Consider the following 572,179-nt stretch of genomic DNA (forward strand, 5'->3'; position numbering starts at 1 on the left):
TGCCTCGCCAGCCCAGATCGAGAGTTGGGGAGGTGGCTGGCTTGCGGGTCGTATGTTTGACACCCCTGGTCTAAAGCATCCTCTGGTGCTCTCTGAGAGCTAGCGTGGTGTAGTAGTTAAGAGCGGTGGTTTGCAGCGGTGGAGTCTGATCTGGAGAATCGGGTTTGATCCCCCACTCCTCCACATGAACGGCGGAGGCTAATCTGGTGAACTGGATTTGTTTCCCCTCTCCTACACATGAAGCCAGCTGGGCTAGTCACAACTCTCTCAGCCCCACCTACCTCACATGAACACATGAAGCTGCCTTATACTGAATCACACCCTTGGTCCTTCAAAGTCAGTATTGTCTACTCAGAATGGCAGCAGCTCTCCAGGGTCTCAGGCGGAGGTCTTTCACATCACCTACTTGCCTAGTCCCTTCAACTGAAGATACTGGGGATTGAATCTGGGACCCTCTACATGCCAAGCAGATGCTCTACCACTGAGCCACAGCCCCTGCCCACCTCACATGGTGTCTGTTGTGGGGAGGGGAAGGGAAGGTGATTGTAAGCCGGTTTGATTCTCCTTAAAAGGTAGAGAAAGTCGGCATGTAAAAACCAACTCTTCTTCTTCGCTTTTCCCCCCCACAAATAAGCAACACCCTTTTTTAACGGTAACTAGCATTCATTTGTGAGTTTCCTAGTGCTTATTTTATATGCCCCTCGGTTTCATCGTTGCCTATATTTGTAATGCTTTTTACAAATTGTATTGCCTTTATTTAATACGATCTCACGGAACTCTGTGCCAGGCTGCAGTTTCTTTAAAAGTGGGTTATACATTTTGTAGACGAGAAGCTAAATAAAGAACATTGCCTCCACATTCAGCGTTTTCCTTTTCCTTGTTGAGCTGAGGTCAGCCTACTAGGAGCGAGGGAAGGCACCTGCCTCTAGATGCTTTTTAGGAGGAACTGTGAGGGTTATTTTATTCGCTAGAGCTTTTAATGGGGTGTACGCTGCAGGTGCCCTGGCGTGGGTGTAGGGTTGCCAACCTCCAGGTAGTAGCTGGAGATCTCCTGCTATTACAACTGATTTCCAGCCAATAGAGATCAGTTCACCTGGAGAAAATAGCCGCTTTGGCAATTGGTATCTCTATGGCATTGAAGTCCCTCCCCAACCCCCCCTCCTCAGGCTTCACCCAAAAAAACTCCCACCAGTGGTGAAGAGGGACCTGGCAACCCTATGTGGATGGCCCAGGCTAGCCTGATCTCATTGAATCTCGGAAGCTAAGCAGGGCTGGCCCTGGTAAATATTAGGATGGGAGACCACCAAGGAATTCCAGGGTTGCTATGCAGAGGAAGGCAGCGGCAAACCACCTGTGAATGTCCCTTGCCTTGAAAACACTATGGGGTCGGCAAAAGTCAGCTGTGGGTTGACATACACACACACACACATAGAAGAAGAAGAAGAGTTGATTTTTTATATGCTGACTTTTTCTATCACTTAAGGGAGAATCAAACTGGCCTACAATCACCTTCCCTTCCCCTCCCCACAACAGACACCCTTTGAGGTAGGTGGGGCTGAGAAAGTGTGATTAGCCCAAGGTCACCCAACTAGCTTCATGTGTAGGAGTGGGGAAACGAATCCAGTTCACCAGATAAGCCTCTGCCGCTCATGTGGAGGAGTGGGGAATCAAACCCGGTTCTCCAGATCAGAGTCCACCGCTCTAAACCACCACTCTTAACCACTACACCACGCTAGTACACATAGGCTGCAGGTGTTGGTGAGGGAGGTGGTTATTTTGGATTTAACTGTACTTTGGGTGTTTTAAATTTAGATTTGTAAGCTGTCCTGAGCCACAAAGGAAAGGCAGGGTATAAATGTTTTAAAAAATGAATAACTTTTATGGGAGTTAAAAAGGGTGCCCTCAGAGACACCGCGTCATGAAAGTAAATGTTGGCCCATGAGCCCGGTGTACCCCACTGTGTGTGGTAGAGGGTAGGCACCCACCCCTTCTAAACTTTGTCCAAACTTGCAACCCATTTATAGCCAGCCTCATGTATGCATGGTCAGGATCTTGGTCATCATGCTAAAGCAGGCCTATGTGAGATGTGTCCCACCAAGTCAAACACAGTCTCCCCCCCCCCCTTAGCCCTGTGGAAGATCCTATCATTGTTTCAATAAACATTCTGGTTTTTGCTGCTTGCCTATAGAAGGTTGGTTGGTATCATAAGGATATGTTATGAACTAGCAGCCTATCTTAAAAGGACTTATAAAGTATGGTTATCACATTTGAGCTAATGGTATGAAATAGGCTGATGAAGTTTTGATATGAAACGGACTGATTCCGAACATCCGTAGCTGTATACCACATGAAGTATTGAAGACTTTTGAAAAGAATATGGATACTCACAATTTTGGGTAGTCAAGCAATTGCGCTCTTCTGCACCTATCGAAGCCTGCTGCCTACTTTGTGTATAATATGTGGCAGTTCGATGTGTTTTATATGCCTCCTTTACTTCACCTGATGAAGTGCTGTCTGTAGTGTGAATAATAAATCTCTTATAATTAAATGATATAATTAGATACTTGTCAATAAGGTTCTCCCTTGTTAACTCTTTATCTTGGTATGATATGCTATTTGAGAACTGACTCATAGGCATAATGGTTAATGAGAGCCAGTGTGGTAGAGTGGTTAAGAGCGGTGGTTAGGAGCTGTGGACTCTAATCTGGAGAACCGGGTTTGTAAGTGGTAGAGAAAGTTGACATAAAAAGAACCAACTCTTCTTCTTAAGATTATTGTGTTTCTCACCAATTGACGGTTGTCCTTTTCTTTTTCTTTTCCAGAGGATGAAAGAATGATGTGATGGAGAGAAATATGGGCCATTGGTCAGGTCCTTTGGCCCCTGTGTTCGGCCCTGCCTTCTTGCTCGCTCAGCTTTTTGCCAACGTTTGCCATGGCCTTCAAGGGACAGCCCCACTTGGCTTCCACTTCACACATTCCATGTACAATGCTACAGTGTACGAAAACTCTGCTGCGAGGACCTATCTTAACAGTCAAAGTAGGATGGGTATCACCATGGCAGACCTCTCATGGGATATCAAATACAGGATAGTGTCTGGTGATGAGGAGGGCTTTTTCAAAGCAGAGGAAGTTGTGATAGCTGATTTCTGTTTTCTTAGGATAAGAACTAAAGGTGGGAATTCTGCTATATTAAACAGAGAGATTCAGGACAACTATTTATTGATAGTAAAGGGCTCTGTCCGAGGAGAAGACTTGGAAGCATGGACAAAAGTGAACATACAAGTTTTAGACATGAACGATTTACGGCCGCTATTTTCACCCACCACCTATTCGGTAACAATAGCAGAAAGCACTCCTTTAAGAACTAGCATTGCACAGGTCACAGCGACGGACGCCGACATTGGTTCCAATGGTGAATTCTATTACTACTTCAAAAATAAAGTTGACCTCTTCTCTGTCCATCCGACTAGTGGCGTTATCTCTTTAAGCGGACGGTTAAACTATGATGAGAAAAGCCGGTATGACCTTGAAGTTCTGGCTGTAGACCGTGGAATGAAACTTTATGGTAATAATGGAGTAAGCAGCACTGCCAAACTTTATATTCACATTGATCGTATCAATGAATATGCCCCGACTCTCAGCATAGTAACCCATATTCCCTTCTCTTTGGATAAGGAGCCTACCTACGCAGTTGTTAATGTTGATGATCTCGATGAAGGTGCCAATGGTGAAATTGAATCTGTCACTATTGTTGCTGGAGATCCCTTGGAATACTTTGTTTTGACTAAAGAGGGTAGATGGATGAACGAGTATAAAATCAAAGAGAGAAAGCCCATCGATTGGGACAATTTTCCCTATGGTTGCAACCTCACTCTCCAAGCTAAGGACAAGGGGTCCCCGCAGAAGTTTTCAGCTGTCAAGCTGGTCCATATTGCTGGTCCCAAGAGAGAAAGCAACCCGGCAAAGTTTGAAAAGGAAACGTATGATGTGGCCATCAGTGAATTCTCTCCTCCAGGAGTAGTTGTTGCCATAGTAAAGCTAACCCCAGAACCTCAGGGGGAAGAATATAAATTGTCACCTAGTGAGGATGCTGAGTATTTTAAGATTAATCCCAGGACAGGTTTAATTACTACTGCACACCCTTTAAAAATTGTTGACAAGGAATTTTATGATTTAGAAGTAATAAGTAAAGAAGGGGACTTAAAAGCACATGTCACTGTCAGGATAGAGGACGCCAACGACCACATTCCAGAGTTCGCACAGCCTTCGTACAGCTCCTATGTCAATGAAAGTGTCCCCGTGGGGAGTAGCATTTTGTCAGTTTCTGCATTTGATAAGGACAGGGGAGAAAACGGCTACATCACGTACAGCATTGCTAGTTTAAATTCACTTCCTTTTTCCATCAACCAATTTACTGGGATTATTAGCACGTCTGAAGAATTGGATTTTGAGTCTTCCCCAGAGAGCTACAGGTTTATTGTCAGGGCTTCAGACTGGGGTTCACCTTACCGCCACGAGAGCGAGGTTAATGTCACAATCTACGTAGGCAACGTGAACGATAACAAGCCCTTATTTGAAAAGGTGGCTTGTCAGGGAGTCATTTCATCTGATTTCCCTGTTGGTGGCCACATCACTGCCGTTTCTGCTATTGACATAGATGAGCTGGAACTTGTCAAATACAAAATAATCTCTGGTAATGAACTGGGGTTTTTCTATCTGAACCCAGAATCGGGGGTTCTGCAGCTTAAAAAGTCCTTGGTTAATGCTGGCGTCAAGAACAATAATTTTGGACTCAGAATTACGGCAACTGATGGGGAGAATTTTGCAGACTCCATGTCTGTGAACATTTCAGTGGTTCATGGGAAAGTATCTTCCAAGACCTTCAGTTGCCGAGAGACTAGGGTTGCCCAGAGGCTGGCGGAGAAGTTGCTCAAAAAGGCAAAAGCCAATGTGAAGCTAAATTCAGAAGATGGCTTCTTGGATTTTTATTCTGTGAACAGGCAGGCCCCACACTTTGATAAATCATTTCCTACTGATATATCAGTCAGAGAGGACCTTCCTGTTGGTGCTACCATATTTAGAATCAAGGCCTATGATGCTGATTCTGGCTTTAATGGAAAAGTAGTCTATACCGTATCAGATGGCAATACGGATAGCTGCTTTAATCTTGAAATGGAGACAGGGCTACTTAAGGTCCTTATGCCCATGGACCGTGAGAAAACAGAGCTATATCTCCTTAACATAACCATTTATGATTTAGGAAGCCCTCAGAAAGCCATGTGGAGATTACTTACCATAACTATCGAGGACGCTAATGATAACAGGCCCATATTTTTACAGGAAAGTTACTCGGTTAATATTTTGGAAAGCACAAGTATTGGTACAGAGATTATCCAAGTAGAGGCCAGGGACAGAGACCTGGGACCAAATGGTGCAGTCACTTACTCCATATTGACAGATACACAACAGTTTGTTATCAATAGCTCAACAGGTGTAATGTATGTAGGTGACCATTTAGACAGGGAATCAAAGGCAAATTATACATTAAAGATAGAGGCGAGGGACAGGGCAGATAGTGGGCACCAGAAATTTTCCGTCATTCCTCTAAGGGTGTTTTTGGATGATGTCAATGATTGTTCTCCAGCTTTCATACCACCCAGCTATAGTGTGAAGGTTCTGGAGGATCTACCTGTTGGTACTGTCATTGCTTGGCTTGAAACTCAAGACCCAGATCTTGGTCTGGGAGGACAAGTCCGCTATTCCCTGGTGAATGATTACAATGGGAGATTTGAGATAGACAAGGCCAGTGGAGCTATCCGGCTGAGCAAAGAGCTGGACTATGAGAAGCAACAGTTCTACAACCTGACGGTGCGCGCAAAGGATAAAGGACGCCCGGTTTCGCTATCCTCTGTTTCCTTTGTGGAAGTGGAAGTTGTGGATGTGAATGAAAATCTCTACACCCCTTATTTTTCTGACTTTGCTGTCATTGGATCTGTAAAAGAAAATTCGCGCATTGGAACTAGTGTTTTGCAAGTGATCGCTCGGGATGACGATGTGGGCAGGGACGGTGAGATCCAGTATTCCATCCGGGATGGCAGTGGACTGGGAAGGTTTAATGTTGACGAAGAAACTGGTAAGTTGTTCTTTGTTTTCGTTGCAGCGTGTCATTTCAAAAGACTTGAAATGCCTCACAGCCATGTAGGCCTCAATCCAAATATAATGGCGGGCAGCCATGTCCTCAGCCTGACCCACCTGGCCCGAGTTGTGCCTTCTGTGCAAATACATCCCGTGCTGGATTATGGCATTAAAATTTAGGCAATGGGTAAATGCGTTTCAGGGTTCCTTTAGCGACCTTTGTGCAGATGAAAGTAGGAATTAATATTTATATATATTTTAATCATACCTCAGCCGTGCAGGCAAAATGCCTTTTCCTTGCAACTGCTCTGCCCTCATTGAAAAGCAATGGCGGACTGTCTGTGACTCCATTAGGAGCAGTGTATTATGGAGTGATAACTGTAAATTATTCAGGTCACCACAGTAGACGGTCAGCACACTCTTGACCCCAGTGAAAAAGGGAAGCCAAATAAAGCAAAATTACGAGTGCAAAATTAGATTGTGGATGGGTGGAAAGGACATTATTTTGGTTTGTGTGCATTGTTCTTTGCATTTTGTTTGGTGCTTTTTTTAAATGTAGGAATTTTGGCAGTCTCTGCACAACATTAATTACTGTAGAAACAAGCTTAGCGTAGATATTAGCTAGATGTGTGAACTTTGTGCTCGTATCGTGGTTTTTTTTTAAATGCAGAAGGCATTAAATGTATTCATTTTCCAAAGATGATTAAAAGTCTGTTGGCTTTAAAAGATTTAAATCACCCCCACACTGCCATTATGGAACATTATCAAAATGGGGGTGGAATCCAGGCGTCTGATAAAATTGCAGTTCAACAAGCTGGTTGTTTAAGTATCTAATAGCTGCTGGCATTAATAGGGCAGCTGTGACATTAGATTAAGTGAGGAAATTAGAAAGCATTACTTTGCATTTTTGAGAAATTTCATTAAGAGCTTGCCTTCGCATTAAGGTTTGCCCTGAGACAATGTGGAAGGTGAGAGCGCTTCCTTCCTTCCATCTTGCCCTACATCCAGGGAAGCAAATGCATGTAAATGGTAGATGTCCACATTGTGGAGCTCGGAGGATTGGAAATCTCCGATTAATGTGTTGTTTTTTGGGGCCCAAGGAAAGATTATAGAATCATAGAGTTGGAAGGGACCATACAGGCCACCTAGTCCAACCCCCTGCTCAATGCAGGATCAGCCTAGAGCATCCCTGCAAAGTGCTTGTCCAGCTCAAAGGCTGCCAGTGAGGGGGAGCTCACCACCTCCCTAGGTAGCTGATTCCACTGTTGAACAACTCTTACTGTAAAAATAATAATTCTAATATCCAGTTGGTACCTTTCCTCCCGCAATTTAAACCCATTAAAGTGAGTCCTATCCTCTGCTGCCAACAGAAAGAGCTCCCTGCCCTCCTCTAAGTGATAGCCCTTCAAATCCTTAGAGAGCAATCATGTCCTCTTTTCCAGACAAAACATTCCCAACTCCCTCAGGCTTGCCTCCTAGAGTTTGGTCTCCAGGCCCCGGATCCTCCTCCTCGCTCTCCTCTGCACCAGCTCCATTCAGTCCACATCCTTTTTGAAGTGGAGCCTCCAGAACTGCACACAGTACTCCAGGTGCGGCCTAACCAATGCAGTGTACAGATTGAGATGGGCTCTCTTATCACACCTGAGTGTATCTTGTGTCCATAAGGAGAAGGGGTTGGGGAAGATGCATCTCACAGCACATGGCCCCTGATCTCGATTCCATCCCCCATATCCAGATATTTTAAGTGGTTGATGGGTCTGTCCTCCTCACTACGGAGTCCTTGGGCGTAATACATTAGAATCCGAGGAAGGGCTTTCCCTCCATCTCTAATGGATCCTCTCCCCAGGCTTCTTTTATCTTGAAAGTGCTTATAGAGCCCTTTAAAAGCTTTTCTGGGCTGATGTGTAGGGGATTAAGTTGTGGGGATGCTCATCAACCCTAATCTCCCCTTTGGGATACTAGAAGCGACCAGAGCAAGCCAGTTTGCCCATTTCCCCATCTGCTTCAATTTTTATTTTCTCTTTAACTGGCGCGCAACTGATGTCATCTTTCTGCAGCTTCAAGAGGACAATACACTTTCTGGCTGTATCTTTAGTGATTTTAAAAAAAATAAACTCATAATTTTCTGCATACCTATGGTGTTCTTATAATTATCAGAAGGAGATTGAGACTGGGAAGGGCAGCCATGATGGAGCTAGAAAAAATTCTTAAGTGTAAGGATGTGTCACTGGCCACCAAGATCAAGTTAATTCATACCATTGTATTCCCTGTTACTATGGATGGGTGTGAAAGCTGGACAATGAAGAAAGCTGATAGGAAGAAAGTAGATTCCTTTGAAATGTGGTGTTGGAGGAGAGTGTTAATGGATACCGTGGACTGCCATAAAAACAGATCAGTGGGTTATAGATCAAATCAAGCCTGAACTGACCCTAGAAGCTAAAATGACTAAACTGAGGCTATCGTACTTTGGTCACATTATGAGAAAAGAGTCACTGAAAAAGATAGTCATGCTAGGAAAAGTTGAAGGCAGCAGGAAAAGAGAAAGACCCAACAAGAGATAGATTGACTCTATAAGGGAAGCCACAGTCCTCAGTTTGCAAGACCTGAGCAAGGCTGTTAAGGATAGGACGTTTTGGAGGACATTGATTTATAGGGTCGCCATGAGCAGGAAGCGACGTGATGGCACTTAACACACACATGGTGTTCCCCCAATAATGGAAAATTGTTATTTTGTGTATGGCCCTGTTTGGCTGCCATCTACAGGCACAATGCATCTGATGAAAATGCACTTTGTTCAACTCCTTGGAAGTAAGCGGTGGGTAGACTTCAGCCTAAAGAGGGCTTGTTTAAGGCAGACAAGGTCCTTGTTGCTGCATAGGTATGCAAAATTCTCTGTAGAAGCGAATGATATGTTTTAAATAACTCCCAATCTTGCTACCAATTCAGTTATGAAATCCAAAAAGCCCTGTATATTCTGTACTGAGGAGAATTGTAAAGATTCATGGAGTGGCTGTGCCTATTCCCAGATAATTACACCAGAGACATTACCCCCGTTTAGTTGTATACCAGTTCTGTAGTGTTTGTGGCATAACGGTTAATCTGGCCCTAAGAACAGTTTTTTAAAACATAGCTGTGGTTTATGAGGGTTTGCTGTGGTCGAAGCAGATAATGGGTTTCTTTGTACAAAGGCCTGTCATTTTTCGATTTGGTATTAAAGCACAAAATGAAGAAAAGTCTCTGTTTGGGCTAATTCATGCTGTTTAATCAGATGTCAGGATTCCAAGCTGATGGCGAAAGCCAGACGGCGGTGTAAAAACTCCGGGGTCTGGGTTATAAGGGGGGGAAATAGGCAGCCCAAACAGTTAACTCTATTTGAGCTGCACCGTTGACACTTGAACTGTGCAAAGTCAGTGTAGTTAGGAGATTACTTGTAAAGTTGCCAAATTTGGTTGGCTGGTTCTTAAAATTAAGAAAAGGCGGAGTGGCGTATAAAGATGCCTTATGTAAATTTGTATTTTAATAAGATGTATATTGGTAGTATGTAAGCTATTTTACTTATGGATTAATTGTGTTCTTATTTATATTCTGGTCTATGACTGTTTTAAATAAACTTGACTTGACTAGCAACCGCGGAGTCCAAAGATTTAACTTCAGGTGACAACCCCTTTTAGAGAATTCTCTGAAGATTCCCCCTCACCCCCAGTTGCTCTGTAGTTTGGGAACAAGGCATAGGCGTGGAGGGAATTAAGGCAAACTTCAGCCAAACTAGGTATTATGATCATGTGGAGGAATGGGGAAACCAACCCAGTTCACCAGATTAGAGTCCCCCAGTCATGTGGCGGAGTGGGGAATCAAACCAATCTCTCCAGATTAGAGTCCGCTGCTCATATGGAGGAGTGGGGAATCAAACCCAGTACTCCAGATTAGAGTCTGCCACTCATGTGGAGGAGTGGGGAATCAAGCCCGGGTCTCTAGATGAGAGTCCGCCGCTCCTAACCACTACACCATGCTGGCTCTACTTAACCTACTCCCTGACATCCATGAGGTGGGTCAATCCCATATGGACTAGGTCACATCTCTATGTTTTAGGCTTGAATTGGTTTGGAAGGACATCTGTGACAGTGGTTTTCTTACCATCTACCTGTTGGGCAACTCTTGCCACATCAACTCATCCTCTGCTGAAGGTACCTTGCGCATTGCGGAGGACTCTGGGGCATGTGCAGTTTCTGTGAGGCTTTGGCCAGTCCCACTGTGGTTTACTTGCCTCCCTTTGCAACTGAAGAGTGCACATATCCAATACTTCTTTCCATCTGCACATCTCATGCGGAGTTCAGTCTTGGCAGCATAAGTGTCTTTCGCGGAAGCCTGGCTGCCCTTATTGATCTTCTCACTGAGGAATTCCAGATTCACTTCTGAGGAATCTCCGAATTAACTAAAACTCAGTTTGTAAACCATGGGTCTAAGGTATGCAAAAGGCATTGCGGGGACTTGTGTCTTCAGTGTTTCTCCGTTGTGACTAGAGAAGAAAGAGCCTGTTCTGTTGTGCATAATGGGCAAAAAATGATACTGGATACGGGCCAAAAAGATCTAGAGAAGGCACCGACTTTTCTATCAGCAGAACAGTCCAGATATGTAGCCGCTCCTGCCGCCTACCTCTCCCAGTTAGATGCCAAGCTCTTCCTCGGCGGTTGTGGATGGGAGATACAGAAAGGTTCTCCTGGAAGAGAGGGTCATGTCCCTGTGCTCTAAAGAAAATTGAAAAAAACAGAGCACGGTCTACTGCGCTGTCCACTATATCAAGAGGCTCATTCTAAGTTTATCTCCCTCTGGCTTAGTCGGCATTCCAGCCATACAGGTCAGGAGTACACTAAAATGTTGCTCATAGACAAAAATCCACAGGTTATAGTAGGAACGGCTAAGTTTTGTGCAGCGGCCTATAGAACCCGTCAGACGCTGCTGAGAACATCGGTAGGTCAATAATTTTAAGAGTAGTATATATAAGGATGTGTCACTGGCCACCAAGACTAGATTAATTCATGCCATCGTATTCCCTATTACTACGTATGGGTGTGAAAGCTGGACAGTGAAGAAAGCTGATAGGAAAAAAAAATAGATTCCTTGGTGTTGGAGGAGAGTGTTACGGATTCCGTGGACTGCCAAAAAAACAAATCAGTGGGTTATAGATCAAATCAAGCCTGAACTGACCATAGAAGCTAAAATGACTAAACTGGGGCTATCGTATTTTGGTTTGGTCACATTATGAGAAGACAAGAGTCACTGGAAAAGACAGTCATGCTAGGAAAAGTTGAGGACAGCAGGAAAAGAGGAAGACCCAACAATAGATGGATTGACTCTACAAAGGAAGCCACAGCCTTCAATTTGCAAGATCTGAGCAAGGCTGTCAAAGATAGGACATTTTGGAGGACTTTCATTCATAGGGTCACCATGAGTCGGAAGTGACTTGACGGCACTTAACACACACACAGTATATATAGTTTGCAAAGCGTGTAAACAACGTTTTTTTACTATTTGTATAAACTTGTGGGTAGAGCTTAATACTAAGGGTTTTAGTGGTAAATTGTGAAGAACTGTGCTGGTCTATGACTGTTTTTAATAAAGATGGAAAGACTGCATAAACACTGTTGAATAACCAACCAGCTGTAAAGTCACATGCTCAAATTAACTATTAAAGGGAGAAAAATCTGTATTTCATATATGGCTCCTCCGTCACTACTTAGGAACTGACCTTGGCTATTGGATTGTTTATTGGCATTCAGGAAACTTGTGGAGGGAAGCAAAAAATGCAGAGACAACCTCCGAACAGACAGCAAAACAAGATCAATATTTTTGTAATCTGGGCAGCCCAATCCTGAAGAGGGGGGCAGTTAGGCAGCGGCCAGGAGTGGCGCAGCCACGCTGCCTCCTTCGAGGCTTCCTGGCTGCCACCGAGGGAAAAAGAGCAGTTTAAAATAATAAGAAACAAAAGGGGAGGATGCCCCATTGAATAAAATGAGGCGTTTCCACCAAGTCAAGGTGGTGCAGCCACACCGCCAATCAAGGGGGCGTTCCTGGGGCGAACGGGGTTAGGATCCTGCCCAAAGGCACCTCTGCGCCCTGGAATGCCCTGGGAACTTCTCCCCCATGCCGGCACGGGTGTTCCGGGATTTAGTTCCCAGAGTGGTGGTGGGGGCAGACAACGCTCTGTGGCTCCCGGACACCAGCGTGTTTGCCCCTGCACCGGCGTAGGTGCCATTTTATTCTGTGATAAAGTGGTACCTACGTCAGCTCCTAAGGAGATTCGCCCCTCCCTTCAGGATTGCAACCTTATTTTTATGGTAGGAGAACTGCTGTAACCAGGCTAAAGACCATAATTAAATGCAGCATCTGAAACTCTGAATTTGTGTAATGAGGTGCAGATTCTAAGGAAACCAAGCAATCTGTATCGAAACATCATTCCCCCCCCCCCCCCGATCTGTACTGTAGTTGAGCTGAAATTCCGGATGATCCCTACCTGGAGGGCTGACATCCCTAGAAAAGAAGCTTTTAGATGATACCTGATAGCACTGAATGTGTAAACTGAATGTGAGAGCTAGTGCGGAGAACACTGCTAAGAACAGTGGTTAGGAGTGGTGGAATCTAATTTAGAGAACTGGGTTTGATTCCCCATTCCACATGAGCGGTGGATGCCAATCTGGTGAACCTGTTCATGCTCCACATGAAGCCAGCTGGGTGACCTTGGGCTAGTCACAGTTCTCTCTGTACTCCCTGAGCCCCACCTTCCCTTCAAGGTGCATGTTGCAGGGAAGGGAAAGGAAAGTGATGGTAAGCTGGTTTGATTCTTCCTTAAGTGGTAAAAAAGTTGGCATGTAAAAACCAACTCTTCTTCTCCTCCTCCTCAGAATGATAGTTCAAGCATGGCACCCTTAAGTGAAGTGCTTCTAAACAGGGAAGACTAGTTGCCCAAGTCTGCCGGGCCATTGTTTCTGTCTTTACCTTAATGCTCAAAGCACCAATGTTGTAGCTGTGGATTAGTGGAACCAGTGGACCTCATCAATAAGGCTACATGTGGTGAGAACCCTTTGGGTGACTGCATATGCTAGTGATTCTAACAGTTGGTACAGTTACCTATAGACAGCCTCCTAATCCTAACTCTCTCTTGAGAGCCAGAATGGCGTAGTGGTTAAGAGCAGTGGACGCTAATCTGTAGAACCAGGTTGGTTTCCCCACTCCTACGCATGAAGCCTGCTGGGCGACCTTGGGCTAGTCGCAGTTCTCTCCAAACTCTCTCAGCCTCACCTACCTCACAAGGTGTCTGTCGTGGGGAGAGGAAGAGAAGGCAACTGTAAGCCGGTTTGAGACTCCTTAAAGGTAGGAAAAATCGGGGTATGAAAACCAACTCTTCCACCTCCTACATGGGTGTGTCTCTTTGAATCCATGAGTCCAGAATGAAGCCAGGTGCTGCTGGAAAAAGTATGAGCCAGCAAGCAGGTGGGTGATGCCGAGAGAGAATTGGAAGGGGGATGTCCTTGAGTGACTGCAGCAGCTGTCAGAACCACAAGCTACTACAGTCACCTGGAGGCTTTCTGGCGGGTTCAGTCTTATTTGATACAAGGCAGGAATTCTAAGCATGGTGGTTCCAGGTAGTTTACCTTTCATTACTTTGAAAATGCCAGATTGTGCAACTGTGAGGCAGATTTTATGATAACGATATATTATGTGGACGTACAGTTCCAGTCAAGACAATGAAGTAGAACCTCTTATTACTGGAAGTTCTGTCACCCTTTAAGGACCATGGAAAGTATATGATTTCTTGATATTTTTAAATATGCGGTCTGAAAAATATATTCAGTTAGCCAGCATGGTGTAGTGGTTAAGAGCAGTGGTTTGGAGCAGTGGAGTCTGATGTGGAGAACCTGGTTTGATTCCCCGCTCCTCCGCATGAGCGGCGGAGGCTAATCTTGTGAACTGGATTTGCTTCCCCACTCCTACACATGAAGCCAGCTGGGTGACTTTGGGCTAGTCTCACTCTCTCAGCCCCACCTACCTCACAGGGTGTCTGTTGTGGGGAGGGGAAGAGAAGGCAATTGTAAGCCGCTTTGAGACTCCTTAAAGGTAGAGAAAAGCAAGGTATAAAAACCAACTCCTGTTGTTGTTGTTCTTCTTCTTCATCTTCTTCATCTTCATCATCATCATAGCTTGGGCCAAAATTGATCTCTTTCGATTGCATGGCAGAGTTCAGTCAGCATTCTTAGGATTTAAGTGACAATCTAAGGGTTCTTTTTTATTATACGGCATTTAAATTGTTAACCTACCCGCTGGCTTTGCAGCATTATTTCTCCTTCTTTAAGTGATAAAGGGTTGGAAATTCCATTAAGCGAAGATGGGATTTTAAATGATTACAAATTGGAAGGATTGATCTTCTTTGACTCTGCATAGCAGTTTGGTAACACAATCCTAAATTCTGTAATTTTAACTTCTGGAGTGATTGAAATGCCCTGACAAATGGGTTTTGCGTAAATCCAAATAGAACTTGGAAGGTGAAGGAAAGAAAATACTTGAGCGGTGAGTTGAAATTAACTTGTGCTGAAAATTTGGTACACCAAGAAAGGACAGGGGGGGAATTTGTTCCTGCTACTGTTACATTGCAGAGAGGGAAATGGAATAAATGCATTGCTCAAGACAGCTTGCTTCTCATTTTGGTCCTCCCAAATTCTCTTTGCAGGTACTGGGCATATTTGAGTTGAAGGAAACTTTCATTTATCATTACGGTGTGGAGGGGTTTGATAAATATGCATGTTTGGCTGCTGCTGGGGTAGTGTTTCATTGAAAGGAAAATGGAATAAAAATGGAGAGAGGGAGAACTCTGCAAGCCTACAATTGGTATTTTTAGCTTACCCAATTTTTATGAAAGGATGTCTTATCTATGGACTAGATCTACTGAAGAGTTGCCTGTGCCATTTGAGTTTATATTAAATTCTTGGCTAGTGCAGTGTGAGCTATAAATGGAAGCCCCTGGATTTTGATGTTGTGCTGAACAGTTTTTAATTACCCCAATATACAGGCTTCCCTAGATAGCCAGATGCTACAGAACACCAACTGTGCAGTGCTCCAATTTGCTCCATAAAAAAACAACTGTTAAGTAGTAAAACTAAACAAAAACACACCACAATCATGAAAAAAACCCTGCATTACTGGCATTTTACCAGTGTAGTGTAAGAAGAAGAAGAGTTGGTTTTTTATATGCCGACTTTCTCTACCATTTAAGGAAGAATCAAACCGGCTTACAATCACCTTCCCTCCCCTTCCCCACACAGACACCCTGTGAGGTAGGTGGGGCTGAGAGAGCTGTAAGAGAGTTGTGACTAGCCCAAGGTCACCCAGCTGGCTTCATGTGTAGGAGCGGGGAAACCAACCCGGTTCAACAGATTAGCGTCCGCTGCTCATGCGGAGGAGTGGCGGATCAAACCCGGTTCTCCAGATTAGAGTCCACCTCTCCAAACCACCACTCTGAACCACTATACCACACTGTAAAGGCTCTAGGTGGGGGCTGGAGATCTCCTGGAAATACAGTTGATCTCCAGACTACATAGACCACTTATTTGTTTGTTTGTTTGTTTGTTTATTGCTTAGTTATTTAAAATGTTCATTCCACTTCACCTGGAGAAAATGGTTTCTTTGGAAGGTGGACTGCATGGCTATATACCCCACCGAGGTCCCTCCCCTCCCTAAACACCAATCATCGAGGCTCTTCCCTCAAATCTCTAGGTGTTTCCGAACACAGAGTTAGCAACCCTACTCTTAAGGTGGCAATGGCGGATTCTTCAGGGAGGCAGACAGCAGTCTGGTTAAGGCTTACATACAAACTGTGGTTTGTGACACATAGCTGGTAGACTTAACTGGGTTTGGACCAGAAACTGGAGTAGAAACCACCCATGGGTTATTGGGAATGCAGCCCCAATAAATGGCAAGACACATTGGCAATCGAATGCATGTGGGGGGGAAACCATCTAAACATGGTACAGAAAAACTGCTGCAATGTGAGATTTCTCATGGGAAGACATTCTGTGTTATCAGGTGCCACCACAAAGAAGGTCTTCTATTAACATGGGGCATCTGAAGGAGAACCTCTAAACTTGCTGTATGGATTGGGACAGTTCTTGGAGAAGATCTGAGACTTCTTAGAGCTTTATAGACCCAAACAATAACTTTCCCCCTCCCCAAATACTTGGAAGTTTATTGGGATTTATAGGCTTGGTCCAGATGGCAGATTACAGAAGGCCGGACCAGAACCAACGGGTTAAAATTAAATCAGAAGAGTTTCCATCTAGACATTAGGAAGAATTTTCTAACAGTTAGCGGTTCTTCAGTCGAACAGGCTTCCTCGGGAGGTGGTAAGCTCACCTTCCCTGGAGGTTTTTAAGCAGAGGCTAGATGGCCATCTGTCAGCAATTCTGATTCTATGAACTTGGGCAGTTCATGGGAGGGGGCATCTTGGCCACCTTTTGGGCACTGGGTGTGTGTGGGGGAGGTAGTTGTGAGTTTCCTGCGTTGGACTAGATGACCCTGGTGGTCCCTTCCGATTCTATGATTCTATGTCAGCAGGGCCTCCAATCACAGAGTTCTACTAGGAAGAGGGAGCTAAACTAAAGACCTTGATATCATCAGGACTTGACAGTTAGAGCGGTTCCTCCGTGGAACAGGCTTCCTCGGGAGGTGATGGACCCTCCTTCTTTGGAGGTTTTAAAGCAAAGGCTGGATGGTTATCTGACAGCATCTGTGAACTTAGGCAGATCATGAGAGGGAGGGCAGGAAGGGTTGCATCAGTGTTTGGCTCTCTTGACCTTTTCTTACATGCCCAAGGAAATGCTTATTGCAATTTTGGGATCAGGAAGCAATTATCCTCCAGACCAGTTTGGCCAGGGATCCTGGAGGGTTTTGTTTTTTTGCCATGGAGTAGGGGTCACTTGGAGTGTGTGGGGGAGGTACTTTTGAATGTCCTGCATTGTGCAGGGGGTTGGTCTAGATGACGCAGGAGATCCCTTCCAACTTTATGATTCTGTGAATTATTATACTATAGAACCATTTTTTTAAAAGCCACACTGGGCAGCAAGGAAAAGATTATCATACCCCCCAAAATCTTACAGACAGCATCTATAGGATTTTGAGGCATGATAGTTTCAGGCGGGTGGCCTTGTTATTTGCAGCAGTAGGGCAAGATTAGAGTCTGATACCAATTTAAAGACTAACAAGATTTATACCCTGGAATGTTGTTGGTTTTTAAGGATCTACTGGACTCAAATCTTGGGGTATACTACTCGCTGTAACAATATCCCTCTTTGAGAATAGTTCTTGTCTAGTGACTGTCTGAGGGTATCTGCTCCACTCCAGACTCCTATCTTTTTGGACAACTCCTAGTTTATCTCTCAGTCCCCTGGTCTTGCTACCATAACTAGTGGGGCTTGATAGAACCTGCTGGTTTGGAAAAAAGGCATGAGTCTCGGACCCATTTTTGAATTCTGGGTCTCAGCCCATGTTTCGAAACGGGGAGTAACGACAAGAATGTCTTCAAAAATGTAGTTTTCCTTCAGCGCATTTCTGCATCACGTACGAATCGTTCCTGTCTTCTATCCTGTGATCCACCGAGTCAGACTGTAGATTGGATCTGACCAGGTGTAGGAGAAAAGGCCACAAGAGTGGAGTCCGGCGCCGTGGCTTGCAACAAGAGTAAGCGGCAATTGATGTGTGAGAAGAAGAGGAGAGCATGGCCGTCCGGTGGGGTGTGCCCCAAATTGCCGTTAGAGGAGAGGGCAGCTTTATGACAGCAACAGGTCTGTGAGAAGATTTGCTGTCTTCCCCCCCATGTTTCCCCACCTTTGATACTATTTCATGCAACTGTAAAATAACCCCTTATTTACTAGTGGACCTTAGGATTCTGGTATCTGCACAACCCGGTGTTCTTTCCTTTGGACACTAGCAGTAAACAGGGTTGAGTTGCTAGGGGCAGACACTACTGTGTGCGAGAACATCTCTTTTCCCTTTCTTCCTGACATACTACACTGGAATGAGTCGTTTAGCTCCTTCTGCTGGGCAAGAATAAACCAGTCAATCTGAGCGCAGTTTTCTTCTTCTGTGATTGGGGATTTGCCCTGGACCATTTGTAAAGCTCTGTCTTGGAACGAACGAAAAAGAAAAGAAAAGCTTGACCTGGCGAGTAGCAGAGGTCTGATTCCTGCCATCAAGACCCCTGCCGGTCCCTTTAGTCCAACTACATATTTTAAAAGTGTCGGGAGCTGCGTGCATCGTGTTCCTCAGCAAATAGTTGCAAGGCCAGCAAATCCCATGAGAAGGATGGGTAAAGTAGTTTTTCTTCTCTAATAAGGACAGTACCAAATAAGACTTTTAAAAAAAAAATTGAATCTGCCGATGAGTAAGTTATCTGGCCTTCGCAGATCAAGAAAAAAACCTATAGCTCTTCGGAACGGATGGAATTAGCAAGGTGCGTTATTAAAACATTGATTTATGGAGTCTGTCTCACAAGTGTGTATAACTTATTGGAAAACCGATATCAGGAGGACAAGGTGCACGTAGAGAAACAGATATCTGAGGTTATATAGTCAGTTGGTGTAGTATGACAATGAACGGTGATCAGGGTGGTCCATGGTTTCAGATCAATGCAATTTCTTAACTGTGGTCTCAAGCAAATAACTTTCTGCCTCAGCTTCCTGTTCGTAATACGCTAGACCTTACAGGGCTGCTGTAAGAATTCTCCTAATTATTTATTTACTTCGTTTGTACCCCACTTCCCCCCTCCCCCAAGGGATACTCAAAGTGGTGTATGCGGTGTGGTAGTTAAGAGCCAGCGTGATGTAGTGGTTAAGAGCGGTGGACTCTAATCTGGAAACAGGTTTGATTCCCCATTCCTCCACAGGAAGCCTGCTGGACAACCTGGGTTCTGGTGGACTCTTGACAATTACACAGTGGTTTTGCAGAAGATTATTTGCCTAACAGTTCAACCGCTGGGAAATCACGTGGCTTCAAGAACTTTTGCTGTGCTGTATCTGACGACCAAGTCTCCCCCTTTTAACAAGACAAAGATACTGAAGCCTTAATATAATGCTATAAATTTGTGAACCTCAGAAGCGCATTCTACGGAATGGGACTGGATCCTTTTCTAACAAAGTTTTTTTTTGCTTTGGGCTGCAATTGGTCTTATTTAATTGAAAATGGCTTATTCTGGGAAACCTAGTTTTCAATTTTGAGTGTAGATGCTGCATTATGGCTTCAATATATATAATTAGTTCAGGTTTTCGTGGGCTTTTCAGTCAAGAACAGGGCATTTCAATAGCTAGGGAAATTGTACATCAACATTTGGTAACTAAGAGAAAGCCAGAGGCCCTCTTTGCTGATGTGGGTTCCTTTCTTAATCTGCTTGTCCTGTTTGGGATGTCCCGCTTGGGATGTCCCTCTTGCTGAACTTCCTATTCAATTTAAAACTTATCCATGCATGTTAATAATTAGGAGAGAAACAAGAAGTAATTAATGTGAGTGCACATATATATATATATATATATATACATATATATGTTTGCATATGCTTTCCATCAGAACTTCCAAGAATAGCTTGGTCGTTCTTCAGTTAACTACCACTTAGATTTAAACTATAATTTGTTTCAGGCCTTCTCCCTGTGATAGTACTATGCTGTTTTAACCCAGCAATGCAGTGAATCGGTAGGGTTGCCAGCTCTGGGTTGGAAATACCTGGAGATTTTTGGGGCAGAGCCTGAGTAGAGCAGGGTTTGGGGAGGGACTTCAATACCATAGAGTCCATTTGCCATAGCGGTCATAGCGGGGAGGGAAAGTTGCCAACCTCCAGGTACTAGCTGGAGATCTCCTGCTATCGCAACTGATCTCCATCCGATAGAGATCAGTTCACCTGGAGAAAGTGGCCGCTTTGGCAATTGGACTCTATGGCACTGAAGTCCCTCCCCTCCCCAAACCCCACCCTTCTCAGGCTCCACCCCCAAAACCTCCTTTAAAGAGGTGGCAAAGAGGGACCTGGCAAGTGGCAACCCTACTGCATATGGAAGTTTGTGGAAGCAGACCGTCCTCTTCTTTCCCTCCCTCCAGCAGCTCCCGTGTCCTCAGAATAGCCCCCTTGAACATAATCGAATGCTATATTTGGGAGGGGGAGGTATAACAGGAAATAATGGGAAATTAGGCATCGTGTTCCCTGACCAATTTTGTGTCCTCCTCCCCCCCATATTTTGGACCCAACCCAATGTCTATAAAGCTCTTTGAACGCTTCAAAGCACAGAGCAATGCTAATTATTATTATTATTACCCCGATTTCTATTATCTCTATATTTGCTTAACCCCTACTATTAAGAACCAGCCAAAATCAGAAGGATTTTTTTTTTAATGGCAAAGGTTAAGCAAACACCAAATGATTTTCATCCACTGTAGAACACACACTTTGTAAAAAGCTTTTTAAAAAATTCTTGGCTTTATTTCCAGGTTTTAAGTGTTGTTGCCCGGTGTGGGGGGACCCTTGGCACAGAGGGGAGCACTTCAGAATGAAGCGCTTTGGAAAATAAGGGGGGGGGGAATAAAATACGCAAACTGGTTTTGTTATTATGTTTAAACAAGAAGTTAAATCGCATGAAAACAGAACTGAAGCTAACTGTAGTACAGCGCCTGCTTTGCATACACAAAGTTTTAGAATGAATCCCTGGCCGCTCCTGTAAAAAAGGTAGCCTCAGGTAACAGGTCCAGGAAAGATCTCTCTCTGTCCTTGAAGGCCCACTATCAATGGAAGCAAACCTTAATGAGCAAGACAGACTTCATATTCTCATGAGAGCCAGCGCGGTGTAGTGGTTAGAAGCGGCGGACACTAATCTGGAGAACCGGGTTTGATTCCCCACTCCTCCACATGAGTGGCAGATGCTACTCTGGTGAACTGGATTTGTTTCCCCACTCCTACACCTTGGGCCAGTCACACTTCACTCTGAACTCTCTCAGCCTCACCTATCTCACAAGGTGTCTGTTTTGGAGAAGGGAAGGCGATTGTAAGCAGCTTTGAGACTCCTTAAAGGTAGAGAAAAGCGGGATGTAAAAACAACAACTCAAAAGCGGGATATAAAAAACTCCTCCTCCTCCTCCTCCTCCTCCTCCTTCTTCTTCTTCATGTAACCGCTGCCACCTTGGTGTCCAGCTTGCCAGCTCCTGATTCCATCTGCAGAGCCATGCCCTCTGCCTAGAGATGGTATAAAGACCCTGCAGCCTTGGCGTGAAGATTGCCAGCCAGATTAATTTTGTCTTAGCGAGTATCTTTTGTGGCTGCTGCTGTAAAGTTTTGTTTGCAATTACTGAAGTAAGGTTTTGAAGTCTGAGAGGTATCAAGAAAGGACCGGGGCTAGTTTGAAGTTGGTGGTACTAGATGTAGTAGTGATAGATGTCTTTATGCATTTGGATTTTGAGTGATTGTACCAGGGCCTATCAATAGGTTTGTGCCCTCAGATAGAAGGAGTTGAGCTGGAATCGTGAAATGTGCACGGTATGTTGTCCCATGTCTTGTCAACTAATGTTCCATTTTTTGTCTTTTTGGGTTGAAGCGTTGGTGAATTAGACCTGCCAGAATGACCGAAGAAGGCTACCAAACTTGAATACAGGGCAGTAATAAAATTCCTCTATTTTAAAGGCAAAGGAGCCACAGAGATCTACAAGGAAATGAAAAGTGTTTATGGGAACAATGTCCATCCCTAAGCACTGTAAAAACATGGAAAGGACATCTGAAATGTGGACACATTATTATTTTTTAAAAGATTGTATCTGGCTTTTATTACTTGTAAGCCGCTTTGAGTCCTGAGTTTCAGGGGCAAAGCGGTATATAAGTATTTCAGATAAATAAATGTGATTACCTCTGCGTTGCACTTGTTGCCCATTTGAAGGCTGGGTACATGGAAAGAAGAAGAGTTGGTTTTTATATGCTGACTTTCTCTACCACTTAAGGGAAAATCAAACCGGCTTACAATCACCTTCCCTTCCCCTCCCCACAACAGACACCCTGTGAGGTGGGTGGGGCTGAGACAGCTCTAACAGAGCTGTAACTTGCCCAAGGTCACCCATCTGGCTTCGTGTGTAGGAAGTGGGGAAACGAATCCAGTTCACCAGATTAGCCTCTACCACTCATGTGGAGAAGCAGGGAATCAAATCTGGATCAGACTCCACGTCTCCAAACCACCGCTCTTAACCACTACACCACACTGGCTCACTGGAAAGACTCCTGCCTTTGTGATTCAGCTTCCTGGTGCATTTACAGACCGCCAAGTGTCGTCCTTCTCGAGCCTTTCCGTTGTCAGGTCACCAAAAAGTTGTGTCGTGTGAACCTTTACTCATACCTCAGCCAGTGAGGATGCAAGTGTGCAAGCTGCTACAACCACAGCCGGTAAGGTTTGTGTAAAAGATGCCTAAATATCGGACTAGATCCTGCTCTAATTAGAGAGTTGGGATGGTATCCTTAGAAACAGGTGTCGTGAAGAACTTCAGCCGAGGCGAGAGAAAAGGTATCACTACAGGTGGAAGCTTAATGTCTGCATAAGATTTGCTGGCGTAATTCTCAGATTTTATCTTAATGTTGTCATCATTTGCATACAACTGGGAATTATTAGAGGAGACAGCGTAAAGGTGATGCCGTGCGGGGCTCCACCGTTCCCTCAGCGTTTCCTGTTCTGTTATTCCCTTGGGACAACGCAGCTTCAGTAACAAAATTATCGGAACTGTTTCTCCCTATTTATAAAATACGAACGGTCCTTTCTCTTTCTCGGTGCTCTTGGCTACCTCTTCCTTTCCTTTGCCCCCTCCCCGGCATCATTATGCATGAGTGGAAGGGAGGGGGGAAATCAGGGCGAACAAACCAGCAAACAAGTTTTTTTTTTTTTTTTAGAAAGCTGGTAAATCAAGGATAAATAAGTCATTTATATCACTGGGGGAATATTGCTGTGGAGGCTTGTGAACTCTCAAGGTCTGCATTAAAATGGAGTGGGGGGGAGAAGCCGTGTCAGCTAAAACTGGCTGGAAATACAATATCTGGCTTGCAGCTATAAATTTTGGAATTGGTGGAAGCTTGGAGCGAAATTGTCTCCGTTGCTTTGAGGGTCACAGGGTGTGTTTACCCGGGGAATTCAGGTTGTATTCCGGCAGTGACATGGGCATCCAACATAACCTTGACACCCAGGCCTGGACTGATGAATGGAGATTCCTCCAGCGCAAATGCTATTCTTCTCCTTAGACAGGCCATTCCTTTGTCCCGTGCGGTAGAATTATGGGCCTATAACTTGTGAGAGAGCAGAAGGCTATCCAGCCTTGCCCGTAATGGAGCCCCAGTTAAATTCACTCCCCTTTCTTTGTCTTCCTCATCAGAGAAAATAAAGCGGCAGAGAGCTGAAGTAGAAGACTGGATGGCCGCTTCTTTAGGCAGCTACTTCAGGGTCTTATTTTGGGGACACGTCCTTGTGTTAAAACCGGATTGCAACCCCCCATCCCAACCAAAACCACAGCAAGCAAAAAATAATAAGAATTGTTTAATCATTTTATTTATTTCCATCCTGCTTTTCTTCTAGTGGGGATACAACAGCTTGCAAAGATATAATACAATTTAAACAAATTTCAATCAAACACAGTATAAAAACTGCACGGAGAGCTCTGTATATCTGGGCGACTCCCCTGAAATAGATGGCCCAGGCTAGCCTAATCATGTCAGATATTGGAAGCTAAGCAGGGTCAGCCTTGGTTGGTACTTGGACGGGAAACCACCAAGGATGTCCAGGGTTGCTACGCAGAGACAGGCAATGGCAGACCTCCTCTTGCCTTGAAAACTCCATACGGTCACCATTTGGTGTCTGTTGTGGGGAGGGGAAGGGAAGGTGATTGTAAGCCAGTTTGATTCTGCCTTAAGTGGTAGAGAAAGTCAGCATATAATAACCAACTCTTCTTCTTTCTCATCAACTAGGAAGGTCTGCTCTTGATTCACTGCGGCCCTTTTTTTCTTTTCTTTTTTGCGTTGCTCAAACCTGCCCCACCCAAAATTCAACTGGATTGGTAATTGGCAGCATCTTTCGTACCAGACGCCCTTTTATCGGAAACAACCAGAGGACTCTACATGGAATCTTATTTGTTCACACCATGTAGTCTATCCCTTAGCCAAAATTGACACAAGGGAAATTTTACTGGACAGACCGGAGGGGAAATATTCCAGTTTTTATGTCTCTCCCACATCTCTTTCCACTAAGGCCAGTGTGTGTTTTCTGCAAATTGGGATGTGCCGGCAGATGTCTAGAGAAGGCTATTTGTGAATGCATCCCTGGAGCTTCTTGTATGGCAGAGAGGATATAGATTTCATAATTAAAAGCTGAGTATGTGTTGAAAATTCACAGGGTTGGGAATTGCAAGAGTTTCCTTGAGTCTTACTTAACTTTCCCCATGGCCCAGAAGGGCTTTGAGCCCACGCTGCACACACCACAGTAGCAATTTGCAAACAGTTAATATTCTCTTGTGTAGAGTAGGCAAGCTTCTCGTCAGCTTTTTATCATCACGAAAATCCTCCGTCTGGGAAAAATCTTCCCAGCTGGCTCAGTTGTTTTATGGGTTCCATTTTTGTGTTGTTTAATGTCTCACTTGTCAACAGAGGCTTGATCCAGTCATTGGCTGAAAGTCTAGGTAGAGTAACAGTCCAGAGGAAAATGGCCCAGCCGTCTTATATTTAAAACAAAACAAAACACACACATCCTCTTGGAAAATAGCTTAAGATCCAACCAAATGATGACAAGGTGTTGAGATATCGCAGAGGAAGAGTGTCAAACATGGATATCGTTTTACAAATATACAAGCTTTTTCTATAGATGCCAACCAGATATATCCCAACTGTTTTGGGGGCCATCTTGTTCTCTGGGCATTACTTCATGGACTGAATAAAGCTGTATCTCCTCATGGAGAGGGTGGTCCAGGCAGACTCGGTGATGTTGAGATGTGATGAATGAGCTCCCAAAGTATTTTTTTGGGGGGGGAGTTGATGTCCCTTGATTCGGATCAGGACAAGAGCATAGGGGAAGGGGAGATTTATGTCTCTCCCTCACACTGTTTTCCTAAGGTGAAAGGAACCTTTAGACCTCCTGTTTGTACCATTGAATCCAAACATACTGGCCTGATCCAGATCTACTGTATAGCCATTTTAGATAGGGAAAAGGTAGGGTTGCCTGGTCCCTCTTTGCAACGGGCAGGAGGTTTTTTGGGGTGGAGCTGAGGGGCAGGGTTTGCGGAGGGGAGGGATTTTAATGCCATAGAGTCCAATTGCCAAAGCGGCCATTTTCTCCAGGTGAACTGATCTCTATCGGCTGGAGATCAGTTGTAACAGCAGGATATCTCCAGCTAGTACCTGGGGGTTTGCAACCCTCAGAAATGGCATGGAGGTAGACAGTCTTAACGTCTCTCATGTTTCAATGATCCCGATCTGAATCGGGGCTCTGTGCACCTGCTGGTTCTTTATTTGCCCTAGCTGTTGTGAAGATTACACTAGATATGCTGGCTCATAACTACTGTCAGTTCCCGGAGTAAATAGCAAGTAGACATATGATGTGAAGAAACACACATTCTGCTCCTTCTGGTACACGTCTTGTGTATTCATCTCACTCCCTGAAACTTGACTACATAGCTTCAACTGAACAAACAATATGGGAGAATGCCCGTTGTGTTTTCCTTCATTGGCCAGATCGATATGGATGTCTTGATTTATCCTGCTTAAATACCTCTTGCAGCCACTTTATATTAAAGTGTTGATTTTGTAAGAGTAATTATCTTATTAGTAGAAACCTATGGTCACAAAGTCCTTGTTTTAAATACCGTGCAAGGATATATACTCTTTTTTTTCCCCCTTGATGTGAATTAACATGAGCAAGTAATTTTCATTTCAGGGCTTCAAGCCAGCTTCTTGACGACAAGGATATTAGAGAAGTCGAATTACCAAAGGCCCACACTGTTTGATGTTTCAGCTCTGAGCTGGGAAAGGAATTCTAGCCTAATTTCATTAGCGTGTGCTCAGGAAGAATCAGAAACCACTTTAAATAAACGGGCGATTAAAGGTGTAAAGTGAAACGGAAACAAAATATACATTCGTTTTTAATAAGCGGTTGGTGAATGTGAGCTGAGAAGTTCATGGTTCAGATTTCACCTTCGCCATGGATCTCTTAGGTAGCCTGAGGCAAGCCGTTATTGGCCTCCTTTCCTCATCTGTAGTATGGGGGCAATAAGGTTTTCCTATTTGACAAGCTTAGAACAACCACAAAATAACTTAGTAATATTACCAATTACTGGCCATGAAGTTTTTTTTCCAGGTGGAAAGATCTGCTATGGCTTTAGTAGAATGCCAAGGAACTCAGTTTTGGTAAAGCTTCAAGAGAAGAATGGTGTGGGGAAGCCACTGAGAATCCGTTCTTTTTTATGTATATAAATTTTTTTATTGAAAACTTAAACATTACAAACACATACATATACATACAATCTAGACCACTGGTTCCCAACCAGGGGTCCGCGAGAACTAAATTAAGGTCCGCGAAACAAAGTTATAAACCCATAATAAATTAATATTTTCATTTAAAAGTTCTCTATTATAAAATATATATATTCAAATATTATTCTAAGTTTAATGTTTAACTAACAGTTATGATTAAAGTTTAGTTTCAAATTCTCAGAATTTTTATTTTGAACCTTGGGGTCCCTGCACCGAACAAAAAAGTCCTAGTGGTCCCTGGTCAAAAAAAGGTTGGGAACCACTGGTCTAGACCTTCTTCCAAGGAAATCGGTAAATAATTATAAATGAACCAGTAAATAATCAGGGAACACTCGTTTAAATCATACAGTGGATTTATCTTAATGATGAACTACTCTAAGTTACATATATCATATAAGCATCTTGCTCTTTAACTATACCAATCTTCTAGTTAACCAGAACGCTAAATTCTAAAATTATAAACAGTATCTAATATTGCTACGTCCTGACCTAGATGGCCCAGGCTAGCCTGGTCTCATCAGATCTCAGAAGCTAAGCAGGGTCAGCCCTGGTTAGTATTTGGATGGGAGACCAATAAAGGAAGTCCAGGGTTGCTGTGCAGAGGAAGGCACTGGCAAACCACCTCTGTTAGTCTCTTGCCATGAAAACCCCAAAAAGGGGTCGCGGTAAGTCAGCTGCGACTTGACGGCACTTTACACACACGCACAATATTGCTACACTTGGTTATACTTATCATCCCTACTTTGATTCTACTGTAAATTATTTCTGCACATTTTACTGCCTACTTTCCCCATTTGTTTCCTGTTCAACTATTTTCATCTATCCTCTACACACACTATACTTGGAGTACAAATATCTTATGTTACACTTTCAGATGTGCATGGTCGCAGTAGAACTTCCCTTTCTTTTGAAATTCATCCATCAATCTTCCTTTCAGCAAGTTGGTTAGTTTGGCCATCACAGCAAATTCAGACATTTCCCCCCCCCCCCCCCCGCGTTCTTGAGTGTCGTTCCAATATGGTGTTACTTGGAGCTATTCGCAAGACATAGAATTAATCTATTAGCCAGTATTAGCCAGAAGGTCACCCAGCGACCTTCCATGGCACGAGCATGGATTTGAATCCAGGTCTTCCAAGTACTCACCCAACCTTCTTAACCACTACTCTAAACTGGCTCAGTGCCTTACTTAAGCAGCTTAAGAACAGTATCTTAAATTGATGATGGGAAACTATTAAGAGTAGGAAAGGGCAGACAGGGTGCCTTATTCTTCCCTATCATTTTAGAAATAAACCAGAGTAATTTCTTGGATTTCCTCTTTCTTGGATTTCCCCTTTAAATTAATACAGACTGGGTTCAGATTAGATCCCAAGGCTCAAGTGACATTCCTTACTTTGTGACTGCTTACAATCACCTTCCCTTCCCCTCCCCACAATAGACACCCTGTGAGGTAGGTGGGGCTGAAGAGAGCTCTAAGAGAACTGTGACTAGCCCGAGGTCACCCAGCAGGCTTCATGTGGAGGAGTGGGAAAACCAACCTGGTCCACAAGATCAGAGTCTGCCACTCATGTGGAGGAGTGGGGAATCAAACCTGGTTATCCGGATTAGAGTCCGCCGCTCATGTGGAGGAATGGGGAAACCAACCCAGTTCTCCAGATTAGAGTCCACTGCTTCAAACCACCACTTTTAACCACTACTGGTGGACTAGGATTTGGGAGACCCAGGTTTGAATCCCCACTTTGCCTTGATTGCTTACTTGGTGATCTTGATCTAGTTGCTCTCTCTTAGCCTAATGTACCGCACAGGATGATTGTTGAGAGGATTAACTGGGGGAACGGAGAACAATGCTGTGGCTGCTTTAAGCCCACCTTGGGGTAAAAAGTGGGGCAAAAATAGCCAAATAAATACCTTTTGATATCACTCGCTGTATGGAAAAATAGGGTTGCCATCTTCCAGATGGGGCCTGGAGATCTCCTGAACACATGAAGCTGCCTTATACTGAATCGGACCCCTGGTCCATCAAAGTCGGTATCGTCTACTCAGGCCGGTAGGGTTTCAGGCAGTGGTGTTTCACATAATCTACTTGCCTAGTCCCTTTAACTGGAGATGCTGGGGATTGAACCTGAGACCTTCTGCATGCAAAGCAGAGGCTCTGCCACTGATCCACAGCCCCTCCTGGTATTATAACTGATCTCCAGACGACAGAGATTAATTCCCCTGGAGAAAATAGCAGCGTTGGCAGGTGGACTCCATGGCGTTATTCCCTGCCGAGGTCCTCACCTCGCCAAACTCCACCCTCCCTCAGGCTCCACCCCTTAAAGTCTCCAGGTATTTCCCAACCCAGAGTTGGCAACCCCACCTGTCCAGGCACCACCCACAAAATCTCCAGGGATTTCCCCACTTGAAGGTTGCACCCATACACCGTAATCCTGTTGAATTGCTCTTCCCTTCCAGACGTTCGCTAAGGCTGCTAGTTGAAGGGTGTGAAGGTTATAGAGATGCCTGTAAGGTGTGTTTTGGAAGAGGTATCGCTTTAGGTCTCTCGCAGCCCCATATTTCTGTTATGCTGTATTAAGACTTTCTGGCTTCAACTATGTGTTCTGTGCCGGACCCGTGAACTGGCATAAATGTTTCTCCTAGCTGATATCGGGGTTCATTCTCATGATTGCTGTAGATTAGGAGCAGCATTAATGCTTTCATTTCCACGGTAATTTTGTCTGCAAGCCCTTTTTTATTCTTTCTCTCTCACTCTTCTCCCTCCCCCATTTTTGGGGGGGTTTCAGTGCAGATTCTTTGAAGGTCAGAATTATTTACCAAGCTCTTTCCTGCTTGGCTTTTGTTTGTTTTTTAACAAAAAATTAAACTCAGCTTTCTAGGATTTCAGGATTAGCGAACGCATTTACCCAAACATTAAAAGGTAATTTCCAGGGGATACAGTGATCTTGTTTACACTGTGTATAAAAAGCTTAAAGGGACTTAATTTAATTGTAGTGGAATATTTAGCAATCTTGTGCTTTCTGCTATGAATTCCGTATGCCTCGGCTTTCCATTTAAGGCTCTGTTTTCACGTCCTTCTACCCTTCTGATTAACCAGAGTGCACTTAGACCTTTCCGTAATGCTCAGAAAAGAAATTTTCTCAGGCAATTCAAATGCGGTTCAGCCAAATGTAATGGACAGTGACACCCTGTAATCCCATTTTCTTTATTCTGTGTGCTGTATTAGAAAGTCTCTTCTGCTCTTGTTGACAGAAAATGTGGCTAGGTGCTGAGGGGGTTAGGATGGTAGCTTAGGAGCGTTAATGCCTCGCATTTTAGAGAATTGAAGGTTTAGTATGCTGTGCGCGCACGGTAGCTTATGCTGAGCACTATTTGATTGTCTGATTTGCAATACATCATCTTCCTGAAGAACCAGGAACGTGCAAATTTTTCTCTGTTTCTTTCTCCTTTCTCACACTCTGGCATTGCCTGTTCAGGACTCTTTTGGGCAGGAAGCGATATGCTTCTTTTGCAGTAAAGGTAAAGGTCCCCTGTGCAAGCACTGGGTCACTCCTGACCCATGGGGTGATGTCACATCCCGACATTTACTAGGCAGACTTTGTTTACGGGGTGGTTTGCCAGGGCCTTCCCCAGTCATCTTCCCTTTACCCCCAGCAAGCCGGGTCCTCATTTGACCGACCTTGGAAGGATGGAAGGCTGAGTCAACCTTGAGCCGGCTACCTGAAACCGACTTCCGTTGGGATCGAACTCAGATCGTAGAGCTTTTGACTGCAGTACTGCAGCTTACCACCCTGCGCCACAGGGCTCCTTTTGCAGTGCAAGATATAAAACAACTCGGCACCATCCTCTGTATGACAGCCCTTCAAGTACTTGAAGATGGTTATGATATCACCTCTCAGTCTTCTCCTCTTCAGGCTAAACATGCTCAGCTCCTTCAACCTTTCCCCATAGGCCCTCTACCTCCTCCTCTCACAGCTCAAAATGCCCTTCGCCTCAGAAGAGAAGGCGCCCTCACGGTAAGTAGTCCAGGCTCCGTTCTCCCGACTCCTCACCACCTTTGTTGCCCTCTTCTGGACACGTTCCAGCTTGTCTATATCCTTCTTCAACTGCGGTGCCCAAAACTGAACACAGTACTCTAGGTGAGGTCTAACCAGAGCAGAGTAAAGAGATACCATCACTTCGCATGATCTGGATCTATACTTTGGTTGATACAGCTCAAGATCGAAGTCCAAGAAGGTTTTGTAAGCTGAATCAATCCATCTTGGGTTGGGTCTTTATTTTTTTATGTTGGTGAATTAGATTTTTATTTTGTAACTATACGAATGCAAAAAAACAAAACAAAAAAAATCCTTAACAAACACAGGCAATACAATCCATGCACAAAATCTACAGTATACAAAAACAAGCTTTAACTGGAGGAACATTTATAGTTCTGTTTCCCTTTTGTTATCTTTTCTATGATATGCTATTATGACTTTATAACAGTGAATTTACTGCTTTATAGCATTGAATTTACTGCTTTTTATTCAATCTTTCACTCTCATGCTAAAAGTACTTTAAACTTACATAATAAAACTGACCATTATTGAATCATTCTAACTGCCTTATAATTTTAAGGTCTTTATTTATTGAATCAATCCAGCTCTTTTTCCCTGCTGCCTTCAATTTTTCCTAACATTATATCTCCCTCCCCGTGGCTGGGAGTGGCACAGCCACCCCGCCTCCTTAGAGGCTTCCCGTCCACAAAAAAAGTTTTAAAAAAAGAAAATAGAAAATCCCAAAAAATCTTCCATTGTGTTTAGCAAGGCTACGCCAGCTATTATGCTGGCATAGCAAGGCTGCAGCGAGAAGGTGCGTTCCTGGGGCGAAAGGGGTCTGGAAGCTGACTACTGTCAGCTCCGCCCCGGGAACTCCCCAGGAACACCCCCCATGCCAGCGCAGGCTTTTCCTTCCGGGATTTCCCTGCTGGCACAGCCCCCTGGCTCCCTGGCGCTGGCATACTTGCCCCTGCATCAGTGGCTGTGTCACTTTGCGCCATAGTAAAGTGGCATGGACGCTGGCACAGAATCACGCTGTCTCTTATGAAAAAGAAGAAGAGTTGGTTTTTATATGCCGACTTTCTCTACCACTTAAGGGAGACTTGAACCGGCTTACAATCACCTTCCCTTCCCCTCCCCACAACACACACCCTGTGAGGTAGGTGGGGCTGAGAGAGCTCGAAGAGAGCTGTGACTAGCCTAATGCCACCCAGCTGGCTTCATGTGTAGGAGCGGGGAAACAAATCCAGTTCACCCGATTAACCTCCACCGCTCATTTGGAGGAGCGGGGAATCAAACCCAGTTCTCCAGTTCAGAGTCCACCACTCCAAACCACCGCTCTTAACCACTACACCACGCTCCCTTTCTTGCCCCCCCCCTTCAGGACTGCATGGTTGTTGTCTTTTTCAGTGACTCTGGTCATCTCATAATGTGACCAAAGTATGATAGTTTAGTCATTTTAGCTTCTAAGGAGAGTTCAGACTTGATTTGATCTAGAACCTACTTAGTGTCATTAAACTGAGTTGTGCAAAGTTCCCTAGTCCAAAACAGAGACGTAGCTCTAAGCAGTTCGATACAGATCTCAATCAGATCTTTTATTTGCACATTATCATACACATCCAATTCCCCCCCCCCTTTTTTGTGCAGTATTAGACGTAATAGTCTCAAATTCATTCATTGCCTGTCCTGGACATTTATCTGAACAGTAGATACATAGTTTTTTGCATTAGGGACATAAACTTAGTTGTTTGCGGCATCTCTAGTAAAAAGCAAGAAATAGCTCTCAGCTCGCATATAATCCTGCATTTTATTAAATAACCTTATTGCCATTTGGAGGAGGGTAATTGCATTAATGTACCGTATATTGCACTCATGTTCATTACTCAGTGACAACATGAAGTGGTAACTTGCATATCTAAGAGGGCCATAAAAGATCCCACACTATAGGGCCTGTTTAGATGTTTACAGGTTAAGCACTGGTAAAACTCGTGGGGAGGGAAATCCCACCTTCAGAGTGGCTCCTTCCTTATCTTCCCAACCCTTTCTCACCACGCACCTGGTTTTCAATTCTCTGTCTCTCTTTCCTCCAACATTTCTCTCTCCCCCATTTTCACGCTCCCTCACTCATTTGTCACCTGTTTTCACAACCTTCACTTATTACTTTCTCCCTCTTTCCTTGCTGCTGCCTTTCTACAAAGTGAAGCCTTGCTGGAATTGCCTAGGCCCAGACTCTGCTGCCTTGGTTGACAGGCAACACCATGTTGCTGACTGATCTTGCAAGATCCCAGGCAGCCTCATTCATTTCTGGGTTGTTTTATCCCACATCATTACTTTTATTAAGCTTTGGGACTATTCCCTAGGTTTGCAGACACCCCCCCCCCCTTTATATGCATCCATTGTGTGGATTTTTTGATCCTCAATTTAGGGCTATGTTCTGAATTACATATATTGATCTGAACATGCTCCCTTTCTCCACAGTTGCTATATGTTGTATGCATATGTAGTGTGGTGGTTAAGTATAGTGGTTTGGAGCGGTGGATGCTAATCTGGTGGACCAGGTTGGTTTCCCCACTCCTACACATGAGACCAGCTGGGTGACCTTGGGCTAGTCACAGGTCTCTTCGAGCTCTCTCAGCCCCACCTACCTCACAGTGTGTCTGTTGTGGAGAGGGGAAGGGAAGGTGATTGTAAGCTGGTTTGATTCTTCCTCCTCCTCCTCCTCCTCCTCCTTCTTCTTCTTTTTCTTCTTCAACATGCTGTATGAAGACGCCTATACAGATGGAAGCTAAATCTAATGTTGTAACACCCTCCCCCTTATTAGAGGAACAAGTATGGTGAGATATGGTTCTCTATTCATATGGATGTCTGTGTGGAGTGCCCACACAATGTCTTTAAAAAGTGAGCCACTAGCCTGCATAGCTTTAAAGGCATATGAGGTGATATTCGAAAGCAGTGGTTCCCAAAGTGGGCAGTACCACCCCCTGGGGGGGCGGTGGGATTACCTAGGGGGGCACTTAGAGCCAAGGGGCAGCAGGGGGGTGCTAGAGGTGGGCTCCTTCAACTGTGTTGTTGGATAGGGTAGGAGGCGCTAGGGTTGAGTGTGAAACCAAGAGGGCAGTGGCCCCCAAAAGTTTGGAAACCACTGTATCTAAAGCAGTGGTTCCCAAACTTTTTCTGGGCCACCGCCCCCTTGGTTCCACAAACTCAACCCCAGCGTCTCCGCTATCCTATAAAAAGCATTATGCAAAATAGGGCCTTGCATGACTCACTAAAGAAGATAATAACAATAAAATTTCAAAACAGTAACAATTGCACATCTGTTCAAAATCAAATTAAAACCTTTTAATTGAAATTTATTCAACAAAACTGATGAACTTGATCCAGCGGTAACAGCTCTTCAAAGGCTGGAAAAAAATTCTGATATTTTCCAGCATGGTGCCATAGCTTGATCTATTGTAAATTAGTGAACCACACAGTTGAAGGGGTCCACCTCTAGTGCCCCCCTGCTGCCCTCTTGCCTCTTAGTGACCCCCTAGGTAATCCCACCGCCCCCCAGGGGGGGTAGCCCACTTTGGGAACCACTGACCTAATGGCTCAGGAACTTGCATGTTGTATCTCCATCTGATATGTCATTCCAAAGTGTCAAAGTTCTTGTTAACAAACCACATACCAAAAAACGCAGAGGCGCAAAATAAGTGACAGCTCGCAGGTGTCCCTTTTCCCCTCTTTCATTCTATGATGATTTCCCTGGCTCTTCGTGAATGGCACCTGCCCCGAACTAATAATTCCTCATTTGACATTTAGCCATGAAAACCCCTTAGAATACAGATAGCCAGCATTTGTCCTTGATAAAGTTCAGGCAGATCCTGTTTTGTTAGATAAGAACATTGACCTATCCAAATAATCTTCCTAATATCCAGAAAATTATTCTACTCTGCGTTATATTATCAACACACTGACTGTTATAGTGGTAATAGGATTTGCTATGCATGTTAAAAAAAAAAACTTTTCACACTGGAGTTTTGAATATCACATTGGATCTGTTCAGCAGTACTGCAACAGTAGTCCGGTTAAATAACATATTTTTAAAAAAAGAAATGTAATTCAGTTCCTGAGATCATTTTTGTAATGGTTATTCCCCAAAATGTATTCTACCTGCAGAGAGACTATGTGCTAGGTGTATATTTTTGGGGGAGGGGGAATTCCATTGGTATGCTTTAGGTTTGGTGTGATGTAGTGTTGAAGAGTGGTGGTTTGGAGCGGTGGAGTCTGGTCTGGAGAATCGGGTTTGATTCCCCACTCCTCCACATGAGCGGCGGAGGCTAATCTGGTGAACTGGATTTGTTTACCGGCTCCTCCACACGAAGCCAGCTGGGTGACCTAGGGCAAGTCACAGCTCTGTTAGAGCTCTCTCAGCCCCACCTACCTCACTGGGTTTGTGTTGTGGGGAGGGGAAGGGAAGGTGATTGTAAGCCGGTTTGAGTCTCCCTTTAGTGGTAGAGAAAGTTGGCATATAAAAACCAACTCTTTTTCTTCTTCTGCTTCTTCTTCTGCTTCTGCTTCTTCCCCTCAGTGCGAATTTGGACCAAATTGCAAGGTGGGCCACGTTCATACATATGCATGCACAGGAGTGAGAAGGAGCAAAGAAATATATCGATTGTTGAGATCCACTTGCCCTCTGCCCTAGACCTTGGAAACAACAGGGGTCTGGGCCAGGGGACAAGTGTCTATCCCAACAATGATTGCAGACCTTTCCCCTTTCTCAGTACAAATCAACGGAGTATGGGCATACCCCGTTTTATTGCACTATTGCTTTATTGTGCTTAGCAGATATTGTGTTTTTGAGCGAGTCTATTGGCACCATTTTTCCAACAGCATGTGCTCACTTTGTGTCTCTGAGTTGCATTTTCACAGTTCGCTCCGAACTCTCTCAGCCCCACCTACCTCACAAGGTGTCTCTTGTGAGGAAGAGCAAGGGAAGGTGATTTCAAGCTACGCTGAGACTCCTTGAAGGTAGAGAAAAGTGGGGTATAAAAACCAACTCTTCTTCATCTCCTCTGGGGAGCATTCCGGGAGGGTACGTGAAGTGGGAATACTGCTCTCCGTGGATGGAAATCCTTGTACCCACTGAAAGATTTGTCTGGATCCAGCCAATTGTTTCTAGGAGACAGCAACTGGACCACATTATATTAGGAGACGCGAAAATCACTCTCCTGCACTGAGCTTGTAATTTGGGAGGCACTATGGGATTTAAATATTTAAGGAACAGCTCATTAGGGCCAAGCCAATTTTCTTCTTTTTTTAAAAAATGATAAAAGCTCATGATGTGTGAAAACTGCAATTAGATAAGAAACTTCGTGAAGTGCAGCTAAAAGCCTGGCCTTATGAAGAGTTCAGGGCCGCGGGAGCAACCAGCCGCTACTCTAATTGACTGACTTACGAAAAGGGTAGTTTGTCATACCGCCAGGCCACATCTTCCAGGAACAGAAGTGGGTGAAAGCACCAGCTCAGAAGGTCCAGGGGGCATCCAGGTTAAGTGTACACGTTGGAATAATGGCAGCAATATCTTGGTGGGTCTCTGACGGAGGCTTTCCTACAGGACCCAGCACAAAGCAACTGATCGAAAGACGTGATGGGAGCACACAAAAGTGGCCCGTTAAATTCTACGTAGTTCTGCTATTGCTCCAACACGTCGCTTCTGAATCCTGCTTAACAGCTACAAAAACCACTGAGAACAGAGCAAGACCCAATCCTAAAGGTGGCTCCAGACTAACAGCGCATTCCTGAAATACACTGGTGGCACCAAAGCGCCTAGGAGGCCGACAAAGGCCTCCGCTGGCGCAGGGGCCCACACCACTGGCGCCCGGACGACGCATGCCGATGTGAGTGTCGCCGGCGTGCAAGCCCGGCTGCCGGTCCTCAGCCACCACTATGGCAGCTCTGGGCCCGGCGGCCGCTGCAGCCTCCCGCCAGCTTCCGGCCACCGGCACAGGCCACGGCGGCAAGCCGGGAGGCGTTCCTGGGTTGTTTTTGTTTTTCTAATCTCCCATGCAACCCTATGAGGGTTGCACTGGTTTTTGGTGCCGGGTAGAGGTTTCAGCAGTGCCGCTGGGTTGCCTCCTAAGCCCGGCGCAGGAATTCCTTTCAGGAATGCGCTGCAAATTTTCCAGTGGGAGAATGGGAATTTCCTGCCTCCCTCTTCTGGCTCCAGCCCGCTGATCTCCAAAGAAGAATGCTCGTGGATGCTCTGAGAAACAAAAAGGTGGGTGTCAGTAGTGGGAAGGGGGATTCAGTGGAAATTGCCAATGAAGTCTGTATCCAACCCCCAGGTCTGGTCACACTAGAGAACGTTTACAATCATACGTTCTTTCCATCAGTCTTCCTCTGGCTGTTTGAAATTCTGAAATGGGAGAATGGCTCTTTCTTGTCAACTTGTCCTGATCTCCTAGCACTCATGCACCAAATGGTTTCAAACCTCACAGGGGCAAGTCCAAAGGTAATCCAACAGCCAAGCCCAACAGTTCAACCCAAGGTCCAGACAGAGCAAACAGTTCACAGCAAGGTCGGGAGCAGGTAGACTGTTGCTCGTGAGGAAGAGCAAGGGAAGATGATTTTAAGCCACTTTGAGCCTCAGGAACAGCGCAGGAGGCGAACACGTAGGCCCTTACAGGATCGGAGATGAAGTGCTCGATTGGCAGCTGGGTACCGACCCGGCAGTAAAGAAATAAAGACCACACCCATTGGGTCTTGCTCTGTTCTCAGTGGTTTCTATGATGTTCGGTGAGCTGATTTGAGTTGGAGCACAGGAAAGTTGGAACTTGCCTCTTGCCTCGATCAACCAGGAACAGAGTTAGCACATTGTTGCGTCTCTAAGGACATGCAAAAAAATTTTTGAGTTACATTTCTGCTATATTACCAAATCTTTATTGGCTTCCTTCGAAATTACCCTTATGTTTTATCTGATGTGAAACGTCTAGATTTACATACAGTCTTGCCGCAGGCAGAATTTTCTAACAAAGGATTTGTGACATTCTGTCAACTTCACTCCTAAGGAATCGTATCAAAACTCTGTTGACTTTCCTAGAAATTATTTCACTGCTGTGCTTCAGGAGGGGATCCCAATCTATCATTGCAGAATTTCAGTGGTAAATCTCACTGTTTCCATGTACAGCCAACCAGCTTGGTTACGTTACTCAACGCCAACCTGCAATTATTATCGGGAAATAGAAAACTTCTTTGTTGGGAGAAACAAGGTAGCGATCAGGTGTACAGTTATACACTGTGGTACTATGAAGGGTGATCTGTGGTGGAATTTATTCATCATATAGGCAGGCAATGGCAAACATCTCTTTCCTTGAAAACCCTACGGGATCGTCATAAGTCAGCTGTGACTTGACAACATTTTTCATACAAACAAGAAGAAGAAGAGTTGGTTTTCATATGCTGACTTTCTCTGCCTTTTGTGTGTGGTAAGTGCTGCCAAGTTGCGTCCAACTCATGGCGACCCTATGAATCAGAGTCCTCCAAAACGTCCTATCTTTAACAGCCTTGCTCAGATCTTGCAAACTGAGGGCCGTGGCTTCCTTTATAGAGTCAATTCATCTCTTGTTGGGTCTTCCTCTTTTCCTGCTGCCTTCCACTTTTCCTAGCATGATTGTCTTTTCCAGTGACTCTTCTCATAATATGACCAAAGTACGACAGCCTCAGTTTAGTCATTTTACATTCTAGAGTCTGTTCAGGCTTGATTTGATCTATACCTCAAACCGGCTTACAATCACCTTCCCTTCCCCTCCCCACAACGGACACCCTGTGAGGTAGGTGAGGCTGAGAGAGCTCTAAGAGATCTGTGACTAGCCCAAGGTCACCCAGCTGGCTTCAGGTGTAGGAGTGGGGAAACCAACCCAGTTCACCAAATCAGAGTCCTCTGCTCATGTGGAGGAGTGGGAAATCAAACCCAGTTCTCCAGATTAGAGTCCACCGCTCTTAACCACTACACACGTTGTATATTGGAATTGTGGAAAGGAGACCTGTCACCCACCTGAAGCTATCTTAAAGCTTTCGATGGCTTTTCCTTCTCCATTTTTGGGCATCCTGTCCATTTGACAGCCCTTGCTCTCAATTATTTCTTGCACCTCTAACTCTGCCTGGCCATCTTCTCTTGCTTTAGCTGGAAGACACAGTTCACTGCAAGGTAAATGTAATCAAGTGATGAGAGAATGTAACCATGCTATGAACTAATTTAATGAAGAAATCGCCCAAATGATAAAGTGTGTAATTATGCTAATTTTCATGACACTTGGGGTCACAAATGGATTTCTTCCTCTTGCTCAGCTGACATCAATTAATACCAGTTATAGCTGTCTGTTAAGCTGTAGATTTGGTAATGTATTATATTAAATGGACATTAATTCTTACAGAATTATTATGGAACTCCTGCTGAATTAGTAATAAAAGCCAGGCAAATGCTATGAGGCTTCTGTCCCCCTACTTAGGGCCGTCAGAGTTTGTTAAGAGAGAGAAAAAATTCCATTGTGTAGTTTTTTGTCAATAATACTGTTTTTATGTAGCACACAAGAAAGTGAACAGTCACCATTTTGCACGTTGCGGTGAAAGAAGGCTGGCTATGCGTAGTATGTCCAAAGAGGGGTCACTGGGTGTGGTGTGTATGTGTGGGGGGGGAGGTAGTTGTAAATTTCCTTCATTGTGCAGGGGGTTGGACTAGATGACCCTGGTGGTCCCTTCTAACTCTATGATTCTATGTACACCCAGGAGTTCTAATCAGTTGTAGCTCTTGTGGGTGTGTTTAAGAAGAAGAAGAGTTGTTTTTTATATGCTGACTTTCTCTACCTTTTAAGGAGAATCAAACAGTCTTTCAATCTCCTTCCCTTCCTCTCCCCACAGTAGACACCTTGTGAGGTAGGTAGGGGTGAGAGAGCTCGAAGAGAGCTGTGACTAGCCTGAGGTCACCCAGCTGGCTTCATGTGTAGGAGTGAGGGAACCAGTCCGGCTCACCAGATTAGAGTCCACCGCTCATGTGGAGGAGCGGGGAATCGAACCTGGAACTCCGATTCTCCGGAGCAGGGAATTGAACCTGGTCCACCTCTCCTAACCACTACACCACGCTGGCTGAGTGGATGTCTTGCAGATACTGTAGAAATAATGGCCGACTGTTGGTGGGCTTTGAAAACAGATTTGCTGTGAAGTTTCCCTCAAAACTCATTGATCACAACGCAGTTACAATGTCTATGCAAGATGAGAAACGCCATGTGTGAATGGACATGTCATAATTTGCCGTGTGAGTGTTTTGTAGAGGTTTGCTTCTTTGCTATTTTCTGTTTACCCTGGTGCAAGTTGAGCCTCTCATAGCATTTCCAGTCCACTCAAAAGGCATCTTTTTTTGAAAGAGTTGGCATTTTTTCCCTATGGGTCATGCTTGTGGGTGGTTCAATGTCAAAAGAATATGCAGCTCACACTAGGTGAACCACAGTCCTGTCAACCTCTAAGGACATGTGGAAAGGTGTTTGGAAATTGTCATACGTGATGCATGGGTGCCTAGAGCTTATGAAATGAACGCTGTGCTAATAAATAGAATAGAAGAAGAAGAAGAAGAGTTGGTTTTCATATGCTGACTTTCTCTACCACTTAAGGGAGAATCAACCCGGCTTACAATCACCTTCCTTTCCCCTCCCACAACAGACACCCTGTGAGGTAGGTGGGGCTGAGAGTGTGTGACTAGCCCAAGGTCACCCATCTGGCTTCGTGTGAAGGAGCGGGGAAACAAATCCAGATCACCGGATTAGCCTCTGCCGCTCATGTGGAGGGGTGGAGAATCAAACCCGGTTCTCCAGATCAGAGTCCACCGCTCCAAACCACCGCTCTAAACCACTACACCACACTCTTAACCACTATACCACGCTGGCTCTCCTTCCTCACACCTGGTTAGAAAGGAGAGTGGAACCATACAATGACTGAGGGAAGCCCAGATGCTTACCAGTCCTCCTCATTCTCTAGAGTCTAGTGGAGTCTTTTTCATCTGAATGAGACCAGCCAGTAACAAGCCCAGACTTACAGTGGTCCTGACCACTTTCTAAAAAGCTTTGCTAATGCCAGGAGAAGTACTGGTAGGCAGCGTGATGCCTACGGGCATCATATTGGGGAACCCCGAGCTCATATATTCTAAGTTGCTCTTTTTCAGGTTTCCTCCTTCTTAAATTTCCCGTGGCAGTAGAAAAGAGCAAGAGTCCAGTAGAACCTTAAACACTAACAAAACTTCTGGTAGGGTATGAGCTTTCATGAGTTACAGCTCGCTTCTTCAGATACTGAAGGTGAGCTGTGGCTATGAAAGCTCATATCTCGAGGCACCCAAGGGCAACCACCTCTGTTTGTCTCTTCCCTTGAAAACTCTGCGGGGTCGCCATAAGTCGGCTGCTACTTAACCATTCTTTCCACCACCAGACTTCCCCAAGCCCTGGGAACGAGTGGGACAGAAATCGAATGGACAAACTAACTACATGAAGAAATGGATTTGTGTGGTGAAGGGCCCCTGTTTGCGAATGTGCTGTGAACCAGCTCTGAAATTTACATCTTTGGTAGGAGTGCAGTAGTGGGGTTGTATTGGAAGGCTTTAATAGGGAGTGGACATGTTCATGGAGGAGAGGGCTGTTCATGGCTACTAGTAAAAATGGATACTAGTCATGATGCATTCCTATTCTCTCCAGGATCAGAGGAGCAGGCCTATTATATTAGGTGCTGTGGAACATAGGCAGGACAATGCTGCTGCAGTCGTCTTGTTTGGGGGCTTCCTAGAGGCCCCTGGTTGGCCACTGTGTGAACAGACTTGATGGACTTGATGGACTTTGGTTTGATCCAGCAGGGCCTTCCTTATGTTCTTATGTTCAAGAGGGTGGAATTAAATTGTGGAACTCCTTGCCCCAGGATGTGGTGATGGCGGCCAACTTGGAAGGCTTGAAGAGGGGAGTGGACATGTTCATGGAGGAGAGGGCTATCCATGGCTACTAGTAAAAATGGGTACTAGTCATGTTGCATCCCTATTCTCTCCAGGATCAGAGGAGCATGCCTATTATATTAGGTGCTGGGGAACACAGGCAGGATGGTGCTGCCGCAATCGTCTTGTTTGGGGGCTTCCTAGAGGCCCCTGGTTGGCCACTGTGAGGACAGACTGCTGGACTTGATGGGCCTTGGTCTGATCCAGCCTGGCCTTTCTTATGTTCTTATTTTTGTACCATGCTCTGCTCTTGGACTCCTGAAACGTCTTAGTGCTGTGGGCGTAGGTTGGCTGGAACCGCTTGAAGGAAGCAATCTCTGCGTCAGTATTGAATTGTATAATACATTGTCAAAATCTAATACTCGGTGTTTATAATGTTTATCCCTCATGTTGACACAACAGACAGAGTTTGCAAATATTGTGTCACTCAGCCTAATAGTAAACAGGCTGGTCCCTGTGAAAACAATGGAATCTGCAAAACGGGGCTACCCGCAGATAAGGGTCGGGTTTCTCGGTACTTGGAGGGTCTCAACGGGAACGCAGAGAAAATATGACTGTTAACAAATCAAAAGGAAATGAGCAGGGGGAGGGGAGAGGCAGGAAATTCTCCATAAGAGACAGACTACTGAGAGTAGCTAAGTGCCCCTGAAATGAGTGGGGAGAAGAAATCAGTCTGCTCAAATCTCTGAGAGCTTCAATAATCCCGGAGGGGGGGATTTTGGAAAGTGGGCTGGGTTTTTACAAATTATCCCCCAGTCCAGAGACACCCAACTTGTAAGCAGCTAGCATCTGCCAATATTGTGCAGCCCTGGGTAATCCTTTCACTTTTCCGGGAGACTGTTTCCTATCAAACATTAAGTAGCAGACCCAATATATTTTCAGGATACATGAAGCTGTAGTGTGGAATCACACCACAGTGATGTCTTCTAAAAGAGGCTGCGATTTTACCTGACATTCCACAGGTAAGTCGTTAAATTATTTATCGAAAGCGTTCAAACCTTTTAGGGGGTGGGAAAGGAGGAAAGAAAAAGTGGAGAGCTTGCTGTGCTTCTGCTTTCCCTTTTGTTAAATCCAGCTCTAGCAATGCCAATAGTTCCTCCTCTCAACAGATCTTATCGGGTCTTGATGAATTAAACATTTTTTGGTCTCCTATAAAATATTCTTCTGGCTTTCTCGGCAGTTTATAATCCTCTGGAGGGATGGCTCTTTCCCCATCTTCCCCTGTCCCTCTCTTCCGCCATCCTCCTGTACCAGCTTGAGAGGATGCTGATCCAGGGGGGTGGTTTTGCTAACCGCATCGCTCTGGTTCACCCAGATAAACACACACAGACACATCCGCCCCCCTGTACTTTTCGACACACACAATTCGTTTGCGGGGGGCATCCTACTAGATAAGCCTTATTTTTTAATCCTCCAAAGTCCATTTTTGAACTCAAGTGCCTTGTTTTTGTTGTTTTAAATTTCCATTTCTTATTTCCTGTACTCAAAGGGGGGGGGAGAAAGTGGAGAAAAATCTTGCAAGCATGTTCTGCCAGCCTGCTGAGAGACAGCTTTGTAGCTCCTAGTTAAATATTCTGTTTGTAAGCCTCTGCTACTTAGCAATCTAAGGAGCGTAATACCGGACTCGGGGTAAGTTATATCTCTGCAATGTGCCTGAACTCTACAAGAGCATTTATATCCCTCCAGCTTGGAAAAGTAACTGGGAGCTAGCTGATGAGCAGAAATAATATGCATATCCTGTTATGTGTGCTGTCAAATTACCGCTTTTTAGCTCTCAGTTCTTATATTTATGTATTAAAGGAAACCTTCCATTTTAGAGCATTTGGGGGGGATTAGATCACTGCTCTGTTTTATTACTACATTTCACAGTAGATGGCAGAGTGCAGAATACAGATTAATGCCAGAACCTCTCCCCCCCCCCCCATCCCTTACAGTAAAACAATCAGTTTTTCTTGTCTCTTCCTGCTGGTTGACTTACCGTCAAACCCCCCCCCCCCTCCAAAAGAGGTGAGCTTTGCCTTGTTCCCAGCTTTTCCCTTGGTAGGACTTGACCCACACCCTCTGATTTACCATGTGTGTGTTAAGTGCCCTCAAGTCGCTTCCAACTCATGGCGACCCTATGAATCAATGTCCTCCAAAACGTCCTGTCTTTGACAGCCTTGCTCAGATCTTGCAAATTGAGGGCTGTGGCTTCCTTTATTGAGTCATTGAGTTATTGGCACGATGACAGGAATACACAAAGGGGGTACTAAGTACTAGAGGCCACAAAAAAAGCAGAGAACAATTGTACTTAACTGTAAGGATGGCAGGAACACCGAGATAGTGTCTGTATGCTCCGACCTGGATGGCCCAGGCTGGCCCGATTTCATCAGATCTCGGATGCTAAGTAGGGTCGGCCCTGGTTAGTACCTGGATGGGAGACCGCCAAGTAAGGCTTGGGTTGTTACAGTGAGGCAAGCAACAACAAACCACCTCTATTAGTCTCTTGCTTTGGAAACCCTACAGGGTTGCTGTAAGGTCGGCTGTGACTTGAGGACAGTTTCCACCACCAGCGTCTGAACCCCATTTCTTTGCAAAATCCTGTTCTGCACAACATTCTTCTCCATCTCCAGAGACCTGTTCCCTTAGGAGAGGCCTGTTCTAAGTGGGTTATGATCTAAGTAACATGGTTGGATCACCATGCTTCTTTCTGTGCATTTACACATTGGTGAAAACATAACGTGTTTGGAGGAGAGGGTTAGAGAATCCCTATCTGAGGACCTCCCAGGAGCATGGTTACATCAGGGGTCCTATGGAGCATGCCATGGTCCTCCATATGGCAGAGGGTGCTGCATTTGTTCTTCTCCTTGTTCTATGGGTCGGCTGACATCAGGGGGCATGCTGGCATCACTCTGGCTGCTTCTGGGTATGGCCGATCTGTGGGCTCCTCAGGAGATCTTGCCATGATCTCCAGTACAGTTCTCCTTGAAGTTGGGTATGTTTTGTAATGAGACCCAGTGTGGTGTAGTGGTTAAGAGCAGCGGGCTGTAATCTGGAGAACCAGGTTTGATTCCCCACTCCTCCACATGAGCAGCAGACTCTAATCTGGAGAACTGGGTTCCATTTCCCATTCCTACACATGAAGCCAGCTGGGTGACCTTGGGCTAGTCACTGTTCTCTCCGAACGCTCTCAGCCCCACCTTCCTCACAACGTGTCTGTTGTGGGGAGGGGAAGGTAAGGTGATTGTAAGCCAGTTTTATTCTCCTTAAAAGGTAGAGAAAGTCGGCATATAAAAACCAACTCTTCTTCTTCTTCTTCTTCTTCTTCTTCTTCTTCTTCTTCTTCTTCTTCTTCTTATTCTTATTCTTATTCTTATTCTTATTCTTATTCTTATTCTTCCTTGCATCTGCTGACTGAGCAAGTGCACTGATTAGCCATTCTGGGGTGCTTTCCGACAGTAGCTGATGCTCCAAGCATCCAGGATTTAGGACTGAAGGGTTCATTTCTTGTTCTTCAGGATCTTTTTCTCCCTCCTTTTGCTAAATTATCAAAAAATGAAAGCTTAAACAGCTAATCGGAATAATGGGATGTTGGCAGATGTTTTTTTGGCCCACTCAACTATTTGGGTGGCAAATGGTTTACGCTCAGTCAGAATTGCCAGGTTGCATCCCGGAATATCCCACTACTTTTCACATTAATACCAGTCCTTCTGCCTACTTTCACTCTCTGGTGAAGGCGAAGTTAAATTCCCTTTTCTGTAGCAGATAGGGAGGGAGATATGGGATGATAAATAGAATTCAAATAATGACTTCGGTGTGTGTGTGTGTGAGTGAATTAATTGCCCGCTGATCAATATGCGTTTTTAAAAAAAAGTGGTATAGACTTTTTGTGTGACGTTACCCTCACTTAAAGAACGGAAAACAAAAGTTAAAACTTCAAGAGTGTCTCAAAGTAAAATGGAAATCAGGAGGTACTTTTAGGACTTACCAAGTTTGCTCCAGCATCAGTTTTTGAGAATTAAAAGCTCAGCTTGTCAGTTCCGACCCCCAAAAACTTGTCCTGGAATAAACTTGGTTAGTCTAAAAGGGTGACGCTTGGGTTCTGTGTTATTTTGCTAGAACACAGCTACTGTTTGGAAATCATTATCATGGGAGGTGTCTCAAGGGAGAGAGAGAGAAAGAGGAAAAATAATAACACAATAGACCTGGGTTTGCTTAGAGATGGGTTTGCTTAGAAATACCCTGTATTCCTCCAGTTATTTAGTAGAACACCCTTGAGTCCACTTGGAGAAGAAAATAGCCTTTTTTCTGTATTTGTGCTGGGTTTTTTTAAAAAATAGAACACTGTTTATAACTGGCTGCTTTAAAACAATCTAGTGTTTAATGAGCGATTGATAGTGGACTTTATGGTTTACTCTTTTGTTGTGAGTCCAAATGACAGGAGAAACAGAATATGGCCAGATCAAAATACATTAATAGCATTTATGTGTTTTGAGTTCTCCAAAACTTTTCATTAGGCTGGATGTTTTTTTAAGAAAGGGGTGTGTTTGGGGCGGGGGGAAGAGGCAGATCAGGTCACGGTCCTAATGCCTCTTCTACAGTTCTGTATAAACTGCCACGGCTCTTAGTTTGCAAGGCCTGAGTAAGGTTGTTAACAATGGGAAGTGCCGTCACAGCTGATTTACGGCGACCCTGTAGGGTTTTCAAGGCAAGAGACATTCGGAGGTGATTTGCCATTGCCTGCCTCCACGTGGGCTGAGAGAGTTCTCAGAGAACTGTGACTGGCCCAAGGTCACCCAGCAGGCTTCATGCGAAGGAGTGGGGAATCCAACCCAGTTCTCCAGGTTAGAGTCCGCCGCTCTTAACCACTACACCATGCTGGCTCTCTGATTAATTCTAATCAATTAATAGGGTTGCAACAAGTTGGAAGTGTCTTGACTGTGCACACGCAAACAGACTGCTCGGTAAACGTGAGCAAGAAAGGGGCGTTGGGTAGAGCTAGTCTCTGGCAGCATCTGTGGTATTCTGGGAAACAGGGCAGGCAATGGCAGCCTACAGTTGCAAAGTTAAACGAAAAAGTTTAATCAAGGGGCTCCCTCTAATTCCCTCCCCCATGTATAGCAATGCAAGTCATTTGTGAGATATTGACAATATGGAAGTTGGGGGTGGTAGACACCAACTTGCTTCTAATTTATTAAAATCTCTTTGGCTCCTTGCCTAGAGGCGGCATTAATCAGCACAAGGCTATTTACAAGCTCGAAATAACTAACTTTTCAGTGTAACCCTAAACAGAGTTACACCCTTCTAAATCCATGGATGCTTAGCGGGAGGTTTTTGGGGCAGAGCCTGAAGAGGGTGAGGTTTGGGGAGGGGAGGGACTTCAATGCCATTGAGTTCAATTGCCATAGGGGCCATTTTCTCCAGGGGAACAGAGCTCTGTCGGCTGGAGATCAGTTGTAATAGCAGGAGATCTCCAGCTAGTACCTGGAGGCTGGCAACCCTATTTGATGCCAGTGGACTTAGGAGGGTGTAACCCTGCGTAGGATGGCATTGCCAGTTTGTTAGAAGAGCGCAGATCAGACATCCAGCCTGCTTCGTATTTCTCTGATTTGCAGTCTGATCCTAAGTTAAACACAGATTTCTTCCGGCGAAGGAGAGGTGAGCAGCCATGCCCTTATTTAAACACAGAATAGCCCACCGTCTTGGCTTGGGGGCAGGAGGCTGGGTTGTATTTACATTTGCAAATTATGTGCTCTGCATTCACGCATACGCCTTCCCACTGACTTATGCTTAGCATGAATCCGTGGCAGCGGTTTATACCCTCGCAGAATCTGTCTCAGGCAGATTAACCACGTGCCGACAAATTGAGCCGGCTGCTTGGAAGCTCCCGGAGGAGCTCTTGATTGCCAATTACACTGTTTCTCCTTTCTCTCAAATTGCTAAGAAACAGTAACTCACTTGATTTAAGGTTATTCCCATAGTCTGTACGCTAGGCAACCGCTTTATTATATTTAGGTATGCAGCAGTTCTGCCCTCATAAATCGTGCATTTTTTTTGCCAGCCGTCCTCTTAATGATCCCAGTTTGACTTCCATTTATTCACATTTTTTTTGAGCAGCGTTATCTGTGTACCTGATCGGATCATTCTTCCTGCCTGCCGTGTTGATTAAAAAGAGAAAGAAAGAGCAAACAAAAGCCCACGTTTAAGACCGGGATTCCGTGTTTTAAGACTGGGATTCCGCACATGTGTAAAATGTCTTGATTATTTTCTTTTTAAAACATTAAAACAATTGCGTTGCTGGTGCATGGAAAATCCCTTCCTCCACCTATTTGGAATGCGTGTGTGTGTTAAATGCTGTCAAGTCGCTTCGGACTCATGGCGACCCTATGAATCAATGTCCTCCAAAATGTACAATCCTTAACAGCCTTGCTCAGGTCTTGCAAACTGAGGGCCATGGCTTCCTTTATAGAGTCAATCCATCTCATGTTGGGTCTTGCAGTAGAAATGGCTGGGCCCAATTTCCACAAAGATTTGAATAGTATAATCACCACTTCTCCCGCTGCCCTCGGAGTTGTCAAGAGCCAGTGAAGTGTTGGGGTTTGGAGAAGTAGACTCTAATCTGGAGAACTGGGTTTGATTCCTCACTCTTCCATATGAGCGGCGGATGCTAATCTGGAGAACTGGGTCGGTTTCCCCCCACACACATGCAACCTGCTGGGTGATCTTGGGCTAGTCACAGTTCTCTCAGAACTCTCTCAGCCCCACCTACCTCACAAGGTGCATGTTGTCTCATCAGTAGCATTATCTACTGCTATCTACAGTAGCATTGTCCCTGCTTAGCTTCTGAGAGCTGACATGATTGGGCTAGCCTGGGCAATCCCGGTCAGGGCAGGGGTACGGTAGTCATTTATATATTGGTGTAAGCATTTAAATAAGAGCCCCGTGGCGCAGAGCGGAAAGCTGCAGTACTGCAAGCTCTGCTCATGGCCTGAGTTCGATCCCAACGGAAGCCGGTTTCAGGTAGCCGGCTCAAGGTTGACTCAGCCTTCCATCCTTCCAAGGTCGGTGAAATGAGGACCCAGCTTGCTGGGGGTCAAGGGAAGATGACTGGGGAAGGCACTGGCAAACCACCCCGTAAACAAAATCTGCCTAGTAAACGTTGGGATGTGACAACACCCCATGGGTCAGGAATGACCCCGGTGCTTGCACAGGGGACCTTTACCTTTAAGTGTTTAAATTTTTCCTTAGGCTTGGAAAACCGGCAGAGGGTTAGCTGTGCATTCAAGAATAGCCTGCTCAGATGTACGTTTTCCCAATGTTGGTCTTTCTATTAATCTCTAGTGCATAAGGCTGACACCGGAGCATGTTACAGTATTCACTTTTCTTGACAAAAATCAGTAGAAGAGCTACATAATATGTTGGAATATGTATGTAGGCTAGATTGTGAGTTTGTTAATGTTTACATGATAAAAAAAGTTGACAATTTAAACAGTTTGCGTTATTTAACGGCATCGCACCCAGTATTTGCATTTTCTCAAAGCGCTCCTCCGAAAATATTTTGTGCTGTTAATTTACCGCTTTGAAGTTTTGCTAGTGATTAATCATATAAAACTTATGATCTACGATGTGCCAGATAAAGTCGCTTGATATTAATGATTATAACAGTCCCCCCTAGTGTATGCATTTGTACTTTGTGAAATTTGTTGTTGTTTTTCTCTTTGGTCCGCGTGGGCGTCTCTCTGTGTAGCTGAGGAAGGTTGTTTATCCTGCATATCCATAATGTATCGAGTTTGTTTCTTTGCCTAATGAGCTAGTTAATTTTTACCCTTTGGCTTGACAACTCATATAATTCACTGTAGCTCAGAACTTCACTATGAGAGCCAGCGTGGTGTAGTGGTTAAGAGCGGTGGTTTGGAGCGGTGGACTCTGATGTGCAGAACCGGGTTGGATTCCCCTCTCCTCCACATGAGCAGCGGAGGCTAATCTGGTGAACTGGATTTGTTTCCCCACTCCTACACATGAGGCCAGCTGGGCGACCTTGGGCTAGTTACAGCTCTCTCAGCCCCACCTACCTCACAGGGTGTCTGTTGTAGGGAGGGGAAGGTAAGGTTTGAGTCTTCCTTAAGTGGTAGAGAAAGTCGGCATATAAAAACCAACTCTTTCTTCTTCTTCTTCTTCTTCTTCTTCTTCTTCTTCTTCTTCTTCTTCTTCTTCTTCTTCTTCTTCTTCTTCTTCTTCTTCCACCACGTTGGTGAGTCACAAGGTTATGGACCATCTTGAATGCTCCTTTAGGGCACAGGATCTGTCAGACGGAGCTCCTGTTAATGAGTGAGAGGGGCAAGACAAACTCTAAGCAAGAACAGGGTCTCCTAGAGGCTCAGACCAGGAAGCAAGTCTGACCCAGAAGCCAGGGAGTAGCACCTGACCTCTTCTAGCCTGCTGGTCTAAGGAGGCTTTGTTGTTGGTATGGTCGTCTTCCATGGTGGGTTGGTCTTTTGCTCAGGAATGAGTGAAGACGCAGTGACTCAGGTTGCAAATCCAGTTCACCAGATTAACCTCAGCCACTCATGTGGAGGAGTGGGGAATCAAACCAAACCATCGCACTTAACCACCCCGGAAGCGCCCCCCCCATGCTGGCATGGGCTCCTTGTTTGCCCCCACGCTGGCAGAGGTGCCAGTTTATTCTGTGGCACCTACACTGGCACGGGGTCACGTCAGCTGGGTGACCTTGGGCTAGTCACACTCTTTCAGCCCCACCTACCTGTTGTGGGGAGGGGAAGGGAAGGTGATTGTAAGCCGGTTTGATTCTCCCTTAAGTGGTAGAGAAAGCCGGTTTGATTCTCCCTTAAGTGGTAGAGAAAGATTGTAAGCCAGTTTGATTCTCCCTTAAGTGGTAGAGAAAGCCGGCATATAAAAACCATCCAAGTACTAGCAAGGGCCGACCCTACTTAGCTTCTGAGATCTGTTGAGATCAGGCCATCCATCCATCCATCCATCCATCCATCCATATCCAGCGTGGTGTAGTAGTTTGAGTGTTGTGGAAAGACCACGGAGACCTGGGATCAAATCTCCACTCTGCCATGGATGCTCAGAAGTTGACCTTGGGCCAGTCACTCTCTCAGCCTAACCTACCTCACCAGGTGTATCTGCGTAGTCTGCCATCTACTCCTTGGAAGAAGAGAGGGATTGCAATTCTGATGAGATGGATGTACAAGCGACTGCAGAGGCAACAGCCAACGGTAAAGTTAAGATGTATATCTAATGGAGGCCTAATTAATAGCCTCATGTGCAGCCTCTCCCCCCCCCCCCCCGGAAAAAATGCTTATTAGGAATACTGTAAGATGGGATGCAGCAGTGCTTAGCCATATGCTTGCTGCATTCACCTGGGTGTCACACGGCAGCTTAGGTGATGAGTCCAGCATCTATTCGCCCAAAAATAATTGTTATTCACCTGGGGCGAGAGGCTAAATGCAGGCTGATTATGAAGTTGGAGTCTGTGTATTTGAAGGTGGAGGTGTTAATTATTGGAGGAGGGATAAAAGTATTCTGGTCTCTAACTGTGGGGGGGTGTAATTTTTTGTAGAAAGGGGGGGACTAAAGTTAGAAGACTGTGTGGCAATTTTCAAATGCAGTAGCAGAAGCACCATTTTTAAACATCCAGCTCTTTGGACTCTCCCTGTGCCTTGAGGTGCTTGTTTCGTTCACAGCGGATGACGGATGCCCTTGACAGCCCTGTCCAATTGGGGATTCTGTGTGCTTCTGTCGGTGAAGTGATTTTGACAGCCTCAAACTGTGGGTTGACACTGCACCACAAGCAGGGGAGTAAATGTGGTCTATCTAATACATTTCATTAAAATGTTTTTAAAAAGAGTTTATATATATATATAAACATCTAGATGCGTTCTTTTCTCATTGAATGGCTGGGACGCTCATGGTCTCCATATTGTGAGGGTTTCACCAGCAGACAGAACGCTCAAACTTGGTTCCCAATAAGGAGGCTTCCTCTTAATTTGTGTGTGTGTGTATTTGTGACGTTTCTGTACTGTTGATAAGCAACCTTGCGTTTTCAGGGCATTCTTCCTCAAAAATGGATAAGCAAGGGTTGTTTTTTTGCAAGGGTTATCCAACTGGTAACTTTGCGTGTTAATGTGGACTGTCGCAAAAGTAGTGGAGTGTTCCCCTTTCATTGAAAGGCACTGCAGTTTACTTATTTTTATTTATTTTGTTGAATTAGTCTTATATCCCGCCCTCCCCAACAAAGCTGGGCTTGGTAAAGGTAGTCCCCTGTGCAAGCACCGGTCATTACTGACCCATGAGGTGATGTCACATCCCGACGTTTACTAGGCAGACTATGTTTATGGGGTGGTTTGCCATTGCCTTCCCCAGTCATCTACACTTTACCCCCAGCAAGCTGGGTACTCATTTTACCTACCTCGGAAGGATGGAAGGCGGAGTCAACCTTGAGCCAACTTCTGTCGGGATCGAACTCGGGTCATGAGCAGAGCTTTTAAGTACAGTACTGCAGCTTACCACTCTGTGCCCCAGGGCACTCTCTCTCACTCTCTCTCTCTCTCTCTCTCTCTCTCCACACATACATACACACACACACACATCCCCTTCCCTTAAATAAGAGGCAAAAAGGGAAATAGTAGCACATTGCAGAAGATTTTAAGAAGAGCACCTCTAGATAAGAACAAATGCCCACCTAGTCCCGCATGTGCTTCTCTCTGGGACCACGGTACACTGCCTCTGTACATGGAGGTCTCATTCAGCCAACATGGATAATGGACATTGGTGGATCTCTCTTCCATGAATTTGTCTGATCCCTTTCTGATGCCATCTAGGCTAGTGTGGTGGTGGTGGTGGAAAGTGCTGTCAAGTCAAGTCACAGCCAATTTATGGCGACCCCATAGGTTTTCAACACAAGAGATGTCCAGAAGTGGTTTGCCATTGCCTTCCTCTGTGTAGCAACCCTAGACTTCCTTGGTGATCTCCCATCCAAGTATTAACCAGGGCCGACCCTGCTCAGCTTCCAATATCTGATGGGATCAGGCTAGTGTGACCATCACTAAATCTTTTGTTGTTGTTCCTTGCTTCAAATACTGACCAGTTTGGTAGTGCACAGTGTACCCTTTTCAAATATTAACTGGTTTGCAGTTGTTTAAGGGTTGTTACCTGTTGTCCGTTAGTGCTGTTCAGGCTGACTAGCTGTTGTGCATGGTACCAGTCGAGCGATCAGGCATATTCCTCCCTTCAACCAGGGGTCGTGGCTCAGTGATAGAACATCTGCTTTGAATGCTGAATGTCTCAGATTCAATCCTTGGCAACTCCAGTAAAAAGGATCAGTTAATGTGTGTGTGTGTGTGTGTTAAGTGCCGTCAAGTCGCTTCCAACTCATGGCGACCCTATGAATCAATGTCCTCCAAAACATCCTATCTTTAACAGCCTTGCTCAGGTCTTGCAAACTGAGGGCTGTGGCTTCCTTTATTGAGTCAATCCATCTTGGTTCTTCCTCTTTTCCTGCTGCCTTCCACTTTTCCTAGCATGATTGACTTTTCCAGTGACTCTTGTCTTTTCATAATGTGACCAAAGTACGACAGCCTCAGTTTAGTCATTTTAGCTTCTAGGGTCAGTTCAGGCTTGATTTGATCTATAACCCACTGATTTGTTGTTGTTGTTTTGGCAGTCCAGGGTATCCATAACCCTTTCCTCCAATGCCACATTTCAAAGGATCAGTTAGTAAGTGATGTGAAAAACCACTACCTGAGATCCAGGACAGCAGCTGCTTGTCAGAATAGACAATATTTGCCTTGATAGACCAACAGAGCATTCCTGAGCCTCGAGAGCGAAAACCCTTAGGAGGCCAGGAAGGCGCTGCGCCGGCGCCCGGGTTACTTACACTGGCGTTAGTGGCCCCAGTGCTGGTGTGGAAGGCTGGACGTCGGGAGCTGCCATGGCAGCACCGCCCTGGAACAACAGTGGGGCCTTCTGCCAGCATCCCACCAGCATAAAGGCCTGTGCTGGTGTTCCAGGGGGCGTCCCGGCGTCCCGGGAGGCATTCCCGGGGCGTTCTGGGGGAGGAGCTGCCATTAGGCAGCCTCCTGTCCCCGTTCGCCCTGGGTACGCTGGTGGCGAGAAGAGCGAGTCTGCACCTGCTTTTTAGCAGGCACAACTTCACTTTTCTCTATGGGGCAAAAAGCCTCATTTAAAATTTAAAAAGCCTTTAAAAGGCTCTTCTTCTTTTTTTAGTTTTTGGCGCCAGGGAAATGGGTTAGGAGACGCCGCAGTGGCGCCTCCTCCCCACCGACCCCAAACGCCGAAATCTCAGGAATGCACAGCAAGGGTCCGACTCAGTAGAATGCAGCTTCCTGTATTCATTAAGTAGCTTCCTCTTGCGTTTGGTTCAGGTTATTTCTTAGTGTACGTTGCTTAAAATTTGAATGGATTTCCTATGCGCAAGCTTTTGTACAACAAATCAGCATCTGTCTTTTTCTCCTTGTGTTTCTGCTATTACTTTTCTGGAAGCAAAAGAAATAGTAACACAATCTTTATATGCATGTCGATGAGTCACCCAGATTACCAGGCAAGTCTGAAAATAGGCCACTTTATGTCTCTCGCGTGAAACTTCCAGCCTGCTTTCTACTTCTTAATAGTAGCCAGAAGGCCAGCACAAAATAAGCCAGAACACATCTTGGGCAGGACACAGGGGTGCAGAGATTTTTCTTTACAGATTGGATTGAGGAAAGAAAAGTTTGTAGTGGCAGCCAGGAGTGCAGGCATGCTTACAGAAAGCAAGCTGCCCCCAAGGGGTCATGGGAGTGGGGAAATCCCACCACGTCCCCGAGATCTCCCCTCTCCAGCATTCTGCAAGCTTTCGGAGGCTAAGAAGGCCAATTTCCAGTCTCCCCTTCTCCATTTTATGGACTGCCAATTGCTCTCAGTGTTTCATACCTCCTGAAGCCAGTGCAATCCTAAGTAGACCTTTCTTTTTCGGGGGGAGGAAGGTTAATGTGCAAGGTTTTCTGCATACCTGGGGAGGCTTCCTATGTAGAAACCCCGTAATTTCTCTGTGGGTGACTCCATTGTGCAAGTATTGTGTGGTGTAGTGGTTAGGAGCGGTTGACTCTAATCTGGAGAACCTGGTTTGATTCCCCACTCCTCCACATGAGCGGCGGACTCTAATCTGGTGAACCGGGTTGGTTTCCCCACTCCTACACATGAAGCCAGTTGGGTGACCTTGGGCTAGTCACTCTGTCTCAGCCCCACCTACCTCACAGTAGGGGAGAGGAAGGGGAAGGTGATTGTAAGCCAGTTTGATTCTTCCTTAAGTGGTAGAGAAAGTCGGCATATAAAAACAAACTCCTCCTCCTCCTCCTCCTCCTCCTCCTCCTCCTCCTCCTCCTCTTCTTCTTCTTCTTCTTCTTCTTCTTCTTCTTCTTCTTTTGTGATCATAATGGGTTCCAGATAGAAGGAGCAATTTAGTCCTCTCCCACTCTCTTTGTGTATTTGTAGAAATGCTTATTTCAAATCGATGTCCAGATTTATAAAGCCCCATTCTAATCAGGACTCTTGCCGAGTCGTTATTTACTGATGATGTCCTTCAGAGAAACGGTCCTGTGTTAAGTACTTAATCACTCTCCTGTTATATCCTGCTCCAAGAGAGCTTCTGAATGCTCGGCCAAGTAGGAAGGAAATCAATGGGCCGATGTTGACGTAGAAGCACAACGCTTCGTCAAGCCAGTTGACAGGAGTAGCTTTGCCCTGTAGCAGATGCCGCTAGGCAAATTTCTGATCATTTAGTCGAAAATTAATATCGAATGGAATGGCTGCTGCTAATCAGAATCCATAATAAAATCTGTCTGTATTTTAGTTATTCCAAGGCAGGCGAGCCTGTTGCTGAATAAACTGAGAGGGCCTCTTCAGATGACCATTTTGTTGTGTTGCAGTCCCAGAAGTTACTGGTTTGATTGCAGAGGGCGACAGGCCTGCTTTGTTGATTGATGGGCATGGGGTACGTGTGTCATAAATGAAATATCTTTTCAACATACCAGTCTCACTTCAGGACACCCAATGCAGCAGTCATGTGAAAAGGTCAATGGCAGGGGAAAAAATGTGTCTGCGAGGCCAAAGATAAAACCTTGCCTAAAACACTCAGTAATAAAACCTGATAAACTCTTCTTCTTAAGTACGTACTTATGCCGTCAAGTCAAAACCGACTTACAGTGACCCCAGCAAGGGGTTTTCAAGGAAAGTGAGAAGCAGAGGTGGTTTGCCATTGCCTTCCTCTGCAGAGCCTTTCTTGGTGTTCTTCCTGCCCTAGGACATGGCGATGGCTGCCAGCTTGGGAGGCTTTAAGAGGGGAGTGGATATGTTCATGGAGGAGACGGCTATTCATGGATACTAGCCGTGATGTGTTCCTACTCTCTACAGTATCAGAGGAGCATGCCTATTATATTAGGTGCCTTGGACCACAGGCAGGATGATGCTTTTTTTCAAAGAGAACAAATCAAGTTTTGCTGGTGAAGCAGAATTCTCATTGCAGTCTCAAGCATATTTATTTGGAAATCCATCCCATAGTGGGGCTTTCTCATGAGTAAATGTTGTAAGGTCGTCTTCTTTGTGGGCTTCCTAGAGGCACCTGGTTGGCTGGGTGGAACATCTAAGAGAGAGACCTGCTCTTCACTCAGATCCTTCCACCTTTCTTCTTTTATATAAAGCCACTTTGGGTCCCTAATGTGGAAGAAAGTGGGATACAAATCAATAAAATGCCCTTCCTCTTGAGTCTTGCCTGGGCCCTGCCCTACTGTCTTTCAGGCACCAGGCCAAAACATTTCTTTTCACGCAGACTTTTAATTAAAGGTGGTTGGTGCTTCAAAATTGTTTTCACAGTCTGCTTCTAACCTGCGGACCATATTACAAGAATTGTTTTATGCCGCTAATTTATTATGCTGTTTTTATGTTCTGGCAGGGAATTTTACTGGTGTGTCAATGTTAACCGTCATGATTTAATGCTGTTGAATGGTTTCATCCTGTTTGATTTTTGTAAGCCACCTCGGGCGCGACCAGTGGAAAGGCGGTTTATACATTTCCCCTATTAAATAAATAAATGACCAAACCTTTAGAAGGAAAATGTTTTCTTCTTCTTTTTTGTTTTTGAGGATTGCGGCGGCTGCATTTGAGAAGAACATTTTACTCGCTGTATCAGCTGTCCCGTATTCTGGCCCCAAACCTACCTCAACGGCAGGTCTACTGGGAAGCTTTCCTAAAAGAGACCAGATTTGTCGAGTGTAACGCATAGTAAGGTGCAGCAGAACGGAACTAAATAGAGAACAAATCCCAATTGTTCTGTGAGGAAGAGAAGCCCCGGGAGAGTTTGCATGTTAGACACGCACGTGGCGAGTCAGATGCCATCCCTGGCCTGTTTTCTTTTTCCCCGTCCCTCGTCCCCTGAGATGTGTGTAAAAGAAGGAATTACGGATCCTTGTGCTGTTTTTAAATATGGGGGTGGTGGAGAAATAATCACAATATAGTTTATTTGTGCCTGTCGCACAGGATAAATGGTCCCTCGGATGACGTAGCTCACTGATATAGGATTGAGGACTCCCCGCTCCCCCAAAAGCCAGTTGTAAAGATAAGTTTGGATGTGGAATATATTTTAAGGGAGAAAAAAAAGATATTGCAAATATAGAAATATGGCTCTGTGGGAGGGACTACCATCTGCTCTTCTGTCACGGCTGGAATGTGTTGCCCTTTGAATGGAAAGGGGGGTGCAGCACAGTTGACTGAAATCCAGGAAGCCAGGGCTGTTACTGGTTAATGGTGCATTGAATATTTGTGCCATTCTGCCCCCCAAAATGATGTATTTGGTGTGACGGATGCTTGTCCACAACAGGCAGCAGGATTGCAACATCCTCCTAGAATTTGCAAATTAAAAAAGAAAAGAAAAGAGAATCTACCAGGTCAATTCCAAATGGGCTGCTGCACCATTAAACTGGTGATTAGAAGCTGAGATAGTTTCAAACGTCTCATTCCCCGCTGCTTTGAGCCAGTGTGGTGTAGTGATTAAGAGCAGTGGTTTGGAGCGGATCTGGATCTGATCTGGAGAACCGGGTTTGATTCCCCATTCCTCCACATGAGCGGCGGAGGCTAATCTGGTGAACTGGATTTGTTTTCCCGCTCCTCCGCATGAAGCCAGCTGGGTGACCTTGGGCAAGTCATGCTCTCTCAACCCCACCCACCTCACAGGGTGTCTATTGTGGGGAGAGGAAGGGAAGGTGATTGTAAGCCGGTTTGGGTCTTTCTTAAGTGGTAGAGAAAGTCGGCATATAAAAACCAACTCTTCTTCTCTTCTTCTTTGCTTGCAGAATCTCTGTTTTAATTTAGCTTCTCCCTTGCGCGAGTTGAATTTGTGATTCTTTAGTCTGCACCATTTTTAGCTTACTCCACGCTTAATTTTCCCCCCTGTAAAATATCTATGAAATCATCACTGGAAAATGGGGGGGAATATTGACTAAAATGTTTTAAGAAAGTGAAACGGTAAGTAACAAGATAGAGAACATTCGCTCATCCCAGCTTGAAGGATGATTTTGTATTACTATAAAGTGGTTCTGTTCCACATAAAAAGACAGAAGTGGGTTTTTAAGCTGAGACTTAAATTTTGTCGGTATTTCTATATTCTTCATTGCAAGCCTTTAATCTTTTCCATATCCCACATTATTTCTTTTCCCCAATTGAAAGACACCTGATCTCTTTTGACTATATAGTCCTGCTATCTCAGTAAGGAATTAATAATACTGTAAAAAAACTTCAGTGGGTTTTGGGATGTGAAAAGGGGAGAAATTCCCCAGAGCAGTATCCTTATAAGGAAAAGGAGCTGGTCAGGAAGATAACACAGTGAAATGTAAGACTTCTAGAACAGGGTCTCCCAATCTTCATGCTTAACGCTTGAGAGAGTCTGTTTTATAGAATGATTATTATAGCATCATAGAGTTGGAAGGGGCCAACTAGTCCAACCCCCTGCTCAATGCAGGATCAGCCTAGAGCAGCGGTTCTCAACCTGGGGCCATATGCCCCCCCGGGGGGGGCAGGATATTCCAAGGGGGCCACAGGTGAAAATTGCATAAATGGGGGGGGGACCACAGCACGAGACTGGGGGGCCACAGAGGGAAGTGAGAAGTGAAGAAAACAGAGAAGTGACCAAGAAAAGAAAAGAAAACAGAAAACTGAGAAGTGAAGAAAATAGAAAACAGAGAAGTAGAGTGAACAGAAAAGGGACCGTGCTTCCCAGTGGATAGATCGCCACGCGCACTCTGCGGCAACATCGCTCCCACTTCCTTCTCCCTCCCACTTCCGCACTCCACCGCTGTGCGCTCCAAGCCGTCCGCATCTCGTTTGTCACGGGCAAGGTGCGTGGCTGCAGCAGTGTCAGTGTGTGGGGTGCTGTTCCTTCACAACTTCCTTCATTGCACTTCTATGCATCGTTTGCAACTGTGGATTTTCGTATCGCTGTAATCTTGTGCAACGGTGGTAGGGGCTTTGTTCTCCCTTGTATGTGAACATTGTTGTTTATTAGCGTGTTGTATTAGCTTTTTGTGGGGTTTTTTTTTTGTAAATTTCAGTTTCCCAGTAAGAACTGCATGTGTGCATTTTGTGTGACTGATTATGCTTCTTTGTTCCTTGGCTATTTACAAGCAAAACATTTAAATAGCTGCCTTTCTACCGGTAGGACAGGGGGGCCACAGGAAGGAAACAAGGTAGGAAGGGGGCCACGGTCAGAAAAAGGTTGAGAACCACTGGCCTAGAGCATCCCTGACAAGTGCTTGTCCAGCCTCTGCTTAAAGACTGCAAGCAAGGGAGGGGAATCGGTTCTTGTAGGCTATCCGGGCTGTGTGACCGTGGTCTTGGTATTTTCTTTCCTGACCTTTCGCCAGCAGCTGTGGCAGGCAAGGGAGGGGAAGCTCACCACCTCCCTAGGTGGCTGATTCCATTGTCGAACAACTCCTACTGTAAAAAAAAAAAATTGTCCCTAATATCCAGCCGGTACCTTTCCGCTTGCAATTTAAACCCATTATTGCAAGTCCTATCCTCTGCTGCCAACAGGAACAGCTCCCTGCCCTCTTCTAAGTGACAGCCCTTGAAATACTTAAAGAGAGCAGTCATGTCCCCCCTCATTCTCCTCTTCTCCAGACTAAACATTCCCAACTCCCTCAGCCTGTCCTCGTAGGGCTTGGTTTATTATATTTAGTTTCTATTTATATATTGCTTCTCTCCTTAATCAGAACCCAATGTGGCTTATCACAATACTCTCCCTCCTCCACCTTATCCTCGGCACCCTCCTCTATATGACAGCCCTTCAAGTATTTGAAGATGGTTATCATATCCCCTCTCAGTCTTCTCCTCTTCAGGTTGAACATACCCAGCTCCTTCAACCTTTCCTCATAGGACTTGGTCTCCAGACCTCTCTGGTCAATTTTGACCAGTGGTTCACATGGGTGGCGTCAGCGTGCGGTTACAGCGGGACATGAACAAGGAGGCGGCTTCCCCTGTTCCCCAGGCCTGGGACAGCCTTCAAACATCAGATTCGGCTGATTGTGCAAATCGGCCCTCTGTTCAAAAAGTGAGAATACAATTGTCGCCTTTAAACTTCAAAAGAAAGGGAAGATTTCAGCTGGCAGAAGATGCCCCCGAAGGTAACCTTTCCCTCTCCTACAACATGCGGCTTCAAAAGCATAGCTTGGGATCCCCCCCCCCTTTTTTTTTGGGGTGGGTAAAAGGTTATCTTTTCAACTACAAAGTCGGGGAAACATCATTTCTCTTTCTCTAAATTAAAGTTTTAGATTCTTCAGACAGCTTTGGGTAAATAGGCTAGTGGGATTCGTCTTTAATCTTTGGTTTATTATTACTGCGAGGTCAAAGCAGGGAGCCGGCTCTTCTGAAGGGTATATCTGGGAGGGGGGGTAATATCTGAAAGGCTTTGCAAGGCTGATAATAGGAGGAAAGCCAAGAGGAGCATTCGCTGCATTTTCACATCAAAGTGGATGCGATAGGAGTGACCTGTTTGCATTTTCAGTGTGACCTCCTACCTCCCTCTCTCCCTCCATTCTTTCCCTTCCACAGCTGGAACTTATTCTCATGTTTTGCTTTGCATAGGGCATAACGGATGACATTTGACAGTAGGGGAACTGAGTTCAAATTCTGCTCCCTTACCAAGTTCACTCGGTGGCCTCCCAGCTTATTTTCTCAGGAACAACCTACTACCAGTTGAGCATTTTTTTCCAGTCTCGTAGATTTTGATTGGAAGAGTAGGTTTATGCACACGCTTAATTCTCCCATTCTTTAAACTAAATGGGGTGGGGTGGGGGGAGAAAGCTTGTCAGTGGGATCAACCAGAATTGCGACAACCAGAAATTCTTCATGTTCAGGGATGCGTCTGGGAGAAAGCCATGTGGGCTGTGGCTCAGGAAAAGAGCCTCTGCTTTGCATGAAGAAGGTTCCAGGTTCAATCCCTGGCATCTCCAGTTAAAGGATCTGGGAGTAAGGTGATGTGAAAGGCCTCTGACTGAGATCTTGGAGAGCCACTGCCGGTCTGAGTAGACAATACTTTGATGGACCAATAGTCTGATTCAGTATAAGGCAGATTCATGTGTGCATGTGAGTGTAGTAATACTCTCTGGGCGAGAGTGAAACCGGCTTCCTTCCCACCCATTGGAAACAAACTGCTGAAAAGATCCTGCAGGGCCTTTACCAGAACTGCCCCAATACCGTGGAATGGTGTGCTAAAAAAGTTAATGCCTCCTCTTCTATACTCACTTGTAGAAGGGACTATAAGAAACATCCTTTTCAGTGGGGCCTTTGGATTGGCTCACCAGTCTTTTATCCAAGTGTCTCAAAGAGCTAATGTTATGTAACGGTTAGAGTGTCAGAGTAGGATCTGGGAGACCCAGGTTCGAATCCCCACTCTGCCATGGAAACTTTCTGGGTGAGAGGGTTCTGAGAGAACTGTGACTGGCCCAAGGTCACCCAGCCAGCTTCATGTGGAGGAATGGGGAATCGAATCTGGATCTCCAAATTAGAGCCTGACGCTGTTAACCATCGCACCACGAGATCTGACAAGATTCGGCTAGCCTGGGCCATCCAGGTCAGGGCATGAAATATTACATATTCTACCTATAAGGGAGCCAGTGCTTAACACGGTATAATAACTAATTCTACTCAGTATATATTCCCAATAATAACGTGCTTCTATGTACTTATTCCAGATCCATTCTTTCTCACGTTCTCATTCCCAATATGTGTGTGGCCTGGGCAACCTAGGCTGTTTTCTAACTGGATCCAGTTTATTTCTGTTTAAAATTAATGACATCATGCCATATTGAAAAAAAGCAACATCTGGGCCACATCTCCGCTGGTCATTCCGAAGCCCCATCTTTGCCATCTTAGAGAAAGGAGTAATATTTATCTTCTGCTAACATTTCGGGAAGAGATTTTTTGAAATTTTCAAATAAAAATACATCAAAGGTTCATTCCTGAAATGTGACTAACTTTTTTAAAACCAGCACTACGCTTTTCATTGGAGGTGGGTTTTTTGGGGGGTATTTTTTTGGAATTTCACTAATTGACATCTATTGATGATCACTTGCCTGGCCATGCTGTAAATAGATCCATAACCAAGCTTTACCTAAGATGTGGACTAAACAGCCAGTCAATATAAATATAAAATTGCAGAACCGGATTGGATGGGATCTGAGAGATCTGTTCCACTGGTGGCAGTTTCCACTGGCACAAGGAAACTTCCGCCAATACAAGAAGCTCTTGTATCAGCGACTCTTGTATCAGTGGAGGAAATTACTGGAGGAAATTGCCTCAGTTAGCAGAACGGAGCTACAGGATCCAGTCTGTTATATGCAACACAGAGCTGCTGTTGAAAATAGTATCCCCGGGTCAAGATCTGCCCCTCCATAACATGTTAAAAACGCCTACCACGTTTTAATATAATCATGGGCGTTTCCCTCCTCGCATAACTGGCTACATAAAGAGCCAGCATGGTATAGTGGTTAAGAGCGGTGGACTCTAATCTGGGTTTGTTTCCCCACTCCCGACACATGAAGCTTTTTATTTTTTAAATGGGGTTAGGACAATGGGTAGGACAAATTTCACATTCCCATCTTCAAGTCTTTCCTAATGGCTGAATGTCATTCGAATATCGATTGTTCGAAATTTGTCCTACCCATTATTATACTAAAAGAAATAATTCACTGTTGTGTACACAGCACACTGAGGAAGGCTCCATGAAACAACAATTGTTTCTAGATCACCGTCTGTGCAGTGGACTTGTGGTGTGTGGATGTTTACCATTCTATATGGAGGTCTTCTCGAATTGGAAGTAACCATCGTTGTTTTGAACATCCAGATTACACTTTGCTTTGGAAGACTCTTTCATGGACTTTATATGGACTGTACACTCAATAATTATCCCATGATTTGCTGAGTTTTCACTCTTTAACACATGTATATGGTATGCAAGAATTGGGTTTATATAGTGTAAGTAATACAATTGTGGTGAATTTATTACATGGTTGGCATCCTGTACTTTTTTTCTTTTTCAGTGCTTTGAATAGTACAGAGGTATTGATGTTTTTGTTTTTTGTAGAGATGGAGGTTCTACAGAGAACCTCCCATAACTGGCCCCGTTTCTTGTTTCTTACTATAGAGAATTTAGAAGTGGGATTCCTAACATTTCGCAGCACAGACCAAACTCCATTAGCAAGTTTTGGCCAACTGAGACAATTCTAAGAGGCTGATGTGTTTTGGAAGGTTGACAGGATATTCGCTGTAGGTCCCTCGGGCCTCCAAAAGCTATGAAATGATTACGTAAAATTATTAATGCCATTGTTGCTGGTCTGGTTTTTTTTATATTTGTCTGTTAATGCTAAATACGCATCAGTTGAAAGATATGGGAAATTGATTTATTCAGTCATGGGCTTTGGACAAAGAGTTCAACACTTTTTATTAGTTTGGGCAGATCTGCAATAACTTGAAACAAAAAGCTTGATAAGAATCCAGCCGAATATTTCACATGAATAGCATGCTGATACTATTACGAAAATTATGACAAATGCCTGGTCTGCGACCATAACGTTATAGATCTGGTTGTCGCCAAGTAGATAAATATATATCCCTTTTATGTAAATTAGATGGTTATGGATTTGTAACTAGTTTATTAGAAATGCAGTTAAAAGCTTACATTCTCAGCAGAAAGATTTAATGCATAGCACAAGATTTTGCCAGCAATAAATCAGGAGCAGTATTAATAAAGAATACTGGGATAAATATAGCAAACACTATAACAACCTCATTCTTCAGTAAAGGAATATAGTTTTGGAAGCGAGTCAATAGAATAACCGCCAACATAACATCATTACAATGCTTTTATTTGCTAAATGCAAACACATGGAGGGTTTTTATATATGTAAAATTAGAGTATTTCCACGATGCCATATCAACTGTGAAGTAAGTAATTATTTAGCCTGGTGTTTCCAAAACTATATTCTGGGGGTAGTCTGGTGTATGTGTAATTCTGTGATTCCTACCGTAGTGCCCATGGGTGCCATGACACCTGCCAGTGGGTGTCCTAGTGCGTATTTCCTTCATCCCCAGAGCATCTCTTACCCAAAGCAAAGAGCCAATCCAGAAGAAGAAGAAGAGTTGGTTTTTATATGCCGGCTTTCTCTACCACTTAAGGGAGACTCAGACCGGCTTACAATCACCTTCCCTTCCCCTCCCCACAACAGACACCCTGTGAGGTAGGTGGGGCTGAGAGAATGTGACTTGCCCAAGGTCACCCAGCTGGCTTCATGTGTAGGAGTGGGGAAACGGATCTAGTTCATCAGATTATCCTCCGCCGCTCATGTGGAGGAGTGGGGAATCAAACCCGGTTCTCCAGATCAGACTCCACTGCTCCAAACCACCGCTCTTAACCACTACGCCATGTTGGCTCCCAATCCAGGCCTTCCTCCGCATCATTGGAGCAAGAGAATCCAGAAACAGCTGACTTCATAGTATAGCACTGGGACTATAATTTGTGGAGAGAGGGCTTAAACCGCTCCCCCCAATTTGTTTCCTGGCCTGAAATGGCTTGCGGTGATTCTCTTTTCCCTCTGGGGAAACCATGTCTGTTGATGGGTGGTATCTAACTTTCCCCATTGTGGTCAATAGCAGAGGGGAGACTTATGGTGCATTGCTAAGGAGAGTTACTCCGGTCTAAACCCATTCATTTCAGTGGGCTTAGACTGGAGTAACTCTTCTTAGGAATGAACTGTTAAGCACCCTCCCTTCGCATGCTTCCACCTCAACTGGAATTGGCTCCCTGGGAACTGAGTTCTGGATCATGGAACTCACAGCACAGGTCTGATTGCAAGGAGAACATACTGCCTAGTTAGACCCTAAGACACATATGCTAAGGTAGCACAGAGTACAACAGTTTCTAGTTCTTTCTAGTGTTGGCAATATTGCCACTTTTTTCTTGTAGAAAATCGAGGCATTTATATATTCCAAATTGCATGGCAAATAGCACAGCTTTATATGCTAATGGATTTATAAATGACACATTTTGTGTTGTTAAAGTAGGGCTGCTAAGCCCTCAGTGGGGGCGGGGAATCTCTCGTCCCTAACTCCCGTTGCCCGGCGCTACGTCGCTTCCGGCAAAAACCTGGAAGTAATACAGAGTAGCTTGAGGTACCCAGTGTCGCTTCCAGGGTTTTTTTTTATTAGAAGAGACATCACTCTGTAGCCAGCATTGTGGCCCCCCATGTCTCCATCCACATCTCCACCCACATGATATGAAAATAAGTATGTCATACGTCATCTGCCCCTCGAAAAATTCTGCTTTCCCCCCGACTAGAATGAGGTTTGAAAGTCTATGGTACAACAGTCCTTTTAAAGAAAGGAGGGAGGAGCCGTGGCTCAGTGGCAGTGCATCCGCTTGGCATGCAGAAGGTCCCAGGTTCAATCCCCGGCATCTCCAGTTAAAGGGACTAGGCAAGGTAGGTGATGTGAAAGACCTCCGCCTGAGACCCTGGAGAGCTGCTGCCAATGTGAGTAGACAATACTGACTTTGATGGACCCAATGGGTCTGATTCAGTATAAGGCAGCATCATGTGTTCAAGAACCCTCTCTTGTCATGAAAAGCTCTTGTCATGAAAATCTCTGGATTACCATGGAATAGGTGGTTTCAGAGGGTAGTCATTTTGGTCTGCAGGAGAACAGCTAGAGCCTAGTCCAGTACCACCTTAGAGACTAATTATCTGACAAAGGGAGCTTTGACTCTCAATAGCTTATGCCCCCAAAACCTTATTGGTCTCTAGGGTGCTACTGGAATCTAGCACAGGCTCATTGCTCTCTCTCAGCCAAATCAACCTCGCAGTGGTGTTGTGAGGAGCCAGTTGGGTCAGGAGGAACCATACACATTTGGATCAAGAGGAACCATACACTGCCAGTGTGGTGGAGTGGTTAAGAGCAGAGGACTCTAATCTGGAGAACTGGGTCTGATTCCCTACTCATCCACATGAGCGGCGGACTCTAATCTGGTGAACCGGGTGGGTTTCCCCACTCCTCCACATGAAGCCAGCTGGGTGACCTTGGGCTAGTCACAGTTCTCTCCAAACTCTCTCAGCCCCACCTACCTCACAAGGTGTCTGGTGTGGAGAGAGGAAGGGAAGGTGATTGTAAGCCGGTTTGAGACTCCTTAAAGGCAGAGAAAATCGGGGTATAAAAACCAACTCTTCTTCTCCTCCTCTTCCTCTTCTTCCTTCTGGGAGGAAGGACAGGATAAAAATCTCTGTAAACAAATGAACAAACAAAATAGTGATTGTTATTGACGCTAAGCAGGTCTGTGTGTAATCAGTGGCTTCACGCATTGCACCTTGAATTCCATGATGGAAAGAATACAGGATATAAATGTAAAGAATAAGCATGAAAATATTGCATAGTTGACAGTGGGGGGAGATGCTATACATCATTTCAAAGCAACAATTGAATCTGCAGCATAGGACAACACTCATTTCATTTTTAAAAAAAAATAAAGTTTTACTTTGGGAAAGTTAGATACATTTCACAGAGGGGTCGAAGGCCCTTTTTGACTATGAACCGTCTTCATCAGCTGAGGTAATTGCATAAATCAGAACAGGTGATCCCATTTAGAATGGCTGTTTTCATTCTACCCTCTGGCCACTGGCCACCCGCTCCTTTTTGCTCCACAAATTTTTTTATCAAGAGTAAAAAAGACTGCTTTAAATTATTTGTGGCGTTCAGCCTTTCACCCTAATCCGGCAATCTCTTCCAGGTTTAGGAACCCTTTGGCATGCATGGAGCGCTCTCTTTCCTTTTGAAGGTCATTTACTTCCGTTGAGAACGCAGATCCGCCCGTGAGCTCTTTTGCGTGCGCAAATTTAGTCTCGTTATTTTTAAGGTTTTTTTTTTGCAATCCTCTTGAGAAACTCTGCTCACCACCAGGAGTTTTACTGCTTCTAATGCACAAATGGGCTGAATCCCCTCCTTCCCCATTTCATCATGATCTGAATTAGGCCTTATGGTCACATCTGATTTATCCCTAAGAAGCAGGAGGAATATGAGGCTGGGTCATTCAAAGGCCTTTCTACCACATGGCTGGATCAATGCACACAGCGGACTTGAAGAAGAAGAGGAGTTGATTTTTATATGCCAAGATTTCTCTACCACTTAAGGGTGACTCAAACCAGCTAACAATCACCTTCCCTTCCCCTCCCCACAACAGACCCCCTGTGAGGTAGGTGGGGCGGAGAGAGCTGTGACTAGCCCAAGGTCACCCAGCTGGCTTCATGTGTAGGAGTGGGGAAACAAATCCAGTTCACCAGATTAGCCTCCGCTGCTCAAGTGGAGGAGTAGAAAATCAAACCCGGTTCTCCGGATCAGAGTCCACCGCTCCAAACCACCGCTCTTAACCACTACACCACACTGGCTTGGTCAGACTTTGCTTTCTGGAGCACTTCTTGCTCCAGTGAAGTAGAGGAAAGCCAGGTCTGGTTCTTTGCTTTGGGGAAGGAGACAGTAGGAACCAGGAAGCACATTCGCGGGCGCCAACTTTGGACCCCACATTGGGGATGACTTACTATATCTGTTCAGCACTTTGGCCATGAGTGAGGGCTATTATGATGAAAAGTGCCATCAAGTGACAGCTGACTTATGGCAGCCCTGTAGGGTTTTCAAGGCAAGAGACATTTGGAGCTGGTTTGCCATGGCCTGACTCCACCTGGGCTGAAAGAGTTCTGAGAGAACTGTGACTGGCCCAAGGTCACCCAGCAGGCTTCATGTGGAGGAGTGGGGGAATCAAACATGGTTCTCCAGATTAGAATCTGCCGCTCTTAACCACTGCACTCCACTGGCTCTTCTCCTTTTGAACAAGTAGTCACTTCTGCATGTTTTATAGATCTCACGGGTTTACCGCAGAGGGGAGGAGGCGTCCCACCTTCCCTTCCTCCCCTCTTGGTCACACCCCATTTTCCATTGCTGCTTTCTCTTTGCTCTCTGTTGTTGCCTCTTTCTCTCTCTTTCTTGGTGTTCAGAGGAACGGGACAGAGAGTGTCCAAAGTGAAAAAGTGTGAGGGTCGAATGGGTATCTTTTTGGTCTTAAAAATTTTGTAACTACGAATGTATTAATAAGTAAATATAGATACTTTTTTGAATTATCTTTTGTTATATTTTTTGCATTATTTTTATTGTATTTGTTTGTTTTGTTTTATGTTTTATGTTATAAAAATTAATAAATAAAAAAGGTGAAAAGTGTCTGTGGTTCCTTCTCTGTCCCAAGCAACTGTAGCTGCTACTGTGGATCAGCTGGTGGGGATGGATTGGAGGTAAAATTACCTCCGACACCCCATCAGCTGATGGTATAGCAAGAGTTTTGGAGACCCGGGGTGGTAAGAGAAAGCAGCAATGGGAGGGGGCAGAGATCCTTCCCACCACCGTCCCCCTCCTTGGAGCCAGCATGGTGTAGTGGTTAAGAGCGGTGGTTTGGAGTGGCGGAGTCTGATCTGGAGAACCGGGTTCGATTCCCCACTCCTCCACGTGAGCGGCGGGGGCTACTCTGGTGAATTGGATCTGTTTTCCCACTCCTACACACGAAGCCAGCTGGGAGACCTTTCGGCAAGTCACACTCTCTCAGCCCCACCTACCTCACAGGGTGTCTGTTGTGGGGAGGGGAAGGAAAGGTGATTGCAAGCCGGTTTGAGTCTCCCTTAAGTGGTAGAGAAAGTCGGCATATATAAACCAACTCTTCTCCTGTTGAACTGCTGCTGCCGCCATACTGTAGCGTTTCTAGGCAGCCCCCATAACGGCAGTTGAGTTTTTAAAAATTGTTTTGACCCCCCTATTTTTTTTCTTATATTTTTATGCAAACTTGAGGGCGGTTCCTCTGGATTGTTGAGGGGAATCCTCCATCTCTATACATGGCCCCATTTTGTGGATCTATCGATCCACATTCTAGGGACATGTTCTTAATTAGATATATTGCTAAAATGTAAGGAGCAGGGCATACCTCATAACAGTTTCATGTATGTCAGTTGTCATTGGTTTTGGTTTGCCTCATTTTTACTGATGATTTTTATTGTGCTTCTTTAATGCCATTTTACACTATTATTTTGTCAATTATATGTACAGGGTGTGTGCCGTTTTTATATATGCATGTTTTAAATGCCATTTGTATCTAATTTATCCTAATTCAAGGCACAGTTAATTATGGGCTGGGTACTATGGAAAATTTATACTAACAGAAAAGGGGGGAGGGTTCACTGAATTTGCCCTTCCTGCTGCAGACGCCCAACTGCCCCTTCTTCTAATCCTGGGCATCCACTGTCTCCGAGGAGCAGCATTGGGGGGAGACTTTGGGCGGCAGGGGAAGTGAGGGATTTCTGCTCCATTGAGGGAAATCCCTTCTATCACTGGAAATTTACTCGGGATACATACAGATATACATGCATACATATATACATACATATACACTAGGGTTTCCAACCTCCAGGTACTAGCTGGAGATCTCCTGCTATTACAACTGATCTCCAGGCGACAGAGCTCAGTTCCCCTGGAGAAAATGGCTGCTTTGGCAATTGGACTGTATGGCATTGAAGTCCCTCCCCAAACCCCGCCCTCCGCAGGCTACCCCAAAAAAACCTCCTGCAGGTGGCAAAGAGAGACCTGGCAACCCTAATCCACACATACATGTATATAAATTTTGAAGGCATGTAGGTTTGTTTCTCACACAAGAGAACCAAAATCAAAATAGGGATATTCATGTTGGAAGAGCAAACTTGCAAAATTCCACCCCATCCTTACACAGGTATGTATGTTAGACTTTGGTTTGCAGGGCTCGTATAGAACATGCGTTAAGTAAATGTGCTTTGTTTAATGAACAAGACCCAATGACTTCTTAAAAATATATGATTCTTGAAAAAAAGGTTTTTGTCTTAATTCCAGGCATACCAGCATGGCTTCAGGACAACATCATTGGTTCAACAGGCAAATAAAAATCCAACGCTTGCACTGAAGAAGTCTGATAAAAATTATCCCTCCTCTCACCAGCCTATTTTCTATGGGCCTGTTACCCCCCCCCCCAATAAGACTTTTGGCAAGTGTTCAACATTTTGTTCTGGTGCCAACAAATGCGAACTCCTTTCCAGTCTGTATGCCTTTAATTAAGCACTTGGTCTCTTTTATTCCCCCTGTCCCTGTGATGTGTAGTAGAGCAGGTGAAGTGAAGTTTCCCACAGGTTACAATTCAGCAGTAGGAATAGTGCTGGAGAGCTCTTCTTTCACACAGCTCACTTGATCCTAAGTGGTAAAGAGATGTTGAGCTGAGAACATTGTGACCATTTTCTACACCGTTTTTTGTTTTTTGTTTTTAAAAAAAAGAAAATTGATGTCCTCTTGTGGACGTAGCAGGAAGTGTTTATATTTCAGCATTTCTCTTTTTGTTTGTTTTCTTTTTTCCCCTTTGTTTTCTTGCTCTCAAGTTGCAGTAGACATATGGCAACTCCATAGGGCTTTCAAGGTATGAGAGGAACAGAGATTTGCCATTGCCTGCCTCTTCATAGCGACCCTGGACTTCCTTGGTGGTCTCCCATCCAAATACTGACCAGGGCCAACCCTGCTTAGCTGCCGAGATCTAAGTCTAGCCAGAGCTATTTACTGTGTTAAGTTCTCAAGAACACTATAAGGAAATGCCATTGCTTCCTGCAGAAAACCTGCCAGGGTGTGAATAACACAGTGGCTACCCAGTGAGAAACTGAGGACTGGTCACTGATGTCAGGCACGTACATGTGTATCTGTCAAGTTGTTGGCATGTCACGTAATTACTCCAGTTGCCATGTCACATGGTTACACCAGGGGAGAGGCAGTGGCTCAGTGGTAGAACATCTGTTTGGCATGCAGAAGGTCCCAGGTTCAATCCCTGACACCTCCAGTTAAAGGCACTAGGCAAGTAGGTGATGTGAAAGACCTCTTCCTGAGGCCCTGGAGAGCTGCTGCTCATCTGAGTAGACAATACTGATTTTGATGTACGGGTATGATTCAGTATAAGGCAGCTTCATATGTTCATTCAGTATTTGGAGTGTTGCACTAGGATCTGGAAGAGTTGGATTCAAGCCCTCATTGAGGCATGAAACTTCACTGGATAGCTTTGGCCAAGTCCTTCTCTGTCTGCCTAATCTGCTTCACAGGATTGTACGGAGAAACTATTCCATCAAGCTGCTCCAAGAGGGCAGCATTCACCTCCTCACCCTGATCAGGTGATCTGTAGCCAACTCTAACCACTGTACTATCTGTCCTTTCTTCCCTTATCCTTACCCAGATACTTTCCGCAGGGCTGTCACCTGTCTCCTCCAGTATTTCCGGACAAGCAAACCCTCTCCTCCTACAGTGCCTCTCTGCCTTCTTTCCAACCCTTTCGGTTTTTCTTGAATAACTCACATCCATCTACCACTACATTCCAGTCATGGGAATCATCCCACCAAGTCTCTATAATGCCTACTAGATCATATCCCTTTGTCTGCATTAGAAGTTCGAGCTCTGCCTTCTTTTTGCAGAGACACTTTTTACATGGACACGTGAAGCCTCACACCTTTGTCTGCATTTGACCTGGCCCTCCCAGGTGGGCCTCTGTTTATTTGCTCTCCTTCATTGAAATCCCCATGTGGGCCGTCTCCTTCTCCTTGGTCTTTTTTGCATGGTCGTTTCACTCGCTGTCACCCCTCTGATGACTTCGGGGCTTTGTTTGGATTATGCATGTCGTTTCCGAAGGTCAGAGGTCGGTCTTCCCCTGCATTCCCCCGTGTTTTGCCCGCATTTTGAGGGAACTATTTTATCTTGAATTTGAAAACGCAGGGAAAACATGGGGAAATGCAGGGGGAGAGCGAGGCGACCTCCGATGGTCGGAAATGGCATGCATAATCCAGACAAAGACCTGGAGTCATCAGAGGGGTGACAGTGAGTGGACCAGCCGGGCATTAAAGATCCTTGTGCTGAATGTACCAGGAGGCTTCCAGAGCATAGGAATCGTGGCCCCTGTCCTTTTTTACTCTAAATTGCTTTCCCCCCCCTTTATTTTTAAGCCATTATGTTACAGCCGTTAAGTGTGTAAATATAATAAGTGGTTCTTTAGATGAAAAATGGCAGAAAATATCTTAAAGCAAAATAAACAGCAGGACGCTTCCTTCACAGGGTTAGGCTCACCAAACTGCTGCGGCTTGTGTGCCACAAATTACCGCCCTTCGTTTCATCCTCATCAGTCGTTCTTCCTTCCCACCCCACTATCTCTCTTGCCCCAGTCGATAAATGCATATTCATCTATATTTAAGCGGTTTTATCTGTTGATTCTTCCCTTAACCCTACACGGCAGATTAATGGCATCCAGGTAAATAAAGAAGTAAACATCTAAGAGATGTGCAAGCCCATCCGAAATGGTAAACTGATGCATTAGCTTTTCTAGAACGGCAGTATTCCTATTTTTTGTATTGATCCCAGATCAGCTGGTTTTGTTTTTCTGCTTTTTTTTTTAATGCAACACAACATGCCATCAAGCATTATTTTCTTAGGCACCGTCTGAACCTTTTTTTTTTTACTGTGGGGTGGGGGAGGGGAAGGGAGGCTATTTGACTGTAGACTGCCTGGAGGATTTGCATGCTTAATTCCCAAGAGCAGGATTCTCTGAAGAGCTCAGTGGAGAGAATCTGGGTTGACAGGCAGGCAGAGCAGGAGAAACAAGGAGGGTTTTTGAATGGACTGTATTGCAGACCGCCTAGGCCTGGAAACAATTAACAGCAAGCAGGGCCTCTCCAATTCTCTCCTGGGCAGCAGAGGAAATTTTAGGTCCCAAGACAAATGAAGCCAGGGTAAGCAATTAGGAATAATGCTCTGGCGGACAGATTGCCCAGCGAGAGATGTCAAACCGACCAATGAACCCTAATTGGTTTCTTCCAATGGCCTTCTCTTTCCTGAGATATTTGTCCGGGGCAGCCACAAAACCCTGCCGACAAGTTATAATGCCTGATGCCGACAAGTCCGCATGGGTGGTCAGACTGAGTGGAGTTGCCCCACCTACAACAGTGCCCTCAGTGGAGCAACACTTTTAAGACCAACAAAAATGTTATGCTGGGGAGGCAAGAACAGTTTTCCCCTTCAACTTTGCTTGGGCCCAGGGGTTTCATTTACTGGCAAGGTTCGTAGGGACCATGTCACTCCAATTTTGGTCTGTGTACACTTCCCCCCAGAGAGCCCTGGGGCGCAGAGTGGTAACCTGCAGTACTGCAGTCAAAAGCTCTGCTCACGACCTGAGTTCGATCCCAACAGAAGTCGGTTTCAGGTAGCCGGCTCAAGGTTGACTCAGCCTTCCATCCTTCCAAGATCGGTGAAATGAGTACCCAGCATGCTGGGGGTAAAGTGTAGAGGCACTGGCAAAACACCCTGTAGACACAGTCTGCCTAGTAAACGTCGGGATGTGACATCACCCCATGGGTCAGGAAAGACCCGGTGCTTGCACAGGGGTCTAACTTTACCTTTTACACTCCCCCCCAATTTGTTCCTGGGCCTTATTCAAGGTGCTGGCGCTGGCCTTTAAAGCCCTATATTGTTCAGGGCCAATATTCTTTAAGGGCATAAGAACATATGAAAAGTCAAGCTGGATCAGACCAGTGGACCCTTTAGTCCAGCATCCTATCTCAAACAGTAGCCAACCAGTTTCTGTGAAGGGTCAACAGCAGGGCATAAAGTAGGGTCCCAAAAACCTCCTGCCCCAAAAACCTCCCGCTGGTGGGGAAGAGGGACCTGGCAACCCTAGCCACTGTTCTGATCCAGCAGGGCTCTTAAGTGTGGGTCGAATATAGTATGTTCTTCAAGGCTATCTGTGGGCTTTATAACTATGCAGAGATTTGAACGTGAATTTTCTCTGCCCAAGATTGCAAGTTGCTTCTCTGCCTTGCGGTGCATTATCATTTCATTAGTATTCATTTATTTATAACACCGCCACCCCCCTTCTCTTAAAAGAGTATTCAAAGAGGCTTACCGTTAATGAAGACAATACAAATCAACCCTGAAGTAGCATAAAACATCAAGAAATAACAATTAGGTTGTACAAACATTACTCCGGTGACAAACAGACTTCCTATTAAGTGCTTCAAAGGGAGATGCATCTGAAATTAAAACAAAACACATTTGCAGATTAACAGAGAGAAGCACAAGCAGGGCTTCGTGATTTGCAATTGGTCGGACGTTTAATTGGAAACAGTTCCCTTTCTAAACTAAGGGGAGAAAATTGTAAAATCAAATGTTGTGACATTCCAAAATATTGTGAAGGACTAATTATTAACATTTGAATCCAATGTGTTAGTATTTAAATGTCAGCTGAGACTAAACACGGTGGCAGCTCCAGGAGGACAGACAATGAAGATGTAGTCGCAGAGGGAAAAGTAACAGGGACAAAGAAGTTCATCTTCTACAGTACTATATGGAGTAGAAATTCAGCCATCAAGGCTGTATAGGTTTAGATTATATATGATTAGGATGGAGAGGGATTAGGGGAGATTAGGGCATGGTGGGGAAAGAAGAAGAGTCACCATAAATTGGAAGTGACTTCACATACACACTCTTCTTCTTCTTCTTTTTTAATTGTGCAGAAAAATTCAGAATAAATATGGAGGACAGAAATACACTATGCCTACAGCGAAGAGTTTGATGGCAGTGCTGGGGTTGGGGTGTTTGGCACGTGATCCACCTCAGGCCAGAGCCTCTGAGCCCCTCCTGGAAGATCGCCCTGGAGGCATTTCAGCTATCACAGGGAATTCTCTCGCCAGGACTTGGGAGATTGTCTTGCACTGGCTTGTGGGGTGATCTCTCATTTCCTGGGAGGAGGTGAGGGAGCCACACTCGGTAGCTTCCCAGGTGCCTCTTTGAACAGAGAAAGGGAGATCATTAGAGGGACCTCTGGGGCAATCTCACATCCTAGTAGAGAGATGGTGCTGCCGCCCCCCCTTTAGTCGGCCTCACTAGTTCCATTAACTCCAGGGAGGGAGGTACACATGAAGCTGCCTTATACTGAATCAGACCCTTGGTCCATCAAAGTTAGTATTGTCTACTCAGACTGGCAGCAGCTCTCCAGGGTCTCAGGCAGAGGTCTTTCACATCACCTACTTGCCTAGTCCCTTTAACGGGAGATGCCGGGGATTGAACCTAGGACCTTCTGCCCACCAAGCAGATGCTTTAGCACTGAGCCACAGCCCCTCCCCTGGAGGTAGGTAGGTAGGTTGCACGTGAGTGAAGAAGACTAATGAAATGGAAGAAGATGAGGCTTGGTGGAGTGTTTAGTTGGGGGGCGGGGCTCTTCCTTCCCAAAATCTGGAGCCAGCCCTGTTTACTGGTGTGGGATGCCTGCATCTGCTGTTTAACTCACATTTAAGTTCTATTGTAATGAGCAGATGTAAAAAAAAAAAAAAAGCCAAATTCCCTTATCATGGATAAATAAACAAATAAATCAACTGCAGATTAAGGGCAAATTCACCCGTTTGGGGTTTTTGTTGTTGTTGTTGTTGTTGTTTTTGGCTGCTTCCTTCCATCTTTCTGGCAACACAAAGCAGCTGGAAACCCCTTTTGGCTGGCAGTGTGCCGATTCCGTTTGTAGCAAGGGCTTAGGTCACTTTTTGTATTCTCAAAATACTTCTTCCATAGCCTCCTTTTGGCAAGGACACTGGCCGCATGATGTAATAGTTCCCTTTCTGGTTTTTACAGAAGCAAAGCCACCGAAAAAAAAGTTTGTTTTGCCAACTTTCCTGTAAGTGCCTCTTTGTCTTCGCTTTAGTCCTGTTTTAAAATAAACAGAAAGCTGGATATTTTTGGGAACTTGAAAAGAGAGATAATATATCAAAAGCCACAGGTTTTTTTTTTAACTATTGTCATTGGGTTGTTAAGGTCTCAATGCTGTTTTATGTGCTCCCTTCTTTTCCAAGTGATGGTAAGTTCCAGAGGCAATGCTAACAAGGTTTGGTTTCCTTTTGGATGATACAGAGTGCTGGTGACAGTTGGGATCTTAGTAATGTTTTCTTGATTTTAGGGCTGTGCAAAAATTTGTTTTGGTAAATTTTGGGTTTGGGTTTATTGGGGCCAAATTTTTCGGTAAACCCGAAATAAACTGAATCCCCATACCGGTAAATATGGGAATTCGGCTTGTTTTTGGGTTTCCCCAAAAAATTCAGCCATTAGAGTCCATAGGGAATTTTCACGGCTCCTGGGGGGCATGTTTTGCAGGTAGGGCCCCCAAATTTGCAGCATAGCTACAAGGGACTCTTCCTTGCCTGAACCGCCAAGTTTACCCCATCCTTCTCCATAGAGAATAAATAGTGAAGTGGCATGGTCAGAATCTCTATTGTGAATTTCTCTATGTATCTCTATGGAGGAGCCCGTCAAACTTTCCCACTATTGAAAGCAATGGTGGGAAAGTTGACGGGGCTCCTCCATAGAGATACATAGTGAAATTCACAATAGAGATTCTGACCACGGCCACTTCACTATTTATTCGCTATGGAGGAGGATGAGTCAACCCCTTCCAGACCCCATAACTCCGGACCCCCGGACCCAATCTTCACCAAACTTGGCGGTTCAGGCAATAAGAGTTCCTTGTAGCTACGCTGCAAATTTGGTGGCTCTTCCTCAAAAAATGCTCCCCCAGGAGATTCGCAAAGCCTGGGGAAAGCCGAACCTGGAAAAGCCGAATAATTACACATTTTGGGGGGGATTTTAAATTTGGCTTTGCTTTCTTCCCAGGCTTTGCCATTCGGTAAACCCAAAATTTACCAAAATGGCTTTTTCTGTCCCCCCCCCCACCGTTTGGGTTTATCAATATGCACAGCCCTACTTGATTTACAATATACTTGCAGTGCATCGTGGAATAAAATGGACACTCCTTGTACAAGCAGCAGATTTCCAGAGAGCCATTTCTAAAGTATCCTCCATTGTTAATTCTGCATCCTTATTTCTAGCCAGCTGCAAATAAAAATTCCCCCGGTTTGTGCTCCTTTGACTTCCTCATTTCAGATTGCAGTGTGGCCTCTAACTGTTTTCCTGCCCTATTCCCAAAGGTGTTCTCCAATCTTTTATGGGTATCACATTTCTAAAGCTCCAGAGATATATATTCAGCTATCAAGAGATCATCTCCTGTCATTACCTTCCTTTTATGAGACATCAGCTGATTGTCTTGGGCTATGAGCCAGTCACGAGCCTTATTAAAGGAATGTTCAACCATCAGCTATAGTGTGTGTGTGTGTGTGAAGTCACTTCTGACTTATGGTGACTCTATAATGACCTCCAAAATATCCTATTGTTAACAGCTAGTATCTTTAAAGTAAACATATCCCTTAAAAAAATTCTGCTCATAGCCACTCTTGGGAAATAGGTGTGTTATGGAGATCAAACGTAAGAAACACGTTCAAGACCGTAAATATTAAAACATTGTAATGATGCCATATATCAAATCTAAATATTATTTGAAACCTCTAATACTTCTGAACTTTGTTATAAAGCATTTATGTAATTTTCATGTTGATCATTGCTTAGAATTTTTTTTTTGGGTTGTGAGCTGTTTGATTGTTTTGTGAACTGCCTGGCAGATGTATTTGTATATCATGCAGATGGTTTTAAAATTAAAAAAGTCCCACCACCTTAAAACAAACAAACATTTAAAACTAGAAAAGGCTAGGTGGGGCATTTGCCTAAGCTGCAGCTCCCTGGCATGAGAACTACCCTGGCTGCCAAGCCTGCCTAGTTTCAAGGAAGATCTGAGTGTGCAAAACACTGCATGGATAGTTTTTCAGACATACCCATCTTCACCTTGAAATCAGGCCTAGTTTGGTATATGCCGGGAATTTTGTTTTCAGTTTGGGAAAGCATTAAACCAGGGGTGTCGAACTCATTTGTTACGAAGGCCAGATATGACATAAATGTCACTTGGCTGGACCTGGCCATGTGTACCATAAAATTTAATGCCAGGTACTGGAGAGACAAACTTTATAGAAGACACTTAATTATATTAATTGGCCTTTATTTTTTACTTACTATACAAACATGCTTAAAATAAAAACACTCTTACAATATTTTCTTTTATTTAACAGTGTTTGATAATTGACACTTTGGAAGCGGGGCTGCCCGGCTGGTGAGCCCGCAGTGGGCTTGCCAGCCCAGTTCAGGACAGGGTGTGTGTGGCTGCATTGGCTGGCTCGCGGGCCAGATAAGAGCCCTCAAGGGGCCGGATCCGGGGCCCAGCCCTTATGTTTGACACTCCTGCATTAAACATTCGATTCCCTCCCTTGTTCTCTGCAATGGTACTAAGGTTACCAGCCCGGCACCTGCAGATGCTGGAAGATTTTGGGGGTGGTGCCTGGGAGGCTGGAGATTCAGAGGTATACAACTTCACTTCTGGATGGCGCTCTAGGAATTTACTCAGTCTCTGTGGTAAGAACTATACCATAGAGACGGGAAATTCCTTGAGTGTCATGGAGGATGTGTAATCCCCTTCCGGGCAGGGGATTGGAATCTTAACTGTGGAGATTGAGGAAATTCCTAGAGCATCATCAATGCTATCCCCTCCGCCAATTTTTCCTCCCACTCCTCAGATTATCAAGGGTTGGGGATTGAGGGCAAGGTCTACAGATTTCCCTTTGTCCCCAGGCAAATAGCAAGCCTGTGTGGTACAGTCCCACAAAAGATCAGCATGGGGAGATCAGTAGGGTTCATTTTGAGAGACTCGTGGCTGGGAGGTCCTAGACTCGTGGCTGGGAGGTGGAGGTCCTAGCTGATGTCAGGAATAAACTTTCTCTGCCTGAGACCCTGGAGAACCGTTGACAATGCTGAGCTGGTTGGACCAGAGCAACAGTGTGCTTTCCTATGGAGAGTTACTCCAGTTACTCCAATGGGCTTATCCTGGAGTAACTCACTTTAGGATTGCACTGTTAGTAGAATTCAGCTTTATATGCTTATATATAAAGCTCATATTGGAAAAGTTAATTCCTGTTCCCTCCCTTCCACTGCAGCGCCAACCCAAATAATTTTATTTATGCATTTTTGTGTGATAGTTGTACGGTGCCATTCCGTTTAAAAATGCTCAATGCAGCTTATTTTAAAAACAAGGAACAATGCAACGAAAAGTTTAGAAGCATAACAAAACTATTGAACCAAGACTTTTGTGAGAACAGGTTGTTATTGCTTTTTTTAAAAAAAACCTTCTGGAATAAAAACATGTTTTTACCGGGCACCGAAACACAAAAGGTAGGGAGTTCGAGAGAATAGGGGCAGCTACTGAAATAGATATTGTACAGATCCCCTATGGACTGCATTGCTGATACTCTTTTTTTTTTTTTTTTTTTTTTACATTTCTTTGGGGAGGTGCATTTATAGATCTCCCAGTGGTTTTTTTGGACTCGAACAGATGTAAAAATCGAAGGGCAGCTGTGTCGTTGGGGTCCTCGCACTTCAGAGGAATGAAAGAGAGAAAGAAGAGAAAGGAAAGAAAGGAAGACCAATTAGGCGGGCTGGGAGCGAGTGGTCTTTGAGGGTCTGAAAAGATCAAAAAATACCTAATTGGTTTAAACGTCCAATATGGTTTGATTGCGGACTACTTTACTTTCTTGAGTAATTTTCCCTGACAGCCTGTAATGCATTCTGTTAAAACCTATCAGTACTTTCCAGCAGACTGACTCTCGCAAGGCTTTGATAGTATTCAGGGTTTTGGCAACTGTCATTTGGAGCTCCACCGAGTCTGGAAGGAACAGAGGGAGGGTCCCCCCCTTTTTTTTTTGGTCTACAAAGCCAGTAAAATTCAGGCAGAGTATCAGTAAGAGCTTATACTGCCCCCCTTTCTATTTCTCTTGATGGCTCATCTCCTCCTGCTGATAGTTTCATCCAGAGGTTTCACAAAGCCCGTAGCTTCTGATCGAGCTAGGAGGGGAGCCCACGGTGTGGAAAGAAAGTCCTCTGGTTCGGAGAAAAGTGTTCACTGTGCTTCTGAGGACTACTTCAAACATCCCACCATGTCTGCCTGGAGATTAGCATGCGAGCTGCATAGAGAGCAGCACTTCCCAAACTTTAGAGGCACAGTTTTGTGTGTGCGTGTGTGTCCTGGATTAAAGTCAGAACACGCTTTACCCTTAACACTAAAAAAGAAATCAGAATATGTATTTTCTCCATCACCTCTCAGAATAAAGTGTGGGCAGCGGTAGTTGAACTACTGTTACCTCCGGTGCTAAGCCCAGGCCCCCTTTATATAGTCATGGGATTGAGGTTTCAGAACAATGATGGTATTTCTGCAACAACACCCCTTTCTTGTCAGCTGAAGCTCTAACTAGGGTTGCCAACCTCCAGGTACTAGCTGGAGATCTCCTGCTATTACAACTGATCTCCAGCCGATAGAGATCAGTTCACCTGGAGAAAATAGCCGCTTTGGCCATTGGACTACTGTGGCATTGAAGTCCCTCGCCAAAAACTTGTTGCCGGTGGCAAAGAGGGACCTGGCAACCCTAGCCTGGGGCGTGGGGTATCCTGCTATACCTGGCCACCCTAAAACCAAGTCAAACTGTAGAGTTGCCAACCTCCAGGTACTAGCTGGAGATCAATTCAACTGGAGAAAATTGCTTTGGCAATTGGACTGTATGGCATTGATATCCCTCCCCTCCCCAAACCCCGCCCTCCCCAAAAACCTCCCACAGGCTGCGAAGAGGGACCTGGCAACCCTAGATGTACTCCATGTCGGTCTGCTTCTTGCTTCTCCACTTCTGCTTAGATAGCGGAGCTCATTACAACATGAAAGCACATCGAACAGACAGCCATTATGGGGCACAGTATAAAATAGGAGGCTTATCGCACCCAGTCCAGGGAACGTTTCTGAACCCTTTATAACATGGAACATTCCTTCCCCCCCGCACCACATTTTCCCGTTTCGGTCATGAAACCGTTTTGGAAGCATATAAAGCCTGCAATATCCTAAATCAGTTTTATGACGATTTAAAAACTTTCCCCGTTCCCATAACGTTCTAGCCTTGGGTGCGATAACTCTCAGACGCTTTGAGGACCCTTCCCTCTGCCCACACCCACTTTTCCCAGCTGCCTCTGACTCCTCCCCTCCTGGTCACACCTCACCTCCCCCTCTGGTCAATCTTGTGGTCACTCCTCTTTTATTTGCTTGCGTCCTCCATTTTTTTTAATCGCCATCTGTTTTTGCTATCGTTGGGTCAAAGGGAGACTTGTTCGTTGAGACGAAGGGGACGGGGTGGAAGAGAGCAGGCTACGGGATCCCAGATGGGGCAATTTCAGCTGTGCACGCTCCTTTCAGGAGTGCACTCCCCTGATCACATTGGGGAATTGTCTGCTCTCTACCTAGCCTCAACGGGAATTTCATGTTTTTGGAAGGGGGAAAACCCTTTCTTAACCTCCAAACCACCACAGCGAGCATTCCTGGCAGCCTCTGGTAATTGGAGAAATAAAACTGTATGTTTGCAAGCTTCCCCCCTTTTATTTAAACCATGATAACTTCTAGTGCACCCCCCCCCCAATCTCTAGGCAGAAGGACTTTCCCTATTCTGCTTTTGGGTCCCGATTGATTGCAAGACCCCTCTGTTTTCCCAACCACCCAACTTCTAGGGCACACTCCCCCCCTCCCCATTAGTTTCACTAGTCGGTTACAATGCAATCTGATTAGAAAGTTCTGTGTGTGGTTTGTGTCCGCGAGAGAACTAGAGGCATCGGGGGGGAACGTGAGCCCATTGTCCTATTGCCCTGTTGCACCGACGATCCCGTGCAGGCGCACCAAAATGCAGAGGGGGGGAGGTGGAGGGGAACCCAAGCAACGTCATGATTACGTGTTGCTTCCTCCACGCACCCCTCTCTCTTGTGTGCACACTATTTTATTCGAGGTGCGCTCTGAAAGCAGACGTTTCAGAGACGTTAGAACGGGCAGGAGTGCGGGAGGGGAAATTGGAACTCGCATCCAGGACAACCGCTTTTAAGGTATTTTCCACACGTTTCCTGGACTGGGTGCTATAAGCCTTTCGATTTGTTATTTTCCCTTGGCATTGTAGGGTCTCCGACATGCTCAGCAGTCTGTTGTTGTTGTTTTCCGATGGCAGCTGTTAACCTGTCTATTCCTTGACTCCAACCTCTGTCTAGATATTTGCTGCTTCTAGATTGTACAAGCCCGGATTTATATTAGGGAACTGCCTTCAATGAGCGTTGGGAGGTAGATGTGCTTTGTCATATCTTTTTGCCCTTCCAAGAGGTGAGGAAAGGGGCACAAACATTGAAGCTTTGGCTGCAGTAAAGAGGGTGTAGATAATTAAACAGTTTCCTAGGTCTGTTGACGTGTTTTTATTTTGCAGCAAATGAGTGATGGTCTTCAAAGAGAGCTGTCACGGGGGAAATCAACGACCCGCTGAAGCATGGCAGCGATCCCTTACATTGTCATGTTTTGAAGCCCGTCCAGGGCTAATACAGAGGTGCCGCTGGGCAGAGTTAATTTGGCGACTGTCAGAAGGAGAAGCGTCCTCTCCGTGTCCCCGCGCTCCACGTGTGACATGTTATCGTGTCCATTTTAGATTCTGAAATGTTCACACAGATTGTGTGACAAATCCCATGTTTAGGGGCACGCGCCACCCATGGCTCCATAACTGTGAACAGGTCTGTCAGCATGGTATGGAGAGAGTGGACAGGGAGAAGCTTTTCTCCCTCTCTCATAATACTAGAATCCGGGGTCATCTGCTGAAGCTGGAGGGTGAGAGATTCAAAACAGATACCAGGAAGTATTCCTTCACACAAGGCATAGTTCAATTGTGGAACTCCCTGCCCCAGGATGTGGTGATGGCTGCCACCTTGGAAAGCTTTAAGAGGGGAGTGGACATGTTCATGGAGGAGATGGCTATTCATGGATACTAGTAATGATGCATACCTATTCTCTCCAGGATCAGAGGAGCATGCCTATTATATTAGGTGCTTTGGAACATGGTCAGGACAATGCTGCTGCAGTTGTCTTCTTTGTGGGCTTCCTAGAGGCACCTGGTTGGCCACTGTGTGAACAGACTGCTGGACTTGATGGGCCTTGGTCTGATCCAGCATGGCCTTTCTTATGTTCTTACAATTGGAGACCTTATCAACTCCACTGGGGAGTTCTCTGTGTGATCTGCAGTATAGCTGTCGCACCCCAATAGGGATGCCAGGTTGGAATTGAAGATTACATTTTATCTCCAGACTACAGAGATAATTTCACCTGGAGAAAAGGATTGCTTTAGAGCAGAGGTGTCAAAATAAAGTCCATGGACTGGATCCGGCCCCTTGAGAGCTCTTATCTGGCCTGCGAGCCAGCTGAGGCGGCCACCCCCTCCAGTCCCGATCTTGGCTGGCAAGGCATGGCTTGGCCTGACCAGGTGACATTTATGTCATATCCAGCCCTTGTCACAAATGAGTTCGACAGCCCTGCTTTAGAGGGTGGACTCTATGGCATTGTACTCCACTGAGGTCCCTGTCCTCCCCAGGCTCCATCCCAAATCTTTAGGAGTTTCCAAACCTGGGGGGACCTGGCAACCCTACACCCCAACTAAATTATGGAACCATCTTCACGGGTGGATAGTAATGCCTTTAATAGGGCAAAGTAGTGACTGCTGCTGTTTGCGTCAGCTTCAGCCTTTCCACATTTCGTGGTTGTTCTGGGTTTTTTAAAAATTATTAATTAAAAGATACATATCCTTCCCTTCCAGTGAAGCTGTTCTGTTATTGGCACTGGACTCTCATGTTGATCCATGCCAGCTAATACTCAAGCTGTGGCATTCTGTACTAGTTGCAGTTTCCAAATAGCCTTCAAAGGTAGCCCCACATACTCTGCATTAACAGTAGTCTAACATTGGCTTAAAAGAGCAAATCAGACACCCCCCTAGAACAGGGGTCCCCATCCTTTTTGAGCCTGTGAGCACCTTTGGAATTTTGAAAAGGGGTGGTGATAGGGTTGCCAACCTCCAGGTACTAGTTGGAGATCTCTCACTACTAAAACTGTTCTCCAGGTGACAGAGATCAGTTCCCCTGGAGAAAATGGCCGCTTTGGCAATTGGACTCTATGGCATTGAAGTCCCTCCCCTGTCTAAACCCCAGGCTCAAAGCACGTGTTTAAAGATGAATAATTCAATATTAACTTGACTATAATAGTAGTTTAACCATCAAATGCAGGCGCTCTCAAGATAGTTCCTTTCCTATCTGCTTTCCTGCATAGATCATAACCGCTGAACCATCTTTTTTGGAAGCGCTTCTGTATAGTCAGATGTGCATTGTCTGTCCTGGCCTGCTCGTTATGAAACTGAAATATCCTACGGTGCAAATGACCTACTCTAAAAGGACAATGCTGTTTCAAGCTCCGTTAATGAGAAGTCCATGGCATACATACGATAAGCTTCGTCATCCTTTTGTCTGCGGATCATAGACCCTGCATTTTAATTTAGTATACATAATGCTTTCTTAATGAGTTCCAGTGGATAACCATTGAAACATGCCGTTGCAGCTGCCGATGTGATTACGGGAGAGGGTCCATTATTTGATTTACGTGATAGTCCGTTATGGTAACTAATATCTGCGGACAGCGTACAATAGACCGGGGGAAGGGTGGAGAACCCCTCCACCCCTCCATTTAGGCTTTGGCGGCAAACGAATAAGATGCTAAATCAATTTATTTTGCCTTATGTATGCAAGCTGCTAATTGAAATCTAGTGGAATTACAGCGGATGTTGAAATTCTTGAGGCGCTGCAGTTTGCTTTGTTTCTGGCGAGTTCAAGCAGAGCCAACAATGCAAGGAGGTTAGAATTCTCCCCCCCCACACACACACACAAATGCAAATTACTTTTCTGTTTCGGTGCACAGAAGCGTTATTACTGTACAGGCCTCAAAATAGAAGCAGATGGAAGAGATAAAACAACACAAACAGATGGAAAGAAGTTGCAAAACTATAGCAAAAATAATGTTTCTCTTATGTTTGGGGGAGGCTTTTTTAGGGGGGGGCATGTTTCTTTTATTTTGTCCTCATTTGGCAGGAGAGTTTTAACAGAGAAAACCAAAACCCAGCCCACAACAGGCCTTGTAGCAATGCCACCTTGAGGCCTGCATATTCAGTTCACGAGTTCCTTTTGGATGTCCAGGGTTCTGCATTTCCATGCTGAAGTAGAAGCACTTAAAACGTTCGTATTCTCCCCTTCCGGTCATCGTCCCTTTAGTAGCAGATAGAGTGTTGGACCAGGATCTGGGAGATACAGGATAGAATAGGGGTGTGCATATTGATATGCCAAACCGAAAAAACTCGAAAAATACTTTTTCGGTATCGGGGGGCGTGTTGTACCGAAAAAATGGCGGCAATTAAAGAGAGCCGAAAAGTGGATCCCTCAATAATGCCGAATAAATTTGGCCCCGCTGCCATTTTTAATCGTCTCTCCCTCTTCCCTCCCTTCCCTGCTGCTGGCTGGGTCCGCCACTGGCTTTGGAGCTGGTGGGACGAAAAACTGAAGCCTTCAATTCCTTCCCACCCCAGTCAAACTCCACGTAGAGTTCTGCTGGGGAAGGGGGACACAGAACTGAGGGCTGGGCTCACTCTGAACCCAGCCTCCAGGTCCGCACCCTCTATTTTTCAGGTTCAGGTTTTTATCCTGAAAATGTTAGATTTTTCAAAATATTTCTGGGTCTATTAAACCCAAACCTGAAAAATACCAAAAAAATTGATGCACACCCCTAGGTTAGAATCCCCACTCTACCATAGAAGCTTGCTGGGTGCTCTTGAGCCAGTCAATCTCTCTCTCAGCTAGGGATGCCATCCTCCAGTTGGGACCTGGGGATCTCCTGGAATTGCAGTTCATCTCCAGACTACTGAGGTCAGTTCCCCTAGAGAAAATGGATGATTTGGAGGGTAGACTCCATGGCATTGTGCCCTACTGAGGTCCCTGTCCTCCCCAGGCTCCATCCCCAAATCTCCAAGAGTTTCTCAACTCAGATCTGGCAAACCTACCCTCCCATCACCCTCACCCATCAGTTCCCCTAGAGAAAATGGATGATTTGGAGGGTAGACTCCACGGCATTGTGCCCTACTGAGGTCCCTGTCCTCCCCGGGCTCCATCCCCAAATCTCCAAGAGTTTCTCAACTCAGATCTGGCAAACCTACCCTCCCATCACCCTCACCCATCAGTGGCCAGGGTGGGACCTGGCAGCCTACTCTCAACCCAACCTACCTGAGAAGTGGTTTGCCATTGCCTGCTTCTGCATGGGCTGAGAGCTCTGCAGGCTTCACGTGGAGGAGTGGGGAATCGAACCTGGTTCTCCAGATGAGACTCCGCCACTCTTAACCACTACACCGCACTTAGATGTTTTCGTATTGCGAGCCATCACCATGACAATAGGGCTACATTAGCATTGTAGACTCCCCTATATTCTTGGTATCCGATTGCCTTGGCAACTGTAACCTGGTTGATATCCAAATATGTCTTTGGGCAGCTTTTTTCAGCCACTCAGTGTAATCCTGACCCACTAAAAGAATTGAAGATGGAGCCCAGAGGCATACTTTTATTCCCTATGCCAAGTGCAGGCCAGCTTGATAGTGCTTATATTGTGGAGTGCCTACTTTTTCCAACACTCAGTGCAGCGATTTTTATTTTATCTCTGTTTATTTACAAGATTTACAGGCCCTCTTTCAGCAGTTATTTTCGGGGTTTTATTAGAACATAAAATAAAAGATAAAAACCGTGCAACTGAATAACAATAAAAGATTAAATAAAAACAGTTGCCCTTCCCCCCCCCCAAGATCCACGGTACATATATAAAACCTGCAGTTTATTTTGGATGTTTACGTGCTACTGGACTCAAATCTAACTGTTCTCTGCGGACCAACACAGCTACCTTCTCAAATTTGCAAAATTGCAACTCTGAGAGATGACAATTAGGGACATTTGCATTTTCTTTAATGGTCACTCTCTGGAAAGTAGAAATTGGTGTCTGGTGTACAGTCCTGAGAATCATCAGTTTTTGAAATACAATTGCCAGATAATATCACCCCGTCATTTCCAGTGGTTCTTCGTTCTTATCAATATCTACCCATATGGTGAAATCATAACCTCTGAAAGCAAACACTTCACCTTTGGGGGTTGCCTCTTATTAAAAAAAGAGATAATATAAATAGCTTACATTTTGTTTAACAACCATGGTTGCCAAAACAACTAAATGTACACATCAGATTAGAAGTTTAGAAAACGTGATGCCGTCTGCGTAGGTTTCCAGTTGATAGAGGTTGAAGTGAGTACAGTTGGTTCCTGTGTGGTGTAGTGGTTGAAATTGTCGGACTGTAATCTGGAGAACTGGGTTTGATTCCCCCACTCCTCCACTTGACGGCAGACTCTAATCTGTTGAAATGGGTTTATTTCCCCACTCCTACACATGAAGCCTGCTGGGTGACCTTGGCCCATTCACTAGGGTTGACAGCTCCGGGTTGGGAAATACCTGGAGATTTTTGGGGCGGAGCCTAATCAGGGAGGGGTTTGGGGAGGGGAGGGGCTTCAATGCCATAGAGTCACAGGGGCCATTTTCTCCAGGCAAACTGATTTCTGTCGCCTGGAGATCAGTTGCAATAGCACGATCTCCAGCTAATACTTGGAGGTTGGTTTAAATGTGTATATGAAGAAAACTCCTCTACGCAGAGATAATAGCTGCTGGCTTTTCTTGATTTTGTGGCTTTTGGCCTGCAAAGAAACTGTATATCAGCTTTAATGCTAATATATAATGTGCTTTTAGCTAATGCAGGGTTGGGGAACCTTTGTTCTGCCAAGGGCCATTTGGATATTTACAACATCATTTGCGGGCCCTACAAAATTATCAAATTAAAAAGTAGCCTGCTATATTTGGTCAAACATTTAGCCAAAAGACACAACCGGAAATGGCTCTGAGTGTCTGCCACATAGAGTGACTCGCTTTTGAGCTCTGCTGTCCCAAGCTGGGCCCAAGAGATTCAGGCAGGGCAGCATCCTTCTGAGCTAGAGATCTGCCAGGACCCATGAAGGGCCATACCAAATGATTTTGCAGGCCTTATACGGCCCCCGGGCCTGAGGTTCCCCACCCCTAAGTTAATGGATCAATATTAACACAGTTTAAACTGACAAACCATAAACCATTTTTCCCCTGATGGAGACTAATATATTGGGGGGGGGGGGCGGAATCCCACCTCATTTGAGCAAATGGAACATCCTGAGTTCCTGAATAATTGCTATTTATTGTTTACAAAGGTAATTAGGGAAAGATTGCCTCACATTAACAGCAGTGGAAACTAGAGCTCTTTATCGCCCTTGTTTATAAAGCAGCCCACTTTGCTCTTATTTGTCTACCCGCATTATTTTGTTGTCCGCGTTGCCATCTGTCTTCCCAGAGCAAAACAAAGAGGATGGAAAGAACCCATAGGGTACGGCTGGAGATAATGACGGCGCATCTCATAAGAGAGCTGGAGGTGTACTAATTGCCAGGATCCATGTGTTCCAGAAGTCCTCCCAGGGTTCTTCAAGTCTTAGGAAAAACACAGCAAATCCTTTAGAAAGTTCTCTTGTTGAAAGGGAAAAAAAGGTTCCCTGCTAAATATAGCAGGACCCGATCTCCAAAGGCCTGGTCCCTACAAAAAGCTTTCCCCGCAAAGAGAACAAATCAAGTGTTGCTGGGGAATTCTGTGGACCGTGAAGCAGACTTCTCATTGCAGTCCCAAGCGTATTTATTGGGAAGTCCATCCTGCTGACACCAGTGGGGCTTTCTCATGAGTAAATGTGGTAAGGAGTTGGTTATTTGTCGGTAAAATGGGTGCGTAGCTGCTTTCAAGATGGTGGGCTGCGTTGTCAGAAGGCAAAGCAGGGTGTAGGGCTGCTAACCTCCATGTACTAGCTGGAGATCTGCTATTACAACTGATCTCCAGCCCATAGAGATCAGTTCACCTGGAGAAAATGGCCATTTTGGCAAGTGGACTCTATGGCATTGAAGTCCCTCCCCTCCCCAAACCCCCCTCCTCAGGCTCCGCCCCCAAAACCTCCCGCCGGTGGCGAAGAGGGACCTGGCAACCCTAGCATGGTCACATGGTTCAAAAGCGCATCACAGAGGATTATGGCTCCAGTCTACGAGAGCTCAAGGGGGAGTGCTGTCCTCTCAGTCTCCTACAGACCTTATAGGAAGGGGCCATAACATAAGCCTATAGTATGAACAGTGTGTTGTAGAGGCTAAGAGCGGTGGTTTGGAGTGGTGCACTCTAATCTGGAGAACCAGGTTTGATTCCGCACTCCTTTACATGAGCAGCGGATGCTAATCTGGTGAACTGGGTTGGTTTCCCCACCCCTACACATAAGGGCAGCTGGGTGTCCTTGGGCTAGTCATAGCTCTCTTAGAGCTCTCTCAGCCCCACCTACCTCACAGGGTGCCTGTTGTGGGGAGGGGAAGGTGATTGTAAGCCAGTTTGATTCTTTCTTAAGTGGCAGAGAAAGTCAACGTACAAAAACCAACACTCTTCTTCTTCTGCTGCTGCTGCTTCTGCTTCTTGGCTCAGGAGGGAAAGCAACATGGTATAGCCCTATCTTATTAGATCCCAGAAACTAAGCAGGGTTGGTACTTGGATAGGACACTACCAAGGAAAACTTTCACACAAGGATGCAATGGCAAACCACCTCCACTTCTCGCCTTGAAAGGCCCTTGCTGGTGTCACCATAATTTGGTTGTGACCTGACAGTACGTTCGTAGAATGGGCTCAGTAGTAGGGTTGCCAACTCCAGGTAGTGACATTCCTGGATATTTGGGTGGGGGTGGAGTCTGGGAAGGGACCTCAGTGGGGTATAATTAGGGTTGCCAGGTCGCTTTTTGCCACGGGCAGGAGGTTTTTGGGGCGGAGTCTAAGGAAGCAGGGTTTGGGGAGGGGAGGGACTTCAGTGCCATCAAATCCAATGGCCAAAGCGGCCATTTTCTCCAGGTGAACAGATCTCTGTCGCCTGGAGATCAGTTGTAATAGCAGAACTCCAGCCATCATCTGGAGGTTGGCAACCCTAGGTATAATAGTCCACCCTGCAAAGCAGCCATTTTTCTCCAGGCAAACTGATCTCTGTTGCCTGGAGATGAGCTGTAATTCGGGGAGATCGCCAGCCCCCACCTGGAGGTTGGCAACCCTGCTCAGAAGTCACTCTGCACTAGCTGGTCCTGAATCTGCTAAAAAAAATTGTTTCTGTGCCAACTGAGATCGAGACAGCATTGAGTTCATATTGGGTGACATAAAATACCTATCTCTGGTAATGCGTTTATAATGGTTCATTTATATCTGCAAGTTATCCTTGGATGCTGCAGTTAAACCATTCAATTATAGAAGTCACACAACGACAAATACGATAATATCCAGAACACAGTGTATCCTGAGCACGCACATTGCCGGAAGGCGCTCACAGAGCAAATGCATCAAGCTGACCCTTGGCAAGTGATAACACCGAGTGCAAACTATATGTCCTTGGTAGCGTTAATCTCCGCACAGTTCTCCCCCACTCCTCATCCTGATGGGGATAATTAAGAACTTAAGAAAGGCCATGCTGGATCAGACCAAGGTCCATCAAGGCCAGCAGTCTGTTCACACAGTGGCCAACCAGGTGCCTCTAGGAAGCCCACAAAAGAGACAACCACAGCAGCATTGTCCTGCCTGTGTTCCACAGCACCCAATATGATAGACATGCTCCTCTGATCCTGGAGAGAATAGGTATGTATCATGACTTCACTTTGACTAGTAGCCATGGATAGCCCTCTCCTCCATGAACATTTCTTCTCCCATCTTAAAGCCTTCCAAGTTGGCAGTCATCGCCACATTGTAATGACATCATGATTCTGTTGGCCAACTGGTTGGTTGGTGGAAGAGGGTCTTTGGAAGAGAATAGTCCTGCCTGTACCTGCCAGGGATACGGCTCTAAGACTGGGAAAGTGGGGAAGAAGAAGAGTTGGTTTTTATATGCCGACTTTCTGTACCACTTAAGGCAGAATCACACCGACTTACCATCACCTTCCCTTCCCACAGCAGACACCCTGTGAGGTAGGTGGGGCTGAGAGAGTTCGGGAGAGAACTGTGACTAGCCCAAGGTCACCCAGCTGGCTTCATGTGTAGGAGTGGGGAAACCAACCCGATTCACCGGATTAGTGTATGCTGCTCATGTGGAGGAGTGGGGAATCAAACGCTGTTCTCCAGATTAGAGTCCACCGCTCCAAACCACCGCTCTTAACCACTACACCATGCTGCCCTGTACCAAGGGCTTTGGTAAACTATATTTCCTTACCACATATTATTTCCTACACAACACAACTTATTTCCTACACAACAACTAGGGGGAAACAATGAAACATGCCAATGATATGAAACTACTTGGCTTAACACTTGAGAAGATAATAATGTGGTAAGGAAATATAGTTTCTCAAAGCCCTTGGTACAGAGCAGGAGAGAAATGGGATTATTGTTGGCTTCTGTTTTAAAGTAATTTATGTGTGGGCGTGGCTGTAGTTTGCATCCGGGATCCAAAAGAATGGAAGAGGGGATTTAATTCTGCATGTCCTGCTCAACTTTCACTAATCAAAACAGTTCTCAATGCTGATATTCTTAGTTTTTAAAACAGCGATCTCCCCCCCCCTCCATTTAAGATGCTGAAAATAGTGTGTGTGTGGGGGTCCCAGTTTCAGTTAGCAAACAACGAAGTAGGGCTTGAAGAGTTGAACCCCCTCTTCTCTTCCTGCGCATCCCCAAATCTAAATTGTACGTGAGCACAATTTACCATTTTAGAGGCTGAAGGAGATCTGTGTCCTCTGTCTCGTCTGGATTGGCCTTGAGGTCACAGCAAACTGTGTCAATTATAACTTTTTCTCCTTCGAAATTTGTACAGATGGTCAGTCCTTTACCTCACTGTAAAGCAATGAAGTATGTGTGGTTCTGTCTTCTTCCTTCTGTTGGTTTTAAAACATAAGGGCCCAGAGCTGTAGAATATGCCGGCGTTCTGATAATGGGTCTTGGAGAGGCAGATGGTCCTAGGCAGGGTTTTCATCAGCCGGGTAGGAAAAAACACATTTTCCAAACTATAAAGATTTTATGAACTGAGGGACTTAATACACAGAGCTTTCTTTCTTTCTTTCTTTCTTTCTTTCCTTTCTTTCTTTCCTTTCTTTCTTTCTTTCTTTCTTTCTTTCTTTCTTTCTTTCTTTCTTTCTTCCTTCCTTCCTTCCTTCCTTCCTTCCTTCCTTCCTTCCTTCCTTCCTTCCTTCCTTCCTTCCTTCCTTCCTTCCTTCCTTCCTTCCTTCCTTCCTTCCTTCCGTTGAAGTTCATTTTTATTGAAGCTTTGTTTTAGCTTGTCTGGGTCTACTTTCTTCCTTGCTACGGGGTGCAGACCTCTGGTATCAATACCTTATGTTGCCTCAAGCTGTTGCGGCAGAATTTATTGGACATGCCTTCCAGTCATGGGCAAGTTCTTGCTGAAATTATAAACTTCTGTCTGGGCTTCAGGCTGCAGATGGAGATTTGTGTGATGGAATGTACCTTCATAATCCCCTCTCCATAAACCCCCCCCACCTCAAATATTTGAAGTCGGGAAGAGTTTTAGCCTAGCTTCTCTCCGCCATATTATTTTTCTGTACGTACCTATCATTGTGGTACAAAGGAGCCTTCCAGCAAGGGAGCCTGCACAGTCTAAAGCAGTGGTTCCCAAAGTACCACCCCCAGGGGGGCAGTGGGATTACCTAGGGGGGCACTAAGAGACAAGGGGGAAGCAGGGCGGTGCTGGAGGTGGGCCCCTTCAACTGTGTTGGATAGGGTACGGGGTGCTGGGGTTGAGTTTGTGGAACCAAGGGGATGGTGGCCCAAAAAGTTTGGGAACCACTGGTCTAAAGCAACATACCCCAGTCACAAGTTCAAAATCTCAGTGATAGCTAGGCCTACATCTGAGGTCTTCAGCCTAGTAGCTTCTGAAGCTATATGGTTATATTTGTCATTGCAAGCTGAACAAGTATCACAAAATCAACACTCACTTTTCTTTCTACATGGACACCACACATTCACGTGAAGCTCCCTTATACTGAATCAGACCATCCGTTAATCAAGGTCAGTACTGCCTACTCAGACTGGCAGCAGCTTTCTGGGGTCTCAGTAGGGTTGCCAACCCTAGGGTACTAGCTGGAGAGCTCTTGCTATTATAACTGATCTCCAGCCAATAGAGATCAGTTCCCCTGGAGAAAATGGCCACTTTGGCAATTGGACTCTGTATCATTGAACTCCCTCCGCTCTCCAAACCCCACCCTCTTCAGGCTCCGTCCCCAAAACCTCCCGCCAGTGGCGAAGAGGGACCTGGCAACCCTAGGTCTCAGGCATAGGTCTTTCACATCACCCTGTCTTTTCAACTGGAAATGCCAGGGTCCTTCTGCATGCCAAGGCAGCTGTAAGAAACATACCTATTAATCTCCCGCGAACATTATCCTAAACTCCATTGCTTTAGAGAGCCTTTGAAAAATTATGAGGTTGAGAAATCCCCCCCCCCCCAACTCTGGAAGGCTATTCCATGAGGATGGGGCCACCTCCAAGAATGCCTCGTGAACAGATTTGAGGCAGATCTATTTATGGACCAGCAGATACATAAACATAGTCATTGCAGGATTTTGGTGGATTTGATGCACAGTACAGTACAGATACCCATGATCTGTTGTTTCACCGGTTAATTACCAGGGGTGTTTGCTCTGTACTGGTTTGTCATTGGGAACAAATGCCCTTTCCACTTAATGGCAAACCAACAGTGCAGTCCTAAACAGAGTTATACCCTTCTAGGTCAGTTTGTGTGTGTTAAGTGCCGTCAAGTTGCTTCTGACTCATGTCGACCCTATGAATCAGTGTCCTCCAAAACAACCTATCTTTAACAGCCTTGCTCAGGTCTTACAAACTGAGGGCTGTGGCTTCTTTTATGGAGTCAGTCCATCTCTTGTTGGGTCTTCCTCTTTTCCTGCTGCCTTCGACTTTTCCTAGCACGATTGTCTTTTCCAGTGACTCTTGTCTTCTCATAATGTGACCAAAGTACGACAGCCTCAGTTTAGTCAATTTAGCTTCTAGGGTCAGTTCAGGCTTGATATGATCTATAACCCACTGATTTGTTTTTGGGTGGCCCATGGTATCCGTAACACTCTCCTCCAACACTACATTTCAAAGGAATCTACTTTCCTCCTATCAGCTTTCTTCGTTGTCCAGCTAACTTGATATGATCTATAAGCCACTGATTTGTTTTTGGGTGGCCCACGGTATCCGTAACACTCTCCTCCAACACCACATTTCAAAGGAATCTACTTTCCTCCTATCAGCTTTCTTCGTTGTCCAGCTAACTTCAGGTCAGTTTACTTCAGTGGATTTAGAAGGGTACGACTCTTCTTAGGATTCCACTCTAGGTATCTTTTTTTTTTTTTGCAGTGCAATTTATCATGAATATAATTATGAGAGGATAAGGGAAGCTATCATGTTATTATGGATGTATTGTAAAGGCTATATTCTTAAATTTATACTGATATGTACTTCATTTTGTTTTGACAGCATGGTGTAGTGGTTAAGAGCGGTGGTCTGGAGTGGTGGAGTCTGATCTGGAGAACCGGGTTTGATTCCCCACTCCTCCACATGAGGGGCGGAGGCTAATCTGGTGAACTGAATTGGTTTCCCCACTCCTACACTCGAAGCCAGCTGGGAGACCTTGGGCTAATCACGGCTCTCTCTCAGCCCCACCTGCCTCACAGGGTGTCCGTTGTGGGAAGGGAAAGGGAAGGTGATCGTAAGCTGGTTTGATTCGTCCTTAAGTGGTGGAGAAAGTCAGCATATAAAAACCAAGTCGTCTTCTTCTTCTACAAGATTGCTATTGGCACACTGAAGAAGGGTTTTTCCAAAACGGTGGAATATCTAGATGACCGTATGTGCTATGCTTAACAATTTATTCCGTTAAGCTGGAATCACGCTCATGTGAAGGACTATCAGGAGCTTGTGACTTGCTGTGAAGGTGCTGTGAAGTGGACTTTCGACTTTGCAAATAGTATACTTTAAGGAAGAAGCTGTTCTTGGATTTTTGTATATTATGTTGTTACACTTTTTGGGTTTTCACAATCATGTATGCTTATGTTATGATTATGTGAGATAAACGTTATAGTGTTATCTATATATAGCATCATTAGTGTGTTTTACCTATACTGATTTTGTGAAACAAATTATTCCGAGCACATTCACCTTCTGAGCGAATTGACAGCTCAGGAAGCCCTCGACCACCATATGCTCATGTATTAATAACAGTTTATAAGAATGTGAATTTTGCCTAAGGGAGAGATCCGACAACTCCAGGGTCATGTAACCTAATAGGATGCAGCTTCTTATTCTGAGTGTAACTGAATTTAAATACCTCAAAGCAAACATAAGGGGATTCTTAACTCTTGCTCTTATTAGTTTTTAATAAATAATCTGTAATTGAAAGAAATATACCCATTAAAAAACCTATCCTTCTGAAGTGAGTGTGCACAGCTCCTGCAAGGAAACACAGCCAAGAAAGGGATAAACAAATACAATATTTCAGATTTATGTTTTTTACTTGCTTGAGCAGAAGGCTTTAAAAAAATCATTTACTATGCTGTTCAATTTCCGTAATTATTTTTTTTTCTTTAAGTCTAATAGTAGTTTTGAGCACTGCTTTGTGTGTAATTTGGCTGGGCAAGCACAGTTGCCAGATACGTATCGGTTCCCAGACAGTTAGCCAGGTGCATTAAGATAGTAGCCCACATATTCTCAGCACGGGATCCCGGCCAAATGGATCTCATTAGCCATGTATCATGGTCCAACAGGGACGTGAGACATTCTCTTTTTTCTGCTCAGGGCTGCAAGCTCGTGGTGAGTTGCCAGATATATGGAGGGCCACAATACCAAGGCTGGAGGGTGCTTTTGTTCGAGTGGGTCCCATTGTTCACGTTCGCTATAAAATGAGCCTCTCTGTCATCCCAGCAGTCCGAGGGTTTTCTTGAGCTCTGTGGGCTGAGAATCCTCCATTTCTCATTTGGCCTCTGCTTTACTTTTCCAGTTGACTAGAATTCCCGTCCTTCAGCTTTCCAGACTTGGATCCAGTTGAAAATCTCCACTGGGAGAAGTCTTTCCATCAGCCAAGTGCAGTTTCTCTACTTTTTCCTTCCTGTCGCGGCCCCAAATGCTGCTGCTAGATGACAGAGGACCCCAGGAACGGTATTGGGGGGGGGTTGTCCAGAGGTCTGTCAGTGGAGGGGAGCGTCGGTGAAATCCAACTATAATCTCACATTAAGAATGGCTGTGAGGTTTTACATGGCTACAGCCCAGATCTAAGGCAGCACGTTCTATAATCAGAGTATGTTGCGGCAGGCTCTGATTGTGGAAGGGCGTACTATGAGTGGTTTATTTTATACTGTTTTGTACCTTGCCAGGCCTTTCTCTTGTCTAGCTTGGGTGGGAGTGGGGGGTGGCAAAGTCACAGCAAAGGACTTTTCCTTATGGCCAGTGTGGTGTAGTGGTTAAGAGTGGTGGTTTGGAGCAGTGGCGTCTGATCTGGAGAACCGGGTTTGATTCCCCACTCCTCCACATGAGCGGCGGAGGCTAATCTGGTGAACTGGAGTTGTTTCCCCACTCCTCCACATGAAGCCAGCTGGGTGACCTTGAGCTTGCCACAGTTCTCTTAGAGCTCTCTCAGCCCCACTTATCTCACAGGGTGTCTGTTGTGGGGAGAAGAGAAGGTGATTGTAAGCCAGTTTGATCCTTAAGTGGTAGAGAAAGTCAGCATATAAAAACCAACTCTTCTTCTTCTTCTACTACTACAACTACTACTACTACTACTACTGCTTGCTGGGGGGGTAAACTGTAGACGACTGGGGAAAGCAATGGCAAACCACCCCATAAACATTGTCCGCCTAGTAAACATCGTGATGGGACAACACCTCACGGGTCAGTAATGACCCGATGCTTGCACAGGAGACTACCTTTACCTAATAATGTAGTTATAAAAATTCTTATTCATCAAATTTTGTCATTGCCTTTCTGCCAGGCCAGACCGAGTGGTGAGCGATGCCAAAATTTATAAAGACATGAACTCTAATCTTGTAATACCCATTTGGGGGATTTTAGAGCAATTTTGCCAGTAGTGGTTCAGACTTCCTTGACTATAGTATTGTGTTTTGTTTCCTTTTTTCTTCCTTTTTTTGACATCAGTTCCCTGGATAACGTTGCATACGTCAATGAGTCATTGCTTCTGGACCAGAAATAGAGCTATCATCCTTATTCCAGAAGCTGTAAGCTGACAGCCAATTTATATGCTTTTATAGATGAGTTGAAAAGGGTCTCAGCTCAGAATAGTCTTTTCTTTTCACAATCATCCTGGCTGTCCCAATATTGTGGCAATGAAAGCTTAATGGGAGAGCGACGAGGCACAATGAACTCTTGACTTCCTTGGAAAATTGCATTTAATACTGGAGCCACCAGGTAAATTTTATAGAGACAAAAAATCCAAATCTGGTGATGATTCCTTAAGTCGGGTGTCCCGCACCTAATTCTTCCTAGTACTTTTGTTTCCAGTAGTATATATGAAGCTCTCTAGAACCAGGCCATTAGTCTACCTGGCTCAATGTTGTCCTCTCTAGCAAGCTGTGACTCTCCAGGAGTTTGGATAAGGGTATTTCCAGCCAACGTGGTGTAGTGGTTAGGAGGGGTGGTTAGGAGCAGTGGACTCTAATCTGGGGAACCAGGTTTGATTCCCTACTGTCAGATAGGATTTCTGGCAACACGGGCTAGACAATATGATCCTTCCGTGCACTCCCCCCCTCCCTCCTGTTTTGCATACGAACCACTAGCTCTGGTCAGAGATCTACACTTGTATGGAGACCCGCCCGTGTAAATCTTCCATCAGATACCGGGTCTCGCTCACAATGCCAGGAACTCCACCAGCCTCACCTCTGATTGCCCTTAAGTACCCGGTACTTGACCCACTGAAGTCGTTACCAGGAGAAATAAATCTATTGTTTCCCTTGTATTGCTGTAACCATTGTGTCCGTTCTATAAATATAGCAAATTCCCAATGATCTGCATTCTAACCTTCTTAATCTTGCTGAAACCACTGACTTCCAGAATAAAATCTTTGAATCACTGCTCTGTCTGGATTCGAGCTTCTATTGCCTGAGATGCCGTGGGTTTACTGAAACCGTGACATTAGTGGGTCAAGTACCGGGTACTTAAGGGCAATCAGAGGTGAGGCTGGTGGAGTTCCTGGCATTGTGAGCGAGACCTGGTATCTGATGGAAGATTTACACGGGCGGGTCTCCATACAAGTGTAGATCTCTGACCAGAGCTAGTGGTTCGTGTGCAAAACAGGAGGGAGGGGGGGAGTGCACGGAAGGATCATATTGTCTAGCCCGTGTTGCCAGAAATCCTATCTGACACCTACTCCTTCACATGAGCAGCGGACTCTAATCTGGTATACCCAGTTGGATCCTTTTTGCACACACTACTGCTGACAAGTCTCCCCCATCCTATAATTATGCATTTGATTTTTCCTACCTAAATGCAGAACTTTACATTTGTCTCTGTTGAAATGCATTTTATTAGTTTAAGCCCAATTCTCCAGCCTGTCAGGATCATCCTGTATCCTGGCTCTGTCTTCTACCATATTTGCTACCACTCCCAATTTAGTATTGCCTGCAAATTTAAGAAGCATCCCCTCTATTCCTTCATCCAAATCATTTATAAAGATGTTGAACAACACAGGGCCCAGGACAGATCCCTGAGGCACTCCACTAGTCACTCCTCTCCAAGAGTATGAGGAAGCATTAACAATCACTCTTTGGGTGTGATCTGTCAACCAGTTACAGATCCACCTAAAAGTAATAGGATCTAAACCACATTTTTCCAATTTGCCAACAAGAATATTATGTGGAACCTTATCAAAAGCCTTACTGAAATCAAGATAAACTATGTCTACAGCATTCCCCTGATTTGTGGCATCCTTATTTTAACCTTATGTAGTGCAGTACATTACTAAGACTGTATTTTCTCCTCTTTAACCTGCCTAAATGTGTTTCTTCTACTGGGGACTATGGCACATAGACATTTAATGACACGATTGTATGGATTATAATATATTCATATAGGTTGTGGGTAGGACCAGTTTTCAAACTGATGATCATCATTACCTAATCATGTGTGAAGCCAGCCCATAATGAACAGTTGCACAAAAGCACTGGATTTTCATCAAAAGCAATTACAATTAACTCCCACAAAACACATTGGTCGATGCCAAGTCGGATGCCGGACGTGCCAAGGAATATTATGGCTTTCCTAACGGTATTCAAGATTCTAATTAAGAACAGAGATATAAAAAGTAGTTGGGTTAGCAAAGGTAATATCGCTGGAGGGATTCTCTAGAGAAACCCTGGCATCTTTCCTGCCTGTGTTTGTGGAATCTGTTTTCTCCCCACCTCAGCAAAGATGCACTGAAATTGAACGGGGGGATGTGTTCCTCCAACCACTCATACTGCTGAAGTCTCCTTAAATTCAGCTTTGTACAGTGGGACTCACCCTTTACACATACACACTGAGAAGTTCATATATGGAAACTGCAGAGACCTGGGTGTTCCAACTATGAACGAATTAAGGCAGCATAGTATAGTGGTAAGAGTATCAGGGGAGCCAGCATGGTGCAGTGGTTAAGGGCCTAGGACCTGGGAAACCCAGGTTCAGATCCCCACTTGCTCCATGGTAGCTTGCAGGATGACCTTGGGCCAGTCACACACTCTCAGCCCTGACCCGGGCTAGTATTTGGATGGGAGACCTCCAAGAAATACCAGGGTTGTGACATGGAGGCAGGCAATGGCAAACCTCCTCCGAATGTCTCTTGCCTTGAAAACCCTCTGGGGTCTATGACTTGATGGCAAAAAAATATACAAAGAATATCAAACTAAGATTTGTGAGATGTAGGGTTGCCAACCTCCAGGTACTAGCTGGAGAATTCCTGCTATTACAACTGATCTCCAGCCGATAGAGATCAGTTCCTCTGGAGAAAATGGCCGCTTTGGCAATTGGACTCTATGGCATTGAAGTCCCTCCCCTCCCCAAACCACGCCCTCCTCAGGCTCCAACCCCAAAATCTCCAGGTATTTCCCAACCCGGAGTTGGCTACCCTAGTGGGAGGTTAGGTTCGGATTCCCATTCTGGTATGAAGTTGGCTGGGTGACCGTGGGCTAGTCACTCTCTCTCAGCCTCACCTACTTGACCGGTTTGTTGAGGGGTTGAAATGGAGGATTTCAGAATGATGTATGCTGCCTAGACTTCCTTCTAAGAAGGGCAGGAGAAAAATGGACAAAATAAACAGATAATACATACATAAATGTGTTAGATTCGAGTCCAATAGCACCTTAGAGACCAACCACATTTTTGAGGTATGAGCAGTCAAAAGTCAAAGCTCCCTTCATCAGATGCCTTATGAAAGTTCATACCCCGAAAATCTTGTTGGTTTCTAAGGTGCTACTGGGCTCGGATCTGGTTCTTCTTCTGCAGACCAACGCAGCTACCCACCAGAAACTATAAATATGGAAATTTACAAAGATGGTAGGGTACCCAAAAGACAGGTGAACTAAAATTAAATTAAACAATAAAATATATTTATTACAAAGCAAATGCATACAACTTGGTTGATAGTGATATGCACACTTTGTAATTCCAGCCCATTCCAGAAAGAAATAATTAAACTGCATTCCTTGAATGGGTGCTTTTACAATTCAAAGCACATTTTAGTAACATTCTGTTAGCATAGTCCACTTGGAATATATCTTATAATACATGCCCAGGCTGATATAAAATCATTCTATTTGTCTATGATACTTTATGTGTGTGTAATATGTTTTACTAGACCACTGAAGAAGGCCTGGGAGCTGAAACACATTTGGCATGTGGTTTTGGATTATCAACCCTGAATCTGTTGCCATAAGGACTTGTTTTAATATATGCATTTGCTTTGTAATAAATTTTCATTGTTTAAATTAATTTTAGTTCACTCAACCTTTGGGTAACCATCTTTGTTTGTTAGGTGGGGTCTTGTTCCCCTCTGTTTGGTCCAATTTACAAGGAAGGTCCATTCTTAGCCCGGAGTTCACAAAAAGGATAAGAAATGGTATTTTCATTTTGTAAAATTAGTGGAAATGTCTTACACCCCTCTATGGTTATGCAGGGCAGAATTCTGAATATACCATACCCAGACAGGACCTGTCCTTGCTCTTCTGGCTCTATTGATTCATTAGCTCATGCCTTCTTGGAATGCCGCTTCTATGAGGAACTTCAATCACGTTATCTCCCCTTTTAGCATATAAATCCAATGCCTCTGTGTCTGACATAATGCCTTTTTTATTAAGTGACAGGGATCCCAAGGCTACATTGTCAGTGGCAAGATTTATCTCAGTCCTTATATCCCTCAAACATTAGATTTACGCTGCTCAAGATCAATGGATCGAGGAGCTTTTAAGGGATAAAGGAAAGGATAAAGGGAAAGAATTGTCTTACATGAATTGTGTTCCATTCTCTTCATTTGTTTCTCTGTTTCTTTATTGATTAAATTTCTATCGCATTATCAATGCTGGCGGCATTTTACAGAGTAACAGAAACAAAAGACAAGATGCTAGCTTTGGAGAACTCACAATCCAAATTTAGATGGAGTGGGTCACGGTAAAGGTGAAGGAGGCTGATGGAAGCAAGAGAAAAGGGGAGAAATATATGCGCAAAAGCAACTAAATGCACTTAGGCTTAGCATGTGGCGGGAGATGAAAACCACTGCACATATTTCCCACCTTAGCCATTGTTGGCTTCAATTACGGACAGATTTGCTGTCTGTCTCGCTTCCCCCTATCCTATAGTGATCTCATTCCCCCTCTCGTTGCTTTCATTATAGCCTCCTGGCTACAAAATCCTTAATTATTGGGAAATCCTCCCGGGATACCCCCTTCATCCCTCTTCGCCTCAGACCGTGACAAGCCCACCTTTGTTAGCCCCGTGTTTTCCGCGTTATTTACGATAGCTGGTCAGAAGTCCCGGCTCACTTATTTGGACGGCGCTCCAGCCTTTGTGAAAGCTGATCTCCAGAAATGAGTGAACGGAGTAATTAAAGGCAGCCATATGTTGCACAACAGACACATCAGGATTCAGGTGTGATGTTGCGCAGAACGCAACAACTGTTACTGGGAGCTGCCAGATGCAACTTGAGGAGCCAGGAATACAAGCTAGAGGGGGGGAAATCGTGTTAATTTACCTCTAGGTAATCGAGGAGAATGGGGGAAGAAAAGACCGCGTCGCACCCAAGGCCTTCTGTGTAGCATCATCATCATAATGTAATAAAATAAAAGCCGCCACAGGACTTGTTTTCAATGACAAGTAAATGGATTCTCTCACGATAATCTGTTATATTCAGAACATACGTGTTGGTGTAATGGTGACATTTGGACCGTAATTCCTGTGAGGGAAATCCCAGAGAAAATGAGGGCTCCAATTGCCCGTGACAGCAGCAGGATGCATCTGTGAAAACTAGGTCTGCCCCCAATAAGCGGAGTTTGAAGGGTTTGAAGTTAAGAGTCAAGGGGGGGGAAAGAGTCCAAGATGCGAGACGTGAGCTCTTCTTCCCCTAGGGTCTTGCATAGAATAGAATCATAGAGTTGAAAGGGACCACGAGGGTCATCTACTCCAATTCCGTGCACAATGCAGGAAATTCCAAACTACCTCCCCCCCATACCCCTAGTGACCCCTACTCCATGCCCAGAAGATGGCCAAGGTGCCCTCCCTCTCATGATCTGCCTAAGGTCATAGAATAGCATTGCTGACAGATGGCCATCTAGCCTCTTCTTAAAAACCTTCAGGGAAGGAGAGTTTACCATCTCCCAAGGAAGCCTGTTCCACTGAGGAACAGCCTTCATACTGTCTTTCCCCCAGTTTCACATTTCCCTCATTCAGGGTCCATTTACACCAGTGGTTCCCAAAGTGGGCAGTACCACCCCTGGGGGTTGGTGGGATTACCTAGGGGGGCACTAAGAGGCAAGTGGGAAGCAGGGGGAGCTAGAGGTGGGCCCCTTCAACTGTATAGTTCACTAATTTACAATAGATCAAGTTTTGCCACTATGCTGGCAAATTTGGTGGAAACTACCAGAATTTTCCAGACTTTGAAGAGCTGGTTCAAGTTCATCAGTTTTGTTGAATAAATTTCAACAAAAAGGTTTTAATTTGATTTTGAATAGCTGTGCAATTAATTGTTACTATTTTGAAATTTTATCGTTATCTTCTTTAGTGAGTCATGCAAACCCCTATTTGGAATAATGCTTTTAATAGGCTAGGGGGCACTGGGGTTGAGTTTGTGGAACCAAGGGGGCAGTGGCCCGAACTGTTTGGGAACCACTGATCTACATGTTACAAAGTCCTTGTGTTTGTTGGGGAATGTCACAAGAACTTCGTATCACACGCGTGATGGGAGTTTTGTGTCTCCCAGACGCACACCCATTCTTCCGTTTGCGACCATGATACGCAGGAAGAAGCAGCAGTATCCTCCCGCCCCCTGCTGTTTTTGCATCCTCGGATTGTCCCTTGGAGCTGCTGTTGGCTCAATTGTAAAAACGACAGGTATGGTGAGTGGTTTAATCCTTGAATATAAGGTAGGGAAGAATTGAAGTTCTCCCTTCCCTTTAAGCCTTCAGATTCATTACTAAAAGTCAAACCTGTGAAGGTTGATGATTCTGAAGCTTCAAGCAAAAGTCTCTGGAGCTGGGACCAAATTTTTGGGATGCGGAAGAGGATACCAGTGTGTTTCTTCTTCCTAGAATGCACCTACAACAATTCAAGTAGAATCTGTGAGCCTATCAGCACTGAACATCAAGGCTGGCATGACAAGAGTCTTAAGATCTGGGCCTGGAAAATCTGCTTCCCCCCTGCTTTGTTCTAATTTTTGTAATGTCTGACTGATGAAGAGTTCTGATGAACTTGAAAACTTGCACAATGTTTTGGGTCATTTAGGTTGGACCCAATAAAAAAGTATTGCATGGATTTTGTTTCTTTTGTCTGGATTTTGCATGGGCCAACGTGTTCACAGTGTTTTGGGGGCAACATAAAGATTGTCAGTCAGTCAAGTTTGATCTGCCTATCATGATTCGCTTCATGAATCGCTCCCTTCCTTCTGGGAGCTAAGGGCATGGCATATAATTATTCCCTTCTCCAATTTATCGTGTGACCTAGGTTAAGAACATAAGAAAGGCCATGCTGGATCAGACCAAGGTCCATCAAGTCCAGCAGTGTGTTCACACAGTGGCCAACCAGGTGCCTCTTGGAAGCCCACAAATAAGAATCATAGAGTTGGAAGGGGCCATACAGGCCATCTAGTTCACTGGTTCCCAACCAGGGGTCCATGGACCCCCAGGGGTCCGCGAGAACTAAATTAAGGTCCGCGAAACAAAGTTACAAACCCATAATAAATTAATATTTTCAATTAAAAGTTTTCTATTATAAAAATACATTCAAATAGTATTCTAAGTTTAATGTTTAACTAACAGTTATGATTAAAGTTTATTTTCAAATTGTCGGAATTTTTATTTTGAACCTTGGGGTCCCTGCACCGAACAAAAAAGTCCTAGTGGTCCCTGGTCAAAAAAAGGTTGGGAACCACTGATCTAGTTCAACTCCCTGCTCTATGCAGGACCAGCTTAGAGCATCCCTGACAAGTATTTGTCCAGCCTCTGCTTAAAGACTGCCAGTGAGGAGGAGCTCACCACCTCCCTAGGTAGCTGATTCCACTATCGAACAACTCTTACTGTAAACATTTTTTCTCCTATTATCCAGCCGGTACCTTTCCTCCCTCAAGATAACTGCAGCAGCATTGTACTGCCTGTGTTCCAAAACACCTAATATAACAGGCCTGCTCCTCTGATTCTGGAGAGAATAGGTATGCATCATGACTAGAATCCATTTTTACTAGTAGATACTAATAATGATGCATGGTTAGTATCCCTGCGTATTGTGGTCGCAAAATGAAAAAATTAAGCGAAGATGTGTGATTGGCTCAAGGTCACCTGTTTATTTTCATGATAGAGCACAGATCTACATGCACATCTCAAACGGGGCGGCTGACCAGTCCTTGTGTAACTATTTGCACTACATGGTCTTCAGCATAGCCCCCTACCCTTTCTTGGTCAACAGAGAAGTGCCTGTTGTTATTTCTGTACTTTAGATTCTCACTTCCATAGCATATCACATGAAGCTGCCTTATATTGGGTCAGGTCACTGGTTTATCAAGGTCACTATTGTTTACTCTGGGTCAGGTCACCAGAGTCTCAGATGGCCAATCTTTTTCACTGGAGGTGCCAGGGATTGAACCTGGGACCTTGTGCACGCAGAACAGGTGTTCTACCTTTGAGTCACTGCTTTTCCAATCCCATTTCTAGCCACTAACCTCAGGGACAAGAGCAGATTGATGGTTGGTTGTTGATTGCCCTGAATGATTATTACATTTTATGAAATTGCTTTTAAAATTAAGGCAGAGGTTTCATTCAACATGTTTTCGGATAGGCATTTTTTAAAAAAATGATTATGCACTAATCCCTTTAGGTCCCTGCTCATTTGAGTAACCATCAAAATGGGACTTTTCTATCCAAAGGTGATGCTCTTATCTATGAATTGGTTATTCAGGGAAGGTACTCTTTAATTAGTTTGCAGCATAAGTTATTACAACCGGATTTCCCACCAGTGGATTTTTGCTGTTGAGTTTAGAAAGTGTACTTTTTGAAAAATTGTGTACAGATCCTGTATTCCAGGTCTGTTGAAGAGTCTTTTTTTTTTTTTTTACTAATTAACGATGACAACAAGCTGCTGGAAAACCATATTATGTTGCATAAATCCTGGAAACCGTCATAAAAAAGTAGATGATGAATGTAACTGGTGATTGATGCCTGAATCACCACACAAGTGGTTTGTGTAACTGAGCATAAGGCAGCTCCATATATCTCAAGCATGTCCTGGGGAACAATAACAAACAAAACTTAGTCCTAACATGATGGATGGCGAAGGAATGGATGGATGATCGGACAGGGAAGATGGAACTTCCGTGATCTCAGTCAGGAGGGCACTCATGACTCCGTCTGGGGTTTAAGTCCCAGATGCCGGCACATCAGTGACACCAACAGTGCTCAGGTGTGGTTTGTCATATCCTATGCCAGGGGTTCCCAACGTGGTGCTTGTGGGCACCATGGCATCCACCAACACCTTTACTGACACCCAGCAAGTGTTTTTAGGAAGTGGGTAGGGCTTATGCCCAGCAAGGCTTCTGATTGGCTACTGGAGATTTGATTGGCTATGCAGATTTTTTAAAATGTTGCTTTGGCTGCAGCTGACACTACAGCACAAGGATCTGCACTGTGTTACTGAAGTTAAGCTGTGGCAATAATTTCGTGGCAGGCTTACAGTGCTTCTCTATGGAGAAAGGGGCAACCCCTTCAAGACCCCATAAAGTTGGAACCCCTGACTCAATCTTCACCAAACGTCAGGGTCCATGCAAGGAGAGCCCCTTGAAACTACCCTGAAAACTTTGGAACTTTACCTCCAAAAATGCCCCCACAGGAGCTTTGGAAAAAATCCCTATAGACTATAATGGACCTAAATTTTTCAGTAAACCCGAAAATAAATCCGAATATTCCTTTAACACTATGGGTATTCGGCTTATTTCAGCTTTAGATTAAAAAAACAGGCTCAATAAACCTGAACGTGAAATTTACTGGGTTTTTTTTTTTTTTTTTTTTTTGCACACCCCTAATGCACACCCTTAATATATGCCATGGCAGGAAAGTAAGGAAGTATTTTTTTCCAATACACAGTTGGCACAGTTGGCAAGGATTGTGTAAGGAAAAGAACATTGTGTAGATCAGAGGTCTGCAACACGGTGCCTATGGGTACCATGGCGCTCACTGACACCTTTTCTAGCTCTCGCCAAGTGTTTTTAGAAAGTGAGTGGGGCCATGTAGGGCTTTTGCTCAGCAAGCCTTCTGATTGACTACTGGAGAGGGGAGGGGCTGTGGTTCCATGGTAGAGCATCTGATTGGCATGCAGAAGGTCCCAGGTTCAATCCCCAGCATCTCCAGTTAAAAGGACCGGGCAGTAGGTGTGCCTGCAGGTTCAAAAAGATTGGGGACCCCGGTGTAGACTGTGGAAATTGCAATTATACGCTATGTTGTTGTTGTGGGGTATGTGATCCAACTATCCCACCCAAGCTTATAGAATATCTGTTTAGGTAAGCATGTATACCACACCCTTTAGCGAAGCCCAGTGTAGAAAGCAACAGCTTGGCACAGATTCTCTTAAGGTGATGTCCAGTTCACTACAACATAGCAAGAATCTCACTTTGACTGGGCCCCTATTCTGTAGCGTTCTTAGAATAATGATGAATGCAGTTCTCTTCTGTCTCAGTAAATTATTTACCCACATTTATTTAAAAAAAAAATACAAGCCCCTCTTTGGATCCTCTCAAACATTATTCTGCTTGAGAGACCAGGAAAATGTTTACACAACATCAGTCTAAATTTGACAGTTGTAAAGCCCATTCGAAAAATAACTTCGGAGCAATTCATTATTGCTTTAATTAAATGACAAAACGTCAGGATGGGCTAGGAGAGAAAAATGATAATTTACCAACTCTTGCTTTGGGACCTTCACAGGAGAGCTTTGTTGCCACCAGGTAAGAGATGGTTCAATAAGTTGCTTTCCCTCTCACCTCTCTGGTGCGACTTCCTTTCCAGATGGTTTCACAGCAGCGCAATCTGAATGAGATTTCTACCCCGTTGGCCCTCTGCTGTTATTTCTCTCGATCGATCTCTTCTAATCAATACTTAATTGTGTTTTTCCCCTTGCCCATTTATTGACTAAGTTTTCTTTTCCACCTTTCCACAAAGTTATATTTGTAGTTATTTCAGCTGCTTGTTATGCTATTTTCTGTTTCATTCTACCTCTAAATTAAATATTGTAGCCAAAGCAATGAAGACCCTCACAGTACTTCGAGATTAACAAATGTATCACGGCATAAGCCCTTGTAAACCAAAGCCCACCTCATCACAGGGGGCTCCAGCTCACGACAGGTGATGCATATTGGGACCAAAAAAAATCCCAACTTCTGAACTTGGAAAGAGGGGAAAAGATCTTGGGGTTGTAGTGGATAGCTTAATGAAAGTGTCAACCCCGTGTGCTGCAGCGGTGAAAAAGGCAAACTCTATGTTAGGGATTATTAGGAAAAGGACTGAAAAGAAAAAGGGCAATATTATAATGCCCCTGTATGGATCTATGGTGTGCCCTCATTTGGAGTGCAGTTCTGGTCACCATATTTGAAAAATGACATTGCTGAGCTGAGAAAAGTACAGAAAAGGGCAACCAAGATGATTTGGGGGTTGGAGCACCTTCCCTTTGAGGAAAGGCTGAAGAGTCAGGGTCTTTTCAGTTTAAGGAAGAAGAAAAGTTGGTTTTTATATGCTGACTTTCTCAACCACTTAAGGAAGACTCAAACCGGCTTACAATCACATTCCTTTCCCCTCCCCACAACAGTCACCCTGTGAGGTAGGTGGGGCTGAGGGAGTGTGACTAGCCCAAGGTCACCCAGCTGGCTTCATGTGTAGGAGTGGGGAAACCAATCCAGTTCTCCAGATTAGCCTCCCCCACTCATGTGGAGGAGTGGGGAAGCAAACCCGGTTCTCCAGATCAAAGAGACAAGTAAGGGAGACAAGTAAGAGAGATAAGTGAGGGAGGATATGATAGAGGTTTGTAAAATTAGGCACTGGTTAGAGAACTGACAAAGATAACTTTTTCTCCCTCTCCTGACATACTAGAACTCGAAGGGATCCAGTGAAGCTGATGGGCAGTAGATTCAGGACAGACAAAAGTAAATACTTCTTTACACAACTAGTCATTAAAATGTGGAATTTCGCAGGGGACCCCTCAGCCTGTATGCCCTGTGGTTGGCCTTCTAGAGTGGTTGACCACTGTGTGAGACAGGATGCTGGACTAGGTTTGATCCAGTAGGGTCCTTCTTAAGTTCTTATGAACTTAATGATCCAGCAGGGTTCTTCTTAAGTTGTTATGCTGCAATAAATGAGTTAGTCTTTGAAGGCACCACAAGACGCTTAATTGTTTTAGTTGCGGAAGACTAATCCCCCTAGAATCCACTTCAAATAATGCAGTTCTAGTTAGAGAAGATACTGGATTGTGTGAGTATTTGGGGTCAATTTGAAAAATGGAGTTTCTTTTATGGTTTATTCCGAAAAAGGAGCGGTACTCTTTCCCCCTACTAAACAAATCAATAGAAAAATTGACATTTAAATGACCTTTTTTGTACATAAATAGCTTAAAGTCTGTCTTTTGCATTTTTATGCAACCATTCTTCATAAACACCTGAAGCTGCTTTATACTGAGTCAGACCATTAGTGTGTCAAAACCAGTATTGTCTACCCTGACTGGCAGCAGCTGGTCTTTAAAATGGTACTGGTGTCCTCTTGGTAACAACGAGGATGCCGTCTTGTCTAGTTTAGCCCTCTGATATACCGCCTTTGCATGGATCCTTGTGTGTGTTTTAATCCAGGCTGAGATCCAAGCACCCAGTAAGCTTCCGTAAGGCTGTTATACCAGGTTCTGTCATTGAGTTCCGTCATAATTACAATGTATGGTTTTGAGCATGTGCCGAGTGCTTTAAGAAAACCCACTGGCCTACTGACATGGGCAAAGGATTTCATACCAGAATTCAACCCTTCCAAGAATGCTCAAGGCCCTTCACCTCACCATTCTAAAAATAAGGTTTGCATATTTGCTATATAGTATGTTTTAAAATAGCACTGACCCCCAAATGCACCACATTGTGCTCATGTCACAAACCCGGTTTCTGAACCATTTGCAACCCTAATAATCATTTGTAGTTGTGTCGCTGCTCAAAGAAAATACTGTTAGATTGGCGAATAGCAAATTGCAGAGATTGTGCTCCGTTTGCAAATGGCTTTAACATAGTGGTTTAATATTGCCACTCTGCAGGAATGCCTGATTATCTTTATCTATTAATGTAAAAAAAAAAACCTCACAATTATTTATAGCAGAATTAAAAATAAAGCATCTGTTGTGTCGCAGGGAAATAAAACGAATAAGCCACCTGTGTGTACTTGTTATACTTCACGTACTTACTGTCTCTTTTCACCACCTAATCGTTTAACATTTCTGTTAATAATGCTCCATTTCTTTGCCTGCTCACCATGAAGTGGAGAGAGATTACCCACCGGCCAGTTCTACCACATCGTTGCATAGCGCTGCGGCACATTTGCTTATCCCATTTAGTAAATCTTGCCCTATTTTGCATGTGGGACCCCGGCACAATTGTTGGGGGCATGTTTACGCAGTCGCTCGGTTAAGCTTGCTGGTTAATGATGTGTGAGATCTTTGCACTGATCTTATGTTCCGGAGTGTTCCCCCGTGCCAAAGTTTGTAATCTACGAGTAGGGGTATGTGTGCATGTGTGTGTCTGTGTGTGTTTGTTTTGTCTCCTTTGGCTTGTTTTGGCTGCCTGTTGTAAGGATTAGCAGATGTTTCAGTTAATTCACGATGCTCGGTGCCACCTAATAGAACTGGCACTTTAATTGCCTGGCACCAGATGCTTGATGGGTAGCGCGCATGTTAAAAGAACATTCATGCCATGAATGCCAATGTTCTTTAGAGTGCCGTAGCTGGCAGTAGCAAGTCTTATGCACAGCAGTGGCTTGCACCACCCAAAATGGGTTGTGATCAAAGCTCTATCCCAGCCCTGGCCCAAGCCTCACAAGCTACCTTCTCCCACACAACCCCCACCCCCGTACCCCTTCCACTTTAACAGACCCTCTAGGAATATAATATCAGAGGGTAGCCATGTTGGTCTGTATTGAAACAGTTAGATTCGTGTTCAGTAGCACCTGAGAGGCCATCTAACAACCATCAAGATAGTTTCCGGTGGAGCAACAAACTTTCTGACTTTGCACTGGTGGCCAGATTAACGCACCTGATTAACATGAAATCAATAGATGAATTTGCGTTGAAATGGCAGCCTTTCTATGATTATTTACCTACGTGATAAGTAAACAATTTAAAAACTAATAAATTAATGATTTATTACAAGAAAATGTTCAGTGAGATAAGAACATAAGAAAGGCCATGCTGGGTCAAACCAAGGTCCATCAAGTCCAGCAGTCTGTTCACACCGTGGCCAACCAGGGGCCTCTAGGAAGCCCACAAACAAGAGCACTGCAGCAGCATTGTCCTGCCTGTGCTCCACGGCACCTGATATATTCGGCATGCTCCTCTGATCCTGAGAGAGAATAGATTTAAGATGTTTAAATGCTCAGCATAAATTATAGAAGTTCTGGTATTAGGTTTTTTTTAAAAAAGTTCAGTCTATGCTTAGGCTTGGAGAATGAAATATGTTTGATTGAGTTTTAGGATGTTTAAATGTTTAGGATGAATGGCCAGAGTTATGGTAATAACCTTTTTAAAGTTTAGGTCATGCCAAGGCTCAGAGGACGAAATACGTTTTACCTTTTTTCCCTTTATCTTTTTTCTTTCCTGTATCCTTTTATATAAAAAAATAAAAATAATTTTTTAAAAGATAGTTTCTGGTGTTTGTCTGTAGTAGGAGAGCAAGATTTGAGTCCAGTAGGTACCTTAAAGAACAACAAGATCTCCAGGGTGTAGGGGTTAAGAGCGGCAGACTCTGATCTGGAGAACCGGGTTCGATTCCCCGCTCCTCCACATGAAGCCTGCTGGGAGACCTTAATCCAGTCACAGTTCTCTCCAAACTCTCTCAGTCCCACCTAGGGTTGCCAGCTCCAGGTTGAGAATACGTCAGTGGAGCATAATGTCATAGAGTCCACCTAACAAGGCAGCCATTTTCTCCAGGTGAACGGATGTGGGTCACCTGGAGATAAGTTGTAATAGCAGGATATCTCCAGCCACCACGTGGAGGTTGGCAACCCCAGCCCCACCTACCTCACAAGGTGTGAGGAGGGGAAGGGAAGGCGATTGTAAGCTGCTTTGAGACTCCTTAAAGGTAGAGAAAAGCAGAGTATAAAAACCAACTCCTCTTTTCTGACATATTGAACGTAGTTAGGTTGGTGAAATACTTATCAGAGGCTGAGTCATCCCCAAGATTTGTAAGGGGGAATCAATTGAGAGGAAGTAAACAAGTACTCCTGAAAAGTGGGGTGACGCGTTTGGAATAGGCTTCTACACTTCCTGGCCAGCAGGAGTGAGACTTGCTTTCACAAAACAAATAAGCCCTATGCACTGAGTAGGGTTGCCAGGTCCCTCTTTGCCACTGGCGGGAGGTTTTTTGGGGCAGAGCCTGAGAAAAGTGGGGTTTGGGGAGGAGAGGGACTTCAATGCCATAGAGTCCAATTGGCAAAGCGGCCCTTTTCTCCAGGTGAACTGATCTTTATCGACTGGAGATCAGTTGTAATAGCAGGAGATCTCCAGCTAACACCTGGAGGTTGGCAACCATAGCACTGAGCCATGGGCACTTCTCAGGGTGGAGGAAGGGAGCCTGCATGATCCGCACATCCCAAGAACCATCCCAAGCAAAATAAAAGAGGGTTACTTGTGGAGACTCTCTTGTGCTTTGAAGGAGATCCCAGGAAACGTGTGACTGTAGAATTGCCTCCTTTCCTAGTTGAGGTGGCCCCTGGGAGACTAGTCCACCATGTTTCTGACATAGATTATCCTGCTGAAATCAGAATTATAAGAAGATTTCTAGGCTTGTTTTATCCCAAAGATCATCATCCATTTCTCAGTGACTTGTTATTGGTATATGTTGGAAAGGCAAATTATTTTGTAAAGAAAAGGTTTTTTAAAAAAAGACCCACAAATATATCTAGAATTGTTGCTCTGGGCTTCTCCCAACGAATCTCTCTGGAAAAGAGTCTGTTCTTCTTGCAGGTTGTATCAGGAGCTCAGTGCTGGGCAAGAGGACACATCACATCTCAATTAAGAACCGAAGATAAATGTAGTGTGGTAAATGGAGGTCACAGGGTTACCCTCACTGAATGGGAGGACTGGAAATGGAAATTGGAAAACAATCCAGGGCATCTTAAGAGATAAGAATGAGGGAAACTTGATTAAAAGAATAGATCCTGTTTTTGACCTCAAGGTAGTTTCCCACTTTTAACAAAATGGCACCGCCAGGCTGACAGAATTGCATTTTTGGAAACAAACTGTTAGGCAAAGTGTGTGGGAGTTTGCTCATCTTGAAACCGATTTCACAAACGCGCACGCATTATGGTGAAAAATCAGGAAGGAGCAGGCTGCCTGGTGGCCCCTTTTCACGTTCCTCCTCTGCCACCCCTCGTCCTGCATTGCTATCTTCAGGTCAAAAATAATTCTAGTGTTGGATTATTGTTACTGTTTTTTTAGTGTACCACACAAACAGAATCACAGATCGTGAAACACAGTTATGCATGTTAAGTTGTGGACTTTCCTTTTGGCCTTTTCCCTTTGGTTTGGTTTTGTGCTATGTATATACGAAACTAAGCAGCCTCGTAGCCCCATCTGGCTCATCCTTATCAGAGTTCGGAAGCTAAGCAGGGTTGGCCATGGTTAGTACTTGGATGGGAGGCCACCAAGGAAGACTGGGGTTGCTATACAGAGGCAGACAATGGCAAACCATCTCTGCTCATCTCTGGCCTTGAAAACCTCATAATCTTGGGGTTGCCATGGGTCTGTGTGACTTAACAGTACAGTTATAATGTGTACAAAAAACAGTTTATTAAGAACATAAGAAAGGCCATGCTAGATCAGACCAAGGTCCATCAAGCCCAGCAGTCTGTTCACACAGTGGCCAACCGGGTGCCTCTAGGAAGCCCACAGGCAAGACGACTGCAGCTGCATTATCCTGCCTGTTCTCCACAGCACCTAATATAATAGGCCTGCTCCTCTGATCCTGGAGAGAATAGGTCTGCATCATGACTAGTATCCATTTTGACTAGTAGCCATGGATAGCCCTCTCCTCCATGAACATGTCCATTTCCCTCTTAACGCCTTCCAGGTTGGCAGCCATCACCACATCCTGGGGCAGGGAGTTCCACATTTGACACTCAAACAATAGCCCTGTGTAACCAGCCTCTCTTTGGGAGTCTTGCATGGTCATGTTGAACACATGAACCCGCCTTATCCTGAATCAGACAATTGGTCCATCAGACTGGCAGCGGCTCTCCAGAGTCTCAGGTAGAGAAGAAGAAGAAGAAGAGTTAGTTTTTATATGCTGACTTTCTCTGCCATTTAAGGGAGAATCAAACCAGCCTACAATCACCTTCCCTTCCCCTCCCCACAACAGACACCCTGTGAGGTTGGTGGGGCTGAGAGAGTGTGACTAGCCCAAGGTCACCCAGCTGGCTTCGTGTGGAGGAGTGGGGAAACCAACCTGGTTCACCTGATTAGCCTCCGCTGCTCATGTGGAGGAGTGGGGGAATCAGTGTCCACCGCTCCAAACCATGGCTCTTAACCACTACGCCACGCTGGCTCTCAGGTTTTTCACATTTTAGAGGTTTTTCACATTGGTGGTGGAAAGTGCTGTAAGGTCACAGCTGACTCATGGCAAGCCCTTAGGGTTTTCAAAGCAAGAGACATTCAGAAGAGACATTAATTGGCTGCCTCTGCGTCACCCCTCTGGTATTCCTTGGAAGTCTCCCATCCAAAATACTTGCCAGGCTCAAGGCTGAGAGTGTGTAACTGGCCCAAGGTCACCCAGCAAGTTTCCATGGCAGAGTGGGGATTCGAACCTGGGTTTCCCAGATCCTAGTCCAACACCTTAACCACGCTGGCTCTCCTGCTACTTCCCCCCCTCCCAACTGGGATGTTGGGGATTGAACCCGGGACCTTCTGCATGCCAAGCAGATCCCCTGCCCCTGAGCTACAGCCACTTTGCTTGAGCCACGGCCACCTTTTGTTCTCCTTATGCTCCCTTTATGTTCTTCTTCAAAGACTGAGTGTTGAATAATAAGAGCGGTAAGCATCATTCTCCCTGCATCAAGTTAGTGATGCAGATTTGGCTCCTGGATTGCTGATGTTGATATTTTTTTTGCATTAAATGGAGACTACTTGCATATTTTTAGAACAGCTGTCCTGGCTAGGGCTAGGAAGAGTTTATTGTTCTGTGGGTTTTTCTGTCTTCCCAAAAGAGCGACGCTTTCTGTTTGGGATAATGTTTCCCGAAACCAGATTTCTGCAGCATTGTAGCACACTGTACACTCTTAGGACTTTATTATGTGGAATGATACCCATTGGAAAGCCACACAATGCGGATTCAAATGGTTGTTTCACATCACACGAGCACTTAGTTTGATCATGCATCATTCTTCATTCAAAAATTATTCAGGCTCATCCAGTACTAAATTACTGTTTTACTTTGCATCACATTAAGAGATCACGTTAAGAGAGGGAAGATCACACATAAGGCTTAACTGCACAACAGCTTGTGTAGCACAACCAACACTTTTCTCTCTCTCTCCCACGTATCTGATGGAAGTAGGCACAGATCTGGGATGCTTGTTCAAAGCAATGGTATTAATAACTTCCTTGTGGATTAGTCCTTCAACCCCAGCCGTGTACAGTAAATAACCTGTGAGCCAGTGAGTCCACCAAGCTTCCCAGTTAGGGTTGCCGGGTCCCTCTTCGCCACCGGTGGGAGGTTTTGGGGCGGAGCCTGAGGAGGGAGGGGTTTGAGGAGGGGAGGGACTTCAATGCCATAGAGCCCAATTGCCAAAGCCCCCATTTTCTCCAGGTGAATTGATCTCTATTGGCTGGAGATCAGTTGTAATAGCAGGAGATCTCCAGCTAGTAACTGGAGGTTGGCAACCCTAGGTCTGATCCAGGAGGGTTCTTCTTATGTTCTTATGACAGTTTATGCCTGGAGGCTGGCAACCCTATTCCCAGTAGCATTTTGCGCAATTATATGAGGTGAGGAAGGATACAATGGCAACCTTTGTGACATCAGTGATTCATAGACTTGTACTTCCATATATCTGTGAGAGCCAGTGTGCCGTCGTGGTTAAGAGCGGTGGACTCTAATCTGGATAACTGGGTTTGATTCCCCACTCCTCCACATGAAGCCAGCTGGGTAACCTTGGGCTAGTCACAGTTCTCTCTGAACTCTCTCAGCCCCACCTACCTCACAAGATGCCTGTTATGGGGAGAGGAAGGAAAGGCGATTGTAAGCCGCTTTGAGACTCCTTAAAGGCAGAGAAAAGTGGGGTATAAAAACCAACTCCTCGTCCTCGTCCTTCTTCTTCTTCTTCTTCTTCTTCTTTAGAATTATGTACCGATCCATACAATTCCAAAGTGGCCGTTTCGGATCATTTATAAAGGTCTACGTACCCATGTATTAGGGATTAGGATCTGCAAATCAGTGACAAATAGTACGATGGGTTATTGGTTAAATCGGGGCACAGTGTAACAATGGGAATGGGACATATTTAAGGACTGTAGGTGTTCTGGATGAGTGTGACCAGTGGTTACAAGGGACTTCCCACGTTCTTCATGGGACTGTTCTAGTTTGGGCCAGTAAATATGTGGTGCTTGTTTTGAGAGCAGAAAATCTGATATTTGTGGTATCGCTAATCCTAGTTAAACTAAAGTGAGATGGAAGATCCCGGCTTTACATGAAGCAGAATGTGGATCAGTGCTACCCAATATCTCCATCATTAAAAAGCTTCATTGGCACAGTGCCAAGGACCTTAAGGGTGTTTTGAATGTTCTTATAAATATGCATAGGGTTTTAATCAATGATAAATAGACTCTACTGTTAGGTTTTTCACCCCTGCATACAGACATTTTTAGAGTATTCTTAGCATGCGTAAGTACGTTAGCGATCAAATATAAGGTGGAGTTTTGGAATAGATGGAGGACATTTTGTCTAGATGGCCAATTTTAGATGCACTATTGGGGGAAATAAGAGAGGGAAGATCACACATTTTATGAAATTTAGATGTGGATTTCTTAATGTGCAAGCAGCTTATTTTGTATGTAGCATAATTTCCTAAAGCATAATTACCCCCTACAAATGCAGGTATAATTTGCATTTTTTTCCCTCACAGGCAAGCCTCTAGTATAGTTCTGTCTACCAAGTGTTTGCAGATCGTTTTATACGAAGTGTTTGCAAATTGTGTTGTATTCAGGTGGTTTGGGTCTTACAGCCCATTCCTGAGGTTGGGGGCTGAATGGGCATAGGAGGCGGCGTGACCCCTACACCAGCATCCGTGCCACTTGTGCTGTGCAAATTAGCACAGACACTGGCATAGGGGTACTTACGCCAGTCCTCCTGGACTGCGGTGGCAGCACGACCCTCATTCCGGGGGCAGAGCTGCCATTAGGCAGCTTGCTAACCATTTTGATGGTGCTGCATTGCTGTTCTCCATGGGACTTCCCCCCATTTTCCAAATTTTCTAAGAAAATAGCCCTTTTTTCCTCCCAGAGCAGCCGCAAAACCTCTGTAGAGGCGCTACGGCGCCGCCACACCGTCCCCCGCGGCTTTGAGGAATGGGCTGTTTGAATGAAATCCTTATGCGTACAAAGTGCTGTCAAGTTGCAGCTGACTTATGGCGATGCAGTAGGGTTTTCCAGCCAAGAGATGGTCAGAGGTGGTTTTAGGGCTGTCAAAAAAAAAAAAAAAATTCGGTACAGTTCGGATTCGGCCGAATTTGGCCCTTGTGGGTTCGGTACGTGCCGAAGTCCGAACTCCCCCACTTCGGATCCGTTCAATTCGGCGGGAATTCAAAGTTCGGAAAGAAATTCGGCCGAATAAAGCCATTAAAAACACAACCGTGCCTTTCCGCGGCTCTGGGGGGGGGCATTTTTGGGCTTAGAGGTCCCAAACTTTTGGCAGAACTTCAAAGGACGTTTATTGAAAGCCTCCCCAAGTTTTGTAAAGATTGGGTCAGGGGGGGCTGAGATATGGGCCCTGAAAGGGGTCCCCCCACCCTTAATGTTGTGCATCTCTCAGCAGAGCTTGCCGCCCACGCACAAAGCTCCCAGCCCCGACACAACAGCGGAGAAATTAGCAAAACAACTGCAAACACAACCTTGTTAAACAACACCTTTGCAACACACAACTGAAACCTCCCCCCTCAAACCAGGGAGCGAGAGACTCGAGGGGGAACACACCCCAGGCAGAACCGACGAAAGCCCCCTTTGGCTTCCCCCCCACCCACAGAAACTGCTCCCTCCCCACACACACACAGACTCTGCTTTCCCCCACACACACACACATACACAGGAGAAAAATTATAGATTAAAGCCCCCAAAGGGGTCTTACTGTGGCTGTCTTCTGTTCCATCAGGCACGGAACGTTTTGCTCTGGAGAGGAGATGCACACAGGATCGGATCGGCTGCCCCATTCATCCCAATAGGGGAAAGGGAAAAGGGGGGAGCCCATATCTCGGGACCCCCTGACCCAATGTTCACAAAACTTGGGGGGTATCTTAAGAACACTGGTCTGAAACTCTGCTCAAAGTTTGGGATCTGCACCCCCAAAAATGCGCCCCCTGCAGCCATGGAAAGAGAAAAGGGGGGGAGGCAATATTTCTGCCCCCACTGAACCCCATCTTTACAAAACTTGGGTAGTATCTTAAGAATAATTCACTGAAGCTATGCTAAAAGTTTGGGGGCTATATCCCCAAAAAAGCGCCCCCTGCAGCCACATAAATGGGAAAAGGGGGGAGGGAAAAGGGGGAGAGCCCATATCTCGAGACCCCCTGACCCAATGTTTACAAAACTTGGGGGGTATCTTAAGAACACTGGTCTGAAACTCCGCTCAAAGTTTGGGATCTGTACCCCCAAAAATGCACCCCCTGCAGCCATGGAAAGAAAAAGGGGGGGAGCCCATATCTCGGTACCCCCTGACCCAATGTTTACAAATCTTGGGGGGTACCTTAAGAAGCTTCATCTGAAGTTCCAGTGAAAGTTTTGTGTGTGCACCCCAAAAAATGTGCCCCCTGCAGCCACAGAAAGGAGCGAATGTGCACAAGCACCCCACACACACACACGAGGATTTCGCTCTCTCTCTCTCTCTCTCCCTGGCTGGGCCGCACATCAGCTGATTCCTCCAGTACTCAATCCTGACTGATTGGCCAGAAGAAGACCCAGCTTGCCCACCGATTGGCCGGGGGAGGAGAATGCTGCTTACTGACGGTTATGCTGCTTACTGACGGCCGAATTGGCCGAATTTATTCACGAACTCCCGAACTCGCTGAATTCGGCCCCCCCGGTTGCCCGCCAGTTTTGAGTTCGGATCTGTCCGAACAGAAAAGCACCGAATCAGGGGAAATTCGGTTGATTTTCAGTTCGGACCGAACCGAATTGACAGCCCTAGGTGGTTTGCCATTGCCTGTCTCCGTGTCACGACCCTGGTATTCCTTGGAGGTCTCTCATCAAAATACTTGCCAGTCCCTTGGTTTGAATCTAGCATGGTTTTATTTTTGTTTATATTTTGTTTAAGCATTTATATTCTTTCTTTTATTAAAAAAATAGTTATGGTCACTTGCATAAAAACTGCAAAAAATAATCACAAGTCAAGAGCCAGCATAGTGTGGTGGTTAAAACCGGTGGACTCTAATCTGGAGAACTGGATTTGATCCCCCACTCCTCCACATGAGCGGCAGACACTGATCTGGTGAACCGGGTTGGTTTCCCCACTCCTACACATGAAGCCTGCTGGATGACCTTGGAAGTCACCGTTGTCTTCAAGCTCTCTCAGTCCCACCTACCTCACAAGGTGTCTGTTGTGGGGAGAGGAAGGGAAAGAGATTGTAAACTGGTCTCCATAAGAGGTAGAGAAAGTCATCATATAAAAACCAACTCTTCTTCTTCTCCTTCAGTTTAAAAATACGTAACTCAACAAGAACAAAATATCTAGAAAGTAGCTGTTTACAGTAGATGGAGTATTTTTAAAAAGTCTGGTAAAGAAGTTCTTTTAACCTTGAATCTGAAAGATGTCAATAAAGCTCCCAGCACTTGTTGGGGAAATTTTAAAATTGTTTTCTGGTTTATGACCCCAGAAGAATTTTACACATAGGGTTTTGGCCCAGGTTCCATGAACATCCTGTTGTAATCTGTGATCAGGACTGCCATTAGCGTCAGCACTCTTCTCAAACCTCACAGAAGACTTCAGGCTGTCCAGAGAAGTGTTCGCTGGATAGTACAGTAAAAAAAACACACACTCTATTAGCTCTTGCCCAAGAGCCAAATCTTTCTCCTGTGAACGACAAATTGATGTACTTAAAACTCTTTAGCTAGCATAGGCAACTAAATCCAACTTTATTTTCCATTTTGCCCTGCAGTTTCTTTCGCTAATATCTCTCTATTATTCACTCCCAGCCTATCTCTTTCAAAATGTTTCATCCCTGAATTTTAATGATGGATTAGGATGGCACAAAAAATAAAGCGTGGTGAGATTATGCAGTTGAACTTGCTGGCTTTAGAAGTATGACTTGGCATGGATTATCAACTGTATGCTTAACGGTATCTATACCGGTCGATAATCGCTATGACGGTTTTGACAGCAAGTAGGACTGGAGAGGTTAGATTCGTGCCGCTATCTTCGGTGCACATTTCATTGGAGTCAATCTGCAGTGTAACCTCCAATTTCGGTATGAGCAGGGAATAGGTCTTAAATTGCTTTGGACTGTGAACTGAAACGAGCGCTTCAGCTAAGCTTCCAAAGTCTGCTTGGCAAAATTCTTGAACTTGAAGTCCTCCTTTGTAGGAATTAGTGTACCTCTCATGTGTAGATTGTCATGCATGATAACATACATACTGGGTACATGCCGTAGGCATGCATGGGAAATCTGTAGACAATTGTACAGTGCTGGAAGAGTTAGTATCCCAACCAGACTAGTGTAATCTCATCAGATCTCAGAAGCTAAGCAGACTCAGTCAGCCCTACCTAGTGAGTACTTGGATGGGAGACCACCAGCGAAGTCAAGGGTTGTTACACAGAGGCAGGCAATGGCAAACCATCTCTGTTGGTATGTTGCCTCGAAAACCCCATGAGGGGTCATCATAAGTTGTCTGTGACTTGACGGCAGTTTCCTCCACCAAGAATGTTAGCAAAAGATGGAGGATGATGATAAGGGTGGGAAACTGTAAGAAAACTAGGAGAAAAAACAGTGAGGAAGGATACATATAACCAGTCTCCTGAACTAAAGAAAGCTGATGTTCACATAATGATTTGATGATATTTCTGGCTGCTGGTATCTAATATCTTGCAATGGCCTCAAAAAGTTTATTTGTATATTCTTTGTGAACACTTTCCTATTAGAAATCTCTTTTTTCCCTATCTGTTTTTCCCCCAGTAGCCTGAATCTTTCTGCGTTTCTTCTTACAGGAGTTATATACACTGCAGATGTCCTAGATCGAGAGACAACCCAGTCTTACTGGCTAACCATGTACGCAACAGATCGAGGTGTAGTCCCCCTTTACACCACCATTGAAGTCTACATAGAAGTCGAAGATGTGAATGACAACGCCCCGTTAACTTCGGAACCCATTTACTACCCATCAGTTCTGGAAAACTCCCCCAAGGATGTATCAGTTATCCAAATCCAGGCTCAGGATCCCGATTCCAGCCCAAATGAGAAGATGAGCTATCGGATTACCAGTGGGAACCCCCAGAATTTCTTCATCATCAATCCAAAAACAGGTAAGGGGATACCTTTACATCTGCTATCAGAAAATGTTGTTTTGTATGCATTGTTGACAGGTTTTGTTTGCAAATGCCGTTCTGCTTTCTACAGCATCCTGTAAGATCCGATGAAGGCTTAACGCCGGCTCTCTGCTAACCATAGTTTGCAAACTGGGAGCCAGACTTAGTAAGAGGAAGATGTCTTACCTTGGCCATGTCTTACCTTGGCCATGAATTTCACCTCCCTTTCTTGTCAACTTTAACCAGGAGTTATCCCTACATCTACATCGCAGTTAGCATGTTCTTGGTAATTGGGATTCAAACCAAGAATTTGAAGTGTGTTTGGGAACAGTGGTCAGGAAGAGCTGAACCCTGGTTAAAACTATCAAAAGAGTGGGAATTTGACCATAAAGGTGCAGTTTGCGTCAGAAACACACAGATCTGAAGCAATCTCTCTATTTGCAAACCGTGGCTTTTCAGGAATTAATGCTATATCTGTATTTGGTCTTCCTGATCTTACTACTCTTCATTGCATATGGTCACCCTTTAATGAGATTTGAAGTAGGTAACAGTGTTAAAATTAGGTCCTTGTACGTAAAGGTGTACATTTTTTTCTACTCATTAGTTATAGAATTGATACCGCTACACTGGCGGTGATCTTTGTTACAGTTGGGCTAACTAACCTTCCCATTTAATCCAGGATCTGAAACTCTGCTTGGAAATGGCTCCTTATACTGTACTGAATTCCACATCCGTTTGTGTGGCTCTGTGTTTGTGTGTTCATGTTTTCTTTATGTTTTAAATATTAAATTTATTTTATAAATACTTGCCTGTATTTTAAACACTGTTTTGATTGTTTGATGCCGTGGGAGCTCTCAGTTGGCTGGAAAGGTGGTATACAAATGTTTTAAATAAATAAAATTCCCCCAGCAACCTTATTAAATTTCCCAAGCCCCTTCCATCCTCCTCAGGTGTGCCTGATTTCTCCGGGTCATTTAGATTTGTTTTGCCCCATCTGCTAGTATGACGACCAGTATTTTTGAGAAAGAGGGTTGCTCTATTTCATTAAATGGTTTTGCCCTATTTCCTTGAAGGAGTCATAACCTAATGGTATCTGGAAGTTTTTTTTTCCATGCAGTACTATAATTTGTTTTTGCCTGTTCACTAACCTGGAAAACTTTTTAAAATGCTATAAACCCGAGGAGCAGACTTTGAGGCACAACAAACGTGCCTGCAGTGAACTGATATTCAGAAATCCTGGCAAGTTTCAAGTGAGTTTGCTGAAAAGCAGTATCCTTAAACCAGTGAATAGGATACTGAACGCAGAGGGGCTCCGTGAGATAGATCACACTTGAAATGGCCTTATTGTGCAAAAGGCATTAACCATAGTCTCTGTGATCGAATTTACGATGTTAAAACAATCATGGCATTTTATGGAAGGTAGTTCATACAAACACACATTTCCAAGTGAAAAATATGAGTAGATTCCCAACGTGTTGCCTCACGTTGCCTCCTTTATTGCTTCTGCATTAAGATGTCACCAGGACTCTCATATATGTTCCTGCAGTTCCTTGGATTCCTTCTTAATTATCCGTGCCTCATATGTACATTTGAAGCTGCCTTATACCGAATCAGACATTGGTCCACCAGGGTTGTTACTGTCTACTCAGACTGGCGGTGGATCGCCAAAGTCTGAGGCAGAGGTCTTTCACATGACCTATACTACCTGGTCCTTTCAACTGGAGATGCCAAGGATTAAACCAGAGACCTTCTGCATGCCAAGCAGATGCTCCACCACTGAGCCACGACCTTTTCCCAGTTTGTTCTTTGAGATCCTTCAATTTTGTGTCTTCCCGTGATCAAAAGCTAGACTGTAAGCACCCTAGGGCTCTACCATTTAAGGAAGAATCAAACCAGCTTACAATCATCTTTCCTTCCCCTCCCCACAACAGACACCCTGTGAGGCAGGTGGGGCTGAGAAAGAGTGACAAGCCCAAGGTCACACAGCTGGCTTCAGGTGGAGGAGTGGGGAAACCAACCCGACTCACAAGATTAGCCTCCGCCACTCATGTGGAGGAGTGGGGAATCAAACCCAGTTCTCTAGATCAGAGTCCACTGCTCTTAACCACTACACCATGCTGGTGTCACCATGTCAGCAGTGACTTGAAGGGGGAAAAAAAATGAGAACATTGCTCAAACTATCACATATCTCTCTAATGATCACACTCCAAGGAGTTCTGAGCAGCATACACGGCTTCCCCCTTCTGTGTTGTCTCAAACAACAGCCATGTGGGTAAGTAAAGCTGAACAAGGCAGCCTGACCCAGCATCCCGCACGAGCTTCAAAGCTAAGTGGAAATATCTTCCCACCATTGGTTCGACACACTTACTATTGCATCACACTGGCTCTTGAGCTGCAGGTTGCTCCAATGGCCAGAACCGGATTGTATGACGTATGCGTAGCCACCGCTGAAAACAGCAGTCTTGCGTCTTCCTCTTCTTCTCTGCTCCCCTGGTAATGTGTACCCATACAGAATGTGTGCCATCATTGCTTTGTCTGTCTCCACAAGCAGCAGCCAGTGAAGTGCATTGTGGCACTGAGAAACTTGCAACAAGATGATGTCCTACATTTCATATTACTGTATGTTATGGAGAGGATAGAAGGAAGAGGAGAACTGGGGCTGCTTCTTTCTGCAGCAGTCCCATGAACACATGAAGCTGCCTTACACTCAACCAGACCCTTGGTCCATCAAAGTCAGTATTGTCTACTCAGACTATCAGCGGCTCTCCAGGATCTCAGGCAGAGGTCTTTCACATTACCTACTTGCCTGGATCCTTTAACTGGAGATGCCGGGGATTGAACCTGGGACCTTCTGCATGCCAAGCAGATGTTTTACCACTGAGCCACAGCCCCTCCCCATGTGCTCTGTGACGTCAAGGTCTTGTTTCTGCAGCACAGATTTTTGCTAAGCTGTTGTGCTTCCGAGACAGCGTGGTGTAGTGGTTAAGGTGTCGGACCAGGATCTGGAAAACCCAGATTCGAATCCCCACTCTGCCATGGAATCCCCACTCTGCTTGGGCCAGTCACACACTCTCAGCCTCAACCCAGGCAAGTATTTTGGATGGGAGACCTCCAAGGAATACCAGGGACGTGACGCAGAGGCAGGCAATGGCAAACCCCTCCAAATATCTCTTGCCTTGAAAACCCTACGGGGTTGCTATAAGTCAGCTGTGACTTGACAGCAAAAACACACACATTATGCCTCTAAACATAACTATACTGGGGACTACAGTCCAGATTCTCTGGTGGTTTGCTGCAATCACTAGGCTTGAGTTCTCTAATGGTTCCTGTAATATGCCAAAATTCTGAAAACTGTCAAAACGTGATCCATAGCAAGCTATTACCTTGAAGCCTAGCAACTACTAAAAAGGTATAGTTAGGGGCAGGGAATGGTGGAAGAAGATAAATACAACAGAAAATTGAGTTATGTACATTAGAACAGATTGATTGGGGCTATAAATTTTGAGTTTTATTTCTCATACATGGGTGTTAATTCCACTGCAAAGCATAGAGATAATTTACTACACTGATTTATTACTTTTTTGTGCTCGGAGGGAAGCAATGAATTTTAATTCAAACCATTAGAGTCTTTTTAAAACATATATATACAGCTGACTACAAACTGGTGTACCGGACCCGCTAGAGAAACCAACCACATTCTAATTATGAATAATAAGGAAATGTCAAGGTTAGTTTTCGTATTACTGCAGGGGAAAATAACAGGTTTTAAAACCAGAGAATCTTTTTGCTGTTTATTTGATAATGGATTTCTCTATTGTTGTGAACTGTCTCAGGCACGTGCCAGTGAGGAACAATGTGCAGATATTTTAGAGAGGCCAGAATATTGTAAGTTAACTGAAACTCAATCCAGATAAGAAATAGACAGTGACCCCCTAGGGGGTATCTGATGGGCCAGAGAATATGTGAATGCTCTATGCTTCATGGGGGTCACTGTACCCCCAGTTAAGGTACACGGTTTGCAAATTCCTAGACCTGATTCTGTTAGTTGATGCTGAGGTAGTGTCTTCAGCCAAAAGTTGGTTTCAGGTAGCTGGCCCAAGATTGACTCAGCCTTCCATCCTTCCGAGGTTGGTAAAATGAATACCCAGCTTGCTGGGGGTAAAGGGAAGATGACTGGGGAAGGCACTGGCAAACCACCCTGTAAACCAAGTCTGCCTAGTAAACGTTGGGATGTGACATCACCCCGTGGGTCAGGAATGACCCGGTACTTGCACAGGGGACCTTTACCTTTTTTATAACCCTTATATCGGAGGCTCTCCCCTAGAGTTAGTGTAGTGCTCAGATTGCCTAATGTAGCATCATAATATATTATCATTACAATGTGCTCTCCCTGGATATGATTAACTGCAGCATGAATATAATGTATAAACCAAGATATAGAGCATCACAGAGATAGAGACAGACAAGCTCACATTTCTGCCATTTTTAATCTTCTTTAGTTTGGTTCAGCACAGGCAACCTTCCCACACAAATTTTACATTCATCTTATTGACAGAAATGTTGGTCGACTCACCTAATCTCAAATGCACTGGGTTCATCAATATTAATGTTTGCAAAGATTGATATAGGGTTAATGAATCTTCATGATTAATTTCCTAGCTCCATTTGCACGAGCACCGGTAAAAAAAACCTCTTGTATTCCTCCTTTGTTTGATGGCTTTGATCCCACTGTTTACTTCGGAGAAGGTACGCCAACGTGAAGCTGCGCAATAGACATGTATTAGGCCACAATAAAGATGGCTGTACCGTGTGGGTGGTACCGAGAATGGCAATTGCACATCTATTATTATTTGGTAGAATCTGCATTTTGTTGTGACCTTGGCGGCATTCTGTGTTTCGCTGGATTTGGCAGCCAGTGACGTGGAGTGGATGTTGGGAAATGCAGAACATCACGTTAAATGAGACAGCTCGCGTGGTGTAGTGGTGAAGAGCGGTGGTTTGGAGCGGTAGAGTCTGATCTAGAGAACTGGGTTTGATTCCCCACTCCTCCACATGAGCAGCGGAGGCTAATCTGGTGAACTGGGTTTCTTTCCCCACTCCTATACACAAAGCCAGCTGGGTGACCTTGGGCAAGTTACAGCTCTCTTAGAGCTCTCTCAGCCCCACCTACCTCACAGGGTGTCTGTTGTGGGGAGGGGAAGGGAAGGTGATTGTAAGCCGGTTTGAGTCTCCCTTAAGTGGTAGAGAAAGTCGGCATATAAAAACCAACTCTTCTTCTTCTTCTTCTTCTTCTTAAGTTGTGTTGGAACTTAGATGTGTAGTGGTTAGCCACTTCTGGCAGCTTTCATTTCTTCGACGTGACTCCAAAAATGGGCGAAACAAATGAGGTTATTTCCTTATTCGCCTGCTTATAAATCCTTCCAATGAAACTTTCTTCCGGTACTTTCGCGTTTTTTTTCTGCTACAAAAGACTGTGAGACCTGGAAATAACCTTTGTGGAAAGCTGTCTCCCTTCATGTCTGGAGAGCTGAGCCATGGTTTATGTGGCTTCAGGGATATCCCTTTATTTGCTGAAGTACACATGGAAAGTGTGAAGTGAGACACCTCAAAAGAGTAGGCGTACCCTCCTGAGCTGCACTTATACGGAGTCGTATTTTATCCCATTCCTCCTCCAAGGGAGTTAGGATATTTATTTGTCCCGTTTCTTCCCAAAGGGACCCCAAACAGCTTATAACAATAAAGTCAATATATAATACAATAAACATGTAAACAAACAGATTAACCAATTGCATTTTGTGCTACTTCTGAGCCAGCATGGTGTAGTGGTTAAGAACAGCGGGTTCTAATTGGGAGAACCGGGTTCGATTCCCCACTCCTCCACATGAAGCTGCTGGGTGACCTTGGGCCAGTCACAGCTCTCTCAGAACTCTCTCAGCCCCACCCGAAGCGCCTGTTGTGGGGAGAGGAAAGGATTGTGATTGTAAGCCACTTTGAGACTTCTTAAAGGCAGAGAAAGAGCCGGGCATGAAAACCAACTCTGCTTCTTCTTCTGCGTCCAGTGGGCCGCCTTAGCCAAAGCTGCAGGGCACTTGCCACAGGGGACTAGCCCTTTGGCTCGGGCCCTTAGACTTGCGCCCAAGGGCCCACACCTCCGGCCTTGCCCAGTTTTCATGACTGGGGCTGGAAATAGGAAAAAGCAAGCACGAGCTTCTGATAGCGCAGCTGGCAGTCACGTCCTTCCGAAACTGCTCTCCCTGCCCACAGAGACGTGGAGAAGGGAGCCTGGCTCAGTGGTAGAGCTTCAGCTGTACACACAGATTGCCTCAGCTTCAGTCTCTGGCATCTCCATTTAAAAGGATCAATAGGAAGTGATGTGAGAAACCTTGCAGAGCTGCTGCCATTTAGAATAGGGTAATACTAAACTGGAAAATATTCTGAAGTGTAAGGATGTGTCACTGGCCACCAAGACTAGATTAATTCATGCCATCGTATTCCCTGTTACTATGTATGGGTGTGAAAGCTGGACAGTGAAGAAAGCTGATAGGAAGAAAATAGATTCCTTTGAAATGTGATGTTGGAGGAGAGTGTTACGGATACAGTGGACTCCCCCCAAAAAACAAATCAGTGGGTTATAGATCAAATCAAGCCTGGACTGACACTAGAAGCTAAAATGACTAAACTGGGGCTATCGTATTTTGGTTTGGTCACATTATGAGAAGACAAGAGTCACTGGAAAAGACAATCGTGCTAGGAAAAGTTGAGGACAGCAGAAAAAGAGGAAGACCCAACAAGAGATGGATTGACTCAATAAAGGAAGCCACAGCCTTCAATTTGCAAGATCTGAGCAAGGCTGTCAAAGATAGGAGATTTTGCAGAACTTTCATTCATAGGGTCACCATGAGTCGGAAGCGACTTGACGGCACTTAACACACACACACAATACTAACCTTGATAGATCAGTGGTGTAAGGCAGCTTCATGGGACTATACTTAGGGTTTTCAGGTCTCCCGCTGGCATACACACACACTGCTCAAAAGACTGGCGGGGCGGGGGGGAGGTAATGAAGGGGGGTAAATGCCATTGCATTAACACCATGATGTCATTTCTGGCCCATACCCAGAAGTGACATCATGCCACTCCATGAGTCAGCTGAAACTCTAGTTGGACATCATTTTCAGGCCAAACCCGGAAGTGACATCATGCTTCTCTAGAATTCAGGATTCTGCTGACTCCTAGAGCAGCATGATGTCACTTCCGGGTTTGACCTGGAAATGCCATCAGGCCATTGACAAGACAGCGCCACACCCCATGTCCCCAACCCCTCCAGTCTTCTACTGGGTGCCAGCCACTGGTTGGCGACGCTAAGAGGGCTAATCTTTATACCAGCAGGCAGGAAATCTCTGTGGCTCCAAGGGCCTCAGAATGCCACACTCCTTTCTCCCTTCCTCCATTTTATCTTCCTCCTCCCAACAACATCCCTGTGAAGTAAGTTAGGTGTAGAGAGATAGACTCGCTCAGGGTTGCCAAGTGAGTCTCGCTTTCCCTAGGTTCATCCCTGAGTCTGGTCATGTGGCCTTGGATTTTTGTACTTCCAAGGTGGGCTGGATTCAGCAAAGGTTGGAAAAAGAGGGCTGAAGCTCCCCATCCCTGCTGTTTTCCTGACCTGAAATGGCCCTGGGGATACACTCTTTGCCCTGTTGGGGAAACTTAGTATGCATTGATAGGCAATGTCTTTTATGTGGTTGCAGAAGGCTTCTGGTAGGGTTGCCAGGCCCCCCTTCGCCACTGGCGGGAGGTTTTTGGGGCGGAGCCTGAGGAGGGTGGCTTTTGAGGAGGGGAGGGACTTCAATGCCATAGAGTCCAATTGCCAAAGCGGCCATTTTCTCCAGGGGAACTGATCTCTATCGGCTGGAGGTCAGTTGTCATAGCAGGAGATCTCCAGCTAGTACCTGGAGGTTATAGTTAGTAAACTGGAGGAGAAAGGAACGTATGCTGAAAATAGTTAAGACTGTATGGAGAGGCAGCACATGGCTCGAAAGAAATTAAACTAAATTGAAAAATCAGAACCAAAGCTCTAACTTTAGTGACAATAGTGTAATAATCCAAGAATGTACAAACATCGTAATTTTGGTTTGTTTGTACATTCTTGGATTATTACACTATTGTCACTAAAGTTAGAGCTTTGGTTCTGATTTTTCAATTTAGTTTAATTTCTTTTGAGCCACGTGCTGCCTCTCCATACAGTACCTGGAGGTTGGCAACCCTAGCTTCTGGGGAAAGGGAAAGATAGAGGAAAGATCTGCCTGTGAGCACAGCCACAGGATCCAACTGGCTAGCTCTGGTATTTCCTAAATGAATGTAAATACTGTGTTGAATTATCAGATTATTTTCTAGCTTTTCTTGCTGTTTATATTTTAAAACCTCTTCCACGTATTTTGGAGAGAACGAGCAGATTCCTTTGCTTGAGATTCTGGATGCCTCCGTGCTTTATAATATGTCTGGGCGGCACTGCGTATGCTGTTCAATGTTTAATCAAGCCTCCTCTTGCTGGTCATTTTATGTGCCTGATAAATACGTTTTTAAGAGATTCTTATGCAAGCCTTTTGAGCCATGACACGCGACAATCTTTTCTTGATCAGTGCATGCCCATCTCAGTACAATCCAGTTTCAGAGACTCAGAATCACACTAATTTAAAACTATGTGCCTGTTGTGGGGAGGGGAAGGCGATTGTAAGCCAGTTTGAGACTCGGTAGAGAAAATTGGGGTATAAAAAACAACGTTCTTCTTTGGCCAGTCATATCAGGGCTTTAAGGATTAGACCAGCATGTTCAATTGGACCCAGAAACCAGCTTAGAGCCAAGGAGGTCATTGTAAGATTGCTGTTGCATGCGAATCAGCGCCTTGCTGCATTGGCTGGATGTGTCTTTCGACACGTAAAAGTGATGCACACCCACCATCCAGAGTACCAGTCACAGTTGTACGTGATTAGTTTCTGCAACTGGAACAAAGTCGGAGCTCAGTATCAACCATAAAAGTGTGCCATTTATTTCTGCAAAAAAAAACACAACCCAAATAGGGATGAGTAAGATTGATAAGATTGCCCATGCATTCTTTATGCATATTATGTGTGTTTATGTGTGAGTGTAAATTCCAAAACTATATTTTCCTGCAATAGAAAAGTAATGAAAACCCCTTCGTGAGCGAGCTAAGCCACACTTCTGTATTTCAAACCAAGCATTCCCCCTGCTAGGGCCTGAGGAAACTTCGTCTCTTTTTGCTGCCACAGTGATTTCAAAACTAGGTCAGGTCAGGAAGCGGCTCCCAGTCGATCACAAAGCTGGTCCAAGGGCCTGAGAGATCACTGAACAGAGGGAACATTTGCAGTAATGTGACTTCTCAGTTCTTCTTGGCTTCCTCTGTGAGACCTCTGGCTATTTATCTTGTGAAATTCACTATCAGACTTTGTGGGAAGGGATACTCAGTTGGCTTGTTTGTTGGTTTGTTTTTGCCATCACTTCACAGCTGATTTATAGCGACCCTGTGGGGATTTCAAGGCAAGAGGTGGTTTACTATTGCCTGCCTCTGTGGAGCAACCCTGGACTTCCTTGGTGGTCTCCCGTCCAAATACTGACCAGGGCTGACCCTGCGTAGCCTCCGAGATCTGACAAGATCGGGCTAGCTAGGTTATCTGACACTCAGGCAGCGTCCTCATCTGACGCTAGAGAAGGCCTTGTAGGGAATTTGCAAGCACATCTGGATGGCCAAAGCATGCTGACCTAGACCAGGGCTTCTTAAATGTTTTCCACTCGCAACCCCTTTTTGCCTAAGTAATTTCTATACAATCCCAGGTATATAAGTATATAAAATAGGTACATAAATCAAACATGTACTGATAATAAATCATAAAAAGATTTATACTGTTGCCAATTTTTTTGTGATGCTCACATTCAATTACGCAACCCCATATGGGGTTGCGACCCAGAGTTTAAGAAGCTTTGATCTAGACTGACCTTTGGCTGGGTCCATCAAGGCAAATGCTCAGATGCTTCTGGACATGTCCTATTATAGGTCCTATAACTCCTGCCGCTGGGAAGTGGTTACAAGAATATTGTTGAAGTATATAAAATGATACTATTGGTGCTTCCTGGATCAGGTACAGATTCAGTTCATTTTGGGAGAAAAGTTTCAAGAGCGGGTATTTCGCTGTTACTTCGCTCCTCGAGCTGTAGTTTTGATTAATGGATATAAATCTTTGTTTGAACTTGGAAAATGAGTTAGGCAGGGCTGTCCCTTGTCTCCATGTCTCTTTAATATGCCTATTGAAACTCTGGCTATTAGGTAGGAAGGAAGGAAGGAAGGAAGGAAGGAAGGAAGGAAGGAAGGAAGAAAGAAAGAAAGAAAGAAAGAAAGAAAGAAAGAAAGAAAGAAAGAAAGAAAGAAAGAAAGAAAGAAAGAAAGAAAGAAAGAAAGAAAGAAAGAGAAAGAAAGACTATTCTGAGCATAACAAAGAAAGGCTATTCTGAGCATAACAAAGAAAGATAAAAGCAGTGGAAATTTAAGCCAAAGCAGTTAAAATGCCCCAAATTCAAAATACCCACCAGGAAAGTGTCATTTTAATTTGGTTCCTAAACACGAACAAGGAAGGAGCCAGGCAGGCTTTGCTTGGAGTGGAATTCTGTAGTTTTTGCGCCGCGAGGAAAAGTGCTGTCAGCCATCTAACAGATTACCTACAAAGTGGGCACATGGAAACAGAGTCTCTAAAGAGGGTCTTAGTACCTCTGAGTAGATTTATATGGGATCAGATGGTCCTGAAGGTTGAGTCACTTCTGGCCTTCAGAGATCAAATTAGGACTTAACAGTGGGCCCAGAAACTATGCCATCTCTCCCTGTTGTTCATATGAGATCTTTACCATAGTCCGATGCTGTAAAGCCATTAGCGACAGCCATAGTAGGTGCTTTCCTCGTTCATGAAGGACCAAACATTCCTTTCCCAGTTCATCCTAGTGATGCTGGCTAATGCCTTCCTCTTTATCTTGACTGTCACTCCAGCTCTCTTTTATTCATTGCTTTTCGAGACACTTTGATTAGCTAGAGTTGCTCCAGCCGTCAGTCACATTTTGATGCATAGCCTCCCCATTTCAGGGTCCCCTACTGATAGCTGAAGAAAGTCATTAGGACTGTTATAGGCACTTCTGTTCAGTCAATATTAGCCTGAAAGTTCTCAAGGACAGGAACGTAATTGAGAGATGCTTGGCCCAAAGACTGGTGTTACGCAAGTCTGTCAAACTTCAGACGTTGGCTGCTCTCTTTGTCCTCCACCAAACCAAAGGCGCGCGCGCACACACACACACACACACGGTCCTGTACAGTGTGGTTTACTGCATTCTTGGGAATCCCCACTGTGCTTGCTGTCTGAGGCCTGCATGCTAACAAAACCAAGAGTCTTACTGAGCTCTGATGGACCTTGATGGATGCCCACTGAGCTCTGGTTGACTGGACGAATCACAAATTGTACTAACCTGGTCTAAGAGCTACTTAAAGTCAATTTTAGAAAAAAAAAGAAAGAGGTTTGTGTCTTACATTTGTTACAGTTGTGTTGAATAAATAATAATTTGTGTGTGCGTGTGTATAACATCATTAAGGGGGTCGTCCTACATTCATAGGGTTGGCATAGGATTGCACTGGGACACACACACACCCCAATATGTTAGCAATACAGGGCCCCATTTAGGGTTGCCAGGTCCCTCTTTGCCACCAGTGGGAGGTTTTTGGGGCGGAGCCTGAGGAGGGCGGGGTTTGGGGATGGGAGGGATTTCAATGCCGTAGAGTCCAATTGCCAAAGCGGCCATTTTCTACAGATGAACTGGTCTCTATTGGCTGGAGGTCAGTTGTAATAGCAGGAGATCTCCAGCTTGAACCTTACCTGCTGTGGGCTGTAGAACGTTCCTCCCCTTCGGGAGTTTCCTGGATTTCTTCGCTGAGCTCTTGGACTCATTTGTTTAGCTTGTGGACTAGACTTTCACATACCGGTAGTTTAAATAGTGGTAGTTTATTAGGTTTGTATAGTAGAATTGTTAAGGTGTTATATTTTGTCATTATTTTGATATAGTAAATGCACATATAGCACTGGTTCCCAACCAGGAGTCCGTGGACCCCCAGGGGTCCGTGAGAACTAAATTAAGGTCCGCGAAACAAAGTTATAAACCCATAATAAATTAATATTTTCAATTAATAGTTCTCTATTATAAAAATATATTTTCAAATATTATTCTAAGCATAATGTTTAACTAACAGTTATGATTAAAGTTTATTTTCAAATACTCTGAATTTTTATTTTGAACCTTGGGGTCCCTGCACTGAACAAAAAAGTCCTTGTGGTCCCTGGTCAAAAAAAGGTTGGGAACCACTGACGTATAGCAACAATTGAGCCTTCATGCTGTTTCTTTAAATACAGAGTACCTGGAGGTTGGCCACCCTATGTTGAATAAATAATAATTTGTGTGTGTGGTGTGTATGACATTGTTAAGGGGGTCATCTTACATTCAGGGTTGTCTTCCTTTCAAGAAAATACAGTATATACCTTGCAGTAGCACAGAAAGTGGCCATGAGCCATAGAGAGAGAGAGAGATGAATGGGGAGTATTGGTAGATAAGGGGGGGGGAGGAGCAAAACAAAGAGGGAACAGCCAGGTTGAGAGTGGGGGGAGGGAGACCTCCGGTGGCAACAGCAGGGCCTACACTGGTGGCAGCTAAGCCTGCCCCTCCCCCTCTTTCCGACAGCTAGATAAGAAATAACAAATCTCAATTCTTTACATTATCTGTTTTGGTTACAAAAAAAAAAAAAAAAAAAAAAAACCAGTTAAAAATCACGTTAATGTGGTAAATGCAAAGAGAACAATACCACCTTTAAAAGAAGCCTTATCCTACTACAACAGTGACATTTTTAGCAGCTGTACCCCATCGGTAGTTTTATGCAGAAGAACAGCAGGCCAAAGATTATTGCCAGATGTGCATCCCTTTGGTGAGGGGCTATTTTGCCCTTAATTAATCGCTTTTAACACCTGTTGCATCTCATCTTTCTAACCTTGGATAGATGTGCAAAGCACCTTGTAAAAATTGAGCTAGATTATTATTTAAAAACACACACACACACACACACACAAGCCTGGTGAAGCATCTATACTGGGCGTCATTTGACCCCAATGGGATGCTGTCTGGAAATTTTGATGTGCTGGAATGTGATTGGTCAGTTGACCATATTAATAAATTTGATTTGACCTCAAAGGGATGTGACAGGTTAATAGCGTCTGGATACATAGATTTTATGTACTGAAGTAATCTTGGAAGTGCTCTGTTGGTGACAACATTTTTAATTACACTGGGATCCTACTGTTCTTCCAAGCTGCCTGAAATGGCTTTTAGCATCACCAGAAACCTTTGAGGGAGGTTAAGGCCTGAGACAGTGGTTTTCTATGGGCCTTTCTCAGTAGGGTTGCCAGGTCCCTCTTCTCCACCAGCGGGAGGTTTTTGGGGGCAGAGCCTGAGGAGGGTGGGGTTTGGGGAGGGGAGGGACTTCAATGCCATAGAGTCCAATGGCCAAAGCAACCATTTTCTCCAGGCGACCTGATCTCTATCAGGTGGGGATCAGTTGTAATAGCAGGAGATCTCCAACCACCACCTAGAAGTTGGTACCTTGTACCAACCTTGTACCAACCTTTGGAGTTTGTTTTCAATTTGTATACTTTGGACTGTATCAGTGCATGAGGCAATGCTTTTGTGTTTTGTGTTACAATAATTTTGAATACAATTTTGAAATAGTGCATCCACGTTGATTGTGAGCCTTCGTGCTGCTATTTTTACAACCACCTAGAAGTTGGCAACCCTACTTCTGAGGGGGGTTCCTCCTCACATCTAAACCCAGTGCTCTATGCACGACAACCTTTGGCCTTCAGTTTGTAAGCCGTGACCCAAACTGGGTCATAACTCGTCTAAAGTGGATTGTGCCAGCTGTGGTATAGCTACGTTTTGAAGAGAAAGAACAAGAGAAGGAAGAAAATGAATAAAGAACAAAAGAGGAGAGAGACTGAAAGGGAAGAAAGAAAAGGGACAGGATACCATGCTCTTCCTCTTCGTTTGTTTCCTAGGTTTGCTTTCTTAGCAATGCAATCTTGTGCGGAGTTACTTCAGTCTAAGCACACTGAAATCAGTGCCCTTAGACTGGAGTAACTCTACACAGGATTGCGTGGGTAGTGTATGGGGTTGTGCGTTTCCGGAGAGCACTTCCCCCTTCCGTCTTTTTTTGCGCAGTAGTTTTTTAAGTGCTATAGGAATATTTATTATTGACCCAATACTAATAAAATATTGATGAAAATAGTATATGACCCATTTAATGCAGACTGGAGGTAAAGACATATCCTGTGTCTGGAAAGGATGAAAATCCCTGCAGGACACCCCACCAGCTCTCTGGCAGGAGAGAAGGCTGGAGTAAGGTCTGTATTCAGCTGCATGACCACATTTATATATGCACAAAATACATGTTTGTGTGAGCAAGAAGCTTGCACGTTCCGAGACAAGTGCCCACAACTCTCCATGGAAATCTGCTTCAGATTTTGCGAAAGCTGGGTTTCAAATTATTAGACAATTTCTCCCAAATTTCTCATAGCCAAGTCTCACTTCCTTCTTACACCTTTTGAAATGTCAGAGAATAATGCATTCTGCCAATTGAATTACTAATCGATATTTAAATGATGAGTTTAAATAGTTCTGCCATGTTTCTGTATCAGGTGTAATTAAATTGTTAATAGCCCATTCCTGCGAATTGGGCCAAAACTCTTTAGGTGGCGGCGTGACCTCGCGGCGAGACCAGTCCTGCCAGCGGCGAGACCAGTTCTGTCGGCCGGTGAGCGTTGCGGAACCGCGCCTCGCCCCTCTGCCAGCGCGGCCTGTCTGTGGCGTTGGCAACGGCGTAGAGAGGCTGCACCAGCGCAGGGGGGCACTCCGGGGGCAGGGCGGGGGGAGGAGCCGCTGGTTACGCGGCTTCCTACCCCCTTTCGGCCACTTCTGCCGGTGCTGGGAATGGCGGTGCTGCACCTGCTTTTTAGCAGGCGCAGCCTCCCTGTTCCCTATGAGGCGAAAGGCCCCAGTTAAACAAAAATAAGCCGCAAAACGGCTTCTTTTGGTTTAATTGCGTACAGGAATCGGCTTAGGACAGTGGTTGGCAAACCGCGGCTCGCGAGCCGCATGTGGCTCTTAGGCCCTTTAAGTGCGGCTCTGGAAAGCTCCCTCCTCCTCCTCCTCCTCCCCCCTTTCCCTCCCCTCACAGCGCGGCCGGGTTTTGCACGTGGCGCTCGAGGGCCGGCGGCGGCAGCCAATCAGCAGGTGGGATTTTTCGCACTGGTTTTGGCTGGCGGAGGAGGCCGAGGCGCTGCGGACGGGCGGACGGCACGCCAGCCGGGGAGGGAAGAAAGGAAGGAGCCCAGGCGGCGGCGGCGAGGAAGAGGAGGACGTCGGGGCTCGGGGGGCGAAGCCATGTTTGATTCATTTGTACTCTCTTTTTGGGATTTGTACTCTCTACATGATTTGCCACTCAGATGCACATTTTCCCCATCCAGATTCTCAAAACTCTGCATGGGGGGTTATTGGCCATTTATGAATGGGAGGTTTTGCCTTAAATTTGCCACTCAGATGCACATTTTCCCCATCCAGATTCTCAAAACTCTGCATGGGCCATTTATGAATGGGAGGTTTTGCCTTGGATTTGCCACTCAGATGCACATTTTCCCCATCCAGATTCTCAAAACTCTGCATGGGGGGTTATTGGCCATTTATGAATGGGAGGTTTTGCCTTGGATTTGCCACTCAGATGCACATTTTCCCCATCCAGATTCTCAAAACTCAACAATAAGCCCCCCTGCAGAGTTTTGAGAATGCAGATGGGGAAAATGTGCATCTAGAGAGCGGCAAATCCAAGGCAAAACCTCCCGTGCATGAATGGTTGTTAAAAGGCGTTTTGGCTCTCAAAAGAAATCTCAATCTTTGTACTGTTGATATTTGGCTCTGTTGACTAATGAGTTTGCCGACCACTGGCTTAGGAAGAGGCACCGCTGCGCCTCTTCCCCGCCGTCCCCGTACTCCTCAACTCAGGAATGGGCTGTAAGTCACTCCTGATCTTCCATGCAACAACATCACTGGAACTAAGAAGAAATTGGAGGGAGGGGGAGAAACACCGAGGAATTCTGATGGTTTCCATTGAATTAACTGCTTACTACACGCTAAGCAGTTCTCTCATATCACTCTAGTGTGGCTTCACGTCACAAACCATTTGGAAGTTACTTGAATTACAAACCATATGTTTTGCATGGATGCCTGACTCCGAAAAGAGATTGGGGTGGGGCACAAGACCCAAATTCCAGAGACGAAAAAAGAGGAAAACCTGAAAAAGATCTCCTCAAATAATTTTTTTACATGTCCCAGTGTCTTCATCGGGCAGCTTCACCAGTATGGTTACTCACCTTGAAGAGGTCGTTCTTCAAAAATGTTGGGCTGTATTAAAAACTTGTTTTAAGGTACATTTTCAGATCCCCCCTCATTTTGTCTCTTATACGGATGTTCTTCCCACCCATCTAACCTTGAACTCTTTCCATTGAGATTCATACTGACATGACATCGATGCGCATCTCATCATTTTATAAGTAACATCTATACCGATTTGCAGGATGCAGATTTTAATGTTGCTGTTGATGCAATGTGAAATAATCTTGGCTCACAGGCAACTCTCAGGCCAATACTAATAAGACGTGGCCTAGTTTAAAAAACTCTGCAGTCCCTTCCTGTCTCTTCTGCGAATCTTCTTTAAGTAGTGTTGCCTGTTTTGAAATGTTTTCGTGTGTAAACTTTGGCTTGACATTAAAACATGGAAACCATCTTACTAGCTACCTTTCCAGAGACGGGCCCGCCTTGATCTGGTTTTATGCCTACTTTTTAGCTCTCTTGGGGTTATTTTTAAAAAAAACTCCAAGCACTGAGTCTGATAGTGCCAGAAAGTGTGGGCACGTGTGAAGCAGAGGTAGAGCCTCTGCTTTGCATGCAGAAGGTCCCAGGTTCAATCCCTGGCATCTCCAGTTAAAGAGACTAGGCAAGTAGGTGATGTGAAAGACCCCTGCCTGAGACCCCAGAGAACCGCTGCTGGTCTGAGTAGGCAATACGGACTTTGATGGACCAAGGGTCTGATTCAGTATAAGGCAGCTTCATGTGTTCAAAAATTAGGGTTGCCAGCTCCAGGTTGGGAAATACCAGGAGATTTTTGGGGCAGAGCCTGAGGAGGGCATGGTTTGGGAGGGGAGGGACTTCAATGCCATATAGTCCAATTGCCAAAGCTGCCATTTTCTCCATGTGAACTGATCTCTATCGGCTGGAGATCAGTTGTAGTAGCAGGAGATCTCCAGCCACCACCTGGAGGTTAGGAAATCAGTACAGGGGCGACAAAAATGTACAATAACAATAACTGTTAAGTGCAACCACTATTTATCCTGTAGTGTCTAAATACAACTATACATCTAAACATACAGTGTTATGTACAAGCATACCAAGATAACAAGCACAACCAAACAAGTCCACATGGATGGTGACACAGACAATAACAAAAATATTCACAAAAATGCAAGGTCTTTTGCAAGGTGCTGCATTCTTCTATAAGTCCCATGCAGGTAAGTGTGCAATTCTAGCAGAATTACCAATTTTAGAGGATTAACTTGATGGAGGATACGGCCGTTTCAAATTCTTATGGGTAGAATTCTTCATCAGTCCTTCATATAGATTCCTCTTATATTGCACATCTTATAGAAGAATGCAGCACCTTGCAATAGACCTTGCATTTTTGTGAATATTTTTGTTATTGTCTGTGTCACCATCCATGTGGACTTGTTTGGTTGTGCTTGTTATCTTGGTATGCTTGTACATAACACTGTATGTTTAGATGTATAGTTGTATTTAGACACTACAGGATAAATAGTGGTTGCACTTAACAGTTATTGTTATTGTACTTTTTTGTTGCCCCTGTACTGATTTCCTAATCTCCTGATAGTAGTACAGTGGTGTCTTTTTCTCCTACCACCTGGAGGTTGGCAACCCTATCAGAAACATCCCCAGTTAGCTACCATTCTGAGATAATGTTGGTTTTCCTTGGCGGCCAAAAGGGTTCTGGCTTGTACCTCCAGTCACTGTATGATTGCTTCATGATTATCTTTGCAAAACCAATTCTCTCTCCACCCACCCTGTCTCTTCAAAGCCCTTATTGCTGAAACGCTGTTTGTGTGTTGTGTGATAAATATACTGAAAGTGTGTATGCTGTATCTATGGTATATGTGGATTTATTTTTCCTCTGCTCTGCTTCCTCTCTATCTCACTCTTCCATGCCTTGGTGCAAAATTTGCTTGTTCCCTCTGGCTCAGCCAGCAGCGAGAGACCTGGCTTACTTTTGCCTCCCCCCCCCAAAAAAAAACCCCCCTGCATGCTGGCCTATTTTTGACAGATCAGCAGTAAGAGAATAAAGCAAGCGCTCTGGTTTCATGACAGAAATGTTTCCTGCCGGTTTCCCCAGCCAAGGAGATGGGTTAAGTTCCAGAACTGATGTGGCAGTTATATCTAAAACAGAATTATATTTTCTCCGTAACCCAGTGAAACTTTGGCATTAAATACACAAAAGCCTGATTTTTTAAATTCGTTTGTAAACTAAGAGTAGCGTTTCAACTAAACACACTTGAAATCCAACCTGCAACATTTAAAAGTTAATACAATCTTAAACAAGGCAATGCAAAACGGAATATATATACTGTATATATATATACACACACACACACACACACACACACATACATACATACATACATACATATACATATGTGTATGTATGTATATATGTATGTATGTATATATATATATGTATGTGTGTGTGTGTGTGTGTATAGATATAGATTTACACACACACACACACAGAAGAAATGGGAGAGCTTTTTTGAATATGCCAATTGGAAAGTCTAGTTGATATATAATAGAGACAGAATACAATAGGATGTTTTGAATAATATATAGATTTAAGAAATTCAGAGTATAAACATAGATAAAAGCAATAACTGTTAATTCAAAGTAGAATACATGTTAACCATTAAAGATTAAGCACATCAAGGGAACATCATAATAACAGAGTAATGTTTAAAATATATATTGACCCCAGAAGTAAGGGTAAACTGTGTGGATGGAAGTGTATGTATACGTTTGCCTGTTATCAATTTTTCTGAAAATGCTAATAAAATATATTTTAAAAAAACAACAGAAAGAACTGCTTTAATTTTAGAATTCTCCAATACAGTTGGAGATATATTAAAAAGAGAAGGCTTTTTGAAACAAGTGAATTTTCATTTATTGGCAGGGCCAAATCACAGGGCGCCGTCTTCTCTAGGAAGCGAAGCCTGCGATTTGGGTACTAACCCAGAGAAATCTCTGCTTCATGTTCTCATCCATTTTAACTGTATAAATGAGGGGATTAAGAGCATTGATGATTTAGTGGATAGGGAAGGAGTAGTGATGAATGAACTTAGCTCAGTATTTATGACCTTTCTTAGAGAACCCTTTGGGGAAAAACAAGAGCTCATCTTTTTCCCCCCTGAGAATCCTCTGTAAGCTCGTAATTTATGTTGTGCTACCAGTTTTAAGTGTGACACTTGGTTTGTGATGCAGTGAATGTTACAAAGGGTGAAAACGCATGGTCGCTTTATCCTCCTTTAATCCCTGTTTTAACCAGGATCGAACACACATTAAGCCAAACGCATGCGTCTGATCCTGGCTGAATCCTGGCTGAAACAGGGATTAAAGGAGGATAAAGTGACCATGCATATAGTGTAACTAGCAGCCCAGTCTTGGCGGGGGGGAGCCACGCCGCAGCCAGGGATGGGGCTAGGATTGCCAGGTCCCTCTTCGCCACCGGCGAGAGGTTTTGGGGGCGGAGGCTGAAGAGGGTGGGGTTTGGGGAGGGACTTCAACGCCATGGAGTCCAGTTGCCAAAGTGGCCATTTTCTCCAAGTGAACTGATCTCTATCGGCTGGAGATCAGTTGTAATAGCAGGACATCTCCATCTAGCAGCTGGAGGTTGGCAACCCTACCTGTGAGGTAGGTTAGGCTGAGTGTGTGATTGGCCCAAGGTCACCCAGTGAGCTTCCTTGGTAGAGTGGGGATTTGAACCTGGGTCTGACACTCTTAACACCTACACAACACTGGTTGTCATAACCCTGCATAATCATGAAAAGATGGATAGTTGTAATGTCAATGGAGAAGATCCTAACTTGGACCTGTTTAATTGCAGACCCTTGTTTTCATATATTCAGGATCTGACCCTTTACAGTAGACGTGCTCAGCAATGGTTATACCATAGCAGGTTTGATTTTGTTTTCAGAAGAGGAAAAGCTGCCTTTTATATAATATTTTATATGGTTTTCTATACCCTGAGACATTTATTTGACTCCTTAGAATATTTTAATATTTAATCATTATTCAAGCATATATAACCACGGAAATCTACAGCATGGGGTAAACAGATGGATTAGCAATTGTGCATGTAATTAGAAATAACCCTTGAAATACAAAAAAAAAGCGTTTAAATATTCAGCATCCTTTATGAGCAAAATTTTTAAAAAATTATCTTGATAGGAACCACTGATGCACAGTAATAAAATGAATAAGAATCTTTCTGCAAGCCTGTCATTCAGTGCACTTTTGACATATAATATTAATGTTAAATAAATTGCAACTGGAATTAGCACGTGAAGGGTTTTTAATGGAATTTGGAAAAAAAATAAAAGTAAAGCCAGCGGAGCAAAATTTGCTGTAAGTTCACATCTTTGCTGACTTCTGTCAGATAGCTAGGGATGAGCGAACGTTTCCTGCTTCATTTCTTTTTATATTAAACTTATATTTTTTTTGTTGTTGGTTTCTGTTTCTCGGCTCGGCTCCACCAGAGTATTTCTGTGGGCGGAAGGATAAGCTCCCACGGAGAATGGCTTTCTCATCTGTACCTCTGAATGCCCTCCCACCCTGGCGAACAGCATTTCGGGGGTGTATTTCAAGCTGCAGAGGTGGGGAGAGGCGAGAAAGTCATGCTGCGTGGGCAGAAAATTCTTCTGCTCGCAGGAAGAAAAAAGAACTCTGGTGGATATAAGCCTCTGTTTTTTCCCTATAGGTTCCATAGATATTGTATACACATATATGGTTTTCATAACATTTATGTGCTTATCTGTGATTATTGGCTTAATTCAGTACTTATATCCCTCCTAGAAACAGGGGGACCAAACCACACAAATATAGGCGTATTGGTTAAAGCCACCAACTAACTATATTACAAGGGCGGGGGGAGTCGGCATACCTGTAAAGTTACCTAGCCACACAGTAGTCTAACAAAAATCTCTCTGAATTTAATAAGAGTATCTTCTAAAAATCAGCAGGGAGGGAGTTTTCTGTACCTCTTTTGGCAGTAACCATTAGTAATATATAACTTCATTTATATCTTATCTTTCTCCCCAATGGGTACCCAAATGGCTTACATCAAGTCTTGAGTAATGCTGCATACCTGTGCCCCAACGTGAGTTACTGGCATCACAGAGAATATCCCTTATCTATCAAAGGTCCCAGGAAAGCTCTAGGAGAGATTCATGCTTCCTATGACAAACTTAATACCTGTGGGGTGGTGTTTTGTCTTTTTTGTTGCCTGGCCACCTGCTGTCTAGGTCACAGTTTTTGATGGCCATAACTTTATTCCAGTTCTTGTGGGAAAGGGCGTTCCCACACTGGGGTGGCTGAGAGAGCCATCTATCTTTGGCCATATCCCTCGGCCCTCCCCTTCCCTCTCCAGTACAGAGGATTGTGCGGGCAGTATTCTCCCTGGTGTCCACAGCATTCCCACTCTGGGAGCTAGCCACTTTGGCAATTGGACTCTATGGTGGGGAGAAGAAGAAGAAGAAGAGTCGGTTTTTACATGCCGATGTTCTCTACCACTTAAGGAAGAATCGAACCAGCGTACAATCACCTCCCCTTCCCCTCCCCTCAACAGACATCTGTGAGGTAGGTGGGGCTCACAGAGTGTGACTGGCCCAAGGTCACCCAGCTGGCTTCTTGTGTTGGAGTCGGGAAACAAATTCCAGTTCGCCAGATCAGCCTCCGCCGCTCATGTGGAGGAGTGGGGAATCAAACCCGGTTCTCCAGGTCAGAGTCCACCGTTCCAAACCACCGCACCACTCTGGCATTGAAGTCAGCTGTAAGCTGCTTTGGTTTTGCATTATTACCAATTATTGTTCATACAGCAGATTGTATCTTTCTGGTGATCTAATTGCTAATAGTCACAGTTCTCTCTGAACTCTCTCAGCCCACACGGTGGCAGGCGATGGCAAACCACCTCTGAACGTCTCTTGCCTTGAAAACCCTATAGCAGGGGTGTCCAAACCTTTTTCAAAGAGAGCCAGATTTGATGAAGTGAACATGGGTGAGGGCCGACCATTTTGCCTGACATTCTTAATTAAATTAATTAAATGCAAATTAACTATTTTATGCAAAGTTTATTGCAAACGGCAAGTGTCGCCCCCTCGGTCGGGGATGCAAAGCACAGGCACAGCCCCCACGCGCCCCCTTTTCTCTCTCTGCAAAACAGGCTGGGGGGCCGTATTAAACCAGACTGGGCCGGACTTTGGCATGATTGCCCTATAGGGTCGACATAAGTCAGCTGTGACTTGACAGCAGGCACACAAACGCAACTGCTAATATTGGTGGGATTTGGGAAGTTCGAATCCACACTTTGCCAAACGGCTGGCTCCCGTTTTTTTTTTCGTAATGGGAATCTCCCTCCACCACCACCACCACCACCTCCTCCCAAGCTCCCTTGTTCGGTGTCCAAGTCTGCTGTCAACACCCTCTTGACTTTTCAGAAGTGACTTAGTAGAAGCTAAAGCGGGAAGCTTTCCCAGGGTAGAACTTCAGAACCCGTGCGCAAAATCCGAGCTTAACACGCCGCCCTTGGGGGACACACATCAAAGGAGGCGATAAAATGTGTTGTAGATTTAAAAGTCGTTTGTCTTTGTACTTTTTAATTGTCAGGGATTTGAACGTCGCCGCTCATTCCATTTCCCCCCTCGCATAAGAACAAAACTGCGACTGCACCATGTGGACCTGATTATAAATGACATTTTAAAATAACCACAGTTGTACTAATAACGTTTTGGATTATTAGGAGCTGGCGCTGGGCCGCACAGGAGCCCCCAACCTTTTGTCCAGATTTCTGAGCGCTTGAGGAACATACACAACCAAGGTGTACAAATGCATGAGAGGGCAGGCAGGAAGGGTTGTGTCAGTGTTGGGCTTTTGTGGCCCTTTCTTAACATGCCCAGGGAAATGCAATGAAGTGGAGTGGAGTGCAGGACAGAAGTAATGGGTGTCAAAGGATGGGAAATTCTCCACTGTTCCCCCAACCCCAACCCCCGGTTGGACAGTTGACAGGTGGTCGGGACAGTTGTCCTGGTGTAACTTCTTTATGCTGATACTCCCCCACCCCACCCCCAAAATTTGGGATGCTCATGTGCTTTGTTTGCCTCTGTAAAAGAATTTTGTGACTCAGTTGAAAACTCAAAATAGGACAGGCATGTTTTCTCTTCAAACATAGGAAATCTGTCTGGAGCTGCAACAACCCTGTGAGGTAATTCAGGCTGAGAGCAGGTGACCAGCCAAGATCTCCTGCTATTACAACTGATCTCCAGCAGATAGAGATCAGTTCAGCTGAAGAAAATGGCCACTTTGGCCATTGGACTCTATGGCCTTGAAGTCCCTCCCGTCCCCAAACCCCACCCTCCTCAGGGTCCGCCCCCAAAATTTCCAGGTATTTCCCAACCTGGAGCTGGCAACCCTACCATCGCCTCACGGAGCCTCGATGGGAGAAAGGAAAGGTGCCGCCCCAGCGTGGTGTAGTGGTTAAGAGCGGTGGTTTGGAGCAGTGGACTCTGATCTGGAGAACCGGGTTTGATTCCCCACTCCTCACCGTGAGTGGCGGAGGCTGATCTGGTGAACTGGATTTGTTTACCCACTCCTACAGCTGGGTGACCTTGGGCTAGTCACAGCTCTCTCAGCCTCACAGGGTGTCACAGGGTGTCTGTTGTGGGGAGGGGAAGGGAAGGTGATTGTAAGCTGGTTTGATTCTTCCTTAAGTGGTAGAGAAAGTTGGCATATAAAAAACAACCCTTCTTCCTCCTCTCCCCCCCTTCCTCCTCATCACATTGGCAGAGAGAAATCAATCCGATGAGGATCTTGCTGGACTCGTCCCATGCCCTGGCAGTTTCCGCTTACCAGCTCACCTTTGGCTCACTTGTTAAAGAGCAAAAGGGCCCTTAAAGGGCTAAAGGGGAAGGGTGGCCTCTTTAAATCAGAACAAGGAAAGTTTGTCATGCTCAAAAAGCTGGGCGCGAACTCCCCCCTCCACCCCAATGCAAAGGCTGTTTGACCTGGCAAGAAAATCGCCACATGGAAGCAGCCCTGTCGAGCAGAAAACCCCATCCTCTCCCATTCCCTTTGTTTTACATTTTCCCTTACCCCAATATTTTGGGGTATATATTTTTGGCTCAGTACCGTCTTGTTCCAAAGCTTTGGGATCCAGCTGGGAAGGAGGAAACAATCTTGATACCGAAGGTGTGTAGTGGGTAGCAATACCGTCTGCGCTCTTAGCTGCATGCAAAAAACTTCTTCGGCAGTTGATTATCATATTCCAGCAATTAAACACCTTTAACCTTTCTTTGACTGTGTTTTTGTTCATTTAATGAAACTGAAAAAAGAGGAGAAGATATCATTCAGGAGAATGTTAAACATACATAAAGGATGCTGTCGAGTACATCTTATTAGATTTATGTAGCGAGTTCAATTATTATTTTCAACATGCCCTTCATATGTTAAGTGTCTCAAGAAGACTTCCGGAGCTGAAAACATCATTCTCAAACTGCCTAGGCAGCCCGAGATTCATTAATTGATTGAAGCGTGTGCTGATGGAGAGGTCAGAGATCGCAATGTTATTAATTATGCTTCAGGTGGAGGGGGGTAGCCCTGGAAGAAGGTGGTTTTGCCTTCCTTGAATAGTGAAAGTACTTAAGGAGGGTTCGGTTGGAAACCAAATGCTCTGTAGTCTGTAGGGTTGCCAACTTCCAGGTACTCCAGATCTAACACAGATCAACCATACAAAGTATAGCCAAACAACAAACTGTATTATACAATAACGTTGACAAACACATACAAAAAGTCCTATTTCTAAAGCATAAAGACACAGAGTCACAATAGGTTTCCAAAATTCACTGTCCTAAAGACAGACAAAGAGGCCAACAGATACCAATTCTAAGTTTTCTTCTTCTTTCAGGTGTGGATTCCAGGTAAGTATTACTCAGTCCCAAAGCAGGGGATCAAAAGTGAAGAGGAAGACGGCCATTTCAGTTCTTCATCAGTTCCACTTCACCAACCTTATATCCCATTTCTTATTTCATATTAAAGAATCCATATCCAAGAATCCTTCATAGGGTTCCTTCCCAGGATACCAACAATTTTATTTCTTAACAGTCTTCCAACAGGTTCCTTCTCAGGATACCATTCTGTGTTAGATTTGGAGCAACTGCATTTATACACAGAGGGGTCTAATTTGGCTTACTAACCTCCAATTGCTAGCTGGAGATATCCTGCTATTACAACCGATCTCCAGGCAACAGAGATCAGTTCCCCCGGAGAAAATGGCCGCTTTGGCAATTGGAGTCTATGGCGTTGAAGACCCTCCCCTCTACAAACCCCACCCTCCTCAGGCTCCACCCCAAAAACCTCCCGCCGGTGGCGAAGAGGGACCTGGCAATCCTAGTAGTCCTCCTGTTGACTTGTAATCTCCAGATACGTGCTGACATATCTATGTTTTTATATTTTAAAATTGTTTTCAGGTATAGTATGTGGATCAGAAATGTAAAGGCCCGGGGGGAAATAGGGGGTGGGAGCAACAGGATTTTCCAAGGCCTTCCCCTTAATTTTGCCAGTGAAATAGTAGCGTTGCCTCAGTGGTAGAGCACCGGCTTCAGTCCCCAGCAACTCCAGTTCAAAGGATCAGCGACAGGGTTTGAAAGACGTCTGCCTGAAACCCTGGAAAGCCACTACCAGCCAGAGTAAACCAGTAGCCCGATTTGGTAGAACACAGCTTCATGTGCGTGTTGAAAAAAAGGGATTTACTCCTAGTCCTTAATACTGTCTTCTGTCAGGCTGGGAGCAAACATTGGTGCTAGAAAGTGCCATCAAGTCGCAGCCAACTTATGTTGCCCGCTTGTGGGGTTTACAAGCAAGAGGTGTTTTGCCATCACTTTCCTCTGCGTAGCAACCCTTGCTGGTTTCCCATCCAAGTACTAACCAGGGGCGACCGTACCTAGCTGCTGAGATCTTGCAATATCAGGTTTGCTTGGGGCACGTCAGGGAAGGGAAGGACAGAGGCAAACTCAAGGGCTGATTTCTCCCCCTCAAAAGTTTGTTGGAATCTGTTCCCTCACCTCAATTTTGGAGCCTTTCTGCTCTCACCATCTCTTTCATTGCGGTTGGTATATTGTGATTGTTAATAATGTGAATTGGTTTTTGGCATCTTGGTGAGCACATGGGTGTGCGGCAGGGGATTGAAATAGTCATTGTTCTGACCACTTCTTGCCTTAAGCATTCTATAAGGAAAGCCGGTCCCGTGGAGCAGACACTTTTAAAAACGGCACCATGTGGACAGACTGCCCTCTGTGTTGCAAGCATCTTGCCTGCAGTGACCTGTCGTTCAGAGAAACGAACCGTGGTTATGGTGTCATGGTTAGAGCTTATCCACACTGCAAACAACTCCAGCAGACTGATTTGCCACTTGGAGGCATCTTTCACAGAGTGCATTTGAATAGATGAATGTATAAAAAAAAAAAATCTTGGCAACGTACCTAGATTTATTGGAACTCCTTTGGCTTCCCTTGAAATTCCTCGCCCACTTTTTCTGCTAAGGCAGAACCTGCAAATTCATTTTGAATTTTACCCGAGGTGAAAGCAAAGCTGTTGTGTAGCAAGTTGGAGCCTGGTCCTAAGTAAGTCAATATTGTCTACTCTGGCTTGCTGTAGCCCTAGCCTTGCCAACCTCAAGGTACTAGCTGGAGATCTCCTGCTATTACAACTGATCTCCAGCCAATAGAGATCAATTCACCTGGAGAATATGTCCGTTTTGACAATTGGACTCTATGGCATTGAAGTCCCTCCCCTTCCCAAACCCCACCCTCCTCAGGTTCCTCCCCCAAAACCTCCCACCGGTGGTGAAGAGGGACCTGAAATCCTAAGTAACCCTTCAAGATCTAAGGCCAAGTGCTTTCCTTGTCCTGCTACTCAAGAGCCTTTTAAAAACTGGAGAACCTGGTATTTATTTTATTACACTTTTATTGTCCCTGGGGCCTTCTCCATACAAGTCATGTGTTCTACTGCTGAGCTATGGTACGGCTAAAGAGGGATCAGTAGATGCAGACTGGTTTGACAGTATATGTTTTGGTCATGCCTAAAGATCTGAGCAGGCCTAAGATAATGCCCTTCCACGGACATCACAGTCAGTGATCCACCTGGCTCAAGACTAGGTTGGCAACAGATCATCAGATTCCCAAGACAAGATTTCCCCCAGTCTTTCTATCTGCAGGCCTTTATCTCAAGATGGCAGGTATCGAAGATGATATAAGGTATGCTAAGCACATGTTCCATCACAGTGCTGTCTTCTTTGTTCTTTAGTGGTGAGGTGTTCAAGAACCTTTTAATTAGGTGACTGAATTAGTCACCTGCAATCTTAACTGTGTTCTCTGGATAGTTTGTTCCTCCTTGCGTCCACTTACGTGTGATTATGTAGAGGAGGGAGACCAACCCGCGGGCCTAGCATTATTATATTTGAAAATATGCCATTCAGATTTTAGCAGATACTTTTATCCTTCAGGGAACAGCAATTAAACCTTGGGTTAAACATGAGTCTGCCATGATTAATGACCGGAAACGACATGGGACTTGAGTCTTAGAACAGATAGCTTTGCCATTCATTATCTTGGTTTGTAGTTTCTTGTCCTGATCACAACTCCTAATTATGACAGTGCTGTGGAGCTGCAACCTTTGTCTATCTACTTGTCCGTTTTCCATCTGGGGAAAGAAGTCATCCATGGCTTGGATCCAACCGGAAGGTTTCTCCAGACTTCTATCCATGGAGCGCAACTTCTCCACTTTCCCCTCCCCCTTCAACAAAAAGATCCCCCCCCCCCCAAATGCTACTTCTCAGAGATGGGGCCCTCCAGGAACAGCATGAGTGGGGAGCTGGAGAGTTGCCATGGGAGGGGGGAATTGGTGAAAATCACGCCCACTGCAACTATGGAAATTCTCTGGTGGACCAAAATCTGTATCCGTAGAACTCAATTTTAGCTGGCCTTAAAGCCAGAATATCCTGTTGACTTGTACTATAATTAGGTTTGCGAACAGATGCTGAATGTGAAGGGAGACCGTGATGTGGTTTTGAGCCTGCAAATCTAGGTTTTTAAGCAGTTCCCTTCCTTCCTGTTTGCTGCCCATAAGGACAGCTACTGTGTTGGACAAGAACGGAATTAAATGGCATCTTGCAGAGTCTGTTTCTTTTCCTCTCCTGCTCTTTTTTAAAAACCCTCCGGATAAAAGTGAAATTGAAAAGAATCTTATCAGCTTCATTATTCTGCTGCTTGGGAAAACTGGGAGCTCAAGTTGCCTTAGGCGTCGGAGTCCTTCAGAATACATTATTACGAGGTGCTTAGATACTGAATATGTGTGTGCATATGCAAGAGAAAAAAATACGTTCTCTTATGCATAAGATGCCAGTCATATACTCATGAGTAATACCTGCTGAAATCAGGAGCAAAGGGGATCTCTGGCATTGCTTTTATGTAGTGGTGAAGCATTTGCACCAGCGATTCACCCTTCTGCTCATTTCTTGCCTTGAAAATCCCTTGGTCCTAGTGTCGCCATAAGTTGGTTACAACTTGATGGCACACTATTATTATTAGGTGAAACAGTCTTCATATATGAGAGTCAGTGTGGTGTAGTGGTTAAGGACGTCAGACTAGAATCTAGGGAACCCTGGTTTGAATCCCCACACGTGCCAGGGAAGCTCACAGGGTGACTTTGGGCCAGTTACATTCTCTCAACCTAACCTACCTCACAGTGTTGTGGTGAGGGCACAACGGGGGCAAGGAGAATAATGTAAGCTACTTTGGGTCTCTGTTAAGGGAGAAAGGCAGAGCATAAATGAATTAAATGTAGAAGAGGAGTTGGTTTTTATATGCCGACTTGCTCTACCACTTAAGGAAGAATCAAACCGGCTTGCAATCACCTTCCTTTCCCCTCCCCACAACAGACACTCTTTGAGGTAGGTGGGGCTGAGAGAGTATAAGTAGCCCAAGGTCACCCAGCTGGCTTCATGTGCAGGTGTGGGGAAACAAATCTAGTTCACCAGATTAGCCTCCGCCGCTCATGTGGAGGAGTGGGGAATCAAACCCGGTTCTCCAGATCAGAGTCCACCGCTCCAAACCACCGCTCTTAACCACTACACCATGCTAACTCTCATACAATCATACAATCCCTCTCATGAATCATACGTTCCCTCCTTCGTTCTGAACCTTGTGGAAAATAGTGCTCAAGTTCTTAAGTGCATGTAAATTACTTTGGATCAGACCAATTGAAGTAATTGTCCGGTGAGTTTCCTTTTCCAAAGGCAGCATCTGCCCCAGACACTTGAGTATATGCCATATCAAACATTTGTCTCACACCAGATCCACCATCCATCAGCAGCAGATTCAGACATTCCCTGTGTTCCCCTCCCTCCAGTAATCCCTTGTGATGCTGGTAAAGATTGACCACCTTCTCTCTTCCCTGAAAGTGCAACTCTGCTTGATGGCAGAGGGAGAAGGGACTATTTCTCCCCCTTCCCCTTCCTCACTGCAGCCTCCTGACCTGCATGGCTTTTTTCGCCACACAAGTCCCGAGACTGCCAGAATTTTCCTTATGTAAATCAAAAGGAAAGAAACAACACGGAAAAATCAGCATCCAGAAACACCGTATCCTAATGGATAGATAGATCAAAGCCACTGCCTTTTATGTACCACATGGAAACTGAAAGCTTGGTCTGCGTAGGAGAGGAGCAACCTCCTTTTCTCTGCAGCCAAATCTGACAGCTTGCTCTGGAGAAGAGAAAGGGGAATCAGCTCTGCTTCCCTCATCGGCTGTGAGACGGCTTCTGATGGCTTCAAGGAGCTTGTTCTTGCGAATACCCACAAACAGGTCACAAACTTCCAGACAGCTTTGGATGCCTGATTGTCACCAGCTGTGAATGCCCCTTCCATGAGGTCGATCACCTTCCTCTCAGACATCGTGCCTTCCATATTGGAGCTCCTTAGGCCTCAGAACTGGGGAAGGTAGGACCCCAGCTGAGCACTGCAGGATCAGATGAGCATGCCTATTATATTAGGTGCTGTGGAACACAGGCAGGACGATGCTGCTGCAGTCGTCTTGTTTGGGGGCTTCCTAGAGGCACCTGGTTGGTCCACTGTGTGAACAGACTGCTGGACTTGATGGACCTTGGTCTGATCCAGCAGGGCCTTTCTTATATTCTTTTGTTCCTTTTCTCCCATGGACCAGCACTCTGCCTCACTCTCTGCCACTGTGCTGCTTCCTCCCTCCTCGGCCTATCTGTGAAGCCTTTCATTTCCCTCTCTGGTCTTCCTCCTGCCTCCTCTGTCCTTGAGGAGCCAGTCATCCACTTAACAGCCCCTACACCTGGGTCTGGCCTGGCATCACCTGTTTCCCTGGTCCAGGTGTTCGTTCTCAGTCATTTGCTGGCTGGCTCATGAAGATTCCCTTGTCTGCCTTAGGCAGGCAGCCTGCTTGCTGGTGCCTTTGTCTCCCTCTGTGGGCTGTGAACCAGGTAAGTATCCCAACTCTGGGGCCTCGGTTGAGGTGACCAAGTCTGGACATGGACTCATGTCTGGACACTGGTGAACAGGAAAGAAGAAGAGATGGTTTTATATGCCAATTTCTCTACCTTTCAAGGAGAATCAAACCGACTTACAATCGCCTTCCTCTCCCCACAACAGACACCTTGTGAGGTAGGTGAGGCTGAGAGAGTTCAGAGAGAACTGTGACTAGTCCAAGGTCACCCTGCTGGCTTCATGTAGAGGAGTGGGGAAACCAACCACAATTACCAGATTAGAGTCCGCTACTCATGTGGAGGAGTGAGGAATCAAACCCTGGTTCTCCAGATTAGAGTCCACCGCTCAACCACTACACCACGCTGGCCTGTGAAAACTTAACTGGCCTGTGTTTGAGCATCCCTTAGGGACAGAGGCAGAGCATTTTCATACGTTCATGAATCTACCAAATGGGAGCTGAATGAACAGTGGGGCTATGTCCCGCTCAAGGCTGACCAGGAGTCGAGGTTTCTCAGCTGAAGCCAACAGTGTGTGGTGGAGGTTGTTCCAGCCGAGGCCTTAAATGCTCTTTCAAGGAGGTGGAGATACAGGCCCCACCCTTCCAGGGGCAGGCTGCCAGTAGTTCAAGGTGCCGCTCCTGGTTACGGCAGCAAGTGCTGCAATGGGGCTGAGGTGGTTCAGGGCTTGGACAATCTTGAGGGGTTGGTGGAGGAGAGACCTCTGGTTTGGCATCAGGTTCTGTGGTGGAGTGTTCAGGGTCCAAGCCTGAATCAGAAGGCAGGGCTAAATCCCAGGGTGAGCAGGCTGACTCAGAGGCTTAGGGCTCCTCCTGAACATTAGAGAGGGCTCCTGGAGTTATCTAAACTGCTTCCCTCTGTGGTGGTGTCAGGTGCCCAGATGCCTCCTCCTTTGAGTCTTTGGCCTCTTCACCTGATGAGGAGGAGTCTGTACTCTGGTCTGTGACAGACTATAAATGGTTCTCGCTGGGCAGGTGCTGAACCAATTGCTTGTGTCAGCGCAGATCCCCACCACCCAATTCTGCTGATTGGGAGTGGTGGTAGGGTTATATTTTATGGAGAAGTTGTTAAGTGAAGGAAGTAGGCCATTCGTATTTATAAGGTGGTACAAATTTGTGTTCACTTAAAAATGATAATAATCTGTCTAATAAATCAGCAAGGGGTGGGGGTTGAGGTGCCCTATTAGATGTTCTTCTAGTTACGTCAAAACTATCTGCGATCAGCCGGCACTCAGCTGGGAGATGGTTTAGGTCACCTGGCCTTGGGGTTGTGCGGTGATTTTGTCCGTCAGCAGAATCAGCACCATGATATGAGGAAAGTGCCTATTCCATGGGGGAGAAATATACAATCCGCTTTGCCCGTGTTGTTCAGTCAACTATACATTCGCCCAGTTGTATGGGAGCTGCCGAAAGAGAAGTGACACATATACAGCTGGGAGAACATCTGAACATCTGTTTATGGTAAAGCTGTTAAAGTTTTCAATGAGGCAGCCTCTGTAAGACGAGGGGAAATGCGCAAGTTGAGCCGACAGCTTTGCCCGAGGCTTCAAAAACTGCTCCTCAGGCAAGAGAATTCCAGAAGCACAAAACCATTTCATGTGGGAAAGTAGACCTGCACTACGTTTGTGTGTGCTTATTCTTCTTCTGTCCTGTCAGTGGAATGGCAAAGCGTTGCTGGGGATAAGGTGAGGTAAGCTAGCGATCATTTGTCTCTTGAGAGAACAGAAACAGAGATGACTCCACCCAAACATCCTTGTCATAGTGAATTCCATTTTGGAAGAGAAGGTTGAGGAACATGGGGTGTGAGGGACGAATTTTGAGCTACTGGCTGACGTTGAGGTTTGGTATTGGAGAAAACGTTATGAAAGCTTAGCATGCTGTTTAATTTATTTATTTATTTTGCAGACTGACAGAATTATAGACTCATAGAGTTGGAAGGGGCCATACAGGCCATCTGGTCCAACTCCCTGCTTGGTGTAGAGCCAGCATGGTGTAGTGGTTAAGAGCGGTGGACTCTGATCTGGAGAACCGGGTTTGATTCCCCACTCCTCCGCATGAGCGGTGGATGCTAATCTGGTGAACTGGATTGGTTTCCCCACTCCTACACACGAAGCCAGCCGGGTGACCTTGGGCTAGTCACAGCTCTGTTAGAGCTATCTCAGCCCCACCCACCTTACAGGGTGTCTGTTGTGAGGAGGGGAAGGGAAGATGATTGTAAGCCGGTTTGAGTCTCCCTTAAGTGGTAGAGAAAGTCGGAATATAAAAACCAACTCTTCTTCTTAATGCAGGATCAGCCTAGAGTATCCCTGACAAGTGCTTGTCCAGCCTCTGCTTAAAGACTGCCAGTGAGGGGGAGTTCACCACCTCCCTAGGTAGCTGAGATCCATGATCTTTGCCACATCCTGTTTGACCTTTAAGCATGCCTCCAGAACGGTCCTCAAAGTTCATGTCAATCATAGCCTTCAAGGGGCAGTGCATCTGTAGATGTGCTGGGTCAGAAATTACTTCCTCCGTGTGACTGTGACTCTTGCCATTTTTACCTGGAATTTTGTGTCAGTGGAAGAGGGATGAGATTTGGCCAGGTTGCTCCAGTGCCCCGTTCTGTGCCCCATTTGGCTTGTGGGTCTCTCCCAATCCTTAGAGAAAAGTTCCAGGACAAACAGCTGGGTGCTTGGAGAAGGGGAAGACAAAGAACAAAGTTCCTCCGATTCCTGAATTCTTCCTCTGTCTCTGACCTGGCGCAAATGTTTGGAATTCATTACACGTGGAGATTATCGACTATTTTTAATGAAGTCTAAGAACCCTTACTCTTATGGGAGTTTCTGTAATTTTGAGTCTTGGAAAGAACTATGTATTTTCTCATTGACCTGATGATAAAAATAGCATAAGTTTATTGGAGTTTGAAGTTCTCGCATTGTTTGGTTCTTATGTTAAAGGTGACTAAACCGCAAAGGTGAAATAAACCAAGGAATTTTCTGACGTCCGACCACCGAATGTACAATCGCTTACTTTCTTCTTTGAAGATAAAAAACAAGAATGATAGCAGCACAGGCACTCGAGATAAATTTGCTGTTGGATGCAGTTCAGCAAACTATATTAGCTTCACGCCTTGAGTGCTCACGGACTCAGATGTCACCTTTTCAAAAAAAAAAGAACAACTATTGGAAATGTAGTCAGTGTGCGTCTGATTAATGCAGGTATTTCTGCAGAAATTGGAAAGCCAGAAGGGGGTTAATAATGTTTTTGAGAGTTTTGCTACTGAATTAATTTGCCTATGTTAGATGTAAAAAAGAAACCATTCTTGCGTCCATCACGCATAAAAGCCATACATCAAATAGTACCTCGAGACCACTTCTTTTTTTAATTCATTTCATTACTGCAAAAACAGGCTCTGCCAATTCTCTATCCCGTTTTCCAGTCTGCAAAGAGACCTTTCAGTTATTTTTTCCCCCCCGGGGACCCTGCTGGGGATGTGTTTGTGCAACTTACCAACGGCAGTGACTGTACTCTCATATGAAGAGGGGAGGGGCTGTGGCTTAGTGGTAGAACATCCGCTTAGCATGCAGAAGGACCCAGGTTCAATTCCCGGCATTTCCAGTTAAAGGGACTAGGCAGGTAGGTGATGTGAAAACACCTCTGTCCACCTCTTGCCTTGAAAACCCTATGGGGTTTTCCTTAAGTCAGCTGCGACTTGATGGCACTTTCCACCACCACTCTCAGATCCTAGTCCAACACTCTAACCACTACACTGGGCTGTCCCTCATGAATTACACTCACTTGCATCACATGAACACATGAAGCAGCCTTACACTGAATCAGACCCTTGGTCCATCAAAGTCAGTATTTTCTACTCAGACTGGCAGTGGTTCTCCAGGGTCTCTGGCAGAGGTCTTTCACATCACCTACTTGCCTAGTCCCTTTAACTGGAGATGTCGGGGACAACCTAGGACCTTTTGCATGCCAAGCAGATGCTCTGCCACTGAGCCACTGTGGTATCTGCACGCAGCCATTTACACTTGAGTAACATTATGCCCCCTCGATCTAGATCTGCATGCTGTTCCTCTAGCCGCAGCAGATTTTCTTATTGAGATGCACTTTATTAAGTTGTGTGTGATTTTCATCGTCTGGAATAAACTCAACATTTGTGAGAATTCGTTAGTTAGATACATATTTAGAAGAAATTATTATCAATGCCAACAATAATTCAAAATGAGTATTATTTGTAAGATATTTTAAGGCACATGTTTTGATTAACAAAAATACCATATGTTCTGCAAAGCCGTGTGTTCATAGCAGCAGAGTCTTGTAGCAAACTTAAAAATAAAGTAGTGGACAATTTCCCCCCCCCCCCTTTGGTTGCAAACTGAGCTTGTGTCGGTGTATCTAGGAGGAGGTTAAAAATCAGAAAGCAGCATTAAATCTAGCTCGTGTCTGTCCCATTACATTACCAGTTGGAGAACAAGCTCGTTGAAGACTACATGCGTTGGGCCAGGATCTGGGCCAACACAAATGATCAGGGGACTAGAACCACTGCCCTATTAGGAGTGGTTAAAACGCTTAGGACTGTTTAGCTTGGAAAGAAGGCAGTTAAGGAGAGATATGACAGAGGTCTATGAAATTATGCATGGCGTGGAGGGAGTGGACAGGGAGAAGCTTTTCTCCCTCTCTCATAATACCAGAACGTAGGGTCATCAGCTGAAGGTGGAGGGTGAGAGATTCAAAACAGATAAAAGGAAGTATTTCTTCACAGAACACATAGTTAAATTGTGGAACTCCCTGCCCCAGGATGTGGGGATGGCTGCCAAATTGGATGGCTTTAAGAGGGGAGTGGACATGTTCATGGGGGAGAGGGGTATCCATGGCTACTAGTAAAAATGGCTACTAGTCATGATGCATACCTATTCTATCCAGGATCAGGGGAGCATGCCTATTATATTAGGTGCTTTGGAACACAGGCAGGATAATGCTGCTGCGGTTGTCTTGTTTGTGGGCTTCCTAGAGGCACCTGGTTGGCCTCTGTGTGAACAGACTGCTGGACTTGATGGGCCTTGGTCTGATCCAGAGTGGCTTTTCTTGTCTTCTTATGCTTGTATGAGTGATGGTTGTGTCCTCTTCCACCAAGCAGCCAGCTATGGGAGGGGTGAACATATAGTGGCGAAGGAGGAAGGGGACACTTGCCCAGACATCCAGATCAGCCAAATCCACCCTGGCAATCAGTGGGGTGACAGATGTTACATCCACATCATCGTTACATCCATATGTGCTATCAAATTTACCTTCTGCGACGGCAACCTGCACCATAATGGCTCACGCTTCTCCAGCACATTGTGTGATTCAACTTACACCTGAAAACTTGGAAATCCCTGTTTGCCATTGAGGCAATAGGACTAAATCCCCTGAGGTCAGTAGTGGAAGAAAAAGGGGAATAAAACCCAACCTAAAAACAGAAGCTGGGTTGGGTGAAAAAAAAAATATATAGGTCTATGTGTAAATATTGAAAGTATAATTTATTAGAAGCGCTATGTAAAATTTAAAATTCTTTAAAAGCATCAAAATAGCACAATAGCATATCCTGAGGTTGATGACTGTAACCACATACCAAACGTGTTTCGGCCTATGGGGCCTTCATCAGTGGTTAATTAAAACCTTTTCTTAAGCCTGCACACATACACAGAAATACAATAATGAATACAAATACAAACAGTTCAAACCTAACTAGGCATGTGTATATGTTGTAATTTCTATTACTCTAACATCTGGTATAATAGGTTCTTGTTGTAATACTGGTTAGTATAAGTCTCTCATATATTCTGTGTGCAGGTGTCAACCTAGTAAAGCAGTCAACTTACACCTGGCCATATACCAAGGCAGATGTTTCTCCAGCTGAGCGGGCAGTGCCCCTCGGCAGCTGCTAACTGAGAAGCCCTTTGCCCAACCTTGGCTGCTCAGAGCTCAGTTGTGACTGAGCCCTGCCCCTGAAATTAAGAACAGGCGCATCACTCTTCTTCAGCCCTTGCAGATGCGCTTGACGATTTGGGGCCGGAGCCAAATCTTCTTGAATGGCACAAAATACAGCACGGGAGAGGGTCATCTTTTTGCTTAGGCCAGATTTCAAGCCAGCATGATTGACGGCGAGTCTTCTGCCCTCACTGGGGCCACAGCACCAGGGGTCTTGCTTCGGGGAAAGAATGCAGAAAGCATGACACATGCTCGCCACTTAGACCCACCGAGCCTGCTGCTTGCGCAAGATTGATTTGCTGTATTTATGCATCCTTGCATGACAAATCGCTCTTGATACAGGAGCTGACAGAAATGTGAATGACCCCCAGTTACCCTGCGTTTTCCAGAGTCTTATCTTTATTACAGAGGCAAGAGTCACTTAGAGGTGGCAGAAAAAAAGCAAGACCACACCTTCAGGCATCCTCTTGGATATGTTCAGTTTAAAATCTCAGTCGAATTCCATAATTGTGCCTGGGATCTAGCCGGGCTAAAATGAGAATGATGATATCAAGAGAAATAAGCCTGCTTTGTCACACTTTAGGACAGCATTTCTCAACCTTTTTACCCTTACATAACCCTTAAAATAATATTCATGTCTCAGGGAACTCACACATATGATTTACATATGATTAGCCTATTCATCACTATTTCTTGTGGAACCCCTAGCGATTTCTCGCGGAACCCCAGGGTTCTGGGGAACCCTGGTTGAGAAACTCTGCTTTAGGGTGATGCTGTAGTGTGGGCACACAATGGAATGAGGGAGGCTCTATGATGCTGAAGAGGTGGAGCTATGTAGGTAAGAACTGACTCCCATTAAGTTCTATGGAACAAGGAAAACAGAATGCCCTCTACAACAGTGGGAGTGGGGGAGCATGCCACTCATTACAAACTACAGATTGATTTGATTCAAGATAGCTTTAGCGACTTCTTCCCATATCTGTGATAGTCTGGAGTGTATTCGTTTAGTTTCTCCAGCACAACTCAGTGGTAGCCATTCTTTACTATAGAGAAAAATTACCACTGGAGATCCAAGACAGGTGAGTGCAAGCTGTGTTCTGCCTTATACAGAACATAACATGAGAACATAAGAAAGGCCATGCTGGATCAGACCAAAGTCCATCAGGTCCAGCAGTCTGTTCATACAGTGGCCAACCAGGTGCCTCTAGGAAGCCCACAAACAAGACGACTGCAGCAGCACCATCCTGTCTGTGCTCCACAGCACCTAACATAATAGGCCTCCTCCTCTCATCCTGGAGAGAATAGGTATACATCATGACTAGCCTTTTGGTAGTAAACCATAAGGAGGGGCCATGGCTCAGCGGTAGAGCATCTGCTTGGCATGCAGAAGGTCCCAGGTTCAATCCCTGGCATCTCTAGTTAAAGGGACTAGGCAAGTAGGTGATGCAAAAGACCTCTGCCTGAGACCCTGGAGAGCCTTGGGAAGGGGGTGTGGCTCAGTGGTAGAGCCTCTGCTTGGCATGCAGAAGATTCCAGGTTCAATCCCCGGCATCTCCAGTTAAAGGGACCAGGCAAGTAGGTGATGTGAAAGACCTCAGCCCTGAGACCCTGGGGAGGCGCTGCCGGTCTGAGTAAACAATGTTGACTTGATGGACCAAGGGCCTGATTCAATATAAGGCAACTTCATGTGTGAGTTGTTGAAAAGTGGTAGACTACTCTAGTTTATCCAGTTTCAGACGGCAGCCCTGTTGTTCTACAGTAGAACAGCTAGACAACAAAGGGATCATACCTCAAAAATCTTGTTGGTCTCTACTGGACTCGAACCTAGCTGTTCTAGTATATCCACAAATGGGCATATATTTTTTTAAAAATGGAAATATGAGATGGAGGGTAGACAAAGTCAGTATTTCAGGGCTTTTCAGCTCATCTTAAAAAATGATAATTCCTGAAGCTTTCGAGATCACCGGGAAAGTTCTGAGGAATTCAATTTAACACACCCGCCAACTTTAATAAAATATTGATCCTCCACACGTGAATGCGTCTGATGATTTTGGCTGCGGAAAAATATTAACAGTTTTTTGTAAACGTTCATGCAAATTGCCTCCTCCCTACACAAACACTTTCAGAAATGTACTACTGTAAGATGTAATGGCGAAGCTGCAGGATCCTACACATTGGACGCAGGGCTCCTTAGTGTGAATTTAAAACCAACACCACCCCCAGACTCTAGGCCAGGGATCCCCAATGTGGTACCCACCAAGTGTTTTTAAAATATCTTGCTTTAGCAGCAGCTGCCACCACAGCATAAGGATCTGCACTGTATTGCTTAAGCTGTGGCAAAATCGTTTTGTGGCCGGCTCCGCCTCCTGCAGCAGCCATTTTGTTGCTGTGCCCACCATGCCATGTCAGAATTCCAGATGTGCCCACAGGCTCAAAAAAGGTTGGGTACCTCTGCTCTAGGCGTTATACTGTGATATGAAGTTTGGGGATCGTGGGGCAGCAGTGCCACCTAAAAGAGGTCCTGTTTCATTAGGGTTGTCAACCTCCAGGTAGCAGCTGGAGATCTCCCACTATTATAACTGATCTCGAGCAGAACCTGCAAATTCACTTTTGGAAACTGTTGTGTAGCAAGTCGGATTCTGGTTCTAAGTAAGTCAATATTGCTATAGCCCTAGGGTTGACAACCTCAAGGTACCAGCTGGAGGTCTCCTGTTATTACAACTGATCTCCAGCCGATAGAGATCAGTTCCCCTGGGGGAAATGGCCACTTTGGCAGTTGGACTCAATGGCGTTGAAGCCCCTCCCCAAACCCCATCCTCTCAGGCTCTGCCCCAAAAACCTCCTGCCTGCGGCAGAGAGGGACCTGGCAACCCTATGCTTCATGCACCTTAAGAGGTATGATTGTGGCTCTCTCTGAAGTTTCTCCCATGCAGCTAGAGGATTCTGGATATGTTTTCGGCTGCTGGACCTTTTGTCCCTATATGATACATGTGTCACTCAACAAATCGGTTGTGCTTGGTTTTTAGTGTCAGGAATATTCAGATTGATCCTGAGAGATACCTAAACCAGGATCTGAAATCAAGGACACTGGACAGAAGCCTCGATCCCGTGGTGACTCAGACTCACAGGCAGGGGTTGACCGGTTCTTCCAGCTCTATATTTCTGTGTTTCTATGTTTTGAACCCAGGTTTCTCGGATCCTAGCTCAGCACTCTAACACACTGGCTGCCTTTTTTTTTTTTTTTAAGGAAATCTGAAGAGGTGAGCTATGATTCACGAAAGCTCATACCCTGCCGGAAATTTTGCTAGACTTCAAGGTGCTACTGGACTCCTGCTCTTTTCTTCTTCCTTGTCCTGAGCTGGATGGCCCAAGATTGCCCAATCTCGTCAAATCTCGATAGCTAAGCAGGGTCCGCCTTGGTTATTCCACCAAGGTTAGTCCACTTGGGAGACCACCAAGGAAGTCCAGGGGTTGCTACACAGAGGCAGGCAATGGCACACCATCTCTGGTCATCTCTTGGCTTGAAAACCTTACGGGGTCGCCATAGGTTGGCTGTGACTTGATGGCACTTTGCACCACCGTTTCCTCCTTCCCGTTGCTTCTCTGTTCATACCGACCCCCTCCCAAAGCAGCTTTCCTTTTAAAAACAGGTTGTCGGGGCATTATTACCCACATTTCTGCGGGAAGTAATTCTGTGGGTAATTCTCTCGCCTTACCAAGGATAGAACCGTTGTAAGCGTTCCTCTTGCTTTATCTATGCTTCAAAAGGGCTTTAGCCACACAGTTGGGGAGGAGGAGCCAAGAGCTACAAATCAGGAAAGTTCAGAAATGCAGGTTGATGAGAGGAGGAGCCGGCGCGTACAAATGATAAAGCGGAGTTCAAAAATGCAGGAGGTGGGAAAGAGAGTCTGCTTTTCAAGCCAGAGATCCTTAATAAGGCCCTGGGTAGGAGAGCTGATAAGAAGGGTGCTGCTCTCGATGCTGCCGTTTGGAAAATGACCACCTGCTGGGGCCAAAGAGGAAAGAAAATCCCCTCTGATGTATGGCATTATATCCTTGAGAACACAATAGAGGTTTTATGCCTCTTTTAGGAAGCATCCAGTGCTGGCCATTGTTAGAGGCATAATAGCAAATTGTGGCAGAAGGACCTCTTTTCTCTTTTTTCCCCCCTTTTCATTTATTTAAAACCTGTTCATCTCTTAAGGACCAGACAGGGGGGGTCACAAAGGCCATCGTTTATGAAACAGGAAGCAATTACCTTTGAAAAGATCTTCAATAAACCTCTTTGGACGCGGGTCTCCCAAAATGTGTGCTCTACGTTTCTTTGTCCCACCTCGCTCCTTTTCATGATAGATTTGCCAGACAAGCTGTCACCTTCTTAGAATGTGGTGGGCGATGTTGTAATTTACAGAAGCGGTCGAATGGGATTTAGTAAAGCTCGGCGCACGTCACGTATCTGAGGCTTTCTCGCCCTTTCTTGGGTCTCCATCTTGTACCTTCCCTTCGTCTCCCTCCCCTTCACTACTGTAAGTGGAAATGCTCGCAAGAGAAAGTTAGCCCAGAGGTTTCGAAAGCGATTCTTCCCTTGCCGCAAATCCAGGGCAATGTCATTCACTCTAATCATAGATCGCAAGCGGAGAGTAAAATGCGGTAATGGTCAGACATGTTATTATCCTAGGAACCGTATGTTTAGATGGTGATATAAATTCACCGAGCGTTAGTGCGAATGTGAGACTTCGCGCACTCAAGTGCATACATAAAAGGAGAGATAAAGATCAGTGGTTGTTTCATAATGTTCTCGGGGGGTGGGGGTGTTCCTTTCAGTTCCTCACCTGGACTTCAATTTTACATTTGAACCTTTCCATCCTAAGGGATGGAACCCTCCATTCCATGGTGCAGTGCGGCTGATCAAAAGAAATGGAGAGGAAAGAAAACATGAATAATTTTTGCTTTCTCTCCTTATACTTCTCGTTTGCAAAGGGACGTCAAGTCACAGAGGAGGGGCTGTGGCTCAGTGGTAGAGCATCTGCTTGGCATACAGAAGGTCCCAGGTTCAATCCCCGGCATCTCCAGTTAAAGGGACTAGGCAAGTAGGTGATGTGAAAGGCCTCCGCCTAAGCCCCTGGAGAGCAGTTGCCGGTCTGAGTAGACAATACTGACCTTGATGGACCAAGGGGTCTGATTCAGTATAAGGCAGTTTCATGTGTTCATGTGTTCGCAGCTGATTTATGGGGACCCAGTAGGGTTTTCAAAGCAAGAGACTAACAGAGGTGGTGTGGAGCCTGAGGAGGGCGGGGTTTGGGGAGGGGAGGGACTTCAATGCCATAGAGTCCAGTTGCCAAAGCGGCCATTTTCTCCAGGGGAACTGATCTCTATCGGTTGGAGATCAGTTGTAATAGCCGGAGATCCCCAGCTACTACCTGGAGGTTGGCAACCCTATTTATAATATATGTATGATTCAGTTTGGTGACACCCCCCCCCCCCAAAACTGTTTTTTTGTTTCAGCCGGTACATAATCTTAGCAGATGAAACTATCAATCTGAGGCTGAAACACTATTATTGAGTTGTTTGAGAGCACCCCTAATTCATACTAACTTCCTCCCTCTGTGCTGTCTTGGAACACGGCGAGCAGCTCTTAACATGATCATTATCGGTCATGCTCATACCTGATGGTTGCTGCAGGACAGCTAGACGTCTAACACTTCCCTAATTTCTCTCCCTTGTGCCTGCATTGGGAAGGTTTCTCAAAATCACAGGACGGGTAAAATGGCTGACAAAAATAAGACATCTTCTTCCTTGGCTTAAAGAGCTGTTGGTCTCATCTCTTTGCCCACTAGCATTGTGTGTTTGTTAAGTGCCGTCAAGTCACTTAAGATGACCTTATGAATGGATGACCACCCAAATGTTCTATTGTTAACAGTTTTGCTCAGGCTTGCAAGCTGAGGGCTGTAGCTTCCTTCCATCTCACGTTGGGTCTTCCTCTTTTCCTGCTGCCTTCAACTTTTCCTAGCATTATTGTCTTTTCCAGTGACTCCGATCTTTTCATAATGTGACCAAAGTGTGATAGCCTCAGTTTAGTCATTTTAGCTTTTAGCGAGAGTTCAGACTTGGTTTGATCTAGAACCCACGTATTTCTCTTTTGGGCAGTCCAGGGCATCCGTAAAACTCTCCTCCAACACCACGTTTCAAACTAATTCCTTCCTTCCTGTCTGATGTCTTCATTGTCCAACTTTCACACTCATACATAGTACCGTAATGGGGAATACTGTGGCATGAACCATCTTGATCGTGGTTGCCAGTGACACATCCCTTACACTTAAAAATCTTTTCTAGCTCCTTCATGGCTGCCCTTCCCAATCTCAATCTCCTGATTTCTTGGGTGCAGATTCCCTTTTGGTTGGTGCTGGAGCCAAGGAATAGAAAATACTGAACAATTTCTGTTTCTTCATTGTCAGCCTTAAAGTTGAGTAATTCCCTAGCAGTATTTTGAAGAAGAAGAGAGTTCCCCCTTCGGGGAAAATGACAATAATTTGTTTGAGGAATGTTTTAGAAGGCTTCAGGTTTAAAAGGTTTATCCTTCTCTCGTATATCAAAAGATGGCCTATTTGTGTCTTTTTTTATGAGCCTCTGCTGAATCTTTGTGAAAGGCTGTACTTTTCAGTTCGCTTCTTCAAACGTCTGTTGGGGAGGTCGAGAGGAGTCATTCTGTCAGCTTCTGTTTGCATTTCACTCAGGTGGCCTGTCCTATCTAACAATTTAGAAGGGGTCCTGTTAAGTGATGCCTTTTAAACTCGTGCAGTTAACAGATGCTGAAGTACAGGCAGAATAATTCAATTCAACGTTTATATCTCCAAGTAACAGAAAATGATCCGTTGGCTTTTACAAATTTGCCCTCTCCCAAGTGTACTATAGGAGCCCCGTGGCACAGAGTGGTAAGCTGCAGTACTGCAGTCCAAGCTCTGCTCACGACCTGAGTTCGATCCAGATGGAAGTTGCTTTCAGGTAGACTGCTCAAGGTTGACTCAGCCCTCCATCCTTCCGAGGTCGGTGAAATGAGGACCCAGCTTGCTGGGGGTAAAGGGAAGATGACTGGGGAGGGCACTGGCAAACCACCCCGTAAAACAAAGTCTGCCTAGTAAACGTCGGGATGTGACGTCACCCCATGGGACAGGAATGACCCGGTGCTTGCACAGGGGACTACCTTTACCAAGTGTACTATCGTAGTTCACTGACCCCCTGCCCCTCCTAGTTTTAGTTGAATATAGGCTCTGGGTTTATTTTCAGTCAAAGCAGCACTTTGACATGGATTTTGTTGTCCTAATGCAATTATTTCCCATGTGAGTGAGTGAGGTTTGCTCGAAGCTGCACTGCATTATGGGATATGTATTAAATGTAAGCTGTTGTGGTTTGGTACAAAAGGTATTTAACGGAAAATGTCACACAGCTCTGTCTGAAGTCTCTCAGCCCCACCTATCTCAAAAGGTGCCTGTTGTGGGGAGGGGAAGACGATTGTAAGCCAGTTTGGAGGCCCCAAAGGTAGAGAAAAGTGGGGTATAAAAACCAACTCTTCTTCTTCTAGTATAGGTAGGTCTTGGCTGCAAAGTCCAGTGGTTTGTCTGAATATGTATGTGCATCACTAACACAAAGGAGGAACCCCATCATATTTGTCCATAGGCACTTGCCCAATCAGGATAGAATAGGATAGTTGCTTTTAGTGCAGATACATTCCTTTTGTTCCAACAGTACAACAATGCAGTAGCTACTGGAGTGTTCTCCAAAGCTTCTTCAGTTTGTCTTTCAACAAGAAAGACTCTAATGGTTCGCTTCAAAGAGGAGAGGCAGCAATTGTCATGTCTGCTCATTTGATAGATTCTGACAAAGTAAAGTATGAATTCATTTTCAGCACTGAAGTCGAGTCTGTTCGAAGCCACCCCCAGCAAGGATGCCTGCTTTACAATAATATTTATCGTTGCGGGAGCCTGCGAGCCACCCAGAAACGTCCTGTAGTGACTCGTTAAATCGGAGCTTTGAGTTGGTGCCTTTTTTTCCATGCTTGTCACCAAAGTTGTGTTGCGGCAGCCCCAGTGTGCTGTAGCCAGCGTGGTGTAGTGGTTAAGAGCGGTGGTTTGGAGGTGTGGCGTCTGATCTGGAGAACCGGGTTTGATTCCCCACTCCTCCACATGAGCGGCGGAGGCTAATCTGGTGAATTGGATTGGTTTCCCCACTCCTGCACACGAAGCCAGCTGGGTGACCTTGGGCAAGTAACAGCTCTGTTAGAGCTCTCTCAGCCCCACCTACCTCACAAGGTGTCTGTTGTGGGGAGGGGAAGGGAAGGGGATTGTAAGCCAGTTTGAGTCTCCCTTAAGTGGTAGAGAAAGTCGGCATATAAAAACCAACTCTTCTTCTTCTTCTTCTTCTTCTTCTTCCTGAATAGTCCTGAGAGCCTGCATGTTCTAGCATGGGGGTCCCCAATATGTTGCCCGTCAACACCTCTCCTGGTGCCCACCAGGTGTTCTTAGAATGTGGGTGGGTGCAGGTGGGGCTTCTCCCCGGCAGAGCTTCTGATTGGACATTGGAGATCTGTGGAAATCAAAGTAACATTAGTTTGGAGGCAGCTACCACTACTTGGTTTTACTCTCTTTCATCATAGAATCATAGAGTTGGGAGGGGCCATACAGGCCATCTAGTCCAACCCCCAGCTCAATGCAGGATCAGCCTAGGCCCTACCTAGAGCTTCCCTGACAAGTGATTGTCCAGCCTTTGCTTAAAGTAAGGTTGCCAAGCTCCAGGTACTAGCTGGAGATCTCCTGCTGTTACAACTGATCTCCAGCCGATAGTGTTCAGTTCACCTGGAGAAAATGGCCGCTTTGGCAATTGGACTCAATGGCATTTAAGTCCCTCCCCAAACCCCGCCCTCCTCATGCTCCTCCCCAAAAACCTCCCGCCGGTGGTGAAGAGGGACCTGGCAACCCTAGCTTAAAGACTGCCAATGAGGGGGAGCTCATCACCTCCCTAGGTAGCTGATTCCACTGTGAACAACTCTTACTCTAAAAAACAATTCCTAATATCCAGCCGGTACCTTTCCACCTGCAATTTAAACCCATTATTGTGAGTCCTATCCTCTCCTGCCAACAGTTACCTGCCCTCCTCTAAGGGACAGCCCTTCAAATACTTCAAGAGAGCAATCATGTCCCCCCTCAACCTCCTCTTTTGCAGACTGAGCATTCCCAACTCCCTCAGCCTTTCCTCAGCTTTTGCCAGTGTATTTTTAAAAATTACTCCTCTTGTCCCTTGCACTTGGACTTCCTTTGTGTGTGGCCATGCCTCTCATGGCAGCCAATATATGACTACCACCGCCTTCCATGGCGGTCATTTTGTGGTTGTGCCCGCCCTCTTTTGTTTGAACTCCAAATGTGCCCACGGGCTCAAAAAGGTTGGGGACCTCTGTTCTAGTAGGTGGCATATATATGAAGCCAACATTATGCTGTAAACCTCACATGAACACATGAAGCTGCCTTCTACTGAATCAGACCCTTGGTCCATCGAAGTCAGTATTGCCTACTCAGACTGGCAGCGGCTCTCCAAGTTCTCAGGCAGAGGTCTTTCACATCACCTACTTGCCTAGTCCCTTTGACTGGCAATGCCGGGGATTGAAACTGGGACCTTCTGCATGCCAAGCAGATGCTGTACCGCTGAGCCATGCCCCTCTAGGTTTCTATCAGGGCCAGGCTGGGGCATGTGCTTCTGGAACCAGAGCCAGGCCTGGAACAGGTATTCTGCTTTCCAGGGTGCCTGAAGACTGGGAACTGGTGCTGAGAACTGAAGAACAGTGGGCAGATGGTATTGCTCAGTTGACCAGGGGTCAGGGCTGTTGGTATTTATTCCAAACCTGGCCAGACTAGTGAATTTAAACAGGCAATTGATGTTACTTTACTTTTTTTGTACCTGAAGAGAATCCTTTCATATCTGAGCGCTAGAGGTTCCTCTTTTAAGTCTCAGGTTCCCAGACTGACTGCCTTTGATTTTATTACAAATGCATAAACTGATGACTGCAAAGTTCAGCGTTCAGAGAAAAGGCACCAGACTTTGTTCCGGAGCTTGGAAAAAAATCATTTTAGTGTTTCTCAGCCATTCCGAACATACTCTAGTTTCCACCCCCTTCTCCAAATCTGCCAGTTGGTTGAACAGGTGTGTATGTAGATGGATTTATATAGGATATTTATTTGCGGCTTCAAATGTGGTTCTGGGTGGCCTCCTGAACATCTGTGGACAGGGGGTACTCTCTATCGGCATTAGGACCCCAGAACAGGGTGTTTCTCGTTCTCTCTGAAAGCCTCACAAAGGGAAAGTATCCTTAGAACAGAGTGGCAGCTGGCCCTGGTTATTTTTCCCCTCTTTCTTCTTTTGCCCAAATCAGGTTGGGATGATGGGACAGCCGTGGAGATACAGTACTCCCGTTGGCCTTTTATGCATGGCTGTTTCCCTCACCCATCACCCTTCCAGCGTGGCGTAGTGGTTAAGAGCGGTGGTTTGGAGCGGTGGACTCTGATCTGGAGAACCAGCTTTGATTCACATGAGCTGCGGAAGCTAATCCGCTGAACTGGATTTGTTTCCCCACTCCTACACATGAAGCCAGCTGGGTGACCTTGGGCTAGTCACAGCTCTCTTAGAGCTCTCTCAGCCCCACCTACCTCACAGGGTGTCTGTTGTGGGGAGGGAAGGTGATTGTAAGCCGGTTTGAGTCTCCCTTAAGTGGTAGAGAAAGTCGGCATATAAAAACCAACTCTTCTTCTCCTTCTCCTCCTCCTCATCCTCCTCGGGGCAGATTTGTAACAAGGCGTGTTTCTACTTCTCTAGCAAGCAGTTAATAGATTAAAAATACAGCCCATACCCAACTTGCTATTATTAGCTCTGTCATGCTAGATTTATTCTGTTCCATGGGCTGTGTCAGCTATTAACTGCCATTCTTTCGCTCCTGGTGAACCATGCATTACGGCAGCTCCTGTTCTGGGCACCTCTCTTCTTATCAGTGCATATGTCATCACAGCATATGTCATTTATCTAATTTTTCACCGCTCAGTCACCAGGCGAATCCTTCCTTTCTGCACACGAGAGACACTGGGAAGAAGAGAATATTTTTGCAAAATTCAGACTTGTGTTGAAGGGAAAGAAAACATGACAAGTGTCAAAGCCTACATGTTTTTGCTGCAGGCTGTACCATTGTTAGACTCACTGTCTTGACTAAGACCAACATCTTGATCTATAGTGAAATCCTAAACAGAGTTATGCTCCACTCAAGTCCATGTTAGAAGAAGAAGAAGAGTTGGTTTTTATATGCCGACTTTCTCTACCACTTAAGGAAGAATCAAACCGGCTTACGATCACCTTCCCTTCCCCTCCCCACAACAGGCGCCTTGTGAGGTAGGTGGGGCCGAGAGAGTGTGACTAGCCCAAGGCCACCCAGCTGGCTTCGTGTGGAGGAGTGGAGGAAACAAATCCAGTTCACCAAATTAGCGTCCGCTGCTCATGTGGAGGAGTGGGGAATCAAACCCGGTTCTCCGGATCTGAGTCCACAGCTCCAAACCACCGCTCTTAATCACTACACCATGCTGGCTCTCTCTCTCTGCTTAGGATTGCAGATTGGTAACCTTTCTACAGGAAACTTGTGTGTCTGATTTTGTTGTCTCCTAAAGAGTCTGTTGTTCAGAGTTGCCAATAAATCAGTTTATTGTACAGTGTTTGGGTAACATTTTGAAGCCCCGTCGAACACCTTACACGAAAAGCAAACATAGGCGTGGTGCACCGGAAAGGGGTTCCATCTGATTTTCAGATGAACAAAATTTCCGTTTAGATTTGAAAGGATGACCCCATAAGTGTGCGTCCACCGCACGTCATGCAAAATAAACAGGCACAGTATTCCAGCTGCATTTTTCAGGAAGATTTTCAAAAGCAAGACTTAGCGGTAGGAACCCACTTGAAAGTCAGCTGGAATATTGTGCCTCTGAAGCTTTTTAAAAAGACTCCCCTTTGGTCCCCTGTGCTTTGAAGAAATTACCGTCTTTTTCCCCCCTTTGCGCTTCATCTCTTTCCACTCCTTTGTTTACCGCACACCAAAACTCACCCTCCTCTGCTTCTAAAAACTGCAATAAGTTGCTGCTGGGACAAATTTGAATTCTCAAGGGCGGCCTTATGGCTACAGGTGGAGATTAAGCAGGAGGGACAGATGATTTCCTGAGCAGCGATAATCAATTTTTCATGCTAAATTCCTTAGTAAGGGAAAACAGAGGCAGGGGGAGGGAACTGAGGAAAACCAAGCTAGGAAATGTGACCGTTCAGCAGAATTTTGTAGACTGGGGTTTCTCAGAGGTATCGCTTCTTTAAAAATGTGGGCAGCAAATCACCTGCAGCATTAAATATTTCATTATGTGTAGTATATTATCAGTTCGGAAAATGAGGTTCCAGCGCAGTATATCATTACTGTTCAGGAACTGGAGCATTTTAAATGAAAGGCAGCCAGTTCTCCCACGGGGGTCTGCTCTAATGGCAGGAGACGGAAAGAGCCGCCAAGTAATAGCTCGAGCGGTTACAATAGAGGACAAGGTCTTTTATCTGGTTGAGCGAAGGAGGGGGTTTCTGGAGGGGCAACGTGGAAGCAGGACAAGCTGTGCTGGCCAAAATCTCTTCTTCTGCTCAGCTACTGAAGGTAGGAGGCTCCCCGAGAGCCATCAGGAATCTCTCCAAGTCAGTCAGTTGCCAGGAGCCAAGCCTCTTAATGGGGCTTGCAACCACAGCAGAGGTTGCAATAGGGTTGCCAGGTCCCTCTTCCCCACCGGCGGGAGGTTTTTGGGGCGGAGCCTGAGGAGGGCAGGGGGGTTTGGAGAGGGACTTCAATGCCATAGAGTCCAATTGCCAAAGCGGCCATTTTCTCAGGTGAACTGATCTCTATCGGCTGGAGATCAGTTGTAATAGCAGGAGATCTCCAGCTAGTACCTGGAGGTTGGCAACCCTAGGTCGCAATATTCTTTCAGTCTAAGTCTCAAGATATGGTTGGGACAAAATAGTGAGGTCACCGAAGCCTTTTCCATTCCTGAATCATATAAATCTCAATCAGAACAAGATAGCTGATTGAGTATATGATCTGCCCCATTTGTGGGGATTGTGATGTTCCGGGACAGCCCCATGGCAGCTATGGAGACTATCAGGGATATGGAGTCTATTAGCTATCAGGGATGCTCTAGGCCAGTGGTTCCCAAACCTTTTGAGCCATGGAGCATTTTTCAGGAGAGAAATTAATCACGGAGCACTAATTTTCATCTAGCACCTATATACTAAACCGAATGACAGTAGTGTTTTTCTTTCCAGTCTCTTCATGGAGCACTAGGAGATGTTTCGTGGAGCACTTGGTGCTCCGTAGAGCACAGTTTGGGAACCGCTGCTCTAGGCTGATCCTGCATTAAGCAGGGGGTTGGACTAGATGGCCTGTAAGGCCCCTTCTAACTCTATGATTCTGTGAGACTAATTGTGGCATACACGCCAGTGTCTCAAAGAAATAAGACCCTTTGGGACTTTAACATCAGCATGAGTCCGCTTCCAGCTCAATCCCATAAGGCTATGGGATGGGTAATATCCTCAGTCTTATGGTGAATGTTAGACTAGGTGGACCTTTGTCTGTCCCAGCAAGGCACTTACGTCCTTAAGGAGGAGTTAAATTGAATCACTTAATGCAGGGATTCCCAGGCTTTTTGAGCCTTTGGGCACCTTTGGGTGGTGGGTGCAGCCACAAAATGACTGCTGTGGGAGGTGGAGCCAACCACAAAGTGGCTGCCGCAGGAGGTGGAGCCACACACAGAGAGGAAGCTCAGGTGCAGAGGAGAAGAGAGATAATTAAAAATACACTGGGAAAGCTTTCATACCAAGCCAGCGTGGTGTAGTGGTTAAGAGCGGTGGTTTGGAGCGGTGGACTCTGATCTGGAGAACCGGGTTTGATTCCCCACTGCTCCACATGAGCGGTGGAGGCTAATCTGGTGAACTGGATTTGTTTCTCCACTCCTACACACGAAGCCAGCTGGTTGACCTTGGGCAAGTCACAGCTCTCTCAGCCCCCCACCTACCTCCCAGGGTGTCTGTTGTGGGGAGGGGAATGGAAGGTGATTGTAAGCCGGTTTGATTCTCCCTTAAGTAGTAGAGAAAGTCGGCATATAAAAACCAACTCTTCTTCTTCTTCAAGTCCAAGGCAAGATAAGACTTGAACTTGGGTTTCCTAGAACTGCACCATCTCTCCATTCTGTGGACCGGATCGGCCTTCTCAACTGGACACAGGTCTGCTGCCCTATCTAAGATATAGAACACCACAATACTTGCTACATGTAATGTCATTGTCACCATGTGAGTTTTGCCTCCAACCCACATCATTGGCTGTCCCTGGTCATGGCAAAGAACCTGACAAGATGGGTCGATAAAGCATATTTTCTCTGAAGGGAGAAAGCTCAAAAACCGCTGTGCTCGGCAAATATTAACTGGACGGTGATGAAACAGTTCCAAAGAAAAGAAGGGATTGCTCTCTTGTCTTGTTCCAGCTGTTTGTAAAACTGTTGTTCATCTGCTCGCTGAAAGGGCAAGGAGAGCATGTAGGATGAACTGTGATACGAGCACACACACATCGTGACTTTAAAAACACTGGTACAATCTGAGCCGACAAAGGTTCTTCGAAACTCCTAGGAATCCAGTCAGCCTTTCATTGCATTTTTGTATCAGTGCTTTTCCAGCTCCCATTTAAAATCAGGGCAATACTGTGTTGTGTTTTCAGTTTTACACCTTTATTTCCCTTCCCCGCAAGGAACAGATCACATTGAAGAAGGCTCTGCATCTCCTCTCTCTCTCTCTCTCTCTCTCTCTCTCACACACACACACACACACACACACACACACACACACACACACACACACATATTTATTCATGTGCAAATCCTTCCAGGCCACGGTTGGGACAAGTTGGTTAACTCCTTTCATCCTCTCCCTGCTTTCATTTATGCTTTAACAGGGATACTGGAGGCTGCTGATAAGGATATTTATGCTACCCACTTGCCAGAGCTCAAAATGCATTGGAGCACATGATCTGAGGGAGGGGAAAGGAGATTGTGGTGATGGGGGAGGAGACCAAGAAAAAGGATAAATTGCCAATGCACAAATGATTACAGAATGAGATTTTTTTGTTGGTGATGTTTTGGTGCTGTTGTTGTTAACAAATATTATAAATACTTGGTAAGATGCAATGTAATAGGGAGGGGCTGTGGCTCAGTGGTAGAGCATCTGCTCGGCATGCAGAAGGTCCCAGGTTCAGTCCCTGGAATCTCCAGTTAAAGGGACTGGGCAAGTAAAGGTAGTCCCCTGTGCAAGCACCGGGTCATTCCTGACCCATGGGGGAACGTCACATCCTGACATTTACTAGGCAGACTTTGTTTACGGGGTGGTTTGCCAGTGCCTTCCCCAGTCATCTTCCCTTTACCCCCAGCAAGCCGGGTACTCATTTTACCGCCCTCGGAAGGATGGAAGGCTGAGTTCTAAAACACATGGTCACTTAGCCCAGTTCCAGCCCAGTTTCATCCCCGTTCCACCCAGGATCGAATGAACCCGCATTACCTGGAATGAGCAGGGACTAAACTGTGTGCAAATGGATCCATGTAAACAGAAAATGCGGGTTCCTGCTGAGTAAGCCCCCACCCCACCCCAGCTCCTGGTGATTGGTCCTTTCGAATTGACTAATGGAGGCTTCCCCACCCCGCTTGTAATTTTAAAAGCATTTTAAGAACAAAAAAAACAAAAAAACGGAGCTACCTGAAAGAGGGGGGCATGGAATCCAAGCCTCGTTTAAAAAAAAGACTTTCTTTTTCTCAGAAAAAGCTCCGAAGTAGCAGCAGGCAGGAAACAGTTGAATACCTGCCGCTTCAAACACTGCTTCGCGATGGACTGTGAGAGATGCCAATTTCCCCCTGTTTCTGTTTCTGTTTCTCCCAGAAGAGGAATGGGAAAAAGGCGGGTTCATTTCGCTTCGATACAGGGCTGAAAGAAGAGTAAGTAAGGTATCGTCCGTTTGCGAAGATTTGATCCTGGGTGAAACTGGGAGGGAACTGGGCTGGAAATGGCTGGAACTGGGCTAAGTGACCATGCGTTTTAGACCTGAGTCAACCTTGAGCCAGCTACCTGAACCCGTGATTCGCCATTTCCCTCTGTGTCACAACCCTTGTCTTCTTCAGTGAACACATGAAGCTGCCTTATAATGAATCAGACCCTTGGTCCATCAAAGTCAGTATTGTCTACTCAGACCAGCAGCAGCTCTCCAGGGTCTCAGGCAGAAGTCTTTCACATCACCTCCTTGCCTATTCCCTTTAACTGGAGATGCCGGGGATTGAACCTGGGACCTTCTGCATGCCAAGCAGATGTTCTACCACTGAGCCATCGTCTCCCGTTCAAGTACTAACAAGGGCCAATCCTGCTTAGCTTCTGAGATCTAATGAGATCTGGCTAGCCTGGGCCATCCAGGTCAGGTCACTCAATGTCAACAGTAAAATTAATTTTTTCCCACTATGAAACTCACCAAGCAGGAAAAGAATGTAAAATGTCCCTGGCTGGAAAATGTGCTAGGTGTAGAGAGTGTTTGAGAAGCTTTTTTAAAATGCTAATGAAGTCAGTGAGGTACAAAAAATAATTACACTTAAGGACAGAAAATAAATCATATTTGGGGACCTTTTCACCAGTTTCACAAGTGCTTCAGGGCACCCAATACTTCTAGAAAAGCTTTCGCAGGGGAGATGATATGCATTTCGTCATATGAGCAAGTCTACAGCTCTTAGCAGAAGTAGGCACAAAGGATCAATGGTCCTCCCCATGATATGAAAGACAACAAGGAATTTAAAATCTTTGAATTGGAAAGTTAGCTTAGGCAAGTTTTGCCTCATTGAATCTGGGATTTTTGTTGTTTTATTTTATGAATGGCAAGGCTCAATTTGTCAATTGTGTGTGTGTGTTAAGTGCCGTCAAGTCACTTCCAATTCATTGCAACCCTATGAATCAATGTCCTCCAAAACGTCCTATCTCTAACAGCCTTGCTCAGGTCTTGCTAACTGAGGGCCGTGGCTACCTTTATTGAGTCAATCCATCTCTTGCTGGGTCTTCCTCTTTTCCTGCTGCCCTCAACTTTTCCTAGCACGATTGTCTTTTCCAGTGACTCTTGTCGTCTCATGATGTGACCAAAATACGATAGCCTCAGTTTAGTCATTTTAGCTTCTAGGGTCAGTTCAGGCTTGATTTGATCTCTAACCCACTGATTTGGTGGGGGGGGGGGGTTGGCAGTCCACGGTATCAATTAGTCGAACAATAAGAGCCAGTTTTAATTGGTGGAGGGTTTAATGCAAATGTGTTTTTTTTCTCACAAATTGTTTTAGTCGTGATGTGGGACAGTGTGAGGACACCTGGAAATGGCTGAGTACAGGGAGGGCGCACACGAGGGGAAGGAGTATATGATCTCGAGTCTTAAGGTTCAACAATGGGTGGACGTTTGTTGGAACCAAACCCGAATTCTGGGGAGCTGCTGTATGGGAAGCGGTTTACTAATGTTACAGTGGGGGAATAAACTGTAAAATGATCTTGCTGCGTTGGTATTTGCCTCCCTATTTTTTTATGCCCCACCTTTCTCCTCGGTGAGCACCCAAGGTGGCTTACAGCATTCCCCTCTCCTCCATTTTATCCTCACAACAACCCTGTGAGGAATGTTCGGCTGATAGCGTGTGACTGGCCCAAGGTCACCGAGTGAGCTTCCGTGGTACGAATGGGGTTTCCAACCTGGGTCTTTCAGATATTAGTCCAACTCTCTTAACCCCTGCACCACACTGGCTCTGAGAAACACATGACAGGCAACATAGGATTGCCAACTCTGGGTTGGGAAATTCCTGGAGATCGGAATGCAGAACCTGGGCAGTTCAGGCTTTGGGGAGGTGATGGGCTTCAATGGGGTATATTGCCTTAGATTGCATCCTCTAAAGTAGGCGCTTTCTCCATGGAATCTGTTCTTTGTTGCCTGGAGATCAGTTGTAATTCCAAGAGATCTCCAGCCTCCCAGCTGGAGTTTGGCAACCCTAAGTGCGTTGTGTGACAAAATGAGGGTTTTTGCTAAACTGCAATCAATTTCGGTTGAAAGTATTCGTTTTTGAAGAACGAGGTTGGAACTAAAGATTGGTCATTGCTTGGCTTGCCTTGATAATCAATAATCCTTTTGGGTGTCAGATGTGGTTCTCTCACCCAACTTTTTTTAAAGTATGCTAATAAACCAGTTTCTTGTAAGAGAACAAGGAGAGGGGAAACATGAATTTTGACAAGCTGTATTTTCTTAATTGAGGATTTGTTCCAAAATCTCTGTACATAAGCACCAAACATGTATTTATCTCCCCAGGGTGGGAGAATTGGATGAATCCCGCTGCTTTCTGTAGAAGATCTGGAAACCACAAACAATTTTCTCCCTAGGCCAAAAAAATAAAATTGCAAAGCCACTTTGCAAAATACTACTGTTTAAAGCAGGGCTGTCGAACTTGATTGTTACAAGGGCCGGATATGGCATAAATGTCACTTGGTTGGGCCGGGCCATGCCTTACCAGCCCAGATCAAGAGTCTGGGGGAATATCTGCTTGGCATGCAGAAGGTCCCAGGTTCAGTCCCCGGCATCTGCAGTTAAACGGGCTAGGCAAGTAGGTAATGTGAAAGACCTCAGCCTGAGACCCTGGAGAGCCGCTGCCGGTCTGAGTAGACAATCCTGACTTCGATGGACCGAGGGTCTGATTCAGTATAAGGCAGCTTCATGTGTTCAGTATGTGTTCAGTACAATTGTGTTCAGTAGATTAAAGTAGGGCTACCTTGAAGATCTTTGCAACAAAGATAAACTTTGCAGGAAGACAATCAGGGAAGCATTTTTTCTGGATTGCTGTTCAGGTCTTTTCCTTTGCGCACGTCCATTCTTCTACTAGATTGGCTGCAAGTGAGAAAAGTATCGTTCAAATGCACAATCATCTGAAGGTTCAGTTTAATGTTTTCTGATTTGTAGCACAGCCAGGGTAGTAACAGTGATGAGGAGATTCTGTTGCTCAGAAAGTTGTAATTATTATTTTTTTCCTGAGCAGTGAAAAGTGATTAACTTATAACATTGTCATCTCCACTTATCTCGCTTTTGGACAGATTTTGATTAAATTTTCCATTAAGCGAGTTCACCAGTGCACGCTACCACACTGCCGTAGCCTAGCGTGTCACAATCATTTTGGTCATGTGATCTCCTTCTGCGCCAAGGGCAGGAAACCAATAGAACCGGCGTGCTTTGCTTAATTATTTGCACCACTTCATTTTCGTACCCCCATCGTCGGGCTATATGTTGCCTATTGGGGCGGATTCGAAAGTTAATTAGACCGAGCGCTGCCTCTTATCTCGTAACAAAATTGCCAGCCGCTTCTTATCTTGTGAGCAATTACGACTCTGAGCATATGAGAATTTATAACGTGGCTGCCTGCCAGTTCGGCTGTTATACAGAAATACAGAATGGCGTTACCTTTCTCTTATTTACTGCCAGATGGGCTGGATGATGAATCGCTTCCTTACGTCTTGACCCCCTTTCTGAAGGCTTCTGTATGTGTTTGTATCTTCCAGCTGTCCTACCTCCATTTGAGCTTGTGTGCCCAGCCCTCAAACGTACATTCGGCGATAATTAACGATGCATAACTATTACCCCTTGACCTGTGGTATAGTGGAGGTGTTCAAAGTCACTTGAAAGGACCTTGTGTTACTGAAATTCTTTCAATACCCTCAAAATTCCATGTGTGTTAAGAAGAAGAGTTGTTTTTTATACCCCGATCTTCTCTGCCTTTTAAGGAGGGGCTGTGGCTCAGTGGTACAGCATCCGCTTGGCATGCAGAAGGTCCCAGGCTCAATTCCTTGCATCTCCAGTTAAAGAGTCTGGCAGTAGGTGATGTGATAGATCTCTGCCTGGGACCATGGACAGCCACAGTCAGTCTCAGTAGACAATACTGGTGGGAGGGGCTGTGGCTCAGTGGTAGAGCATCTGCTTGGCATGCAGAAGGTCCCAGCTTCAATCCGCGGCATCTCCAGTTGAAGGGACTAGGCAAGGAGGTGATGTGCAAGACCCCTGCCTGAGAACTTGGAGAGCCGCTGCCGGTCTGAGTAGACAATACTGACTTCGATGGACCAAAGGTCTGATTCGGTATAAGGCAGCTTCACGTGTGTTCGTGTGTATGTGTGACTCAAACCGGCTTACAGTTGCCCTCCCTCCCTCTCCCCACAACAGACACCTTGTGGGTTAGGTGGGGCTGAGAGAGTTCTCAGAGAACTGTGACGAACTCAAGGTCACCCAGCTGGCTTCATGCGTAGGAGTGGGGAAACCAAACCCGGTTCACCAGATTAGAGTCCATCACTCTTAACCAATACACTCTCTTGAATGGAACCTTGAAATCCCGTTCATATTTCACTGTGGGTAAAATCCAGTGGCAAACTAGGGACATGTGCGACTATCACTGGCAATTCTGCTAGTCTTATTAATAATCATTTCTTCCCTCAAAATTCCTCTGAAGTTGTCCTTGGAAGAGGGTCCACGTACAGGAAGCCTCCTCTCTTCAACAAGGCTCACCTGTTACCCTCTCTCATTGATGACCCTCATGAGTCTCACTTTGCTCTCTCCTCTCACAAATCTTCTCAAGTGCAATCCTTTACTTTTCCTCATCGGCCAGAATGCCATAGAGTCCAATTGCCCAAGTGGCCATTTTCTCCAGGTGAACTGATCTCTATCGGCTGGAGATCAATTGTAATAGCGGGAGATCTCCAGCTAGTACCTGGAGGTTGGCAGGCCTAGTTATGAATCGTCTTTAATCAGTCTGGTAACAGAGCTCTTTTTCTGAAATGTATTTAATGTAGCTCCCTATCAGTCTAAATATACAAAGATTCAAGTAATGATGTTTTGGGGATAAAATCTTTTAAGTGGAGCTTTAAGCAATGACATTAAGATGACACTCAGAATGAGAGGGTGGTATTATATTGGAAACAAGGGAATAATTCTCCGTTAACTCTTGTTTGGAAAGCACTTTAAGCTCAAGAGCCATCTCTTTTTTTAGCTGAGGTATTATTTCCCCGCACTTTTAAAAATTTAAGCGCAGCTACTTTATGCCAATCTCCATAAGAATTTTTTTTTTTTGGCAAAGCATCCCGAAGAACAATCCTTAAAATGTGCGACTACAAATTGTTAACCAAAAGAAAAAAAACTTTAAAAATTTAAAAGACTTAATTGCAGTTTAGACTTCAGATTTATTTGAAAAGGGGATAATGATAGTAATTACCCAGTTTGAGTTTTGGAGAAGGCTAATTAGATCCCCCACACATTTGTATGCACAAAGCAAACCGTAAATACAAAAGACCATCTGGTCCTTATCAGCTTACAACACCAACACTGTCTGTAATTATTTTTCCCCTATACTGTTTTGATGTTGACATTTAATGCCGAAATACACCTGTCCTCGGTAAGGGACTAACCTGCCATGCAGGAAAGCTCTGATGGGGGAATACCTTTCTAAAAGGAAAAAAAGAAAGCCCACGTCCTCTCACTCTCCGCATGCCGCAAAGGACTCTGCCTGTTTTATCAGAATTTAGAAGTGTTATGTGATCATTTTCCTTTGTCGGATGTGGGGGGGGGGATTCCCTTTCTTAAGAGAGTGTTACAGTTCAACAAGACCTTCACAGCACCCCTCTTTGTAAAAGCCTGCCGAACTCCGTTTCCACTGCTGTTGTGTTTTTTTAAAGTAAAATTGGAGCGTGGATGGCGCCTCGTCTTCTGGTCCCGCTGTATAGGTGAGCCAGCTTCTCCCGTATGCTAATCCTGACTGGAACAACTTGCTCATTTTATCCATATGGCCTACGGAGCATCAAGGTCTTTGGGATAACTAGGCTGGAGCTGCGATCCAACACACAGTCCTTGAGGAGGAGTGTAAATGGAAGTAGTGGCGGTCACTTCCAAGTACCTGTGCTTAAGGTTTTGTTCCTCTGTGGCCCTCTAAGAACACCTTTTCTTTCCATTACTCCATCACCCATCCTTTCTGAAAAGGGTGGGATGGGTGGTGAGTCTTTGCTTTCCCCCTAGTTATTGATCTGTTCACTGAGACAATGATCAATTGTGAAGGAGTCACTCTGGGACAACTGGATTCAGTCTCTCGTTTGTTTAGCTGTTGATGAAGAAGAAGAATAGAATCACAGAATCGAATCATAGTGTTGGAAGGTACCACAGGGTCATCTAGTCCAACTCCTTGCACAACGCAGGAAATTCACAACTACCTGATGAGGGTGAGTGGGTGTCACAAGCCCAGAAAATGAAAGCTGGAAAAAAATGCCAAGTTGGAAAAATCTGTGAAAAGATCAGTATGGTCAACACCTATGTTTCTTTCTGGAGGTTGGGAGCCTGTGTTTAGTATAATACACATACCCGGAGATCTTCTTAATTGGAAAATGTAAATGATGGCTGTTGATTAATGGCATTTCTCCCTCTCCGGAGCTAGACAAGGGAAGGAGAAGGTGGTGTCGTTGTCAGTCTGATTACTGAGCTGATCACAGACTGACAGCATTATCTGATGTGCTATACTGTGAAACGTTAAGTGATGCTTCGGTATGTCAATCACTTCTATATGAGGCTAGTTCATGCGTTCAGTTGCTGAAACGGTAGAGTCTTCATTTTGAGCGTACCTGACTTGGAATTCAGATCAGTCTGGTTTACTGTACTGTATTTTTATTCTGCTTCCTGTTGATCAGTCCATAGCAAGTGTGCCTTCTTCATGCTTGATTTCTGTCCTCATAGGAGAGACTAGAAGATATGGCATTACTCTCTCTTGTAACCCATCAGACCACTTGTTTCAGTATGATGTTCTCTATCCAGCAAGCCTTCCCGAGCCTTTCTACCTGAGATCCTTTAACTAGAGATTCCAAGGATCAAACCTGTGGTGTTATTGCAAAGGATGTTCTCCACCACTGGTTCTGCTAAGTTATAATTACATACCAGTTAGTAGCACTTCTCTGTTATGAATCCTGAATGAATCCTGAATGCTGAAGATAGTGGTTAACTAGCAGTTATGGGTTGGATCCTGCCAGGTTTTCACTCAATCTCACCAAATACCCCTAAATCCTTACTGTAACTCCCGTCCCAAATGGCTTTTTCCATGCCGGTGTCACGGTCCTTGGCATAGCCTTTTGGGTGGTCAAAGGGGGACCCCTTCTTACCTTTTTAATCACTTGAAAAGATGTAGAAGAAGAAGAGTTGATTTTTATATGCTGACTTTCTCTACCACTTAAGGAAGAATCAAACCAGCTTACAATCACCTTCCCTTCTCCGAGTTGATTGGATCTAACCCTATATGTGATGCAGATCAGCAGTCTTCAACCTTTACAGACCCTGGTCCCCACCTTTAGACCCTAAGGTGGCAGCAGGTATCTGCTGAGCTGCAAGCACATGTGTGAAGAAACAATGAGTTAGTCTTTGAGAGAAGGGAGTGGGTAGAGCTAAGGAGCTCACTCTCTCTGTTATGAAGAAAGGAATGGTTTTCTGATTTTGGTAACCTGCGTGTTCAGTATCTGTGTTTGACTCTGGGAACCTGAGGGTTCAGATTTGCCTAGGCTGGTATGAAACAAATCCTGTGGAGTGACATGCAGAGATTGGGAGGAAAAGGACCCTTTCTCAGGTCACTGGAAGGGAAAAGGCTCTAGGAACGAGATATTCCAAATACAGGGTGTTGTTTAGGAATTACTACCACAGATGTGGGGTAGATCTATAGTGAAAACTGGAAGAGAGATTTGAGGAGAAATCTCCATACCTCTGTGTTTCTCAGGGGAAGAGAGATTGCATGGTCTCCAACTTCCCCATTAGCTAGGCAGCAGAGTCTGACTAGAAACACCTATAAGAAGTTCTGGGAACTGAACTGAAATTGTGAACTGAATTTAAGAATTGTAATACTGTACCATGTAAGCCATCTGAGATCTATGCCTTCTCTGAAGTGAAACTTATAAAAATAGCTCTGGTTCTATGCTTTTCCTAGCTATAGTTTCTCCTCCAAATCCATCCCTTGTATAGTGTTTGATAAATCTCTGTTCTCTGTTTGTCAACTTGAAAAGGCCTCTGGTGTCTCATTTCTTCTGAGGTAAAATATGTAAAAGGGGACTACAAAGGAGAACAATTAAAACTCCAAATACACATTCTGGCAAACAAGCAAGCTCTCTTTCCCTCAGCGTACCCAAGAGGGATTGTGATAACATGACATTAGCATCATTTGACTGGAGTTGCCACGTCACTTCCAGCAGCATAACCAGAAGTGACCTCAATGAATTATGCAATGTTATTTCCATGTTCCTAGCCAGGTGTGACGTTGTGGTATTGATTGATGCTCTACCCCCTATTCTCCCCCACCTGCTGCTTCATTGAGCACCAGCAGGGGGAATGGAGTTCCAGCAGGGGACCCCCCACACACACTTCTTGCAGGTTTTTGGCAACCCTACATTTGACAGGAAGAGGCGCCAGAATCTCTGAGCTTGCCTAAAAAGGAATCCTCTGTCTCCATCAATAACAGTGCAATCCTGTGGTCAGTTACTCCAGTCTAAGTCCACTGAAGTTAATGTATTTAGCCTGGAGTGACTTTCCATTGACTTCAAAGGACATACACTGGAGTAACTCACCAGAGGATTGTACTGTTAGTGATCTTCCCTCACTGTCCTGCTGCTTAGCATGCATGGAAAGATAGGTCGGGAGTGTGGCATTCCTTCCTCTCTACTCATATGCCTTTGTCTTTCCAAACCACAACAAAAAATAGCAGATCTGTATGTTCTTGTGACCCAGCTGGCAAGTTTCTCTGACTCACCTGATGGTCACATCCCACAGTTTGAAAACTATTGATCTAGAAGAAGAAGAGTTGGTTTTTATACCCCACTTTTCTCTCCCTTTAAGGAGTCTCAAAGCAGCTTCCCTTCCCATCTCCACAACAGGCACCTTGTGAGATAGGTGGGGCTGAGAGAGTTCTGAGAGAACTGTGACTAGCCCAAGGTCACCCAGCAGGCTTCATGAGGAGGAGTGGGGAAACCAACCCAGTTCACCAGATTAGCATCTGCCACTCATGTGGAGGAGCAGAGAATCAAACCAGGTTCTCCAGATTAGAGTCCACCGCTCATGTGGAAGAGTGGGGAATCAAACCCGGTTGGCTTTCAAGATTCTCTTGGTCTTGTATGTTAAAAATACTGTCTGAATTCCCCTGCCATTAAAAAAAGAAAGAAAAGAAACTGGGAAAGAGTCATGGCTCGGCAGCGGCATCTCTCCAAGGTCTCAGACACAGGCCTTTCTCAGCTCTGCACCCAAGATTCTTGCCGCTGGAGTTGCTGAGAATTGAACCTGGTACTTCACATGTACAAAAGATGTGCCCTTGAACTGGACCATGGGTTATCCCAAACTGCTACTCCAACATATCTTGGGGCAGAAAACATGCACACTTTCTCGGTTTTTCCCCACTAGACGTTCCAGTTATTGAACCGGAACTAATAAGATTATTCTCTCCCCCACCCCTCCTGGTAGAAATCCACGCCAGCCTTTTGCTTCTGGCTTGCCGGCTCCTCACAGCTTGCTATTAATACGTTTACAATGTCTGCGCATGATGTGCCAGGAGGTATTATTTTGAATGGGAGCGAGCGTGATGACAGGCCCGATAAGTGGCACGCTTAACCTGCGAGGTGACCGAGAAGAGAATTTTCCTGTTACTGCAGCTTTGTTACACTTTTTGGACGGAGGAGAGAAATTGCAAAGAAAGATGCTCTTTCTTCTGAAAGCTCCTGTGTACCTTTGCCAGGAACACCACATTTGTGTGTTTGTGGGTGTGTTTTAAAATTTCTTTCAATATTTGAAAGCCAATATAGATGTGGGTTTCTGTACAGTTTGATTTTTTATAGTGAAATTGTGCACCAGAGCTATCCAAATTTTACCGCCTGATAATTGAAGCAAATTTTGCATGTTTTCTGCTTTTGTGATTTGCTGTTCCATTATTTACTATTTTTGTGGTTTTGCAGGAGGCATGGAGCTTTAGGTAGTCCCCTGTGCAAGCACCGGGTCATTCCTGACCCATGGGGTGAAGTCACATCCTGACGTTTACTAGGCAGATTTTGTTTACGGGGTGGTTTGCCAGGGCCTTCCCCAGTCATCTTCCCTTTACCCCCAGCAAGCTGGGTCTTCATTTCACCGACCTCGGATGGATGGAAGGCTGAGTCAACCTTGAGCTGGCTACCGGAAACCGACTTCCATTGGGATCGAACTCAAGTCGTGAGCAGAGCTTGGACTGCAGTACTGCAGCTTACCACTCTGCGCCACGGGCACATCATGCACAGACATTGCTCTTCCATGATTTACTATTTTTGTGGTTTTGCAGGAGGCATGGAGCTTTAGCAAGCATGAAAGCCCCATCCCAGCCATGGAGGGATATTGTTCAGCTGCTGTGGCCTCTTGAGATTATAGCTGGTGGTACCCACACTTTTGAGCAACACATTGGAAGCATAAGAACTAGAAACCTGTTCTTTGCTGAGGCAAAATGAGAGATGTCCAGGAACTATCTTTTTTCCTACCTATCTTTTTTGGAATTATCTTTTTAGGAACTATCTCCTACCTATCTTTTTTGGTGCTGGCCTTCCTCCAGGCAATTCAGAACAGTGCACATGGCTCTCCCCTTCATCAGTTTCACCCTCACGACAGCCCTATGAGATAGGCTAGGTCTGAAAGACAGCCCAAAGGAACCCGGAAACAGCAGCAGCCTATGATTTTCTTGCTTTTCCACCCAGTGATATAAAAGCATATCATGTGATATGAACGTCCTTTGAGCTTGGTGTAGTGGTTAAGAGCGGTGGTTGGACCGGTGGACTCTGATCTGGAGAAGCGGGTTTGATTCCCCGCTCCTCCACATGAGCGGCGGAGGCTAACCTGGTGAACTGAATTTGTTTCCCCACTCCTCCACATGAAGCCAGCTGGGTGACCTTGGGCTAGTCACAGCTCTGTTAGAGCTCTCTCAGCCCCACCTACCTCACAGGGTGTCTGTTGTGGGGAGGGGAAGGGAAGGTGATTTTAAGCCGGTTTGAGTCTCCCTTTAAGTGGTAGAGAAAGTTGGCATATAAAAACCAACTCTTCTTCTTATATAAAAGCATATCATGTGATATGGTGGTAGAAAGTGCCATCGAGTCGCAGCCAACCGGTTTTCAAGGCAAAGGACAAACACAGGTGGTTTGCTGTTGCCTGCCTCTTCGTAGCGACTCTGGACTTCCTTAGTGGTCTTACAGGAGAGCGGAGAAGAAAGAGACGTGTGGCCGCCATCTTCAGCAGTAGCCATGGTTCTCCTGTAATTTCCATCCTTCAGAATCCGATAAATTAAAAATAATTTATGTGGGTTTTGAAGACACAAATAGCTGAGTCTGTAGCATGAATTTAGTCCTAATCAGAAGCACAGATGCATGTCTTTCATTACAAGTATTCCTAGTGATTAAAAATCCGATGATACAGCCAATAAAACTTTGCAAAAAAAAACTTTGTAATTGCTGGATGAAAACTGGGTTATGTGCTCTTTCTCACACACTCTCTTCTTCTTTCTCTCTCTTTTAAACTGGAGAAAGAATGAATAATAGGGCCCCAGTGTGTTCTGGTCTAGGCAGTTTTGTGGACTCGCTAAGTAATTTGTCATGTTTCATTTCATCTCCCTGAAAGTTTAATGCCTTCAGCGTGCCAAAGCGCTCCTGCCATTTGTTCCAGGTTTCCAGCTAGCCGATAAAGCTGTAGTCTGTGCTGGGAATATCAGGAGGGTTGAGCAGAACAACATTTGGATACAGTCAGAACAGGCAGTACTGACCTTGATGGAACAAGGGTCTGATTCAGTATAAGGCAGTGTCATGTGTGCAAACAGCCCATTCCTGAGAATGGGGCTGAAAGTAGATAGGAGGCGTCGTGACCTCGGTGCCAGCATAAATGCGAGTACTCACGCGATTACACGCATACAACCCGGCGGCAAGGTGCTGGCAACGGCGTGGAAAGGCCACGCCGGTGCAGGGGGGCGTTCCGGGGGCAGGCTGGGGGGAGGAGCTGCTGCTGGGTCTGCTTCCTACCCCCTTCCGGCCACTTGCGCCGGTGGCCGGAACAGTGTTGCTGCGCCTGCTGTTTTCAATGGGGCGAAAAGCCCCAGTTTAACAAAAAAAGGCACGAAACGGCTTTTTTTTTTTGTTTAACGGCGTCGGGGGAAATGGCTTAGGAAGAGGTGCTGCTGCTCCTCTTCCCTGCCGTCCCCGTACGCCTCAGCTCAGGAGTGGACTGAAAGTGTCTCAAGTCACTTCCAACTTATGGCGACCCTATGAATTAATGGCCTCTCCAACGTCCTGTTGTTAACAGCCATGCTTAGGTCTTGCAAACTGAAGTCCTTAAAGACTTTTGTTCCAGCTCAAGCTTCCACAGCCTTAGAGCCCACTTGGCTGTTTACTTTGCTTTGCTCTACCTTTAGGAGTCTTGAAGCAGCTTAAAACTGCTGATATCACACTTCGCTTGGAATACTGTGTACAGTTCTGGTCACCGCACCTAAAAGGGGATATTGTAGAGCTTGAGAAGGTGCAGAAAAGAGCAACCAAAATGATCAGGAGACTAGAGCAACTGCCCTATGGGGAGCGGTTAAAACACTTAGGACTGTTTAGCTTGGAAAGAAGGCGGCTAAGGGGAGGCATGATAGAGGCCTATAAAATGATGCATGGTTTGGAGAGAGTGGACAGGGAGAAGCTTTTCTCCCTCTCTCACAATACTAGAACACAGGGTCATCTGCTGAAGCTGGAGGGTGAGAGATTCCAAATACATCAAAGGAGGTATTTCTTCATACAACGCATAGTTAAATTGTGGAACTCCCTGCCCCAGGATGTGGTGATGGCTGCCAACTTGGAAGGCTTTAAGAGGGGAGTGGACATGTTCGTGGAGGAGAGGGCTATTCATGGCTGCTAGTAAAAACGGATACTAGTCATAGAATCATAGAGTTGGAAGGTACCACCAGGGTCATCTAGTCCAACCCCCTGCACAATGCAGGAAATTCACAACTACCTCCCCCACCCCACCCCCAGTGACCAGAAGATGGTCCAAGATGCCTTCCCTCTCATCAGCTGCCTAAGGTCACAGAATCAGCATTGCTGACAGATGGCCATCTAACCTCTTCTTAAAAACCTCCAGGGAAGGAGAACTTACCACCTCCCGAGGAAGCCTGTTCCACTGAGCAACTACTTGAATCTGATTCTCCAGATTAGAGTCTGCCACTCTTAACCACTACACCACTCTGTCTCTGATGCTTCTGAAGAAGTTGGCTCTGGTCAGCACAAGTTGTGAAAGACCTCTGCCTGAGACCCTGGCGAGCTGCAGCCAGTCTGAGTAGACAATACTGACCTTGATGGACCAAGGGTCTGATTCAATATAAGGCAGCTGCATGTGTTCATTGTGAAGGGCCATGTCTCAGTGGCAGAGCATCTGCTTGGCAAGTAGATGATATGAAAGACCCCTGCCTGAGACCCTGGTGAGCCGCAGCTGATCTGAGTAGACAATACTGACTTTGATGGACCAAGGGTAGAAGGCAACTTCATGTGTTCATTGGGAGGCGCCATGGCTCAGTGGCAGAGCATCTGCTTGGCATGCAGAAGGTCCCAGATTCAATCCCCGGCATCTCCAGTTAAAGGGACTAGGCAAGTGGGTGATGTGAAAGGCCACCGCATGAGACCCTGGAGAGCCGCTGCTGGTCTGAGTAGACAATACTAACTTTGATGGACCGAGCGTCCGATTCAGTATAAGGCGGCTTCATGTTTTCAGATATATCCAGAAATATTAAATAACCGAGTGCTCTGTCCAAGGAGATCCGTAAGTAGCCCCAAATCTCTTTTTAAAAACTGTAGCCAGTCCTCTTGGGCTCGTCCCCTGTGAACCTTGGCTGTCAAGTCCTGGCAGTGGAACCCTTCCCCAACGAAGGGACCGGCACTGCTTCAAGAGGCAAACACCCTCCCAAAGAGAAAGGCCTGAGCAACAGAGGGGTGATGTCATCCCTGGCAACAGATGGCCAAACGCCTCCCCTCCCGGCTTTCCGAGCATTGCTCAAGTGTCCGTGCCTGTGAATGTAAGCGGCAATAAGGCTGCCACTGGGTTAACTGCCACTTTTATCTGCCGTCCTTTTATGCTGTCTCAGCACTTTCCCCATGGAAACGTCATTTGCTGAATTGCGGGCTGGCGCTCTCTCGCTCCTCTCCGTCCTCTCCCCACCACCACCACCCTTTGTGTTTCTTCCTTTTCTTTTGGCTCTTCAGCCTCGGAGACAATATATAAAAGTGGTCACAAGCAACTTCTGGCTCTTTTAGGGCCTGACACAAAGCAAATTGGAAACAAAGGAGAATAAAAAACCGAAAAGGACGGGGTGTTGCGTCAACGGGCTTCCTGTCAGAACCAGTTGGAGCCGCAGTTGTTTTCTAAAGGCCCCGGAGAGCACCGTTGAGTTGTTACGGGTCAGTTGCCTGTTGCAAAACATCAGCTCCTTCAAAATGGCTCTGTTAATTCCCTTCAGAAAAGACTTTGGGGGGGTGGGGGACTGTGATGCAAAGCTCTCAAGACAAACGCTCTGCCTCTTGAAATGAGGCGCATGCGGAGGGGTGTACTGTATTTGTGTGTATGTGTGTGTATGTTCTGCGCAGCGTAGGCAAGTTCAGGCCTCAAGATTGTGCGCCGCCGTGCATAAGTGCCGTTAAGGCGGTAGTCGGTCGTCACACCAAATCGTTATGGTTGCCAACCTCCAGGTGGTTATGCCAATAACTCACTCTACTGTAAATAGTAATGATGCAAATAAAACAGTAGTAGGCAAAATTGAATGAGACAATAGGCAATGGATAGCAGGCAGCAAAACAGCCAAGGCTGTAACTATATTACAAAGAAATTAATATACAAATGAAGCTAAGCAACAAGGGTTACAAAGCAAGAAAATAACAACGTCAAGAAAAAAATCAGCTGGAGTTGCTGATAATGAATGCAAAAAAGTTCATGTAAGACATAGAGTCATATTTTAGTCAATATCAATGTCAATGTGTCTTCAGGCACATTGTAATTTCTTTGTAATATAGTTACAGCCTTGGCTGTTTTGCTGCCTGCTATCCATTGCCTATTGTCTCATTCAATTTTGCCTACTACTGTTTTATTAATCTCCAGGTAGTGGCTGAAGCTCTCCTGCTATTGCAACGGATCTCCAGCCGATAGAGATCAGTTCACCTGGAGAAAATGGCTGCTTTGGCAATGAAGTCCCTCCCGTAACCCCACCCTCCTCAGACTCCGTCCCAAAAATTTCACAACCCTGCGCTGGCAACCCTACAAATCATGGTTCATGCTGACTTTAACTTAAAACCCCTACAATAGTTTCAACTTCTAAAGCTGCGTTCAGACATGGCAGGAAACCATGGTTTGTTCTAACTATGGTTAGTTTGTGAAACCAGGACTCGTCTAGAAGACTGTTACTCAGATTCTGGTTTGCCTCAGCAAATGCTGGTCAGACACCTCCATAGTTGGGGTATGTGCAGGGCCAGGAGGTATGTGGTACAAGCTAGGATTAAACCAGGGTGTCCGTATCTCACGAAGCCATAGTTATGACTAATTGTGGTTAATCCGCCAATTTCAAACCATGGTTTCAGATCCTGATATGATCGGACAGACTAACCAACCATAATAAGTGGAATGGCCTGTATTCGTTCAGGTGAAAAGGGCCGTCATGTCGCAGCCGACTTACGGAAACCTTGTGGGGTTTTCAAGGCAAGGGACGAACAGAGGACGTTTTCCCGTGCCTGCCTCTGTGGTCTCTCCCATCCAACTACTAACCAAAGTTGACCCTGCTTAGCTTCCAAGATCTGACAAGATAGGTCTAGTCTGGGCCATCCAGGTCACTGTGTAACTCAACTGCCCCTCTGGAATTTGTGTTTTTTTGGGCGGGGGGGATAGCTGTTTCTTTTGCATGGTTTACAACTACTTGTTACATTTTCCTGAAGAAAAGATAGATTGAAATACAGTACAGTCATGGAAGAACTTTATATGCATTCTTTCTGATTAATATATTTACAACTGATTACAGGACTCCAAATTAATTTGCTGTCCCCCGGAGCCTCATGAATGATTGAATAAAAGTTGAGTCTGTTCAGTGAATCTCCCAGTGTTGCAGGTTCTTACCTCTGTAAGGGCTGTATTCAATAGTAGCAGTTTTGTATAATTGTGCAATATATATTATTACATATAATATATATGCTCTGAGCAAAATCTACCAGGGAAGCTTCTGTGCTCTGAAGCAGCTTCTATTCATGTCATCCGGGCTGGTGCAGGATAACTTTGGTAATGATAGCAATAGGAAATAATAGTAATAATAAAAATAATGTGTGTTTGTATGGACCATAAATGCTTGGCAGAGGTTTTTTTTTTAAGTATGTAAATACAGGTGAATGGGGGGAGGATCTTTAAATTCATAGGCTGTACCAGAATCCTCCACCAATAGGGCCCAGTACAGAATGTGAATTCAAACTCCCCACATCCCTGTGAATATATGGCATGTGCCATCAAGCCGCAACAGACTTATGACAACCCCAGCAAGGGGTCTTCAAGGCAAGTGAGGAGCAGAGGTGGTTTGCCATTGCCCTCCTCTGCTGAGCTTTCCTTGGTGGTCTCTCATTCAAGTACCAGCCCTGCTTACCTTCCAGTATCAGACAAGATCCAGCTATACTATGCCGCCTTCCCTCCCAAGGCGTCATGTGTACCTGATTCTATATATGCCACTGTGCTTTCTTACTGTGCGTTCCTGAGGTTGGGGAACAATTCCTCTTAGGAGGCTGCGTAAGTGCATCTAATCACGGCACAAGACGCACTTACCCTGGCAGCGAGGGCTTTTCCGTTGGCAGCTGAGCGCCGTGGAGCTGTGCGGCACTCCTCCGCCGGCGCAGTCTCCCTGTGGCGCAGACCACGGAGGAGACTAGTGGTGCCGGCGTGGGGGGACGATCCCAGGGCATTCCTGGGGCGGGGCAGGGGAGGAGCCACTGGTAGGCAGGTTCCTCTCCCCTTTTACCCCATTACGCCAGCACCGAGAACAGTGTTGCTGCGCCTACTTTTTAGCAGGCACAGCCTCACTGTTCTCTATGGGGCGAAAGGCCCCGTTCAACAAAAAAAACCCTGCAAAAAAGGCTTTGTTTTTGTTTTCCATCATATGCCGAACGGTTTTAGGAGGAGGCTCGCCTGAGCCTTCTGCCCGTCATTCCCGTACGCCGAATCTCGGGAAAGCACGGTTAGACAGAAACAGAATAAAAAATGTAACAAAAGGGATGAGGAAGGTGAGGCGGAATGTAATCTCTGTTCATGTGTGAGCATCCATGGTCTCTCTGGTTTATGTCAGCCTGGACAAGCTTGAATTGAACCCCTTTGTAATTCACCTGATCCAGCTTTTCAAGAAAACTCAGAGATTCTCGCATGCAGGTTCAGGCAGTAAATTAGCAGATCGTACCTCGAGTCTGATTTGGCACTGATTATTTAATACTCATGCTATTTCTGAGACTAGTCAGTGTGTGGATGCTTGCTCACTTGGAAGCAGGTCCCACAGAGTTTAGTGGGGCCTATTGCCAATTAAGTGTGCATAAGACCACAGCCTCAAAGTACTAGAAGAGGCACAATTTTCTGGGCACTTTTGCAGGTTCATATACAGGTAACCCATTCATCTACTTCAGTGGTTCCCAAACTTTTCGGGCCACCACCCCCTTGGTTCCACAAACTCAACCCCTACCCTATCCAACAACACAGTTGAAGGGGTCCACCTCTAGAACCCCCCTGCTGCCCCCTTGCCTCTTAGTGCCTCCCTAGGTAATCCCATCGCCCCCCAGGGGGTGGTACTGCCCACTTTGGGAACCACTGATCTAATGTCATCTGTTTGTTTTCATTTGTAGCCCGCCTTTCTTATTGGTACTCAAGGCAGATACTGTTCTGAGATCTTGGATGACTGAAAGTCAATACAAATATAACCAGGTGCAGGTAAAAGGGTTAGGGGAAGGAACCTGAGCGTAGACATGCACACACATCAGTTGCTGGACCGCTACAAGTTCCCCTCAAGCTGTGGGATCTTGTACTCTTCTCAGTAATACTAGAGCTGATGTTCAGATTCTCTGTCTAACAGTGAAGCAGAGGAGCTGTCCAGCATGGGTAAAAGGGGCCAGACAACGCAGGAGAATTGTTGCTAGAACTGGAGGCAAGGTAGAATAAGCTGGTCAGAAATAGGTGTTGAGTCTGCCAGGTCCAGGCATCTATTGGAAGGTTTAATAGTTGATTCTGCAGCTACACACACATCCCACTGGTGCTGGAAAGTGCCATCAAGTTGAAGCCAACTTATGGCTACCATGTAGGGTTTTTCAAGGCAAAGAGAAAAACAGAAGTGGTTTGCCATTGCTTGCCCCTGCATAGTATCTGTGAACTTCCTAGCTGGTCTCTCATCCAAGGACTAACCAGGGCTTCCAAGAGCTAGACAAGATCAAGCAAGGCTGGTCCATCTAGGATTGGTGCACTGGTTGGGCCAATACCCTTTCATCAGAAGTGGTTGGGCCAATACCCTTTCATCAGAAGTGGTTGGGCCAATACCCTTTCATCAGAACTGGTGCTAAGAGCAGGTCAAGCACTGACTTTGGCTTGTGTTCCTCATTATCTTTCTTCCCGCAGATCCTATACTGGGGAGTGGGCAGGATAAATCAAAGCACAGGGTATTGTTTGTGCTTTCACCGTATCCCAGGATTTGATTGGTGCATCTTCTCTGGCTGGTGTCTTCATCAGTGGTTGTTGACTTCTCATGGCACCTGCACCTAATGAGATGAAGAAGAAGAAGAAGAGTTGGTTTTTATATGCCAACTTTCTCTACCACTTAAGGAAGTATAAAACTGGCTTACAATCACCTTCCCTTCCCCTCCCCACAACAGACACTCTGTGAGGTAGGTGGGGCTGAGAGAGCTGTAAGAGAGCTGTGACTAGCCCAAGGTCACCCAGCAGGCTTCATGTGCAGGAGTGGGGAAACCAACCCAGTTCACCAGATTAGCCTCCGCTGTTCATGTGGAGGAGTGGGGAATCAAACCCGGATCTCCAGATCAGAGTCCACCGCTCCAAACCATCGCTCTTAACCACTACACCATGCTGGCTATTAAAAAAAAGTCCTTCTCACAGCTGAGTTGTTGGGATCCTGGCTAGGATGCAAAGAGTCTGGTGGCCAGGACAACCCTTCAAGGATGTCCCTTGTGAGACAGCTTTTGCAGGGTGGATGGACATGACAGCCCCCCCACCATGAGTTCCCTCTGCCCGTTCTTCTCTCTCCCTCTCTGGTCCTGCATACAAGAAAGGTATAAAGTTATTCTGATTTACTTAGTGACAAAAAAATTCTCCATTGAAACCGGAGCTGTTTCTCTCTTTCTGTACTGCTACCATTGGCCTCATTGTGAATGTGAAATTTGTAGATAATGAAAATGGAGTGTGTACAGTGTGATGGAAACAGTAGCAGCAGTGTTAATGAGTGCATGTTTGCAAATCCTCTGAATATTTTAACAAGTGGAGTGGGGAGAGTTGCCAAACAGATTTCAGTCAAAATACCCATGTCTCGTAAATGTTATTTTTAATGGACAGAGATCTTGGTTGTTATTTGGTCCATATTTTGACTGAGTTTGGCATGCTAATATGAAATAACGAAAATCAGCATAGGAAGCCAAAATATAATGAAGTCTCCTATTTCTAACAGTATTTTACACATACAACAAAGAAAATAACGATGGACCTATAACACACAACTTGCTAAAATAATACAAAGTCCAAACAAATCAAGGGATCCACCCCAATCCGTCTTGGGTACATTCGGTGATCAGCAAGCTGATAGCTGCTTTGTCACACATCATTTATATATTGATATGATGAGCTCTTATATGGCAGATTCTACGTTATACTGAAGAAGTTGGATGACGAAACAGTACCGGTACTTGTTTCTAGAAGACCGTCAGATCACCTTGTGAAGTGGCAAGTCTGATCAAAGATGGATTGGGACCCAAGACGGATTGGGGTGGATCCCTTGATTCGTTTGGACTTTGTTTTGTTTTAGCAAGTTTTGCATTATAGGACCATTGCTATTCTCTTTGTTGTATGTGTAAAATACTGTTAGAAATAGGAGACTTCATTATATTTTGGATTCCTGTGCTGATTTTTGTTATTGTGTTAATTTAGCATAGAGGTGTTCTTTTCATATTAATATGGAATAACGTGCATGTCGTGGATGAAACTATTTGTTTGTACAGTAAGATGCAGTCTGTCTGAAGCTTTAAAAAAAACTACTACCTATTAATTTTTACAGGAATCCACCATAACTTAAAGGCACTCCTGCTGGAGAAGGGTTGATAGTGAAATCCAGCCCCCCTTTCCTTCCTGGTGCGCTGTCAATTCTGGTTGTTTTCTTCTAAATCAGTTTTACTACTGGGAGTGATACAGGTTGAGAAGACAAGTTATTGGAGCAACGGTACACAGGAAGAAGAAGAAGGAGTTGGTTTTTATATGCTGACTTTCTCTACCACTTAAGGAAGAATCAAACCGGCTTATAATCACCTTCCCTTCCCCACAACAAACACCCTGTGAGGGAGGTGGGGCTAAGAGAGCTCTAAAAGCTGTGACTAGCCCCAGGTCACCCAGCTGGCTTCATGTGCAGGAATGGGGAAACAAATCCAGCTCACCAGATTAGCCTCCACCACTCATGTGGAGGAGTGGGGAATCAAACCCAGTTCTCCAGATCAGAGTCCACCGCTCCAAACCACCGTTCTTAACCACTACACCACCCTTGCTCTCTTAACCACTACACCACGCCAGAAGATAGGGCAGGGAAGCATTCCCAATCTACTTAAAAGGGTGCCCCCAGCTTTTTTTGGGGGGGGGGATCTCCCTCACACTTCCTGAGTGAATAAAATGTATTCCATCCTTTGCCACATATCATTTGGCCCTTGAAGTTTGCATGTTTGGGCTGTGACGGGGCTTCTGAGTGTCTCGTCGTTCGGCTCATCATAGCTTTTGCTAAACAAATACACAGCGTCTCTGCCGTTCTCTTTACGTTTTAAAATTTGATCAGATGTCACCAGAACAAAGGGAGTCTGGAGTGAGCTTTTGCTCTTGCTTATTCTAATAGAAGGGAAAGAAATGTTCCGCTCACTGCAGGCTTCTAATAACTGCTGACTTGCAACGGAAGCACAAATAATTTGGAGCATCTGAGACTGCAGATATAAGTGCAGTCTGACATGCTACACTTTTAATTGGGTGTTGCAGCGTTTGAAAGAAGTTCAGCAGTCTTTAAAATGACAAGAGCTATGCCAGAAAGATGAATTATGCTGAGGTTTATTTCCTGCTGTGAGACCCTCGGGATTGATTCAGATGCTTCAGAGGAGCTCAGAGGGAAAAACAGAGGTAGAGGAAACCAAACTGGCCCAAAATTTCCTTTTCCAGGTATCTACCCCCCAATCCCTAAAATCTCCAAACAATTTCCTTTTTTTCCCTTCCAGGTAAAGGTATTCCAACCCTTATCGGTCAGTTTGGCTTCCTCTTCCTCTGTAAACTGATAAGGGTCTCAGGCAAAAGCCTTTTACATCACTCGCTACCTGATTCTTTGGACTGGAAATGCCAGGGATTGAACCTAGGACCTCCTGCATGCCGAGCAGATGCTCCACCACCGAGCCATGGCCCTTCCCCAATCACTGTGTCACTAGAGCATTGATAACCAGATCCTGGTCATTTATGCATGGGAGTTTTACCTGAGGTTCGTTGCTCGCTGGACCCACACTTTCCTTTTGGGAATCTATGCACCAGCAGTCTCCAAGCTCAAACCAAGTCCCCGCCCCTTTAAATGCTGCTTTGTAATTGGCTTACTTTTGTAGTGCTTACTGTGAGAGAAAATCCACCCCCCAAAACCCAATTGCCAAATGAAAAAGCATTGTAAGAAGAAAAAACTGAGCAATCTGAAAGAGGAGGAGAAATCCAAGCCTCATTTTTAAAAAGCCTTTCTTCTGCTCAGAAAGAGCGCTGAGGAAACAGGAAGCATTTGAATCCCCGCCTCTTTACACGCTGCTTTGTAATTGGCTGGATGCTTTCTGAGATAGAAACCAAGCTTGGTCCCGCAAGTTGCTTTATGCATGAGGATTTCACCTGGGCTGAGCTCAGGGGAGAGTGAAGAATCAGGTTAACAGAGAAATGCAAAGTCCTGGGATTTGTGAGGGCTGGCATCTGTAATGGACCGAAAACTCATGCATAACTCCAAGGAACAACCAAGACAGACCGGGGCGAACGTGAGTGAAAGTACCCCTGCATAAACGACCCCTGTTGATCAAGGAATGGCCACAGTCGAAGTTGGCAGTCGAAGTTGGGCAAAGGTACTACATGCCATAGCGAAGGACCAAGCACCTCTGCGAGCACTTGAAGCTGCGATTGTTTGCTGGATTCTGTATGAGCCTACAGTTAATAGCCTTGTTCAACAGTTGATCAATTAAAGCAATGTTAGATTAAATCACAGCATTTAGACTTAAGTGATTTGTGATTCTGGTTGTCAGTAACCCATGGAAGGGCATAGCAAGCAGAAGAAAATAGAATTAGGTTTTTAAAAACACTTCCTTTACAAATTAAGGTCAAGTAAACCAGGGGGTGGCGGTTAATGCTCGTTGTGTCATTCAAAGCCGTTCCTTAAGGCGGATAGAACATAATTCTCATTTCAGGGCCTGCCTGAAAGAGACCCCCAGCAGGGCGCATGTGGCTGTCGTTTATTTCTCGTGCACATGATAGCTGGAAACTGCACATGATAGCTGGAAACTGCAAGGAGAGACTTTAGACATGGGAAATGGGATCAATTTGACCACTGTGCGAAAACCGTTCATTACTTAGGGGGAAAGCTGTAAAAAGAAAGCCCGCCGAAATCTTTTCAGCTTCTTCCCAGCACTCCGCCAGCTATTCTGCTAGGAAACTTCCTCCGGGAGGTCGGATCTGCCGTTTATTGACATGCAAATGTATACTCTGAGTGTACCACTTTGCTTTAGAATGGCTGTATCCGGTAGTGCAGATTTCTAGACAGGGTAGAAATCACTTAGGCTACTTATGCAACTGTTTATATATTTCTTGTCATAGTGGCACCACTAAGCTCTTTCCTTTTTAAAAAAGCACAAGTACAGCTCAGCTTTTACTCATGCAAACTTATAAAAAGCTCTGCTGGATCAGGCCAGCGTCCATCAAAGTTCAGAATCCTCTTTTCAGCCGCGGCCAGCTGGATGTCTCACGGTGCTCCCAAGCTGTGAATGAAGCTGTACTGTCTGAGAGTGAGGCAGTGCGAGCCAGCGTGGTGTAGTGGTTAAGAGCAGTGGACTCTAATCTGGAGAACTGGGTTCGATTCCCTGCTCCTCCACATGAGCGGCAGAGTCTAATCTGGAGAACTGGGTTTGATTCCCCCACTCCTCCAAATCAGCGGCAGACTCTAATCTGGTGAACCGGGTTGGTTTCCCCACTCCTCCACGTGAAGCCAGCTGGGTGACCTTGGGCTAGTCACAGTTCTCTCTGAACTCTCTCAGCCCCACGTACCTCACAGGGTGTTGTGGGGAAAGGACGGGAAGGAGATTGTAAGCCAGTTTGATTCTCCTTAAAAAGATAAGAGAAAATTGGCATATAAAAGCCAACTTTTCTTCTTCTTCAATGGGTAAGCCTCAGTCCAATGATCCTGGCCTGTAAACTGTTGATGGACGTGTTCTCCATAACTCTGTGGCCAGTTTTCCTATTGAAAACTACTCCTTAGGTTGGCTGATCTTGGATCATGATAAAGGAAACGGAATGGAAAACCTGTGGTGTGCCTTTGGGATTCTGACACAAGGTGGTGGGTGCAACCACAAAATGGCTGCCATTGGAGGCGGAGACAACCACAAAATGGCTGCTGCAGGAGGTGGAGCCACACACGCACGGAGGAAACCCAAGTGCAGGGAAGAAGAGGGTTAATTCAAAAATACACTGGGGAAGACAAGGGGGGAGAATAAAACAAAACTGTGGTAGCAGCTGCCACAGAAACAATGTTGTTTTAATCAGCATAGCCAATCAGATCTGTTGGGTATTAAGTGGCGAGCTTTGTTGCATGTCAGACAGTCACGGGTTAATGTTAATTCACTAAGTGGTCAGCACAGTATCCATTGCAGACCTGTTTGCTTGTCACGTACACAAACAATCTGCATTTTACTGCTTTCGTACTTTCCTTCGTTTAGAAGTGAAAGCAGTACCAGTTCGAGTCTCAATACCAGCCTGGAAGGATGGAGAGGCAATCTTGTCCTTTAAGAATGCCTACTCAAGAGTAAGCTTAGCACCTGCCAGAGGCTTCTGGCAAGATCAGGAAACTTACAACGTAGAAAGGTTTATTTGTTTTATTCCCAGTGAACCCTACCCTTTGAGTTAATATAGTAAAGATTGTTTTTTGTTACTAAGACAGACGACTTTGTGTCTTTTGTGCGTGTGCGTGACTCACTTTCCTTTCAATAAGCCATGATCAACGATCCTATCCCTCTAAATGGTAGCAGTATTAATTAATAAGTCAGTTCCAGAACTTATCAAGATCTTCTGTAGCAAATCAGAAGCATTGCTGGGCAAGAGGCCCGTCTAGCTCTACCCTCTATCTAAAAATGCCTGGTGAGCACCAAGGAAGGTGTTGGTGGGGCCCCCATTGGTGGAAGCTGGAATTAGAAATTGGGATTTGAAGCAGGGTTGCAAACTATGGTTTGTGATATGATTTGGTGCGACATCTCTGTTGACAAATGACCATTCCTGGGTAAGGGCATTTGAAGATGGAAGAAGCCAGTGGACAAATGGCTCCAGCCATTCGGGGTTTTGTGGAGGAGAGGGGAGAACTGAAACCATGGTTTGAACGCTAAGCTGAGATGTAACGCTAAACTGAGATTGGATGAGCGAATCCGGCCCACCACAACGGGGAGAGGAGGAAACGGGCACGTTCATTTTTGACAGCTGTTAGACAAGAATCTTCTGTTTTTAGCATCTAGATACCGAACCAAATCTTGCAGCTGTTGCTTCTCAGGGGCTGGGTAATCCACCCCTCCCCTGGAATTGATAAAAGAGAATTTCGCGGCATTGCCCCACAACGACCTGCACATATGTTTTGCAAAAGAAAAGACAGGCGACTCTCTACATTCCCTCGCCCATATTAATATGGAATCACCCTCACAGAACAATCGTTCTGCAGTTCATTGGAAGTACAGAATACTTGATTATCGCGCGGCTTGTTTTTCTGCCCCTTTGCCTCTCTGAGCGCCAGAGCTACCACTTCCCCACCCCAATAACGTGGCACGAGTTGGCTTTCTGCTAAAGGGCCAAACCAATTAGCATAAATTATACCCAGAGGCTTCCCAAGTTTTACCCAGTTTCCCCTGGCATTTATGTGTGGAAAAATTGAAGAAAATTGTATAATGATCATGTGCGCTGGATACCAAACTAGCCAGCAGTTAGATAAGTATTTATAGCTGCTGCTGCAAGTACTAATTACATGCTAATTACAAGCAGACTAGAATACCGTAATTTTCGCTGAAATTGAGAGAGCGACACAGTTGTTAAAATCCATGCGGAGGCTCCATATTAACAATTAGCTGTTTAAGAGACACTGAATTTCGTCTAAAGAGGCAGACAAAAAGGACACAAATTTTGTTTTATGCCGATTTATGTTTTCATTTGTCTTTAAATGGGGACATTTTGAAACCTTTTTAGCTGTGGAGCAGAAATAAACTTCTGCTGATTGAGCAAACTGCTGTTTCGCGAAATCGTCCCATTGTTCGGTTGTGCCATTAGTTGGAAGTCGGCTGGACTGCTTTAGTTTGGGAACTGCTCGTTTATCATGTGTGGTTCAGAGTGAGTGGTGGACACACTGTAGATGGGAGTTTTGTTCTAGTGATTCCCCTCTGCCAAGTAGGGAAGTTCTGTCAAAAGAAGAAGAGTTGGTTTTTATATGCCGACTTTCTCTACCACTTAAGGAAGAACCAAACCGGCTTACAATCACCTTCCCTTCCCCTCCCCACAACAGACACCCTGTGAGGTAGGTAAGGCTGAGAGAGTGTGACTAGCCCAAGGTCACCCAGCTGGCTTCATGTGGAAGAGTGGGGAAACAAATCCAGTTCATCGGATTAGCCTCTGCCTCTCATGTGGAGGAGTGGGGAATCAAACCCGGTTCTCCAGATCAGTGTACAAGGCCGTGAAGGGCTTTGTATGTGATAGCCAATACCTTAAATTGAGCCCAGTAATGAATGGGCAGACGATGGAGTGTCTGCAGAATGGGAGTGGTAGGCATGGTCCGTCTAGCTCCCGATAATATCCAAGCTGCAGCATTCTGGACCAGCTGGAGTTTCTGAATTGACTTTGAGGGGAGACCAATGTTTAGTGCATTACAGTAGTCTAGACTCAATGTTACTGTGGAGTATCAAAGTAAGGGACAATCTTATGCACTAGGCTGAGTTGGTAGATAGTGTGTGTGTGTGTGTGTGTTTTGCAGCTGCATTAATGTGCTTCTCCAGTAATAAAGCTGGATCCAGTATAACCCCAAGGCTTTTAACTGAGTCTGCAAGGGTCAACTAAACTCCATCAGAAGTGGGGAGAACTATGTCCTTCAAGACCTCACCAACCATCATTACCAACTGTTTTGCCTTCTATGCATGGAAATCCCAGTGCTAATTGGTAGCACAGGAATCCTGTGTCCATTGGCACAATAAATCTGGGTTTTCAATCATCTAGCCGAGTGTAGGCCCACCCAGATTCTGTCCACTTCTACCACCATCCTGGCTTCTTGTAGCGCCTGGTTGATCACCTGTGCCCCAAATGCTCAGCTCCTCAACCTTTATCCTGATTTGTTTTCCCCTACGTAACCCATCATCCAAGATGGAGTCATTTGCCATTCGATTCTCTCCTGTTATGTCTCCCCTTCATTATGAGTCTTGCATAAAAAGACCTTTTGCTAGATACAGTACATCTGGGAGGTGCAATTATATAGTGGTTTGATTTATACCCAATCTTAATATATTCATTGCAAGGCACTTTGTTGCATTAGAAAAATAAAGAGCTTGTGTCGTTTCATTTTTAGCGTTCTTTGGGGAGGAACAAATATATCTTCGGCCTTTGCTGGCAGTTCAGTTGCTGTTGGATACGTGTTACAAATTTTGTAAATAAGATAATTTATGCTCTCTTCAACTCTCCATAGGTCCATAAAAGCATTGACTGGAATAGACCAAATCTGGATCGTTTGCCCACATTCCAGTAACTGCAGCTAACCTGAGGCTATGAATGGGAATGCAAAAAATCCTAAATCCTGAAGCAGTCAGCCAGCTCAGATATAAAGCCACAACATGGTTCAGTGTTGCATGAGTGAGCCATGGTTTTATTACGGTTTCCAGTTCTGCTTGTGGGCAAACCGTGGTTTGCACATACCAAACAGAGAGGCTGGTAACTGGAGCCAAGGGAGGGGGGAAAGAGAGCATGTGCGCCTGAGGATCATTTATATAACACCAAACCACAATTTACAGCCCAATCCTGAGGGAGGCTTCCCAGCTACACAGAGAATAAAAAAGCCTTTTTAAAAATGAAAATGTGGGGGATGCCCCCATTGAAAACAGCGGGCCGGCAACACCAAAAAAGTTGTTGTAGCCCCGCCGCAGCAGCCCCTGAAAATGCACCCCTGCTGGCGTCCCCATTCTCTTCCAGGATTTAGTTCCCGGAGAGGCTGCGCCAGTGGGGGAGCCCCATGCAGCTCTGCAGCACCCAGGCACCAGCAGAAATGCCTCCCACGCCAGCGTAAGTGTCCCTTATACCGTGATAAGTGGGCCCTTACGCTGGCACGGGGTCCCACTGCCTCCAAACGACTCCCCACCCCCGGAATGTGCTCCTAGTGTTATATCTGGATTGAATCTGTGCCTGCATTAGAAACGAGCTGATCGAGTCCCTTCCCTCCCCAAACCCCGCTCTCCTCAGGCTCTGCCCCAAAAACCTCCTGCCGGTGGTGAAGAGTTTATGCCGGTGGAATGGCTTCTACCCAAGAATCCTGGGAATTGTAATTTGGTGAGGGAGTTGTTCTCCTGCCTCACAGAACTTGTTCCCATCGACCCTGATAGCTGAATTTAATTTTGTAGTGTGGATATACTCTTTGTGCTATGGTACGTTCCCTTCTTTTTGTACCATAGTTTTGAAACACCAGGGAAACGGTCACTGTAGCTTAGCCAGTACTACAGGTACCACAAAATGTCTCTGAGACCGTTCATTTTCTGTGCCTTATTAAAGCAAGTAATGATTCATTGAGGAACACTTTATCTGTCACGATAGGAAGGACCCTAGGGGGATGTGAATTCCACATGATGAAACCTTTCCAGTTCTGCAGCAGTTCCATCTCTGGTACCACACAGCAGTCTGTGTAGGTCATGTCCTTCTCAAAACTGGCAGAGTTTGTCTTCACTCCTCAAAGCACCCAATCAGTGGTAGTCTTGTTTCAAGATTTGGATTTTTTTTCTCTGAGCAAGGTTGTGAAACAGTTGTGCAACCCACAATCGTACAGAAATTTCCAATTATAATGTTCCTTTGTACTTAAGGCAAGGAAGTTCCTTCCGAATGTTGCTGTTTAAAGGCTGGCTTAGGTATAGGGTTGTCAGCTCTGGGTTGGGAAATACTTGGATATTTTGGGGGCAGAGCCTGAGTACGGCGGGGCTTGGAGAGGGGAGGGACTTCAGTGCCATAGAGTCCAATTGCCAAAGCGGCCATTTTGTCCAGGGGAACTGATCTCTATCGGCTGGAGATCAGTTGTAATAGCGGGAGATCTCCAGCCACCACCTGGACGTTAACAACCCTACCTAGGTACTACACAGCTCTCTCATAACCAAGCCTTGGGCATCCTTAAACCTTGCCCTTTAGGGCTGAATTTAGAGGTTACAAAGCTGCTTTGTAGTTTTTTATTCAATTATGAGATGTATGGAGTATTCCAGAACCAAAGTGCAATGAAAAAAATAAAGGTACTTTATGGTTTTTAACAACAAAGGTAATACGGCACATCAGGGATTTGTGTACTTGTTCTACCTTGCCCAGAGAATGTCACTGTTAGAAAAAATGTCAGGTCGCATGGCCCCAACTCATGTGCCTATAGCTTGGCCTTTGTCGGATATGTAGCATAATGGTTAATTCGATCCTTATATGAATAGTTCTTGTGTTTGTTTTTATTTATCTTCATCTTCCATATATCTAATTCTAAAGCATGGCCCTGTCTGTGGATGCTTAAATCCAGAGATTGGAGCCATGAACAGAAAAGACAAATCTTTCTACAAATCTGAGAAAAGCCCCAGGTTTCCCGAAAAATCTGAATTCTTTAAAAAATAAAAATGGGTGGTTAATCCCCCCCCCAAAAAAAACCATTATAGTAGCAGCACTAGAATCTTTAAAAAATGAATGCAAGATCTCAGCCGCAACAGTATTGCCAGTCTTCAAACCTTGGTTTCTATAAGTAAAATGCACCGGGGTGTGTGTGCTTTCCAGGGCTGTTTTGGCCTTTGAGGAGGACTCCTCAGGGCCAGGCAGAGCAGCTACCACTGGCAGACCTGGCTGCTCACTACTATTCAGCAGTAAAGTTTCAGACTAGGATCTGGATGGCCTAGGTTCAAATCCCCACTCTACCATGGAAGATTGCCGGATGACCTTGGGCCAAACACTATCTCACAACTTAATGTGCCTCACAGGGTTGCTATGAGAATAAAATGAAGGAGAGAAGAATGATGAAAGTTGCTTTCATTGGGAGAGAAACATGGGGGATAAATGAAGCAAATAAGTAATAAAGTTGAAGGCTGGGGGGGCAGATAAAAGGTGGGTGGAAAGCAGAAAAGGGAGCTGTGAAAGGGGAAAGAATTAGAGGGCTGCTAGGAGGAGAGAAAGATGAAATAATGTGGGGAAAGGGAAACGGGGAAATGATGCCCCCCTGCAAGTCTTTGTGGGTTCCCTGCTTTTGTATGTGTGTGCATTATGTATAAACTTTCATTTCTCTCCTAGCTTTTACATTTTACAAGTTCCTTTATGAGAACTGAGTAACTGGTGGTACCAATGAGATGTGCTACTGAATAAAATCTACCAAAAAAAAAAAAAAAGGTTAATTCCAACCAAAGTTAGAAATAAATATCAGTTCTGGCTGAAGAAGGTTCTGCTTAAGAATTGAATTCTGGCAATAAAGCCAAACTGATTATCTGATAGAGGGGGGAACGTGTGTGGAGGAAATAAATGGAACTTAATGATCCTAGTTCAGCAATCCCTTTAAAAAGGAAAACCCTCCACAGAAAGCATAAGCTAACAAACTGCATTATTTCTATTTTCATTTATCTCAGAGAGAGGTCATTTCACTCACATTCTCCTGTCAACAGTAACAACAAAGGAATAAAAATGAAAGTTAAAAAAATTGCACATTTGGCCTTGGAATTATTGTTATTATTTCATAGTTAACGAATTCCCATTCATTCCAGATAAAAATGCGTCCTCGTTCAAACTGCATGCTTACAGGGGTAATTATATTAAATGATGTGTTTATTTATATCTCCAAGTCACATTTAAGTTATTTTCTGTGATTTTTTTTTTTACTTGTGTTTCATTATATCAATTTCTAATTCACTGTGCTAGCTAGATAAATACGCTGTTAGTGTTTAAAAGACATCTTATTCGCAGTAGGTAATAAAATTGCTCTGTATTATTGTGGTGCCTTTCTACATGCCTGCTGTCAGGAAGACTAGAGACTGGCATGCAGAGCTGAAAAGACCTCTGATGTATTAGGCTAAATAAGACTTTTCCAGGCTTTGATCACGACTCTCCTTTAACTAAGAAGAAAAGAAGGAAATGCTGTTTAGCATTTTAAAAAAACACTGAGAAATAAGTAAAGCTATTAATTGATTTTTAGTTGAATGGGCAATTTGAACCTATATCATAACTGAGGCAGGGGTCCCCAATCTTTTTGAGCCTGCAGTACCCTGACAACTGGTGAGAGGTTTAGGGAGGTGGGTTCGGGGGCAGCTATCGGCATCCCCTGCATGATGACATCATTTCCGGTTTATGTGGAAGTGCCAACATCACACTGGGGGGATGCACTAGCACTTGCCAAAATACTCTATGGTTTTCATAGAGCTTTTAGGGAAAGTGCTAGATGCTGGTGTGATGCTGGTGCTTCTGCATAAACCAGAAGTGATGACATCGCGCCAGCCTGCTTCCACCTGCCATCAGCTGAGTGTTGGCGGGCAGCAGAACAAATCAGTGGGCAATTGCCTGCCATTACTGCATAGTTGGGAACCCTAGCCTGTGGACACGGTTGGTATTCTGACACTGTGTGGTGGTAAAAGGTAAAGGTCCCCTGTGCAAGCACCGGGTCATTCCTGACCCATGGGGTGACGTCACATCCCAACGTTTCCAAGGCAGACTTTGTTTGCAGGGTGGTTTGCCAGTGCCTTCCCCAGTCATCTTCCCTTGACCCCCAGCAAGCTGGGTACTCATTTCACCGACCTCGGAAGGATGGAAGGCTGAGTCAACCTCGAGCCGGCTACCTGAAACCGACTTCCGTCGGGATCGAACTCAGGTCGTGAGCAGAGCTTGGACTGCAGTACTGCAGCTTACCACTCTGCGCCACGGGGCTCCTTCTGTGTGGTGGGCACATCCACAAAATGGCTGCCACATAGGTTCCAGCTCTGAGTTGGGAAATACCTGGAGATTTGGGGGTTCGAGCCTGGGGAGGGGAGGGTGTGGGGAGGGACCTCAGTGGGGTATCATGCCATAGAATCAACCTTCAGAATTGGCCATTTTCTCCAGGGAAACTCATCTCTGTCATCTGGAGATCAATTGTATTAAGCGGGAGATCACCCGGTGCCACCTGGAGGTTGGCAACCTCACTGCCATAATAAGCAGAGTCAACTACAAAATGGCTGCTACAAGAGGCGGAGCCAACCACAAAAATCTCAGGGCGTGAGGTCATGTATAACTCTAATAGTAACTCTTCAACATTTCAGGCAGAGGCTGTGTTTAACAGGATGCCTTTTAAAATGAACTTATTGTTTTCAAATATTTCCTTATTGTTTTAAAATATTTCCTTGCATACACACAGCTTACCTGGGGAGGGGAAGTAAAACATGGTAGGCCATGACGTGTATGAAATTGGAAGTTGCTTGTGGAGTTGGAACAAGTGGGGAAGGAACAGACTCTTATTTGTCAAGGACAGTGGTTAAATGGCAGATCATCTGCTTTCCATGAAGAAGGTCCCGACTTCAGTCCCCAGCATCTCCCATTAAGAGGATCTTGTAGTAGGTGATGTGAAAGACCTCTGCCTGAGCCTCTGGAGAGCCGCTGCTGGTCAGAGTGGACAATATTAGCCTTGATGGACCAGTGGTCTGACTCAGTAGAAGGCAGCTTCATGTGCTGAATCTCACTATCCCAGGACTTGGGTGGTAGGTTTTTGGGGTGGAACTTGAGGAGGGCGGGGTTTGGGGAGGGACGTCAATGCCACAGAGTCCAATTGCCATAGCCAGCATTTTCTCCGGGGGAACTGATCTCTATCAGCTGGAGATCAGTTGTAATAGCAAGAGATCTCCAGCTACTACCTGGAGGTTGGCAACCCTATTGGGCAGCCAACTCTGGGTTGGGAAATACCTGGAGATTTGGGAGTGGAGCCTGGGAGAAGAGGAACCGAGCGGTGTACATCGCCATAGAGTCCACCCTCCAAAGCAGCCATTTTCTCCAGGGGAGCAAACATCTGTAGTCTGGAGACGAGCAGTAATTCTGGAAGATCTCCAGGCCTCACCTTAAGGTTGGCAGCCCAATCCATTATTTATTCTTGTAGTAAGTGCTTTGGGCATTATGTCTGAACTACACTATTTTTGAAGCGTACACCTGAAAATGTAAATTGTGAATGTGACAGAAAGTTAAGATTTGCCCCCAATTAGTGTAAAGCCAAGTCTTTGGATACTAGTCACAGTCAGCAGTGAAGACAGAAAAGTAGTAGATTTTTCTGCTCATTGCAACATGTCGTGAAAGACAGAAGCAAGCTTTAGTTTGACCTCTTTAATTGCAGTTAAAGGAAAAATGAAAGTTAAAATTGCTTTAATGAGTCAGTAAGGACTACAAATCAAGGAAGCTCATGTACTATATTATGTTCTTTTTTTAAGCACCGCATTGAGGCTGTGAATTGGTGGAAGGACAGTAGTTAAAAGAAAAGATACAGAGATATTTGTTTTAAATATACAAGTCATAAGTGTCAAAAATATATATATACAAGCCGTAATTGCCTTGAAAGGCCAGGGTTAAAACTTCCATGTGGAATCCAGGTTTGCAGGGAAAGCTCAAACCATGGTTTGACAGTTTGTATTTAATGGCAAGTGTGGTTTGTCACCCTTTTGAATGGAAATGTTTAATGAGTTGCCTTTGCACTGTATTATGGGGGGGAAGGGAGGTTTTCCCAGGCTCATCCTCATGGTGAAAAAATATTGTTTGCCATTACACATGAACCATGGCTGCAAACATTGTTACAAAAATAATTACTGAAATAATCAGTAACTATTAATTATCGTTAGGAATGTTTTTCAGATTGATTGCGGGTAGAGCACCCACTTGTGAAGGATTCCCGCAGGAATCTCTGTTTCATTCCCCATCACCTACTCCCGCTCTCTATGTGAATGCCAAGAGGCCATCATCTCCCTGATGTAGGGTTGCCAGCTCCAGGTTGGGAAATACCTGGAGGTTTTTGCGAGTGGAGCCTGAGGAGGCCTGAGTTTGGAGAGGGGAGGGACTTCAATGCCATATCCAATTGCCAAAGCGGCCATTTTCTCAAGGGTAACTGATCTCTGTCACCTGGAGATCAGTTGTAATAGCGAGAGATCTCCAGCCACTACCTGGAGGTTGGCTGATGGCCTGAATCCCAGATGTCCATGGCCTGAATCCTATGCTGATGGCCTGAATCCCAGATGTCCATCTGTCCGTCCGCCTCTGTGTCATGCAAATTATTCACATAGATGGGGGGAGACAAAGAAAATCCTCCATGAGAAGGTACCACATCACATGAACACATGAAGCTGCCTTATACTGAATCAGACCCTTGGTACATCAAATTCAGTATTGTCTACTCAGACCGGCAGCTGCTCTCCAGGTTCTCAGGCAAAGGCCTTTCACATCACCTACTTGCCTAGTCCCTTTAACTGGAGATGCTGGGGATTGAACCTGGGACCTTCTGCATGCCAAGCAGATGCTCTACCACTGAGCCACAGCCTCTTTGAAAAGAAACAATCATGAAAGTGAGATGTTCACAAATACCTTCTGCAGAAAATTCTCAAAGTATTGGTCCTCAAAGGACGGGGAGAGACCATGCATGGCACCAGTTCTGCAGAACGTGTGGCCATCAAATCCCCATCTATGCTTCCTATTTGGGGCTACAAAATCCAAGTGAATAAGCAGAATACCTGACAGGCACTTCACTTACATTCCACTTTTATTCGTATCAAGGAACTCAAGGCAATATTCATGGGCTTCCCAAGCCAGGCCTAGATTTACTAAGCAAGACAGCTGGACTGTGTTCCCTGGAACCACAGATAGCTTAAGCCTTTGGAGTTAACATTGGATCAAGGGGTTATGGTCATATAATGTACTTCCTGGGGCCTTCCTCCCGACATTCTAATGTAATCCCTATGGGAAGATTGCACCCAAATGCATTTTAACTGTATAAATAAAATACAGCTGCGGTGGATAACTGTTAGACTTTTTAGATTTTAGATCTTAGTCCTGTCATTGCCTAAAAGAGGACAAGAACTCTGTGTACGATTCATGTACTGCTTAATTTTTTCCCCTTTTCAGCCTTTCCTTCGTACAATCATAGGAGAGCTTGTAGAATCATAGAGTTGGAAGGGACCACCTGGGTCATCTAGTCCAACCCCCTGCACAATGTACTCTTCTGACAGTTACTGAAAAGCAAACGTTCTCCTCTTTCTTACAGGTCTCATAACCACAACGTCAAGAAAACTGGATCGAGAACAGCAGGCAGAACATTTTCTTGAGGTAAGATGAGAGAAGAAATATGCTCTGAAATGCAATTTTATAACAATAGTTTTGAAATCAGCGACAAAAATAAACCGGTTGCACTAAATGCATTTTTTTCAAAGAGTATCCTAGTTATCTGTCTCTGCTGAGGAACTTCCAAATTCACTTCACGTTTTGGTTTTATCAGAATTGGATAACGTTCTGGAGATGGTTGTTCATCATCCTTGGAGAAACGCTTCTACTCTTCCCCAAAATCTTCCATTTTCCCTTGAAGTTCTTCAGATTGTTTCATTTAGGGACGAATGTTCGCATTCACTTTGGATTTCCCTTCTAGCAAAATATTTGTTGGGCGATCTTTCTGCTTACGGTAAGCTTATTGCAGGTGGGGCCAAAGGAGAAAAAATGTGGGTCGTGCTGTGTTCGGCACACGGTATGGTTTCAGATCTGTTCCTTCTTGCCTCAGTGGTGCCATTCACCCTACTAAGGAAAAACAGCCAACTGAAATTAGTTTGGAATGGAAATGTGTGTACTAATGAGAAGTTTGGGGACCTGTATTCCTTTTTTACTGCCTTGGGCACACGAACAGGACAAAACAGACTGAATTCTCGTTAAAATAAAAAAAAATGTCATATATTTCAATGGAGAAGGGATGGAAGAGTAAATCATTTATTACCATTTAGGCTTTAGTTATCTGAATTAGATTGATTCATGTTCCTCTAATGGGGAAACTCGTACCTAGCGTTCTGAGGTAATGGGATGAAGAGGAACACAAAACCCTGCTGTGGCAGTCTGTTTGAACACTGAGTAATCAGGGAGAAAGATTTAATATCCTACTGCTTTGGGATCTTCGAGACTAGAAGAAGCCAAATTATAGACTGGCAGGTGCAAAAGATTAGAGGCCCAGATAGGCCATTCTCTGATGTTAATAATGCATTAACATTTGCCTGTTTGGCAGTACGTTTCTCAATGCCAAAAACAAACAGACTGTTGACAGTTCGGCGCAAAGTTGTCTGGAAGGGGAGCGTTCCTTTTATGACACTTGCTTAGCGTTTTATGAAATGGTTAGCTCTTAATGTGGTTAATTAACCTCCCGGGGGAACTCTTAATTGCCAATATAGCCATGGTCTTCCCGTCATCCCACTTCAGCCTTCCGGATTTATTTCCATACTCTTCCTCCCATTAGAGTCTGACTGACATAAAAAGAGAATAAAATTGGCTCCCTGTGAAAAGCTATCTGACGGGAGGTTGACCTAAAACCTCCTGTTTTCCGCTTTCCTGGTGAGTGTACAAGCATGGGAGAGGGGAAGAGGGACAGAAGCATTGATGGGCCCCTGTGAGGACCGAGGTCTTTTAATTATTTCTTGAAATAAGCCTGCCCTCAGTTCCACTAATTTTGACTGTGACACATAATGCCCTTAAAGGTCTTTCTTTACCCTTTTCATAACCAATCAATGCAAACTTGAATAATATGAAAGCATTGGCGCTCCGTAAGCAAAGGAGAATGGCAAATTTGCCTTTTTTTCCCAGCTTTAACACGCTGAGGTGAACTTTCTGAGTTGAACTTTCTGTTATGACTTCATGATCACTTTCCTGGGTAGTTACAGCCAATGTATTTATGAAGATAGGATCCTGGGGAGTTGTTGTTTTTCTTAAATCATAAGAGGACCTGTCACTTTATTCTTGGAATCACTAGGTTTGCACCAAATCACGCCTCTACATGCTTCCTGACAGTCTGAAAAAGTTCTCAAAGGTTGATGATGCAAGATTTCATTTCTTTCTCAGCAATAGATGCTTTTGCTGTTTGTTGGAAGGGCTTTGTAGCTGTTGATTATCCATTTACCCTGCCATTCCTCCAAAGGGTTCAGAGCTCATGTTTCTCTCCTTCTCCCTCTTATCCTCATATCAACCCCTGGAAGGTAGTTTAGGCTGAAGGTAGTTTAGCTGGCCTAAGGTTTACTAGTAAGCTTCATGGCTGAGAAAGGATATGAAGCCAGAGGCTCCTTGGTCCCAGCGCAGCAGTCTAACCACTATGCCATGCTGGCTCTCTCTTGGTGGTGGTTGTAAGCCACTTAGGAAGAAAGAGAAGCATGATTTCATTTATCAAATAATTTCAACAAAATTCTACTAAAGTTTGTCTCCCTTAGTCTCTGAAGTAGTTCATAACACTTAGCATTTTATGGCCCTGATCTGGATGGCTCAAGCTAGCCTGATCTTGTCAGGTCTTGGAAGCTAAGCAGAGTCAGCCCTGAATAGTACTTGGATGGGAGGCCACCAAGAAAGTCCAGGGTCACTCACAGAGACAGGCAATGGCAGGCAGTGGACGAGTAACCTCTGCTCATCTCTTGCCTTGAAAACTCTGTTGGGTCGCCATAAGTCAGCTGCTACTTGATGGCATTTTATCACTTTTTTAGGGTTTAGAACGCTTGATATACATTACTGTGGTAATCCTCACAATCCTCAAGAAGCACTACTATCATTATCCCGATATTGCACATGGTTGGGGGGAGGGGGTCATAGTAACGTACCTAATGCATCTGTAATGGCATCTGCACCAGAGACATGTTAGCACTCATCTCCCAATCCTGAACAATGCTTTACAATAAATCTTAACCCCCTACCTCCAAAGTCACTCTTTTCTGTAGTGTCGGCTTTTTTTTTTAACACAATGGAGGGCTTTATTTAATACAGTGGTAAAGTCCTGCTATGTAACTGCTTCAATAATGGAAATAGAAGAAGAAGAAGAGTTGGTTTTTATATGCCAACCTTTTCTACCACTTAAGGAAGAATCAAACCGACTTACAATCTCTTTCCCTTCCCCTCCCCACAACAGACACCCTGTGAGGTAGGTGGAGCTGAGAGAGCTCTAAGAAAACTGTGACTAGCCCAAGGTCACCCAGCTGGCTTTGTGTAGAGGAGTGGGGAAACCCACCCGGTTCACCAGATTAGCGTCTTCCGCTCATGTGGAGGAGTGGGGAATCAAACCCGGTTCTCCAGATTAGAGTCCATCACTCCAAACCACAGCTCTTAACCACTTCACCACCCTGGTCATCCAGTTTCAGGAGTCCCTTTATGAACCTTCACATGGTAGCAGCCTTGGATGTTATACTATAAATCTGCCTGCTTGACGCTTACATTTTCCTCTACCAGGTGCCTGTTAGATTTATCAGATCACAGACTGTAGCTTTTTTTTCTCCGCCTAGGAATGGTGCAGGATTAAATTGGAGGGAAATTACTCGAACATTACATTACTTTATAACCTTCAGCAACCCACATGCCGTTTCTCTGATGATTCCACAGAAATACCTTAAAATGATCAGTGCCTGGGATGGAGGTGGTTCTTTAAACATTAGGAGTGGTAAAAAGAAATGACATTCAGGTGGGCTACCTTCTTGTGGGAACAGATAAATGAAAATAACTACCTCCTATAAAGTGAGCGATGATTGCAGTATCCAGGAAACCTGTACTTCTCTCTTTGAAATGCTGGGCCAGCCTAGCAATTATAGCAAGTCTGTCTTTTATGGTTGCCGAGTCAGGTGTGTGTGAGAGAGCAAACGAAAGACGGTTATTTTTCCCTTTCCTTTTTTAGAGAAAGTTCCCATTGTATTGCCATTAATCTGCAACAAGATGTACGAACAAAACAAAATAAGTAGGAACAATGTCAAAAATTGGGATGGTTGCTCGTAAGGAGTCTTCCGTTCTTCAAGCAGCAGGGGATGTTCAGAACATTTGCTTGTTCTTATCTTCTGCTTAGAGGGCATTGAATGGATGGTGGACTTGTTTTTTTTGTTTTTTTTGTGAAGGGAAGGGAATTCTTTAGTGTGGAAGAAAAAATGAATAATAAAATAATAATAATAATGATGAATAATGCTGGCCAGCGTCCTATCAGTCCACTAAGCCAAGTTTGAAGCCTTCCCCCAAACCTAAGGAGCCTTTCTCCAGCTTAAATGGCTCTTTCTCCAAAAGGAAATGTTGGCGGGGAGTCTAGGCTGGAGAAAGGTCTTCCAGCTTAAGAAAGGATGGTGGAGGTGCCGTCAAGTTGCAGCTGACCTATGGTGACCCCGTAGGGTTTTCAAGGCAAGAGATGAACTGAATTGGTTAGCCATTGCCTTCCTCTGCATAGCAACCCTGGACTTCCTTGGTGGTCTCCCATCCAAGTATTGACCTGGGTCAACCCTGCTTAGCTTCCAAGACCTGACAAGATTGGGCTAGCCTGGGCCATCCAGGTCAGGGCTAAGGAAGGATACCAGCCATTATAATTAGGAACATGTCAAATATTTGCATTCAGTCCAGAAGTATTGCTTGAGGGAATATGTAAAGTCCTTCCCCGTAAACATACCCAGGTCCCCCCTCACAGTATCTCTTTCCAGCTCCATTCTTTGTTGTCAGCTTCTTGCCTGTTTATTCATAATGCAGTCCAAGCAGTGTGGATAAAAAGCAATTATTTTTTAATAGACTTTTAAAATTTAAATCAGATTTTTAAAATTTAAATTGTTTTTTTAAGTAAAATGCTTTTTGAGGAAATATCTGCCTAAAGATAGTTTTCTGTTTAAGATACATTATAGTCCAAAGGTTATTTATCATGAAATAAGGATTGGTTTTTAATTATATCACATGAGGCTGTATATTGATGCAATATTTATATTTTGGGGTAAATGAATTCCATTAATCCATTTACAATGTCATGCTCTTCCAGAGGTATCTGTAAGATTATTTTGGGCAGTTTTACTATCTAGAAGATATTATCACAGATGCTTGGTTTTGCAGTTCTCAAAACTGTGAAGTATTGTCTGCAGAGATAAAACGCCTCTTCTTCAAAGCAAAAATGTTATAAAATAAACATACAGAGTTGAGAAAAAGACCTCAATCCCATTGCTCCTTTGCAAATCTATGTACACAGAACCAACTTACCTTTTAAGTGCTAAATTTCAAGAAGTTGTTACCCCTCCCCCTCCCAGGCATCTGTTCAAAATTAGGGGCCTTTACATAACAAGCAAACACTTTCATCCATTTTTTATGATATTTTGGGAAGGTACCCTCTCCTTATTTCTACCTAATACATGCTTATCCTGCTTTGCCTCCAAGCTCAGATAGCATCCATGATAGCTTGCTTAGTGGACCAAACCATACCCATAGTTCCCAATCAAGTGTGAGAATCCATGTATAGACACCACTGCCAAATTCCAGGTGATCTGCTATTACAACTGGTCTTCAGGCGACAAAGATCAGTTCCCCTAGAGAAAATGACCACTTTGGAAGGTGGACTGTATGGCATTATACTCCATTGAAGTCCCTCCCCTCTCCAAACCCTGCCCTACTCAGGCTCCACCCCCCAAAATCTCCCAAGTATTTCCCAACCTGGAACTGGCAGCCCTTCTTCCACATATTGCATATCTAATGCTTTGCTGAAGTGGAGCATAAATAAAGGGGATGCAATAATAGTTTTACATCATGTCATTGCATTTTAAATTTTAAGCTTGTACATTTTACCAAAATATGACCAGACCAGGGTCCTGAGATATTTAAAGAAGAAGAGTTGGTTTTTATATGCCAACTTTCTCTACCACTTAAGGGAGAATCAAACTGGCTTGCAATCTCCTTCTCTTCCCCTCCCCACAACAGACACCCTGTGAGGTAGGTGAGGCTGAGAGAACTCTAAGAGAGCTGTGACTAGCCCAAGGTCACCCAGCTGGCTTCATGTGTAGGAGTGGAGAAACCAACCCGGTTCTCCAGATCAGAGTCCACCACTCCAAACCAACGCTCTTAACCACTACACCACGCTGGCTTAAAAGGCATTTTAAGCAGAATTAAATAGGTACATGGGGCTGCCACTGAAAATGGCAGCCACTTATCAAGTGCCACTGTTGCTTCTGTAACCTGTACACAACTGGTCTTGGGTCCTGATGTCATTATATTGTGCATTTCCCCACCCCACTGCATCCGCTTCATTAACTGCTGCTGATAGGGCAGAGGGAACACACACAGCGATGACACCAGGATAACAAAATCAGTTTTGCAGTGTGCAACCAAGAAGGAGGGGCGGAACATGGCACAGAGCTGCAGTTTTCTGCCAATAAATGTAGACTCTCATGCTAGACAAGCAACAGTCTGATCCTCTGTAACTGCACCCCCTGTAAGCATTTTCCCCAACAAACCTATCCCGGGTGCCTCTTTCTCCCTGCATATTTGCTGCTGGTTCGTATATTGAAATTGGTTGTCTGGTTTTGTTCAGCTAGCAAATGGAGTGACAGCTGCCTAATACATATGCTGAAAGAGAATCTCCCTCTGACGTGGATATACAAGCTCCTTCCTCCCCTCCACCAGCTTGCTGTAGGGAGGCAATATAAAGCATGGCTGTTCCGCTCTGCCAATATCCATGTGCAGTTTGATGGAACTCAAATGTTTAATCCAGTTACAGCTCATTGACTTGCGCGCCGGTGCATAAAAAAGAAAAATAGATCCCGAGCCTTTGTTTGCAGTCCCATAGCTAAGAGGTTTTTGGAATGCAGTATAGCCAACGTGGGCTTGTCCATGCCGTCCTGGGAAGGCATCTAGCATTCAAAAGCCCATTTTGTGCCTGATGAGCATAGATTTTTGAGAATCTCTTGCCTTAGGCACTTTCTCGCTCTCTGTTAAAAGGATGCTGGCTGGTAATAGAAGAAAGATTTGTGTTCTAATTTACGGTGTTCCATTTTCATTGCATTATTTTTATGTATTTGTTTCCTAAGCAATGTTGTTAGATATGTACACATTATATATTAGCAGCAGCAGTTCTCATAGCGCAAAGTAGGCTTCCCTAAGGAGCATAATTTCCTTCCCGTCCCCATGGGTCCCCCAATCTAGGAATTCTTGAGTGGATCAAAGTGACTTAAGGTAACCTTACTACACCCTACATACACCCACATGCCTTAAAGCAGTGTTCTTCAGTGTATGGATTGAGACCCTCAGATGGTTCATGGAGCCCTATTTGTTGTGCTGAAAACCTCTACAGAGTTGTGTGTGTGTGGAGGGGGTATGCTGCTGCCTTTAGGAAATGCCTTTTTTTTTTTTGTCGTCAAGTCACAGCTGACTTATAGTGACCCCATAGGGTTTTCAAGGCAAGAGATGTTCAGAGGTGGTTTGCCATTGCCTGCCTCCATGTCACAACTCTGGTATTCCTTGGAGGTCTCCCATCCACATACTTGCCAGGGTCAATGCTGAGAGTGTGTGACCTGCCCAAGGTCACCCAGCAAGCTTCCATGGCAGAGTGTGGATTCGAACTTGGGTTTCCAGATCCTAGTCCGACACCTTAAAGACTATACCACGCTGGCTCTCACGGGTTAATACCCCCAATTTAAAATTACAGAAACATATTCTGAATCCCTATGTGGCCCCATCGTGTAGATTTTACGATCTGTACTCTGGACCCAAGTTTAGAATTAGAAATATATGATGTGATTGACAACCACAGTCTCCTGACATCACCATAAGCTATGTAGCATCAAAAATACAGAGGGCTCTAGTCAACTTTGGGAGCTTGCTTCTTTGTAATGCCTACTCTGGGTATTTAGCTTTTGTAGGCTTCTGTTGTATTCTAAAATATTTGTAAAAACCTTAAACCCTGTATAGTTGGGGCCTGATTTTCTTGTAAGCAGTTCAGAAGATGAAACTATCAGTGTGTTTTGACATTGTGGAGACCTTTCCGTTTGTCTTATAAATGTACACAAAGCGCTGGTATGTTAATTTTATTTTGCTTATGTCTTAACTGTGTTGCAGAAAAACTGTTCTGAATCCCCTGCAGTTTAATCTTGAAATACTCATTCTCTGGTTATGTTGAATTTGCTGTCCACAGGACAAAAATACATGCAGATGTGGCTGCACAGACCACGTCGGGCCTACATTCTACTGGAGCTTCCCAATGCTTATGGCAAGCCCAGATTGTTGGGAGAGGGGGTCACTTGACCCAAGTTTACCCTTAATTGCATAGTGGTTTCATTTCTGGGAAATACAGAAGTAATTTCAGAGAACTTCTGTTTAAGTAAATTAATGTTTGAGCCATAAGAAGCAATTTTCTCTTCATCTGGTGTCCTCTCGGGGAGACGTTAAGCCTCAGGCAGAACTTTGTTTTGAGCCCCAATCACTTTCATGCGACGTAGAAGGATTGGCTAGTTGTCTTATCTTTTGACAAATGTGGGCACCTTTATTGTAGATATGCTTAGACACATTGTTTAGATTTCAAAGCAATCGGCCATCTGTCCGGTGGTGTGTGTCCTGAATGCCAGCAGACCTGAGGGACAGATGTGGGTAGCATAGACAAATGGCAGTTTGAGGGTCAATACCGGGCTGTTCCAAGTCTGGGTCCAGTCAATATCAGAAGCAAAATCCAAATTCCGAGTAAAGGTCCATTCCAAAAGTCCATTCCAAGGTCAAAGCCACAAGAGTATCCATAGGGTAACAAGTTGTTCCCACACTGGCTTGCATGCAAGTGCCTGCTTAAATAGGCCTAGGGTGAACCAGCTGTTGCTTGTTCTTCTGACTCAGCATTCCCTGCTGGGTGAAGCTCATTAGCCTCATTAATGTCAGCAGGAAGTGCTCTTTGCTGGGCCTTCAGTCTAGCACTCCTTCTATGCGCATGCAGGAGCGCTCTGAACCTTTGGCGCCTCTGCTCCAGTGGCTTTGCGGGGCTCTCGGGTGACACTACCTGTGGCTGGCCCTCTGACACAGGTGAGTCTCCTGCTCTGAGCAGTTGTAGGCACTGGGGGAATTCATCTGTCTGTGGCTGCTCAGCCTGATGCTGAGGCTGCTCAGTTCTGCCGTTCAACAGCCTGATGCTTCAAGGTGCTCTTTGTCTGAGGAAGCCTCAGCAGGCACCCCCATGACAGCGTGTGTGTTATTTGCCATCAAGTCACTTCCAACTTACGGTGACCCTGTGATTTAAAGACCTCCAGAAAGTCCTATTGTTAACAGGCTTGCTCATGTTTTGCAAACTGAGGGTCGTGGCTTCCTTGTTTGAGTCAATCCGTCTCATGTTGGGTCTTCCTCTTTTCCTGCTGCCTTTAGCTTTCCCCAGCGTTATTGTCTTTTCCAGTGAGTTTTGTCTTCCCATGATGATCCACCTCTAGGAAATCACATAAATATAAAGGAGCAAGCATGCACCGTTCATAAAATAGCAAGAAGCTTCAGGTATTAATAACTCAAAATCAAGAAAGGCAATGGATCTGACTCATATATAGAGTAGTTCCCAAGGTGGGGTTGCCAACCTCCAGGTAATTAGCACAGGAGCGAGATAATTTTTTAACAACGTGCAAAAATAGTTTTATAAGCTACTAACTGACAAAAAAACAACAACATCGAAGTGAACAAACATGACCTACAACATAACAAAGTGACAAGTGATCAAGTGCAAATAGAGACGACAAGTTCTAAAGAGTCTCTTGAAAGAGACAATGAATGTCAGGAAATTTCAAGAAGTCTTGCCGAAGCCAAAATCTTGATGAGGATACGGCCGTTTCAAATTCTTAATTGGTAATTCTTCATCAGTCCTTCCTAGTACAGTGGTGCCCATTTTCTCCCCAACCTCCAGGTAATAGCTGGGGATCTCGTGCTATTACAACTGATCTCCAGCCAATAGAGATCAGTTCACCTGGAGAAAATGGCCACTTTGGCAACTGGGCTCTATCGCAATGAAGTCCCACCCCAAACCCTGCTCTCCTCAGGCTCTGCTCCAAAAATCTCCAGTATTTCCCAACCCAGAGCTGGCAACCCTATCCCAAGGGGAGTCCACACAAATTGTAGAGTTCGAAGGGACCATCCAGTCCAACCCCCTGCTCAGTGCAGGATCAGCCTAAAGCATCCCTGACAAGTGTTCGCTTCTTGAAGACTGCCAGTGGCGGGGAGCTCACCACCTCCCTAGACAGCTGATTCCACTGCTGAACCACTCTCACTGAAAAAAAATGTCCTAATGTCCAACTGGTACCTTTCCTCCCTTAATTTATACCCACTTTTGCGAGTCCTATGGCTCCCTGCCCTCCTCTAAGTGAATGTCTTTCAAATACTTAGAAAGAGCACTCATGCCCTGTCCCCCCAACCTCTTCTTTTCCAGACCGAACATTCCCAAGTCCCTTAACCTTTCCTCGTAGGGCTTGATCTCCAGGCCCCGATCACCCTCGCCACTCTCCTCTGCACATGGCATTTGTCCATGCCACTACGTGGAGATGCAGAGCAGGGGAAAATGCACACACACTGTGTGAACTGGCTCTTTGTGTGCCGCTCCTCGCGTTATTCATGTGTTATATAAAAATCTTGGCTGTGCAGTCTGGCTGCTGTTACAATTGTCTGTACCAATAAGTAGGCTCATGGCTTGTCGCGCTGCTCCTAATTGATAGGATCCAACAAGATGAAGGATTGTCAGCTGCATCACCGAGAGCTCTGCTGTTTCATTTTCAGGCCCGGTAGCTCTCTTTGCATGCGGCTCGAACGGCTGAGATTGTGCAAAATGGTTTAATGGCATGGTTGCGGATACCGCTGCCTTCCTTCACCCCTCCTTCAATTACCACAGCTTTGGTGGCTCCCAACTATCCCATTATTTCAAGAAGGCTGCTAGAGAAGCAGGGCTGTTTGAGGACAGCAGGAACGCCAGAGGAAAAGGCCTGTAGTTAGTGACTTTAACACAAACGTCTGCTCGGACTGATCTGACTGTAAACAAAGACACCAGTCTGTTGTACATAAGAACATAAGAAAGGCTATGCTGGATCAGACCAAGGTCCATCAAGTCTAGCCGTCTGTTCACACAGTGGCCAACCAGGTTCCTCTAGGAAGCCCACAAACAAGGCAACTGCAGCAGCATCCTTCCTACCTGTGTTTCACAGCACCTAATATAATAGGCATGCTCCTCTGAGACTGGAAAGAATAGGTATGCGTCATGATTAGTATCCATTTTGACTAGTAGCCATGGATAGCCCTCTCCTCCATGAACACGTCCACTCTTCTCTTAAAGCCTTCCAAGTTGGCAGCCATTACCACATCCTGGGGCAGGGAGTTCCACCATTTAACTATGCATTTGCTATGCAGTATATTGAAGGCTCTCTACAGGCAGAGGATTGAAAATTGAATGACAGTGCCTTCACCATTCATGACACAAACATTGGTTTTCATGGCCTTTTTGTTTCTGGTAGGGTTGCCAGCTCCAGGTTGAGAAATACCTGGTGGTTTTGGGGGTGGAGCATGAGGAGGGTGGGATTAGAAGAGGGGAGGGACTTCAATGCCATAGAGTCCAATTGCCAAAGCGGCCACTTTCTCCAGGGGAACTGATCTCTGTTGCCTGGAGATCAGTTGTAATAGTGGGAGATCTGCAGCCACCACCTGGGGGTTTGCAGCCCTAGTTTCTGGTCAGACAAAAAATAAGGCAGAGATAGGGTTACCAGGCTCCTGAGGGTTCTTGGAGATCTTCCAGAATTACAGCTGATCTCCAGATAACAGAGATCCGTTCCCCTGAACAAAATTGCAGCTTTGGAGGATGGAACCTATGGCATTATACCCCACTGAGGTCCCTCCCCAAACCCTCCCCTCCCCAGGTTCCACCCCCAAATCCTCCACCCCCACCCTCCACCCCCTAGAGGGTGGAGCCTGAGGAGGGCGGGGTTTGGGGAGGAGAGGGAGTTCAATGCCATTGAGTACAGTTGCCTAAGCGGCCATTTTCTCCAGGTGAACTGATCTCTACCTAGGGTTGCCAACCTCCAGGAAGTAACAGGAGATCTCCTGCTATTACAACTGATCTCCAGCCGATAGAGTTCAGTTCACCTGGAGAAAATGGCCGCTTTGGCAATTGGACTCTATGGTATTGAAGTCCCCTCCCCGCCCTCTGCAATTTTCACCCCAAAAACCTCCTTCCGGTGGCAAAGAGGAATCTGACAACCCTATCTCTATCGGCTGGAGATCAGCTGTAATAGCGGGAGATCTCCAGCTACTGCCTGGAGATTGGCAACCCTAGGTAGGGGTGGGCAGTAGAATAGAACATCTAAATAATAAAAGTGTATGATTTTCACTCAGGAAAAAGTTAATCAAATATGGACATGGGTCTAAAATACAAAATTAAAAAGGTAAAGGTCCCCTGTGCAAGCACCAGGTGATTCCTGACCCAAGGGGTGATGTCACAACCCGACGATTACTAGGCAGACTTTATTTATGGGGTTTGCCTCTGTGTCACAACCCTTGTCTTCTTCGGTGAACACATGAACACATGAAGCTGCCTTATAATGAAGCTGGGTGCTCGTTTTACCGACCTCGGAAGGATGGAAGGCTGAGTCAACCTTGAGCCGGCTACCTGAAACCAACTTCCGTCGGGATCGAACTCAGGTCGTGAGCAGAGCTTTTGACTGCAGTACTGCAGCTTACCACTCTGCGCCACGGGGCTCCTAAAATACAAAATTACAGAATATAATACTGCTATAGACATCAATTATACAAGCTCAAACTTGCCACTGTGAAGCATCTGATAACTTTAACTGGAGATGGCAGGTATTGAACTTGGGATGTTCTATACCCACTCAGAACATGCTGTTCAAGTGAGCTGGGGCCCCTCTGTGAGAGTTAGGGTTGCCAGCTCCATGTTGGGAAATACCTAGAGATTTTTGGGGCGGAGTCGGAGGAGGGTGGGGTTTGGGGATAGGAGGGACTTCAATGCCATAGAGGCCAATGGCCAAAGCTGCTGGAGATCTCTATCGGCTGGAGATCAGTTGTAATAGCGGGAGATCAGCTACTACCTGGAGGTTGGCAACCCTAGTGAGATTGCACCTCCAATATTGCACCGAGGAAAAGAGGGATATTCTTGTTCATTTAAAACATCTCTCATCTCACATTCATGATCACAGCAGGTTGTACACTGCCCAGAGAGCCAGGGTTATGCAATGATTAGAAGGTCAGGCTCAGCCTGAGGAGACCTGACAAACTGGGTGACCCCAGGCCAGTTATTCTTAGCCTAACCTACCCGTAAGAGTTGTTGTGAGGATAAACTGGAGGAGGGGAGAATCGTGTATGTCTTACAGTAAGAAGGGTACGATAAAAGCGTACAAAATAAAAGCCTCCCTCTTTAATACGCGCTAATGAATGTCTCTTGCCTTGAAAACTTTACGGGGTTGCCATAACTCACCTGTGACTTGACGGCAAAAAAGAGTGCATTTATAACGGTCTCCTGTCATTGAACAGACATCATAGGGAATGGAGCTAGAATGTGAAAAATGGCAGTCTAGTTAGAGCCAGCGTGGCATCGTGGTTAAGAGCGGCGGACTCTAATCTGGAGAGCCGGGTTTGATTCCCCGCTCGCCCACATGAAGCCTGCTGGGTGACCTTGAGACAGTCACAGTTCTCTCGAAACTCAGCCCACGGGGAGGCAGGCAATGACAAACCACCTCTGAACTTCTCTTGCCTTGAAAACCCTACAGGGTCACCATAAGTCAGCTGTGACTTGACGGCACACATACACACAGTTAAGCCTGGGTTTAATTATGATTAAACCCTGGGGTTAAGTTTCAGGAAAGTAGATTTCAGTTGAACATGAGGAGAAAATTCCAGATGGTAAGGGGAGTTCCTCTATAGGACTGTAGGGAGGGGCTGTGGTTCAGTGGTAGAGCATCTGCTTGGCATTCAGAAGGTCCCAGGTTCAATCCCCGGCATCTCCAGGTAAAGGGTCTAGGCAAGTGGTGCTGTGATAGACCCCTGCCTGAGACCCTGGAGAGCCGCTGCTGGTCTGAGTAGACAATACTGACTTTGATGGACCAAGGAAAGACCTCTGCCTGAGACCCTGGAGTGCCGCTGCCGGTCTGAGTAGACAAGACTGACTTTGATGGACCATGGGTCTGATTCAGTATAAGGCAGTTTCATGTGTGTTCATGTGTGTTCAAGGCTCTGATTCAGTATAAGGCAGCTTCATGTGTACACGTCCAGAGAACTTCAAGCCGGGTCTGGGTAGCCATTGGTTAGGCATGCTCTAGCTCTAAATGTCCTGCATCCAGCAGGAACTTGGAGTAGATGGCCTGTAACTCTAGTGTACGCGCTAGCAGGTGTTTTTAGAAGCACCTCCTTAAAAATAGGGGCAATGACTTACAAGGGACAGGAATCAGAAAACAGGAGTTGTTCTTGGTCAATAGGGACTGTTGACGCAGGTATGAGATGGTCTATGAAATTGGGGTTGTAGTGGGGGGAGACTGTTTCTGAACAATGAGGTAAGAAGATAAAACATTGTGTGTGTGTATAAAATGGATGGTGGTGGTGGAAAGTGATGTCAAATCGCAGCCAACTTATGGCGACCCCTTATGGGGTTTTCAAGGCAAGGGACTAACACGGGTGGTAAGATGATGATGATGATGAGTTGGTTTTTATATGCCAACTTTCTCTACCACTTGAGGAAGAATCAAACCGGCTTTCAATCGCCTTCCCTTCCCCTCCCCACGTCAGACATCCTGTGAGGTAGGCAGAGCTGTGAGAGCTCTAAGAGAGCTGCGACTTGCCCAAGGTCACCCAACTGGCTTCATGTGGAGGAGTGGGGAATCAAACCCGGTTCTCCAGATTAAAGTCCACCACTCCTAACCACTATACCACGCTGGTTTGCAATTGCCTTCCTCGGCATAGCAACCGTAGTATTCCTTGGTGGCCTCCCATCCAAATACTAACCAGGGTTTGACCCCACTTAGCTTCTGAGATCGGGCTATACCATGGTGCCTTCCCTCCTAAGATAAGACATTAAAAAGCAGGAATAAACCAAAACAGGATTTCATAGAACAAGACATGGCGAAATAAGTTGCCCATACAAAATTCAAGATTTGCTTGAGCTTTGTTGTTTTGTAGCACTAATTCCCGGCTGGTTTCTGCATGGGGAACAACAACACAGAAGGTGCATTTCTCCAGCCAAGCAGGTGATCAGTGCTCCAGGGCTGCTCCCGTTGTGAGGAGTGGAGAAAGAGCAGCAAAGACTTCAGTGGGATTGGCCTGCCACCTAGGTTGCCAGCCTCTAGGTGTGGGCTGGAGATCTCCTGGTATTACAGCTGATTTCCAGAAGATAGAGATCAGTTCCCCTGGAGAAAATGACCACTTTGGAGGATGAACTCTATGGCATTATACCCCACTGAGGCCCCTCCCCTTCCTAAACTCTGCCCTCCCAAGGCGTCACCCCCAAATCTCCAGGTATTTCCCAAGCAGGAATTGACAACCCATCTCCTACCTCATTCCTTTCGTAGCGGCAGCTGCAAAGAAACCAGTTACGCCCCGCCATATTGGAAAGTGTTCCCCAACTGCATTCCAATGTGGTGACGGCTTCCAACTTGGAAGGCTTTAAGAGGGGAGTGGGCATGTTCATGGAAGAGAGGAATATTCATGGCTACTAGTTAAAATGGATAATAATCATGATGCATACCTATTATCTCCAGGATCAGAGGAGCATGCATATTATATTAGGTGCTGTGGAACACAGGCAGGTTGGTGCTGCTGCAGTGGTCTTGTTTGGGGGCTTCCTAGAGGCACCTGGTTGGCCACTGTGCGAACAGACGGCTGGACTTGATGGGCCTTGGCCTGATCCAGCAGGGCTTTTCTTACGTTCTCCTGTTATTCTGCCCATTGTTGATTAGGTAGTACAGTGTAAGATTTCTTTGCCCGTTTCCCATCTGTCAAAGAGGTTTAACAGAAGCAAGCGGAGGCAAAGCAAGCACTTGTTACATTTTAATTTAAAATTAATCAACCTATCCGTCGCCTTGTTCTAGCAACAGTTAATTGAATATTTCACAGGCAAATGTAATTAATTTACTCTAAATACGGAAAGTGGGATATTCTCCTGGCCTGTATCAAATAGGAATGGCGGAGCTAGCAGAATGTTATTTTGGGGTTGTTGCTTTATGCTTTTAGCAGTTGACGAGATCTGGAACTCTCTGTTATGCCTTGTAGTCTACGGCTCTGTTTTCTTTCGACTGATATACCCAGAGATTAGTTAGGGTTCATGGATTTTTTTTACTCTGCCGCATGCTTCTTAAGCTCTATGGCGCTGCCGTTTTTGCACCCGCCCGCCAGGCACAAATAAGGTTGATACAACAGTCTCCTGCTTTTTATTGCACGTCCCCCTAAGGCATTTGCCATGCTCTGTGCCTTCCCAGAGAGAGAGGCATCCGTAAGGGCCTTCTGATTTATTAAATCACTGTGTTTCCCTCAATCCCCCCCCCCAATAAATGTTCCAGTGTTTCAAAGATTCATAAGCAGCAGGGTCTCTTTCGCTGCTTGCCTTTATAAGCTTTCCGTGTTTTCTGAAGTGTATCTTTAGCACTGCGTTATGGTATTTTTATAACATTTAAGGTCCCTAAGCGTCGGCTGCGGACTCTTAATTTGCTAATGCTGCACTGTTTTCATTTATGTAATACAGGCACTGTGGGCTTTTTTTCTGTTGCTGCAATAGCTACCCAGGGCATGGGCTGACCCAGCAAGCCAGGCCATTAGAGTGGCCAGGTCCCTATTCGCCACTGGTAGGAAATTTGGGGGGCAGAGCCTGAGGAGAGCAAGATTTGGGGAGGGGAGGGACTTCAGTGCCATAGAGTCCAATTGCCAAAGCGGCTATTTTCTCCAGGGGAACTGATCTCTATCGGCTGGAGATCAGTTGTAATAGCAGGAGATCCCAAAGTATAAATCCAAAACGTTCTCCCTTTTCCTTAGAAGTCTCTGCTGTAGAACAGGCGTTGCTGGCACTTTTTCAACAATCCAGAAGCAAAGGTCCATATCTGTGTGAGCGAAGGTCAGAAAGGGCTGCACAAGTGGCACTGTCAACTTCTTTGTTCAGATACAGCTCCTGTGCTCACATATGCACATCTTGCATACGCAACAAGACCGATTGAGATGCGTTTATGTGAGCACAGCAGCTGCATCAGAACAAAGAAGTTGACAGCGCCACTCAAACAGCACATTCTTGTTTTCTATTTTGTTTCAGTATAATGGGGTGCAGAAAAAAGAAAAGGGAAAAAGGGAAAGCCAAAAAAGGTATATCCATATCTGTGTCCGAGCTTCAATATAATACATACACATTTCTTCATCAATGGAACTAAGACTACAGGTTTTTAATACTGATTACTTATTTAGCAACCTTCATATTTACAAACTAAAAAAAAAACCCAGAAAAGTTTGAAGCACGTGAGTAGTGGTCATAAAATAGCTACTTCAATTTAATACATACGCATTTCTTCTTCAGTTGAACTAAGACTACAGGTTTCTGATATTAATTACTGATTTAACAATTTACAATTGTTCACTGATCTCCTTGGAAAAAGTTTTAATCTTTAAGTGTATGTGTGTGTTTAAGTGTTTGTAATGCTTAAATGGTCAATTAAAATATATTTTAAAGAAACAATCTCCCTATTTACGCACTAAGGAGCAAAAAAGTTTGAAGCGTGTGAAGAATGATCATATAAAGGCTGCCATTTTATCTTGAAGTCATCTATTGAATTCATTTTCATCATCATGTGTTAATTTGGACGTCAAAGCAAAGTCAAATAATTTATTCATCCACTCGTACAGCCCTTTCTGACCTTCGCTCACACAGATAAGGACCTTCGCTTCTGGACTGTTTAATAATAGGAGATCTCCAGCTGGTACCTGGAAGTTGGCAACACTACAGGCCATGGATAACAAGACTTGTGTGTGTGTGTGTCTTTGTGTGTGTGTTGAAGGACACTGCTTTCTGTCCTGTTGGAATATCTCCTTGACCAACTGGTATCCTCCTTACCCATCCAGCAAAAATGGGCCTGGATACACAGGGTCTAAATCGCTATTGAGCTGCAAATACAGATAGTGGAAATTTAGGGTCCTGCTGACATTGTTCTCCCTCCAGTTTAACAAATAGTGTATCATTTCAACAAAAAAATGTCTGCTCTGCACTGGCAGCCATGGAAGCCAGGCTCCAGAACTGTCATAATTTGTAACTGGGTACCAATAAAATATATATATCGGAAGCCCTCTGAATCACACTGGGATTGTGTGTAATAAATATGAGAGCCTTCAATTTTATCTTTCCTTGAACTCATTTTTCAAAGGCAGGAGAAGCCCAAAGACTGCTTCATTCGGGGGCGGGGGGAGGTCTCAAAAAATAAAATAAGATCAGGTACATATTCAGAGTTATAGAAACTCCTTAAAGGTGGAGAAAATCGGGATATAAAAACCAGCTCTTCTTCTTCTTGCCATCAGGACAATGATAACCTAAGGTTGTTGATGTCTGCAGAGTTGCTACATTTCACTCCTATGTTATTTGGCTGCTTATAAATAGGGATTTTCGTACTGTAATAACCAACTGATTCTGACAGTAGAGTATTACTTACTTTGTCATCGTAGACCTAATACTTCAGGTATTCACCAGGGCATAACTTAAGAAGGAAAAGTAACCAAAGCTCTAACACATCAAGTGCAGTGAAGTCTACCCTAAAAAAGCAATTTCTTTCTCCTAGCCTGAGGAATTCAAGATGCCCAGAAACAGAGGAATATTATGAACCATAATATCATTTTCTAACCTGTCACATTACCAAGATAGTTTGTAAGATAGCCCATTATTCTTCCCCTCCCCCCTTCCTTCCGTCCTTCCTGAAAAATGTGCTTATTCTCAACACCCCTGTGGGAAAGAGTAGACGAAGACATCCAAAAGAATAACAATACCAGTATTGAATTAATGTGTCCCTTCCTTTGGAAACGGTCAGGAGAAAAGTAATACAATAATATTTCTAATAGAAGGCTCATCCTAGCCATGCTTCTAGGGTTGCCAACCTGGAGATCTCCTGCTATTACAACTGATCTCTAGCTGATAGAGAACAGTTCACCTGGAGGAAATGGCCACTTTGGCAATTGGCCTCTATGGCATTGGAGTCCCTCCCCTCCCCATACCCCGCCCTTCGCAGGCTCTGCCCCAAAACCTCCCGCCGGTGGTGAAGAGGAACCTGGCAACCCTACATGGTTCCCATTTGATTCCCCATTCCTTTACATGTACAATCTGTTATGTATGTACATAGTTAGGCCGATATGCAGAGGGAAACTTAGGAGCTTGAGTCCCCGACGAAGGATCCTAAGCCTGCACGCGCCATTGGCCCTAAACTGGCACGCGCCATTGGTGACCTGGGGTTGTTCCCCCCCTATCATGGATCGGGGGGGAGTGGCCGCAGGCAGCCAGGGGGGCATATAAGCGGGGCCGGTTTACACAGTTCTTCAGTTCTGTTCTGTTCTACAATAAACGCGTTGTTGTTGGAACTCCATCTCCATCTCGCCCTGCCTTACCTTACTCTCATCCATCCTCCAAGCTTGCCTTCCTTACATCATGCAGACACAGGAACCCCTTTTGATACCTGTGGCCCTTTTTGCATTATGAGGATGTCTGGTCAAGTTTTTATCCTGCCTGTCCTACAAAAACTTTGTGGGGCAGTCATGGTTCTCCATGTCTTGCTTGCATCGGTAGGACATCATGCTATCGGTGAGTAGTAACAATAATTCACCTTTGGCTGGAAAAGCTGCACTCAAACCACGCCTTATTTTGCCCTAGATAACACTGTAAGCTGCTAATGGAAGATAGTGGGTTCTTGTTAGTGTGCTCTTCTTGGCCAGCTCTAACACCGAAGGCATGGAGAAAGCCAGACATCATTGCTGGTCTCCAGCTCTGGAACACCCTTAGCAATTCTGGGAAGGAAGCTTTCTTTGTTTTACTATTAAGAAATGAGATCCGCTATCTGCCAGTATATGTGCACATAGGTGTGTTAAACCCATGAGATAATTGTGCTTCTATGGTTTCTTCCTGCTCCCAATGCCCTTCCATAAAGTTGTTCACTTCTCCTCCATTAGTCGGCCTCCTGAGCCATTTTGGCTCAAGAACGCTCCTTTTTTGTTGTTGTATCTCCCGTGCAACCCTATAAGAGTTGCACTTTTTTTTGCACCGGGTAGAGGTTTCAGTGGTGCCGAAATCTCCTTAGGAGGCAACGCCGCTGTGTTGCCTCCTAAGCCAGGCGCAGGCATTAATCTCAGGAATGCGCTGTATGTCTGTTTCTGGTGATTTTATTGTATATATTACCACATATGACATTTGCCAACAGTCATGAATTTTTGAGAAAGACAAGGTATAAATATGTATTTATGCATGTATGTATACACATACATTTTTATAAATGGTTTACTAATACAATAAAAAAATTCACCTCCTGAATTGTCTTGTTCACACAGGACATTCCAGTTATGAGTGATATAGGCTTGCTAAGCCCCTAAGGTTGCCAGGTTCCTCTTTGCCACCGGCAGGAGGTTTTTGGGTTGGAGAAGAGGAAGAAGAAGAAGAGTTGGTTTTTATATGCCGACTTTCTCTTCTACTTAAGGGAGAATCAAACTGGCTTACAATCCCCTCCCCACAACAGACACCCTGTAAGGTAGGTGAGGTTGAGAGAGTGTGACTTGCCCAAGGTCACCCAGCTGGCTTCGTGTGTAGGAGTGGGGAAACAAATCCAGTTCACCAGATTAGCCTCCACTGCAGATTAGCCTGAGGAGGGCAGGGTTTGGGGAGGGGATGGACTTCGATGCCAAAGCGTCCAATGGCCGAAGCATCCATTTTCTCCAGGGGAACTGATCTCTATCAGCTGGAGATCAGTTGTAATAGCAGGAGATCTCCTGGAGCACGAAACTGGGGAAGCACTGGTATTTGGGCAAAACTCTAAGGTTAAAGCATACATTTTTGCCCAAAGGCCAGAGCATTCCCTGCATCACCCAGTGATGCAGTGATGTCACTTCCAGGCACACAGAAAGTAATGGCAGTGTGTTGCCAGCAATGTCATTACATCGCTAGTGTGGCTCCCTGACACCTTTAAGCCCTTCCCCCTCTCGCTGGTTGCCAGGACTTGTGTGGCAACTTCAACTACGTGGGGATGCAGTCATAAGAACATAAGAAAAGCTCTGCTGGATCAGACCAACATCCATCAAGTCCAGCAGTCTGTTCACACAGTGGCCAACCAGGTGCCTCTAGGAAGCCCACAACCAGGACAACTGCAGCAGCATTGTCCTGCCTGTGTTCCACAGCACCTAATATAATTGGCACGCTCCTCTGATCCTGGAGAGAATAGGCATGCATCATGACTAGCATCCATTTTGACTAGTAGCCATGAATAGCCCTCTCCATGAACATGTCCACTCCCCTCTTAAAGACTTCCAAGTTGACAGCCATCGCCACATCCTGGGGCAAGGAGTTCCACAATTTAACTATGCACCCTCCACTTCATTGTCATTACAGCCCTGTAAGTTAGGTTAGGCTGATTGACCCATGGTCATCAAAGAGCTTTCCAGCTGAGTGGTGATGTGAACCCAAGTTTCCCTGGTGTGGTGTCACAAGATAACTGTTATACCACACTCTCTGTCCCTTGCTAGAACCCGGGGTCATCTGCTGAAGCTGGAGGGTGAGAGATTCAAAACAGATAAAAGGAAGCATTTCTTCACACAACTCCTCCCTGCACCAGGATGTGGTGATGGCTGCCAACTCGGAAGGCTTGAAGAGGGGAATGGACATGTTCGTGGAGGAGAGGGCTATCCATGGCTACAAACCATATACATTATTAATGCAATAATAATGTTACAGTTCCTGGGGCAGCCGTGGGGTTTTTTTTTTAAGGACACCAACCATGTCCTAGAGGGCTGTATAGTATCCTTAGTGTTAATCTAGCTGATGCCAAGCAATACCGTATTGCAGAAGCACCTTGCAGTGTGTGTATATGCTTTGTATATGCTGCATCTCCCCACTAACACCACTGTGAGATTTCTTTCGTTCTTTGGAGTGAAGGTAATTTTTGTTTGTTTGTTTGTTTGTTTTTTGCTGGTTGCTTCTTTCCACTGAGCAGCATGGTACCTGCCGGAGCTTCCAAGTTCCGCTGTTGGTCCCTTTGGTCCCCTCATTCAATGCTCCACTCAAACATCACGTGGAAGCAAATCGACTTACCTACTTCTGCAGTTGCCCAGGGTGACCGAGACACCTGCAGTGTTGCCCGTAGTCTTTCCCCACGGCACCTGCATGGCTGATTTCAGCGACCTCCTGCCTTCGCCTTTATCTCTTGCTTCCTCTCCGTAAGGACTCAACAGCCATTTCCCTGTTCCCCTCTGAATTGCTGCTCAGCGATTTCTTCCTACCCAATCCTGTTGCTCTTCTTAAGTGGACGCTGCTGAGTCTTCCTCAGAGAGACAGTAAAGCTGTCATTGTAAAGAAGAGATATGGGGACGGCTATGGATTCTTTCCTGCTGTGTAAGAGCAGCAGAACTCAGAACAGGATTTTGATCCGGTGCCATTGCTCCCAAAAGACAGTTCAGTGACCGAATCCTTCAAAAACAAAAATGCTGTGTGTTTTAATTCTTCTGATTGCATGGGCCTTACTTCCAAATGAGGCTGCAGTCTCTACTGAACTCAGTGGGACCTTTTCCACACATATGTCTCTTGGCAAGCTTCCCCGCGGGAAGTTTATAAACCGCGGCTTCGAGGTGGCCAATGTCCTTCCCCGCCCAAGTGTTTTGCTGCGAAACTTATAGGCTTGGCTGTGCTGCATGTCATCCGCCACCTCTCCAAACTGTGCTGCTTTTCTCAGGAGGAGTTACAGCCGCCCCCTTTTAAAAAACCTTTTTATTTAGAGTTACAACGCGATTGGCTTTTGACTCAGAAGTGGGTTCTACTGATTTCAGTAAGAATTACTCCTGAGTAAGTGAGCGTGGGTTTGTAGTCATACACACTACAGCTCCACCCCAGTGCGTGCTTACTTGAGAGTAAGTCTCATTAAATTAAGTGGTGTTTGTCAGTTTTGCAAAACTCACAAGCTGTGTGAATAAAAGGCCTATCAAAGAGTTCCAAGACAAATGGAAAGCATATTATTTATAAGTAAAAAGAAGGTAAAGGTCCCCTGTGCAAGCACCCGGGTCATTCCTGACCCATGGGGTGACGTCACATCCCAACGTTTAGTAGGCAGATTTTGTTTACGGGGTGGTTTGCCAGTGCCTTCCCCAGTCATCTTCCCTTTACCCCCAGCAAACTGGGTACTCATTTCACCAACCTCGGAAGGATGGAAGGCTGAGTCAACCTTGAGCCGGCTACCTGAAACCAACTTCCGTCGGGATTGAACTCAGGTCGTGAGCAGAGCTTTTGACTGCAGTACTGCAGCTTACCACTCTGCGCCACGGAGCTCTTATATTACTTATATTGTCCCTAAAAGTGGGGAATAGAAAAGGAGTATATTGATATGATATGCAATTTTGAAAAACTCATTGATATATTGTATTGAATATTGTTAAAATATGGTGGGGAAACACCAATTTTTAAATATTGGGAATAATTACTAGAGATATAAAACAACAACTAACTTTTAGTAGAAATATAATATAACATTTAACATCATGTCTTCTTAGCGATATTATTATAATTCATTTCAATATACTGGTGAATATAAATATTGTGCTTAATTAAAGAATTTTAAGAATTTAGATAAAAATATTAGGATAATCATTAATTAATGCTATAGATTATCTTATTACATATTGTTTGTATTTAACATTATTGATATATCTTTCTTTTTCTTTGGTTTAATTGTATTGACTGTCTTATTGGTAAAGGATACCATGGTTTCATTCCTTTTTTTGTAGCAATCTTGATAAGTTTTGTTCATGTTCTGTTTTTCTTCTCATAAAATACAAAAAAGAATAAACTTGAAAAAATCAGTGGTGCTTACTTCTGAGTACACACGCTAAGAATTGGTAGAGCAGGTAGAGATCTCCATTCCTATGTAAAACTGTATGGTTTTACATAGGTTTGCAAAATAACCAGTTTGCAAAATAACCAGGCTTTTCACAAATATGCAAAAAAGAGGATAGGCAACAATAGTGAAGAGTGTTTGTGGGGAGGGGTATTTCTCTGTGTTTCTGAAGAGCAAGGCGTCTGCAAAACCCTTGCTCTTGGCAGGAACGTCGCTCAAGGTCCCTCGGACAATTCCATAAATTTGGGCCTGCCTGACTGAAAGGGAGGAGATTACAATTCTATAGCAATCACCATAAATTGAAGGAAACTTTGAAGGAAGGTGTTTAGTTCCCGCTGGCTCTGGAGATTGGAATCAAGCAAGTTTCGTGAATAGCAAATGAGGAGTCAGATGAGCCTGCGAGAGGATGGTAATGTGATGAGCTTTGTACTCCTGCACGTACTTCTCAGCAGGTGCGGGGACGCTGAGAGGCGTCAGGCTGGGAGACACTTTGTCCCCCGAAGCGCGCAGACAAGAGGTTTTGAACAACTATTATCCGCCGAAGTGGAGTCAGTCAAAGTTAGAGAAGAACGTCTCCTCGTATCGATACTCGACGTGAAAGCTTCTTGGGCCCCCGTAGCAGGAGGCGGCGCAGGCAGCTAAATGCAGGTGGAAGGCTTTGGGGTTTTTTAGTTGCATTCTGAAAATGGTTCGTAGACACCTCCTGAGTAAAAACCTAACCCTTTGTTGCTTGCAAAGAAGTTGCTAGTTAACGTTCGACTTTGGAGCATGAAGAGAATGGAACTCTTTTCCCTCTGGAGGACCACAAGATTTATTTCTCTCATATGCAGAAGGGAATACGGCGCTAAGGAGGCATATTGAGAACGCAGATGGGGTAGTAAATACAAAGCAAGAAGTTAATTCGTGGAAAAAATCAATGGAGGGTCGCTACTGGGTGCAGCCTGAGGAGAAACGATACCGTGTGGCTCATTTTGACATTTTGCTTTGCTTCATGCCTGACTTGAGAGCAATCACTTGGTATCTATTTTTACTAATTTTTGGATTGTTTCCCATTGATTTGAAAGGGCAAGTTTCAATTTGTTGTATTTTTTTTTTTTAAAAAAAATCTCTTCAGAATCAGATGAAATTTGAAGGGACGGAAGACCTCCATGACGGAACAGTGGAGGGGATCCAGCAGAAAATTTCTGCTAATGGAAGAAGGTGTCAAAATGAAACTTATTCAGGCATAGAAATGTTATTATTAATAGAAATGTTACTTATTATCAATAGAAATATTAATTAGGAACTCTCTAAAACCTTCATTCACTCCAAAACGAACATTCACTCCAAGAACCTTGGGTCAGCTGCTTATCGCATCGGGCTGTTTTAAGGATAACGTTGAGGAAGGGAGAATGGTCTGTGTCCCTGTGAGCTACTTAGAGGAAGAAAGTTTGAGTTTTACTGGGAAAATATATCAGCAGGGTTGTGCAGTTCCAGAGGAGTCCACAGAAATCATGGATCAACATGCTAAGGGTGTCCTCTCTTTGCTGGGTGAAGAGGGCTGTCCTTCGAAATGTATGATGCATTGACTATTTTACGGAGCATTCTTTTCAATATATTTTGCATTTCATAAGAAACTGGATTTTGGGCTCATTTTCCCCATCAATTCGCAGCTGACTCATGACGACCCCTCATGAGGTTTTCAAGACAAGAGATGTTCAGAGATGGTTTGCCCTCTGCCTAGCAACCCTGGACTTCCTTGGTGTTCTCCCATTCAAATACCTATCACAGCTGATCCTGCTTAACTTCCAAGATATGATGAGATCAGGCTAGCCTGGGCCATCCAGGTCAGGGTGGGGAGAAAATTTGCTATCAAGTCGCAGCTGGCTTATGGCCACCCTGTTGCAGGGTTTTCAAGGCCTCCCTGTTGCGACCCTGGTATTCTTAATGGTCTCCCATCTAAATACTGACCAGAACTGGCCCTGCTTAGCTTCCAAGATCTGACAAGATTGGGCTAGCCTCAGCTATCCAGGTCAATAGATACAGGGTGATGAAGGGAAACATAACTTTGTAAATGTGCATATCTTGGTTTGCCTTTGCTGTTTCTTTTATTCTTTTTCTCGCTTTGGTGCTACCTTTCTATCATTTATGCTTCAAACATCTTGAACAATATTAGTCTGCAGCAGCAGTTTCTCTCTGCAGACTAATTCTGACTTGCAGGTGTGGAATCACATCCTTCAAAATCTTGAAGTTCATTCATTTTCAAATGATGCCGCTACCTCAGCACACTCCTGATTAATAAGGACAATTTGAAAAGAGATGAGAATTGCAAGAAATTTCCTTCTTCCCCTGACAGAAAACTGCTGAGTGTTTCCTGTCCCCCACCCCCGGTGGGTGGACCTTATGTGGCTTACCAGCTCTGCCTTGCATACAGTATTACGCTTTGTGAAGGATTTGAAGCTAATAGACGCCCTCACATGAAAGCTTTAGGAAATAACCTCTTGTAAAAATCCCAAATCAGTCACTGCTGAGAATAGTCTTACACTGTAGCGGTAAAGTAGGAATCCCCCAAAGATCTGTGTAAACCTTTCAGCCCATTCCTGAGCCTAAAGGACAAAAGTCCTTTCGAGGCCAGGAAGGGGCTGTGCTGGCGTTCGGCCCCCCTGCGCTAGCACCTGTGCCACTTACGCCACCCAGAGTGGCACAGATGCCAGCGAGGAGGCCCGGACGTCGTCATCCTGGTGCTGCCATATCAGCACCGCTCAAGAACGCTGGCACAGCTTTACGCAGCCCTTCCCCTCAGGAATGGGCTGTTTGTTTCGTTATTAAGGTCTAAAGACCTGGTTGACAGCTAGTTTCCAGAGCGAAGATGGGCCAAAGCTGTAACCCCTGCCCCCATCATGGCCTGACTGGTAAAGGGGGACTGGCCAGAAGATGCCCCAGAGCATGACAGGTTTGGCTTAGAGGTCTCCAGTTGCTGATCCCTAGCCTCAAGGGTTGCTTAATCATTAAGTGTGTTCTAGATCAAATCAAGCCTGAACTCTCCCTAGAAGCTAAAATGACTAAATTGAGTCTGTTGTCCTTTGGTCACATTATGGGAAGACAGGAGTCACTGGGAAAGACAATAATGCTAGGAAAAGTTGAAGGCAGCTGGGAAAGAGGAAGATTCAACTTGAGATGGATTGACTCTATAAAGGAAGCCACGGACCTCTGTCTGCAAGACCTGAGCAAGGCTGTTAACGATGGGACGTTTTGGAGGACATGGATTCATAGGGTCGCCATGAGTCGGAAGCGACTTGACAGCACTTCATACACACGCACACCCTTCTTCCAGACACCCATTTCTCTGTACAGAGGGAATTTTCCTGTGTTGAGCAACATTCCTGAGCACACATCTGCAGTCCAATATGGTATAGTCTAGAGATACATGGATACCGAGGCAAATCTGTGGTTGAATAGGCTGTGACATTTTTAAAGTTAAAAAGGAGCCTCCGGGGTTTTGGTTTGGACCAGGCGTTGGCTGTTCCTTGGCACTTTCCTTGGCACATATTTCCAGTTGGACCCCCACTCCTCAATGCTATTAGCATTAATAAGGAAAGAAATACAGATACCTGTATTATATAACTTTGTTCTTTATCGGGGCTAATAAGATCTCAGAAGGGCCAATTTCTGCCAGGAAAGCATAGCAGAAGGAAAATTTCAGACACGCACAAGTATGCATACCATACCAGGGCCCTCATCTACAATATGGAGGGATGTGCATATATATTATATTCAAAGAATCAAAAAACCAAAAAATGTGTCAGTGTGCATTTTTTTATTACGTTCTGAAAAGATCTCTGTCTATTTACTTGGAATCTGACAGCTTATTAATTGCACAACTCTGTTGCGTGGCTGCAGGTAATGTGGAAGGGCCAGTACTGTAGCTAGAGGAAAAGATCTTGCTGGGTGCTATAATTCCAAATAACTGGTCATTGGAATGTGGCTAGCAGGGAAGGGAAGGGGTTAAACTGTCTACTGGACTGCAGCCTTAAGTGGAACGGCTCATAATTTAATGGTTAGGTATCATAGAAATAAATAATGCAAGATCAGACAGCTACTGGGAGATAAAAAGTAATGTGTATCCTTAAAAAAAATCCATATATATTTCAACATTATCCTCCCCATTTCGACGATAACTTTTAGAACATTAGAGCAGTGAGGCAGAAATGGATTTTTGCTGGCTTGAAAGGTAGTTTGGATTCTGCTTTTGCAAATAGCTGCTAACACGCCAGTTCCCACAGTGGCAGAATTGTATGGTTTCGAGCCAAGATCTTGCATTTTTCTCAGTCTAGCAGTGCTGACCTCCGATTTCACATTGATTACTTTCTTGGTTTACTGCTGCATAGTTATTTAGCTCTTTTTTTAAAAAAAAATCCATTCAAAATACAAACCACTATCATCATGTTTAGAAATATCCCTGCAACGTTTGGAATATATATTCATTTATTTAGGTTAGTAAGCCTCCACATTTGAACAGAATCATTTAGTCAAATGTACTGAGGATCAGACTGTTGATTATGTCAGAGGTGCATGTTCATATCTTCCAACATGTATTTTAATATTACAGACGTGATTGGTACTAGGGTTGCAGAGCCAGAATGAAGGGTTTATAACAGTTTGCAGGAGAGGAGACTGTTATGAAAATAGCATGAGGAATGTTCAGACCCACCCCATGATCCAGCTCCATGGGCTTGGTCCAAATCATTCACACCCTGTGTGTGTGTGTTAAGTGCCATCAAGTCGCTTCTGACTCATGGCGACCCTATGAATCAATGTCCTCCAAAACGTCCTATCCTTAACAGCCTTGCTCAGGTCTTCCAAACTAAGGGCTGTGGCTTCCTTTATAGAGTCAGTCCATCTCTTATTGGGTCTTCCTCTTTCCCAGCTGCCCTCAACTTTTCCTAGCATGACTGTCTTTTCCAGTGACTCTTGTCTTCTCATAACATGACCAAAGTATGGTAGCCTCACACCCTGTAGCTGCTTTTAATATTAATATTATTAATATTAAACGTGCACCAGGAAATCCAAGCACACCCTTATTATCTGAACTTACTTCATAGACAGTTGGTATCCAGGAAATCTTTTGGTGAATCTCAGATTCCAATAGGAGGAAAGTATCTCTGACTATCAAGAGAAACGTAATTCCCTTCAAATTACTGAACTGTCTTCACACCAAAGAAGCAACAGCTTTGGTAGGATAAAAGCACAGGCCATCCAGGGGTTTCAGTTTGTCTAAGCATCAGCCTCTCCACCATTCCATTTAAATTAGCAGCGCATGTTTCCAAAAGCATACAGCTTCCAAACACGTACAAGTTGCTAGGGGGGAAGATATCGAACAGGCAGCAATGGCCTACGGCCAGTGAAGTAGGAGATGTTGATGATAGGGTTCTTTAGGCAGGCAGAACAGTTTTTGGCATAGGAAAGTGTTTTAAGGGCAAGTGATGGGGAGCTTGGATGATTAGGGAGCCTCTCAACAACCGGAGGCAGCAAACTGGAGAGAGACTGGACACGAGAAGAGATTTTGGCAGGCAAGATGGGGAAAGGGTTGCACATTAGGACCGGATAACTAGGAATATTTTTAGAAGTCAACTGCTAGTCCTGCTCAGGACTGCCAAATCTTGCAATAAACAATTCTCGACAGCAAATGGGTGAATCATCCCTTCGAGGCCTAGGACCCGATATCAAATATTTCGGCACTAATCTAGCCAAAGGTACAAATGACTACAAGATGACTAGTAAGAACTATGTACCATGGCGAATGAGGCTGTTTTTCTGATCCAGAAAGACTGGGTTGGATCCAGAGTGGAGAGGAACATAAGAACATAAGGAAAGCCATGCTGGATCAGACCAAGGCCCATCAAGTCCAGCAGTCTGTTCACACAGTGGCCAACCAGGTGCCTCTAGGAAGCCCACAAACAAGACAACTGCAGCAGTATTATCCTGCCTATGTTCTAATATAATTGGCATGCTCCTCTGATACCTGGAGAGAATAGGTATGCATCATGACTAGTATACCTTTTGACTAGTAGCCATGAATAGCCCTCTCCTCCATGAACATGTCCACTCCCCTCTTAAAGCCTTCCAAGTTGGCAGCCATCACCCCATCCTGGGGAAGGGAGTTCCACAATTTAACTATGCGTTGTGCAAAGGAATACTTCCTTTAATTTGTTTTGAATCTGTCACCCTCCAGCTTCAGCAGATGACCCCCCCCCCCCGGCGTTCTGGTATTGTAAGAGAGGGAGAAAAGCATCTCCCTGTCTACCCTCTCCATACCATGCATAATTTTATAGATCTATATCATGTCAAACATGTACTTAGCACAGTTCTACTTGTGCAAACAGTAGCACAATAGCACCAGCAACATATACTTTAATATAATATTTAATTAAATATCAATATGCATATGGGTCAATGGCCGTTGGAACAATTGGCCTTTTCCCAGCCATTGGAATGATTATCACTTACTTAATCTTCTGTCTAGAAATGAAGATCACATCTCACTGGCGGTTGCCGAATATATCTTGGCTGCACTAAAAATCCGAGCTACTGTGGATAACACAGTGCCTAGTTAAATATCCTGTGATTCTGTAGCTATCTTAACTGCAATTTTAACTTGCTATCTTAAAATGTGTATTTAATATTAGTTTTCTCAAAGCGGCGAATGGTCCTTTTTAATGTATTTTATTATTATTGTTATATTATTTTGTCTAAAAGCCTATGGGCTATATAGACTTCCTTGAATGAATTAAATGAATAATGTGGGACAATGGAATGTACAACAGACAGTTCACATGATTTCACTTAATTTGTTTTCGAAATAGAATCGGAAGAAATGCCACATGCTGTGGCTTGTGCACATGGAAAAGATGGCGGAGATACAGTCACTTTCCTTTAGCACAAGCAGATATCAAGGAGTAAATTTAGAGCTTCTGCTTATATAAGGACTGTTGTGCATGTAGAAATACGCCATGGGATCCAACACACTGTTTTTATGTAACTTAATGTTACATTTCTTTTGATCTGCCTACCATGTAGGAGCATAACATAACAAGAGCCCTGGTGGGTCAGACCAGTGGTCTATGTAGTCCAGCATCCTATCTCACACAGTGGCCAACCAGTTCCTCTGGAGGTCCAGAGTGGTGTAGTGGTTAAGAGTGGTGGTTTGGAACGGTGGACTCTGATTTGGAGAACCGGGTTTGATTCCCCACTCCTCCACATGAGCGGTAGATGCTAATCTGGTGAACTGAATTGGTTTCCCCACTCCTGCACACAAAGCCAGCTGGGTGACCTTGGGCAAGTTACAGCTCTTTTAGAGCTCTCTCAGCCCCACGTACCTCACAAGTGGTCTGTTGTGGGGAAGGGAAGGGAAGGTGATTGTAAGCCAGTTTTGAGTCTCCTTTAAGTGGTAGAGAAAATCGGCATATAAAAACCAACTTCTTCTTCAACAACAAAGCCCTGAGGCTGAGGTCTTCTCCTGATGTTGCCTCCTTGCAATGATATTCAAAGGTTCACTGCCTCTGAACTTGGAGGTTCCCTTTTAGTCACCATGGATAGTAACCATTGATAGAGCTATCCTACATTTTGAGCCATTCCTCACACAATATGTTTTGCCTGATTCTCACCTCTTGATGTTATCATGTCTCCCCTCCAGGTTACAGTAACAGATGGAGGTGTCTCCCCCAGGCAGTCTACAGTCTGGTTGGTAGTTCAGGTTCTGGATGAAAACGACAACAAGCCCCAGTTCCCCGAGAAAGTCTATCAGATCAAGTTGCCTGAAAGAGACCGCAAGAAGAGAGGGGAGCCCATCTACCGAGCCTTCGCCTTTGACAAGGATGATGGTCCTAATGCGGAAATCTCCTACAGCATTGTGGATGGGAACGACGACGGGAAGTTTTTCATTGACCCAAAGACTGGAATGGTGTCTTCCAGGAAGCAGTTCACAGCTGGGAGCTATGATATATTAACCGTAAGCATTTGGTATTGGGAGGAAACAAGAGATGAAGTTCATTTGGGGTGGGGGCTGAGATTTTTGGTTGGCTCTGCCTCCTGCGGCAGCCATTTTGTGATTGGGTCCACCATCCTGTGACAGAATTCCAAAGGTGCTCTCACACTCAAAAAGGTTAGGGACCCCTTCTCTAGAGACTACAAGTCCTCCTTGTCCCTGGGATGGAACTTACCTCCTAGTCCCTGGGATGGAACCGAGTATAATACGATGGTTTTTTTCTTTAAAAAATTGGTCCAAAATTTGGGGTCATCTTATACACAGAAGCCTGGCCTGAAGACGTTGCTGCTGGCCCCGCCCATCAGCTGTCAGGCTGGGTGGGGGGCAACCAGTTTGAGTGCCGGATGCCGGCAGGCCTGGGCCACCGGCTTCTTGCTCGCTCTCTTCCCCACCCGTCAGCTGTTGGGCGGGGAAGAGAACAAGCTGCAAAAGAGGCCAGTTGCCCTGGCTGGCCGGCGTCCGGCATTCAAACCAGTCGCCACCCACCCTGCCCGACAATAGGGGTCGTCTTATACACGGGGGCGTCTTATAGACAGAAAAATATGGTATTTGATTCCAAGAATTTGAGGGGAGGGGTGGAAAATTTGGTCCCAGCATTCATCCAGCACTGTGTCTCTCTGTCATCTGGGTCTCTTTTAAGACAGCAGTGGCGGCCATGATCCCTGGATGCCAATGGCCCCGAGCTCTTATCAGCTCCTTCCTTCTCTTTCCCTGCTTCCTAGTGAGTCATATTTGAAGTCCTCTATCACCTTTAAAGACGAACAAGTCTGCCATGGCACACGTTTTCAGAGGCAAGGACCTGCTTTGTCGTCAGTCTCAAATTTACAGCTGGATTTCCGCTCGCCTATTCACTCAGCGGACTCGAGGAATCCCCATGCCGCTTGAACAGCTATCCTCGTCTGTTTGTCATATATAGGGGAAAGAATTTTTATAGCCTGTCTCTTAAATGAGCATAAAGAGGACTTGGCAGGCGCCTCATAACACTGAACATGAATTGGAGTCCGTTTTTACTGGAACGATTTTCTGTGGGCTTGGCAACAGTTAGACGGAGGAGGAAGTGAAATGAATGGTAAACAGACAAGTATCGAGTGGGCACAGGTATCTGTCGGTGTGCCACGCAGATCGATAGTTTCCCTCCCCCAAATCCCATCTTGCTTAAAAGACTCATCAGTGATTTCCAAGTTGAGAACAAACATTGCAAGCAGGGGCTTTATCACAGCTCACACTGGGAAGCAAGAGAGCTCTCTCTTTCTCTTCTACCCCTGGTTCAATGGACAACAGCACGCTTTCAACACAGAGTGGAGGGTGACTCTGCCCCACAGGCTCAATTCCTGCTGCTGAGGTTCCCCCATATGAATATCCAAACTCCAAAGCTGCCTATCTCAAATTGCAGTTTCTCTAGAGAGAATAATACCTGTTAAGAAGAGTGGGCAAGGTTCCCCCCCCCCAAAAAAAAAAAACATTTTTCAGGGGCTAGTGTACAGCAACAATTAAAAAAAAATGAACTAATGGCCTAATTGCATTATACGTTGCCCAGTGATTTTCTCTAGCTTTAAGGAGTCTCAAAGGGGCTTACAATCACCTTCCCTTCCCCTCCCCACAACAGACACCTCATGAGTTAGGTGACGCTGAGAGAGTTCCGAGAGAACTGTGACTAGCCCAAGGTCACCCAGCTGGCTTCATGTGTAGGAGTGGGGAAACAAACCCAGTTCACCAGATTAGAGTCTGCCGCTCATGTGTGGGAGTGGGGAATCAAACCCGGTTCTCCAGATTAATGTCTACTGCTGTTAACCACTACACCAGGCAGGAAGTATGCTAATATTTCCTTCTGAATCCTTTCCAGATAAAAGCCGTTGACAATGGCAGGCCGCAGAAATCTTCGACCGCACGCCTGCACATTGAGTGGATTAAGAAACCGTCACCATCACCGATCCCGCTGACTTTCGACGAGCCCTTCTACAACTTCACCGTCATGGAAAGCGACCGAGTGACTGAAATCGTCGGTGTGGTCTCCGTGCAGCCGGCCAACATCCCTCTGTGGTTTGACATTGTCGGTAAGCGAAGCCATAAGGAAATAAGCTGCCACGGGACTGTGTGGTTTGTGAGAAGCAGAAAACTAACAAGGCATCAGCTTCCCGTGATTGAAACTGCATTTGCTGAAAAGAAAAATGGCTTTTTAATATACTACTATACTACCCCTCACACTTTGGTTTTGATGCCTTAGCTAAGCTGTATGGCTGGATTTGTTTCTTTCTCTTCCATAATATGTGATTGACTCGCGATCCTAATGTTGTCTGTCATTTAAAATCTCTGGCCGTAGTTTGCTAATCTCATTTCTAAATGTATTTTGATGGTTAACTTAGATCGGCTGTCCCTCATTTCTCTCTCTCTTTCTCTTTTCTCTTCATGCTTTTTTGTTTGTTTCTTTTGCATTCTGTTATCTTGTTTCGTTGTGGTTTTTTTCTGCTTCCGACTGCTCCGCTTCAAGGTGGCAAGCATGCGCGAGAGATGTTCTATATCCTACAGACAGCTTGTGGGCAGAACTGTTCGACAGAAGGTACCTTCAGTGCAAAAGACGTTTGCTACAGTACACTTTTCTAAATTGCTTTTCTTTTTTGGTTTGTTTTGGTATTATTAATTTTTTTAGTGTTCTCTGAAGCCAATTGTATTTGCGTCTTTTCTAGCTGCTTGGGGCACACGACATGGACTTTGTGCATCCGTTTCTCAGCATTCTGCATATCCACACCTAATTATTGCCTTCCTCTTGGATCCTCAAAAGCTTAACCCCTCAAAGTCTCATTCAGAACAACCTTGCAAATATGTCAATGAAAGTTACTAGCCTGTAGATCAGGCTTGTCCAAACTGCGGCCCCCAGGCCGCAAGCGGCCTAGGACAGCTATGCATGCGGCCCAGCACAAAATCGTAAACTTACTTAAAACATTATGAATCAGCTATCGTTAGTGTTAGTGTATTATATGTGCGGCCCAAGACAATTCTTCTTCTTCCAGTGTGGCCCAGGGAAGCCAAAAGATTGGATACCCCTGCTGTAGATGTTGGTACTAACCTGGGGGGGAGGGGCACATCAAAGGCCCTTTCCGTAGACTCACAAACAAGTTCCCAGACCATATTTTCCTTTATTGGTGGCGCATGCAATCCAATGGCCCGTGGTTAACTTCACCTGGGAGCTTGGCTGCTGCTTTGGCCTCTTCCCTCAGGGGCACACATACAGGTGGGTCCATATCCCCTGCGAGCTGACCATCCTGCTTGTTCCCATGGCAGTGCATCTGTCTTCCTCCTGTCAAGCTCCACCTGTCCTTCTTTCTCCTTCCTTCCCCGTCCTCTGCCTTCTGAGTCACTTCCCTTACCTCTTCTCCTTCGGTCTCTTTCTTCCTTTGCTTTTATCTCCAGGTGGGTAATTGTTACATGCCTCAGGTGCTCAGAAATGTGGTTGGATAGAACCCTGATTTAAAGTGTCAGCGTCACTTCAAAAAAGGCAGAGAGAAGAGATCAGTAGGGGAAAAGCAGAAGTCCAGTTGCAAGGGGAAGAGCCCCTTGGCGCAGAGTGGTAAGCTGCAGCCAAAATTCTGCTCACAATCTGATTTCGATCCCGCCGGAAGTCGGTTTCAGGTAGCCGGCTCAAGGTTGATTCAGTCTTCCATCCTTCCAAGGTCAGTAAAATGAGCACCCAGCTTGCTGGGGGTAAAGTGTAGACGAGGGGCGTCCAGTCTGTTGGCTTCCCTGGGCCACATTGGAAGAAGAAGAATTGTCTTGGGTAGATTAGCAGGTGTGGTACAGCGGAAAGTTTCTGCTTTGAAACTGGTTTGCCTTTCCTTAGATCTTTCTGATTATTGTGGGAGTTGCAAGCCATCAAGTGGCTTTACTGTTGCAGCTGATAGTACTACAATTGTCTCCCCTTGAATGCCTGCTGAATCAGGGAAATAAGTTTGCCTTCCAGGTGGGTGTTCTCTGCGTATTGTCTGGGCGTCAGACTAGCTGAGTTAGGAAAAAGGAAGCTGGAGAGGAGGGAAGTACGAAATCAGGATGCTTCCCCACGTCAGCTTTCTCCCTAGATCGCTGTGCTTTTACAGACCACCAATAAGCTTATGTTAGCTGTACCGGTAGGGCAGCCATAAATGCCTAGCAGGATCAACCCACAGGAAAGTAGCAGCTGTCACGCAGAACCAATGACAGCCGCCTGGGAGTGCTGAACTCCTGGGATAATGGTGCTCTCTCTTTTATTATTTATTAAGCGCTTTTAAAATTCTACTAAGCACCTTTAAGAATGAAGAAAACAGACTACTCTGTAAGAATGGCTTATAATCGAATAGGCATAATGCAGAAGGAATACGCAAGGGAAGAGCAAAACATGCCAATTTCCAGAATTCAGTAGTGTTCTCTTTGCCTAATGACAGCCGCAAGATGGAAGGGCCACTAATAGAGTCTCTTTTATGAACTACTTCCTAATTCACTTCCCAGTTTGGCACAAAAGTAATTTGAGAAGCTGATATCTGGAAGCCTCTCTGAGGAGTAAGAGAATTACAGTCCACATGTGCATGGAGCTTCAGAGTAAACAAGTAGTCTGCTCCATGTGGTCATCTGTTCATCTAGAACAGGGGTCCCCAACATGGTGCTTGTGGGTGCCAAGGTACCTGCCAACGTCTCACCTGGCGTCAACCATGTTTTCAGAAAGTGGGTGGGGCCAGGTGAGGCTGTTACCTAGCATGGCTTCGTTACTTTCTTCACACCTGCACTAGAACTTTCTCTGGGGCGGGATCCGCCTCCTATGGCAGCCATTTTGTGGTTGACTCCTCCACATGAGTGGTGGAGGCTAATCTGGTGAACTGGATTTGTTTCCCCACTCGTACACGTGAAGTGAGCTGGGTGACCTTGGGATAGTCACAGCTCTCAGACCCATCTACCTCCCTTCTATCTGTTGTGGGGAGGGGAAGGGAAGGTGATTGTAAGCTGGTTCGATTCTTCCTTAAGTGGTAGAGAACATCGGCATAAAAAAACCAATTCTTCTTCTTCTAATCTGGTGAACCGGGTTGGTTTCCCCACTCTTACACATGAATCCTGCTGGATGACCTTGGGCAAGTCACAGTGCTCTGCGAACTCTCAGCCCCACCTACCTCACAAGGAGTCTGTTGTGGGGAGAGGAAGGAAAAGCAGTTGTAAGCCACTTTGAGACTCCTTGAACGTAGAGAAAAACGGGGTATAAAAACCAGCTTTTCTTCTTCTTCTCTTTGTAGCGACCCTGGACTTAGTTGGTGGTCTCCCATCCAAATACTAACCAGGGTCCCCTCTGCTTAGCTTCCGAGATCTGATGAGATTGGGCTATCTGGGGCCATACATTGAATGCTGGGGTTGTGTCCTGTTCCCTCCTAGAGAATAATAGGGAACGCAAGGGAAAAAACAATAGCATCTATCAAAAAGAAATTCTCTTTGTGTTTTGAGTTATTGTCCTGGCATACTAGACCGCCTGTGAAACACAACACAGCTGAAACCCGTTCTCAGAGCCTCGTCTGCCAGTTGCCACAGCTCATCCAGCCAAGAAATATTATCATATGCTGACTTTTTGGTCTCTGCGAAATAGGCTTCCCACAAACCATTGCCCGTCAATTGCCAGAATGGGAAACAAGCTTGCATGATTCTAGAATGAGCATAACGCCGTCACCAGGGGTCCGCGACGCGCTCTCCACCATTCCTGTGGCGAGCATGCTGTTTTTCCTGGTGAGCCCATTTGTGGTGAGTCCAGAGTGAGCGATAGGCATGAACTTGTCTGTAGCTTCATGCTAGGCTCTGAAGATTTCCCCCTGCACAGCTGCGGAGAAAAATCTCCTTCCTTCTCTCTACAATTCCAATAGACTTTCTGAGGAAGCCCAATGTTTCTGAGCGCCTTTAAAGCTCAACGCAGTCCTGCTCACTTGTCACAGTGAACATACATACATCCTGCATGTATGTACGTACACCTGCTCGTAAGACAGAGCCAACCTGCGTTCAGTTCAGAGCCAGCGTGGTGCAGTGGTTAAGAGCGGTGGTTCGGAGCAGCGGAATCTGATCTGGAGAACCGGGTTTGATTCCCCACTCCTCCACATGAACGGCGGAGGCTAATCTGGTGAACTGAATTTGTTTGCCCACTCCTACACATGAAGCCAGCTAGTCATAGCTCTCTCAGCTCCGCCTACCTCACAGGGTGGCTGTTGTGGGGAGGGGAAGGGAAGGGGATTGTAAGCCGGTTTGATTCTCCCTTAAGTGGTAGGGAAAGTTGGCCTATAAAAACCAACTCTTCTTCTCCTCCTCCTCTTCCTTCTTCTCCTTCTCCTTCTTCTTCTCCTTCTTCTTCTTCTTCTTCTTCTTAAATGAAACTGGAGACCAGTACCTGGATAAATACAGGGCTTCAATCACACATTCAGCTGTACGTGCATTGAATGTATCACAAGAATTACTCAATGCACATATAAAGAAAAATCAAGTTATGCACTGTATGGATTTTGTGTGCATTCACTGTAACTTGTGAACGGGGTGCTGTGTTTGTGTGTAAAGCAAGGGTCCCCAACCTTTCTGAGCCTGCGGGCACATTTGGAATTCTAACACAGCATGGTGAGGCACTGCAACAAAATGGGTGCCACCAAAAGGCTGCCACAGGAGCCGTAGCCAGCCACAAAACGATTGCCACAGCTTGACTTCGGTGCCACAGTGTGGATCCTTGTGCTGTGGTGACAGCTGCTACCAAAACAACGTTTTTAAAAAAAATCTGCACAGTGAATCAAATTCCCAGTAGTCAGTCAGAAGCCTTGCTGGGCAAAAGCCCTACCTGGTTCCACCCACTTCCTAAAAAGACTTGGCGGGTGCCAGAAAAGGTATTGGTGGGTTCCTTGGTGCTCACGGGCGCCATGGTGGGGACCCCTGGTGTAGGATGTACATGCACACACTCTTCTCCAAAGACCAGGAGACGGGTAGGGGCCAGCTGACTAGGCTTAGAATCATAGAGTTGGAAGGGACCACCAGGGTTGTCTAGTCCAACCCCCTGCACAATGCAGGAAATTCACAACAACCTCCCCCCCCCCCACACCCCCAGCAACCCCTACTCCATATCCAAAAGATGGCCAAGATGCCCTCCCTCTCATGATCTGTCTAATGCTTGGATGCTGCAGCTTCAGAGGTGTGCCAAAGTCCAGTATGAGAGTAGGACGAGATCCACTCCCTTGAAAGCCTGGGAGACTTGACTTTATGGATTCATCTTTACAGTCAAACTGATCTTTGGAGGGGCAGGGGCAGGTTCGGTAGCAACCCCTGATTTTGGCTGGGTACCAAAACTAGCTGACATTTGTGCACGCTGACAAAACTTTTCCTCTTGTTTCTCTCTCGCAGTAATTCTTCTTTCATTGTGTGTCCAAAATTTCTGCTGCTCCCTGGAGGGAAGCTATTGTGCTTTTATGGCCTGAGTCTTTATTGTTTGTAGTTCTCTTTTGAAAGCATTCATCTAAAGAAGGATTATTTGAGGTGTAGCAAGATTTACCTCCTTTTACAGTCCAGAGGAGGAAGTGGGGAGACTCCAGAGGGGAAAAGAAGAAAGCAAATCAATGGTTCTTTTTTTCACATATTAATTTGTCCTACCTTACACACATTTAAATTCCTCTTGCCTGCCTGGCATTAAGCTGGACGACAAAGAAATCGTTGGAACAAAAGGGTAGAAGGAGTCCATTGTTAGGCCCTTTCATCCTTGGGCTGCCTTCTTGACTGCAGGAAATGAGATGGTACAGGAACCTTTAAAAAAAATAAGATGGCTAATCTTTTATTTTTGAAAATCTGGATCAGGAAATTAACTGATCCTCATAACCCAATCTTTCAATGAGACAAACATGCTCATAACCTCACAATCCAGCGTGTGTCATTTATGCCCAAGGAAAAAGACCTTGAGATGTTAACCTTCTCTCACCTTCCACATCATAGAATCATAGAGTTGGAAAGGACCACCAGAGTCATCTAGTCCAACCCCCTGCACAATGCAGGAATTTCACAACTACCTCCCCCACACACACCCAGTGACCCCTACTCCATGCCCAAAAGATGGCCAAGATTCCCTCCCTCTCATGATCTGCCTAAGGTCGTAGAATCAGCATTGCTGGCCATCTAGCCTCTGCTTATCATTGTTTCATCCTCTAAAACAGTGGTTGCCAACCTTTTTCAGAAGGTAGACTGTGGAGCAGAGAATCTGGTAGAGACTGAGAGGTCAACTTTAATGTTTCCCTCCAGTCACAGCTTCTCCTCTTCAAACTAGTACCAAGCCACTCCTCTTCCCCTCCCAGAAAAAGTGGCATTGCCCCTCCCAGCCTGCTCTTAGCCACCAGTGGCAAACAGTGGGGAAAGTGACACAGAGCATTCCTGACCTTTAAGGGCAAAAGCCCTTAGGAAGCCAGGATGGCGCTGCGCTGGCATTGGGGCCCTCCACACCAGTGTATGGGCTACTTACGCCGGTGTTAGTGGCCCCAGCGCCAGCGTGGAGGCCCAGACGCCGGTCTGCAACACCCCAGAACGCCGGTGGGGCCTTCCGCCCGCATCCCACTGGCATAAAGGCCCACAACAGCGTTCCGGGGGGCGTTCCGGGATGCATTCCCAGGGTGTTCCAGGGGGAGGAGCTGCCATTAGGCAGCCTCCTCTCCCCTTTCAGCCCCGGATGCCGGCGCTGAGAATGGCATTGCTGCGCCGGCTTTTTTGCAGATGCAGCCTCGCTATTCTCTTTGGGGCTTTTTGCCTTATTTTACATGAAAAAAGCCGTTTAAAGGTTTTTTCCTGATTTCAATGTGCGGGGAACTTCTTAGGCACCACGGCGCTCCTCCTCCCCGCCGTCCCCGCACACCAAAAGCTCAGTAATGGGATCTTATAGATGTTGTTCTGAAAGCTGGTCAGACAGATGGTGATAAGGTGCTCATGAATGCCAGTACATGGAGAAGAAGCTGCCCTTTGCAGGATTTCCAGGTGCCGTTACCACAACTACCGTATTGTTAAATAAATATTTTTTTGTAAGAAGAAGAAGAAATAGTAGTGAGGTATATGTATGTGGTATGTACCCTTTACATACATTATTCATTAGACTCTGTCTGGGCTGCCCGCCTTTCCACCCCCTAGTTCTAATGCTCATTTTATAAGCAAGAGAAGGAGCATTTGGAAGGGTAGTCTCATAATATCTTTCCATTCTCCTTCCTTTTGACTTAAAAGCACAACTTTTCTTAGAAGTGTAATTTTCTGATTGCTCATTAAAACTGCTACCAAGTAAGTAATGTAATAGTCTCCCTCCCGCCCCGGGTTGCCAGTAAAAAAAATATTCCTTAAAAAAAATCTGCCTGTCCCAAAGCTACCCTCATTTCATCACAAATTTCTGCATTAAAAGATCTGCAAATTTTGTCTTCAAACAGATTTTTTCCCCCTCGAGTGGATTGAGAGACGGTCTATTTTTTTTTCCTCCTGTAGAAAGGGAGGGGAGAGCTTGGCTTCAAACAAATAATGAAAAGCATATAATCCAATAGAAATGTTTTAATACCTTGGTATCTTCAGAACTTTAATTAAATGTCAAGAACAATTATGTGTCCGCGTACAATTAAATGGTGTTAAGTGTATAGTACAGCTGAGACGAGAGAAGTCACTTAGGCATGAAGAGAAGGGTGTAGGGAATAGATTTGCTTTTGGCATGAAATCACATTAGCATCAGGTTCACAGTTCAGCATTCGGTTTTGGGGAGAGGAAAATACAAGGAGTATGTTTGGTACTAAGTAGCATCTTCCAAGGATAGGAACGAGGCCATGATTTACTGGTAGAGCATCTGCTTCTCATTCCTAGATCTCCACGTTCAAACCCTAGCCTCTCAGTTGAAAAAAATAGCAGGAGAATCAACAGAGGCGTACCATCCAAATCACAAGATGTCATAATCCCGTCATACACTGCATTGGTCAGGCCGCACCTGGAGTATCATGTGCAGTTCTAGAGGCCTCACTTCAAAAAGGATGTGGACAGAATCGAGCAGGTGCAGAGGAGAGCGACGAGGATGATCAGGGGCCTGGAGAGGGAGTTGGGAATGTTTAGTCTGGAGAAAAGAAGGTTGAGGGGAGACATGATTTTCAGAGGAGGGAGCTGTTCCTGTTGTCAGCAGAGGATAGGACATGCAATAATGGGTCCTGGCTAGTGAAAAAGGAGAGGCTCAATTTCTTTTTCCTTAAATTTCAGTAGAGTTTTTGAGTGGCCTTTACAGGTACAGTGAGCTTTCTCTTAATCATCACTCAGAAAACACCCAAACATGATAACTACTAGCATCAGTGGTGCTTAGAATCGTATGTGTGTATGTTAAGTGCTGTCGCTTCCGACTCGTGGCGACCCTATGAATCAATGTCCTCCAAAACGTCCTGTCCTTAACAGCCTTGCTCAGATCTTGAAAATTAAGGGCCGTGGCTTCCTTTAGACAATCCATCTCTTGTTGGGTCTTCCTCTTTTCCTACTGCCTTCAACTTTTCCTAGCATGATTGACTTTTCCAGTGACTCCTACTGTATACACACAATGAAGCACTTGTTCCTTTGAACAGTGGCGTTTCTTAATGTATTGACCGGTTCTGTGCTGTAACTCTACGTGCATAAATACATCAAGTCACAACCAACTCATGGGAGAGGCAAGGGGCTTTCAAGGCAAGTGAAAAGCAAATGTGGCTTGCTTTTACCTTCCTATGCAGAATCTGCCTTTGGTGGTCTCTCATCTAAGTACCGACCCTGCGTAGCTTCCGAGACATGACAAGATTGGGTTGTTGCCTTCCCTCCTGCTATAACTCTGTAGCCTCATGTGATTTATGGCTTTCTCATTCCATATGAGAAGATTCACAAAATCGGTACTTTCAATAAAAGATCACTGATGTAGGAGTATTTAATTTAGCCCAGGTGCAAAATAGAGGCAGGGAGCTTGGGTTCAAATGTTAAAAAGATGATAATTTCCTACTGGTTGGTTTCAAGTCCTTCCTAAGAGGCTTATAATTGGAGCCATACTGCCCAATATTGCCGACTAGCAAAATGCAGCTCATTATATAGCAGCCAAGTGAGTCAAGAGAGCTTCCATACTGCAAGGATCGCTAGGCAGTTCTTCGCACTGAACTGCATGGCGCATAAATAGACCCAACACTCAACTTGTGGGATCCTTGTTAGTGAAGACTGGAATACAGGTTTTATCCTCCCCGCACCATACAGTGTTCTGCAACCATTTCCTTTGATGGGAAAAAATGAAGTGTTGTGCTTGAATGTGAGGGGTAAACCCACTCTGTGCCTACACAGTGAAACCAGCCCATATTTGTGTGTCCCCTCCCCTTGTCATCAGCATGGCCTTATTCGAATTTTGTTCTTGGTCACACTACTCTGCTCTGGTTGGACCTCACCTAGAGTATTGTAGTAGAAAAGAGTAAGAGTCCAGTAGCACCTTAAAGACTAACAAAAATATTTTCTGCCAGGGTATGAGCTTTCGTGAGCCACAGCTCACTTCTTCAGAAAGCTCATACCCTGCCAGAAAATATTTTTGTTAGTCTTTAAGGTGCTACTGGACTCTTACTCTTTTCTACTACTTCAGACAGTCTAACACTGCTACCCACTGTGAATTATCTAGAATATTGTGTTCAGTTTTGGGCACCGCAATTTAAGAAGGAGGTAAACAAGCTGGAGCGTGTCCAGAGGAGGGCAACAAAGATGGTGAGGGGTCTGCAGACCAAGTCCTATGAGGAAAGGTTGAAGGAGCTGGGTATGTTTAGCCTGAAGAGAATACTGAGAGGCGATATGATAACCATCTTCAAGTACTTGAAGGGCTGTCATATGGAGCATGGTGCGGAGTTATTTTCTGTTGCCCCAGAAGGTCGGACCAGAACCAACGGGTTGAAATTAAATCAAAAGAGTTTCTGTCTACACATTAGGAAGAATTTTCTAACAGTGAGAGCGGTTCCTCAGTGGAACAGGCTTCCTCAGGAGGTGGTAAGTGCTCCTTCCCTGGAGGGTTTTAAGCAGAAGCTAGATGGCCATCTGTCAGCAATGCTGATTGTATGACCTTAGGCAGATGATGAGAGGGAGGGCAACTTGGCCATCTTCTGGGCATCACTGGGGGTGGGGGGGGAGGTAGTTGTGAATTTCTTGCATTGTGCAGGGGGTAGGACTAGATGACCCTGGTGGTCCCTTCCAATTCTATGATTCTAAGAACCATGGGCACTGGCTTGAAACGGATAGGTGAACCCCCACGTTTTCCCCCTTCCTTAGTTGAAGTACTGACATTGCTTTGAAAGCAGTGCCAGGAGCCCTTCTGTAGCTCTTGAGTTCCAAGGAAGCATCACACAAACAATGCGGACATCTTGCTCCCAAATGAATTTGTAACAAAGGAGAGATGTCCTTGTTCACTCTAACAAGAGGATAAGTCTGTACAGGTTAATAGCTTTGTAAACCCCCTTTTAAGGAATCAATTATGCCTCACTTGGATGCTCTGCAGACTCTTTTGTATGTCGTGCAAGTTGTTCTTTCTTCCCCCACCCCCTTTTATGACATCTGTTTTACAATATACAAGTGGTGCTGGAAAGGGAAAAAAATGAACTTAACACAAAGATTGGTAAACGTGCAGTGCTTTTCATGTGCAGTGCTTCTCTGTAAATTACCATACCTTGGCCTGTACATGTTGCTGGCTTTGTGTGTGTGTGTGTGTTTTAAAGGGGGACCATTCCAGAGATTTAATTGTACCTTTTGTTGTAACAACTAGGCGGGAATTTTGATAGCTCTTTCGATGCGGATAAAGGCGTTGGGACCATTGTCATCGCAAAGCCCTTAGACGCGGAGCAGAGATCGGTATACAACATGACTGTGGAGGTCACCGATGGAACAAATGTGGCAGGCACTCAGGTACGGTAATATGGCTTCCCTGCTCCAAACACATTGGCTTTTATATGGGAGTTTGGAATTATATTGTCTGTGTTGAATCAAGAGTTCTGTCATATAGAGGATGGTGCTAAGTTGTTTTCTGTTGCCCAAGAAGGCCAGACCAGAACCAACGGGTTGAAATTAAATCAAAAGAGTTTCCGTCTAGACATTAGGAAGAATTTTCTAACAGAGCAGTTCCTCAGTGGAACAGGCTTCCTCAGGAGGTGGTAAGCTCTCCTTCCATGGAGGTTTTTAAGAAGAGGTTAGATGGCCATCTGTCAGCAGTGCTGATTCTATTACCTTAGGCAGATGATGAGAGGGAGGGCATCTTGGCCATCTTCTGGTCACTAGGGGTGTGGGGGGGGGGGAGGTAGTTGTGAATTAACTGCATTGTGCAGGGGGTTGGACTAGATGACCCTGGTGGTCCCTTCCAATTCTATGAATCTAAGAGTGCTCTTCAAGGGTCTCGGGCAATTCATACATTACAGGGTTTTTGAGGTGCAAACATACAGCGATAATTCACAAATTCTAAACTGAGGCTTATTAGCATGCAACAAAAGAACTGTTAGCGTGCCTTGGGAAATGACTTAGTTCAATGATTAAGGGGACCTGAGAGGCAAGAGTACCTGCCCACCAAGTATACGGACACAGGGAGAAAAGACAAGACCACCAAAAAGGCCTACGAGTCAAATCATTGCTCCATTCAGCTTGGTATTGTCAGCTCCCCAACTCCAGGTGAACCCTACCTCCAGAGGCACTGATTGGCTGCTGTGTGAGACAGGATGCTGGACTAGATGGACTGCTGGTCTGGTCCAGCAGGGCTCTTCTTATGTTCTTCTTATGTTTGCACCACGGGTATTGTTGTTGTGGGGATTTTTGTGTTTTGTTTGCAAACTTACTTCCCATATTTCTCATATTTTGAAATTGCTGTTGGATTGTACATACCGTTGGCCACTTTCCTATTTGCAGGGAATATTTAAAAGCTACCCCTCCCCCCTTGATCACTGCAGTTAGCTCCTGAGGGAAAAATTCATGCATTCAGGCACCTCAACAAGTGGATTTTGCCAGAAGAGCCAGTTGCAGATTTGGAGAGGTATTTTAAATAATGGAAGCTTGGGAGGAAAGGGTTAAAGGCTTTCTTTCCTTTCCCCTGATCTTCGGGACCGCCTCTCCTGGTAATACCCCCGCGAAGGACCCTAAGATCATCCAATGAGAATCTGCTGTTGGTCCCTGACCCTGAGAGCATGCGGCTGTCCTCAGCTAGAGCTGTTGTTACCCCCCCTGAGCCAGCTTGCTGGGGAGAGCGAAAAATTAAATAAATAAAATAAAGCAGCTGTCTGGGACTGCAAATTAGCATTTTAAAAAATGCAGACGACACAAGGGATCAGATCTTTCCCTTCTAGTCTGGATTTGCCCTGAACAGGGAATTAAGTTCTCCCCAGATTTACCCCAACCTCTACACCGCATTGGAGAACAGCGCTCACAAATTATAAGCTCCCACTGCCAGCGTGGTATAGTGGTTAAGAGTGGTGGTTTGGAGTGGTGGAGTCTGATCCAGAGAACCAGGTTGGCTTCCCCACTCCTACACACGAAGCCAGCTGGGTGACCTTGGGCCAGTCACAGTTCTATTAAGAGCTCTCTCAGCCCCACCTACCTCACGGGGTGTCTGTTGTGGGGAGGGGAAGATTGTAAGCCGGTTTGATTCTCCCTTAAGTGGTAGAGAAAGTTGGCATATGAAAACCAACTCTTCTTCTCTTTCCAATGCAGAGGTGGTACCTGTCTTTCCCAGCCCTGTCTGTATGCTATCAAGCATGTAAAGCATCTTTTTGTTTCCCAGAAATGATGAAGTGTGAATCTCAATGCCTTTTTACTATATTCATATTTTTTTAAACGTAGCGGGTAAAATAATCCATTTCGCTTTCTGAAATGTTTTTCAAATGGCCATATGCTGCGATAAAACACTGTCCTAAGGAAGTATCAATAACAGATCTCTTGATGATCTTTAAATGGCTCATTCTCCATCTCAACAGGATTGAGCTCCCCCTCCCCCCCGTTTTTGCCCGTGATCCATAAAAGCACCTGCGGTTGTAATGACAGTTGCCAAAAAAAAGGGTGATAATTTTGAAAGGAGTGGGTGGCAGTATGAAATCATCCTACGAGTCAGTTGGCTTGCCTGAAAAGCCTTAAATTCCCCTCTTGAAACACAGCTTGGTTTTACCACCAAGCAACTGAGCTCCAACCCGTGAATTAAGCTGCATTTCATTTGATTCCAGAGCATCTACTTGTCCTTTAATTTCTTTTTTATCCTGCATTGTGTCCGCTGGGCCGTTGAAGGTAGTAAAAGACATGGTGAAACCACTAGAGATATTTTGTTTCAGTGTCCGGATCAGAAGTGTGGATCTGCTGAACAGCTTTACTCTCTTCAACAATAACCCCGGTACCCCTTTATTGCAAGTTTCCCCCTCCCCACTTCCATAACAACCATTAGGGATTCCTTTCCACCAACGTATTGTGAACTGATACCTTAGTAGAGGGAATCGACCGTCTAAACTTCACACAGGGCTTATGTTACTTATTTGTCTACTTCAGTGGCAACCCACTGTAGAAGGTAAGGGAGGTAGGGTTGCCAGCTCTATGTTCAGAAATATCTGGAGATTTTGGGGGCGGAGCCTGAGGAGGGCAGGGTTTGGGGAAGGGAGGGACTTCAATGCCATAGAGTCCAATTGCCAAAGCAGCCATTTTCTCCAGGTGAACTGGTCTCTATTGGCTGGAGATCAGTTGCAATAGCAGGAGATCTCCAGCTAGTACCTAGGGGTTGGTAACCCTATGGGGAGGGCTGGTAGACATCAAAGGTTTAGTGAAGGGCAGGTTTTATTAGCAGCCCTATTTAGATCTTGAAGGCCTACGTCTAGAAGTCTGCGTTTTATCGTTTGGAAAGCTTCTATATCAGAAAGCATGAGTAAGGAATCAAAATTAAGGCAAATAGATTTGATTTTGCTTTCATTGTGTGAGAGCCAATTGGAAGCGTACGACTCCATGAGGATATGATGAATAAGGGAAGAGGAGTCCTTAAGGTGGAAGCGTAGCCAGAATTTAAAGGTCGTAAGCCACGCTCTTGTTTCAAGTAGCATTTGGCTGGTTTCCTTCTTTAAGTTCGAGGATGGGTTAGTGGGAGAGATGTCAAGTAAAAAACAACAACTTGCTACAACATGACTTCCTAAGCGAGTATTTTGAAAGATTACGTTTGTGTTAATCAACTGTCCGGGGCCTTCATGCTCTGTTTGTGGCCAGGCAACCGCCACCGATGCTTCAACGCCAGCAGCAATCCATCTTAATGCAGCTTCGCTGGGGCTCCAGGCGGGACAGTGGCAGAGGCAGGGAGAATGTTGATTTACTTGATTTATCATTGGAGTGCGAATATGAAGGTACCTGTCAGATTGATTAACTTCAACAAAGACTGAGCCAGGAGGACCCAGCCAGCAAGGGGGCTGTGTGTGTGTTTTGTTTTTTCTCCGCTCAATTCATCACTGCTTGAGGCTATGCAGTAATTTACGGAAGGCTGGATTTGTACGCACCTTTTTTGTAAAAATAATAATCGCGTCGGCGTGTACCTTTTCCTCCCCCGAAAATGCTGGATAACAGGGCACTTTTGTTCAAATGTGACGAAAGGCTTGTTCGCACAAAGAAAATTCGGCTCTTGACCCCACACCTACTGTTGTTGACACACCCAGTGTAAAGCCTGCACACAGAAGAAGAAGAGTTGGTTTTTATATGCCGACTTTCTCTACCTTTTAAGAAGAATCAAACTGGTTTACAATTTCCTTCCCTTGCTCTCCCCACAACAGGCACCTTGTGATGTAGGAGAGGCTGAGAGAGAGTTCAGAGAGTACTGTAACTAGCCCAAGGTCACCCAGCTGGCTTCATGTGGAGGAGTGGGGAAACCAACCTGGTTCCCCAGATTAGAGTCCATCACTCATGTGTAGGAGTGGGGAATCAAACTTGGTTTTCCAGATTAGAGTCCACCTTTCTTAACCACTATACTATCCTGGCTCTCAAGTTGGATTGTGTAGCTCAGTTGTGCATTGACCCATTCCCATGTTGCAGGTTCAAACTAGGCCAATGCATCTATAAAGTCCCTATATGAACTTTTGGGATGAATATTATGAATTTAAACTAGGAAACCTCTTCTTGATGATAATCAGGATTTTATTTCCATTAGGCATGATATAGTATTGCTGATTCAAGGATTTCACAACCCATGGGTGCTGGGGGAGGGTTGTGAAGTCCTTATCTCCAGAGGAACTGATCTCTGAAGTCTGGAGAACTCCAGGTCCCACTTAGAGGTTGGAAATCCTAATACCATGCACATGCCACCATTAGGGTTGCCAACCTCCAGGTACTAGCTGCAGATCTCCTGCTATTACAACTGATCTCCAGCTGATAGAAAGCAGTTCACCTGGAGAAAATGGCCGCTTTGGCAATTGGACTCTGTGGCATTGAAGCCCCTCCCTTCCCCAAACCCCGCCCTCCTCAGGCTCCGCCCCAAAAATCTCCAGGTATTTCCCAACCCGGAGCTGGCAACCCTAGCCACCGTGAACACTGTATAAAATAAATGTGATAATGAATCATAAAAGCAATATTAAATCCCTTCCAAAACAAATCTTTCAATAGATTGCACTACTACACCATGGCTTGACCAAGAAATTGCCCAAGATGAGTGCTTGGCACTCAGCTAGCTTAAATTCAAATGTAGTTGGACCTAAATGAAAGATATTTTTGATGGACCACTTTGGGTTCAGCGTTGGGAAAGGCTTGCCTGCGCTGGATTTTTAGCTGCTTTGATTTAATTGTATTCCTTCTGGTCTTTTCAGTTGCAGATTTTTTTTTCCTCCAAAGGCAACATCTTTTTTAACGCTCCAAGTGTTACTTTGCCTAATTTATAAGCTTAAAGGACTCAAAGAGCCTTTATTTCACATTGTTTTAACTGTGGGAAATAGGAAGTGAGCAGGGAGAAGGGAATCATTTATACTGAGGTGGCGCCTCCTGACTGTAAATAGGGCCGCTTAGGCTATTTCTCAGAAACACCAGATAAGGCGGGGCCTTGACTGCACTACATGCGATTGCAGGTTTCCGTTGGGAAGGGATTCCTACAGCTGGGGTTGGCGCCAGTGGAACGGGGTGTGATTTTTGCCAGTTTCCCTGTCCCTCTGCAGACCTCATTCTATTCCTGAGGGTCCCCTTTCTCCCAAGAGCAGCATTTCAGGGGGCATTTGGGGCAACTGGAGGAAAGAGGAAGCAAGGAAGTCCCATTCCACTGTTGGAAATCACTTTCATCAGTGGAGATTTTCCATAGAAAACTTGCATCTCAGGGTGAAGTCTCTCCTAGAGCGCTTCCCTCTGCCTTGAGGTTTTCCGTGTGCAAGACTTTTTAAAAATAGAGTTGCATTCAGCACCCACCTGCAGTCTTAAGACCTGCAATCTTAACTTTCGGCACCCAAATTAAGCATGCCTCAAGAAGTGAAGGGGCGGTGGGTTAGGGTTGCTAGGTCCCCCCTCTCCTCCAACGGGAGGCTTTTGGGGCAGAGCTGAAAGAGGTTTGAGTGGTAAAAGGCCCCTTGCGATACATTTACACCCAGAAGTGCCGCATCGCAAGGGACCCTTTACGGTGGAAGGGCCCTTGCTATTCAGCGCTTCCAGGTGTAAACCAAAAGGGACGTGCCGTGTTGTGCAAGCGCGCATGCACGTTTGCCTGCCAACCCTCAGCTGGTCGATGGGCAGGGGGGTAGATTGGCAGGGGTTTGCCCGCCACCACCGGGCACTTGGCAACCCTACAGTGGGTAGAAAGGGCCATCAAGGCACAGCCGAGTTATGGTGACCCCAGCAAGGGGCTTTCAAGGCAAGTGAGAAGCAGAGGTGGTTTGCCATAAGTGCACATATACAACATAGAAATTATACTTCTGGAGTTGGACCCAAAGTATGTCAATGTGGGAGGTATCAGTGGGGCACTGAACTTGGGCACCCCATCTCTGGCCAAATGAGAATAATGCAAGGAGACCAGACCAGTCCAGCCATAGAACGTTCTTTGAAGCAATTTTTTTTAAGGCAGTCAAGTCACAACTGACTTAAGGCGACCTCGTAGAGTTTTCAAGGTTATTGCCTGCCTCTGCATCACAACCCTGGTATTCCTTGGAGGTCTCCCATCCAAATACTAGCCAGGGCTGACCCTGCTTACCTTCTGAGATCTGACAAGATCAGGCTTGCCTGGAGTTATCCAGGTCAAGCTTTTGCAGCAATAGGACAGAGCTAATCATATGATACTTGCCCAAAGCATCCAGATCATGATTACTTTCTGGTTCAAGTGACAAGATAACTCTGTTGCTATTGCCGGTTAAATGATTGGCCACTGTGTGAGAGGATGCTGGACAAGATGGGCCACTGGTCTGACCCAGCAGGGCTCTTCTTACGTTCTTTGCTCCTTGCATTCTATGTTAAACTTTACCACCCCAAGTGGGCTTGCCACCCCAAGATTGACTTCTCCCTTGCCATCACCACCCAGCCAGAGCTGAGTCTGAAACTGCTTTTTTAGAGAGATCTTCCTCCAAGTACTATGGATTTTATGCCATCTTCAATCTCAGACACCTTGCCATTGTGTAGAGTAGATCTCATGTTCTTCAGTGAGTTTTGATAAATGAGGCAATACTACAGTGGCTAGTCTTGCATAAACTGCATGACGGAGGAATTCTGCAACACAAAGTAATTTTCAGAGCACATTGGTACTTGGCAGAACACAAGTATTCATTTCCCCCCTGACATTTTCTCAAACATCTGTATGCAAGAACAGAACTAGGGTGAAAAGTTCAGCTGTATTGCAGCAGCACAAATATCTAGTCATCAACAGCCCCTGTGCTCCCAGTCCCACAATCCACAACAACAGTCTGCAACTATTGGGCCTTCAGCCCACCACAACATCCCTACACAAAGATCTGAAGCCTTCCTCCAGCTTAAGGAGCCTTCAGACAACCAAAGTGGCTCTTCTTCCAACAGAAGAGCGATTGTGCAGGGGGTCGGACTAGATGACCCTGGTGGTCCCTTCCAACTTTATGATTCTATGATTTAAGTTGGAGGGAGGCTCTTTAGACCAGAGGAAGACTCCTTAAGCTGGAGGGAGTTCCTGTAGCCTGCGGTAGGATACCATCCAATATTTTGAGATGTGGTGGTATAAAGAAGAAGAAGAGTTGGTTTTTATAACCCAACCTTGGTGGTTTCCCATCTAACCAAGGACAACCCCAATTAGTTTCCGATATCTGGCAAGACCAGACTAGCCTCGGGCATCCAAGTCAGATCTGAGGATGTGGGAGACCCAGGTTCAAATCCCCACTCTGCCAAGAAAGCTCATTGGGTGACCTTGGGCTTGGCAATTCTCTCTCAGCCTGAGCAACCTCACAGGGTGGTGGTTACGAAGATAAAATGGAGGCACGGGAAACCATCTTGGAAGCTTGTTTGGGTCCCCGTTAGCTTCGAAGATCCGATGAGATCGAGCTAGCCGGAGCCAGATCAGGCAGTAGAGGATGTGAGATACCTCTGCTGAGACCCTGGAGAACTACTGCTTCAGAAAGTAAACAGGACAGGCCTTGATAGATGACTGTAAGGCAGCTTCATGTATGTTAACCGATTCCTTCATTTCCCATGGATTTGTCTGCTGTCCTTTTAAAGCTATCTAAGGTAGCAGCCGTTGCCGTGTCTGGGGGCAGCACATATCATAAAGACAGCTCCAGAGCACTTTACAAATTGTTGGTCTTGCCAAGTGCACAAGCTCCCTTCGGGATGTGTTGTAGTCTATTGAAAGCATTATTCCTCTTCTGAGACCTCGTGGTCCTGAGATGATGTGTGAAAAGGTGCTTATGTTTCCGACCGATATTTTGCCTGGTGGAGTGGTAATATTAGATGGTACATTACGCTGCAGATTCTGGAAACAGTTTGGCACCAAATTATACAAATTGAATACAGACTAGGTTTTTTTTTCTTTCTCCGTAGACCTATAATTAATCTTCTTGATCTGGATTTTTTTTCTTTCTTCTTTCCTGCAGGGCCATTTTCATGGAATTAGCACTAAATTCCTGTAAAAATAGGAGCTATAGGCCATTTAAAAAATTTAAGGCCTTTTGCATCAGAGACGTGGGCCTATAACTGCAGAATAGGAAAGTATTTGGAGAGTTATGTCAAGTTACAAAGAAAATTAATAGACTCTCAGGGCTCAGTTTGGTGTGTGTTAACATCTATATGCGCAGTGGTGCTTATGAGTTCTTCCATTCTTGAAGCAGCCTTCCTCACGTCCAGATGAGGTCCTACCTCGGGGAACTTCAGAAGCAGTGTGTTAGATCCATTGTCCTAATGATGGCATGTTCCCCTTATGAATGGAAACCTCCCCTTGGTACAAGAGGCTCCTTCCATCAGAGGGAGACAGCACTGTTAACGCAGTGGGTACCCAGACTAGAGGAATGGTGATACAATTTGACCTTCCCCCTCGCACTCACCCCCCCTCAGTGTAGAGCAGTTAAACTAGAATCCCAGAGATACGCACCTGAACTCTCATTAAGAGAGAGAATTCATTTATTTGTTTAGCCATAGGCCGTTGCAAAATACCCTTAGATATGTACAAAAAGCTTAAAAAGGGATAAAATTGCATCAATATACATTGCCTGGATAAAATCTATTTCATACAGAATCTCTATTAAAACTAATATCGCACTCATTTGCTTTCCTATACAAAAATTTTCTTAATAGCTTCAAGAGCTCCAGTCTTCCTGGCCGCAGTGGCAAACTGAGACATTCTGAGGGTGATGTGTAAATCAGAGCCAGAAAGTTTTTTTAAAAAAATTATCAATTTCAGAACAAACATTTACTCCCTTCAAAATTCCATCCGAGAATTTGGCTCTAGGCTCACTATACAACGGATATGACAGCACATAATGAAAAATGTCCTCCTGTGATAAAGATCCACAGATACATGTGCAATGTTCCTTTGGGATTTTATTATACCGCCCTGTCAGAAAGGCTGAAGGCATGGTCTGAAATCTTAGGGAGGTGAAAGCCACCCTAAGGATCTGAAATGTGAGGTTAACCACATCTCATGAAGCTGCCTTATATTGAATCTGACCATTGGTCCATCAAGGTCTGTATTGGTAGTAGCTCTCCAGAGCCTCTTGTGGATGTCTTTCCCATGACTTACTACATGTTTTTTTAAAAACTGGAGATGCTGGGGATTGAACCTAGGACCTTTTGCATGTCGAGCAGATGCTCTACCACTGAGCCAAGGCCCCTCCCAAGTTCAAGTTTCTACTTAGACATAAAGGTCAGTTGGTGACTTGGGCTACCCACATTCTCTCAGCCCAGCCTGTTCCACAGGACTGTTGCAAGGAGAAAATGGGGAAGGGAGAATAATCTAAGCCATCCCGAGTTTCATGGAGAAAGGGCAAGATAAAAACAAACCAGATAGGCCATACCAGAATATGCAGCGTAATGTACCTTCTAATATTGGTAGGATGGTAGGATACCATCTCAGAGTATTATTATGGCACAGGAGATCCCCAAATTAATTGTATCTGCAAATTAATTGCATCCCCAAATTAATTGTATTTTATCATTCCATATAAGCCTACTTGAGGATCCTTCTGAAGAGAAAGGTGAAGTAGAAATCAAATAAACAAATGTGTCCGGTAAGAATAAAGTCACACACACAACGTCCTGGAAACATACACATTTCTTATGATATAGTAACCCAAATTCCTAAATGTGCACTTCATTTTCAGTGATTGTACAATTCAGCGTTTTTTTTGTTCCAGGAGGGGTTGCAGTAAGAGTACACCAATGGGCATTAACTAAACCAAAGCCGTAATAAGTAACAGATATTTATCACCGTTAGCTCAATGGATTGAACCGGATATCTGTCCCTCCGCTGTACGCTTGCCTCGCCCCTCAACAAATCCGGGTACCGCTTGCTTCTCTCGGCATTCTGAGCCCCCGCCAAGTCTCACAAATTGACTCCTCCCCAAGGCAACTCCAACTTCCTAAACAACATATAACAGTCTTCGCTTACAGAGAATTTTATTGCTACTGCCTTCAACTGTTCCCAGGTCGGGTCATTACGGGCTATTTTGGGGGGATTGTTTATGCATTTTCTGGTAAAGCATTCAACAAACGTCTCGCTAACATCACGGAAAGCTAATGTTTCATGCCTCTCTGAGGGCAACCTCTTTTCATAAAACAGTGTTATAATAGCATATAAGTAAATCTTTCCCTCCATTAACAGCACAAAATGTGGGTGTAAGAGATTGGGCTCAAGCAGAGCCCCTGTAAACACATTCTGGTATTCATCCTTCCACCCCACACACAAACATTCAGATTTTTAATGTGCGGAGAGGGTTTTTTATTACCTTCACCCTTCCTCTGGGTTTTTACAGAGCCCACGCTCAACATGCACTCAATAAACCTACTTAGGGGAAACAGCTGCAGGCTGCCAGTAGCTTTCCTCTGCTTTAAAATGGCTGCCGCGGATGTTGAAAGCCACCACGCGTGATTCCGTTGATGGCTTCCAGAACGTCCAGCGTATAATAGTACAAACAGCCATTACTTTGCACATATGCTATGGCAATTGCTTCATTGCTTAACACTCGGTAGACCTCTTGCGTGCTTAGTGTTGCCGTGTTGAATTGAGAAGAGAGGTCTAGGTATGTTCTCCAGACCATACCCCCAAGGGCGAGTTGCTGGATCATAAAGTGTGGGGCGAACTAGATTTGGCAAAGGACCAGGTTCCTCCACTACCTTTTCTGCCAATCATAACAACGAATCCCTTGCCTGTTGGAAAGGGGAGGGTATTTATAATAGACTAGACTAGAAGGAGGGTATTTATAATAGACTAGACTAGACTAAAAAAGGCAAATGCAATCTTGAGCTGCATTAACAGCAGTATAGTGTACAGATCACATGAATTGCTTTGCTCTGCTCTGGTTAGACCTCACCTAGAATATTGTGTTCAGTTTTGGGCACCACAATTTAAGAAAGATGTAGACAAGCTGGAACTTGTCCAGAGGAGGGCAACAAAGATGGTGAGGGGTCTGGAGACCAAGTCCTATGAAGAAATCTCTTCCTCAGATTTAAACGAAACCTTTGCAGATTTAAATGAAACCATTAGTCCAAGTCCTGCCGTCCAACACAATTGAGAACATAGACGACTTGGCCATGATGTTCCCCGAAAATCGTGGTTCCAGTCGTTCTGAGTCTAACCTGTTTCACAGGGAGGTTGTGAGGAGAAAACTGGTGAGCCCATGTACATCTTCTAAAACGCCACATGTGCTTAAAATGTCGTGATTTTGCCATGTATCATTTTGGAGTGAAGAAGAAGAGTTGGTTTTTATATGCTGACTTTCTCTAGCACTTAAGGGAGACTCAAACCGGCTTACAATCACCTTTCCTTCCCCTCCCCACAACAGACACCCTGTGAGGAAGGTGGGGCTGAGAGAGTGTGACTAGGTCAAGGTCACCCAGCTGGCTTTGTGTATAGGAGTGGGGAAATAAATCCAGTTCACCAGATTAGTCTCCGCCACTCCAAACCACCGCTCTTAACCACTACACCACACTGGCTCACACTGAATTGACATCTCCCTTTTCTTATCCTTCTCCCCCCCCCCACCTTATCCCCCACCACCTTATCCATCTCCCTTTTCTTATCCTTCTCCCCCACCTCTCTTTAACTGCAGGTGCTAATAAAAGTGTTGGACAATAACGATAACGGTCCAGAATTTTCCCATCCAAGTTACGACGTGACCATCTCCGAAGATATCCTCCTGGACACCGAGATACTGCAAGTGGAAGCCATCGACAGAGACGAGAAACACAAGCTCAGTTACATCATCCACAGCAGCATAGACTCAGTCAGCCTGAGGAAGTTCAGAATGGATCCCAATACGGGAGTGCTGTACACCGCCGAGCGTTTAGACCACGAAGCTCAAGATAAGCACATCCTGAATGTAATGGTAAGAGTGGAATATTAACTCTGGGCTCTGGCGCCGCGGGCGCCTTTTGTAGGTGCCTGTATTCCCTGGTCCTCTGATAAGCAAATAGGTTTTGAAATTTCTCAAGTAAGTTGTAATTAATTTTCTTCCTTGTGCTCTGGACCATTTATTTATTTATACGTTCATTAATTTATTGCTGCGGCTTTGTGAGGCGTACCACAAAAGGCAATTAAAAAAAAAATCTTGCAAAATGGTTTTTGCCATCTTGAGGGAGAACATGGGAGAAATGTTACAATCTCTCCATGCCCAATTCTTTCTTCTTTTTTTATCTGAGGTGATTTTTTAAAAGAGTTTTTAAAAGGAGAAGTTTTAAAGTACTTCGGGAAGCCGCTAAACAAGGCGATTATCTCTTTTTTGCCGCGCTCAGCTCTTCGAAGCAAAGTGGACTGGTTTATTGTGTACTCCTGCAAGGGAGAGATACTAGTTTGTGTGCCTAAATTACAGAGCAGAAATTGTCCTGCTGTGAAGTGGATGTTGCATGTTAGGGACTAGGAATCACATTTTTTTTTGTCTGTTCAAAACTGGTCTTAAATTTCATCTAGGGTGAGGAAGCTCCTGAGAAATTGCTCAAAAGCCTTTCCACTTTCTTCAGAGTTTCTTCCATGCCTTGCTCAAGTGGGAACCCACGGATTCTTCCGAAATTGGCCTTTAGGTGAAATCTTTTATGTCGCGTAAACATCACTCTTGTGTCTCCCATCCAGGTTCGTGACCAAGAGTTTCCTTATCGACGGAACTTGGCCAGGGTCATTGTCAATGTGGAGGATTCCAACGATCACAGCCCCTATTTTACCAGCCCTTTGTATGAAGCCTCCGTGTTTGAGTCAGCGGCCCTCGGATCTGCAGTTTTGCAGGTCACTGCACTGGACAAAGACAAAGGAGAAAACGCAGAGCTGATCTACTTTATAGAATCAGGTTAGCATGCGGAGACTAAAATGCCTGCAGTAGGATACCATAAAAGACATTGTATTGATGTAATTCCCTCATAGAGTTAGAAGCCAGACAAGCATAATCCCCAAAAAGGCATAAAAACATAAGAAAGTCCCTGCTGGATCAGACCAAGGCCCATCAAGTCCAGCAGTCTGTTCACACAGTGGCCAATCAGGTGCCTCTAGGAAGCCACTAACAAGACGAGTGCAGCAGCACCATCCTGCCTGTGTTCCACCGCACCCAAAATAATAGGCATGCTCCTCTGATACTAGAGAGAATAGGTAAGCAGCATGACTAGTATCCATGAATACCCCTCTCCTCCATGAATATGTCCACTCCACTCTTAAAGCCCTCCAAGCTGGCAGCCATCACCACATCCTGGGGCAGGGAGTTCCACAATTTAACTATTCGTTGTGTGAAAAAATACTTCCTTTTATCTGTTTTGAATCTCCTCACCCTCCAGCTTTAGCAGATGACTCCGTGTTCTAGTATTATGGGAGAGGGTGTTCTAGTATTACAGAAGTGTGCTCAAATCCCATAAAAATCAATGAGGTTTAAGTGCCTAATTTGACGTGATATTGGCTACTGCAGGCTGCTTCTTAGCTGCATTGTACTCCTTTCACTTAAAAAAACCTACAGAACCAACTGGCTAAAAAATTATGTACCCCTGGTAAGAAAATAATATTCATATTCAGGGGTACATAATTTATGGTCAGTTGGTTATAGTGATGGTGTATGTGTTTATTGTCATCAGCATATGAATGTTAGGAGATGAAAGGAAACTGATGAAGTCACACGACGAAATGGAAGATTTCTTCTAGAAGGCCGTTTTTCATCTTGAGAATTTTTTGCCTTTGAGTCTTCAAGGACTTTATATTATCTGCATAATTTATTACCAATTGATGTTACCTTAGCTATTGAATGCTGAATACTTACCTGTGAATTTGTGAACTCACTTTTGAGTTTATGTAGGACTCATTTCTAGCAAATGTTAAGGATTTGTTTAAAATTTGATATTACAATTTAACATATCACCTTGATTACAGCATGGGAGAAATGCTTCCAGGCAGAAAATTAGCATCTGTAATGAGAAAAGAATCCTATGTCCCTATTCAGCCTGAGGGGGGGGTCCAATGTTCTGAATTTGTGAATGAACTAAAAGTTCAGCTATCTCATGTTGTAATCTCCCTTTGAAGCTTCTCTGTTTGAGGGTGAGGAAAGGGTTAAGCATCCCCTTCCTGCTGATTTTCCACCATAAACCCGGCTGTTTCCCTGTTGCTCTGCAAATGATCGATGAGAGAACTCAGATTCCGGATCTGCCACCAAACATCTAGTTCAGCCCTATGGTGACTGGATGCCCAGGTGCAGTGGCATAAATTCAACATTGGGAGGGGGGAAGTATTACAGCTCCAGTAATGAAGGAGGAGAGATGGGGCCATGACCAAGAAGTGGAACAGCGTGAGCCTTCTGTCCAGGCCGATTGCGCAAAATATTGAAACCCGTTAATGAGACTTTATCTCCCCATGACTGCCCCTGGTTTCTTTTTCATCTCTCTCAATGCCTGCAATTTGAGGCTTCAGGCTTCTGTTTCAGATAAAGCTGCAAATGCCCACTGTTTCATTATCCACCCGTGCTTCTAGTTGCAGCAGAATACAGTTTTTGCAAGGTTTTCGTTCCTGTGATCCATGAAAGAATGTGCAGTGAGGATGTTAATTTTAACTGATGGATTCAGCTTACCGGTATATACAAGGTTCCTCACTTTGCAGGAAATTCAGCTAGGGCAGCCACAGCACTGAAAAACAGAAAGGAATAATCTCATGCTTTAATAACATTTGAGAGAGGGCCCATCTGTGACTCTGAAGGACAACTCACAGATGTTCCATTTCAAAAAAATACCTCACAGGTGATAGAGAGGCCATGTTGACTCACATGTAAGGTGTTTCCAACATGGGCCATGGGTGAACCAGTTCTCTGTCACCCATGAACTCAGTCCTTAATGTGAAGGAGCACTGGATGCAGAGCTACATATCATGAGCAACACAGGACTGCTGGTGAAAATGGAAAGCCTGTGTTGAGTTCTCCTTTTTTTCCTCTATAACATAGTTACAGTCACACTGCACACAGGGTTGTGCTGTGGGGACAAAGAAACACACTGCATGATGATCACAGTATGTGGGATAAGTTTTGTCACCCTTTATAGATGGTGAAGAATTCAACATAATGCTGCAGTTTTCAGCAGCAGTTCTGTGTTTCTTGTAACTGTGATCCCATCTTCATTGTATGTTTTTGATGGTTTTGTTCTTTGTTTACCCAAGAATACCTCATAGAAGTACATTTATGTCCTCTCCAAACACTGATTCATCTTGATTTGTCCATATCCATTCAGATCAATAAACTGCCATGAGTTTCTGGTCTCTGTTTCCTGGACTATTATCATGTGTGTGTGTGTGTAAAAACCTCCCATATTAATACTTCACATACTGTCCAGTTGAGGCATTGAATCAGCATTTTTATAAGGTTCATAATGATCCTCGTGTCTCAGTGGTAGAGCATCTGCTTGGCATGCAGAAGGTCCCAGGTTCAATCACCAGCATCTCCAGTTAAAGGGACTAGCAAGTAGGTGATGTGAAAGACCTCTGCCTGAGACCCTGGAGAGCTGCTGCCGGTCTGAGTAGACAATACTGACTTTGATGGGCCAAGGGTCTGATTCAGTATAAGGCAGCTTCATGTGTTCATGTGTTCACACTGAAGAATTTAGTGGCTAGTTTTTCGTACTTTTACTATATTCCCTAATCCTAAACTGGTTAACTTGAATTTAAGTTCTGTTACTGTCAGTGGAAATGACCTTTGCAGTAAAGCTGTGCAGAATCACAGCCTTCGTTACATAATTCTTTGACAAGTAAGTTCCAGAGTTCAGCTATTGTTTTCTGCATATGCTCTGGGGAGTCATCGCTGTTTGAAGTTGATGGCACAGCACCAAGCCTACTACACAAGAATTGGCTTACAGTTTTGCTTTGTGCCTGCCCTATGAAACTGAAACTGTTGTGACTTCTCTCCAACAAGCACTGGGAATTTTAGCTCTGCGAGCAGAGTTGGGGTGCCTAACACAATTCTCAGAACTCTCTTAAAGCTTCAGTTTCCATGGTTCTTCGGGGAAAGCCTTGGCTTTTGAATGTGTTTAGAAACTGACTTGTGACATCTATCACTGATAGAACTTTTTAACAGTTTTCCATGTAGCTAGTTGGGGTTTTTTTTTTTTTTTTTTTTTTTTTTTTTTTTGAAAACCTGGATCATAGAATTCCTGCCATATATTTATGTGGATTAATATACTGCTTGTGGTTGGGTCTTAAAAGAGTTTATTCAAATCTATAGTTATCTATCCTATGAGGAGTGGTTAAAACGCTTAGGGCTGTTTTGCTTGGAAAGAAGGCAGTTAAGGGGAGACATGATAGAGGTCTATAAAATTATGCATGGTATGGAGGGAGTGGACAGGGAGAAGCTTTTCTCTCTCATAATACTAGAATGTGAGGTCACCCCCTGAAGCTGGAGGGTGAGAGATTCGAAACAGATAACAGGAAGCATTTCTTCACACAACGCATAATTAAATTGTAGAACTCCCTGCCCCAGGATGTGGTGATGGCTGCCAACTTGGAAGGCTTTAAGAGGGGAGTGGACATGTTCATGTAGGAGAAGGCTATCCATGGCTACTAGTCATGATGCATACCTATTCTCTCCAGGATCAGAGGAGCATGCCTGTTAGGTGCTGTGGAGCACAGGCAGGACAATGCTGCTGCAGTCGACTTGTTTGTGGGCTTCCTAGAGGCACCTGGTTGGCCACTGTGTGAACATATTGCTGGACTTGATGGGCCTTGGTCTGATCCAGCATGGCTGTTCTTATGTTCTTATGTTCTTATTTACTGTATCTATGCAGATATTCCACTCACCCTTCAGAAAATTCCAAGCCCCTTGTATGGGGATACTAGACAATTTCCTTTCCAGGCACTAGTTGGACCAAATACTAGTTAGCTGTGCTTCACATGAAGCTGCCTTATACTGAACCAGACCCTTGGTCCATCAAAGTCAGTATTATCTACTCAGACTGGCAGTGGCTCTCCAGGGTCTCAGGCAGAAGTCTTTCCCATCACCTACTTCCTGGTCCTTTTTTTTTACTGGAGGTGCTGGGGATCGAACCTGGGAACTTCTGCATGCAAAGCAGAGGCTCTTCCACTGAACCACAGCCAATCCTTCAAGTCATATATTGTGGCCCACCAAATGCATAGTAAAGTTCCTAGTTTCTCAGCCTCCCTAAGAACTGCAAAAATGGGAGGTGAGGTTGACATTTTCCTTGAGGTCTACAATGTGTGGCTGGTGAGCTGTTTTCAATTTAGTCGATCACAAATTATACATCATATGTCCTTGGACCATTTTGTGGACCCCCACATTAAAGTTTTATTGCATTTTTAAATGTCACCTTTAATGGGTCTTCCTGTTTTGCTGTTTCAGGGAACACTGGAAATACGTTCAGGATTGACCCAGTTCTTGGCATCATCACAGTGCTGAAAGAACCAGATTTGACCACGATGGGCCAGTTTGTTTTATCAGTCAAGGTGACTGACCAGGGTTCCCCACCATTATCAGCCACGGCGATCGTCCGCATATCTGTGACTATGTCAGACAATTCCCACCCCAAATTCTCACACAAGGAATGGCAAGCTGAAGTGAACGAAAACGTGGACTTTGGGACTTCGGTCATCATGGTCTCTGCAATCAGCCAGTCCACACTAGTTTATGAGGTCAAGGACGGTAATATCGATGGAGCCTTTGTCATAAACCCCTACTCAGGAGTCATCACTACTCAAAAGCCACTTGATTATGAGCGCACTTCTTCTTACCAGCTCACTGTGCAAGCCATGAACATGGCAGGAATGGCATCAAATGTCACCGTGAACATCCAAATTGTGGATGAAAATGACAACCCTCCCATCTTTCTCTTCTCGCAGTACAAGGGCACCATCAGTGAAGCTGCTCCTATAAACAGCATCGTCCGGAGTTTAGGAAATAATCCCCTTGTGATACGAGCCACCGACGCTGACAGCAATCAGAATGCTTTGTTGGTTTATCAGATTGTTGAGTCCACCGCTAAGAAGTATTTCACGGTAGACTCCAGCACGGGTGCCATTAGAACCATCGCTGATTTAGATCACGAAACTATCGCCCACTTCCATTTCCATGTCCACGTGCGAGACAGTGGCAATCCACAGCTTACTGCCGAAAGTCCAGTCGAAGTTACTATTGATGTAACAGATGTCAATGATAACCCTCCGGTTTTCAGTCAAGCTATGTTTGAGACCATCTTACTTCTACCCACTTACGTTGGGGTCGAGGTTCTCAAAGTCAAGGCTGCCGACCCAGATTCGGAAGTCCCGCCTGAAATGACTTACAGCCTGATTGAAGGTAACATGGAACACTTTGTAATTGATTCTACTTCTGGTGTACTGACTATAAGAAACAACAGCCTTTCCAAAGATCATTATATGCTCATAGCAAAAGTGTCTGATGGGAAATTCTATAGTACTGCTGTAGTGACCATCATGGTCAAAGAAGCCATGGACAGTGGTCTCCACTTTACCCAAAGCCTTTATTCTACATCCATCTCAGAAAACAGCACCAATATCACACAGGTGGCAGTGGTCAATGCTGTTGGAAGCCGCCTTAATGAGCCCTTGAAATACAGCATATTGAACCCAGGGAACAAATTCAAGATCAAACCCACCTTGGGTGTCATTCAAACTACCGGCATCCCGTTTGACAGAGAAGAACAGGAATTGTACGAGCTGGTGGTAGAGGCTAGCCGTGAACTGGACCAGCTACGGGTTGCCAGGGTGGTTGTCAGAGTTCACATTGAAGACATCAATGACAATGCTCCCGTGTTTATCGGGCTTCCATATTATGCTGCCGTGCAAGTTGAGGCTGACCCAGGCACCCTGATATACCGAGTCACTGCCATTGATAAAGATAAGGGTGCAAACGGCGATGTATCTTACCTGCTGAAGGAGGACTACGGGCACTTCGAAATCGACTGGCATACTGGCAGTGTCACCTTAAAAGCAGTCTTTAACTCCGATTTATCTAACATAGAGTATTTAATTATTGTCGTCGCTAAAGATGGAGGCAATCCGTCACTGTCTGCTTCTGTAGAATTACCTATTACCATAGTCAACAAAGCGATGCCTGTTTTTGACAAGCCCTTCTACACGGCCTCTGTAAATGAAGATGTGGAAATGCATACCCCAGTCCTGAGCATCAACGCGACCAGTCCAGAAGGCCAAGGGATCATTTACATCATTGTGGACGGAGATCCATATAATCAGTTCAACATTGATTTTGATACTGGAGTCCTCAGCGTCATCAGCCCATTAGACTATGAAGTCAACCCCATTTTCAAGCTCACGGTGAGAGCCAGCGATGCCCTCACTGGTGCCCGAGCCGAGGTCACTGTGGACTTAATTATTAATGACGTCAACGACAACGCTCCCATTTTTGACCACTTCGCATATAATGCCACCTTGACAGAAGCATCTTTGATTGGCACGCCCGTCCTGCACGTTGTTGCCACGGATGCAGATTCAGAGAACAACAAAATCATCCAATATCAAATAGTCCAGGACACTTTCAACAGCACAGATTATTTTCATATCGATGGCACAAGTGGGCTGATCCTAACAGCCCGCTTACTGGACCATGAAGTGCTGCAGCAGTGCAGTTTGAAAGTCAGGGCAACAGATAACGGATTCCCACCTCTGAGCAGTGAAGTTCTCGTCAGCATTTCTGTGACTGACATGAATGACAACCCTCCAGTCTTCAACCAGTTGATATATGAATCATATGTCAGTGAGCTCGCTCCACGGGGTCATTTTGTGACTTGCGTCCAAGCCTCTGATGCAGACAGCTCTGATTTCGACCGGTTGGAGTACAGTATCTTGTCTGGGAATGACCGCACAAGTTTTGTAATGGACAGTAAGAGTGGAGTGATCACCCTGTCAAACCATCGGAAGCAGAGGATGGAGTCAATGTACAGTTTGAATGTCTCTGTCTCTGACGGGTTGTTCACAAGCACAGCCCAGGTTCATATATACATTCTCGGAGCTAATTTATACAGCCCTGTCTTCACACAGAGTATTTACGTGGCAGAGGTTCGAGAAAATGCTCCCCCTGGAACCAAAGTAATCCACGTAAAAGCAACTGATGGAGATTCAGGCATATATGGGCAAATAAGCTACTCAATTATGAATGATTTTGCCAAGGATCGTTTTTTAATTGATAACAACGGACAGATAATTACCACTGAGAAACTTGATCGGGAGATTCCTTTAGAAGGCGATATCACCATATCTTTGAGAGCCCACGATGGAGGGGGGAGAGTGACCTTCTGTACTGTGCGTGTCATTGTGGGGGATGAGAACGACAATGCTCCCCAGTTTATGACGGTGGAATACAGGGCAAGTGTCAAAGCAGATGTTGGGAGAGGTCACCTGGTCACTCAAGTGCAAGCAGTTGACTTGGACGACGGTGCAAATGCACGAATCGCCTATTCTTTGTACAGCGAAGCCTCGGTTTCCGTTGCAGACCTGCTGGAAATTGATCCCGACAACGGATGGATGGTCACCAAGGGGAATTTTAACCAGCTAAAAAACACAGTGCTCTCCTGCTTTGTCAAAGCTGTCGATGGGGGCATTCCCGTAAGGCATTCCCTTATCCCCGTGTACATTCATGTGTTACCTCCTGAAACAATCTTGCCTTCATTTTCCCAACCGCAGTATTCCTTCACAGTATCAGAAGACACGCTGATAGGTAGCACTATTGATGTTCTGCACGTTTTGCCTAATGAAGGTGCCACGTATAGCACAGTGAACGGTGAACTGCCTGAAAACAACAAGGACGGTGTTTTCCTCATCGAGCGAGACACAGGCATCATAAAACTAGACAAAAGACTCGACCATGAGGCAACTCCTGTCTTTCACTTTAAAGCTGCAGCAACTATACAGCTAGGCAAAGTGGACATAGTGTTAACTGTGGATGTGGACATTAAAATTTTGGACGTCAATGACAACAAACCTGTGTTTGACACAGCCAGCTACGAGGCCATCATAATGGAAGGGATGCCAATAGGGACAAAGCTTCTCCAGGTCAAAGCAGCCGATGCGGATTGGGGGGCCAACGGTCAAGTGACATATTCTCTCTTAGCAGAATCGGAGGCTGACAAAATCACAGAGACTTTCGCCATTGATAGCAACAGTGGCTGGATCAGCACATTGAAAGACCTGGACCATGAGGCAGACCCAACGTTCACCTTCACAGTGGTGGCTGCAGACCTGGGAGAAACCCTGTCCCTCTCATCCGCCACTTTGATCTCTGTCACGGTGACAGACATCAATGATAATGCTCCTGCATTTGACCATGAGATATACCATGGGTCTGTGAAAGAGAGTGACTCTCCGGGTGAAGTCGTTGCCGTTTTGAGCACTTGGGACGAGGACACATCTGATGTCAATCGTCAAGTTAGCTACCATATTACAGGTAAGATGCTTGTCAAGGGTGGAGGTCCAATAGAGGTGAATGGTCTTGGCAGGTGTGGGAGCAGATGAATGGTCTTGGCAGGTGTGGGAGCTGGCAGATAGTTGGGCAGGTAAGCAGGTAAATGAGCAGGGGAGAGCTGAAAGGAAAGAAGGAGGGCAGAGAAGTAGGTAAGTGCAGACTGAGAATAAGAAGAGTTGGTTTTTATACCCCAATTTTCTCTACCTTTAAGGAGTCTCAAACTGGCTTACAATGACCTTCCCTTCCTCTCCCCACAACAACCACCTGGTGAGGTAGGTGGGGCTGAGAGAGTTCAAAGAAAACTGTGACTAGCTCAAAGTCACCTAGCAGGCTTCATGTGGAGGAGTGGAGAAACCAACATGATTCTCCAGATTAGAGTCCACTGCTCATGTCGAAGAGTGGGGAATCCAGTGTGGTTCTCCAGACTGCCGCTCATGGGGAGGAGTGGGGAATCAAACCCAGTTCTCCAGTTTAGAGTCCTCCGCTCCTAACCACAGCACTATTCTGGCTCTTTACATTCTCAGACTGAGGAACCAGTCCAGAGTCCTAGGTGAAATGCCATGGGCCCACTGTTTGAGCCAGTGCTTTACTGCCCTGTAGCCATCTTCGTAGGTATGTTTGATCCACAGAAGAGAGTAGGACGGCAGTTCCCTTGTTTGGCAACATGCAACAAGTTAGGCGCTTTGAGCCATCTGCCACAGTCCTTGGTTCAAAACCCGTAGTGTCTCATGGTGCAGAACCTACTTTTAGTTCTGAGCTTCCGTTATATGATTCCCCCCGCCCCTGCCCCTTAGCATCCCAAGCAGCAGAAAGAAACAGAGGGGAAACTGACAGAAAAATGTATAGGTCTTTTTATAATTTGCTAGATATGACACTTCACACTGTGTTATTATATCACGGTCTGTAACACTTTGTGATTGATGGGTCGGCGTAGAAAGGATTGCAGCATTGTACACCAGGCAAAGAAAATGAGCAACATTCATTCTTCACGATTGTGGGGGGAGCCGCTAGTTTATAACTGCCTTGTTTTACTTAATTAAAAGCATCCTTTCAATTTCTCAGTCGAAAATCTCATTGAAAACACTCATTTTAGATGCAGAGTTGATTCTGGAGCATGCTGTAAACAGATAAATAATGATAATAATAATAATACTGCACACTGTGTGTACAAATAGCTAGTGGGCAGTTCTGCTCATGATAGATTTACTTTCTTCCCCTTGAGCTGATAACTGATCTTAGGGTTGTGTTGCATATTAAAATTGAAGAAGAGGAATGGGTTTTTATATGCCGATTTTCGCTACCTTTTAATGGAGAATCAAACCAGCTTACAATCTCCTTCCCTTCCTCTCCCCACAACAGACACCTGGTGAGGTAGGTGGAGCTGAGAGAGTTCAGAGAGAACTGTGACTGGCCCAAGGTCACCCAGCTGGCTTCATGTGTAGGGGTGGGGAAACCAACCCAGTTCACCAGATTAGAGTCCGCCACTGATGTGGAGGAGAGGGGAATCAAACCCTGTTCTCCAGATTAGAGTCCACCGCTCTTAACCACTACACCACACAGTCCAACTGTGACACACCAGGCTGGACCCAACCTACCCGCTACATATTGTGGCCTATCAGATGCTTCTTTTTCCAGGTCCAGGCAGGCAGGAACGTGAAGAGATGGATCAAAACCCTGCCTGGCTACTGTATCTGACTGGTGGCCAAGCTTGGCTTTGTCTCTCCCATCTAGTGTAAGCTTGAAAGGCACAGGGCCTGTTGTGGCAAGCTATCTGGTGCCGCTCCTCTGGAAAGAAAGTCAGTCTGGTGGGGTAGATAGAATGGCGAGAGATGCAAATGTGTATCCCTGCTCGGCCATCAAAGTAATTGGGTAGTCTTGAACCTGTGCAGTTTCTTTCTGAGTCTGTTTAGCCCTGAACTGTCTGCTCTTCACAGGAAGCAATTCCCCAAAGTCTCAGTTCTTTCCTAATAGTTAAGATTCACTTTTGAACTAGAGATAGAATCACAGAGGTGTAAGGGACCACCAGGGTCATCTAGTCCAACCCCCTGCACAATGCACAGAATTCACAACTACCTTCCTCCTGCACCCCCAGTGACACCTACTCCATGCCCAGAAGATGGCCAAGATGCCCTCCCTCTCATCATCTGCCTAAGGTCATAGAATCAGCATTGCTGACAGATGGCCCTCTAGCCTCTTCTTAAAAACCTCCAGGGAAGGAGAGCTCACCACCTCCCAAGGAAGCCTGATCCACTGAGGAACCATTCGAATTGTTAGAAAATTCATCCTAATGTCTAGACGGAAACTCTTTTGATTTAATTTCAACCCGTTGTTTCTGGTCCAACCTTCTGGGGCAACAGAAAACAACTTGGCACCCTCCTCTATATGTCAGCTTTTCAAGATGGTTATCATATCACTTCTCAGTCTTTTCCTCTTCAGGCTAAACATACCTAGAGATACTAAGGACTGAACCTAATACAGAATCCTCACATGCTGCCTAAAGGAGTTTTAAGCCTCTCACACTTAGGCCATTTATGCGTGCCTGTTTCCTCGCGGTCACCCCACCGACTTCTTCGGGGGTTTTCTTATGCTTGCGTTTACCGACCATCAGAGGTTGCCTTGCTCTCCCCGTGCGCTTCCGCCCATTTTGCTCGTGTTTTCTGGATTTGTGTGTGACCAGCACCCAGAAAACATGGGGGAAATGTGCGGAAGCGCAGGGATAGAGCGAGGCAACCTCCAATGGTTGGGAAATGCAAGCGTAATCAAAGCAAAGCCCCGGAGAAGTCGGCGGGGTGACCGCAAGGAAACAGCCATGCATCAATGGCCTTACTGTGCACATGTGAAAGAATGGAATTTGGTATGAAATACACTTCTCTTCGGTTTCTGCATCATTTGATGCCCATACAGGAAGGCTGGCTTATAGTCATCTTCCTGCGGTTCATATGTTACCTCGGAAGCAGAGGTGTTCTGTTTGTTGCTCATTTTTCCTCCCACAGAGCATAATGCTTTGGGAAAGGCTTTTAAAACATTTTAACCTCTCCTAATCTCACTGCATCATAGGCCAGCGTCTGAGGGAAGCAACTGGGGGAAAGTCTTCTTCTGCATAGGGTGGAGGGGGAGGATTTTTAAGTATTCATAACGTGCCTTTCTCCTGAGCATCTCCAGACCGAAATGGGGAAAGTATTCTGTTGTTCATGACAGCAATTATGTGTTAAGTGAAGCAAGAGAAAACTTAGCTCCTGCTGCTGCAGATACCAGCAAAATGCAATCATTTATTTGGAAAGAAGGCCAGCTCTGCATATTAGAGTCAATACAGGAAAAATTAGGGTTATACCTTAAGAACATAAGAGCATCTGTGCTGGATCCAACCAGTGGGCCATCTAATTCAGCATCCTGTCTCACACAGTGCCCAACCACTTGCTATACCGGTAGTGGTTAGGAGCGGTAGACTCTAATCCGGAGAAGCGGGTTTGATTCCCCACTCCTCCACATGAGCGGCGGACTCTAATCTGGTGAACTGGATTGGTTTCCCCACTCCTCCACATGAAACCAGCTGGGAGACCTTGGGCTATTCACAATTCCTTCTGAACTCTCTCAGCCCCACCTACCTCACAAGGTGTTTGTGTGGGGAGAGGAAGGGAAGGAGATTGTAAGCCGGTTTGAGTCTCCTTTAAAAAGGTAGAGAAAGTCTGCATATAGAAACCAATTCTTTTATGGAAGTCCAACAACAGGGCATAGAGGCCAAGGCCTTTCCCTGATGTTGCCTCCTGCAACTGGTAATCAGAGGTTTACTGCCTCTGAACATGGAGGTTCCCTTTAGTCATAACGGATAATAGCCACTAACAAACGTATCCTACACCTCAGCGAGCACAGAAATGTGTAGAAATCATAAACACTTGTTCAGCCATGTCTGAGAACTCTGACCCAATCTAATTTCCCAAGAACGCAAAAGACAACATTTAAAGATATGTTTCTTTAGTGTTTATTTCATAGGGGGATATCTATTCACCCCTGCCATCTCGAAATGGACCCACGAGGCAGGTTTTTATGTGCATGCAAGGCCACGCTTTCGATGAAGGAAATCTCGGTATTAACACAGGTGTTTCCTGCAGTAATGTATGGAACTGCTCTGAGTCCCACTGAAGTCAGCGGGACTTGGTTCCAAGCAAACAGATGCAGGATTTGGCTCCGAGTCTCGTTTAGGTCGGGGAGTCTGCAATTTTGGTGGCGCAGCCGGCTCCCTTTCTCATTGCTGCTGATGAATTCAAATTTTCAAACATCTGTGTCATGTAGTATGTCAACAACCTTAAAGCACCGTCAGGCATGGATTTGCTACAGTGCATGTTCAAAGTGGTTCCGTCTTCCAGGGAGTTAATTCATGTGGAATTTTTTTTTTTTTTTTTTGGAGAAGCAAAACTTTATTCAGCGTGAACGTAAAATCTTCCACACCCGTTATTCTTTCCATGCAATTAACATTTAATTTTCCGACTGGAGGGAGGGAAGGTCAGGTTGTGGCGAGAGCATTGACTTTTGAGGGCCAGGAGTTCTGGGCCTCAGTTTCTCACCCTGCCATGAATGCAGGATAATAATATCCAGTGTCTTACAGTGTTTGGCATATGTGAGTTGAATGTAGGGTTGCCAAACTCCGGGTTCTAGCTGGAGATCTCCCTCTGTTACAACTGACTTACAGGCAACAGAGATCAGTTCGTCTGGAGAAAATGGCCTCTGTGGCCATTGAACTCTATGGCACTGAAGTCCCTCCCCTCCCCAAACCCCTCCCTCCCCAGGCTCCGTCCTGAAAACCTCCCGCCGGTGGCGAAGAGGGACCTGGCAACCCTAGTTGAACAGGAATTGGAGGAAGTGAGGGCTACTCTGAAAACAGAAGCTTTTTCTTTGAGAGTTCACACTTGAAGGGACTGCTTACTCTAGGGAAGCCAGCCTCCAAGTGGGACATGGGGAATCCCCTGGAATTACAGCTCATCTCCAGACTACAGAGATCAGTTCCCCTGGAGAAAATGGGTGCTTTGGAGGGTGGGCTCTATGGCATTATACCCCGCTGAGGTCCCTGTCCTCCCCAGGCTCCATCCCCAAATCTTCACATATTTCCCAAACTGGATCTGGCAACAGTAACCCTCCCTCTCCCCATTTCTTGCTGGTGGCCAGGGGGGACACCTGCCAACCTGCAATGCTGATTCTATGACCTTAGGCAGATCATGAGAGGGAGGGCATCTTGGCCATCTTCTGGGCATGGAGTAGGGGTCACTGGGGTGTGTGGGAGAGGTAGTTGTGAATTTCCTGCATTGTGCAGTGGGTTGGACTAGAGGACCATAGTGGTCCCTACCAACTCTATGATTCTAACCCTACTCCCATACCATCCTGGCCGCCAGTTAATATCTGCCTCCTTAGCCCTGTTTTAGTGCATACATAATCTTCCTATTGGTTTCACCTCAATTTGCAGCCTACCCCATGAATGCCATCGATATCAAGAATAACAAAGCCATATTTTCCTTAGGGAAAGCTAAGCAATATGAAGGTACTCAATTGTCTATTGAAATATATGTTGGAGAAAGTAGCAGCATGGTCATGTCACTATATTTCTTTTCTAAGACAATCAGACATTCTGAAGGTCTTGCTGAATTTTTAAAAAGTTTAACTTGCAGGGGTTTTTTCGCCGGTGGACTATCCGGGCCACAGATTGCCCCCAAATGAGGTCATTGCGCAGACTTGAGTATCCCACCGGGATCGATTCAATTGTTTGGCTTCCCTTTGCCAAAGCTGGCCTGTCGTTTTCAGACTGTAAATGCATGAACCATTTGCTTAACAAAGTCTGAGTGAGGAAACAGATCATTGAATTAAAAGGCGAGTGAGGAGGGATAATTAATGAGAATGGAGAGTTTAATATCTGTTCTCCAAGGAGAGTAACAATTACATACAAGATGTGGACAATCCGTCTTGAGGAGGGGACATCGTATATCTATTCCCGAATTTGGCCCCAGAGCTTGGATCTAAAAATGTACACAATAGGACAGGTTTGGAAAGCACAGATGTTTCTACAAACCTGAGGGAACCAATTTGCAGAAAAATCCCAAAACGAAGGCAAGAAAAAACGGAGGGGGGCGGGTTGAATGGAGAAGCACACATGCACACAGATTGCAAGTTAAAAAAAAGAATTCCAACTAACATCTCATGAGATTATTGTCAGCATTATGCAATAAACCTAAGTACCAATCCCATAAACAGGGCATTTTTAAAGGGCGGGGGGCTGAACCACAGGGTGAAACAGCAGCTGCCTTGGGGTAAAAAGCAGAGACGGGAGGACAGGAAAGAAAACACCAACCAGACGGGGAGGGGAGAAAAAGCAGCCACAGAAGGGTGGGGGAATGAGCAGCAGAGAAGATAACTCCATAGATCACTGCTTTTTATCATCGTAAGTTATGCCTATATGGAGCCAGTGTGGTGTAGTGGTTAAGAGCGGTGGTTTGGAACGGTGGACTCTAATCTAGAAAACTGGGTTTGATTCCCCACTCCTCCCCATGAGTGGCGGAGGCTCATCTGGTGAACTGGGTTTGTTTCCCCACTCCTCCACGTGCAGCCAGCTGGGTGACCTTGGGCCAGTCACAGTTCTCTCAGAGCTCTCTCAGCCCCACCTACCTCGCAGGGTGTCTGTTGTGGGGAGGGGAAGGGAGGGTGATTGTAATCTGGTTAGATTCTTCCTTAAGTGGTAGAGAAAGTCGGCATATAAAAACCAACTCTTCTTCTTCTTCTGTTTCTGCACCCAACCTCCGTTGCTTTTTTTCCACCTGCCTCCAATTCTGCCTACTCAGGCAATGGCATCAGGTTGGAGTCCCTCATCGTAGAACATTCCTCTGAACCCAACCTGTGCATAGTAAACAGCCGTGTCAAGGAGAAGAGTTTGAGCCTAGGCTGTGCCCTAACATGATAGCGTTCTGTTGGAGGATTAATTTCTCATAAGGGATCATTCCATCATATGAGCCCCTACCTGCTGTCTCATATGATACCACCCAGGCCCAAGTCTATATTACCTGAGGGCCTGATGGCATAGTACACGGTTTCTGGGCCCTTAGGGTTGCCAACCTCCAGGTGGTATGAGGAATCAAAGTTATGCACTTGTTAAGAGCTCAATATTCAGAGGAAGAGCCTCACCTCAACAATATCCCAAGGATATAAATACAGAGCAAGGACTTGTTAATACACAGTAAGAATACAAAAAGGTGAGTATATGTACAAGAATAAGTCAGGTGTACAAAGGTAAACAGTCCAGAATGGTAATGTCCAAATAAAGCACGGAACAAATTTCAATCGCAATGGGCTTCCAGTAAAATCCCCATTTCAGAGCTTTCGTCAAGCTTCAAGAAGTACCACGTGCCAGTATCACCTGTAATAAAATGCATGCCTACATAATATCCAAACAAATTTCCAAAACACCACTTAGTTTATAATAAATTAATTACAGTTCTTTAAAATATTATGCTTACAAAAATATATATATTTCGTCTTACATACCAAAATTGGAAAGAGACGTTTATTCTGCCATTCTGTCTAAGAGGCTTGATTAGCGTCTAAAATGAGCCTAGCTCAATCTCTCTTACTTGTAGCCCGATTTTGAATACCAATTCCCTTATGGCTAAATCTCCAGATATTTCCCAACCTGGAGCTGGCAACCATATTAACAGATGGTTTCCCAATAGTCCGCCCAGCATGGAAGGGCTAGCACGTAACCAGCATTGCCTCATGTAGCAACCAGTAGAAGACCCAATCCACAGTTAAGAAGAGTTGGTTTTTAATACCTTGCGTTTCTCTACCTTTAAGGAGTTTCAAAGTGGCTTACAATCACCTTTCCCCCCCCCGCTCACAACAGGCACCTTGTGAGGTAGGTGGGGCTGAGAGAGTTCTGAGAGAACTGTGACTAGCCCAGGATCACCCAACAGCCTTCATGCAGAGGACTGGGGAATCGAACCCGGTTCCGAGTAGAGACGGAAAGTCCCAGCAGACATTTGTTTTCCCAGTGAATCAGATTTTAAAGTAAAAATACTGCACAAAAAATTAATTTATTTTTCTTTTGGTTTGTTTTATGTGTGCTTTGCTAAAGTGTGCTTAAAATATTTGAGATCTCCGTTCCCCCTTCATCTCCTTAAACTCAAATTAGTTTTGTAACATTCGCTGAGAGGGCGGTTGGGTGGGGGATGTTATTCAAACACCGAATAAACAGAACAAAAAAACAAAAAAAACAGAAACAGATTTTTTTTTTAGCCTTCAGGCCTTCTGCGAATGTTGTTTTCAGAGGTAATGCTTGGATCTTGTAATGCCCAAACAGAATGTAAAAAGAAAACTGCCGGCAGATTTTAAAGAATCCATTAATATGTACAGCCAGGACGGTTCCGTTTTAAAAAGCTACAGTTGAAAATGAATTAATTAGAATACCCTTGGGAAACAGAACCAGCTTGGCTACACTGATGGAAAATTTAATTTATCAATGCAGAATGAGGTCTGCGGGAGGACACCGTTTAAAAAGAAAAAAGATCTCGGGAGTGACACCTTTACTATGCAAACCTTATTCCACTGTTTATATCTCATTATTAGTATTTAGGGTTGCCAACCTCCAGGTATTAGCTGGAGATCTCCCGCTATCACAACTGATCTCAAGCCGATAGAGATCAGTTCACCTGGAGAAAATGGCCGCTTTGGCAATTGGACTCTATGGCATTGAAGTCCCTCCAATCCCCAAACCCTGCCCTCCTCAGACTCCTCCCCAAAAACCACCAGTGGCGAAGAGGGACCTGGCAACCCTATTAGTATTACATCTTCTCAAATTCAGTTCAGCCATTCAGGATAGGGTTGCCAGGTCCCTCTTTGCTACAGGTGGGAGGTTTTTGGGGCGGAGCCTGGGGAGGGCGGGGTTTGGGGAAGGGAGGGACTTCAATGCCATAGAGTCCAATGGCCAAAGCGTCATTTTCCTCCAGGGGAACTGATCTCTATCGGCTGTAGATCAGTTGTAATAGCGGGAGATCTCCAGCTAGTACCTGGAGGTTGGCAACCCTAATTCAGGAACAGCTAATGGCACCCCTCAGAATTCAGAGGGGTCACTTGTTTCATGGCACCAGCCCCCAGTGTTGGACTCTGCCCTTTCAAAATGGCAGTGAGACTTATTCTGCCTGTGAGGAAGGACCCTGCACCATTCTTAAAAGAAAGGTTGGGCCCCTTGGGGTCAGGCCTACCTTTGTGATTAGGGTTCCCAGGTCCCTCTTCGCCACCGGGGTTTGGGGAGGGACTTCAATGCCCTAGAGTTCAATGGCCAAAGCGGCCATTTTCTCCGGAGAACTATTGGCTGGAGATCAGTTGTCATAGCAGAAGATCTCCAGCTAGTCCCTGGAGGTTGGCAACCCTATGCCAGCTCCGAGTTGGGAAATACCTGGAGATTTTTGGGGTGGAGCCTGAGGAGGCGGGGTTTGGGGAGGGGAGGGACTTCAGTGCCATAGAGTCCAATTGCCAAAGTGGCCATTTTCTCTGTTGGCTGGAGATCAGTTGTAATAGCAGGAGATCTCCAACTACTACCTGGAGGCTGACAACCCTACTTGTGATTCATAGGGTTGCCAACTGTGGGAAGGGAAATTCCTGTAGATTTGAGAGCAGAGCCTGAGGAAAGTAGAGTTTGAGGAGGGAAGGGAGCAGGGATGTGATGTCATAGAGTCCACCCTCAGAAGCTGCCATTTTCTCAGAGGAATTGGTCTCTCCAGGGGAGAGGTTATGGGAGCTCTCAGGAAAGGAAAAGAGGAAATAGACCTTGTGGGTTTCCTGCTCGTATATGACTAAAAGACAGAGTGGAGAACCCAGACACAACCTATATAAACCACGATGTATGAATCAGCCCTCAGGGACAGGCTGTTTGGGTACCAGCTATCATTTTTTATTTTATCTGGCTAGTTGGCAGAAGGTGAAATGTGAGTACACTATGGTGAAAAATTTTTTAAAGGCTCTCCCAAGATTTAATGGTCGAGAATGAGGACCATTATTCTGGTTATGCTGTGTTCTTGTAGAAGAAGAGCTGGTTTTCATACTCCACTTTTCTCTACTGCAAGGAGTCTCAAAGCGGCTTACAGTCGCCTTCCTCTCTCCACAACAGGCACCTTGTGAGGTAGGTGGGGTTGAGAGAGTTCGGAGAGAACTGTGACGAGTCCAAGGTCACCCAGCAGGCTTCTTGTGTGGGAGTGGGGAAACCAAACCGGTTCGCCAGATTAGAGTCCGCCACTCATGTGGAGGAGTGGGGAATCAAACCCGGTTCTCCAGATTAAATTCCACCGCTCTTAACCACTGCACCACACTGACTCTCAAAGGTATTCTAAACATACACTTAAAAATGTAATGTGTGGATTCAATGGACACATGTGTTGGCTGAGGAATATTTTTCTGGGAGACCTGATTCTTCTCCTGCCTCGTGAGGCAGCACCGACTGAGACACCAGAAGTGTCTTTGGAGCAGTGGTTCCCAACCTTTTTTTGACCAGGGACCACTAGGACTTTTTTGTTCGGTGCAGGGACCCCAAGGTTCAAAATAAAAATTCCAAGAATTTGAAAATAAACTTTAATCATAACTCTTAGTTAAACGTTAAACTTAGAATAATATTTGAATATATATTTTATAATAGAGAACTTTTAATTGAAAATATTAATTTATTATGGGTTTATAACTTTGTTTAGCGGACCTTAATTTAGTTCTCACCGACCCCTGGGGGTCCATGGACCCCTGGTTGGGAACCAGTGCTTTGGAGTGATGTGTAAGATATCCTCATGGTTGAATTCAAGCATTTGTAAAAGTTCCCACCACTATGTAAGAATAATATCAGAAGCCCATGTGGAAAGCCAGATGTCCGCAAGATGCTGATAATCACGGATGGTCATGCAAAAGGTGATCACAGTATGGGGCAGGCAGGCAAACATAACATTTTAAGTGAAGGCATAAATAATCACTGCAAACATTAACAACCAGGACTGTTTTGGCACAGCGTTTAATTCCCTCTGTCCCCTGGTGTGTGAAATGGCCTTATATTCCTCTCAGAAGACGGCTGGGGAGAAGAATTGTCACCATGCAGTTAAATGGTGTAGAAAAGCAATATTGCCTGCTTCGGTGTCACGGTTTCACTGTAACAGAAAGCCAATTGGCTTCCTCCCCTCTCTTCCTCGCTGGTTTTCCCCTCTGGTTTAAATTTGATCTAATTGTTGGTCTTATCTTTAAGCTGCTCCTTAAACGACCTCTCGTTAGGTCTCCTTAAGGTTGGCGCATCCTCGCGCGTTATGCAGGCTGCGCACCCACGCTGCCCGAACGACAACCCGTAATGAATGCAAAAAAACAACGCTGCGGTGTGATAAAGCTTTCATTAAAGGATTCCTTAATGGAACCTGCTGCACTCCCTTGATTGCATAATCAACGGCTAATGAAATTGTCTTGGTAACAAGAGCGACGGGGCTGTCGTACATCCTCTCTTGAGACCAAAGCGGGAAGACGATTGTCTCGTTGCAAGGAGGGGAGGCCATTGATTGTTCACAGTTTGCGTTTGATTGCCCATAAGGGGAGATAAACAAGGAGATCGTCTCCAGCGTGCCTTAAAACACTTCTGTCGTCTTGGGAGGGTACCGTTTTGACTCTCACGCAGGAGAGGCAGGTGCTTCAGGCCGTTGTCGGTGTCGTCTCGGGAGAGAGATGACCCCGTTTGGCCAAACAACTGTTGGCAAGCTAACACGAAGTCATCTGTAACATTTTGCAAGTGCTGGAAGGATTGTGTGAAAGTGGGAAGGGGCAGAAGGAGAACGTGAGGCCAGCCAAAATGGTCTAGAGAAGCACAGTCTTTTCAGGAACTGTTTTAAAAAATCGAAAGGAAATGTGTCAGCATTGCTCAGTTGTAGCCTGGGGCAGATGTAATGTTGCTCATTACATAAGAAAGGCCCTGCTGGATCAGACCAAGGCCCCTCAAGTCCAGCAGTCTGTTCACACAGTGGCCAACCAGGTGCCTCTAGGAAGCCCCCAAACAAGACGACTGCAGCAGCACCGTCCTGCCTGTGTTCCACCGCACCCAAAATAATAGGCATGCTCCTCTGATACTAGAGAGAATAGGTATGCAGCATGACTAGTATCCATTCTAACTAACAGCCATGAATACCCCTCTCCTCCATGAATATGTCCACTCCCCTCTTAAAGCCCTCCATTTTCCTAACTATGGTATGGCATGACTGGGTTAAAGCCCTACATGGCTTGGGATCAGGGTCACCTGAAGGACCGTCTTCTCCCATATATTCCTGCTTGGGAATTAAGATGAACACATGAAGCTGCCTTATGCTGAATCAGACTCTTGGTCCATCAAAGTCAGTATTGTCTACTCAGACCGGCAGCAGCTCTCCAGGGTCTCAGGCAGAGGTCTTTGACATCACCTACCTGCCTAGTCCCTTTAACTGGAGAAGCCAGGGATTGAACCTGGGACCTTCTGCATGCCAAGCAGTTGCTGTACCACTGAGCCCCGGCCCCTCCTGACAGTGAGAAGCCCTCCTGACTGCCCTAGCCATCAAAGAAACTTGTTTGATGGAGACACAAGAGAGGGGGACTTTTCAGTGGCGGCCCCACGATTACAGATTGTGTTTTTCATGTAATCTATTGTACATATTTTATTAATATTAAGCTGCCTTGAGCTCTGTAAGAAAGAAAGGCCAGTAGTAAATATTGTAAATAAATACATAAATAAAATAAGAGGCCAAGACTGTCCTACAGATTTCATATACTCCTCCCTCTTCCCCTCATGAAAATAAGATCCCACACTTTCCTTTTCTGAGCTAGCTATAATTAGTGTGTGAGATTAGTATTACTATGGCTTTAATGCTAGCCATAATTAGCTACAAAATATAGAACAGTGTTTGCATACTCTGGTTTGAGCTAGCCATGGTTAGCATGAAGATTGGTAAACAGGGAATCCTAACTATAGTTCGCTTCAAGGAAGGGGGTAGACTGCACATGAAGCAGGAGGAAGCATGCAAGCTTGTGGTACCTTCATGATCCACTAACCTAGTTGAGGAAATTGGTGCGGTTTCTGCCCATTGTTTGTCAAACAAGATATCCAAAAATGGGCACGATGAGTTGACAGAAAGTATCTAAAAATGTTTTTGCACATGAAGTTAAAAAAAACCTTTTCCCACTGAAGCTTTGTTTATAGTTGATATTGTAAGATGCTTAAAATTGTGTTCAGCCCTTTCATGCCCACTGTGAACCTCAACCTACAACTCTTTTTGATTTTTTTTTTTAAATATAAATGTCCATCTTTCACCTCTCTTTGTAGAACATTTGCAAAAGATAGACAGGGCTCTTTCTTGGAAATCTGTTGATTTATTTGTCAATTTATAGGCCTTTCCTATGTTCAAAGTTCTTTACAAAATAGTAAGAGCGATCGTAGTGGGACTTCAAGTGAAGAAATAGTTCTTGAGTGAATATGGAAACGCCTCCAAAACTTTGCTATTGTCTCTTTCCTGCTCTTTCTGTAGGAGGGAACCCTAAAGGAAAGTTTGCTCTTGGCCTGGTTCAGAACGAATGGAAGGTTTACGTCAAGAGGTCACTAGATCGAGAAGAGCAGGACATCTATCTTCTGAACATTACAGCCACCGATGGGCTGTTCGTAACTCAGACTGCAGTAGAAGTGATAGTCACAGATGTTAACGACAACAGCCCTGTCTGTGATCAGGTTAGCTGGCAAAGCGTATTCATATATTTTTTATTGGGTTGCTAAATTCCCGTCCCACCTTTTCTCACTGGCACACTCAGAACAGCTAATAGAATTATCATTACGGGTGGGGGGGGATCAATAGTTCAGCACAATATTGTGTGTGTGTAAAGTGCCATCAAGTCGCAGTTGACTTATGGTGACCCCAGCAAGGGGCTTTCAAGGCAAGTGAAAAGCAGAGATGGTTTGCCATTCCCTTCCTCTGGAGAGTCCTCCTTGGAGGTCTCTTTTCCAAGTACGGACCCTGCTTAGCTTCTGAGATCTGACGAGATTGGGCTATACCATACTGCCTTCCCTCCCTCAATACAACATCATTTATTTATTTATTTATTTATTTATTTCACTTATACTCCACCATATCCCCAATAGGAACCCAGAGTGGCTTATGTTGTTCTCCTGGCCTCCATTGTACCCCCACAAGAACCCTGGCTATGAGAATGACCATATGACATTGACAGGTGATTCTTGGTGCTGGATTGTGGCCCCTCTAGTTGGTCTGAGTCAGTTAAAGGTCTTTTGGTAGTAGCAATCACATTAGAAACTTTTCGTCAGCTTCTCTTTCTGTGGTGGCAGATTTCTAAAGCAGCAACAGTGACAGCAAATGGATGGCTGGGTTTGCCCTTACATCTGCTGCTGTACCCCATCCTCTGTTATATCTGGGTGCTTGCATATAAGTGACGCCGTTCAAACATTTGCATGTGCTTTTCCAGATTCTATTAAATCTTAATGGTGGAATGCAGCTGAAATTTTCGTCCTTTGTGTTTGCAAGTTCCAATTTCAGCTGAGAACTGAGCTCACCTAACAGTAACCGTGAGGGACTATGTTTGCGACTTTTCTAAAGAAAAAATACAATTCCCTTCTCGACTGCTGTTACTTTCTGACATTTTTCTCTCCTCAGGTTACATACATGGCAGTATTTCCTGAAGACATCCCACCAAATAAAGTCATCCTTAAATTCGGCGCCAAAGACGCAGACATTGGATCCAGCGGTGAAATTCGGTATTCGCTGTATGGCTCTGGGAATAGCAAGTTCTTCCTAGATCCGGAAACTGGTAAGATCACAAGGACTTACTCACAGCAGTACATTCTCAGTGGAACGACAACTGACTCTGTACGGTGTCATGTATCCTACAGGAGTTCAGTGTTGAATTATTTCTGTAACATAGAAATAATTTATTGCTAGTTTTCAGAAGACCCATGCGAGAGGTAACATGAATGGTTCTGGACTGGAGCGTAGCTACGTCTTTCTTCCAAGAAAAATGAAAAGTCCAGGATAGTGCTCTTTTCAAGGCAGTGTCCTCCACACTTCTGTAGTAAGTTGAGGAGAAAATGAGGTAGCCATCAGAGGGGGTGAAGGAAAGAAGAAGAAGAGTTGGTTTTTATACCCTGCTTTACTCTACCAGAAAGTGTCTCAGAGCAGCTTACAATCACCTTCCCTCCCCCCAACAGGCACCTTGTGAGGTAGGTGAGGCTAAGAGAATTCTGAAAGATGTGGCCGCACTGGTCCACACTATATTAACCTTGAGGTTTGACTAGTTAATGATCTACATTGGGGGAAGGGCCGTCGCTCAGTGGTAGAGCATCTGCTTGGCATGCAGAGGGTCCCAGGTTCAATCCCCGGCATCTCCAGTTAAAGGGGCTAGGCAAGTATGTGATGTGAAAGACCCCTGCCTGAGACCCTGGAGAGCCGCTGCCGATCTGAGTAGACAATACTGACTTTGATGGACCAAGGATCTGATTCAGTATAAGGCAGCTTCATGTGTTCATGTGTACAAGGTTGCCCTTGATGACCACTCATAAACTACAGTTGGTTCAGCATGCAGCAGCCCAATCGGGATCCAGTGCTTGCTGTTATCACTCTGATTATGATTTTTTTTAATTTCCCACCCCTCGATTCAATGCAAGGTATCTTTAAAGCTGTCCCTAACCTAAGGCCTTACATACCTTTCACCATATGCACCTGTGTAGCCGCTCTGGTCTTTCCAAAATCATCATCTTCTTATTCCCTCCTGTAAGCAAGTGAGAAAAACCACAACTCTCCCACAGGCTTGCTTAGAGGCAGCCTTCCTGAAGCTCTCTTGTTGAATCTTGAATTTTAACAGGAGTAACAGTTCTGGGTTTTCTGGCCTCCCGTTTATATACGTATTGTTGTTTACTGTTTAATCTTTTGCTGTTACTCACTTTGGGTCCCCCTTTCAGGCAAACAAGCAAGATTATAAATGACTTCAAAAAATAAATCAGTGTATTTGGTGCTCATCTGCCCTTAACATTCCCTCCCTCCTCGAGCATTTTCAGTCCTCCACAGGCTGTTTTTTAAAGATTTTTCTATAGGGTTTATTCTTCTTTATCCATGACGAGTCCCCTGAGTAGGCAAAGACCTTGTCTATTGGGCCTGGTTTTGCTACTTCCGTTGCCCACACAGATGGATAATAATTTGTTACACTTCATTATGTCTCCCTCCCCCCTTTTCCCATTTAATATGTTTTAGGGGAACTGAAAACTTCAGCCCCGCTAGACCGTGAGAAGATCCCTGTTTACAACCTAATCGCAAGGGCAAGTGATGGGGGAGGCAGATTCTGTCAGTCCGAAATTCGTCTTATTCTGGAGGATGTCAACGATAATCCCCCTGCCTTTTCCTCCGATCACTACACGGCGTGCATCTATGAGAACACGGCCACTAAAGCTCTGCTAACAAGAGTCCAAGCCAATGACCCTGATGTTGGTAAGTGGATAAGTCTGCTAAGAGTCCTAACTATGAATGCTTCTTAAGAAGCTGGAAGTGGGCAGGATCCATTCTTGCCTTCCCTTTCCCCTTCCTTTTTCCTTCTAATTTCCATCTTCCTTTTTCCTTCTAATTTCCCTCTAATTTCTTACTGAAATAGAGTCTCGTGGTGCAGAGTGGAAAGCTACAGTACTGCAGTCAAAAGCTCTGCTCACGACCTGAGTTTGATCCCGACGGAAGTCGGTTTCAGGTAGTCGGCTCACGGCTGACTCAGCCTTCCATTCTTTTGAGGTCGGTAAAATGAGCACCCAGCTTGCTGGGGGTATAGACGACTGGGGTAGGCAATGACAAACCACCCAATAAGCAAAGTCTGCCTAGTAAACGTTGGGATGTAACGTCACCCCATGGTTCATGACCCGGTGCTTGCACAGGGGACTACCTTTACCTTTTTCTTACTGAAACAAGGGTGACTTACAAAACTTGGAATTCAGATTGTCCAAGCCCAGTGAGGAATGTGAAACTAATAAAAGCAAATGTGCTTCATATTTTGAACTCTTCGCTTCCAGAATAATAATGACAGCTACATTCAGACATCACCCTAAACTAGAATTAAATTTAAGCTTGACACAATGGGCATGAGCGTGGGTTTTTTGTCATACCAACAAGCCTTTTGTTCTCCATCCTCCCCTTCCTGTCTTGTACCAAGTGTGAAAATAAACTACTATTGCCCATGAGGTTGTAATGCAGGCATCTGGACAAGCTGGAGGATTTTTGCTTTCTATAAACTGGGTTTCTAAGCCAGGTGTCAGCTGTGGTTTAGAAGGCCAGCTCGTGGGGGTCAAACAAATTCCAGTTCACCGAGGCCTGCATTCAGACGTTGCAGACACTTTGAGTGAAAAGATAAGGAGAGGTAAGGAGGACTTCCAGAGGAACTAGTTGGCCACTGTATGAGACAGGATGCTGGACTAGATGGACCACTGGTCTGATACAGCAAGACTCTTATGTTCTTATGACAGAACGAACAAACCTCATTCATGGCCATCATAGCCATCCGGAGTTTAATTCCAGTTTAGTGTGACATCTGTGTAAAGCTAGTATGACTTAAAAAAAACACCTATTATTTAATTTCATCTGAAATGTAGCTCTCAAATTCAGACTTTCTTAAATTTTAAAATGCAAATAAGATGCAAAACGTAATTGCTATGTTTTACTATTGTCCTCTCTTTCTGATCCCACATTTCACGTTGGTGTCAGAATGAAACAGTTATGCCCATGGGCTAGGGAAAAAGCTAGCATCAGCGGCTTTTATGGTAATGATTAGTAATACAGACATGAATTGCAGCTTTCATCCCATAATTTTCGACCTGCCGAGCTGCAATTCTCCATGCTGATTAGCTATTAGGGTCAAACACCAGCAACGCCAGATGCTAGTAATGAAACATGACAGTATTGATATGCAGATATTAAAAGAGATCTCTCTTGATTCAGCACTCTGTTAATACAGCCATAAATCTTTCCCTACCAAAGACATGAAGCTGTCACCCACTCCTACAATTTGCAAACATGCCCTGTACTTAGTTTTATTATCTGCTTTAAAGGGTTATGTTTATTACAGAACAGTGGGAAGGGAGCCGAATTGGGAGACAGTTGGCAGATTTGAGCGATTAGTTTTGAAAAGTTAATGTTTTTTTTTTTTTTTTTTTAAAGCCTGAAGTGTAGAGATCAGGGGAAAATACTTTTCTGGCTTTCCCATGGGGGGTGTTTATCTGGCCAAAGATACATAAACCACCCTAGCTAATGCTGCTCCATGAAGCCTCAGCAAAATCAACTCATACGTGACTTTCCATACCTTTTCTCCTGTGTAGAAAGAAAAAATAATTTTTTGTTTGTTGGATTTGTATCCTGCCCCCTCTTCCAGCCAAAACCAGGCTCAGAGCAGCTCACAATCATTAAAATATCATAACATACATACCTGCCCAACTCGTGAGATGCATGTCAAATTCCCTGATCCGATTGGAAACTGGTATGATGAGGGTAGAGGCAAAGGTCTGCTTATCCTCTCTCTATATATGGCTTAGGATGAATCTTAATCCTAGGGGTCTTTTGCCACTGGTACTGAGTGACTCCTTTAGGTCAAGATGGATCATCGCTATAGGGGATAAACTAAATAGTTTGGGACTTGTTCCATCAGCACTTTTTTTTCATAACATACGATAAAAACGTAAAAAATATCAACATCAAATATGAATTCCAGTATAAAAACAACAGTTCAAATTAACATTGATAAAGCGCTCAGTATTTGGCAATAGGGCCAGAATTTAGAATTTATTAATACGGTCGATTGACCAATCCTCTGTCAGTACATCAAATTGTCCAAACCCAACAGTGCTGTACAGCAGTATTGCAAATTGCCTATACAAATGAAAATACAAGATCAATAAAAACAACCCATCGTTAAAATTACCACATTGTTATAAAATTATAGAGAATTTAACAGTCTTTCTTGAGCAAAGCTCTGCGTATCTTAATAGCAGCAGTGCAGAACTTGGCAGTGTGAAACGAAAGCTGTGGAATTTCTGCCAACAGGAGCTTTTTTGCCACGAACTCAGCTGACTTCAGGCAATTGACCAAGCAAGGGGGAAAGAAGCTTAGAGTGGACTTCGCAGTAGAATGGTCAACAAATCAATACGTGTTCAATGGTTTCGATGTCCCCTGTCCCTCATGGGCAGAGCCTTTCTGATCTAGGGATCTTCTTATATTTCCCTGGCAATAGGGCTGGAACCAGCCTGGAAAGAGCAGTCTGGGTCCCATGTTGAATGATCGAATAATTATGAAACATAGCAGGGGAAGGTCAGGAGGCCAGCTCAGATGGAACCGTTGCTGCCTTTCCTATAATTATGAAGAGACCTAAAGTACTTATTCAGACCAGCAGATTGTTGGTATGTCGAGGGCAGTATTATATGCTTTAACTGGCAGCGGTTCTCCAGTAGAGGCTTTTAATAACACCTCCGAACTGATCCCTTTAAAGGGGAGATGATGGGGATCGAACCTGGAACCTTCTTTGCACAAAGCAAATGCTCTACCACTGAGCCTTGGCTTCTCCCACATAAGCAAAAGTGGCACAGCAAAGATACAGGTTTATGGCCTCCATGAGAATTAGGCCCCTATGTGAGCAGGACAAGGATCCCAAACCTCGCCCTTTAACCATTATGATTTTGGAGCGTGACGGGATAATTAGCAGGTACCCAGTCTAAGTTAAACTGATTTGAACATTGCTATGTTGGATGGGTGCCCAGTGTGATGCCTATGGAAAGCAGATAAGCAGGACATGAGGTCAACAGCCATCCCATGTGGCTTGTCCATTGTGGCAACTGGAGGTGCAGCTCTCTTTCTCTCTCTCTCAACACCAAGAGAAAATACTCCAAGTTTCAAACCATCTCAGACTAGTATGGTGCACTCAAAGGGTGGCGTCCCACAGATCCCATTTCTCTACAGTGCAAGGAGCCTTCCACTGACTCAAGAAGCAACTCTTGACTGCATTAGAGGAATGACAGCGCAGGATCTGACCCAAGCTTCCTTATGAGCTCATTCCTAGGGGGGAGCAAAGTCGATTGGCGGCGACGTGACCCCACACCAGCGTATGTGCCCACTTATCACAGTATAAGGGGCACTTATACTGGCACGGGGGGCGTTCCCATGGGCGCCTGGGCGCTGCAGAGCTGCTCAGGGTTTCCCCGCCAGCGCAGCCTCTCCAGGAACTAAATCCCAGAACAGAACAGCAGTGCCAGCGTGGGGGGGAGTTCTACAGTGTTCCCAGAGGTGGAGGTGACTTTAGTCAGCTTCCTAACCCCTTCCAGCCCGGGAATGCCCCTCGCTGCTGCTGCGGGGCTACGACACCTTTTTTGATGTCGTAGCCCCGCTATTCTAAATAGGGGCATTTCCCCCATTTTTGCCTTTTTCTTTTAAAAAGGGCTTTTTTATTCTCCATGGTGGCCGGGGAGCCTCTGAGGAGGAGGCGTGGCTGCGCTGCTCCCAGCCACCATGGATCCATCCCCCCCCCAAGGAATGGGCTGCCCATCTCAGACCAGTATTGATGGGTATCCCTTACAGCAAGCCCATACTGAAAAGAAGCCAAAATGAATCCTTCCAAATCCTCAATGACCAGTAAAAATTGGAGCTACCCCAGATTTATGACTTACCATATTGGGGTCATTGGGAACTGCTGCTGTACAAATAAATAATAGTATTGACGAATGATAGAACCGTCATTAAAATGAGCCTTTCATTAGTAATGGATTTTGAATGGCTGGAAATCTATCCTAGGTGTATCAAATTAGCGAATAATGAAATCATCATTTAAATGCCACATACTTTAATGACCGTGGAATGTCAAAAATATATCCTAGGTGTAACAGCACAGTAAATGGTAACATCATCATTTAAATACCATTTAATCCATAATGACTTTCTCTAGGCTTGATGATATTGTCTTGGGTGTATCTTGGAGAAGTGTTTAAGGGGGAAAAAATCTCAGTTCCTCGGAGAATCGCCTGATCTTTCGTAATGCAATTAGAAGAAGGCTCCGCGTTTTCTTCTTGCGGCGGCTCTTTATAAATGTGGCGGCAGGAGAGGGAGTCCCCCAGCTCCCTCTGGTGTGGCTATTGTACTACGTCAAGCCGAAAACAAATGCAGTTTGCTTGGCTTTTGATCAGTCTTTTTAACGACGTTTCTCTGCCATCATTTTAAAAAAAAAACCTCTGAAGTAATGTCACAAATTTTTGAAATTAACTGATCATGCCTGGAAGGGAGATCAGTAGTTCTGGCATGTCTGATTAATGTCAGGCTTGTAGCTTCTGCTTTCAAACAACAGGGCCACAGATACTGCAAATTGCCACAAAGAGCAGGGAATCGCTGGCTTCAAAGCATTGTTGTGTTTGCTGCAACAGTCTTTGTTCACCGTTCCCACCACTGGGCTGCGCAAATGAAAACAATACAGGAACGTACATGGATTCATTTTGGCATTTGTGCTTAATTAGGTTTCGAGTAGTTGTCCCACTGCAGTGGAAGGAGAGTTGGCAACTGGAGTGCGCTCTCCATTTAGTCCTAGAGTGAACTTCATCGAATGAAATTAGAATTTAGCAGCTGGCCTAGGTAGGTCCTCCATCGATTTAACAGACCTCTCAACTCCTGGATGTTGTAATCAACGGACGAGGCATCTAGATGAAGGACAGCCAATGAAGATAACCTTTGAAATAAGGGTTCTTATGGCAATTAGGTTTCCAACTATGGTAGTTCCACACCAGAAGTATCTCAAGAAAGTCTGAGTCCAAACAATACCACTTACCATGTTCCTGGTTGTGCGGTGTTGCCCAGCATGGGTACTTATAGGGTTGCCAGGTCCTTCTTCACCACCAGCAGGAGGTTTTTGGGGTGGAGCCTGAGGAGGGCGGGGTTTTGGGATGGGAGGGACTTCAATGCCATTGAGTCCAATTGCCAAAGTGGCAAACGCGTTATGAGATGTACTTTTGATGTGTTGTAACGAAAAGATATGTTACTTATGCAAACTACGCCACTGATTTACGCTTCGGGCGTTGTTGGATGCACCTTTGGCGTACTGTGAAAGATTTTTGCTTATTGGTGTTATATTGGCTTCTTGAAACTATGAACTGGATTCTTTCATTGTATATATTGATACACAGTAGGAGTGTGTGTTTGTTTCTATTGGGGTTTGTTGTACAGCACTTCGTGAGTTTTTTGCATGTTGTAATTATTTTAGTTCACTATAGTAAAACTCATATTGCTTTATAGTGAAAATTGTGAGCCACGTGCTGTTTTTTTGTCTCAGCTTTACTTAGTGCAGCATAGGGTGTTTATTGTTTAGTACCTGGAGGTTGGCAACCCTAGGTACTTGGCATGTGGGGTGTTTTCTGCCAACATTAATAAGCATTGCCTAGTGTTAAAAAAACCTTTTTTGTTCCAGATCCCCCCCTTTCCCCTGATTCTCTGGTGGCTTCTTATCCCATAAGTCATTGGTAAGATTTTTACAGAAAGTTGTAAATGGCAGCATTTTAGAAGGAGAACCACAGACAGATTCCATTCCATTAGTTGGTTTGGAATCAGAACTTTGTGATGGAAGATACCAAAAGCCTTGCTCACCGTGAGCATAATCTAAATACCTAGAGTGCCATGTTAAAAATACCATGTGAAATCATCACAGAATTCTTGAGGTGGATTACTGATTGGATTACCAGTTCAACATGCCAAATGTGCAAGGTATTTCTTGAGAGCCAGCGTGTTGTAGTGGTTAAGAGCGGTGGTTTGGAGCAGTGGATTCTTATCTGCAGAACCGGGTTTGATTCCCCACTCCTCCACATGAGTGGCGGAGGCTAATCTGGTGAACTGGATTTGTTTCCCCACTCCTACCCACAAAGCCAGCTGGGTGACCTTGGGCTAGTCACACCCTCTCAGCCCCACCCACCTCACAGGGTGTTTGTTGTGGGGAGGGGAAGGGAAGGTGATTGTAAGCTGGTTTGACTTTCCCTTAAGTGGTAGAGAAAGTCTGCATATAAAAACCAACTCTTCTTCTTCTTCTACGTCACGTGAAAATGGAAATCTCCCCATGATCAGCATATCATTTAGACTAGCCTGAACAGGCACCTTCTAGCATGAGAGTTTGTTAGCTTTGCTACCTGTGTTGGTCCTTCTCTGTCCATTTGGGGTAATTTGTGGAGATCCTGAGTGCCTGCAAAGTCAGTCACTCGTAATTGATACGAGTGTAAATTAGTCGCACCCCAGTGAGTTCATTAGTCGCACCTTTTGTTTGGCTCAAGACATCTTGGCCATTGACTTGTGCATTCCGCTTGTCTTCCTCCCTCCCGCTGAGTTTGTAATTAAAACGTTAATAGCTGTTGTCAGAATGGGCTCACAACATTTTGGCGCCTGAGGCACCAGATCTCACCCTTCCCTAATTGCAGTGCAAAATAATGAACTAAACAACTGACAGTTTGCTGCTCTTCTATAGTACCCCACAACCTACGGCCTGGGGCAGGCCTCCTCATCCTGCCTAGTGGTGAGGCCAGCTCTGACCACAATAACCTAGCTGGTTATCTAACTTCTATTGCCTCGGCCTCAATATCAGGGGTCACTGCAGATCAGCCTCTCAACCCAAATGGTTACGTAAGCTTCTAGGCCAAGATAGAGCAAACTGTCATCCAGGTGAGAGGGCCAGAGACAAGCGACTTGGAGGTGGATAGAAAGTGCCATCAAGTCACAGCCACCTTATGGCATTCCTGTCAGGTTTTCAAGGCAAGAGACGAGGAAAGGTGGATTGCCATTGCCTGCCTCTGTATAGTGACCCTAGACTTCCTCGGTGGTCTCCCGTCTAAGTACTAACCAGGGATAATGTGGCTTGGCTTCCAGGATCTTACGAGATTGGGCAACCTAGGCCAAGGGTTTCAAACTGATTTGTTACAAGTGCTGAATATGATATAAATGTCACTTGGTAGGGCCAGACCATGTGTACCATAAAATTTTATGCCAGGTACCAGAGATACAAGAGCCACTCTGTAAGACTCTTGTAAGTCTCTTGTATCAGAGTCACTCTGTACGAGAAGATGAGTCAGTGGAAAAGACAATCATGCTAGGAAAAGTTGAAGGCAGCAAGAAAAGAGGAAGACCCAACAAGAGATGGGTTGACTCTATAAAGGAAGCCACGGCACTCAGTTTGCAAGACCTGTCCAAGGCTGTTAAAGATAGGACATTTTGGAGGACATTGTTTCATATGGTCGCCGTGAGTCGGAAGTGACTTGACGGCACTTAACACACACACCAGAGATACAAACTTTATAAAAGACACAAGCAAAGTCAATCAATTATATATATATATATATATATATAACTTTCTTTTTTACTTAAAATACAAACATGCATAAAACAATAACGCTCTTACAGTATTTAATTTGATTTAACAGTCTTTGATCATTGACCCCTTGGGACTGGGGAGATTGCTGTCTTGGCTGGTGAGCTTGTAGTGGGATAAATTAATTAACGAGAAAACAGTGCTTTCTTTTCTCACCCACCCCCAGGTGTGAATAGGAAGATTGTCTATTCCCTCGCTGACTCTTCAGAAGGCTTTTTCTCTGTGGACAAGGCTTCAGGGATCATAATTTTGGAACATCCACTGGACAGAGAACTCCAGCCTTCCTACAACATCACCATTAAAGCCTCTGACCAGGGCACTGTGCAGACCCTGTCTGCATTTGCCACCGTTACAATTACAGTTCTGGACATTAACGACAATCCTCCGGTCTTTGAAAGAAGAGATTATCTCGTCACGGTGCCTGAGGACACCTCACCCAGCGCTGAGATTCTTTCTGTCTTTGCCACAAGCAAAGATATTGGTACCAATGCAGAGATCACCTACCTCATCCGGTCTGGGAATGAAAAGGCGAAATTCAGGATCAATTCAACAACAGGTATGTAAAACTATGTCCATACAAACAGAAAGTGTTCATCTGCTTGTTCACACCGTGTGCCCTCAAACCTCAGAGAGCTAACAGGAGTTTTAAAAATTCATAAGATATAGGTTCCAGTTCAGAAAACTTCAGGAACAGCACAACATACCTGTTAGATATGCCAGTGTTGTTATCCTGCAGTTACTTCAGGTGAGAGATAGGGGTGTGCATGAATTTCTTTCGGTATTTTTCGGATTCAAGTTTATTAAACCCTGAAATTTTTGGGTTAATAAACCTGACCCCGAAAAATACCGAACCCAAAATCCATGCCATCCAGACTCCGGAGAAGGCAGGCGGTGTGGATATGTGTCACGACCCTGGAAAATACCGAACCCAAAATCCATGCTGCCTACCTTCTCCGGACTCCGGAGACGGCTGGCGGCATGGATGTGTGTCAGATCCCTGCCGCCCCCTTCTCCTGAGTCCAGAGAAGGCAGGCAGCGCAGATTTGAAAGAATCTTTTCAGGTTTTTTTTTAAATTCAGCATATTGATATGCTCACCCCTAGTGAGAGATGGATCATGGTCTATAGGCATTTGGAATAGGTCTCATTTCAAATGTGGATATACCGTGAACCATCTGTCACCGTCCAAGATAACAGCAGAATGACAACACTGTCATTCTCTGTAGAATTGTACAGGTCCATGGTCGGAAGTATTTACTGTATCTTTATCCCTTCGTTCCTTCAAGGAACTGAGAATGGTGAATTTAGGCCTATTCACCTTTCCCTTTTATCATCACAGAAACTCTGTTGGGTGGGGTACAGTAGTCTCAGAAAGACCAACAACGTATCAGTGGACTTAATGGAGAAGTACATAATATAAAGCTAGATGGATGTATAGTAGCAGGCCATTTTAAGTGTTCAGGACCTCACCGGTCATTATAAGGATGACTCACTTTCTCCTCTCCCTAGTTCCTGGTCTCCAGGGCTTCCTAGAACATGATTGGCAGCTATGAGTACGACCTTTGGGGGCCCAAGGCCCCCATGGAAAGTCCATGCCTGGCTTCCATCCCCACATTCCCCAGCACCATCCCTTTATTGCCTCAGGCATTCCCCTCCTTCCTGCAAAGCCAGTACCAACCTGGTGGTAGTGGAAAGTACCATTAAGTCACAGCTGACTTATGGTGACCCAGTAGGGTTTTCAAGGCAAGAGATGTTCAGAGGTGGTTTGCCATTGCCTGCCTCTGTGTGGGCTGAGAGAATTCTAAGAGAACCGTCTAGACATTAGGAAGAATTTTCTAACCTTTAGAGCAATTCCTCAGTGGAACAGGCTTCCTCAGGAGGCTGTAAGCTCTCCTTCCCTGGAGGTTTTTAAGAAGTGGTTAGATGGCCATCTGTCAGCAATGCTGATTCTATGACCTTAAGCAGATGATGAGAGGGAGGGCATCTTGGCCATCTTCTGGGCATGGAGTAGGGGTCACTGGGGGTGTAGGGGGGTAGTTGTGAATGTCCTGCGTAGTGCAGGGGGCTGGACTAGATGACCCTGGTGGTCCCTTCCAACTCTATGATTCTATGGCTGGCCCAAGTTTACCCAGCAGGCTTCATGTAGGGGAGTGGAGAATCAAACCTGGTTCTCCAGATTAGAGTCCACTGCTCTTAACCACTACACCACACTGGCTCTATAGTACCAACCTAGTCTTTGACAAAGTGCTAAAACTCTTGGAATTGCTATTGGCATAAATTTTGCTTATCTATAATAGTCTGTTACTTAATGTTATTCTCCATGCGTATGTCATTAGGCTGATTTACCAATCCTTGCATTCATGTATCTGGAAAACTACAGTTCATTCTGACTCATGCATGCAGGCTTGTCCGTCAGTCTTTGAGTTTATCGTTACCAATCCAGAGCCTGCCTATATATTTGTATTCCTGGACACAACTTCATCTCTGAAATATTCAGATACATTAAACATTAAGTCCATATAGATATCACTGTTTCAGCTTCCCTTATTATGATGGCCTTTGCAATATCCCAGTTTTTGAAATCTGGTGAGCTATCAGCAACTTTATCATACCCACCAAGTTTGGAACTCCCTCAAGTTGAACAGCAAAAATGCACACGGATTTACCACCTAATCCTATATTGAAATCGGCAGATTGCAGTGGCTTAAACAGACCAGAAAATGCATTCAGAAAGGCTGTCAAGTTTTCATCCTCTGCTGCTCCTAACCAACACTTACTTTCCTGCATTTCCTTTCCTTGTGGCAGCTTCTGTACAATTTAAGTTTGAGGATGGATTTCTTACACCTCCCCTCCACACCCAGCAAAATGGCTCCCTTCTCTCCATTTTTCCCTACCACAGAGAAGGAAAATGAGAAATTGCCGTAGGCCCAAAGCATCCTTTAGAGTGCCCGAGGCAACATCTTTTGGTAGGCTCACAAAAAAAGTACTCATCTGTAAAACAGATGAACAAATATTACCTTTTTTATTTCCTTTAATATTTATGTTTTGTCAACATTTTCAGCTCTTTGCTTTTGGCTTTGTTTTTGTAGATTCATTTCCAGGCATGTTGTATGATTTTTTTATGCCCAGTTGGAAAGATAAAAACCTACCTCCCTTAAATCAATGGATTGAAGTTCTTAGAACTCTATCAGTATTTGAATGCATGGCATATAGACGGCAATTGTGCATGGACTTATTGTTAGATATTTGGAAACCATTTATAGAAACTTATGTATAGATCCACTGCTATATTTTTGTCTACCTGATGTATATCTTTTTTTTAAGTTTTTTTCCCCATTGGTTTTTTTAATGTTTTTTAAATTAAAAAAATGAAAAGGAAAACAAGCATCCTCGAATATCACCCTGTGAACTTGATGGCTTACCAGGGATTTTAAGCTGGATCCCACCCCACCCCCAGGCCTAGTTTAACATGCTGTGCTATTGTTGTGGCTACCAGATATGACAAGAGGGGGAAAGTAAAGACCCAACCTAAAACCAAAGCTGGGCACCCAAAGGCTGGGTGGAAAAAGACACAGTTATATATAGAAATATATTTCTTTTAAGGCACTGATATCTATATTAAAACATTATTAAAAACATTTAAAATTATATTAAAAGAAATCACAAATGGCAACTGATACAGGTTGATAAACTAAAGCTGCAATCCAGACACGTTTCAGTTCCCTGGCCTTCATCAGTGGTCTAATAACATCACTTACAGTGCACACCAATACATATTACAACATGTATACCAGTGTTATAGCGAAGTAATAATAACAACCCAAGGATGTATGTAGGGATGTATTCCAATTTGTGCCCAAGATATTCTATAAAATTTATAAAATTAAAGAGCCCACGGCCATGGAATACTTTCTGTTTGTTCTTTTCTGGCCTGTGTTAGCCTTCTATACAAGGTGTGCATACCAGTCTCACCAAATATGTATGGTTGTGGCTGCCAGATATAACAGAGAGGAGGAAAAGAGAAGAGTTCAGTCTTTCTTCAGACCTCTGATCTTCTACCCAGAGAGGCCCTGTTTTTTTTTTTTTTCCCAAAAATGATTGGCCTAGAATGATGCGTTAGTCTTCTTCTCTGCTACTCTGGGTGGCTGTCCCTCCTCTCGGTTTCCTTCTTTCCCCCGCTTAATAAAACTCATTTCTTAGGCGAAAGGTTTTTTTATTTTAAAATACTACTCAAGTACACTTTTCAAGGTTTATGGTTTGGGAGAGCTGTAATGACATCAGCACATCAACACCTCCAGAAGAAGAGGGTAGGGGAAATAATGGTGTTAAGGCTGTATTTTACAATGAAAGCGAGAAGATAAATCATTAAGAAAGCCGCAGTGACGTTTAATCACCAAAGAGGACGAAAAGGGCATTTATTATGCATTAACATGTGACAGCTCCCTTATCAAGAGCTTGGTAGCAGGAGCTGAAAATTTCAAACCATCCTGTAATTATGTAAAATGCTCGATCAAGGCTTTAAAAGAAAATCTTTTTCTCTGTGGACCGCTGACAAATGAATATTTTGTGCTGGTAGATGTCTGCACGCATAGCATTTGTTGCGAGGGGCGGGGGAGCATATGCTCATGGAGGAGATCTAAAGGTAAAGGTAGTCCCCTGTGCAAGCACCGGGTCATTACTGAACCGTGGGGTAATGTCACATCCTGACATTTACTAGGCAGACTATGTTTACAGGGTGGTTTGCCATTGCCTTCTCCAGTCATCTACACTTTATCCCCAGCAAGCTGGGTACTCATTTTACCGACCTCAGAAGGATGGAGAGCCGAGTCAACCTTGAGCCGGCTACCTGAAACCGACTTCCGTCGAGATCGAACTCAGGTCGTGAGCAGAGCTTGGACTGCAGTACTGCAGCTTACCACTCTGCCACGGGGCTCTTGGAGGAGATCTAGATGTCTCAAAACTACACATCCTTTGCTGAGGGGTATGGGGTAGGGTTAGGCTAGCAATGGCCCACTGCCTATCCACATGGCTAGCAATCATCTCACTCCAGCTATTTTGGAGTCACTTCCAAATTGGGCTGTAAGTAGGGATGCCAGCCTCCAGGTGGGACATGGGGATCCCCCGGAATCCCTCTGGCCATGTAGAATGTCTCTTGGCGATCATCTATAAAGAATTTTGGTGCCCTTGTATTTTTCCTGTATTAAAACCCCAGTTTCCATTTTCAAGGGTCCGTATCTGTAGTCGAAGCTCTGGACTATGAATCGTGTAAGGATTTCTACCTAGTTGTCGAAGCCAAAGACGGGGGCAGCCCGGCGTTAAGTGCAGTGACAACAGTGAATATCAATGTGACAGACATTAATGACAATGCACCGAGGTTCAGCCAAGAAGTCTATAGTGCCGTCATCAGTGAGGATGCCTCCGTCGGTGATTCGGTGATCACGGTGAGTAGTGTCAAGGAGTTCCAGCCCTCAGTGCCTAGCTCCGAGGAGTGGGAAGCTCCTATCTGGGTCAGAATGCAAACAACCTTGCCACTTGCAGGGCACCTTGCCAGCCTCCGCCAGGCAAAGGGACCCAACTAGGCAAATAGCCAAGAGTTGCTGCTCACACAAGACGCTTCACTCAGAGAGCTTCCCCTCTGAGCTTAGCGGGTAGATCCTTCAAAAGGATTACACTTAGCAGAGCCTAAGGGCAAAGCTTCTGCCAGCTATTTAGCACCACAATAGCAAACTCGCCCTGCAAGGTAGAGACCCCGCAGGGGGAGGTTTCACCTTCAAAAATGTTTTAGGTTTTGGTAGGTGGTTTCACACTCACACACACACAAGGCACTTAGATTTAGGCTTGGAATCCCAAAGGCAAAAGACACAGCCAATTAAAAGGCTAATGATTTATTTTATAAGATTATTCTGGTTACAGAAAATAAAAGGTTTCATGGAGTGTTAAGCAAGAAAATAATAAAATAGTTTAGCATAGCTTAACTTACACATTTAGGTTTTAAGGTTCCAAAGATTGGCAAGGCTTCTCAAAGCAATGTTCAAATAGTTACCAGTTTCAAGAGTTCTTTCAGCATACAAGAGTTTCAAAACGTTGTCCAAAGGTATCTCCAAAAGGTCAGTTTGACCAGAGTTTCCCCCTCAAGGGCCAAAATCAAATGGGCTCTGATGCCACCAGCAGAGCTCTCCTGCTGTACCCCAAAGCATGCATAATTCGGCTTAGAACTGATCTGCCTTTATGGCCATGTTCCCAATGGCGTGAGCTCAAGAGCCAATGAGAACATGAAAGTAATTGGTGGTTAATTAATTGCTTGGTCAGAATGCTGACTCACTAATTGACGCATTCAGGTGGTGAAGCCTGCAGAACTCCTTGCACCTGAATGTTGTCACAAACATTAAGATAGTGGCTGACAGATTAGTTACCGTGACAACGCACGGCCTTGCATTCCAAAAGGGGAGAGAAGGCCTTAGGCTTAAAAAGAACCAGCTGGGGCCTATCTTGCTCCCTCCACCAAAGCAGTTTTCAAAAGGGAACATTTTTACTGTTTCAATTTCACAAAAATCATAGGCGTCTAGCCTGAACCAAGAAAATCATGAAACCCAAGTAATTGAGGGACCTTGACAAGTAGTAGAGCCTTCACCAGGGGAGTATACCAGATATGTGCAGCTGCCTCTATCATACCACGAAGCAGAATCTGAAGCCCTTTTTCAGCCTACAGAGACTTTCTTCAACTTAGAATAGGGTTGCCAGGTCCCTCTTCACCACCAACAGGAGGCATTTGGGGCAGAGCCTGAGGAGGGCGGGATTTGGGGAGGGGAGGGTCTTCAATGCCATAGAGTCCAATTGCCAAAGCAGCCATTTTCTCCAGGTGAACTGATCTCTATCAGCTGGAGATCAGTTGCAGTAGCAGGAGATCTCCAGCTAGTACCTGGAGTTTGGCAACCCTAACTTAGAACCATGGAATCATAGAGATGGTCCAACACCCTCCCTGCTCAATGCAGGATCATCCTAGAGCATCCATGATTGGTATTTGTCCAGCCGCTGCTTGAAGATTGCCAGAGAAGGGGAACTCACCACCTCCCTAGGCAGCTGATTCCACTGCTGAACTACTCCTACTGTAAAAAATGTCTTCCTAGTGTCCAGCCAATACCTTTCTGCTTGTAATTTATACACATTATTGTGAGTCCTGTCCTCTGCTGCCAACAGGAACAACTCCCTGCCCTCCTCTAAGAAACAGCCTTTCAAATACTTAAAGAGAGCAATCATGTCTCCTACCCCCTCAACCTCCTCCTCTCCAGACTAAACATTTCCAAGTCCCTCAGCCTTTCCTCATAGGGCTTGGTCTCCAGGCCCCTGATCATCCTCGTCACTCTCCTCTGCATACATCTCTGTCCACATCCTGTTTAACTTAAGGTGTGGTGTTTATTTATTTACTTCATTTATACTGCACTTTTCTCCCCAGCGGGGACTGAAAATGGTTTACAGCATTCTCCCCTTCTCCCCTTCGCCGTTTTAGCCTCACCACAACCCTGTGAGGTAGTGTGGCGGGCTACCCAGAAGCGAACTGCCTGACAGGGCATTACAGACCCTTGGTCCCAACAGCAAGACTCACCTCAGTGGAGCAGAGCGGGACCAGGGGCAGAAAGATGCAGTCAGGATAGCCTCAGCAACCGGGCAGCCTGGGAAATCTTGCCCAGGGAAGCTCAAAGGGTGTGGAGACAGTGAGCGAGACTGGGTGTGAGAACAGTGGCTCTCTAGGCCCAGGTATTTTGAGGCAGGGCATGTCTACTGCCCAGAAAGTGGCACCTCAACCAGGATCCCCTGGTTGTGTAAAGTGCCATCAAGTCACAGCTGACTTACGGCAACCCCCTAGGATTTTCAAGGCAAGAGCTGTTCAGAGATGGCTTGCCATTGCCTGCCTCCACCTGGGCTGAGAGAGTTCTGAGAGAACTGTGACTGGCCCAAGGTCGCCCAGCAGGCTTCATACGGAGGAGTGGGACATCGAAGCCGGTTCTCCAGATTAGAGTCCGCTGCTTTTAACCACCAGAAACAAAATCCAGCTTCCGCTGTAGTCATACTAAGAAAAATACATGTTCTTTTGTGTGTTTTACTGATGAAGTTTAATAAAGTGTTTCACTGGGACTGGGTGGTAGGAATGTTTTTGCATTCATCTGCCTCCCTAACTTTCTGTTTCTCTTCGAATCCTCCGAAGTTGATAGCTGAAGACCTGGACAGTCCTCCCAATGGCCAGATTCATTTTTCTATCATCAATGGAGATCGGGACAATGAATTTTCAATTGATCCCAGCTTAGGACTGATAAAGGTTAAAAAGAGATTGGACCGAGAGCGGGTAAGACCACGTCGGGTTGATTTGCTTCTCTCCCTTGTTAGAAAACAGTCCCATCCTTGACATTACCTTAGCTGGCGTGAATGCTGACATACCACTTTTATATTGTATAATTAGCATAAGAAAACAATCTGGCATTCCTGGATCCTGTTTTTGTTTGGCCCGGTGTGTGTAGATGCTATTTGGAAACATTTAACAAACTCCAACACATTTTTGGTGTTTGAAAGCTCAGAGGTGGCAGGTTTGCAGAAAAATGACACAAAATTTACTCCCTGTATTCAACATAAGCAGCATACACGCCTCAGCATGGTGTAGTGGTTAAGAGCAGTGGTTTGGAGCAGTGGACTCTGCCCGAGACCCTGGAGAGCTGCTGCTGGTCTGAGTAGACAATACTGACTTTGATGGACCCAGAGTCTGATTCAGTATAAGGCAGCTTCATGTGTTCATGTGAAGCATTAAAACGGGCATTGTCCACCTGAATAAAAAAACCTAGTATGCCCCCATAGAAATCAGCGTATGAACACAGTATACCGAACACTTTTTAAAAATTGCATTGTTTTATTAAACTTGGAAGACAGAACTAAATCTTACATGATATCTCCAGACAAACAAGAGAATGTTAAGGGCATTAAATGAAACAGACAAACATGTACCAAAAAACTTAAGTTGGTGAAACAGCTCTGTTTGCCTCAAGGCCGCAAAAGAAAACATCCTCTCTGTATTAACGTGACAGCAGGATAAAGCCATCAATATTTGGAATCACCATCGCAAACAGTTTCCCAGCAGAATGCCGGAGAAGCAGAGGCTGTGCGGATTTATTGCCATCTGTAGACTGCAGGAGAAAAAACTTAAGCGAGAATTAGGCACATTCGAATAAGCAGGGCAATCACCAAACATTAGAGGAAGCTCATGTTCTATTGATCTGGATGGAATTTGAGGCTGCAGTCCTATCTACCTGGAAGTAAAGCCGAAAGCACACATTACAAAGAATCAGGCAGGGGACTGCCAGCCCTCCTTATTCTAGTAATACCTAGTTGAAGGGGAGAGGGAGTAACAATCGGTCATCTCAGTAGCATTCCTGTCCACTACCCAGTTCATTGGCTGATACATGGTGCTTGTGATTACAAAGTCACATTACCCAGGAAGTATAGGTCAGGTTAAGGTTGACAATGAGGAAATTGAAATTGTTGAAGACTTTCTATTCCTTGGTTCCAACATCAACAGACAGGGAGACTGCAGCCAAGAAATCAGAAGGAGATTGAGACTGGGAAGGGCAGCCATGAAGGAGCTAGAAAAGATTCTGAAGTGTAAGGATGTGTCACTGGCCACCAAGATCAAGATAATTCATGCCATCGTATTCCCTCTTACTACGTATGGGTGTGAAAGCTGGGCAATAAAGAAAGCTGATAGGAAGTAGATTCCTTTGAAATGTGGTGTTGGAGGAGAGTGTTATGGATAACCTGGAATGCCAAAAAAACAAATCAGTGGGTTCTAGATGAAATCAAGCCTGAACTGACCCTAGAAGCTAAAATGACTAAACTAAGGCGTCGTATTTTGGTCACATTATGAGAAGACAGTCACTGGAAAAGTTGAGGGCAGCAGGAAAAGAGGAAGACCCAACGAGAGACGGATTGACTCAATAAAGGAAGCCACGGCCCTTAGTTTGCAAGATCTGAGCAAGGCTGTCAAAGACAGAACATTTTGGAGGACTTTGATTCATAGGGTCGCCGTGAGTCGGAAGCGACTTGACGTCACTTAACACACACACATAGGCCAGCAGGGCACAGCCTTCCCCAATAGCAGTTGCCTACCAGCCAGGGGCTAGAATATTTTTCATCCTGGCAAATAAATACCGAGTGCCCAGATGGTGGTGGAAAGCACCATCAAGTGACAGCCAATTGTTAAGAAGAAGAGTTGTTTTTTATATGCCGACTTTCTCTGCCGCTTAAGGAAAAATCAGACCGGCTTACAATCATCTTCCCTCCCCCTCCCCACAACAGACACCCCATGAGGTCGGTGGGGCCCCCTGAGAGAGTGTGACTAGCCCAAAGTCACCCAGCTGGCTTCATGTGTAGGAACGGGGCAACAAACCCAGTTCAACAGATTAGCGTCTGCCGCTCATGTGGAGGAGTGGGGAATCAAACCCAGTTCTCTAGATCAGAGTCCACTGCTCCAAACCACCGCTCTTAACCACTATACCATGCTGGCTCTCTGAGGGCCAAATAAGAGCTCTCAAGGGACTGGATCCAGCCTACGGGTCTTATGTTTGACACCCCTGCCATAGGGTTTTCAAGGCAAGGGATGTTCAGAGGTGATTTGCCATTGCCTGCCTCTGTTTAGCGACCCTGGAATTCCTTGGTGGTCTCCCATCCAAGTACTAACCAGGGCTGACTCTGCTTAAGCTTCCAAGATATGACGAGATTGGGGTAGCCTGGGACATCCAGGTCAGGGCGAGACCAGAGATCCACTGTGTGGCTGTAGCTGCTTAGGAGATTGGATTTAAGGGTTGTGGTTTCACTGAAGCACCAGAAGTGATGGCCAGGTTACTATCAGTGGGTGAACTTTTCAACTGTTTTCAACTGTTTTAGGTCCTTTGGGGTCTATTCTGATAATTCAGTTATACTTGTAATGCCATAAGGTTATAACCAGCATCTGTGGAGCTTAGAAGTGTTTCTTGCGGTTGACGCTGCATTTCCTATGCAAAGCGCTGAAGGTGTTTATTATTTTTTAAGTGTCCCATTATCTGCGGCTCTGATCGTCCAGTGTAGTAATTTTAATGCCAGGGAGCCATTACGATTATGAATTGCCTTATAAAAAACGGAGCCTGAGACACATTGTGGAAATAAATGGGGAAACAGTGTTATACAAAAGGCCAGGGAGAGTAACAAGACCAGATGCCTTTTCTTAAAATACAGTGTGTGAGGCCTGAATCTGTACATACATTGGCACAAGATGGCAAAGTCCTGAACTGGTGGTGTGGACTGTAGCACTTCAGACAACAAGTGGGAGAGAGGACGCCATTTTTTTCCTCCCCTTAAAAAACCCTGCAAGAAGAAATCTAGTTTATTGATGTGAAAGGTTCTTTCTAGGATTGGGCAAAATGTTCACCCACAAATATTTTAGTGCTTTGGGGGGGGGAGAATGTTTTGAGGGAGGGGTGGTCACTGTTTTTAACAGTTATCAGAAGGCCGTTTGCTGCCTGATTGTGGCTTGACTTGAAATAAACCTGCATTTGTTCCTGGAAATATGGCCATTTATGCCAGGCTGTTTCCCCGTGGTCATCCCCAATTACTGCTTCAGGGCTTCCTTTTGATTATGCATGTCTTTCCCGACACTAAGAAGTAACCTTGCGCTCCCCGCACGTTTCTGCATGTTTTGCCCGCGTTTTCCGGATTTCGGTTAAAACAGCACCCAAAAAACACGGGCAAAACACGCGGGGAGAGCGAGACAACCTCTGACGGTCTAGAAAGGCATGCATAATCAAAAGGCAGCCCCAGAGCAGTCGGCGGGGTGACCGTGAGGGGAACAGCCCTGCATAAATGGCTCTATGATACCTACCAGTCAGATTCACCTAGTTAAACATCGCAGTGTTGTGTAGCCAATCATATCTGGCTATTTAACTGTGCCGCAAAGCCATTTCAGAGCAAGAGCGATACTTTTACCTTGTTTTCACAGTCTTTCCAACTGAAGAATCATAGCTGACCAAATGTTTCGGGAATGTTTCCCCACCGTTTGCAGCTAAACTTTCATTTTAGTCCAACTCTCTTCCTGCTGTGCTCGTTTTCTACTTGAAGTGAGACTACACAGAGAGCCTGAAAGTAAAATCCTTAATGGTTTGATCCATTCTGCTCCAGCAGGGCTCTTCCAGTTTTCCTGCACTGTCCATGTATACACAGATTGTAAAAGGTCCAAGGATTTGGAACCTTTTTTGAGGATGGTTTAAGATTTTTTTTACCCTTTGCAGGTGTCCGGGTATTCATTAGTCATTCAAGCAAGAGACAGCGGCGTTCTTTCTTTGTCGGCATCTGTAACGGTCAACGTCGACATTTCAGACGTGAACGATAACAGCCCCACATTTACCCCTGCCAACTACACAGCTGTGATTCAAGTAAGTTTATCCCCAGCATACTCCCCCCCCCCCAATATTAACCTGACCTTTAAAATACGAAGATGTTGGTGTTTTGGTGACTGTTGATGATTTATCAGCCAACCGTTTTTTGAATCGTCTCTTTTTATTCAAGGAAAGGATAAGGATGTTGTTCTTAAATTCAGTAACATGTTCAGTATTCGCAGAGATAACCCAGCACAGAACAAAGGCTATAGGATTTGCTCTTGATCAAACAAATTGTTCGGGAATCGTTTCTGCTTTCAGAAGTTAAATTGCGGAACTCCCTGCCCCAGGATGTGGTGATGGCTGCCAACTTGGAAGGCTTTAAGAGGGGAGTGGACATGTTCATGGAGGAGAGAGCTATCCATGGCCACTAGTAAAAATGAAGACTAGTCATGATGCATACCTCTTCTCTCTAGGATCAGAGGAGCTTGCCCATTGTATTAGGTGCTGCGGAACACAGGCAGGATAATGCTGCTGCAGTCGTCTTGTTTGTGGGCTTCCTAGAGGCACCTGGTTGGTGAACAGACTGCTGGACTTGATCGACCTTGGTCTCATCCAACATGGCTTTTCTTATGTTCTAAAGTGGCAACTGTAGCTGTGTCCTGCATTCTTAAGGGATGATGACTGCTATCCTGTGCATACTTACTCAGGAGTAAATCCAGCTTGCTCGGAATAGGGCTTCAGGGCTAAGAGGTGGTCATGTCCATGTAGGAAACGAACGCTACTTCCGAGCCTTTAGACAGTGCTTTAAAGCATTCAAGACATCGCCCTTTATATTGCCTCATTAATCCTTACAGCAGACTTGCTAGGTAGGGCAATGTTGTTCTCCTCATCTTGCACATCGGTGTGTGGAGGCTGAGAAGCGGGGGCTTCCCTATGGCCAGCTTTGTGAGTTTGTGGCTCTGGTAAGTGTTGCAGGGGACTTGCATGGCACACTCTCATGTGGCCCGGCCCTAAGTATGTTCATCCAGCAAAATCAATGGGGCTTAGTCCCGAGTAAGTGTGCATTGGATTGCTACCTGAGTTTCTGCACTGCACTAGATATCAGACTGCGTGACTGCTGTGTATTCTGGATGGGCACAAAATGCTTCAGCGAAACAGGGTTCGAATTTGTCCCCGTCTGCGACATGACCCTCCAGAGTGGTGCGAAACTCCCCTCCGGGCTTGACTTGGTGTTGTTTAGGCATTCCTTCTCCTTAGTGTTCAGCTTGGAAAACCGCAGAATTTATTTATTTATTTATTGTTTCAGTTTAATACCCCACTCTCCCCAGCCAAGACCAGGCTCAGAGCAGCTTACAGGAGAGTAATAACCCATTCAATCAATAAAGCCATTAAAACAGCATTTAAAATAGCCCTAAAGTTATAAAAACCAAATATCCTAAAACTATTTAGGCGCCTCTAAGTGTAAAAAATGGGAGCCCCGTGGCACAGAGTGTTAAGCTGCTGTACTGCAGTCAAAAGCTCTGCTCACAACCTGAGTTCAATCCCAACGGAAGTCGGTTTCAGGTAGCCGGCTCAAGGTTGACTCAGCCTTCCATCCTTCCGAGGTCGGTCAAATGAGTACCCAGCTTGCTGGGGGTAAAGGGAAGATGACTGGGGAAGGCACTGGCAAACCACCCCGCAAACAAAGTCTGCCTTGGAAACGTCGGGATGTGACGTCACCCCATGGGTCAGGAATGACCCGGTGCTTGCACAGGGGACCTTTACCTTTTTAAGTGTAAAAAGGTATAACTAGGTGAGCAGATGGACTAAGATACAGCAACAGTGAGGGTTGGGAGGCCAGCAATCATATATAGGAAATCTTAGCCGGCCTCAACCATAAGCCTGGTGGAATAGCTCTGTTTTACAGGCCCTGCAGAACTCTTTAAGATCCCGCAGGACCCTGGTCTCACTCGAGAGGCTATTCCACCAGGCGGGGGCCAGGGCCAAAAAAGCCCTGGCCCTGGTTGAGGCCAGCCGGACATTCCTCGGGCCGGGGACCACCAAAAGATTGGTATTAGTTGAACAAAGAGTCTTCCGGGGAACATACCAGGAGATATATAAATCTGACAGAAAGCTCACAGAGAGAAGTAAGGGCTGATCTGCCTGTTGGAAAGACTTATTTTCTCTGCGTACATTTGCATATCTGGGCTTTCCATCCACGTTGAAGGGTAACGCACATCTAATGTGCTCTGCCGGTCTAGGGCCACCCTGATCTGGTTGGCCCAGGCTAGCCTGATCTCGTCAGCTCTCATAAGCTAAGCAGAGTCATCCCTGGTGAGTTCTTGGATGGGAAACCACCAAGGACATTCAGGGTTGCTATGCAGAGGCAGGCAATGGCAAACCACCTCTGAATGCCTCTTGCCTGGAAGACCCTACAGGGTTGCTTTCAGTCGGCTTCGACTCGACAGCACTTTCCCGCACCATGCTGAGACCTAAGCTGGGGGGGGGGGGGCTCTCCACACTGAATAGTAAGGTTCTCCCTGAGAGTAGGGGAAATGCAGCCCTAATTCATATTTGTGTGTGCAAAAGTGCCATCAAGTCGTGGCCAACTTGTAGCGACCCCCTGGTGGGGTTTTCGAGGCACGTGATTAAGCAGAGGTGGTTTCCCATTGCCTTCCTCTGCAGAGTCTTCCTTGGTGGTCTCCCTCCCAAGTACTGACCCTGCTTAGCTTCTGAGATTTGACGAGATCAGGCTCTACTATACCATTCCACTTCCCTAGTTCATGTTTAAAGGTAATGGTAATCCCCTGAGCAAGCACCGGGTCATTACTGACCCATGGGGTGACATCACTTCCCGGTGCTTACTAGGCAGACTTTGTTTATGGGGTGGTTTGCCAGTGCCTTCCCCAGTCATCTACCCTTTACCCCCAGCAAGCTGGGTACTCGTTTTACCGACCTCGGAAGGATGGAAGGCTAAGTCAACCTTGAGTTGGCTACCAACTTCCGTCAGGATTGAACTCAGGTTGTGAGCAGAGCTTTTGACTGCAGTACTGCAGCTTACCACTCTGTGCCACAGGGCTCTTTAATTCATGTCTACCTGTCTCTTTTTCTGAACGATAGTGTGAACAAATCCTTTCTTGTTGTATGAACTCATAAAGTTGACACGCATCCTGCAGTCACCGGCTCTTCTTAGGCAGCATTCGAACACCAAAACTGAAGCAGAACAGGGTGGAAATTCTGCCAAGAACAATATCTTCTGTTACAGAAACGTCATGTTCTTACATATTCTAGGCAGGAAATGTGGTTTTTCTCAGTGGCGTGCCAAGATGTGCAATTAAAATCTTCTTTTTTTGCATCCACATTGTGCGTCTGCACAAAGGAAAACAAACCGGTGGGAACGAGCATTTTGCAGCTGGTGGTGACAGACAAAGACTCCCTACACAACGGGCCCCCTTTCACCTTCTCCATCTTGGCGGGCAACGAAGAGGAGGATTTCACATTAGACCAACAAGGCGTCTTGCGTTCAGCAGTGGTCTTCAAGCTCATGGTAGCGACCGAATATGTGCTCTGCGTTCAGGTACTGTGTTATTTTTACCCACCTCTGCAAGGAGTGGCCGGAAATCATTCTTGTATTGGAGAATTGTCTTGCCAATATACCTACACTACTTATTTCTAATCATATATTTCTCTGCATTCTTTTATACTGTGGGCAACCCTTACTCGCAACTCTGAATGCTGTACAGATGATCAGATAACCAGCTGCCTTCCAAAATCATTTGCATGAAATGGAGTTTTGGAAGTAGCTGACATTAACGCTGTAAGATTTTTTTTTTCATTTTTGCATACAGATGGATAAGAACACAGAAAAAGACTACCACTATAGCAAGGGAAAATTTGTAAATCTTGTCTAATCTGAATACCACCCACTTTTCTTCCCAGTGGGGATTCAGATCAGTGTACAGCATCATTCTTCTCTCCTCCATTTTATCATCACAACAGTAACCCTGCGAGGTAGGTTAGGCTGAGAGCGACTGGTCCAGGGTCACCCCTGAGATCCGTTGGCAGAATGAGGATTTGAACCTGAGTTTCCCAGATCCTAGTCTGACACTCTAATCCAGGGGTGTCAAACACATTTGTTACGAGGGCCAGATATGACGTATCTGTCACTTGGTCGGGCCGGGCCATGCCTCGCCAGCCCAGATCGGTTGAATTCCGGTCTTCCCATTGTTGCTTAGGATCTCACTGTTTCTCACATCCGAATGTTTTCAACTTTATATTTGAGATTGGAGGGTTGGGCCCTAAGAACTGCAAGCAAAGCTCCACTTGTGAAACCGATCCTTCCCACCTTCTAAAGCAGGGTTGACCAAGCTTTTTGAGCCTGTGGGCACCTTTTGAATTCTGACACACAGGGCCCAACCACAAAATGGCTGCCATGAGAGGCAGAGCCAGTCACAAAATGGCTACCGTGGGAGGCAGAGCCAGTCACAAAATGGCTGCCGTGGGAGACAGAGCCAGTCACAAAATGGCTGCCACAGGAGGTGGAGACACACACATGCACACAAAGGAAGCCCATGTGCAAGGAAGTGAAGGGGTAATTAAAAAAAAATACACTGGGAAAGAGGAACATGTGAGAGGATAAAACCAACACTGGCGGCCGCTGCCGCCAAAACGTTATTTTAATCTGCACAGACAATCAGATCTCCAGTGGCCAATCAGAAGCCCTGCTGGAAAGAGTCCCACCTGGCCCCACCCACATTCGAAAAACACTTGACGGGCACCAGGAAAAGTGTTGGCGGGCGCCATGGTGCCCACGGGTGCCACTTTGGGGACTGCACTACAGCTTTTAGGTACTAAAAAATGTCCTGAAGTCCCCGTCAGCAACGGTGGGAAAGGAGGAGCTGCAACTTGAATAGGACAATCCACAAAAAACTCAGATCCCTCCTTGTGCAGAAGTCCTTTCCATTCACATAAGGGCATCTTAGGAATCCAGAGTTTAAAGAATGGAGACTCTGAAATGCTCAGAGGGATGCTAAGTTAATGTTGGGCCAATAAGAACATAAGATCATAATATAAGAACATAAGAAAGGCCCTGCTGGATCAGACCAAGGCCCATCAAGTCCAGCAGTCTGTTCACACAGTGGCCAACCAGGTGCCTCCAGGAAGCCCCCAAACAAGATGACTGCAGCAGCACCATCCTGCCTGTGTTCTAATTCCAAAATAATAGGCATGCTTCTCTGATACTAGAGAGAATAGGTATGCAGCATGACTAGTATCCATTCTAACTAATAGCCATGAATACCCCTCTCCTCCATGAATACGTCCACTCCCCTCTTAAAGCCCTCCATGCAGGCAGCCATCACCACATCCTGGGGCAGGGAGTTCCACAATTTAACTATGTGTTGTGTGAAAAAATACTTCCTTTTATCTGTTTTGAATCTCTCACTCTCCAGCTTTATCAGATGACCCCGTGTTCTAGTATTATGGGAGAGGGAGAAAAGCTTTTCCCTGGCCACTCTCTCCAAACCATGCATAATTTTATAGACCTCTATCATGTCTCCCCTCAGCCGCCTTCTTTCCAAGCTAAACAGCCCTAAGCGTCTTAACCGCTCCCCATAGGACAGTTGCTCTAGTCCCCTAATCATTTTGGTTGCTCCTTTCTGCACCTTCTCAAGCTCTGTAATATCCTTTTTTAGGTGTGGTGACCAGAACTGTACACCGTATTCCAAGTGTGGTCTCACCATAGATTTGTACAAAGGCAGTATGATATCAGCAGTTTTACTTTCTATTCCTCGTCTAATTATGGGCAGCATAGAATTTGCCTTTTTTACAGCAGCCGCACACTGGGTTGACATCTTCATTGAGCTATCCACTACCACCCCAAGTTCCCTTTCTTGGTCTGTCGCTGCCAGCACAAGAACCCATCAGTGTATATGTGAAGTTGGGATTTTTTGTCCCAATATGCATCACTTTACACTTGCTCACATTGAATCTCATTTGCCATTTTAATGCGCATTCTTCCAGTATGCAGAGATCCTTCTGGAGCTCTTCCCAGTCCGGTGTTGTTTTAACAACCCTAAATAATTTTGTCTTATCTGCTAACTTGGCTACTTCACTGTTTAACCCCAACTCCAGGTCATTGATGAACAGGTTGAAAAGCACCGGTCCCAACACAGATCCCTGAGGCACCCCACTGCTCACATCCCGCCATTGGGAGAACTGACCATTGATTCCTACTCTCTGCTTCCTATTTTTCAGCCAGCTCTCAATCCATAAGAGGGCTTGTCCTCTTATCCCATGACTATGAAGTTTACTTAGCCATCTTTGGTGGGGGACTTTGTCAAAAGCTTTTTGGAAATCCAAATACACAATATCCACAGGCTCATTCCTGTCCACATGCTTATTGACGCTATCAAAAAACTCTAATAGGTTAGTGAGACAGGACCTACCCTTACAGAAGCCATGTTGGGTTTTGCCCAGTAGACCTTGCCCTTCTATATGCTTGACAAGTCTATCTTTAATAATGCTTTCCACTAATTTACCCGGAACAGACGTTAAGCTAACTGGCCTGTAATTTCCTGGGTCCCCCCTGGAACCTTTTTTATAAATGGGTGTTACATTTGCCATTCTCCAGTCCTCTGGTACAGAGGCTGATTGAAGGGACATATTACATATCTTTGTTAGAAGGTATTTAAAGCAAAGTCGTTTTTCTCCCTAAAACAAATCTCTTGTATATTTCATTAGGCAAAGGATTCTGGGAAGCCTCAGCAGTCATCCCAGACCTACATACAGATCCGAGTGATTGACGAAAGCATCCACAAGCCAACAGCCATTCCTCTGGAGATCTTTATCATCACCATGGAGGACGACTTCCCCGGTGGCGTGATTGGGAAGATCCACGCGACGGACCAGGATATGTACGACATCCTCACGTATGGCCTAAAGCCGGAGCAGAAGAGTTTGTTCAAGGTCAACCACCATGATGGGAAGATCATCGCTCTCGGAGGGTTGGATAGCGGGAAGTACGTCCTGAACGTGTCCGTGAGCGACGGGCGGTTCCAGGTGCCCATGGACGTGACGGTCCACGTGGAGCAGCTGGTGCAAGAAATGCTGCAGAACACGGTCACCATCCGCTTCGAGAACATCTCCCCCGAGGATTTTGTAGGGCTCCACATGCACGGGTTCAGGCGCACCTTGCGCAACGCCGTCCTCACCCAGAAGCAAGACAGCCTGCACATCATCAGCATTCAGCCCGTAGCCGGCACCGCTCAGCTTGACATGCTGTTTGCCGTTCAGTTGCACGCCGGCGGTTTCTATAAGCCAGCCTACTTGATCCAGAAGCTCACCAATGCAAGGCGACACTTGGAAAATGTCATTCGCATCTCCGCCATCCTGGAAAAGAACTGCTCGGGGATGGACTGTCAGGAACAGCACTGCGAGCAAAGCCTGTCCATCGATTCCCATTCTCTGATGACCTACAGCACGGCGCGGATTAGTTTTGTGTGTCCCCGCTTCTACCGAAACGTGCGCTGCTCTTGCGACGGTGAGTGGTACACCCCACCCCCCGCCACCAGGCCATGCCTTAGAGCATGGGGTTTTTTTTATTGCTCTGATGCCAATCAGCTGAGACAGTTCAATTCAGTTGGTTAAGAGGACTTTTGGAAAACCGAGCGGCTGAGAGAATTGATTTCTCGTGCTCGGCAGGAACGGGTCGGTGTTTATTGACGGCAAATGGGAGGTGAGGAACTTTGACCCCTCGGAACAAAGCCGGAGACAGGTTGGCCAAAGAGGTCTATAAACCCTGTGCGTGGGTTATAGGGTTTCCATCCAAATGTTTGGGGGCCTGAAAAGGATGAAAAGGATGGCTATGTAAGGACAGCCCCAACCCACATTCAGCATTTTCTGATGGAGAGTGACATTTGACCCAAGTGATAAAGTTAAAAGGCCCCTTCTCAGCCTTGCTCTCTCAGGCCCTTCTCTTTTTTTCCAGGAGAAAGGGAAGCTACTAAAGTATTTCATTAAGTAATTGGGAGCAGAGGGGAGTCCCTGACCTTTTTCAGCCTACATGCCACTCTGAGGCTGTAGCAGGGTGTTTTTTTGTTTCTTAATTGACCGCCTTGGGAACGTTTCCTTCCTACTGTTTCAAAGTTCTTAGGAGACCTGCACATCTGCTTTCTCATAGCTTCAGGCGCCATCTACGTGCCTGAGGTACATGCTGCTTTTTAGAGCTGACATCTGAATAGGGGGAAGCAGCGTGTGGCAAACTCCCACAGTCCGCTCGGGATCATCTTTCGTTGTTTGTTATTTCCATGTTGTATTTTAGAAGAAGAAGAGTTGGGTTTGATACCCCACTTTTCTCTACCTGTAAGGAGTCTCAAAGCAGCTTACAATCGCCTTCCCTTCCTCTCCCCACAACAGGCACCTTGTGAAGTAGGTGGGGCCGAGATAGTTCAGAGAGAACTGTGACTAGCACAAGGTCACCCAGCAGGCTTCATGTGGAGGAACAGGGAAACCAACCCGGTTCTCCAGATTAGAATCCACCACTCTTAACCACTACACAAACAATAGAACATGTTCTGCTGCAATGTCCTTTCTACAACGACATAAGATCGCAGTACATTCTCCCCGTATTGTCATCCTTTCCTGGGAGATGGGAAGAAGCTAAAGTTTCCCTTCTCTTAGCAGACTTCTCTCGGGAGATAACCTCTCAATTAGCTAAATTTTGCCTCCAGTCTAGTGGAACTTGTAAACGGCTGATTGAAAACATTTCCCCATAGAAGATCTTTCCTCCTCTTCTTCAAATCATCCCTTCCAGAACCATCAACTTTTATTATTTTAACCTAACTTTGATTTTTATTCAGAGCTGATATTGTATCGAAATAAAAATTTGATTGATTGATTGATAACCACCACACCACGCTGACTCTCTTGCATCATTCTGTGGTGTGAGAATGCCAGGGATGGCTCTGCAAATAGTTGCTGCTGCATTCGCCATGGGGTTGCAGTGCTCATGCACATGGGGACACTCCACTTGAGCTATCCTGTTTTCCTTCAGTTCTGAATAATAGTGCTGACCTTACAGCGAATGAGGCAGCAGCCCTGCCCTTTTCCCTGCACACATACAGTGCTTTCTGCCCATTGTAGCCTCCCAGGGATTTTGATTGTGGCCGCTGGGGGGTTATTCTTCTCTCCCCCCAGTGTTCAAATTATATTGCTGCTGCCCTCTACCTTGAACACATGAAGCTGCCTTATACTGAATCAGACCCTTGGTCCATTAAAGTCAATATTGTCTACTCAGGCCAATATTGTCTACACACGCCATGTCACAACCCCGCCTTCCCGGTTGCCACAGCTCTCAAGTGCCTCCCCCGTGGCCTCAGCCAGACAGGGGAGGGGACTCTGGCCCACCCAGACCCTCTTCTGCTCCTCTACAGTCTGGCTTGTCCTCATTGGCTCTCCTCCTCCTTCCTTTTAAACAGGCAGCGACCTTCCTGCTGTTGCATGAGAGCTCCCTGGTGGAGTAAGGAGTCCGGCCTGCCCACCCAGCAATTGGGAGGACGAGCTTGAGAAGAAATAAATCCATGAACACTTACTGCATATTCACTGGCCAAAGTAGAAGCAAGAACTGCATATTCTTGAAATATGTATCTTACAAGGAAGGCTATTCCCCCTGGCAGATGCCATGGTTATTTACAATTTATGTGTGCCAGCTGTGCAGAGTTTTTACCTAGTTTACCTTGATTAGCAAACTGAGTTATCAAAACACAAAACAGGCCGAAAGACAGGAAAGCAAGGACTAGGGAGTCTCCGAGGGTTTAGAAGTTTGTTTCAGCTTGGATCGCTGCCAGAAAAATGTGGTGCTTTGGCCCAGATCTTTAGACTGCAATCCATAAAGTTTCATTTTCAAGCCGTCTGGATTAATCCTGTCGACGTTAATGAAATTGTTCAGACCCGTAGATGCCCAACCAGATGTCCCAAGCAATAAGAGAAGAGTACCAGGGAATTTTTTCCTCCTTTCTGGTAATGTAAACACTCGCAAGGAGGTTATTTTCCCGTGCGGAACCCCCTGCGCTGGACGTAGCGTATGTTAATAAAACCCCAAGTAATTAAATCCTACAAGATTTGGAAATGATTTTCGCTGGCAATATTCCTTTTCCACAAGGAGGCAAGCGGCACTACACAAACCACTCTTCCTTGTTCAAATGTATGTCCATGCATTTCAGGAATTATATTTCACGTAGGCAGTGACTTGAGGAGGGGAGGGGCTGTGGCTCAGAGGTGGAGCATAGGTCCCAGGTTCAATCCCCGGCATCTCCTGTTAAAGGGACTAGGCAAGTAGGTGATGTGAAAGACCTCTGCCTGAGACCCTGGAGAGCCGGTGCCGATCTGAGTAGACAATACTGACTTTGATAGACCAGGAGTCTGATTCAGTATAAGGCAGCATCATGTGTTCATTGGGAGGGGCCGGGGCTCAGTGGTAGAGCATCTGCTTGGCATGCAGAAGGTCCCAGGTTCAATCCCCGGCATCTCCAGTTAAAGGAACTAGGCTAGTAGGTGATGTGAAAGACCTCTACCTGAAACCCTGGAGAGCCACTGCCGGTCTGAGTACTGACTTTGATGGACCAAGGGTCTGATTCAGGAAAGGCAGCTTCATGTGTTGATACGGAGTTGGGCCATTGGCCTGCCCGTCTATTCAAGCAGGCAGCAGCTGTCCAAGCCACGAGGCAAGAGATATTTCCCAACACTGCTGCCTGCTGTTCTTTCAGTGGAGATGCCAGGGATTGAACCAGGGACTTTCTCGGTTCAAAGTATGTGCTCTACCACCACCTGACTTTTAGGGCCAAGCTACACGTGACATCTGCTACAAGATTGGTTGGGGCTTCCCTACCCAACAGACGTGACATTGGAGAACTAGCATTTCCAAACACTTAGGAAAATGGGACAGTGGGGGAAGGCTGAAGCCCCTCCTCCCCCTACACCATGCTCCCAAGAGGAATCAGGCCCCTGAGTGCTCAGGAACCTTCTTAGTTTCCCAACATTATGTCTGTCCGTAAGTCTGGTCAGAGAACCCCGACTTGACTTGTGGCAGGTGTCACCTCAGTTTCTCCCTTAGTTATTTCACCAGCATGGTGAAGTGGTGAAGAGCAGCCGACTCTAATCTGGTGAACCGGGTTTGTTCCCCCACTCCTCCGCATGAAGCCTGCTGGGTGACCTTGGGCTAGTCACAGTTCTCTCCGAACTCTCTCAGCCCCACCTGCCTCACAAGGTGTCAGTTGCAGGGAGAGGAAGGGAAGGCGATTGTTGGCTGCTTTGAGACTCCTTAACAGTAGAGAAAAGCAAGGTATAAAAGCCAACTCTTCTTCTACCTCTACTCCGTTCTTCCAACTTGAAACTCAAGGTGGATTATCTGGTTACCCATCCAGGCACCGACCAGAATCAGACCCATTTAGCTGCCATGTGTCTTCAGACAGGTTTTGGAAATGCCATCTTTCCCCCCACCTTGCAGCGATGGAAACTCTGCTGGTTGAAATTAATGATTGGTCACATGTCGGTCACAATTAATGTGAACAGGAAACTCTGTTGATAATTTTCTTCTGTTGCAATGTAGAGGGGACTGTTGTTGAAAAGTCTCAAAAGGTAACAAATCGGCTTGTCTTTATATCAAGGATTTGACCAGTTGCCAAATTTGGCATCTGCCATAAAACCCCAGGGCATGCAAACCATGGGTTGCTAACTGGGCACCATCCTCAGGAAAGCAGATGTCTTCCTCTTCCCTTTTCCCCTTCTAACAAATTCTCTCCTCTCTTCTCCTTATCAAACATGTTTACCATTTATACCTGCACCAATGCTAGCCATGGTGCATGCTAACCAGGTTTGCAGACAAATCCTTGTTTTGTGACAGAAGTGTGATTATAATAAACCATAGTGTATCTTATGCTATGTAATGCTAAACTATTGGCTCAGTTCGCACATCATGTGAAACCATGGTTTACTTAAACTGTGGTTAGTGTGATTGCCTGAATACAGGCCACTCATGAGAGCATGCCTGCTGGATCAGACCAATGATCCGCTTAGCACGGAACTAACCATGGTTAGGTAGAGTCCATTGAAAACAAAACCCAAAGTTGGTTTATTAATTACAGTCAATCTTAACCATGGTTTCATGTGATATATGAACACAGACATCCTGGTTTACTCCTGGCTTGTTCTCCGGCTACACCCTCCCAGGTTACAGAAAGAAACTAGCATTTGTCAAGGCAAACCAATATTTGAGTGATCTGTGAATGAAATCTTGGTTTCACAGACTGCCCATAGGCAAAATTTGTCATGAGTCCAGGCCTTGACGGTACTGAGTAATTTGTTGCATCCAACAGAGGTAGGGGGCTCACTCAGAAGAGTGTAGAAAGCAGCATATGTTTCCCGAGGCTGATTCATTTATTTGCAAATCACAGTTTACAAGGAGCCAACGTTTTGGCTTCCCCAAGCCACACTGTGCTGATTCATCCTCTTTAAACCATTCTCAAATAGCTTTCTGCACCACATTGGGAAACTTTAGAGTGCTTTCAGCTGACATGGGTAGAAGAACAGGCATCTCCAGAAAGCAGTTTTGAGAGCCACAGTTAGAAGAGAACATGCATGTTGGCGGTGCAGGAATAAAGAATCTTTAATGCGACATTGATTTAACCATTCAAGAATTTGGCTGACACTGTTGTGCAGCGCATAGTATCGTTTAAATGCCAGTTGTCACAAGTCAGCATTAGTGCTGACACACTTGTCACCCTGTAGCATGACAGCGGCTGGTTTCCCAATCAACAACAGCAACAATAAAAAGAGGAAGTCGGGTTCCATACTTCAGATCGCTGGCCTTATTTTTTTTCCTGAATGACACTTTGAAGGAAGTCATCAGCAGCCTGAGCTTCTGCCACAATACCAGTCATCCAATAATAAGCATCCAGTTTTGAAAAAGTGCTTTCATTTCCCACTGGTAGGCTGAAGTGTAAGGATGTGTCACTGGCCACCGAAATTAAGTCAATTCATGCCATCGTATTCCCTATTACTATGTATGGGTGTGAAAACTGAACAATGAGGAAAGCTGATAGGAAGAAAATAGATTCCTTTGAAAAGTGGTGTTGGAGGAGAGTGCTACAGATACCCTGGAACACCAAAAAAACAAATCAGTGGGTTCTAGATGAAATCAAGCCTGAACTGACCCTAGAAGCTAAAATGACTACACAGAGGCTGTCATATTTTGGTCACATTATGAGAAGACAAGAGTCACCGGAAAAGAGAGTCATGCTAGGAAAAGTTGAGGGCAGCAGGAAAAGAGGAAGACCCAACAAGAGATGAATTGACTCTCTAAAAGAAGCCACGGCCCTCAGTTTGCAAGATCTGAGCAAGGCTGTCAAAGATAGGATGTTTTGGAGGACATTGATTCATATGGTCGCAATGAGTCGGAAGCGACTCGGCGGCACTTCACAAACACAACACAGGCTGTATCTGGGGAGGGAAGGCGGCATGGTATAGCCCAATCTCATCAGATCTTGGAAGCTAAGCAGGGTCATTTTTTGGAAGGGAGACCTCCAAGGAAGACTCTGCAGTGGAAGGCAATGGCAAACCCCCTCTGCTTCTCACTTGCCTTGAAAGCCCTTTGCTGGGGTTGCCATAAGTTGGCTGCAACTTGATGGCATTTTTTACACACACACACACACACACCCGCTGTATCTGCATAGATGATAGGCTCAGCTCTTTGTAATGGCTCTGTCGTCAGGGTTGTGAGTTGCCTGACACCACTGTGTGTGTTCGGGGTTAAGGTGAGGTGTCTCAGTTCAGATATTCAGCCATTGCACTGCACTGACTCTGACGCAGCAAGGAGTATTGGCCCAGCTGTACACTGCCTCTCCTAAATCAGGGACAGTGTGCTATGAGTTGGTAGCCACACCACGTCTAACATCATGTACTGTGGTGGTTGTAGTACTTGTGTGTACATCAGCATTCACCCCATGTATAACTGGTCGATGAGAATGTCCAATTCAGATGTGCACTGGTGTATATCCACCGTGTAAGTTTTTAAAAGATGGAGGCATCGATCCATGCCGCCAGGCAACCTTTGCCTACCCTGCTCAGTTCTGATATGTTTTCGGTTCTTGGGATCACATCCTGCAGCAGTTAAATGCCTTGATTAGGGCTGATTGACACTTTGGTACGTTACCATCTTGAATACAGAGTGATTCTCTAGTGGCAGTCTGTGTGAACTTCCTCTCTACACCTTTTTCAAGGAAAACATGAGAGCTCAGCAGGAGACAGTACTGGAGAAGCTTCAATGAGCTGATTAAGGGTTTCATAAAATCATAGAGTTGAAAGGGACCACCAAGGTCATCTAGTCCAACCCTCTGCACAATGCAGGAAATTCACAACTACCTCCCCCCCCAATACACACCCTCAGTGACCCCTACTCCACTCTCAGAAGACGGCCAAGATGCCCTCCCTCTCATCATCTGCCTAAGGTCATAGAATCAGCATTGCTGACAGATGGCCATCTAGCCTCTGCTTAAACACCTCCAGGGAAGGAGAGCTCACCACCTCCCACGGAAGCCTGTTCCACTAAGGAATCATTTTAACAGTTAGAAAATTCTTCCTAATGTCTAGACGGAAACTTTTGATTTAATTTCAACCCGTTGGTTCTGGTCCGACCTTCTGGGGCAACAGAAAACAACTCGGCACCTTCCTCTTTATGGAAGCCCTTCAAGTACTTGAAGATGGTTATCATATCCCCTCTCAGTCTTCTCCTCTTCAGGGTAAACATACCCAGCTCCTTCAACCTTTCCTCATAGGACTTAGTTTCTTCAAGGCATGTCACCCTCTGGCAAAGTACACATAAGAACGTAAGAAAAGCCATGCTCTATCAGGCCAAGGCCCATCAAGTCCAGCTGTCTGTTCACACAGCATACAGCCAGGTGGCCAACACCCACTATCCCATCTCATGCTGCCACAGTGCTTCTGAGCTGAGCGCCTGTGGATGCAGCTTGGGCTCAGCCAGGGGTGGTGGTGGTCCAGGAGATGATTGCTGTTTCTCATGGGACCAGCAGCCAGGAACACATGAACACATGAAACTGCCTTATATTGAATCAGACCCTTGGTCCATCAAAGTCAGTATTGTCTACTCAGACTGGCAACGGCTCTCCGGGGTCTCAGGTAGAGGTCTTTCACATCACCTACTTGTCTGGTCCCTTTAGCTGGAGATGCTGGGGATTGAACCTGGGACCTTCTGCATGCCAAGCAGAGTCTCCACCACTGAGCTTCAGCACCTCCCTAAATGGAGCCCCTGTGGCACCTCCCCAAATGGAGCCCCCAATTGCTTGGGTCTCTTGGCCAGAGAAATGGCCCTGCATTGGTTCCACTTTGAAAACCAGGACAGGCAGTGCAGAACTCAAAAACATAGGGAAGAAATTGGGATGCAGAACATTTCAGACACATTCCCACTCCCAGTGCTTAGAAGAGCACTCTTGGGCCTCTTGGTTTCTTCTCAGCTTTCCTGTGTGTGTGTGTCTTAAGTGCCATCTAGTCGCTTCTGACTCATGGCGACCCTGTGAATCAATGTCCTCCAAAACGTCCTATCTTTAACAGCCTTGCTCAGGTCTTGCAAATTGAGGGCTGTGGCTTCCTTTATAGAGTCAATCCATCTCTTGTTGGGTCTGCCTCTTTTCCTGCTGCCTTCAACTTTTCCTAGCATGATTGTCTTCTCCAGTGACTCTTCTCATAATGTGACCAAAGTACAACAGCCTCTGTTTAGTCATTTTAGCTTCTAGGGTCAGTTCAGGCTTGATTTCATCTAGAACCCACTGATTTGTGGGTTTGTTTGTTTTTTGTTTTTTTTTGTAGGCATTCCAGGGTATCCATAACTCTCTCCTCCAGCACCACATTTCAAAGGAATCTACTTTCTTCCTATCAGCTTTCTTCATTGTCCAGCTTTCACATCCATACATAGTAATAAGGAATACGATGGCATGAGTTAACTTGATCTTGGTTGTCAGTGACACAGCTTTCCTAGAGAGCCCCAAATTATCATTTAATGTATGCATGTTTAATTTAATTCTGGGAGAAGCGAAGAAAAAGAGGAAAAACTGCTGGACTTAGAGGAGATACCCGAGCTGGGGCTATAAATCCTTAAAGTTGGATAACATGCCTATGAGTTCCTTAGTGGCTTTAAGTCTCTGCAGTAGTGAAATCACCCTGGAAATGCATGTTAGCCAGGAGCAACACTATAAGACATGATTTGTAGCTGGGGGGCCTTCCAAGTACAAAGGCAGGCATAAAGAACTGTCTCCAGAGCTTCAGTATTTCAAAAGTTTTGTGACAGCGATAAAATTCACCAACAGGATCATGAATGAAAAAGTTGAAATGCCCGTGGTTTATCTGCCAGGACCGTTCTTGTACTTTGATAGGAATCCTGGCTTGCATTAAATGCTGGCTTTGTGCATGCACTGGGCTGGCTTTCTGTAGTGAAAGCAGTATCATACTATTGGCAAAATGGGGCAGAACCATTCAATTCCCTGCCAAAATTCCTTGGGACGATTTTTTTAAAGTGATCTCACAATTATGGTTCCTTTGGGCGAAAACGCATGGTCGCTTTAGCCTCCTTTATTCCCTGTTTCAGCCAGGATTCAGCCTGGATCGAACGCATGTTCGGCAAAATGCATGTGTTCGGTCCTGGCTGAATCCTGGCTGAAACAGGGAATAAAGGAGGCTAAAGCGACCATGCATTTTAGCCCTTTGTTGGAAATGTAAGAACCGTGGGTTCTTTAGTGTATATGTGGTGGAATTGCCACTTGTTAGAGATTATGGGAGTCATATTCATAAGGAAATAAGTAAAAGATTAAGTTTTTATTCAGTTTCAGTTTTGAAGTGTTTAGATTTTAATCTTATCTTACCTGAGCTGCAGTTATGACTTTTGGGATAGCTAATTGTAGCAACCAGGAGGCTTTTAGCTCAAAAGTGGAAATAGAAAAGTTTGCCAAAGATCGAGATCTTGTTACATAAGAGATCTGGGTATGTCATGTTAATAGGTAAGAATATTTAAACCAATAGAATTAACAAAGACACAAGGACAGACAGACAGCGTGGTGTAGTGGTTAAGAGCGGTGGTTTGGAGTGGTGGACTCTAATCTGGAGAACCGGGTTTGATTCCCCATTCTTCCACGTGAGCGGCGGACCCCAATCTGGTGAACCGGGTTGGTTTCCCCACTCCTACACATGAAGCCAGTCGGGTGACTTTGGGCTAGTCACATCTCTCTCAGAGCTCTCTCAGTCCCGCCTACCTCACTGGGTGTCTGTTGTGGGGAAGGGAAGGTGATTGTAAGCTGGTTTGATTCTTCCTTAAGTGGTAGAGGAAGTCGGCATATAAAAACGTACTCTTCTCCTTCTTCTTCTTCTTCTTCTTCTTCTTCTTCTTCTTCTTCTTCTTCTTCTTCTTCTTCTTCTTCTTCTAGTCCATCGCCAATTTCCTTTTATTGTGTTTTGGAACAAGATGTTCCTTCCGGAATTGGAAAGAAGGAAATTCTAAACATGATATAGATTAATATATGTAGCATTTGTATATAGTTAATAGATTTCGGTATTTGATGTATTCATGTATAAGAGACATCTTTCTTACTTTCCCCCTAGTTTTCTAATTTAAAAAAAAACCCACAGTTCTGGTTCCTGAGCCATAGGAGGAGGAGGAAGAGTTGGGTTTTATATCCCGATTTTCTCTACCTTTAAGAAGACTCTAACAGGTTTACAATTACCTTCCCTTCCTCTCCCCACAACAGACACCTTGTGAGGTAGGTGAGGCTGAGAGAGTTTAGACTAGAGGGAACTGTGACTAGCCCAAGGTCACCCAGCAGGTTTCATGTGTAGGAGTGGGGAATCAAACCTGGTTCTTCAGATTAGAGTCCACCATTCCTTACACCATCCTGGCTTCCAGTCGGGGAGGAAGAAGAATTGGTTTTTATATGTGGACTTTTTTTTTAAATAATTTTTATTTTATTAATTGGTGAAAAAAAGAAAAAGTGGTATTTAAACAATATACTATAAAAAAGAAATTACAACCAAAATACGGAAAAGAAAAAAAAGAAAAATGGAAAGAAAAAAGAAAAACAATTGTTGTTTCTTTTTGATACATTATTTTGGTTACATTATTAAAACATACACTGAAACAACAAAAAGAAAACATACTCACAGAAAATAACAATAATAAGAATGAGAATACATCTTTAAGATTAATAGACCCTTCCCCCCCCCTGTGATTATGTTCCCACCCCCCTCCCCCATTGTGACTTCCGGAGAAGTATCCCCTAGCTTTATATTATCCACTATACATTTTATTTCCCGTCTTCATAACAATTCATTTACAACTCTTTCACAATCCTTGTGAAGTCAATCTTTGTTGAGTTAGTCCAATGCACAAAGGCCTTTTGCCAATCTTTTTTGAAGTCTTCTACATCTATATGTCGACTTTCTCTACCACTTAAGGCAGAATCAAACCAGATTACAATCACCTTCCCTTCCCCTCCCCACAACAGACACCCTGTGAGGTAGGTGAGGCTGAGAGAGCATGACTGGCCCAAGGTCACCCAGCTGGCTTCACGTGTAGGAGTGGGGAAACAATCCAGTTCACCAGATTAGCCTCCACAGCTCATGTGGAGGAGTGGGGAATCAAACCTGGTTCTCCAGATCAGACTCCACCGCTCCAAACCACCACTCTTAACCACTATACCACGCTGGAAGCTTCCTGAAACAGTTTGCCTGTACTGATGTATGGTGGTCTGCGTGATATTTGCTTTTCATCTTCCCAACCTGGGACTCATGGAGCAACCCATGAGCGTGAGCTTGACTAACTAAGGTCCTGTCCTGGATTTCAAAAACAGCAGAGGTGTCAGTCACCTAGGAGGCCACAACTCAACAGGGTCTGCAATCTGTGTTTGGCATCCCAGGTCACAAGTTCTACAGGCCCGTCAAATTAAATTATTAGCTTTTCCCCAAGCGCCCACTGGACTTCAGAGAAGGACTTCCTCTGCATAGACTCCGAATGAGCCGAAACATGGCAAAGATTGATTGCAAGGCTGCCTATTGATTTTATTGCTCGGTGTCACAAGATTTTCACCAGGGGTTAAAAGGTTGTGAAAACACGCAGCCGGCTTGTTCCGAAAATCTCAGCAGGGTTGTCTTCCCACAAGCTTATGTATATTCATGAGTTCCGGAGCTTTTTGGCCCGAGCGACATGTCTATCTGTCAGCCACAGAGAGGCTTGTTGAAAATTATCGCCAGACATGACATAAAATTTAATTGTGCTCTGAGAACAAATGCACTGTGCATACAGATCTGGAGAGCAGTTCTCATGCTAGGGGGAAGAATCCGATGGTACGGTGAAGAACTTCCATAGAAGATGCATTATGTGTCCTGTTTTAACTATAGACATATTTTTTAAATACACTGTTAAGTTGCTGCTGTGAAATTCTCTATCCGTGTCCTTCTGAAAGACAAACACACAGACAACTAGAGCAAGGATATACTTCCCTCCTGGGGCCATGTGAGGGTGGAGTTCTGTGACTGGAATAGTCAATGTATCATGTGGCCCCGAAAGCAGCTATGGGAATCGTGATCTGGATTAGGGTTGGGGCACTGGGAAAGCGGGGTTAATTCTTCCCCTTGTTCCATTTCTCAAGTCAAAAATGGCTCCCCAGGCTGCTCTAAACTCCTGTATGGGAAAAAAAAGAAACATAACTCTATCATACCTTTCCTTTTTCCTTATGGCACATAAAGAAGCTGGAGGGCGAGCATTTTTATTCGGCATGGAGAGAAAAGTTAAATGCACACACCTTTCCCCATTTCTGTGGCCCTAACCCAGATCACACACATGTAAATAGTTGCTTGTGGGGGGACCAAATTACATATCTGGCCTTAAAATCCAATATCACACATAGCTTGACCCTTGGAAGACACCCCATGGTTTTACCCCAGGATAATCCCAAAACGTACCCTTTTGTTACATGTATTGTATTTCCTGGAGTTTGTTTCCTGCCCACAAATCAGAATGCTAAACCAACATTAAACTGTGGTTGAGAAACCTGGCTTGCGGGAAGGAAACGAGGTTAACAACCCAATTTTGTGGGAAGGAAAGAGAGTCCAGTTTGGTTAAGGGCCAGCACTCGGATGTCATGGCAAATTAGAGTTGATTCAAGGGTTCCAAAACTCGGATGCCTTCCGTCACACTCGGCATGCCAGTAGAGGAGGGTATGAGAAAGCAAGTACAGGAAACAAGCCAGGTTTGCGCCCGTCATGAATAAACAACAGGTTCTTGTGACTATCTTTCTCACACCAGAATCCAAGTTCACCCAATGACTGTCACGAGAAAGTATTGCATAGATCTCGAATAGATCACAGGGTATCATGATTCCCAATGGCATAGATGCCGTTTGCTTCAATAAGTCGATGGGGGATAGCTTGGGGTTAGCCCCACATGGTCAGAGACACTGTACCTCTTATTGCCATGTGCTGTGGACAGAAATCGGCAAGGAATGCCCTTGATATGAGCATTGCAGAGGTACTAGATGCAAAGCACTGGACCTTTGGATTGATTTGGGAGGGGCTGTGGCTCAGTGGTAGAGCATCTGCTTGGCATGCAGAAGGTCCCAGTTTCAATCCCCAGCATCTCCAGTTAAACGGACTAGGGCAAGTAGGTGACCTCTGCTTGAGACCTTGGAGAGCCACTGCTGGTCTGAGTACACAGTACTGACTTTGATGGACCAAGAGACTGATTCAGTATAAGGCAGCTTCATGTGTTCAGTCCAAGGAAGATAATCCTTCTGATAAAGTTCAGTAAGTAGGATTGCCCTCCATGAAGATAGTTTCAGGAGGGTAGCCATGTCTGTGAGTCTGCAGTAAAGGAGCTAGATTGAACTCCACTAGCCCCTTAGGGACCAACAAGATTTTTGGGGTATAAGGTTTCGAGAGTCAAATCTCCTTTCTTCAGATATAAAGGGAGTTTTGACTCTCGAAAGCTTATACCTTGAAAATCTCGTTGATCTTTAAGGTGCTACTGGACTCAAATCTAGTCTAGATGATATCGGATGGGATCTTAGGTCATTTATGCAGGGGTACTTTCACTCACGTTCGCCCCAGGTCTGAATCAGTTGTTCCTTGGAGTTATGCATGAGTTTTCCATCCATTAGAGATGACCCCGTGCCCAGCCTTTGCAATGTCCGGGTCTCCCCATTCCTCTGTTAACCTGACTCTTCCATCTTCCCTGAGCAAATCCTGGGTGAAATCCCCATGCAGAAGGCAAAGTGCAGGACACTCAAGCTTGGTTTTGCTCACAGCCAATTACAAAGCAGCATGGACAGAGGCAGGGATTCAAATACTTCCTTGGAGCTCTTTCTGAGCAGAACAAAGACTTTTTAAAACCAAGGCTTGGATTTCTCCCCTCCCCCTTTCCTTTCAGATTGTTCCATTTTTGTTGTTGTTGTTGTTCTTAAAATGCTTTTTTATGTGGCAGTTGGAGTGGGGTGGGAAATTTCTCTCACGCACTACAAGTAAGCCAATTACAAAGCAACATTTAAAGGGGTGGGACTTGATTTGAGCTTGCAGACTGCTGATACATAGGCCATTTATGCACGAGAGGTTTTGCCTTGGATTTGCCACTCTCTAGATGCAGTTTTGCCATCCGAATTCTCAACATTAAAAAATAGCCCCCAATGCAGAGTTTTGAGAATTCGGATGGGGAAAATGTGCATCTAGAGAGCAGCAAATCCAACACAAAACCTCCCATACATAAATGGCCCTAGATTCCCAACAAGAAAGTGTGGGTCAGGTAAAACTCCCATGCATAAATGACCATACAGAGCTTTTTGCATCAGCAGAAGTCTCCTTGTGCCAGAGAAAGGAGCCTCCATTAGGGGAACAGATTGGCAGGATCAAACCCATTGTTTATTTCCTTGCTGTGAAGACCTTTCACAAGCTGATTTCCCTAGATCAAACTTCTGTTTATAAGCTTGAGAGCAGGTCAAACTCCTTGGCCTGCCGCCCAATCCCATCTCCGAATGGCCATCTATCAAAAGCAGTTGCTGACCAAGGCCTTATATTGTTACGAGGTACATTTCGGATGAATGATGTATAGCTCAGCACCACGAAGACCCTGCGCGCAGTTCTAAAGAAGCATAAAGCCGGCCCCGATGTGAGGCTTTAGAGTTTGGTCATATATTCCGGTTATTGTGTGTCTAGCACTGCAATTTGTTCATAAGTTTTCCACGCATCATTTTGCACAGCAGTGGTAAAGCGGGGCTACGAGTTCTTTGCTGCTTCTGAAACTTGGCAAGCGAGCCTTTGAAAAAGCAAAGGGGGGGGGGCTCGAGGATATTAACTTGACCACAGTGCTCCATGCATCGAGTGCAAGCATCTGTTGTTGCTGCTGTTTTTGCAGGCAGACACCGTCCGCCCTCAAAACCTACAGTAGTAATTTTTCCCGTTTCCAGGGGGAAAGACCTTACGGGGCAAGCTCATTCAAGCCGCACATGGAGCCTGCTCGTGTTTACCTTCTACAGTAGTGTCCTGGGACTCGCTGTTTGTGATAACTGCAAGGGGGTTGCTTTCATGCAGGTTCGGTGCTTCATTTATATACTTGTAGATGAACCTCACAAGCCAAATAAAGAAATAAATTACACGGTCAGAGGATGTTGGCGGAGGGAGGTTATTCACGAATACAGGCAACTTTTATTCAGTATCACGTAGTTCTTGTTCGGAGGTAGGGTTGCCAGGTCCCTCTTCGCCAATGGCGGGAGGTTTTGGGAGCGGAGCCTGAGGAGGGCGGGGTTTGGGGAGGGGAGGGACTTCAATGCCATAGAGTCCAATTGCCAAAGCGGCCATTTTCTCCAGGCGAACTGATCTCTATTAGCTGGAGCTCAATTGTAATAGCAGGAGAGCTCCAGCTAGTACCTGGAGGCTGGCAACTATATTCGGAGGGTAATACTAGATGAGACACTGGGAGATCCATTACCATATCTTCCCAAGAGTTTTAAGAAGATTACGAGAAGCTGCATAATGAGTCAACTAGATTCGAGTCCAGTAGTAACTTAGAGACCAACAAGATTTTTGGGATATGAACTTTTGAGAGTCAAAAGCTTCTCTCATCAGCTTTGACTCTCAAAAGCCCATACCCTGTCGAACTCATGTGTTACGAGGGCCAGATATGACATGAATGTCATATGGTTGGGCTGGGCCATGTGTATCAGCCCAGATCGGCCATGTGTACCAGTCTGCTGTGGGCTCGCCAGCCCAGATCAGGACTGGGGGGCAGCTGCCTCGGCTGGTGAGCCCAGCTTGTACATTGCCCTCCCCAGCAGCCCTCAATTCGGGGGAGGGCAATCCAAGGCTGGGCTGGAGCCCCCGCCTTCCAATTCGCACAGCCTGGCAAGTGGCATAGATTGGAAGGCCCCCGCAGACCAGAATCAGGAGTGGGGGGTGGCTGCCTCAGCTTATGGGCCAGATAACAGTGTTCAAAGGGCCGGATTCGGCCCGTGGGCCTTATCTTTACACCTACCTCGATGGGCTGCCCATGTCTCTTTTTTTCTTCAAAGGCTAACAACAGTGTGCAAAGGCTAGTTTTTATAGTGAAACCACAAGGAGGAGGAAGTCAACCCCCATCTCCAAACCCAGCGTTGTGTAATGGTTAAGAGCGGCGGTTTGGAGCGGTGGACTCTGATCTGGAGAACCGGGTTTGATTCCCCACTCCTCCACATGAGCGGCGGAGGCTAATCTGGTGAAAGGCTAACAACAGTGTGCAAAGGCCAGTTTTTATAGTGAAACCACAAGGAGGAGGAAGTCAACCCCCCATCTCCAAACCCAGCGTTGTGTAATGGTTAAGAGCGGTGGTTTGGAGCGGTGGACTCTGATCTGGAGAACCGGGTTTGATTCCCCACTCCTCCACATGAGCGGCGGAGGCTAATCTGGTGAAAGGCTAACAACAGTGTGCAAAGGCCAGTTTTTATAGTGAAACCACAAGGAGGAGGAAGTCAACCCCCCATCTCCAAACCCAGCGTTGTGTAATGGTTAAGAGCGGTGGTTTGGAGCGGTGGACTGATCTGGAGTACCGGGTTTGATTCCCCACACCTCCACATGAGCGGCGGAGGCTAATCTGGTGAACTGGATTTGTTTCCCCACTCCTACACGTGAAGCCAGCTGGGTGACCTTGGGCTAGTCACGCTCTCTGAGCCCCACCTACCTTACAGGGTGTCTTGTTGGGAGGGGAAGGGAAGGTGATTGTAAGCCGGTTTGATTCTTCCTTAAGTGGTAGAGAAAGTTGGCCTATAAAAACCAACTCTTCCTCTTCGTCTTCCCTCCTCCCAACAGCCTTGATCTGCCTCAGCCCATATGTAACTTTTTTCAGCATCTTATAATGGCTACAGATACATATTTTGTTAACACCGTAAATTTGGAATGTGTGGAGGGAGGTTTATTCTTCCTGCTGCTTCCTTTGCCTCCCTTAGTTTCTCGTTCCCCTTGGGGTTCTGGATGCAAGTCAACAGAAGCAGAGGGACGTCTCGCTTGGGTAGCCTGTTTGTCTTTCTAAATTTGCACTTAAAATGCATGAGCGTGCCCAGGAGTGCCACAGAAGCAGCAAGATGGGTCAGATTTGTCCCTCGTGGACTAACATTTCCTTTGATTTCCTTTTGCTTAACAACCTGGGAAGATTGATGCCATACGTTTTAAAGGCTCTTGTCAGATGTTGTGAAGTCTTTCTGTGGGCGAATAGTGGTTTCCTTTTAAAAAACAAACAAACCAAGACTAGCTTGGCCTAAAAATGTTGGTAACACTGTACTGAGACGAACAAAAACTGTTGGGGTTGGTGATCCTTTGGTTGCATGAGCATATGAAGCTGCCTTATACTGAATCTGACCGTTGAACCATCAACATCAGTATTGTCTACTCAGGAGGGCAGCGGCTCCTTGGGGTCTCAGGCAGAAGTCTTTCACATCACCTACCTCCCAGTCCTTTTAACTGGAGATGCCAGGGATTGAACTGAGGATCTTGTGCATGCCAAGCAGAGCCACTGAGCCACAGCCCCTCCCCTATATAGAGCTATGTTGCCCTTCTCTGAATTGTAGAGGTTGGAAATATTTTCATCATCCTCAATGGGTCTTAGAAGGAGTCAAACTGAAACAGAGGCCCAAATTGCTTTCTGTAGTAGTATTAATGGAAACTCAATCAAGGAAGCCAAGGTCCTCACGTTGCAAGACCTGAGCAAGCCCCCCCCCCCATGTATTTTGTTTGTGAGGCTCATAAAGGAGTTTGGACAAACTGCTGGGGAGAAAGGGAAGGCAGGGAACGATATCCTCTGTCATCGCCTTCCCTGAACTCCTCTGGTGACACAACCCAACGACAGCCGAGTGTTGGGGGCTTCTCCAAGACGGGAATCTTGATGCAATGATCCGACTGCTGCCGACACCCCAAGAAATAAAGTAAACCTTAGTTCCTCCCTGTCTAGAATACAAAAAAAGGAAGATCCCTGGTGCAGCATACTCCTGGGGGAACTTCTGCTTTCTGTGATTGGGATTGTTTCCTTCTTTATCTCAAACAGGAGGGTTGTGTCCTGGTTCCAGTGATCCTTGTACCGACAAGCCCTGCCCTGGAGATATGCAGTGCGTGGGCTACGAAATCAACCGAAGGCCTTTCATCTGCCAGTGCCCTCCTGGGAAGCTCGGGGAGTGCTCAGGTACTTGTTATCATTAGGGCTGCCAGGTTGCTCTTCGCAATTGATCTCTTCGCAACCAATTGCCAAAGCGGCCATTTTCTCCAGGGGGACTGATCTCTGTTGGCTGGAGATCAATTGTAATAACAGGAGATTTCCAGCTAGTAATTGGAGGTTGGCAATCCTAGTTGTCATATTAGACAGAAAACAGATGGTGGCTCCATTTCTCCTTGTCCTCCTCTTTACCTTCTCTCTTTCAATCTTCTGAAGACAAGAGCGAAAGTTTGAGAGAGACCCTTTTCTCTGTTTGTGTTACATTTGGGGAAGCGCAGTCTGATAATCCCTCAATTTTTTTGTTAAACATTTTTATTTTGTAATCTTTAAGATATAAACGGGCATACAATAGAAAAACAACAGAAAAACAAAGAAAAAACAACACAATGCAAACATTCAAACAATATACCAAAACAGATTTTGAAAGGGTGAATATATAGCATTTTGATTTCATACTGAATTTTCCTTTAAGATATGCTATGCTATGCTAACTTTAAAATATTATACAAGCTACCTTCTACATGATCATTTATCTCCTAATGTATATGCTTTGTTTTTTCATAATAAGCTACACCTGTGTTAGAGCATATTAATCCACATATATCCTTTAGCCAACTACCAATCTAGTTTTATATGACATTTTTTTATTTCTAAATACTGTCTTCGATGTAGTTGCATTATTCTCTTATGCATATTTTCAATCAAACCTTGTGATTAAATATATTGTAGCTAAACATATTCATTTCTATTTATACCAACTTCCTTAATCCCTCAATTTGATGATCATCCAGCGTGGTAAAGGTCTTCTTGATATAGTGTCATTGAAACCCCCCAGAAAATTCAACAGACATTAGTATTTCTTCTTTTATTTAAAGCACTGTTGAACAGCTGAGATGGAATCTTGTTGTTAGGTTTGGATCTGGGCCTATAAGCACAAAGTCCCTGAACCAGAGAGGTTGCAGATGTATTGCCTTTGGGTAAAGTCAGTGTGGGGCAGTAGAAGAAGAAGAAGAAGAAGAAGAAGAAGAAGAAGAGTTGGTTTTTATATGCCGATTTTCTCTACCACTTAAGTCAGAATCAAATTGGCTTACAATCACCTTCCCTTCCCCACAACAGACACCCTGTGAGGTAGGTGAGGCTCAGAGAGCGTGCCTAGCCCAAGGTCGCCCAGATGGCTTCGTGTGTAGGAGTGGGGAAACAAATCCAGTTCACCAGATTAGCCTCCGCCACTCATGTGGAGGAGTGGGAAATCAAACCCGGTTCTCCAAATCAGAGTCCACTGCTCCAAACCACTGCTCTTAACCACTACACCAAGTAGACAGAGGGCCCAGAAAAACTGGAGTTCAGATCACTGCTGGCTAACCTACCACAGAGGGATTTTTGTGAGGATATATCAGGGTTATCAGTAAGCAGTAGCTCAGGATCTGTCACATTTTTGTAAACCCATACCACTTCCTCCAAGGAGCTCAAGGCAACATTCGTGGTTCTCTGTTCTTGCGCTTTATCCTCACAACAACCGTGTGAGGTAGGTTAGGCCAAAGTCTACAGCCTCCCAGAAAGCTGCATACTTAGTCGGGATTTGAACCCGGGTCTCCCTGGCCTGTCCAACACTAACTACTACACCACACTGTCTTTCAAGCAGTAGCTCAGCCTGCACTAAATGTCATTGCAGCCAGGCCAGGGGACCCTATTGGCCTGCTTGCATCCCCTAGTCCTTGCTGGAAAGAAAGCTGCAGTTCATCCTCCGGTAGTGCAGCATGCAGAGTGTGGGGCAGCAGTTCCTCAGCTGGCGAGCTCCAAGGAGTTGAGTGCCAGAGTCTGTGGTTCAGCACCCCTCCAGAGCATTACACAGTCCTGCATAAGCTGGGACCTTGTACTGGGGCCTAAGAATCCTCCTAATTGCACTGCCTGCCTGGGGTGCAAAAAAGAAGAAGAAAAGTTGGTTTTTATACCCCAACTTTCTCCACCTTTAAGGAGTCTCAAACCAGCTTACAATCGCCTTCCCTTCCCCTCCCCACAACAGGCACCTTGTGAGGCAGGTGGGGCTGAGAGAGTTCGGAGAGAACTGTGACTAGCCCAAGGTCACCCAGCTGGCTTCATGGGGAGGAGTGGGGAAACCAACCGGGTTCACCAGATTAGCATCCTCCACTCTTAACCAGCATGGTGTAGTGGTTAAGAACGGTGGTTCAGAGCGGTGGACTTTAATCTGGAGAACCAGGTTTGATTCCCCGCTCCTCCACATGAGCGGCAGACGCTAATCTGGTGAACTGGGTTGGTTTCCCCACTCCTACACATGAAGCCAGCTGGGTGACCTTGGGCTAGTCACAGCTCTCTTAGAGCTCTCTCAGCCCTACCTACCTCACAGGGTATCTGTTGCGGGGAGGGGAAAGGATTGTAAGGGATCATACCCTGCCAGAAATTTTGTTAGTCTTAAAGGTTTTATTGGACTCTTGTTCTTTTCTACTGCTACAGACAGGCTAGCATGGCTACCCATCATGATATTCCGTTATCTGCCACAATTCATCTGATTTGATACACAGCAATAATTCGGATCGAGGAACAAATTTCTCCCCTTATTAGCGAATTAATCTTCTTTTAACATAAGGTGCATACTGTAGAATACAGCAGAGACGGGTTTTTAATCAGTCGAAGATGGGCTCCATTTGTAGCGTTGTTCCTTATCGGCCTTGTTAACCAAGCATGTTACTTAATTAAGTTTTTTTCCCTTGGTGCCAGCAGGATAATCTCCTGTGTCTTATTTCAAAATGTAGAAGTAAAAGGTTGTGTCTTTTCTCCAAATGGTTATTTCAGGACACACTTCCCTTAGCTTTGCCGGGAACAGTTACATCAAATACCGGGTTTCTGAAAATAGCAAGAAGGAGGAATTCAAGTTGGCCCTGCGTCTGCGGACTCTGCAGAGCAATGGGATTATCATGTACACCCGAGCAAATCCCTGTATAATTCTGAAGGTAATTAAAATAAGTTTATCTTTTCCCGCAGTTATTTTTCTTGATTATATGCTTTCCTCTCGTCGGGCCCTTGCTATCGGGAATGCGGTTTCCGTTTTAGCTTGGGATGCAGAAAGTCAAGCGTGCTTCGTTCTGAGGATAATGAGGAAAGAAAATCGCCATTTCAGCAACAATGAGGGAAGAAACTCATTGTTCCTGATATCAGTATTTCTATTAAAATAAGCTCCAGCGGCTATTTTGTGCAACAGAGAGACTGGGTAAATTATATATTGGCAAGATCTGCTTAAATGGCCTTTGGCTAAAGAGGTTTGTACGACTTTGGTCTGTTGTTATCCTAAAACGGGGATTGCAGCCCTGTTAATTCCCCTGGACCTCTCAGCGATACCATCGATCATGGTATGCTCCTGGACCACTTTTGGGGGCTCGGACTGGGAGGCACTGTTCTGTGGTGGTTTTGATCCTACCTTGAAGGTAGATTTCAGAGTGCGGGGCTGGGGAGACTACAGGTCTGCCCCTTAGCCTCTGCTTAGGAGGTCCCACAAGGTTCTGTCTTGCCCCCTATGCTTTTCAACAGCTGTGTAAAGCTGCTGGAAAGGGTCATTTGAAGAATTGGGCTGAGCTGCCACCAGTATATGGATGACACTCACCTCTGTCTTGCACTTCCCACAAGTCCAAGGGAAGATAGACAAGTGGCAACCCAAGAAAGGGCCTTTTCGGTTCTGATAAGAAAGGGCCTTATCGGTTCTGAGGCTAGACATGTGGCAACCCAAGAAAGGCCTTATTGGTTCTGGTAACAAAACTCCCTCACAAGGGAGATTCGTCTGTTTCCCTCTATCGTTGTCTTCTGACAATAGGTGAAGACTTTTTTGTTTTGTTTTGCGTACCCAACAATGGTTACTGGCCTTGGTTCTATCATGTGTTGTGTATTATACAGTATGTCTTTATTGAATTGTTTAAATATATTCTTATGGCGACCCCATAGGGTTTTCAAAGCAAAAGACATTCGGAGATGGTTTGCCATTGCCTGCCTACATGTCACAACCCTGATATTCCTTGGAGGTCTCCCATCCAGGATCAGGGCTGAGAGTGTGTGACTGGCCCAAGATCACCCTGCAAGCTTCCATGGCACGAGTGGGGTTTTGTATCTGGGTTTCCCAGGTCCTAGTCCAATATCTTAGCTACTACACCACGCTGGCTTTCAAATATATACACATTGAACTGTTTATGTGTGTGTATATATATATATGGCAGCATAGAAATATGGCAGCATAGAAACCCTAGCCACAGACAATGTATTGGTATCTGCGTACTTGGGAGTCTCCCCAGATAAACAGAAAGAAATATTCTTTTATATCCTCTTTTTTTTTTTTTTTTTTTTTTTTTTTGTAAGCACTCTATGCCCTGTTCAGGACTAAGCACGTTCAGAGGCCTGTACACACACAATCTCCTTTATTGACATAAAATCGATACACAGGGTGACTACATAATAACATAAAATAGTTGCAGTAGTGCATTGCTGACAAGGTTAGAACATAGATACATAAAAGGATGCTAAAATTAGTAGAAACCCTCTAATTAACTTGTTGGCGAACTTTCACAGCAAATCTCAGAAATTTTGCCACTTTCTCCAGTGTTGCAGGAGAGACAGAGGCCTGTAGAGTAGGCCGGGAATGTTGAGGACATTTGGTCATCAGTTAAAAGGAAAAGGAAAAAGAAGCGGAAGTTTGTAAGAGTTTATTGAATCCTGGGGTGGAAGTTGTGGGTCAGGAGGAAATTTCCCCACTGGATCCCGGCGCGAGTTATGATTCCACATGGGGCCCTCACTTATGATCATTACTCTGTAAGTAATCTACTTTCTGAAATTGAGGCCAGCAATCGCATTCTTGAGCAACAAGAGAAGGACCTTTTTCGGGCCATCCGCAAGAACAGGGCCATAAAGCAAATATGACAGGTCTCCCCAGCTATTCCAGAACCGCAGATACTAAATCTAAAATTGTTAGGGTATGTTTTGATAGCTTCCCTCAAGAACTGTGGAGGGTATTATGTTCAGTATAAGAAGGGTAAGTTAATTACATGGTGCGAAGCGAGTGATGTCAGCTCTCAGGCCCACGTCTTGACTTAAACTTGGCATAAGGAGGACCAGCCTTGAAACTGGCCAGAAGGAGCAAGACATAAACATGTATTACCCTTCTTTTGAATTCAAGTTGGCTGCGGCTGCCCTGGAATTGGAAAAATAATCCCAACGCAGAAAAACAAAACAACACACCATAAAATTGGTTCATCTACCTAACTCTCTGCAGCTGTAATTTTCAGACTGAATTGGCTCTGCTCTAATAAACTGATATTTTGGAACCCTGTTATTAGCCATAAAGAATAACTTAATCCAATAATTAAATGAGTAGAGTTAGACCTTCTGTTGAAAAGGTAATATGCTCGTCTCGCAGCCCTCAAGAATATTTTAAGTGTAGACCTCAGAGTCTCAAGCTTGGTACGCCAAATACTGTTCTCTTTAGCATATCAAGGAGACGTCTACTTGTCAGCTTCCTTTGTAAAGAGACATTTTTCTCATGCAGCGTTTTGGAAATGAACAGTTCCCCAATAGCTGCTCTGCGCCCTGTCCTTGCCAGGAAATAGAGCAGGGATACAAATTGAATAAAATAAATATACCGTATTTTTCGCTCCATTAGACGCACCGGACCATAAGACGCCCCCCCCAGCTGGCCGTCGAGGCAGGGAACGCTGGCTCGCGTTGTTCTGCCGCGCCCAGCCAGTCTGTGCGCCCCCCCGCCTCCCAGCTGGCCGTCGGGGCGGGGAATGCCGGCTCGCGTTCTGGCGCGCCCAGCCGCTCTGTGCGCCCCCCGCCTCCCAGCTGGCCGTTGGGGCGGAGAAAGCCGGCTCGCGTCATTCTGGCGGGCGGGGCGCACAGAGCTGGGCGCGCCAGAACGACGCGAGCCAGCGTTCCCCGCCCCGAAGGCCAGCTGGGAGGCGGGCGGGCCCGCTCTGTGCGGCCCCCCCGCCTCCCAGCTGGCCGTTGGGGCGGGAAACGACGGCTCGCATTGTTCTGGCGCGCGGGGCGCACAGAGCTGGGTGCGCCAGAACGACGTAAGCTGGAGTTCCCTGCCCTGACGGCCAGCTGGGAGGCAGGGGGGCGCACAGAGCGGGCCCGCCCGCCTCCCAGCTGGCCGTCGGGATGGGGAACGCCTGCTTGCGTGGTTCTGGCGCGCCCAGCCGGCTCTGTGCGCCCCGCCCGCCTTCCTTCCAAGCTAGAATGTGCGTCTTATGGACTGGGCTAGGGTCCATAAGACGCACATTCACTCCATAAGACGCACCCACATTTCCCCTCACTTTTGAGGAGGAAAAAAGTGTGTCTTATGGAGCGAAAAATACGGTATATATTCTGAAGTGGTATGGGCCCATTGAAGGATGATCATGACATGCCAGGCTGCATGATTGAATTCCTTTGTAGATTTTTGACATGGCCCCAGAATTCTTTGGTGCTTCTTCGCTGGAAATGTGTGCGTAAATGTCAGCTTTATTGGCTCTCTGAAGGATGAGTGATCCTCATCAAGGAAGTGTCAGACCCAAGAATCACTTGGAGTTATGTTAGGTGGAAAAGTCTTAAGGCACAAGGTTAGATTCTGGCAACCAGCGAGTGTCAAGAAGAGCCCCGTGGTACAGAGTGGTAAGCTGCAGTACTGCAGTCGAAGCTCTGCTTATGACCTGAGTTCGATCCCCCAACGGAAGTCGGTTTCAGGTAGGCGGCTCAAGGTTGACTCAGCCTTCCATCCTTCTGAGGTCGGTAAAATGAGTGCCCAGCTTGCTGAGGGTAAAGTGTACACGACTGGGGAAGGCACTGGCAAACTCTCCTGTAAACATAATCTGCCTAGTAAACATCATGATGTGATGTCAGCCCATGGGTCAGTAATGGCCCAGTGCTCTCACAGGGGACTTCCTTTACCTTTACCTGTGTGTGTTAAGTGCCATCAAGTCGCTTCCAGCTCATGGCGACCCTATGAATGAAAGTCCTCCAAAATGTCCTGTCTTTGACAGCCTAGCTCAGATCTTGCAAATTGAAGGCTGTGGCTTCCTTTACCTTTACCTAGCAAGTATAAAAATTGAATATGAACTGTGAATATTGAACAAGACATTGGGGAACTATGATCAGATGATAGGTTACTATAAGAATATGGGGCTCACTCTTTTACTAGCAGGCGGGGGGTGCAAATTGGATTAGGTCTAAAATGCTGTTGGGTACTCATATACTTTCCCTTTTGGGACACACATCACCCCTGAGAATAATTTACATCAGGCAAACAGCATGGGGAGAGGATGAGTCAGCCCTCTCGACTCTTAGCACCGTGGTCCTGATTGGTCCCCTCCATACAGCTCAGGGTGGTAGACATGGTTCTCCCATCCTCCATCTTGCCCTTATAGTAACCCTATGAGGTACGTTTGGCTGACAGTAAGTGGGACCCCCCCCCCCCCGGTTACCCAGTGAGCTTTATCACTGAGCTGGGGCTTCAACTTGGGTGTCCCGGATCCCAGTCTATCCATTGCTGTTGCTGGGGTTTATCATTTCAGACTGATGAGGGCATACCAAATGTTTGAAAACTCCCTCCCTCATCAAAAATATTCCTTCAGATACAAAACTAAGCCTTGTGGGGGAGACCTTCCTTCCTGATACACGATTCTCTTTGCGCCTGAGCGTTCACACTTTCCGTGTCCCACCTTCAGTCTGAAATGATAAGCAGAGACAAACTTGCACAAAGGAAATGCAAGCAAACAATTAGAGATGCAAAAAAAGGATTTTGAAGGGCACATTGTTAAACACATCAAGACTAACGATAAGAAATTATTTAAGTACTTTAGCAGCAGTTACTGTAGAACACAGGCTGTAGGTGTCTAGGGCTTCCTAGAAGCACCTGGTTGTCCACTATGTGAACGGACTGCTGGACTTAACGGGCCTTGGTCTTCCTTACATTTTTTCTTACGTTCATATGCTCTTATGACCCAGCAGTAGATACACCAGTTCATCTGTTTTAGCTCTTAGGCCCAAAGTAGACACCATGGGGATTGGGTAAGAGCAGTATAGTGTGCTTGGCTCTCCTACTGAAACATCCATGAAAACTCTGTAGTCTTGGGACTGGGTAAGAGCAGGGTACCTTCCATGACTCTCCTCGTGGAAACAGCCATGAAAACCCTGAAACCACATGGTCTCAGAACCCTGGAGCTTGATCATTCAGGCCAGGGCAACAGAAGGCTCTGATTTCAAACAGGGAGTTGGAAATATGTACTTGATTAATTAAAAATATCTCTAGAACTGTATCTTTACCCTTGGCAGTGCTTGGCAATGTGTGTGTGGCTTTATTCAGTAGAACAGTACCCATTTGTGTGGGGCGGCCATATGTTTCCTCAGTCCAGACTTGCCTGGAACTTCCATCGCTTCAAGCAGCAAGGAGCTTTGGATGTGATCCCAGGTGTGACAGGAACTGGAGAAAGTAATATTTTAATTAAATCTACGGTTTTCGCTCAAACGAATCCGAAATGTAATCCCACTAACTAAATATTCCCCGAGATGGATGGGTAGGCACCGTTCTGTATTCAGGGGCTGTGACTTCAGATGGACTTTGCAAGCCCAGGGAGGTCCCCGAAGGACCATTTGATCGTTTTATTGCCAGTGTTGATATGCAGAATTGGAAGGTAGCCAAGCACCTTAGGTAGGCTAATCTTCCGAAATGATATATGATGCCCGTTCATCTCGTTTGCTTATTTGGTGAAGCAATCAAAGCATGCCAATTTGTATAACCCCTTGGAGTTTTCTGCCTAGCTTCCTGCCTGGTCAGTTTAATGAGGTTTTGTGTACATTGCATTTTTATCTCTGGTGCCAGTCCGCACCCCTGGGGGTCCCCCAAAACTCTGGCGCCAGAACAATGTAATGAACAGAGAGGGGGGTGGTTAGATGGTGCTGGAAGCATTTCCCACCCTCCTGCTTCGCCCACTCACGGCATCAAGATGGATTCACGTTCCTCCTGGGTTTCCCCCAGCTTTTCCCCAGCCAGAGGGGTGTAATTAGGGTTGCCAGGTCCCTCTTTGCCACCGGCAGGAGGTTTTTTGGGACGGAGCCTGAGGATGGTGGGGTTTGGGGAGGGGAGAATATCGATTCTATAGGTTTTCAGAAAAACCAGTACTCTTTCTCAAAATAGGGCCTAAGATCTTCGCCCAGTCCTCATTATAATTACACCTAAAAAGGACATGCTCCAATGTTTCCGGTTATCCACTACTACAGGGACGGAGCCTTTGTGAGGAGAGGAAAGAAAGGAGATTGTAAGTCAGTTTGATTCCAAAGGGAACAAATCCATTGTTTAAATATATTTTTTATTTCATCCATTGTGGTGTCTTGCATTAAGAAGCGCAGGAGGAAGGCCTGTTTGCCCCATAGCTGTGCCGCGGTGAGGGGCAGCCCTGGAAGCTCCACAGAGCCTCTTTTCTAGACCATATTGCTGTAACTGCAGGCATCTCCAAGCAGACATATGTTTTTGAAGTTAATCTTGCTTTGTTTTATTTGTTTTCTTTTCTTTCTCCTTTTTATTATTTCATAACATTAGCTGACCCTCGTATTCTAGGATACCAGCCAAAGAGAACGGCTCAGCGAACTGTTCACATTTATAGAAACCACACCTAACGTTCTTACGACTTGTAACAAGTCGCTACATTTTAAAAGGGGTTTTTTCCCTACAACAATTAACTAATTTGTTTTTGTAATTAGTCTCAGTATCAAGTCTGGTTCTGTTCTCAAGGAAGTGAATGCTTTCAAAATATTTTCAGAGGGTAGCCATTTTGGTCTGTGGTGGAACAGCTTGATTCGAGTCCACACCTTAGAAACCAACAAGATTTTCAGGGTATAAGCTTTTGAGAGTCCCTTCATCTTTCAAAATATTGTAATGTCTAACTAATATTTGAAGAAGAAGAGTTGGTTTTTGTATGCTGACTTTCTCTAACACTTAAGGAAGAATCAAACCGGCTTACAATCACCTTCCCTTCCCCTCCCCGCAACAGACACCTTGTGTAGGGTTGCCAGGTCCCTCTTCGCCACTGGCGGGAGGTTTTAGGAGTGGAGCCTGAGGAGGGCGGGGTTTGGGGAGGGGGGACTTCAATGCCATAGAGTCCAATTGCCAAAGCGGCCGTTTTCTCCAGGTGAACTGATCTCTATCGGCAGGAGATCAGTTGTAATAGCAGGAGATCTCCAGCTACTACCTGGAGGTTTAAATAACAATAGCACGAAGGCTCAATTTGAAAATCAGTCATACAGTTATTTATTAACGACAATTTCTGCAGTGCTTAACACAAAATACAAATTGCAAAATACATCACAAAAAGAATCACATCAATATCTCAAAGGAGCAAGTCCATTGCAACCCATAGAAGAAGCTATGAGCCAAATCAAAGGTAAGTAGAAACCATAACGAAGAAGTGGTGAGCTTCCTTTCAGTTCCACTATTCCAAAAACGTGGGGTTGCTGCTCTGGTGGTGGGTGGGGCTGAGAGAGCTGTAACTAGCCCAAGGTCACCCAGCTGGCTTCCTGTGTAGGAGTAGGAAAACCAATCTGGTTCACCAGATTAGAGTCCATGTGGAAGAGTGAGGAATCAAACCCGGTTCTCCATATTAAGAGACCACCACTCTTAACCACTATAGCACACTGGCTAATCAAATCTTTCTGTACCATCAAATGTCCAACCCTCACAATGTGCCCCAGCGAGTACAGCAAAGAAGGAAACAGGGTCTGGAAATGGTGAATTAAATGGTAGGTGACACAAGGGATAACAGAAAGGGACTGTAGAACACAGGAGGAAATATGACCCCCTGACACACACTCCAAGAACGATCTACATCGAACACTTACCTGCCTCTGCCTCTTGGGTTAGATCCAGAATAAATTGGCAATTTACACCAATCCCCTCTTCCCGCTGCAGACCCCCCTATGTCATACCTTGGAGGGGCTGTGGCTCAGTGGTAGAACATCTGCTTGGCATGCAGAAAGTCCCAGGTTCAATCCTCGGATTCTCCAGTTAAAGGGACTAGGCAAGTAGGTGATGTGAAAGACCCCTGCCTGAGACCCTGGAGAGCTGCTGCCGGTCTGAGTAGACAATACTGACTGATGGACAAAGGGTCTGATTCAGTATAAGGCAGCTTCGTGTGTTCATGTGTTCATTCTTCAGGGTCTGTATCCCCCGTGAGCAGCATTTCGTGAAAATCAGTGGGCTGGAGTGGGAGGGGTATGGAAGGAAAGTTCCATTCTGCTGATAGAAAATGTAGTCTGGATGCAGCCCCCTAACTGTCAGCTAGAGCAAATGCCTCTTCAGAAGCCAGACTTCCTCCAGAGTAGAGGCTGTCAGCAGTGCTTATAGGCCTGCCCTACTTGTCCACTCTGTGCCCCGATGGATGGGAACCGAGACCCCCAGCTCCACAAGGGATCACTTCTCTTACACTTGCAAAGGAAAAAAAATCACAAATTCATGTTTCTCCCGTGCCCTCAATATACTGGCTATTTAATTAATCACTTCCAGGAGCACAATTACACTGAAGCAGCACAGAAAATAGTAATTAAAAAGTCCCACACTTGCAAGTGAAATAAGTTCATGTTTCTCCCCAACCCCCACCCCTTTTTATAAATGTTCTTTTAATTAAACACTTCCTGATCTCATTTCCTTTTGCAGCAACTGTGTAAAAATAACAGGGAAGAAGCCACATTGTGGGACATTTAAAAATGTCAGTACCATCAGGAAATAGAGGGACACAACCCACCAGTCATCCTGTCCCACAATCCTCCTGTCCATAGTATCAGTAACATTTTTTGCCAGTCCATACAGGAAAGGCTAGGTGCTGCAGTCCCATTCGGAACCAAAACTGTTGTCCCAAACCAGCTCTGAAAAAGACAGAAGGAAACATGGGAAGTATCAAATCATAGCGTTGGAAGGGGCCATCCAGGCCATCTAGTCCAACCCCTTGCTCAATCAGCCTAGAGCATCCCTGAAAAGTGTTTGTACAGCCACTGCGTGAAGACTGCCAGTGAGGGGGAGCTCAGTACCTCCTGGGAGCCAGTGTGGTGTAATAGTTAACAGCGGTGGACTCTAATCAGAACTGGGTTTGATTCCCCACTCCTCTACATGAAGCCTGCCAGGTGACCTTGGGCCAGTCACAGTTCTCCCAGAACTCTCTCAGCCCCCCGCCCCCGGCACCTCACAAGGTGTCTGTTATGGGGAGGGGAAGGGAAGGCTATCGTAAGCCGCATTGAGACTCCTTAAGGTAGAGAAAAGTGGGGTATAAAAACCAAGTCTTCTTCTTCTCCCTAGGGAGCCAATTCCACTGCTGTACTACTCTTACCATAAAAACAGTTTCCCCTTATATCCAGCTGGTACCTTTCTGCCCATAATGCATACCCATTATTGTGAGTCCTATCCTCTGCTGCCAACAGGAATCGCTTCCTGCCCTCCTTTATGTGACAACCCCTCAAATACTTAAAGAAAGCAATCATGTTTCCCCTCAACCTCCTCTTTTGCAGACTGAACATTCCCAGGTCCCTCAACCTTTCCTAGTAGGGCTTGGTCTTCTGGAATTGATTCCTTTTGCCAGTGATATCGTTGGTGTTCTCAGAGCACAAATGCATGGACAAATGGTGTCCAGACAAAATGGCCAATGCTGGAGCAACCCATCATACTGCCTTCACCAATTAGGGGAGGGGCTGTGGCTCAGTTTGTAGAACATCTGCTTAGCATGCAGAAGGTCCCAGGTTCAATCCCTGGCATCTCCAGTTAAAGGGACTAGGCAGGTAGGTGATGTGAAAGACATCCACCTGAGACCCAGGAGAGCCACTGCCGGTCTGAGTAGACAATACTGACTTCGATGGACCAAGGGTCTGATTCAGTATAAGGCAGCTTCATGTGTTCATGTGTTCAATTATTTACAAATTCTTACAGGTCTCCTCTCTACATCTCCAGCTGGCTTTTTTGGCCCAGCTTGGAGATCTCCACAGCTACCCACACCTAAACCTGCTCCAGGATTGTCATGACTCTACATTATTTTAAGCTCCTAAAATCTTACTAAGTACTCTGTCACAAGTAAAAGGGAATGGCGGCTAGAATGGTTTGCAATCTATTGGATGTGGCACGACAGGAAGAGACGGGAACAAAGAGGGAAATAAGAAAATACACAGGGTTCTGGTAGAATGGGCACTGATTTGATTCTTTACATAAAGGGCTCGCCCTATTTTATGGGTAGGGTTGCCAGGCCAAACCTGGTAACCAGTGGGAAGATTTGGGGCGGGGACATGGGGAGGCATGCAACATTGGCTGCATTTCTACGTCACTTCTTGGAAAAACCTGTAAGTGATGTAGAGTAGCTCTAGGAATCGCCAGGAAATCTGTGGGAAAACAATAGTGTCTCTGGCAATTCCTTGAACTACCTATGTCATTTCCAGGGTTTTCCCCAGAAGTGACGTAGGGATGCAGCTAACATTACCCCAACCAGAGGACTGGCAAGCCTGTTTACAGGTGAGCTATGTTTCCTTTTTTGGTCATCTTGAGAAGGCAAGAGTCACTGGAAAAGACAATAATGCTAAGAAAAGTGGAAGGCAGCAGGAAAAGAGGAAGACCCAACGAGATGGATTGACTCAATCAAGGAAGTCACTGCCCTCAGTTTGCAAGACCTGAGCAAGGCTGTTAAGGATAGGACATTTTGGAGGACATTGATTCATAGGGTTGCCGTGAGTCAGAAGTGATTTGACGGCACTTAGCAGACACACGCATGTTTCCTTATCCGCGTACTTTATACTCTTCTTTCCAGCAGCCCTCAGATAACTGAGATCAGCCTCAGTCTTCTACTTGGGAACCTAGGGTCTAGTACAGCCATTTTTAAGTGGGCATTGCAAGTCCTGTGATGCAGGACCAAGAACGTGCCCCTACTCTGCACCCCATGCATAACCTGTGACCCATCCTCTCTACAAAGAAATCTGTGGAAAAGACCTTTGGAAAAGACGCAAATCATTTAGTTGAAGAGCCCATGTAACAGATGTTTGTTTCGGTGCTTGGTTTCTCAGGCCTCTTTTCTTCTTTTACAGTATTCCCCCCATACATCCTGAACACACTTCAATGGTTTTAGAAGGGTGTAACTTTGTTTAGGATGCCTCGGTCTGTTGCCTAGGTTTCAAGATGGTTGTCACCTGCTATCCTCATCTATACACTAAAGCGTTACAAAATACTCCTAGTGGGGGCCAGTGCAGTATGTAATGAAATGCCTCTGTAACATCCAGTAGAATATAATGGGAAATTAAAGACAACAATCCTCAGTGTAACAGTGATAAACTTTCAGTGGTAAGGTGGGGTGGGGTGTCCCTTAACTTTAGGTTGTAAAACCTAAAGTGGGGGGAAATGTGGAGGAAGCAAAAGCCAGAAAGAACAGGAATAAAGAACTATAAATCCTATTTTAGCACTAACATCTGCTGTATTATTTCTGATATATATGCTGTGTAACTATATTTGTAAATGCGTCTTTGGCACTTCATTTAGACAGACTGAAAAGCATATTATCCCTGCAGTGAAATGTATACGATGCACCTTTCAGCGTATAATAGATTTTGGGTGGGGAACGAAATGCATATCATATGCAGGGAAATAGGCTCTATATGAAAAATTCTGTCCACAAGAATTCCTTCTACTCGATCTCAAAATTCACGCCTCTCCCTCTGCTTTTGCATTTAAATTGGTAGGCCCAGCATTCCACCGTGTCTCTCCGAGCTGCCGTTTTCGAGCTAGCAATCTCAGTCTCTCTTCCCCGCCCTCGTTTTTGCAGTCCCAGCAAAAATAGAATGCGCCTATTGACCCCTGTTTGTTTGTGCGGCAACAGACTAACACGCCCGCTGCTCTGGAAATTCGGGATCACGTAGGACTCCCATACATGGCTGGTGAGCGGTGTTCAGCTTGATGTGACCGAAGTTTCGCGGGCCTGCTTTAGACAGCGCCTACAGGTTCTGGGTCCTTTTTCTCGCATTCTAAATTAATTTAGAAAGTGCCAACTCAAGCTATTCGCAGGATCTCAGCTTGCAAAAGATTCCTCTTGGGCTCAGACCTTAAGGGTCTAGAATATAATTGTGTAAAGGCAAGCGTAGAGTCCCATATGTAAAGACAACGTGATGCAGGGTGAATACAGCCTTACTGTTATGAACGATTGCACAGCATTTTTATACTTTTTAACCTATCAAAAAAGTATTAAATATTACTTTGGCTAGGAACAAGGAAGCTATGATTTTTGTCCCAAGCATTGAAAAATCATGAAAAAAGAATCCAACATTAAAATGGAAACAAAATAGTCATGAAATTCGCTCTGACCTGGATGGCCCCAGATAGCCTGATCTTATCAGGTCTCGAAAGCTGAGCTAAGATCCAGGAGATCCCTAGTTCAAATCATATCTCTGCCAGGTGAGCTTAGGTAAATCGCTCTGTCTCAGACTTAGACCCCCATCTGCAATATGGTAATAATATTGGCCTACTTTAATGGGCTATTGTATGTATTACTGTGATAATGTATGTGAAGTCCATTGAGCTCACCAAGTGTTGTATACACGGCTAAGCATTATTATCCATCATTCATCATGGGAATTAATCTTTTGGAAGCTAAGCGGGGTCAGCCCTGGTTAGTACTTGGAGAAGTGGACTCTGATCTGGAGAAACGGGTTTGATTCCCCACTCCTACACATGAGTGGTGGAGGCTAATCTGGTGAACTGGATTTGTTTCCCCTCTCCTCCACATGAGGAGTGACCTTGGGCTAGTCACAGCTCTTAGAGCTTTCTCAGCCTCGCCTACCTCATAAGGTGACTGTTGTGAGGAGGGGAAGGGAAGGTGATTCTGAGCCGGTTTGATTCTTCCTTAAGTGGCAGAGAAAGTCGACATATAAAACCCAGCTCTTTTTCTTCTTGGATGGGAGACTACCAAGGAAGTCTAGGGTTGTTACGCAGAGGCAGGCAGTGGAAGACCACGTTCATCTCTTGGCTTGAAAATCATGCAGGGGTCACCATAATTCAGCTGCAACTTGCCTGCACTTTCCTCCATCACCATAAATCCACACCAGGCAGCTACACACATATTGACTGATACAAAACCTCTACGCTTGGCTGGAGTTGAGTTACACATGAAATGCAACTGCTGCCTTTCTGTGATTAAGTAACAGTGGGGCATGTGTAAGTATTGATGCTGGTGAAGTTGCTTGATAGTTTTTTCTACAGAGCTCTGGCATAAATGCAAGGATTCTGCTGCAAATGTTGACTTGCTAGGGTTTTCCCTTTGCAGATCGTGGACGGCAAGCTGTGGTTCCAGCTGGACTGCGGTACCGGCCCGGGTATCCTGGGAATTTCCGGCAGGGCTGTCAATGATGGGAGCTGGCACTCGGTCTTCCTCGAGCTGAATCGGAACTTCACCAGCCTGTCTCTGGACGACAGTTACGTGGAACGACGCAAGGCCCCGCTCTACTTCCAGACGCTGAGCACCGACAGCTCAGTTTACTTCGGCGCCCAGGTACAAGTGGATAACGTCCGCGGCCTGACAGACAAGAGGACCACGCAGGTCTTGAGCGGTTTTCAGGGCTGCCTGGATTCCGTCATCCTGAACAACAACGAGCTGCCGCTGCAAAACAAGCGCAGCACCTTTGCCGAAGTGGTCGGCCTGACGGAGCTGAAGCTCGGCTGCGTGCTGTATCCCGATGCCTGCGAGAGGAGCCCCTGCCAGAACGGAGGGACTTGCACAAGTGTGCCATCTGGTGGTGAATATCTTGCATTCAACATTCTGTTTTCTTTTTCTGGGAGAGGGCTTGGTGTGGTTTGGGGGTTCTGGTGCAGGGAGTCTTTTGAAGAAAGATTTCTAGCACCAGACTTCAGAAGATGGTAGAACTGTCCCATGCCTCCCCATAGCATTTCTTGGATTGAACCCACAACACTACCAGTTTAGTAATTTTACCCCCATTTGTCCGCTATGTTTGGGTTCATTGGCCTGGATTTTTCAAGTGAACCTGAAATAATCTGAATACCCATACTGATAAATGGGTATCCGGCTTTATTTCCGGGTTTCCTGGAAAAATTTGGGTCCATTATAGTATATATGGAATTTTTTTAGGAGCTTGGGAGAGAGGTGTTTTTTAAGGTAGAGTCACCAAATTTTCATGATAGCTGCAAGTGACTCTCCTTGCATGAACCACGAAGTTTGGTAAAGTTTGGGACGGGGCTCCAATTTTATGGGCCCCTGAAGGGGTTGCCCCCTTTCTCCATAGAAAAGCAAGGTAAAGTTTACAGTGCTTTTGTATGGAGGAGGGGGTCAGCCCCTTCAGGGGCCCATACAATTAAACCCCAAAGTGGCGATCAGCATTACCCTGGGCATGTAAGAAAGGGCCACGAGAACCAAACACTGACTCGTTTCTTCCTGCCCTCCCTCTCATGATCTGCCAAGGTTCACAGAATCAACATTGCTGTTAGATGGCCCTCTTGGCCTTTGCTTAAAAACCTCCAAAGAAGGAGGCCCAGGCCTGAAGAAAAATGCCCTGCCCCTTTAATAAAAGCTTAATGAGTTAAAATGAACAGTGGAAGCTTTTCATGGCAGGAATGTAAATAACTTCACCTGGTAAGTAACATCCTATTAAGCCCCTATTAAAGGGGCAGGACATTTTTTCTCCAGGCCTGTTGGAACCCAGCTGGTAAACCCAATTCGCAGTTCTGTGAGAACAGTGTCAGGATTAAGCCAGAAAATCCATGTATTTATTTAGAACCATCGTTAAGATAAACTATGGCTAATTAACCAACTTCAGGATATAATAACCAAAGTATCCTGTTGGATCAGGCCAGGGGTTCTTCCAGTCCAACAGCCTGTCTCACACGGTGGCCAACCAGTTACTCTAGAGGACAGCAACAGAAAATAGAGGCTGAGGCCTTCCCCTGATTTTGTCTCCTAGCATTGGCATTCAGAGGTATCAGTTCCTGGTTCAACATTTCCTAACAGGTGATAGTTAGTAGAGTGGCCCGCGTTCAGAGGATCACCCTATAATACAATTAAACCACAGTTCTGTGTGATATCTGAGCCAAGCCTCACTCTCTACAACCATCACCATCTGTGCAGTTCTGCCTCATTTGGGCCAGAGAATCCTTCGGTGGTCTGAACGTTCACATTTACTGCTTCTCAATTTAATTTCGTTTTACTGCGAGTCAGCCCAAGAGTAAGTCGGCCAAACTGAAAAACGGCGCCCACGCAGCTGAAGGAGCATTGGCGTATTAAATGTCTAGACCGCAGGCTGGGCGTTGAGAATCCGATAGGCAGTACCTGGGCGCATTTCAGCCCTAACCTGTGAGTTTAAGCATTCTTTATCTGCAAACGGGAGGTTAAGAAAAGAGAGCACGTGGAAGGCAGCAAGGAGGGGAAGGGTAATAATTCAAAAGATGGAGAGGCTTTCGAGAAAATTGCTAAACGAGATTATTTATGTCCCCTCCCCCAGGGGGGGAAGGATGAAACGAGTGCCGAACTTTAACTTGGACTTTGTATAACAAATTAGGTCAAGCATTCCCCGCATGAATAGAGGGAAGGAGGAAAGACTTCCCTCATTCTATTGATTTCGCTGGCATCTCTTTACACTGTTGCTCAGCAAACAGCGCGATGTGCAAATTGAAACCTTTCTAACAAATCACTTTAGGATAATGTCCCCCTTCCTCCCGTCCTCCCTCCCTCCCTCCCCAGGGTTGGGGATTTGCCATTTACATTGGCTGCCGGGAGGAAAGGGCTATATACATTCATCTCCAAATGATGGGTCCATTTTATTAGGAGAGGCATATAAACCGCTCGCGTCAGGCCAGCTTGCTGCGGCATTTTGCACTCCAAAGCTGCTTAGGTCTCCGTACGCTGCCGCTGCCATCGGAAAGCACACACCCCGAGGGGATAGTTCAGCTCTCTCTCGTTAGGAAATCTATTTGCTCGAGTTCTTTTTTTCCCACTGTCTCAGCAGTATATGTAAATAAAGGATTGTTATGGTGCCATAATTTTAAAGCAATGGGCCCTAACTATACATCAGCCGATCTATAAAGCAATCCGCTGTGACATCGCCAGGGCCGCTCTCTCCTTCTTCTCATCCCCCTCTCTCCCCCAAGGCAAAATAATTTAGTTAGGCCAAACAATCCTCCGTGTACAAAAGAAGAGAGCATCTATAATTAAATCAGATTCAATGGGATGCCTCGTGCTATGTCAGATTGCAGCACAGCGTTCGAGACTGGCGGGCAGTCGCGTTTGCTGGCAGGGGTTCTGGCCGCAGCCTAGGGTTGGTAACCTCAGGGTGGCGGCTGGAGATCTCCTGCTGTTACAACTGATCTCCAGCCGATAGAGAGCAGTTCCCCTGGAGAAAAATGGCCACTTTGATAATTGGACTCTATGGCACTGAAGTCCCTCCCCTCCCCATACCCCGCCCTCCTCAGGCTCCACCCCAAAAACCTCCCACCAGTGGCGAAGAGGGACCTACTGCAGCCGCAATGGAATGGAACTTGGGGCCCTTAGTCCATGTTGCACGACCATCGGAAACACTTTATACTTTGCTTTGCTCCCCGATGAGAAGGCAAAGAGGCTTACAATATCAGTATCTCCTCCTCCATTGTATACTCACAATGACCCTTTGAAGTACATTAGGCTAAGAATGTGTGGCTGGTCCAAGGTCACCCAGAGAGCTTCTGTGGCCGAATAGGGATTTGAGCTCCTCTCTCCCAGATCTTAGTCTGACACTAACCACCACACCAAGTTATTTCTGCTGCTGAGAGTGTACTTTGACTCGAGCATGGTTAATTTGTGGAACTCCCTGCCCCAGGATGTGGTGGTGGCTGCCAACTTGGAGTGCTTTAAGAGGGGAGTGGACATGTTCATGAAGGAGAGTGCTATCCATGGTTACTAGTCAAAATGGATACTAGTCATGATGCATACCTGTTCTCTCCAGGATCAGAGGAGCATGCCTATTATATTAGGGGCTATGGAACACAGGCAGGATGCTGCTGCTGCAATCGTCTTACTTGTGGGCTTCCTGGAGGCCCCGGGTTGGCCACTGTGTGAACAGACTGCTGGACTTGGTGGGCCTTGGTCTGATCCAGCCTGGCCTTTCTTATGTTCTTAAATCACAGCCACTTCAGGTTGCCTAATGAGGGAAAACAGATCTCTGGAAACTATTATTACTCACCCTTTACTTTTTAAAATGTATATCAGATATATAGTCCCAAACTGTGCAATGTCTGATTCAACCTGAAATAAAATGTAGGAAGCAAAATTCTTAGCTGGTTCTACCTCCAAAGAGAAGCTACCGATTCCTTTTATGAAAACAAAACAGTGTCGTCGCATTTAGTGATTTGAACAAAACAGGCTGTTATCTGAGTTCTCTGATTATGGATCTAAGACTTTAATGTCTTAGAGGAGAGAGGAGAGACTGAGATTGAGGAGAGCCAGTGTGGTGTAGCGGTTAAGAGTGTCAAACTTGTATCTGGGAGACCCCGGTTCGAATCCATACTTGTGCCATAGAATCTCTCTGCGTCGCCTTGGGCCAGTCATACTCGTTCAGCCTAACCTACCTCACAAGGTTGTTGTGAGGATAAAATGAAGAAGAATGATGTCAGCCTCTTTGGGTTCCCATTGAGAGAAAAGACGGGGCGTGGTATAGTGCTTAAGAGCAGTGGTTTGGAGCGGTGGACTTTAATCTGGACAACTGGGTTTGATTCCCTGCTCCTCCACATGAGTGGCGGACGCTAATCTGGTGAACTGGGTTGGTTTCCCCACTCCTCCACATGGACTGGTCACAGCTCTCTTAGAGCTCTCTCAGCCCCACCTACCTCACAAGGTGCCTGTTGTGGGGAGGGGAAGGGAAGGAGATTGTAAGCCGGTTTGATTCTCCCTTAAGTGGTAGAGAAGGTTGGCATATAAAAACCAACTCTTCTTCTTCTAATTAAAAAGTAAAATAATAAGTCAACCTAATGCTCCTGCTAGGATCAGTCGTGTAGTGCCTCATTGGGGCTGGCGGTTATGGCTGAACTGAGCTGGCAACTTGTGTCTGTGGAACGACGCTGGCTAGCAGAATAAGATGCAGATTCTTAAAACCAGCGAGTTTCAAAGCCAGCCACTAGAGGGAAATGAAGACCCACGCAAAGGTGGTCTACCTACAGTCCATGCTGACCTTCCAGGCTGAGGCTGTTCTGCTTGGAGATTTTTATCGGCCAGTCATCTCTGACATTTTCCTTCTCCCCCCTCCCCTCCTACCGCTTTTCCTAGGTTACCAGTGCAGTTGCCTGTCTCAGTTCACAGGCCGCAACTGCGAGTCAGAGATCACCGCCTGCTTTCCGAATCCTTGCCGCAACGGAGGGTCGTGCGATCCCATCAGCAGCGCCTTCATCTGCAGTTGCAAGAACGGGTTGACAGGAGTGACGTAAGTAAGCCTGTACTGCCTGGAGCATGAAGAACCCCTGTGCTTCAGAGAGCCATACATTGAGCACGCTGTAGGTCATGTACAAGGGTACAGATTTACCCTCTCTCATTCCGGTGAAATACCTTGCGCCGTTCTCTGAGAAGGTCACTTTGGACTGCCAATCAGGGCTCCAGGACCATTGGCCTGACTCAGTATAAGCGCCACGTATTCTTCTCTTCTTATGAGATCATTTTCATTATGGAGGTAGTGACCATGGCTTAGTGGTAGCACAACTGCTCGGTATGCAGAAGGCCCCAGGTTCAATCCCCAGTGTCTCCAGTTGGAAGAATCGGGTAATAGGTGACGTGAAAGGCCACAACCGCTGCCAATCAGAATAGACAGTACTGACCTCAATAGGACAAAGGTCTGACTCAGGATAAGGCAGATTTCTTATTTAAAAATAAGCAAAACAAAGGGATTTGGGTGCCATGTTAAGCACTGAAATCTCTTATCCACCTCTCTTTTTCCCCCTCCAGGTGTGAAGAAGATATTAATGAATGTGAGAGAGAGGAGTGTGAAAATGGTGGCTCTTGCGTCAATGTCTTTGGCTCGTTTTTGTGTAACTGCACTCCTGGGTATGTGGGCCAGCACTGTGGGCTGAGGCCAGTGGTGGTCCCCAACATCCAGGCCGGACATTCTTACGTGGGCAAAGAAGAGCTGATCGGCATCGCTGTGGTCCTTTTCGTCATCTTTGTGCTGGTAGTCCTCTTCGTCGTGTTCCGCAAGAAAGTCTTCCGGAAGAACTATTCCCGTAACAATATCACCTTGGTCCAAGACCCGGCCACAGCCGCACTGCTTCACAAAAGCAACGGGATTCAGTTTAAAAACATGAGGAACAGCGGGGATGGTCGCAACATCTACCAAGAGGTGGGGCCCCCTCAGGTCCCCGTGAGGCCGATGGCCTACACCCCTTGCTTTCAAAGTGACTCCAGAAATAACCTGGACAAGATAGTGGACGGGCTCGGGGTGGAGCATCAGGAGATGACAACTTTCCATCCAGAGTCTCCCCGGATCCTGACCGCGAGGCGGGGGGTTGTGGTGTGCAGCGTGGCTCCCAACCTACCGGCTGTGTCTCCGTGCCGCTCGGATTGTGACTCCATCAGGAAGACCTGGGAAAACGGCACTGAAGGTGAGTACTGGCATGGGGGATACAGGGGATTCCTTTTCTTCCCTTCGTTGTTTCCTTCCACATTTTATATATTTTTGCAGGGCCATCTTAACAGCATTATAGGCCCTCAGGCAAAGCAGTGCACTGGGCCCCCAACCCACACAACACTCACAGGAATAAAAATGTAAATGGTCAATAAAATTAAAGATATGTTTATTGATACTTCCAACAAAATCAATGTTTAAACGTTTAAAAACAAGACTAATCAACACAAAACACTCAAAACATTATGTTTGATTTCTCCTCAAAGGGTTATTCATCTGGAAAAAATAATGTAAGTCTGCTTGCGACAAGGCCTAAATATTTAAACATTCTGCTTCCATAACGAACAAGTCCTTTCTCACATTATAGTTCAGCATTTATTCTTAATCCAAACCCAAATTAACATTAATATTGTGCATTATCTTTAGTAAAACACATACTAAATATGCATTTTCCAATAACAAATATTTATAGTTTAGTATAGTATTTATTTATTCATTGACAGGAAGTCACAACATACATTGATTAGCATGGGGCCCCTATGCTCATGGGGCCCCCGCGCCACTGCCCATGTGTTAAAACGACCCTGAGTATTTGCCCCACATCACAATACCCATGAATACCACCACATTGGCCCTTCCATTACCCCCCATGGTTGATGAGTATTTGCCGCAGTAAACATGTAATGCCTGGAACTCTTACTTCGTTGTTTTCCATCATGATGATCACTTGCAAACACTTTGGGTCGCGTTACTCACTTGCATAATTGAAGCCGCTTGATTGACAGGTGTCTTGATGTGCAGATTTGGTAATTACTTCCCAGCTAAGTAAATTACCGTTCCAGCCAAGTGAAGTGAAAATGAGTGTGCACCTCGCATTTTACAGCTGAAATAGAGATCAGTCTACCCACCCTACCCAGTGTCGTTTCTCGTCTATATGCAGGCAAAGAAGTTGATGACGCTGAAGAAGTTACCTGTTTCTCAGGAAGTAATAAAGGCAGCAATTCTGAAGTTCAGTCGCTCAGCTCTTACCAGTCGGACTCCGGTGACGATAATGGTAAGAGCATCGTTATCGTATGATTTGCCACAACTGTAAATTTGGGCTTCATTTTCATCAGTCGTGCGGCTAGAGAACTATGCCAAAGGGGATGGATTCACTAGGAGAGTTCATGGAAGGTGTTGATGGAGCAGATCTTTCCCCACCTTTTCTCAAACAGCCTGCCATTTGTTCCGAAACTCTGAGGATCAGAAGAGCCTCGTAAGCAAAATGTTAACGTACCATAGGATAGGGCGCTGCATTGATGAGGGGAAATTACATCAGTGGAACAGTAAGATGTGGTTTTTTTCAGGTCCCCCCTCATTGCTGCAGCCCATTGTCCTGCAGCACATTTTGCTTGTGAGGCTCCCAATCGCAGAAACATAGAGCTGGAGGGGACCTCAAGTGTCACCTAGTCCAATCCCTTGCACAATGCAGGAAATTCACAACTATCTCCCCCCCCCACTCCACCTGCTCTATGCCCAGAGGAAGGCAAAAAACCTCTAGGATCCCTGGCCAATCTGGCCTGGAGGAAACTTCCTTCCTGACCCCAAAGTGGCGATCAGCATTACCCTGGGCATGTAAGAGTTTTAGGAGAAATGGTAGGATACCTTCAGAATGTAAGGCAGGGAACGATAAATTCCATCTAAGTAAATTGCTGTTCCAGCCATGCGAAGTGAAAGCGTGTATTCAATCTGGTGGATTCAGCCCTATGTCCTGCTCCACAGTGCAAGGTGGATATTCCTGGACAAGATGTTAGCAGGGTGAAGTTAAGTTATCATTGATGGCTGAATACTTAGTTGAAAGGAATCAAGAACTTGAAAGACATTTGACACCAGTGGTTCCTAAGCCTTTTTGAATCGAAAAGAGCCCTTCGGCTTTGCGTATTCTGTATGGACCGCCACATTTTTCTTAACCAAATGGTCACCGTGCGGGAGGATGCTTGAAAGTCTTCCTAATTGAAAACTTCAAAAAAACGTTCTAAAGAAATCGATCTCTGGGGTTGCTTTGTGTTTGCTTCCTTTTAATGTTGGGTAGAATCATTTTTGTGTGTGAGATGGGATCCAAAAACAAAGGACTGTAAACGGGTATTGCAATTGAGGAAAATGTAGTTCTTCCCCGAAGAGGACAGGTTGCTTTGGCAAACAGTATCCCCAAGATGCAGAGGGGGGTAAGTTGCACAGGAGAATCTGGGGGAAAGAGGACACTGAACCCCTTCTTCACTGCCCTAGCCTTTCGTGCTAGTTCTTCCCCGAGACTATTTTTCTCCCAGTTAGGCTAGCTTCTGGTCACAAGCGGAAGCCAATGAAACTGGCCTGTGGGTGGAGCTAATGCAGTGATGTCACATGTTCTTTTCTTCCTGACCTCCATGTTACCAGGGATGGGCAGGGTAAGGAAGGGAACAAACCCATCTAAATCAACATCCCATTACATGTTGTTCAGGTCTCAGAACAGTTTAGATGTGACTTGGCTCCTCTCCAAGGCAGTGAATGTCAAACCTTTTGAAGAGCCAGCGTGGTGTAGTGGTTCAGAATGGTGGTTCGGAGCAGTGGACTCCTGGGGGAAACCCAGGAGATGCATGAATGCATCCTAGGGGTGCCAACCTCCAGGTACTAGCAGGAGATCTCCTGCTATTACAACTGATCTCTAGCTGATAGAGGTCAGTTCCCCTGGAGAAAATGGCCGCTATGGCAATTGGACTCTTTGGCATTGAAGTCCCTCCCCTCCCCAAACCCCGCCCTCCTCAGGCTCCATCCCAAAACTTCTCCCTGGTGGCAAAGAAGGACCTGGCAACCCTATCACCATAGCATGAACAGGTCCACAGAACACAGGCAAGCAAAAGGAAGGAACGTGGCAGCTCCGTCCCTGCTGCCGGGAGGCGAGAGGCCTAGGCCTCAGGAGTGTGAGCCGCCCAATCTACTTGCGAGAAAGTCAAAGACCACTTGTGGTAGTAGTTTGACAACTACTGATCTAAGGAATCGCTCAGAGCAATTATCTCTGAGACACTCTTTGTGTGACACTTTCTTCGGGACATGGAGTAGTCCGGAATGGGGATGATGTGTGTAAGGCTACTTTACCTCAAAATGGTCTCACTAGGAGACGTGGCAAAACAACGGATCAAGGGGCCACTCCTCTTCTGCAATGAAATGAAACCCAATTGTTAAACCAAAGCCATTTGATAATGGTTTTTTAATTATGACTGGTGAACCTGGTCATTTCCCCAAGGGCTTTATCCCATGGGCAGTAAATAATCAGTAAAAGGCTTCTCCCTGCAAAAAAAAAGAAAAGAAAAAAAGACTGAAGGCAAAAGACTTTCACACTATCTCAGATTCTTACGATTGCCGAAAAGATAATGATCCCTCCGAGTATAGCAGACTGCCTCTAGAGGCCTTTAAACGAGGATTAATTAGAGATTAGTGTCAGGTAGACAAGATACTGTCCTGGTTAATTGAATCTGCTGGACAATCCTGCCCGAATTTATGAGCTGATATTCATCATGGCATATGAGCTTTGTGAAAGTGCTGGCTTTGAATGTATCACCATTTGCTTTTCTGTTGCGGGAGAAAAAATTGTATGGGATTATCTGAAATTGAAATGTCTTTCAAGCTGCATAATTCATTGGGGCTGCCTTCCTTCCACCCGTTCCTTCCACCCGGCAAATCTGTCTCTGAGAATATAGTATTGGTAACCTTACAATGTTGTGTGCTATAAATACTAACATAAAGCTATCCTTCCCTTTATTTCTGCTTTCCTTTTTCCACAAGCTTCCATAGTGACTGTCATACAGCTTGTCAACAATGTAGTTGACACTATAGAAAACGAAGGTATTTAATCTTTTTCCATTATTTCTCGTCGCGTTGTCGTGTATTGTTTGCCCACGCACAAAAGACCGCAGCAGAATCTCATCGACTCGTGCTCGTTAGCCAAACCACGCCAAATGATTTACAACACAAGCAAGGTCATGAAAGAAAGGGAAAAAATATGGCGTCAAGTGCCTGAGCAAGGAATCAAAACACTTATTTTTATTATTTCAGTTGATGGCTAAGGGTCAATTCAGATAATTGGGCTCCCCCTACCCCCACTCCTGGTGCGCAGTGACTTTTGTAGTCATTCAATAGAGAGTAGGTGATCCAGAGGAAATATCATGTTTACCCAAAAGGAAGACAACTCTGAATGAAGATGACCACCCCCTGAAAATAGGTTATACCAGGGGTGTCAAACTCAACTGTTACAAGGGATGGATATAACATAAATGTCACTTGGTCAGGCCGGGCCATGCCTCGCCAGCCCAGATCGAGAGTGTGGGGCAGTGGGGTGGGGGGCTGCCTCGGCTGACTTGGATATGAGCTCTCAAGGGGCCAGATCCAGCCTGCGGGCCTTATGTTTGACATCCTTGGGTTATACACTAAAATATTTGTATTACCTTACATAATTCTAACTAGTATGTGGATTTAAGACAACCCCAAATTTTTCTGGATGACACTCCTGGGGGAAAACACCTAGAGTAAGTGTTCAGAGGAGGTTCCAACAAAAATGGATTCAGCAAGGCGCAATAGTGTCAACAACTAACTTGGCGGTGGAAAGTGCCCTCAAGTTGTTGCCTTCTTACGATGACCCCATAATGTTTTCAAGGCAAGAGACAAACTGAGGTGGTTTGCCCTGGCCTGCCTCTGCGTAGCAACCCTAGCCTAACTTACCCAATGCAAAATGACGCAGTGGTTAATAATTAATATACAGAGTAGGAGCTGATCTCAGATGTGTTATGGTTCACACACATAATCTTAGTAATGCAGTTTCTTAAAGAATCACCAGTAAAATGTGTCATGCCATAAGCTTTTGTGAACCAGAGTCCTCCTCGTTGTTTACTACATTTTTATCCTGCCCATCCAACCAAGGAGCTCACGTGTTGGTCTCTCCTCCTGCATTTCACCCTCACAACAACCCAGGCAGGTGAGTGAGGCTGAGAGAGACTGATCATCACTCCAAGACCAGTTCGCAAACTTTGTGATAGAGCGGGATTTGAACATGGGTCCCGCACATCCTAGCCCAACATGCTAACTACTACACCAAGGGTCCCCAATGTGGTGCCTCTGGGTGCCATGGCACCCGCCAACATGTTTCCTAGTGCCTGCCAAGAGTTTTCAGATGGTGGTTGGGGCCAGGTGGGGCTTTTGCCCATCAGGATTTCTGATTGGCCATTGAAGATTTGATTGGCTGTGAAGATTTTTAAAGACATTGCTTTGTGTGCAGCTGCCACCACAGCACAACAATCTTCACTGTGTGACTGACGGTAAGCTGCTACCACCATTTTGTGCCTGGCTCCACCTCTTGGGGCAGCCATTTTGTGGAAACCATTTTGTGTCAGAATGCCAAAGGTGCCCACAGGCTCAATAAGATTGGGGAACCCTGTACTACACCAAGAAGTTTATTGGTCAAGGATTACACCAATAACCGTTACAACAACGCTGTCAGGTAGATCAACAGGATTATCTCCCAACATGCAGATTGAGGGTGAGGTGGAGAGACGGTGGCTTACATAAGGCCACTTACAGTATATTCCTGTGCAGAGTTGCTCCAGTCTAACTATTTGCACTGCTTAGCCAGGTCCAACAGTGGCCACCACACAACTCACCCGAACAACTTGCTATATCACACAACTTTTGCAACTCGTCCAGACTTTTCATGGTGGCGGCTGCCAAGGAAACGAAGGAGGGAAAGCTGAGAGCCAGTGTGCTGTAGTGGTTAGAGTGTCAGATTAGGATCTGGTAGACAAGGTTCCAATCCCCACTCTGCCAGATCTGACGAAGGGAGCGTTGACTCGAAAGCTTACATCCCGAAAATCTCGTTGGTCTCTAAAGGTGCTAGTGGACTCGAATCTAGCCATTCTACTGCAGACCAACATGGCTACCATCTGAAATGTGCTTGACCACTTGAGTCCGGCCCTTCTGGGAAAGTTTTAAAGAGATTTTTGTTTGCAGTTGGGAATTCTGACGTCACATGAACCTTGCTTGTGTTGTTCTTGCTTCAAAAACCGACAAGGAAAGGAACTGGCTTCATTTTTGTGTGGTGGTCAAGCTTGGTGAGATTCTGCTGCGTCATGTAAAGATAAACGGGGCTTAGTTGTACATTCACACATTCAGTATAATAATACCACCCTGAGTGGGGCGTGAGCATGAAATTGAGCAAACCAGAAGAATTCCTGGTGTCTGATCCTTATCATTTGAGTCAGCTTGTTTTCATTTTTCATTTTTCGTTTTTGTTTTGGAATAGTCAGGGCCGGTTCAGACGGTGCTGCCTGTGCAGCGACCACTGGATACTGTAAAGAAGTATCTTCCTTCTGCTCATCACTTTGCTAGTTTAGTTTCCACTGAACATCTGTCACTGCCATGAGAACAGCTGCGTGCCAAGAGAGAGGGGTGCAGGATATTACCTCCATAAACCTAATCTGTGGTCTCCTGTACAGGGCTAAAGGGGGACTGAGATGAGGTGTAAGGGATCATTGCATAAATTCAACATTGCAAGTTTCAGGGTCCCACCAGTACAGTGGAACCATCCAGGAGGTTATTCTGGTGTAGACACTCAGGATGGTGCAGAGATAGTGAAGCAATTGCACTAAGTACATGTACGTGTCGTACAAATGACATATTACGAGAGAGATTCAGGGTGGTACTGAATATCATACATGCCCAGCTCGAACTCAGGCTAAAATCTCATGTTCCGTATGGCCCAGAGTGACTTCTGGAGCCAGTGTCCTGTGCTGACCTGTTCCAAATCTGCCCAAATATTTAGCAGTATTTAGTGCAGCCCTACTTAACGACTCGCTCAAAAAGACCAATATTCATTGCAAGGCGCTTGGTACCAAGCAGATCGCAAGGTGCTAGCTACTCTGCTAATTCACACCAGTTCACAACTTTGTGTGTCCTCAGAACTTTGCAGATGACCGTAGATATTTTGATATTTCCTCGGAAAGACATATCAAAGAGGAAGTCTTATTGAAAAAAATCAAACGGTACCGTCAATTTCGTCTTACCACTGGTCTTTACCATTAAAAATAAAACAAAAAGCTAGTTCCTAGTCCTCAAAATCTATAACCATACAGACCATATGTGTGTATGTAAAGTTCCGTCAAGCCACAGCCGACTTATGGCAACCCCATAGGGTTTTCAAGACGAGAGACTGACAGAGGTGGTTTGTCATTGCGTTCCTCTGCACAACAACCCTGGCATTCCTTGGAGGCTGCCCATCCAAATACTAGCCAGGGCTGACCCTGCTTAGCTTCTGCGATCTGACGAGATCAGGCTAGCCTGGGCCGTCCAGGTCAGGGCATACAGACCATACATCCCTAAAAATAAACTCAGAGAAACTTCTGGATCTGCTGTATATAAAAAAAAAAATTTCTGCTCGGTTTGCTGGCTTTTGTAATTGGCGTCTGTCCGGTGGCAGCAGCTTCATGGGCAGACATTAGCAGTCTGGCTTGGGCATGGATCTGGCACTTCCATGGATGGAAGGTTTTCTGCCTGCAGAGCGTGACTTTCTTTCCTCCATCTTCGTGCTGTAGCCCACCCACCCCCCAGTGCTGCTCCTGGTGGTTCTCTCTTCCCCTTCAGAGCAACATTTTAGGGGGCATTTTGGACCAAAGTGAAAGGAGAAAGACATGTTCCACGGGCAGAAGTCTGTCCACCCACAGACACAGTGTGCTGGTTCCAAGCCTACGCTTGGCTCTTTGGCTTAACAAGCCTCCCCTGTTGATTTCTCATCGGTGGAAAATGGTCAGCAAGAGCCAGCTTTTTCATCTTGGTCAGCAATTTGTCAGTTTTTTTTTAAAAAAAAATTGGTTGGTAAAGTTAGTATTCCTTTTTTTTTCGTGACTGTAATCTGCGGGGTTTTGGTTTTTGTTCCTGCATTTTGGGAGAAGCAGGACAACTTCCCAGTGAGATGACAGATTTTTTTTTCAGTTCAGTTTGAGGTACAACATTTTTTTTCTCGTAATCATAAGGATGAGCGCTGCAATCGACTGGTTTCATCTCAGCTACATCTGTCAGCAGTTCGTCCTGGTACGCCGGAGGAAACTAGTTCTGGTAGCCCCGCTGCACCTGAAGATTGCACAGGAACTATTCCACTTTACAGTTCCAGATATAGTTCAACGAGAGCACAATTTCTCTGGGCATTGAAAACTATTTCAGCTTTTGCTTTTGAGCTGTCTTGTGAACATGTTGGGGAAACTTTCAAGTTTATGTTTCCAAATGCAGTGCCCCCAGATTTTTCCTTCTCAAGGACAAAGGCACGGTATCTAACAACAGATCTGCTGGCCCCATACCTCAGAAAACAGTTGCCGAAGGATTTTAATGGTGCATATTATGCCTTGTGCTATGATGAAACCACCAGCGCAGCATCTTACAAAGAATTACAGGTAGTTATTAGATACTGGTCACTAACCAAAAACACGATTGTGACCAGGCACCTCCAGACTTTTTTATGGGATCGGCAACAGCTAAAGTTATTAACAGTAAACTTGATGAAGCTTTGGATTCGGCACAGCTTCCTCAGTCAAAACTGCTAATGCTAAGTAATGATGGGCCAAATGGCAACAAGACTGTGACTAAACTCATGGGTGAGAGACAGCCTCTGGTAGATATTGGCACTTGTAACATTCACATAGACCATAATGCATTCCATAGGGGCATGGAAGAACTAGGAGACGATGCATCAAATTTAATTTTCCTTCTTCATGGTTGTGTTTTTTTATGGGTGGCCATCACGATGGGAGAAGTTCACAAAAATTCAAAGAGATCTCGGTATCCCAAACCATCTTTTTTTGAAACATGAACACATGAAGCTGCCTTATACTGAATCAGACCCTCAGTCCATCAGAGTCAGTATTGTCTACTCAGACCGGCAGCGGCTCTCCAGGGTCTCAGGTCTTTCACATCACCTACCTGCCTAGTACCTTTAACTGGAGATGCCGGGGATTGAACCTGGGACCTTTGGCATGCCAAGCAGATGCTCTACCACTGAGCCACAGCCCCTCCCCAGCATGTTTCTTCCAGATGGTTATCACTAGAGAGTGCTGCCACGAGACTGATTGAACAGTGACCAGCACTTTGGAAGTACTTTAAGGACTTTGTTCCTAAGAGTAAAAGTGATTCGGTGAACTCTTCTACAAAGTATAGAAACATAATTAATCAGTGAAAGTAGAATCTGTGATGCACTGAAAAAAATGTTCTGAAAAGGATCAGGCACTCTTTTTAATGGGAGCAAAAAAAAACAAACCCATTTCATAGCAGGCTGCAAACACCTTTTATTTCAGTCATCTTTGGTCAAGCCTATCCTCAAAGATCTTCAATGTTTTGCTCCAGCGCAGTGAGTCAAAGAAAGAACCCACAATGATATAATGAAAGTAGCAGCAGCACTCCCAATGGACATGATTGCTGATGAATGGAAACTTCTTAGATTCAAAGATGAAACTGCCAGTGAAACTTGTCGCATAGATACATACTGGAATCAGTTCTTTGAAAAGACAAAACCATCTGGGGATCCAAAGTACCCACTGGTTACCAAGGTGGTGAAAGCATCATTATCATTGTTGCATGGTAGAAAGGGGTTTTTCAAAATCTGGACGCATTTTGACCGATGAAAGGGCCAGCATGTCAGAGAGAACTTTGAATGCACACCCGCTGGTCAAAGAAACTTTATATCATGTATATGAAAACAAGGTATATCATGTTGATATCACACAGGAGCTTGTACAGATGGAGAGAGCAGCTCGTGTTCATTACAAGCAATATTGTGATGAACAGCATACCATTAAAGAGTAGTAGCAAAAAGAAAAAAGAAAAGTAGCAAAAGAGAAATAGCAAAAAGAAAAAGAAATTAAAGAGAAGAAGGGAAAAATTAGCAGTTTTTCTTTCTTTCTTCGATCTATCGGATCTTTAGGGGGCTCGGATTGCTTCCCTCTGGCTGGCTCTGGTTCTACGGGGAGTCACTGAGCACCTATTGTATTAGATTTTGAATTAATATTTTAATAGGACTGAATTTGCGGGATTTTATTGTATGTACTATTGTTTTAATTGATGTAACCAGCTCTGAGCCCAGCCCTGGCCAGGGATGGAGGGCAGGCTAGAAGCCCAAATATAAATAAATTAATTAAAAAACTAAAAAGGCAGAGGAGTTAGAAAGGTTTAAGAAGATAGTGAAAAGGATAGTATACAAGAGGAGGAAGCAAAACTGGAAAAAGCAGAGACAAGAACCGAGCGAGAAGAGGATGACTGCTCGAATGTTGCTAAGTGATGCAACCAAATGCATAAAGGGGGCTGCTGATAAAAAGGACATAGTGGGATGCCGCACGGCACAGCTTATGCGAGAAGGAGTGGAGAAAGCAATGGAAGAAGAGGGCAAGAAAAAATGCATGCAGATGCAGCGCAGAAAACTGTTAAGAAACAGAAGCGTTCATGGATAACTTCTTTCTTCAGCAAAAAAACAAAGATAAAGTAGAAGTAAAGACAAGTCTTTGAGTCATTATGTTTTCTCATAATGATTATTTCATGTATGATTTTTAATGAGTTTTGCTGTTTTGTTATCTGCAGTACGCTATTATTTTTTTAAGGGCATCTTTTTCCCCTTAAAGTTTTTAGTGCAATAATGAAAACATTGTTCTATCTTCATTTTTTTTTAATTCAATAAAAAAGTGTGTGATGGCTGGCTATGGGGATGGTGGAAGCCAAATAATTTTTTTTTTAAAATGAAGTCCCAGTTTTACTTTTAAAATGCTAATTTATCGATAGGCTGAAATTAAATTGGTCAGTAATTTGTCAGTATTTGGTTATTTTTTTGGAGTGTTGTTCAGTAAAGTCAGTAATTTTGACCCTTTGACTAGTTTCCACCCCTGATTTCTGCACTGAAGCTTCTGTCATGGGGATAGGAGAAACACTGCCCATTCTTTTCCCATGATAACCTACTTTAATGATAATGCTTATTTAGCCCACGGGCCTTGAGCGACGTCACTCTAGACACAACAGAAATAAGAAATTTAAATAACCAACCAGTTACCAAATTTGAGATCCTTTTGATTTAATTACGTGACCCCCCCCCAAAAAAAAAAATTGGCCACAGCCATTGTGACTCCTAAATCCATGTCTGCCAAGAGTTTCTTAACCTTGTCTGACGTTAGCAACCCCTCACTATCATAAAAAAGAGGAGTAATCCACACGTCCCGAATACTGCAAAAGTTACCACATTCCAGAAAGCAATGCTTCAAAGTTTCTATCTGTCCAGATGTCTGCAAAGTCACAAAGTTTATCAGAATATGGTGCCCTTTGTGTTCAACCTTGCATTACTCAGGAAGGAATATTTTCCTGTATTGAGGAACAGTTTAAAAAACCTAAATATGGTAAAGGCATCATTCAGTAAGACAAACCCAAATATGAAGGGGGGAGCATACCCTACAGGCTCTCTTTGTGGTGCTAATAAAATCCAACATATACAGACATTTGTTCACCGCAGAGCACGCTGCTGAGCTTCCCAAACCCCATAATACTTTTGCCTTAGGCGTGGACTCGTCATGTTTCCTTTGGGTGGCCCCATTGACCACGTTTCTATTCTGTTCCGTTCAGGTTGTTATACCGTGCCCCTCACCGTGGTATCTGAGCGTACTTGGGCCCAGATTTGTTTGAACCGGCCCTGAGAATGGTAGATTTTTATTTTTTCTGTTTCAAAACTGAGCAAGAGAGAAAATAAACTGTTCTTTGCAGTTTAAAACAGAAATGTCTAGATGTTTGTGTTAGAACTGTGTGCGTGAGTCAGTTGTGCATGTTTGAAGTGAGAAAAAGTATATGTTCCTAACAATAGATGTAATGCAATTTTTGTCTATATTTGTCTTAGAAAATGTAGCTCCCCCCCCTCCCCGTTGATGTTAAAACTAAAGTGTTGCTTAATACTTTGACCCTGGTTTGTTTTAGAACCAGATACTACAGTGTAAGATATGTCTGCAGTTCCGGGAGGGTAGCCATGTTAGACCGTAATCCTAAGGACCTTTTCCTGGGAGTATGCCCCACTGAATAACATTGAACTTACTTCCAAGTAGCCCTGCTTAGGATTGCTCCTTTAGTCTACTGGAGCCAAATTAACAAAGAGACGGCTGGTCTAGGATTGTAATAAAATTGATTGTAATTAACGAAGAGTCACCAGACACCTTCAAGTAACCAGTTTATTGTGGCACAAGGTTTAATGGTTATGCCTCAGTGAACTCGTTTGGTTTTAAGTTGTCTCACGACTCTTGGTTACTTTCTACAATTTGTCTGTTTAACCCTGTACTGGTTTCAAACTTGAGAATTTCCAGTGTCGCTCTTTTTCACTTTATATTTGACAGTTACTGGTATCGATCAAGGACAGAGCTACAACAGAGGTGAATTTTCTGTCTGCCGCGACGAGTGGGAGAGGGTTGCCTTGGGGACCAGCTCGATTTTGTTTTGTTTTTAACATTTTACTAATCTGCTTTGTTTGGCCTCCACTTCGGGGATCAGTCCGTTCCCGGATTCTGCATGTTTAAGCATGTTACAGTGCATATTTTGATGGCCTTTGATGGAAAAAAAACATCATTTTTTTTAATTTCAGGAATCAGCTGTTTTTTTCTCATACCTGACATTATGTGCCTGTGTAATTACTTTTCTCCCCAGATCCAGGTTGGAGCACGGCAGTGACAGCATGCTAGCTGTTATTAATGTGTTTATTTATTTAACTGATGGATGGATTTCCACATCCTTCCACCTTACTTTAGGTTTTTAGCATTTTTTAATTTCTTGCTTCCTTTATTTTCTAATGGCATCTGCCAACGTGAAATATTTGTGTCGTGTCATGTTGTGTCGTATTGTGGTCATTGTTACATAAGACTGCTTCTACCAACTATGGCCAGAGCATGGTTGGCCAGTGTTTGGGGGTGGGAACAACACAGCATTGTGGTGCATGCTAATTATTTGCATATGCAGCTGAGATTGGCTGAGCCCTCACCCCACCCCCCAGGGATTTGCTTCCTAGCAGGTGCATGCCGTAGATTTCATTTCCGCTAAGAGTTCTGTTCTCCCTCCGGGTTCATTGTGTGTTTGCTTCCTTCCACAGCTTATCACTGGGACACCTCTGACTGGATGCCGAGCGCTCGCTTATCTGACATTGAGGAAGTGCCCAATTATGAGACAGCAGATGGCAGCTCGGTGCATCACGGGAGCACGAGAGAACTGGAAACAGATTATTACCTTGGTGGTTACGATATTGACAGTGACTACCCACCGCCACACGAGGAGGAGTTTTTAAACCAGGACCAGTTACCGCCTCCTCTCCCGGAGGACTACCCAGACCACTACGAAGCACTTCCCCCCTCGCAGCCAATCTCCATGGCCAGCACACTTAGCCCGGATTGTCGGCGACGGCCACAGTTCCACCCGAGCCAGTACCTCCCTCCGCATCAGTTTCCCAGTGAAATGGACAACGGCGGCTCTCAGACTGGGAATGAATTTAGTACTTTTGGTGTTGGCCCGGGACCAAGTACGGAAAACATTAATGCAACAAAGAAGCCCTTGTCCTTACACAATTCCCTGGACGCGTCCTCGTCTGATGTTTCGGTGGGCTGCGGCTTTGATGACTCGGAGGTCGCCATGAGCGACTACGAAAGCATCGAAGAGCTCTGTCTGGATCACCATCACATGCACATTCCCTTTGTGGAGACCCATCACCAGACTCAAGTGTGAAGGAACTGGTTTTGTTGATGTTGTTGTTATTGTTGTTTGGTCCCATTCATAGCATAACTGTTAAGAACAAATTTTTTTTGCTAAGAAAATAGATTTCTCTCAATATATATATATATATTGGGCCAGGCAGAAATATAACATAACCCATTTTTAACCCTGTCAAGAAATTGGTACTGTACATGCACGTACAAAGAGGCGAAAGGTCTTCCCAGAGAATGGTTCCCTGGTATCAAAATTCAAGTCCTTGGTGTGGTCATCTTCCTGTTTATTGCAAGGTGGAGAGGTTCCCCAGGAGGATAACATTCAGCACAGGACCAAGCTTTCGTTCTCCTCGTTTTGTCCAGTATTATATTATTAAAAGTGTTACGAGGCTAAAGCACTTGCAGTATTAAGATATGAATAGTCCCCATCCATATATTGCTGCATATGCTAAACTTCATCCATATAGTGAATGAAAGGAAACCCAGTTGGCAAAGCTGAGTAATTCTCTTTAAAAAAAATTCCCATCCAATTTCAAAGTTACTAGTCTATAAGCACATTCCTTTCTGTAACGCTCTAAAGCAGTGGTTCCCAAATTTTTTGGGCCACCACCCCCTTGGTTCCACAAACTCAACCCCAGCGCCCCCCACCCTATCCAACAACACAGTTGAAGGGGCCCACCTCTAGCACCCCCCTTGCCTCTTAGTGCCCCCTTAGGTAATCCCACTGCCCTCCAGGGGGTGGTACTGCTCACTTTGGGAACCACTGCTCTAGAGATAGCAAACGAATTACAACGACTTTGTTCAAAGGCTTTGACCGCACCTCCAGCTCCCAAAAATGAAAGGCCGGAGAGGTATAAGGGGACCTTATTAAACACGGGGGAAAGCCCGTGTCCGAATTCCCCACCTCTCACTGGTGTAGAAACTGCAATGGGACAATCGCCGCAGGCCCTCACTTGGATGGGTTAGGTCGTGGTACATTAGCACAGACCCCCCACCCCCACCCCCGCACATTGCTCTGCTGATCACAGGCTGAGTGGTAGATGAGTCAATGTAGATCTGCTGCCAAGCAGCTGTTTAATGGTAGCCAGTGCCCTGGTGTGATGAAATGGGGCAGGGGGAAAAGATGGCTCATGTTTTTCTTTCAGCTCTTATGAGTGAGCAGACATTACTAGGGAACAGGGCTCTCCTTTAGCTGGACAGAAGAGGGGATTTTGACAAAAATAGCCCCACGAAGGTATGCACAGCTGCATCCGTCAAAATCCCCCCTTCCTACACTGTGGCTGAAGGATATCTTTTCATCTTCTGCAATGACCACTGGAGGCTGGCACATGGAATTTCAGCACACGTTGTTTGCACTCTCTTCAGGGCTTCTGTTTATCTCCGCTGAGAAACTGATCCGACATCCCTGAATTGGTGTGTGTAAAAGTCAAAAATGTCCGAACACTTTTATTTAATTGGGGCTTGATTGGGGGGATATAGAATCTTTGGCTTTAGCAATGTTTTGCATTGATACCCATGTGCCATTTAAACACAACAGAAAATATTTGGGTGGGTGGGTATGTATTTATATACATGCATACATATACACACACATTGCTTTAAAGTACTGGTACAGTATTCATATTCTACCTATAAGCAAGCGAAGAGCCAGATTTAAGTCCAGCAGCGCCTTACAGACCAATATGATTTTCAGGGTATATGCTCTCAAAACCTAACCCTCCGTTCATCAGACAAAGGGAACTTTGATTCTTGAAAGCTTATATCCTGAAAATCTTATTATCTCTGAGGTGCTACTGGATTCAATCTAGAGTTCTACTGCAAACCAACATGGCTACCATCCTGAATCTACATATGAGCCGGGGGAGGGGGGGTCACATTCAGTAATACAGAGGGTTTATTTATAGAGAAACAGAGAGGGAGACATCTTTGCTTCCTGGGTAACACTCAGCCAGCCAGAAAGTGTTCTGAATAAGTAAATTATTACCCTTGGAGAGTACTCATGGATGAATAGATGACCTACCCGATTTCTCATGCCCTTGCATTATCCCGGTTCTCTGTCAACAAAACTTTAAATGAACGTTTCCAGCGCATACAATCCCTTGAGTGAGAGATTTCCTTGACTGCCAACCGTTTCTGGTTTCGTTGAGCTAATCAACAACCTGGTTTTTCAGCTGAGGAAGATATTGGTTGATCATTTGCTGACTCAACAAAGCAAAATGAATAAAAAATAAGAATAACAAAGCCCAGCAATGACCAGGTAACACTTTTAATAGCAAAGGGAGTCTGAAACCTGCATAATTCATTGGTAATTTATGGTTTACTGTCCCCATCCCCACCTCCAGCACGGAGAGTGGTTACAAAGGTTTGTGTGGATATTTTCAACGCTTCCCTGGCAAGTATTTAGGTTAGAATTCGGAGACATGTTAGAAACGAGTTTCACTCATACCGAATATACTGCTTGTATGAATATTTTGGAGCATACTGGCCCACCCATACCGCCTGTTCAACTCAGTGATGTAGTTTCTCTTTCCACACACATCCCCTTTGCGAATACAACAGGCATCTGTTTATAGCATGTCGGTGATTTGTGTACTTCTTCCATCCCTCAGCTGCCCCTCCCGTGCCCCTCTCAGTGTTTTCTGCAGGGGGATCAGAAAAAAATATATACTTGAATTTTGCATCTCCCAGTTGTGAAGGAAATGAAGGATAGGTTTACCTTCCAAAATTCTAAACAGTTCTTCCAAATGAGGTGAAGTTGGTGAACGTAGCACTGCATTTCTCAAAGAAGTGGACCCTGTGGAGAGAGGACTAGATGGTTTGTGGGTTAGCCCAATGGAAGGGCAAACCCTCCTTTTTCTTCTTTTCTTTTAGATAGGGACGTAGATGGGTAATGAGGTCTCGTGATTCCTTTAACCATTTGTCACAGCTTCTTCGCAGGTTCACAATATGCATCGGCTTTGCTTCCAGCAGATCCAGATAGAATTGCACATTTTAAAGTCCTGAGCCATGGTTCAACCCAACCAGCGAGCTCTAGATTTTGTCCCCCACAAATAATAATGACCTAATTCTTGCAGGCTTCCACTTGCAAAGAGGATCACTCATGCTTTCTTGGGCTTATTTTATTATTATTATTATTATTTCAAAGACACATCAGTGATGACACCCAGGGAAATAATTGGAAACTTGGGGATCCAAATGTGTAAGAAAGTGGCTAACCAATGCTATTTTGTACATTTTCTCTGTTTTCTATTTGTCTTCCACCTACCAGCCCCAAATGCTGCTTAAGCTAGGCCACCTAAACGTACGGGAGCTCTTCGAAGGAGGCACCTTGTATTTCTTCCTGCATACCCTATGCTGCCCCTCTTCTTCCTAAGACCTATGGCACCTTGGACCATCTTGCCAGATCTTGCCTACATTCTACCCTTTGTTTCGATGAGTCCCTCCTCCATTCTTGCCTATCACCAGTAGTGTCCTCCAAAGTTTTAATACCCAAACAATTGTCCAACTCCTCCAAGGGAGAGGATGGCTATACTAACCTCAAAAATAATTATGTCTAAATTATCATCCTTAATTGCTTCACTTTTCTGCATTTTTCTTTGAGGCCTACTTCTCATCAAAGTAGTAAAGCTGTATCTTGGATTCCCTTACTTCAGACTGCAGATGGGAGTTCCTCTATACAAAAATAACAAATCATTATCTTTATGTTCTACCCAAGCCTTTTCGTTGACATCATAGTTTTATTCATACCGGGATTTTTGTTTTGTGTGAAGGAGCAGTTCAGTCACATGGGTCCCCACATGCATTCTGGGTGAGGCCCAGGTGCACATATACCTCCTCGGTGAGAAATTACCATATTTTGGCCCCTCGCTTGGCATGAAAACTTGATCAACTAGTCTAAAAACACAGGCCATGATTTGAAAAGAGAGCAAGCATACAGGATTCAGCATAGTAATAAATGCACAGGTTGTGTTTCTTTCCATAGGCCTACGCACTTTTGTGCCTATGCACTTGTGTTCTGGGTTACAGCTACTGTTAGAAGGAAAAGAGCAATGCCGAGGTACTTTCTCAGAATAAGAATTAATGTCTACATCAAGTCTGTATTTGATTTTGTTGGATTTATTGACCTGAAGGTACACCCCAGTGAAGATTAAATTCCACTGAAATCAAGGGAATATGACTTCTCCCATGACTTGGCCATTCCATTATGTTCCATTATGCGGAACAAGGCGATGAACTGAGATGGTCGAATTCTGGACCATATCACTTCTGGCTGGAGATGGATGGGTTATGGAGGGTGAGTGTTCCCCCACATTAAAAAAAAAAAAAGCTCTCCACAGCTGGATAGACTGCACAGTAAACTACCCAATCCTTTTATCATGGTAGTTTACAATGTGGAAGACATTTGCTAATGTGAGGGAACATTCAAAAAGTCAACCTTTCCATGTGAAATGGAACAGTCCAGAGTGTTGGTTCCTCAGATTTCTACCTCTTCGTGTTCCTATGCGCTTGGATCCTACAGAAAATTCCCACTATCAGGAAGGAGGGTGCTTTTTTGCTAGCACTCCCAGCATCAGACCTTTGATTCCCCTCCATGCTGTTCCTGGGTGTCCTCTGTCTCCCCAGTATTTGGCAACCCCCCAAGAGAGTTTGGGGAGAAGGGAAAACCTTCTCAATGTTGTGCCAATTCACATCATCACTTCCAGCCCCCCAAAATAATGAATGAATGTTAGAATTTCACCATGGTGTGATGACATAACTTCAGGTTTTTCACCAGAAGTGACATCATATGTCAGCGCAACATCGAGGAGCACCCTTAATTCCCCCCACACCAGTCTGTTAAGCTGGGCATGAGGGAGGTAAGGCCAACCCACTCCACTAATGGAAATCCCCTTTGCCGGCAGGGATTTTCCGTGGGAGCCATCCAACTAATACAAAGGCTTTTTAACACTTTCATTGCTTTCTATGGAGCTTAGGCCTACTTCTCAGTAAGGTGAACGGCTACCTTCCAGAGGTCCACATTTCTGTCCTAAGCCAGGTGCCTACATTCATAATCCCACCAAGTTCTTTTTCCCGGTCTATTCTCAAAATTCTATTCTAGTCACTGTTAAACACAATTGAAACGAGAGGCTCAGGTGAGCATAAGTGTGCTGTATTGGGAGCCATGTCTTTCAATCATGGCGTCAGGAAGTTTTTGCCAACTACCTAAGACTGCGAAACTAGCCAGGGGTTGCTAAAGAGGAGTCTTCCAGAAACTGATTGGTGGGACATTCGTTGAATTGCTGAAAGAACTTTTTTTAAAAATGCTTTTTTCATGATAATGCACAATTGGTGGTGTTTGTTTTTGGCCTATTTGCATGCTTCATATGAAATCCCACATACCTTTAATGGAGCCCCCACTGTAAGGTCATCCATTGAAGACCCTTAATTTACACTTGAAATTTTCAAGGCTATGCATCAAACAGAAAGGCACTGAAATGTTTTACATGGGAGAAGGGAGAGTGTCATGCAAATACATTAATTTCATTGTGTACATTTTTTTTTTTTTTGAAAAGCAATAATTTACAAATTTACTACAAGGCCATAACCAGGCTTCGATAGTGTTTAGGATATGTTTGAACTGGAGGGTGGAAATTGGAATCCTCGGTAGTATAACTCAATCCTGTCCATGAAGACCTGGGGTGTACGTGAACAATTTTACAAGCCCATCTTAACTGCGTCGGGGAGGTTCATTTGGGAAATGTAAGAAGGTTCTCTGGACAGCACTGTATAAGAAGGATAGTCGTCTTGTAAATTTTACCTGTCTTAAGCAGGCTGGTTTGTAAAAGATGTACGTTTTTGGTGTTTAAAAGAGAAAACAAAATTTATAAAATAATGTATATAATAATTTTGAAATTACTGGGCTTTTGTAGATAATTCAATGCCAATCAGGTTGCTTTTAATTTCCTTGTCAGTGGTCATTTTGTGTATTCTGCAGAAAATAATCCATGTCAAGGTATTGGGGAAATCAGCAAATGGCGAATAGAGTTGAAAATGGTACTTTTTAATCGCTTCAGAGCGTACTGCTAATTTTTCCTTTGGATCGACTATTTTTAACCATTTGTTTTCTCTAAGGGACTGTTTCCTAATTACTTTGGTTTTCCAAATGAATGGCCTGTATCCTACCACGCCGCTAAGCCAAGTTTGAAGCCTTCCTCCTATAACAGAGCCGCCCTGAGCAGAGTTATACCCTTTTGTAGTCCGTTATAGCCAGTCGGGTTAGAAAGGTATAACTCTGCATAGGATCACTTCACTCTAAGGGACTCTTCTTCCATTGGAAGAGCCATTTAAATTGGCGAAGGCTCCTTATATTGGATGAAAGCTCCTTAGGCCGGAGGAACTTCTTCCAGCCTAAGGTAGGATACTACCCAATGTGTTTTTGCACAACTCCTATGGATTTATAACGTCATTTCAAGTAGACATTCAGGGGGTTCAGTCATTATTCCAACCACACAACAACAACCTTATGCAAAAAGGAGGGTTGTCACCTCAAATGGATCTGGTCCCTCGTCGGCAGAAGCATCAGTCTTTTATATTTGCTGTTGGCAGTATTGTCTTGTGTTATTTTGGTATAAAAATTGAAAACAAGCAAAAAAAAATATGTACAGGTTTGTAACTACCAAAATTTGCTAAGTTGATCGTTAAAACCAGTTTTTGAGTAAAAAAAAAATGTCGACTTTTTATTGACTTCTTCCATTGGGGTAATTCCTTGCTTTGTGGTATAGGGTTGTCACCGTAGCCTTTTGCTTTGTGCCACATTGACAGCTCAGGTCTTGGGAGGTGCCCACTGTGTGGGCCATTGTGAATCATCCTTTCTATTTGTCTCAAAAAGCCACTTTCAATTTTGCTAACTTCTTCATGGTCTCCTGCACATCACACTGATGTGTTTTGTGCCTGCAAAGAAGCCAGTCTCAGAAACTTCTAGAGCTACAAAAAGGTACAAAAATCCCTCCCCTCGCTCAGAGATTCCTCCCCCTACTGAATGCACATTGTGGTCATTTATGCATGGGAGTTTACCTGAGGTTCGTTGCTTGTTGGACCCACACCTTCCTGTTGGGAATCTATGTACCAGCAGTCTCCAAGCTCAAATCAAGTCCCCGCCCCTTTAAATGCTGCTTTGTAATTGGCTTACTTGTGCTTACTGTGAGAGAAAATTCCTCCCCAAACCCAATGGTCACATAAAAAAGCATTTTAAGAACGACATAAAAAATGGAGCAATCTGAGGGGCGGGGGAGAAACCCAAGCCTTGGTTTTAAAAAGATTTTATTCTGCTCAGAAAGAGTTCGCAGGAAGCAGGAAGTATTTCAATGCCTGCCTCTGGACATGCTGCTTTGTAATTGGCTGTGAGCGAAGCCAAGCTTGAGTGCGCCGCACTTTGCCTTATGCATGGGAATTTCACCTGGGCTTTGTCAAGGAAGATGGAAGAATCGTGTTAACAGGAATGGGAAGTCCCGGGATTTGTGAGGGCTGGCAGTGAGGTCATCTCTGATGGATGGAAAACTCATGCATAACTCCAAGGAACAACCGAGAAACGTGAGAGGAAGTACCCATGCATAAACGACCTAAGACTCTGTGCTGGGGGAGGGAATTTTCATGCTTTTTTGCAACTTGACGTTTTCGAGATCAGATTCTGCACAGGCTTCTTGAATTTGTGAGCTTTTCTTTTTAAAGCAAAAAACAAAATGTTCATACACTTGTATTATAGGTGTAAACTTCGGAGGTGGCAGGGCACAACCACCTCTCCTGAAATTTTCTTGCGGAAAATATACCCCCCCCCCAGCTAGCTGCCAGACAACACTAGATTATTCTGGTGCATGATTCCAAGGGTGGGGGTCTCCTGGGTGGCCTTTCCCCAGTTCGGGGAGAGGACTTCTGGGCTACAATGGCTAGAAACTTTGGCCATTAACACATGCCTAGAATGTCATTGGTTTGTCCCTCTCATGTCCCACACTTTTCTATCCCAAGATCAAAAAAATGAATGCATGAGAGGGACAAACAAAAAGTCAGGCAGCAGGGAGAAGAAGGTGCCGTCAACCCCGCAGCGAGCACACGCGCACCCCGCACACTCCAACCCCAGCAGGCAAGGGCTGGCTTACATCTTCCTCCTCACACTCTGCCTCGCCTGATACTAGAAGCGGGGCCAGGAGGTGTCAGCTTGCAATGGGCGTGAGCTCCCCCCCCGGCTGGGAGGAGTGGGAGGGGAAAGTGGAATGGGCCAGAAGGGAGGGGAGTCAGCCCCCGTGCTGAAATGCACAGGGAAGCAATCGCAATTGCAGCGATTCTTTCTATAAATTCGAGACAACATAGAAAACCAGGGGAAGTATTGCACCAGAAGTGGGGAGACCACCATGCATTTACAAAACGGAGATTCACTACGTTCACGGGAAAATTGCAAGACAAAACAGCCATGCATTTTCAACCATAGTGTCTCCTAACATCACCACATATTTCTTGTTGATAGAGCATTCACATGTTCAACTGCCAGTCATCAAGAGCACAGAAGTGAAGGGATGTTTTGCATGTGTGAACTCAGTCCTCAACTTCTCCTTAAGGTAAAAATGATTCCTATAGAGCTGATCAGCTGAGACAAAGTTGGGGACCTCTTCCCAAAGGACAAAGCTTACTATGGTCAAAGCTACCTGAGTGAGCAGCCAGCAGATTTTCTGTGAAGGTGGTGGCAGCTATGCGGGGGGCGGGGGGGCGGGGAGGACACAAGCTGTGATTAAAGTATTGGCAGCATGTAAGCTTTTGTGCTCCTAAAGGTCCCTTATCTGGGAGCCTGCTACATCGAGGCTGTAATTATTTATGTGGTTAAATAGAAATAGTGTTTTCATAGATATTTGGCTAGACAGACAAGACACAGATGGAGATGAACAACCAATGTTTAATTTAACAGAGGGAAGGCAGCATAGTATAGCCTCAGCAGATCTCAGAAGCTAAGCAGGGTTGGCCCTGGTTAGTATTTGGATGGGAGATCTCCAAGGAATTCCAGGGTCTCCATGCAGAGGAAGGCAATGGCAAATCACCTCTATCAGTCTCTTGCCTTGAAAACCCCATAAGGGATCACCATAAGTCGGCTGCAACCTGACAGCCCTTTACACACACACACAAACACAGACAGGTATTTGAAAGGGTAAATGTTTTGTGTGGATTGCTTCCATATATAAAGTAGAACGGTTTTTCAACTTCACCCCCCCCCCCATAGGTTACAAAATTTCCCCCAAAAAAGAGCAATTTCTTTGTAGCTGAGCCTCAAGTAACATAAACCCTGTGGGGAAACTTGATTCTCCTTTCTTTTGACAGGTTATCTCAGCTTACAGAGTTTCACTGGAACGTATTTCCATAACAGGCCAGATCCTCTCCAGGTTCAAGGTTGCTTTTTTAACATACAGAGCCCTTGTTAGGAATGTTGGGCCCATAACAAGGTGCTTATTTGTCTCATTAAAACAAGTTTTCTTCCCTAAGCCCACCTCGCACCCTAACTAAACACCAAATAAAAACCTGGCTAAACTGATGCTCTTATCCAGAGACGCAAAATCCCGTCTAAAGAAAAATATATTCCTCCCCCTTCTTAAGCTGAGGCTGGCTCAGCCCCTCCCATCCAATGGAGCTCCATGGGCTCTGATCGGCTGGTTTTGGATCTGCGTGAGGCCAAAATCACAAGGATTGGTTCAGAGTCCTGGAGGAGAGGCGGGACATTGGGGGATGATGGCCACTGAAGCCTGGCCATGAGAACACTGATTTTTAAAAACGTGTAAGATACATACATACGTATGCACCGTCACGTCACAGCAGACTTACGGCAACCCCAGCAAGGAACTTTAAAGACAAGTGAGAAGAAGAGGTGGTTTGCCAGCCATTGCCTTCCTTTGCCGAGTCTTTCTTGGTGATTTCCATCCCAAGTATGAACCCTGCTTAGCTTACAAGATCCGATGAGCTAGGGCTATAGCATGACACCTACCCCATGTGTGAGATACTGCAAGAACAAATATTTTTTTATTTTCTAGGGTAGGAAGCAGACAAGGGAAGAAAGGGTATAGGTCAGGGGTGTCAAACATACGGCCCACGGGCTGGATCCGGTCCCTTGAGAGCTTTTATCCAGCCTGAGAGCCAGCCAAGGCAGCCACCCACCCCACTTTCAATCTGGGCTGGCAAGGCATGGCCCGGCCCCACCAAGTGACATTTATGTCATATCCGGCCCCCGTAGCAAATGAGTTCGATGCCCCTGGTATAGGTCTTAATTAATCTAACAATTACCACAACTTGGTCAGGGACCCAGATTTATTTTTTTAAGCAAAAGCTCAAACATTATTTCATTGGGCTCTCACTTCCCAGAGAGCTTTCTTGAGACAGTCATCTGGATTTGTTTTTGTTCTACGATGATTCATTTCCTGTGTCCTCTCTGCACTGGCGGTGCCTTGTGCCCCTTGTCATCTTTGTGGGAGTGGAACTGGGCATTTCATTCCTGCCTTACAAACATGCCGCATCGTCCTCCTCCTCCTTACCCTGACAGATGTCCTTGGGGCTCCACCTATTGAGAAGCCGCAAAGAAACAACAGCAGCCTCCTCCGTCCAAGATATGTTCCACCAGCCAGCCCACATCTTTCTGCTCTACATTCCCCCTTCACTTTTCAGTGGGCAGTTTGAGTCAGCCTCACCTGTTGTATTTACCATGTGGTATTTGTTTCCTTTTCATTGATGTCACTGATCTAAATCAATTAGTCAAATGAATAAGAACATAAGAAAGGCCCTGCTGGATCAGACCAAGGCCCATCAAGTCCAGCAGTCTGTTCACATAGTGGCCAACCAGAAGCCTCTAGGAAGCCCACAAACAAGATGACTGCAGCAGCACCATCCTGCCTGTGTTCCACAGCACCTGATATAATTGGCACGCTCCTCTGATCCTGGAGAGAATAGGCATGCATCATGACTAGTATCCATTTTGACTAGTAGCCATGAATACCCCTCTCCTCCATGAACATTTCCACTCCTCTCTTCAAGCCTTCCAAGTTGGCAGCCATCACCACATCCTGGGGCAGGGAGTTGCACAATTTAACTATGTGTTGTGTGAAGAAATCTGGGCTTTTATCTGCTTTGAAACTCTCACCCTCCAGCTTCAGCAGATTACCCGGTGTTCTAATCTTATGAGAGAGGGAGAAAAGCCTGTTGCTGGGGTTGCCCTAACTCGGTTGCAACTTGCCGGCGCACTCAGGAATTGACCCTAGATATCTGTGTACCAGAGCTGGACATCACGGTGAGCTTTCTGGTTTTCCTTCAGCCCAAGCTGAATCCATGTTCTCCCTCCCGATGCCTAATTTTTGAAATGATGCTTATTTTCAAATCATGCCCTGGAAACTATTCTCTGCAATCGAAAATTATTTTAAAAGGTTGTGCTTAGGGATACTTGAACACCTGCTGGTTCGGCTCATGTCCTGTTCGCCAATTGCAAATGAGAGCTGGTTTTTCAACAGGTTTGTCTGTTCATTGACCTATTCATGGCTGTTTGCAAGTTGCTTGACCATATTGCATCTTAACAGCGCACCACAGAACAATCAGCTTTCCCCACAGGCGGACACAGCCCGATTAAGTTCTATTTACCCTCCTTCTGGCTGTGCCGCTGTTCTGCTCGGCAGGTAATTGTTCAGCAGGTATATCACAAATGATATAAATCAGTCATAAATAAAACACTGTATTGTGTTGTTTTTAATCCCACCTTTTGGTGTTCTTAGCGATTTAGTAGTAGTTCTTAGCGATTTAGAGCAGTTTCATGCATGTGCAGTTTTACAAAATCTGTTCGGTGAGGAGTTGAGTCATTTGGTGTCAAACCAAACAGACCTGGTGATTGGCTCCCATCTGGTCATCACAGGCAAACAAGTTAAGTTTGACTGTCAAACACAAACTGTGAAATCCACAACATGCCTAGTTGTGGCTGCTCAGAGCCAATTCAAACATAGAAACAAGCACACAGATCCATCCTTCTTGGATTCTACAGTTTTAGGGTGCAAGTGTGTGGCTGTATGTTCAAATGCTCCTCGTGGAAGGAGGGGAGACACACACATGAAGCTGCCTTATACTGAATCGGACCCTTAGTCCATCACAGTCAGTATTGTCTACTCAGACCGGCAGCAGCTCTCCAGGGTCTCCGGCAGAGGTCTTTCGCATCATCTACTTACCTAGTCCCTTTAACTGGAGATGCCGGGGATTGAACCTGGGACCTTCTGCATGCCATGCAGATGCTCTACCACTGAGCCCATGGCCCCTCTACCACTGAGCCCATGGCCAGACCTCCATAAACACAAAAAGGTGGTATGTTGAGGTGTAGGCAATGCTACATCCTTTTTTCTTGAGATGCAAGCTTTCCAAAGGCAGCGTGCTTTTGAACATGAAATCTTCTGTTTGCACAGGTGGGATTGCCACATGCTCAGTCCCCTTTGTTTGTAGGTTGCACCACACTGCAGCATGGGATCCACTCTGCCCCACCCTGAAGACCTGGGGCACTTTCACACAGCCCAAATAATGCCCTTTCAATCCACTTTCAATGCACTTTGAAGGTGGATTTTACTGTGTGAACTGGCAAAATCCACTTGCAAATTATCGTTAAGGTGCAGTGAAAGTGGATTGAAAGTGCATTGTTTGGGCTGTGTGAAAGTGCCCTTGATTTGGCAATACATTTCAGCTTGTATCAATTAGGCCAGGGGTGTCAAACATAAGGCTTGCGGGCTGAATCCGGCCCTTTGAGAACTCTTATCTGACCTGCGAGCCATTCGAGGCAGCCCCCTCCCACTCTTGATCTGGGCTGGTGAGGCGTGGCCCTGCCCGACCAAGTGACATTTATGTCATATCCGGCCCCCGTAACAATTGAGTTTGGCACCCCTGAATTAGACAAGTTCAGTGATAGTTCAGTCTTTTGGAAGAACTTCAGAGCCACAGCATTTTCCAGCAAAAATATCTGGGAGACATGGATTCAGATCTCAGCTCCAGGATGTGACCCTGGACAACTTTTCTTCAACATCTGTAAAATGGAAACAATGATCTCCTATCTCATTTATTTATTTGTGTGGTTTTTTTAATTAGATTTTTATCCCGGTCCCTCCCTGGCCAAGGTCAGGTTCGGGGCAGCTTACAGCCATCATAATTGTAAAACAATACATTGCGATACATAATAAATTATTGATAAAACCTCTAAAAATCCCCACTTCATATGTTCTAAGATCCAAGGCGCCAATCAGCACATTAACACACTCTTCGGTCAGGAGAAGGAGGTGGATGGACAGTAGGTTTGCCAACCTCCAAGTACTAGCTGCCGCTGGAGATCTCCCACTATTACAACTGCTCTCCAGCCAATAGAGATCAGTTCACCTGGAGAAAATGGTTGCTTTGGCAATTGGACTCTATGGCATTGAAGTCCCTCCCCTCCCCAAACCCTGCCCTCCTCAGGCTCAACCCCAAAAACCTTTCCTGGTGGCAAAGAGGGACCTGGCAACCCTAGTGGGCAGGATGGAATAGGAGCAGGGAGGCAAATCTTGATGGTAACCACGGTTGTCCTCAACCATAGGCCTAGCGAAACATCTCCATCTTGCAGGCCCTGTGGAATTGAGCTAAGTCCCGCAGGGCTTGGGTCTCCTTTGACAGAGAGTTCCACCAGGCCGGGGCGAGATCCAAGAAAGACATGACCCTGGTCAAGGACAGCCGGACACGTCTCAGGCTGGGGACCACCAACAAGTTGTTATTAGATGAGCGTAATACTCTCTGAGGGGTGTATCTGGTGAGGCAGTCTCTCAGGTACAATGGTCCCAAACTGTTAGGGCCTTGAAGGTCAGTACCAAACCCCTGAATTTGATTCAGTATTCAACCTGGAGCCAGTGCAGCTGGAGGTGCACTGGTTGGATATGTGATTTGCAAGGGGTCCCTGTAAGGACCCTCGCCACTGCATTCTAGACCAGTTGGAAGTTTCTGAAGCAGGCCCAAGGGCAGCCCTGCATAGAACGAGTTACAGGGAGGGGCTGTGGCTCAGTGGTAGAGCCTCTGCTTGGCATGCAGAATGTCCCAGGTTCAATCCCTGGCATCTCCAGTTAAAGGCAGGTAGGTGATGTGAAATAGCTCAGCCTGAGACCCTGGAGAGCCACTGCCAGTCTGAGTAGACAGTACTGACTTTGATGGACCAAAGATCTGATTCAGTAGAAGGCAGCTTCATGTATTCATGTGTGCCCTGAAAATATGACTCTGAAAATACTTCAGATACGACTTTCCAAATGAAACAGCGTCATGTCAAGGTAAAACTGCAGCCCTAGTACTTGGGTAAGCTGCAACCTGACTAAAAACTGGGTAGACTTTGATGTTAGCAGTCCAGATGGCAAAGTATTAACTCCATAGAAACAATTGAAAACTCCACTGGATAGGTACGGGCACCTCCTTTGGACCTCCTGACCCAAACTTTACCAAACTTAGGGCTTGTAAGGACAGTCACCTGCAGCTATGCTGTAAATTTGGTGCCTCTACCTTGAAAAACAGCCCCCCAGAGCCCCCACAAAAACCCCATATTTAATGGAGCCAAAAAATTTCTGATATCTGAAAAAAGCTGAAAAACCACATTTACCAATATGGGTATTTGGCTTTGGTTTTGTTTTTCCCCCCGAAAATTTTCAGGTCCAATAAACTTAAATCCGACAAATATTGGAAAAAATGGTGCACACCCCTAATTTTTTCTCCCCAGTTCAGAAATGGTTCTTTTTATTCATCATCATTCTGAACTTCACACACAGCTGTATGCACAAGGAGTACATTGTATGTGGCTGGGGGAACAAAACAGTACTGACCTTTCTGGAAGTGCAAATATACAATGTTAGCAGCATATCTCTGGATCAAATATTGGCCTTGTAATTACTTTTGTGTTTGCAAGTGTGACTGATAAGCTGCAATCGATCGGGAGTAGTTCAGTTAATAATGAAATCACTCCACTGCTGTGAAATTGCTTGGCACACCGCTGTTTTGTAACAGGAGTCAGGTAATTATGTTTAACCAGCTAAACCATATACAGCGGAAAAGGAAGAATCCCTTCCTTTGAAACTGAGTAGAGGGGTAGACACTTCTGTCCCAAGGAGACCAGATCTCAAGCCTAAATTCTGCCATGAATGGAAACAGGAAGTGTGACTCATTTGAACGTCCTGTTTCTATGCTGGTTAAAATGGCCATAGCTGTTCTGAGATGATGAAGGAAGAGGGATTGGATGCTTTAAAGAGAAAGATGGATGAAATTATTGGCTGAGCATAGTTCGGGTCAAAAACAAGCCAGATAAAACAATCCGAGCAGCAACTCTTTGTGGTATGGCAATATAGGGTGATCCAGTGCGGTACCCAGGGGTTTGTATTAGGTTTGGGACAATCCAGATTCAAAACAGTTTAAGGAAAGAGTAAGTAGATTTGTGAAGGAAGAGAAATGGAGCTGGAGTTTAGAAACTTCAAGAGGATAATGTGGTTTTGGCTGGGCAAAAGAAGTACCACAGGATGGCAGTGTTGGGTAAGACATTGTCACAGCTACAAAATACCAAATGAGGTTTTGTGTGTTTTTTTTAAAGCAGCCTTCTGTTTGCTGATGTGGGCAGAGATTACTTCAAAGCATACAGAAACCCAGTCCAAAACAAAGCATCAATGCCACAGTTAAATTAGTAGCAGTAATATTTTTGGGGGAGATAAAAAAAGAGAACAATTGAGAGCGGGGGTGAGAAAAACGGAGTCAAATATGACCGTCACGGAGACTACAAAACAAGCAGAGCAGAAGTTCTATCACAGGACCTAACTAGTAAGTTTCTGGTGGGTTTCCTTGGGTCAGATTCACACATCATTGGATATCGTGCTGTTATAATGCTTCCTCTCCTAGATGTTTCTGTTCAGACAGGAAAATAGAAGAGCTGAATCATTACGTCAGTCCAATACCCAACAATATGTGGATCCAGGGTTAGTGGTGGGACTGTAGTAAGGAATGCCATACTAGGTGTCCAGCCTCTTATTGAAGATCTCCAGCCAACCAGGGATGCAATCCTCCAACAGCTACCTGGCAGTTGCAGCGCATTCCTGAGATGCGCTGGTGGCCGGGAACAAAGGCCTTTGGAGGTCGGCGAAGGCCTGCGCCGGCGCAAGGGCCCACAGCGCCGGCATCCGGGTGGTGCACGCCCGTGTTTGTGGCCCCAGGGATGGTGTGCAGGGCCGGACGCTGGTCGACGGATGCTGCCGCGGCAGCACCGGGCCCAAACGCCGACGGAGCCTGTCGCCGGCATCCTGATGCTGGCAAAGGCTGTGTCATTGTCCCGGGAGGGGTTTCCGCGGCGTCACAGCACTGACCGGGGGGGGGGGGCAGCAATGTTAGGAAGCCTCCTGAGCTGTTTCGACTTGGGAATGGCCTCTTTTTTTTGGCCTTTTAGGTGGTGTATCTCCCATGCAACCCTACGAGGGTTGCACGGATTTTTTGTGATAGGCAGAGGTTTCGGCGGGGCTGAAACCTCCTTAGGAGGCAGCACCGCTGTGTTGCCTCCTAAGCCCTGCACAGGCATTCCAGTCAGCCTTGTTGAATAAGATGGGGAAGCTTTTCTTCTGAGCAAACATGCATAGGACTGCTCAGTAGCTAGCTGGTTCCATCGTCACACTGAACGGGGTATCCAGCACTCAATTTACAGAGAGTTCACGCTGGACCAGTCACCCAGACCCAACTTACAGAGTGCCCAGAGATACAATCCAAGCCAGTTATGGCCTCTAAAGAGATTGATCATGATGGGTAGCCATGTTAGTCTGTCACTAGCAGTAGAAAAGAGTAGGAGTCCAGTAGCACCTTAAAGACTAACAAAATTTCTGGCAGGGTACAAACTATCTGAAGAAGTGGCTCACGAAAGCTCATACCCTACCAGAGATTTTGTTAGTCTTTAAGGTGCTACTGGACTCCTACTCTTTTCTACTGTATGGTCTCTAAAATATACATTCTCCACCCAAAAACCCATACATCTGACATAACAGGCATATCACATTTAAAAAAACAATACCTTCCATGGTCATATTTAGAATGATAGAATCATAGAGTTGGAAGGGACCTCCAGGGTCATCTAGTCTAACTCCCTTCACTATGCAGGAAATTCACAACTGCCTTCCCCCACACACACACACACACAGTGACCCCTACTCCATGCCCAGAAGATGGCAAAAATAATAATAATAAAGCCTCCAGGATACCTGGCCAATCTGGCCTGGAGGAAAATTGCTTCCTGACCCCAAAGTGGTGATCGGTATTTCACGAAGCTGCCTTATACTGAATGAGACCCTGGGTCCATCAAAGTCAGTATTGTCTGCTCAGCTCTCCAGGGTCTCAGGCAGAGGTCTTTCACATCACCTACTTGCCCAGTCCCTTTAACGGGAGATGCCGGGGATTGAACCTGGGACCTTCTGCATGCCAAGCAGATGCTCCACCACTGAGCCACAGCCCCTCCCCAAAGCTCATATTGAAATGAATATTGTTCTTCTTTGATACACACATGAAGCTGCCTTATGCTGAATCAGACCCTTGCGACCCTTATGCTGAATACTGACTCTTCAAAGTCAGTATTGTCTACTTAGACCGACAGCAGCTCCCCAGGGTCTCAGGCAGGGGTCTTTCACATCACCTACTTGCCCAGTCCCTTTAACTGGAGATGCAGGGAATTGAACCTGGGACCTTCTGCATGCCAAGCAGAGGCTCTACTGCTGAGCCACGGCCCCTCCCCAGCATGTAAGAGAGGGCCACTGACACAACCCTTCCTGCCCTCCCTCTCATGATCTGTCTATAAGTAATAATAATAATCCCAAGAATCAACAGAGCTGTAAACAACATTTATGATGTGATCCATATTGTATGGCTCAGCTGGATGGAGAAGGTGCGGGGAGGAAAGTGGTCCTCTGCGTAGACAGGGAAACACAATTGCCCACTAGACCTTGAGGAGTAAGAGGAAAATGACTAAAATGCTCCGAGGGCCTCATTCCTCTCTTCTTCTGGAGAGGTCATGCTGGGGTGGAATGAACTTTGTGGAGACGGAGTCAAATGCTGCCAACTTGAGTTTCCGACTGAGTCATCATGTGAAGCCCAAGAATATGCCTGTTTGGTAGTCCCTGAATCATAAGGTTGGCACACATTTCTAAGCCGTCTAAGGCTACCTACGCCAGAAGCCGCTTCAGGTGCATCTTGAGCAAGGCCAGGTTGTGGCGCTCTAGAACCCTGAATGCAGACAGCTGGAGGTTCTTCTATATTTATTCTGTATTTAGAGGATTGTAATGATGCCTCTCCAGAGACCTGCTCGAGGAAGCTCGAGTCAAAGAAAAACCATGAAAACAACAACAACAAAATGATCAGCAATAAAACAAGTCGTAAAAACAAGACAGTGGCATTGAGACAACAGATGAGAACATTCAAAGGATTAAAATGTATTCATCAAACAATCCTTAGACTAGACACAGACCATAAAAATGGCTCCTATACACGAGTTTCTACGGTGCATGCATGTTATAGTATATGGTATTTTTGATTACAGGCGCCCCGTGGCGCAGAGTGGTAAAGCTGCAGTACTGCAGTCAAAAGCTCTACTCAAGACCTGAGTTCGATCCCTACAGAAGTTGGTTTCAGGTAGCCGGCTCAAGGTTGACTCAGCCTTCCATCCTTCCGAGGTCAGTAAAATGAATACCCGGCTTGCTGGGGGTAAAGGGAAGATGACTGGGGAAGGCCCTGACAAACCACCCCGTAAACAAAGTCTGCCTAGTAAATGTCGGGATGTGACGTCGCCCCATGGGTCAGGAATGACCCGGTGCTTGTACAGGGGACCCTTACCTTTACTTTTTATTTTTGATTACACATATGATATTTTTACATATGGTGTGTACCATTTATGTGTGCAGTATAAGTAGAATGTTAATTGATGGGTGCACAAGAAATTTTGAAAAATACATATTTTTTACAGGTAGAATTCAGCGCAAGGGAATCGGGGGGTGGGGGAGAGAGATTAAAACTCAAGGGTTATTCATTAAATCAACATAGGAATTTTTGGGTTGAAACAACCCTGAACAGGGCCAGGTTGTGCATTGGAATTGTGTGACTAATTCACTCGTCGCTGCTTAAGGATAGATGGACTCACGTTCTAGCAGTATCTGAAGAAGTGAGCTGTGGCTCACAAAAGCTCATACCGTGCCAGAAATTTTGTTAGTCTTTAAGGTGCTACTGAGACCCATGGCGCAGAGTGGTAAGCTGCAGTACCGCAGCCAAAAGCTCTGCTCATGACCTGAGTTCGATCGCAACAGAAGTCGGTTTCAGGTAGCAGTGACATCACCCCATGGGTCAGGAATGACCTGGTGCTTGCACAGGGGACTACCTTTATCTTTTTACATAAGGTGCTACTGGACTCTTGCGCCTTTTATGCATGGGAGGTTTCGCCTTGGATTTGCTGCTCTCTGGGTGCACATTTTCCCCATCCAAATTCTCAAAACTCAACAATAAGCCCCCATGCAGAATTATGAGAATTCAGATGGGGAAAACGTGCACCAAGCAAGCGGCAAATCCAAGTAAAAAAAAAACCCATGCATAAAAGGCCTTGGTTTTTTCTATCCTTACTTCAAAATCTTTCAATGCATTACAATATACTGTAGATGGTTCCTATACCGAAAATTAAGTCATAATACATTTGTTTCTGAACTATCTCTTATCTGACTTTCTACGAATCGCATAGGGGAGAGTTCCAGCTGACGCCTAACACCAGATCTAGTATCAGAACATAATATCCATGGCTTTTACCTCGCAGCGAATGAAGTGCAGGGAGGATAAAGCCGAGAAAGGCAACTGGTAATAAATCATGCAGTGAGTTGAACAGGAATCTCATTAACTTCAGTAAAATAGAAACCCTGCTACACCCATGACAGATGCTTATAGAAAAGTAAAATCCCCTGCCAGGAAGCTGACAGTCTGGGGTGATGGCAGTGGTTTGATTTAGAAAACCAGCAGGAGAAAGTTTTCCCCACCGAACCTTATAGACCTGCTTTGAAATGCTGTCATTTTTGTCCAAACCGCCATTTTGTGGCTGGCTCCACCTGCTGAGCCACCATTTTGCGAGTGGCGGCACCCAACGATCTTTTTTTTTATTTATTTATTTTCTTTATATCATTAGGGATACAGGAAAGGAAAAGGGGAAAGGGGTAAATGTTAACATAATAAAAACAAAACAGTATTGTAAAATGATTTCTAAATAAAATATAGTTACAAAATGGCTTTGATTTGTTGTTCTTGCTTCTAAATAATCTCTGGTATTTTAAAGGTTCTTATTCTTTTTTTATCAATTAACTAAGTAAAAAAGTTTAAAACAAGATTAGTTATAATATTTTAACATCCATTATTCGTGATAATTGGACTTCATATATACATAAAAAGATGCCCACTTCTCCTGGAATTGTTCGGTGGATTCACTAAATTTAGGATTTAGTTCATGAGTCATTTTTGCCATGGCTGCGTATTCTAAAAGTTTTTCTTTCCAATCATCAATATCGGGTATGTGGATTTGTTTCCATGTCCTTGCTAGGATTGTTCTGGCAGCTGTTGTAGCATATTTGAAGACGTCATGCAGTTTTTGTGGTAGGCTTGACGGTACTATACTGAGTAAATATGATTTTGGGTCAAGTGTAAATTTCGTATCTACCATCAATTGTAGTTCGCGGTGAACTCTTTTCCAGTATATTTGTAGCTTAGGACAAGTCCACCAAACATGGAAATAAGAACCGTCTGACTCTTGACATTTCCAACATGCACCTTTTTTCCCTGGAGTTACTGCACCCAACGATCTTGAAAAAAATATTAAGTTGCTCCCAGACACGTGAAGTTTGTCCTCCCATTGCTCGAAAGCATTCTGCACATTGGAGATATGATATAAATACATGCTGGTTCGTTGCTGCGAAATTAATCAGGAGTCCAGCGGCACCTTGAAAGACTAACAAAAAAATTATTCCATTGCAAGCTTTTACCGGCTGGAGATCTGTTCAGCAGATGCATGTACATGTGTTAGACAGATACCTTTCTAATTCATGTACCGGATGAATTGAGCTCTGACTCACGAAAGCTGGTTTTGCTGGACTCCTGTTTTATATAGATAAAGATTAGTAGTAGTAGTTACAGTTACAGAACGTTGATAGGAGGAAAGTAGATTCTTTTGAAATGTGGTGTTGGAGGAGAGGGTTACGGATACATTGGACTGCCAAACAAACAAATCAGTGGGTTCTAGATCAAGTCTGCACTGACCCTAGAAGCTAAAACTGAGGCTGTCGTACTTTGGTCACATTGTGAGAAGACAAGAGTCACTGGGTTGCCAAGTGTGGGTTGGGAAATTCCTGAAGATTTGGGGGCGGAACCTAGGGAGGGTGGAGTTTGGAGATCTCCTGCTATTACAGCTGATCTCCAGCTGATCTCCAGACTACAAGGATCTGTTCCCCCAAAGGAAATGGCAGAAATACCAAGAGATTTTGGAGATGGAGCCTGAGGAGGGCGGCATTGGGAGAGGGGAGGGACTTCAATGCCGTAGAGTCCAATTGCCAAAGCAGCCATTTTCTCCAGAGGAACTGATTTCTGTCTCCTGGAGATCAGTTGTAGTAGCAGGAGATCTCGAGCCACCACCTGGGGGTTGGCAACCTTAGCTATCCAGGCAGGGGAGTGGGGGTCATATCATGTGCATGTTTATTTCAAGTCAATGGACTGAATAATCATTGCTTGAGGAGTTTCAGGGCTGTCAGAAACAGAGTTATCCCTTCCAAAATCCTTTGAGATCAATGCACATACAAGGGTATAACTCTGCTCAGGATCGCACTGTAAGAGGCGCTTTCTAATTCCTTAAGGGTTGTCAAGCCCTTAACTCCTTCTGTGGGATCACTTATACCATGTAGAAGGGAATCGCTTTTGTGGTCCTGGCCCCGGCCTGGTGGAACGCTCTCTCTGATGAGTAGGGTTGCCAGATCCCTCTTCGCCACCGGTGGGAGGTTTTTGGGGTGGAGCCTGAGGAGCATGGGGTTTGGGGAGGGACTTCAATGCCATAGAGCCCAATTGCCAAAGCCGCCATTTTCTCCAGGTGAACTGATCTCTATCAGCTGGAGATCAGTTGTAATAGCAAGAGATCTCCAGCTAGGGCCTACAGATTTGCAACCCTACTGATGAGACTACGGCCCTGTGGGATGTAAAGCAGTTCTGCAGGGCCTGTAAGTCCAAAATGTTCCGCCAGGCCTATGGCTGAGGGCAACAACAGTTTCCATCATTGCTGGCCGCCCTCCCTCGCCCCTTTTTTGTTTTTATATTCTGTTAGACCATTTGAATAAGGGACGCTGACTGCATTTTCTGGGCTGGCCGGGATCCTGTGGGCCGAAAATTCGAGCGGCTGTGTTTTAGCTCCAGAATTATTGGTTTCAATCTGTATTGAAGTCAACTTGTATTTTATATTGTTTATGATATTTTTATTGATGTTAGCTGCCCTGAGCCTGGCTTCGGCTGGGATAAAGGGTGAGATATCAGTCTCAAAAATAAATAAAATAAATCAACTTCAAGTTCCATCACTAGCAAAACTTGCAGCAAACAAACATCGGAGAGGGCAAAGCAACCGGATATCAACTGCTGATAAGCGGCAACACCCTCCTGCTGAGTTGCTCCTCAGAAGAAATTTCTGTTTGCCTTTCGATTTTGTGGGAAACATCTTCGAGGAATCGAGTGGGAATTTTTTTATTTTTTTTTGCTTTGATGGTCTTTGTGTTAAAGCTCCATCTGAAGATGATGAAGGAGAAAAACTCCATAGGCACCGGGAAAATTCCTGTCGGAGTTTCTTTTCAGGCGTGCCTCCTGCCATGGTCCTAAACATTCTCCTTGCATCAATAAATCAGAAATCCACATTTGGGGGCCATTTTTCTGCCTTCCCTCATCACCGTTATTCACAGCCTCAGGGTTCTTTGTCACACTGGCTTCCAACTGTCCTGGAGCGTCAAAACAAAAGAGATTTTTAAAAAACCTTGTGACCAAGTTTTTTTAAAGGATTATTTAAGCTGTGCACACACAGATTCAGGCACTCTAAATCTGACATCTCTTCCTTGCTAGCAAAAAGGAAGGAAGCATATAATGTGGGGTGCCTACACCCCTGAATTCTACAGCAAATGGAAACAACACTCATCCCATCAAAACCGGAATCCCAGAACAAGAAGACTTTAATTCAGTAATTGAAATGTATTATGCATATACGTGTCATTTAAATCATTCTGGCTATGGCAGTTTCAGCCCCTTTTTATGAAACGCAGAATGAAATAGAAACATGGAATCATAGAGTTGGAAGGGACCACCAGGGTCATCTAGTCCAACCCCCTGCACAATGCAGGAAATTCACAACTACCTCCCCACTCCCCCAGCGACCCCTGCTCTATGCCCAGAGGAAGGTGAAAAACCTCCAGGATCCCTAGTCATTCTGGCCTGGTGGAAAATTCCTTCCTGACCCCAAAGTGGCGATCAGCATTACTCTCAGCATATAAGAAAGGGCCATGAGAGCCCAGCACTGACTCATCTCTTCCTACTTTCTCTCTCATGACCTGCCTAAAATCGCAGACTCAGCCTTGCTGACAGATGGCTGTCTAGACTCTGCTTGAAAACCTCGAAAGAAGGCGAGCCCACCACCTCCTAAGGAATCCTGTTCCACTGAGGAACCGCCCTGTCAGGAAGTTCTTCCTAAACGATGGCGCTGAAGACAAAAAAGGATGACCTTGTATTCTCCTTCCCTGATTCCCACAATGGCTAGGGTTGGCCAGTGAATTTGATGTCGTGATGTCATCACATTGTCTGTAGCTGGTGGAGGAGGAGAAGGGCACAGTGTGATGACAACATGACCAGAGGGGGCATAAACATCACTCGGCAGCCAGTGGACCACTTTCGACCATCGTGACCACTTTTAAACTGAGCCGTGGATCTTCCACCTAACCTCCATCTGACACACACGCACAAACACACAATGAAGGTGCCTTATACTGAATCAGACCATCGGCCCATCAGGTTCAGTATCATCTAGTCAGACTGGCAGGGTCTCAGGTGGTGGTCTTTCACATCACCTACCAGGTGATGCCTGGGATTGAACCTGGCACTTTCTGAATGCCAAGCAGATGCTCAATCACTGAGCCACAGCTCCTCAAATGATGCTGGAGAGATTAAGACTCCCATAAGGCTGTGCAAGCACACCCATGCTCTAAATCATCTTGATAATGCAGATTTGGACACCGAATGGTAATACTTAAAACACACACACTCAGTGTTTATTTATAAATAACTGACTAATTGATTTTCTTGGTCTTTATTTAAATGATAGGCTGATGAACAACATACGGCAATGACAGGTCTGTGGGGAAGGAACGAGGACTATGAGGTGTGAGAAGAAGAGTTGGTTTTTATATGCCGACTTTCTCTACCACTTAAGGAAGAATCAAACCGGCTTGCAATCATCTTCCCTTCCCCTCCCCACAACAGACACCCTGTGTGGTAGGTGGGGCTGAGAGAGCTGTGACTAGCCCAAGGTCACCCAGCTGGCCTTATGTGTAGGAGTGGGGAAACCAACCCGGCTCACCAGATTAGAGTCCACCAAACGACCTCTCTTAACCACGCATGGATGTGAAATACTCCCTATTCCACTGGAGTGTACGTTCTAATTACACAAAAATATAACCCTCAAAACAGGCTTCTTCCACTCACGAATAGCCAAACTGCTCAACAAAATATTGGCTCCCTGCTTGGGACCAATGAGGAGAACGTGAGCTGAACTGGTGGGTGTTTGAGCATCCTCACTTGTTACACACACACACACACCCCAATCTTTGTCATTGCTCAGGTCGAAGAGGAGTGCCACCACCTTTGGGGGCTGGTCTTGCTCTCAACCCAAGCCCAACATTGCTGCCTTCCAGATCTGAGCCCCTGTGTCTCCTCTGGTGCTTAGCCTACTCCCATGTCAGGCACTGCTCACGGTCTAGGAGAATCTCTTTTCATATCCATTCGGTCGTCCTCTGTTCAGGTCATTCTCATTTTTTCTCCTCATGAACACATGAAGCTGCCTTATACTGAATCAGACCCTTGGACCATCAAAGTCAGTATTGTCTGCTCAGACTGGCAGTGGCTCTCCAAGGTCTCAGGCAGGGGTCTATTCACATCACCTACTCGCCTAGTCCCTTTAATTGGAGATGTTGGAGATTGAACCTGGGACCTTCTGCATGCCAAGCAGATGCTCTACCACTGAGCCACAGCCCCTCCCACATTTTGCCAGCTGATAATCATTGAATTGATCCTGTCCCTCTTTTAAGAAAATGCACTGAAACTCATTGCTTTCACTGAACCCGTGTCTAATTTTTTGGGACCTTTACCTCCTCCAGGTTAGTTAGGGTTGGCTTGGTGTCTAAATTAGACAGGAAGTCTATGGGAAAGAGTCGGCCCATTTGCAATTATCATTATTATTTGTTCTCAATAAATTGCTAGAAAACGCTGCCTTTTGGAAATGCAGAAAGTTTGAGCTTTCCAACCATGCGCTCCTTTTAAAACTCTTAGCATTGTCTTTGAGTGCGGCTGTAGCTTTGAAATAGTTCAGAATTGCTCCTGGAGTTCAAAGCCGTGATTTGCATCTGGAACTCTGGGTTCATTCGAGGGCCTGTCTTCCTCTCCTTGCCTCCCTCTGTATTCTGTCTGTGATCCTTCCGCACTCCTCTTGGGGCGATCCTTGAAGCTAATGTGGATTGATTCCACTCCCTCCCCCATTTCTTCTTTTGTTTCAGAAGCTTTTGTTGAGTTTGCTTGGATGCTGGAGAGGGGGGGCAATCCATGGCGTCCTCATTACACATTCCATTGGAGATTGTTTGTTCTGATGGAGCTGACAGCCGAGAGCAGAACTGCAGCAGAAAACTTACTCAGTAACCTACCACCTTTCCAAGTTTTAAAAAAACAACACATGAGGTGGATCCTACAACTAGGGTTACCAGTTTCCAGGTAGTGGCTGGAGAACTTCTGGAATTACAACTGGTCTCCAGGTTACAGAGATCCGTTACCCTGGAGAAAATGGCTGCTTTGGAAGGTGGACTCTATGGCATTATCACCTACTGAGGTCCCTCCCCTCCCCAAACCCCACCGTCCCCAGGCTCCACCCCAGAATCTACAGGTATTTAGCAGGAGGGTGTTGCCGCTTATCAGCAGCTGATATCCGGTTGCTTTGCCCTCTCCGATGTTTGTTTGCTGCAAGTTTTGCTAGCGATGGAACTTGAAGTTTATTTATTTTATTTATTTTTCAGACTGATATCTCACCCTTTATCCCAGCCGAAGCCAGGCTCAGGGCAGCTAACATCAATAAAAATATCATAAACAATATAAAATACAAGTTGACTTCAATACAGATTATTTAAAACCAATAATTCTGGAGCTAAAACATAGCCACTCGAATTTTCGGCCCACAGGATCCTGGCCAGCCCAGAAAATGCAGTCATCAATAAAAATATTATAAACAATATAAAATACAAGTTGACTTCAATACAGATTAAAACCAAGTGATCTGTTAATGTGTGAAATCCAAAGCTAATCTGCTTGGCTATTGTGGACTGTAGTCTTTGTTAGTCTGGAGGTTTTCAGGACAGGAAGCCAAGCCTTATTCATTCTTAAACTCTCTTCTTTTCTGTTAAAGTTGTGCTGATGTTTATGAATTTCAATGGCTTCTCTGTGCAATCTGACAAAATAGTTGGTAGAATTGTCCAGTCTTTCAGTGTCTTGGAATAAGACCCTGTGTCTTGTTTGTGTCAGTCCATGTTCAGCCACTGCTGATTTCTCAGGTTGGCCAAGTCTGCAGTATCTTTCATGTTCTTTTATCCTTGTTTGTGTGCTGCGTTTTGTGGTCCCGATGTAAACCTGTCCACAACTGCAAGGTATACGATATACTCCTGCAGAGGTGAGGGGATCTCTTTTGTCTTTTGCATTCAAATTCAAATTTATTAATACAGTCAACTGACCAATCACCTGCCAACACATCAAAAATTCCAGACTCAATAGTTTTGCACCGCAGAATCACATATAAAGATAAAAGATCAATAAAAGCAAACCACTTGTTGTAAGTTGAGAGCATTTGGTTTTTGTTTAACTTTCTTTAAAACGAAACTTGATATTTTGTAAAGCTGGCCTTATTGGTGAGTACAATTTACCCCAGAAATGAACCCGAGGCTGGAGAGAAAACCCTTGAGGAAAGGGAAGCTCTCTGTCTTATTATTAAATGAACTGCACCTTGCTTGCCTGGAATCTGATGGGGCTGTGGTCAGCATTCAAGGCCACGGCTTGAGGTTGTGGGTTCATACAATGGTTTTTATCCCCTCTGCCCTATTCGCCACAGCCCGCTGGCCCATGCTGGCCCAATCCCCTTAGAAATCAACTTTCCTTGGGGCTGAAAATGAGTGTTGTGGGGAAGAGGCAGTAGAGAAGATCTGCAACTTTCAGTTTCTCTTATTGATGGATTGGTGGATCCAGCCCCACTGGGTTATAAGGGGTAGAATTGGGATTAGAAGCCTTCCGTTGAATTTGCTACTAGTTCCTGAAGCTTACTGGGTGAACTTGGTCCAATCACGGTTTCTCCGGCTAGCCTACCTCACAGGGTTGTTGTGAAGATACAGCTGGGTAGAGGATTATATTCTCTTCCTTGGAAGAAATGCTAGAACACCAACATGACAATAAAATGCAGACACTTTTCTGCTGGAAATTCTTTTATGCATGGCTGTTTCACTCGCCGTCACCCCTCCAGCAGTTTTGGGTCTTTGTTTGGATTGTGCATGCCGTTTCCGACCGTCAGAGGTTGCCTCACTCTCCCCCTGCCTTTCCCTACATTTTGCCCACGTTTTGAGGGACCTGTTTTATGTCGAATTTGAAATCATGGGCAAAATGCAGGGCAACACAGGGAGAGAGCAAAGTGACCTCTGACAGTCGGAAACAGCATGCATAATAAATACAAAGACCTGAAGTCATTGGAGGGGTGACGGCGAGGGACACAGCCATGCATAAAAGGCCTATGACCACTCCAGTCTGTTTTACTGACCTTCGCTTACTTCCTCTAATTTAAAAAAAAGCCCTAAATATAGGGGTCTTCATCATGACCCAAACGAGGTTAATTGCCAGTTGACCCTCTTGGAGCCAGCGTGATATAGTGGTTAAATGCAGTGGTTTGGAGCGGTGGACTCTGATCTGGAGAACCGGGTTTGGTTCCCAACTCCTCCACATGAGCGGCAGAGGCTGATCTGGTGAACTGGATTTGTTTCCCCGCTCCTACACATGAAGCCAGCTGGGAGACCTTGGGCTAGTCACAGTTCTCTTAGAGCTCTCTCAGCCCCACCTACCTCACAGGGTGTCTGTTGTGGGGAGGGGAAGGGAAGGTGATTGTAAGCCAGTTTGATTCTTCCTTAAGTGGTAGAGAAAGTCAGCATACAAAAACCAACTCTTCTTTTTGGAAATCAGTTTGCTAAACCCACCATTCTGTGTCATCAGAAAACCAACTTTTCTGCAATGGAACATAAAAGAAACGTCAGCAAGAAAGAACAAGACCAGCTGATTTTTGTCTTAAAAAAATCAGCCCAGCAGAGGATGTGTTTTTGGCTGCGTTAAGTTACAGCAAAAGGTGACATTCAGCTCCATGTAAAAAGCCTCCCAGGAAGGTTTGGTCTCTTGCCCGGCTGTTGAGATTACTCGCCAATATTCTCTGGTTCTTGGCTCCACACCAACCACCAGGAGTCCCTGATGCCCTTCAGCATGGGAGAGAGAGCTGACAAGCGAGGAAATCCCTATAATAGGATTATTTTTTTCTGAAGAAAGGCCTGTCACTTTAAAAAACATATTTTATTTTTTACTCTTGGAGACTTGGGCTGCTAAAAACGCAGTGTTGGCTGCCTTGAGTGTTGTGTCCTGCCTCCTTCTGACAATCCCTAGCAAACTTCAGAGAACTTCATTTGTGCAGATGCTCACGTGCTGCGTATTTTGATACACGACGCACATGTCTTTTTTACAAGTGCTAGACGACACATTGCAATCCATACACAGTTAATTCCATAGATATCCAAATGTGTATCCAATGCATACTTGTCTCTTCCCCAAAGAAATATGGGACACTTCCATGGGAAGTGAGAGGAAGGGTTTGTGGAAACAGTGAGGGAAAATGTGACTTCAATTGTACATGGTACAACTCAGGTAAAAACCCTGAGGCATCAATTTAGAAGATGAAGGGGTAACCCTGAGATAGGAGACCTCGGTGCCTTCAGGGACCTGGGACAGGTACTCCTTGAGGCATGCCACTATCCTTGGCCTATAGATAGGTTGCAAGGTCCCTCTTCACCACTGGCAGGAGGTTTTTGGGTGAAGCCTGAGGAGCGTGGGGTTTGGGGAGGGGAGGGACTTCAATGCCATAGAGTCCAATTGCCAAAGTGGCCAGGCGAACTGATCTCTATCGGCTGGAGATCAGTTGTAATAGCAGGAGATCTCCAGCTAGAACCTGAAGGTTGGCAACTCTATCTATAGACCTTGTGTCTTGGGGGATTGGATATGGCGCACCTCCCTAAAGCACTAAAGAAGACTTGGCAAGTAGGAGCATGAGCTGTACCCAAGTGACAACTCAAGGCTCCCAGCCAGGATGGCCTCGCCTGTAAGATCAGGAATGCACAAAACAGAGGAAGCTTGACTCTTCTTCATCCAGCATGGTGTAGCCAGCATGGTGTAGTGGTAGACTCTAATCTGGAGAACCAGGTTTGATTCCCCACTCCTCCACATGAAGCCTGCTGGGTGACCTTGGGCCACTCACAGTTCTCTCCGAACTCTCTCAGTCCCACCTACCTCACAAGGTGTCTGTTGTGAGGAGAAGAAGAGGATGAGTTGGTTTTTATATGCTGACTTTCTCTACCACTTAAGGGAGACTCAAACCGGCTTACAATCACCTTCCCTTCCCCTACCCACAACAGACACCCTGTGAGGTAGGTGGGGCTGAGAGATCTCTAACAGAGCTGTAACTTGCCCAAGGTCACCCAGCTGGCTTCGTGTGTAGGAGTGGAGAAACCAACCCGGTTCACCAGATGAGCCTCCGCCGCTCATGTGGAGGAGTTGGGAATCAGACCCGGTTCTCCAGATCAGAGTCCACCGCTCCACACCACCACTCTTAACCACTACACGATTGTAGTGGTTTACCACTAGGCGATTGTAAGCCACTTTGAATCTCCTTAAAAGGTAAAGAAAGGCGGGGTATAAAAACCAACTCTTCTTCTTCATCCCACAAATTACCGTACCTACACTGCTCTGGGGTGTTTGGCCTGTGTGTGCTGCAGATCCCTCCTGAGCAATGAACATAAAGTTGGCCCAGCTTTGGTGTTGGCTCCCTTTATTCCGTGTCCACGGACAAACAGTCTTTGTTGTAATTCCCTCTGTTGGTCAGGATAACTATCTATTCTGACCGACCCCGTGAACAACTCTGTCCAAAACAACTAGCACAGCCAGTGCTAAACATGAGTGGCAAACGTGCGAAAGAAAGAAGGAATCTAGTCTGCACACTGTGCGAAAACACCATGAAGATTGTCAGGAGCTTTTTCTAAAATTGTGGCGAGTATGTTCCTTTGGCTCATGCGCCATTGAGCAAGGGAATGACACAGCACCAAACGCGCCAGAAAAGGAGAATGAAGGTCGTCCTTCCCAAGTGGGACAATCGTTCTTTCAGAGGACGTCTTTTCTTGACATTCTAGTCCATCGCCACCTGTTCTGTATGCTGTCGAGCCAATGTTGAGAGTGGAGCATTGGGCCAAGATTCAGGGTAGCTAAAGGACAGGCGGAACAGTCAGCAGTCGGAAAAACAGCGACCTGAAAAAAATGGGATGGGTTAATAAAGAAGTGGGACTGACAAAGAAGCACATTCAGGTCATAACTGCTGGAGAGTTTAATGGAAAGAAGAAGAGGAAGAAGAAGAGTTGGTTTGTATATGCCGACTTTCTCTACCACTTAAGAGAGAATCAAACCAGCTTACAATCACCTTCCCTTTCCCTCCCCACAACAGACACCCTCAGGTGGGGCTGAGAGAGCGGTGACTAGCCCAAGGTCACCCAGCTGGCTTCATGTGGCGGAGTGGGGAAACAAATCCAGTTCACCAGATTAGTGTCCGCGGCTCATGTGGAGGAGAGGGGAATCAGACCCGGTTCTCCAGATCAGAGTCCACCGCTCTCAACCACTACACCACAATGGGAGGACAGTGGGCAAAAAGCCAAGGAAGTATCCAATTGACTGGTCTCGACCTAAGAGGGCCCCTGATGTACTTTTAAGTGTTTCATAGAAGGGAGAATTCTGACAAAGCTCTCTTCGAGTATCATGATAGTTGTATGGCCCGACCATCCACAGAAGACTGAAAGCCACAAAAGTGTAGAGTGTGAGTGTTTGTATGCATTGATTTGATTTGAACTAATCAGCTTATTCATAGACCGGGCTTCAAGATTCCATTAAAAATGGTTTTTTCCTGCATTTCATTAACAATCCTTCTAATTGCACCCCCCCCCAATCTCAGCTGGAGACAAAACACTTTAGAGAAGTGGAATGTACTGCAGGCTTTTGTTTCTTTTAAATGAGAAAGCACCAGGCATTTCTCGTGTCTTTTAAATATTTGTTTTATATACCAATTCAGACAGGACACAGTGGAGGCAAATGCAGGCCCTTGAAGCAGACAGCATAGCTGCTAGTCCGGCTCTTAATTCCCAGATTGCAATTTGTTGTTGCACCTTCCAGCTTCAACCCCACTCCAGCTTCAAACTCATGGCTTTCTCTCACATCCAGACTGCCTTCTTTTCTCACCCCCTCCTCTGTACAAGCTCGTATCAGACTTCACCCCATGCAAGTGAATTGCTCATTCAGGAAACCATTCATAGACACAATGAAATGTTAACGTTTTTCCAGCCAGCTCCCTGACGGCTCACTCACAGTCATAAAACCAGCCACTCTCAAACGAATACGTCCTTTTGAAAGTCACCTGAACTCTCTTGCCTATTCCCTTTTGAAACCCTAGCTATGAGTTTTGACATTCCTTTATTGCCTGGGCCTTTAGCCTCCATGGGAGCCTAAGGGATTTTAGATAGGGTTGCCAACCCCCAGGTAATAGCAGAAGATCTCCTGCTATTACAACTGATCTCCAGCCGATAGAGATCGGTTCACCTGGAGAAAATGACCGCTTTGGCAATTGGACTCTATAGCATTGAAGTCCCTCCCCTCCCCAAAACCCACCCTCCTCAGGCTCCGCCCCCAAAACCTCCCGCCGATAGCAAAGAGGGACCTGGCAATCCTAACTTTAGATGGCCACTCGCATTTCAATGAGAGGTGAGTGGAGATTTTCACAGCCCCTTAAGGCTCTGGTGAACTGGCCACATATGGCGAAAGAGGAACTATGTTCTCTCTGTGGCACTTAAGAGCAGCGGGGCATTCTGGGATCGAAACTAGGGAAGTGGAGCGGCCAAATCTCCAGCCAACAGAGGCTCCTTTCAGCACCGTTCGCCAGCAGATGCTTGCTAGAATGGCCAGTGAGCATATCTAATCGCAACCAAGGGAAAAATCGGGGCATAAATTGACTAATCTCCTGGGTGGGCTTCCGCTCTGTAGCTGGCAGCAGAAGCAAGATACAGCAGGTGCTTCAGTTAGAAGCTCCCTTGGACAGATCTGTCCATTAATAGAGTTATTCAGCCACAAGATTAAGACGGCAAGGACATCTAATCCAACATGTAATGAGGCAGTCTCCTTCATGCCTACTAGATCAAGCAACACCGTTCAGTTTTGAGATGTCCATGAAGAGGGATTGTGGTGAACTATACCAGAGGAAGAGCCAAGGTGTATTATTATTTTTTGCTGTTCATCTGAATGGAAGTAGATAGCTATAAACTCACAGTATTTTCCCTGAAGAAATCATCCAACTCTGCTGAACTGCTATTAGCTGTAGTTGGGGGGAAAATGCCAGCATTCCTCTTGCACACCACAGTACCAATCCAGATCGCGTCTCCCGTGGCTGCATTTCAGGGTTTAATATATCTTGCAAAAGCTGGTCATGGATTTCCAACATGACATATTCAAACCCTCAGTCAGGGTGTGTGTGTGTGTAAGGGGCTGTGGCTCAGTGGTTGAGCATCTGCTTGGCATAGAGAAAGCCCCAGGTTCAATCCCTGGCATTTCCAGTTAAAGGGACTAGGCAGGTAGGTGATGTGAAAGACCCCTGCCTGAGACCCTGGAGAGCCGCTGCCGGTCTGAGTAGACAATAATGACTTTGATGGACCAAGGGTCTGATTCAGTAGAAGGCAGCTTCATGTGTTCAATGTGCCATCACGTTGCAGCTGACTTATGGTAGCTCTGTAGGGTTTTCAAGGGAAGAGACATTCAGAGGTGGTTTGCCGTTGTCTTCCTCTGCTTGGCAACCTTGGTTTTCCCTGGTGGTCTCCCATCCAAACACTCACCAGAGCTGACCATGGTTAGCTTCCAAGGTCTGAGGAGATTAAGCTAGCCTGGGCCATCCAGGTCAGGGTAGTAACAAGATAATTTTGACTTTCTCAGTTTCTCTGTTCAGACCAGGGCTTTTTTTGCGATGATAGCCCAGGTTAACCTGGTTTTATCAGATTTCAGACGGTAAGCACGGTCAGCCGTGGTTAGCACTTGGGTGGGAGACCACCACCAAGGAAGTCAAGAGCTGCTATGCAGGGATATGCAATGGCAAACCACCTCTGCCCCTCTCTTGGCAGTCGCTATAAATCAGCTGCAACTTGATGATTAGGGGGGGGAAAAAACTCACCAGTACTGAGTACTGGCACCTTGTTTCATGGTCTCCCAAGTCCTGATCTTCATGCTCCACTAAGTCAGAGAAAGAGAGAATAGGTCCTCAGTGGGGATCTGTACAGGGAGGGGGAACTGGTAGATATTAGCTCATCATTACATATGAGTACTCAAATATTTTTTAAACAAACAAAAAAACACAGCTTTAGACTATCACACTCTAACTGAATTCTAGGTCCTTCTGAGCAATGCAAATCCAGGCCTCAAATACAAAATTTGGAATACATTTGGCAAATATACCAATTTTTCATATGAGAATATGGGAACAGAAACAACATTCATTTTAACTTTGTTATGGACTTTTCTTAAAACAAGAAAATGCAAGGGATTTTTTTTTTCATTTTAAAGGAAGCACTAAAGATTTTTTTGCCCTGCCTGTTGAAATAGGTTGAGTTTTTTTCCCTCTTGGAAATCAGCCCATGATGTTTCATAAAACATGCTTCCGCTCAGTTGCCCTCTGAGAAATACTCATTTTAAATTAGCAAACCAGACCAGCTACCAGGAAAAGATACTGTGAGCAGCAGGAGACAGCTTGTGGATATCAACGATTTGGACACCGGCAGACTTTCAGCAAGTGGTAATACTAAAGACACAATGAATAGTGCATATTTGACTGCAGCAGCCCAAACATATATAACCTTGGCTATAATTCCAATCATTTTGGTTCCATGGACATGCCAAAATATCAGGGAGAAAGTATTTAGGAGCAAGAAAAACCACACAAACCGACTCTTCTTCTTACCACCCCACTATATATATGTTTTTTAAATCATAAATTACCATCTGGTAGAAAATATCAGAAAACTAGCTTTTTTCAAGTCAAACTAAAATGCAACTTCATCTGTTCCCATCAGATTTTCCTATCTTGTTTCAGAATGTGGTCATTTTTGAATTCACTTCATGTTTTTCACAAGGCAATTTTAACCTTATCAAGGGAGAAATGTCATGTTGTTATGATACTTGCTCTTCAAGAAATTACTGGTTGGGTCCAGACTAAATTTTCCAGTGGCAAAATGGGGAGGGGCTGTGGCTTAGTGGTAGATCATCTGCTTGGCATGCCAATGGTCCCAGGTTCAATCCCTGGCATCTCCAGTTAAAGGGACCAGGCAAGTAGGTGATGTGCAAGACCTCTGCCTGAGACCTTGGAGAGCTGCTGCCAGTCTGAGCAGACAATACTGACTTTGATGGTCCAAGGGTCTGATTCAGTATAAGGCAGTTTCATGTGTTCAGTTTCCTGCCTCCTCCCCCTCCCACTGCAGCCCACTGATCTCCATGGAAGGCTGCTGCAAAGGGATAGGAGAATTATATGGGGGAGGAATTATATGTGGAAGGTATAGAATTGCCAGCCCTGTGCCTGGCAGTCCCGGGTCCTTTGGGGGCAGTGTCTTCTGGGCGATGATCTGGAAGTGACATCACAGCATCAAGAGATGCTCTAAGAATCCTCCCATCTCTATGGTAAAAACCATAGAGATTTGGGAAATTCCTAGAGAGTTGATCAAATGCTGACATCACCCCCCCCCCCATTTTTCTCCCACTGCTCTATTGAGCAAGTGTGGAGGAATGGAGGGTGGGGAAAGGAATTTGTACACTGAGACAGGAGAAATAGTAAGGATGTTGTGTAACTACTGCACCAATAGATTGGAAATAGAAAGGAAAAATCTGGCATTAATTGCTTGACTATATTTCACATTTACATATAGTTTATTTTCTGTTTTTTCTTCTTCATTTTGTGTGTGAGAGAGCCAGCGTGGTATAGTGGTTAAGAGTGGTGGTTTGGAGTGGTGGACTCTGATATGGAGAACTGGCTTTGATTCCCCATTCCTCCACACGAGCGGCGGAGGCTAATCTGGTGAACCGGATTTGTTTCCCCACTCCTACATATGAAGTCTGCTGGGTGACCTTGGGCTAGTCCCTCTCTCAGTCCCACCTACCTCACAGGGTGTCTGTGAGGTGTCTGTGAGGTGATTGTAAACCGGTTTAATTCTTCCTTAAGTGGTGGAGAAAGTCGGCATATAAAACCAACTCTTCTTCTTCTAATCAACAGTCCATTCCCTCTTCACTTGCAACTAAGGTACAGGTGGTGACTGACAATCTCCTGGGATTACAACTGATCTCCAGGCTACAGAGATCAGTTCCCCTGGAAAAATTGGCAGCTTTGGAAGGTGGATTCTATGGCATTATACCCCACTGAAGTCCCTCCCCTCCCCAAACCCCATCCTTCTCAGGCTCCACCACAAAAATCTCCAGGTATTTCCCAACCTGGAGCTGGCAACCCTAATGGTATAGTTCCTACTGGTGTGTGGAACTATGTGACCTTTCCATACCCCACCCCATGAAGCTGGGATCTGTTATCAATGGTCTTGAGCTTTGGGCCATTTTAATAAGGGGCAAGTCCAGAGTCAGGACCACATGCATTCATCCTTTCAAATGTCACCCCTTCTATTATCTGTCTTTCTTCGGTCATTTAGATATTTTGCCCGAGCAAAAATGTCTCAAGTCTCCGTTTAGACCCACATTGGTGGCTACCTAAGGATGTACAAATTGTCCCCTCCCCAAATCTTAAAGAAAATGCGGTGATAATTCAGGGACATGTGAATCTTGCCCCTCCCCTAGGGAAATCTGAAACGTCTTTTTTTAGATTTAGATCGAAACGATCAAATGCCTCAAATGTTTGGCCTAAGTTGGAACTTCAAGGTTTGCTTTGAATTTTCATTTTGGCAATATTAAAGGTTGACATCCTCCAGAGTTGGAGACAAGCCAATAATAACATCGCTTCATCTGCCTGTCTCATTTGAACTCGGTGCATGCATGATGGTGTCTGGGTAATTATGCAGATTAGATGCAAAACGGTGACACCTGGATAGCTGTAATCTGAAGTGTTCACAACAGTCACCTCAACTATTTAAGCTGTACATGATTACGCTAAAGATAACAACTTCCCAGCAATTTGGTTCCGGCCCTGACATAAAACAGGCCCCATCTATTCAAGCCACCCCACATTGCTTTTTGGAATCATGAACTTTTTAGTACCTCTGCCTCTAATATAATGTTTATGAATTTTAAAAGCTCCAATAGCTTTTGAAGGTCTCCTTACGCACCCCTGTTAAAAGCTTCAAGGTTACAATCCCTGTGAAAAGTGCAAATTACTTTTTCCATCAACGGTTTAAATCAGCTTCCCCTTATTTCCCGGGGCACTTATGTGAAGTGAGAGATTTCTCTCACACAGGCTGCTTTTCCTCATACCTGAGCATAAGAACATCATAAGAGCCGTAATGGATCAGATGGATGGACCACCTCATCGAGCATCCTAATTCTCACAGTGGCCAACCTGATGCCTCCAAGCATTACACAGAGGTCCAAACCTCCCCTGCTGTTGTATTCAGAAGCTGACTGCTTCTGAACATTGGAACAGACGTTTTGCCATCATGGCTAACGGCCATTGGTGGTGGTGGTGGTGGTAGAGGAGGAGGAGGAGGAAGAAGAAGAAGAAGAAGAAGAGTTGGTTTTCATATGCCAACTTTCTCTACCACCTAAGGAAGAATCAAACTGACTTACAATCACCTTCCCTTGCCCTCCCCACAACAGAAACCCTGTGAGGTAGGTGGGGCTGAGAGAGCTCTAAGAGAGCTGTGACTAGCCCAAGGTCACCCAGCTGACTTTTTTGTGAGGAAACCAAGCTGATTCAAAAGATTAGTGCCCGCCGTTTCAAACCACCACTCTTAACCACTACATCACATTGGTTCTCTGAATATGCCTTATCTTTTAAAACCACCTAAAATAGTAAGTACCCTGACCTGGATAGCCCCAGGCTAGCCTGATCTCATCTGATCTCAGAAGCTAAGCAAGGCTGGCCCTGGTTAGTATTTGGATGGGCAACCTCCAAGAGTTTCCAGAGTCATGACGTGGAGGCAGGCAATGGCAAGCCACCTCTGAACATCTCTTGCCTTGAAAACCATAAGTCAGCTGTGACCTGATGGCATACAAAAAAATAGCAGGTAGTCAGCTGCCGCCCAAAGCAGGTAACACCAACCAAGGGACATGACATCAGTTGGGCTGCCAAGGACTTGTGCAGTTGTTTGTGTGCCTTCTTCTCTGCATAAACTACAGGTACTCAGAGCCACATGTGGAAAGTCATTGGAATACAACAGTGTCATGCAGAGGTTTGGGTTCAGACGTGAGGGGCTCAGGCTTGAACCTCCATGGTTTCCTAGTTTGTATTGTAATAGTGGGAGATCTCCAGGTGCCACCTGGCAGTTGGCAATCCTAAATTGTCAGGAAAACTAGAGCTGGCGGGGGGAGGGAAGCAAGCTGGGAGGATGGTAAAGAAAAGAGGGATACCTAGTGTTGCCAACAGGCTTGGAGAAAAAGGTCCTGGAGGAGGAGAAGGAGGAGGAGGAGGAGGAGGAGAAGGAGAGTTGTTTTTTCTCTACCACTTAAGGAAGAATCAAACTGGCTTAAGGAGAAGGAGGAGAAGGAGAAGGAGGAGAGGGAGAAAGAGAAGGAGAAGAAGAAAATTTTATATGCCAACTTTCTCTACCACTTAAGGAAAAATCAAACCGGCTTTCGATCTCTTCCCCTACCCCCCCCCAACAGAAACCCTGTGAGGTAGGTGGGGCTGAGAGAGCTCTAAGAGAGCTGTGACTAGCCCAGGGTCACCCAGCTGCCTTGATGTGTAGGAGTGGGGAAACCAACCTGGTTCACCAGATTAGCGTCCGCTGCTCGTGGAGGAGTGGGGAATCAACCCCGGTTCTCCAGAGCAGCGCCCACCGCTCCAAACCACCGCTCTTAACCACTACACCACGCTGGCCTTTTAATAGAGACTTAATGTGTGGAAGTGGGGAGCTGAAGCTTTTCAGGGCGTGAAGGCATCTCCTGACAAATGACATCAAGCTTCTATTAAAGGGGAAGGTCTGTTTGCTCCAGCCCTGTTGGTGTCCCTAAGAGACCAAGGAGATGCACACAAGCGATGCTAATCTGACCTGGAAGCTCTTACAGAAAAAGCCAGGTGAGGTCAACCCAATGGGTTGCCAGGTGCTGAGGCCTGCTGAGAGCTAGGAGGACAAGACGGAGCTACCCATCCAACCACAAGAGAGCGTCGGTGCACAAGACTATGAGGTTCCCTTGCAATAGATCTGGAAGGCACTTTTCAGGTCGGTTTTGGAAAAGCATGCTACCATTTCCCGCCATCTGACGGATGCCTGCATTGTTTAGGAGGTAGGGAGTTAAGAGGGGGGTGCTAGGACCACCTGTAACACCAGCCATTGCAAGTGCCAGCTGAGTTTTTAATATTGGGTGACCATAAATTCTTGCCCTGACCTGGATGGCCCAGGCTAGCCTGATCTTGTCAGATCTCAGAAGCTAAGCAGGGTCGGCCCTGGCTAGTATTTGGATGGGAGACCACCAAGGAATACCAGGGTTGCTGTGCAGAGGAAGGCACTGGCAAACCACCTCTGTTAGTCTCTTGCCATGAAAACCCCAAAAGGGGTCACCATAAGTCGGCTGCGACTTGAAGGCACTTTACACACACGCATAAATTCTTGGATGTTGGGCGATGCTGGAAAGCATCCAGTTGCTTGATGGGGGGATCCAGCCGGGCTTTTACTTATGTTTTATTGAAGCCGCCACAGGTTTGACAGTGCCATCCTAACCAGAGTCAAAATCTCTTCTAAGCCCATTGAAGTCAATGGCCTTAGAAGGGTGTATCTTAATTTAGAACTGAACAGTAACATCACTGTTAAAACTAAACTTCTGGGAGCCAGCATGGTGTAGTGGTTAAGAGCGGTGGTTTGGAACGGTGGACTCTGATCTGGAGAACCGGGTTTGATTCCCCCACTCCTCCACATGAGTGGCAGAGGCTAATCTGGTGAACTGGGTTGGTTTCCCCACTCCTACACATGAAGCCAGCTGGGTGACCTTGGGCTAGTCACAGCTCTCTCAGACCCACCTACCTCACAGGGTGTCTGTTGTGGCGAGAGGAAGGGAAGTTGATTGTAAGCTGGTTAGATTCTTCCTTAAGTGGGAGAGAAAGTTGGCCAATAAAAACCAACTCTTCTTCTTCTGCATGGTTTGCATCTGAGATCTTGGCAGGCAGGCCTTCAGTGTAGAACCTTAGACTTCACAAAATGCATTTCATTCGTTCTGAATCATCCATTTTTTCCAGCAAATTCAGTGGGAACAACCTAGGAGCAGAAGGAAAAATAAAAAATAAAGTTCACTCCAAGTTCTTGTACAGAAAATTGCTCTTCTAAGTGCATGGGATTCATGTTTCCTATGAAACGTATAAACAATGCTTGCTTATATGAAGTACATTTTAAAGGCACGTTTTAAAATATACATATTTCTTATGTACCCATCTGATCTGTTCTCCCTTATTTCCACTTGGGCTTTGAAATTCTAGAGCAGAATATAGCTCGTGGAAGAGACTAGATGCACCGCTTGCCACGGTCTATTGTGAATTGGTTGACAGCTCCAGAGAGAAAGGACTGTTACTCATCAAGCCAGACGCTTAAATCTTTGGATTCTGAATTAACATTCTAGTCAGAGCGCGGTTACCTTATCAGTCAAGCGCTGGTGCACCGCTCTTGGATAGTTGTATGGTGCTGAGTCACGCTTCTTAATATTTTATATGTATTATCTGATTTTGTTGGTTTTTAGCTTGTTTGTTATGATGTTATTTAAGTGTTGTGAGTTGCCACAAGACCCTCTGGGTGAGTGGTGACTAAAAAAACCTAATAAATAAATCTTTCACAGTCACTCAACATTGCTGCTAGGCAACTCTACACACAGTATTGGGCGGCTATAATTTAAACTGTGGTAGCTTAGACCCTTATGCCCTGACCTGGATGGCCCAGACGAGCCTGATCTCATCAGATCTCAGAAGCTAAGCAGGGTCAGCCCTGCTTAGTATTTGGATGGGAGACCACCAAGGAAGTCCAGGGTTGCTGTGCAGAGGAAGGCACTGGCAAACCACCTCTGTTAGTCTCTTGCCATGAAAACCTCAAAAGGGGTCGCCCTAAGTCGGCTGCGACTTGAAGGCACTTTACACACACACACACACAGCTTAGACCCTTAAAGGTAATATCTGGTATGATGTTAATGTATCGATGTCTCTAATTCTCAATGTGGCCCCATCTGTGGATACTTAAATCCAGAGCATGGGGCTATGAACAGACAAGACAGATCTTTCGACAAAATTGAGAAAAAGCCCCAAGTTTGCAACAACAAAAAATCTGAAATCTTAAAAAAAAAAGTAATCTGGGGGTAATACCCCCCAAATAATAGAAACAGTGCCTGTAGCTTTAAAAAATAGATGTTTTCTGAGAGCTCAGTGGCCATTGTTGAGGTTGCAAGGCAAACTGAACAACACTGTCAACCTTCAAGCTTTGGTTTCTGTTAGTAAAAGGTGGGGGGGCAGGGCTGTTCCCAAGGGTATTTTGGTCTCCTCCTCCACTCCTTTTCCCCTGACTCCTGCCTTGGTGGAAGAATTTATCAGAGCCAGGCCCAGCAGCAACTACCTGGCAACTTGCGACCATGCAATTCGCACAACTCACCCAGATGAACCGGTGGCTATGACTTGCTAACACACAACTCTCCCAAGATCACACAACTTGTACAACTTGGCCAGGCCCAGCAATGGCCACCACACAGCTCACCTCAATAGGGTTCCCAGTCTCCCAGCAGGAGCGAGGGATCTTCTACTCTCGCCTCTACTTTCCCACCACCACTCAGAGCAGTGGGAGATTTTCTTTAAAATGGCTTTCAGACCAAGGAAAACTTCCAAGGAAAAAACAGACCAAGGAAAAATTTTCCAGGAAAAACTGGGCCTGGCAACCCTGAGCAACCCTGGGCAACCCGCCCTCCTCAGGCTCCGCCCCCAAACCTTCCGCCTGTGACGAAGAGGGACCTGGAAACCTGCGCCACCGGTGGAAGGTTTGGGGGCGGAGCCTGAGGAGGGCAGGGTTTGGGGGAGGGACTTCAATCCCATTCAGTCCAATTGGCCAAGCAGCCATTTTCTCCAGGGGAACTGATCTCTGTCGGCTGGAGATCAGTTGTAATAGCAGGAGATCTCCAGCTAGTACCTGGAGGTTGGCAACCCTACCTGAGCTTCTTGCTATTGCATGCCTTTTGCAACTTGGTGAGCGTTTTCCCAGGGAGACGCTGCCAGGGGGAGGGATGAAAGCTAACAGCCAGTGTGGTGTAGTGGTTAGAGTGCCAGGCTAAGATTTGGGAGATCTAGGTTCAAATCCCCACTTTGCCATGGAAGCTTGCTGGGTAGCCTTGGGGCAGTCACCTACTCTTAACATAACCTCATCAGGTTGTTGTGAGGGCAAAATGGAGGAGAGGAGAACGATATAAGCTCCTTTGGACCCTCATTGGGGAGAAAGGTGGGGTATAAATTTAATAAATGAATAACATATAAAGCTGATAACGGTGGGGGCAGGTGAAAGATACTTTGGTTGGTCAATGGGAAGGAGAGAAGGAAGCACTCTGACCATGACAGAGTGCTTGGCATGCAGAAGGTCCCAGGTTCAATCCCCAGCATCTCCAGTTAAAGGGACTAGGCAAGTGGGTGATGAGAAAGACCTCTGCCTGAGACCCTGGAGAGCCGCTGCCGGTCTGAGTAGACAATACTGACTTTGATGGACCAAGGCTCTGATTCAGTATAAGGCAGCTTCATGTGTTGACACTTGAATGGTGTGCTTTCATGTAGGAAATTTCTGTGCTGCTTCTCCAAAGACCTGCTCAAGGCAGGTTACAAAGTAAAACATGATAAAAGCATATCAAAAAAGCGACATAAAAACCACTAAATCAACATGCCATCAAAACCAGCTTATAACCTTTCACAAACAAAAATAACCTTTGTACGATAGTCTTCAGGCATGAAGAAGAGGGTAGACACCATCTGAAAAGATCAAACCCCTTAGTTAAAAGCCAAAGAAATGTTTTGGCTTGGTACCTAAAAGAAAGGAGGGTAAACACCAGGTGCGCCTCAAGGGGGAAGTATTCCAGAGGCGAGGGGCCACCAGTGAAAAAGCCCTGTTTGCTGGTTGCCACCCTCTTCCCCTCTGCAGGTGGGTGCAAAGAGCAGGGCTTGAGAGAAGGAGAGTTAAGTGGAGAGCTAAATTGTGTGGAAGGAGGCTTGCCAAAAACTTGAGTATGATCAGCAGGTGAACTGAGCTTGCTCCATCTCCCTCAAGCACCCCGACAAGGAGAGGTTATGCCTGTCCTATGTAATCACTTTCATAGATGACCTTCCGTTTTTAAAAATTTCATTGTTTTGACAGACTCTTGGGGGTCTGACGCTAGACAACAAGGTTGTATCGTGGCAGAAGAAGAAGAGAAAATGTCAATAGATTTTATCGGGTTTCAGATGCCACCTCTCCAATGAGGCAGACTGGAAATCTCCCCAAGGGAAATCTCTGGTGAGTCATTTTGATGGCCTTTGAGACGTTTAACCGGACAGGTGCTCCTGCGCTCAAGAATGATGCATCTGTCTACTGCCCCCGTAACCTTTCCCCTTCAAGATCTGCACACGCTTAAGCAAGAAGGCTCAGAGACGAACGCGCCAGAACAGCGAGCTTCCGTGGAATAACACACGTTCCCTGAGTTGCTGGGAGAGTTCACGAACCTCTTAAGACATGGTTCGCAGGAGAAGAGAAGTCCTTCCTTTCACTTTTGCATCTCATGCACGATACAGAGGGTTTATCGACTGGCCCATCTGGACGAATGGATTGATTCTTCATTGCAATGTAAAACGCCAATGAATCATAGAATCATAGAGTTGGAAGGGAACACCAGGGTCATCTAGTCCAACCCCCTGACCAATGCAGGAAATTCACAACTACCTCCCCCACTCACCCCCAGTCACCCCTACTCCATGCCCAGAAGATGCCCAAGATGCCCTCCCTCTCATCATCTGCCTAAGGTCATAGAATCAGCATTGCTGACAGATGGCCATCTAGCCTCTGCTTAAAGACCTCCAGGGAAGGAGCAGTTACCACCTCCTGAGGAAGCCTGTTCCAGTGAGGAACTGCTCTAACTGTTAGAAAATTCTTCCTAATGTATAGATGGAAATTCTTTTGATTTAATTTCAACACGTTGGTTCTGGTCTGACCTTCTTGGGCAACAGAAAACAACTCGGCACCCTCCTCTATATGACAGCCCTTCAAGTATTTGAAGATGGTTATCGTATCCCCTCTCAGTCTTCTCCTCTTCAGGCTAAACATACCCAGCTCCTTCAACCTTTCCTCATAGGACTTGATTACTTTGCTCAGAAAAACAAGCCAGCCATTATTCATTTTTTAGTTCATATTGAGAGGGGGGAGGTTCAGGGACTCATGAAACAAGTCACCCAACAAGCTTCCAGGGCAGTGTGGAGACTTGAACCTGGTTCTTCCAGATCCTCGTCCGATACTTGACCTTTATCTACAGGGACTTTGTTGTGCCTGCCCTCCAGATATACCGTTGGCATGGCTTTAAAATATAGTTGTGGGGAGGCTTTCCTTCATGGGCAGCATGTGACAGCGAGCCAGAGTGGTGTAGTGGTTAACAGCTGTGGTTAGGAGCAAAGGACTCTAATCTGGAGAACTGGGTTTGATTCCCCACTCCTCCACATGAGTAGCAGACTCTCATCTGGTGAACCAGGTTGGTTTCCCCACTCCTACACATGAAGCCAGCTGGGTGACCTTGGGCTGGTCACAGTTCTCTTTGAGCTCTCTCAGCCCCACCTACCTCACAGGGTGTCTGTTGTGGGGAGGGGAAGGTGACTGTAAGCTGGTTTGATTCTTCCTTAAGTGGTAGAGAAAGTCAGCATATAAAAACCAATTCTTCTTCTTCTTTCAGGATCCTTTTTAAAAAAAGGTAAGAAAAATGAGGGGAAATATATCAAAAACACATTAATAAAGCCATATTGCGCAAAAGTCTCAAGGCAGAATGTATGACCCAGATGTACGTCTACCACTTTCTCAAGCAGGGTTTCGCATTGTCTCTAGCAAGGCAGCTCCTTCCCCTTGGCTTCCACAGCATATGCAATCCCCTCCACAGGCTTTTCCGCTCAGACCAGCACACCAGAGATGTTTTAAGGCAACTTTCCCAGACATATTGAAGGCCTCACCATGCTTTCAACAGCACCTCCATTATCTTTTCCCAACACCTGCTGCTTCCTTTGACACCAAATCCAGCCAATCCCTTAAAATTACCCTCAAGTGCATCCCCTTCCCTCCCTTCCAGCACTGAATCTTGAAACACACAGAGCTGATCATCCAGATACCGTTGTGGGAAACGCGGCGCACACCGGGGCAGCTTGCATTCACCGGCTTCTCTCCCGCTGTTCCACTCTGCAATGCTGGAAGCCTGACGAGTCTTCATCCGATAGAAGCAACTGCAGGAAAGCTCCAATGGTGGGATGAAGCCACTTTGAAAGACATCTCTCCCGCTCCCCCTCTGCGCATGGAGCAACCGCGACAACAAAGAGCCCACAGCATACATTTTTTAAAAGCTTTGGCAGAGGCGAAAGGAAAGCAAAATCCTATTTTAACCTCTGAGCGGCGAAAGGAACCAATCTCGGGATGCCAGCCTCGTGGAGAGGGTAATAGCCGCGTACTTCAATCTCGAAATGTTCTTTTGAACTAAGCTGTAACTTGCTGCCAGCTTCCACCCACTGGCTGACATCAGTTTCAAAGTCTTCCCATGTGGGCTTTCCAGCAACTTACTTTGACAGATGCTCCTTAAAGAAGGAATCCAAGCAGACTTGAATAAACAGGCGATTCGTTTGCCAAGGGAGGTCATTGTCAAAATCCTTTGGGGGTTTTCATCATTTAGTTGGACCCTTTGGGATAAGAATGGGACAGTCAAGAACATAATGAATCTGACCAATGGTCTATTTACACTGCAATCCTATGCACAGTCACTCCAGCCTAAGCTCACTGAATCTATGGGCTGGATCCCACGGAACATTTCCACTCCCGTAAGAGCTCTCTTGCAAGCGGAAACACAAGAAAGTAATTGCGAGAAGCCCTTGCGTGAAACCAACTTGACCATGTTCCGTATCCAACCCAATGGGCTTAGAGGTGTGTTAGTCTGCACAGGACCGCACTACTAGCCTACTACTGTCCACTCAAAGTAAGAATCAATCTTCAAGGTCTCCAAGACATTTCTCTGCCCTGCTGCTAGCTGAAATCCTGGAACTGAAGGTGTCCTGTGGGACATAAGAACATAAGACCATAAGAAAGGCCCTGCTGGATCAGACCAAGGCCCATCAAGTCCAGCAGTCTATTCACACAGTGGCCAACCATTTTGCTTCCTACATTTTATTTGAGGTTGAATCAGACATTGCACAGTTTGAGACTATATATTTGATGTAGATTTGAAAATGTAAAGGGTGAGCAATAATGGATGTCAAACTAGAGTTTCCGGAGATCTGTTTTCCCTCATTAGGCAACCTGAAGTGGCTGTGATTTAAGAACATAAGAAAAGTCATGCTGGATCAGACCAAGCCCCACTAAGTCCAGCAGTCTGTTCACACAGTGGCCAACCAGGTGCCTCTAGGAAGCCCACAAACAAGACGACTGCGGCAGCATTCTCCTGCCTGTGTTCCACAGCACCTAATATAATGGGCATGCTCCACTGATCCTGGAGAGAATAGGGATGCATCATGGCTAGTATCCATTTTGACTAGTAACCATGAATAACCCTTTCCTCCATGAAAATGTCCACTCCCCTCTTAAATCCTTCCAAGTTGGCAGCCATCACCACATCCTGGGGCAGGGAGTTCCACAATTTAACTATGTAGCTGTGGGGGGACCCTTTAATTTGAATGAGGGCAGCCAATACAAGCCATGCTTTACAGGGGCCCCACCCACTTTCTGAAAAGCTCAGCAGGCACTGTGAGATGTATTAGTGGGCAGCATGGTGCCAAAAGGCACCCTGTTGGGGAATCTTGCCCCCATCATTCTCTCCCAAAGCTGCCATTGGCCTTGCAGGGGAAAATAAATCAGAATTTTATGGTACTTGTGTGTTTCCTCCATGAAGGAAATAGCTGCTTTGGTGAAGGTGAAACCCCCTCCCCTCTGTAGCACTGCCACCCTGATCAACTTTTAATGTTAAAAGGGGGTGTCCAGTCACCCCTTCTTCTCCTACCATCTCATCTATCTTGATCCAAAAATTTAGGGAATCCATTTTCTGGCCTTTGCTGCCACAGGAGAAAGTGGTGTTCCTTATCTTAGATGGCCTTAAAGGGAGAGGAGACAAATTCTATCAACTATGGTTAGCCACAGCTAAATGGAACCTCCAGTTTCAGAGGTAGTGTACCTCTGATTACCCCTGAAGAGCCAGCATTGTGAAGTGGTTAAGAGCGATGGTTTGGAGCAGTGGACTCTGCTCTGGAGAACTGGGTTTGATTCCCCACTCCTCCCCATGAGCGGCGGAGGCTAATCTGGCGAACTGGATTTGTTTCCCCGCTCCTACACACGAAGCCAGCTGGGTGACCTTGGGCAAGTCGCAGCTCTGTTGGAGCTCTCTTCAGCCCCACCTACTTCACAGGGTGTCTGTTCTGAGGAGAGGAAAGGTGATTCTAAGCCGGTTTGAGTCTCCTTCAAGCGGTAGAGAAAGTCGGCATATAAAAACCAACTCTTCTTCTTCCGTTGCTGAAGGGCAAACAGTGGGGAAGCCTTCTTGGCCAATTTTGGAAATAAGATGTTGGCGTCAACAGAGATTTCGTCTGATTCCAGTAGGATTCTTGTACCATAGATTGTCTGGGAAAGTTTATAATGCCAAAGATGGCATTTCCCTTAAGGATGCTCAGGCAAGAATCCACCTGTCACCTTATTTCCCTCCTCGAAGTCTTACAGGTGCTATTTTTTAAATGCTTTAAGATAAATGTGACTTTTTTTAAAAAAAGCAATAAAAAAATTATATAAAAAAAGATAAATGTGACTGAAGGTGGCTTAATAGCCTGCAAACAAGCCACCCCCACCACCACCCCCAGTCCTCTTTGCCCTCCTGTAAACGCGTACCTCCTTCCCCTTTCCACCACTGAGGAATTGGCGTGTCCTGCCCAGGAGGGGCAGGACGCGTCCCCACGTGCGCTTCCCCCCTCCGCAGTTCCCCTCCGGCCTCTTCGTCTGAGGCTGGCCTGGGGGGGGGGCCACCGTCCGCTTTCTCGCGGGGAGACCCCCGCCCAAGAGCCAGGCGGAGGGGGCGCGGCCCCTGGGAGGGGCGGAGCTCCGCGCAAAGAGCCTCCCCTCCTTCCCCCGGCAGGAGCAGGAGAGGGAGGCGATTGCAAGGGTCGCCCCGCCCCCCTCGCCCTGGAGCCCCGCCCCCTTTTTCTTGCATGCCCCCCCCAGAGCAATTCCTCCCCCCAACACCACCCCCATCACTACCCCCAGTTGCAAAGCCGGGAGAAGGGGCTGCATCGCTCCCGCAGCGCCCCTTCCGATGCTGGCCCGGGCGAGCGGGGCAGGGGGCGGGCGGGGGGCTCCGCGATGCTGGAGAATGGGTCGCTGCGGAGCTGCTGCGGGCCGGGGGGCTTCGCTGCCCCCCCGAGAGGGGAGCCCCCCGGGGCTGCGGCGGCCGGCAGCGCGGCGGGCGGTGCAAGCGACCCGCGGCCGGGCTGGGTGGTGCCGGCGCTGTCCAGCGTGCTGATCTTCACCACCGTGGTGGACGTCTTGGGCAACCTGCTGGTGGTCGTCTCGGTGCTCAAGAACCGCAAGCTCAGGAACCCCGGTGGGTGCCAGCGAGGGGTCGGCTGAGAAGTCCGGGGGGGGGGGGCTTCCTCCAAGGAAGGGGTCCGCCGGATCGTCGCCTGGCGGGTCTGGTTGGACTTGGTTGGTCTGGGGCATGCCGGTGGTGGGTGGTCGGGGAGCCGGGGCTGGGAGACCCGCGATCGTGCCCCCGCCGGTATGGGATTCCCCATTCCCCGCCACTGCCCCAGATCTTCACGCAACCCATTGTTAAACGGCGGGACTCCCTGCCCCAGGATGTGGGGATGGCTGCCAACGTGGGAGGCTTTAAGAGGGGAGTGGACATGTTCATGGAGGAGAGGGCTATCCATGGCTACTAGTCAAAATGGATAGTAGTCATGGTGCATACCTATTCTCGAAGGCTTTCACGGTCAGAGTTCATTGGTTCTTGTAGGTTATCCGGGCTGTGTAACCGTGGTCTTGGTATTTTCTTTCCTGACGTTTTGCCAACAGCTGTGGCAGGCATCTTCAGAGGAGTAACACTGAATGAGAGACACTGTCCTTCAGTGTTACTCCTCTGAAGGTGCCTGCCACAGCTGCTGGCGAAACGTCAGGAAAGAAAATACCATGACCACGGTCACACAGCCCGGATAACCTACAAGAACCATACCTATTCTCTCCAGGATCAGAGGAGCATGCCTGTTATATTAGGTGCTGAGGAACACAGGCAGGATGGTGCTGCTGCAGTCGTCTTGTTTGGGGGCTTCCTAGAGGCACCTGGTTGGCCACTGTGTGAACAGACTGCTGGACTTGATGGACCTGGGTCTGATCCAGCATGGCCTTTCTTATGTTCTTATCTTTGTCATCTGGTACCATGGAAGCTCACTGTCTGACCTTGGGCCAGCTGCCTTCTTTCAGCCTAACCTACCTTGCAGGGTTGCTGTGAAGATAAAATGGAGAAGAAGAGAACAATGTAAACTGCCTTGGGTCCCCATTGGGGAGAAAGGCATGGCATAAATGAATTAAATGTACAATGGGAAGAGCTCACAAAAAGGATGCTCTGAAAAAAACCTTCTGGGCTACCTAACCATGCAAGCTGTTCCACTTCATGAGAGGGAGAGCATCTTGGGCATCTTCTGGGAATGAAGTATAGGTCACTGGGGGTGGGGGTGGGGAGGTAGTTGTGAATATCCTGCCTTAGTCAGGGGGTTGGACTAGATGACCCTGGTGGTCCCTTCCAACTCTATGATTCTATGATTCACGTCTTTGCTTAAAACCATCACATGACATGCCCCAGGTGGGTAATCTCCAAAAATGCGAGGCTCTCAGGTTCAAGCATGTTTGGAAATCATAACCCCTGCTTCATGGGACATTAAACCTCATTCAAGGTGTCTGGGATTTCAGCTATTCAGTACAGATTAAACACACTCAGTCCATACTCAACAGAATCTTCTGTTCTATTATTGCTTCCTCTGTTTAGGGCTGAATTGAAAGCATGTTTTGGGGCTGAGTCACGGAAAGCTTTGCCAAGACCCTCCTCCACCAAATCCTAAACAGATTTTCCCAAATATGCTGGGAACCTCCATTCAGCCTTGAATTTTTTCCCAACTCATGACTGAAATCCACTCACACCCCACCTATTTTTCTCTTGCCAAATGTTTTGCATCCCCCCCCCAATTCCACTGCACCTTAACTTCTAGACTGCTTCAGATCTGGGTACCAGCCTATGTAAGAGAGCCAGCACAGTGTAGTGGTTAGAAGCAGTGGTTTGGAGCGGTGGACTCTGATCTGGAGACCCGGGTTTGATTCCCCGCTCCTCCCCACGAGCGGCCAAGGCTATTCCAGTGAACTGGATTAGTTTCCCCACTCCTGAAGCCAGCTGGGTGACCTTGGGCTAGTCACACTCTCTCAGCCCCACCTACCTCACAGGGTGTCTGTTGTGGGGAGGGGAAGGGAAGGTGATTGTAAGCCAGTTTGATTCTTCCCTAAGTGGTGGAGAAAGTCAGCATATAAAAACCAACTTCTTCTTATTTTTGTGCTGTCAAGTCACAGCTGCCTTATGGCAACCCCATAGGGTTTCCAAGGCAGGAGATGTTCGGAGGTGGTTTGCCATTGCCTGCCTCCACTTCACAACCCTGAGTTTCCTTGGAGGTCGCCCATCCAAATACTAATCAACTCAGCTTAGCTTCTGAGATCTGATGAGATCAGGTAACCTGAGGCTGTCCAAGTCAAGGCACCAGCCTATGTAGTTAGCCCCGAAACCAACAAGTCATTCTGTGGAATTCCTAGATTCTGCTCCGGCACACACTGAATTCTAATTCTTAAACTGCAAGCTATGCAAATCCTACCAGCTTTGAAATTATCTAGTTACATGCCAACACATCAGTTTATTTTCACACCTATGCTATGTGTTATAAAAATGGCTCCCACAACCCTTACTCCGTCGCTTGGTCCAGATCCATCTTTGTAGACGAGATCATGTTGTGTTATTGTCTCCCTTAATGCACCATCTAGATCGCAACTTACTCTTTTGGACAGCGGGAGATGAGAAGGGGGGCACAGATTTACAGAAATACAAATGTACTCAGAAATAAATCCCACTGAGTTAAATAGGACTTACTCCTAGGTACGTTTGTATTGTGGCGTGGTTTTAATTAGAATTATGTTCTCGCTGTTACTAATAAAACAAAGTTCCTTTTGTTTGGAGATGAGTTAGACCTACAAGGAGAGCCAGTGTGGTGTAGTGGTTAAGAGTGGTGGTTTGGAGGACTCTGATCTGGTGAACTGGATTTGTTTCCCCACTTCTCCACATAAAGCCAGCTGGGTGACCTTGGGCTAGTCACAGCTCTCTTAGAGCTCTCAGCCCCACCTACCTCACAGGGTGTCTGTTGTGAGGAGGGAAAGGGAAGGTGATTGTAAGCCAGTTTGATTCTTCCTTAAGTGGTGGAGAAAGTCTGCATATAAAAACCAACTCTTCTTGTTTTTCTACAAAACGTTTTCTCATTTTATCCTTCCTGCAATTTCCTAAGATGCCTTCAAGAATCATTTATCAAGAAATGTGTCCCATAGATTTCCATAGCTCTGACCTTCCAGGCTGGCAGCTCAGGATGGCAGCTCGCTTCTGCTTATATCTAGGATTGTCACACAGGTTCATAAAATGCTTCCTCTTAGGTATTACAAGTTCTTTCTCTCTGTGATCAGTGAATGGAAAACTTGGACGGAGGAACAGCAGGGTATGATCCAGCAGAAGTTATGATGAGCTGAATGCACGAAGCTGTCTTGTACTGAGTCAGGCCATTAGACTGTCCAGGTCAGCTTTGTCTACTCTGACTGGCAGCAGCTTTCCAGCATTTCAGGTGGAGGTCTTTCACATTACTGGATCCTTTTACCTGGAGATGCTGGGAATTGAGCCCGGGACCTTCTGCATGCAAAGTAGATGCTCTATCACTGAACCATGGTCCCTTCTTGAAGTAAAAGGGACCATGTGACACTTAAACATGTGAGAGCCAATGAGGTATAATGGTTAAGAGAGGTGGACTCTAATCTGGAGAACTGGGTTTGATTTCCCACTCCTCCACATGAGCAGCAGACTCTAATCTGGAGAACTGGGTTGGTTCCCTCTCACCTACACATGAACCCAGCTGGGTGAACTTGGGCCAGTCACAGTTCTCTTTGAACTCTCTCACCCTCACCTACATCACAAGGTGTCTGTTGTGGGGAGGGGAAGGGAAGGAGATTGTAAGATGATTTGATTCTCCTTAAAAAAGTAGAGAAAACCGGCATATAAAAACCAACTCTTCCTCTTCTTTATGTGTTTCACACACCATTGATACCACTTGGTCTTCAAAGTGTTTGTTTGGCATCAGAAGTGCATGCTGGAACAAAAAAAGATCCTAACTTTAAATATATGCTGATGGAGTCTGAACCGATAGTGGCCGAAAGCCGGAGGGATCGTGGGGATGTAGTAGACCGGTCAATGCAAATGTTAACTCAGCCTGTGACAGCAACCCAATGAAACTGATAGGCAATAGATTGAGACCCGGGCAATAGATTCGGGAAGTCCTGCACTCTGAGAGTAATTAAATTGTGTAATATTTTGCCAGAGGGCACAGTGATGGCCATTTGCCTTTAAAAGGGGATTAGAGTGATTCATGAAGGAGGGGTCAATCAATAGCTACTAGCTTTGGTGACTAAAGAGAACTCTGTAGTTAGAAGAAGCAGCAAATTCCTGAATACCAGTGTGAGGAAGCAACCTCCGAGGAAGGCCTTGGCCTCCATATCGTTTGTTGGCCCTCCAGGGTTAGCTGTTGTGAGAAACAAGATGTTGGACTAGTTGGACCACTGGTCTAATCCACCTGCTGTTTTCATCACACCCAACATAGATTCTAAACTGTGATTAAGTTTAGTTTGTTGAGCCTAAATTGCTGGAGTACCAACATGTCTTGGATTTCAAGCAGCCAGTGTGGTGGTGTAGTGGCTAAGAGCGGTGGTTTGGGGCAGTGGACTCTAATCTGGTTAACCAGGTTGGTTTCTCCACTCCTACACATGAAGCCATCTGGGTGACCTCGGGCTAGTCACAGTTCTCTTAGAGCTCTCTCAGCCCCACCTACCTCACAGGGTGTCTGTTGTAGAGAGGGGAAGGGAAGGTGATTGTATGCTGGTTTGATTCTGCCTTAAGTGGTAGAGAAAGTTGGCATATAAAAACCAACTCTTTTTCTTCTTTCAGACTTGTCTCAGTAGCCAAAAAAACTGCACTGACAATAAGGTTTGAACTCCTGATCTGGCCTTGTTTGAGTTGTGTCTTTGCAAGATGTTGGTTGTCTTGTTTGTGGTGGGATTAAGTAAGAGAGTCCTTTGTAGTTTGTTTGTTTCTTTGGTCCTTGCTGAAACTGCCAGCAATTCATTTTTAGTAGCTGTTTGCCAAATTCTTCCTCCGCAGGGTGATCTTTTAATAGCACTCTCTCAGAAGAAATGCATGCATTTCAGCACCTGGTATGTGGACAGCTCCAGCCCACTTTCAACGACTTCAGGGCTTTGCCTTGATTATGCATGCATTTTCCGATCGTCAGAGGTTGCCTCGGTCTCCTCTCGTGTTTCCGCACATTTTGCCCGCATTTTCTGGATATGTGTTTGGCTTGCATCCAGAAAACCCAGGCAAAACACATGGAAATGAGCGGGGAGAGCGAGATGACCTCTGACGGTCAGAAAATGCATGCATAATCAAGGCATATCCCTCAAGTAGTTGGAGGGTGACCACAAGGAAACAGCCATGCATAAATGGCCAAAGAACCGCAGGTATGGATTCTCTCCAGTTGCAGGACTTTGAGAAGTGGATTCGATTGGGATCTGCTTTCTTTTAAAGAACTCTAGGTCCTAAACAGGAATGTGTTTTGTTTTTCCGTCATTGTGCATCAACTTTGCTTTGTGAATGTTGACTTTGTGCTTGGCAAGGGTGACTTGGCACAGAGGATGTTCAACACTTGCATCTGTGGAGATGATGCTTGTGAAGTTCAGAGTTTCGGAGTGGATTAGAAGCCTTCTGGGTGACCTTGGGCCAGTCACAGTTCTCTCAGAACACTCTCAGCCCACGCGGAGGCAGGCTATGGCAAGCCACCTCCAAACATCTCCGAACATCTAACAGTTAGCACACCACATTGTGCATATGTACAGTGCTGTCAACCTGCTACTGACTTATGGCCAGCAACCCTGTACAGTTTTCAAGGCAAGATATGAATGGAGGTGGTTTTAACATTGCTTCCTCTGCATTGCAACCCTGGTATTCCTTGGTGGTCTCCCATCCAAGTACTAACCAGGGCTGACTCTGCTTAGCTTCTGAGGTCTGATGAGCCCAGGCTAAGCTGGACTATTCAGGCTTCTGAGGTGGTACTAAATAAACAAATCTCTTCAGGGGGGGGAATCACACAAACCTTCTCCCCTGGGTCAGTGACCTTAGGAATCGTTTCCCAAATTTTAGCAATGGATTCTTCTGAGATCGTACCATACTGATAAGATGTTGTTCAGCTGAAGCAGTACCCATAAAATTGGACAAGACCAAACATCTACCTGGCAAGGTCTCTTTCCTCTGCTTCCACAAAAAACCTCTGGTGCTCAAAAATTAGTTTGCTCATGAGTTGTCTGTACTTAATTGCACCAGTGAGAGCCAGCATGGTGTAGTAGTTAAGAGCAGTGGTTTGGAGCAGTGTACTCTAATCTGGAGAACCGGGTTTGATTCCCCACTCCTCCACATGAGTGACAGACTCTCATCTGGTGAACCAGGTTGGTTTCCCCACTCCTACACATGAAGCCAGCTGGGTGACCTTGGGCTGGTCACAGTTCTCTTAGAGCTCTCTCAGTCCCACCTACCTCACAGGATGTCTGTTGTGTGGCGAGGTAGGGAAGGTGATTGTAAGCTGGTTTGATTCTTCCTTAAGAGGTAGAGAAAGTTAGCATATAAAAGCCAACTGTTCTTCTTCGTCAGTGTGCTACTACTACATAGAGCTTATGATCAAGTTACATGAATCATTTGGCATGGATTGAAATCTTGATCCAGGAGCTGTTAACAATTAGTAGGCCAGAAGTGGAGAAACCCAACCTCAGGGCAGAAACTAGTACATTTTCTTACAGCTTTCCTAAAGGCATCACAATTGGCTGTGTGTGTGTGTGTGTGTGTGTGTGTGTGTGTGTGTGTGTGTGTGTAAAGTGCTATCAAGTTACAGCCAACTTATGGCGACCCCAGCAAAGGGCTTTCAAGGCAAGTGAAGAGCATAGGTGGTTTGCCATTGCCTTCCTCTGCAGAGTCTTCCTTCAGGTCTCCTTTCCAAGGACGGACGCTGCTTAGCTTCTGAGATCTGAGAAGATCGGGCTATACCATGGTGCCTTTCCTCCAACATGATTGGCTAGGTCTCATCCAAAGTGAATTTATAAGGAGCCAATGGTTATTTGGCCTGTTTTTGCTGAAGGGGGGCTGAATCATCTGCTCTCTCCCCTCTCTCCAGCCTTTGACGTTCCACAGAACTTGAAGCTGCCACTCTTAGGAGAAGAACAAAAGGAGGAAGAGGGAATGAAGAAAATACACACACACACAAAGATTCTCAGTGGAGACAGTGTGTGAGTCGAGAGGAGGGAGAATGATGATTAGTATTCCTCAAAGCACTATTTTGATTTTGGAAATTAATTGCATAGCAGTTTGTTTAGTCATAAATTGCTGAGCAACTTAGGACTTTTGTTTCAGAAAGGAGTAATGAGGGCCAATGAGGTGCAGTTGGATTAAACAGTTCAATTAAGACATGGAAAGAGAGGGGTTTTTTTTGTTTTGTGTTTTGCCTTCTTCCCTCCCGCCTGAGAGATTCCCTGTAGCATCTTGGTGGCCACTGTTGTCAGAGAATGATGGACGTGAAGGACCTTGCATCTGATACAACAGGCATCTCCTTGTGTTTTTATGTTTCATATGCATTGTGGTTGCACGTCTCTCCAGCATGGTATAGTGGTTAAGAGCGGTGGTTTGGAGTGGTGGACTCTGATCTGGAGAACCGGGTTTGATTCCCCGCTCCTCCACGTGAGCAGTGGAGGCTAATCTGGTGAACTGGATTTGTTTCCCCACTTCCTACACACGAAGCCAGCTGGGTGACCTTGGGCTAGTCACAGCTCTGTTAGAGCTCTGTCAGCCCCACCTACCTCACAGGGTGTCTGTTGTGGGGAGGGGAAGGTGATTGTAAGCCGGTTTGATTCTTCCTTAAGTGGTAGAGAAAGCATATAAAAACCAACTTTTGTTCTTCTCATTATGGCATATGTGAAATGATCTTCCACTCCCTCTTCTTCACTCTCCACCCCCCAAGAATACTCAAAAAGCAGTGGGGAAGATTGCCTGTGTGAGAGACGGCTTGCCCCCCGTGTTCCCTTTTCCCTTCCTGCAGTACAGGGTTGCATGCCACCACTCATGCTCCGCCCTTCCTCTCTGAGGTGCAGGTAGAGGCTGTGTGTGTGTTTGTGTGTGTGTGTGTGCTGCTTCTGGTCTATGCATGGATAAGTGGACAGGCGCCCTGGGTGAGATCTTTGAACACAGTCTGAGATCTTTGGAAGGAAAAATACAATTTCAATTCACTAGACCATTGGAAACTAGATCAAAACACGCCAGGGTGGTAGAAAGGGCCGTCAAGTCACAACTGACTTATGGTGATCCTGAAGGGTTTTTAAGGCAAGAGGCAGACAGAGGGGGTTTGCCATTGCCTGGCCCTACCCCACGGCCCTGCTATTCCTTGGTAGTCTGCCATCTAAATACTAGTCAGAGACAACCCTGCTTAGCTTCTAAGATCTGACAAGATCAGTTAGCCTAGGCCAGGGGTGTCAAACATAAGGCCCGAGGGCCAGATCTTGCCCCTTGAGAGCTCTTATCTGGCCCAAGAGCCAGCCGAGGCAGCCACCCACAACTCCATTCTTGATCTGGGCTGGTGAGGTATGTCCCAGCCCGACCAAGTGGCATTTCTGTCATGTCCGGCCCTTGTAACAATTGAGTTTGACACCCCTGGCCTAGGCTATCCAAGGTGTAACAGAACTAAAAAGAAAGAAAGAAAATGGTGAGGCTCAGTAAATTGAACAGGTCACTGTTGAGATCTTGGAATTCCCTCCCAAAGAAGGGACGCAAGCCCGCAGGAACATGAACATAAGAAAGTAAGAAAAGTCATGTAGGATGAGACCAAGGCCCATCAAGTCCAGCAGTCTGTTCACACAGTGGCCAACCAGGCGCCTCTAGGAAGCCCTCAAACAAGACGACTGCAGCAGCACCATCCTGCCTGCATTCCACAGCACCTAATATAATAGGCATGCTCCTCTGATCCTGGAGAGAATAGGGATGCATCATGACTAGTATTCATTTTGACTGGTGGCCATGGATAGCCCTCTCCTCCATGAACATGTCCACTCACCTCTTAAAGCCTTCCAAGTTGGCAGCCATCACCACATCCTGGGGCAGGGAGCTCCACAATTTAACTATGCATTGTGTGAAGAAATACTTCCTTTCATCTGTGTTGAATCTCTCACCCTCCAGCTTCAGCAGATGACCCCGTGTTCTGGTATTATGAGAGAGGGAGAAAATCTTCGCCCTGTCCACTCTCTCCATACCATGCATAATTTTATGGACCTCTATCGTATCTCCCCTTAACCACCTTCTTTCCAAGCTTTGAAACAGGGGCTGATCATAGCAGAAACTTTGAAACAGGGGCTGGTCATAGCAGACTTCACGCCATTTCTTCCACATTCCCATGTTCTTGGCTTGCGGCATTCTTTCAAGTGTGTCAGACCTTTTCATTCTTCCTCCCTCAGCTGAGAAGGTTTCATGGTGACCCATCCTGAAATTGGGTTTGAGTCCCCATGTGTGCTGCCTTTCGCCTTTCTCCAATCGTATCAAGGTGCACCCCCCAAAAAAAACTTCTATGGCATAGCTCAGGATATCCAAATAGGCACCTGTGGTCGTTTATGCATGGGAGTTTTACCTGAGGTTCGTTGCTCACTGAACTCACACTTTCCTGTTGGGAATCTCTGCACCAGCAGTCTCCAAGCTCAAATCAAGTCCCCCGCCCCTTTAAATGCTGCTTTGTAATTGGCTTACTTGTAGTGTTTACTGTGAGATAAAATCCACCCCCAAACCCAACTGCCACATAAAAAAGCATTTTAAGAACAACATAAAAAATGGAGCAATCTAAAAAAAGGGAGGGGGGAGAAATCCAAGCCTCGGTTTTAAAAATATTTTCTTCTGCTCAGAAAGCGCTCCAAGGAAACAGGAAGCAGGAAGTATTTCAATCCCTGCCTCTGGACATGCTGCTTTGTATTTGGCTGTGAGACAAACCAAGCTCGCGTGTCCCGCACTTTGCCTTATGCATGGGGATTTCAGCAGGGCTTTGCTCAGGGAAGACGGAAGAGTCGGGTTAACAGAGGAATGGGAAGACCCGAACATTGTGAGGGCTGGCAGCGAGGTCACCTCTAATGGACAGAAAACTCATGCTGAACTCCAAGGAACAACCGAGACAGACCCGGGGCGAACGTGAGTGAAGATACCCATGCATAAACGACCTATCTTGCCCTTTCCTGGCAGGTGGGCAAATGGTCATCTCCATCCTGTCTATTTGTGTCAAGCAAAACTCACTTCTTCTCATTCTGAAATCCAAGGCGTGTGTTGCTTCATTCCCAGGGAAGAATGTTTTCTCTGAGATGGTGGCCTCCAAGAGTGTTAAACCGGGTATCCTGCATCCGCTCATCACAACAGCATATAGTTAACAGTGCAAGGTATTTTTTGGGGGGGTCTTACATTTCTGACAGCTTCCCCCCGCCATTGCATTTCTTAATTGGCATGAATCAGCTGAGCTTTTCTGGTTACAAAAATGCACCTAACCTCTTTTGCAACCTGTGGACGAGATCTTGGGAAACCGTGTCGGCTTGGGGAGCGATTGGCGCTTTCATTACGACTAATTCTGAAGAAGGGATGATTTTGCCCAAGCGAGGGCTCAATCAAAAGTTCAGTCAAGGGTGAGAGAAACAAGTGAGTGTTTCCAATCTTCCTCTCCCTTTGAGACAGGTATGGAATGCAGACAGAAATTGTATCTGTAGGTGTTTCATGGCTGTAATGATGTTTGGCACGAACAAATAATAACAAAACAACAGGGACCTGAAGCGACTTGCAGCATCATTCTCCCCTCTTCCATTTTGTCCTCACAACAGCAACCCTGTGAGGTAGGTTAGGCCAAGAGAGCACAACTGACCCAAGGTCACCTTGCAAGTTTCCATGGCAGAGTGTGGACTCGAACCTGTGACTCATGAACACATGAAGCTGCCTTATATTGAATCAGACCCATGGTCCATCAAAGTCAGTATTGTCTGCTCAGACCAGCAGCAGCAATCCGGGGTCTCAGGCAGAGATCTTTCACATCACCTACTTGACTAGTCCCTTTAACTGGAGATGCCAGGGATTGAACCTGGGACCTTCTGCATGCCAAGCAGATGCTCTACCACTGAGCCACAGCCCCTCCCCAGATCCTAGTCTGAGGATCTAACCACTTCACCAGGCTGTGCATCCACCTTGCCTTGGGGACTTTGGCTTCATAGCTATTGGGTCATTTTCATTGCTATCTATCAATTTTGTTTTTGTTCAGCTCTTCTTCCTAAGGAGCTCAAGGCAGTAAATGGGGTTCTCCCCTCCTCCCCATTATTTTCACAACAACCTGTAGAATAAATTGGGTGGGGGAAGAGAGTGACTGTCCTATAGTTATGCAGTGAACGTCATAGCAGAGCAGGGATTTGAACCTGGGTCTTTCCAGTCCAACTACAACATCCCAACCACTACCATACTGGCTATGAGTCTTTGTGTGTGTTAAGTGCCGTCAAGTCGCTTCCGACTCAGGGCGACCCTATGAATCAATGTCCTCCAAAACGTCCCATCCTTAACAGCCTTGCTCATGACTTGCAAATTGATAGCCATGGCTTCCTTTATAGACTCAATTCATCTCTTGTTGGGCCTTCCTCTTTTGCTGTTGCCTTCCACTTTTTCTAGCATGATTGTCTTTTCCAGCGACTTTAAAGGGGGGCAGTGTATCTTGTTTTCTCCTTTTTGTTGCAAGTGTTGCAATTGAAGTCACCTTCTATTAAATCAGACCGTTGTTCCATCAAAGGCAATATTGTCTACTCAGCAGCTCTCCAGGGTCTCAGGAAGAGGTATTTCATATCACCTACCATCTGATGCTTACTGAAGATGCCAAGGATTGAACCTGAGACCTTCTGCATGCCAAACAGATGGTCTACCACTGAGCCACAGCCCCTCCCAATTATAGTTCAGTTGCTGGACATTTATCTTTGACAAGGATCTTGGGTTGTTGTTGTTTTTTGCTGATAGTAATGAAGCCTTCCTGGGGAAGGATCACAATGCTAATTGAGACTTACCTCCTTTCTTCTCCTGGTTGCTAGTGTCTGGTGGCTGGTAGGCAGAGTTTTGCAAGCTGGGAGAAACTAATTTGCCATAATCTTTCAATCACCACCTGCAGTCTCCATAAAAACTCTTTTACCATTCCTTCTAGACTGGCACTATAAATCATGTGTGCTGTGACCTTGAACCATTTTGTGATGGACAGGTTTGGGACAGTAGTAATGAAATAATATTTCAGAGTAAACACATTCTTAAAATTGCAGGGGAGGGGGAAAATGAGAACGATGGACCAGAAATGCAACTCTCTTCAAGCAAGAAGAGGTTTGCCTGAGTGGTAGAGCACATGCTTTGCATACAGAGGGTTGCAGGTTCAAACCCTGATGGTGTCACTATTAAATGGCTTTCAGGGAGCAGGGGTTGAGAAAGACTCCTTTTTTGCCTGGGACCATGGAGATCTGCGGCCCATCAATAATGAGTTAGGAGGACCGATGCCCTAAGACAATTCTTGTTGCTCTTTTTGAATCAGAGAAACGTATGGAGAACAGGTTTATCAATTGCTGTTAGCTTAATGGAACTTCCATGTTCAATGGAGCTATACCATTATCTATCAATCACATTTTTTTTATCTCATTCTGGGTCCAAACAGACTGGTAGGGTGCCCACAAAGGAGTAGCTGTGTTAGTCTGCTGTGGCGAAATAAAACAAAAGTCCAGGGGCGACTGAAAGACTAACAACACCTGCAGATTGAGCATCCCTGGACTGAAAACCCGAAATGCTCCAAAATCCGAAACTTTTTGATCACCGACATGACACCACAAGTGGAAAATTCCACACCTCCTGTTGTTCAATGTACACAAACTTTGTTTTCATCGATAAAGTTATTTTAAATATTGCATAAAATTACCTTTGAACGATGTGTATAAGGTGTATATAAAACATAAATAAATTTTGTGTTTAGACTTGGGTCCCATCCCCAAGATAGCTCATTATGTATTTGCAAACATTCCAAAATCTGAAAACCCATTTACATCCCACAGTCTTCTTGCCTAGTGGGAGTTTGGTTAGTTTCCAAGTATTATTTCTCTGTAGTGAGTCTAATTCTTCTTGGATTGCGTTCAGCCATCTTGACCGCTCCCCATCGGGCAACTTTTGCAGTTCGTCCCAACTTGAGTGCTCCACGTGGCTGTCCATTCCAGTGAAAAGACTCAGTTTCTTTGCTGGTATTCCTTTTGTAGTCCCGCTCCTCCACGTGAAGCCAGCTGGGTGACCTTGGGCTAGTCACAGCTCTGACAGAGCTCTCTCAGCCCCACCTACCTCACAGGGTGTCTGTTGTGGGGAGGGGGAGGGAAGGTGATTGTTAGCCGGTTTGATTCTTCCTTAAGTTCTAGAGAAAGTCAGCATATAAAAACCAACTCTTCTTCTATGATGTGATGCTTGGCCTGTGTTATTTCTTTTGGGGCATGTCTTGTTTTTAACCTATTTTACATGCATTTTTATGGTAATCTCTTCTGATCTCTGCTTCTCAAACTATTATTTGATTAGCTAATGAATGAATTTGTGTTTGCCAAGGAAGGCTGTTTCACAGAGATGATAGGAAAGAAACGCTTTCCCTCGTAGTTTCTCATTTGTTCGGCTTAAACGCTCTTTCCTTCCCAATTTCCAAAGGTTTAAAACATTGTTTTGTCTTTAATGAAAGGCATAAATCATTGCAGAGAGTAACTAAACTAACCTAATCGTGATGGATTTCTGGGAACCGTGTGTCTGCTCCGGGCTTCTGCTCCACTGTTTGTGAATATACCAAGCAAGGATCATAAGATTTATTGGAAATAAAAACTAGTTAATGGTTTGGACCTTTTTGTTCTTTGTTAAGGTTGTTGCTTACAATGCTGGATGGGGCTGAGAAGCAGCACATGGCGACCGGCAGGATTCATTTTTCCCTCCAGGATTAATTCACTAACACATTGAACATTCGCCATGGCACACAGAATTAACTCACTTGTCAGTTTGCCCCTCACTCAGCGGGGAGATAGCAGCTCCGTGGTTTTAATTAAAAGGAAGGCAAATAAAAATAATGAACTGCTGCAGAAAACAGGAGATACTCTTTTTCACATCGAGGCAAGCAAGCACACAACCGCACACCCCGCTGTCCGCACAGGAAATAATCTGACAGACTTTTGGCAACAGAACTTAGACCCCCCCCCCCAAACTGGGAGCAGAGCAGATTACCCATGCCCCATGGAGTCCAGCCCTGGCCAGGATTGCCCAGGATAGCCCGATCTTGTCAGATCTCAAAAGCTAAGCAGGGTCAGCCCTGGTTAGTAGTAGTAGAAGAAAAAGAGTTGGTTTTTGTATGCCGACTTTCTCTACCTTTCTTCAAGGAGAATCAAACTGGTTTACAGTCTCCTTCCCTTTTTCTCCCCACAACGGACACCTTGTGAGGCAGGTGAGGCTGAGAGAGCTCTAAGAGAACTGTGACTAGCCCAAGGGTCACCCAGCTGGCTTTGTGTGTAGGAGTGGGGAAACAAATCCAGTTCACCAGATTAGACTCTGCTGCTCATGTGGAGGAGTAGGGGAATCAAACCCGGTTCTCCAGATCAGAGTCCACCGCTCCAAACTACTGTTCTTAACCACTACACCACGCTGGCTCTCACCTGATTCTTTTAACTAGAGATGCTGAGGAGCTGAACCTGGGACTTTCTGCATGCAAAGCAGGTGCTCTGCTCCTGAGCCACATTTCTTGTTGGCAAGAAATAACAGCGTTATTGCATGTACATGGCTTCATATTGGCTATTCTCCTCTGGGTTTGTGCCCTGTGCCAAGAATGAAACAAAATGCTTCATTAGTGACCTAGCTATGGAGAATTATATACTACTGGAGTCAAGGATCGTCCCAAATCGGATTGGCTAATTTTTTTTCTACCATTTTTTTCTACCATGCTATCAGCTGACCTCCCTTTCCTTCGCTTCCCTTCCCTTCCCTCTTTGTTCTTCCCATCCCTTCCTTTTCCTTTCCTTTTCCCCCTTCCCTTCTTAGTCCTTTCCCCCTTCTCCTTGTTCCCTCTTCCTGTCCCTATTCCTTGGAGGACCTGGGACTTTCTGGGTCGATGTTGGTCTCCTGAGTATCACCTTAGACCATCCTCACCATCGAGGATATTCTTGTCATTTCTAAGAAGCGGTTATGGAGTTAGGACACCATCTTGTTAATCTAAGCTGGACAATTGTTTTAAAATTGTTTGTTTTAATCTTACATTTATATTGTATTATGTTGTGAGTTGTTATTGTTGGAAGCTGTCCTGAGCCAGGCCTTGCCAGGAAAGGGCAGAGAATAAGTTAAATAAAACAATTTTTAAAAAGGATTGTCGCAAATATTTCCCTCCCCCCTTGCATAAGCCTAGAGTCCCAAATGGGCTGAGAAACTGTCCCTCAAATTTCAGCCTCTCGGATGTCTCAGAGCTTTCAATACTGAGCATAAAATAAAACTAATTTCAAATCCTGTAATTATGTCTTTAGCTAGCTAATCAGCAGCCTGTTTAATCTGCTTTTTCAGCTCTTGCGCAACTGCTATTAGAAAGGAAAAATATCTGCCTTCACTTTAGAAGAAGAAGAAGAGTTGGTTTTTATACCCCAATTTGCTCTACCTTTTTAAGGAGACTCACACGGGCTTGGAGTCACCTTCCCTTCCCCTCCACACAACAGACACCTTGTGAGGTAGGTGAGGCTGAGAGAGTTCTGAGAGAACTGTGACTAGCTTCATGTGGAGGAGTGGGGATTCGAACCGTCTTCCCCAGATTAGAGTCCTCTGCTCTTAACCACTACACCACGCTGGCTCTCAGATCTCACTTTACCCCAATTTGATTGCAATACTGCAGATTGCCACTCTGCGCCACGGGGCAGAGGGGGGGAAGGACAATTCACAACTACCTCCCCCGCACACACCCCAGTGACCCCTACTCCATGCTCAGAAAATGGCAACAAAAACTCTCCAGGATCCCAAGCCAATCTGGCCTGGAGGAAAATTACTTCCTGACCCCAAAGTGGTGATCGGCATTTCCCTGGGCATGTAAGAAAGGGCCACAAGAGCCAAGCGCTGACACAACCCTTCCTGCCCTCCCTCTCATGATCTGCCTAAATTCACAGAATCAGCCTTCCTGTCTGATGGCCATCTAGCCTCTGCTTAAAAACCTCTGCCTCTGTTGGTCTCTCGCCTTGAAAACCCAACGGGGTTGCCATAAGTCCACTGTGACTTGGCAGCTCTTTTAACCCACCTAGGATATAAAATGCGGAAGAAACGGAGAAGCTCAAGAGGCTCCCTGCGGGGCGATGGATTCTCGCAGCGTGTTGCAACGATAAATATAGCCACCGCAAAGAACTCTGCGCCGCCGATCGCGAGGCCGGGGAAATGTTAACAGGAGACTTTGGCGGCCTTCAAAGTCTTTGAGAGCTCACCCCGGGAGTGGTGATTTGCTGGCCATTGAATGGGTTACAATGAAGATTGCTTGCTCAGAAAATGCCTGCTGATCTTCAGGAGCAGCCTGTGGCGGTTGCGTGGCTGCGCCGTCCTGATCCGAGCCGGTAAGGAGCAAGCAGGGGGCTGTTAATTGTTTTCTCGTGGGCCCCAAGAGACATGTGCTGTCCATGCCTGAGGCCTGGGACATGCTGTGAGTGGCAACGGAATTCAATATCGGCCTGCCGACCCAAATCGGGGAACGCTCCTCGTTAACTCCAAAAGGGCCGGTGGCGTAACATGACATGTGACTGTCTCCTAGCTAGCTGTGGTCCCATCTGTATGACAAACTTAGTTTAGCCTGAGGCTATGTTACTCAGCTGGATGCAGTACTCAGCCTGGTTAAGTAACAATGCTTAGCATCCCTCTGGAAATTTGGCTTCATGCTCAGTATCTCAGTAACTATTTCGTCTCATTTGCTCCCAAGTGGATCCTAGCAACGCCATCAGTGGGCCCAGCAACGTCAGCCGTGCTATCTCAGGTTGATACTCCTGCTCATCTTCTTACGTGATTTATGCAATCACATGCCAGTAATGCCCTTCCACCCTCTACATTGGACAAACAGGCCAGCCCCTGCGACAAAGATCGAATGGACATAAGTCTCACATCAGAAACCACAACATTCAGAGACCAGTGGGGGGGGGGGGACATTTTAACCTTCCAGGACATTCAGTTGCTGATTTAAGAGTAGCAGTTCTCTTACAAAGGGATTTCAAAGGGAGATTAGAGAGACTGCTGAATTACAACTAATAATGAAGCGCCAAACTATGCATTCTCCTGGACTGAACAGAGATCCGAGATTCCTGTCTCATTACCAATGCTAATTTCTCCACGCCTACAACCCCCCTACATATCACGCCTAATCCAATTTACATTGCCATTGTGTGTCTAACAGCCCATTCCTGAAACAACGGCATGCGGAGTCAACGGGGAAGAGGTGCAGCAGCGCCTCCTAAGCACGCTGTAAAACAAAAAAAGCTGTTTTGCGGCTTTTTTTGTTTTGTTTTACCGGGGCTAAAAGCCCCATTGAAAACAGCGAGGCTGCGCCTGCTCAAAAACAGGTGCAGCACCGCTGTTCCCGACGCCGGCGTATCCAGTCGAGCCGGGATAGGAAGCCGCCTAACCGGCAGTTCCTCCCCCGGCCCACCCCCCCAGAATGCCCCCCCTGCGCCAGCGCGGCCTCTCTACGCCGTGGCCGGCACCACAGAGAGGCCTTGCCGGTGGAGGGGGGAGGCGAGGTCAGGCAACACTCTGCCACCGGCGGGCCTGGCCTCGCCACGCCACCAGCGTAAGTGCGTGTAATCACGTGATTACACGCACTTACGCTAGCGGCGAGGTTACGCCGCCTCCTATGGACTTTCAGCCCATTTTTCAGGAATGGGCTGTAATGCACTCTTCCCTGCTTAAGGATAGATGGACTCACATTCTAGCTGTATCTGGAGAACTGAGCTGTGACTCACGAAAGCTCAGACCCTGCCAGGAATTTTGTTAGTCTTTAAGGTGTAACTGGATTCTTGTTCTTTTCTACTCCTGCCAGCGTGGAGTAGTGGTTTGGACTGGGGGACTCTGATCTGGAGAACCGGGTTGGATTCCCCACTCCTCCACATGAGCGGCGGAGGCTAATCTGGTGAACTGGATTTGTTTCCCCACTCCTCCACATGAAGCCAGTTGGGTGACCATGGGCTAGTCACAGTTCTCTTAGAGCTCTCTCAGCCCCACCTACCTCACAGGGTGTCTGTTGGGGGGAGGGGAAGGGAAGGTGATTGTAAGCCAGTTTGGTTCTTCCTTAAGTGGTAGAGAAAGTCCCTCCCCACCAACATCAATATATTCTTTTCCACAGTTACAGTTGTGTCTTTTTTAAAGAATCCATTCCGTGTTTGCTCCACCGGATTTGTTCACCATCGATTTGCAAAATGTTATACCACTTTTCCACTGAAAGGTTTCAAAGCAATATAAACAATTATAAAAATTCCCAATAACAAAAGTGACATTTGAAGCCATTTGTTCGTTATTACTCTGGGGTCAGTCAATGACATTCACTCTACCCTGTTTTCTCTCCTAGGCAATGCGTTTGTGGTTAGCCTGGCGTTGGCGGATTTAGCTGTGGCTTTGTACCCTTATCCTCTAGTGCTGGTTGCCATTTTCCACAATGGCTGGTCCCTGGGGGAGACGCACTGTAAACTCAGCGGCTTTGTGACGGGACTCAGCGTCATCGGCTCCATCTTCAACATCACCGCCATCGCAATCAACAGATACTGCTACATCTGCCACAGCTTTGCCTACGACAAAGTGTACAGCGGTTGGAACACCATGCTGTACGTCTGCCTCATCTGGGTATTGACGGTGGTTGCGACGGTGCCGAATTTTTTCGTTGGCTCCCTGGAGTACGATCCCCGCATCTACTCATGCACGTTTACCCAGACGGCCAGCTCGTACTACACCATCGCCGTTGTCGTCATCCACTTCATTGTACCCATCACCATCGTGAGCTTCTGCTACCTTCGGATCTGGATCCTTGTTCTCCAGGTGAGAAGGAGAGTCAAGACGGAAGTCCAGCCGAGGCTGAAGCCAAGCGACTTGAGGAACTTTCTCACCATGTTTGTCGTTTTTGTGATCTTTGCCTTCTGCTGGGCGCCGCTGAACTTCATTGGGTTAGCTGTGGCCAGTAATCCTTCGGAAATAGCCCCCAGAGTTCCAGAGTGGCTGTTCGTCGTGAGCTATTTCATGGCCTACTTCAACAGTTGCCTTAACGCAATAATATATGGACTTCTGAACCAAAATTTTCGAAAGGAATACAAACGAATCCTCATGACGCTGTTTATGCCGAGGCGGTTTCTCCAGGATACATCCAGAAGGGGAACTGAGGTCCAGAAGAGCAAACCTTCTCCCATTTTAAATAACAATGACCAAATAACAATGACCATGTAGATGTAAGATGGCGAATGCAGAAGGGTGCCATTTTGTGAACTGGAAATGTAAGAATGTGCACCTCGTTCTTGCTTACCTTTTCCTGTGCTTTCTATGTGAACAGCATCCCACTTTGACTGTAATCTTTCCTGTCTCCTTGACAAAGCACATTTCCTTTTACATATTTGTTATCAATGAGAAATTGGATTCAGGATTCACAAGGGAGAAAAGGTAAACAGACCAATGGGTTTTAGGGGCTGATGCTATATCAGGAAGCCTGGGTGGGGTTAAACCTGGGAGAAGGCTACCCCCCTTCCCTGGGACCACCTGGGACTCTGTGATATGTCCCAGGTCAGCTTCCTCATCAAGGATTAAATCCTAAAAATGCTTCTGCCAAATGCCAGGTTAGTTTACACTAAAATATCCCTCAAGAGCCCCGTGGCACAGAGTGGTAAACTGCAGTACTGCGGTCCAAGCTCTGCTCATGACCTGAGTTCGATCCTGCCGGAAGTCAGTTTCAGGTAGCTGGCTCAAGGTTGACTCAGCCTTCCATCCTTCTGAGGACAGTAAAACGGGCACCCAGCTTGCTGGGGGTAAAGTGTAGATGACTGAAGAAGGCAATAGCAAACCACCCTCTAAACATAGTTGGCCTATACCAGGAAGCCTGAGTGGGAGAGCCAGCATGGTGTAGTGGTTAAGAGCGGTGGTTTGGAGCAGTGAATTCTGATCTGGAGAACCAGGTTTGATTCCCCACTCGTCCACCGGAGTGGCGGAGGCTAATTTGGGGAACTGGATTTGTTTCCCCACTCCTACACATGAAGCCAGCTGGGTGACCTTGGGCTAGTGGCCATTCTCTTAGAGCTCTGTCAGCCCCACCTATCTTATAGAGTGTCTGTTGTGGGGAGGGGAAGGGAAGGTGATTGTAAGCCGGTCTGATTCTTCCTTAAGTGATAGAGAAAGTCGGCATATAAAAACCAACTCTTCTTCTTCTTTTCCTCCTCCTCCTCCTCCTCCTTCTCCTTCTGTTTTAGACAAGAGACAGCGAGAAAGGCTTGTGTTCTTGTTTGACCCAGAATACATTTTGGTTTGGGTTGAAATGGGCAAAGGGAGAGGTGATTCAAGGCATACAGTGAAGGTGGTCAGAACAGGAGGATGTGTGAGCCAGATGTTCCAAAGTTCCTTGGGAACATCTTCTCACTGTTTCTCAGTCATCATATATATCGTAATTATATCATCATGAAAAAGTCCATTTTTATAAGCTCCATCCACCTTCTGGATCAAGCCCGGAGTTTGCTCTTAGCATGTATCTTGTTGAATTGAAATGAGGCCCATTAAATAAAAACTGTTCGTTACAACCAGGTGAAGAAGTACAAGGCATGATCCGGCCAAAGTTAATCGCTTTTCAATCTTATTGACTTTAAATACAAATGTAACACACATTCTTGAATCTCTCCTTTGAAATCACGGACGCTTAAAAGCTCTTGGCATTAGCCAAATTGTGTCCATCGTACGTCAATAGTGAATTCTCCCTTGCAATACTCTGTTTTTCATGTAAAATATTCCCAAGTATCCTTGGGGGAAAATAATGTTTCAGGGTTTCGTTCAATCATTACTAACTCTGTGACCTTTATTTGTAAATCCAAAAAGTAATTATTTCTCATACTGCAAAGGAAAGCTATTTTCATAGTCTTTTTTCTTTTCTTTTTGAGACAATGTTTTAGTATGATCTGAAACTCAGGAAGGGTATTCTAAAACTGTGGAGACTTTTGTGCATCTTGAAGGAAATCAATATCTCGCTTTTACAGGGTTTAAAGATTTGATACCAGCATTTGAAATATTGATATTTTAATATGTCAGAGGAAAGCAAAGAGAACCGAAGTTTAACATCCATATATAAAATATTTTGAAGAATGTGACACTTCAGGGATAGGAAATGTCTGCTTTTGGGAAAGACTGTGGTGTCCTTTCGAACATTTTATTCTCTTTTAAAGGACATTTCCCCCCCTAAAGTGGCTGTATTTATTTCAAATAAATATTGCTTACTCTTCATGCATCTTGTGCAATTTACCAGTCATACCTCTGTAAATACTAAAGTACCAGTTGAACCCCAAGATAGTGTGATTTTTCTGTCTCTCAATTGTTGCTCAGAGCTTCAGGAAGTTAAGTTCACACTTAGGGTTTCCCTGATTTGTATACAAGGATTTCTCATACATTTTGACTTGAGGTGGGGGACGTATATGTGTTCAGAGAGATACTTCGTCTACTGAATCGATTTTAATGGTTTTAATATGTGATTTTTATTATGCATGTTTTAATTTGTTGGCCACTTTGGTGGCCCTGGTGGGGGCAGAAAGGCAGGATATAAATTCTGTAAAATAAGAATAAATCAAGTATGGATCCCCACGCAAGCAGGATCAGAGCACCCACGGAGTTCCAAAGCAGGAACTGAATCTGCTGTAACTAAAACCGGGGCAGAGTGTAGGGTTGCCAACCTCCAGGTCCTGGCTGGAGATCTCCCGCTATTACAGCTGATCTCCAGCCGACAGAGATCAGTTCCCCTGGAGAAAATGGCCACTTTGGCAATTGGACTCTATGGCATTGAAGTCCCTCCCCTCCCCAAATCCCGCCCTCCTCAGGCTCAACCCCAAAAACCTCTTGCTGGGGCCAAAGTAGGCAACCCTACTCATAGTAATGTTCATGGAATACTCCTGCCCATGGGTCAAATGGATGCAACAACCAATTGAATGATCTGCACGAGGACTACCTCCGATGGAAACTATTGAAGTTCTGTGAATCGCCCCTCTGCAGCGGAGGGATCGCTGTTTCACGATGGTTTCATTTTGAGCTGGATTTATGAGGATTATTCAACCCAGGTCTTGGTTTCCAGTGAAAGCAGAAGCTTTGATTGCTCAGTCGGGATTGCTCAGAGCAAGGTGCAGGCTTATCACATTATATTTGTACTCTCCCCTGCCCCATCATTGCTTGATTCTGACTGTCAGTGGCTCTCCAAGATCTCAAGGTAAAGGTTTTTCACATCTAGGAGTTGCCAACCTCCAGGTGATGGCTGGAGCTCTCCCATTATTACTACTGATCTCCAAGCGATAGAAATCAGTTCCCCTGTAGAAAATGACCACTTTGGCAATTAGACTCTATGCCATTGATTGCTCTATGCAAGATTGCTCTCCAAACCCCACCCTCCTCAGACTCCACCCCCAAAATCTCTAGGTATTTCCCAACCTGAAGCTGGCAACCCTATTCACATCACCTGCTACTGGATCTTTTAATGTGAGATGCTGGGGATTGAACCTGGGACCTTCTGCCTGCAAAGCAGATGCTCTACCACTAAGCCATGGCTCCTTCCCTTTTTGTGAAGCTGCCTTATAGCAAATCAAGGTCAGTATTGTTTGTTCTGACTGGCGGGGTCTCTCCAGTGTCTTAGCTAGAGGTCTTTCTCATCGCCTGCTACCTAACCCTTTCAACTGGAGATGACTGGGATTGAACCTTGGACCTTCTGAATACCAAAGGAGATGCTCTGCAACTGAGCCTTGGCCTTTCCCTGTGCTTATGCTACACATTCTCCTCTCCTCCGTATTTTAAAGACACATTTTAAGCGAAAGAGATTACTTTTCCCGCTTCCCTTTCTTAATTGAGGTGAAGAATTTCAAACAGACGTTTCTCTACACAGAAATAAATCATCCTATAAATATTTATGAGTCTTACATATTGTTAAAAACAATTTATTCTGAGGAACTATTCTTCTTTCTAATCTATTCATTTCCCTGGTTGAAATTATGTATTCTCTCATAAAGAAATCCAGAGGCTGCCTCAAAATTTGCCAAGCATGTAAAGAAATAAGTATCAATGTCTATTCATATAATGGATTTAATGGATCCCCATTCAGTGTAGATGGTGAGATCCTCCCATTGGATTCATGCTTACTCCTTCTTTTATGGTGAACTCAGTTTTGTGGAATGGCGGCCCCTGGGAGTAGGATGGGTGTTCTGGGACTAGAATGACAGCCCCTAGAGTGGAATGACAGCCCCCAGGAGTTGCATAAGCCTTCTGCTCCCAGAATGACATCCCCCAGAGTGGAATGACAACCTGCGTGATTGAAATCAGTGTAAGGTATTTCATTCCACTATAAAGTTTGTGATTACAGGTGCACAGCACTGACTTCAATTGCAGGGGCCGCCTTTCTACCTTTGGGTAGGGTTGCCAGGTCCCTCTCTGCCACCGGTGGGAGGTTTTGGGAGCCTGATGAGGGTTGGGTTTGGGGAAGGGAGGGACTTCAGTGCCATAGAGTCCAATGGCCAAAGCGGTCATTTTCTCCAGGTGAACTGATCTCTGTCGGCTGGAGATCGGTTGTAATAGCAGGAGATCTCCAGCTACTACCTGGAGGCTGGCAACCCTACTGTAGGCACATTGATTTCAATGCACAGGGTGGTGTGTCCAGAGAGCATTTGATGTCTGAAACTGAGAGCTGTTTTCTTTGCCTTGGAACTGCGGGAACAGAAAAGCTGGGGTTGAGGAAGAGAAGCCCAGCACCAGAAGGGTTATGCCTTAAACGCTGTCCTGATTTACATGCCTGAGTAACCACGAAGGTTTCGTGGCAAGCGACATCGCCCTAATTGGAACAGACGGAGCATCAAAGACATTTTCTGTTTGAAGTGGAGCTGCGTTAAAAGTGGATGTTTCACACTTCGGAAGATTTTGTACAGCAAGCGGCTCCAAATTTCCGAAAGTGATATGTGAGACTAGTAAACTTGGGGATTCTGTGCCCGTCGAGACAGCTGCTATGATCAGCTTTCTTATGACAGTGAGCAGACCCGGGGGCAACACAGCAATCCTCGCTGCTGTATAATACCAACAGACATGGCTCTGAAGCCACCCATACTGCAATACGTCATGCCTACTTTTCCATGCTCTCATAATACAAAACCATGGTTTGTTTTAACTACAGTTAGTTTATGAAAACAGGATTCAGTTCCCAAATGATCATTCAGGCCCAGGTTTAATCACATTCTTAGTTTTTTCTTGCCCCTTGCACAGAGACATGGCTGGCTTGTTTTAACCATGGTTAGTTTATGAAAAAAGGATTCAGCTCCCAGGTGATCATTCATACCCAGGTTTGTCTTGACAAATGTTGGTTTCATCACCTTCTTCGTTTTTTTCCCTGCCCCTTGCACAGAGGCACAGCTGGCAATCCAGTGCAAGGTTGGTGCCAAGGAAATGATGATGATGATGACGATAATTGTATTTATTTCCCACCCTTTCCCAGCAAGCCGGGATCAGGGTAGCTAACATCATAGAGTGGAGTAGTGGTGAAGAGCAGTGGTTTGAAGCGGTGGAGTCTGATCTGGAGAACCGGGTTTGATTCCCCACTCCTCCACATGAGTGGGGGACGCTAATCTGGTGAACTGGATTAGTTTCCCCTCTCCTACACGTGAAGCCAGCTTGAGTGGCCTTGGACTAGTCACACTCTCTCAGCCCCGCCTACTTCACAGGGTGACTGTTGTGGGGAGGGGAAGGGAAGGTGATTGTAAGCCAGCTTGATTCTTCCTTAAGTGGTAGCGAAAGTCAGCATATCAAAACCAACTCTTCTTATTCTTCTAATACATCTCATAATACAAACAATATTATAACAATTTAAAACATTCTAAAACAACGCTGAAAAATAATTTATCAGTGGATCAATCAATGGCGCCATCCTTGTTCCCTATGAGAAGAGATGTTATGCCAGGATGTTGCATTCACACACCATGCGAAACCACCGTTAAGATTGCTTCCTCATGATGATGATTCTCTGTGCTGTTCTCATTGCTGTTGTGAGCGGACAGGCATTTGTATCGGCAACAGATCATCCATTCACGTTTTCCATGCACTTTCCTTACCTGCCGCAGACTCCCCACGCCATCCTGGCTACCATTTCTCCCTAACAAGTCAGAAATTCCAGATGAACCTTGTGGTTTCCACTGACACAGCAGTCTGTATCCTGTCTTTCCACTAAGCAAAGTTTGATGCTTCCTCCTGTCTAAGATGGCTTCCTCCAGCTTCAGTGACACTTCCTACAAGGGAAGAGGAAACAAGTTGGAGGACAGCTCCTACGGGTGGAAGAATTTCAACCTTGTACACAACCCAGTATACTTCAAATGTATTGACTTCTAGTCTTGTGTGTCTTCTGCCAGAATCATAGTTTGAAAATGACATGCGAAGTAGATCTGCTTTATGCATGAATAGGTGCTTTTTGATCCATCATTGTCATGTGTAAGAGCCAGGTCTGGTACATGATGCTGACTGTCATATCACAGTAACCATGCTGGTGTATGAGCCACAACAACAGGGTCTGGGAAACTGGAAAATATCAGTGTTTGGGGGATGGGGAGAACCATGGACAACATCTGTTTGCCTTTCAAAGGCCTTCTAATTCCATTCGTGTTTATAGCCTGAAGTGCAAGTTTATTAGTAAGTCACCCCAATGGGTAATTTAAATTCAAGGCTCTGCTCCAGCTCTGTCTGTACACCAGCATTGGGCCTTGAATAAGGATGCACATCAAAAGACACATCCATCCAGGTCAATGAGCCATGGACTATCATCCTGAAAGGGCATGTCGGGCAGACAGTGTGACGAAGAGGAAGGAGGGAACGGAATCAATCATCAATCTAGTCAAGTCAATTATTTCATAAGAAGGGATTGTAGGGGGATAAGAAATTGGGAATGAAGTCAGTGCTGTTTCATTTCCCCTCCCCTAAAAGCCAGTGAATAATACTTGTTCTGATTTTTTAATGTCTTGTAAATTAAGAACCACGTGCAATTTAAACGCAGCCAAACATCTGGTATCATCAAGTCAACTGAGACTGAGCAAGTGAAAACAAAAGCATGAGATAAATAGTCTTATTTTTTTTTATAAACATAGAGGTGTCCCATAGTTTCTGTCTCTTAGCGATATGGTTTTATTGCTGTGATAAAACCAAGGCTAATAGAGTGTCCATTAAAGGAAGAGAATGCAATACATCCAGGGCTGTTTCACATGGTGCTCCTTTCTCTCCACACCAGCATGTAGATGGTTCATGTCATGGGGAATAGGGGTAACTGGTTCTGCTGACCAGGATGTGGGGATCCATCTGTAACCTCTAAGATAGACTACTGTAATGTGCACTTTGTAGGGCTGCCCTTGAAAGTACCCCAGAAACATCAGTTGGCACAAAATGCACAGCACATCTTCTGAAAAAAATTGAGGGGTGGGTCCATCAATAATTTCTGCTAAGGGAAGGGAGTTTCACCAATTCCCCCTTTCTACTGTAGATTTCTGAATCCCCCCTCCCCCAGGCTTATCTTGGGGATGCCCTAGAAGCAGCATTTGGGGAAGCATTTGGGCAACAGGAGAAAGGGAAGGTGAAAAGTCCCATTCTGCTGACAGAAATGCCTTCTGTCTGTGGAAATTACCACTTGAAATTATGACTGCTTATATCCCTGGCATCTCCAGTTAAAGACGAGGTAGTAAGTGATGTGAAAGACCTCTGCCTGAAACCCTGGAGAGCCACTGTCAGTCTGAGTAGATAACACCAGCTTTGATGGATCAAGGGTCTGATTCGGTATAAGGCAGCTTCATGGGTTCATGTGAATCCAACCAAAAGATTTGGAGGCCAAAACAGCAAGGATGATTCTTGATAGTTGAGGAGCACCAAGACTGTGGTCCTGGCAGTAGAGTTGCCAGGTCCCTCTTTGCCACCGGTGGGAGATTTTTGGGGTGGAGCCTGAGGGCGGGGTTTGGAGAAGGGAGGGACGTCAATGCCATAGAGTCCAATTGCCAAAGCAGCCATTTTCTCCAGGTGAACTGATCTCTATCGGCTAGAGTTGTAATAGTGGGAGATCTCCAGCTAGTACCTGGAGGTTGGCAACCCTAATTAGCATTGTTACACTTTGTGTGTGTGTGTGTTAAGTGCCGTTAAGTCGATTCTGACCTATGGCGACCCTATGAATCAATGTCCTCTAAAACATCCTATCATTAACAACCTTGCTTAGGTCTTGCAAACTGACATATTATATAGAGTCAATCCATCTCAAGTTGGGTCTTCTTGTCCTCCTGCTGCCTTCCACTTTTCCTAGCATTATTGTCTTTTCCAGTGAGTCTTATCTCCTCAAAATATGACCAAAGTATGATAGCCTCAGTTTAGTCATTTTAGCTTCTAGGGGGAGTTGAGGCTTGATTTGAACTATAACCCACTTATTTGAGTTTTAGCTGTCCATGGTATCCATAAATCTCTCCTGAAACACCACATTTCAAAGGAAACTGCTTTCTTCCTGTCAGCTTTTTTCATTGTCCAATTTTCACACCCCTACATAGTAACAGGGAATACTACGGCATGAATTAACTTGACCTTGGTTGCCAGTGACACTTCCTTATACTTTCGCTTTCCCCAAATAAACATCTGACTGAACTCATATTAGGGGCAATAAGGCTTATTTCATAAACAAAAATAAGGGTTTTTTTTGGTCATCTACGTGTTTGCATTTTTTAATGCCTTTCAAAGAAATGTCCTCACAAAACATTCAGCCAGGGTAAAATGAGCGTACACTGAAATAAGCTAGTGCCTAATTTAAATACCACTGCCGCCTTTTAAATATTTCACAACACTTGGGGCACATATAGGGAATATGATTTGAATAAATTATAACTACCCTTTACCAAAAAGAACCATACATAAAGAAAAAATATCCTATTGGAGATTATTTTAATTGGTAATACCAGGAATTCAACCTGGGTTGTTACAAATGCAAGGTGTGTACCACTGACCATAAGAGAAACCTAGGCAATCAACTGGGATGCCAGAGAGGGCTGCCAAAAATCCTGTGCTGAGTGGCGATAGCACTGCCTTCCTTTGAGTCAGTCTACTAGCATATCTAGTTTAGGGTTGCCAACAACTTGGAGAAAAAGCGTGTCCTGTCCTTTTAATACAGGTTCAACGGGATGACTTTTCCCTCTTCTCTCGGAAGAACGGTGGAGGGGGTTGGGGGGGTCATAGTTCACCTAGGGCACCAAAAACTGTTAGACTGGCCCTTACACTGAGCTATTGCCCTCCCTACCACCAACACAACAGTCCCAGCATTTAAACGTTAGGTCTAAAAAGGTCCTTCAGTCTTCACAATTAGTGTATTGTTAATTGTACTGATGTTTGCACTGATATTTGCTGGTCAAACGACTGTAAATAAACTGAACTGAACTGCATGGTTATTTAACGCCCAGCAAAATCCATAACTGAACAATGCATAGGAGCGACATGAAGATTGTTCTCAAGAAGTGCAATTACCAAGCCCTTTGGAAGGTCATTAAATCCTTTGAGGCACATTGGGTCGGTTCTCAGTGCAACTCATGGTGGGGGGAAAGCAATATTATTATTGAAACGTTAATTTGGAAATTTTGTACTGAAGCACACAGCACATTAAATAAGTGTAAGGAACATCTAGGGAGCCAGTTCCTTTCTCATCATGTGTTTCAGAGAGAAAAAGGACACACACATCTGGGGAGCTTGAAGAGCTTCATATATTGGGACAGAGCAGAAGAGAGTGATTTCTATATAAAGATCATTCATTACATACTGATTTATTTTATTTCTCCCTTTTGTCCTTAAGAACTCACGTTGGCAGACAAGGTGCTTCCCTTTTCCATGTTATCCTCCTTTTATCATTAAGTATTTGAAAGGCTGTCACTCAGAGGAGGGCAGGGAGCTGTTCCTGTTGGCAGCAGAGGATAGGACTCGCAATAATGGGTTTAAATTGCAGGAGGAAAGGTACTGGCTGGATATCAGTTGGCAACCCTAAGTCAATCCAAACCCCAAGGGTACAGCTACCATTCAATCACACTTCATTCACCCATCCAGCCCCCCTAGGGTTGCCAACCTCCAGGTACTAGCAGGAGATCTCCTGCTATTACTACTGATCTGCATCTGATAGAGATCAGTTCCCCTGACGAAAATGGCCGCTTTGGCCATTGGACTCTATGGCATTGAAGTCCCTACCCTTCCCCAAACCCCGCCCTCCTCAGGCTGCACCCCAAAAATCTCCTGCCAGTGGCGAAGAGGGACCTGGCAACCCTAAGCCCCCCCTTTCTTACTCTAGAGGCCTGCATTTTAACCCACAGCAACTTATATATAAAAACCCAGAATAAATCACAGAAATAAAACACAGAGAAAACGATTACTCAGTGAAACGCCACATTTTCCCAAAGCTTCTACAGTCGTATTTCATTTGAAGGAGTTTACTGTCAATTTCTGCCTAGCAGGGCAAGGTCACACGTTAAAGACTGCAAAACAAAGATGTCCAAATTAGTCCGAAATGAATTCTCACCATCCAACCAAGAGGGCTCTCTGGCATCAGCTGCCTCTTATCAGTACAGGCAAGCTCTCCTTGCCGCTAATCCCAATTTAGGCTGACATTAGAGGACTCTAATCTTTTAGCGCTCGCAATGACGGCTCCTCATAACTACCGGCAGCGTTCTGGCAAGCTGATGACTCTGTCCTCTACTGAACATTTTTATGATTACCTGTGGGCTGGTTGTCAGTAAAACTCCAGGAAGCACACATCAACTGTTCCAGGAGAGTCCGCTGTCAGATGGATGAAGTTAAACCCAATGAAGCTATTGGAGGAATCGTCATCACGGGGTTTTCCATGTGGGGACAGGCTTGTGCAATTTTCCCCATTGCTGCTGTAGCTGCAAGTCAGTTTCCCCCACACATTTCCTGTCCCATTCCCCTGGCAGCAGCTAAAACACACAGAGATTTTCAAGTTTTAAAAACAGATTGTTATAAAACTGTTATTTCTCCAGGGGAACTGATCTCTGTTGGCTGGAGATCAGTTGTAATAGCAGGAGATCTCCAGCCACCACCTGGAGATTGGCAATCCAATCCAAGACCCTATCACTAGGGTTGCCATCTCTGGGTTGGGAATTACCAGGAGATTTTGGGGTGGAGCCTGAGGAGGATGGGGCTTGGGGAGGGGAGGGACTTCAATGCCATGGAGTCCAATTGCCAAAGCGGCCATTTTCTCCAGGTGAACTGCTCTCTGTCAGCTGGAGATCAGTCGTAATAGAAGGAGATCTCCAGCTACTACCTGGAGGTTTAGGTCAATAAAAGTTAGCCTGCTATATAGTTAGTTAGCAAATCCAAAATAGCAGAAAATCAAGCATTCAATAAATGCAAGGTATGTCTTTGTTCAATTTAGGCATATAGTTAACATACAATTATACAATCATTGTCTGTGCAATACTATGCAGGATAAATCATAAACAACTTGTAATTACAAATGTCTGAATCACAATCAAAAAGTCTTTTATGCGAGTATCTCGCCAAACTTGCACCAAGGAGACGTGGATATACTCTCAATAGCGTCCAGACTTGGTGGTGGAAGTAGCAGGTATCTTTCGTTGCTGCTGTTTGGAGTATACTGACTCCTAAGTAGAACGAGTGGCAATAGTAGATCACGTATATATATAATACAGGGTGCCGGACATTCCCTGTTTCGACCGTTGGGGGGGTCTTCTTCAGTTGCCAACTCGGGCTGTATAGTAACACGCTCCTCCGTTGGATGGGATCAAAGGACATTTTGTAGCAATTTACAAACACCGGGAACTTCCCCGGAGGATTGGGCCACGCACTTGATAGCCCGTCGAGGGAAGAAACCATTACAGCACGATTTTACGCTTCGGCAAGCTCTTGGAAGAATAAGAGCCCTACTGAGGACTTTCGTGAGGTTTTTTTTGTGGAACTCTGTTCATGATTATAAGTATACTTATACATTGGACTATAATTTTTCCAGAACCATGGATTTGAATAATAAATAAGGATGTGTGAGGTTAACACTCCTTGATTTTGAATAGTAATAAAAGTGTGAGGGAAACACTTTTTTTCTTTGTCTTATATGTTTATTATAATGAGTTAATTATGTAAGTGTGAGGGAAATACTTATTTCCTTGGGTTTATATGTTTATTATAATATGCTTTCTGTATATTTGGGTCTATTAGCATTTTGAAAATTTCCTTTGATTAATTTTTTTTGAGCAAGAGTGATGTTTTCTAATATTGAACCTCCTCCAGGCAGTGGCTGGAGATCTCCTGCTAGTACAACTGATCTCCAGGTGATAGAGATCAGTTCACCTGGAGAAAATGGCCGTTTTGGCAATTGGACTCTATGGCCATTTATGCAGGGTCAATTTCGATGCTCTCTCAAAGCTCTGTTTTTAAATGCGACCTTTAAAATGCCTATTCACGGTCCTGACGCAAAAGGAGAAATTTCACCCCCCCCACTCGCCTGCTCCTTCGTTCCTGTTTGCATAGCCATTAGTAGGGTTGCCAGGTCCCTCTTCGCAACTGGCGGGAGATTTTGGGGGCAGAGCCTGAAGAGGGCGGGGTTTGGGGAGGGGAGGGACTTCAATGCCAAAGAGTTTAATTGCCAAAGCGGCCATTTTTCTCCAGGTGATCCGATCTCTATTGGCTGGAGATCAGTTGTCCTGACAATCCTGCTACTACCTGGCAGTTGGCAACCCTAGCCATTAGCAACCACGTATGCATAGCTAACGCGTGGCAGTGATTTTTCATGCTTCCTTGAGGGGATTCTTCCCGCCGAGGGTGGAGCAAACACAAAAGGTCGTGTTAAAGGGGCTCTTAAGAATGCGAAGCAAGTATGTGCCGGCTTCGCAGTCACTTCCTAGTGACGCTTCAGCGTGAAAAACTCAAAAAAAATATTCTGGGCAATTCAGCCTGCAACACGCTGCTAATTACCAAGCATAAATGGCTCATGGCATTGAAGACCCTCCCTTCTCCAAACCCTGCCTTCCTCAGGCTCCACCCCAAAAACGTCCCACCAGTGGCAAAGAGGAACCTGGCAACCCTACTCATCCAGGTTCAAGTCCACTGGCATAAAACATCCGGGAAAGGTTCTTTACTGGTGCAGAGCCCTAGAAAAGTGATAAAACTGCTCACACCTCACGAGCAGCAACAACCGCATCAGCAACAGAGTCACTAGAGTAATTGAGGCAATAATTAAAAGCTTCTTGGGTGCTTTCCAAGTATTGCGGTTTCAGGTATTAAATTAAACGTACGGCATTGGGGACATCGTTAGTGATTGCTAACTTAGGAAGAAAATTGGATTGCTGTGTAAGTCATGCCGAGGGAGGGGGGAACGGCCTCAAATTACTTGTTCTTGCTCATGGGGAAATCCTAGAGATCCCCCAACGAGGGTAGACAGCTGTGAGTAGAAAGCACCTGCGAGGGAGTCATTGTGTGATACGAGTTATATTTATCAACAAGCACGTTAAAACAATGTGATTGCTCGGCACATATACTTATTCTTAAATACAAGATGTCTGATTAAAAGTACAAAATTGAGAGGGAGAGTTTCACTGTGCCGAATGGCTCCCCTCAGTTCAGTTCTTGGCTGCAGGGTTTCAGATTCATCTCCATCCGAATGTTAAGAGCTGAGAAGGAAATTTATCTTCTCATCAGTTTTCCAATTAACAGCATTTTTTATCCCTGTGCATACAGTCCGTGAACAGTGTACATTTGATTCTTCTTTATACACGTCTTGAGTTATTCTCATGTTACATTCAGCGCACATGTAGCTGAATGTGTGACTGGAACAGTACATTTATAAAGGAAGAAGAAGAAGAAGAAGAAGAAGAAGAAGAAGAAGAAGAAGAAGAAGAAGAAGAAGAAGAGAGTTGGTTTTTATATGCCAACCTGCTCTACCATATAAGGAAGAATCAAACCAGTTTACAATCACCTTCCCTTCCCCTCCCCACAACAGACACTCCTCCTCCTTCTCCTCCTCCTCCTCTTCCTCGTCTTCTTCTTCTTCCTCCTCCTCTTCCTCTTCCTCTTCCTCCTCCTCCTCTTCCCAAGATTGAGCCCATGGCTTTCTCCATGCAAAGCAGGTGCTCTCCCACCAAACCATGTCCCTTCCCTTAATCTTCTCAATCATCTCGCCATGCTGATTGGTAAACGCTGTGTTGTTATCAGGCGTTATGAAATGAAATGCGCTCTGATCTTGCTCATCACAGATGGAGGCATTGATGCTGTAATTAATGAGATTAAGGGTCGTTGTCATGTCATTTCCTCCAGGACAAGCCGTGTTTTTTTTCTCACCAGGGCTTGTTAAATCTGCATCAATCTGATTCAATTAAGTTTCTGTCAAAACTGATTAATAAGCTCCCGTAACGAACTAAGAAACCAAAGCGAATGAATGGATGAAAGCCCTTCTTTTCACGTTATACCTTTTTACGCATCACACGTTTTACCTTAGGCAAGTTCACTTCATAGCCTCATAGGTTATTGCACACAAAAGGAGTAGCAGCATGTGTAGTGGTTATTGTACAAGAAAAGAACAGAGGTCCCCAAGGTGGTCCCCAACTAGGGTTGCCAACCTCCAGGTAATAGCTGGAGATCTCCTGCTATTACAACTGACCTCCAGCCAAAAGAGATGTTCACCTGGAGAAAATGGCCTCTTTGGCAATTGGACTCTATGGCATTGAAGTCCCTCCCCTCCACAAACCTCGCCCTCCTCAGGCTCCACCCTAAATACCTCTTGCCAGTGGCGAAGAGGGACCTGGCAACCCTATCCTTGACACCTTTTCTGGTGTCCTCCAAGTATTTTTAAAAAGTGGGTGGAGCCAGGTAGGGGTTTTGCCCAGCAAGGCTTCGGATTGACTATTGGAGACTTGGTTGGCTATGCAGATGTTTTAAAATGGTGCTTTGGCAGCAGCTGCCACCACAGCACAAGGATCTGCCCTGTGTTACTGATGTTAAGCTGTGGCAGCCATGTTGTGGCCGCCTCCGCCTCCTGTGGCAGCCATTTTGCTGCTTTGCCCACCATGCCATGTCCGACTTCCCAATGTGCCTGCTGGCTCAACAAGGTTGGGGACCCCTGGACTAGAATCTGGGAGACCGTAGTTCTCCACCCTGCCATTGAAACGCATTTGGTGAACTCGGGTCAGTCAATTTCACCCTATGAGACTTGCTGTATTATAATTATCAATCCTTTCCCTCTCTGCAGTCCAAGCTCTGCTCATGGACCTGAGTTCGATCCCAACAGAAGTCAGTTTCAGGTAGCCAACTCAAGGTTGACTCAGCCTTCCACCCCTCCGAGGTTGGTAAAATGAGTACCCAGCTTGCTGGGGTAAAGTGTAGACGGCCAGGGAAGGCAGTGGCAAACCACCCCGTAAAACATAGTCTGCCTAGGAAATGTCAGGATGTGACGTCACCCCATGGGTCAGTATTGACTTGGTGCTTTCACAGGGGACTACCTTTACCTTTACCTTTTTCCTTCTCTGCCACCCTCAAACCCATTCATTTTTTCTACAAGTTTATTTGCTCCCAAATCCCCCCCGCCCCAATCATCTTTTCTCAGTAATAGAACCAAGTTACTTTAAAAGAGCCTCACAGAGATGTGCTTTCCTTTATGCAGAAGCAGATTGGAAATCATGCCCAAATTCTCACGAATTTCACACTCATCTGACATTTACACCCTGGAGCTTAGCTCACACCTTGTTACCTAGGGCCCAATGGGGAAGGGGGGGGAAATATCGCACAGGATCACCTTGCCGAGGCTAAAAATGAGTTCTTGAAAATTTTCTCATTACCTGAGACAGATCTTTGTAATGAATCATCCATCAGCTTGAGTTAATGAAATATGACGGCAGTACAGACACTTTTCAGTTTGCAGAATTTAGGCACCCGTTTCTTAGCGCTGTGTTCAAAGAATGGGCCGGGTCGGAAGCCAGGGGCTCCAAGTGGTCAGCTAAGCTCAATCTTCTAAGCCAGTGGTTCCCAAACTTTTCGGGCCACCGCCCCCTTGGTTCCACAAACTCAACCACCCTACCCTATCCAACAACATAGTTGAAGGGGGCCACCTCTAGCAGCCCCCTGCTGCCCCCTTGCCTCTTAGTGCCCCCCAGGTAATCCCATTGCCCCCCAGGGGGTGGTACTGCCCACTTTGGGAACTACTGTATCTAAGCAGACCGCTGGCAGATATTCCATTAAAAACTAAGAGGTTACAGCTGTCCGCTGTAGCAAAAGGTAATGGAACAGAATGGGTGAGAATGACCCATTTGGTCAGGAAGTGGTTATCTGACTGAGAAGAAGGGCCGGGTATACTTCAGCCTTGCTCTGTTCATGTTGTGCAACTTACTTTGTGTTTTGATATCCCAGTGGTCTGCGTTTCCCTAATAGTTGGAGGAGGGGCCGTGGCTTAGTGGTGCAGCAAGCAGAAGGTCCCAGGTTCAATCCCTGACATCTCCAGCTAGAAGGATCATGTAGTAGTAGGTAATATGAAATATCTCTACTTAAGACCCTGGAGAGCGGCTGCCAGCCAGAGCAGGCAATACCGATCTTGACTCAGTTTAAGGCAGGTTCATGGCTGTGTTCATATGATTCTGCTCCACATCATTGGCCATTGGTGAGAAACGGAAGTTGTCATAAAATAGCAATTCAAAGTAACTGGTCCTAAAAGTTAACGGAATGGGTGGGGGGAGGGACCGCATATACATTTGGCATTTCCGGTGGCAGCTGCATATATATACCTCGAACAGACCCAGATGTGAATTGGCGGTCATGTTTTTCTAGACAGAAGAAGAAGAAGAAGAGTTGGCTTTTATATGCCAACTTTCTCTACCACTTAAGGAAGAATCAAACCAGTTTATAATCGCCTCCTTCCCTTCCCCTCCCTACAACAGACACCCTTTGAGGTAGGTGGGGCTGAGAGAGTGTGACTAGCCCAAGGTCACCAAGCTGGCTTTGTGTGTAGGAGTGGGGAAACCAACCCGGTTCACCAGATTAGCCTCTGCCGCTCATGTGGAGGAGTGGGGAATCAAACCCCGTTCTCCAGATTAGAGTCCACTCCTCCAAAACACAAATCTTAACCACTACACCACGCTGGCTACTCTTGCCCCTTTAAAAAAGTTAATACATTTAAAGTTAATACATAACTTTAAAAAGTTTTCACTCTAAAAAAACGCATTGACTTTTTTAAAAAGACCCGAAATAGTTAAATAAATACAAACCTGGATTCGGGAACATACACAAACAACTACAAAAGTATGTCAGAAAAAGGGACATATCTTTGATTAAGTCCAGTGTGAAAAAAGCCTCCAAGTCAGCAGGTAATACTCTGAGTGGCTGGCATACAGGGTTAAAACTCCTAAGTTTCCCAAAACCTTTGCTTCAAGAAGCCTCCTGCTTTTTAGCACAGATCATTGGTACTTTGGCATAGGTCCGTCGCTCACAGTGTGTCAGCTGTGAACAGATAGAGCACGGTGATTTCAGGATGGATTGCTGCCCTTCATGGTATTCAGAGCCACTGATGTGCCCCGGGGAAGATTGATTTGTAGCCTGCAGTTAGCACAGGAGGAGAAAAAACGGCAGAAAAAAGGAGAAAAGCAATTGCGTCGTTTGTGCACTGGGGCTGTGCTCTTTTCTGGCTTCTTTAGAATTTAAAACCGTCAGAGGCTTTAGGGGATGCTTTCCATTATTAAGTCGTCTCTGCTTCTATGGACTTTGAAAAGTGAACATCACTCCTATTTTGACCAAAATGCTCATTTGCATTACAAATGTCTCTGCTCCCTACTCTTTCAAAAAAAACCCGTTGAACAATGGGGAGGGGCTGTGGCTCAGTGGTAGAGCATCTGCTTGACATTGCCTGCCTCCACGTCACACCCTTGGTATTCCTTGGGGGTCTCCCCTCCAAATGCTAGCCAGAGTCAGGGCTGCGACTAGCCGAAGGTCACCCAGCAAGCTTCCATGGCACAAGTGGGGATCTGAACCTGAGCTGCCCAGATCCTAGTCCGACCCCTTAAACACTACACCATGCTGGCTCTCCTTATCTCACTACAGATGCTAATTTTATGCCCCTAAGCATTTCTCCACTGCTTTAATGGAGCTAATTACATTTCGCACTGTACCTCTACAGCAGGAGTGTCAAACATAAGGCCCAAAGGGCCGGATCATGCCCCTTGAGGGCTCTCATCCAGCCCACGGGCCAACCAAGGCAGCCACCTCTCCCTCAGTCTCGATCTGGGTTGGTGAGTCCGTTGTGGGCTCACCAGCCGAGGCAACTGCCTTCTCCAGTCCCGAGGTGTCAGTGATCAAAGACTGTTAAAGAAAATACTGTAAGAGTGTTATTGTTTTAAGTATGTTCATATTTTAAGTAAAAATTAATATCATTAATTGGCTTTGCCTGTGTCTTCTATTAAGTTTGCATCTCTGGTCCCTGGCATTAAATTTTATGGTATGCATGGCCCGGCCTGGCCAAGTATCATTTATGTCATATCTGGCCCTCGTTACAAATGAGTTTGACACCTCTGCTCTACATCCTGACTCCTTTCTTTGCAACACCCCTCCCGCCTTCAGACTAGTTTATAAGGACTCATGGGTCTCCATTCCTACTTGTATCTGACAAAGGCAGCTTTGACTCTTGAAAGCTCATACCCCCCCCCCAAATTTTGTTGGTCTCTAATGTGCTACCTGAGTGGAATATAGCTGTCCCAATGGCACACAGTTCCCATGACTGAACACTATTTGGGGAGGCTAAAGAAAGATCAGGCCAAAGATTCTGTTTATAATTATGGCTTTTGCAAAAACAAATAGGGTATGGGTGCTCAAAAACCAATGAAAACAATATGATATTCTCGAAGGCTTTCACGGTCAGAGTTCATTGGTTCTTGTAGGTTATCCGGGCTGTGTGACCGTGGTCTTGGAATTTTCCTTCCTGACGTTTCGCCAGCAACTGTGGCAGGCATCTTCAGAGTAGTAACACTGAAGGACAGTGAGACACTGTCCTTCAGTGTTACTACTCTGAAGATGCCTGCCACAGTTGCTGGTGAAACGTCAGGAAAGAAAATTCCAAGACCACGGTTACACAGCCCGGATAACCTACAAGAACCAATATGATATTCATTCCCAACTGGAACTTAGATTTTAATGTCCAAAACAGCCCAGGACACTATGATCAAAACCACCCAAGCATTATCAGTCTCAGGAAGGTTGAAAAGCAATTGTAAATCAGCTTTTCTACATGACCATTGATCGACTCAAGGAATCAAAGAGAGGAGAGGAAGATCATCTGTCTCCTTCCTCCCATAAAAGTACAAATTACAGGCTCTGGCAGCCGCAATTTGTCAGGGGTCATGCAAGGAAAGGGAGAGGGTTTTAACCTTTCACGCTCCACTTGGTTTCACAATTCAAGCTCCTTGCTTTGGTTACTAGCATATTAAAAGGGGGGAACAGAAGGCAGATGAGTTTACCTGGGGAGGGAATTCTACCGTTTTGGTGCCATGCCCAAGCAGGCCCTTTCTGGCTGGTTATTACGACTGACTGTACACATTTCCAAAAATAACTGGGCACGCAGAATAAGCAAGGATCTTTGCTTCTCTCAAACCCAGTTTGAGACAATGGAACTCTAAAATAGCAAAGAGAGCTAACATCGCTGGAGCCAGGTCTTCCACACCCTCAAAACTTGAAACACTGCGAGTGAGATGAATGGTGCGGTAATTAAAGAACACAGGGCATGCTCAGCAGCTAATCTTTTCTTGGCCTCATTAAATCCATATTACCAGAGGCTTAATAAATGAAAGCACATTACATTCTCCAGTCTGGCTAATTTGGAATGAAAGCTGCAACATTGAACTTTTTGCAAACCATTTCCATCATTTTTACATATTATTATTATAACAGTATAACAACAGTATAACAATATACATATATATATATATATATGTTGTTATTGTTATACTGTTATACTGTTATATTGTTATAACTATATTGTTATATTGTTATATTGCTTTTTATTTAAAATTTTATATATTATTTAAAAATTTATACATGTATATGTTGAAAGCAAAAAAAATCAACAAAAACACAACAGCTAAACAACATATAACTGAGATTTATTTACGTGAGCTGACATCTGTTATTGGAGAGATGGTGTAGCATAGTGGCTAACTGAATGAGCCGTGATCCAGGAAATCCCTGGTTCAAATCTTGCCTCTCCCATGAATGTACTACATCAGGGCATAATAAATCCCAGGTGTCAGGTTGCCATGGCGCCCAGAAATTTCATTGTGGCACCTAGTCTTTTCAGCAATTATTTTATTGTAGTGTTTCTCAGTAGAGTTGCCAACCTCCAGGTGGGGCCTGGATATCTCTTGGAATTACAACTGATCTCCAGATGACCAAAATTATTTCCCCTGGAGAAAACGGCTGCTTCAAATGGTTTATCTTGGTTCATGAAGGCTTGTGCTGGAACAAAATCATGTTAAACTATTAAATTTTATTTTGGGTACTTTAATGTTCTTGGGATCGTAACCCTGTGTATTCCAAGGTCCTGTTATAGATCAACACTCGAAAGCACAAGGGGGAATACGCTTCTTTAAACAGAAATTATTTTTATTTAATAAACAGAAAAGAGACCAAATTATGGTAAGCAATTTGCAGAGCAACAAGGGGATGATAGAAAGAAAAATGCACAGTAATATATGCAATGCAAAACCTTTACCTTGAAAGAACCAATTGCCCACTGGGGAATAAAACGAAAAGGGGGAGAAGGAGAAGAAGACATATGGGGGCGGGTAATGGGCATCTCTGTGGAATCATGTGCTTGCTGATATATCACAAGTGTCCTGTTCAACCTTCATAAACACTACAACTTTTAAAGTGTGACAGGAATATTTGGGGCAATGTGGGTGAAGCATGGAGATGTTGGCCCACCATTAGCTGACATGTATATAGGCTGGGTTCCAATTGAGAATTAGCAGCTTAAAGTCATAGAGAGCCAGCGTGGTGTAGTGGTTTAGAGCGGTGGTTTGGAGCGGTGGACTCTGATCTGGAGAACTGAGTTTGATTCCCCACTCCTCCACATGAGCGGCGGACACTAATCTGGTGAACTGGGTTGGTTTCCCCACTCCTACACGTGAAGCCGGCTGGGTGACCTTGGGCTAGTCACAGCTCTCTTAGAGCTCTCTCAGCCCCACCTACCTCACAAGGTGTCTGTTGTGGGGAGCGGGAGGGAAGGTGATTGTAAGGGGGTTTGGTTCTTCCTTAAGTGGTAGAGAAAGTCAGCATATAAAAACCAGCTCTTCTTCTTCTTCATGACAAAAGGTGGGATGTGAGAATGGATTTGAAGGGAGAGCGAGAAGTAGCTCTGAGCACGTGTTTTATGAGGGAGGTCCAGGTGTGGGGGGCAACAAGGGAGAATGGTCAGGGATGACTAACTCGTAGGTGGCAGAGGGGGTAATGACTTTTGAGGAGTGGGCAACTGGTAGGAATATAATAGGGATTGAAAGCACAAAGTTGGAGGGAGGCAGGTTTTTCCAAGGAAAGGCCAGTGTGTATACTGAGACCTTGATCCTGTTACGTGGGCTGAAGTATATGCAACAGAAAGACGCATGAGTCACTTTTGCTTTCTCTCAACTTCTTCTCAGTGTTCAAAACAGTCCAAAGGCAGACATGTGCAACCCAATCTTCCTGTTGCCCAGGGACAGAACCTCTGTTCACGTGCCTGTCCTTACTGTCTCTATTTTGTGCCTTTGGGGGATATGTTGGAGATACCTTTTAAAATGTTGCTAGTATGCTCACGGGACTAAGAAATTACTTGAGCTCTCAGCCGAAAGATACTTTCCTGGGAGCAAACCCTACTGAATAATATGGACCTTACTTCTGAGTAGATCTGATTAGGATTTCTTCCTGGGGCAAGGACATTTTGGCTGCGGTGTGCATGCCATGCAAATGCATGAACATAATCTTGAAATGCCAGTGCATCGCTTCCCTGAAGCAAATAGTAAATGTTGCCCACTGCATTTTAATTGCAGTTATTCTTTTAGAATGACTAGATTAAATCATCTCCATTTTCCCCTTAGTTAATTTTTTTAATGAAACTGTTGTGATTGTTTTGAACACGCTGTTTGCTTCTGAAGCTGATAAGCAATTAAGGATGCACGAAGGGGTATTTGAACACATAAGCTGCCTTATACCAAATCAGACCCTTGGTCCATCCAAATCAGTATTGTCTACTCGGACCGGCAGCAGCTCTCCAGGTTCTCAGGCAGGGGTCTTTCACATCACCTACTTGCCTAGTCCCTTTAACTGGAGATGACGGGGATTGAACCTGGGACCTTCTGCATGTCAAGCAGATGCTCTATCATTCAACCACAGCCCCTCCCCAAATTACAGTCCCCCAAACAATGAACACATGAACTCATGGAGCTGCCTTATATTGAATCAGACCCACATGGAGCAGCTCTCCAGTGTCTCAGGCAGGGGTCTTTCACATCACCTACTTGCCCAGTCACTTTAACTGGAGATGCTGGGGATTGAACCTGGGACCTTCTGCATGCCAAGCAGATGCTTTTCCACTGAGCCATGGCCCCTCCCAATGAACACATGAAGCTGCCTTATACTGAATCAGACCCTTGGTCCATCAAAGTCAGTATTGTCTACTCAGACCGGCAGTGGCACTCCAGGGTCTCAGGCATAGGTCTTTCACATCACCTACTGACTTTCACATCACAATACTGACTTTGAAGGACCAAGGGCCATTCAGTATTAGGCAGCTTCATGTGTTCATCTTCTGCGGGTCAGCCCTTTTGGTATTTGAAGAGCATGATCATGTCCTCCTTCCTCTCTCCCAGCCTTCTCTGCACTACACATAAGAAGCTCTGCACAGTGGCAATGAGAACAGGGTTGCAACTCGTACACGAAAGTGTCTGTCATTTCATAGTGGAGGTAGTGAGGGCAGCTAGCATAGATTGCCAGTGTGGTGTAGTGGTTAAGAGCCGTGGCCTCTAATCTGGGTTTGATTCCCCGCTCCTCCACAAGAAGCCTGCTGGGTGACCTTGGGCTAGTCACAGTTCTCTCAGAACTCTCTCATTCCCACCTACCTCACAAGGTGTCTGTTGTGGGGAGAGGAAGTGAAGGCGATTGCAAGCTACCTGAAACTCCTTAAAGGTAGAGAAAAGCAAGATATAAAAACCAACTCTCCTTCTTCTTTGCAAGGGGGATAGACAGTTTCATGGAGGATAAATCCTTCAGTGGCTGCTATTCAAGATGACTGAAAGGAACCTCCACGTCCAGAGGCAGCAGACCTTCGAATACCAGTGCTAGGAGACAACATCTGGGGGAGGCGTTGGCCTCTATGCCCTGTTTGTTGGCCATCCAAGGCTGCTGGTTGGCCACTCTGACACAGGATGCTGGACTAGATGGACCACTGATCTGATCTAGCAAGGTGCTCCTTATGTTCTTACATTTATTTGTGAAAAGTCACAGGGAATGTCAATTCAGGACGTTCAGGACAAAGTCTGCTAACTAGCGATGGTGCCTCACTTGACCAAACAAGAATAGTTTTTTAAAGCAAATTTTTAAAGAAGCATGCTATTCTGAGACTCTTCTAGGCTCGTTCTATGAGACCATTGACCTTAAAAACATGCTTCATAACGGTAAATGCAACAAGGTCACAAAACACAGCTGGGTGTGTATTAACAATCCCATAAAACAGGTCTGTTTGTACTGACGCTGGGTAATTAAATGCTACCTTACAACCTGTCTGTGTCACAAATTGAAGTTTTTCCTCTTGCTTGCCGGAATACCCAATTTACATGATAGCAGTTTAGTGGAGAGGTTGCAATGCGCAGCTCTAATTGTTGGCCAGGTCGGAGGAATGACGCATGTACATCCCCTGGCTGGACCAGGGTGAATCACTCGAAACCAGAAGGTGCCCATCAGCCATCAACGATGTTTTCTCCAGCTGATCGCCCCATGTAGTAAAGTAAACACAATCAATGACTATTTTTCTTTTTAAAAAAGCAAGAGGGGAAATATGTGTACTGCTGTGGTCCTCAACAACGAAGAAGAAGCAGAAGCAGAAGCAGAAGAAGAAGAAGAAGAGTTGGTTTTTATATGCCGACTTTCTCTACCACTTAAGGAAGGATCACACCAGCTTACAGTCGCCTTTCCTTCCCCTCCCCACAACAGACACCCTGTGAGGTGGGTGGGGCTGAGAGAGTGTGACTAGCCCAAGGTCACCCAGCTGGCTTCCTGTGAGGGAGTGGGGAAACAAATCCAGTTCACCAGATCAGACTCCACTGCTCCAAACCACTGCTCTTAACCACTACACCATGTAGTGCTTACCAATGTTTTTCCTGCCTCCCACTTGATTCTGGAGTGTTGAGGATAAAATAATCACTCCTTACCAACCAACTTACCAGCAGAAACCTGCTAGAATTCAGCACCATTAATTTACAGCCTCCCCCAACCCTGGGAATTGTAGTTTAGTGTAAGTATAGGTCTCTATCTCCTCTTTTCCTTTTTTCCTTTTATCCCAGGGTTTCCTAGGGAGAAGGAATGATCAATAAACAAATATGTTTAATGATCAGCCTTGTCAGGGATGCTCTAGGCTGATCCTGCATTGAGCAGGGGGTTGGACTAGTCTGTATGGCCCCTTCCAACTCTATGATTCTATGAGTCTACATCTGCAGTGCTGGTCATGCCATGAGAAAGAAAAACAGGGGCACATACAGTAGAACATTTAAAATGGGTACCATGTTACACATTTAGGGTAAAGGTGCATCCCGGGAGTGAAGAGTACAGATCTCAATATCATTCTCACAATAAAAGTAACTGTAAAAACTGAAGGATAAGAAGCTATTACATTTTGGTCTCATCCTTCTTCCAAGAAGTACTTAGTCCTTTCTTCCTCCATTTTAACAAAACAATACTACTAGTAGTAGTTGTAGTCGTAGTTGTAGTACTAGTAGTGAGCCAGCATGGTGTAGTGGTTAAGAGCGGTGGTTTGGAGCAGTGGAGTCTGATCTGGAGAACTGGGTTTGATTCCCCACTCCTCCACATGAGCGACGGACGCTAATCTGGTGAACTTGGTTGGTTTCCCCACTCCTACACATGAAGCCAGATGGGTGACCTTGGGCAAGTCACATTCTCTCAGCTCCACCTACCTCAAAGGGTGTCTGTTGTGGGGAAGGGAAGGGAAGGTGATTGTAAGCCAGTTTGAGTCTCCCTTAAGCGGTAGAAAAAGTTGGCATATAAAAACCAACTCTTCTTCTTCTTCTAATTCTACTACTACTACTACTACTAATAATAATAATAATAATAATAATAATAATAATAAAGTATTGTCAAGTCACAACTGACATATAGCGACCCCTTGTGGGATTTTCAAGGCAAGAGAGGAGAAGAGGTGGTTTGCCATTGCCATCCTTTGCATAGTACATTTGGTCTTTAATGCTGGTCCCCTATCCAAGTACTAACCAGGACCAACCCTGCTTAGCTCAGTCTCGGGGCTATTCACGCTACTACCCATTTTAAGAATCACAGGGGGTTACCACACTTTGTATTCCCAGCGATGTATTAAGAGTTTGAAAATGTTATAAAAAACATCGCTTTAAAAGGATTTTTGGATACCAAGGCTAATAAATGGTTGGAAGACGTCTTCACAACTAAAGGGGCCAAACAAAGTGTGAACAGTATTTTTTATAACAGTTTCAAACTCTTAATACATCGGTGGGAATAAATAGAAAGTGCGAACAGTATTTTTATAACATTTTCAAACTCCTAATACATTGCTGGGAATACCTAGTGCAGTAACAGCTACAGTATAAAAGCCAGACGAAGCAACATAAATGCAAAAGAGCACCCACCAGCTGTCTAAAGGATAATCAGGATCGGGTGAGCTTTGCAGGGCTTTTAAAAAGGATGTGCCAATTTAAAAAAAAACAACCCTACTCCTTGCAGCCACCAGCTTTAAGGTAGCTTTGTTATAGTTGCAAAGCTGGCATTGGAAATTAGTTCTTTAGCCATTCAGGCAGTGCAAATAAACATGAAAGTCTTTGCTTTTCCTTGTGAACAAAACCAGGACTATTCATGTTAGAAAAGCAGTAGCTTTCAAAAGCAAGAGGGAAAGTAGAAGAAGAAGAGTTGGTTTTTATATGCCAACTTTCTGTACCACTTAAGGGAGACTCAGACCGGCTCGCAATCACCTGCCCTTCCCTTCCCCACCACAGACACCCTGTGAGGTAGGTGCGGCTGAGAGAGCTGTGTCTAACCCAAGGTCACCCAGCTGTCTTCGTGTGTAAGAATGAGGAAACCAACCCGGTTCACCAGATTAGCCTTCACCGCTCATGTGGAGGAGTGGGGAATCGAACCCAGTTCTCCAGATCAGACTCCACCAGTACACCATGCTGGTAAAGGGAGAGATCTAGCCAACACTTTACTAAAGTAAAGGGAGAGGTCTAGTCAACACTTTTCTGTAAGCTGTAGTAGCCCAGTAGTAACAATAGCTGAAGACATCAGGAGATGTGGTTGGCATCTAAGGAAATGACTGGAACCGAAGCACTGCTAGAGCCGAGCAAGGAGGAGAGATGGTAACAATATCTCTATAGGGGTTTCTGTGGCGTTGGAACCATTTTCCAACTGCATGTTCTGGGGTTATTGCTGGCTAGAGATGAGAGGAGGGGAAGTGATTATTTCACCTGCCTTTTCGTTATCAAGGGGGTTGTTAGAATTGAGAAAAACCCTCTGCACACATTACATTGCATTCACGCAAACTGGGATCCCATAAGCCCCACGCATCGGGAGTGCACATTTCCCTGCAATGCACTCAGAATGCATAGGGTTGCCAACCTCCAGGTACTAGCTGGAGATCTCCTGTTGTTACAACTTATCTCCAGCCGATAGAGATCAGTTCACCTGGAGAAAATGGCTGCTTTGGCAATTGGACTCTATGGCATTGAAGTCCCTCCCCTCTCCAAACCCCGCCCTCCTCAGGCTCCGCCCCAAAAACCTCCCACCGGTGGCGAAGAGGGACCTGGCAACCCTACGGAGGACCAGCCATCTTCTGGAGTGAAGGGAGTGTGGCTTCCCAGTGACAGTGTGGCTAAAAGACTTTCTTCTCGTTTTGCCCTAAGTTTGGGACTGCCTTTATAATTTTTATTCATACTGTTTTTAAAGGTTCCAGTCTGAACCTATTGCTTCCCCCGCCTTTCAATAAACATTACTTGTCTAAGCGTGTTCCGGTTTCGAACGGGGCATCCACATTTCTGTGACCAGTAACCTGACCCTTTTAAGACTAAAAGGGTTACAATTATAATGGGTCTTATTGTTATGGTTATCACTGGACTATGTGTTTCAAACTGCAAAAGTATAATTGTTGTTGCTCCGTCTTTTGGAACGGCATTCGCTTTGAAACAGGGACGCCTCCTTTGCGAACCGCATCAAATGTGTTGAGATGGGAAAGGTTGTTGGAAGGTTCAGAGTCTGAAAACCACTGCACTACTGGATGAACAAATATTGTGCCGTTGCACAAAGGAAGGCATGACTTTAAAAAAAAAAAAAAAGGTTTTGTAACATTTATGCCTTGTCTCTGGAACAGCATGCTGAACCTGGAGTCTTGTTTTCCACCGTGGTGGTCAACGGAGCTGGAAAAGAAGACTGTTGAAACAGAATCAGAAAACAGGATTGACGTTCTGTAAATCGTGACTGCAGCTCCTTTGGCACAACATAAAAACATAAATGTTGCCTGCTGAGAAGATGTGAGATATGGGGGGGAAAACGAACCGAGTAACAAGCCGTGCTTCATTTCTCAAACGACAGGCATCAGGGACTTTTTTCTGACTCGATAAGCCTGTACCACAGCTCTAGATGTTTGCAGGACTCCCTGTGGTCACAAAATGGTGAGATGATATTTCTTTGAACACAAAGAAAGGCAATTCTCTTTTTTTCGCTTTTGTTTTAACTTTGCCAGCTCCAGATCCAAGCGGTAGATTTGAAAATATGCCAGAAGAGCAGATGGGGTCACATAAATCGATGTCCAAAGGAGGCCCAGGTTCGAGGGGCATAACCACTGTCACTGTGCAGACTTGCCATGGCAAGTTGGGTTGCCAGGTCCCTCTTTGCTACCAGCGGGAGGTTTTAGGGGCGGAGCCTGAGGAGGGCGGGGTTTGGGGAGGGGAGGGACTTCAATGCCAAAGAGTCCAATTGCCAAAGTGGCCATTTTTCTCCAGGTGAACTGATCTTTATTGGCTGGAGATCAGTTGTAATAGCGGAAGATCTCCAGCTACTACCTGGCAGTTGGCAATCCTATGGCAAGTGACCTAAGCAAATGCGAGTTCCCACATTATGGTTGGCAAGTCCATCTTCGCCGCTGGTGGGAGGTTTTTGGGGTGGAGCCTGAGGAGGGTGGGGTTTTGGGAGGGACTTCAATGCCATAGAGTCCAATTGCCAAAGCAGCCATTTTCTCCAGGTGAACTGATCTCTATTGGCTGGAGATCAGTTATAATAGCAGGAGATCTCCAGCTAGTACTTGGAGGTTGACAACCCTAACACAATATATAATAAAAATAGATTTATTGGGTGGTATATTAGATAATGTTTAGCTCAACCCCTTTGGTTTCCCCTAAGCCCATTGAAGTCAGTAGGCTTAGCCTGGAGTAACTCTCTATAGATAGGATTGTACTGTTCGTGACATACTGTAGCTTGACCCCCAAGAACATAGGTTAAGCAATAAATTCAGTTCTCACAGAAGAAGAGTTGGTTTTTATATGCTGACTTTCTCTACTACTTAAGGAAGAATCAAACCAGCTTACAATCACCTTCCCTCCCCCTCCCCACAACAGACACCCTATGAGGTAGGTGGGGCTGAGAGAATGTAACTAGCCCAAGGCCACCCAGCTGGCTTCATGTGGGGGAGTGGGGAAACAAATCCAGTTCACCAGATTAGCCTCCACAACTCATGTGGAGGAGTAGGGAATCAAACCCGGTTCTCCAGATTAGAGTCCATTGCTCCAAACCACTGCTCTTAACCAGTACACCATGCTGGCTCTCACAAGGTGGCTAGTGATGGAAACACATTGCAGGGGGGAGGAGGTGTTATGTGACAAATGGCAAACAGGCTGCCTGGAACAGCTTAAGCTGTGCCGAGTTCTTTAGGGATTGAAGAGAAATGGTAGTCCATTTACAGGGTTGCAAGCCCAATGCTGGAAACCCTCGGGAGATTCACGGGATGGAGTCCTGATGACTGCGTTATGCCGATGAAGCAACATCACTTCTGGCACAAACCCGGAAGTGACATCACCACATTGGGGTGATGCTCTAGGGTTCACCTTTACCATAGAGTTTGGAGTGAAAATTAGAGCATCACCCTGACACAGTAACAACGCCACTAGTCTGATCCTGCAGGGCACCTCTTACACAAAGGGAAATGACCGATCTGGAGGGCTTGCGAGGGAACAAGATATAAAAGCCTTCTCACAAGAAGCATTTAAAAACATTTATAGTATTATTTGGGGCTAGACTATGAGGCTGAAAATGTCAAAATCCACCAGGGAATGTTGTGCCGCAATTCATATTGAAATTAACTAGAGTTCTGTTGTTCAGTCCAGAGATGCCTTCAAAAACTATGTTTCCTTGTTGAATAACGGATCCTAAATGTGCCACCGACAGAATCCATGAATAAATGCCAATTGCAAGGAATGCAATGCATTATTTATCCCAGTATGTTTTGAACATAGCATTATGGTGCGTTGTTTTTCTATCTTTTGGTCTATGCTGTAGGAGGCAGCTGTCTTCATTTGCTATGCTTTTAAAAAATTCATAAGGAGACTTTAATCTTTCAGCTCCGGGTTGCCTTCACAACGCAATCCCAAGTAGAGTTACACTCCTCTAAGTCCACCGAAGCCAATGAGTTTAGGTTGGTGTCACTCTTTTAAGGACTGCGCCGTCAGTTTCCTCCGGTAATAGCAAATACCCACACACAGAGATAACATACAAAAGTTCATTAAGATTTGTAATCATTTCTGCTCGACAGTGATTCATACACTTCCCCACCCCCACCCACTTCATTTGAAAATCAGCAGCACAATAACACACACTCTTCTGCTCAGAAGGGCTGACAGCCGTTTGGATTTGAGTCAAGCTGAGTGAAAAGACTTTGATTGGTAGGCACAGCTAGTTTTTCAAAGAGGGACACACTGCAGTACATAAATGCAGCAAATAAATGAATGAATATAAATAAGGAAGGGCTGCAATTGAGCACAAGGGGTAAAATGTATGATTATTGGTTTTTCATCTATGGTCCTGAGTATTCAGCTGCTGTACTGTCAATCAGGCTCATTGCTGTGGGTAGAACGCTAAGTACCCAGAGAAGTGTCAGACTCGCTGATTAAAGATAAAGTTGCTCTTTATTGAGGGAACTACATTTTTGGATCGAAAAGCTGAGAGACTCATAACCAGTGTGGTGTAGTGGTTAAGGTGTCAGACTAGGACCATGGAAACCCAGGTTCAAATCCCCACTCGTGCCATGGAAGCTTGCTGGGTGACCTTAAGCCAGTCACACATTCTCAGACCTGTCCCTGGCTAGTATTTGGATGTGAGAGCTCCAAGGAATACCAGGGTCGTGACGTGACGTGGACGTGACATGAAGCGATTTGATCCACCGGGATGGAAACAGCAGTGATATGATGCTGTCTATATGGGGATGAGTTTATAAGGATATTATTTTGGAGAATTGAAAAAGCCTAGTTCACTTTGCAGCAGGAAAAGAGGAAGACCCAACAAGAGATGGATTGACTCAATAAAGGAAGCCACAGCCTTCAATTTGCAAGATCTGAACAAGGCTGTCAAAGATAGGACATTTTGGAGGACTTTCATTCATAGGGTCACCATGAGACGGAAGCGACTTGACGGCACTTAACACACACACACAGTTCACTTTGAGCAATGCGAAACGGCTCTTGAATGAGGCTGCCAGGCCGTCTTCTCTTCTTCGAAGGTTCTCCTTTGGAAAGATATTGTCTTCTGTATAGGTTACCTGCAAGGACAAGGAAAGAAACACAAGCTTCAAGACATATAGTCAACTGTATTTCTACTCACCTTTTCCTGTGATGCATTCGTTTCTCACATCTCCTGCAAGAGATTAAGAAAATACTATGTGTTAGTCTAAAGACTTCCATGGAATATGTTGTAACGTTGTTCATTACTGTTTATGTGTGGTTGTTTATTACTGTGTCTGAGAATACATGTAACTGTCATATATTTTGTGATTTAGGTACTACTAGATATGTATAAAGGTAAAGGTCCCCTGTGCAAGCACCGGGTCATCCCTGACCCATGGGGTGACGTCACATCCCGACGTTTCCAAGGCAGACTTTGTTTGCGGGGTGGTTTGCCACTGCCTTCGGTAGGTAGGTAGGTAGGTAGGTAGGTAGATAGGTAGGTAGGTAGGTAGGTAGATAGATAGATAGATAGATAGATAGATAGATAGATAGCACCTTCTTGAGTTATGCTGTCAATTCTTATTTAGGTGACATGGAGGCAGGCAATGGCAAACCCACCTTTCAACATCTCTTGCCTTGAACATCCTATGGGAATGCCATGAGTCAGCTGTGACTTGATGGCACTGACCTGGATGGCCCAGGCTAGCCTGACCTGGATGGCCCAGGCTAGCCTGATCTCATCAGATCTCAGAAGCTAAGTGAGGGTCAGTAATGGATAGTACTTGGATGGGAAACCACCAAGGAATACCAAGATTGCTATGCAGAGGCAGGCAATGGCAAATTACCTCTGTTAGTCTCTTGCCTTGAAAACCCTACTGGGTTGCCATAAGTCGGCTACAACTTGATGACACTTTAACACACACATGGGTGTTTTTTTAACATAAAAGCTTTCAATTCTACCATCAATTAAAGCAAAGATTATATCACAACGTCTTTCTCCCCAGGCAACTATTGCTTTTTTAAACATCTATTTTTCAGGTGCTGATGTTTTCCTGTTACCTTTCATCAGTATTGCTTAAACAACCAATGTCACAAGAATGACATCCAGTTTGGTGAATTCTCTGACTGATCATTCTATATCCTCACTGAAGCTGTCGACCTCTTTTAATGCAGTTAGCCCAAGGATGACATGGTGTTTTCCCCAACGTTAGGTTTCAGAATAATTGAGCTGTGACTGTTTCCAAGGGCTTCATAATGTAGTTTCTTGGATTCTCTCTTTTTTAAGAGTGTCATTGAACTTTTACAAGCTAAAACTTCCTCTTCATACTGATAGAGAGAGCTGTGGTCTTCAGGCCTTGTTTGATCACATCTCAGAAGCATTTGCTGGCCATGTTGGAAACTGAATGCTGACCTAGATAGATCTTTGATCTGATCCAATAAGGAAACTCCTACGTTTCCAAACATACTGGTTTTCTGTGTGTGCAAGGAATGAGCTCAAGCATTGTCATCCACCTGTACTCCAAAGTGAAACAAACCTAACAATACTTTTACCAAGCAATTTACCATTTCAGTAGACCAGAATGAAGTCCTTAGAATATGGACTCCATGCTAATTTTTGTACCATCTCAATAGATAGGATTGAGTATTACCTGGAATACAATCTTCCAGGAAAGACTGCACTATTTCAGCAGACCAGAATGAAATCTTCAGAATATGGATTCAATACCATTTTTGTACCATCTCGATGGATAGGACTGGGTAGCATCTGGAATACTGTCTTCCACAAAAGACTGCACTATTTTGCTGAATGGATCAGCAGGCTCTAAGAGTGGGGCTTGACAAGACACGCAATAAGGGGTGGTTTGTGGAGTCTAAAATACACAGCGACAGTGAATGATTGTAGTTATAGCATATACATTCTGAAAAATAAATACACAAAATCATAGGTCAAGCCAGAAAGAGCTAGTTCACAAATGCATGTTCACTGCTTGGACATTTGCAATGTAAAGTGATGATTGCCAGGCATGAATGGGCTATCACAGTTACAGAACAAAAACCGAACTCCCATACCTCATCCCAGTCACCTCAAAATGATTCAGTAGACATTCAGCTGCTAGTCATTAAAGCCCTATTTAGATGACATGGTGCATACACTGACCAGAGAGCCAGCATGGGGTAGTGGTTAAGAGCAGTGGTTCTCTAATCTGGAGAACTGGGTTTGATTCCCTGCTCCTCCACATGAGTAGCGGACACTAATCAGGTAGGGCTGAGAGAGTTCAGAGAGAGCTGTGACTAGCCCAAGGTCACCCAGCTGGCTTCATGTGGAGGAGCGGGGAATCAAACCTGTTTCCCCAGATTAGAGCCCGCCGCTCTTAACCACTATACCACACTGGCTCTCCATGCCCACTTGGAGGTTAGCAACTGTATCTCCAGAGAGCTCTTGTTAAGTGGCCCATCAAAGCTTGGAGAAGGTGACACCAGCATACACCATTAGCTGAGGGGAGAGGGCAGGTGTAAGAGAGAGACACGGTGGCTCAGTGATAGGTAAAAAAAAATGTCTTGGGCAGTCTATGGCAGCAAGGGTTACCACTGTGAAGGTGAGACCTGGGGTTCTCCCAGACATACAGCTGGTCTCCAGAATACAGAGTTCAGTTCCCCTGAAGGAAATGGCTGCTGCAGAGGGCAGACTGTATGGCATTACATCCCACTCAGCTCCCTGCCCTCCTCAGGCATCAATCCCAAATATCCAGAAATTTCCCAAGAGGGAGTTGGTTGCTTTTGAAGCACTGCTCCATGAGCTCCTTTTAAGCCAGCGTGGTGTAGTGGTTAAGAACAGCGGACTCTAAGCTGCAGAATCGGGTTTGATTCCCTGCTCCTCCACATGAGCGGCGGACTCTAATCTGGTGAACCGGGTGGGTTTCCCCCACTCCTACACATGAAGCCAGCTGGATGACCTTGGGCCAGTCACAGTTCTCTCTGAACTCTCTCAATCCCACCTACCTCACAGGGTGTCTGTTGTGGGGAGAGGAAGGGAAGGAGATTGTAAGCCAGTTTGATTCTCCTTAAAAGGTAGAGAAAACCAGCATATAAAAAACTTCTTCTTCTTAAGTTCAAGTAACCCTTTTCCAGAGCTGGTTTTTCTTCCCAGTCCAGCCTTGTGAATAGCCATCAGTGGATCTTTACCCCCACAATTTTGTCTAATCCCCTTTTAAATCCATCCATGCTCACCGTCATCAGCACATCCCGGGGCGGTGCATTTCATAAGTTCTGTGAAGAAGTACTTCCTCCTGTCTATCCTCACTCTACTGTCCATCAATTTCACTGACTCCCATACCCAGTGGTATGGGAGCCAGAGAAAAGGTTAAAGAACCAGTATAGCATTCCATAATATGAACACACATGAAGCAGCCTTATACCGAATCAGACCACCACTCCATCAAGGTTGGTATTGTCGATTCAGACTGGCAGCAGATCTCCAAGGTCTCAGGTAGAGGCCTTTCACACTGGAGATGCCAGGGATTGAACCCAAGACCTTCTGTATGCAAGGAACAGGCTCCTCCGCTGAGAAGCAGCCCCTCCCTAATACGTGAGGGAAGGGCTAATTTTGGCTTGAATTTTGCAGGGCAAAACTCTACCTGCTCCATTTTCTTTCAATTTAGAAGAACGACTACAGATAATCGTTGGGCTTAATGAGAAGAGAGTGTTGGGGATCTGCTAAGACAGACCCCTGAGTGCAAAATATTCTCAGCAGTTCCGAGAAAATCCATCTTGCATCTAGCTTATCAACCCAGCCCTCTTTTCCTATCATTTCTGGGGTGAAACATCTGCTGAATAATAATAATAAAAAAACATCTTGGAAAAACCTGATAAGAGATTTTTAACAGAACAAACACCCCCTGGGTGTTTGCATTTCTACTGCCTTGCCTCATCTGCATTGAATATTAATTCCTCAATGAATGCCATGTGGATAGATATTTGCATAAGCAGTTTGAGAAACACTGCTAGAGAGATAGGCAGTGTGTGGGAAGAAGGAACCCACTTGTCTGAGAACTTTTCATACAGCGCTAATGAGGGATCCCTCATCAGTAAGGTCTCTGTTTAAAAAACTGCACAATAACGGCCATTTATGCAGAGCTGTTCCCCTTGTGGTCGCCCCACTGACTACTCCGGTGCTTCATTTTGATTATGCATACCTTTCCCAACTGTCAGACGTCACTTCGCTCCCCACCCCCCATGCATTTCCACGCGTTTTGCCCGTGTTTTCCAGATGCTGCTTTAGCAAGAATTTGGAAAACGTGGGCAAAACTCGCAGAAACATGCGGGGAGAGTGAGGCGACCTCCGACGGTTGGGAAAGGCATGTGTAATCAAATCAAAGCACCAGAGAAGTCGGCGGGGGTGACCCTGGGGAAACAGCCCTGCAGAAATGGCCAATGAATCGTGTTGCTTTCTAAAGCCAATTAGAAAAATGCACTACAACATTCACCCTTTGTATGAAAATTTCATAATAGCAACATTAGCTGTGCATTGAACAAAAGCCCCCTGTGGCATCGAGCCATGTTGCTAAGCACATTATTCCCTTTTTAACAATGCCCGTAGCATTTGAAGAATAACCTGGTTCTTGGAAATTCGATCAATTAAGGGTTGACCTAATTGGAAACTTTCCCCAAAGCTGGATGTTTCTTTTTGTTGCATTATCCAAACTCTCAATTCCGTCTTCTCTTTTTTGCTTTGTCTCTCAAGAGAGGTTACAGAAGTCTATCATCGCTTCACAAACATAAGGTTCAGCTATCAAACCTTTAGCCTAGGGACTTTTCTTTTCCAAGCTGTCCAGATTTACAGGAGATCAAAGGCCCACTGAAAGGAGAAAAATGAAAGACGGTGTCTGGTTAGTTCCCTATTGAAAGGGATTTCACATTACTTTCAAATAAAGTCCTCTCCTATTTTACTTTTCTTATCAAACTTTTGCCTCTTTTTCTATGTGGCAAATAAGCATAAACAGCCCCCAAACAAATCGACAGCAGCAGCACCATCCTGCCTGTGTTCCACTGCACCTAAAATAATAGGCATGCTCTTCTGATCCTGGAGAGAATAGGAATGCATCATGACTAGCATCTATTTTGACTAGTAGCGATGAATAGCCCTCTCCTCCATGAACATGTCCACTCCCCGCTTAAAGCCTTCCAAGTTGTCAGCCATCACCACATCCTGGGTTTACTGTCCTCTCTCAGGTTTACTGTCAGATGTTTCGAAACTAGTGATCCTGGTGTTTTAATGTGGTTACTTTGCAAGATCAGTATTTTAAAATGGTGATTCCCTGCTGGTCACTGTTGGATACCGAACACTGGATTAGATTGACCGTGGTCAGATCCAGCCACATAATTCTTCTTTCTAGCATACAAGCCGATAAATATCTGCTGGAAAAATTTCAGCTTATGAACTCATGCAAAAACCACTTCCTCTTGAATATGTTGAGTGTACCACATACACCCGTGGCACATGACTGCAAAACAAATAAAATTTAAAGCTTGCCTCAGGCAAATCGACCAACAATGTAAATATTTAATCCCCAAAAAGGGAGACAGAAAACCAAGATTTATTAGGTCAAGTCTCCACTTTATTCTGCTCTAGTACATAAAAGCAAGATGAAAAGGGGAATGGACTAAAGGAACAGGTGGTGGTGGGGGTTATTCTGTCCACAAATGCTTTTGCTTGTATCCACTGTTATTCTGCCATGAAGCTTTTGAAGCTCATTTACCTTAGGAGGCACCCCCCCAAAAAAAATCCCCCAAACGCCTTGAAAGGTTATTGTTTTATCTCTAGCACTGGACACACAACAGAATATAATTCCTGCAGCGCTCAGCCGCAGACTTCAAATGATTCCCCCTGCTTTTAGAAGGTTAGGCCATTCTAAGAAGATGATTGTGTACGTAGACAAGAGACCCGTGGCTAGCCTTAAGCAAAACCCACGAAGGATATCTTCCTCGCCCCTCAGGGATGACAGACAGTTTGGAAGGCTTCGGCCACAAAGCGAGGCAGACTAGAAAGTGTCCAGTTAACTTTGCTCCCCACAGCGGCTGCTCTGGGCCAAAAGCCAGGTGGGCAATGGAAGATTTCAGAGAACTTCAGGAAGGATTAATCAACCAGGGTGGGGGGGAACCCCATACAGCCTGAAGCAAACACGTAGAAAAGCTTTCTCCAGACAAAAGCATCGAGAAGATTGTTTTCCTCCCTCCATTAATGTCCGGGTCTCTGCCTGCAGCGCGGCTTCTGTATCGACAGCAGCGATGGGGCTAAACGGACACTAATAAAAAAAAATCAGAGACCCTCTTTCCTGAAGGAGCACGGCTATATCTGTGTCAGGCAGATATAACTTTGGCATAGAATCATAAGAGTTGGAAGGGACCACCAGGGTCATCTAGGCCAACCCCCTGCACAATGCAGGAAACTCACAACTACCTCCCCCACACCCCCAGTGACCCCTACTCCATGCCTAGAAGATGCCCAAGATGCCCTCCCTCCCATGAACTGCCTAAGGTCATAGAATCAGCATTGCTGACAGATGGCCATCTAACTTCTGCTTAAAAACCTCCAGGGAAGGAGAGCTTACCACCTCCCAAGGAAGCCTGTTCCACTGAGGAACCTGTTAGAAAATTCTTCCTAATGATCTCCAGCTGATAGAAATCAGTTCCCCTGGAGAAAATGGCCACTTTGGCCATTGGAATCTATGGCACTGAAGCCCCTCCCCTCCCCAAACCCCGCCCTCCTCAGGCTCCACCCCAAAAACCTCCTGCCGATGGCAAAGAGGGACCTGGCAACCCTAACTGTATAGCATACCCCACTGAGGCCCCTCCCCTACACAAACCCTCCCTTCTCCAAGGTCCACCCCTAAAAGCGCCACGACTTTTCCAACCTGCAGTTGGCAACCCTAGAACTTACTAGGCTAGCCCTCTGGTATCGATGCAAAGACTGATGCGGAAGGGTTTCTTCTGTGGTGATTAAGATCTTTGTGTGTATTCAAGCTCTCCGGGTGTTCAAAGATGTTACTTCATTATATTTTAGGCATAGATTTAATTGCTATCAAGCGTGAACATGACAGGCATGTTTTCATATGACTGCATTGTTCATGGTGACTGTATCAGGAAAATGTATACCGGCTGCTAGACTCCTGGTATGTGTGCACGTAACTTCTAAAAAGGCCTTTAGTTACACTGAAATATATATATAAATGACCAAATGACATTAATATTACAGGCATTCTTTGCTGGCCCCCAACAGTGGATCTTATGAAACCATCTCCATTTTTGTGGTTGTTTTTGTCAAGGTGTCAGCAATAAGCAATCTGGCCCCTCCGTCCTGCAAAAACATTGCATGGTGGGAGATCTTTCCTGCAGATGGGAAACCAAAAACTTTTGGAAGGTGATAATCATGCCTCCTTGGGGAGACGAAAGGTTCATAGGAAATGACCAAAGACCCATTCCTTCATTCACGCCATCTGCAAACGATTCTATTAGGCATTGGTTCTTGTAGATTATCCGGGCTGTGTAACCGTGGTCTTGGTATTTAACTTTAACAGAAAAGAAGAGAGTTTAAGAATGAATAAGGCTTGGCTTCCTGTCTTGAAAACCACCAGACTAACAAAGACTACAGTCAACAATAGCCATGTAGATTAGCTTTGGATTTCACACATTAACAGATCACTTCAGGATACAATGGTTCCATATTAACATACCACACCCTCATTAGCACATTATCTGGATACTTACAGGACAATGGTTAGCACATTACTTTTGCAGGACAATACTCAGCTCAAACCCAACCCCTTTCTGACTATATATTACTCTTCCTACACACTTGACACTGAGAGACACTGTCCTTCAGTGTTACTCCTCTGAAGATGCCTGCCACAGCTGCTGGCGAAACGTCAGGAAAGAAAATACCAAGACCACGGTCACACAGCCCGGATAACCTACAAGAACCAATGAACTCTGACCGTGAAAGCCTGCGACGATTCTATTAGGCACACTCAGTATTTCCCTAGAGAGAGAAAAAAAAATGAATAGATGTAGGGGAATTTGCACAATGCTCTGAGGATTTTTTTCACTTAGGCGCAGAGGATTCCCAGAACAGCCAATCTTCGGCTGTTTGCTATGCTCATTTCATGTTTGAAGAACAAAAAACAAAACCATGGGTTTTTGCCTCAAAAGCAAGGGAGATCATAGGTTTTGAGAAAAACAAACACAAGCAGGAGTTCTTTTCCTGTGAGAAACAATCTACAAAACAATCTTTAGGAAAAGTGGTATAAAGAAGTGGTATAAAGAAGTCTAAACTAAGCTGGTATCAAGACGTCTAAACTAAAGGTCCACAGAAGATTTCCCACTAAAAGGAACCTTGAATCTCTACAGAGAGGAAACACGGAATTTGTGGGAGAATGGGAGGCATGGACAACATACTGTGTAAATGAACTTAACTTGGGAAATATTAAGGGATACGTTTTGATCTAATTCAAATTGTTTGAAGCAATTAAGATATCAAAGATTAGACTTTAAGATAATGATAAATGGTTATTATAATGAATTAGACTTTAAATACAAAGACAGAAATAAGGATATTAAATGGATAGAGGAGGGGAGAGGGGAAGTTAATTATATATATCTTTTTAGTGATAAGATATAAATTGTTTATATTATACATTATGTGAATGGAATGATACAACTGAATGTGAATTAATTTGAAAAATAATAAAAACTTTTTTTTAAAAAAAAGAATCTCTACAGAAAAGCAACTTCAAGTCTCAAGGAATTGTAACTTTGTCTTGCTTATTTTAAGTCTTTGAATGCAAGAGGGAGATTTGTCAGTGACTCATCATTCGTTTTCCCCGACAAATACTTAACTCCCCTTCCTGACAGAACCATCCCTCCTTCTCCACAAGCGCATGTTAGCCAAAGGAATGACCAAGTTTTCTTCCTTCTGCTTTCCGCCCGGGCTAACCAGCTGCCCCAGAAGGGCTTAGTAGTGGTAGAGCCTCTGCTTTGCATGCAGAAGGTCCCAGGTTCAATCCCCGGCATCTCCTGCAAGGACCAGGCAGTAGGTGATGTGAAAGACCCCTGCCTGAGACCCTGGAGAGCCGCTGCCAGTCTGAGTACACAATACTGACTTTGATGGACCAAGGGTCTGATTCAGTATAAGGCAGTTTCACACATTCATTTGGTATAAGGGCCCACAGCAGGGGCATAGAGGCCAAAGCCTCCCCCCATTACTGCCCCAGGCAAATTTATTTAATTTATTTTACTTTTATGTCGCCCTTTCCCGACAAGTTAAGGCTCAGAGCAGCTTACAACAGGTTTACACAATTAAAACCCATTACAAAAATGCAAGTTAAAACTATGGCGTAAATTAAAATCTAAAACCATAGCGGAAACCAATAACAGGAGGTGTCCAGGAATAAACATATCCTGACAAACTAAATCTAAAGATGTAGCCAGTAATAACAGGAAAGGAGGGAGGGAAGGGAGGCCAGCAAGATAAGGTTGCCAACCTCCAGGTAATAGCTGGAGATCTTCTGCTATTACAACCAATCTCCAGCCAATAGAGATCAGTTCACCTGGAGAAAATGGCCACTTGGGCAATCGGACTCTATGGCATTGAAGTCCCTCCCCAAGCCCCACCCTCCTCAGGCTCCGCCCCAAAAACCTACCACTGATTGCAAAGTGGGACCTGGCAACCCTACAGCAAGATGGAGACAATTGCAGTCCTCAACCATATGCCTGGTGGAACATCTGAGCCTTTCAGGCCCTGAGGAACTGCTCCAAGTCCCGCACGGCCCGGATCTTACTTGGAAGTGGAATATACTGCCTCTCCACATGGAGGTTCCATTCAGTCCTGCCCCTTTGCACAACCATCTAACTTAGTGCCTATCACCACAGCCAGTAGAAGAGTGCAAAGGCATATTTTTTGTCTGCCTGATCACATACAAAAGCAATATGCAATATTTTTTCTTGTTTCCAAAGGGGTGGGGGCTATCCCCAAAAGCCCTGGCACTCTGTATCTATCTCACGGAGGCTCAGAACTTATAAAAGGAGGCAACATGCGCATAGCCAGCAAGGTGTAGTGGTTAGAGCAGGGGGGTCCCCAACCTTTTGGAGTCTGCGGGCACCTTTGGGGCTCTGACACAGCGTGATGGGCACAGGCACAAAATGGCTGTTGGCAAAGCAACACTTTTTTAAAAAACCGCACAACCGATCAAACTGAGCTGAGGCTCAGAGGTAGAGCACCTGCTTGGCATGCAGAAGGTCCCATGTTCAATCCCCGGCATCTCCAGTTAAAAGGGACTAGGCAAGTAGGTGATGTGACAGACTGAGACCCTGGAGGGACGCTGCCGGTCTGAGTAGACAATAATGACTTTGATGGACCAAGGGTCTGATTCAGTATATGGCAGTTTCATGTATACAGAAGCCTTGCTGGGCAAAAGCAACACCGAACCCCACCCACTTTCTTAAAACACCGGGTGGGCACCAGAAAAGGTGTCAGCGGGCCCCATGGTGCCTACAGGCACTGCATTAGGGACCCCTGGGTTAGATTGTCATGTAGGTCCTGGAAGACTCAGGTTCAAATCCCTGTTCTGCCATGTGCTTTCCTTGGCGACCATGGGCCAGTCCCTTTCTCTTGGCCTAACCAATCTCACAGGATTGCCGTGAGGTGAAAAAAGTAAATTTTGTTTCACTTACTGTAAATTTACATTCTCGGCAATATAGGGGTGTAAACGGACTTCCCGTATAGCAAATGTATACAACAGCCTTTGAACATGGCTGCAAGTAGCAACGGAAGTCAAAAACAGTGGCTCAAATGATAGTTGGTTTCCCCACGTGTCTGAAAAGCCACACACAAAATATTGACGAGTATCAAGAAACAGTTCAGAGAGGTTGTATGGCAAAGTTTTATTGAGACAGAGATCACGTAGGTGACCAAAACACATGGAAGAAATCTGTTGGCTTCATATCCGGTTTCTGTGTCTAAGGAACACTGAAAAATGGCCCGGTGATTTCTTTAAAATACAGCCAAACAAGCCTACGATATTAAAAATACCCACAATTTAACCCATTTAAATATAAAATACATACTGCATATTAACATTGTTTCCTATAGTTTAAGAACATAAAAAGGTCCACTGGAATAGGTTCTTTTATGGAATATTCTTTGTTCCCTCTGTAAATATATATCAACATTTAAACATCTGCAACCGTTTGCTCATTCCAACAGCCCCCCTCCCCCATAAGCACCTACCCTAATTTAATTTCAGATTATAGCTGTGTTGGTCTGCCGTAGAAGTGCTAGATTCGAATCCAACAGCACCTTAGAAAGCAACAAGATTTTCGGGGTATGAACTTCCAAAGTAAACGCTCTTTTTCTTCGTCAGACATCTGATGAAGGAAGCTGTGACTCTTGAAAGCTTAGACCCCAAAAATCTTGCTGACAAAGGGAGTTTTGACCCTCTAAAGCTTATATCCTTAAAGCCTTATTGATCTCGAAGGTGCTACGGGCCTCGAATCCAGCTACGCTAATTTACAATACCTTAAAACCTAACTGCAACACTGTTTGTTTGTTTTTTCCTTTTAGAAAGTATTCTGCTACATTTCAACATCTTTGGCCAGGATTCCTTGGAATTTATTTTGAAAGTGCAGATCGCTCAGATTTTATTTGACATGCAAGTCCATAAATGCATTCTCCCAGAGAATCTCTCTTCACATTTCCCTAGATTTATGGAAGCGAAGCAAAACGAGAGCTGGGTAGCTATTTCCAGCCTGCTTCGAGTAGTGCCACTGACATCAAAAGGCCTTACACTTATGGAAGTCTGCCGTAAACCAGTTCCTCAGAAATAATATAGTCTGCTGTGAAAGAAAAACAATTGCAAAATACACTGTGCACAATGCTCTGAACGTAATGCACACAGTGAGGACTTAAACATCGTTCTGTTTCGGCGTTAAGACCTCATCTGTTAGCATTTTTTTAAAAAATGGGTAAGTAGAAGTTAGTAGCCACACCACACTTGGCTGCAACGCATGAAAGAAATCTGAATCATGATGAGATGGGCAAATGGAAGTTTGGTCATAGGGTTGAAACTCTCCACAATCCTGCCAAGATCTTCAGAGTCTCTTTAGGTGGAGATGCTAGGGGTTCAGCGTCACAGAAACCCTTGGTGCTTTTCAAAGTCTTATCGGCAAGACTTTAGAAGCAATGGCCTCGGTTCCAAGGTTGACTCAGCCTTCCATCCTTCCAATGTTGGTAAAATGAGTAACCAGCTTGCTGGAGATACACTGTAGATGACTGGGGAAGGCAATAGCCAACCACCCCGTAAACAGTCTGCCCAGTAAATGTTGTGACATGACCTGACCCCATGGGTCAGTCAGAGGAGGAATCTCAATTTTGGTGCACTGTTAAGGGGGCGGGGGAGTGATGCTGGGCAACAGAGTTTGGCTGCTCCATTGGACTGCCCCAACCCCACTTTCTACAGGATTTCAAGGATTACCCGGGCCCAAACATACACACACAACTGCCATCGTCACCTCTAGTGTGTCCGGTGGTTAAAATAAAACCCATGAAAAACAAAAAAGTGTACATTTTCCTTCATTAAGCAAAGTGTAAATACTTCTTTTATCAATTATCATGCACAGTGGTCTCAAGCAAAGGGAAGAGACAAAGAGAACAAGTACTTTAAAAAAGACGGTGTTCTGCCTAGTTTTCATTGTTTGGTCATACATGTATTCAAAATGAACAAGCTGGTATCCATGTTATTCCTGCAAACGTCTGGTCTATTGAAAGCGCACATTGAGCATGAGGCTATTAAGAAAAACTTGAGCCACGACACACAACCACCAAGCTGGAGATCCTGTCCACAGAGTGGGGAGCATAGGTACAGAAGCCCAATCTATACTGTACATGTGGCGTAGGCACTGTGGACACATAGACATACACATGTAGTCCTGGTTCACATAACCTTTTGTCAACTTGCACTTTGAGAGAGCACGGGAATTGAGTGTACACACACGCCATCCCTATACTGAGCTTTACCTTGAGGACAGTGTCTGGGAGTGGGGAGAGTCAGATCTCTTGCCAGACTAGAGCATGCAACGGCCCTTAGCATTACATTACATTAAATGTGGAATTCACCACATACAGTGCCATCCTAAGGAGAGTTACTCCAGTCTAAGTCCATGCATTTCAATGGGCTCAGACGGGAGTAACCCTGCATAGGATTGTGAAGAAGACAATGATGGATGACCATGGTTGGACTAGATGACCATGGTGAGTCCTTCTAACTCTATGATTCTACGAAGAAGATGAAGAAGATGAAGAAGAAGAGTTGGTTTTTATATGCCGACTTTCTCTTCCACTTAAGGAAGAATCAAAGCGGCTTACAATCACCTTGCCTTCCCTTCCCCGCAACATGCACCTTGTGAAGTAGGTGGGGCTGACAGAGCTCTAAGAGAACTGTGACTAGCCCAAGGTCATCCAGCTGGCTTCATGTGGAGGAGTGGGGGAACCAACCCGGTTCACCAGATTAGCGTCCACCGCTCATGTGGAGGAGTGGGGAATCAAACCCGGCTCTCCAGATTAGAGTCCACCGCTCCAAACCACTGCTCTTAACCACTACACCACGCTCGCTCTCTGGAATCATCGTTTTCCAAAGAGGCAAGAAACCTGTCATGCGGATTCTCCTCGGCTCCCCCCAAAGATGCACCACATTTATAAACAACACACACAGAGAGAGACTTACACTATGAAATGACAATGTTCGACCAGGACGCTCTCTTGTGCAGGCCCCGCTGAAGCGAGTGAATGTGAAACAGCCACTCCCATTTGTTTCAAAACTGAGCTTGTGAAGCTGAAGTTCTGAGTGGGTTGCCCACCAGAAAAATAAAAACATTCAGTGCATGATACAATATGCATAAATGTGGATCGAGCGTGGCCTTTAATGCATGTAAAGCAAACTGATTTTAGCAGGGTTTAAAACTCTCTTTTTTTTAACTTTTCTGATTTCTATCCAAGGCTCCTATACTTTGGCTTGCCTCATTTCATCTTCTTCCCACCCTCCCCCCCGAAGCAGAGAACTGCAACTTGCATACTCATTTAAGGCAGAATACTGTAGAAACAGTTCATCTGTACAGGAATATACAGTACTACAGTACAAATATAGAGTTACTCTGTTAGGAATAAATAGAAAAAATACAGCACGCTGTGGGTTTGTACAGCTGCAATTAAGTAGGGTAGGGAAAATAATTCACTGAAGGTTGAAACAAAGCTTGTATCACCATTCACAATCTTACTTCTGCTCTGCCAAAAGAAATCTAAGCAGATATTGTGAGTTTAAAATCCCATCAGTGCAAAGGGATTTTTTTTTTTTTTTGGCATATAAACAACTTGCAGCGACAAACCCAAGAAACACTCCTTTTCAGTCATAACAGAGAAATGCGTAACAGTCTTCCATTTGTTTCTAACTCCTTTACGGCCCTCACCTGGATAGTCCAGGCTAGCTTGATCTTGTCAGATCTTGGAAGCTAAGGAGGGTCAGCCCGGGTTAGTATTTGGATGGGAGAGCACCGAGGAAGTCCAGGGTCACTATGCAGAGGCAGGCAATGGCAAACCACCTCTGAACGTCTCTTGACTTGAAAACCCTAGGGGTGCACATAAGTCAGATGTGACTTGGTGGCAGAAAAACAACCCCTTGTGGGGGGACAGAGGGAGCAGGCTAACTCTAGGACCTGTCCCACTGGAAAGCACAGCCTAGTGGGTATCCCACCTGCATAAGTGAAATGAATTGGGATTTGCCTAACAGCATTGGAGAGCTTCTTGGCAGAGAGTGTTCCCCCCTACAGCATACGAACCAAGGAGCTGATGAAGATAACCCCTCATGGATCATGTCAGTCAAATCCACAACACTTTGGGGGGGGGGGGGGACACACAGCATTTTACATTGCAAAGTGCTTTCATGCATAAATAAATATACTGAAAATTCTGATTATTAGTTATCGAAATATACCCATTTCTCTGTCAGATGGTGCACTTGGGGCTTGAACTGAAAGGCAGGAATTGATGGAGACCTTGGTCTGCAAGACGTGTACACTGGGCAGAAGGCATTTTAATTTTTCAGAAAATTCATTCCGAGTCCCAGCTGCACATTTATGGAATCCAACATTATCTTTGGCCCCCAAGGAAATCCATAGTAATGAACTCAGCAGAATCGTTGTCTTCCAAAGTCAATCTAAGCCCGTGGCCAAGTGCGTAACATTCAAACAGCCTGGAGCCATTTTGGAACTAGCAGAAGGCGTGGTTGGACAGAGGATTTCTTCAATAGTCACGTAAGTGCCCGTGATGAAACCCATCAAGCCGAGGGAAGCGATGAAGACATCTTTCAGCACCATCCCCAGGTCTTCCTTGTCCTTGTAGAACGTGAGGATCTCAACCACCGGTGGCAAGATCAAGGCCAGAGTGCTACTGCTCACGGCGCCAACTAACGAGATCACCAGGTCCAGGCGAGGGATCAAAATTGCCACAGCACCTGAGAGAGAGAAGGTTTCTTTTACTTTATAAAATAAATAAATAGACACACCCATGTGGAAGAAGGAAAGCAAAACCAAAGAAGTCGCAGCATAAAACAGATAAAAGCAGAAAAGAGCAACCAAAATGATCAGGGGGCAAGAGCAACTGCCCTACGAGCAGCGGTTAAAACACTTAGGGCTGTTTAGCTTGGAAATAAGGCAGTTAAGGGGAGACATGATAAGAGGTCGATACAATTATGCATGGTATGGAGAGAGTGGACAGGGAGATGCTTTCTCCCTCTCTCATAATACTAGAACATGGGGTCATCTGCTGAAGCTGGAGGGTGAGAGATTCAAAACAGATAAAAGGAAGTATTTCTTCACACAACACATAGTTAAATTGTGGAACTCTCTGTCCCAGGATGTGATGGCTGCCCGCTTGGAGGGCTTAAAGAGGGGAGTGGACATATTCATGGAGGAGAGGGCTATTCATGGATACTAGTAGAAATGGATACTAGTCAAGATGCATAGCTAATCTCTCCAGGATCAGAGGAGCACGCCTATTACATTAGGTGCTTTGGAAAACAGGCAGGATAATGCTGCTGCAGTTGTTTTGTTTGGGGGCTTCCTAAAGGCAGCTGGTTGGCCATTGTGTGAACAGACTGCTGGACTTGATAGGACCTTGTTCTGATCCAGCATGGCTTTTCTTATGTTCTTACTGTCTGTCTGCCTATCTATCGTGCTGTCAAGTCACAGCTGACTTATGGCAAACCTGCAGGGGTTTCAAGGCAAGAGACGTTCAGGAATGGTTTGTTATTGCCTGCCTCCACGCTACGACTCTAGTATTCCTTGGAGGTCGCCCATCCAAATGCTAACCAGGACCGACCCCGCTTAGCTTCTGAGGTCTGCCAAGATCTGGCTAGCCTGGGGCTATCCAGGTCAGGGCTGATATATATTACCAACTATAAAAACATCATACCCTCACCTAGATGGCCCATATTAGCGTGATGTTGTCAGAACTCCGAAGCTACTTGGATATTACTTGGATGGAAGACCAGAAGCTACTGGATATTACTTGGATGGAAGACCACAAAGGAAGGCCAGGGCAGAGGAAGACAATGACACTGTGGCTCAGTGGTAGAGCATCTGCTTGGCGCGCAGAAGGTCCCAGGTTCAATCCCCAGCATCTCCAGTTAAAGGGACTAGGCAAGTAGGTGATGTGAAAGACCTCAGCCTGAGACCCTGGAGAGCCGCTGCCGGTCTGAGTAGACAATACTGACTTTGATGGACCAAGGCCCTGGTTCAGTATAAAGCAGCTTCATGTGTTCATGTGCTCACCCCTGTTTGTCCATTGCCTTGAAAACCCTATGTGGTCACCATAAGTTGGCTGCAACTTGATGACACTTTGTACGCACACATAAAATATCATGGCCTTTTCTGCTTGCAATGGATGAGTGCTCTCACGCATTCCCTGGTTCAAACCCTGGCGTTTCCAGCTGAGAAGATCTCCGCTAGCAGGTGTCAACAAAGACCACTGGACTGAGACCTGAGAGGGCTACTGCCTGCCAGAATAGGCAACAACTGCTCTAGATGGACGTGAAAAGCAAGTTCATTACGTTCAGATATCAAAAACTATTCTACTGCAGTCTCTATTACTGCTATAAAGGTGTCCGATGGTGCCTTTTGTTATCGTAACAAAGAAAGGAATCTCACCCCCAAACAGGGGAGGAGCTGTGGCTCCATGGTAGAGCACCTGCTTGGCATGCAGAAAGCTCCAGGTTCAATCCCCGGCATCTCCAGTTAGACACATTAGGTGGTAGATGATGTGAAAAGGCCTCTCTCTGAGACCCTGGAGAGCTGCTGACCACCACAGCAGACAATACTGATCTTGGTAGACCAGTGGTCTGACTCAGTAGAAGAAAGCTTCATGTGTCTGCAAACAGTTCAGGCAGACTTGAATCCTACAATGCAACACTAAACCAACTGACTTCAGTGGCATTTTAGGAGCTCAGGATTGAACTCCTATTGACCTAAGACAGTAAAAATTGAGTGTCCCCATCTGCCTGCATGTCCCCAGTTTTTCAGCTGTATAACCCCACTCAGACATTTATCTCCCCACACTCTCCATCAAAATCAAGGCAGCTTCTGACTACAACAAGGAAGAGGAGGAGGAGGACTTGGAGTTGGTTTTCATGAGTTGATTTTCTCTACCTTTCAAGGAGAATCAAACCAACGAGTTGAAATTAAATCAAAAGAGTTTCTGTCTAGACATTAGGAAGAATTTCTAACAGTTAGAGCAGTTCCTCAGTGGAACCGGCTTCCTCAGGAGGTGGTGAGCTCTCCTTCCTTGGAGGTTTTTAAGCGAAGGTTAGATGGCCATTTGTCAGCAATGCTGATTCTGTGACCTTAGGCAAATGATGAGAGGGAAGGCATCTTGGCCATCTTCTGGTCACTGTGTGTGTGTGTGGGGGGGAAGTAGTTGTGAGTTTCCTGCATTGTGCAGGGAGTTGGACTAGATGACCCTGGCGGTCCCTTCCAACTCTACGATTCTATGATTCTAAACCTGCTTACAATCCCCTTCCCGTCCCCTCCCCACAACAGACACCCTGTGAGGTAGGTGGGGCTGAGAGAGTGTGACTAGCCAAAGGTCACCCAGCTGGCTTCATGAGTAGGAGTGGGGAAACCAACCCGGTTCACCAGATTAGAGTCCACCGCTCATGTGGAGATCTACCGCTCCATACCACCACTCTTAAAACAGCCATTAACATTAAACTCTTAACCACTACACCCTGCTGGCTCTCTACATATACATATAACCTAGAGTAACCATTAAAAGCTTTAAAAACAGCCATTAATATTAGATTAACAGATATTAAATTAAACTTTAATATCTGAACAAATCCTCAACAGGAAGAACAAAAAGAGTTCAACACTACCAGCTATCAGAGGAAAACAATCCTCTCTGCCCATATGTGCAGTAAGTTAAAATGAAGACGATCAACTTAACATTTAAAGTTCCTTGTTTTATGTTATACCATCTGGAACCTTTTCTCTTTCAGTGGATCTCCGTAGCCAAGAGCCCCCGACAGATTCCCTATAAAATTTCTTGCAGTTTTTGTAAGGACACAGACGCTCAAACCCATTTTTTTGCAAAATCTTTGAAGAGTGGGAGGCAATAATTTTCACTGCTTTTGCCAAATTTGGGGTAACGGGGTTCAGACTGAGCAGAAGAGATCATCTTATACTAAAGTAACCCGTGAAAACACAGTGCAAACAAATGAAAAGTAGACCAGGCAAAATGTTATCTAGCATGTATTAAAAATCACGTTTCACATATTTTTCCCAGCAGAACTTCTGCTGGGCAGATTTTTTTTTTTTAAGTTTCTTTGGCAGCAGCTGCCACAACAGCACAAGAATCTTCACTGCGTGACTGAAGGTACTGATTAGCTTTAGCACGGGAGGCGGGGAGATTGTAGGAAGAAGCAGAAACTTTGTTGACGGTGATTTATTCCTAAAACGAAATATGTGGACGGATTTTGACGGGGAATACAGCCCTTTATTAAGTGCTGTACGTAGAATCCCTGTCTCAATTCTGCTTGCAGCTGAAATGTGGAAAGTGAATTGGGTAGCGCCAAGAAGGACGAGGCATGGAAGGGGAGCCATCCAAAGATGCGGCAACCCCAATGCCTGACGTGCACTGCGGAAAGGCTGGTTTGGCCGGCTCAGCCTCTTTTGGGCATGCGTAAAGAAAACAGAACTCAGCTGATAGAAAGATTACAGCAGTGGAGGCTAATCTGGTGAACTGGATTTGTTTCCCCGCTCCTCCACACGAAGCCAGCAGGGTGACAGGCTAGTCACACTCTCTCAGCCCCACCTACCTCACAGGGTGTCTGTTGTGGGGAGGGGAAGGGAAGGGGATTGTAAGCCGGATTGGGTCTGCCTTCGGTGGTAGAGAAAGTCGGCATATAAAAACCAACTCTTCTTCTTCTTCTCCCATCCATGCACTGAGTGTGGCCAACTGTTCTTAGCTCCCACATGATTTAAACCCCACATTCATCCAGGTACTGGTCCCTGGTTTTTGTTTTTAACTAAATGCGTGTTGATTCTGTCTTACGAGGAGTTGTATGTGAATTCATGGCAGCCTGTGAACAGGGCCAAAAATCGACCAGATGGAAGAGGTCATGCGCAAGATAAAGCTTTTGTACTGAATTGTGGGGGGGAGTAAAGGCTGACAACCAAAGCGAATGAAACAATCTTCTGTTTTGTATTTTACTCCTAAAGAACAGAATCCTTTCATCATCAAAACCAAGCAAAACATGATATGACAAGCAAGGTCAAAACTGTTCTGTTTCTTTTCCCGCCCAAAAACCATCCTTCTCCTTCTGTTTACGGCAGTTTTATCTTACATTAAGCCAAGGGTCAACCAAAGCAAGGATTGTAAAAAATAAAAATAAAAATGCAGCATTTCATTCGTTCCAGTTTGCAGAATCAAACAGCAAAGAGGCAGAAAACCATTTCTCAAGCACTGGGATGGATTAAAGTTTAAGAGAGAGAGAAAGGTGTGTTTTTTTCCCCCTTTTCACAATCCATTAAAACGTTAGACAAATGTAAATAAACAAAATGAAAACTGTCTTCCTATCTGGAAAGGTTCAAGGTGGGCGAAACGCTTGAGGGAAGAAAAGTCGGATGCTGCAAATGCTATGAAATGTCATTTTCAGTGGTCTAAACCTCAATTGGGCTTGGGATTTGACCCTTCCAAAAGAAAGGCCAGTTGTATAATGAAATGTTTAAGCAATTCATTAGCCCAAGGACAAAAAGACCTTTGCTAATAGTAGAAGTGCCTTTCAGAAGGCTCCAGGATCCTTCTGACCGACAAAGAGAGAAGAAAAACTGCCTGGCAACAGAGGAGTAAATGAGAATGGGTTTCCACTAACTAATAGGAGATATGGCTAGGAAGCAGAGCGAGGTAGTTAAGATTTGACAGATGAGGAATTCTGACATTTAGGAATTTGAGCGGAGTTTGGTGAAAAGGTAAGGTAACTCGGAGAGTGATGTAAGGGCCTGCAGGGTTGCCAATTTCCAGATGGTGGCTGGAGATCTCCTGGGATTACAACTGATCTCCAGGCAACAGAGATCAGTTCTCCTGGAGAAAATGGCCCCTTTGGAAGGTGGATTCTATGGCATTAGACCCCACTGAAGTCCCTCCCCTCCCCTAACTCCACCTTCCCCAGGCTCCACCCAAAAAAACTCCAGGTATTTCTCAACCCAGAGCTGACAACCCTAAAGAACAGGGTAGGGATTAGAATATTCATTTAGTCTTTTTATGCTCTCCTAGAACTGAAGGAAGAGCCCCGTGGCGCAGAGTGGTAAGCTGCAGTACTGCAGTCAAAAGCTCTGCTCGCGACCTGAGTTCGATCCTGACGGAAGTCGGTTTCAAGTAGCCGGCTCAAGGTTGACTCAGCCTTCCATCCTTCCGAGGTCAGTAAAATGAGTACCCAGCTTACCTAGGGGTAAAGCGTAGACGACTGGGGAAGGCAATGGCAAAGCACCCCGTAAACAGTCTGCCTAGTAAACGTCGGGATGTGACATCACCCCGTGGGTCAGGAATGACCCGGTTCTTGCACAGGGGACTACCTTTACCTTTTGAACTGAAGGAGCTATGGAGATGCAGCGAGGTGCTTTGTGTATTTGTGCCTGACCACGACTGTCTGAAAAAGGATTCCCTCCCAGACATGACCACTTCAAAACAGTGAAATCCTATCCTAGCTGTAAACATTTCCCTCAAATCTGCATTATTTTCCAATAAACTTACCAAGAACTTTGTATCTACTAGAATCCCTGACATAGTGGGGAAGGCAGGGAAGTTAACTGAGCCTGATATGATGAAGGGGTTTAAAAGGGACACCCCAGGGCATCCCAGCAGCATTTTACTATTGTTCAGGGAAACATTACATATATTTGAATACTTATTGGTGGTCTATAGCAATGTTAATCCTTTCAGATTTTATATTTCTATATATCCTTTTGTTTACAATGTGCTATTCTGTGGATGATGCTTTGTGAAGGCCTATGGCCACATACAAATAAAATGTTACTTATTATTCAATTCTTACTCAACCCCGTGGAATACATGCTTGGAGAACTAAGAACTAGACTGCAGTTCTATTTAAAATTGCAAGAACTCTCTGAATTTCACTGATAAAGAAACCATACCAGTCTTGTAACACCATGGTTAAGCATAATATGCGTTAATGAAAGAAGTCAGGAGTATGATGGAAAGTTGGATAAAACTGGGGCAGAGGCCAGATGCCCCTGGCCAATTGGCTGATCTTCCATAGATCAAAATTAAAATATGAAAGAATTCTCTTATATTTATCAACATTTATAAAGCTTAAAGCAGGTGTGTTGAACTCATTTGTTACGAGGGCCAGATATGACATAAATGTCACTTACTCGGGCTGGGCCATGTGTACCATAAAATTTAATGCCAGGTATCGGAGATACATACTTTATAGAAGACACAGGCAAAGCCAATTAATGATTTTTTTTTGTACTTGGAAAGCAAGCTGTAAACAATTACAAAATAAGATCTTAAATGAGGATTGGTGCTTAGTGTTTAAGGACGCAATCCGTAAATGTTCACCTCGCTTCTTCCAGATACACTTCCACAGAACTTTCTCCTTGCCAGACTATGGGGGTTACCGCATTATGTATTCCCAGCGATGTATTAAGAGTTTGAAAATGTTATAAAAAACATCGCTTTAAAAGCGTTTTTGGATGCAACGGCTAATAAATGGTTGGAAGACGTCTTCACAGCTAAAGGAGCCAAACAAAGTACGAACAGTATTTTTTATAACATTTTCAAACTCTTAATACATCGCTGGGAATACACAGAAAGTGCGAACAGTATTTTTTATAACATTTTCAAACTCTTAATACATCACTGGAATACATAATGCGGTAACCCCCTATTTCTGCTGGTTAGAAATTCATAAGTTCAGACAAACTTTCTTATTGGCGAAATGTAATGCCCTAGACTCAGCCGAGACACAACGGCGATACAATAAAATTACTGCGGAAGAACGAAAATGCCCATTTTGTCCGGATCAATTAGACTCCCTAGCCAACATTGTTTTAGCATGTCCACAAAATAATACTGCACGAAATAAATATATCACTCCCTGGATAAAACAGCTAAAGACACTTTCTGAAAAGTGGATACTGCGTTATCTGCTGTCAAATAGATCGGTCAATTGCGTGAGAGATGTGGCAACTTTTCTCTTTATAGGGTCAAGGAAAAATTAAATTAAATTTTCCTTTTTTAAAGTGTGAAGTGATTGATAAGTAGCCAGTGGCTGCTAAATCTAGGGAAAGGAAAGGATGTTCTTTTGTACATTATTTTTTACTTAAAATACAAAACATGTTTAAAACAATAACACACTTACAGCCAGGTCGGGAAGGGGAGGGTGGGGTGGCTGCCTCGGCTGGCTTGCGGGCCGGATAAGAGCTCTTAAGGGGCCAGATCTGGCCCCTCGGCCTTATGTTTGATACCCCTGGCCTAAAGGGTCTTAGATCCAGCACAGATTGAAGTAGCAAGTCCCACCTAGAGGTCTTCTAGCAAGAGTGTCCCTTGAGAGCATTTTTGGACAACATAGCAGATGATGTGGTACTGGGGGGGGGGCAGCCTTTTTCAGCCTGTGGGTGCCTTTGGAATTCTGTAGGGGGTGTGTGCAGCCACAAAAACACCTACCACAAGAAGCAAAGCCAGCCACAAAATGTCAGGGAGTGAGGTCATGCATAATTCTAATAGTATCTCTTCAACATTTCAGGCAGCTCTGTTTAGCATTCCAATCCAGTGCAAAAAGAGTGACTGTATGCAAATGAGTAATTAGGCGTAACTTGATTATAACTTTTGGCATATCTTCAAAGCAGCTGTTAAGTAGTAAACCACTGATAGAGTAACAGCCTTATCATTACCAGACAGCAGATAGATTAAGTTGTGGTCATGAGAACATACAGGAAAGTGTGAAATCAGTGGCGTAATCAAAGAAGATCTTATAGAAGAATATAATCACAACTGAATAAAAAATGGATAAGTGTTTCTGTCTTTGCCTTTCCACACGGGCAGTCTCTCTGTTCGACTGGGGTTTTCAAAAATCTGCCAGTTAATTCATTGAGGGGTAAGGCATTATGTCTGGCCAAGAAGACAAGCCTGCAAAATGTTGGAATGGTTAAGAATTCAAGATAATCTGGGAGCACCGGAAAAGATGGGGTGCTTTGTCCCCAGGAGGGTGCGCATTCCAGTATTAGACTTCCCACCTGCCATGCAAAGCGCTACAGCCTTAAGAAGGTCAGTGCCCTGCTTGCTGCCCTGCTTCCTTAGCCCATATGAATTGCTGGCCATGTAGGGCAGAAGTGTGACAAACTTTCTTTTTTTGCTGTGGTTCAGCTAAGGTTTCCATTGTAGGTGTGTTAAGCGAACAAACTCCTCAAGACAAGGTTTACTGTCTTCCACCAGCAATATGCAATTATGAGAAGAGGCAAGGAGTTTATGTCTGCGGGGGAGTTGCAGAGGCAGCAACATGAAGCTTTGACAGGCTGTCAAGAGTTCATACCCGAGGAATATTCTACTGTCTCACCGGCTCTAGGGAGACTGAGGCTCCACTGTTCCAGAGTCTCTCAAACTAATTTAATGGTGAACTTAACACTGCTCTCTCTTCCAGAGGGACACATTGGACTGGATCCAGGGGACATGTTTGCCGGGGCTGGTGGAGTGGCTCTCTTCCTCATCTTTCCCAAGCAGCCCAAACCTCCTCTCAGCATTGGGAAGCAAGCAAAATACACACCAAGATGGGTGCTGCTGGAACGAGTTTGAATTGGGTAGAATTGCCCCCTAGAATCATAGAGTTGGAAGGGACCTCCAGGGTCATCTAGTGTAACCCCCTGCCCAATGCAGGAAATTCACAACTATCTCCCCCCCATCACCCCCGGTGACTCCTACTCCATGTCCAGAAGATGGCCAAAAAAAAAAATCCTCCTGGATCACTGGCTGATCTGGCCTGGAGGAAAATTGCTTCCTGACCCAAAGTGGCGATCAGCATTACCCTGGACATGTAAGAAATGGCTACAAGAACCAAACACTGACGCAACCCTTCCTGCCCTCCCTCTCATGATCTGCCTAAGTTCACAGAATCAGCATTGCTGTCAGATGGCCGTCTAGCCTCTGCTTAAAAACCTCCAAAGAAGGAGAGTCCACCAACTCCTGAGAAAGCCTGTTCCGCTGAGGAACAGCTCTAACCGTCAGGAAGATATTCCAATTGTTTAGCTGAACATCCTCTTCCTTCTGAGGTTTGCATCGGCAGGGAAGGGAAGACAGGCAAATTTACCTTATTCCCCCCCGCTGCTGAGACACACCATCCTGCGAGAGTAGTTTCAGGGCGAATTGCAGGGTGCTTGGGAACAGCAGGGAAAGATCCCCTCTGCCAACTGTTTCCGTGAGCTCTTCTGCTGGATCTAGCCCATTAAGTACACCTCACTCAAAATCCATTTGCAGAGTCAGGCAAGTGTGAAATTTCATCAATGCAGCAGTCCCGAGAGAAACATGGCACCAATTTGGGCACTTGGCCCTATATTGCCAGGGTCCGTCTGTTAGCACTGAAACACTAAGTGTCAAGGAAGGAGAAAGATAATAAAGAACATCACCCTCTCTCCTAATGCAGGAGAAAGCCAAAGTTGCTTAAGAAATAAGCATCGTTAAGACGCTTATTGCCTAGGAAATAAGCATCATGATTGCCCATCCTAAGAAGCATTCAAAACAGTGGTTCCCAAACTGTGCTCCCCAGAGCACTTGGTGCTCCGCGAAGCATCTCCTAGTGCTCCGTGAAGAGATTGGAACGAAAAATACTACTGTAATTTGGTTTAGTATATAGGTGCTAGGTGAACATTCGTGCTCTGTGACGAATTTCTCTCCTGAAAAGTGCTCCATGACTCAAAAGGTTTGGGAACCACTGATTCAAGAGAAACACCAGAAATTTAGAAGAGCTCCTTTCGCCTTCTGGCAGAAGAGGTAACTTCCAAACCGCAGCTCGGCTTCTACCACATTTTCTGTAGAGGGAACCTATCCTTGTGCAGAAGAGTGGCTCGAAGGAGAGGCTGTGGCTCGGTGCGAAGAGCAACTGCTTGGCATGCTGAAGGTCCCCTGTTCGATCCCCGGCATCTCCAGTTAAAAAGGATTGCATAGCAGATGATGTGAAGGACATCTCCCTGAGATCCTAAAGGGCCGCTACCACTGAGCCACGGCCCCTCCTCCTCTTCTGTCACCAGTAGCGTAATGTACCTGTTGTCCCAAATACAAAATAAAATCAGCTGGGTATGTTTAGACTGAAGAGAAGACTGAGAAGGGATATGATAACCATCTTCAAGTACTTGAAGGGCTGTCATATGGAGGAGGGTGCTGAGTTGTCTTCTATTGCCCCAGAAGGTCGGACCAGAACCAACGGGTTGAAATTAAATCAAAAGAGTTTCCGTCTAGATAGACATTAGGAAGAATTTTCTAACAGAGTGGTTCCTCAGTGGAACAGACTTCCTCAGGAGGTGGTAAGCTCTCCTTCCCTGGAGGTTTTTAAGCAGAGGCTAAATGGCCATCTGTCAGCAATGCTGATTCTATGACCTCAGACAGTTCATGGGAGGGAGGGCATCTTGGCCATCTTCTGGGAATGGAGTAGGGGTCACTGGGGGTGTGTGGGGAAGGTAGTTTGGAATTTCCTGCATTGTGCAGGGGGTTGGACTAGATGACACTGCTGGCCCCTTCCAACTCTATGATTCTATAACTTGAACGTAGAGAAAATATTTTTACACATTTTTATCCCACCCATCTCTTTATTTGTTTTGGCCCTGCGGATTTACATATACGATGTGGTAAAATGCCATTTTGTCAATTTGCCTTTACTCACCCGTAACACGGGCAAGTTTCTGTTGGCTTTCATTTCCCCGTGTCTACAACAGAATCAAGAGATTCAAATGCTCTCATGGCCTGCCAATCACTTTGCCACCTAGAATTATAGGTATCAGTTTCCATGTACAGTCTCACTGCAGATTTCCTTTCATGACCACAGATCTATTTTTGTTTATTCCAGTCATTTCTACCTCACTCGCGATTCAAAGCATCTCACTATATATGTGTGTGTGTGTGTGTGTGTAACCCTTGCACAACACAATTTGTTATAAACAACTCCAATACATCCAAGATTAAAAACCATACAGCGTTGTACCAGGGTTTAGTATATAACAGCTGATTCAATTAAAATAAATCCTGATAGAACAGACACCCCTGGTGGGGGGGCATTCATCTCAGCCATGCCACAGATGTTGAGCTGGCTGGGCTACTTTTTCCTCTGGGCGTAATGTCCGTTCTTCCATTTTACGGCTCTCATCCCCTGGGATCAGAGGTGGGGAGGGGCCGTGACTCAGTGGTAGAGCATCTGCTTGGCACGCAGAAGGTCCCAGGTTCAATCCCCAGCATCTCCAGTTAAAGGGACTAGGCAAGTAGGTGATGCGGAAGACCTCAGCCTGAGACCCTGGAGAGCCGCTGCCTGTCAGAGCAGACAATACTGACTTTGATGGACCAAGGGGCTGATTCAGTATAAGACAGCTTCATGTGTTCATGGGATCAGGAATTTTTGATCTTTGTAAATATGTTCCATCAAAAAGGTAAAGGTCCCCTGTGTAAGCACCGGGTCATTCCTGACCCATGGGGTGACATCACATCCTGACATTTCCAAGGCAGACTTTGTTTGCGGGGTGGTTTGCCAGTACCTTCCCCAGTCATTTTCCCTTTACCCCCAGCAAGCTGGGTCCTCATTTCACCGACCCCGGAAGGATGGAAGGCTGAGTCAACCTTGAGCCAGCTACCTGAAACCAACTTCTGTCAGGATCAAACTCAGGTCGTGAGCAGAGCTTTTGACTGCAGTACTGCAGCTTAACACTCTGCGTTACGGGGCTCCTCATGTTCCATCAAGGGAACCCATAAAGAAGGTGGCCTCCTCTCAAACATATCTGCCCATTATCTCTTGCTGATGCTTATGCCCAGAGCACCTTTCTTGAACACTTATGCAGTAGCGCCACTTCTCTTTCAAATGTGCCCTCGAAAATCAGAGTTTTGTCATGCTAGTTGGTGGTGGAAAGTGCCGTCAAGTCACAGCTGACTCATGGAGACCCCGTAGGGTTTTCAAGGCAAGAGACGTTCAGAGGTGGTTTGCCATCGCCTGCCTCCCCATGGGCTGAGAGAGTTCTGAGAGAACTGTGACTTGCCCAAGGTCGCCCAGCAGGCTTCATGTGGAAGAGTGGGGAATCAAACCAATTTCTCCAGATTAGAGTCCACCGCTCTTAACCACTATGCCATGTTGGCTCTCTTCATGCTAGTTAAAGGTAAAGGTAGTCCGCTGTGCAAGCACCAGGTCATTCCTGACCCACGGGGTGACGTCACATCCCGACGTTTACTAGGCAGACTATGTTTACAGGGTGGTTTGCTATTGCCTTCCCCAGTCATCTTCCCTTTACCCCCAGCAAGCTGGGTACTCATTTTACCGACCTCGGAAGGATGGAAGGCTGAGTCAACCTTGAGACGGTTACCTGAAAGCAACTTCCGTCGGGATTGAACTCAGGTCGTGAGCAGAGCTTGGACTGAAGTACTGCAGTTTACCACCCTGCGCCACGGGGCTCTTTTATGCTAGTTACCAATCTTAAAAAACATCTGACTACACAGCATTGTTAGCTCTTGGGTTGCTGGTGAAATGGCTGCCCAAGATTATTTTTGGTCATTATAAATTGGATTAAGAAACTAGACAGGATGAGACTGATTTCTAGGAAGAGGATTGAACGCTGTAGACCTGGAGGAATCTGGGGGCTTCCTTTGTAATTCCATCAATGCCTTGTTGAAATTCAGATTTCTGCATCACGTTGCCATCCATGCCAAATGATAAATTAGTCTGGAGACCTGCTCTGAACAGAAAGAGATGGCTCTTTCCTTCTCTTTCATATCTCCTCTAGACAGCATTAAAATTGTGACTAAGGAGTAATTATACAGTTGGTGCCCTGAAGGAAGAGCCAGCTCAACCATAACTGGGAAGGCACAAAAAAAAAAAAAAAAAAAAAGACAATTTCCATGCATATCCAAACAAAGATTTAGCTTCCGGGTATTATTAATAAAAGCATCCAAACATGACATTTTAATGAAAACTTTCAGAACACAAACTTTTTTGCAACATGAGCTTCCAAACCAATGTCTGCAAATTTTTCAACTGGCACTAGAATTTTAGTTTAGCAGGGGGGGAAAGGGGAAGGGAAGTTCAGAGGTGGTATTACTTTAATAATAGACTGGCAGGTAACAAATGCAGCAAAACTGAGCCACCTATAGATAAGATTGAGGTTTCTGCATATAGAGTTATATTTTTGCCAAGTCATATTTACACAGTTCCTCAGCTTCCCAGGCATGCAGAAATATAAGGACTTTCCTAATTAACCAAAAGGGGGGTAGGGTTGCCAGGTCCCTCTTCAACACTAGCGGGAGGTTTTTGGGGCGGAGCCTGAGGAGGGCGGAATTTGGGGAAGGGGAGGGACTTCAATGCCATAGACTCCAATTGCCAAAGCGGCCATTTTCTCCAGGGGAAGTGATCTTTATCTGCTGGATATCAGTTGTAATAGCAGGCGATCTCCAGCTAATACCTGGAGGATGGCAACCCGGGGGGGAGAAGGTTGATGAGGACTAAATATGATCCAGGATTGACTGTTGGGACAGTCAATTAAAGGGGCGGGGAAAGGATAAACCGTCTATTAAGTGCACCGTTATCAGAAATGCTCAAGCCGCACCATTAAACTACCCACATTTTAAACCAAAACAGGAAAAGCACTTGGAGAAAGCAAAATAGCTAAATTGCCAAGAGGGCAGGTAGATTCTAAAGATATCGTAAAGCTTTTGCTTTATCTTGTCTAAATAGCTTCCCTACAGACCAGTTCCCTCTTCTGCGAGGCTAAAGTAAACACATGAAACAGAGTCTGAATGCAAATTAAGTCCCAGGATCAGCTGTCATTGTGATGTGCTCATAATCTCCACTATCCCCCCCAAATGCAAGCATCGTTATTACATAGACTCCAGTGGCATGAAACGTTTTAAAGAGGATAGTATTAAGTGAAGTTAGCTAAGTTTTCAAGGCTGCTGGCATTATACAAGGGATTCTCAATGCAGATGAAGATTTGTCTGGCATCAAAAGGGAAGCAGGTGAACATAACAAGTCCAGAGACATTTCAAGCTAAAAGTGGAAGCTTTGCAGAGAAAGGCAGTGGCAAACCGCCTCTGCTTCTCTCTTGCCTTGTGGGGTCGCCATATGTCAGTTGCTACTTGATGACACTTAATTAGTATATATTACGAAGGAAGTATTGGAAGAACACATGGAACACATGAAGATGCCTTATACTGAATCAGACCCTTGGTCCATCAAAGTCAGTATTGTCTACTCAGAACGGCAGCAGCTCTCCAGGGTCTCAGGCAGATGCTCTACCGCTGAGCTACGGCCCCTCTACCGCTGAGCTATGGTCAAGATCTCAACTGCTAGTCCCATCCCAAGCTCTGCATGCTCATAGTGAGAACACTACATTCAGACCATTTATGCATATGTTCTGTCCATGTCATCCGTATATGATTTAACAATATATGCAATGCTACAATTTTAACAATAAACGCCTTCATTTTTTTCTTCAATTATAATTAAACCTAGTCTTAGAAATGGGGCTGCAAGTTGGTGCACTCTAAGATTTTGTTCCTCAGTGGAACAGGCTTCCTCGGAAGGTGGTGAGCTCTCCTTCCCTGGAGGTTTTTAAGAAGAGGCTAGATGGCCATCTGTCAGCAATGCTGATTCTATGACCTTAGGCAGTTCATGAGAGAGAGGGCATCTTGGCCATCTTCTGGGCATAGAGTAGGGGTCACTGAGGGTGTGTGGGGGGGGAGGTAGTTTGGAATTCCCTGCATTGTGCAGGGAGTTGGACTAGATGACCTTGGTGGCCCTTCCAACTCTATGATGCTATGGTTTTTAAAGTATTCCTCAGTTTTTGTTAGTTCGGAAAATGAAACTGAGAGACAGAAACCATTGCCCTTACAGTTAAAAAAAAACCCAAAACCACTCAAGTTTTATAATCTGGGCTTAGAAACAACATGTAGACTGCAGCTTCATCAAGCAGAAACTAAAGAAATTCACTTTTCCACTAGAAACTCAGAAAATACAAGATCGTCTCATACAATTTAGAAGTAGAGAAAAACTCAAATATTCAGTTAAAATTTAGCATGGATCCCTGTTGTCACAGAGAATAAGGTGGACATTCTAGGAACACCTGCCCAGAAATATGCCCTGCTGAACTCCATGGGGCCTGCTCCCAAGTAAACATGCATAGGCTCAGACTGCTAAGCGAAGATAAAATTAGCAGTGAACTCATATTTGATTTGCACCTGGCTCCATCCCATTATTCCATCCCATCATTGGCATTAGCACGTTCCATGGGTGCTTTGAAGCACTCTGTTTATTTCACGGAACAGAAGATGGATGAACCCCAGGCAGGTAGAAGAAAAAGGGGGTCTGAGGCGGTATTGTACAAAGGCCTCATCGCCAGACCACCATTTATTGTATTAAGAACTGTTTTCTCTTTTTTTGTCAATATATATTTTATTTTATTTTATAGGGTGCAGAAATAAAAAAGAGGGAAAATTGAGAGAGAAAAGAATTGTGTCCAAGTTTCGTCAATGCACTACAGACGTACATCAAAAACCAATTTAACTTAAGAGTACCTGCTATAATTTTTATAGTTAATTATATTATGATGCCCCATATTACTTTTCTTTCTTACAAAATGAATGATATTTAATTTCTATAGACATTTCATGAGTACGCACTAATAGTTTCTCTAGTAATAATATAGATCCTCTATTAAAAACTAAAACTAGATGTATCTTCTTCATATTATATGTCAAGTTAATACACTTAAAAACAATTGGCAAAATTCAATGATGAAGCATGTTTATCATATAGTGGTTGCCATTTACATTTGAAGTCATCTAGTGGTTGTCTTTTTATCAAATAGATTAGTTTTGACATTGAAGCAAAAGCAAATAATTTATATATCATATAATTATGAATCCAATGTGAAGTAGAGCAACTCCTCCATTAGTACATTATTTTCCTCTCTGGCTACCTCACCAATTTCCTTCTTCATGTCAAGGACACCTTGAAAGTTTTGTTGGGGAGAAGGAAGCGATGATAGGTCATGATATTACTTTTTGATCCTGTATTTCCATCCAAAGTAATTTGGTAGAGGAGTTTATAGACACAGATGCAGCCAAAGAAGCACTAATTTGTCATTTACCTGAAGCATCTAAGGACAAACTAAATTGTGTAATGAAAGGGTACAGAAAGGCCAGTTTAATTAGCCCCCTCAAAGTCGATTCAAACCACCAATCGATTCACAATTGCAGAAAATGCCATGAAACGCACACGCACAAATGAGATGCAGCAGTCATAACGTCTACCAAAGTCAATTCTAGAAAACGTCTATCCTTTATTCCAGCTTCAAACACTAGCGTTCCTCTTGTCTAATTTAACAAAGCCTCGTCCCTTCAGAAACGTGTCTCAAGAACATGGTGATGCATTCAAATATCAGGGATGAAAAAGTTAAAGTTACACAAGTTTATAAATCAGGAGTGTCAAACTCATTTGTTACGAGGGTCGGATATGACATAAATGTCACTTGGTCAGGCTGGGCCACACCTCACCTCACCAGCCCAGATAAGAGAGGGGGGGCTGCCTTGGCTGGCAAGCCCACAGTGGGCTCATCAGCCCAGGATCGAGAGTGGTGGGGTGGCTGCCTTGACTGGCAGATCGGGACTGGGTGGCTGGCTGGTTCGTGGGCCAGATAACAGCTCTCAAGGATTCAGCCCGCGGGCCGTATGTTTGACACCCCTGTTATAAACTATTAGGTAGGAAGAGCCCCATGGCGCAGAGTGGTAAGCTGCAGTACTGCAGTCCAAGCTCTGCTCACGACCTGAGTTCTATCCCAACGGAAGTCGGTTTCAGGTAGCCAGCTCAAGATTGACTCAGCCTTCCATCCTTCCGAGGTCGGTAAAAGGAGTACCCAGCTTGCTGGGGGTAAAGGAAAGATGACTGGGGAAGGCACTGGCAAACAACCCCGTAAACAAAGTCTGCCTAGTAAATGTCGGGATGTGACATCACCCCATGGGTCAGGAATGACCCGGTGCTTGCACAGGGGACCTTTACCTTTTACTTAGGAAGAAACATTTCAGTTTTCATAGGGTTTCCAAATACTTCTATTTGCAGTTGAATTTGGACAGCTATGGCTGCAAACCAGGCCATAATCCGTGAAGCCAGCTCCCATTTTCATACAAAACCATACAAAAGAAGACTGCCTTCCTGATATCAGCAAAGATGCTTGCCAACATGGGAGTTATTCAGAACTTTTACCCCTTTCCTGAAGAAGAAGGAGTTGGTTTTTATATGCTCACTATCTCTAACACTTAAGGAAGAATCAAACCAGCTTACAATTACCTTCCCTTCCCCTCCCCAAAACAGACTCCCTGTGAAGTAGGTGGGGCTGAGAGAGCTCTAAGACAGCAGTGACTAGTCCAAGGTCACCTAGCTGGCCTCGTGTGTAGGAGTGGGGAAACAAATCCAGTTCACCAAATTAGCGTCCGCTGCTCATGTGGAGGTGTGGGGAATCAAACCTGGTTCTCCAGATTAGAGTCCACCGCTCCAAATCCACCGCTCTTAACCACTACACCACGCTGGCTCTCCTAGTGTGGGGAAAAGATGGGATCCCCACCCCCAGGCCTTTACATCTCTAATTGGTATGTAGGATTTTAAATAGCACCTCTTCCCTGTTTCCCTAAGCACTGTCAACTGCTGGTTGTGCAGACAGTAAATTAAAAATACAAGAGCAGCACGAATAATATCCACGTTTTTTTTAAATCCCTGCCTAGCCAAAGCAGCCATAAGAGCAGATAAATCTGCACTATTCATTGTGGTTTTAAAAGATGCAAACGAGCTTAGATTTCCATTTCCTCAGGCAAGTTAGTGAGGAAGAATTCTTTGTACTGGCTTATTTCAAAATAGTATAGATATGTAAAGCTCCCATCAATTCCTTTTAAGGTGATTAGCTTAGGTTTTTAAAGCAAGGCACTCATTTCCCCCTCCCCTGCCTTCCACATACAAAGCATCAATACTATTATCTTGAAGGCTTTCGTTCCATTTAATCAATCCTCTTCAGAAAGCCCTCCTTTCCATTTTGTTAAACTATTTGCTAAATAAAAAGAAAATATTCCCGAGTTGACCTCACTCATAACTCGTTTTTTGAAGACGACAACAATCTTTGGCCCCTTTAGTCCACATACCAAATTAACTGGGTGTATTAAGAGCCCTGGGACGTTATTTTATCCTCTGCATTCTGCGACAGGCCACCCAAGAGAAATTATCGCTTTCAGGGAGTTTACAAGAGGCCAGAGTTTTTTTGGCAACAAGCTCAGGGACAACACTTGAGATCATCAGGAGGCTATTTTATCACTGTCACTCCCCCCCACCCCGCTTGTCTTGTGACAGGTTCTACCACAGACAGACTCCTTCATTCAGAAGTATAGCACGTACCACGCTCCCAACAGAAATCTCCAACGGCTTCCCTAGTGTGAACGAAGAGATAAAAAGACACGTTAGGCTGTTTCTTACTGTAGTCGTAGAAAAGAGCAATAGTCCAGTAGCACCTTAAAGACTTAACAAAACTTCTGGCAGGGTATGAGCTTTCATGAGCCACAGCTCATAACTGCCAGAAATGTTGTTAGTCTTTAAGGTGCTCCTGGACTCTTGCTCTTTTCTACAACCACAGTAAGTTCTAGCAGGTTCTACAACCACAGTAAGTTCGCAGGGTACAAGCTTTCGTGAGCCACAGCTCACTTCTTCAGGTACCTTACGAAAGCTCACTTCTTCAGGTGACTCACGAAAGCTCATACCCTGCCAGAAATGTTGTTAGTCTTTAAGGTGCTACAGGACTCTTGCTCTTTTCTACTGATAGTGGAAGACTAACACGGCTACCCATTGTTATCTATCTTTCTGTAGTTGTTTACTAAGAGCAAATGGGGGGGTGCCCAGGTTGTCCTTAAGGAGGCAGCTCTATCCCGGAACAATTTGGATGCAGCAGAAAAGGACGAGAACATATAAATGGCCATCAGCCATTGACAGACTTCAACCCACTTCCTTTTCTCTAGGTGCTATCCCAGATCTTGCAGTTCCCCTGACCATTTCCCTGTTACCTTGCACCTGGCTTCCCACAGCTCAACTCTTAGGAAACAGACAAACTAAATAGCTCATCCTGGAAGAGGTGGTGAGTACTCTGTACAAGCACGTGCCATTTTGAATTCATCAACAGGACGGTGTCAGAAGCAGGAAACATCTGACTTCTCCTTACTTGGTTCTCAGGACACTGGGACCTCTTGCCTTTGGAGGAAGACGCTAAACCAGGGGTCTCAAAACTGCGGCTCCAGAGCCGCATGCGGCTCTTTGGCATGTTGAGTGCGGCTCTCCGAACTTGGTTCGGAGCCCCTGCTCTTGCACCCACTCGCGCCGGCAGCCGGGCTGCGGAGCCAGCGCGCCTGAGAGCGGGCGTGCTGTCTCTTCCCTCCCACCCCCCGCTGTAGAGAATGGCCGGGTCCCCCTTTCCCTTTCCCTCAATGGTTGGGAGGCTAAAGCCTCCCCTCCCCTCTAGCCGCGCGATTGCTGGGCGGGCGGCTCGGCGGTTCCTGCCCCCCCGCCTATCAGCTATTGGGCGGGGCAGGCTTCCTTTGGTAGACCTGGCCTCCGGCTGAGTCCTAGTGGGATGCCAGGTCTACCAATAGGCTTTTATGGCGGTAGACCAGGCCTCCAGACGAGGACTCCGGACGGGGAAATGGCAGGGACTTACAATTTAATTTTTATCAATAAATAAGATCACTATTAAGTATGATATCAAGTTTTATTCAGTGTACCTATAGTTTAATTAAGACTTAAAACTTTAATTAAAGTTTATTAAGTTAATAAACAGTGTACCTACCTATATAGTCTAAGTTTAAGAAATTTGGCTCTCAAAATAAATCTCAATCGTTGTACTGTTGATATTTGGCTCTTTTGACTAATGAGTTTGCCGACCCCTGCGCTAAACCATTCATTTCGCAATGGGAATCGAACAGGTGGAAAATAGTTTAGGTTGTACTTTTAAGGCGTTGGGAGCCATTTTGAGGACTGTAATTGAAATGGGGGGGGATAAATGGGCCACACTGCAGGCACTAAGAGATAAAAAATAAGGCCGAGGCCAATGGGTCAAGTAAAATAAAAATATATTTTATTACTCAGTTAAAATTCCCTACGCTGAATGTTATCTTTGGCACAACACATGCAGCTCGAGCTTTCAAGTTGTATGGGTTGTTTTTTGGTTTTTTTTTTTTTTGCTTGCTTGAAGAGGTTTCTTGAAGCAAAAATAGTAATTCATAGACAACTTGAAAGCAGGAGTGTTACTAATTTCCGCCGAAGCTCTTCAGCTACTGGTGCTGCCAATGTTTTCCAAGTGTTAAAACATGATATTGGCATTTGATGGTTGGCTTGTTTCTAATTACCACTGCGCTACATCTTTTAGCACTGCTAATTCCTGGTGGCTCTTGATGCTTTGAGTACTAACTAGACGTCGCAGATGTGAACGATAGGTACATTAGGGAAATCCAAAAGGAGAAACACCTTAACCTATATAATGAACAAGTGTTGAAACATATACACATATTGCAATACAATATATCACATATGAATATTAAATCTACAGCCATTAGTGTGAATTGTACTTTTTGAATAGTTCATATTTTGTCAATGACTGCAAATTGTATGGCCATTACAGTATATTTTACGCCTTATATGTCTCGCAGAGTTAATGTTCAGATATGTATAACTATGGTCGTTTATGCATGGGAGTTTTACCTGAGGTTTGTTGCTCGCTGGACCCACACTTTCCTGTTGGGAGTCTGTGCACCAGTAGTCTCCAAGCTTAAATCAGGAAGTATTTGAATCCCCGCCCCTTGAAATGCTGCTTCGTAATTGGCTGTAGTGAGATAAAAGTTCCCTCCCCCGAAACCCACCTGATGCATAAAAAAGCATTTTAAGAACATAAAAGAAAAAACGGAGCAATCTGAAAAGAAGGAGAGGGGGGGAATCCAAGCCTCAGTTTTAAAAAGCCTTTCTTCGGCTCAGAAAGAGCTCCAAGGAAGCAGGAAGTATTTGAATCCCCGCCTCTTTACACACTGCTTTGTAATTGGCTGTGAGCAAAACTAAGCTTGTGTGTCCCGCACTTTGCCTTATGCACAGAGATTTCACCCAGGCTGAGCTCAGGGGAGAGGGCAGAAGCGGGTTAACAGAGGAACGGGAAGGTCCAGGGTTTGTGAGGGCTGGCAGCGAGGTCATCTCTAAAGGAGGGAAAACACATGCATAACTACAAGGAACAACTGAGACATACCCGGGGGGGGGGCGTGTAAACATGAGTGAAAGTACCCATGCGTAAGTGACCTATGTGCATACGTTCAAGCTCAGTCCTGGTTAGTACCTAGCAGGGAGACCACCAAGGAAAACTCTGAGGAGGCAGAAAATGGCAAACCACAAATTGGCTGCGACTTGACAAAGCTTTCCACCACATATTTCAAACATGTATTCATTATATGGGTCTGGATGAGTACACCTATTCTTCACAATTGAGATCTCTAGCGCTCTTGCACTTGTTTTTTCCCCCCGTGTCTAGACAGGTTTCTCTCCCCTTTTCTTTATGCTTGCAGCCATTTTGTTATTTAACAGAATAAATCCTAGACTTTTGAGCGAAAAAGCTGGATAACACTCAAATGAATGGATGTTCTGCTAAGCTGTTGTTGGCCTTGGATGCTCCATTTTTCCCCTGACAAAGTAAGAGAAAACACTTGACAATGGGGAAAGTTGCTCCCTTGTCTACAGGCGGGGGTATGCAACAGGTGGCTATGGGGCAGGGGAGGGGGAGAAAGCTTAGGTGACAATAGGATTTCAATGGCCTTCCCATAACGAAGGATGGAAAGCTAAAGGAAATGAGGAAATATTAAGTTTTAGTTGGTTAGTCAGTGAGGACAGGCTTTAGATCAATATTGTGAATCAACGGCTCATTTGCTTTTTTTTTAAAGCAGCTACACTGGTTCTGCAAAGTAACTGTAGTAAGAAATGTAAGAGAATATTGAAGCTGACAATGAGCAATTTTGTGATTAAACTGCAAATTGATGTGTGTTTTTTAAAGGGGGACCTATATTCAGGTACTGATAACGTGCAAGTTGTAAGGTACTCGATCAATCTCTTGCCTCCTCAGAAATCAGCTAAATTTTTTATTGGTTGACAGCTGCCTTTGCTTCTACCATGTTTGAGTATAAGAACCCACATACACATGAACACATGAAGCTGCCTTATACTGAATCAGACCCTCAGTCCATCAAAGTCAGTATTGTCTACCCAGACCGGCAGTGGCTCTCCAGGGTCTCAAGCAGAGGTCTTTCATATCACCTACTTGCCTAGTCCCTTTAACTGGAGATGCCGGGGATTGAACCTGGGACCTTCTGCATGCCAAAATATGCAAAGTATACCCAGCAATACAGAATGCTGTGCTAAAATTGTCTCTCGCACACACACTATAACAGCACAACCACAATAATCCTTTAGCTAACATACCAAGACTCATTTTGAACCACTGCTTACCAGCATCATTGGGTTCTGAAACTGTTTTCTAGGATGAAGCTCAGTTGCGGAAGAAAACAAAATGTGACTGGCCTAAAGCCATCCAGCGAGCTTCCTTGGCACGAGTGGGGATTTGAACTGGATATCAGTCCCATGCTCTTAAACGCTACACCACACTGGGGCCATTTATGCAGGGTCAATTTTGATGCTCACTCAAAGCTTTTTTTCAAATGCAACCTTTAAAATGCCTATTCACTGTCCCCACGCAAAAGGAGAAATTCCATACACACCCCACTCGCCTGCTCCTTCCTTCCTTCCATTAGCAACCGCCGTTTGCATAGCTAACACACGGCTGTGATTTTGCATGCTTCCTTGAGGGGACTTTTCGAGGCGGGGGCGAAGCAAACACAAAAGGCCTCCTTAAAGGGGCTCTTAAGAAATGCGAAGAAGGTATGTGCTGGCTTTGCAGTCACTTCCTAAATGACAGTTCAGTGTGAAAAACTAAAAAAAAAAAATTAGGTCACTTTAGCCTGGAACACGCTGCTAATTACCAAGCATAAATGGCCTCTCTTGTATAAACCAGAGAGCCTGGCCCGCAACCACTATGGAGAAGAAGAGCCCCTTTGGTTGTGGAGACAGAAGGGGAAAGACTCCACAACTAAAGGGGTTAGAGACTTTAAAAAAAAAAAATGAAATCAGGGAATTCAGAGAAGCTGATAAGACATGTTATATACCGTTATTTAAAAAATGACATTCAACTGATATTTTTTCTAAGCCCAGCTTGGGTAGGGGGGCTGTTAGGACTGGGGCAAGGAAAATCATTGCTGTACAGGCAGGGCAAATCCTAACTTTCTTGACCATGCAGCATCCATCCAGGCTTTGCTGAGACGTTCCCCAAAATTTTACAGCAAAGATAGGAGAAAAGCCGGTGAAACCCCAGGAGGTGCACAAATGCCCCATGATGCTGTTGTGAAAAGGGTGGTGGTGGACACCCACTTCTCAACAGCCTAGAAGGCAGGGCGAATATTCCACGTGCGAAAAATCTAGACGCCGGCAGATGCCAATGATTCATTCCAAACCCCCCGCCCCCCAAACAGAAACACCAGGAAAGAAAAGCCTATTGTGGGCAGAGTGAAATGAATTAGATTATGCACTCAGGTTGTCACGCCACCGCACAACACGGCAATAATCCAATTAGTTGCCGCTAAAATCAGATGGATGAAGACAAAAGCCCAGCATGTTATCAAATATTTTAGCAAACAGTATGCCAAAAATATATAAGGAATTATTTAGGTATACAGTGACAGTGGCAAGAGTGGTTGGCGTTTGCAAGGAACTGGAAAGCAGATAGGGTTGCCAGGTCCCTCTTTGCTACCGGCGGGAGGTTTTGGGGGCGAAGCCTGAGGGGGGCGGGGTTTGGGGAGAGACTTCAATGCCAGAGAGTCCAATTGCCAAAAGTGGCCATTTTCTCCAGGGGAACGGATCTCTATCGGCTGGAGAACAGTTGTAATAAGCGGGAGATCTCCAGCCACTACCTGGTGGTTATCAACCCTATTCGTGGAAGCAAATGTGAAACAAGCCTCGCTGTTCCAGCTCAGGTTAGTTTGAATTTCACACATGCACACACACAACAAACTTTCCTTACAAGAATATACAGATCCACCAAAATTAGTCCTGATTTAAGGGTTGCTGCCTTCCAACATGGACACCATTCTACTCATGTGCCATGAATATTTTCTAGAAACAACGAGTTTTGAGAATTATTTTAGAAATTATTCAATGAATGCTTAAAATGATGTTTATATGTTTAAGACGATAGATGTTATTTTGATATGATGATATTTCCGGCTGTGTAAAGCTCGGAAGACGAAATAGGTTTGATCTTGTTCTCCTTATCCCTTTATCCCCTTTTCTTCTTTCTGTATCCCTTTATAAAAACAATAAAATCATATAATTTTTTAAAAAAGAATATACAGATCCGTCAAAATTAGTCCTGGTTTCAGAGTTGCTGCCTTCCAAACATGGACACTGTTTGCACACTGAATTCATAGCTGCAGGGAAAAACAACCAGCTGTGGCCCAATCCTGTCTTTTGGGACAACTGCTTATCCCTCTGCCGCTGTAGGCAGAGTTCCCGCTGTGCTGCAAAGGAACAGAGCTAAGGATACAAAGCCTTCTCTCCTGTAGAGTTAAGGGCTACGCGGACAGTGACTGTAAGGTACCCACCGCAGGCATAATAGGGAGAAGAGATTAGGCATAATAGGCATAATAACAGGGAGAAGCGATTAGGAGGTGAATACCGAGCCAGCTCAAACCAAGAAAAAAATAAGTCCAGAAAAATAGTACTAAGTATACTATTAGACTAGGCCTCTGGCATTGAATCAGTCACACAAGAGCAGGGCCGGTTCTCTCATTTGAATCTAACCGCATTTATTTCTGAAGGACGTTTCTTCTGAACCCAAAGCTTCTGACGACCACTGGCCTATAAACAAAGTGACAAGCTACATAACACTTATGGCGTATCTATTCAAGGGTGCCAGGAGATCACCATCTAGAACAAAGCTTCTTAAACTGTGGGTCGCAACCCCATATGGGGTCGGGTAACTAAATGTGGGAGTCGCAAACATTTTTAATAAATGGTAAAATCATATGTATACCAAATAATTATTTTAAAATAAACTTCTTTATGATTTATTATCAGTAAATGTTTTATTTGTGCACCTATTTTATATACCTATATACCCGGGGTCGCGTAAACATTTCTCGGGCCAAAAGGGGTCGCAAGTGGAAAATGGTTTAAGAAACCCTGATCTAGAAGATCAACTGATTTTTTAGGATGTCTATGTACTTTTAAACTATTTGCCTGTCTCTTAGAAACTAAGCGATGGTCAACAAAAATGGACCCTCCGTGCCCTTACTACAGCTAAACGACTTATACTACAAAAATGGAAAGATAAAAGCCCACCTCTGGAAAATCAATGGACTGAGGACCTTAGAAGTCTGTCAATATTTGAATGCATAGCATATAAACGGCAATTGCACATGGACTTGTTTTTAGATATTTGGAAACCATTTATAGAAATATGTCTAGATCCATCACCACTGTTATTATATTTCTGTCTTTACTTTATGTATATTCTTCTTAAGTTTTTTTTCCTGTTCTTTTTTAAAAAAGGAAATAGAAGGAGGAATTTTTTAAAAATCTGAGTCGACCCAAAAACAAGTTTTTCTTCTACAGATGAAATAGCCAAGGTAGACACTATGGGTAGGGTTGCCAACCTCCAGGTACTGTGTGAAATAATAGTATCAAGTTCTTGTAGGTTATCCGGGCTGTGTAACCGTGGTCTTGGAATTTTCTTTCCTGACGTTTCGCCAGCAGCTGTGGCAGGCATCTTCAGAGGAGTAACACTGAAGGACAGTGTCTCTCAGTGTCAAGTGTGTAGGAAGAGTCAGAGAGGGGTTGGGTTTGAGCTGAGTACTGTCCTGCAGAAGTAATGTGCTAATCATTGTCCTGTAAGTATCAAGATAATGTACTAATGAGGATGTGGTATGTTAATATGGAACCATTGTATCCTGAAGTGATCTGTTAATGTGTGAAATCCAAAGCTAATCTGCATGGCTATTGTTGACTGTAGCCTTTGTTAGTCTGGAGGTTTTTCAGGGCAGGAAGCCAAGCCTTATTCATTCTTAAACTCTCTTCTTTTCTGTTAAAGTTGTGCTGATGTCTACCGGAAACCAACTCACACAGATCGCTACTTACACAAAAACTCCAACCACCACCCCCGACAGAAAAGAGGAATAATCAAAACATTAATGGACCGTGCAAGACGGATCTGTGAACCACAGTTTCTCAAGGAAGAAACTAATCATTTAAATCACGCACTGCTAGCAAACGGCTATTCCAAGAATGAAATCAGAAGGGCCATTAAACCAAACAAAAATCAGAAAACTCAGGAAAAACAGTCCCCCATAGGAAAGGTATTCTTGCCATTTATTAAAGGAGTCACTGATAGGATGGAGAAACTTTTGAAAAAACATAACCTACAAACGGTGTTTAAACCCACCAAGAAAATACAACAAATGCTACGATCAGCAAAAGACAAAAGAGACCCCCTCACCTCTGCAGGAGTATATCGTATACCTTGCAGCTGTGGAGAAGTTTACATCGGGACCATAAAACGCAGCATACAAACAAGGATAAAAGAACATGAAAGATACTGCAGACTTGGCCAACCTGAGAAATCAGCAGTGGCTGAACATGGACTGACACAAACAGGGCACAGGGTCTTATTCCAAGACACTGAAAGACTGGACAATTCTACCAACTATTTTGTCAGATTGCACAGAGAAGCCATTGAAATTCATAAACATCAGCACAACTTTAACAGAAAAGAAGAGAGTTTAAGAATGAATAAGGCTTGGCTTCCTGCCCTGAAAAACCTCCAGACTAACAAAGGCTACAGTCAACAATAGCCATGCAGATTAGCTTTGGATTTCACACTTTAACAGATCACTTCAGGATACAATGGTTCCATATTAACATACCACATCCTCATTAGTACATTATCTTGATACTTACAGGACAATGATTAGCACATTACTTCTGCAGGACAGTACTCAGCTCAAACCCAACCCCTCTCTGACTCTTCCTACACACTTGACACTGAGAGACACTGTCCTTCAGTGTTACTCCTCTGAAGACGCCTGCCACAGCTGCTGGCGAAACGTCAGGAAAGAAAATTCCAAGACCACGGTTACACAGCCCGGATAACCTACAAGAACCAATGAACTCTGACCGTGAAAGCCTTCGACAATATTTTAATAGTATCAAGCTCACTAAGTTATATGCAAAAGTGTAATTATATTATATACAAGTGCAAGGAGCCAACAATGATAAGGATACATACATGAACATATATACAAAGAGAGAATGTAGTTAGCAAGCTACCAAACAAGATGGTCAGTTTCAACAATTTCAACAGTTTCAACAATTGTCTTTCAAAGGTAAGTACAATGACTTATTCGATATATTTCTTTCCAGGGAAGAAGATGGAGCCTGGAGCAGATAGAGGCACATCAAAGCGTATCTGCTCCAGGCTCCATCTTCTTCCCTGGAAAGAAATATATAGAATAAGTCATTGTACTTACCTTTGAAAGACAATTGTTGAAACTGTTGAAATTGTTGAAACTGACCATCTTGTTTGGTAGCTTGCTAGCTACATTCTATCTTTGTATATATGTTCATGTATGTATCCTTATCATTGTTGGCTCCTTGCATTTGTATATAATATAACACTTGTATATAATATAACACTTGTATAATATAACATTTGTATATAATATAACACTTTTGCATATAACTTAGTGAGTTTGATACTATTATTTCACACAGCTTGTCTATTTAGTATCGGTGCTTTATTTTTGCTAAACCTCCAGGTACTAGCTGGAGATCTCCTGCTGTTACAACTTATCTCCAGCCGACAGAGATCAGTCCCCCTGGAGAAAAGGGCCGCTTTGGCAATTGGACACTAAGGCATTGAAGTTCCTCCCCTCCCCAAACCCCGCCCTCCTCAGGCTCCACCCCCAAAAACCTCCCACCGGTGGCGAAGAGGGACCTGGCAACGCTAACTATGGGTTGGGGAGAAAGGCAGGGTATACATGAACTAAATAAAATCAAAATGAAAAGTCCCAGTATCTGGGCGGTAATCACTGTAGCATAAGAAGAGAGGTCACGGTCATTTCACAGAGTACGTGCAAAAGGCCCCAAATTCAAAAGACAGCCACAAACAGTCAGGGTAGGCAACTAGAGTCTGATGTTATTAGGCAGATTAAAACAATAATAAAATACATTTATATTTTCAAATATTAAAAGTAATCGTCGATTAACCAGGAACAGCACAAAAATAGTGTACGAAACCAAAGACAAAATAGCATACAATCAGTTTTGCGTGACATCTAACACAGAGAGCTCCAGTTTAGCACAAGGGGGGGATCATGAATTAAAAAAGAGGAAGTGTGCTGTGACTTATAAAAGCTCCCATTGAAAGAAGTGTTGTTAGTCTTTAGGGTGCCGCTGGATTTTTCGCTTTTACGATGAATTAAAACTGCCAACCCCTTTTTTTTGGCCGCTGTGAAACTTGGCACAACGGCATACCTTAGGAGCGCCGTCCCACCCTTTCCACTCAGAGGGCGTGAAAAAGATCGCCAGAATCAGAGACCGAAAAGCAAGGCCCATGTTCGGGCACCCCCTAGTGTTCCATTCTCGCAGGCAGCATGCATGCGCTCCCCTCCAGTAATGTCGCTGAAAGCAATGCAGATTGTGAAGCTGCAGGGAGCCTCTGCTACCAGTCCAGTAAAACTATTAGAGAGCAGACACGCTACAAAGCCATGGGTTGCAAACTGCATACCAACAAACAAGATCTGTTTTTTAAAAAGCTCCTCCTTGGGCTATTGCTCTGATTTCTCTCTCCCGTGCTTCACACTTGGTTCTCAGGGAGGCTAATTGTCAATCAAGGAGGCCATCTGCCAGGAGTATTCCTAAAGGGAATAATTGCCTCTTCTGAAATCCCAACACAAACATTACGATCCTTTTCTGGAACACTTGCAAAGTTTATCTTCTCTTATCTCTGAGAAAAGAGGAAGTTTAGTCATCTCACTGGGGTCTCCCCTCTGGCCCACCCAGGAGAGGGGAGACCCAAGCAGCTGCTTACACCAGATTCTCTATGCCTGGCTTGGTCCATTAAAAACTTATTACCTAATTGGCTCCTTGCCCTGACTTGGATGGCTCAGGCTAACCTGATCACCCACACTGCTTTAACCCTTTCTGGGGAAAATACATGGCTACTTTCCACCGGTACAGGCCAAATGAAAAGTCAGGAAGAATAATCACAGAACATCATGCAATGTGCAATCCTGTCCATCTGGTGTCAAGAGATTTGTCAAAAGAAATGGAGGTTTTATTTATTACTTGAAAAGGAAGTCTCTGTTAAACAGCTTTCCCTGACCTGGATGGCCCAGGCTAGCCCGATCTCATCAGATCTCAGAAGCTAAGCAGGGTCAGCCCTGGTAAGAACTTGGATGAAGACCACCAAGGAATAACCAGGGTCGCTATGGCAAACCACCTCTGAATGTCTCTTGCCTTGAAAACACACACAATTTGCTCTTTAGCAGCCTAGATAGCCTAGATAGCCTGCCTGAGTCTGCTTACAAAACAAAAACAAAACATTAAAAGAGGAATTAAAATCCAGCATTAAAATCTAACACTACAAAAAAACAGACCACTGACAGCTTAAAATGTGTTTCCACACTAAAATAGTACTAATGTCCAGAGTCAAGCTTCGACAAGAGGCCCATACTTGGCATTTAGGAAGAACAGGTCACTTGGATCTACCATAGCAAGTACTTAGCAACTTTCACCACCCCTGCATTATGGGATCCTAGTGGAAACTGGTTTTCTGAATCAACAGTCTTCAGCACCATCACAGAATTCCCCAGTATCCAAGCCTGGTTTGCATGAAAAACACTGACAGTGAAACGCACTGTGTCCAACAGAACTCTACAGGGCAGTCCTTCCATCCCACCCACAAGGATGGCCAGATTAGAGTCCGCTGCTCATGTGGAGGAGTGGGGAATCAAACTCGGCTCTCCAGATTAGAGTCCGCCACTCATGTGGAAGAGCAGGGAATCAAACCCGGTTCTCCAGATGAGAGTCCACCGCTCTTGACCACTACATCACGCTGGCTCTCTAAGGAAGCAAGCACATGGATATAGTTGCGTATGACTGGTGTATCATGAGCCAGATTTTCCAAACACTAACCAGAAAGCCAATATATGTATGAATTGGCCCCTTAGGGCACAACAGTCACTGCCAGAGAGAACACAGTGACTATTCACCAGCGATTGTATTAAATGCCGTTAATACCCAGCGGAGGATTTATTTTAAACCAACTGAATATAACAAAGCTGCAAGTTTACCCAGATGTACGAGAAGTTTAAAGACAAGCTAGTGATTTAAAGACCTCACCCCTGCAAAAAAAAAAAAGTAAGGATTTTGAAGTCACCTGAAATCATACCTGCTCGCAAAAGTGCACAAAACCTGTGTGCTCTGGATCTTTAACTTTTGCAAAATCCCTCCAAATAGGATTTTGCGGTCATCCTTATTTAAAAAACCAGAAAGCACAGCTTCAATCCTAAAATTCACCAAGTCTCAATACAATTTTATTTATTTAATTTAAAACATTTATTAGCTGCCTTTCTTCTTGCAATATAGATGAAATAAATAAAATTGTGCAAATTTTTTTTGATAAAACCAAAATTTAAAATTACAATTTAAGACTGCTTTAATCAAATGCAGTCCTAAATAAAACTGTCTTCATCTTTCTCCTAAAGAGTGAAAGTGAGGGGGCCAGGAGCACCTCCCTGAGGAGTTTGTTCCATAATCACAGAAAAATAGAGCTGGAAGGTACCTCAAGGGTCATCCAGTCCAACCCCAAGTACAACACAGGAAAGTCACAGCTACCTTCCCCCCACACTCCCCCAGGAGCCCCTGCTCTAATCGTGGGGCTGCCACTGAAAAGGCTCTCTCTTGCATACCCTCCTAACAAGCTTCTTTGATTGATGGGAGAGTCAGGAAGGCCTCTCCCTGTGATCTTAATTCCCAGGCAGGAAGATGAGTCTTCAGACACCCAGGTCCCAAGCCATATAGGGCTTTAATTTTCTGCGCTCCAAAAAGTTGTTCTGTGAAATAACACACTTCAGAATTGTCACCAGACCTACCTGCTTGAACTGCCTGCAGAATGGTACAGAAGCCCCCCCCCAAATCAATGTTTTGACTTACATGTTGAACAGACCAGGACCGTCCTCACTATCAGCTCATAGAACACTTTCCGCTTCTGCTGTACTCCTGACGTGATAGCTGGAATGATTATGTCGGCTGGAACGAAGAACTGAATTGCATAGGTCACAAAAATCCCAAAGGAGTAGAGAATCTTGACCAGCTGGTAGAGCCTGTGGAACGCATTTGGAGAGAACACGAGCTGGTCAGATTACAAAACACAAGTTTGTTTGCAAGACAAGGAAGTTGCCTGAATGAATGTTCGGCACACATCAATCAATGCTCTTTGCTTACAACTTCCATGAAAGCAGAATTTGCCTTGCTAAATTAGACCCAACAGCAATGCTCCTAGCTAGTAACTAGTCAGATGCCCCCAGATGCTCACCAGCAAAGCATAAACTCACCATCTGTTCATCACCAGCATTTGAATATGGGATGGTTCCATTTTTTTTTTATGGCCAGTGGCCCTTGAAATAAATTCATGGAGGACAGGTCCCAGATCTTTAGAACTTCCTCTGCTGATCCAGTTAAGTAACTCCACCAGTTGCATGAAGCAAGGATTTCTCCTGTACCCATGTGCCAATCCTCTAGTGTGATCAGAGTTCTCAGATGCCACAGTTCACAACTTCATAAGCTCATCCACATGAGCGGTGGACTCTAATCTGGAGAACCGGGTTCGATTCCCCACTCCTCCACATGAAGCTCGATGACCTTAGGCCAGTCGCAGTTCTCTCAGAACTCTCTCAGCCCAAGTGGAGGCAGGCAGTGGCAAACCACCTCTGAATGTCTCTTGCCTTGAAAACCCTATGGGGCGCCATAAATGAGCTGTGATTTGCCAGCATGTACGCATACACACAAACACACAATAATTTCAGTCTGTCCAGAAATGTGAAGTTCATCTGGTGTTAGCCTCCATCACATGTTGGGCAATAAGGCAGAGGGAGGGGGTAAGCAAAGCATCTTACCCCCTTCCACAGCAACGTTTTAAAATCAGGGGAAGGTCAGCTCAGATCTATTGCTATACGTTCCATCACAATCAAGCCCGTAAACAAAGAATTTGGAAGCAGCTCCTAAAGAATCACGCACGGTCCAGATTTCTGAAGGGAAAGGAGTTCTACAGTTGCAGAAAATATTTGGAACTGGGGAGATGGGGGGTTGAAAGCCCTATTAAAAGCCTTAATCCAAAAAAAAAAAGAGAGAATCGTTTCAACACCTTCAAAGCTTAACATAGAAAAGTAATTAATTAACTTCAAAGCAAGCTTTCTATACCAACGAGTAAGCAAGTCACCCGCACCGAAAGGACACTGAAGAATCTCTCGTTTTAAGAAACTATTTTAAGAAATACTCAGCGGTGCAGTTAGCTGACTGTTTCTGAACAAAATCTCCCCGTGCTATCTTTTAAAAATGTAATTTGTGATTTTGAGGAAGTAGCAGCAGTCTTAATCTCATTCTATCCTGAAGATGTTACATTGACAATTGGAACAATTGCTGCAGCCAGAAGAGATGCGGGGGGGGGGGGGGGGAGAAGGATTACAGATAATTATGTAGCACCAAACACACAATGACCACATTTTTGAAGAGTTGGAAACCCTAACTAAGTGTGGCAAAACACACTTTTTTGAACCGAATCCTGGATGTCCACGACACTAAGCACAAACTAATGTTAGCAAAAATGCTGAACTCATTCAAGAGGGTGCTTTTATAAAGGAAATAGGGTTGTAGTTTAGTATCTTGTTTTCTGCTGCATTTTTCTAATTCTTGTAATCCAGTTTTTGCATCATGTGCGACATGTGTCTTTATCCTTTTTATTGCACTTTTTTTCTAATTTGAGTTTCAGCAAGAAAAACAGAGTATGAAATAAATTTAAGTTTCAGCAAGTGTTACTGTACAACTTTCAAGCAGATTTACAGCCCATTCCTGACCTTTCGGTAGTTGTGGACAGCATGGCCGAGGAGTTGCAGTGGCGCCTCCAAAGCCGTTTCCTGGCCGCCAAAAGGCTTTAAAAAGACTTTAGCCAGCTTTTAAAATTTAAAATGGGGTATTTTTCCCCACTGAGAACAGCAAGGTGTGAATGCAAAAAACCAGGCGCAGCAACGCCGTTCTTCCCGCCGATGTGCCAGGCCGAAAGGAGACAGGAAGCTGCCTACCGGCAGCTCCGCCCCTCAACACACCCCAGGATGCCGGCGCGGGGCTTTGCGCTGGTGGGACACCAGTGGAAGGCCCAGCTGGTATCCCTGGGCAGCGCTGCCATGGCAGCGCCAAGAGACCAGCATTAAGCCTCCCGCCGGCATTGGGGCCATTCTGTGAGGTGTAAGTAGCCCAGGCACCGATGCAGGGGCCCCAAATGCCGGCACAGCCCCTTTTTGGCCTCCTAAGGGCTTTCGTCCTTGGAGGTCAGGAATGGGCTGTTAACGGGGTTACTTCAATACAAGTAGCAGAGGAACTACAACCACGGCTTCGTCCCACATTTTCACCGGTTAATCAAGAAGGCTATCGTGGGATAAAGAATCAGAAGTCAGCATTCAACTAGGCCATGATCACATAAGAACATAAGAAAAGACATGCTGGATCAGACCAAGGCCCATCAAGTCCAGCAGTCTCTTCACACAGTGGCCAACCAGGTGCCTCTAGGAAGCCCCCAAACAAGACAATTGCAGCAGCATCCTGCCTGTGTTCCAAAGCACCTAGAGAGAATAGGTATATATCATGACTAGTATCCATTTTGAGTAGTAGCCATTGATAGCCCTATCCTCCATTAACATGTCCACTCCCCTCTTAAAGCCTTCCAAGTTGGCAGCCACCATCCTGGGCCAAGGTGATCCAAAATTCAACTATGCGTTGTGTGAAGGAATACTTCCTTTTATCTGTTCTGAATCTCTCACCCTCCAGCTTCAGCAGATGACCCTGCATTCTGGTATTATGAGAGAGGGAGAAAACCACTCATTTGTAACTGTGACAGTTTTTAAAAAGTGGTCTGTTCTAAAAACCAATTTATGCTTATAGCAAAGGTCCAAAACAAAATTTAAATCAGACTTGTTAAACCCTTTTCTTCATCTTTTCCTTTCTGCTGCCTTATACATTCTACACTGTTTGGCAATTACCAAACAGGTCGCACTAATGCACGGCCAAGAAGATTGCTCCTAAGTGTATTGTTAAAAGCTCTCTTTAGACCAAATCACTCCCTCATGGAGGAGTCTGCCTGCTATGTCAATGAAAGAGTCCCTGCTCTGGCCTGGTCTCCCTGCTGTCAGAGATGAACTGCTTCACCATGTTCCTGCATTGGATGCGGTCAAGCGCTTTTGAGAAGCAGCAGACTCACCCAGCATCAACATCAGCTGCCTGTTGTGTCTCTGCATGCGTCAGTGCTCTGAGATTGCCCTTTTCCAATCAGGAAGCGCACCCAGAACAGAGCCTCATGGAGAAACAAAGGGGAGGGGGTTACATTATGAGTGGGAAAGGTTTACAAGCGAAAACTAAATAGTGGGCACAAAAGTAAAGCACGCCTCCAATTCTGTTCAGGAAGACGGCGCATCCTCTCTCGGAAAACCTGTCTACCATGCCTAGCTTTTCAAAACTTGCCCTTTTGCCTTAAGCCTCCCCTCTATCCACACACACAGCTGCGCAACAAATTCCGAACCGCATTTCAGAGAATGCTCTAGAGCAAAGCTTCTTCAACTGTGGGTCGCGACCCCATATGGGGTCACGTAACTGAATGTGGGGAGTCACAAAAAATTTGGCAACAGAATCGTTTTAAAATAAATTTGTTTATGATTTATTATCAGTAAATGTTTGGTTTGTATACTTATTTTATATACCCGGGGTTGCGTAAAAATTTCTCGGGCGAAAAGAGGTCTTGAGTGGAAAAAGCTTAAGAAGCCCTGCTCTAGAGGATCTAGAGAAAGACTGCCAGGGGCGTTGGGGTTATTTCGATCTGGCGTCCACTTACCATTTATTCTGTGGCAAGTTCAGAGTTATGCTGCCTTTGATTTCATTCCCGAAGCGCATATAGCCCAGGGTGGATAGAGAGATGTACAGGGTCATCACGACCCCCATGCCGATATTCAGAGCCTGCGGGAAGCGACTGGAATCCTTCATTCTATTCTCAAGTGGAAGCACCTGAAAGAGACACAACAGGCTTGTGTAAATGCTTATGGCTTCCTTTAGACCAGGGGTCCCCAACCTTTCTGAGCCTGCGGGCATATTTGGAATTCTAACGTGGCATGGTGGGCGCAGCAACAAAATGGCTGCCACAAAATGGCTGCCGCAGGAGGCGGAGCCAGCCACAAAATGATTGCCCCAGCTTCAGTAACACAGTGCAGATCCTTGTGCTGTTGTGGTAGCTGCTGCCAAAGCAGCATTTAAAAAATCTGCACTGCCAATCGAGGAGAGGGGGAGGGAGGAGGAGGAGGAGGAGGAGAAGAAGAAGGAGGAGAAGGAGGAGGAGGAGAAGAAGGAGGAGAAGGAGGAGAAGGAGGAGAAGAAGAAGAAGAAGAAGAGACTTTTTGAAAATGATAATCTGGCTATTTAAAAAATGAGTTGTAAAGGCAAGGGAGAAGCTTACTTTGGAAATCAACTTGCCGCCGATGCCTAATGACAAACCCAAAGCTTGCTGTCTGTAAACCGGTTCTTACTGAACAACTGTGTGATTATCTGTAATTCTAGGAGCCAGGATTCAAGAATTTAAAAAGAAGAAAAAAGATGAAGAAACAAGCTAAGGCGATGAGAAACTTTTATTTCCCCAGTTTCATGTCTGAAAGAAATGCTAGTTTTCCTTTTTTTGCTTAGCTAATCAAATCTACAGCACTTTTTTGGGGACAGGTGGACAGGGAAAAAAAACTACCAGCAGAAGTTGCTTTGCATAAGTAGGATACAAAAGAACACCACATTTTGCTTGCGCAGCACAAATCAATTATTTTCTCATTTCCGTACTTAAAAAGCACACTTTTAATCACCAGCTATGAAAAGAAGAGTGAAGCCGCCCCATGGCCATCTATGTGGGACACAACATTTTCTGCTACCGTATCTTTCAACATCAAATGCTTAGCTTCTGAAAAACGCGCTCATTAAGTTACTAATGAGGTTCCTGAATGGGTCTCCAATTAATAGATCCCAATTGAGGGCATCGGAAAAATTTCCAGGAAGTTCAGCAATCTGCCTCATTGCCTGGGTTTTTATGCCACAAAGAGCTAGACCCGTGACTCTACAAGTTGAGTAATGCAATCCTGTTGCAGGGTGGATTTTAAGGGGCTTAGACTGGGACAACTTTCCATAGGATTGCAGTGTAACGTAGGATTGCAATGGCATGCATCCAACCACGCATTTCCAAAGACTTAATAGCACGTAAGTCTTTAGAAGAGGGGGCAGATTTCCCCCTGCCATTGCAGGCCTTTATTTGGTTCCTGACAACACTTCTGCAGGTTTGTTGGCCACAGAAATGAAATTTCAGTGGGGGAGGCTCAGTAGATTTCAGGGAAGAAGTAAGAAGTGGGAAAGTCCAAAGATAGTTGGGCGTACCCCAAAGTTCAAATGGAACCCTCTCTACAAACACTTTCTAGAAGCCTGCCCCAATTCCTAGAAGAAGAAGAGTTGGTTTTCATATGCCGACTTTCTCTACCACTTAAGGCAGAATCAAACCGGCTTACAACTGCCTTCCTTTCCCGTCCCCACAACAGACACCCTGTGAAGTAGGCGGGACTGAGAGAGCGTGACTGGCCCAAGGTCACCCAACTGGCTTCATGTGGAGGAGTGGAGAAACAAATTCAGTTCACCAGATTAGCCTCTACCGCTCATGTGGAGGAGTGGGGAATCAAACCTGGTTCTCCAGATCACAGTCCACCACTCCAAACCACCGCTCTTAACCTCTACACCACGTTGGCTCTCCTAGCCATATTCCTAGCCATCAAGCTAAGATGTGACACATCTTATTGCTCCCCCCCATGTCCATTCCCTCCTTTCCAAGCCTGGAAAGAAAAGAACCTTGTCTTTGGACGTGACTACCTACCCTATAACTGCAGCCAGAATCTGTCACCAAATTGACATTTTGCCAGTATGGGGCTACCCCATCTTATGAGCAGCAGACTTGACAAATCCCCTTTAGATGCCTTTTGAACCAGCTGTCTCCAACAGGTAGCTCACAAGCTACCAGTAGCTCACTGACTGCTACAGAGTAGTGCGTACAGAAGATTAAGAAAAGACCACAAAAAGATCTGCTCTAGGCTTTTAAAGTTTTTATTTCATAGGATTTTTCTATGTCCTGCTTAGCTTCATTTCTAGTGCTGTTCCTAGTCCACATTGTTTTTCTAGGACACAACAAAACTTGGTATTATGCTGGGGGGGCGGGAGAGTAACTCAGGATATTTTCCATTACTCAGTAACTCTCATTAACAAAAAGGTTGGCAGGCACCATTTTGGACTACTTGTTACCCAGAGCCCTGCCTTGACATTCAGACTTTTTGCCCAGACCAGCATGGATGGCTTCTCTAGCCTGCTCTGCCTTCTGTATCTCTCCCCTTCCTACCTGAATGGATCTTTGAAGAAAAGGGTTTCTGGCTTGGGCTTGTAGTGTTGGGTGTTATTACTATGAATGGTTTTGTTTTTTGCTGACAGAGATTTCCGGCCAAGGTACTTGTAGGTCAGAGGTTCTCCTCTATGAACATCATCCTTGTTTTCAGTCTATCTGGATTGAGACCCCTTGTCATTTTGGTCATCAGGTCTCTTAATACTGCTGTGCTAGTCACTGCAAAATTTTGGCGCATCCCTTAAAGCAAGATGGAGAACATAAGCCAGCAGCTAGAAGGAGAAGAAGAGTTGTTTTTTATATGCCAATTTTCTCTACCTTTTTAAAGGAGAATCAAACCAACTTCCCTTCCTTTCCCCACAACAGATACCTTGTGAGGTAGGTGGGACTGAGAGAGTTCTGAGAGAACTGTGACTAGCCCAAGGTCACCCAGCAGGCTTCATGTGGAGGAATGGGGAATCAAACCTGATTCTCCAGATGAGTCCGCCACTCTCAACCACTACACCACACTGGCTTTCAATTAGGAAACGTGGCTACAAGAGGGTCTCCTTCCATATGCTCAGGCTGTTCAGTGTGGATTTTGCACACTTGTTGAAAAGTAGGCCCACCTTGGGTTCCTCAATTAGGCACAAAAACTTAAACTAAATGTGCCTAGAGTATAGGTAACTTCCTGGCCACCCATGACTCAGTCAAGTGGGGAAAAGCAGACCTGACCTAAACACAGTGCTAAAACTCATGTGACTTTGCACTCAAACATGTTTGGAAAACAACTACATGCACTTGGTTAATGTGCACAAGGCCCACAGCCTGGGGATGGAACTCCCCCCATGCACACGCACTGCACATAACAAGGTCCGGAAATCCTTTATCAACCAAAAAGAAAGTGAATTTTTAAGAAAAATGATATCGTACTTAGAGGCAGCGGCAGCCGCAAAAACTTACCACTCCTATTCCTTCGAAAGCAAATATAGCCGTGCCAAAGAAAAGTGGATACTTCTTCAAATCCGCAGCTAGAGGCAGCTTCTTTGAAGGCAGAGTTTTCAAACCCTGGTGAGAGAGAGGTCAGAATGAAGACATTTACTCCTTCAAGAGCAACGCCCTTCAGGAAGATGGCCCCCAGAGCCCACCAGAGCTACCCCACTCGAGCCAGCTCACAAAGCCAAGCCAGCATGGGGCAAGAGATCCCATGGGATTGAGCAGAGTTCGCTACGCATATCCTTCTGCTTTACTATGCAGAATCGCAACATATTTATCAATCATCATCATCCCATAAGAACAAAAGAAAGGCCATGCTGGATCAGACCGAGGTCCATCAAGTCCGGCAGTCTGTTCACATAGTGGCCAACCAGGTGCCTCTAGGAAGCCCACAAACAAGACAACTGCAGCAGCATTGTCCTGCCTGTGTTCCACAGCACCTAATATAATAGGCATGCTCCTCTCATCCTGGAGAGAATAGGTATGCTTCATGACTAGTATCCATTTTTACTAGTAGCCATGGATAGCCCTCTCTTCCATGTACATGTCCACTCCCCTCTTCAAGCCTTCCAAGTTAGCAGCCATCACCACATCCTGGGGCAAGGAGTTCCACAATTTAACCATATGTTGTGTGAAGAAATACTTCCTTTTATCTGTTTTGAATCTCTCACCCTCCAGCTTCAGCAGATGATCCCCAATTTTCCCCATATACATTGGCAGAGTATAGTGGATCAGAACCATGTTCAGCAGGTGGTTTCCAGCTCTTCCTTCCCTTCTCCAGCTAAGCCAACTTCACCCCCACCCCAGCATCAGTCACCTTTTCTAGAAGGGAGTGTGCAGAGAATCTGGCACACTGTCACACACGTACAGCCTGCTGTGACCCTATGAATCAATGTCCTCCAAAACGTCCTATCTTTGACAGCCTTGCTCAGATCTTGCAAACTGAGGGCTGTGACTTCCTTTATAGAGTTAATCCATCTCATGATGGGTCTTCCTCTTTTCCTGCTGTACTGCTTTAAATTTACAAGGGAAAGCTGAGATTCCTACATGATTCATCTGGTGACCACCTGAAATTCCACTGGTGAATGAAAAGGAACATTAGGAGATTGTCCCAGTCTCCTAAAGGGATGGTCATTCAGAGTAACTTTGTCATGAAGTAGCATCAGCTTTCTCTTGCTATTGTCACAAATCTCATTCTGGATGTTCTCTTCGACATACATCTACCCAACATATGACTGAGGTCTGGAAAGGTCTCAAGAATTCCTAGAAAGGTGCGGGGTTTGGAAGTAGGTTGATCATTTGCAGAAACCAACCCCCCCGTACAAACTCAGAAGGAGCTAAAGCTAAAACAGTTGATTGCAACGGTAAAAACCAAAAGAGAAGGGGGGAATTGTCTCTCTACTCACATGAATAATATATTGATAAATAACAACAAGGCTGACGGCCATGGATATATTCGCAAAGAATGAAAGCACAGACAGGGTCCGAAGGTCGCGGATGAACACCAAGACGATCACAAACGGAAGGAAACACAGCATGTACAGCCGCAGATCGATGGATTCTTTGTCCACCGGCCTGCTGGTTCCAGTGACATTCGCAACTGTTGATTCATGTTCCGAGGACCCTTCAAAAACCTGCAGAAAAAGCAGACGCAGTTGATCATTTAAGTTATAAATAGAATGATTTTTTTTAGTTCCATAAGTTTCAATACCTTCACACACGCTTAGCTCCTGAATGTCCTGTATGTAAGAGATATAATGTTCCCCAGCTAAAGGTATTCCCTGGAACTCAAAACGACACCCATGGAGGCAGGTGGAACATTGAATCAACGTGATCTTATGACCCCTGTAATGGGATATAAGAAATACAGGCTGTAAGAGGCCTGAAGATGTACAGAACTTGCCCAGCTCTAAGCCCTTGAAAAGAGGGTCTTGGAAACAGTCTCCCTTCTTGGATTGGCATGCCATGTCTTGGTATGGCCATCCAGAATTCATTGGGGAGGGGCTGTGGCTCAGTGGTAGAGCATCTGTTTGGCATGAAGAAGGTCCCAGTTCAGTCCCCGACATCTCCAATTAAAGAGGGACTAGGCAAGAAGATGATGTGAATGACCTCTGCCTGAGACCCTGGAGAGCCGCTGCCGGTCTGAGTAGACAATACTGACTTTGATGGACCAAGGGTCTGAATTTCCTGCATTGTGCAGGGGGTTGGACTAGATGACCCTGGTGGTCCCTTCCAACTCTATGAATCCATGATTCAGTATATTCTATGATTCAGTATAAGGCAGTTTAATGTGTTCAATAAGCTCAGTTTTAGAGGGGTCATGGCTCAGTGGTAGAGCATTTGCTTGGCCTGCAGAAGGTCCCAGGTTCAATGCCCGGCTTCTCCAGTTAAAGGGACTAGGCAAGTAGATGTGAAAGACCTCTGCCTGAGACCCTGGAGAGCCGCTGCCGGTCTGAGTAGACAATACTGACTTTGATGGACTGAGGGTCTGAATCAGTATAAGGCAGCTTCATGTGTTCATATTCTCTTTCTCAACTGAGTAAAACAAACACAAACAAGGAAGAGGGCTAATAAGAGTTAGTGAAGGAACCCCTAACAAAACAAAAGCCCTTACGGTTCTACCGAGGTAGTCAATGCTAAGGAATACACACAGGAATGTTCTAATCTTGATCTCCCAAAGACTCTTCCAGCTCAGCCCTATGTGCGTTTACCTCAAAGAGTACCCTCCCTCAAGTATTCTTACACGTACATTAGCTTGGCAGTCTTACAGTGCAATCCTATACAGAGATACTCCAGTCTAAGGCTACCAAAGTAGATGGGCTGAAGACTGCAGTAACACTGCCTCGGACTATACTGTTAATCCTAGACGCATGATCCACACCAGCGTTAAGGGCTGTTGCTCTGAACGAAATGTTGCTCGCCCACCCCGCCAAGAGATTTTATATAAGCCTAACATTTCCAACTATTCGCTTTGCAGGGACGCTGCTTTTTTTTAATACAAATATTTGAACAATGCTTTGAGGAGGATGCATTGAAGGAGAGCCTGGTTGCTTCTTTTGGCAGATGGAACAGAAAGGCTGTAAATCCTCTTAAATATTTATCTAGTTGTGACAGAAATACAGATGTAACCATTCGCATTGTTTCACTAAGTTTTCACCTCAGAAGACCCCAATGCAGTAACAGGCAATGCAGCGGGCTAGTACAGCATTTCCCCATCCTTTAGCTCACCTGACCCCAACTCATAACATCTCAACAATGGCTAATCTAACAAGGACAAGAGCTTTTCGTATCAACCTTATGCAAAAAGTAATAATAACAATAGAGGTGCTTCTCAGTGTCAGGGGGTTAGTTTTGTGGTTGCATCAAGACCTTTTGAGAGCCAGTGTGGTATAGTGGTTAAGAGCGGTGGTTTGGAGCAGTGGACTCTATTCTGGAGAACCGGGTTTGATTCCCCACTTCTCCGCATGAGCGGCGGAGGCTAATCTGGTGAACTGGGTTTGCTTCCCCACTCCTACACATGAAGCCAGCTGGGTGACCTTGGGCTAGTCACAGCTCTCTTAAGAGTTCTCTCAACCCCACCTACCTCACAGGGTGTCTGTTGTGGAGAGGGGAGGGAAGGCGATTGTAAGCCGGTTTGATTCTTCCTTAAGTGGTAGAGAAAGTCGGCATATAAAAACCAACTCTTCTTCTTCTTCAGAAAAGTGTCAGAAAAGCTTTCAATTTGACTGTCTTTTCAAAAGTTCAAAAAGCAATTATGTATTTTAGAAAACACAGGTATGTACTATCTCACCTGCAAAAAAATAACTAACCATCCTATAAAGGTTTGGGGGCAATATCCAAGGTCAGTTTCTGTTGGGGAGGGACAATTTCCTTTAGTTTCCCCCTCTCAGTCTTATGCTGCCCCCACAAGTTCTTTCCCCTTGAAGCAGCATTTCAGGGAGATTCGTGGGCTATACCAAAGGGTGGTGGAAGAGAAGAGGAAGCAGAAAGGTTCCTTTCATGGACGGAGCTGCATTCCATTAATGGAAACCAAGGGTTGGCTCCAGCCCATGAAATCTGAGTACACATCAGAGTCCAGATCCCACCCCCCAAAGAAAAAGTATTCTGCCACCTCCATACATAGCAATGTTCATACTGCTAAGAACATCTTTGAAACATCTATGGTTCACAGCAGGTCCGTAATACTTCTTAACACAAAGCTTACAATGCAAGACACTAGTTAAAAAAGAAATAATCAGCCAACCAGAAGGCCAACATGGGAGGACAAAAGTTGCCGCTTCAATTTTCTGTTCAGGAACAAAACGGCTGGGACAAAGCAACACGGGGGAACAGAAGAACAAAAGTTGCCATTTCAATTTGCTGTTCAGGGACAAAGCTGCTCTTGCAGCCAAAATAAGAAAAGAAGGTATGAAAACTTCCAACTTTTCAGACAATTGAACTATGGTGTATGTGTGCTATCAAGTCACAGCTGACGTATCGGAACCCCGAAGGGTTTTCAAGGCAAGTGACGTTCAGAGGTGGTTTGCCATTGCCTGCCTCCGCGTGGGCTGAGAGAGTTCCAAGAGAACTGTGACTGGCCCAAGGGGACCCAGCAGGCTTCAGGTGGAGGAGCAGGGAATCGAAGCCTGTTCCCCAGATTAGAACACACCACTCTTAACCATTACACCACACTGGCTCCTACTGTACGGTTTAAGCATCCAATCTGCTGGCTGCAGCTCGTGTGTAAAGTGCGGTCAAGTTGCAGCCGACTTACGGAGACCCCTCATGGGGTTTTCAAGGCAAGAGTCAAATAAAAGCGGTTTGCCATTGCCTGCCTGGGCGTAGCAATCCTGGACTTCCTTGGTGATCTCCCATCAAAGCACTAATAACCATGGCTGACCCTGCTTAGCTTCCCAGATCAGGCTAGCCTGGGCCATCCAGCTGCAGCTTAGCTAGAGCTAAAAACCCAGCATACCCCAAACGGTTAAGCACAAAACTGACTCAAGAAGTTAACAAAACCTTGAAAGGGTGGCACGCCTCCGATTCCACCCCCTCACACACATACTGTGTGGGGCACAGCAACAGTTGGCTGCAGCTCATGGTACTCTGGTCTGCCTCCGTGACTCATCTCTGACCTAACCCAGCCCTGCCTGTGCAGTGTCAGACTCTGTATCATCATCTGCTCCAGTCACTCGGCCACCACTGCTCTGAAGTGACAGACACTGCCCCCGATGTGTCACTACATGGAGTTAGTCATCTTGGGACAGGGCTGCCCCCGTGTCCTCTCTGCCGAGGAACTTGGCAAAACAAAAATCTCTGTCCCCGCTGTTATTTATCTTAAGCACTGCCATTTTCAACCTCATAACTTATTGCAAAGAAAGAAAAATCTGCACTCACAAAACTTACTTTTTTGATGTGAACAAATTCATTCCAGTTTTTTTACGTGTATCCATTTTCACCTATCGGCCAGTGTGGTTCACTACGTAAATTCCAAGCTTCGAAATCAAGCTCACCATAACTGCCGTTGTGTTTTTTTTTTTGAGAAACTCTGGTTTGTCTACCAAAGATATGCAACAAATCCCAGCGTGTATAAAACCCAGCTGGTTTGCTTCTTGCCTCTTCCTAACAAGCAGAACATTCTGTTTATATGACCTTCGTTATGGTCCAGTTTGTGGGAAACGTGGTCTGTTCAACAAACAGTGGTTTGTGAATTCCGATTTCACAGCCAAACGACAACCAGTACAAAGTTGTCACAGTAGGAACAAACCCTAAGCTTGAAAACCCAGCTTGGTAACCGCTGAACTCCAGTTTCTTGGATCGTCTGCATTCAGACGTCACAGGTCATCAGGACTGGATCAAACCCTGGTTTATCATGCTGTCTGGATACAGTTCTGAATACAGTCCTAAGACAAGGATGGGGTCTCTTAACTCCAACAGCAAAAGCGCAGAAATGGAAGCATCGGACTGTGTGCGAATGAGAACAACATCTTTGAGTAGGGGTCACTGGGGATGTGGGGGGAGGTAGTTGTGAATTTCCTGCATTGTGCAGGGTTAGATGACCCTGGTGTTCCCTTCCAACTCCATGATTCTTTCCCATATGCTCAATGGAAAATACTACTCTTAAAAAAAACCTAACTCCATGGTCAACCGAAGTGGAAGTTGCTAAGGCTCAAAACATCAAGCATATATGAAATAGACCCTTATTCTCTGGGGGAAGCTTTCGAGGTGGTTCACTTCAAAAAGACATGAGTCCTCACTGTTGTTATCCCACCCTTCCTCCAAGAAGGCTCAGGAATCATTCTTCATTCCCCAGTTTATCCTCACAACAGCCCTGTGAGGTAGGCAAGGCTGAGAAAGAGAGATAGGCCCAAGGCTATGCAGCAAGCTCCCAAGGCAAAGTAGTGACCTGAACCCAGGCCGCTCAGATTCTCATCTGGAACACTAGCCACAACACCACATTAATACAGGCAGCTACCAGCTCTAAAACAATGGTTTTAGCACAAGACACTTTTGCTTATACAACTGGGGAGGGGTCCTATTCTCTTCCACACAGTCCCCTGCACAGCACACCACTCAAGGGTCCTCTGAACCTAGGGTTGCCAGCTCCAGGTTGGGAAATACCTGGAGATTTGGGAGATGGAGCCTGAGGAGGGCAGGATTTGGAGAAGGGAGGGACTTCAATGTCATAGAGTCCAATGGCCAAAGCGTCCATTTTCTCCAGGTGCATTGATCTCTATCGGCTGGAGGTCAGTTGTAATAGCAGGAGATCTCCAGCTATCACCTGGAAGTAGGCAACACTATCTGAACTGCATTAAGGACGAGAAAGAACCCCCCCGCACACACACACATGGTTCTTTGGACCCAAGCCTTTAAATAAAGGCTGTGCAAGCACACCCGGTCATTACTGACCCATGGGGTGATGTCACATCACAATGCTTACTACGCAGTGTTTACGGGGTGGTTTGCCAGTGCCTTCCCCAGTCATCTACGCTTCATCCCCAGCAAGCTGGGTACTCATTTGACTGACCTCGGTAGGATGGAAGGCTGAGTCAACCTTGAGCCCTGAAACCAACTTCCGTCGGGATTGAACTTAGGTCGTGAGCAGAGCTTTTAACTGCAGTACTGCAGCTTACCACTCTGCACCACGGGGCTCCCACAAGCCTTTAAATACAGCAAGTTAAAACACATTCATACTTACTTAAAACACCTATTAACTGCCTTTCTACCTTACAGAACTCAAGGCAGCTTACAATGTAGATACAACTCAAAAAATAGAATACATTAACAAATTTAAAATCACAAATTTACGGCAGGGGGGTATTTTGGCGTTTGATAAAGTGTTGTGTGGGGGGGGAAACAGGAGCGAGCTTAAATGGTGGCAGCATCTTTGCGGCAGCCATTAGGATGCCGCCGCACCTAGTCTGGCTCTAAGACTGTGGCAGGAAGCATCATTAATTCTCTTCATGTGCCAGAGCGCAACGTGGAAGGAGGGCTGTGTTGTGAATTAAGGTTGGGAGGGAAGAAAGCAAGCGGAACTGTGATTTACAGCTTATTACCACAGGTAATTTCTCAGTGCACAGTTGTCAACCACAATAAAAGTGTTTCTCTGCCCCCCCCCTTCAGAAATAGCACTACGTCTGTAACGCGCCATCAAGTCTCAGCCAATTTACGGTAACCCCAGCAAGGAGCTTTCAAAACAAGTAAGAAGTAGAGGTGGTTTGCCATTGCTTTTTCTCTGCAGAGTCTTCCTTGGGGGGGGGGGTCTCCCTTCCAAGTACCGACCCAACTTAGATTCCGGGATCTGACAAGATTGGGCTATATACCATGCCCCCTTCCCACCCTGAACTAGCGTTACGGAAACAATAAATACCAATAGCTTTCCCTTTGGTGCCCCCTACAGGACAACCTGTACAATTAAACTGAACATAAGAACATAAGAAAAGCCATGCTGGATCAGACCAGGGCCCATCAAGTCCAGCAGTCTGTTCACACAGTGGCCGACCAGGAGCCTCTAGGAAGCCCACAAACAAGACGACTGCAGCAGCATTGTCCTGCCTGTGTTCCACAGCTCCTAATATAATAGGCATGCTCCTCTCATCCTGGAGAGAATAGGTATGCATCATGACTAGTATCCATTTTATCTTGTAGCCATGGATAGCCCTCTCCTCCGTGAACATGTCCACTCCCCTCTTAAAGCCTTCCCAGTTGGCAGCCATCACCCCATCCTTGGGCAGGGAGTTCCGCAATTTAACTATGCGTTGCGTGAAGAAATACTTCCTTTTATCAGTTTTGAATCGCTCACCCTCCAGCTTCAGCAGACGACCCCACGTTCTAGTATTATGAGAGAGGGAGAAAAACGTCTCCCTGTCCACTCTCTCCAAACCATGCATAATTTTATAGAACTCTATCATGTCTCCCCTTAGCCGCCTTCTTTCCAAGCTAAACAACCCTAACTGGAATCCCAATTCTATGAAGAGTTTTCTGAAATAGAATACATCTAGGTTGGTACGCACCAGCTACCTAAAAGGAGTCACTGATGCGCATCAAATCATTAATGCCAATTTGCCAAACCACTGGCAGATAAGGCGGCAGTTCTCTGCAGACTCATCAGTAAGTTCCATCGAACTCAGTGGGATTTAAAAGGTAAAGGTGCAAGCACCGGGTCATTACTGACCCATGGTGTGACGTCCCATCCCGACGTTTACTAGGCAGACTTTGTTTTTACGGGGTGGCTTGCCAGTGCCTTCCCCAGTCGCCAACACTTTACCCCCAGCGAGCTGGGTACTCATTTTACTGACCTCAGAAGGATGGAAGGCTGAGTCAACCTTGAGCCGACTCAGGACTGTCAGGATGTAACCTGCTACAGGCTCTTCTTCTGGCCCAGAAGGAACTGCTATCATGGGCAGCCTCAGACACATCACACTGTAAGAGTCTAGTCTGAAGCTCACAGAGGGGCAACAGCTAAAGGGGCACATCCAGGCTTATTTAAAAAAAAACCAGACAAATCAAATGAGATTAAATGTACGAATACCCCACCCACCCAGACTTCTCATTTCCAACACTTACTTACATGTTTTATATTTTCTGCTAAAAATACAATATAAACGCTGCAGAAGCCCAGCTGCGTAATCACCAAGAAGAAGTCAACAATGCACCTAAGAGGAAAGGAAAAAAACAGCTAAAGGTTAAGAGATGCCTGGCTTGTAGAGAGGCAGCCAGCTCAGAGGCAAAATCAAGTACACTGACGTTGTCCACAAGTAAATTGAGCCATTTCTGAAGAGCCCTGGAGGAGCTCTGTGAGCGTTTCTCTGTTAACAAGGCACTATTCAGAAATCCAAGTAGGAACCCAAGGCTTTACACTGTAAGACTTTCAAGACTCAGGGGAAGTGGAGGGAGATCAGTTTGATAACATCAACATCAGAATAAAAAGAAACAAAGGCTTTTAAAAGGGTATTGAATTCTTCCCTGAATAGGTAGTTGTGAAATGCCTGCATTGTGCAGGGGGCTGGACTAGATGACCCTTGAGGTACCTTCAAGCTCTATGTTTCTAAAGATATGTGGGAGTGCCTCTGTCGTATATTTGTCCCCATTACTAAATAGCTCTGGAAATAGGGGCAGGGGGAGAATAGGTACAGTCACCCTCCATCCAATCCAGAGTTCCGCAGGCCAAACTCCATTGACCTCAGTGGACTTAGATGGTGTATCTCTATTTAGGATCACACTGTTAGACTTGCGGCCTGTGTACTGATGGGTAGCCAGTTTATCACCATCAAAAGGGGACCTATCCCACAGAGAAAATCCCACACATTGGTATATCTCCTGTACTTACTGCTGTGCTACATTCTGATTCTAGGAACTGACATAAGAGGTTTACATTTGAACACATGAAGCTGCCTTATACTGAATCAGACCCTTGGTCCATCAATATCAGTGTTGTCTACTCAGACCGGCAGCGGCTCTCCAGGGTCTCAGGCAGAGGTCTTTCACATCATCTTACATGCCTGATCCCTTTAACTGGAGAAGCCGGGGATTGAACCTGGGACCTTCTGCATGCCAAGCAGATGCTCTACCCAGATTTGATCCTGAACATGCAAACTTGCAGGATTTTCTTTTTCCTGGATTGTCTGATTGCATTACGCTCACATCCTCTCATTTCTATGGGCACGCATCAAATTAATTGTCTGCGCTGAAGGTAACTGAACCAGGGCTGAAGAGGAGCTTACCTGCCCCAAGCGGGTCTTTTCTGGAGTGAGTCGAAGGGACCAACTTCCATCGCATAGCTCACTGTGTCACTGTACCCTAGGGAAGGCTTTTTCAATCTAAAAGGAAAGGGACAAAAGAAAGGAAGTGGGAAAGAGTAATCATATCCTCATTGAGAAGTGAGATACATCACAGTGGGTAGCCGTGTTAGTCTGTCTGTAGCAGTGGAGAAGAAGAAGAGTTGGTTTTCATATGCCAACTTTCTCTTTCCCCTCCCCACAACAGACACCCTGTGAGGTAGGTGGGGCTGAGAGAGTGCGACTAGCCCAAGTTCACCCAGCTGGTTTCGTGTGTAGGAGCGGGGAAACAAATCCAGTTTACCAGGTTAGCCTCCGCCACTTACGTGGAGGAGTGGGGAATCAAACCCGGTGCTCCAGATCAGAGACCACCGCTCCAAACCACCACTCTTAACCACTACACCATGCTGGCTCTCAGTCTTCAGACGGAAGAAGTGGGCTGTGCCTCACAAAAGCTCATACCCTACCAGAAACATTGTTAGCCTTTAAGGTGCTACTGGACTCTTGCTCTTTTCCACTCATTGAGAAGTATTTACCAAAAGGGAAGTTTGCACAAGAGGGGATTTTTTTGCCTTGCTTAGGAAAATTTGCTCACAACCAGCAAACAAAATAAGGTAGACGTCAATACATTTCAAATTAAGCAACTTAGTTGGGGCCAGATACATTGGGTGAAACACCATCACCACTTCCTAAGATCAGGTAAATCTCCAAGGGGGGAAACAAAACAGAACCCAGACACAAGCTCCCAAGCATACATCAGAAATGAGAGGGAAAGCAGGGGAATCGCTCACTGAAGCCTGGAAGAAAATGAAGAAGAACTGGTTTTTATACCCCGCTTTTCTCTACCTTTAAGGAGTCTCAAAGCGGCTTACAATCGGAAGGTGAGGCTGAGAGAGTTCTGAGAGAACTGTGACTAGCCCAAGGTCACCCAGCAAGCTTCATGTGGAGGAGTGGGGAATCAAATCTGGTTCTCCAGCTGAGAGTCCGCTGCTCATGTGGAGGAGTGGGGAATCAAACCTGGTTCTCCAGATTAGAGTCCACTGCTCCTAACCACTACACCACACTGACTGAGGAGGAATCTGGTTCCTCACCACCGCTTACCTTTGAGATAGATTATGGCTGCATCGAACCAAAATGTGCATGCAGTGAACAGATACAATTCCAATAAACACAAGGCTGATTGGTCCAAGCTGTATGAGGCAGTAATAAAAAACAGAATTAGAATCTGTAAACCTTAAGAAGAGTACTCTTAGCCTATATTGTGCCTGATACTCAGTATAAATTGATGGGGGGGGGGAGGGAAAGAATGTGATATTGGGTAGAGATTCCAGCTTTGGGAAAGTTTCCACTTTCAGCAGAGCATGCAAGTTTCTAACCCTTATTGTTTCGACAATATGTTCGGAAGTAAGTGGGCACCTGGATCTGAAGAGCCAGCTAGGTTGCTGATTAAATTTCCAGGAGGTTGGTCTCCAGTTCCTTTCGCCAACTCGTCACTAGCAAGACCTCAGCCCTATTCACAAGTCCCAGAGAACGCACATACAATCTGCGTACAGAACACACTTGATTTTTCTTTAAACAGGCATTGAGTAATTCTCGCGTTACATTCAGTGAATGTACAGCTGAACATGTGACTGAAGCCACATATTCCTCTAGGTAATGGCCCCCATCACATTGGCTCTTTCTTACAAACAGATGAACATGGGAACCACTGCTGTAGGAGATGCTACCTTCAGAGGTTCTCCCATTCCAACTGCCAGGCTGGACTACTCGGTTCCCCTTTTGCCCCGGCATGCCAAACGGAGGAGAGGGAAGCAGGGATTGGCTCTCTGACAAGAGAAGCCTGATGCAAAGGGAGGTGAAAAATTTACACTAGAGCTTTTGCTTCCATCCACTCTGGCTTCCCACATGCGCCATTTTGTTTCCACAAACTGCTACCGTACACGATCCAGCATCCTTTACCCTAATGCAAGGAATCTGATCACACCCGGCACTATTTATTTACTTGCTGATTCTGTGAACTCAGGCAGATCATGAGAGGGAGGGAAGGGATGAGTCAGTGCTCAGCTCTAGTGGCCCTTTCTTACATTTCCAGGATAATACTGATCGCCACTTTGGGGTCAGGAAGGAATTTTCCTCCAGAGTAGATTGGCCAGGGATCCTGGAGGTTTTTTTTCCTTCCTCTGGCCGTAGAGCAGGGGCCACTGGGGGAGGGGGTTAGTTATGCAAGGGGTTGGACTAGACGACCCTTGAGTACCTTCCAGCTCTATATTTCTACGTATAGCAAGCCTTTCTCGCCGAGAGTGAAGGAGGATTACAGGATAAAAGAAGTGCAGTAAGACAGCATACAACAACTGATGAACAAGGGCAACAGGTCAGGGATTACAGAATTTAGGAACAATGCAAACAAACTATCTAAGGCCAGTAAACTATAGGTAACTGCAGAAAGACGATTACAAGATAAAAATAATGCTGTGGAAGTAGGTGATAATTGTTGCAGGGGACTATTCCATTATAAGTCTGCCCTCTCCTGGGCTGTTCATTCTACTGCAGTTCAATCTCTTTTGCAAAAATCCCCTCCTGAACATTTCCACGGGACGCTAAAGGCTTGGGGGCCTTCCTGACCTCCCACGGAGGCCATTCCATAAAACGAGAGCCACCTCTGAGAATGCACACAAAGGGGCAGCTGCCAATCTTACCCACTTGCAGGGTGGCACCTGTAGAAGGACTGGCTCAGGCGGGCAAAGCGGTCGCAGGGGAACCCAGTGGTAGAAGCGGTCTTGCAGATGTTGATCCCCTTGTTCTGAAGAACAAGCTTTTGCCCCCTCAGAAGGGGGAAGGGAGGACATAAGGCGACCCTTAGAGCATGCCACCGCGAGAAGCCATTTCTGACACTTGTGAAGAAGAGCAGCTCCGTGCCCATACGAATGTCTCACTTTCCTCCCCGCCACATTTCAAGGGTGCAGGATGGGTCACAACAGACCACACACATTTTTGATCTCCAGAAGCACCATATGATGTAGGTCAGGTGGAGGGAACTTGTCCAGTGCCTTGGGAAAGTGCGTTTACCTCCAAGCAACATGAAGCCACCAATGACAAGATCTAAATTAACACACCAAGATGCCTTACGCACAAATAGGCCCCTGGGCCATCTTTCTCTGCACCATCTAGTCCAGTGATTCCCAACCTGGGGTACACATACCCCCAGGGGTACAAACCAGGACATTTAGGGGTGCGCGAAAAAAATTGAATAATGGCGGGAAAAGGCATTTAAATAACAGCAACTATATTAATTACAAACGTTTTGATAATTTGAGGGGTACAATGGATGAAAATGGGCTGCCAAGGAGTAAACAAGTGAAAAAAGAAGATGAAGAAGACGAAGAGTTGTTTTTTATAAGCCGACTTTCTCTACTACTTAAGGAAGAATCAAACTGGCTTACAATCACCTTCCCTTCCCCTCCCCACAACAGACACCATGTGAGGTAGGTGGGGCTGAGAGCTCTGAGCTGTGACTAGCCCAAGGTCACCCAGCTGGCTTCATATGTAGGAGAGGAGAAACCAACCCGGTTCTCCAGATTAGAGTGCACCACTCCAAACCACCACTCTTAACTACTACACCTCACTGGTTCTTTAAATAACAGCAACTATATTAATTACAAATGTTTTGATAATATGAGGGGTACAATTTACGAAAATGGCCCGCCAAGGGGTACCCAAGTGAAAAAAGGTTGGCAACCACTGATGTAGTTCAATCAGACAACTCTTCCCCAGAACCTCAGGTTATCAACTGCCTTCTTTGGATCTTCTAGCTGGAAACGGAAGGGATTGAACCCGGGACTTTCAGAACACAAAGCGGGTGGCTCCACTGCAAAACCGTGGCTTCACCCCCCAGCACCCACCAAACGGTTTCCCAGCAAATATTACTATAGGAAAGGGCTAGCACTTACCACGAGGCCTGCATTTTTTAATGCAAGTGGCAGTCCTAGAAGTCCAGTTCCAATGTTCCCTTTGAGGAGGTGAGTCAGCGTTTGTATGAACCTGGGGGAGGGGGGGATCAGACCACAGAATAGCATTTGTAAACTGAAAAATGGCTTCAATAAAATGTAAACAGATAAGCCTAAATACCCCAAAGGTGCATATCTAGGGTTGCCAGTAGGGTTGCCAGATCCCTCTTAGCAACTGGTGGGAGGTTTTTGGGGAGGAGCTTAAGGAGGGTGGGGTTTAGGGAGGGGAGGGACTTCAATGCCATAGAGTCCAATTGCCAACGCGGTCATTTTGTCCAGTTGAACTGATCTCTATCGGCTGGAGATCAGTTGTAATAGCAGGAGATCTCCAGCTAATACCTGGTGGCTGGCAACCCTAGTTGCCAGATCCCCCTTCGCCACTGGCAGGAGGTTTTTAGGGCGGACCCTGAGGACAGGGTTTGGACAGGGGAGGGACTTCCATGCTGTAGAGTCCAATTGCCAAAGTGGCCATTTTCTCCTGGTGAGCTGATCTCTATCGGCTGGAGATCAGTTGTAATAGCAGCAGATCTCCAGCTAGTACCTGGAGGTTGGCAACCCTATGCATATCTATGGCTGCCACAAGAGAAAATAGAAATAAATTGCTTTTTTAAAAAGTCTCCAAGGAGGAGTATGGTACACACGTAATGCCTTCTTCATCCTCAGGCTGGGGTTTCTTTTCTGCTGGCAGCAACTTCTTTTCTTCCTCGTTCTTTCCTTGTTCGTTCGTTCTTTCCTTGTTCTCTCCTTCCTCATTCTCTCCTTCCTCGTCCTCTCCTTCCTCGTCCTCTCCTTCCTCGTCAAGTAAAGGCTCCATTACTTCTAGGGCTATTAAAAAACAAACACTGCATTTTTACCATTATCGATTCATTACTATTTATAGCCACTGGAATGGGGGGTGCAGTCATTCATCCTGCCAGAAATCCTGTAATGCAAGTAATTATCAACCCAAATACAAGGCACTGATCATAGTCTAAAAGAGTTGTTCTTAGCCAATTTTTTTAACGTGTTACAAAGAACCATTGATCTTTATTGCCTTCCAAAGCTGAAAGTGGGAAACTTCAACTGCATCTTCTTCAACTCTAGGTCAGGACTGCAAGTGGGAGAATCGCATGGACTGTTGTTCAAACAAAATTCCCTGTACACAGAAAACCAGGGTGTCAGGGACACAGCTAGGCTAGAATGCTGCTCTCTGATTGCTTGGTTTTCTACATGCGAAGAATTTCCGTTTCTACAAGAGACTTCTACAAGTTTAGGCTTTCCAGCAGGCCAGAGAAAGTCATTCGAGTCTGGGTCTTTAATGGCAGCTTGTTATGCTGGAGTCAGCAGCACTTCGTAACATGGTATTACTACTTGCTAATGTTTACACTAGAGATGTTAATTTCCACACATTTCAAAGTCATTGGGGGCCTAAATGGTCCCACTCTCCTTTTGGGGGGCAGGAGGGAACAAACTCCAGGAGGCGGGGCATCAAAATAAGCAATTGTTTCCCCCCATCAAGTCTCAATATGTTTTACTGCTATAGCGACATAAATTCCATGAACTGTAGCATATTTCACATATAAAACCATACTTATTTGGCATATTTGTCAAACTTGCGGGACCGCCTCTCCTGGTAAGCCCCCCTAAAGAACTTTACGCTCTACCAATAGCAATCTGCTAGTGGTCCCCCAGCCCGACGAGAGTGCGGCTGAACTCTACAAGGGCCTCGGCTTCCTCTGCCTGATGGAATAGTAGGGTCGCCAAACTCCAGGTAATTACTGGGAAATGGACACCACTGTGCATATATCACTGGGATTTGGAAATCAGCACAGGAGCGAATGTTATAGCAAAGTGCAAAAAAGTGTATTTAAATGCTACGCAGTTATACAATGAACTTAACTATAACTATTTATTGCTAATACTAGATCTATCCTAAATTAATGTGCAAACAAATTTACTTCCATAACAATAAAGTCTATACAATACAAAGTTATAATAAGAGAAGATACCTCTTGGAAGGATCTTTGTGAATGAAAATAAGAAGAACAAATAGTTACATCAGCATAGAACTTTACCAGCGTGGATATTATTAACTTCCTTACCTGTGTAGATACCATTAACTTTGTATTGTATAGACTTTATTGTTACGGAAGTAAATTTGTTTACACATTAGTTTAGGATAGATATAGTATTAGCAATAGATCGTTATAGTTAAGTTCATTGTATAACTGCGTAGCATTTAAACACTTTTTTGCACTTTTTTGTTATAACATTCGCTCCTGTGCTGATTTCCAAACCTCCAGGTAATAGATGGAGATCTCCTGCTATTACAACTGATCTCCAGCCGATAGAGATCAGTTCACTTTCCCCAATACTCAAAAACAAACAACACACACCCCCTGCAAAATGCTATACACTATGCTACTGTAGACATGTATCTTAGTTTTTGCCCCAAAGACCTTTTCCAAATTTTGTACTGGATAAATTAAAAGCTTTAGGGAGCATTAGCATTTTTCTCTTTTGGAATGAGTAAAGCGCTTTTTAAAACAAGGTTTTACTTACTTGCTGTATAATAGACCTCACATTAAAAAATCTTCATACAGAGCGCTAAGCAATTTTGTGCATACTACAGGCATAAAATATTTCCAGCGATGGTGTTCACACAGGTTTAATTTTGATTAATCACAATTAATATGCTATAATGTGCATGATGTTGTTAGAGCTCAGTGTTTTTAACTTCCTGTCCAAATATGCTGCTAATCCTATTGTACCTATATGAGACATTCTACCCGAATAACACATTTTGTATAGTTAACTACAAAAATTAGTAGCATCTGTTTTCTAGCTATATTTTTCCTGCCTTTCAGGCAGCAAGTTTTCCTACAGGGGAAAAAAATTGAAGTTTTGAGTAACCCTGAATTTTTTCTTCTCCAGCTAGTTGCTGGATTCCACCCACACCCCCACGACTTTTATGTTTTTAGTTAACACCAGGGATCTATAACATTGACACCTTTCCTGGCATTTGCCAAGTAGGGTTGCCAACCTCCAGGTGGTGGGCAAAACTAACAGTAAAGGGCTCAAAGATACTATTATAATAAACAGTTCAAACAAAACATACAATGATGTAACAAATAGTTTACTGTGAAACAACAACCAACTCTACAAATGTGTAACGTGAAACGCGTACTGTATAAACAAGTCAACATACAAACATACATAAACAGAAACTTCTTCAGGTAAGTATTTACAAAAAAATTATTTCAGCCTTATTGGCTGAAGTTCTAATCATGTATTTTCTCCGTAGGTGTCTTCATATGTCAATTGATATTGATGGAATATATCAGCATGGAATCTCATCCAATAAATTATGACAGCATGGGAGCGTTCTCTGGATTAACTATCACGCTTTCACCACAATAGCGGCTTCTTCAGCCAATACTAAAAATGAGAATAACAGTCTCACAATCTCATATAGCAGTTGGTTTTGTAATTTATATTAATAAAATGTCTGGTAGTGAACATACCTTGATGGTTTTCTTAAATAAATTTTTTAAGGATCTTTACGCGCCGCAATGGCTGCTCTCTCCTTAGAGAACTTCCGAAGGTTGATTACCCTCTATGTGCTCAATAGGAATCGGGTGTAAGTTATACCCGTAAGCCGGAAACTGGCCTCCGGAATCAAATTAAAGATATATGCCAAGCAACAATGTAGACCCAAAGTTTGATGTCAAGGAAATTAGATATGCCATGTCGTTTTGTTTAAATAAAGCAAGATAAATCAAGCTCGTTATTCAAACCAAAAGGGGAAATTGAATTAAAAAGATGTATAAATTTCATTTCTTGTCTCAAGAGTATTTTTTGAGCATTTATTGTGTCAAACTGGTTACCCTTGTATACCCACAGTACAAAAATGCGGAGATCGTTTTCATTGTGCTTTTTTTCTACAAAGTGGGTAACGAGGGGAGCATCGAGCATGCGGGCCCTGATTCGTGATCTGTGTTCCCCAATGTGGACCTTTACTGGTCACATAGTGCATCCTATGTAAAGTAAAGAGCAACTGCATGTAATCACATAAACGACCCGGCTCGAGGAGCAATTGGAGAATTGTGTTTATATGTTGACTTGTTTATACACATACTTGTTTGTATGTTGACTTGTTTATACACATACTTGTTTGTATGTTGACTTGTTTATACACAGATCAGTACGCGTTTCACATTACACATTTGTAGAGTTGGTTGTTGTTTCACAGTAAACTATTCGTTATATCATTGTGATTGTTTGAACTGTTTATTATAATAGTATCTTTGAGCCCTTTGCCCAGTATTCTATGTACAGTATTGGTGAATATTTTGCTTGCTTAACCTCCAGGTGGTGGCTGAAGATCTCCTGCTATTACCACTGATCTCCAGATGACAGAAATCAGTTCCCCTGGAGAAAATGACGGCAATTGGACTCTGTGGCATTGAAATCCCTCCCCACTCCAAACCCGGCCCTCTTCAGGCTCCATCCCCAAAATATTCCCCAACCTGGAGCTGGCAACCCTAGCGCATACTGGGAGGAAATGTAGAGGTTTGACAGTGTACAAATATTTATATGTGAGAGCTCTACAGTTGGTCAGGCAAGAGGACAACAAAGAAGACTCACTTGCCAAACTAGTTTAAAGCTCATGTCTGATATACATCTCTGTGAACCAGCTGACAGCTTAAAAAGCTTAAAACTATTTGCCTAGAGACAACTGGGTAATGCTCTTGCAAACAATCAAATCATACAACAGGCTTAAAGTTTTCAGCAAGATTGCTGCTTTTGAGCAGCGGTAGGTCTGTTAAACTCGATCAAACAGGCAGGCAGTGGGAAACAAGATGAAATCAGTGAAAAAATTTTTTCCCCCTTAGTCCAAATGAAATACACTGATACTTTGTGCGTATGTGTGTGTGTTAAGTGCCATCAAGTCATTTCTGACTCATGGCGACCCTATGAATCAATGTCCTCCAAAACCTCTACATGTCTTTTGACAGCCTTGCTCAGGTCTTGCAAATTGAGGGCCGTGGCTTCCTTTATTGAGTCAATCCGTCTCTTGTTGGGTCTTCCTCTTTTCCTGCAGCCTTCAACTTTTCCTAGCACGATTGTCTTTTCCAGTGACTCTTGTCTGCTCATAGTGTGAGCAAAGTACGATAGCCTCAGTTAGTCATTTTAGCTCAGGGGTGGGGAACCTTTTTTCTGCCAAGGGCCATTTGGGTATTTATAACATCATTTGCGGGCCATACAAAATTATCAACTTAAAAATTAGCCTGCTATATTTGGTCAAACATATAGTCGAGAGGCACAACCGGAGATGGCTCCGAGTGTCTGCCACATACAGCAACTCACTTTTGAGCTCTGCCGTCCACAGCTGGGCCCAAGAGATTCAGGCAGGGCAGCAAACACAAGACGGAGTGAGCAACAAGCCGCTCGGGGCTTGTAGGCGAAGGAGCCCGGTCCAGTAACACCCCAATCTGGCACTTTCCGGCCCTACATGTCTTTTGCAGGACTTAGAAGAGAAAGAACCAGAAGGGAGAGGGGGTACCAACCAAGCCCCAAGCAGACAGCTGCCCAGATGACCACCACCCCCACCCCCGGTGCGGGCAGGCAGGCAGTGTATCCTTCCTGTGTTCCACAGCACCTAATATAATAGGCATGCTCCTCTGATCCTGGAGAGAATAGGTATGCATCAAGACTAGTATCCATTTTGACTCGTTGCCATGAATAGCCCTCTCCTCCATAAACATACCCATTCCCCTCTTAAAACCTTCCAAGTTGGCAGCCACCACCACATCCTGGGGCAGGGAGTTCCACAATTTAATTAAGCGTTGTGTGAAAAAGACTTTGTTTTATCTGCTTTTTAAAATTATTATTGCATTTCTACCCCGCTCTCCCCAACCCGAAGGTCAGGCTCAGAGCCGAATCAATGTGGCTTGTCTTGAAAATTAAAGCTAACCATTTGGGCTCCCCCGCCCCCAACATTTCATATTTCAGACTATTTAACAGGTTTGCCTTCTTTCTTCTCACTCTATCACCTCTCCTGCAAGACTGAACGGTCAGGTCCGAGGAACTGCAGCTAAATGACATCACAGTCTCAAGTATTCTTGCGTGCAAATAATCCACACGGATCTTACTTCCACATAAGTGTGCTTCAGGCTTAGCAGCTGGGCGCACCATTTCCTCTTCAAAGTCAGAAACCTGTGCAGATTTAGCAGCCACCGCTCCTATCACTGGGGTGGGAAGGGGGAGTCGGTGATGTGGCCCGTTCACGGGAATGCACAGGCACATCACAACTGAGTTAGCAAGACCACCGTTGCTTGGGGGTCCTCTTTGCTCTCCCTACACCTCAAAGCCGTTCCAGGAGGCTGCAACCTAAAGAGGGAGCATTCAACGCACGTCATCCAGCCAGCATAAATGTGCATTTCTCCCTACTGGTGCCAGCCAGCCAGCCAGCATAAATGTGCATTTCTCCCTACTGGTGCCAGCCAGCCAGCCAAAATAAATGTGCATTTCTCCCTACTGGTGCCAGCCAGCCAGCCAAAATAAATGTGCATTTCTCCCTACTGGTGCCAGCCAGCCAGCTAAAATAAATGTGCATTTCTCCCTACTGGTGCCAGCCAGCCAGCTAAAATAAATGTGCATTTCTCCCTACTGGTGCCAGCCAGCCAGCCAAAATAAATGTGCATTTCTCCCTACTGGTGCCAGCCAGCCAGCCAAAATAAATGTGCATTTCTCCCTACATACACAGACAGTGGGACGGATCTTTTCCATCTGGGGTTGCATTCCTGAGCACCCCAGACATTTCAACTGCGAATTCCTGCTATCGCGCTACGCTAGCCTAATATCCAGTGATCTCTCGATGCACTGGTTTGAATCCACCGACTGTCAAACTGTAGTTTTCGGCCGCCACCATCTTCCATTCCCTCTCGCCAGCCTTTTCTTAGCGAAAAGGAAATCTCAGTAACAGAAACTGGAAAAAAAAACTCAGCTATAGTTATTAGGCCACAATGCCCCGTCTTGTAAAACGCATGCATTTCCGCACATATATGCATATCTTAAAAGACTAACAAAAATATTTTCTGCCAGAAAATATTTTTGTGAGTCTTTAAGGTGCTACTGGACTCTTGCTCTTTTCTGCTATTGCAGACAGACTAACACGGCCACCCACTGTGAATTATATATGCGTATCTGAAATAGAGATGGTCTTTTCACAACTTTAAGCCGAGACGAAATACTGCACGCATCCAGGAGTCCTCACATATGCGCACACCCGCCCTTTCTTTCCAAAACCAGCCGCTGCAAGTAGAGAATGCAGCCGATTCTGCAAGCTTTGCAGGGGATGCGAGGAAGGGGCAAAACTGGCTTCCCCCCCCCCCCAATTTCAAGATGGTTTATCCGACTCCTAGGCTACGGTCAACTTTATGGAACGAACCATTCCTTTTCGGGGGGGGTGCCTAACAGGGGCGCTTAGGGCATCCGCTCCCACTTCTTCAATATAACCCCCACCCCTCGCCAGAGGGGCTTGCATCCCTCCCAATGGTGCGGGTCTCCATTCACGCCACCTCTTTGCACGCCCCTTCCAGAGGACGGTACCTAATTCTTCTCTCCGCGCCTTCTTCATCTCTCGCTCTATGGTTCCCTCCGTCCGCCCTTCCGCCAATGTGGAGCCGGAGCGCCACAAGGAGCGACTGCGCCTGCGCAGTCAGGCGGCTTCGTTTCGGTCCCCCGGCCGAGCGTACCATAGACGACAAGGCAGGGTGCTAGAGGGGCAAGAGGAAGCCATTGCCCTGTGGGGAATTCTGTGAGCGGCCGTTGCTATGTGGGGAAATCTCCGTAGCAACCAAGCCTTCGAAGCCGGATTGCCAGTTCCGGGTTGGGAAATACCTGGAGGTTTTGGGGGTGGAGCCTGAGGAGGGCGGGGCTTGGGGAGGGGAGGAAGTTCAGTGGGGTATAATGCAATAGAGTCCACCTTGCAAAGTGCCCGTTTTTTCCAGGTGCATGGTCTAGGTCATCTAAAGATAGGGTTGCCAACCTCCAGGCACTGGGGGAGAAATAGACACCACTGTACTAGTATTGGGGAAATTAGGAAATCAGTACAGGAGCGAAATCAAATTTGTAGTGCAAAAAATATCTTTATATGCTACTGTGTCTAACCTTATGCATCAATATTCTAAGTCACCTGTAAAATATATACAACACACAAATACAACAATAATACACCAAACATACAATCACCTAAAAGGTGAAGGAAGAAAGGGAACAGTTCATATATGACGTGTCTCAGAGAGTACAAACATCATTCTTCTGCACACTTCTCAATGCAGGTAAGTAGGAGAATATCAATATTCAATGAGGAAAAGTTCATGGAGGATACGGCCGTTTCAAATTCTTTGAATATGAATTCTTCATCAGTCCTTCAATAAAGTTCCTCTTATATTGCACATCTAATAATATTTCAAGGTGCTGGATACATGTTACTTCCCACAAGGGGTAAGTTTCAAAAGTGTGTGTTTGTACTCTCTGAGACACGTCATATATGAACTGTTCCCTTTCTTCCTTCACCTTTTAGGTGAATCTATGTTTGGTGTATTATTGTTGTATTGGTGTGTTGTATATATTTTATAGGTGACTTAGAATATTGATGTATAAGGTTAGACACAGTAGCATATAAAGATATTTTTGCACTTTAAATTTGATTTTGCTCCTGTACTGATTTCCTAACCTCCAGGTACTAGCTGGAGATCTCCTGCTATTACAACTGATCTCCAGCAGATAGAGCTCGGTCCACCTGGAGAAAATGGCCACTTTGGCAATTGGACTCTATGGCACTGAAGTCCCTCCCCAAACCCTGCCCTGGCTCCGCCCCAAAAACCTCCCACCGGTTGCCAAGGGGGACCTGGCAACCTTATATGGAGATCAGTTGTAATAGTGGGCTATTTCCAGCCACCACCTGGAGATTGTAAACCCTACTTGGAACTAAACCCCTGAAGGATGTGTGTACACAACAAAAGCACTCTCCCCTCTCGTTCAGGCTCTTCAACTCAAGGACCCTCAGTATTTCTTTCTGCCCTCTTGTTTGGTTTTTAAAAACATGCCTCATTCTCCCCTAAGCGCCTAGAGAAACTTTGCACCGTAAGAAAGAAAGAAAACCAAATTAAAGTCAAAAAATGCCTATCCAAGAAGCTTTAACATCATCCAACCAGTGTTATCAATATTTAGTAATCAACTGGGGATGGGGGGAGGAGAGAATCAGAATGTTACGAGACAGCTTAATTCCTGGTTACCTTCCATAAGAAAAAAAAATCCTCTAACCGTATTAAAGATAAATTTTCCGTCCTGTGAAACTGTGTTCTTACTATCAAACGCCCCCACCCCCAGCTAGAAAACCCTTTACAGCAAATGCAAAGTTTTTCCCATAGTGCAATTTATCACCTTATCTAGTTAGAGAGAGGAAAACCCCTTTTGTAGACAGTCCTGGAGACATAGAGATCAAACTCTCCTTGGCAATACTGACCAAAGGTTTATCATCAGTTTGGGAGTTTCAGCCGCAAAAATACTAACACTGCAGAGATTTAAAATTATATTTATTTATTTAAAACATTTTTATGCCACCTTTCCATCCAATCAGGGTCTACAAGGTGGCTAGCATTAAAACACTTAAAATACAGTTTTGAATATATAATTCAATTTAAACACATCAACAATGGGGGCCCAAAACGGCGAACGCCATTCTCTTCCATTTTATTCTCACAAATCTGTGAGGTAGGTTGGGCTGAGAGAGTGTGACTGGCCTAAAATCATCCAGCGAGCTTCCATGGAATGAGTGGGGAATTGAACTGGATATTAGTCCCACACTCTCAACCGCCACACCACACTGGCTGTATAAACCACAGAGGCTGGCCCAAAACCACTATGGAGAAGAAGAGCCCCTTTGGTTGTGGAGATAGAAGGGGAAAGATGTATCTCCACAACTAAAGGGGTTAGAGACTTTTTTTAAAAAAATGAAATCGGGGAATTCAGAGAAACTGATAGACATGTTATATACCATTATAAAAATGACATTCAACTAGTATTGCCAACCTCCAGGTAGTAGCTGGAGATCTGCTGCTATTACAACTGATCTCCAGCCGATAAGAGATCAGTTCACCTGGAGAAAATGGCAGCTTTGGCAATTGGACTCTATGGCATCAAAGTCCTCCCCTCCCCAAACGCCACCCTCATCAGGCTCTGCCCCAAAATCTCCCGCCGGTGGCGAAGAGGGACCTGGAGAATGCGGTCAAGGTATGTTAGTGCCCAAACCTGATCAGGCAGTTTACAATGCAATCCTAAACAGAGTTACAACATTCTTAATCCGTTGAAGTCAATGGGTTAAGAAAGGTGCAACTCTTCTTGGGAAGGCATTACGGGAATGATGGTGTTTTTTACCCCGAGTAGCATTTAAAAACCAAACATTCTACACAAGTCAGAAGGGGGTGCCATCATGATCGGGGAGCACCAAGAACTCCTGGGGCCACAAGGCCAAACATTTATTTCATTCCAACCTACTCTGAAACTGGCTGTTCCTTTGGCAGTGCTTTATACTAAGGATCTTCCAGGGAAAATATCTAGTCCAGCTTCTTGAATCCAAATGTCAACCCTCGAGATTAAAATCACTGAAGATAATAGTTCAGCCAATCTTCTCAAATTAACTCAGCTTTTAAAGCAGATAAATATCAATTCCAATTTTCTCCCAATTACAAGGTAAGTACGAATGATTCTGGAGTAATGGTGTGAATGGCAAAATTAGAGGAGGTGGGAATCCTCTTTCTAAAGTGGCAGTGATGTTAAATGTCCCCTTCAGCATAGCTGATTTACCTGTAGCCCATATCAGCGTTTGAAGCCTGCATTTGCCAGGGACTCAAAGCTGTTTGTGTTTCCAGCAAATGCACTCTGTACTGACAAGCCCGAGTCCTTCTGGGCCAATCAATGTAAACTGCAGGATGAAGTAAATATGTGAATCCACTAGTGCGATTCTTCGCAAATCAGGGTGGACTTTAGGAAGAGCCTTGCTGAATCAGACCAAAGGGCTTCCTAGACTAGTATCCCACTTTCCGCTAGGGTTGCCAACTCTGGGTTGGGAAATTCCTGGAGATTTGGGGTGGAGCCTGGGGAGTATGGGATTTGGAGAGGGGAGCAACCTCAGCAGGGTATAATGCCGTGGAGTCCACCTAGGGTTGGCAACCTCTATGCGGTGGCTGGAGCTCTCCTGGAATTACAATTGATCTCCATGCGACAGAGAGATCAGTTCACCTCAGTTCACCACCTTCCACTTTCTATGATCGAAATTGTGATTGAATATTGGGGGGAGGGGATGAACATGCTTTTACTCAAATAGCCCAAAGTAATTCGCAGGATCATCCACCTGTGCTCATGTCTTAGATTCATAGAGTTGGAAGGAACCACCAGGGTCATCTAGTCCAACCCCCTGCACAATGCAGGAAATTCAGAACTACCTCCCCCACACACCCCAGTGACACATGAACACATGAAGCTGCCTTATACTGAATCAGACCATTGGTCCATCAGACGGGCAGTGGCTCTCCACGGTCTCAGGCAGGGGTCTTTCATAACACCTTCTTGCCTAGTCCCTTTAACTGGAGATGCCGGGGATTGAACCTGGGACCTTCTGCATGCCAAGCACATGCTTTACCACTGAGCCATGGCCCCACCCATGCTGACCCCTACTCCATGGCCAGAAGATGGTCGAGATGCCCTCCCTCTCATGATCTGCCTAAGGTCATAGAATCAATATTGCTGACAGATGGTCATCCAGCCTCTGCTTAAAAAACTTGCAAGGAAGGTATATTTATTTTTACAAAATTGCTGATACTCCAGATGGAGGTACCCAGTGGTGATGAACCTTGGTTAAACCTAGAAGTGAAGGGGATGAAGAGCCACTTCTTCGGTGGCTGGAGTGCCATCAGCAGAAATTCCACCATTTTTCTCTCGAGAAGTTCATTCTTTCTGTGCCGTATTTTTTGAACTTCCTAGCCTCTTCATGCTCACCTCCTACACTGTCCAAGAATGTCAGCAATCAGGTTAGCTTGCTTGCTTACGTGTAGATGTTAAAGGCCAGTTATATAAGCTCTTTGGTGTGGAGATGGAGAGGGGATAGGGTTGCCAGGTCCCTCTTCGTAACCAGCGGGAGGTTTTTGGGGTGGAGCCTGAGGAAGGCAGGGTTTGGAGAGGGGAGGGATCTCTGGCGGTGTATCCATAAACAAAAGGTTTTCCGGATCGTCAGGGCTGGTAGCCCGTTAGCGCCTGACCTCTGTGCACCGTTTCGCACGTTGCGCTAAGGGACTCGGATTTGCCCCCAGGTGAGCCTATCCTGCTTTTGGGGGGTGGGGAGCTGTGGCTCAGTTTGTAGAACATCTGCTTGGCATGCAGAAGGTCCCAGGATCAATCCCCGGCATCTCCAGTTAAAGGGACTAGGCAAGTAGGTGATGTGAAAGACCCCTGCCTGAGACCCTTGGAGAGCCGCTGCCGGTCTGAGTAGACAATACTGACTTTGATGGACCAAGGGATTCAGTAGGGGAAGGGCCATAGCTCTGTGGCAGAGCATCTGCTGGACATGCAGAAGGTCCCAGGTTCAATCCCTGGCATCTCCAGTTGAAGGTACCGGGCAAGTGGGTGGTGTGAAAGACCTCTGTCTGAGACCCTGGAGAGCCGCTGCCGGTCTGAGTACACAATACTGACTTTGATGGACCAAGGGTCTGATTCAGTACAAGGCAGCTTCATGTGTTCATGTATGTGACTTGAATGCCATGGAGTCCAAATGCCAAAGCAGCCATTTTCTCCAGGGGAACTGATCTCTATTGGCTGGAGATCAGTTGTAATAGCAAGAGATCTCCAGCTAGTACCTGGAGGTTGGCAATCTTATGCAGTGGTTAGAGTTGGACTAGGAGTGGAAGACCAGTTTTCCCGAAGCTCTCTTCAAATGCCTTAAAGCTCTCTGCCATGAACTTTGTTATCAGCGGTTTTCTCTCAGCCTTGCCTAACTTAGAGGGTTGTTGTAAGGGTAAAATGGGGAAGGGCATGACCGTGTAACGCTGCCCTGCATGACTGACTGGAGGAGGAAATGAGAGAAAAATGCAATAGTTAAAATCAAAACTTATCCAAGCGACACAAAATATAAAGAAGAGATTTCTTTAACCTTTTTTCCCTTTCTAGTTGACCTTTAGATCGATTCTTGCACAAGCATAATGACAAGCATAATGACATTCAGATGAAAAAACGTGACTGGGAGGTTAATAAAAACCATAACGGTTGCTGGGCATGCATATGGTATGAAGATGCCTTTAATAGGGTTCCTAGCAAAATGAAAGGAATAATTTTACTCAGAGGTGTCCCATAGAGTTAGGGAGCAAGCTGCTTTAGCCCTTTGGAGGGTTTTCTGAGTCAGAAGAAATTGACTCAATTTCAGCCTGAATATGAAGTTAACCAATCTAATTAGTAACAATTACCAAGTCTGGGTTCAGTGGGATTATAATGAGAAACGTAGGATCAATAGCTATTATCCTTTTGTCGATTGTCACAGATTGAAGGAGAGATTGGTTTTTCAAAAATCATAAGACCATGATGGCACACGAGAGGCTTTGTGAGGTACAAATTTAAAACAGCAGATTTTATTAAAACAGCAATGTAGGACGAAGTTAAGAACAGGCAAGCTAGGTTTCAGAAAAGGTATTTTCACAGACACAGACAAATAAAGAGAAGCAACTTGGATCCCCAAGGTGACCAACATAAAAAATATTATTGTTCTATGAGGGTGTTGCCTAATCAAAAGCTGAATATTTTTCTTTGATGGATGTTCATGACCAGAACCCACTTGATTAAACAAACACTAATGATTCAAATGGCACCACTGCTTATAAAGGGAAAACATACTGGTGGTCATGGATCTCCTAGAGAGTCGTTTGGTTTGCCCCTTGCGATTCATATCCTTCCTTACAGGCACAAATACCGTGGACTGTCAGTTTCACAGAAAGCTTAACTCTAACTCTTTTATTTTTGTATCCTTTGGTTTTGTTTGTGAACCGGTTCATTCAGCAACTGGGATGGACCCATTGGTAAAAGTCTACTTCTGCCTTATGCCCAAACATATACAAATTGGCCATGCTTGAAGCCAAGCGTGGCCCCCTTAGTGTGCCAATATAATTTGTCATTAAATGAGAAAGAATTCTTTAGAAACATTCCTCTGCCTGTGAAAGCAAAAATGTGTTAGAGAGGGTTCTTTTTATCCGTCTTGTTAAAGGCACGTACTGTAATGGCCAATGCCATTGTCTTGAGGACTACGCTCTTCTTTGAACTAGCCTGTTCACTGAGATCTGCCCAGGTGACCCTTCTTCTGGGTTCATTCCCCGCTACTGTAAGACACTGTATATGGGGTCCCTCCACAGCCCATTTATTTTGCACAGAACACATTACTCGTATGTTGAAACAACTTCATCAGTGGCCTGTTTGTTTCCAAACTCAATTTAAGATAGTAGAAAAGGGCAAGAGTCCAGTAGCGCCTTAAAGACTAACAAAAATATTTTCTGGTAGGGTATGAGCTTTCGTGAGCCACAGCTCACTTCTTCAGATACAGCTAGAATGTGAATCCATCTGTCTTTAAGTAGAGGAGAGTGAATTCAGACAAGCATTAGTATGTAAATGTTAACAGTATGTAAATGTGAATAGCAGGCATGATGGAATTAGGTGTGGTATGCAGAAGAGTCTGTGATGTCCAGGGGAGAGATGGGTGTGGAGAAATCAGCATTGGTAATGAGCCATGAATGCAAGGTCTTTATTCAGCCCAGGTAAATGCATTGACTTTAGTTTGAATATCAACTGTAATTCAGCAGTTTCTCTTTCCAATCTCCCTTTGAAATTCCTTTGTAAGAGAACTGCTACTCAATTTAAGATGTTTGCTCTTACCTTTAGGGACCTTTATGAGCTTGGACCCCCGTGAGAAGATTCTTTCATACAGAAGCCTCCTTGAACGCACTCTTTATATGGAGTCAGACCACAATCTGACTGTTTCTTCAACTGGTTCTCCTAATTCCTACAATAAAACATGTGTGAGATTGGGTTGCCAGGTCCCTCTTTGCCACCGGCAGGATATTTTTTGGGGGGGAGAGCCTGAGGAGGGTGGGGTTTGGGGAGGGGAGGGACTTCAATGCCATAGAGTCCAATTGCCAAAGCAGCCATTGGTGCTGGGTAGGTTTTACAGACCCGAAAATAAACCCGAAAAAAGGCATTCCTGCTTTTTCCTGGTTTATTTGGGGCCCAATACTGAAATAGAAAATAAAGCCTACTTAGCGGGGGGGTGGGGGTGAAGGGGAGCTGTGCAGAATTACGACTTATCTTCAAGTTCCCTTGAAGAAAAAAGCAGTTTGTAGGGTGGGTAGGCTCTGCGGTATTACGCCCTGCTGAGATCCCTCCCCTCCCCAAACCCTAAGCTCCACCCCCAAATCTCCAGGCATTTCCCAGCTCAGAGAGTTGGCAACCCTAATGGTAAGTGCACCCTCATGCTTCATGCTGCTATACTTTATCTGCATTTCCTCACAAACATGCTCGTTCACAAATACACCGTACCTTTCAACTTCTCTGAAGTCGGTGAGCCAGCGGTAAAAGAAGCCAGAGAACCACAGCTCCACTATCCTCCAGGATCTGTCCAACTAGGAAATAAGAGAGAGTTCCAGAGGCCACTGTGACATCACAAGACACCGGCCCTGCCTGAAGCCCCTATGACATCACAATCTATCTTTTCTTGGCAGGAGATTCGCTTAGAGGCAGCAGAGGGGAACTTGCATGAGACATAGGGTTGCCAACCTCCAGGTACTAGCTGGAGATGTCCTGCTATTAAAACTGATCTCCGGCCGATAGAAATCAGTTCACCGGGGGAAAAGGGCCGCTTTGGCAACTGGACTCTATGGCATTGAAGTCCTTCCCCTCTCCAAACCCCACCCTCCCCAGGCTCTGCCGCAAAAACCTCCCACCGGTGGCAAAGAGGGACCTGGCAACACTAATGAGACAAAATATTGTCGAAGGCTTTCACTGTCAGAGTTCATTGGTTCTTGTGGGTTATCCAGGCTGTATCTTGGTATTTTCTTTCCTGACGTTTCACCATCTGAAGATGCTTGCCACAGCTGCTGGCGAAACTTCAGGAAAGAAAATACCAAGACCACGGTTACACAGCCCGGATAACCCACAAGAACTAATGAGACAATTGGGTTACCGGGTCCCTCTTCTTCTAATAGGGAACGCGACTTATATCTCAGTCAATGTGATAGCATTTTCTTCCCTATGGGAATTGACATCGCTGGATTTTTATGGGGAATGTGTCAGTTTCAATTCTGCAGAATACCTAAAAGGGATGCCTGCAAAATGGACAGCACAGTAAAATGGTCCTAGTGTGGAAGCAGCTCCAATCCCATCATTTGAAAATATTATAATCCTGCAAAACTTTGCCTCTGGCCTCTTCTATGAAAGGCGGCACAAGGGAGAATGACTCCCAGGAGAGATTTGTGCTCATGTTTTCCAGTGCTGATGGAAATCTGACAAGCCATGCTGCAACGAAACAAGCAGAGACTGACACATATTGACAGTTAAAGGAATTAATTCACAGTGGTCGTTTATGCATGGGTACTTTCACTCGCGATAGTCCCCGGTCTGTCTCGGTGGTTCCTTGGAGTTATGCATGAGTTTTCCATCCATTAGAGGTGACCTCACTGCCAGCCCTCACAAATCCTGGGACTTCCTGTACCTCTGTTAACCCAGTTGTTCCCTCTCCCCTGAGCTCAGCCTGGGTGAAATCCCCATGCACAACACAAAGTGCAGGACACGCAAGCTTGGTTTCTCTCACAGCCAATTACAAAGCAGAGTGTAAAGAGGCAGGGATTCAAATGCTTCCTGCTTCCTCGGAGCTCTTTCTGAGCAGAACAAAGTCTTTTAAAAACCGAGGCTTGGATTTACCATGCATAAACAACCAGTGTGGTCCTATGCAGAGTTCTCAATCCATTGAGTTAATGGGCTTAGAAAGGCATAACTCTGGTTAGGATGGCAAGATTAGAAGATCCATTTTTGGACGGTTGGTCATTCTTGTGAAAGTTAAATGTTTCTTCCCTGGAATGTCATTTCTTTTGAGAAAGAACTCATCATGACTATTATGCATAAACAAACTCTGCAACTATAGAAAAGTGTTCAGCTTTTATTTGCATTTGGGATGGTCTCTTACTATAGACTCTGCTGCCACCATGTGGAATGCAATATAATTTCTACTTGCATTTGAGGTCATTTGTCACAGATGTATCATTACTATTACGACTATTATTTATTCCAAATAGAAAGCCAAAACACTGAGTGAGTGAGTGAGTGAGTGAGTGAGTGAGTGAGTGAGTGAGTGAGTGAGCGAGCGAGCGAGCGAGCGAGCGAGCCTTACGGTACAATTTCTTTACACACTGAGCATTGGTCATGTAATCACTGTGCAGGCATTTATTTGTCTTGTCTTGTTTTCTGTTGCCCCAGAAGGTTGGACCAGAACCAACGGGTTGAAATTAAATCAAAAGAGTTTTCGTCTAGACATTAGGAAGAATTTTCTAACAGTTAGAGCGGTTCCTCAGTGGAAAAGGCTTCCTCGGGAGGTGGTAAGCTCTCCTTCCCTGGAGGTTTTTAAGCAGAGGCTAGATGGCCATCTGTCAGCAATGCTGATTCTTTGAACTTGGGCAGATAATGAGAGGGAGGGCATCTTGGCCATCTTCCAGGCATGGAGTGGGGGTCACTGGGGGGTGGGTGGGAGGGGAGGTAGTTGTCAGTTTCCTGCATTGTGCAGGGGGTTGGACTAGATGAGCCTGGTGGTCCCTTCCAACTCTATGATTCTATATGAGTTCACATTGGAAGGAACCAGAAAAAATTGTGGTCAGCTTGCAAGTAAATATCCTCAACTTATATAATTTATAATATGTATGCACGTATTTATTTATTTTTGATATTTGTAAAAGCTATGGATGTTATATTTATGCACAACAGCCATATACAGTCCATCAGCAATTTCTGAGGAAGACGTTTTGTCAAAACAGGTGGATACCAGAGCCCTGTAAAAAGAAAAGAGATAAGATGGGCGTGGCAATTTAAACTGAATTGAAATATTAGCCACAGGTTTGGCACAAGGGGCCAACTGGCAATCTGAGTCAGATAAGGATTCAGTCCATTTCAAGGACTTGTTGTTCTGGAATTGTTTTCAGCTTGTTCTTTATTTTTTGTGAATGTAATTTTTGACGTACATATTGTTGTTGGATTCTTTAATGTGAACATAATTTTTGTCATTGGTAGATAATGGCCTGGATTGCTGTTATTTTTACAAACCTCTAGGTGGTGGCTGGAGATCTCCTGGGATCACAACTGATCTCTAGGCGACAGAGATCAGTTCACCTGGAGAAAATGGCCACTTTGGAAGATGGACTCTATGGCATTATAGCCCATTGAAGTCCCTCCCCTCCTCAAACCCCACCCTCCTCAGGCTCCACCAGGCTCCAACCCGGAGCCGGCAGCCCTACCTCTGTACTGCAATTCCAGGGCTGTGTAACCTTTCGCTGCTTTTATTCTCCATCCCGGGGAAAAACCCAGCGTGTGAGGGGGTAAAAGCAGCTTGGCAGTGGCGATTTTCATCTTTGAAAAATATAACTGGAATCTGCCTACCTGTGTGACCTATTTACAGGTAACTGCTGACACCGAAAAGACTGTATTTTAACTCTGCACCTGGAAAAAATCAGATTGCGTGCACCATCCAGGTTCTTTCAACCTTTGGGAGGCCAAATAGAACTATGATGTATCTGTCACAGATTCTCCTTGTTGATCATCACCTTGCTGACTACTTCTCTTTTCAGCATTTAGAAATGCTTCTTTTAATGAGGAGCCGACACCTCTCCACTTTCTAAGGTGTGCAACCTCTGGGTCAGGAGTCGCTTCACGCTTCATTTCCCCCATTTAAGGAAATTTTTACGTCACTATTTTTAAATTTTATTTGATTTCTGCCCCGCCCTTTCCCAGCACAAGCTGGGCTACTTCTATTGCTGTTTAAAGATGAGGAAATGATGAACCGCACTGTTGTTGCGCGTATCATAGCTCTGTGGTGTGTTCTTTAAAAAAAAAAAACTTTGAAACTGGCAGAGTCTGTGTTGTCTGTATTATTGAGCAAATATGTATTGGCAGTAGAGTTGGGGGAGGAAGCACATACAAACTCTGAATACCTTGGAAAATATTTTTAAAATAGAAAAAGAAATTTTTAAAATGGAAAAAGAAATAATATCTGTTGAACAATAAAAAAGCAAGGGTTTGAGAAAGGTGAGTGCTGCTCCCCAGGCTTATTAACAGCCTGTGGTCACAAGCAGATAGGCTAGGGTTGCCAGGTCCTTCTTTGCCACCGGCGGGAGATTTTTGGGGTGGAGCCTGAGGAGGGCGGAGTTTGGGGAGAGGAGGGACTTCAATGCCATAGAGTCCAATCAGGGTGAGAGACTCACTCAAAGCCTCAGGTTGTGAGAACCAATGCCCAAAAGCTGTCGCCCTTTGGCTCGCGGCAAAAGGTTTGTGCCTGTGGCCGTTCCCACGCTTAAATACCTGTAACCAGAAGGGCAATAGAAGCTCAGCCCAGGTTTTATCACATGATGGCAAACATTTTCCAAAGAATTCCCTTCCAATATCAGGAAGCAGCATTAGAGATTACATTTCTTGTGCAGCAGTCGCTTCTGAGAGTTCATGAGACTTCATCCCCAAACTTTCAAGCATACCTTTGCTATCATTAAGCCTGAAAAGCTGTGTTTTAAAAAAACGAGGGCCTTTTCAGTGAGGCAAATCCAACACCCTGTGCCACGTGTTTTTATTTTATTTATTTAATTAATTCATTTGTACCCTGCCTTTCTTCCAAATGGGGACCCAAAGCAGTAGTGTTGCCAGGTTGTAGCTGGAGATCTCCTGCTATTACAAGTGATCTCCAGCCGATCGAGATCAGTTGCCCTGGAGAAAATGGCCACTTTGGCAATTGGACTCTATGGCAACGAAGTCCCTCCCCAAACCCCGTCCTCCTCAGGCTCCATCCCAAAAACCTCCCACTGGTGGTGAAGAGGGACCTGGCAACCCTACAAAGCAGCTTACATCATTCTCCTCTCTTCCATTTTATCCTCACAACAACCCTGTGAGGTAGGTTAGGCTGAGAGAGTATGACTGGCCCAAGGTCACATCGTGAGCTTCCATGGCATGAGTGGGGATTTAAACCTGGGTCTGCCAGATACCAATCCCGCACTACCCAGTACACCACACTGGCTCTCACACAATAGCGGGACATGTACAGTTTGTCTACTGAACAGCTTCAGCACCCTATCCAATGTGTGCTCACAGAGAGTTGTAGGAACAGGGAATGTACGAGTGACTCTATTTGAGACTTCACAGCAAATCCAACCCAGGAATTGGGTGGGTTCATTGGCCGTTTATGCAGGGTCGATTTTGATGCTCGCTCAAAGCTCCTTTACCTATTCACGGTCCCGATGCAAGAGGAGAAAGTCAAACAAATTCCACTCCCCCACTCACCTGCTCCTTCGTTCCTTCATTTGCATAGCCATTAGCAATCGTTGTTTGCATAGCTAACCCAGTGGCTGTGATTCTTCATGCTTCCTTGAGTGAATGCTTTGAGGTGGGGACGGAGCAAAGAAAAAAGGTCGCGTTAAAGGGGCTCTTAAGTAATGTGAAGCAGGTATGCACTGGCTTTGCAGTGACTTCCGGAATGACGGTTCAACGTGAAGAACTCAAAAAAATATGCAGGGCACTTCAGCCTAGAACACGCTGCTAATTACCAAGCATAAATGGCCATCACCTCACCTCTTCAGAAATGAGCATTGTTGGTGCAAAGGCATTATCCAATTCAATGAAATTCTGGACCTACGATTATCTGCATTCCTCGCTGTTTCCTTTGTTTGAGACGCCCACAAAGAAGCCAGCCGTTCCACAATGATAAGCTTGTGATCTGTGGGAAGGAACTCTGAAGTTTGTTATAGAGACTTAGGGGAGAAATAAGCTAATGTTTCAATCTGTAGGAAACTTTCCCCCTCTTTCATAGAAACGGAAACTGATAGAATCTTTAATCGAAGCGGAGCGGTTTTATTAGAAGGGCAGCAGACAAGAAAACAGCAGGACGCCTGGAAATGAAGAAGAAACCAAATCCCCAGCCTTGAGCTCATCTCCCTTTGCTGTTACCATCAGTGGTTTCTTTCTAAAGACCTCTGCGCGAGGAGATAAAAATCATCTCTGTCGCTTGCAGAAATAATTAGGATGCCCCCAGGGTTCTGACAGTTTGGAGCACCGGAGTTTCAGATTCTTTATTTCATCAACAAATAACCCAGAAGCAAAGAGCTACCATTGACAGAGAGCCCATTCTGTCAACCATTCTACCACCTATCTTCATTCTACCACACATCTGCATGTGTGGTGCGGCAAAATCCTCCTTAAGTCAATGCATTTACCTGGGCTGAATAAAGACCTTGCATTCATGGCTCATTACCAATGCTGATTTCTCCACACCCATCTCTCCCCTGGACATCACAGACTCTTCTGCATACCACACCTAATCCCATCACGCCTGCTATTCACATTTACATACTGTTAACATTTACATACTAATGCTTGTCTGAATTCACTCTCCTCTATTTAAAGACAGATGGATTCACATTCTAGCTGTATCTGAAGAAGTGAGCTGTGGCTCACGAAAGCTCATACCCTACCAGAAAATATTTTTGTTAGTCTTTAAGGTGCTACTGGACTCTTGCCCTTTTCTACTACTGCAGACAAACACGGCTACCCACTGTGAATTAAAATCCTCCTTGTCACCCACCAGGATGACAAAAATGACCAAGACTGCCTAGAAATGATGAGAACTCACCCCAAGGAGGTGTGTGTAGTAGAATTCTGGTAGTAGAATTCTGTAGCGATTAAAGCATCAGACTAGGATCTGGGAGACCCAGTGCCAAATTCCCATCCTTGGCATGAAGCTCCATGGGCCAGTCATGCTCTCTCAGCCTAACCTACCTCACAGGGTTGTTGCAAAGATAAAATGGTGGTGTTAAGGTAGGATTGCCAACCTCCAGGTAGTGGCTGGAGATCTCCTGCTATTACAACTGATCTCCAGCTGCTATAAATCAGTTCCTCTGGAGAAAATGGATGCTTTGGCAATTGGACTCTATGGCATTGAAGTCCCTCCCCTCTCCAAACCCTGCCCTCCTCAGGCTCCACCCACCCCCCAAAACTCCAGGTGATTCCCAACCCAGTGCTGGCAAGTCTGTGTTAAGGCCCCAGATTCAAATGTTGTCATTTCTGTTTAAAAAGATCTCATGTGCTAGACAATGGGAAAACTTCTGCTTGAGACTTTGGTAGAGCTACTCTTGATGATAGCAGCTAATATCAGACTTGGTGGAATAATGATTTGACTGTGCATCTTCATGTGTTCATAAATCCCTAATATCAGCTCCTTGCGTAGGGTTGCCAACTCCAGCTTGGGAAATCCCAGGAGATTTGGGGGAGGGGGTGGAGGCTGGGGAGGGCAGGGTTTGGAGAGGGGAGGGGAAGGACCTCAGCAGGGCATATAATGCCCTAGAATTCACCCTCCAAAGCAGTCACTTTCTCTGGGGGAACTGATCTCTGTCATCTGAAAATGAACTGTAAATCTGGGAGATCGGCAGAACCCACGTGGAGGCTGGCAATGTTATCACATCCTGAAGGACGATCCCCATTAACAACCCAGAGGGAGGGGAAAGGACTATTCTGCAGTCACCTTTGTGTAAAAAAAAGAGTTTCATGCCAGGTTTTCATAAAGTTGGATGCTTTTTTTGGTTAGAGGCAAATATTTTCTTCAAAAGTTAAGATTTTTTTCTCCCTGTCAGGCTTTCATCTGAAAGGCTGAAAAGAATTCCCAGTAGGTAGTTTTTGCAGCATTATTTTAGCTTTTTCTCATCTCTAGGTCCAAGTTTCATGGTCTGCTATAATTGCTTAGCCGTAGTGGCTTAGGGATGGCTGGGGACAAATGGCAAGAGGATTAGAGCTTTTCCTTAACAAAGTTGCACTTGTATCAAAAAGAGGGCATCTTTGTGTGGTACTAAGATTTGGTTTCCTTGGGCACAGTGATAATGAGCACAGTGCAACCCAGGGAGTAAAGACCTGGGCAGCAAGACAGACAAATCCTGTTGAAAACACAAGAACCTGTTTGCCTCAGCTGTTCCGAAGTTTCTTGCGGCGCCCAAGAAGGTCAAAGGAGTGTGCGTTTAATGCAAATATTGAAGTGTTCCATATTCAAGTCCCCACTCAGCATGAAGTTCATCAATACTCATTCTAACCTGTCCCACAGGGTTGTTGTGAAGCAAAACTCATAACAGAAAAACAGTCCACAATAGCCATGCGGATTAGCTTTGGATTTCACACATTAACAGATCACTTCAGGATACAATGGTTCCATATTAACCTACCACACCCTCATTAGCACATTATCTTGATACTTACAGGACAATGGTTAGCACATTACCTTTGATACTTTTGCAGGACAATGACTCAGCTCAAACCCAACCCCTTTCTGACTATATATTACTCTTCCTACACACTTGACACCGAGAGACACTGTCCTTCAGTGTTGCTCCTCTGAAGATGAAGGACGAAAACTGAAAGAATACCCAGTAAAACAAAACCAGAAGTGGCATATTTATGCATTCCTGAGTGGGGTTGACTCAGTGGTAGAGTTCATTGGTTCTTGTAGGTTATCCGGGCTGTGTGACCGTGGTCTTGGTATTTTCTTTCCTGACGTTTCGCCAGCAGCTGTGGCAGGCATCTTCAGAGGAGGAACATTTCAGAGGAGTTACTCCTTCAGTGTGACTCCTCTGAAGGTGCCTGCCACAGCTGCTGGCGAAACGTCAGGAAAGAAAATACCAAGACCACGGTCACACAGCCCGGATAACCTACAAGAACCAATATTACAATTATTATTACAAATTATATTATTATTACAATTCTATATGATGCAAATAATTGTACTGGCTTGCTAATGATTTATGATTGCAAATAATTGTAATAATATAATTTTATTGTAGCCCTCAGTGCTTGTTTGGTTTTTGTTTTAGCACCTGGCAGGTTGGCAACCCTAACAACCGCACAGACTGGAAACCAACGGCAGCCTGCTCAGCGCGGCGTGGTTGTTTGTCAACAACCCTCCTCCGCCCTCCGATTGGGCCAGAGCCTGCCCGGGCCTCCCCCCGCCCAACCGTCGTCCCGGCTGGGCCTTCCAGGCCGCCCGGTTGCCCTGGCAACGGGAGAAGCCCGCAGGCCGCTCCTGCAACCGCCGCCGCCGCCTCCTTTGCACGGGGCGAGGAGGGCGGGCATGGGGAGAGGCGGCCGCCGTGGCGGGAGGGGAAGAGGCCGTCGGGGCTGCCGGGCGCTCTCCCCACCTCACTGAGCAGCAGCCCGGCCTGGGGGAAGGAAGAGCCCAGCGCGCCCGGCAGGTAATCCCGCCCCCCCTTCCGTCCGTCCACCCCCCCCCCGGGTTTAGTGTCTGAACGGAGAGGTTCCGGGGTTCATCGTGCATCCCTGGGAGCTGCACCCCCCCCGAACCCCCCTGCACCCCACTGCAAGCCCCTGCAACCCCCCCCCCGCTCTGAAGCCCCAGCTGAAGTGCAAAAGTTGGCTGTGGTTCTTCAGCAGCCAGAGGATGCTGAGATGAACACGTGGAGCTGCCTTATCCTGTATCAGACCCTCGGTCCATCCAAGTCAGTCTTGTCTGCTCAGCCAGGCAGCGGCTCTCCAGGGTCTCAGGCTGAGGTCTTTCCCATCGCCTACTTGCCTGGTCCCTTTAACTGGAGATGCTGGGGATGGAACCTGGGGCCTTCTGCATGCCAAGCAGATGCTCTACCTCTGAGCCACAGCCCCTCCCAAAAACACATGAACACCTGGAGCTGCCTTATACTGCATCAGACCCTCGGTCCATCCAAGTCAGTATTGTCTGCTCAGCCCGACAGCGGCTCTCCAGGGTCTCAGGCAGGGGTCTTTCACATCACCAATACTTGCCTGGTTCCTTTAACTGGAGATGCCGGGGATTGAACCTGGGGCCTTCTGCATGCCAAGCAGATGCTCTACCTCTGAGCCACAGCCCCTCCCCTAAATATGAAGCTGCCTTATACTGAATCAGACCCTTGGCCCATCAAAGTCAATATTATCTACTCAGACTGGCAGTGGCTCTCCAGGGTCTCAGGCTGAGGTCTTTCCCATCCGGGGATTGAACCTGGGACCTTCTGCATGCCAAGCAGACACTCTACAAACTGAGCCACAGCCCCTTCCCAAAAAGGGTGAGTTGTCACACAGGATGCAAGTTTCGGTCTGACTTCATGAACACACGAAGCTGCCTTATACTGAATCAGACTCCTGGTCCATCAAAGTCAGTACTTACTCAGACCCGCAGCGGCTCTCCAGGGTCTCAGGCAGAGAGGTCTTTCACATCACCTACTTGCCTAGTCCTTGTAACTGGAGATGCCAGGGATTGAACCTGGGACCTCCTGCATGCCGAGCAGAGGCTCTACCACTGAGCCACAGCCCCTCCCCAAATTAGAGTCCCCCAAACAATGAACACATGAGCACATGAAGCTGCCTTACACTGAATCAGACTCTTGGTCCATCCAAGTCAGTATTGTCTGCTCAAGCCCGACAGTGGCTCTCCAGTGTCTCAGGCAGAGGTCTTTCACGTCACCTCCTTGCCTAGTCCCTTTAACTGGAGATGCTGGGGATTGAACCTGGGACCTCCTGCATGCCAAGCAGAGGCTCTACCACTGAGCCATGGCCCTGCTCAACTCCTTCGCGTGTGTTCAGAGGCACTCTTTCTCTATCCTGGTGCTCTGCTCTGGCAATGAACTTTATACATTTATTTTACTGAGAAGAGGTTTTAGGGTTTAAATGTAGCCTAGTGGAACTCCCCACCACCACCTCTTTCTCCTTTTGCGTGTTAAGTGCCGTCAAGTCACTTGCGACTCATGGCGACCCTATGAATCAAAGACCTCGAAATTGTCCTATCTTTGACAGGCTTGCTCAGCTCTTGCAAATTGGGGGCTTCCTTTATAGAGTCAATCCGTCTCTTGTTGGGTCTTCCTCTTTTCCTGCTGCCCTCAACCTTTCCTAGCATGATTGTGTTTTCCAGTGACTCCTGTCTTCTCATAATGTGACCAAAAGACGATAGCATCAGTTTAGTCATTTTAGCTTCTAGAGTCAGTTCAGGCTTGATTTGATCTATAACCCACTGATTTGTTTTTTTTGGCAGTCCACGGAATCCGTAACACTCTCCTCCAACACCACATTTCAAAGGAATCTACTTTCTTCCTATCAGCTTTCTTCACTGTCCAGCTCTCCCACCCTTACATACTAATAGGGAATACGATGGCATGAATTAACTTAATCTTTGCGGCTGGTGACACATCTTTACACTTCAGAATCTTTTCTAGCTCCTTCATGGCTGCCCTTCCCAATCTCAATCTCTGTCTGATTTATTGGCTGCAGTCTCCCTTTTGGTTGATGATGAAGCCAAGGAATAGAAAGTCTTCAACAATTTCAATTTCCTCATTGTCTACCTTAAAGTTGTGTAATTCTCCTGTAGTCATTACTTTTGTCTTCTTGATGTTTAGCTGTAGTCCTAATTTGGCACTTTCCCTTTTAATTTTCAGCAGTAGTCATTTCAAGTCTTCGCTATTTTCTGCCAGTAATGTAGTATCATCGGCATATCTCAAATTGTTAATGTTCCTCCCTCCAATTTTCACTCCACCTTCACCTAAATCTAATCCAGCTTTCCTAATTATAATATTCTGCATATAGATTGAAGAGCTTCTCCTTTTAGCCCCTAGTATTCTTTAAACTAGAATAGCCTGAACTGACCCCAGAAGCTAAATTGACTTAACTGAGGCTGTCGTACTTTGATCACTGTATGAGAAGACAAGAGGCACTGGAAAAGACAATAATGCTAGGAAAAGTTGAAGGCAGCAGGAAAAGAGGAAGACCCAACATGAGATGGATTGACTCTATAAAGGAAGCCACGGCCCTCAATTTGGAAGACCTGAGCAAGGCTGTTAATGATAGGATGTTTTGGAGGATATTGATTCATAGGTTTGCCGTGAGTCGGAAGCAACTTGACAGCACTTAATACACACACATCCTTTAAAAGCATTGTAGAAGAGCAATAGAAAAAAGCAAGAGTCCTTGCTTTTTCTGGCAGGGTATGAGCTTTCGTGAGCCACACAGCTCACTTCTTCAGATACAGTTAGAATGTGAGTCCGTCTATTCTTAAGTCGAAGGGCAAATGGGTGATAAGAGTGTTGCAGCAAAAACACTACCGAGTTTGGGGGCACTGTAGATTTGCTGCGGCATAAACTTTCCTGGACCAAAGCACACAGTGACATCTGCAGAAACCGCAGTGGGCAAGACTCTATTCTAGTTCCTTATTAGTCCTATACACATTTCTGTAAGGCACACTGAATGCAGCGGGACTGACTTTGGGGGTAAGTGTGCCTAGGATTGCATTGTAAGTCACTCATTATATAAAATAATGCATAATATTAGTATAGCAAATAGAAGGGGGGATGTCTTTAGAAAAGGAAGATGCAAGTGTCAGCTCAGTGCTAGAGCATCCACTTTGCATTGCGAAGGTTCCGAGCTCATGGCCCATTATCTCTAATTAAAAGTCTCAAATCATAGATGATGTGAAAAGCACGAATGGAAATGAGACCAAGTCCAAGAATTACATAAGAGGTGCCCTGCTGGTCCATGTAGCCCAGCAACCTATAAAAGATCTGGTCAGAGTGGGTGAGACCCACTCTGTTACTGACTGGTAACAAATTAGCAGTAGGAGATGAATAGTGCACATTGATGCCTTGAGCAGTAAACAAGATGAAATCTAGATTCTGAACCTGCAGGTAACTCTTCCTTATCCTAATATAATCCCACCTCCGTATCCAAAAATTACTTTGAACAAGGAGCAGAGAGAGGGCAGGGAACAATATTGTGGCCAATATTGTGATTTATTCCTCGCGAGCAGCAGAGAATGCTGCCACGTGCCATTTTCTCGTTGCTCCTTTTCTCCTACATGCCAGATCCAGAAGTAGCAAAAATATATGCAAGGAGATAAGCGTATGTAGAAGATCAATCTATTTTCTAGGCAAAAAAAAAGTAATGCTTAATAAAATAGGATAACTACTAGCTCTGGTTTCTTTCTACAATCACACACACAAACACACAAATTGGAACACTGCTGAACCACCCTGGTTGAAAGTACCAAAAGGGTCTTTAAATGTATCAGACGAATTCATTGGTGTGTTAAGTGATCTTGAATATTTTGCTTTGTATAATTTCTTTCCTGTCTGTTCTGCCAGATGAAGCCATGGTAACTTGAAAGCTTACATATACATACTCTAAGGTATAAAGATAAATTCAACCTTTCCTGCTTTCTTTTTATTATTTGTCTGTGCCAAAGAAAGGGTGTGCTATGGTGGTTTAAGTCTGCTGTTTTCCGGTATGAAAAGCTATGGCTTCTAAAGAATTCTGGGAATTGCAATTTGGTGAGGCTGCTGAGAATTACGTTAAAACAAAAACAAAAAATCTTTTGGCACTTTGAATGCTAACAGATTTATTGTGGCAGAAGCTTTCCATCAGAAACATGATGTGTGTCCTCAGTTGGCAAAGATATATATGTATATACGCAACACTCACTGGCAGTTGAAGGGGGAAATTGTAAAAGCTAGGGTGAAAAGAATATGGAAAGCAAGAAATATACACTAAGACCTTTTCTGCACACTGGAGTTACCCTTGATTTTCTTGGAAGTCGATCCAAAAGCACTGGAATCAGTTTGGGCAGGGTTCTTCTGCACGTCAGCCCCCCTGTGCATTTTTACAATCGTGGAGTCGGTGTCTTTTCTTCCAAACATGACCGAAATAATGAGAATTTTCAAGGGAGGGTGCTTTTGTTATCGACGGCGTTATTGGTGGCGTCAGAGCTCTACTCCCTGCCCTCTCCCCATCTTGTGGAAATCCAAATCCCAGGTTTCCTCAAGGAGTAACTATTGAACC

General features: G+C 45.2%; 3 protein-coding genes across 5 annotated transcripts; 2 read left to right on the forward strand and 1 right to left on the reverse strand.

Moving 5' to 3' along the window:
• The first annotated feature begins 2,830 nt into the window (after positions 1-2,830).
• On the forward strand, positions 2,831-375,683 carry FAT3 (FAT atypical cadherin 3). 3 transcript variants are annotated; one of them, XM_056858070.1, is made up of 28 exons: positions 2,831-6,133; positions 121,748-122,062; positions 210,214-210,275; positions 241,662-241,976; positions 243,856-244,066; positions 244,501-244,569; positions 254,773-254,912; positions 266,687-266,962; positions 267,703-267,913; positions 272,432-276,505; positions 290,059-290,255; positions 291,193-291,346; positions 292,783-293,016; positions 301,101-301,490; positions 306,159-306,373; positions 309,136-309,273; positions 313,235-313,378; positions 316,683-316,880; positions 320,045-320,843; positions 338,910-339,044; positions 341,886-342,043; positions 355,382-355,850; positions 360,359-360,512; positions 361,028-361,680; positions 362,644-362,757; positions 365,502-365,561; positions 374,102-374,137; positions 374,848-375,683. In XM_056858070.1, the coding sequence occupies exons 1-28, from the start codon at positions 2,842-2,844 to the stop codon at positions 375,471-375,473; spliced, it is 13,839 nt and encodes a 4,612-aa protein (XP_056714048.1). In that variant the 5' UTR covers positions 2,831-2,841; the 3' UTR covers positions 375,474-375,683. The 3 variants fall into 3 exon arrangements, with proteins under 3 accessions (XP_056714048.1, XP_056714050.1, XP_056714049.1); XM_056858072.1 differs by lacking the exon at positions 244,501-244,569; XM_056858071.1 differs by lacking the exons at positions 244,501-244,569; positions 365,502-365,561; positions 374,102-374,137.
• A 48,169-nt stretch (positions 375,684-423,852) lies between these two features.
• Positions 423,853-443,389, forward strand: MTNR1B (melatonin receptor 1B). Its single transcript, XM_056858068.1, has 2 exons — positions 423,853-424,093; positions 442,524-443,389. Exons 1-2 carry the CDS (start codon positions 423,853-423,855, stop codon positions 443,387-443,389), a joined length of 1,107 nt encoding a protein of 368 aa, XP_056714046.1.
• Positions 443,390-489,375: 45,986 nt separating this feature from the next.
• On the reverse strand, positions 489,376-543,854 carry SLC36A4 (solute carrier family 36 member 4). Its single transcript, XM_056858853.1, has 10 exons — positions 543,682-543,854; positions 542,984-543,074; positions 540,138-540,226; positions 538,983-539,078; positions 537,830-537,914; positions 530,187-530,414; positions 528,748-528,852; positions 525,235-525,404; positions 521,292-521,461; positions 489,376-489,677 (listed from the first exon to the last, which is right to left on the reverse strand). The coding sequence occupies exons 1-10, from the start codon at positions 543,852-543,854 to the stop codon at positions 489,376-489,378; spliced, it is 1,509 nt and encodes a 502-aa protein (XP_056714831.1).
• Between the last annotated feature and the right edge of the window lie 28,325 nt (positions 543,855-572,179).

This window comes from Euleptes europaea, chromosome 12 (genome assembly GCF_029931775.1).
Source record: "Euleptes europaea isolate rEulEur1 chromosome 12, rEulEur1.hap1, whole genome shotgun sequence".
In the NCBI taxonomy this organism is placed as follows: Eukaryota; Metazoa; Chordata; class Lepidosauria; order Squamata; family Sphaerodactylidae; genus Euleptes; species Euleptes europaea.

Coding starts and splice junctions, on each gene's coding strand:
- FAT3 (XM_056858070.1), top strand. CDS start 2,842: ATGGAGAGAAATATGGGCCATTGGTCAGGTCCTTTGGCCCCTGTGTTC. Junction 313,379..316,682: donor ACTACACAGCTGTGATTCAA/GTAAGTTTATCC, acceptor GTCTGCACAAAG/GAAAACAAACCGGTGGGAAC. Junction 360,513..361,027: donor AACGGGTTGACAGGAGTGAC/GTAAGTAAGCCT, acceptor TTCCCCCTCCAG/GTGTGAAGAAGATATTAATG.
- MTNR1B (XM_056858068.1), top strand. CDS start 423,853: ATGCTGGAGAATGGGTCGCTGCGGAGCTGCTGCGGGCCGGGGGGCTTC. Junction 424,094..442,523: donor CCGCAAGCTCAGGAACCCCG/GTGGGTGCCAGC, acceptor TTTCTCTCCTAG/GCAATGCGTTTGTGGTTAGC.
- SLC36A4 (XM_056858853.1), bottom strand. CDS start 543,854: ATGGAGCCTTTACTTGACGAGGAAGGAGAGGACGAGGAAGGAGAGGAC. Junction 540,227..542,983: donor TAAAAAATGCAGGCCTCGTG/GTAAGTGCTAGC, acceptor TGCCTCATACAG/CTTGGACCAATCAGCCTTGT. Junction 539,079..540,137: donor AGCCATAATCTATCTCAAAG/GTAAGCGGTGGT, acceptor CTTTCCTTTTAG/ATTGAAAAAGCCTTCCCTAG.